The sequence below is a fragment of the Hesperophylax consimilis genome, chromosome 2 (genome assembly GCF_061612785.1).
Source record: "Hesperophylax consimilis isolate HC1 chromosome 2, BYU_Hcon_1.0, whole genome shotgun sequence".
Classification (NCBI taxonomy): Eukaryota; Metazoa; Arthropoda; class Insecta; order Trichoptera; family Limnephilidae; genus Hesperophylax; species Hesperophylax consimilis.
Window position 1 is genome coordinate 25,868,722 of NC_142837.1, and position 576,716 is coordinate 26,445,437.

At 33.2% G+C, this 576,716-nt stretch overlaps 3 protein-coding genes and 3 long non-coding RNA genes across 8 annotated transcripts; 4 read left to right on the forward strand and 2 right to left on the reverse strand.

Annotated features, from left to right (window-relative positions):
• Positions 1-4,276: 4,276 nt before the first annotated feature.
• RpS17 (ribosomal protein S17) lies at positions 4,277-8,008 on the reverse strand. Its single transcript, XM_089641941.1, has 3 exons — positions 7,907-8,008; positions 7,565-7,716; positions 4,277-4,567 (listed from the first exon to the last, which is right to left on the reverse strand). The coding sequence occupies exons 1-3, from the start codon at positions 7,907-7,909 to the stop codon at positions 4,327-4,329; spliced, it is 396 nt and encodes a 131-aa protein (XP_089498067.1). The 5' UTR covers positions 7,910-8,008; the 3' UTR covers positions 4,277-4,326.
• Positions 8,009-11,358: 3,350 nt separating this feature from the next.
• Positions 11,359-434,874, forward strand: LOC149425845 (uncharacterized). 3 transcript variants are annotated; one of them, XR_016304251.1, is made up of 3 exons: positions 11,399-11,806; positions 273,719-274,524; positions 434,739-434,874. It is a non-coding gene; the product is annotated as an uncharacterized LOC149425845 (long non-coding RNA). The 3 variants fall into 3 exon arrangements; XR_016304257.1 differs by lacking the exons at positions 273,719-274,524; positions 434,739-434,874 and adding an exon at positions 137,561-137,689 and having other exon boundaries at positions 11,359-11,806; XR_016304255.1 differs by lacking the exons at positions 273,719-274,524; positions 434,739-434,874 and adding an exon at positions 131,328-131,403 and having other exon boundaries at positions 11,359-11,806.
• On the reverse strand, positions 110,539-111,605 carry LOC149425846 (uncharacterized). Its single transcript, XM_089643713.1, has 2 exons — positions 111,369-111,605; positions 110,539-111,221 (listed from the first exon to the last, which is right to left on the reverse strand). The coding sequence occupies exons 1-2, from the start codon at positions 111,541-111,543 to the stop codon at positions 110,539-110,541; spliced, it is 858 nt and encodes a 285-aa protein (XP_089499839.1). The 5' UTR covers positions 111,544-111,605.
• LOC149425847 (uncharacterized) lies at positions 194,824-204,915 on the forward strand. Its single transcript, XM_089643722.1, has 2 exons — positions 194,824-195,853; positions 204,722-204,915. Exons 1-2 carry the CDS (start codon positions 194,824-194,826, stop codon positions 204,913-204,915), a joined length of 1,224 nt encoding a protein of 407 aa, XP_089499848.1.
• LOC149425848 (uncharacterized) lies at positions 207,582-209,013 on the forward strand. The gene is made up of 3 exons (XR_016304244.1): positions 207,582-207,765; positions 208,554-208,694; positions 208,939-209,013. It is a non-coding gene; the product is annotated as an uncharacterized LOC149425848 (long non-coding RNA).
• Positions 352,720-354,976, forward strand: LOC149425849 (uncharacterized). The gene is made up of 4 exons (XR_016304248.1): positions 352,720-353,343; positions 354,136-354,262; positions 354,508-354,654; positions 354,839-354,976. It is a non-coding gene; the product is annotated as an uncharacterized LOC149425849 (long non-coding RNA).
• Positions 434,875-576,716: the final 141,842 nt, after the last annotated feature.

Here is a 576,716-nt window from a genome sequence, read left to right on the forward strand (position 1 = left end):
TTGTGTTTTGTTTCTAATCATGATAGCCTCTGTAGTAATTTTATGTTTTTTATGGTTGAAAAATAAAGCATTGATGTTGTTGAAGCCGGAAACAATTATACAATTTTAATTAATTTTACCTATGAAATTTACATTACGTGTACAATACTAGGGAAAAAATCTTTATTAAATTTGAATCCAACTCAAGTTTTTTGGTCCAGTCCTTTCAAAACTTGGAGAGTTTCACTGTATATACCTCCTATTAAAAATACTAATCTGGTTTGCTTTCCAATGTTTGGTCTTCACAATTCTTGTCACAAAATTAAACTTATGAAACTCGAGGATTTAAAATAATACGTACTGATTGATTCGTTGTTCAGAGAACCTTTTAACAAAATAAAACTAAGGCCCCGTATATCAGTCCAGACCCTCTCCTCGCTATGAGAGATATTTGTTTATGTCAAGTTGCTTCCTGGTAGGGGCCCTGGCAAGTGATACTATTACATAAAATACTGATGTACGGGGCCTTAGTTTTATGGTAAGGTGGAACAAGTCGTTATTCACAAATCGAACCGAACCCAATGTGTCAAAAAGTATGTCTTTAGAAGTAATGTGCAAAATACATAAAATTCTGTACAGTAACTGCAATGAGGAACGATGACAAATAAACTTACTTAAGAGGAACGGCTGCGGTGCCTGTTTCATACAAAATTTTAATTTGGATTTACGGCTAAAATACTAGAGTAAACTGTTTTTTTTTTTTTTTAGTTAAAAGACATGGTAAATATAAAGTACGCATATGGATCAGATTTTCGATTTTTGCCTTACATTATAGAATATAGGCCCCAGAAGATGACGATTTTACATGATTTTACGAGGCATCTTTGGCAATTTTTTGTGACCAAATGGAAGATATTTTTTGAAAAAATCTCACATATCCCGTCTCAGGCATATAATGAACTATACAATAAAATTTGAATCTTCACTGAAAAAAGTTTTATTTGCTTCAAAAGCCGAATTTGGTGGCCACAAATTCAACGTATATTTAACTAGCTTTTTTGTTATTGTCTCATTCGCACTTTCTTGAGTCGGGCTGGCTAGAGTAGGTGAAGCACGGGCCGGGGGGCAGGGGCTCCGGAGAGATCGCCTGCTTAACAAATACATGCATACATACCTACGTCAATCGTCCTTCATTTTTTATTATTATTGCTAGTGTATGTACCTATATGTGACATTCGCAGTCAGCCCGCGCGGACATATAATTGACGAATTTGTTACTTTGTTTACGAATAATATTATTTTTAAACTCCACAGTTTTTAACCGAAGCATCCCCAAATAATTTATTTCATTCAACATGGGTAAGTAATCATTATTTGAGCATTTTTAACAATGATAATTAGGTTATGAATTAGGGTACTTACATTATTGATTTTTATAAAATGTTATTTGTGTTTTAGGTCGAAAGTGGATACGTGGTAAGCCACCCAGTATGCACCGGAAAAAGAGGAAGTGCAATGTCAAAAAGACAGAAAGAACTCGGAACAGGTGAAAATTAAATGCAATATTTATTATAAGTATTTATTTTTTACGGTAAAAATGTAATGTTTTTTTGTTGTTTTCAGTTCCGTAAATGATGTTAAAGATTGTCAGGCTAAATTTGCCAACAAGGATTTTTTCGATGCTAACATCGATGTGAATTGTGGGATTTTGAGCAAACGGTAAGCAAATAATTTTATTTTCACAAGAACAAACTCTCGAGAATGTACACAATAACATCAAGATACCATCTTTTGGTTAGTAGTGAGAGTTTCATTTTATTGCCGTTCAGCTTTTAGTTTTGATGACAGTGTTTTTACACATTGGTACAATTCAATATTACACCGACGATCTTTAATTAAAAGTGATTAAATTTAAGAATAAAAACCGTCCTCCATTTTTGCCTATAATTGCTTGTACTATTTTGTCGAATTTGTAAGTATAATCACTACACATATTGATCATACCTTGACAGTATAATATGCGGTCTTTTGTTTTCACGGTTTGATGCCTGATTTTTTTTCTTTTAGTACCGATGTGATTGAACCCGAAATATCGTCGCAGAAAATGTCAGACGTATCACCCGACATTATATAACATATAAGTAATGCCTTTAGTTAGAAAATTGAAATTGGAAAATTTTGTGGTTGACTGACAAATTTTATGAAATTAAATTTTTAATTAAATTTTATTTATGTAATTATTTATTTGCTTATTTATATTGGAGTCTGTTCTTACTATACAACTACTACCTGTCCGACTTTTTTTTATTTTTCACCTTGTGCACATGTATTGTGTAGATTATAAAATAGGATTTTTTTCAGTATAAAAAATCTGGGACTAACTACCATAAATGTATTCCTCACTGCCTAGAATGGACGGAAATAATTATACCGATTCATTGAACATTTTTTAATAAAATATGCTTGTTGCTATTATTCTTGCTGTTATTGTGCTGCTATTTTTATTTATAGTTGTATTACTTAATTTTGTTGTTCACATAATATTCTTCTTACACAACACTTAAAAATAATCTCGACCAAAATCCCAGTGATAAAGTCAGTGCGTGTTCGGAATTATATACACAGCGACACGACTTTATAACTTTCTTCCAGATAAAATAAAAAAAAATGTGATTCACAAAAATTTCAAAGGTAATGTAAAAATTAAAAGATTATGTCAAAGGTAAGGCCTTTACCGGTGCACTTACACAAATTTTAAGTAAGTGTATATTTCTATTCTCTACAATTATATTACTTAATGTTCATATATTATTTACTGCTGTTAATTCTATGTACTTATCTAATTTATAAACTTATACACCTATTATTACTATTATTATAATTTCGTCTGTGGCCACATGTACGATGCACGTGTACAATTTCCGTATCTCCTACAATAATACACGTATCTGCTAATTTAAATGAACTAAACAAAAGGGTGATTCCCCGTTTAGATGCAAATATATTCACGCACAAAAGAAAAAAAGCATTTCTCTTTTACTGGCCTTTTATGCGTGATATTGTCAGTGCCTAACGTGTACATGCGCATATACCAATACTATTAAAGAATAGGTCGGAAGCCCTTGTATGTCTGTGCTGCTAATGGAATGAACTAAACGAAAGGGAGATTTCACCGACTTCGTGCAAATATTCAAGCATTGAACTTAATTTCTTTTTTATTTAATCTCATATTATCTAACTTTTTTTGATCGCTTGCAACGTCAGCCGTACTAAAAGCCAGGTACTCCCTCTCCGTTCCCCGCTGCACGCCCCGTTAGAGAGGGACACAGGACAATAATTATTTTTGCGGGAGTCGAAATTTCGTCCGCGAAAACAACGCTCTTAAGGCGATGCACTACGTCGTGTAATATTTTGAATCGAGCCGCCATCAATAACACTCCTTACGTAGATGGCGATAAGGCTTAAATTCCCACTTAACACCATCCAGCTGTTTTGATTTAGGCAAGAAAAAAACATGGCCAAAAAGTGCCTTTTATTTTATTTTGTGGATGTTCAGGCATAAATATTTAAATGTTTTCCGATCATTTTATAAATAACTTAATTTGCCACATTATAAAATAAGACCATAACCGAAAATGGGTTCGTAAGTAGGAAATTTTGAACTTTAAAGCGGTTTTCATAGGCCTTATAAATCATTTTTTTCTGGGCTTATAAAAAGACTTATGTAAAAAATACTTGACTATTTTAAAGGCCAAGATGTATTATACTCGCGGTATTTATTTAAAGCATCTGAAACATTTCAAAGCGACCCAATTGTCAAACCAAAAACCCATGATTTTGCATTACTACGTAGTGCATCGCCTTAAGTGACCACTGATGAGTAATCACTAATCACATTTAAGATACAGAACTCTAGAATGTGGGTATTAATAACTCCATAGGAAAAGATTTATTCTATACTGACAAACTAGAATTGCAATTACAGAACAGATAATCTAAGTGAGTGTGATTTATACATATTTGAAAGAGAGCTTAGGTCACCCACTAATAAACTGCATAAAAATCTTTCAACCCCTCGGACCCAGATAGATCAGGGAAAAATTCAAGAATTTTGATATTTGAGAAAGGAAAAAATGTTCGCAATAGCTCAAACTTCAGACACACGTACACGCCCACAACTGTCGGTTATCTCTCAATGGTTGTGACAGATCACTACCCCTTCAATGAAACTCTGGAATAGCACTGTACGCTATATTTAACAACAGCAAATATCACTTGCACTGAATAAAACGAAAGATTGGCAGTATGAAATTTTAATTAAAACATACTGTTAAATTAAAAAATAGTTTATGTCCGCCTGTTGAAGGACTGAGTGACGGGTTGGGTCAGCTGCAGGCCGGTGATGTTATTGAAGTCAAGCATCTTCAACATCTCCTTGGTGTCAGGGTCAACCTCGATGATGTCGTGTTCCAGGGCAGACACCTCAGGAACGTAGTTGTCACGACGCTCACGCTCCTCTTCCTGGAGCTTCACAGAGATTCCTCGGACCTGAGAGTGGCGAAGACGCCTCATCAAATGGGTGACGAAGCTGGAAATAGACAATATATATATTATTATTTGTGAGTTTGTAGTTGTTTTTGGGTGGCGTAGTTGAGTTTTAACTTCAGTCTGCCAAGGTTTGTCATCATCAACTATAAGATAGTTACGAAACCATGTAAATGAGAATCATCATAAAATCAGTTTAAAAATGGTCAGAGCAATATAAGCTGTTAACTTTCTTGTAAAGAGTAACCATTGATTTTTAGAATAAATTTCTAACTCAAGTTACTTATGTAAGGTATATGCCCTACAGTAGGCAGATATAAGGAATTATTTTTTTATTGTAAATATTTACCAAACCGTCACAGGATAGGCACAGATTATGAAAAATTACAGTTAATTTCTTAATCACTACGAAAGAGAACTATTTACATCGGGAAAGAAGGTAAAAAGGTGTACTAAAATTACATTTTTATTCAATGTTCAAAATTCTTTTTATATATAACAATCCTTTTGCTGCCGTTTGGTTTTAAAATGAGAATATGGTTAGTTCCTCTACCTAAATGTCATTTATCCAGTTTCCACCTGTCCCTAACCAACACCTTGCTGGAGAAGTATTTGGAACAATGGCAAGAAAATAGTGCAAATTCAAGTTCATTTATTTTGAAAACGGAAGATTTGAAATTAAAAAATGGTGTTTGCTGTATTGGGAAGCCCAATCACTTTCCATTGTATCTCTGCGAAAGAGCACGCAACACAATCACAATATAGTGAGTTCCACCGCAATACCTCCAGGTAATTATTGCAACAACAAAACGAATGAGAACTTTACAATACTATGCACTTCCAAGATAGTCAATTTTTTACTTTTCAACAAGATTATGTACATGAAGAACACCAACAACTTGCTCCCAAGGGAATCCCAAATAATCACAGAATTTTACATACATTTCTGATCTAATTCAATAATATCCAAGGCGAGATCATAGGTTATGTGGTTAGGTTTACAGTCAACTTGGGCTAATGAATACTACAAGCAAAGCACTTTTAACATTTTTAAGCAAACAAATGGCAATAAATAATAGTACGAGCGTATTCATTATTATGATAGGGTTCAAATCAATTACTGGACACGCATGCCCATCAAGTAAAAAAAAAAATACTATGTTCATACACTTAGTAATAATACATTCAAAGGAAGCTCGGTAAAGATTCGCGAAAGGAAAATCATTGATTTAGAAAACTGTACTCTTATACATTACATGAGAAAACGTGATAAAAGGCTCTTAGGGTTCTCAAACTTCCAATGTTTATATGGCTACCTTTACACTTGTAAGTTTTTTCCTGTAAGTTGCTCACGTAAGCGACTTACGACAAATTTACCAATGTAAACGACACCATAAGTCACTTACCGTAATTTATACCAAGTTACGGAAGTTTTTTTTACGTAAGTTTTTGACAGGTCTAATCGCTCACGCGGGAATTTACGGCTCTCTCACAGCTTATCAAAACAGATTGATAAGTTGAGACGCTTACAGTAAGTTTTGACGTCACTGTCGGGATGGTAAAACAGAAATCTGCAACACTGACAGGTCTTTCTGCCGTTGCTCATCGGGACTTGTTTATTTGTCGCCATGAACAGCTTTATGAAATAATACACTGCAATAATCTATGGAGACTAACATAACATTATTTATCATTAACACAATGTCATCTTTAAAAAATGCCTGCGTAAATGTGTGATAATGATTCCAGTATTCGACTTCACGAACTGACGGATCAGCTATCAAACTTCACAACAAATTAATATCTCCAATGAATGCATACAAAAATGCAATACACGAATACATAGAAAACATTACCTGACGCCAAAAATCGAAGAGTCACCATTATTTTTTCTAACTAACTAACCATCACGCCGTTTCCCCGCAGGGGTAGGCTGAGAGGACGGACCGCCAAACAACTCGGTCTTGGCACACACTTCTTGCCTCATTCACATTCATACATCGTCTAATACATAGGTACTCTTCTATTATTCTGTCTCTTGACATGGCCCGACTCAAGTATCTGATTCACTTGGTCGTGCCATGTCTTCCTCGGGCGTCCCCGACTTCTGCTACCATTCACATTTGCATCGTATATTCTCCTTACACTCCTTTCTTTGCTCATTCGCTCTACATGCCCAAACCATCTAAGCGTCCCTTTCTTGATCTTACTCATTACGCTTACATCAGCCTTGTACTCTTTGCTGATCTCCGCATTTCTCACACGATCGTACATGGTGTTACACACATACGCCTCAGGAATCTCATTAATTTTTCAGCTGGTGAAATAGCATTCCGAAAACGAGTATCATTCTTTTTAATTAGCGGTCCAACCATTTCCAATATGTATTAGAAGTCAGTTTCTCTAATTTGGATAAAATCATAAATATACCACGATAAAATTAAAGAATTTTCGTTGTTCCTCAATTATTAATTCTGCCGAAACGAACGAAATCCCCATCAGTACTTTTTCTTTAAAGCCAACTCCTAATCCAACGCACTCTGCGGGCCCTTACGTTTTTGTTTGACAAAATTGTGCATATTATCGCAGCGGCAATCCGTTGTGTGCGGAAATCCGTTGTGTGGGGATCCATGTCCCATGATCTAACCGTACATAAACAAATTTAATCCCTTATCAAATATTACTAACTGACAGCTGTCAAAGTCGGCGGCAACGCGTTGTTGCATAGGAAGCCATCTTACGAAAAATAGAATTACTGGTGTAGCGGTCTCTGTGAGAAGTTCGTAAGTTAAACTTCCAAACAACTTCCGTGAGCATTATTTACGATAAGTTGGATGCATATGTAATCGCTCCTGTGAGTAACTTATCAAAAATTTACGAAAGTCGTAAATTTTACTTACAAGTGTAAACCCAGCCTATCAGATGGGGAGCATTGCAAGCTGTGATCCTACACTTTAAATCACGGAATATCTGTAAAGTTTACTCGCAGCGCATAAATCAAACAAAATAAATAGATAAGTAAGACAGAATTAGTACTAACCCGGCAATCTTGTTCCTCAGAGGCTTGGTGGGAATATTGGCTATTTCCTCACATATCCTTTTGTTTGTGTCGAAGTCAAGGGTCAATCGAGAGTAGTACTTCTCGATGATGATCTTGGAGTTCTTCTTGATAGTCTTCGTCCTAACACGACCCTGGAAGAAAACACAGTTTTTTGACACATGACTATAACCAACAAATTTTAAGATCACAAAATTCACAAGTCCTCCAAATAAAAATCGGAAAATACGACAATTAGATTTCTTTTTATTTAATATTGATTTAGATTCACAAATGGATTACAGCGATAATTATAGATTTAAATAGTAAATATTAGACACCAACCATCTTGGCAGATTGTTAACCGGAAAGAAAGAACATGAGTGTTGCCCGGTCGGGTAAAATATGTTTACCATACTTAAAATGTTGTGAATTAGAATAAACAGTCGACATTGTATTATACTCCGGGGTTTGTAGTGATAAAATATTTATAGAAAATATTCTTTTGTTGTTGAATACGTATCATAATAACAGATTTTTAAAATTTATTTTATAAATAAACAAAAGGCGTTCGTATGTGTTTTCCCTATAGACTCAAAAATTACTCCACCGATTTCGCTAAATACTTCAAAGTTTTGTTTTTATGTCGTGTGTATGTTCTTTGGTGTTCAGAGAGTGATTTTATCGGTATAAAAAGTCAGGGAAGCCCGAGGAACACATGGGTAATACAACAAAGAACTCCAGTCCCATTTAATTTTTTTTTTATCAGTTATGGCTATCTAACTTAATTTTTCTACTGTTGTAGTCAGTTTTAATAGTGACAATAATAATTTTCAAGTGTTGTTTTTGGGGTCTTCGGAAATTGCACCAAATCTGCGGTTGTCTGTGTGACGTCACCAGTGATTGGTTTATTTCTTGTTTATTTATTCAGGCACTATATTTTATAGGGCAGCTTTGAAAGTCGAGAGCAGACGTTTTTCATTCAAGCTTAGCCGCTTTTAATATCGAAGAACACTAGGTAAAGTGTTAGCATCTCATCACTTCTATTGTTGTATTCTATCAAAGTGCTAAAATACAAATTTATTTGTTTTCCAAAACCTGCATTACTACGACAAAATCCACTGCATGTTGTCTAAACAACATACTGGTATTTAATACACTGATCATGACGTCTGGAATAATGAATAATATTTTATTAAAATCCTTTGATGCTGGAACCAATTCGAAAATGCAATCGATATTATCGTAAAGAATATGTCAAATATGACACGATCATAACCTCAACCCGTCTGAAACTTACCGTACATTATTAAAAATGTTATATATATAACAAATTATGACTTTTAAACACAAGCAGTATGATGATGTTCTAACTTGAAAGCTATTATTCCATGAAATTCTGATCGTATGTAGTCAGTATCTGATTATCTGAATGTTCACGAATGTAACCAATTTCCACAATTTTCTGTCCGGGTTTTAATTATTGATGGCCTAAATTATATATATCAATTTAGTCAGCAATGTGAAAACACATTAATTAAATCTTTTAAGTACAAACAAAACAAAATATTGTCATTAAGTTCAATGGAAAGGTTTGTTTTTAAAAAATGCGTATTAAAAACGGTAGTTGTACGTAAAAGTTTACCAAAAAATCAATTTGTGAAAAGAATAATGCCATCATGATTGCGTCGATTTTTGGCAAATTATCGGACTGTCCTTGTGGAAAACCACTGTCCGTCATGATGGTAGGTATTTTCATATTTGCTTTGTAAAAATAAATCGGTTTAGAATGCGTAACTAAACATTTATAGCAAATCAAACCAATAACTGGAACAAAAACATCTAAAAGCAACTTGACGTGAGGACGTTGTGACGTCACAATCTCGCCAGCCAATCGTGTCTCGTTTATTGGTATTTGAATTTTTAACAAATTTTAGCATTTGAGGGCTATATATGACCGGGCGTTCATATTTTATAAAAGTATTTATTATTTTTTTCTATCATGCGAAGAAAGAGAAATAATAATGCTTTCCATTTTGCCTCAAATTTTGTTTAAATACGCTTTTGCAAGATATTGCTTTACAATATTAAGACAAATCATTTGTGTGCGCCCGTATATACGCAATATGAATATGAATCAATAGTTTTGTTCGTTTAAAGACTTAATTCTTTCGAGAAAGGCACACAAATACAATATTTTACCGATGATTCAATCCAATATTGTATTTGTATGCCTTTCTCGATAGAATTGAGTTTTTATATGGACAAAACTATTTATTCATATTCATATTGCGTATATGAGGGCGCAAAAAAATAATTTGTCTTAATACTGTAAAGCAATACCTTGCAAAAGCGTATTTAAACAAAATTAATTAATTAACGCCATCTGTGAACACGTAGAATACAACGAGCGTTGCGTTTAACCTTAATAAAATCCTAAAAATAGCCAAAATAATAATTAATATTTCGCGCCGCTATCGTAATAATTGGGTTAACTTTAAAAAATATTTCTTCTATTTTATTATACATATATACGAGATAAAAGTGAAGGTACAGTATTCTTAAAAAATCCCCAAACAAAAACGAACGTGTTTTCGAAATATCGAGTAGTCTAAATTTTTATATGATTGGAATAAAAATGTGGTTGGCGTTTTAGACAACATTTTACACGTTTGATATTAAAATTTTATTATTTAGAAATAGTAATGTTTATTTTATATGCATACACCGGAGAGATAATTCACTAAATCACTCCTTATAGTGCGTGAATGATTGTGATAATATCCTTAAAATTGGTGTCTCCTATAAATCTCCATGTAAGTATATCTAATTTCTAAAACAGTTTTTTTTCGGAAAAATAAAAAATACGATGTATAGGTATAGCGCATTTGAAATACACAGAAAACATTGCAAACTATACAAAAGCGATGAAAGTACTGAAGGGTTAAAAATGAATAAAAACACTTTTTTGGCGGTTTCAAGTATTATATTCGCTTTAAGTAAAATTAAATGCATTGAAAACAATATATTACATACACTGCATGTACGAACACTATTCATTTCCATTAAGGTTAAACGCAACGCTCGTTGTATTCTACGTGTTCACAGATGGCGTTAATTAATTAATTTTGTTTAAATACGCTTTTGCAAGGTATTGCTTTACAATATTAAGACAAATCATTTGTTTGCGCCCGTATATACGCAATATGAATATGAATCAATAGTTTTGTTCGTTTAAAGACTTAATTCTTTCGAGAAAAGCACACAAATACAATATTTTACCGATGATTCAATCCAATATTTTATTTGTATGCCTTTCTCGATAGAATTGAGTTTTTATATGGACAAAACTATTTATTCATATTCATATTGCGTATATGAGGGCGCAAACAAATAATTTGTCTTAATACTGTAAAGCAATACCTTGCAAAGGCGTATTTAAACAAAATTAATTAATTAACGCCATCTGTGAACACGTAGAATACAACGAGCGTTGCGTTTAACCTTAACAATTTCGAGCAGATAATTTTTTTGCGTTGGAAATTCGTTGGCAAATTAGTTACACTGCCGCATCATAGATGGCAGTAAGAGAAGATTACACAATACTGCCATCTAGCCACCAGTACATCACAGAATATTATTTACAGCGGTAATATGAATGGATTGCTTCGAGTTTCATTCACAATCCGCTAGATTGCAAAATGACATTTAGTTCGCGCAGACGCAATGAGCAGTAAACAAACGTCATAATCCTGTCAGAATCACGCTTGGTTTCATGGAAACGTTTGGATACGCTATTTACTTAATTATAAATAATGAGAAGAGCCACTGGGATGTTTATTGAATCTTATAAGCCTTGACGTTGATTAAATAAATCAACTATCATCACGCTGACATGGAAGTGCTACACTGGCCGCAGAGTCTGCGGGCGAAAGTGGGTTTGGTATTATTATTTGCTAGTTCGTCAGGCGATTTCGACCGTGCTGGTCGATTGTTCGCGATCCGGTTACTCGATTGTATTTAATTCGTGATACCGAGTTGTGAGTGACGTCCTCTGCCAACCTCTTCGAGTGAAAATGGTGTGCGAATTTCAGTGTCCAAAGCTAACCTGTTCCTAACATGACCGATGTAAACAGATAACGTCGGCTCAACACCAATACTAGCGATTCGAGAGAGAGGAGACAGCACCTATCTCTCCGTCTTCATACTCCGACTGACAACAACTAACAACCAACTAGGAACTAGGTTAGTTTATAGTTAGTTGTTGCATCTAGTGATACCGTGACAGCTGTTTTGTCTGCCCTGCTGCATGATTGTTTGTTTTTGTTATTATTTGCATGTCATTGTCCCACAATCATGATTAATATTAGCTCTCAATCCTACTTGGCTTATTACTTAATTAAATTATTACCTTCTGTTTTCCTGGCACCCACAAACGTATTATTTTTACTCATTTTCACGTAGATACTCGAGTAGGAAGTTGATTTGAATAAGATTAATCCCATGAGAATAAGAACCCTATCGGAACCTAGATAATATTATGATTTCGGTTGCCATTTACTTTGGGTAGAATATAGGGAGGTAAAAATAGCCTAGCCTCTGACTCTCGTTTGTCTAAAATTAGCTCTTTTACCTGTCCAATAGTACCGTAGGTAGGTAGAGATAATCTGTTTTTGTTCGAAGCCCACTTTCTCAAAATACGGACAGGGTATGGACTAATAAATTTACAACAATATGAAACAAAATTGCAATATATAGGTATGTTATTTTATATACTCCTGGCTTAGCTCTGATGCAGAAACTATGTTTGTTTGTCCTATTAAAAACTCACGTCATAATGTTAATATTTTCTGCATGTAAATTCAAAGTCAACGTAACTTTTTTCAGGTCACCGTCCATTCCATCATAAGATATGAGGTTTGTAATTACCTACTCATCTTTCTACAGTCGAATAATACTAGACGCCATACCTATCGTTGGTTTCGTATTTTTTTATTTAAAATTATTATTATTCAATAAGAAAGTGAGAAACTGCGGGATAAGTAGGGCAGTAATATACCTTTGGCTTATTCACAGTTATATTTCTTAAATACGCTGTCAGAAGGTGGGAGAATGTTTGTAAATTTCCACTTCGCAATAAAATCCAAATAATGGAATATTGCTGTAGTTATCCGAACACTTTGAAATACGTTTTCAAATTTTATTATTAGAAATAAATATTTAATTTTTGAAATATTAAAATTTTGAATGCAAACTTAAATAAGTTAAAAAGGCTCACCTTACGTTTTTTCGTCTAATCACTGAACTAAAATTACTTTAAAACCACAATTTATTATACAAATGAGCTATAAACATTAAAGTCATCTCACTTTTGTTACGTTTCATAAGGAAATAATGAATAAAAAATTCAAAGTTTCATCATTTCTTTTCAAATTGTGGTCAGAACCTTTGGTTTCATAGAGGTATAAATTTTAATTTTTCTATGGTTAACTTCTTCATTTGAATACAAAGCGTGATATTTTCTCTTCCTAAAACCTTCCTAGCCAGAGGGGTTAACCAATTGAATTTCCATTCAATAACAAAGTGGTACCTACTTTAACATTTACAAAGCGTAAATATTTTTGTTTGTAAATAAATACCATCAACGTAACGTGTAGGTTAGTTAATTTAATATTTTAAACGTGCCATCATACTTATGGGGCCAATACATCGATATAAGTATAACTGACTCACATCCTTAAAACAGTTATAACTCTTATGTTATGATGTTTTAGATATTACTTCAATTAGCTTTTAGTTTACAGTAGTGATGTGAATATTATGTTAAATTCCGCCATATCATTCAGCTTGCATAAAACCATACTTTAGTGATTGGCATAAAATAAACATTGTCATAATCGAAACATCATTATTAAAATGAAAAAAAACACGTCTCTAATTAATGCTCGGACAAAAGAAAATTATTTTGGTACTTTTGACGCATATTTTTGATTTCGAAATGATTTTTTCGAACATGGCCAACACTATTAAAAATATGTAAATTATACATTATAAGTACTTGAAATTTTTAAACGTATGCACCAACTTTATGTAAATATTATTTCTGAGCAAATTGAAAGCAAGCGCCTGCATTGAATGCTGCATTCATATCAAGGAACGAGTGCGAAAAACAAACTAATTTTGATTCCAATTCATGTGCAATGTTGTGTAATGTGTACAATGCTCCCATGACACTATGATATTCATGGCTATATATCCAATGCACATGTATGTACAATCAATATGAAAATATATCAAGGTCAGAGGGGAACATCTAGGTCAGTGAGCCAGTCTAGGGCCTCAGGTGTCGCCCTGCGGACCTCATCAATCCCGCCGGGGAATGAATGCAGCGGGCATTCTTTGACCACATGTTTGGTGGTCTGCACCGCGCCGCATTCACACATCGCCGACTGTTTAAGGCCCCATATGCGCATCATGTGGGCACAGCGTCTGTGGGAGGGTCTTATCCAAGAATCCAGGCTGTTTCTCAGTGGGGTCGTGCACGAGATGGGCATTTCTCACGTCGGTCCATTGCCACTCAAGTTTCCACCTATCTTCTGGAGTTAGAGGTAATCGGGGAAGCTTATCTCCTTTCATCCAGAAGGGTTTTCGGGACTTCAAGCGGCTTGTAGGATGTAGGGTGAGAGACGACATCATCGTGCAAAGATATTGCGCTCTTTTTCGCAGCGAGTCCCGCTGATGGTTCGCATTGTGGCAACCATGGAAGTGTGGGCGCTTCTAGTCCATATTGGAGCACAGTATTCAGCTGTTGAGAAAACCGTAGCTGATATAATGAGTTTTAATCTAATCTAAATATTGCGTTTAGCGGTCTACAACTAATAGTAATCTAAATAAACCCTGAATGACTTCGCTACAGACTTTATTTGATTGTTATAAATTTATAAATTTAATCTGGCTGGAGATGTCCTTTGTTCGAATTAAAGCTGGCTAAGGGCCCGGGATTGCCGCAGAGCACAGCAGGGAATCGATACCGTTATAGATATCGATTATCATCGCAGTTTTAGTCTAAAAGTGCGTAAAACCAGTACGACGACACAATAAAATTGAGTGTAGTTTCTTGCAAAAAGCTTTAATTTATGTAGTAATGTGTTTAAATATATGAAAAATTGCCTGTGGCATTGAGTTCTTACCGATTTCATATCTTTTTTATTTGATCTGGCCAGACTAAAATTAAGCATTGCGTTATGTGACTACGGACAACTGTTACTATTATAATTTGGGGTTAAGTTGGAATCGTTTTGTATTAGTTTAAAAATGTATCATTATGCGCAAAATTGCTCAACTTCACTACCAACGGCCATTATACCATACTTGGTGAGCTTTGCACAATCTGCCTTGCCTTAAAAAGGTATCATTACGACCATTACGTTGTCCACCTATTGTTTTGATGTCTGTAATGTTTTTCGCCTTTTCACCATTTTCTTTTATTTTTATTTGTTTAAAACAATATAAAATTTTCTTCTCTCTTGGCTATGACCGATATTTAATTTTTTCTCTAAGGCTTTGCATATGTGTTCGCAGGGATGGAAAATTCCTCCCCTACAACACATAAGCCTCCATGAAAATTGGACCCTTTTCTTTGATATCTACAGAAAGCTACTTAAAGCTCTCTTGTACTATATATCTTCATATACATATGTACTTAACTAATTAATACGTTATTTACGAACTTGAACGCAAATATTTCCGTATTTATATCGTAATTAAATTCCATCAAACGTTGTGTAATTTTTTTGATTTATGATATAGGATTTTAATTACATTCATTTTTGTGGTAACCCCCTTGGTTCTGATCGAGGTGTTGAGTTTCACAATTTAATTGGTCTTTCCATTGCAAACCTAGACTTAAATGAATTCCCTGAATGAGCTAACTTTCCTAATGTAATTATTCTGATTCCCTGCACCCTAACAAAGTCGTAGTTAAACGCTGATAAAAGATATTATACATGTTTATTTGGACAGGTAATTAAATATAACTCAAATGGTTAATTATTAGTAAATTTGATTTTGGTAAACTCTTGTGTCTGTCTGGCGCCACTCCTTTATGATTCTGCTGCTATAAGGTACATGTAAAGATTGATTTAGTAGGTTAAAGTAATTAGTTAATTGCATATTTGACGAACTCGGAATAGCCCATTTGCTGGCATAATTTGGCTCCAAATCCTCCTGCAAGTAAACGAGATGATCGTGAGTCAACAAGAAATTTGCACAATCCTTTGACACGGCTCTTTGATTGATACCTAAGTTATCGCGTCCCAAAAAGCCTTCCACGTCATCATGTACTGCATTCAAGTTTCCCCTCGAGTCTCGATACCCCCAAATTCCGACCCCTCCTTGGACTACAATTTACTTAGGGCGAACCGGTTTCGTCCTATATACAATCATATACTCACGGTTGGTGTGGACTTACGGGTCGTGAATCCTCATTCCACGTTTAAGAGAAAATGCGATAGTGGTCTATAAGACCTAAAATGCAAGCTGTATGCAGGTCCGCATTCTCCAGTAAACAGTACATACGAATAAATATATGTATACATACAGTTTGGGAAAGGTTTATAACTCGCAATACGAGGCTATCTACCTCGCATCCCGAGCTCGGATCTCGCGCCAAGAACTCTGCGAAGCTCTAGGTCTGGTAACCGAATATATACGTACTAATAAGGTGATACTAATAAATACTAGTAGAATAAGGTCATATTTGATAGTTTGTTTTGGAGAGCTATCGAACTCCAGGCTTTTGTTTGTTTGGTTTTGACGTTTTTATTTAAGAGAATCGCCATCTCTATTGGATTTGGTTAATGGTCTTGTTATAGGAGCGACCACTGCCTCCTATTGATGAACTGTATTTGTTTTAAATTTTACCTCCAGGATTCAACATTAATTTTTGTTCATCCTATCCCGTGATTTTCCAATTGTTTCAAGTGGTTGATTGCCACATTAGAGAGTACTCGACCCTCAAATATCTCAGGCAACTGATGGGGTTTTGTATGAGCACCCAATCAATAATATTCAAATGTTTCGTATAATTATTCGATATAAATCTTCCTACTAACCCGTGATTTTCCAATTGTTGATTGTGAATGATAAGTATTTGTAAGCACGCAGCTTCCAGCTGTTTCAGGTAACTAATAAAAATCTATGCGACTATCTAATCAATGGTATTCAAATGTTTCATGTAATTTTTTGATATAAATCTGGCTAACCCGTGATTTCTCAATTGTCGTTTGTGATTAATAAGTATTTGAGAACACGCATCTTCCAGCTGTTTCGGGTAATTAATAAAATCCTTTGTGACTAACTAATTATGGCCAAGGTCGTTTTCAAACTATGCGGTTGGCCCAATTCTCCAGTGATCCTTTGTTTTGTAAACAAATAATATAAACATCTCCTGACACACTAACCTAAATGTGAGATTTGTTTATTTTAAAATTCCTTAGAAGTCATTTGTGCCTCTTTACTTTTATTGTGCACTATTAATTAAAATATTTTTAAATCCTTTATTGAAGTTAAGCTATTTATTTCATTTCCCGAATTTAGTAAATTTACTAGAAGTTAGGTGAAAATAATATAAATATATATATATGTACACATATCTCGATTGTCAAAATTCGTTAAATAAGATTACATATATTAATAAATAAATATAAGGTATATGATTCTACATGGTCTTGAATATTAATAAATACATATTTTCTTTTTCAATAATATAGATATGTCCTCGGGTAGGTATTAAAAATCGCTACCATTTCGATGTTTCGATTAATAAATAAAATACATATATATAATTACATTACTCATATATATATTCTTTATATACAATATTTTATTTTATATTTATAAATATATATACAAATATACAATATACATATATTAATGTGTAATTCTTTGTTTTGTTGTTTTAATTTAATATTCAATTGATATACTTCCACTTCACAGCCCTTCTGTGTCTCCTGGGACCTGAAAATTATTTATAAAAGGAAAACTCACCCACGTCAAGGTATTTCCGGTCGGGTAGTACACAACAACCTTGATGAAGAAATCCTACCTAATTAATTGTATTTTTCAACTAATTTCAAAATAAATCTTTTCGACTATTTATTCCTATTTAATATTTTATTCTCGCTTGAATCGTATAAATTAGCTGATATTTAATTTTTCTTCCGAACGAAATCCTAATCCAGAAAACCCGTTGATTTAATAACACCTTTCTAGTTTAGGCTTTTGAATGATAGCTGTTTCAAATTCTTTTTCGAAATGATAGACTGATGATTAAAATTCCGGTTAAAACGACAAACACTTTTAACACTGTCGCTATACGCACGATGGATTTTAATTGAACAATTTATTAATTCTAAATTTCTTTTTATATAAATTGATAAGAAAATTTATTCCAAATTGGGCAAACTTTTAATTTACTCGACTATTAATAAATTAAATTTTTTCTAACTGTTAATTTTAGAACAAAGATTTAAACGTTTATTATTATCGAATCCTTTTTTTTTGTTTTTGTGTTTCTTTTAACCTAAGATGAAGTATTTATTACTATTATTATTATTTTTTAACCAAATTGACGTTAAATTATAATCTATTTTTAAATATCAATTCACGAGCACATCCACTTTAATTTAACGATAACAAACTCTTAAATTTAATTTGAATGTTTTCACTTTGAATGAAATAATTATTTTTAAATTTTAATTAAATTCTTAATTCCGTAATCACTTTCTGCACTTCACTTAACACTTTTAAGCACTGAGTTTAAATTATATTTATTTTTCACTGTTTAACCAAATTAAACTGATTTAACAAAACTTCACTGGTGGGGTTTTCAGAATTTAGAAACTGAATTTAAGACTTTTTACAAAACTTTCTAAGTCCAGGTACTTGTTCAGAATTTAACACTTAGATTATTTCACTAGAATTTTACCAATAGACGTAGTACTGCCACGTAACAACTTTTCAAATCTTCGGCGCGACTGTCTCCTGACTGATGTGTTCCATCTTTTATACCCCTCTCAGGTTCCAAAAGACGTATCTGAATTTCTCTTGATGCTTAATTCTATCTCCTATCAACTCGTAAATCCAAACACCCCTTCCATCAATATCGATTGTGCTTCCATAAGATGTTCTCCTTTCCGGCTCAAGGCGGTGTTCAGTTTCCATCTCACAATTCTAAATCGATAGGGTCCGAATCAGGTAAGTCTGCGTTAATCGCCCAAGCTCCCTTTGTCCTCTGTTCATACAAAAATGTAGTTAAAATCTCATGATTTTGCGTTCCTTTTTTTTCTCAATCCGCGATAGGTCCGTCCTCAATAACATATATACAGATCTCAATTTTATGCATCTCGTGCGAAAATTGTTTAAATCCATGTCGACATCTTTACTACGCATTTTTGAATTTCGATTTGTTTAAATTCTACTTAATTTTATTGTTACTTATATGAGCTTTTCCATTTCCACCCGTACTTTCTATCTCCCTGTCGCAGATTTGAGTTTTTCCTTTATCTTTGAATTTTATTTTTATCCGCGACGTTTTCTTGCACAATTTCTTCTTGATTCTTATGTCATTTCTCATAACTCTTATAATTACTCATTTTCCAAGTCGTATTTATTAATTTCACGGATAAATTCGAATTGTATCGCTTTTCTCCACTTGGATTATTCTTTATCTCCGTTCTTTACCCTTCCTTTTATCTTTTCTCCACTTTTCCCGATGTGTGTGGTCTCCAGGAAAATTTCATACTTCATCTATTATTAATTAATATATAGTTTTCCACACTTCTATGGGAGATATACCTAATTTGACTCTGGGATATCTGTCACTTTTATTGCCTGATCCAATCTCCGCCCCATCCTCCATCCCTCACTTACAAGATTTCACATAAATTATATGTCTGGACACCTGTTTACGTTTAAAATTTTGGTACTAGACTCGTAAATTTAATTTAATTTCAAACCTATTAATTTTAATCTCTTTTGTCTAATCTAAATACTTCCATAAGGTCCACGTTAAAGTTAATCGCTTTTCTAATCGTTTATTACCTTAACGTAAATAAAAATCATGTTCGGATTTTGATTGTTTATCCTTCAAAATATACATGAGACCGCCAACCTTTTATCTTGTTTCGATCCCTCCGTAATATTGGGTAACTCTAATATATATCTAACCTAATAATCATGAAAATGTCTACTTTTCCTGAATCTAATCTATCGATATATGTTTAGTTTTACTGTCTTCTTCTGATACTCGATTTTCACGTCCCTAGGACCTTCGTAGCAGTCCAAAATATCTGTATTAACCTTCCATTCGATCGCCGCACTTTTCTAAAATGTGTATTTTTTTTGCGAGATTTTCATTCAAGATTGATTTACCAATATGTCCGTTTCATCTTAAATTGATAACGATTAATTTCCATTGTTTCCAACACTCACTCCTCTCTTTAGTACGATTTTTATCGAACATGACACCCTCCTTCTATCATAAATAATTGCACTACAGTTGAAATTCCGCCAGTAACTTTCCTTCGCTTTTCCGTCCTTTTTTTATACTATTGCGTTTATAATTTTTTTCATTGCATTTTTGTGTGTGCGCTTTACAATTTGTATAATCTTCAAAGCACTCGATTTCAACGGTTCGATACCCCATAAATTTCTCAGTTATTGTAAACATTCCCAGGAGTTTGTCACCTTGAAAGTCGATGTTGACCCTAAAGTGCGTTCACCTCTAATTTCTGTGGGAAAGAAGAAGCCATTAATTATCTTTTTTCATTGCCCGATCCAAAGTTTATTCCTTTGTCCGTCGTAGACACACCTCCCTCCGCTCACTGATTGGTTACTCAAAATTTTATAGCTCTTTGTTCAGATCTATTGGTTGACAAAATTCAATATTTATTTATAGGCCTAGGAAAAGGGGAAGTACCAGTCGTCCTAGACGATTTTACGACCTCTCTGCTTAAGTCCCGGAACCTTGATTTAATTTCAACTATTACAGGTGTCTACTGCAAGCAAGCTGGATCAATTCTTTCTCCGCCAGATGTCGTTAGCATGTCCGTTTTCATAAATAATTTGCATATTTTTTTGCAGCTATGGTTTATCTGTTTTTTTTTCACTGTGATTTAAAGCCTTTCATCACAGTTCCCCCCTCTGAACTCAATTTGCTGTGGCTAACGTTGTATACTACTTTAGACATCGAAATTGTGTTCAAAATGTAGTCTAGCTTTTCTCCCCCCCTCGTTCTGTTATTCCTTTTCCTACATCACTTCCTGTTATTTCCTTTCTCTACCTCACTCTATCATTCCCTATCTCTCTCTCCATTCTGTTATTTCCTTTCTCCCCCCCCCTCATTCTGTTATTCCCTATCTCTCTTTCCATTCTGTTTTTTCCTTTCTCCCCCCCCCCCTCATTCTGTTATTCCCTATCTCTCTTTCCATTCTGTTATTTCCTTTCTCCCCCCCTCATTCTGTTTGGATTGTTAGCAACCTTGACTCTGAATCACATTGTATTTTCTATTTTCTTTTCGCGTAGATTTTATTTTATGGAATTTTCTCTAATTTTGATAAACTCAAAATTAATCTCTTTTTTTTCTGGAAAAAAACACGCCCCTCGACTCGCGTGTTTAGGTGGTCCTCAACCTGGTTGGACTAAGACCTCCCTTACAATGATTCAGGTAAAGATTGTTTGCAATCTCGCGGTCTATTGACCAACTGAAGGGCGGGTGGTCTCTTGGTGTGCAAATAATCGTTTGTTTTGGTTTTGTAAGTATTATATTTTTGTGAAATGTATATCTTTGCACGACCTCACCCAATCCGACAATCAGTGGTATACATGTTTCATTTAAACTTTTCCAGCATTTTGTTTTTTTTTTCTCTTATTCGCTAAAAATTTTTTTTTGTGTAATTTCTAATTGTCTTTTCATAGATCATTCAAACAAGTTGTCCTAGCCTAGGTGTTGCCCATCCTAATTTTTAAATTTCATAAATGTTCTTAACTAACCTCCAATTTTCTCATCGTTCCTGTTTCCTTTTAAATTTTTTTTTTTTTGAAAATTTAACCTAACCATATCGTAATTTCTAATGTTCCCTTTTTATCTTTACCTAATGTCTACTCTAAATCTATAGATAACCTTATTTCAAGTTTTCAAAAAAAAATTCTAACTCTATGCATTGTCAATTTAAAATTTTGTTTTATAAAACGTACCCTATCCTATTTATAATATATGTATTTTTTTTTAAGTTTCTTTTGTGGGTATATAGCTCCTATACGTTTTCCTTCTGTGTTCTTACTTTTCTAACAAAATTTTCCTACACACTAACACACAAAATTTTTTCTAAACTAGAAAATCAATATTATCGAAAAATTTTTCTCTTACTCTATTAGTAAATTAGAATATGATTGTCGCTTATTAAGAAATTTGTTCACTCAACCTTAAAGACTTAAGGACGACCCGCCCCTCGCAAACAAACTGATAGTCTAATATTTTAGTAATTTTCTTTCTCCCTCCCTCCTTAAATTATATCGTATTCTAACATATTTTTATTTGTATTTCTCAATCGTTTGTTTATTTAAAGTTTCAAATATTTGTAAATTTCGCATTTTATTCGTTGATTTCCACTATCTCTAAACTCGGTTTTTGTTCCTTATTACATGTATAATATTTCGCTAAATGAATTGCGCTATAATCTCCTTTTATTTCCCGAGTTACCGGATCAATTAGCGTATACGTGTTACTATAAACTTCTGACCCAATTACATAAGGTCCATCGTAAAGCAGATTGAATTTTTTTTATTTCTTTTTTGAGTAGGTTTGATTGTGTAAATTTTTTCAACTTGACCAGGGTCCCAATCTCATAAGTTATTAATCTTTTGTTGAGATTATAGTATTTCTGTCGATTTGCAGCGCTTTTCTCTAAATTTTTCCGTGCTGCTAATCTTATTTCATTTATTGTTTTCGTAGATTTTCCGCAGCCTTGAGTATACCTGTCTAAACTATAAGTTGGTGATTTCCCAAAAGCTATTTCATTAGGTGAGAATCCTGTTGAACAGTGTATCGAATTATTGTAGGTTTGTTCTATTTCTTTAAGGAAAGCCGCCCACTTGGTATGTTTTTCGTGACAATAAATACGGAAAATTCTACCTAATTCTTTATTCACGCGCTCTGTTATGTTCGGTCCGGGATTTCGTATTGAAGTATGTACGATTCGTATGCCCATCCTATTTAAGTTGCTTTCCCATTTCTTCGATGTAAATTGAGATCCGTTGTCAGTTAACAAAGCATCTATTTGTATTGTTTTATTAAAATCCTCTACACAATTTAACACGGTCTTAGTACTTGCTATCCTCAATTTATATAATTTTACAAATCTACTGAATGAATCTTGGATCACGAAAATGAATTTAACCCCTCCTATTCCTCTCGGTAAAGGTCCGTATAAATCTGCCATAGCTAATTGTCCTACTTCTTTGGTAATTATGGATCTACTCGGCCCTACAGTTGGTCGAATTTCGCGCTTCGCCAGCTGACATAGGTGACACCCTCTCACTATGCGTTTTATATCTCGGTGCATGCCTGGCCAATAATACCTATCTCCCAAAGCTGTCCCTGTTTTAAAAACTCCTCCGTGTCCAATTTCTAAATGTATCATTTTTATTAGTTCTTCAGTCAACTCTTGTGGTACTGCTAACACCGTTTTGTTTAGTCCTGTTGTGTAATATAAAGTCTTGCCTATTTTTTTGTAATTTTTCAAATACCTATTAACATCTTTTGTCGGCGGCCCAAATTTTCCCTTGCGCAAATATCCGGAAATTTCTCCCAAAAATGTGTCTTGTTTTTGTAGTTCAGTTATATTTTCTAAGTGTTTTCGAATCTGTTGTCTACCTTTCACTGCAAAAGCTGCTATCTCTGGGCACGTGTTTTTCTCCTCCTGTACATTTTTTGCATCACAAGAATAACGAGATAAAATATCAGGCCCTATATTTTCCTTCCCTTTGACGTACTCTACAGTGAAGTTAAATTGATTTAAATACAAAATCCACCGTGTTAGGCGGCCACTGTACATCTTCCAGCTCTTTAAAAATGTCAATGCTTGATGATCCGTTCTAATTATTAAGTGTACTCCTCTTAAATATGTCTCAAATTTATGTAAAGCATATATTATCGCCCATAACTCTTGTTCTGACGTGGTCCATTTCAACTCCGGTCCTCTTAAAGCTTTGCTAATAAATCCAATAACGTGGTGATTCCCTTCCTCATCCAACTGATATAATTCTCCTCCTATGGCGAACCCCGAACTATCTGTCTGTAAATAATAAGTACTATTTGGGTCATGATGATGTAAAATAACTGTCTCTAAAAATAATGTTTTCACCCTCTCGAATGCGCGCTGTTCTGAGTCACCCCATCGCCAGGTTCTATTTTTCTGAAGTAAATCGCACAAAACCCGTGTTGTTTCCCCATATTTATTCGCGAATCTACGGTAATAATTACAAAGTCCAAGAAAGGCTCTAACTTGTTTTATTTTCTTGGGTACCGGAAAATTTTTTATGGCGTCAATCTTTTCCGGATCCATTTGAACTCCCAAAGGCGTTATAATATGTCCTAACATACGTACTTCTGTGAATAAAAATTGACATTTTTCGAGTTTACAAGTCATGTTTGCTTCCTTTAACCTCTCAAGCACTGCGTTTACATGTTCAAAATGATCTTCTTGACTACCACACGTATATATTATTAAATCATCTAAGTAATTAGCGCAGAATTCCCTCACCCCTGGTCCTAGAATTTTGTCCATTCCTCTTGAAAAACTCCCTACTGATGTTTTTAACCCCTGCGGTAATACCTTGTATACGTAAGATTTTCCATTGTATACAAATCCAGTATACTTGCGACTTTCTGGACTGATAGGTATTTGAAAGTAAGCTGAATTTAGATCTATTGTGGTTATGAATTTTACACCATGAAAACGCTGTATAATTTCTGAAGTTAATGGTGGTTTTTCTACTTCCGCCTGCATTCTGGTGTTTAAGAATCTAGCATCTAAGAGTATCCTAACCGTCCCATCTTTTTTCAAGGTAAATGTTAGAGGACTAGAAAACTGCGTGGCCTCTCTACTGATGATTCCTAATGACTCCAATTCTCTAATTTTTTCATCAATCTTATCTCTGTAAGCAAATGGTACTGGGTAGGATCGCTTAACGAAAGGCGTCTCGTCCGTCATTCTTATTTCGTGAGTGTACAAAGTAGTTAGACCCGGTTTGTCTATAAATACATTCTTATGTTTAATTAAAATCTTTTCTAACCCTTCTTTTCCTTTTGAATCTAAATTTAACTCGGACACAAAGGTCGTTATTCTACGCTCGAGGCACGCCGTATTATTTATTTCAGGGTTTACTTCAATACTAATTATTTTTCCACTTGTGAAATTTTGATTTCTAACCTCCTGTTTAGGTTTCCTATGAATTACGGATGAATTTACTAACTCTATTTCCTTCTTCCCATTTCCTGTTTTTATTTTTAACTTTCTGTTTTCTCCACATTTAAATTCAGCTGTATATTCGTCTAACCAGTTGATACCCAATATAATTGGCCTAATTAACTTTGGTATTATTAAACACGGCGTATTTATTATAACATCTCCAAATCGCAATGGTACTAGAACCAACCTAGATATTCTCTGACTTTTGTGTCCTATCGCTACTTTAATCTGTATAGTCGTTACAGGCATAATAGGATAAATTGTTTGATCATTTAAATAATTTTCATAAAACTCTTGAGAAACGCACGTGATTTGACTTCCGGTATCTATTAAACAGTGAACTTCCGTGTTATCTATCTGTGCTTTGGCTTCCGGTAATAACGGTAAAGTGCTACCCTTTTCTACTTCCTCATAATCTCTGTCTTCGAAAATGTTGTTGAACCCACTAATTTCCCTGCTTGTTTTCTCTTCGTTCACTTTCAATTGATTCCATTCATCCGTTATTTGTTGTAAAGAATTGACACATACTTCCACATCTATTTCCGCTTCCGTTCTCGTTTCTTCCGCTCCATCCTTTCGTCTTCTCACATTCCTTTCTGCTTTTATTGGGGCAATCATACCTTGTTCATTTTTTCCCAGTCCTTTCATTGGATTCCACCCCCATTTCATCATAATCTTCAATGCAGTGTTGTGTTTTGGTGCCGGCGTCCCTCTCCCTGTGTGAGTCGTATTCATGAGGGCTAATGAATCAACCCTCGGCCGTTTCCCGAATTGTTCGCGATGACTAGCTCCGTGCCGCTCGTAGTTATTGTAGAACCTCCCTTTGAAGATGTCGTAGTTTCGGCACACTTGCTGCAGCTAGCGCCTCCTTCCACACTCTCTATTGCGTGAATTCTCTTCTTTATAGCGTGGTAACGGTCACGGTATTTGTCCTTCTTGGCGAACTCCTCCCCACTCCTTTTCTTTGTATTCCGTTCTTCCGGTGTGCAAACCATTGTATCTAGTTTTCGAAGAAACTCAGCAGCGACAATCTCATCTCCTGACTGCCCTGAAAACCATAGCGATTGAACTTCTTTAGGGTAATGTCTCATAATTTCGTCAACTACGCCTAACGGTGCTTCTGTGATTTTTAATGCTTTCGCTAAATCCCAATAATTCGCGAAATGAGTGAGCATGGATATATCTCTCTTGGCATCATATACCCCTTCTGCAAGACGACGGCGAACCTCATTCTTCTTTATGTCTCCCCAATAGGTAGCTAAAAAATCTCTTTCGAAATCCAACATTGTTTCCCATCGCTTGTTGTATAGTTTGGCCCACGTTTTTGCTTCCCCTTTCAAATTCTCCCGCACGACAATTAATGGATCTGTACGTTTCACTTTTCTAGTGTATTCTTTTATATCTTCTAAGAAACTTATGGGGTTTTGATTTCCACCGGAAAATGAAGGTCGTTCTTGCTGCGGTAGCATTTCCACTACTTGGAGAACGTTTTTCGGCGCACTATCCTCTCCTGTCACCGCCACTGTTGTTGGTCTTCCTAATTGTTTCTCAAGTTCCTGCATTTTATCAACAAGCGGTGCTAAAGCTGCTTGAATTATTGTAGTAATATCTCCGATGTTCACTGCTGACGTCCCAGCTGTAGCATTTTCCTCGATTGCCGTCACTAAAGCTTCTGTTTGCCTCCCCATTCCACGTTTTCCCACCATTTTCTTAGCTCTTCCGAGTGTTACCGGCTTATGTATCTATATTTTTTTCTTACTAAGCGACAACCTTAATATTCCTATTTTAACTTCCTTAATTATTTATATATATGTTGCCTTTCTTATTCTATTTTTTTTTTTCTCTAATTTTCTCGTTTTTCGTATTTTTTTTGTTTTTTTTGTTTTTCTAGATTTTTTTCTGTGTTTTGTCACCTGGCTGTTCCTGTAAAATTTCAAGTTCGTTTATGATTTTCACATCACTCTCTTGTATACCCTCGTCTTGTTTGATATCCGAATATGTTCTAGCCTCCCCCTCTGACTGCCTCATATTTTCAGGTGCCTTAAGATTTTCAACTTGTAACGAACTTTTTCGCGATCGTTTGAATATTTCTCTCAGTTCATCACCTAAAGGAACTGTTTCGGTGCTTACCTTCGCGTCATCGAGTTTTCTTTTCTCTGCCATATTTATTTATTGTTGAGTTCAAATCTATATTCAATTTGCAAAATTTGCAAATTCTATTATGATTTTTTTGAAATACCTAACATGATTTTTTTTCAATACCTAACATGAATTTCTTTTCAATAGGTATATATATACACATATATATATATCCCATCATAAACATTCGTCAACGACATTAAAATCTCGAGCCAACTCTGAATTGTGTTTTTTTTTTCTTTGAAATTGAAACTCGAATTCTCAACTAACACTTTGTCTTTTCAAAACAACGTTTATTTGTTTGGCCTATACTTGAATTCTTTATCGAATCCATTGACTGGGTTCTCTGTGTCTTAAAATATGTCTTAATAGTCAACAACCTGATCCGAATGTCAACAAAATTATCATGAGTAAATCTTACGTTATTTCAACTTACCCGTTTATATGGTAAATTATATTATGTAAGATTAATCTTACCTCACAAAACAAAACATCAAATGTTTCACCCTCATTAATGTCTCTGCCGATTATCGAGATTTGTGATCCTGACAACAAGTATCTACATTGGCGGCACGTAGCGCGACCATTTGAATCTAACACGTGGTCCTAATGAGTAACTATGATGTAATACAATTACACTTTTCTATTTTGATATTATTGTTATTATAGATCTATCTATCACATGATATGGGTGTAATATTTCCGCTATTTATTATGTTATAACATGATCATAATAGATTACACCCCAACATATCAAAATAATTGTTTTTCTTTTGTTTTATAATGGTATTAACGTTAATCAAAAAAACATTTTTTTTTTTTGTTAATCAATTGATATTAATCAATTTTATATTTTTCGTAATTATTATTTTTGCAAAACCAATGATATCTAGTAAGGTACATTGGATATTGCAAAACATTAATCAATTTAATTTGTCTAAACCTTTCTCATCTTCTAATAATTCTGTCGAATGTCTAGCGATGAAATAATAATATCTTTTCCTGACTTTCTGAATAATTTGTTAAGTACCACGGCCCGCCGCTGGTCTGTATTTTCGGATTTAAGATAAACAATAATTGTTTACGTCAATACTCCACGATATCCGAATGCAATGTTTATGTTATATTTGTTCCAGCTATCTCGTCTTTGTGTCATTGTTTATTTAATCTCGACGTTTGTTATTTAATTTTTTTGTTCCTCGGAGTGATACGTATTATTCAACGATGTTTCCGACTTTTAAAATCTCGATGTTTTTCTTATCAATTTTTAGATGTTCTTTGTTGTCCCAGTAAGTTCGATGTTTTTCGGGTTTGTCTGTTTATTAAACTTGCTTCATATCAACATTTCGATTCGTTCGGTGAACCCAAAACATAAACAATGTTTTTGTTTACGGAACGCATTCCTCTCGAGTGAATGACATCATTAACCTACTTCTTTCATATTGTTTATATTATCGTATGAAAGGTATTTTTATTGACTCTAAAGTTCACGGTCATTTGAATTAACACATTTTTTATTTATAAGGACACTTTTTGTATTATAAGATTTATTCGTTTACACTTTCTTTTTGGATTTATGGTTTGTTTACGTTAATCTATTATTATTTTTAAGTTTCACTGTATTTATGTAATGTCGCACTTTTCTGATGAAATTTTTTTTTTTTTTCTAATTCTTTAATTAATTTCGTCCTATTTATTATTATTATTTTCTCCGTTTTTGCAATAGGTTGACCAATAACTTTGTTTTTTTTTTTCTCTCAAAGACTTATAAAACCTGAACCTCCTGGACACGGCTATGCAGTTGTAATGTTTTTCGCCTTTTCACCATTTTCTTTTATTTTTATTTGTTTAAAACAATATAAAATTTTCTTCTCTCTTGGCTATGACCGATATTTAATTTTTTCTCTAAGGCTTTGCATATGTGTTCGCAGGGATGGAAAATTCCTCCCCTACAACACATAAGCCTCCATGAAAATTGGACCCTTTTCTTTGATATCTACAGAAAGCTACTTAAAGCTCTCTTGTACTATATATCTTCATATACATATGTACTTAACTAATTAATACGTTATTTACGAACTTGAACGCAAATATTTCCGTATTTATATCGTAATTAAATTCCATCAAACGTTGTGTAATTTTTTTGATTTATGATATAGGATTTTAATTACATTCATTTTTGTGGTAACCCCCTTGGTTCTGATCGAGGTGTTGAGTTTCACAATTTAATTGGTCTTTCCATTGCAAACCTAGACTTAAATGAATTCCCTGAATGAGCTAACTTTCCTAATGTAATTATTCTGATTCCCTGCACCCTAACAAAGTCGTAGTTAAACGCTGATAAAAGATATTATACATGTTTATTTGGACAGGTAATTAAATATAACTCAAATGGTTAATTATTAGTAAATTTGATTTTGGTAAACTCTTGTGTCTGTCTGGCGCCACTCCTTTATGATTCTGCTGCTATAAGGTACATGTAAAGATTGATTTAGTAGGTTAAAGTAATTAGTTAATTGCATATTTGACGAACTCGGAATAGCCCATTTGCTGGCATAATTTGGCTCCAAATCCTCCTGCAAGTAAACGAGATGATCGTGAGTCAACAAGAAATTTGCACAATCCTTTGACACGGCTCTTTGATTGATACCTAAGTTATCGCGTCCCAAAAAGCCTTCCACGTCATCATGTACTGCATTCAAGTTTCCCCTCGAGTCTCGATACCCCCAAATTCCGACCCCTCCTTGGACTACAATTTACTTAGGGCGAACCGGTTTCGTCCTATATACAATCATATACTCACGGTTGGTGTGGACTTACGGGTCGTGAATCCTCATTCCACGTTTAAGAGAAAATGCGATAGTGGTCTATAAGACCTAAAATGCAAGCTGTATGCAGGTCCGCATTCTCCAGTAAACAGTACATACGAATAAATATATGTATACATACAGTTTGGGAAAGGTTTATAACTCGCAATACGAGGCTATCTACCTCGCATCCCGAGCTCGGATCTCGCGCCAAGAACTCTGCGAAGCTCTAGGTCTGGTAACCGAATATATACGTACTAATAAGGTGATACTAATAAATACTAGTAGAATAAGGTCATATTTGATAGTTTGTTTTGGAGAGCTATCGAACTCCAGGCTTTTGTTTGTTTGGTTTTGACGTTTTTATTTAAGAGAATCGCCATCTCTATTGGATTTGGTTAATGGTCTTGTTATAGGAGCGACCACTGCCTCCTATTGATGAACTGTATTTGTTTTAAATTTTACCTCCAGGATTCAACATTAATTTTTGTTCATCCTATCCCGTGATTTTCCAATTGTTTCAAGTGGTTGATTGCCACATTAGAGAGTACTCGACCCTCAAATATCTCAGGCAACTGATGGGGTTTTGTATGAGCACCCAATCAATAATATTCAAATGTTTCGTATAATTATTCGATATAAATCTTCCTACTAACCCGTGATTTTCCAATTGTTGATTGTGAATGATAAGTATTTGTAAGCACGCAGCTTCCAGCTGTTTCAGGTAACTAATAAAAATCTATGCGACTATCTAATCAATGGTATTCAAATGTTTCATGTAATTTTTTGATATAAATCTGGCTAACCCGTGATTTCTCAATTGTCGTTTGTGATTAATAAGTATTTGAGAACACGCATCTTCCAGCTGTTTCGGGTAATTAATAAAATCCTTTGTGACTAACTAATTATGGCCAAGGTCGTTTTCAAACTATGCGGTTGGCCCAATTCTCCAGTGATCCTTTGTTTTGTAAACAAATAATATAAACATCTCCTGACACACTAACCTAAATGTGAGATTTGTTTATTTTAAAATTCCTTAGAAGTCATTTGTGCCTCTTTACTTTTATTGTGCACTATTAATTAAAATATTTTTAAATCCTTTATTGAAGTTAAGCTATTTATTTCATTTCCCGAATTTAGTAAATTTACTAGAAGTTAGGTGAAAATAATATAAATATATATATATGTACACATATCTCGATTGTCAAAATTCGTTAAATAAGATTACATATATTAATAAATAAATATAAGGTATATGATTCTACATGGTCTTGAATATTAATAAATACATATTTTCTTTTTCAATAATATAGATATGTCCTCGGGTAGGTATTAAAAATCGCTACCATTTCGATGTTTCGATTAATAAATAAAATACATATATATAATTACATTACTCATATATATATTCTTTATATACAATATTTTATTTTATATTTATAAATATATATACAAATATACAATATACATATATTAATGTGTAATTCTTTGTTTTGTTGTTTTAATTTAATATTCAATTGATATACTTCCACTTCACAGCCCTTCTGTGTCTCCTGGGACCTGAAAATTATTTATAAAAGGAAAACTCACCCACGTCAAGGTATTTCCGGTCGGGTAGTACACAACAACCTTGATGAAGAAATCCTACCTAATTAATTGTATTTTTCAACTAATTTCAAAATAAATCTTTTCGACTATTTATTCCTATTTAATATTTTATTCTCGCTTGAATCGTATAAATTAGCTGATATTTAATTTTTCTTCCGAACGAAATCCTAATCCAGAAAACCCGTTGATTTAATAACACCTTTCTAGTTTAGGCTTTTGAATGATAGCTGTTTCAAATTCTTTTTCGAAATGATAGACTGATGATTAAAATTCCGGTTAAAACGACAAACACTTTTAACACTGTCGCTATACGCACGATGGATTTTAATTGAACAATTTATTAATTCTAAATTTCTTTTTATATAAATTGATAAGAAAATTTATTCCAAATTGGGCAAACTTTTAATTTACTCGACTATTAATAAATTAAATTTTTTCTAACTGTTAATTTTAGAACAAAGATTTAAACGTTTATTATTATCGAATCCTTTTTTTTTGTTTTTGTGTTTCTTTTAACCTAAGATGAAGTATTTATTACTATTATTATTATTTTTTAACCAAATTGACGTTAAATTATAATCTATTTTTAAATATCAATTCACGAGCACATCCACTTTAATTTAACGATAACAAACTCTTAAATTTAATTTGAATGTTTTCACTTTGAATGAAATAATTATTTTTAAATTTTAATTAAATTCTTAATTCCGTAATCACTTTCTGCACTTCACTTAACACTTTTAAGCACTGAGTTTAAATTATATTTATTTTTCACTGTTTAACCAAATTAAACTGATTTAACAAAACTTCACTGGTGGGGTTTTCAGAATTTAGAAACTGAATTTAAGACTTTTTACAAAACTTTCTAAGTCCAGGTACTTGTTCAGAATTTAACACTTAGATTATTTCACTAGAATTTTACCAATAGACGTAGTACTGCCACGTAACAACTTTTCAAATCTTCGGCGCGACTGTCTCCTGACTGATGTGTTCCATCTTTTATACCCCTCTCAGGTTCCAAAAGACGTATCTGAATTTCTCTTGATGCTTAATTCTATCTCCTATCAACTCGTAAATCCAAACACCCCTTCCATCAATATCGATTGTGCTTCCATAAGATGTTCTCCTTTCCGGCTCAAGGCGGTGTTCAGTTTCCATCTCACAATTCTAAATCGATAGGGTCCGAATCAGGTAAGTCTGCGTTAATCGCCCAAGCTCCCTTTGTCCTCTGTTCATACAAAAATGTAGTTAAAATCTCATGATTTTGCGTTCCTTTTTTTTCTCAATCCGCGATAGGTCCGTCCTCAATAACATATATACAGATCTCAATTTTATGCATCTCGTGCGAAAATTGTTTAAATCCATGTCGAAATCTTTACTACGCATTTTTGAATTTCGATTTGTTTAAATTCTACTTAATTTTATTGTTACTTATATGAGCTTTTCCATTTCCACCCGTACTTTCTATCTCCCTGTCGCAGATTTGAGTTTTTCCTTTATCTTTGAATTTTATTTTTATCCGCGACGTTTTCTTGCACAATTTCTTCTTGATTCTTATGTCATTTCTCATAACTCTTATAATTACTCATTTTCCAAGTCGTATTTATTAATTTCACGGATAAATTCGAATTGTATCGCTTTTCTCCACTTGGATTATTCTTTATCTCCGTTCTTTACCCTTCCTTTTATCTTTTCTCCACTTTTCCCGATGTGTGTGGTCTCCAGGAAAATTTCATACTTCATCTATTATTAATTAATATATAGTTTTCCACACTTCTATGGGAGATATACCTAATTTGACTCTGGGATATCTGTCACTTTTATTGCCTGATCCAATCTCCGCCCCATCCTCCATCCCTCACTTACAAGATTTCACATAAATTATATGTCTGGACACCTGTTTACGTTTAAAATTTTGGTACTAGACTCGTAAATTTAATTTAATTTCAAACCTATTAATTTTAATCTCTTTTGTCTAATCTAAATACTTCCATAAGGTCCACGTTAAAGTTAATCGCTTTTCTAATCGTTTATTACCTTAACGTAAATAAAAATCATGTTCGGATTTTGATTGTTTATCCTTCAAAATATACATGAGACCGCCAACCTTTTATCTTGTTTCGATCCCTCCGTAATATTGGGTAACTCTAATATATATCTAACCTAATAATCATGAAAATGTCTACTTTTCCTGAATCTAATCTATCGATATATGTTTAGTTTTACTGTCTTCTTCTGATACTCGATTTTCACGTCCCTAGGACCTTCGTAGCAGTCCAAAATATCTGTATTAACCTTCCATTCGATCGCCGCACTTTTCTAAAATGTGTATTTTTTTTGCGAGATTTTCATTCAAGATTGATTTACCAATATGTCCGTTTCATCTTAAATTGATAACGATTAATTTCCATTGTTTCCAACACTCACTCCTCTCTTTAGTACGATTTTTATCGAACATGACACCCTCCTTCTATCATAAATAATTGCACTACAGTTGAAATTCCGCCAGTAACTTTCCTTCGCTTTTCCGTCCTTTTTTTATACTATCGCGTTTATAATTTTTTTCATTGCATTTTTGTGTGTGCGCTTTACAATTTGTATAATCTTCAAAGCACTCGATTTCAACGGTTCGATACCCCATAAATTTCTCAGTTATTGTAAACATTCCCAGGAGTTTGTCACCTTGAAAGTCGATGTTGACCCTAAAGTGCGTTCACCTCTAATTTCTGTGGGAAAGAAGAAGCCATTAATTATCTTTTTTCATTGCCCGATCCAAAGTTTATTCCTTTGTCCGTCGTAGACACACCTCCCTCCGCTCACTGATTGGTTACTCAAAATTTTATAGCTCTTTGTTCAGATCTATTGGTTGACAAAATTCAATATTTATTTATAGGCCTAGGAAAAGGGGAAGTACCAGTCGTCCTAGACGATTTTACGACCTCTCTGCTTAAGTCCCGGAACCTTGATTTAATTTCAACTATTACAGGTGTCTACTGCAAGCAAGCTGGATCAATTCTTTCTCCGCCAGATGTCGTTAGCATGTCCGTTTTCATAAATAATTTGCATATTTTTTTGCAGCTATGGTTTATCTGTTTTTTTTTCACTGTGATTTAAAGCCTTTCATCACATGTCTTACGAGATAAACACTCCGTTCAGCTGTAAAGCCCAGTACGAACATGCGAACTTATTCGGTTTACTTACGGTTTTACTCGATATCGAGAAAAAATCACCGCGTGAACGGCAAAACTAATGACTAGATGGCTAGTGGCTCACACCGATTTGGAACTCCTTAATTTCTTTCATGGTTACTCGCTTTGAGTCATCGAGCCGGGCTATTGAGTTCTAGAGTGTGTTTGACCTCCGTGGTCGAAGTGTTGACTAGTAAGCCGAAGGCCGCGGGTTTAAATCCCGGCGTGCGCAGGTAAATTTTTTTTGATTAATTTGTGTTATTTCACAACTTAATAATTTAAAATAATATATATATATAGTATACTTGCGGTACGTTCCAGAGTGGCAGATACTCTCAGTATCGCCCTGGTTGAAGACCACAACTCAGAAACGGCTTTAGCCATGTTTGGTGACCCGATCGGAATAGCTAGATATTTTCCCACCTTCCTCTTCCCCATCTCCGTCGTCTCCCCTGTCTCCCCTGTCTCCACTACCTTCAGCCTCACAACATACCCCAATTGGCGATGCCATAGTCTTACTGGCTCCAAACTGGGAGCAGTTGGGACTCTTGCGCGGTATTCGCATAAAAAAACGTTACGTCGAGTAAGGCCCATTGTCCACGTAACCGCACGTCATACGCACACTTTCGTCAATTGACGATTGCAAGACGAATGCTTGCATTTTGCGTAGAAACAATGAAATCTGTGTCCACGAAGCGGCAACGTCTCGTCAGCCGCTCGTCTTGCGTTCGTAATGCGGTGCGCGCGGCAACATGTCACTACTCGACCGACTCGTCAGACGGACGCTTGCAGTATTTTGTCTTTGTATCAGTGGTCCAACAGTAGAGACTAAATTTTGGTACGTATGTTTAGTCATTCGGTAAAATGATTGAAATACAGAATCATCTTCTGATAACTCTTTGGCAGCAACAAACAATCTACAATTTATATTTCTTTCGATGTATGGATGAATCCAGTACTTTCTTCGCCTGTTTCGTCGTCTTCTAATAAAATTGTATGCTATAATAACTTCATCATCATCACTTGAAATTTTCACAATAAAAGACGTGCTTTCTCGATTCTAGTTGAAAGAAAACTGAGACGTTTTGTGACGTGACTGACTATTGCATGAAGCAGCGTAGACATAAAAAATATGCAAAATACGCCTATCTTCATTTGTAGGTTACATGCATCCTACAAAAGACGACTGTGTGGACAATGGGCCTAAGTTAGCAGTGGCATAGTGCGGAGCAGGATATATAATATAATGCAGATATAAGAGCCTTCGTCCTTACTCCTCGGTTTTAGGTCCTCGATCAAGTACGAATGTGCATTCTGGGCTTTGTACAATGTCAATGTTACATATTAAAATATGCGGCCCGATTTGAATGGAAAGCAATGTTGCCACTGACTTGGTAACTTTTGGTTCCAGCCCTTTAGAACGCGCTCTGTCTTTCTTAAACTCTCCTGACATCATATATCGCTATCCCTTTTGGATCACGAAACACGCCCACATAGTATTTCTTTTTATTCTCTGAATATAGTTACATATTTGGCTCTTTTGTCTGAGGAGCTTGTTGATCTCTGAACTAACGAACAAATGAGCGATTTGTTTACAATGCGGAACTAGCGCTAGAAAAACAATAATCTCAACGCTGCTACTTTTAGATAAAGGAAAATATAATATTGTTTGCATAGTTTAATCTGAGGTTAATGATAAATTCTCCGAATAATATTTATACTTCCGGATTTCACCACACTTTTGTTCAAAATCGTAGAACTCTGGAACTAACAATAAACCGCGTCGCCTTGTCTCTAGCCCCGTAAAAAGTCATGGGACTCGTGAAACATCTAAGAAAAATATTCACGTGACTGACAATCTAACCCCGATCAACTGCTTCTGACCATTACACCACCAACTACTGTAAGAACGGTGGCATGAAATCAGTACTGACAATAATACGAATTATATATTTTTTACTTTGAACATCACATCAAAACCGAAATTTTATTGTTTTTTGATAAGAATTTATTAATGATGGTGACACTTGAAATGTCAAACATGAAATCTTTTTTCTTTCAATTTTTTTTCGTATTTCTTAGTTTAAAACAAGTTAAATTAATTGCAAGTGTTTTAGATTTTATACTTTAAGTACTGATGCTGAATAACCCCCTTACTTATAAACGCAGTGTAAGATGTAAGACATAAGATGTAAGACAACATTCAACAACAACAATCATCACAAGTCTGACGTTTGTCATTTCGCTCCCTATTAATCTTATATTTTCTTCTAAAAACATCGACCCTTATCCTAAAATTTTAATACCAGCTGATAATATTCATAGAAGTGCATTAAAATACGAAAGTGAGTGTTTGTCTGGAGTGTAAAAACTGCTAAATCTAGAGTTTTAGTTATTCTTCAAAAATCTTCAAGCTACCCACAGTATTGTAATCTATTGCAGCCGCAAGCCAAACATAAGATGGATACAACATGCAAATATTGCGTTAAGCAGCTGAAACTGGCTGAGTGTATAAAGTGTTCAACCTGCAAATGCACCATCCATTTCGAATGCGCTGATATTTCGGCAAGTGTTTTTAAACGCATGTCGCAAGGTAAAAAGGATGCGTGGAAGTGCAATAATTGTATCCAAACCCTGGACAATTTAGATACCCAATCCTGCTCCTCAGATCAAAGCAACATACTCCTAACTGTTGAGATCAGAAAAATGGCACTACAAATAGAAAAAATGAGCAGTAAAATGGCGGAATTCGAAAAAGTCATCATTTATAATAATAATGTAATGGAAGATTTTTCAAGTAATATGAAATCTATAAACGAAAAATTAGCTAAAATTGATAAGCTAGAAATGGAGGTCTCAGAATTAAAACAAACAGTTTACATGTTAGAGAGGGGAAACGACGAAAGGGACCAGGAACTTCTATCCAACAATATAGAAATACATGGAATGCCTGAGACCACCAACGAGAATCTACCTACCATGATGTCGAATATCGCGACAGTCATTGGATACCCTCTCCATCAAAGCGACATTGAATACGTTAGCAGAATCAGTAAGCGCCATCGTACACAAGCCACGACAGATGGACGTCCGGGTAACATAATCGCCAAATTCACCTCCCGCAAGAAGAAGGACGAATTTATCGCAGCCATCAAGAAAAGAAAAGGAATCACTACCAAGGCCATCGGGATGGTTGGAGCTGACCAGAGGATCTTCGTCAACGACCATCTCACGCGGAAGAATAAATCTACATTGAGGTGCGCTAAAGCCTTTAAAAACGAAAACAACTATCAGTTTTTATGGATAAGAAGTGCAAAAATCTACCTACGGAAAAACGAAACATCACCACCCATACACGTCTCATGCGAATTACAGCTAAAAAACCTTATCTAACTACCATTGCAATGTTAAACCACCTATCCTCTCGTAACTACTATTTTTTTCGTATTTTTTTTCATAATTTTTTCAACATCACCCTTTTTACATTAACCCCACATGCTAATAATTACACTAACTGCTCACTACTACATTCTATAATATACTCACTCACTTTAATTGATAATAATAGTATGTTGTGCTTTGCTAAGCCCAGTGGACTCATGACAAATAACATAACTCTAGAATATAATATTCTTAAAATATATTCTACAGAAACCGAACATAATAATGTAATTACCGAAAATTCTCAATGCATGATTCATTAATAATTTTTTATCAAAATTCAAGAGGTTTGCGCTCGAAAACACTGGAATTTCATCAAAATATACTGCTCAATAATTATGACTTGATCTTCATTACCGAAAGTTGGTTGGTTGATAGTATCCGAGATGAGGAATTATTCGATAATCGCTATTCTGTTTACAGAAATGATAGGGATATACACCGCACTAGCAAATCAACTAGCGGAGGCGTACTCATAGGAATTAAAAAAGAAATTTTTGTTACCCCTCGCTCTTGGAAATCAGACGCTGAGGATATCTGGATAACTGTCAATACATCAAAATCGAATCGTCATTGTTATAATATTCATATGTGCTGCGTGTATTTACCTAGCGTCGGTCCAAAATTAACATCATCAGAAAGATTAGCATTATTTACTAGTCATACCAATACTATTTCTGACTTAACAATCCGTTTTCCCAATGACAAGTTTTTAATCATTGGCGACTATAACATGCCCAATATCGAATGGAATAATCAACAAATGCCAAGTAATAGAGATCAATGCGCACTCGCGTTACTTAACTGCTTATCTTTTGCAAATTTAACCCAATTTAACCATTTACCTAACAAATACGGTCGAATTTTGGACCTCGTCTTCTGTAACACTTCAGTTAATGTGTCGCTTGCCGACCACCCATTAGTTAAAGAAGATGCTCATCATAAATCATTGATTGTAGAACTAGAATTTCCATCCACTATTGCAACCCTCTCAACTCCTCGAACAATAAAATTATTCCATAAAGCAGATTATGCAGAGATCAATGAGAGACTGAAAGAAACCGACTGGTCAACCGTTATAAATGCACTGGATGTAAATACAGCGTTAAATTCGTTTTATGTTATAATTGAACAGATTATCGAAGCGTTTATTCCTAAGAAAGTTGTGAAATCTGGAAAATACCCACTATGGTACACGGCAGCCTTAATAAAAATAACAAACGAAAAATTAAAATTCTTTAGAAAATGGAAGCGCCATCGGAACCCCCTTGATTATCTCTCATTTTCATTGCTTCGCAAAAGGCAAAAAACAGTCGCTTCAGCAGCTTACAAAACCTACATTTCTACAATAGAATCCGGTATACAGCACAATGTTAAAAAAATTTGGTCCTACGTCAATTCTCAAAGAAAATCTCCTGCCATCCCTGATCATATGATTTACGGTGAAAAAACTGCTAATGACAGTAGAGGAGTAGCCAACTTATTTTCTGAGTATTTTGGATCTGTATTTTCGAATGCTCAACCTGCACATACAAGCAATGCCAGTCTTTGCTCTAATTCAAATAGCATAATCAACTCAATCGAGATCAATGAAGACATCACATTCAAATACCTTAAGTCCATTGATATCAAAAAGGGACCAGGGGATGATCAACTTCCAGGGATCTTCATAAATTATTGTAGTAAACAATTGACACCCCCCATTTTTGTTATTTTCAAACTATCGCTATCCGAAGGAACATTTCCCGACAAATGGAAAACAGCCCTGATTACCCCAATATATAAAAATGGCAGTAAAAATGATGTCTCGAACTATCGACCTATATCCAAATTACCGATACTAAGTAAAGTATTGGAAAAAATTGTTTACGATCAATTATATTCTACTATCTCACCCTCACTCTTAAATAATCAACACGGCTTCATGAAAAATCGCTCAACAACTTCAAATCTTGCATTTTTTACAAATTTTCTTCATGCTCAAATGGATATGCGATGCCAGGTAGATGCCATTTATACGGATTATTCTAAAGCATTTGACCGTGTTAATCATTATATTCTTTTACAAAAGTTATTAGGTCTAGGAATTCACGGTGACCTCTATAGATGGATCGCATCATACGTCAATAATCGGCACCAAATCACGGTTGTCAATGGTTTTGCATCTTGCTTAACGGAAATCATCTCAGGTGTGCCCCAGGGATCGCATCTTGGACCACTCTTATTTAATATTTATATAAATGACATTTCCGTATGCTTTAAAAATAGTTACTTTGTTTTATACGCGGATGACATGAAAATTTATAAAGCTATACGTTGTTTATCCGATTGTATGGAATTGCAAAGCGATCTTGATAATTTGTGCGTATATTGTGAATCAAATTTATTGTCCTTAAACATATCTAAGTGTCACTCGATTACATTTACTAGAAATAAAAACAAAATCATCTATCCATACAACTTGAATAACAAACCTTTACAACCTATGTCTACGTGTAAAGATCTAGGTGTTTACTTAGATAGCAAATTAATTTTTGACAAGCACATTGAACACATTATTTCTAAATCCTACAGAATGCTAGGTTTCTTATTAAGAATATGCAAAGTTTTCAAAAGTGCTAAGACTCTGAAAATTTTGTTTTGTTCATTGGTCAGAAGTCCACTGGAGTATGCTTCCACAATATGGAATCCTCAATATAAGGTATACATAGACTTAGTAGAAAGTATACAGAATAAATTTTCGAAACATTTACTCAAGAAATACAACAATACTACAAATAATATGTTAACTTTACAAAAAAGACGCACATTGTCAGACCTGTTGTTTCTACATAATCTGCTAAATAATAAAATAGATAGTCCCGAATTACTATCCGTCATTGGTTTAAATGTTCCAACGAGGCGTACCAGGCACACTACACTATTTCATATTGAAGCCAACAATACCAATGCAGCAAACAACTCAGTAATTACTCGCGCAAGCACAACATACACCCATTACGAAAAATTACTACATTAAGACATCTTTCATGATTCCTTTCTAACATACAAAACTAACTTATTAAATTTCTTAGCATGACAAATTTCAAAAATATTTTCACATCATTTTTCAAAACTCCTATGTATTAACAGTCAATTACAATTCGTGAGCTTATTATAATTCTTATTTTCAATTCATTTATTATTATCTATCCACACACTTCCTTCCTTTTATAACAATCTCAGGCGAAATTACGTAATGACATTTTATGGACATACGTAATAGGTACTACAACTATGTAATAACTAAAAAATTTCTAACTGTATCTTATTGTACTGTGTATGTCTTAACAAATAAATAAATAAATAAAAAGACAAAAGACGGTAATTGGATTTGATATTCTGATCATATTAGGAGTAAAAAAAATCCCGTCCTATTCTTGTAGCTTAGCCTAGCTCATGAACATAATATTTGATTGAAGGCATGTAAAAAGTTTCGTAGATGGTAGTAGCAATTGTTGTCATGGCATGCGTCACATTTATTTTACCGACTATTTGAAGAAACCGTGATATTTATTCGTCTGTAAATTTGTTTGTACGTACCATTCCGTTTCAAGATAGTGGCCGTTTTAATAGTTTTGTAAAAATACTTTTTTCGAATGTGAAATCGTCTACCGTTTAAACTTGGCAACACGAGTTTTCTTCAATGAAATTCAGTAACACTGTGTACACAACACTCATTCTCTCGACACTTGATTTATATGAACACCGAACACGCTGATTTCCTTACAACACGTCCCTTCGTCGGGATAGATGTTAACCATTTTATGGATTGATGCGCGCAAGGTTAAGTATTTCATTCATTCATGCTCGGTAACAGAGTTACCAATTCCAGAATTAAAGCTTTATTACTGACCTGACCATCATTTACATTCTTATTGATCTACCTCTACGATATTAATGACAACGGTTATGCGCTATTAATTATTCTGTGAAGATCTTCTTGTTAAGGTCTTGAATTTTAATCAGAACCGACCACTTGAAATTAATGTCTTTCGTTGACGTACAGAGTGGAACTACTCTATTCAATATGGAGTCATCGATATATCGACATACCTACATAATTCTATCTTTTATCTTTATTGCTTTGGGTGAGATTGAATGATGTGCAAATGTCTTTGTTGTGTATTCAACACAATTCAAGTACATATTCCATTGTTGTTAAAGCGATACTAGCGATGTGTAAAATCGAGATAACCATTACGAAATATTTCAATTATTAAGCTACCTGTACATAATCTTCTTCTTGTCGCTGTCGTTGCCAAGGATCGTGACCCTCACTCCAATAACCGTTTAAAATTATTTATAATCAATTTGTACCGACCCACGAATGAGATACTTTAGGTACTAGAACAACTCAGTTTGGAGACAAAAAAGATTGCTCGACAAATTTCAAATCATCATTCGATCGAAACGGCTAAGTATAGGGGTTATCAAAGTTTTTCAAATAGGTCCATCGTTAATTATGACTCGACACCTTTACATCAGTTCTATTTTAATTTGATATCTACTGGAATTTCGCTATTTAGCTATTTTTTATACGGAAATTATTCAGTTTTTCATTGGTATTAAGAAATTAAAACGGTTATTATTTGATTTATACACTGTGAAATGACTCTTTTTAATTGACCAAATTGATTCTCGTTGCACGCTAATTATCACCTACTGGTCAATTTGGCTTCTCAAACGCTTACTGACGATAATTCTGATAACTGAATATTATATTTATTGAATTAGGTTTGGGTCCGTCTGTAATCCGGTGCGTGACCTCGATTTTACACTGAAGCAAAAACGAATGACCCATGCTGCTCATTGAATGCTAATCAGCACAGGCAAAAAATAATGTAACTTCTTGAACGTTGTTAACTGATAATCCTAAAATTCTGACCACCAAACTTTATATTTTGTGGGTTAGGTTTGCGTTCGTTTGCGAACCGGTGCATGACCTCGATGTTGCACAAGTTAGTTCGTAATTGACAAAATGAATTCTTATTAAATGCTAATAACAAAGACAAATCTTCTTCTTGAACGTTTGTTTTTTGAACTGTGATCGGGTGCATGCAAAGATATTAAAATGGTGCATTATACACAATAGTTACTAATTTTACACAATACTAAAATGTCCCGTACTTGAAAAAATGAATTCTCATTGAATGCTTGACCGGTCGATGTACATACAGCGTTTTCCAATAAGAGGTGTTATTTTGATATTCAACCGTAAAAGATCAATGGTTTCGTTGGTTGTGTGGCACGCAGCGCCGTCTTGTTGAAAGCAAACGTTGTCCAGATCAATACCATCCAATTCCGGTCATAAAAAAACATTAATCATCTCTTGATAGCGCAATCCATTCACCGTAACTGTTGCTCCAGCCTCATTTTCGAAAAAGTAAGGTCCAGTGACTCCGCCGGACCATAAACCGCAATAAACAGTCACACGTTGAGGATAGAGAGGCTTTTCAACAATAACTCTTGGGTTTTCCGAGCCCCAGATGCGACAATTTTGCTTGTTGACGAAGCCACCGAGGTGGAAATGGGCCTCATCACTGAAAATGATTTGCATTTGATTCATTCAAGTGAATTTTAATAATTTCAATGCGTTGTTGAAGCGTGTATCGTTCCATTTTTATGGCGTAGTTTCTACTTGTCAAATTTCAAAAAATGACAGCTTCAAAAGTAACATCTACCGAAATAGCGGGCTATTCAAAATAACACCTCTTATTGGAAAATCCTGTATATACGTAACTTCTTGATTTAAAATAAATTATCACTGAGTGCTCAAACAACAACGCTCATTCAATATTATATAGCTTATGTATTGAACGAGACTTCTTGAACGTTTGGTGACGATTTGACCACTAAACATTCAATTTAGTGGGTTAGGTTTGGATTTGTTTGCGATCCAGTGCATGACCTCAATTTTACCTCATTGAAATAAGAAATGATGGTTCCAAACGCGTTTGATGAATTCTTATTGAAAGCTAATCATCAGCAATCAATGTAATTTCTCGAACGTTTGATGAGGTTTCTGACCATTGTTTATTTCAATTTGTTGGGTGAAGTTTAGGTTTGTGTGCGATGTGCTGCATGACCCCGTTTTGCAGCATTGTTGTAGTTATTAATATATTCACTTGAGAATAGTGTTACAATTGCATTCGGTAAATATTTGCTCAATTGTACAGGTGCATTAAATAGCTTGTATTTGTCGATTAATATTACTACGTTATTAAACTCTCAATAGCATCATGCGTTGATGTGTTTATATCATTGACCACATCAATGGTTATTAACAATGTATCGGTTACCGTTTAAATATCACGTACCTCCTTAACCACTCTAGTGATTTTCGGCATATTATGCCAAGTTTTGTAAAACGTCTTAAGTGATCGCACTACAAAATATGCCATTTTCCTTTATCTTTTATAAAACATTTATATTATTTTTTTCAAACATATAACAGTTTTCATTGGTAGAAAGCTGATATAATGCTTTCCTATTTTATCAATAGATGTCTGAATTCCTCCGTTTAAAGTCTAAAGTAGACTAATGATAGATTATTAATTCTTTCTCAATTGAAGTTTGTTTCCGAAAGCCAGGCTGTCAAAATGGTGCAAACGTTTATCACGTATTTACATACCAGCGTATTCGTAATTGAATTACCCATCTATTTAACGTGTTTTTAATTCATGTGAAGTGGTTTTTATTCAATATTTTTCTAATAAAAGTGTAAATTCTCTGCCACGTGTCTTTTACACTGTCAAATGTCGTGTAAATGGCTGTCTGTATAAAACGTTTGATCGAAGTAAATAAAGCATGCATCGAGACTATTCTTACTGATAATAGTATACAGTGAATTTCCAAAGCAATACCAGTTCTTTGTGGTGAAAGTATTTAATATCCTAATTTAGTGAATTCAATTTTGACAGTTCTCGAACATTTAGAATATTATAACTTTTAGAATAGCTGTTTACGATTAAAAATGAAGTCTGGTTTTGTACTATATTTGTATCTGTGATTATTAAGTAGGCCATAAACAATACACAGAAATGGAAAATTTTCAATGTTTACCCAAACAAGTGTCAAGTACAGCAATTTCAAAAGAACTAATACTCAAAATTCACATGTTTATAAAGTTTATTTTTTATATGATCAGTATTTATTTACGTGTATATGATTTTTATAAATCCTAAAATATTAACATACTAAAAAATATATGTGAATTCATAGGCTATATAGCACTACAATCAGTTTATATGTCTTCGTATAAAAATTCAGAGATATGATTTTTTTTAATGAGGGCGGGGAGTTCTCAAAACGAATGCTTAAAAGTGCCGAGCGCTGGACACGTATTTCGGTTATTTTAGCGATCACTCCAGTGGTTAAATAAACCCCATTTATGAAAAAAGCGGCTAGCAACACTAAACTTACCATTGAAAGGTAGGTAAGTCCAATCCCAGCACCCGAGGGAATGGGAGAAAGAACCTGCAACGCGACAATCGAAAAGTCTTATCATATAAAAGTCGTCAAATCCCTAATGAGCTAGGCAACTACTCAATATGCACAGAAACTCATTGAAGGGGACAGCAGAACTTAAACAAGGTCAACAGATGTTGACCTTGAACACGATGATACTTTTACACAAAATAGTAAACAACCTGCTACCCAAATATTTTTCAAATAAAATTGTATACAACAAGGACATACACAAACATAAAACTAGGACGTGCAATTTTTTTATTGTTGATACATTTTTTTTACAATATTTCATATTTCAATTTAGTAATGTTGGCCTCTCTGGGTTGTTTACCCGTGCTGAGGCCCCCATTTTATAATTTAAGAATTTATACATTTAAAAAAAATGAAATGAAATCAGGCTACCAAAGAAGGACAAAGCGAATACCCAGAATAGTATTTTTTGAACAATTTACTACCAGTACTGGACCTACCTACTATTATTTCGTACCTAATAAGTAGTTTAATAACTATTATATTATTTAAGTTATATTTTTTATTTTTTAGTTTGTATTTAAATTTCTTATTTTCTTAATTATATAGTGTTATTTATCAAATTTATCATCTAGTTTTATAGCTATTTGTTAATTTTTAGCTACATCAACTAGTGAAATTTTACAACCTATAAACCATAATGACTCCCAACACTCCCCAACTCAAACACGAGAAATAATTTCTCAATTGAGTTGGGCAATTTTTTTTTAAAAATTTCTAATTTTTTCGCAATCAGCCTCGAAATATCTACATTTGTAAATTATTGTAATTTTTTATTTTTATTTTTTATTTATTGCACAACAGATAGATTATCCAATTACTGTACAATTCTCAATTTGACAATCTTAACACCTATGAAGATAATTATTATACAAAAAAACTTTAGGCTATTTAAAGAAGAATTATATATATCTAGTGTTTGTAATGTGTTTGTATATTCAATAAAAAAAAATAAAAAAGTATATTATATAAAGGGATGAAATACTATAACGCACTGCCGGAAAACCTTAAGTCTGCCCCAATTGAAAAGTTCAAGATGTTGCGTAGGAGCCACATCAAGCAAGAAAAAAAAAGTATATTTATATGTAACAAATTAATTAGTCATTTGTAAACTTGAATGTACAAATTACTAAAATTAAATCAATAAATAAAATAAAAAATAACTACTCGGATCACAGGACACTGTCACCTAGGGGAGACTCGCACAGTTGTTGTGAGTGGAAAGCAACAATAGAAGATACATTAATTTATCTTTAACGCCCATGTCCCGTTTTGTCGGGAAGAAGGATTGGATACCTGGTAAACCATGTTGTGGAACCAGGAAAGACAGTGGACAGTGTGGACAGTTTAGTAATGAACACCACCTCAAGGGTTCTCCTGTCAAAGGAATAAGAAAAATAATTGTATTTATATATTTCAGTTTAACCTTTTGTACTCCGTTGTCGCCGGCACAGTGACATAGAAAACATTCTAAGTACGATGGCGCCGCAGCGGCGGCATAAACAATATGTATACATTTTATTGTTTAAAAATAAAAGGGTCCTTTTACAGGTATTCACATGTTCTATTCGGTTGTATACAGTACCCAATGGCGATAGGTTGTGCTTTTTGCTCTGTTTTTCATTCATAACAATAACTACGCATTCATTTTATTCGAATAATTTTTACTGTGCAATAAATATGGAGGAGAATTTTTAATTCAGTGGTAGTGAAGACGAGTTTGTTTTCGAAGTGCAAGTTGACCTTTTTGTTGAAACTTCTATATATAGTAATTATGGATAAACCAAACGTTATAATCGATTTTACTAAACCATGGATGGGGTTAATCGTGCTGATCAGTATTTATTTATGTATTGATCACATTGCTTCTTACGAAATTCGCTGAAACGGTGGCGTAAACTCTTTTTTTAGGGGATGGAGATATGTTCCATTGACTCATAAATTTATTAAAAAAATAACAATGAAAAACCATTGAGCCATTTGAAAATTATCTAAATTTTAGTAGGTCAATTAGTGGGTGATTACAAAAAGCCTCGAAGTAGACCATCTACTTCCACTCTATCAGAGACCAGGCTCAATGGAAAACCCCATATTTTAAGAAAAGGTCCCAAGAGGGACTGTGTGGTCTGCTGGAACAGGTTAGAAAAAGGTGGCAAACGGGAAACCAATGAGTACTACGACACGTGTCCTAACAAGCCACGTATGCATTTGGGCTACTGTTTTCTAAAATACCACACGTTAAAAAATATAAAGATTAGAATATGCAAATTTTTCTTTTATTAATAATCTTAAATGATAATAAATATATATTTAATTACGTAATTGTAAAAAGCATTCACTTTGTGGCTCATCATAATTTATAATAAAAACAAATAAATTTGTTTTTGACCACGATAGTTTTATTTTCACTCTACCGGTTTCGGAAGATCCCCTCCTTCGTCAGGAGAATATTTAAAACTGATCTACTACACAAAATATTGACACATAAATACAAAAATGTTAAGTGTTTGAGGGAGATGTGGACAAAGTGGAAGGGGTAATTACGGGAATTCCAGGAAGAACAGAGCGGTTAACTGGAAATATGTCAAGAATAGGACTATACGACAGATTAATTTGGTTATTTATTATACTGGAGTTATTATTGAGGGATTTTCTGATTTCAAGTGCTTCTAAATTATCTAATTTTTTGCCTTTATTACTACGGTGAAGAATTTTAACCCCTGTATCTTTACTAAAAGTATGATCGGTGGAAATGAGATGATTGGCAAACTCCGAAAAATTATTGTTATTTAAACATCTTAAATGTTCCGTGATTCTAATATTTATATTTCTAGTTGTCTTACCTATGTAGAACGATGGACAATCATTGCAACATAGTTGGTAAATGCCTGAGTGGCTAAATTTGTGATCTTTATCTTTAGTATTTTTAAGTAATTTTCCCAAGTTGTTATCAGTATAGAACGCGGGTTTAATGTGGGTAGGCAAATTTTTTGTACTAAGTGAAGAAAAATTGGATATGTATAAGATTTTACGCCATTGAAAGGGATTTATGATTTTATTATTAGTTTCAGGTGTACCAAATAAAAATGTATTCGTCGAAATGAGTTTAAGTTTCTTATTCAGGATTTTATCAATTAAGTGTGTCGAGTAACCATTATTTAGAGCAATTTGTTTTATTTTTGACAGTTCAATTTCGAAATTATTTCCAGTATAACAACTGCGTCTTCCAACAGAACCAAGGGCTACCCATGGGAGCTCCTACTAGCCCACTGTTGGCAGATATTTTTATGAATAACTTAGAAAATAAGATTTTTAATTGTAAGTCATCACTCTTAAATAATGTTCTCACTTGGAAACAGTTAATAAAGGCAAAAAATTAGATAATTTAGAAGCACTTGAAATCAGAAAATCCCTCAATAATAACTCCAGTATAATAAATAACCAAATTAATCTGTCGTATAGTCCTATTCTTGACATATTTCCAGTTAACCGCTCTGTTCTTCCTGGAATTCCCGTAATTACCCCTTCCACTTTATCCACATCTCCCTCAAACACTTAACATTTTTGTATTTATGTGTCAATATTTTGTGTAGTAGATCAGTTTTAAATATTCTCCTGACAAAGGAAGGGATCTTCCGAAACCGGTAGAGTGAAAATAAAACTATCGTGGTCAAAAACAAATTTATGTGTTTTTATTATAAATATATTTAATTATTGAAGACAATATTAGCGATTTCTAAACGAAAATCTGAAACAGAAAAATCAGAAAAGCATACGGTCACATCAAGGACTCGAACCCAGGATCCTTGTCTTTCCAGGACACCCTCTACCACTGAGCTAATGGGACCCTATCCCCCTCGGTCACTTTTTAACTGTATCATACTTCGAATAAGAACTACCAACATTGTCTTCATTTTCGAGTCCTAGATGTGATCGTATCCTTTTCTGTTTCTGATTTTCGTTTAGAAATCGCTAATATTGTCTTCAATAATTAAATATTACAATTTGAGGTTTTACTCAATAAAGTTATTCCGAAAAATAAATATTCATTTACGAAATCCTTACGAAAAAACATATTTTATAAATTTTCTAAAAATATCGTAATTTTTCCTCATATTCAGAGTATCTGGCATACCACATAAAAAAAATTGAGTACAAAGGGTTAAAATTAGTCTTATGGTACTGTCAGACGATGTTATACGCATCAATATTTTTTTGGGCGTGGCCTATACACCATACTCACAATTCAATCCAATACATTCATGTCACACCAGAGAGATGATGACGTTTTATAAGTGTGGGCGTCGCTTAGATGATATGCCGTGATCTGCTAGCCGGGTGATATTTCAAAATGATTGTACGGCAGGAGCGGGGGTCAGTTCAATTAGGGAGCTGCCGTGATCACGCGGCTGTCAGCTGTCAAGGTCAGATCCCCTAAAAATAAATTAAATTCTATGCCCTTCCTCTCCCCCTCTAGCACATGCTAAGGGGAGGGGTGAAGAATAGATTCGTGTGACACTACAACGTATAATCTGCATAGGCCAAACCCAAAAAACGCTCGATGCTTATAGCTTCGTCTGACACGGGCTTCATGGTATGGTGTATATGGCGCTGAACGGGCTGGCATTGACACCATTCTTCCCTGATCTCTGCGTGAGGTACAATCTTGCAACTCACGCTCAGTTCAACCACGTCTGATGCGTCAAACGGACCGATTGAACCCTCGTGAAAATTCGAATTTTCGGTATGACCTTCCATTTGACGGCCTTCGTGGGCGAGGGTAAGTCTCTCGAATAGCGATCCGCGCGTCCAAACCCGGCTTGCGCAAATACATTTTATTTTTGTTTCACAATTTCAACATTTAAAATAATATAGGGTATATTTCACGCACGTTTCAAGCACGTCCCAGAGTATAAGATACTTTCAGTATCGCCCGAGTGTACTGCCACCATTCAGAATTGAAACTTTGCTTGAAATGGCTTTAGTCGTATTTGGTGACCAGATCAGAATAGCCCGGTACTTCCCCATCTTCTTCTACTCTATCTCCTTCCTCTCCCCACTAACTTAAGCCTCACATAATACCCCAATTGGGGATGCCATAGTCTCACTGGCTCCAGATGGTTGGGAGCAGTTGGAACTCTTGTGAGGTATTCACATAAAAAAATGGTTTTAGGTCGGAAAACAAGATTGAAAAAAAAACATTAGCCACAGTTTTTTAGAAAAGGCTACAAACTTAAACAAATTGTAAATTGCCCTTGGAGTGGCTTTTTCAATAAAAGGCGCTATATAAAAAGAGTTTATCATTATAATTGTATTATACATAATACTAGCTGACGTTTACATTATACATAATGATCTGAAAATCGTGTCGAGACGATTAGAAACCAGTTAGAATCTAACTCAACCATTTGGAATGCATTTTAAAATATAAGACTTTATCCTGCCACAGATCGCCTTCTGTATAGGGAAGTTAAAATTTGTGGTTGTATTTTTGGATGAGAACTCTGAAATTTTTTTTTTGATTTTTTGGGTCCATAACTTTTCTATATTTCAAGCTGGAACCAACCATATACATTCGCAACATTTAATTGTAATCGGTTGGGCGGTTTAGGAGATAAGCGTGTACGCTCACAATGACACTTGATTTTTAGATATATTGAGATTAAGATAGTGCAACAGTAATCAGGGAGTAAATTTATATATATGGCCCATTATTTTATGTTTCTTACGATAGTTTCAAACCTGTTTATATATGTGACTGATTAAACTTAATAATCAACATGACAGGTTAATAGTCGAATTTCGCTCCGGAGTCAGGCTCACATCACAAAGTATCGAAAAACTGTTGCGTGTTAAATATATTGAGTTTATTATTGAGGATGCGAGAGCCGAGATCGATGCATCGCTCTTAGAAAGTTGCTTTAACTGGATTTCAAGCTCTGCCAATGTCTCTGTAACAGCCACCAGTCTCTAGCCGCTAGCCAGTAACCACTAGCTCCGGCCAGCTGACCGGTTCGGTGGACTGTACACTCAGGCACAGCAGGTAAAACTGACTAGCTCGTTCACAAATAAAAGATAAATAGTGTTACGTTCGCATGCCGATATCTTTCTTCTGCTCTGGTTCGACGATCCTTTCTAAAAAATACAACTGGCCTCTACTACTGTTAGTTTTCATGGAACAAGCGGTGCAGAATGTTTTAACGTTACAAAATACATATTTCGATTATTAAAATAATCCATTTGAATGGTATATTTTTATTCCTTTGGCGAATACTTTTTAAAAATACTATTGGATTGTGTGTTCATTATTACCTATGGAATAAGCGGTATAGTAAACATTTAGGTAATAAATAATCGATTCAAATTCAGTCTAGAGTTGGTATATTTTTATTCCTTTCCTGAATCATTTTAAAAATGATTGTGTTTGCTATTGTTATTCGATATTTTCGGACCAATCGGTAAACAGTATTTAATGTTAAAAAAAATATTATATTATTTATTCAATTCCAGTTTTATGAATTAGGAGAATTTTTATTAATTTTCGTTCCTTGATCGTTTCGAAAGGTAGAGTTCCGAGCACAGCGACAATTCGTCATCCAGTAACGCTGCGTCAGTGTCACCGCGGCGGAGCGACAGTATTATGATATGTATATGTATACATTTGCGAACCGAGCCACGAATTACGGGAAAGGAACGAAGCAACTGCAAGCGGCGTTTCGCGCCCTTGGCGGTTGCTTTGTTCCTTTCCCATAAGTTGAGATTCAGTTCGGCAGTTCGGCTCGCATTATGCAACTGTACGGGAGCATATTCGAACACAGCTATACTGACGCAGCGTCAGCAACGCAGCGGCAGCGACAGAGCAGCGTTTGATTTGTAGTTATTATTTGTAATATATTTTTTTGAATGGAAGGTTTTCAAGTTTTTACCGAAGAAGATGATCAGCTTCTAGTAACATTTTATTTTATTTTGGTACAATGTTTTACATTTCATAGTACAATCCAGTAATGTTGGCCTCACTGGGTGGCTTACCCGTGATGAGGCCTCAATTTTATGATACAAAAAATATTCGTTATAAATTTTTATAAAATATATACAGGGTGTATCGGCACTAACCCGACAAACTTTAACCAGCTATTCCTTAGCACATTTGGAGTAAAAAATGTTATGTACACTTTGCTGTCCGGTAACATTTTTTTTCTTTTAAAAACAAAAAATAAATAAAATTTCCACACTCCGCTACTGCCCACAGTATAGGGGTAAAATAATTGGCAACGCCGCGCTACTGTCATCTCTTTCACACATATTCTGTCTCAAGTCCCGTGTGGTTCCCGCCACCCCGTCTCGTATCAGTGGTCAGTGCTGTTTTGGGAGTTCGCATGTCATCAAGTTTCTAGTTTCGTTTTTGTTTTGTTATCTAAGTTTTTACTGTTGAAATATGCCCCTCAATTATCCACCTGCCGAGCAAGCAGATATTGTTTTTGTTTATGGATTTTGCAATGGAAATTCACGAGCAGCCGTAATGGAGTATCGCATGAGGTTTCCTGGAAGACGCGTCCCACACCATGCTACCTTTGTCCAGGTTTGTACCCTATCAATTGTTTATTGAAACTATTTACATTCATTGATAATGCCAAAAAGCGCTTTTGAAATTTAAACTGGGAACATTAAAAACATAACAAGGGGCCACCAACTTTAAAAATGTAAATTGTACTTTAGGTGATTTGTGTTCAGTGGTCACTAAACGGCGTTTTAAAAAGTTAATTAATTTTAATCTCTAATAAATGCATCATTCACTGCAATTGAATTCACTCCCTTTCTCACCATGGGATTATTTAAATTACTTGAATTCAATTTCACCCCTGTGAATCCAAGATATCAACCGTACCTAGTTAAGAAAATTATAATTTAAAACACTTTGTTATACATTTTACTATAAAAAAATGAAATAAATGAAGAGAAAACGTAAGTTTTCTGATATGTGCCTAAAATAAGTGTTCTTTAAAAATAAAATGAGTGAAAAAGCCCGCGATTGTTTATTTGACATTATTACTGAGCTGAATAATAAAAGCAGTTGTTATTTGTTGTTTTGTTTCAGATGTATCAACAATTGCGTGACTGTGGCATCGGACGGATTGAAGGCGCCGGCGGAGGACACAACATCGTTCCTGTGGCAGTTGAGGAGAGAATCCAATCGAGTTGCCTCCCAGACTAAATGGACCGATGTATTTGGAGTTCTTACAAGTGCAACTGGGCGAGATTCTGGAAGATGTGAACCTCGAATTACTACGGAGAATGTGGTTCCAGCACGATGGAGCCCCACCACACTATTCGATTGCCGTGCGGAACTACTTGGATGTCGAGTTTCCTGGTCGTTGGATAGGCCGTGGAAGTCCGGCCATTGCTTGGCCACCAAGATCACCCGACCTGACCCCCCTGGATTACTACCTGTGGGGGGCTCTCAAGGAAAAAGTGTATGCTAAGCCAATAGCCTCAAGAGAGCAACTGCTCGAACGAGTGATGGAAGCCGCTGCAGAAATTAAAGCAAATCCTGCAAACTTAAATAATCAAAATATAACAAGACTACACGCTTGCATCGAAAATAATGGTAGTCACTTCGAACAAATGCTCCAATAAAAAAATTAACATAAACTACATGTCCGCATTTTCATTTATTATTTATTGGTAAAATTCTCACAATGTCATTCATTTACACATCAATATTACCTACATATCAATATTTAATAAAATCTGTAGAAGAGTATGCCCGTCGGCATTCAACAAGTTTTTCGACAAGTGTGTCGAAAAGCGTCTTCTCTCTTTCCTACACACTAAATATTAATGGTTAAAAATGAGACGACTGATGCTTGTAAGCGCGCCAATACGTAAAAACAACGAAACTCGAATAAGAATTGCCAGGTGGGTTTTTTAATCGCTTTAATCTGACTTTAAACAATAATTAAACACGTAAAAATTATTTAATATAATATTACAGTACAGTACTTTGAACCTTCGCAATAAATTTATTTGATTTTAAGTTTAGTTTGTAGAACTCCATTTCAATTTAGAGATTTTTTTTATTTTAACAGTCTTATTAAAAAATTTATAAAAACAGTGTGTTTATAAACAAGTTCTGCTAGTTGTAATTATTATTACGCGTGACAGCTGTTTCACCTTCTGACGGCATTATCAAACTTTGGTAAAGCCACTTACAGACGACGTAAGTGATAACTTTCTTTTTTTATTATTCTGGCTTTATTGATTTCCGAGTAAATTGTCGTAAATTATTATTTGCTAATCCCAATATTATTTGCTAATGCTAATAATTAAGTGAAATTTTAAACAATGCAATAATAGGATTATTGCATTGTTAATTTCACTTAATGTCGTTGGTATTTCCAACTGATGACTCAGGGGTTTATTTCCCTGAATAATTAAGTATTTTGGGGTCTAATTATTATGCATTTCATTACATCCGATAATTTAAACAATTTTTATGTTGAATTGGGGTAAGTTTTATGGCTAAGGGAAGGAGTGGAAGGTGAGGAAGTACCTGGATATTCAGATCTGGTCACCAAATACGGCTAGTCATTTCAAGCAACGTTTAAATTCTAAACCTGGATATTCAGATCTGGTCACCAAATACGGCTAGTCATTTCAAGCAACGTTTAAATTCTGAACCTGGATATTCAGATCTGGTCACCAAATACGGCTAGTCATTTCAAGTAACGTTTAAATTCTAAACCTGGATATTCAGATCTGGTCACCAAATACGGCTAGTCATTTCAAGCAACGTTTAAATTCTGAACCTGGATATTCAGATCTGGTCACCAAATACGGCTAGTCATTTCAAGCAACGTTTAAATTCTAAACCTGGATATTCAGATCTGGTCACCAAATACGGCTAGTCATTTCAAGCAACGTTTAAATTCTGAACCTGGATATTCAGATCTGGTCACCAAATACGGCTAGTCATTTCAAGCAACGTTTAAATTCTAAACCTGGATATTCAGATCTGGTCACCAAATACGGCTAGTCATTTCAAGCAACGTTTAAATTCTGAACCTGGATATTCAGATCTGGTCACCAAATACGGCTAGTCATTTCAAGCAACGTTTAAATTCTGAATTAATTAATCAATTACGAAAAAGCGTGGGGTTAAGAATATTTTTTTTAAATTATAGTTGTAATTTATTGTCGATTTTTTAAAAAAATTGCGATATTTTAAATAAAATTTAATAATTATTGTTTAAATAAATTAGCAATCTGGCAGCATTCATTTGCAGGTGGTCAATCCAATGCAGTCATGACGTTTGTGTGAGTGCTTTCCTTTGTCTCAGTGTGTTGCGCAGCAGTTTTATATGAACCGTTTTTTGATTCATCGGGATTGTTTTTAAAACTATACATTCTTTGTACCTTCAAATTAGTGGAAATAAACTTAAGTGTGTCAAGCTGCTCGTTATATTCCGGTAATTCTGGAAGGCTTTTAACATAAGCAATAATATTCATAAATCACATTCCGCGAAGTTGTAAATAACTAAATTTATTAAAAAATATACGTTGTAGGATAGCCTAGCAAGTAACATTTTGACAGAGCACTTACGGTGATTTAAAAAACAACGGCGCTGTTCAAATAATCCAATTATTATTATTGATAAGTACCTAAGTGAGGAAAATTGTTTTTAAAAGTGCTCAGAATTATTGGACTTCGATTATAAATTCAGGAAATCTACTAATTAGTTTCTTAGTTTCAAAATTAGACTATTTAATACGTGAAACGCGTAAGAGGTGAAACCAAAGCATTCCAGAGGTGAAACAATTTAGATACAAAAATAAAACTGATGTGTACAATACAAGAAGACAATCAGTGATTCGCATACGAAAAATGTGAATAATCATTATTGTTAAATAAAATATTTCTTTTCTGGTACTGGATTATGTAATACGGGCTTCGTTCGCAGCAACACGCGAGAGTTGCGATGTTGCTTTCAAATTTTGACAAAGGATAAAACAGTGGTGACATGTGGTGAAAATATGTTTAATTAATTTTTTATTAAAAAAAAACGTTACCGGACAGCAAAGTGCACATAACATTTTTTACTCCAAATGTGCTAAGGAATAGCTGGTTAAAGTTTGTCGGGTTAGTGCCGATACACCCTGTATAATGTTGGTGAAGAAAAAAGAAGATTAAGATAAATTAATAAAAAAATATCGATTTAAAAATAAAGTAAAATAAATAGAAATAAAGTTAAAATCGGTATACTTATATTATATTATGTCGTGTGTTTGTGTGTGTTTTATATTGGTTTTGTGTGTTGCGTGTAGGTTTTATTATTTTATGTTATGAAATTTTGGTAATATTGTCTTTTTTGTTCTAATCTCTCCCATTTTGTAATTTTGTGTCTAAATTTATTTTTGTTTTCCTCAATTTTATTTGAGTGTTAGAGTGTTTTAAGTGTTAGACTGTTCAAAACTTTTATGGCATGGTATTGATAATGTCTTTGTCCAAAGCTTGTATTTACTGTCGGAGTTGTTATGTTTTCTTCGTACGCTTGTCCAAATGGTCTATTAGTGATATTTTGTGTATGTTGAAATTTGTTTTTTTGGTGAAAAATGTAGTTTAGTAGTGTTTTAACGTATGATTGGCGTATATCTAGTACGTCACAACTGTTGAATATTTGGTCTGTATCAGTCAGTCTATGTTTTTTAGTATTACCTTCAAGATTTTTCTGTGCGATATCTATGTAATCGATAGCCGAGTTTGTTGCTCCTCCCCAAGCAATAATTCCATATTCTATAATTGATTTGCAAAGTGCAAAATATATTGTTTTCAATTGTTTTATTTTATATATGTTTCTCATGTTTAGGAAAAGGTGAATTGTTTTGAGGAGTTTATTTGTAAGCATTAAAATGAATCATCAACATAAAAAGGTTTTTTTTTTAACTTTGAGGATTTAAAAAAAAAATCATAAGTTGCGCCACAATGCGAAGTATGTCAAAAAAATACAAATAAATAGTAGTATATATCTGTGTGTAAGGATAGAATGGCCAACTTTATGATTCCAGAGATAGCCTCATTTTTAATGTCAGTGCCATACAAATTTTTCTTTAAAAAATGATAACTCCTTCATTTGTACACGCAATTGCTTCGTACGAAATTTTATAGCATAGTAATGATCAGCAGAACCCATTTCTAGCCAAAAAAATACCCTTGAAAATTCAAGTCTCTATGTCTATGAAAGGCGATTTTCAGCCCACTGTGTGTCGCGGCCCTCTGGTCGGTGACGCTGCGTCAGTGACGCGGCGACACTGTCGCTGAGCTTGGAATTCTACCTTAAGAGGAATATGAAAGCCAAAAGTATTTTTGTTCCTACCCCTTCCATAATAATAATCACGAAACTCAGATTGTATGTCTTTTTGAATAAATGGCATACAGAGCTCCGGGCCAAAAAGGCCCCTTTCTCTTTCAACATGAGTTAAAATTGTTTGTAGGAGTAGAAATTTTTGGTTGTTTGTGAAAAAATTTTTTGTGCTAGAATGGCTGCAGATGGGGGGGGGAGATTTGACGAAAGATTTTAGTGGTTGTTGGGGGGGGGATGAATGTTGATTGTGGAGTTTTGGGTTTGGATGGAGCTGAGGAGTGAATTGACGTGGGCGACGAGACGGCTGTTTGATTCAAGCGCTGATCTCAGTTGGGAGGCCGCGTTGGACAGGGCCAGAATGATTTGGGGGGTTAGAGTTATGAGGTGGGGTGAAGGGGGAGGGGTGGCAGTGACGTGAGAGAATAGGGGGGGGGGAGATTGTATGTCATGTCTGCGCGAGGCAAGGAATTGTTAAATAATACATTTGCCGTGCGCGGCGAACCTGCAATAGGTAGGAAGCGCCTGGAAAGATCTTGTTCCGTTGATGCTTCCGCATGCTTGCTAAAATCCTTTTCAACTGGTGGACGCATACTGCCGGAGTTTTGTTGACAACTCAACAACTTTTGTAAACAGCTAACAATTCTCCAACTTTAAAGATATAAATGTAATATGTGTAAGTCAATTTTCAGTCATTTAGTGATGTTTTATTTGTAAAAAAGGTATATTTTTTCTTAAACAAATCATTACAAAACAAATAAAAACTGCCGCATCTACGGTGCAACAAGTGGGAGGACGTCTTACCCGTACTACGGGTTTATACACAGTTTCCTTTTGATGAAATATTCTTACACACAAAAGACATGAAGTTGAAGAGTTGGTTCAAATTCATCAAATACATATTCATATAGTTGGATGTTGGAACCCTTACAAGGAGATTATTATAAAAAATAAGTTTAAATTATCGGACAGCAATGCATACCTCGCCATTCAAATAGGACCGGCGTAAGAGGTTAAACTACCCTTCCCGCCGGAAGTGTTAATTATAATACTTAAAAAAAAGACTAACATTCCCGAATTGCAAATAACCTGACAATATTTGAAAATCTTCTACTACCATCACAGTAAGCGGAAAATGTTGCTTGTGTCACGATGAAGGACTTACCCAGGTGATAAATTGAACTCACGACGCCGGGCTGGGACCCAGCCGCAATGCCAAATAAGCCATTGACCGGTCATACATATGTTAAATATATTTTACTATAACTATTATATTATATTTTTTTATAGAAAGATATGCTGCAGAAGAAGACCTTACATAATATTAGTATATAAAAATCACAAACTGTGTTCGTATACGCTAATCTCCGAAACCGCCCAACCGATTTCAATGAAAGTGTATGGTTGGTTCCAGCTTGAAATATAGAATAGGTTTAGACCCGATATGTGGCGCTGTTGTCGAGATCTAAAAATATTTTTCAACGACAATTTAATTTTTCTGATTTCTCATCCAAAAATACATACAAATCCAAAATTTAATCTGCCTCGGCCCACTAGAATCATTATAAAAACCATTTTACAAATGCAATTTAAAAAACAATTTAATCTAATAAATCTCAGTATATTAGAAATTATTGAGGAATTATAAAGCTATAAAACGAATTATTAGTCATTATAAATACAAATGGAAAGCATTTTTTCCATGAGACATAAATCATTAATTCAGGTAAATAAGGAATAAAACCATCGATTAACAAGTAGTATTTTGAGATTTAAAAAATCAAACTGTGAAAAACAAAAAAAGCTTTTTTCGCTATAATACGTCTGTTTTTTATTAATAAAAGAGTATAAAAAATAGTTTTACTGAGGATTAAACCTTCCTCCCTGGACTGGAGTCAACCACGCTAACAACTGAGCCAAATCCCAATTTGATAGAACCGACATTTATTGCGTATATTAACTGTTGTAATGTTATCCAATTTCAGATAAATACGTATATGTCCACTTATTACCAAAAGGCATTATTTTCGACAACGAGACTATCTGCCGAGTTTCAACTCGATCGGATGTCGGGTAGTGGGTTAATTTCCACTTCTAAGAATCCACTTCATTGATACATTCTTTCAAGAAAACGAAAGTGAATTTCAAAAAGATGTATTAAGACGATATAATATTTTGGTCATGAAAAATAATTATACCGGAAAAAGACAAGCTTACACGCTCACAGTTTGAGAACTAAAAATGCTGCGAGCGAAAGTTATTTAAACACGGAAAAAACCGTTAAAAAAACTGGCATAGATCTGACGTCTGTCTGTTGCCGCACTCCGCGGTCTTCTGACGAAATTCTAGAATTCAATACAATTTTTTACTCAAAAAATTATTACGTAAGCGCCAAAGTAGATTTTAATTTTTTGTGAATAATTTAATAAAAACGGAAAAAAAGTTAATCAAGTCAAGTGGTAGCAAATAAACATAGCCATATAAAGGTATTTTTTAAAAGTTGTTTCTTATACGAGTTCATAGTAAACTATTGAAAAATAAATCTATTCAGTAGTTAACGTTTTTATTTTTCATGACGTAATTAACAATTTTATTTTAATTCTGATCAAGCCAAGCGATAGAAAAAGCTTCAATGTATCCATATTATATTTTTAGTATTGATAACCTATACCTATTTGTAGTAAAGATTAATCTAAATAGTGATTTCACTTATAGCTTCACCTTAATAATTACTTCTGTTCGCTATCCTTGTTTTACGACCCACGTGGTAAACAATGTTTAACTGTTACAAAACATTTTATTAAAATTCTGTCTTATAAATAAGCACGTGTGAACATGTTGTAAGTAATATTTTGCCATTACTGGAAGGTGAGTAAAATAAAATCCGTATAAAATTCTTGTCTATCGCTAGATCTGGCGTAGAATTGTTCAACTTCTCGAACAACGGTCCTTATAAAAAAACTAGGTTAGGTTTCTGTTGGCTTAAAGGGGTATCACTGTGTTGTTACCGGTTTATTGACATTGCAACTCTGATCAACTATTATGAAGTGAACAACGTGTTAGCATTAAAGAAGGCTACTAAAATAAAATCCGTATTTACACCATGTCTGCCACTATATTCAGACTATTTGAAATTAAAAAAAAGATTACGATAGTTCCTACGCAATATGTATGTGCATAATTTATTTATGGGTATACGGTATTTTATATACAGGCTGTCCGGGGTAAGGTGCGCTTACTTCGGGAGGTGATCCAAAACGATAGTAGAAGTAAAAAAGACAAATTAATTTTTGCGAAATTCCATAGAAGAATATTTATTTTCCCTTACAAAAAATTCAACTTCTTAACCTAAAAATTGCATTGAAACCTTGAAATTCAGATTTTTTTTATTATAATGATTTATTTTTGGGGTATTATGCCGTGTTCGGATAGAATTACAGTGTCCATCATCGGGGCAGAACTGCCCTGCTGAAACGCTGAAATACCCCAAAATTAAATAATTATTGTACTTTTGGCCGGGAAAATCTCAAATCATATCAAAGTTATTTGTATTTTATACTGTACTTTTTTCATGTAGAATCACCCCCCAAGTTAGCGCTCTTTACTTGATTAAATGACTATGTATATGATATGTCCAAATATAAAAATCACACAATAAATCGCAAAAAAGTTACAAACTAAGTCCCTACAGTATTTAAAATTAGAATTAAAACTTTACAAATCACAAAAAATTAAAATTACACTTATATTTCGTTACTTTTCCACATTTTGTCTTCTGTTAATACTAATGTGGGTATTTCTTGAAAGATCTTCACAGTGATTAGACAGTGATGAGTTCTGCACTTTCACTTTTTTCAAAAGGAAAGTAGTCTGATTTTATTTTAAATTCTTATAGAGTAATATACTAATGATGTAAGTACGAGTAATAATAACACAAAATACCAAATAAAAAGAAAGTGCGTGGAGATGAAGAGAATCATTTTAAATCAACAATTACACCAAGCTCACGAATTGTAATCTGACGAAGGAAGTTAGGTTAGTTTCTAAGTGAATGGATTCGAGGAATGTATAGTACAGTGCGTTTGTGTGTAGGCTGTTTAATTGCTAATTGTTGATTGTTGTTTGTCATACGTCCAACAATAATAATTGCGACTTAACGCATGGGCGGCCATGCGGAACGCACTCACACTGTACTGTGTACTAGTAAACTACGCTAACATTGTACTATGTACTGGTGAACTCTACATACAGTACTTAGTAGTACAACCTACCGGACAATGTGTGATTTACACAGCTATTGTGGGAAGTGAACAGACTATGATATGGAATGTCAGCCGTACATTTTCCCTTATAAAATTACAATAAATCTTCTGTTGTGTTTGCATAAAATATTGCCCAAGTGCATAATCTATGTCAAGGACAGATTTGCGATTGTTAACTTTTATTTTTTATTTTTTTATTATTTTTTTTTATTGAATAAATAGTTAATACATAATATCAAAAAACAAGTCCTGCTAAGCCGATTGAATTGGCTTGTCAACAGGTGCTTAAAGTTAGTTTCAAATACATTTTTTAAAGTTATAATTTACATCTTATATCTACAGAATTAACAATTATATATAAACTATATCTCATACTAGCTTTACTACCCGAGTTCCATAATTTTTTAATCGATTTTTTCCTAATCAAGAAATATGGACAAAAAAAACAATATGGCCAGTTAAATGGATTTTTTCATAGCTCATAATGAAAATCATGTTGTCAGCTAAAAATAGTAACAATGACTTACAAATGTTGTAAATAAAAATGCCATGTAGCGCTACCTCCTTCTTTAGCCAACGTTTCGGATTGCAGTGTCCATCATCAGGGCATCAACACGGCATGATACCCCAAAAAACAATTCACTATAAGATGAAACATGTTTTTATAATGTAAAAATTCGGTAGTGGTCACGTGCTTGCTGCGCTGAGGTAGGTAAAGTTGAAAAACTGGAAGTTCATAGTTCGAATAAATGCCATTAACTGATTTTACATTAAAATTTTTGTCGTTGAATTTATCTCAAGTTTGTCCTAAACGATATAACATAACATGATATCAGAAGCTATTGGCGACCTAAGACTCTAATAACGGAGGTTTGCTCGACGCTCAAATATTCCTAGACTTAGCCAAAGCACTCGACACGGTTTCTCACCTCATTCTTCTTGAAATACTATCTTATATAGGAATCCAGGACAGAAATTTAGACTGGTATCATCATACCTAACTGGCAGATCGCAAACTATGAAAATTAAAAATAGCGATGTTAGTAACCCTCTACACTGAAAGAAATGTTTAGGTACGATTTACCAAATTTTCAGTAATTATCTACTAAACAGTTTAGTTGCTGTGGTGACTGCCGAACTTTTAGCTACTGTTTGCTAAACAGCAGTTTATTTATGACAGCTTAACGATTCAGATATTCTAGCTAAACTAATCGGTTGAGACAGCTTTCTGTGTTTAGTTGTGTTACCTAAACTGTATTTATGACAGCTTAACGATTCAGATATTCTAGCTAAACTAATCGGGTGAGACAGCTTTGTGTTTAGTTATGTTACCTAAACTGTATTTATGACAGCTTAACGATTCAGATATTCTAGCTAAACTAATCGGTTGAGACAGCTTTGTGTTTAGTTGTGTTACCTAAACTGTATTTATGAGAGCTTAACGATTCAGGTATTCTAGCTAAACTAATCGGTTGAGACAGCTTTGTGTTTAGTTGTCTTACCTAAACTAAAAATTATATACCTAAACCATTTTGTAGTGTTCGGTTAGAAAAACTTAACTGTTTAGATGTAGTAACCTTATTATTTAGTTAATATTACAAAATGGTTAGGTTGATTAACTAAACTTCGGTTGGAATAGCCCTACCGATATAGGTGTTTTAGCTCTCTACTGCTAGCTAGCTTTGGGTACTGCAGCTTAGCTTTTGGTTAGATTATCTATATTAGATAGGAAGTGCAGCTTTGCAGTTTAGCTGAAAACAATACAGGGTGTAAATGTAACCACCATCAACTCGAAGGATTATACCCATAATTCAGAATCATGGGTTAAATACTTTGAGTTGCAGGTAGTTTATTACAACCCTTTTGAGAGATGAAACCTAAATAAATAAATATTACGTTTTGTAAGACTAGAAAGTACTTATTAAAAACCTCATTCATATAAAAGTTATTTTGTTAAGAATCATCTCTCAAAATATTGTTTCCAGCTACCAGCAAAGCCTCAAAAAAGAAAACACGTTTGATCATACACACATTTATATTATCATTTTTTATTATAATTTTTTTTTTAATATAGTAAAAGATGTTTGTGTCCTGATTTGGCAAATTCTTTTCGGCGCTGCCTGTATGTGTCTAGTAATTTACCTTTAGCAGCAATTTTTTGGGTAGGCCCAAAACACACATATGGGGTGAAATATACAGCTGCGCTTTCTTTATTAAAGACTTTGGTGAATTGAAAAGCAAATTCATAAAATCTCTTGCTTGTAATGGATCTATCTGGATTACCCTGCAATTCCTTACTTATAATAGTACTGCACAGTCTGGCAGAATTGTCCAACAGACCCTTTGACTCAAACTGCATTAAAAGTGCTTGCCCTTCATTGATTGATAGGAGATGATTGCGTAAGTCCTGGAAAACAAAATTAAATTGCATATTGATTACATAACTAATAACCACTTCTATAATCATCATAATATCAGTCACAGGATGGCTATTCTACGCTGCCACTACTAAAATACATATATCGGAATGTACAAAACAATTAACCTAAGTTACTTAGGTATCTGAAACTTACTAAAATTATTTAACTTACATTCGAAATTTGCTCTTCAAAAGCTTCTTGCGTTATTCTTTGTGATTTGTTTTTATTTTCCAACAAGGAAATATCATTTACAAGGAAGTCATCGTGTTGATAATATATGGGCGTTGTTTGTTTGGAAGTTGAAGGTATATCTTCAATCTGAAACAAAAAGCGGGTATGTACACAATGGGGAAAGAAAGGGTGAAGGGGTCAAGCTTTGTTTTTATCCCTTTGGAATTGCTTGACCCCCCCGGCAGTCGATTTATTCATTAATTACAGGAATTATTATTTTAAATACTATTATTTTTGTATCAAAATCGCGTCCGGTACAACTATTTCCAAATGGTTAGCCAAAAAAGGCCTAGGTATACAATATGTCATCATTACTGCTTTTAAAAACTTACACTTCTGACAGGTTGATTAATAACATCCTTGAGCGCATTAATGTGTGCTGTAGGCAGTGCCCGGTGCCCTACAGTCGGAATCAATTCTTTAATATCATCTTGAGATATTATCAGGAGTGTTTTCGAGTCTATGGTTTGAGTCTGAAATAAAGAAAAAAAACGACGAGATAATACAAAAATTTTCAAAACAAGAAAATAAAAATTTATTTTTCAAAGGAATGAAAATTATTCATTAAAAAAAATGTATATTTATACAACAGCAGATACCGAACACCCTGTATCATGAATCATGCGGAGATACAATAGTTTTAATAATGAAATTATTTCATTTATATGAAAATTTCAAATGTAATCATTAACAATGGGTGGTCACCCTGTATTTAAAAAAACATATCCCTCCCAAAAAAAAAACAACAGAATTCAATGTTCAAAATGTTATGTCCGAATTAATAATTTGCAATACACATTTATTAAAATTAAATATAAAATGAAACAAACAAAGAAATAAAGGCGCCCTTGAGGTGATTTTGCACAAAAACGGCGCTATACAAGTGATCCAATTATTATTATTTTTTTATATACCACTCTCTGTAACTTGTGTCATGACTCCTGACACAATCTTGGTTGTAGCGTCAACACGCACTCTTCAAACTAGGTACATAATAAATACAAATCTTCTAAATCTATTGCGTAGGTACTTGAGTCATGGAATAATGAAGGTGCCAGTTTCTAAATCAAATAGAATGGATATTATCATAATATATAATATCATAGTTCCATGATCTAAATTCTAAATCAATAAAAAAATGAAAAAAGAAAACTCACCTTTAAATGTTTCTATGTAAGCCTCCAGATTCCAAGAAATTAAATAATCCTCCACGGTTTTGTCTGCCATTATCACTAGGAACTAGGAACAGCGGTTAATATAAATTCAATTCAATTCAAAAATAAATTCGCAACGCGCGCAACGAACGTCAATTCACGTATGGTGCTAACTGTGGCGATCTGAGAACTGCGTCGTAAATGAACACCTGCGTTAGACCGTTAGCGACGATAAACAGATCTACCAAAGTTCGGGAGATTTTAACTAAAGTTTTGTTGCACTTTGCCTAAGTTTGTGCAAAGCAACTAATTGTTATGTAAAAATACCAAATTTAGATATTCCAACCTCAGTTTTGCTATATGAACAAAACATTTAACCAAACTAGATGTTTAGTTAAATTTAGCTAAATACTTTGGGAAGTAACACATAAACTTAAGTTACTAAAGTGAAATAGGTTTAGTAAATTACTTTAGCTTGATTAACCAAACCGATTATTTTGTTTAGGTAAGTATGCTTTTAGTGTGCTATTATTAAAGTTTAGTTGTAATAGCTCAAGCACATTTTACTAAACAACGACGGTATCTGCACATAAAGTATTTTAGGTAAAGTAGCTGAACTTTAGGCGATGGTTACACAACTTCAATTAGCTTAACACTTTAGCTAACTCATTTTTTTCAGTGTACCAATTCAATTTGGAGTCCCATAAGGAAGTGTCCTAGGCCCTATTATGTTCCTCATATATATTAACAATCTATGTAACCTACACATAGCCGGAAAACTAATATCTTTTGCAGACGACACTGTGCTAATAGCTCGACATAAAACTTGGAAAGGAACTTTCGAGATAGCACAAAATTACATGGTCCTTGTAAAGAATTGGTTAGATGGCAATCTCCTTTCTCTCAATGCTGGAAAAACTAAATTTATAACCTTTAGTCTGTCCTCTGCTACCCAACACATTAACAATAAAAAATATATAATTCACTCCTGCCAAGACCTGATTCTTCCTGTAATGCTCAAACTTGGCACAAGTCACCAATATAAAGTATCGGGGAGTCGTGATTGATCAACATATACTTTGGGAAAAGTACATAGTCAGCCTAACTCCCCGCATTCGCAAGCTACCTTATGTGTTTCGAACTCTTAGAAATATCCTTACTCCTACAACACTTCAATCAGTATACTATGCTCTCTGCCAATCCATATTAGCATACGGTATCATCATTTGGGGTGGCTGTGCTCAAACTACTATTGATCCAAAGAAAGGCAATACGTGTTATCAATAAACGACCTACAAGATATTCCTCAATCCGAATTTTTATTGAGTATAGTGTCTTAAATATACGTCAACTCCATTTAAAATTCATGCTAACAAATTTCTTACACAAATATACTAAAAAAACACTCTTACAACATAATCACACCACCAGAAATGTAACCAAACGACACTACAATGTACCTAAACCTTAGACTACATCAGCCCAAAGACAATTCACCTACCCAGCTCCCAAAACCTTCAACCTTCTCCCTGATATCCTAAAAAAAGAAACTCCACTCCATACTTTCAAAACACAAATAACTCTATGGATCCTAACATCTGCAATACATTTCAACTACAACACCCATACATTCTACACGTTAACCCCCTAATCTTCCTCCACACATCTCCCACATTACTCATTACATTAGTTAATATAAAAAATAGCACTTGTCAATGTTTAATCAATTATTTATCACATAAAATATTAACTTAATCGGAATTGTATAATTTAAAACTATTATGCATATTATAAAATTCTTCAATGTAACTTCACCCCCCATAACACAGGGGCATCCCTAGCATGGCGGTTGAAATAACATTAAAAATGTATCACCCAATGTAAATTTCCTTTGAAATAAAGTAAATAAATACATACAAAATTATATCTGATGCACGTATTACTAAAATTACAAATATTTCTAGAGGGATCCCTACGGATGTAAGTTATTTAATTATATTTAATATTGATAAAAACATAGTTATTTTAGGGTATTGTCTCGTCTTACGTCGAATCTCTACAAACTTAACCACGACTTTTGGAGATATTTGAAAATAATGAGACTGTATTAAAATACATTGTTACCGCCGCCTCCAAATCCTTCTAATGAAATATCAAATTTCACGCGCTTATTATGTTGCAACTTATCTCGTACTCGTACATATTCCGCACGAATTAACATAGCCGCAAACTTAAAGCATTTTAAGTATACGAATTATTGCCTAACCACTTTGACATTTAGTAGACATGACTAACTAACCACCTCACCATTTCACCGCAGAAGTAAACAGATATGATGGAACGCTAGATTGTTAGATATTCTCGGTACCGCCCTGGTGAAAGATCCCTATTCAGAATGAAATCGTTGACTTAAATAGTAAACAGATTTGAATAGCTAGGTACGTACTTTCCAAAAACCCTCATTTATCCATCTACTTCCCTCAACCTGAAAACATACTCCCATTAGGAATGCCATAGTCCCACTATAGCTCCTGGCAGCTGGGACTCTTGCGTGGTTGTCTCTTGAAACAAACCCTACTTCTTTCTTCAACCATATTAAGATATTTTCTTATTCATGCTTCATATTTTGTTCTTCCGTCTCGTAACTTGACTCGAGCATTTGATACATTTGATCGTGCCACGTCTTCCTGGTAGTTATTTCATGTATCATGCACATTTTTCAATCTACTTGCGCGGCATCTACCTACATTATTATTATTAGTATTATTCTGCTAACCTCCTTGCACTCCTTTATCTGTCCATCCGTCGTATGTGTCCAAACTTCAAAATAGTTTAGCGTCTCTTTCTTAATCTTATTCACGACGCGCATGCTGACACTGTGTTCCTGTGACACAGATAGTTATTTTATTCACGACGCGTATGCTGACACTGTGTTCCTGTGACACAGATAGTTATTTTATTCACGACGCGTATGCTGACACTGTGTTCCTGTGACACAGATAGTTATTTTATTCACGACGCGTATGCTGACACTGTGTTCCTGTGACACAGATAGTTATTTTATTCACGACGCGTATGCTGACACTGTGTTCCTGTGACACAGATAGTTATTTTATTCACGACGCGTATGCTGACACTGTGTTCCTGTGACACAGATAGTTATTTTATTCACGACGCGTATGCTGACACTGTGTTCCTGTGACACAGATAGTTATTTGATTCACGACGCGCATGCTGACACTGTGTTCCTGTGACACAGATAGTTATTTTATTCACGACGCGTATGCTGACACTGTGTTCCTGTGACAAAGATAGTTATTTTATTCACGACGCGCATGCTGACACTGTGTTCCTGTGACACAGATAGTTATTTTATTCACGACGCGTATGCTGACACTGTGTTCCTGTGACACAGATAGTTATTTTTTTCACGACGCGTATGCTGACACTGTGTTCCTGTGACACAGATAGTTATTTTATTCACGACGCGTATGCTGACACTGTGTTCCTGTGACACAGATAGTTATTTTATTAAAATCGGTTTGCACAAAAAAATCTTAATTTGCAATGGATCAATATGCTTTCTTTTACCGCTCCCTTGTAAGTAATTTACCACATAGAATAGAAGAAAACTAACGCGGTCTGTCTCTCTTACAATTGCCTGAAATTGTATATCGCCATCCCATTTGAATCTCATAATCTTCGTGAAACACACTTTTCTATGGAAAAACTAACTGACCCGGCGTTGCTTGGAGTTATGAATGTCTTGGAGTAAATTCTAGTGTATCTGAAAACTGAGTGCATTTTTAAAGTTGCAATAATTGTTTCACTCGATCGTGCCATTTCTGCCTTGGATGTCCTTGACTTCTCCTACATTTCACTTACACACCATACATTCTCCTTATACCATTTTCTTTCTTCATACCTACATTTGATCATGCCTTGTCTTCCTCGGGTGTCCCCGATTTTGTCTACACCTGACTAATGTACACCACATTGTCCATAATAAAAACTACATAATATCGACTTTTATTCTACTCCGTATCTCATTCCAGTGTAGAGATAATGCGTTCAGTATTCGTCGGGCTTCTCCGGCATCTTTTACCATTCTAAACAACTAAACCATAGTAGTAACCAATCTCTAAATACTCCTGGCACTAATAAGAACAAACTTTAAAATTTTTACCGAAATCGGTCGAGTAGTTTTTAAGTCTATAGGGCACAAACAAACAATCATTAATTTATTGTATGTATACAGAGTTTTCCAATTAGAGGTGTTATTTTGAATAGCCCGCTATTTTGGTAGATGTTACTTTTGAAGCTGTCATTTTATGACATTTGACAAGTAGAAACTACGCCATTAATAAAAATGGAACGATGCACGCTGCAAGAACGCATTGAAATTATTAAAATTCACTTGAGTGAATCAAATGCAAATCATCTTGATTGATGAGGCCCATTTCCACCTCGGTGGCTTCGTCAACAAGCAAAATTGTCGCATCTGGGGCTCGGAAAACTCAAGAGTTATTGTTGAAAAGCCTCTCTATCCTCAACGTGTGACTGATGGTGCGGTTTATGGTCCGGCGGAGTCATTGGACCTTACTTTATCGAAAATGAGGCTGGAGCAACAGATAAGGTGAATGGATCGCTATCGAGAGATGATTAATGATTTTTTATGGCCGGAATTGGATGGTATTGATCTGGACAACGTTTACTTTCAACAAGGCGGCGCTACGTGCCACACAAGCAACGAAACCATTGATCTTTTACGATTGAATATCAAAATAACACCTCTTATTGGAAAACCCTGTAGATAGAGTCAAATAGGGCTTATTTTTGGATCACGAAACACGTCCATGTGGATTTATAGAATCAATAAAATATGTACTAACTAAACATGAATAATATTACAAAATTATGAGTGAGCATATAATATTAAGTGTTAAAGTGGGGGTGGAGGCGTGACTAGAGATTAGTGTAGTGAGGAGAGAAGATGTAACGGACAGTGAATGGGAACATATTATAAAGTAGTTTTCTTTTTATCTGAAGTAACAGTGTACATAAATGAATATTGCTTTTATTTTTATTGCATATTTACTCGTGGTTAGTGTTTCTTCCTCCAAAATTGTTTTATTTTATAAAGAAATGCCTATTGAAGGTTAATCGTAGTAAGAATTTTGTCGTAAGGCTCTTGATAATGTTATACAATAAATCGAAATCGGAAAAATACCATTTTTTCACATAGACCGTAACTGCTACTGCAAATTCCGAAATTCTTTATTAATGTTTTTTATGATTGATTTAAAGCTTTTTTTTTAAGCTTCACTTAATTTAAAAAAATCAACACATCACAACACCCAGACGTGATTTGAAATAAACGCCTTGATTTGACGCCTCCATCGTCGAGGGGTAAGACTCTCGACTAGCTACCCGCAGGTCGCGGGTTCACATCCCGGCGTGAGAGAATAATTTTTTTTGATAAATTTGTATTATTCACAATTTACTCATTTAAAATAATATATAGCATATTTGCGGCACGTTCTAGAGTGGAAGATTCTCTAAATATCGCCCTGGTGTAGGAGCGCCATTCAGAATTGAAACCTTGCTTGAAATGGCTTTGGCCGTGTTTGGTGACCAGATCTGAATAGCCAAGTAGTTCCCACCTTCCTCTTCTCCATCTTCTTCCCCTCCCCACTACCGTCAGCCTCACAACATACCCCGGTTGGGGATGCCATAGTCTCACTGGCTCCAGACGGTTGGGACTATTGTGCGGTTACGTGTACCTCAAAATTATAATCTTCTCCGTAATATATTGGTGCATAAACATTTTATATCGAGTATAAATAAATAAAAAATGTGGGTACTACAAAAATGGCGATGCCGAAATTATCCATAATAATATTTGAATCAGCAACTTTCTGACTCAAAGTCAGATGAACACGAACTGGAAAGAGTTACGCAGGCCATTCATGTCTTCTCTTAATATTTAAGAGAAGACATGAACGGCCTGCGTAAATCTTTCCAGTTCGTGTGCATCTGACCAAAACACAGTCGATTTGATTATATATAAATATAGTGCAACAGCAACCACGGAGTAAATTTATCCAATAGAAATATGAATTTGAATGAGAAAATTCTATGGAGGCTATCAAATTCTCTGATAGTGAGTCCTTTCTTGCATTCTTTATTAGATATCTTATTCTTATTAAAAATCTCTCACAGCATCCTCAGAATGTCGCGTGCCTCGGGGAAAATCCTGAAAGCCTTCTGTGCGGAGTGATATTATAAAAAAAAAACTACCTCTCTCCTCTCTGTCTGCCACAAAGAGAATGGAATAAATTCTCTCTGCGAAGTGTGGTAGCATGCTCTGATTACCCTTCTGCCATTTACGGTTCATCTTGGTGTGTTAGTGTTCATCTCGTATGATTTAGGACACCGTCACGCCTCAAGGAAAGTCGTATTGAAATTGTGATGACGTCTGAGCATATTTGCATATGTTGTGGTGGGTGTGTGTTGGTAATATTATGTTTTTAGTGCAATCATGCAGTTCAATAAGGTAGACACATAAAATCGGTGATTTTTTGACTGCACAAATCAGTAGTTATTCTACCCTTTTTATTTTAAAAATTTATTTATATACCCACAGATGTTGACATATTTTTTATTCTAGTTTTACTGCGGCGTTCACGTAACTATGCAACAATTAAAGAACACATTGGGTAATGGTAACATTATTTAATTTTGACTTTACGTGTAAAGTAAGTGATGGGGACGAAATATAAAGAAAGCATTCCGGAAAACCACTTAAATAATAACAGAATTTAGGAATAAAAACAGATTTACCCAAACCACGAAAAGATTCCAAAGTGGAAAACACCTACACTCAATATCGACCTGAAAATAAATACCCTTCAGATTCGAAACTATGCTTGAAATGGATTTAGCTGTGTTTACTGATCAGAAGTGAATATCAAGGTACTTCCAAACCTGCCTTCTCCCCGTCTTCTTCGTCTCATCAATTTCAGTGTCACAACATTCTCCAAGTGGAATTCTATAGTTCAACTAGCTCCGAGCAGTTGAAAATATTGTGGTTAAGTAAAATTAAATAAAAAACAATACCTTAATTTAAACAAAAATAACCACGAGTTACAATAACACAGGTTTGAAAGTGTATGTATTTCACGATTTCTTTTAGATGCCACTGCCCCTCTACCCTTAGTCAAAAGTTTTTTAACTTTGTTGGCGATACCATTATTTCACAATGTGTTCTGTCTTATGACACAAATCCGAACATTGCTCCTTCCCTTCACAGACACTTGGTTATTTCAGTTAATGATAATTTTATTTATCATTCGGGCGTAGAACTTAAGGCAACTTTTAATTCCAAAATCAAAAAGGTTGCTTCGGGATTACCAGTAATTACATAACTGCCATAGGTAACCCTTAGTGGTTTGCTACGTTTGGTGACTTAGCAGGGATGCCCGGGTCTTCTTGACGGCGGATGCGTTTGCTCACCTACCGCGTGGCGGGTCGGATTGGGAGAGACTTGTTGAGAGAGACCTCTCCAGTCTTTCCCAATCTCATCGCCTTTCACCACAGTGGGATGAATTCATACGTTTGTTTAGGTCTTGGCGGCGGATGCGTTTGCTCACCTACCGCGTGGCGGGTCGGATTGGGAGAGACTTGTTGAGAGAGACCTCTCCAGTCTTTCCCAATCTCATCGCCTTTCACCACAGTGGGATGAATTCATACGTTTGTCTAGGTCTTGGCGGCGGATGCGTTTGCTCACCTACCGCGTGGCGGGTCGGATTGGGAGAGACTTGTTGAGAGAGACCTCTCCAGTCTTTCCCAATCTCATCGCCTTTCACCACAGTGGGATGAATTCATACGTTTGTCTAGGTCTTGGCGGCGGATGCGTTTGCTCACCTACCGCGTGGCGGGTCGGATTGGGAGAGACTTGTTGAGAGAGACCTCTCCAGTCTTTCCCAATCTCATCGCCTTTCACCACAGTGGAATGAATTCATACGTTTGTCTAGGTCTTGGCGGCGGATGCGTTTGCTCACCTACCGCGTGGCGGGTCGGATTGGGAGAGACTTGTTGAGAGAGACCTCTCCAGTCTTTCCCAATCTCATCGCCTTTCACCACAGTGGGATGAATTCATACGTTTGTCTAGGTCTTGGCGGCGGATGCGTTTGCTCACCTACCGCGTGGCGGGTCGGATTGGGAGAGACTTGTTGAGAGAGACCTCTCCAGTCTTTCCCAATCTCATCGCCTTTCACCACAGTGGAATGAATTCATACGTTTGTCTAGGTCTTGGCGGCGGATGCGTTTGCTCACCTACCGCGTGGCGGGTCGGATTGGGAGAGACTTGTTGAGAGAGACCTCTCCAGTCTTTCCCAATCTCATCGCCTTTCACCACAGTGGGATGAATTCATACGTTTGTCTAGGTCTTGGCGGCGGATGCGTTTGCTCACCTACCGCGTGGCGGGTCGGATTGGGAGAGACTTGTTGAGAGAGACCTCTCCAGTCTCTCCCAATCTCATCGCCTTTCTCCACAGTGGGATGGATTCATACGTCCGTCATTCCTGGACACATTGACAACAAGAATCCTACCCACCCCTCATACATTTTTCTTTCCCAGAACTTTCTCTCCTTCCTTTTCCCTAAAAAGGTCCTCCACACAAATGACATGCTCTGAAGGATTTTTTTCTTCAGGCCCTTCTGTGTGGAGATATGTAAAAAATAAACGCACTCAACCCAGCTTTCTTTTAAATTAGGTTACTCCGAAAATTTCATGTGGTGTCGAAAATTGGTTAGTTTACTAGTTTTAATGCCACTTTTAAGAACCTTTTTTGTATGGAATAATATAAATATGTGGTTTTTGAGAGTTAAATGATATTTGAAAGCTCCCTAGCTCATGACCCGAGCTCTGACATGTTTCGAGCTAAAAATAGCTGCATTAATATAGAAATTTCAGACTAACACACTGTGCATTTTTTAAATGCCATTGCGATATTTTGGGAGTCTATGGTTATCTTTGAGTTTTGCGAGCACAAACATAAGAAATCTGATTTTTTATATATTAAGATTACATTGTGAAATGCACATACAATCCAATTAAGTAGTTATAAGCAATTATACATACTTACATAACTACCTACTACAGGGTTTTCCAAAAAGAGTTGTTATTTTGATATTTAATCGTAAAAGATCAATGGTTTCGTTGCTTGTGTGGCACGTAGCGCCGCCTTGTTGAAAGTAAACGTTGTCCAGATCAATACCATCCAATTCCGGCCATAAAAAATCATTAATCATCTCTCTATAGCGATCCATTCACCGTAACTGTTGCTCCAGCCTCATTTTAGAAAAAGTCAGGTCCAATGACTCCGCCGGACCATAAACCGCACCAAACAGTCACAAGTTGAGGATAGAGAGGCTTTTCAACAATAACTCTTGGGTTTTCCGAGCCCCAGATGCGACAATTTTGCTTGTTGACGAAGCCACCGAGGTGGAAATGGGCCTCATCACTCAAGATGATTTGCATTTGATTCACTCAAGTGAATTTTAATAATTTCAATGCATTGTTGAAGCGTGTATCGTTCCATTTTTATTAATGGCGTAGTTTCTACTTGTCAAATGTCAAAAAATGACAGCTTCAAAAGTAACATCTACCGAAATAGCGGGCTATTAAAAATAACACCTCTTATTGGAAAACCCTGTACTTTAAACCCTGTTGTACATTATCAACTAAAAACAATAGAAAAAAGAACAATAATTGGATGTTGTAAGAACAGTAAAAATATTAAAATGTGTACCTACCTACAATTTTCAGTGACCGGATAACTCGTCAAAAATGATAATTCAAAACGCCTTTGAAAAGAATTATAAAGTCATGTAAAGTGATGAAAAAAAACTAGGTTAAATAAGTTACGTACGTAAGGTTTATGTTGTTATCGTGCAATCACAATTTTCGCGTCATCTTATAAGAAATTCAATAACTTTTACTATATGTTTTCAAGGAACAGGAAAGGTTTATTAAACTTGTTACTAGTTCCTATTCACTTCAACTTCATACATTATCAAAGATAGTTCTTCTAATATCTTTGTACATTATCATTATAATCAGCCTGTAGTTGAAAATAAGCATAAATTAAGTGTGATTTTTTAATGCTCGCTTATTTTCAGTATTGTACCTAGACATTAAGTCGTGTATTAACTCCGGTGAATGCGCAACGAACGTAATATATTTTAATCAATAGGATTTGCCCCGTGCAGAACTAAATACTGATTGAAATATATTGCTCCATTGTCGACTACATGCAGTCGTATAGGCGGATATGCGTTTAAATTATCGCGTGATTACTTGCAAAAAGTGCCACAACAGACCGTTTTATAAATTTATACCTGGACATATTTTGAAATCATGGCAATACATTTATTTTTATTTTTTATTATTATTTTTTTTATTGAATAAATAGTTAATACATATCAACAAACAAGTCCTGCTAAGCCAATTGAATTGGCTTGTCAACAGGTGCTTAAATATTAGTTTCATATACATTTTATAAGTTATAATTTACATCTTAAATCTAAAGAATCAACAATTTTTTCATACAATTTTTCATACATATTTTTTTTTCCGATAGACAATTTTTCACCATATATTTAACCTTATTCATAGATTTACATTGCTTTATAGTGTCAGGTAATAAATTAAATATCTTCGGTATGTTGTATTCAAACGTTCTCTGTCCATATTTATTATTACATTTCGGAACTATTAACCCGTCATTGCGCGTGAATCTAGTACTGTATTTATGTTCTAATTTTTCTTTATGCTGCGGGGTAAATATATATTGAATTATGATTTTTTGCCATAGAATAGCCTTAACAGGTAAAATTTTGGCACTCTGAAACAGCAACGGTGTATTATGTCTCTGTTTAAAAATATTAGGGACGACTAGTAATTTTACAATTGCGTTTTGTACAACTTGGACTTGTTTCAGATTGGTTATACTAGTATTTCCCCATATGGTTAATCCATATCTTATAATAGATTCTGCCATTGACATATAAATTATTTTAAGTGTTTCAATGGATAGGAAAAAAATTAATGTTTTTTTAATATGTTTGTCCCATTTGAAAAAGCAATCTACTGTAACACCAAGATAGACATATTCTGTAACTAATTCTAAGCTTTCACATTTACAATTAGTCGGGATATTTTTATGGATGCAATTAAAATTATGAGAAATAATATTAGGATTAAATTGAAATCTGGCATTAGGTGATCTTATGTGCATAACTGATTTGACGAATAAAGATGACGGTGCTATTATAAATTATATAGTATTATTCCAAGAAGAAAACTGGACGGAAACTGTGTTCAATGGTTCCTGTGCTATGTGTCATACGAGATGTAGACTTTTCGTGGGTTAATGCTGTAAAACAAGTTTTGAACGTTTATAAAAGTTTATAATACTAGATAGAAAAATGTAATTGATAATTTTTTATAACAAAATAATATAAAAAAATGAAAAACTTAACACAAAAAAAAAAAAACAAAACATCACAATCCCCCTGACGGTGAAATCTTTGTGCCGCACGATGAAGAATGTTTGATGCCACGTGACCTCCGGAATGACGAGTGTCAGCGAGATTGCACTCCATGGATGCAATTTAAATGTTACTTTTCTTTAGTAGTTTATAGCAAAGTTTTGTAATTTTTATGTTCTTGTTCCTGCATTTCTCGAACCGTTTAATTACAGGGTTTTCCAATAAGAGGTGTTATTTTTAATAGCCCGCTATTTCGGTAGATGTTAATTTTGAAGCTGTCATTTTTTGACATTTGACAAGTAGAAACTACGCCATTAATAAAAATGGAACGATACACGCTTCAAAACGCATTGAAATTATTAAAATTCACTTGAGTGAATCAAATGCAAATCATCTTGAGTGATGAGGCCCATTTCCACCTCGGTGGCTTCGTCAACAAGCAAAATTGTCACATCTGGGGCTCGGAAAACTCAAGAGTTATTGTTGAAAAGCCTTTCTATCCTCAACGTGTGACTGTTTGGTGCGGTTTATGGTACGGCGGAGTCATTGGACCTTACTTTTTCGAAAATGAGGCTGGAGCAACAGATACGGTGAATGGATTGTGCTATCGAGAAATGATTAATGATTTTTTATGGCCATAATTAGATGGTATTGATCTGGACAACGTTTACTTTCACCAAGACGGCGCTACGTGCCACACAAGCAACGAAACCATTGATCGTTTACGATTGAATATCAAAATAACACCTCTTATTGGAAAACCTGTATAATGACATTTGTAAATCTACCAATAAAACAGATTTTCAGAAGTCGCTAGAAATACAATATTATGTTGCGCTTTCTGTAGTTTGGTTTCGCAGTTATTCTTGTTAGTTTTGCCTGATCTATATTGTACAATGGCGAAATATACAGTTGTTTACATAAAAAAATAATGCGAATTGGTGTGAAGGGGGGCTTCAAATAAAACATGAAGAAAAACATTTTATAGGTATACCAATATTATATCTTCTCCTCATATTCTGAACTCCCAGTGAAAGAAATCACGAACCCCTAAATCGGAACTACCACCGCAAACTGTATAAACGTGCCATATTTAACCCCCCTTTTAAAAGATATCAAGATACGATAAGTTTGACGAACAAAGATGACGGCGTTACTGCATTGACAGTTAATTCTTGTAAATCTGTATATATCCAAAGTATAGAAATAAAGCATGATAGGTAGATAATATGGGATTGAAGCGATGCATGAGTACCTATATTAATGTGTTATGAATATGTTTTGACCATTTGCAAGATAATTATTGTAAAACACGTACTGGAATGTAATGAATTTCTTTATTAGGAAGCGGGAATGGATGTTTTTACATATGTATACATGTTCGGAATTAAACATTGCAAATTGCAATCACACAAATACTTAGTTATTCTATGCCATGGCCATGAAAAAACGAATATGTTTCGACATAACATCGAGATTTTATTGTTTTAAAAAATATATTTGTATAAATACTGTTGTATGTAAGGAATTGTGTAATAGGCAAGAGCGGTGATGATTGTAATTAGCCAGCATGCAGCGAATGGTTGATAAGTCTGAAAACACGCGAGAAAATTCCTCGAAACATGCGGAAAAATAGAATTGTGTTATGCTGACTGTATTTCTGGTCATTGTTTGTGAAAATTTCTAAAATAATTTTGATTTGATCCTAAGGCCTTAATAAAAACAATCATACTGTATCCCATAATATCATTTGTATCTCGGAGATCTGCAGATGCAGGGTAAAACCGGTCCAGTCCTTAATTAATAAGTGGAACAATGTTATGAAGTATTAAAATCTAAAAAAAATTATAAATGTTTTTTTAAATTAATCACACCAATGTTTCCACGGTTAGCCTGTTTATGAATCAACGAGGAAAACCTGTCAAATGAGAGTGCGTAAATCTTCAGAGTTATTCGAAACGAATCAAATATCGCTGTATATAAAAAATCGCTGTTGTCTTTTTAAAGTTTCCAAAAAAGTAAATGCTTATTATATCTTCTTGTTTAACATTTAGTATCAATTTTTAAAAATTTATTTTGTAACCGAACGATTTTAGGTAAAGACTACAACGCGTTTGGTCATGCAATGCAATAAGGGCACACATTTTGGCCAAAGTTTACTTTAAACCTGAGTTGCAAAATGGAAATGGATTCGATTATCAAATGAATCAGAAGTTATTGTTGTATTCATAACTGTCAATGATATTACGCATTACAGTACAACTAGGTGCTACGTATTCTACTTGATTATAAACACTTTGCTCGTCATAAAACGATAATTTTAAAAATAGAATAAATAGTAACATACCTTCATTGGAAAAGTTTTTGTTGCTTCGACACACAGATTTCTGCAAATGCGGAATAAGATATTAAAAATCAAAAATATAGGCATTGATTTACGAACAATAAACAATGCTCTGCAATGTTTACACGTTGAATGCATTTTTTCATAAATGTCTTTCGATATTACAAATGGATTACAGAACATCCTTGATACCTACATTTTAACAAAAGGCTAAACTGGTTCAAATGTTGCCAGTGTTGACAGTGGTTTATGTTGTTTTTTCATCACAGTGTCAAATGTTGACAGTGATTCAAAAGGCAAAATAGTTTCAAGCTCCTACAACAAATTGAAACTCACCTTCAGTTAATTATCCTTACAAAAGGCTTATTGATTAACAATTAACATTTAGATTTTACCCATGACTTGTCGAAACGTGTTACGTACATATATAACTATGTAAAATGGATATTAACAAAAAATTTTTGCAAAAAAAGTATGTCTCGCATTATCGGAAACTTGACAGTAAAGATCGCCGCCGAACTCGTTAAAATATTAATGATGTTTATTTACACTAGTAAAGAATATAAATAACAGCAACATATGGAAATGAGTTGTTGTCATTGGTACAAAACGTATTTCAAGTATATTATGCAAAATAACCAGTTATATCTTTATTTCAAAAAGAAGTTTTAAACCCTCAGATTTATACTACAAACCTTTTTAATAAGCATGTGCTGAAAAGGAAGTACATAAGTCGGTTAAACGTACTGAATATCGTCCTCGAACCGACCGATTGCTAGTCAAGTGTCCTACCCATGGAGGAAAGAAGGAGAACTACTAAAGACATTCAAATTAATAGACCAGCCAATCAGCGAAAGGGGAACAAACCAAGTTATGAGGAGAGCGGGAGGCAGCATGACCGTCCCACTTTCTATAATTTGTCAACAAATTAATCTGACAGTATACAGGCAACTCGCATTGTAATATCACTATTCGGTCCTCGAAAATCAAATCTTCTTACGAATTACTAATCTTTTTTACAATGATGCGCAAATTGCTGGCTGCGTAAAAAACCTCATTGCAATCCCAAATCCCAATCCTCAGGTAAAAAAGTTCGGGATTGTTTCCAAAATGTTATATTTTGGTTAGACACTTTCACAAATGTTTTTATAACTTACCCACCTCACTCAATTTTAGCTTCGCTACGCCAGTTTAAAAACGAATATCCTTATTCTGCGCAGAAAATGTCCCATAATAGACTGCACTGCAAATCTTTGCCTTACTTCAGCGAAGTTTACTTTTCTGCGCAGGGTCTGGTTAGTTCAATGTGCGCTATTCGGTGGTCAATTTAAAACTGATTTCGTAGTTTATTCAAATAATTTTCGAACCCGGTTCCCATTGTACAAGTGGTATGTCTCCGCTCGTCGAAATGATACCAAGATTTTATGTTAGGGCAAATGTGTTAATTTGGTTGTCTATGGGTCCCAATCATCGGGCTATCGACTATCTCAAATCTCATCCACCGCTGGAGGCGAAGTCTGTGTACATGTGTACAGGCATTTATATTATAAGGTGTTGATAAAAGTTGGACAGTTTATTAAAATTAGCATAATGTGCTAGAATTACAAAAAACTTCCCGCTTTATTGAAAAAAATATGTACATTTTCAATGTTAAATATTTTCACTGTAATATTTATGTGCAATCAAGTGAATCAAGTAACATTTAACAGTCAAACTGAGTGCTGTGGAATTATTGACAGGTATGGTAGTTATACTTTGTTAAATTAACATTAAATTTGCTATTTTTTAACCGTGATAGTTATGATATATACTGGTTGACTGTGGAAATGCGTATTTTAAACTTGGAAGATTTGTAAAAAACTGATCCACTTTAAGGTGATAATACTATAAATATTTATGAAGTCATGTAATTTTGAATACTGTTATGAATTTGATAATAAATAAAAAAATTAAGTTAAAAAGTATCTGTTGATCCATCACTGCACAAGAAAATCCCCCTCCCCCTTATGCCTATAATGATGGAAGTAGGAGGAATACAAATTTTATCAGGTACCTACATAACCCGAGAAAAGAAAATTGCAGTGAAATCGATAAAATTAAAGAACAACTGCTATATTTTTTAGAATAACCGTAATTACTTTACCAATGTTCCAATTAAATTAACGTTAATTATTTTGCTAAAATATTAATGAGGCGTAAGCAAAGAAAAGTACTGTTTCCCAAATATCATTTTTAAATACATCATTCCCGAAAGTGTATACATATGTACCAGTACACACAATTCTAAGTATGTTTTGTTCGCATCAACCCTAATTGCGTGACATATAACGATGGTGAGTTCTTATTTCGCGTACGTACAAATGATTCAATGATCGGTGCACTCTTTCGCTGCAGCAGCTGGTTTAGTTTCTTCACCACCTAGGATTCTTGCTGCAGCGGTGCTGCCAAGGTCTGGTATCTATGTGAGGATATTGTGTCAGCGCTTTATTAGCAGCAGACACATACCTGCACGGATGACGAACCTCGTGCTGGCACTGTTGGTGGACGCGGTGCACTCTATCGCTGCAGTAGCTGGTCCAGTTTCTTCACCACCTAGGATTCTTGCTGCAGAGTCTCCATCTTTTGAACTACAGGTAAATCTTTTAGATTCACCCAGAATCACAGATCACTCCATAATTCAAATTATAGAGCAAAATAGAAATACGGAAAAACATTTTATAAAAACCAAAGTGTACAGGAACTATGCAAAATATGATGAAGAAGAACTTAGATTACAACTCAGAGCACAAAATTGGAATGGAATAATGGAATTAGATTTTGATATGAAGGTAGAAACACTCATAAAAAAAAAAAATATTCAATTGATAAAATTGTACCAGAAAAACAAACTAAGAACCAATCAAAAAATAAATGGTACAACAATAAACTTAGAAGCATGCAAAAAGAAAGAGACAGATAGTATAAAATATCAAAAATAACGAGGAGCTCGGACAACTGGGAAAACTTCAAAATCTATAGAAACAGGTATACCACTCAATTAAAAAGTATAAAAAATGAATACTACAGAACTAAAATAGAGGAAGAAAGGGGAGATCAGAAGAAAATGTGGAAAACAATAAAATCGTTACTGAAAAATGAAAATAACAGTATTGCATATGAAGACATAATATTCCCCCCTGGAACAGATGGGTTAAATATAGCCAATAAATTCAACAATTATTTTATAAAAAGTATTGAAAATATTAACGAGAGTATTCCGAAAATTGTTTATAATGTTCATGATGAAATTGAAGAAAGAAATATAGAATTGGAAATTAAAAAAATAACAAAGGAGGAATTAAAAGTTATTCTGAAACAAATGAAATCAAAACCCAGTCCTGATGGAATAACAATACAATTAATAATTCAATCATTACCTATCATTGAGAATTACTTACTTAATTTTATAAATGAATCTATCACCTTAGGAAAGTTCCCTCAATCATGGAAAATATCAAGAGTCATCCCAATACCGAAAATAAAAAATACAAAAAAATGTGAAGAATATAGACCAGTGAACACGCTCCCTAAGTATGAACAAATACTTGAACATATAATAAAAAAACAACTTGTTGATTTTATAGAAAAATGGAATATATCATGTGAAGAACGGTGTGGATTTAGAAATAACCAATCTTGTGAAATGGCTCTCAATCTAGTTCTGGAGGACTGGAAACAAGACTCAGATAAAAATAAATATGTAATCGCGGTTTTCCTGGACTTTCAGAGAGCTTTTGAAACGATAGATAGAGATATAATTATTAAAAAACTATCTAAAAATGGAATAAAAGGAAAGGCATTGAAATGGTTCAAGGATTATTTAAGTAATAGATATCAAACTACAAAAGTGGGTGAGATAATATCCGAACCAGTAAAGATTACATTGGGAGTACCACAGGGGTCGGTTCTCGGACCTATTCTTTTTATAATGTACATTAATGATATGGTAAAAGTATTGAAACATTGTAAAATAAGATTATTTGCAGACGACGCACTGATATATATAACAGGAGAAGATTATGAACTCATAATGAACCATCTAAATGAAAACCTACATAATATATTAATATGGCTGAAGAAAAATAAACTTAAATTGAATGTAAACAAAACAAAATTCATGAACATTGGAAAACGAGTAACGCAAACAAAAAAAAACATATTGATAGACGGTGAAGTATTGAAAGAAGTATTTGAAATGAAATATTTGGGGGTAATAATTGACTCCAAATTAACTTTTGCTCAAAATACAAAACAAATTATTAAAAAGATTGCCAAAAAAATCTCACTGTTGGGAAGAATAAGAAGATTCCTTAACACAGTTTCCAGTAAAAATGTGTACAACGCAATTATTGTACCACACATAAATTACTGTAGCAGCATTCTATTCTTATCCAACGAGGGTTTAATGAAACAAATGACAATTCTACAAAATAGAGCAATGAGAACCATATTGAAGAAAAATAGACACACAAAAATTAAGGTTGAAGGAGTTAAATATCTTGTCATTTAAACAAATTATTTACTTTAATACCATATTTTTAATCTACAAGATAATCAATGGCCATACGTCTAGTGAATTCCTAAGAAAAATTGATAAACTACAGAACAAACACACACATGAGACAAGGAAAAGAAATGAATTGAGACTCCCCTTCAGGAAAAAAACACAGAGTCAAAAGTCATTGATGTACGGAGCGTTGAAGATATTTGGAGAGCTACCAGAAGAAATAAAATCAGAAGAAAACATAAAAACATTTAAAATTAAATTAAGAAAATATGTGATTGATTCATTTTAAACGTGTTACCATAATTATATGTATATGTATATAAGGATTGTATTAGGACATAGATAACTATGTACCTACTTAAAATAACACAACAATAAACAATCTTCTATCTTCGTGTCACCTGTTCCCGTACTTCATTTTACTTAACTTAATTTCACTTTATTTTTGTAATATGTATATTTTTTGTAATACCTGCATCAACTGTAAAGCGCCCCTGAGGTGATATCTCACAAAAGCGGCGCTATAAAAATTGTCCAATAAATAAATAAAAATTCAAAATACAGCAGCGAAAATCGCCTATTTCAAAATATGTCCAAACGCCAAGCGTGGTGTGGATGCAGCCATGTTATGCGATCTTGGCATTCAACGACACTAAATAGTTTTGTATCTTCTAACCACGAAATAACCGGAAAAGCCTGTTTTAAAGTGTAATATCTTCAAATATTATGCTTTTTTTGTTATGCTAAGTAAAAAATGTAGGTAACGGTATTATGAAAAAAATATTCAAATTAAAGCACAGGACCAGTTCAATGTGATTAATCACATGCTCACGATTTTGAAAATAGAATTATGAAAAAAAAAACTAATGGGAAAAGGATATCTTTACATGAGATTATATATTTAATAACATAGACCGGTGCATTGTAATTAATGGGTATTTCATAATACCAGAGGTATTTTTTTACGTGAACCAATATCAATGAACATATAATACAAAAAATAAACATACATACTAATTTCGGTTTTCAGTGCATGAGTGCATGCGTGGTTTGAAATTTTATTCCTGCGTAATTCGTAAAATTATTTAAGTTCCATGAAATTATAATTTTCGAAAATGAGCAACCTAAAGTCTGTGTCGCCCACATTATCAAACAATGTTTTAAAACATGTAAAGTTATTGTATCTAATAAAAAATATACGTATAGATCCTCAATTAAAAAAAGAATGAAGTACATTCTTAATATGAGCCCGTTGACAAACTGCTATCTAGCAGGTTACGGGACTTATACATATTAAAAATACATATATAAAAACAACAATCGGATGTATTCACAAACTAAAGAATCCTGTTAAAATATACTAAAGATTGAAAATTATTTTTTATCATTTTAATCAAGCTTTTACAAATGTATAATTTTACTATTTTCATAAGTAATTATTATTGATTTTTAAAAAAGGATCTAAAGCCGCACATTCCTAAGTGGTTCAGACTGGCTACAACATCATTATGATATAAAAAAACGCTACTGGCTGGTAACACTGTCTGCCATCGATGTTGGCCGGCGTGACGTCGGCAACGCAATATTCACGAACAAAAACGTACATGTGGATTTGACTTCAAATCAAAAAAGGCACATTTTAAATCGTTATAGAAAATTTTTATTCGACATAAAAATAAAACAAAAAAGCTATCACTGTGGTCGTTTCTTTCGACAGTAAAATACCAACCGTTGAATTGACCAACCGTACATATACAGATATCGCATAGGAAATACTCACAAAATGTAATGGCGTATATCGGTACCGAAACAATACAATCGAAATTCTAAAAATAAGAAGGTACACATCTGGTGGTCTTTTCGATAATTTCTCTGGGGTTTAATAATAACATGATTTATCATCGATCCAATTCATGAAAGCCGTTGTTAGTTAGTCTGGTCTGGTTATTTATCGACTGTCAACTGTCACCTCCACGGTCCATAATGCCCGGCTTCTTCAAAACTGATTGACTGCAATTGAGATGACGACACGAATGGTGATGATCTTCAATGTCATTGCGGTCGATGGTGCTTGTTGGGATTGAAAAGTTGTAAAAGGGGAATTGAGGTTGGATGGGAAAGGGTAAAGGACGTTGACTTCATTCTTTTACGTGTTTTTGGTCAGAGTTATGATCCTTCGAAGTTTCGATTGAAAACGACAACTACATACTTTTTATTGTTATCAATTTTAATTTGTAGAAATCCATTTTCATTTAAAGTTTTTAATTTATATATTCAGTAATGTTATTATTCAATTCACGAAAAGCTGTTAATTTATAAGCGAGGACTGCTGTGTAATTATTATTTGCATGACAGCTGTTTCGTATTCTGAAGGCATTATGAAACTGGCAATATCAAATAATAATTACATAGCGGAACTTGTTTATAAATAAACTTTTTTTTTGTATTTTGATTAGTAATATTAATGAATATATAAAGAAATTTTTTTAATTATAGTTTTTTAAGTTGTGTCGGCATTATTTTTTAATTTTATTTTATTATAATTAACGGCTTTTCATAACATGCAAAAATAAACATATTACATAGGAAGCCAAAATTAATGGTTTACCTATAACTTTTACAAAAAAAAGATGTTTTCCTGTTGATATTTTTTTAGTTTTCGATTTGTCATTATTATATAATTATATTCGAGTTGGTATTACAAAAAAATTGGCAGTTGACCAAGCGAAAAGTACCTTATCGTAGTGAAATTGTTTATCTTGATCAAAGCTCGTCATATTACATGGAGATCTTCTGCCGATGGAATGCCGGCTGCGCGACCTTTTTCATACAATACTTAAATCAACCATAATAATAATAATATCAAGCCGAAATAATCAACCAAAATAATAATAATATCAAGCCAAAATTATCAACCAAAATAATAATAATATGAAGACAAAATAATCAACAAAAATTTTTATTTTTTTTTAGTAAAAAATTACGAATATGTGCTGTTTTTTATTATTAATTTGTGTTTTGAATTATGAAATAAAGGCCATTAAAGTACGCGATTTTTCATAATTTTACCAGACTACTTTGGTAAGTCTATTAGCTTATGATCATTATTTAAAAAAATATAATTTTGTCCTACTTGTTATGTAAGTATAATGAATAATAAAATATAAATTATTATATTAACATTTTGATGGGCTTAAATTTAAATAACAAACGAAACGACGCACAGTGGACGGAATGAAGAAAAAACACGAATTAATTGTTTGGTGGCTAAATATTAGTGCAATATTTTTTTTAATCTTATTAATGAATTATAACTATTTTTAAGTAAAAATATTAATTTATTATTATAAATGGCTTTTTCTCCATTTCGTCATTAATTGTAGTGAAAAATTCTTAATGTTTTTGTAAAATGTAGGGCTCAAAATGTTAGAACCTGCCGCTATGCGGTATTTTTGTGTTACGTAATTAATTAAAAACTATTTTAATTTCGCAGAAGTGGCATTTAATATACCCCGTTTTTTTAATGCCTCGAATAATTCTCTCCGGAGAATGCATATAGGCCTTCCTGAAAATAACAAAATTGTTCAAGGAAGGACAAAAGATGATCACAATTTATATATGACATTAAAGGTGAGACTTCAGTCTACAATACTTATATATTCATAAATGGGAACAAACGATGTTTTGTTTCTAAATGCTAATTGAAATATGCATTTTAACAGCAAAAAAATTCAAAAATAGTGTAAAATTAGATGTTAGTTCAAATCTCACACACATGATATATTGATATATAGTTTTGTAAATTAAATTAAGAATACCTTGAGGAATGTCAGCCATAAGAAACTTTTGTAAATATATCCAAAAGTCACTTATTACACAACCGTCTCTGCTCACGCGTAGGAATGAACTGAAAAACGCGATGCCGAACATTCAACTTACGACACACTTTGCAGCGTTGCCAAACTTCCATCAAGCTCTATTGACATATTTAAATTAACACATAAAATGCAGAAACTATTGTACTACACTAAAAAAAATATAAATATTAAAAAAATTAACGTATGCAAAAACCACTTAATTCGCGTTTTTTTTCCATTCCGTCCAAAGTGCGACGTTGGAACACTAATTTTTGTTAAATAAATTTAAAATTTTGACCTAATAAACGCTTTTTTGTTCTTTTATTTTATTATATTATATATTTCATTATGTTGGCTGGATAAGATTATTTTTTTATAATTACCATTAACCTTGTCGCTTCTAAAATCATGAAAAATCTAATTCTTTAGTTGCCTGTACTTCATAATTTAAAACACAGATATATTAAAATAGCACGTATCTTACACCCTTTGAATAAAAAAGCACGTATAGGTACTTATTAGATATTTGCTACACCCTGTGAATAAATAGCACGTATCCCTATTAGATATTTGCTACACCCTTTGAATAAAATAGCATGTATCTGTATTAGATATTTGCCACACCCTTTGAATAAAAATAATTATTTGGTTTGTGTTGGGTATTTTGCCTCAAATCCAAAATTATTTAATGCACTATCCTCAAATCCTTTCAATGGATATTACTATTTCGTCATCGATTAAGAATAGAAGAAGAATGAAATAATTTTGCAATAGTAAAAACAAACCTTTTACGAACGGAATGGAAGATTTTTTCGTTATCGTCCTGGTGATGAACCACCATTAAGACTTGAAATGTCTTAAGATTTGCTTGGTCACTAGATCTGAACATTCGAGAGCGTCCCAACCTTCCTTTTCCCCCCTTTTCTTTCGCTAATTTCCTTACTTCTCAAAACATTCTGTTGGTGTGAGTACCATTGTCCGTCTGTCTCTGGAATCGTGACATAAAAAGTACCGTACCAAAAAGTACCACTTTATTTGTTCTTCGAGCAGAGTCACGAGTTGAAAAATTAGATTAGGCAAAAAGTAAAAACTTAAAATTTTAGGTCACTTACTAAGGTGAGCTCCGTTAGTTCAAAGAAGACAAGACTTATTATTACTAGTTTCTGTTGGCATAGTGATAGAGTTAATGTTAATGGTTCATTAGCACGTTCCAGTCCATACGTTTTAAACGTACAAACGACATATTTTAGTCTTATAACTTTCTTCTTGATACCGCGCTTTGTTATCGGCCATTTTTACAAAGAAGAGAAACGCTTTGAAACAAATCACAAATTCTTTGCGGGTTGAGTCTACTTCACATTTTTACCGTTGCATGAGATGCTCTGCAACTCCTTGTGAAAACCTACCATTCAGAATTGAAACATTGCACGTCGCTTCAAATTGCTTCAGCAATATTTGGTGACCATATCTGAGCAGTCAGGTATATACTTTCCAGGCTTTGTCTTCCCCTTTTCCTTCATCTCTCCCACTTCCTACAACCTCACTGTATACTCTAAAATGGGCGTGCTTTTTTTCCACTACGTCCCAGCGTTTCCCCGGAATTTTATTTTTAGCACTGCCTGTATAGCAAAAAAATCTCGTATGGTGAGTTCTGGCGTCAAAGAAATGTGTATTCCCCTTTCTGTTTCGAATTTTTAGGTCAATGCATTTTTCAGCACGCAACATTGAAATATTATTACTATATTATTATTCAAATAGTACATATATTAATATATATGTACTATTTGATGATGATTTTGAATGCCGCATTTACTGACAAACAACACTGTTCTTTTCCTGATTGAATTATCGGTTCAGATTCGGTTGATCGTTTTATTCATCAGAACCATAGTCACGGATGCTTGCGATTCTACTGGACAATCCGCAACTCTGAACGCACCAAAACAATTAATTTCTCGGTCGATGGACAAATTTATTACTAACTCACTTAGTGACAGCAGTTTAATGTGGTTTTGAGTTGAGTATGGAATTAACACGTTCAACGCTGGGCGATCTAATTAACCCTTTGATTGCCCGTTAAATCCAATTAATGGCCAATGTTTATATTACACTGTCTGTTTGTGCCAGGACAGTAAATCGTTTGATTAATAATTCACAAATGTGTCCATCACAGCCGTGATCACATATGCACGTTATGTAATATGGACGAAATCGATCACATAATATATCGTCGGCTTGGCGGCAAAGTCCACTAAGTCCCGTTTTTTCATGAAATGACTTAAGTATGAGGTCTTATGTAAAAAATCGTCCTCTTTCGATTGGCATACTCCATTAAGTCGTATATTTAATCTTTTTTGATTTAAACATGTTTTTAAATTCACACTAAGTCATAAATCCGATATTATTGGCAAGCAAAACACATTAAGTCAGACATTATACTCTAGGGCTAGGCGAAGGGCTCCATCTAACAAAACTGACGACGTTAGATTTTTAAAAGTGAAGCAACATATTGAAAGCTTTCCTTCAGTAGAGAGCCACTATACATGGAAATTCACAAAAAGGCAATATTTAGATTCCAAACTAACCATTGCAAAAATGCATGCGCTGTATGAAGGGAAGTGTACAGAAGACGGTGATGACAATCCTGTTAGTCTTATAACTTACCGAAGAATATTCTGCCAGAACTATAACTTGTCCTTCTTCAAACCAAAGAAAGATCAATGCGTCACCTGTACAGTATACAACAAGGCCGGTGCCCCAGAAAAGGAAACCCTTGAAGATAACTATCAACAACACCAAAAGCGAAAATCTGCATCCATGAAAGCCAAAGACGAAGATAAGAAAAGAGCTATTGAGGATTCTACTTTCATGTCTATAACATGTGACTTGCAAAGTTTTTTGCAATTACCTTGCTCCCAAATGAGCTTACTTTATTATTTGCGGAAGTTAAATTTGTATAATTTTACAATCTATGAAGCGGCACCTCCAAATAAGGGTCTCTGTTACCTTTGGACAGAAAATAACGAGAAAAAGGGTAGTTGTGAAATTGGAACATGCATGGCCCTTTATTTAAAACAACTCTATTATATAAGTATGTATCCATATTTTCAGATGCTTGTGGTGGACAAAATAGAAATATACAAATTTCCGCGCTGTTCCTGCATTTCGTCTAAAACACTTCCATGTGTGTTATTGAACAAAAATTTCTTGAAAGCTGTCATTCATTTATGGAAGTAGACTCAATGCATAGTGCAATTAAAACAAAACAAAAATTTGGATATCTTTAGTGTGCACGAATGGATCAACGTTTTTAAAATGGCTTGATCTTACAAACCAAAAAATAAAAAGCCTCCATATGAAACTAAAGAAGTTTTATTTACAGATTTTTTAGATCTGAAAAAGTTGGTTGAAATGACAATAAAAAATAAAAAGGTTGATGAGGATTCCAACATTGTCAAATGGCTAAAAGTTAAATGCTTCCGATATCAGAAAAAAATTACCAAACATTATAGAATATCGGTATGACTAATCCAGTGACTACAAGAGGATTTCCGTTGCCTCCCTTTCACGACCAATCAGAAATAAAATAACACGTTCACAGAAAGAAGAGCAATGCAATGTTATTATACCAAAGCTTTGTACAAAGCCCATTCCAATATCAGTCGCAAAAAAGAATGACCTGTTAAAACTATGTAAGACCAATATTATTCCACCAGCCTTACATAACTGGTATGAAAATATATCATGTTTAAGTAGCATCAAAAATGTAGCTCCCGAGCCCAGCTTCATCCTGAAGATAGTAGAGTGTACCGTACCTACATGTCTACACGTATACGCATCCCTTAAAAGCCTTTTTTATTATTATAAAATATTATGAATGTGTCTTTCAGTAAACACCAATAATGATTGGTAATTATTATTATTTTTATTTGTAATAAAAAATATTAAAATTTGCATTGCATTCTTGGTTTTCATATTTATTTCTACTAAATATTACAAACATTGCTTATTTTTACCTTGATTAATGTTTTATAATCTTTTTTATTTCATCTTAACACACACATTGTGCAGCATTACAGTCAACAATTTGACAATAATCTTAACAAGCAAAGCACACTAAGTCATTATTGACCGGTAAAAACCACTAATTCCGGCTCATTTTTTTGTAAATCTTTAATTAAAGCTTGCTGTTATTGCTTTCAAGTAATATTGTGTATTGATGAGGTACTTTAGGGTTCAATCTAAATTATAAAATATTAAAAAATATATATTTTAGAGATATTCATCCACTTATAGCCTTTTCAAAATCGCTAAATATTAAAATGCGATTATCTCAGGATTGTGTTTTAGTGACTTAGTGGACTTTGCCAGTAGGCCGACGATATGACATATCGCACTCCTGTAACTGTCGTAAGACAACATTGAAGTTCTGCATCTTCCCTATGCACTATATGAATATTTAAATTTAAACTATTTGGCTTTTACGAAGATAGATAGATAGATAGAAGAAAAAAAGTTAAATATATCGACAGAGCAATTTTCATTCCCCAGATTATGCAATCTCTGAGAAAAAGAAGTGTAGGTACATAAAATTAGTGCGAGAAGCAACTACATTAAATGGAGCATGGAGTCTGGTGTTGTACTTATTTATTCAGTTCGAAATAATTAATCATACTCACCTGGTCAGGGCTATCTAAATGTCCGCTAATAATTTTAAATAATAATAAAACATCACAAATTTATCTTCACTGCGACTGGTAGTTTAACGTTATTTTGACTACTCAAACTAACTACAACAAAAAATATAAGTTTTTAGATTCTCACGGCCAAAAGCATTTTTGTTGTTTGTTTTTGGGGTGTTATGCCGTGTTGCGCTAACTCCTTCTTTAGCCGACGTTTCGGACAGCGTTGCAGTGTCCATCATCAGGGCAGATCCGGTAGATCCGAAGATGTGGATCACACATCTTCGGATCTACCCTGATGATGGACACTGCAACGCTGTCCGAAACGTCGGCTAAAGAAGGAGTTAGCGCAACACGGCATAACACCCCAAAAACAAACAACAAAAAAAACAAAAAATATGTATACAGATTGTTACAGAGGTAATCATTGATTTTTTAAAAATGGACTGCAGAAAAAATGGACTGCAAAAACGGATTAAGTAATGAGGAACTGCAGTCCATTTTTAAAAAATCAATGATTACCTCTGTAACAATCTGTATACATATTTTTTGTTGTAGTTAGTTTTAGTAATCAAAATAACGTTCAAAATTTAATTTTTTTAATTTCGGGTCTCCCGAAAACCCATCGAATCTATGGAAGTGACCTGTGAAGTGATGACCAGTCCCAAATAGCCTACATTTTTTTTCAAATCGGGCCTGAATTTTGAATGGGAGTCGAAACGTTTTTATTAATCAGATGACCCGCTTTTAATGTCGAAGAACACTAGGTAAAATGATAACATGTAGTCTCTAATGTTATCGTATTGAATCGAAGTGCAAAAATGCATGCATGACCGCACCTGATAAAAAATTTACTGATGTTTAAAAAAACATAAATAAAAACAATTTTTATCGGTTCGAATGTGATCATATTCACAGAGTTCCCAAAACTAATGTCATTTTTGGATTTTCTCTTTCATTCAGGCTTTAAAAAGAAAAGACTTCTTTGAAAACGAAAAAAAGTGCTTTCTCAAAATTATTGTAAATATTATTTTTCAATGTTGTTGGATAGTTAAGAAATGCCCAGAATCCCCGCATTTTCCTTACAAAAAGGTTATCCCCGCAAAAAACACAATTCTCTAAAAACGTTCCTTGCAATTTTAGGAATTTTCCACGAATTGGCAACCTTGATGTGGATTTTGTAGACGATAGATATAATACCAACGTAGACTAGTGGTGATCAATCAGCAGTTCAGTCGTACCAACCAAACGGTGTGTTTTAATGACATGGTCTTATTAGTTTTTAAATGGTGTTTTATAAAAATATATTTAAAATAAAACTTATAATAATATAAAATAAAACTTATACATTCAGAATCAGCGTTTGTTGATCTACATATATGAATATATATTTTTCGAGCCATAATATTTTTCACTGAAGTTCGTTATTACATTTTATCACCATAATTTATATAATCAATTGGAATATGTAATTTATAATATGTGAGCCTTAAAAACGTACGCTGTATTGTTTCAATTTTATATGGATTTTGTATAAATTAGACCAGAAAAACAATTAAATTCAAAAATGCTTCTGACTAGCGTTGAGTACCTATTGTATAATATCTTAATATATTCATATCAAGATCTTTTTGTGTATTACACTCTGAAAAGATGAATTTTAATGTTATGTAGTATTTAAAACTCTAAATAATTTCTGTTTTATGACAGATTAACAAAATGTAAATACCATTAGACCATAAAAAGTTAATTTATTGTTGTTACCACGTTAGAGTTGTTGCTGGACTTTCGAACCTAGTATTTTAATACTAATTTTTACTTATGGCAGTGTATGTGTCTTTATATGACGCAAATAACATAGACATAATATGAGGCATACCTAGTCCACGTAGATGAAATGGCTACAAAGTCACGTTGCGTGTTGTATTACCAACACGGCCTTCGTTATTCTTGTAAATATTTACTGATCTGCGAAAGTTATTCTTCATCACTGTTTTATCGCGTTATCGTTGATTGAGCGTAGCGAAGTTCTGTTTTAACTCGACTGTTTTGCATTTCGTCTGTCTGTAAATTTGTTTGTGCGTTCAGTTGCCGTTTTAGAAAATGTGCTGCATCCACTTTATTATTCAAACAAGCCTTACTTTTTTTTGTTACTTGTTTTTGGGGTGTTATGCCGTGTTGCGCTAACTCCTTCTTTAGCCAACGTTTCGGACAGCATTGCAGTGTCCATCATCAGGGCAGATAACAGGGCCCTGATGATGGACACTGCAATGCTGTCCGAAACGTTGGCTAAAGAAGGAGTTAGCGCAACACGGCATAACACCCCAAAAACAAATAGCAAAAATACTTTTGGCCGTGAAAATCTTAAGCCTTACTTTGACTAGAAGGCTATCTTTGACTAGGTGGCTAACTTTGACTATAGTTCAGTAAAGATTATTTTAAGTGTTTATTTTGACTTTCTTATTTGCATTTTTTCAATGTTATGGTACCTACCTGCCCGAAGAAAGTTTGAAAAAAGAATTGGCGTTGAGATTTTGGCGTTTCTTTTCACAAATTGTTAAATTCCTTTTTTAATATAAAATTTAAAAAGTTACATGAAATATATTATGATTTACAATTAATTACCTAGGTATTTACGTGCCTTCTTACAGATCTTATGATTTGAGAGGAAATGTTGGTTTTGATTTAATACGAAGGAGAAAGTTAGAAAATAAAAATGTATAGTTATTATTTAAAATCGTATACCTGCTTGATAGTCCTGGCGAGGTCTTAAAGGGAAGAAGAAAGTAGATATCTACGAATGTTCAGATTAAAAATGGAGTAAGGTAGTACCAGTTGTAGGACTCGATGGTTACCCAAAACGATCAATATCGTTTGACTTTGTTTATAATTCACAACGGCGTATTTACCTTCGAATGCAATCCTACAACATAGTCCATAGTCTTTATCTATATAGTAGTCCTAGAAGGAATCACGTATCATCCCGAGTTAATTCATTATTTAATGTTGTGCATCAAATTGCAAAATCGATTTAAAAATAATAACAGACAACTTTTTTCGCCAAGCGTCAAACGGCTAATCTTTGGGAATAATCTATTCCGTTTATTTCCAAATAAATTGCTTCAGTTTTATGCCCGTCGTATTTTGTTCTGAGATTGGAATTAATTTCAACGCCAACTAGGTACTAAAAAACTTGGCGTCATTATTGAAAACAAGATTGGTTCTACTAAATATATTCTTAACGAGTATTTTTTGTACTATTTTGTCATGGAACGGAAGCAATCTTCAAAGCCTTTCGTTGAAATGCTTGGTGTAACTTGGTGCTTGGAGCACGAAAACTTACTTTTTGTCCCTTTTCCTAAAAACATTATTTTATGCGATCGAAAATTTCTAAAAACCCATATATTCTTCCTAAAATTAAAAGACAAACTATAGCCATAAAGTATCCGGAATCTCATATTATATTCTCCCTAAAATTCAAAGACAAACGATAGACATGAAAGTATCCGGAATCTCATAAATATTCTCTCCATAAAATTCAAAGACAAACGATAGACATGAAAGTATCCGGAATCGCATATATTATCCCTAAAATTTAAAGACAAACGATAGAAATGAAAGTATCCGGAATCTCATATATTATCCCTAAAATTCAAAGACAAACGATAGACATATTTTTTTTATTTTTTTTTATTTTTTATTGTACGACAGACAGGTAAGTCCAATTATGGTACAATTTTATTAAAACTAACAATACATGTACATATATTTTTTAAAACATGGTATAGTGATATTAAACACATCTATATCCGCTGGTAGGGCATTTAGTAAGGTCATACCTCTTGTCATGCTATGTCGGGCAATGACATCTGTCCGACCCTGCGGTATACAGAATAGGTCGTGGCTACGATTTCGACAGTATTTATCAGGAACGAATAATCCACAGCATGACAGGAGATATGGGCAATCGATAAGGTTTTTTAGTAACTTTAATTCAAATACCATGAGTCCGGCATTACGCCTAGTCTCCAGGCTTTGGTAATTTGTCTCCTTTAGCAGTTCCACGTGATGCATGAATTTCGGATATATTCCGTATGATCGCATGTAAACATACCTTAGGAATTTTTTTTGAATTTGTTCAATCATATTTATGTATTTAAGTTGATAAGGTATCCAGACAGTACTGGCGTACTCCAGCTTGCTTCTGACCACTCCGTTGAACATGGAGGTCATTGCTTCTTTGTTATTGAATTGTTTGCAAGTTCTAATTACAAAAAAGTTCTAATTGACATGAAAGTATCCGGAATCTCATCGTAAAAGCGGGAAACGGGTGAATTTACAGTAAATACAGAATTTATAGTAAAAAAAATCTTTTTTATTCTCCGAGCATTTAGATTTAAAAAAGTTTTTTTGCTATCGTGTTAAAAGTCACTCACTATTCACGCTTTGACGCATTTTAAAAGACATTAACCGATATATAACTTTTTAAAATTTGAAAATTTTCAACTTTGACTCGATTTACTCGAAAACGAAAGTTCAAACAAAAAAAAAACTTATCCCATAAAATCGACTCTTAAATGATTCACCAGTTTCCCGCAAGTACTGTGAGTTTTCGGACCGTGTATATTATTATTTACTCTCATTGGTACCTATTATACATTAAATTTATGCATAGTATCTGAATTGCCTGTCTCCTATTTCATATTATTGAAAAGTTGAGGGTCCTTCTCCTGTATTTATTTCAATGGCAATCATAAAATTGAAATGAAAATTTGAATAAAATAATTGAAAATAGATAAATTGAATGCTCAAACAAAACATCAATTAATACCCAGTTAATCTTTGTCATTGACACAGAAGTTTTCGAATCACGGAAATGTGTTTCGTAAGTACCTACCTACACAGGTCAACTTTTAAAGCTGATAAATGGTTTTATCAAAAACACTTAAGGCGAAGCTTAGTGCCAAATCACTATTTTGATTAATCTTTATAACGAATTGGTGTACATTATGAATAACAGAAAATATGCATTAGATAAATTGAAGGTTTTCCTATCGTTTCGCTTGAGTAGAATACAAATAAAAAAATAAACTACTCAATAAAAAATATAAATGTAAACTACTATAAATTTTTTTTTAATAGAAATGTGTGAACGCGTAAAGGAAACAACTTAAAAAAACACAATATTATGGCTAAGATTTTCTGTGACAGTTTCACTTGATTAACTTTTTTGCTTTCTTATAAAATTATTTACAAAATAAATAAAATCCAGTTTGGTGCTTGAAATCGAACGTTTCTAGACTCCTTTTGCCAAACGATTTTAATGCCTATTACCTACAATATAAGGTTTACCAAGAATATACACATTTTCAGCTTGTAGCTTCCTCTTAAGCCGAAAGTGAGGCATAGAACTGGCAGAGAAATGATCAAAGTAGACTGAATGCTGTAGAAATGAGATCCCTGAGGCGTATGCGTGGTAAAACCGTGTATGATCGTGTGAGAAGTGTGGAGATCCGCAAAAAGTGCAAGGCTGATGTAAGCGTAATGAGTAAGATCGATAAAGGGACGCTTATATGGTTTGGGCATGTAGAGCAAATGAGCGAAGAAAGGAGCGTAAGGAGAGACATGGCACGACCAAGTGAATCAGGTACTTGAGTCGGGCCATATCAAGAGTCAGAATAATAGAAGAGTATGTATGAGACGATGTATGATTGTGAATGAGGCAAGTAGTGTGTGCCAAGACCGAGTTGTTTGGCGGTCCGTCCTCTCTGCCTACCCCTGCGGAGAAACGGCGTGATGGTTAGTTAGTTAGTCACTTTTATTACTCGTAGCTACAGTTACACGCTTATGTTTTTCCTAATCTGATTATCAAGCCAAGATGATCGTAATAATACCCATTTCTTTTCAAGTAACTTCGTTTAAAAATGCTTGATGAAGACCACGCTGGCTTTCTTTAATTTTCTTGCAATGGTAAATTTCTACATACAAAATGCAAGACTCTTTGCAGTCAACGCTGTACGACAGAAACATCTATAGAGCGGTGAGTCAGGCGTCACGAAATTTGCAAAGCTTTTATTTCTGATATTTCTGTTTCAACGAAAAAAAATTCAACTTGGCTCATCATAACACGATTTTTACTTTATTAAGAATCTCTTCAAGTTATTCGTAATCCGGTTAAAAACGGGTTTGCGGCGCTTAATGAATGCATTCCTCATAAACTTTTTGTAAAATACGAATGTATTTTCACGATGTCGGAACACGTGTTCATAAAAATTCTGATATTTTCGCATTTCGTCATTATTCATAATATATTTTAAAGGAAAATGACGGTGCTTGATATATTAAGATTTTACCAAAAGTTCCATTTTAAACGGATTACTAATAATTTTAAGAGATTTTTAATAAATTAGCAATACTCATTTTTCTCCGTTTACTGATAGTTTTATCTTCAGCGCGATGTGAAAGTTAATTCAAGTCATTTTTGGCTAAATTTGTCGCATTTTTTAAAATATATCTTTGTCCCCATATTCAGCATAATATTCTAAATGGCTTATTAAGTTTTCGTTTTAAAGTGTAGTGTGAATATTGCTGATGTAACAATAATTTTATCTACCTACAGACTTGACGTTTCATCCTTGCTCATACTAATTTAAAGAAATAAACGCAAATAAAGCTATATTTAAGCAGTAAAAAAGTGCAGAATACATTGATTTCACGATCGTGTGTTGTTTGTGTGTTTTCAAACTTTAAAAAAGTGAATCTGTGCTCTATTTCATTGTTTGTGAAAAAAGGACAATAAGACACAACAATTTAGTGAATTAAACAATTAACAAACAGTGAAACATAACGAAATTTAAAGTTTATCCTAAATATCTAGAACCTATTAAGGTTTTTATTAAAAAACGGTGTTTTTTTACTTTAAAACAATATGAATCCACATCAATTCATGGATTCTGCGAAGGAGGCAATTGATGATTTATTGAATTGTGTTCAAGATAAAGTGAATAAATTTAATAAAGAACAAATTAACTTAATAACAACAAAAACAAGTGCTATATTTAACTGGATGGGACATCTAACTCTTCAGTTATCTGAAGCAAAGGGAAAAATAGTCGAACCAACATTTGGATACGGCAAAGTAGCTGAAAACCAAAATAAAACATTGGAAAGTGATTACAAATTAATAGTTTCATCGAACAATGCTGACGAATCTTCAGAAAATATACAAAATAAAATCAGGAAGAAAATTAACTTAAGTAAGATTGGTGCAAAAGTGATTGGTGTTAATGCGATATCTAAAAATAGAATACTTATAAAATGTTCGACAAAGTACGATGCGGAAAAAATGAGTAAAGCTATTGGAGACGAGTTCAAAGACATCAGCGCTACAGAAATTAAAAAGAAAAGACCAACTATAATACTTAAGGGCATTGCTAATGACTATAATAAGGATGATATTATACAAGATATAATCGAACAGAATGAAGATATCAAGGATGTGATGATAGATAAACCAGAAATTGAGATGACGTTAAAAAAGATCTTGAAAAACAAATATAATAACACATCTAATTACATAATAGAAGTTAGTACTGAAATAAAAAGAAGGCTAGTATATACCGGTAAAATCTATGTGGGATACCAGAGAATACAAGTAGAGGATGCCCATCCTCTAGTGCAATGCTATCACTGCCTGGGCTTTGGACATACTTCTGTCAGGTGTCTTCATAAAGAAAAGGACAAACCATTGTGTACACACTGTGCTGGTGATCATTCCTACAAAGATTGTGCTAACAAAGATAAAGAACCTAAATGTAAAAATTGTGATAAAAAAAATAAAAAAATGAACTGGAATATTGACATCAGGCATTCTGCAAACGATAAAACGAAATGTATTGTGTATAAAAAAATGAGCTTTTTAGCAAAAGAAAAAATAGAATATTGACTAGAAATAAGATTAAACCTGTCTCAAAATAGATTTAGTGTTATTACATTTTATTACATAAATATCGTTATAAAAATTATAAAAAATCACAAATTAACTAACAAAAATAACATTATTATATTACATTATTTTTTTAATAGTAATATCATAACGTCACATTCAAAAACATTTTTTTGTTTACTTAAACATGCATTTTTTCACTGTGTACTATATTTCACATTCATAATTATAAAAACAGCTTTTAAATTTTTTTTTAAATATGAAAAATATTCTGAAATAACACTAGATGTGAACATACAGTTTATTTTATATTTATTAAGCCTTTATCAAAAATTACTTGTACCAATTAGCTTCAAATACAATCACTTTTATTTTGTTAAATATTTAACATTAAATTCTTCAATTTATACTCAAATTATGTCTGTTAAACAAAACAAGAAAACAATTAATTACCATCACGAATTAAATGGCGCAGAATAATTTTTCTTATATAGATAATGATAATGAAATAGAAAGTAGTACAGTAAATAATTTAGAAGATTGGATAAAAAAACAAAACATAAATTCGTCTGATAATCTTGTTTGTATTCAATTAAATATTAGATCTATACAAAAATATTGGGATAAATTGCATATATATTTAATTAATTGTTTGAAGCATATTGACATTCTGATGCTATGTGAAACATCTGTACAAAATGAAAGTATGTGTATTTACAATATTCCTGGATATAATGCATATAACTACTGCAGGACTGATAAGTCAGGAGGAGGAATTATATTGTATATAAGAAACAAATTTGAATTTAGACTAAAAACATTAAAATCAATACATTTTGAAAATATATCAGGAAAGCTCATACTCCAGGACAAAACTAAAGTCAATATAATAGCTATCTATAGACCTCCTAATTTCAGTAAATCTTTATTTCTGACGGAATTATCATCATATCTTGAGACAATTAATAGTAAGGAAAATATTATCTTACTTGGAGATATAAATCTTAATTTGCTTGATGAACAAGATAATATTGTAACTTCGTATGAAAACTTACTTACTAACCATTATTTAACTAAATGCATCAATGTAGTAACCAGAGAAGCTGTATCAAATGGACAAATTACTCGCACGTGTATTGACCATATATTTGTCAAATTTAGAGGCAAGAAAATAACAGCTTGCGTCTGTGAAAATAATATTGCCGATCATTTTATCACTGCTATTAATATAAAATGTCATAAACGTCAGGTAGACTTTGCAAATAAGTATATTCAAATCATCTCACAAAAGGATATTGATAGACATATCAGAGATTATAACTGGAGTAAACTTATAGAGGATAAGGATTGTATTTCATTATATGAAAAAATAAAATCTTTATTTAATAAATTTTACAAGAGTAGTTCTAAAACGATAGTGCAAAACCCGAAAACACGACCTTATGCAATAAATGAATGGGTAAGCAGTGAATTATTATGTCAAATAAATAAAAGGGATAAACAATATAAAAAATGGAAAAGTACACCAACAAACAAAACATATGAAACAGAATACAAAAAATCACGAAACCTTGTCAATAAAATTATAAATAAAGATAAAACTAACTACTATAATAATAAATTTAAAAACTGTTTTAATGATACAAAAAAAACCTGGGATGTGATAAATAATATTTTAGGACGTAAACCCAAAAACGATTGTGATGAAACAATAACACGATATATGTTAAAAGATAGAACTGAGGATTCTGTGTCAAATGATTTTGTGAATTACTTCTCGGATAGCATCAGCAACATGTTACATAAATGCAATCACAAAGCTACTAATATTGTACTAGAAGAACTGCCTCACAGTTTATTTATACCAAGAGCTACTATAACTGATATTGAAAACATTGTTAAAAAAATGAAGAACTCTAAAAGCACAGGTATTGACAATATAAGAATGTTTGATTTAAAAAGAAATATAAAAACTCTTGGGCCAATAATTACTCATTTAATCAATACGATAATAAAGCAAGCAAAAATTCCACAAGAATTTAAATGTAGCATTACTAGACCAATATTCAAAGGTGGAAAACACATTGAACTGGGAAATTATAGGCCTATTAGTATACTACCTGCGTTAGAAAAAATTCTCGAAATTTTTTTATCAAATAAATTAAATAATTACATTGAAAAATTCGCTATCATAGATCCCAATCAATATGGCTTTCAAAGAAAAAAAAATACTGAAAAATTACTGCAAGATTTTTCCAATTACATAAATAATCAATTAAATAATAAATTACATGTTATTGTGTTATTTATCGATAACTCTAAAGCTTTTGACACAATTAACTCTAAAAAACTGCTAGAAACCTTAGAAAAAATTGGAATAAGAGGAAATGTGTTAAATTTATTTAAAGATTATCTTAGAAATAGAAAAATATGTACCAAAATAAATAATACTTTTAGTAAAACAAAGAATGTATCTGCAGGAGTTCCACAAGGTTCCATATTGGGACCTACACTATATATAATTTATGTAACTATAATGAAAAAACTTTTCTCTTTTGTTAAACATTTTGTATTTGCAGATGATACGGCATTGGTCATATCACATAAAGATCTAAAAATTGCAATTGAACTCATGCAAATTGACTTTAATCAACTTTGTAAATGGTCACATGATGCAGGACTATTAATAAATGCTAAAAAAACCAAAGTTATGCATATAAGATCACCTAATGCCAGATTTCAATTCAATCCTAATATTATTTCTCATAGTTTTAATTGCATCCATAAAAATATCCCGACTAATTGTAAATGTGAAAGCTTAGAATTAGTTACAGAATATGTCTATCTTGGTGTTACAGTAGATTGCTTTTTCAAATGGGACAAACATATTAAAAAAACCTGTAAAAGACTCAGATCAATTGCTGGCAGAATGTACACATTAAATTTTTTCCTATCAATTGAAACACTTAAAATAATTTATATGTCAATGGCAGAATCTATTATAAGATATGGATTAACCATATGGGGAAATACTAGTACAACCAATCTGAAACAAGTCCAAGTTGTACAAAACGCAATTGTAAAATTACTAGTCGTCCCTAATATTTTTAAACAGAGACATAATACACCGTTGCTGTTTCAGAGTGCCAAAATTTTACCTGTTAAGGCTATACTATGGCAAAAAATCATAATTCAGTATATATTTACCCCGCAGCATAAAGAAAAATTAGAACATAAATACAGTACTAGATTCACGCGCAATGACGGGTTAATAGTTCCGAAATTTAATAATAAATACGGACAGAGAACGTTTGAATACAACATACCGAAGATATTTAATTTATTACCTGACACTATAAAGCAATGTAAATCTATGAATAAGGTTAAATATATGGTGAAAAATTGGCTATCGGAAAAAAAATATTTATTTTAATATGTATGAAATATTGTATGAAAAAATTGTTAATTCTGTAGATATAAGATGTAAATTATAACTTTAAAAATGTATTTGAAACTAACTTTAAGCACCTGTTGACAAGCCAATTCAATCGGCTTAGCAGGACTTGTTTTTTGATATTATGTATTAACTATTTATTCAATAAAAAAAAAAAAAAATAAAAAAATAATGTCTCTTAAACGAATGATAAAGTTACTGTCGGTTGACTATTATAATGTTGTAATCTCCCTTATATATATATATATATATATATATATATATATATATTTTTTTTTATTTTTTTTTTAATAATAAGTAATAGTGTAAAACATATGTTGTTGAAATTCTACTCCAATGAAGAGTGCTAGCTCTTGAGCTTGGAGTAGGAGTTATTTGACAATTATTTCATGTTTATATCAGTAATTAACATTATTACAGTACAATAAATATAAACTTAAAAGAGGATTGTGACGTTAATTTTGGTTGTAACATGAATTGAAGTTATAACATTAGATAGGTGATATTAATTTTTTTTAAAGATAAATTTGACCTTCTTTTTGAATAAAATAAAATCTGGTATTTTTTTCACTTCTTCGGGAAGACTATTAAAATATCTTATGCCTTTGTAAATGTAGTTATTGTGCATTTGTTGTGTTGAAAATAGAGGAATTTGGATGTTAAAATTATGCCTTAAGGATGAGTTAAATTTAAGTTTTTTTACTACAGTTTCTTTATATATTTGTAATATTGCATCTTTTTTATAGAGGTCTTCAATTTTTGGTACTTCGAAAATTTTGAACAATGATGCTGAAGAGAAAGTTAGTTTTTTTTTCAAAATTACTTTGATAATTAGTTTTTGTACCACTTTAACAGAGCTTAAAAATTTTTCATATGCACATTCATATTATTGTTTGTCCGACCATATATGGTAAAATACTTTGCTTTGATTCATAGGTATATCGCTTACGACCCCGCCCCGTAAAATGTTTACCACTCTTTTTATCTATGTATATACTGTTTGTTTTTTGAATAATATAAATAAATGGCAATCTGTGTATCGTCTATATATACAGGGTTTTCCAATAAGAGGTGTCATTTTGATATTCAATCGTGAAAGATCAATGGTTTCGTTGCTTGTGTGACACCTAGCACCGTCTTGTTGAAAGTAAACGTTGTCCAGATCAATACCATCCAATTCCGGCCATAAAAAATCATTAATCATCTCTCGATAGCGCAATCCATTCACCGTAACTCCGATGAAAATGACTCCGCCAGACCATAAACCGCATCAAACAGTCACACGTTGAGGATAGAGAGGCTTTTCAACAATAACTCTTGGGTTTTCCGAGCCCCAGATGCGACAATTTTAATTGTTGACGAAGCCACCGAGGTGGAAATGGGCCTCATCACTCAAGATGATTTGCATTTGATTCACTCAAGTGAATTTTAATAATTTCAATGCGTTGTTGAAGCGTGTATCGTTCCATTTTTATTTATTTATTTATTGATACATTACTCTACAGTACTTTACATTTCAATTCAGCAACGTTGGCCTCACTGGGTTGTTCACCCGTGCTGAGGCCCCCATTTTAAAATATACGAGTTTATACATTTAAACAAAAAACAACATTAAAATAAAGATAAATTTACATCAAAAATAAAGATTAGAAATCAAAATCCAATTCTCACACCAAAATAAAAACATTAGAAGAGAATGGAAATCGGCATTTACAATGATCTATGTGCTTGTGCGTGCCGCTTGCCTTATACATTTTTTGTGTTGCGTGTATATGTTTTATTCTCTTATGTTATAGAATTTTGGAAATATTGTCTTTTTTGTTCTTTAATCCATTTTTTTATTTTGTGTTTGAATTTATTTTTTATTTTCCTCAATTTTTGTTTCAAGTGGAAGACTGTTGAATGCTTTGATTGCGTGGTATTTATGGTATCTTTGTCCAAAGGTAGTGTTTACCGTCGGAGTTTTTATGTTTTTTTTATACGCTTTTCTGACCGGTCTATTAGTGATATTTTGTGTTTGTTGGGGATTGTTTTTTTGGTCGAAAATGTAGTTTAGTAGAGTTTTAACATATAATTGGCGTATATCAAGTATGTCACAGCTTTTAAATATTTGGTCTGTGTCGGTTAGTTTATGTTTTTTGAGTATTACCTTTAATATCGTTTTCTGTGCGATTTCTATTTGAGCGATAGCTGCGTTTGTTGCTCCTCCCCAAGCAATGGGGTGGAGTTTAATGGCGTAGTTTCTACCTGTCAAATCTCAAAAAAGACAGCTTCCAAAGAAACATCTACCGAAATAGCGGGCTATTAAAAATAACACCTCTTATTGTAAAACCCGTATTTTTTTTAAATTTTTAATAGTGAATACCTCACAAGAGTTCCAACTGCTCCCGTCTGGAGCCAGTGAGACCATGGCACCCCCAATTGGGGGATGTTGTGAGGCTGAAGGTAAGTGGGGAAGGGAAAGAGGAAGGTGGGGAAGTACCTGGCTATTCAGATCTAGTCACTAAACACGGCTAAAGCCATTTGGAGCAACGTTTCAATTCTGAATGGTGGTCTTACACCAGGGCGATACTGGTAGTATCTTCCACTCTGGAACGTGCCGCAAATATACTATATATTATTTTAATTAATTAATTGTGAAATAACACAAATTAATCAAATAAAATTTATTTGCGCACGCCGGGTTCGAACCCGCGACCTTCGGAATGGCAGTCCAATGCGTTACCACTTTATATCTATACGTTGTATGTCTTTTCGTCCATAATGTTGAAACAGGGACACATAGAGCCAGCGAAAGGAAGCGAATGGGCGCCCTTGAATTGTAGTGCTGAAGAAAAGTGCTTAAATCCATTTAGGAAGAGCTATGCATCCACAATAGGCTTTCAACTGTCTGCGTATAACGTATTCTAAGATACTATGAACACGTTACTTTGCCAAACTGAGAACTGAAACATGAAGAAAATAATGGTCACCGCAAAGTGGAAGACGAGAGAAGAAGAGGAGGATCACTAATGTAATGGAGTGACCAAGAATCAGGCGTCCGTAACGTCGGTGTCCGTGGCTCTCCACGCAGAACCGCGAGGTGTGGAAGAGCCTTCGCCACCACGGAAACTGGAGTAAAGGTCGCGTTCCTCAGCAATAAGAAAACGAATCAATAATATTTATCGTCTGTATTCGTTGCTTTGCCTAAGATTCAGTATATAGAAGTAATCCGTTGTAATGAGTGCGCCCTATTGATGTATTTGGTAGCCATCTCTAGTCTGGAGACAATACTTTTTATACCTATACAATTCTGTAAACAGTCATGTACTCAATAAACTCATCTTTAAACTTACCTACATGAAGAAAACAAAAGACTCCATGCTTCATTTCATGTAGTTGCTTGGCGCACTATTTTTATGTACAATAATTCTTGTTCAGAGAGATTGCATCGTGTGGGGAATGAAACTTTCTCTATTCGATGTTCAGGCATAAATATTTTTTTTTTCGATCTTTTTATAAATAACTTAATTTGCCACATTATACAATAAAATAATAACCGAAAATGGGTTCGTAAGTAGGAGATTTTGAACTTTAGAGCAGTTTTCATAGGCCTTCACATAATTTTTTTCTGGGCTTATAAAAAGACTTAATAAGTCTAACAACAATATAACAACGTCATATATCAAAAAACGTGATTTTTCAGGAGACCGTTTTTAAAGTTTAAAAATAGAATAAAATATATTAAAAATAAATATCAAGCCACCTATTGTACTTTTTATTATGCAACATATCTTCTTGGATAAAACCTGAAGTTTTTTCTCTGTTTGAATAATATTAAGTATATTTTTTTAAATTTTAAAACAATACCTTTTGATTTATGACGTTCTTGTTCAAAATTCCATTGATGGTGCCTGGAGTACGTCAAAATATGTGGTTATTTTCACTAAAACAAATAGAATTCGGAAGTCTGTAATTGGAGTATCTTAAGGTAATTTTTTTCCAAGCAGGATTTTATACCTAATTTAGATTATTACTTTACATCTTTCAGTTTGAATAAAAAAAAATGGGTGTGGAAAAGGCACAGGAATTTAGTTGGTGGGATAAAGCACAGATAGAGGAAATATAATTTTATATTCTCAGAAAAATTCAGAAAAGTAGTTGGGAACAATTACAATGCTCGTACATGTATAATACATACAAATCATAATAATATAAAAGTAAAAAAAATAAACCACTGAATAATACTGTTTTTTGATAACACTAAAGGGACCGTTGCTGTTTTAATTTAAAGATTTTCATAGAAAGTTTTGTAAACTTTTGGTATTAAATTCTTTTCAATAAGTCGCATTAGGTCATTCTTTTTGGCGTCAGAAATTTTAGGTTTTTGGACGAAGGCAGGTTTTAATGGGATATTATTACTTGACTTGGGTTTCCTTATAATTATGGCCTCCATAAAGTCTGATTCTCCATAAGAAAGTTTATAAAAAAACGAACTTGGGGAATCTCTTTGAACTCGCATCACTTTAATCTCTTTAAATTTAACAGGTTGGTTTAGCTTATTTTTTAGGATACGCAGAGGACCAATATCAGAGGCCAAAAGTTTTAAATCAAAGAAGTCTTCATAGGAAAGTTCATTTACAGAAAATGGTTGACCCGTTCTTTTTGCTGTTCTGATCAATGAAATGAGACCTTCTGGCGTATAAATTGGCCCACTTTTGAGTGCTTGTTTCATTTTCCGTTCAATCAATGAGTGAACGGAATCTCCTTCATTTTGTGTATGGCCTTTGATTAAAAACTTGTGTATGATGGAATCAAGGTTGTATTTTTGGAGAGCAAAGATGTATGCAGCTAACATAAATTGGTTTTTTTGCTGTCCACTGCAATTATCGGAGTAGAAAATAACATCTTTAGATGTTCCAATGTTTTTCTCTATGTAATTTAAGACACACGAACCAAGTTCATTTACTCCACGGTGGCCGTTCGATTCATCCCAAACATAACAATCAGTGCTTTTTTTAATAAGATCTGTTATTGTAAAGTTTAAGACGTTTAGTTTTGAAGAATAGTAGAAAGCCGAGCAGTCACCTTTTGGTAAAGGCATGACAGCTTGCAAATCGTAAACCGCTAATATGGCTTTACCCGCTAGTGACTCTTTATCATTCTGTTTTTCTTTTCTTGACATTTCTTTTTCAATCAAATGCTGATCATAACTTGCCTTCAAGTTTACTTTATCTATCTCTGATGCATTCTCAAAAGCAACACATGTTTCGCACTGATCTTTTTTAGGCTGGAAAAAACTTAAATTATAGTCATTAGTGAAAACATTATAGAAGTAATTGAAGTTACAGAAGGTAACTTTATCACGTTTGCAGTCATTCACATAATCGTTGTAAATGTCAGTTTTAGTTCTGCCCCCTTCAATGTAGTGTTTCGTGGTGTTTTTGCGTGAATAATGACTCTCAATTTTAGGAATTCTGTTGATATGGTTTGTAGCTCTATTCATAACAGTTTCATCCATCTTGGGATGATTACCGTGCTTTCCTCTTTTATCTTCGGCCATCACGGCGCCTGCCAGTTTATCTTTCTTTTCAAAGACGGTGCGAATAGGGCGGTCATTAATATCTAGAGTATTTTTGAAAAACAACTTACAAATACGAATGCGTCTGTCACCAAGATTAAAAAAGAATGCAGTATTATAATTCCTTCGTGGTCTTTGTCCACCTTCGCGCACGTAACGATACTGAGGTTTAATTTCAGTAGTGCAGTTATGAATAAACTCTCTCTGTTTGGCCATGTCTCCCAAGTTCCAATACGCATCGAAAATGCTCTTCCTTTCATCTTCAGCAAATTTTTCAGAGCACTTCAATCGGCATGCATCTTTACAAGGAGGTTTCATTTTTCTTGCTTCTTTCACTGCTTTTTCAGGTTTTTTTTAATGACTCTCGTACGCTTTTCCACTATTTCTAGCTGCTTTCAATATGTTTCTCTTCCAGTTGGATTCATTTCTCTTTCGTTTACCTTTTTTAACAGGACTCAGAATATCAACGGTAGTAGAAAAGGAGGTATCGGCATTGCTGGTTGAAGCAATGGTACTAGGAACAGGTTGTAGATCAGGAGTATTTGAACCAGGATTGCTGTTTGAGGCAGAGGTACTAGTAACAGGTAGGTTAGGAGTTTGGCTGACAGTGCTGATTGATGACGTTGAATGCATGAAATCTGAAGTGCTGACAGTTTCAGTAACCTTACTAAATTTACGAACATTACTGCTTGAAAGTGTTTGGGTCATGATGATAACACGGTCAATATCTTTCTGAAATGCATTGCAAATGTTTTTGTCAGGTGAAGGGTTCCAGTCTTTGTCTGCATCCGAATCATCAAAAGGTTCAGATTCGCTTCCATCACTTAAATTGCTTGAATTTGATGAACAAGAGGATGAGCTTGACTCATCAGACCTGGATTTAGAAGGAGAATCTCCAGGTGTTTTTCCATCAGCCACTTGGTTCTTCGTATTAGTTTTATCCATGGCACAGACATCCGATTGGTTGGCGTTTTGCTCAGTAATTAAGCTTGCATCAATGTTCTTGCTAATTTTGTTCGGGTTTTCTTCAGATGAATCTGCAATCAAGGAAAATAAAATAATAGGTACACAAGTAGAATCACAACACTCCTTTTTTGGTTATCAAAATCTAATCATGTTTCTCCTTTTTAGTTCAGTAACATATAGATAAGATAATTTAAAGTTTTTTCAATAAACGAACGTACCAGCTTTTGAAGATTCAGTAACATTATTTTTGTCATTAATCGCCTCGAAAAATGTTTCCCTTTGATCAGTTTTCTGCTTAGTTGCTGCTGGCTGAAGAATATCATAATTAACATCATTGAAATTGAGTTTCCTTTTTACTTGGTAACCAGGTATTCCTGAAACAAGTACAAACATATAATATTTTTATAATTCCATTTACTGCACATTTAGTGCATGTATCTACAGTAAAATTTTCATACCTTCACTGTCCAATGAATTTCTAGATAAACATAAGTTTATCAACTTTTTCCCTCGAGAAGTCATGATCAATCTGGAAAGATAATCGTAAATTACAAATAAATAGAAGAAGTATTTGTGACAAAAGAACGCATGCTGGAATATGTGACAACTTACAAACAGTAGATTGTTTTAATGACAATAATGACAGATTCCTAAATGAAACTGCACATTTTCGTAATAACGGCCAAATTTTCTTTGGAAGAATGTCATAAAACAAATTGATTCAAATCCGCATTGTCTGGGGAAGAAAGTTTTATTGACAATAGTGTCATAAGTTAAAATATTACAATCGATGCCACGCTCTTACAGTGCAAGAACGTCAAAAATCAACATAAACCATGACAGGACGCTATTTATTTTCCTTACAATACTGACATTAAACAAAATACTGCATTCTTGATAAAAAACTAAGAATAAAAAATGCTCTTACCTTGTAGCAATACTGTTTTCTGACGAAATAATACACTATTTCACTAAGCGACACGGACCTTCCTGCTCAACAGGTCAACGACAACTAACTTGTGACAGGCTTGAAAAGAACAATCTAGAATTTCTTCAAAATGCGAAAACAACACTTTCTGCCCTCTAGCGGCTAAATATTAAGTTAAAAATACGCCACTTTTGCAGGGATATAGTACTTTTTATGGGCATTCCGAAAATATGCATAACTCAAAATTGACGATTTTTGATATATGACGTTGTTGAAAGGAGTGAGCGTTATGTAAAAAATACTCGATTATTTCAAAGGCCAAGATGTATTCTAATCGCAGTATTTAATTAAAGCAACTGAAACATTTCTAGGCGACCAAATTTTCAAACCAAAAACACATAATTTTGCATAAAAATTATTATGTACTAACGTTCTTCAGAATTTTATTTTATATTATCTATGAAGTAAAGGCCCAATTGGCATCTAAATGAATAATATTTGATTTTATCACACATTCTTTACTCAATTTCCACTTATATTTTTATAAGATCGTTTGGGTCATCTGCGATATACCCATATGTTCATTAACATAATATGCACCTCTAAACCTGCGCTTTGTTGGTACAGTGTAATAGTAGATATGTACCTACTAGAACATACATGTGGATTAGTTGCTTGTGTAATCGGCCATATGCGATGAGCGTTTAAACGTTCTTATTTAACCCGTTTTGCGGTCTAAGTCTAAGATAATTAAGCGATATGTGATGTTTCCAGCTTGGCCATGCTCTATTAATATAATTATTATATTTTTATAAGATCGTTTGAGTCATCTGCGATATACCCATATGTTCATTAACATAATATGCACCTCAGAAACCTGCGCTTTGTTGGTACAGTGTAATTTTAGATGTGTAGGTACCTACATACATCGTGGTTTTGTTGCTTGTGTAATCGGCCATATGCGATGAGCGTTTAAACGTTCTTATTTAACCCGTTTTGCGGTCAAGTCTAAGATAATTAAGCGATGTGTGATGTTTCCAGCTTACCCATGCTCTATTAATAATATATAATTATTAGATTCTCATGAGTTTGCGAAATGTCTTTGTACGCATTTCAAAGACGTTTAACCTTATAAAACTTACTGCAGATTAACTGTGTTAGTTTCGAAATCTGACATTTCTTATTATAAACAATTATATTAATTAATATATATATATATATATATATATATATATATATATATGTTGATTAACAATATCGGTATTACAATGGAAGATGCTCTGAGGAACTAGCGTCAATGATCCCTTTGGCACCGGTGCGTAGTCGGGATTCGGGATACACGCCAAACGCGCGCCCAACATTTGTACACGGTTGACATTTGTCACATGAGAACGGGTCGTTTCTACGATTCGTTCTTAATTTCAACAGCTCGGCTGTGGAACGAGCTGCCGGCCTCTGTGTTTCCTCCCTCCTACAACATGGGACTCTTCAAGACCCATGTTCACTCCTTCCTCTCCACAAAAAGACCCTCCACACAGCATCACCAAAGATGACATAGGCCCTGAGGGAAATTATTTTCTTCAGGGCCTCCTGTGTGGAGTTAATATTAAAAAAAAACTCAATAAACGAACGCAACAATTTTAACTACCCTTCCACATTCAAACCGAATATGTAAGTTGATATAGCATATTTCTCTAAACGGAGTGCATATACAAGTTTTCCAATAAGAGGCGTTATTTTGAATAGCCCGCTATTTCGGTAGATGTTACTTTTGAAGCATTTTTTAACATTTGACAAGTAGAAACTACGCCATTAATAAAAAAGGAACGATACACGTTTCAACAACGCATTGAAATTATTAAAATTAACTTGAGTGAATCAAATGCAAATCATCTTGAGTGATGAGGCCCATTTCCACCTCGGTGGCTTCGTCAACAAGCGAAATTGTCGCGTCTGGGGCTCGGAAAACCCAAAAGTTATTGTTGAAAAGCCTCTCTATCCTCAACGTGTGACTGTTTGATGCGGTTTACGGTCCGGCGGAGTCATTGAACCTTAATTTTTCGAAAATGAGGCTGGAGCAACAGTTACGGTGAATGGATTGCGCTATCGAGAGATAATTAATGGTTTTTTATAGCCGGAATTAGATGGTATTGATCTGGACAACGTTTACTTTCAACAAGACGGCGCTACGTTCCACACAAGCAACGAAACCATTGATCTTTTACGGGAAAAATATCAAAATAATACCTCTTATTGGAAAACCCTGTATAAGAATGTCTTATTTTGTTATTCGGCCGTATATACTCACTACGCAGGGGAGACCGTGGCTGGTAGGTGAACTTTTTGTGTTTACATGTATAAAAGCTGAACGAAATAATCAAAACTCAATCTTTGGTAACAGTCAGAAAGACCGTTTATTTAAGAGTTTTGATATCAATTAAAGTCAAAGCTCTTCTTGTTTATTTCTAGAATATTTTTTGGAAAGCATTTAGCATCTGCCTATTTACCCCTTGCCCGGGATTGGTTGGCGAAGATCATGGGGCAAGTTGGCTGATGCTCTTATTGTTACTGAAATAACCATAAATTATTTAAAATATGTATTATGTTTTATTTAAGAAATAATATATTACAAAATAATATTAAAATAATATTATTCCCAATGAATTTATTAAAACTTATATCAGGTATATTTCATATACCTGAAAGGAAATTATTTTTTGAGTAGAGTTCAATGAAGAGTGTACATAGATTTGAAAACAGACTAGACAGACTGAAAACAGTTAATTAAATAATATTAAAATTAGAAATAACACACTTAAACGTCAATTTACATGCCGTCAGAGCAGGTAGGTGAATTCCGTTCGGGGCGGGTTGGGAATTCGCCCCATTATTTGCCCCATTCCTAATTTTTAAAAATTTTTTTTGCTCTCCGACCAACCATCATCATTAAATAGTAAAACAATCTTTATCCGTATTGTAGTCAACATCACGCTTATTCTTATTACCACAAATATGAGACAAACTTGGGACAAAGACACTATAAACACCATGCTATAAAAGCTTTCAACAGCCTAGCACTTATTTCAGTTAAATTTTATTTTACATTAATTTTAAATCTATATTTTTAGTTAAATTTATCTTATTTTTATTTTCTTTTTCTTCAACATTTTATATATTTTCGTTAAATGTATTATGAATATTTTTCGTATTTTAAAATGGAGGCCTCAGCACGGGTAAGCCACCCAGTGACGCCAACATTACTAAATTGTACTTAGTAATGTAAGATATTGTACCAAAAAAAAGAGGAACGATCTGTCGGCCAGTAAGGAAACTACTTCAGCGGCCGGTAAAGGAGGGATTGACATTTTCAAGAAACCTCAGAATGCGTGATTCTTGAAAAACGTAAAATATTTAACACGTAATTGTGGACAATTTTTATTGCAATGTAATTAATCCGATGGATTATTAAAATATTAAAACATTTTTTCTTCGAAATTATCCAAAAAATATATGTGCAGAAACGATGTTTTTGAAGAAATCTCGTATTACATGAGGCGATCCTATTTCAATATGAAATCGGGTCTTAATTTTCAAGTCTTATTTTTTTGGGCCCGGTCGCCAGAAAACCGAAATGAACCTTACGGTCGGTAATAAGTGAGGGGCAGAGTCTTCGTTTTTTGCCTGCACACCCCCGATTTATTTTTTATGCGCGAAGGCTATGCGGAATTTACCCGAAACATACGATTTGAAATCGACCAATCAGAGGGCCGAAACCGTCCAGATAATAGCATAATAATACTATCAGATATACAATAAATGATAAAAATACTTAGATTCGTAAAAAATCGGTTCGTCTACCTACCTCTTCGACAACGCGCCCCAGTCTCCCCTACTTCTTCAGAGACACGGTAATACTATTTGTATAAATATTTGGATGGTGGATTACCATTCAAGGCGCCTGCAGATATAAGTATATCGACTTTTATTATACCTACGACAATATATCCTCTCTGCATACCCCTTTGGGGACACTTAGTTATAATATCCTCTCTGCATACCCCTTTGGGGACACATAGTTATAATATCCTCTCTGCATACTTACTTTAATGTAGTGAGTGAATACATACTAAAGAAATAATCCTTTAGGAAAACAACTGGCAAAGGGGTCGATTGTCCGGGGGATCAATTGTCCGGGGAATCAATTGTCCGGGGGATCAATTTTCCGGGGGATCAACTGTCCGGGGATCAACTGCCCGGGGGATCAACTGTCCGGGGGATCAACTGTCCGGGGGATCAATTGTCCGGGGGATCAATTGTCCGGGGGATCAATTGTCCGGGGGATCAATTGTCCGGGGATCAATTGTCCGGGGGATCAACTGTCCGGAGATTAACTCTCGGTGGGCTAACTGCCGGGGGCTTACTGTCGGGGGATAAACTGTCGGTTCAGCATCATATTCGAATGAATTAAAATCCGAGCCGTAGCGTTTAGATCTAATAATTAAGCTATTCAATAATACTTACACGTAGCTATTCAGAATCAACGTTTGTGCTAGATATTATTATTTGAAAATCACGATTATATCTTTCATTGGAGCTTAGTGCTATCAGAGTTGATATAATTTGGACAACGTACATACATAATATTTGTTTAATTGATTAATAAGTGTTGATGTGATTATTCCGTGCCGTCAAATAACACAATTTCTTGATAAAGCCAACTCAACCGCAAAACGAACACTCCGTGAGCCAGGATTAACCCAGATATATTTTTAGTTTTACTAATGCTGCTTTCCTGCTTCCTGATAGTGATGGTCATACCTAATTGATATGTCCGTTTTGAAATGACCGATTATTTGAATAAGTTATTGAAATATTTCAGAAGGTAAACTGGTTGATTATTGATTTATTTAGATTTTGCGGAATATCGCACGTTTCGAAATATTTCGATTATAAACAAAAATACGTATTCTGTCATGAAGGAAGGTAAGTACTTTAAAATAATTAGTTGGACCGTAAAACAGACAAAAAATCATTGGAATAAATTAGAATAGAATTCAAAACAATTTTTTGGCAAGTGCGCAGTTTATTATAGGGAGCAAATTGTTTCCGAACGATAATTTGGAAAAATCATTCGATTAAGCATAAAAAATGTTACTGAATCTTGTAGGTAAATTGATTATGCACATCACTACTTAGTAATGATAATCAATATTTCACATATAATTTAATAGATTATTTCGTGACCTTGATCGCTTTACTGCTTTTTCCGTAGTTCCGCCGTTGATATAAATACAAATGTTGGTTGGTTGGTTGGTTGATATACAAACCTCGTTGGTGGGTTTACCACGATAGATAGCGCCGACCATTCGCGGCGATTTTATTCTCGCTGGTGTATAATATTGTATACAATATCTGGTTCTCCTTTCATCCGCTCCCGCGTCAGACGTAATGCTACTATGACCTCGCTTTTTAACAATCTGTAAGTAAACCAATTGAAACGATGCGGACTCGAGATAATAAACAGAACGAAGCCAGGGACAAGCGCAAGCGCTGTGCCGGGCTCGGTGACAGCAATTTGCGCGGGAATCGCGGCCATCATGCGGAAAATGCATTTTCTTTTGTTCGGGTTTCGAGGCGGGAGAGTGCAAACGAAATCTGTACGAACCATTCAAAGCAATAAAAACTCTCCAGTCTCAATTTGTGTACCGCATTGATTGCTATTTGAAATGGAAATATAAAATGAAATTAAAAAACTCTTTATTGTTCAAAATCCTTTGTCATGACACTGTAGGTTAGGTACATTGTACAATCGCAGGCGTCACTTTCGCTATCACCCGGTTTAAAAGTTAATTCGAACGGCTCTTGTGCGCTATTCACATAAAATACAGTATAGAATTATGTGTATTGCGGCATAATGCATATGTATTCACTAGCTACAGTGATGTCCTTGCCAAACGTCACTGAGAAACGGCATTTTGGCTTGATTACGTCTGCATATTTTATTTTATTTGTAAACCAACAGTTTGCTAAGTTTTATAATATATGGTCAAATATGCATAATAATAATAATATTTACCAATAATTGAACCCATAATATGTTGATACTGATGTTTCTTAGTTATTTAAGTATCACCAACACAATTAAAAGTAAAAAAATTAAGTTTTTTTTATTTTATGGAAATCAACATACACGAAGATGAGGAAAACATGATGTGACCCATACAACAAACATAGTTATTAATAAAAATATTTACATAATAAGTGATCATTAAATAATAAAAAAAACGATACAATAGCGCACAGGGATGGGATGTCTATCTAGTCTGTGTTGAGCATAGAATAAAGAAGAAAACTAGAAGTGCTTTCCATACAAATTTGAATGAAAACAAATGTTACGTTTAGCACAATAGCCCAGCGTTCTATCTCTAGAAATATAAGCCTCGATCAGACAAATATTTGGATTACGAAACGCAACACGTGTTTCTCTTTATTCCATGGTGTAGATTTGTAGAGTAATATGTATTGTATGCATGTTATTTATTGCTTTTAGCGAATAAAAGACAAGTGCATGTTTTTACGTCGTTCGAATTTAATTATTTTAAAAGTTTTTATTTCCTTCAAAGTTTTTACAGTTACTAGAAAAGTTCTACGTTGTGTTCTCTTTATTATATTAAAAATGTTACAATTTCAGTGGAATATCTTTTCTGAAGTTGAATAAAAAGTTTGTAACATGCATCTTGTTTGAGTATTGTGTTAGTGTCAACTCTGGATAGATACGTATGTATATATATTGGTATTTTTCATTTTACGTCAAATAAAACGAGATCGAAAGCGGCTTCCACGTTTCAATTTACGGAATTATGTGTGGTGCATTTTACCAAGCAAGATATGGAGATGTTGACAGCGCATTCGTGTTTTTTTACAATCAAACAAGTGTTTGTAATATAATTATCATCTTTTCTACATATTACAACACTTGTATCCATAAAACAGTTTATCAGGTACGAGTTTTGAATACTAATTTTAATATTTTGCTTGGTTTTACAATAAATTAATAATCCTGCGAAGCAGACGAAACTATTTTTAACAGAACATAAAAGATCTTCACAAATATTCTTCTTAAATAATTAAGCGTTTGCATTTGTGTCAAGAATCTATCTATATAATAAAAATGTTTGTTTGTTCAAAATCCTAAATCTCCGAAAGTTCACCGATTGCTTTGAAATTTTGACACAAAGTTGCATTAAAATATGTACATAAATATATTTAAAACTGTTGTTAATATGGTGTTTGTTTTATGCTGGGTGTGAGGTAGGTTTGAGTAGGTGACACTGTGGTGGATAATGTTAAATGTTTCGTGAACACCTCACTGGGAGAACCTGTGCTGAGATGTTTACGTGGTTATGATTAGTGGTACAAGTATTTATGGGTATTGGTTTAATTTTCTTATATAAATGTAAGTAGGGATTTTATTATTATTTTTTTTTATTACTCAGGTTTCCTGATTTTCTGAAAGGGTTTCTGTTACCCCTTGCGATATTTGGCTCTGCAAAACCACACACGGGAGTAAACAGGAACTCCAGAATATTTTTTATAACAGCCATGACTTTGTCACTCCTAATAATTGCGACTTTTTAGTACCAACCATTGGCTAGATACACTTTTTTTTCTTCTAAATGTGACTTGAAAACTCTGTATTGATTCCAACACATTGTGCACCGTTCTCAGTCAAGAGCAAACGCTCAACATTCATATTTTCTCGGGCTTATCATTGTTACTTTTCAAATTCAAAACTAGCAACCCTTTGTTGTACAAAAAAAAACATGGTGTATATATATATATATATAGCTCTGCCACGAATATTTATTTATTCTTACACGTGTCAGATGATGCACCTTCCGAATGCATTATCAACATGTAATAACTGCATTATTACATCAAATTTATAGACCCAAGGAGTGGAAATACGATACAAATTAGGAAACACTAGATTAAATGGTCTTGAATGTCGGCATCTGGCATTTAATCAACGTAATATCCGGTATTCGCGCCCGTATTATCTTATTCGTCCTTCAATGTGGAGCCGTAAAAAGCAACAGACCTTTCCAGTTTACAGGCATGTTGACTTTATTTCAACACTTGATCAGCGGTTTTATTTCCATATCCGTGGTTTGTAATCAATATTGCGGAAGTAATTTAACTATTGTTATACCGCGACTTGATACGTTTACGAGTGCAAAAAATTATCACAAAGATCGAAAATTTAATAGGAGTAACCACCTCACCGCTTTGAAGGCATTGGACACTAAAACTAAGCCTTATAGTTTATTGAAAGTGTTTGATCATTACTTTAATTCACGGTGGTATTGTATTTTAATCCAACTTTTAAAAAATACCTTTATAACTTTCTTCAACTTTTTACATCATTTAAAATTTTTTTTATGTAAAATCTTTTTTCTTAAAAAAGTGGAAGAAAGTAATAAAGATATTTTCTTCAATTTTTATATAATTTCTTAGTGCGCAATAGAAGTAATATAACATATAAGAGTTAGCAAAATAAAGGTAACATAAAATATAGGTAAGTGATATAAAATTAAATAATCTGTCGATATCCTCATCCTCCAAATCAACGATAATTTTAATAAAATTGTTGTTAACAATATATTATACTAGGTATAAATAGTTCGAGCATACGGCGCGGCGTTTGAAGTTTTCCAAATTCAATTTTTTTCAACTACATCCATATATTTAAATAGTTGTTACCAATACTATGTTAACGTTGTATTGGGGAATGAAAACTATATATATACATGTACATCCAATTCCAACTAAAATTGTAACGTTTGTCTAGTTGTTCGTATAGGTAAATGTAGATTTATTAAATGCAGGAAGAGTTCACTAAAATTTTATGTTTGTCTAGTTGTAGGAATGAGTTCACTAAAATTCCGCATAAATGGATTTGACCGTGTACAATCCATACCCAACTGGATCCATCTCCTTGCATCGCAGTGGGTGGGATGGATTCATACGTCCTGCATTCCTGGAAAAACTGACCCCAGATTCCTACCCACCCCTTTCCTCAGGACCTCCTGTGCGGAGAAAAAAAATGGGGATGACTACTTGACACATTGACCCCAGATTCCTACCCACCCCTCATACCTTTATCCTTCCCCGAACTTCCTTTACTTTCTTTCCCTTAAAATACCCCCCCAATACGAAAAATCACGTTTTGTTGACCGGAAGTTTTAGAAATGAACAAAGTTAAAAATGCAATGAGGTATTTTTCTTTAAGTGCGTTTTCAAATGTGATACAGTAGATTTAGTGCCGGTCCTGTGCGGGTGCAATTGGAACAGTATACTCCGTGCGCTAACCTCCAAGCCAAGGAGCCAAGGCGCTGATAATATTTAACACGTAATAAACACGCGCCCTTAACCCTTTCACACCCGCATTATCGTTTCCACACATATAAAATATGTAATGCTTGATAATACCTCAGAAAATTATTTGAAAATTTTTGGCATTTAATTTTTTTTTTTTTTTTTAGAAATTTTTCTATGTTAATTTGGATTAACATTGGGCGTCAGAGGGTATTTTTTAAATAGTAACGTAAAATAAACATAACACAAAAGTAATGTAAATAACTGTTTCATGTCAAAAATGCACATTGACAATAACATTGTTATTGGGTTTATAAAAATAGTTTATTTTTAAACAAGTTCTGCTGTGTAGTTATTATTACACGTGACAGCTGTTTCGCCCTCTGAAGGCATTATCAAACTATCTATTAAACTATTTGCCTTCAGAGGGCGAAACAGCTGTCACGCGTAATAATAATTACACAGCAGAACTTGTTTAAAAATAAACTGTTTTTATAAACCCAATAACAATATTATTGAATATATAAAAAATAAAAATTGAAATGTAGTTCTACAAATTAAACTTAATAACAATAAATAGATATTATTACGCTTGCAGTAAAAATGTATTTCGTTCGTCCCTAAATAAAACTCTACGCAGATCATCAGTCGATTTAGATGATATTTTACAATATTGAATGAACCAGATAAAAAACAAAGAGGAGTAAAAATTACTTTAATCAATATTATTTCAACTCACTTCTGTGTTTAGATTAGGTAATCAATAAATGTGAATGAATGTGAATACTGAAAATAATAATTATTTCCATATTTTAAATATCCTTACGAGGGTGATACATGTAAAATCCTGGTTGTAGGAAAAGTCGGTGTTGCTAGATTCGATAGAATAGTTAGAATAAATCGATTTAGTGGTAAACATCTGAAGAACTGAAAAAAACAACAGTAAAAATTCTTATAAAATTCTTATTACAACTCGACCCCCTTGAAAATTAAGGTAAGATGTATCACCCAAACTTAAAAAAGTTGGGAACCCTTCTATTGAAATATATTTCTTAAATTTATCGGTTAACCGTTGCGGCGAAAGCGTTAATATCAAAGCGTTTGATGAGAAGGCCTTTACACAAGCGTTTCTTTGCATCGAACGACAAAGCGTTTAATAAATAAGCCTTTATTTGCGTCGGTTTACGTGCGGTCAATCGCGGGGGAGGGGGTGGAAGCGTTTCTTTGAATGGTTTACGGGTGGCCAATAGAGGACGGACGGATAACCGTTTAGTGAGAAAGCGTGTAATGATAAAGTGTTTCTTTGCATTGGTTTACGGGAAGAGTATTACGTACGGGCGAATAAGCGTTTGATGTGAAAGCGTTTGACGAGTAAGCGTTTCTTTGCAATCCTATTGTGGTCTATTGGAATCATTTCGCGCGTAGTTACACGTTTTTTTAAACGGTTATCCCAAAATCCACAAAACTGTTGCAACCATTTTTGAACATAATTGCTTACGAAAAAACTATTTCACGTTATTATACTCACCTCCAATAGGTAAATATAGATTTATTAAATGCAGGATTGAGATCGCTAAAATGTTATTGTGAGTCGAGTTGTTCGTATAGGTACATGTAGATTTATTAAATGCTGGAAGGAGTTCACTAAACCAAATTTAAAAGTTAGGTCTTTTATTCTTCGTCTATTCTCTAAAGTTGAAAAATTTAAAATATTTATTAACGAAATGTAATTTATGTGCTCTAAAGTGATGTTCAGTTTAAAATTTACGAACCGTAGAAAATTTCTTGAATTTCGTTCAACATTATGAATATGCATTTTGTAAAAAGACGAGAAAATTATGGATTCATGTTCTATAAGTCTTCTAACTAGGGAGATGTACAATAAATATAGTTGGGACCATTAATTTATGTTTTAAATTTAAACTTCCTTTTTTCTATAAACTCAAATTCAAAGAAATTTTTTATCTCTAGTAATACCTATGAAGATTTCGGTATCAAAATTCATTTTCAACACAATTTTTCTGTGCACTGTCCAATTTTTTTGGACGTTAGAAAGGCAGGGTTAAATCATGTTAAATTAAGTTAAGATTGCTTTATTTATACTAATTTTCGTTACTTAAAACTTGTTGTTACTTAAGTTAGTATAGAATAGGTTAAGTTTGGCCTGATCAGACTTAACCCGAGCTATTTATTCTTTTGTATCCCAATTTTAGACCCAACCTAAGCAAACCTATTCTAATTCAACATAAGACATAACCTAGCCCAAGCCAATCAATTCTAACAATGTAGGTAAAACCTTGTGTGCAATAATATAACTTCTGTTTTGCTTTTTTTCCTTTTCAGCTTAACTGCTCATTAAGTTCACTTCATGTATATTTCTTACTTTTATTTACATTATTCATATATAATATTTTGAAGTTTAAATCATGTTTTACATTTGTACAATGTATCTGTACTCTTGTCCTACAGTGTGTTTACAGAACATTTTGATAAGTAACTTACCTCAAATTGCTACATTGTGTCTATATAATATTAGGATGTTTAAATCATGTTCTACATTCGTACAATGTATCTGTACTCTTGTAGTACAGTGTGTCTACAGAACATTTTGATAAGGAACTTACCTCAAATTACTAAATTGTGTCTATATACCTAATATTATGAAGTTTAAATCATGTTATACATTTGTACAATGTATCTGTACTCTTGTAGTACAGTGTGTCTACAGAACATTTTGATACGTAACTTACCTCAAATTACTACATTGTGTCTATATAATGTTATGAAGTTAAAATCATGTTCTACATTTGTACAATGTATCTGTACTCTTGTACTACATTGTGTCTACATAATATTTTGATACGTAATTTACCTCAAATTATTACATTGTGTCTATATAATATTATGATGAACATGTCAACACAGTTTCTAACTTCTAACCTAATAATGTAAAATACTGCCACCATGGGTGGAACTACGGTGGAGACTCCCAAGGAGGATATTGTGTTTCCACCTATGACGGCAGAATAACGCCCATGCGAACACCTCGGCACAGGTTCTCTTAGTGAGGTGTTCACAGAACATTACTACCTAAGCTTCAATCATGTATATACAGTTGCATATCACATTTCGTTCTACTACCATGTTTTATATATGGAACATCTATCTGTATAACTTGCACCCAATGTCAATATGTATACCTATAAACTGTATGTATAAGTAAACTGTATGTATAAATGTGTAAATGTGTAAATAAACTGTATGTATAAATAGATAAATAAAAAAATAAAATAATTTACTAATCAAGACATTTGATGTATCTTACTGGATGCATTATACCCAATAATTATTGCATAAAAATTCCTTTCAACACGAATAAAAATGTGTATTGCTAATTTATTAAGAATATAATTTAAACACCGCATTGCATGAATTACCAATGAAATAACAGGTTTGCTGATAAACTTTTAGTAAAATCGAATATATTGTCACGATATCGGAACATGTGGTCATGAAAATCGGATAAATAAAGAAATAATATATCACTATGAAATACAAAAATAATCCGATTTTCGTGAACACATGTTCTGACATCATGATAATTTATTCGTAATTTGTTAAAAGTTTTCAGAAAACCTATCTGTTAGCTCGTAAGGCCTGCAATACCAATAATTATAAGTTATTCTTAAAAAAATATTAATAGTCATTTTGATAATTTGTAGACCGTGTACCTAGCCAAACATTACTTATACTAAACCAAACAACTGTAATATAAACTAACTTACTAAGAAATACAAAAGATTCTAGCACACATTCTAACTAGTGAAATATATTTCATTAGATTATGTTATAATTAAAAGTTAATAAAAAAAATAACAAACGGAAAATGTAAAATGACTCCCGATGCACGGGAAATCCCAGTAGGGAAAACGTTATGAAGTACCTACAATTATTAAAAAAAAAGTTCTTATTTCTTATTAACCTGGGTTAGGATAAATAATATCCTATTCTCTTTGAAGTATTGATTCACAAATACCTATATGACTGATTCCTTTTTTAACTCAACCGTTTGGCATTTCATTGTCTGTAAAATTGTTAAGATAGTCACCTTTCTTTGGACAAATTATACAATTACTGATTTGAAATTAAAACAAAAGTTAGTAACATATCTTATGATTTTAGAGTAAATTTGGTTTAATTTATTAAAATAAGAGAAAATTAGAAACATTCTTTTTTTTAATCTACTGTTCACAGAACTACTAGTAATTAAGGAATAATCTACTACACTTTCATCAGTGGTATCAGATATATTAATCCAATCAAGTACAGACAAACAGCCTCAAAGGGTCAACATCACATCGTCGTGGATACGAACCAAGTGTTAACAATATTCCCGCAGAGACACGTTGCTCTAGATTACAGATACAGAAGTCTCTTAGTGTTACAGTTTCGACTGTGTTTGCTAATTGATTGGAAAACAGAGCATTGTTAGTAGTAGCAAGCAACTAGCTACTAGCCGGTATTCCGTTTCCTTCACTTACTACCATCCAAACGCCCTTGTTCGTAATATAAAGCCTGGTCCAGACGCGTGCAATGCACAATAAAAAAGAATCGTTGTAAGGTTACATTATAAAGTTAATTTTAAAAAAGTTTTTAGCTAACATTGGAAAATATCGATATCTCTTAGAGTATTATAATGCAGATGCATCCGAGTAATGAGTTTTGGGCGTATTTTGATTAGAAATGTTATATCTAAAATAAGGTATTCGATCTGGTATTGCGTTCAGAGCAACGAAATGCAATATTGTCTAAAAGAGCTGGTGAGTCAAAAAGGCATTTCACGACCTTATACAAAAACAGTACAGTATCTTACTATGCCGTATATAGTAGTTCAAGTGTAAAAGGTTTATTAAAATATCAAATAATTATAAGCAATAATTAGTCGCCTGAAATATAAATACAAATTTAAAATATATCCAGTAAAAATAAATGCCACCAGTTCAAACAGTTATAAGATTGCATGTTCATATTGCCATCCAAACGACGAATTCGCGTTGAATTGCATGATGCTTTGCATGTTGCATTGCACCCTTCTGGGCTCGGTATTATTTTGTACCTTTTATAGAAAATTGTCATTGGCAATTGTCAATCCGTGAGACATAGTTAGGATGAAGTCGAATTCTCAAGTTGTTTTTCTATAAAATTATCTTTTAATTACTGTCTGCATTGGTGTTTTCTCATTAAATAAAAAAAATAAAAAAAATTACAGTACGGGTTACATTAAAAATCATTAAAAATAATATAAGTTATATTATTTCTGGCACGTTCCAGAGTAGAAGATACGTTCAGTATCGCCCTGGTGTAAGACTACCATTCAGAATTGAAAAGTTGCTTGATATGGCTTTAGCCGTGTTTGGTGACCTAATATGAATAGCCAGGTACTCTCTCATTCACTTTCCACATTTCTTTCCCCTCCCAACTAACTTAAAGCATCACGAAATACCCTAATTTGCGATGCCATATTCTCACTGGATCCAAACGGTTGGGAGCTGGTGGGACTCCTTTGCGGTATTCACATTAAAAAAATTAAATCACTTTAAAATCAAAGAATGATCTTGCAATTATCAAAATATGATTATTACGGACTTATAGGAAGAATAATAACAAAGGATTATTTAAAAATAGTAATACAAATATAATTCTAATAGGCGTCTAAAAAAATAAATAAAAAATATATTGAAAACAAAAAGATTCATTAGGTAGGTTCTAGGTAGATTAATCTCTTTTCAATATGGGTGGCAGGTTTGGGTGCCGCTGCCCCGGGAACCATTTATTGGTTAACGAACACCTTTGCCATAGGTCACCCCAAGTGGTTCGTTACGTTTGGTAATTTAGCAGGGGTGTTTAGTAGGGAAACCCTTTTACCTCTCCAGCTGGTCTCTTTTGACACACTGACTTGCGCCGCAGCGGGAGGAATCGATCATTCGTCCGCCACTTCTAGACACACTAATCTCTAGATTCCTACCCACCCCTATATCTTTTTAAGTCCCAGAATTTTCGCATCCCCAAAGATGAAATAGGCCGTGATGAAAATTATTTTCCTCAGAACCTCCCGTGGGGGGTTAATGTAAAAAAAAATCTCACAAAAATGAAAAAAAAAATGATTAAGTTAAGGTACTATTTTTCTGGTAGGTTCTTCGAATGCATAAAAATACAAATAGATTCGTAAACTGTGGGCGAAATTTCGTTTAAAAGTTGCGTTCATACTCGTAAATCCCGGAAACTCAAAAATCCAATATTCTGTAAATCGACTTCGTTTGAGGTGAAGTGGATTTATTTAAAATACTAAAGGAACTGATTTTGTTTCGAGTAGGTGGTATTTGAACTTGGTTTGTTTATCCAATATTTAACCTTATGAATACTTTACATTGCGTATTAACTGCCAATCGGCTTCTCGATATCGTGATCTAAATGAGGAAATATTGCCTAAATTAATGTACATATTATCTATATAAACTTATAATCCTTCGAACATAATTTGTTGTCCAAAATAGTTTATTTTCAACGACCACGGGATCATAAAACAATTAATAATTAGTTTTTCCACATATGGCATTGATATACAATAAAGGTATGAGTTTAACCACGCTGCTACTTCTATGATTTGGAATTTGGAATCTAATAATGTGACATTTGTATTCCATTTATGCTAAAAGTCACCGAGGTCTCAGTATTTTCTATAAATCTTTTTCGTGTTGAATAATTGATATGACTTGGCGTCTTGTCTTTTATTATTATTTTACAGTTGGATCTTTAATAGCGTCATACACGATGATAATGATCAACATTGCCGACTTAACATTACATACAGTAAAAGCTGATGTCGGAGCTCACTGCTTTGTGCTGCTGAAGCACATATATTCTGCGTGTGCGTTTCACACGGAGAAATATGAGTATTGCTAATTTATTAAATACAGTAAAAGCTGATGCCGGAGCTCACTGTTTTGTGCTGCTGAAGCACATATATTCAGTGTGTGCGTTTCTCATGGAGAAATATGAGTATTTCTAATTTATTAAAAATCTCTTCAAACTTTTGGTAAACCTGTTGACAACGGGATCGCAGGACTGAATTAACACGTTCCCTGATAAACTTTTGGTAAGTTACGAATATATTATCACGATGTGAATGTTTCATTAACACGTGTTAATGAAAATCCGAGCGCTTAGAATTTGAAGCAATGTAAATACAATACATCTCATGTTTACAAAATGACGTCGAAATAAAACGAAATATTTTTATATTTGCAGAATACTTTTGCCGAAATATTGTTGTGAGAAATAACACTCTATTTTCAACGAAAAAATAACCGAATGCTCTGGTTTCGTTTGCACTCAATTGTCATGCACTGTGGCTAAAATTAGTCTCGATTCACTCTTAATTATCCGACGACGTAATGAAGGTGGAATTACAGGATGTGCAGTCGTGTGTGCAAATTTACTCCATTGTTGTGTGCATTACATACGTAATTTTTTTCACAGCGGTCACTCTACTGATATATTTATCTATTTCTACAAATGTACATTTTGTTTAGAGAAGATTACAGTGTTTGAGCTGCGTGGGTACAGAAATGTTAGAATTTCCAAATATTTAAATAGCGAACCTTATCAATAATTACTTCTCTTTAAAAAAATATTTCTATATTGTATGTAAATAGACACGCCACCTGTTTATTTACTATGTCATTTTATATCTCAACATCCATGACTCGCCCATTGACTTTAAATTTCTTAATCGTGTCATCATTCCTTTCTAACGTCTTAATTACTACTAGTATTCGAGTTCAAATAAATCTCTCTTCTGGTATTGTTTATTTACAAAATAAGATTCCTATGTCCCGGGTAAAAAGGACAACACACACCGGTAGATTGGCACCTCAAACCGTTCGATCTCAAATCGTTGTTGTGAGATGTCATTTCAACACACAAACCTAGATACACATATTATATATTCGCCATTCTAAATGTATTATTATGTAACTAAATAATATAGTTGTCATGCTGACTTTAAATATACCTTTATGTGCTGACACACTTTTCCATTCCAACGAATCACACCAGAGAAATCCAACAATGGGCATTAGCCTCACTATCTTTGCGAATACTGATTATCACTTTCACTAAGCAAGGAACGGAACACAATATTGTCTATCTATATAAGTGCAACACTGCGGAAGAGCAACAAGCTTCAGATTACGTTTTTTGCTTTTTTGTCTTCTTTGTTTCTACGATACTGGTCGTTTAAATCACTGTATTCAAATTCACTGATAGTATAGTATATATTTACTTTTCTAATGTTTGTGAATGTAAATACATAATCTTTATCCCAATTTAAATAATATACTACACGTAAAAGGATACATAAGCTATCATTTGATAATTAAATTGTTTGAACTTCAAATTGAGAGTTTGCTCTTTGAAACAATTATCGTTAGAATATATTATTTGTGTGTATATTAAAATCACTTTGGCCCTGCCGAAAAGAACTTTGAAGCCCTTATAGTTTGCTGGTTCGTATTACTTGCCCTTGCCACTTGTATATTAAATACCAAAATTGTGCCCGATAAAGGGTTAAGTGTACCTTGTAACGATTTGTTAGTAACTTAAACAAACCTAAAGCAATGTAAGTTAATCCCACCACGAGTATAAATTATGAAAATTATATATTTGTAGTGAGTTATAATTAGAAAGGGATTTACCACCGGCGCGTGATAAAATAACACACGAATAAAATCCTCCCTGGCAAGATTATGTGAAAACGAATATATCTCCCTTTTCTAGGTACAATTTATTAAAAAATATAAAGTCTTGACGTGTACGATGAAGTAAGTAAAAAATCGGTTTTATTATTCCGTCGTTGGGAAAGTGGTAGAGCCCCTCCAATGTTCCAGATATTGCTTTTCGTATTCATCAAGAACGCAAAATTAATTACATTTAAAAAAATAATAACTAACTTTATTGATGATTTAAAATTTTATTTTGTTCTCCAAATTATTTTGCATCTACATTGCACTAACATAGACGATATTGTTCGTATTTCGTTGCGTGATGCTTTAAACTAATTACTCTAAAAACACAACTTGGCCATATAATTTGTGCGCAGGCCTTTAATTTTAAACTCATGAACACACCTTGTTAAAAGAAACGCGACGAGCTTGTTTATTGTTTTGTGTAATAATGTCAAGAAAGTGATCAAGTGGGAATTAGGATTAAAAATCTTTCAGACCGGTATTGTGAAAAACCTTAATTCGTGTTTGGTTTATTGATTACTTTCAGAATCCACAGTCACTGAGGGAAAAAAATACATTAAAACATAGTTATATAACTTATTCCAGAGCGGTTGTGTGCAATACTCACACGATCGGCCATATTGAAAGAGGTTGAACAGTAAGAACAGAATTCTGTTTGAATATGTGAAATATAAATAAACCAAACCATCGACCAAGCTATTATTCATATCGATGAATCAAACGCATACAAGTTTAAAAAATGAAGTAGGTACCTAGCGTTAATGTTTCAGACAAGCAAACTTATTTTATTGATTGAGATTATTTATTTGTTATGTGTCTATTAGCATCTCCTTAATTCATTTTCTACCTATTTTTATACAGATACATGTTTTACGGCTGTCATTTAACAAAGTGTAATCTTGTTATTTAAATACACAACTCTTTTTTAATGTAATTGAATAAATTTTCAATGCAAACGTATAATTGAATGGGTATGAATAATATCTTCCTAAATAAATATCAATATAATACTGAGCTAATTACTTTAGCTCTAGTTTTATAAAAATGTGTATATATATTTGCAGACGACGCACTGATATGCCTTCATGTGTAAAAGGAGAAGATGATGAACCCACATGGAAAGAATTATATAAAATAGCCAAATAACATATCCATATGTTTGAATAAAGATAAACCAAATAAATGATCATTGGAAATAGAATACTTAAATACCAATAAAAATCGCAATATTGATAGTGTGTGGGGTTTTGTTTTATTTAAGGATTTGTTTGAAATGGAATAATGTAATTTAAGGCAGCAATAATGAACTACAAACTTACTTTTTCTTTGTTGCAGCATTTTACTATAAAATAGAGCTATGAGAATTATACTGGAGAAAAATAGATAAAACGATATCGAAATGTTGAAAGAGTAATATCTTGTAATAAAAACAAATTATTTACACTATTTAAAAATAAATTATGGCAATACATCACCTGAATTTCTAAGAAAAAATGAAACTACATCACAAGGTATATACTTAAAATATCCATAGCTTAAGGAAAATTCGTAGCAGTCTGAATATGCCCGTGATAGGCTGTAACCGGTAACGGTCAGAAATAAATAAGTTTTAAATTGTTCCAGTATAAATTAATCGAATTAAATTTCCATTTAAAAAAAAAGTCGTTTATGTACGGTGCGATCGGGATCATTCAAGAATAATAAGTATAAAAAAAAATCTTACGAAAAGTTGTAACCAATTTAAGTGGGCTGACGAACTAGCAAGGAAAGGGGCGAAAGCACCACTTGTAGGATCCGAGCCGGCCGTAGGAGTAGCAGCTTGCCACACAAAATTACATATTGATACGTGGGTCAAATCCCAGCACTGCAAAGAATGGGAGAGGGCACCTGGAATGAGACAATCCAAAGGACCCATAAAAGGACCAGACCCTAGACGAACAGAAAACTCACTGAGGGAACTGGTAGGACTACTAACAGGACACTGTCATCTCAGGAGACACATGCAGATATTGGGAGTGGAAAACACCAATAGATGCAGGAAATGTGAAGAGGATGAAGAGGCTCCAATTCACCTATGGTGCCAATATCCTGCCCTGTTGGGAACTAGGCTCAGAGACCAGGGGAGACATACAGTAGAACCAGAAGCCATAGCCACATACCCAATAACAACCCTGATGAACTTTATTAAAGGGACTGGGTTGTTGTTAAAGGATTGAGGTAAAATGGGAGAGAGCACAATGGACCTATGGCTTAAGTGCTCACGGGAACTACGTGTAAACCGTCCAAAAAAACTCTAAAAATATAAATGACAACATACAGGATTTCCAATAAGAGGTGTTATTTTGAATAGCCCGCTATTTCGGTAGATGTTACTTTTGAAGTTGTCATTTTTTGACATTTGACATGTAGAAACTACGCCATTAATAAAAATGGAACGATGCACGCTTCAACAACGCATTGAAATTATTAAAATTCACTTGACTGAATCAAATGCAAATCATCTTGAGTGATGAGGCCCATTTCCACCTCGGTGGCTGGTCAAAAAGCAAAATTGTCGCATCTGGGGCTCGGAAAACCCAAGAGTTATTGTTGAAAAATCTCTCTATCCTCAACGTGTGACTGTTTGGTGCGGTTTATGGTCCGGCGGAGTCATTTGACCTTACTTTTTTGAAAATGAGGCTGGAGCAACAGTTACGGTGAAAGGATTGCGCTATCGAGAGATGATTAATGATTTTTTGTGGCCGGAATTAGATGGTATTCATCTGGACAACGTTTACTTTCAACAAGACGGCGCTACGTGCCACACAAGCAACGAAACCATTGATCTTTTACAATTGAATATCAAAATAACACCTCTTATTGGAAAACCCTGTATTATAAATGTAATTAAGGATTGCATTAGAGCATAGGTAAGTATTGATAGACTATTTTAAACTATTAATAAGTTTCTTCTCAAAATCGTCTATTAACTTTAATATTACATTATAATATTCTGATTGACATCAAGCCAGTTAAATTAAGTTAACCTACTAAAATGTTTCTATAACCTCGAAAAATAAAATCTGTCCTTTTTTTAACATTTATGATACTCGTCAACTAACTGGGACACACTGAAATATTCAATTATTTTTTTGTGCCATTTACATTCATGATAGTTATTTACTGTCATGGTACAATATAGAAAGTAATAAGAAAAAACTATAAGATTGTATAAGTAAAAAGACAAACGAAAGAATAATATACATTACCACATAAGTTAATGAAAGAAATGAACAGAAGAAGGAACAAAATTCAAAAACCTGTTGACCTCGTTAATATATAAACCATAGTATATTTCTCATAATAATACACAGTAGAGAACCTTCATCTAATGGTAAGAACATGAAAGTGAATCAACATTAAAATATCAAGGTTCATGACAGTTGGTTTTAAAAATAATTCTTTAAAAGTGGACAGCCTGGTATTTACGATTCCAATTCTTCAATTTTTTTTTTATTAAGATGATGTTTTTACGGCCTGTAAAACATCTAAAATGCACCGTTTGCACGCGCGTGCATGCTATCTGAGCATTGAGCCAAGTTTTAAAACAAACTTGCGAAATCTTTCACCCGAAGCAATCGCAATAATCAGATTTGGAGTGAAAGTTGGTTTTTTACGCAAAGTAATTCTCTTTATTCGACACTCATACAATCATATGAAATAACACTTCAGAAATACAAAATAAGCTTATATGGAGGAGAAGAAAACAACGGAGGATGTGTTAAATATCTTATAGCAAACTTACGAGTATTTATCGAACCTTTGTTTTTGGGATGACTGCGATTTATGTAATTGATCAAAAATGTTGTGAAAATCCAGCGTGAATTTGATATGTATAGTTAGTTTATATACGTGAAACCGCATAAGAGTACTCCCAACCGTCTGGAGCCAGTGAGACATATGACATTCCCAATTGGGATATGTTATGAAGCTGAAGTTAGTGGGGGGGAGATGGGGAAGAGGAAGGTGGGGAAGTACATAGCTATTCAGATCTGGTCGCCAAATACGGCTAAAGCCATTTCAGACAACTTTTCATTTCTGAATGGTGGTCTTACACCAGGTCGATATTGAGAGTATCTTCCACTCTGTTAGATATTTATCAACGTATGTAAAATTATTTTTTATCTCGAACTCTTCAAGTTTTAACTATCGGCAAATAGTTTTTAGCTACCCAATTTTAATTCCATTGAAACTACTTATAACTTTTGAAATATATATAAAACATGTTTTTATACTTACGCAGGCGCCCTTTGCTTTCTTTGAGATATGTGCGCTACAAAGCTAGAAAAAAACTTAAAATTATAGTTTAATTACATTAAGAAACATCTAGCCGTGCTCTTTTTTACATTAAATCTACACAAGAGGCCCTAAGGAAAATAAATTCCCTCATGGCCTGTTATCTTTTAGGATGCTGTATGGAGGGTCTTTTTGAAGGTAAGGGAGGAGATGAAGTTCTGTTGGAGAAGTGAAAGGGTCTCCCCGAACCAGCCTCTCCCGATCTGGCACATCACGCAGCTGGTGGAATACACCTCACCCGATGATCCCGGGCTCCCTGCTAAGTCACCAAACGTAGCAAACCACTTGGAGTTACCTATGACAGAGGTGTTGGTTATACAATAAATGGTTTCCCGATGGCGGCACTCAAACCCGCCACCTAAATCACATACACCACAGGATAAAGAAAGACACAGGAAGGTCAATGTGGGCGTGTTTCGTGATACATAAGTCTGACCATTCTTTGCTTTTATTCAGAAATTCTGTCACTCGGTACAAATTCAAATGGAATGGCGAATACAATGAAAAGCAGTGAAAGAGAGACAGAGTATGCAATGTAGATTGGCTGTCTCGATGTATTAGTCAAATGGTACTAAAGGTGACATTGGATTCCACTCAAATTTAGATGAAATCAATTTCTATTTGTGGCTGCTACATTAACGTGGTTTACACAAACAAATACTGATATTTATGTACGTATGTGGTTCAGATATAGATAACATAGTAAGCCATAGAAAAACCATTATTTGTATAGTGATTGATATAAAGCAAAGTATCTAGGTATTATATAATATGAGAGAGTTTCAGTATAACGGGTTAGACCTGAAATAATTATTTCATTATTATTACATTTAGTAGATATGATTTTACTGATCATGTAAGTTTTCTTAGTTTTGCTCTGATACAAACAAGGATTATGATTTTTGCATGGGGTAGAATTTATAAGACCATCTTTTTGAAAAAATATGCTATCCTAAAACTTTTAGGATAGCATATTTTTTCAATAAGTTTTACAATAAAAAATACATATTTTTTACATGTATGTACCTAAATGTAACCCGACAGTTGGACAGTGCACAAAAATATTACGAATACCTAGATACAAAGTTATTCAAAATTAAAAAGAGCTAAATTTTCATTTTTTTTCGAAAACCAACAGACTGATTGATATTTTACCGATGATTCTCAGATAGGTATATTCTTTTGCTATTCTTCTGCTATTTTCTGTATATTTTCACTGATTGTCCAGTATTTATAATACAGGGTTTTCCAATAAGAGGTGTTATTTTGAATAACCCGCTATTTCGGTAGATGTTTTTGAAGCTGTCTTTTTTTGACATTTGACAAGTAGAAACTACGCCATTAATAAAAAAGGAACGATACACGCTTCAACAACGCGTTGAAATGATTAAAATTCACTTGAGTGAATCAAATGCAAAGCATCTTAAGTGATGATGCCCATTTCCACCTCGGTGGCTTCGTCAACAAGCAAAATTGTCGCATCTGGGGCTCGGAAAACCCAAGAGTTATTGTTGAAAAGGCTCTATCCTCAACGTGTGACTGTTTGGTACGGTTTATGGTCCGGCGGAGTCATTGGACCTTACTTTTTAGAAAATGAGGCTGGAGCAACAGTTACGGTGAATGGATTGCGCTATCGAGAGATGATTAATGATTTTTTATGGCCGGAATTGGATGGTATTGATCTGGACAACGTTTACTTTCAACAAGACGGCGCTGCGTGCCACACAAGCAACGAAACCATTGATCTTTTACGATTGAATATCAAAATAACACCTCTTATTGGAAAACCTCGTATTTTACATAATAACTGGAATTTTTTGTAACTGATATACCTACTATATTCAAGCAATTGTATTGCACAAGTAAATAGTATTTAATTATTTATACATTGTATAAGAAATAGAATAGTTACCCAGTTAGACCTGAGAATATTTTTCTACTATCTGGGTAATTTAATCAGTGAATTAATAATATTATGTAACATATCATCAATTTGCATTTCTTCATAATTTCAAAAAGGTTTAATTTATTTTAAATATTAATGTTTTGATGGATCCTTCACACATCGGTAGTATTTTTGAAAATAATATTAACAATATTGATATTTTTAGTAATTTCAACATAATATGTCGGCATCGGTTTTGCTTCTAATGAAAATATGATTGCGTAACATCGTCACCTGGATACGAGGATTTTAAAAGGCACGCGTTAGTACGTGAGTCGATTTCGAATTCACCGCAGACCGCAAATCTATCTACTTACTAATTAGATGCGTCAACATAATTAAGTACTCCGCATATTTAAGAATATTATGTTGTGCTTGCTAATATTACATTAATATACATATAAATAATATTGTTAAAAAAGCGATGTTCACTGACATCTAGCGTCAAGATAATTGGAGTTGGTAAAACAGAGTCTATGTTCAAATGTAATTAGTACTGTTTTGACAGTTTTTGTTAGTGGTGTTAAGTTTTTACTATAAAAAGCAAAACACTAGTCATTACCTTCCTCCTTTTTCAAAAACATTAAAGCAGCTCTTTGTAACTGAGTTTGCAAAGTGCCGGGCCGGGAAAAAATATATTTATAATGTAATTTCATTAGTGCAATAAAAGTTCCGTTATTCTGAAGATAAATGCGTTTATTTAAACTGAAGATCCCAGGAAACATTACAATATTTAACAAATATATATCTTTTTAAAAATCTCGATTTTCATAATTACGTTTCTTTTGATAATTCTATGACGATGGTTGCGAAATATTTTTTTAAAAAGATTTATTCGACTTATCGTTCTAAATAAAAACAAAGAACTGAGAAAACAGGCAGATTCTATAGAAAAAACATCCGATTCCATGAAGATACATAATATTTTCTCTTTAACGATAAATTAACAACTAGTAGTAATAGTAATGTAATTCCTAAAGTGTATGTGTGGTAAAACCATGTTATAATGTGTTACAGATGTGGAAATCCATAAAGAATTCAAGGCCGATGGTGATATAAGTGCAAAGATTAAGATACAGAAAGAGACACATCTGAGAAGGTTTGGATATCGGGTTCGGACATGTAGGGAGATGAACGGAAGAAGGAATATCATGAAGTGATTTAAATAAGAAATTGGATTTTCCCTAGAAATTATGGGACGATTGAGTGAACCAACTACCTACTTCAACAGGTCACTTCAAGAGTTAAAATTACGTCATAAGAGTATGTGTGCGACGATGTATAAATGTGAATTCATCAATAGTTTAGGCATGCCAAGAGAAGAGGTGTAGAGCATTTTATCCTGTTTTCTTTGCATTTTTAGCCAGTTACGCGGTCATTATCGAACCCGCAACATATACAGACTCAACTTTAAATACATAAAGAGGCCGATATATCTATGTATATTAAAATAAGGTATGTGGCTGGAAGATCATAAATGCAAGGAAAACAGGATAAAGCGCCATGTAGGTGTACCTCTTCTCTCGGCCTCGAAAGAGAAATATTAAAAAAGGTTTATTCGAGTTGACTTTTAAAAACTTTCACATGCATATTTGTTTAGATTTTTCGCAATACGGACTCTGGCGCGCCGTATATAAAAGAGAACCTTCCAGAACTTTCTAAAGCATTCTGGGACCTTCTCTAAATCTCCTGGAACCTTCTAGACTCACCGATAAACTCCGCCACTCAGTTTGGAACCTTATAAAACTTTCTGGAAGCTTCTGGAACTTTCACCTTCCAGAATTTTCAAGAGCATTCTCGAACTTTCTGGAACCTTTTAGACTCACCTACACACTCCGCCACTCAGTTTCGAACCTTCTTGAATTTTCTCCTTCCAGAACCTTCTAGAGCATTCGCGAACCAGACTCATCAACACAGTCGGCGGGCCCGTTCTGAAATAATCTGAAGCATTGGCGGCATTCCCATAACAAAAAACATTTTCTTCACCCATTCTCGCCTACGCTCAGCCACCCCTACCAAACTCTCTTACTTTCGATATGACACCAAGGGCTATCTACCACCATAACCACCGATGGGTGGCAGTGGCTGGTTACGAAGAAAATTAGGCGGGTAGGGAAACCCTGGTTTCTTTTTATAACATATATATATATTAGCTAAGATCAATATATATTAGCCGAATCAAATACGCACATAAATGTAACTGTTCAATTATTGACAAATGATTATTTCCACCTTGAAACTTAACCCAGTTTACTTAAATTCACAACCCTAAAACTTTACTCCAAATCATTAATAAGAACGAGCAACACCGGGTTCACTTCAGTTATTTATATAAAGAAGATTGCCTTTGGCGGCCGGCGTTTGTTTGATTTTTATAAAATCTCTAGTTTTATTCCGAGATTGATGAAATTTTGCACATTCCACAAACCTTGAAGACAGGAGGAACGCCACTGTCTGATTTTTAAAAACTCTGTAAAGACCGAACAAATAATTAGCTAGTTGACTTAATTAACTAGTAATTAATAATTTGATTTACTAGAAAAAAGTCAGATATAATCCGCCTATTTGCCAGCATAATCAATTCGAATATTTCATCAGAAGGATATAGTTAACGTTTTGAATTGGAATATTCAGCTTAAATGTAACAAATCTAAAAAATGTGTGCTGTACCATTTCTGTATTTTAGAAATGTATTTTATATAATGGAGACCGAATAGGCGAATTATAAACTACCTGACTTCTTACTAAAGAAGTGTTCAATGTTTTCAAGCATTCTAGGTAGTTTAGAATAGATTGTTACGAACCATGTATTAGTTATTATGTTATTAAAAATTGTGAAGTACTTTTTAAAAAGTTATTCAGGTGTTTCTTTTTTATGTGAATACCTCACAAGAAATCTAAATGTTGATGGCCTATGGGAATATGGTATAACCAAATGTAGCACGTTGTGAGGCTGAAGGTAATGGGGAAGGGGACGGGTAATAGAGTGGTTGGGAAGTACCCGACCATTGCGTACCTCGATTAGTAATTCAATAATCTCACTGACTATTAGACGCTCCAGGCGGCACTCTCAAAAAAGTCAGATCTGGTCATCAAACCACGCCAAATCCATTTCAAGCAAAATTTCGATTCGGAATGTTGATCTTCCACCAGGACGATAGGTACTGAGAGAATGTTCCATTTTCGGGTATATAATTATTGTGTTCTTATTTAGTATAATTTTTTTCTACTGCACGCTAGCCACCAGCTTGGTTATATGGGTAATGCCTTCGAACAAGGAAACGGCTTTTTACTGTAAATTTTCTTATCCTAAATAATTTAATTAATGAATATTCATTCCCCTTTCTCGCTGGCAAGACTACATCTGCCGGAAAAAAAACATAAAATAATTAATTTATCGATGATTCATCAATAATAATCATTAGCGATAATTGTAAATTATGCAGCATAATCGATTCGACATTTTCATTTATTATTAAAGCACCTATTTAAACATGAGCTCAATACTGGTTGGTTTTAATAAAAATAGTGCTTTCTCTTCATTTTCGCAAATGCGTCCTATCACTTTTATATTAATATATGGTGCCTTTGCAACATTAAGGTAGGCGACATCACGCCATACGCAGCATGGCTTGGTCTATTCCAGCATATCGCTCGCCATACACAACCAATCGAAATTTATAGCGAGCGATATGCTGAAATAGGCCATGTCACGAAAATATAGCGTGCTCAAAGCGTGGTTTGTCACGAGGTTAATATGAACGCGGTCTAGTTCATTCCCGCATTCCGAATTTCTATCGGCATGTAAGTCCTTTGTTTTAAGTTCTTAAAAACTATAGTAATATTATTTTGAAGATAATCTCCTTTCGTTAGTAATTATATGAAAATCTCTCTGTAGAAAAAGTCACAATCTAAACTCTGAAAATTATTAAAAAACATACCTGGTCCAATGGTATGTTTAGATTTGCGAACCGAAACGTGAGCCGAGCCACACACGTCGGGAAAGGAACGAAACGACTGCAAGTGTCATGGCGTGTCGCTCAATTTGCGGTTATTTTAATCTTTCCCATAAGTTGAGGTTGTCGAGCTGAGCCACGACTTAGGGGAAGGGAACGAAGCAGCCGCAAAAGGCGCTATTCGATTGGCGCAAATTGTCGTATTTAACTAAAATGTCAAGAGATTTTACATTTATTTTAATAACCAAGTAACGGCGTTTACATGTACATTTACATAGTTTACATAATATATTCATAAACAGTGCAATAGATATAATACATTATTGTACAAGAAAAATTAAAAATTGCGACATTGAAGACGATGTGTTATAATAATATTAATGTGAATGAAGCAAGGAGTGTTTGCCGTGTTATTTAGTTAGTTTTATTCCATTAGTTAGCCTAAAAATAAACTGATGTATTTTCTTCTATCCGCGGGGCTCCTTCTGATTGATAGCCTAAATCTGTCTAGCACAAACTAACGACGTTACAATTAGAGGTGGGTCCTATGAGTACTTTTTGTTACTGGGTACAATGAGTACAGGTACAGAGAAATACCTGGTAAAAATACCGGTGACAAAATACTCATAAAATATTTATATCTTGATTCCTCCATTTATTATTCCAAATCCATGGGGAGGAGGGGTTGTTAGAGAATTTCTGTAAAACATAATTTCCCACAAAAAATTCCGTATCGATAAATTCCCCACAATTTTCCGGTCGCAAAATATCACCATAACAATTAGCCGTCAAAAATACCATTCGAAAATACCTATATCAAAAATACCCACTAAATACTCACATTTTGTCACAAATCATCATAAAAAGTACCCGTCAAAAATACCTACTAAAAATACCCATTAAAAATACCCATCATAAATACCAATCAAAAATACCTACTAAAAATACCTATCAAAAATACCTATTAAAAATACCTGTCAAAAATACCTGGTAAAAGTACCTATTAAAAATACGTAGTCCCGGTATAAAATATTTATGAGTATTTTGGAACCAGGTATTTTGGAGATCTGTCACAAGTACAAAGTATCGCATGGAAATACCCGGTACTTTTACTGGGTACGATAAATACGTCTCACAAATTTAAGAAAAATGTGGCAAGTAAGAAACACTCGTTTAAAATAAATTCTTAATTCATAGTTGTTCAAATTATAAATGGCTTTCGTATTTAAAAGTTGCGTCAAATACCAACTACCCAGAGAAAATGCAATGCCGACTAAAGTATAGGCTTGGGAGCCTGACGGATTTTGAGGTGTAGTCGGTGCCTTGCCATGACAGCGACGGCAGTTTGCGAATGGCCGTAATTGTTGTTGATAATCGTTATTACTGCTGATTTGTGTGTTGTTTTACCGCAAGAATATAAATAAACAGTGTGATTAGACTATTAGCTTACTTGGCGATATCAGTTTCTTTATAATTTGGCAGTTGCGCCCTCAGACCTGTACTCTAGTCGGCCTTGCATTTTCTCAAACGACGTGACGCCTGAAATGTTCGGGCGGGAAACATTTATAATAATCGGTAACAATAATTAATTTGCTTGTATTTACAAATGAAATGGCATTCTTTGGCTTTTACTAGTGTTTGCCGAGTAATTAATATACTTTCTCATTGCACACATTGACTAAAATTGATGTAATTTTTTTCTTTCCACTTTGAAATTTTTATATATTGCGTCTATATGTATAACGTCATTGGTATAAACCAAATAAATAAACCAATATTTTAACACGAAATAAACATTGAAGATTTTGAACAGTTTCCTATGTCTTTTCTATCGTCGCGTCATCTTTAAAGGCTAATAATTGCACATCCGTGATGTTAATAAAAACCTCTTATACTAAGTAGTACCTACTCGTGATGCCAAATATCAGTAATTGCATTTTGAGAGAACGTTACACACTCACGTCTGTAACGTTCTCTTGAAAGATTTTGTTTTTGCGCTGTCTTTTTTTTTTACTGATTTCTAATTCAGTTCTTTCCAACGTCTAAACCAGTGATTTCCAAAGTGGGACACATCGCCATCTGGGGACGCTGGAGAGGGTAGTTTTGGTGGACTTAGGGCAACAGGGAGGGGGGTGGACGGTGAGCGCAATAGAAGGCGACCTTTAAAATGTTCAAAATAATGATCAGCATTTATTTTCCGCATAAATGTCATTTGTTTCTTCATTCTTTATTCGGTGACACGGTTATTAGAATTATTAGGTATGCTTAGACCACCAAGCTAGGCATATGCCCGTGTTAAATGTTTGTTTCACCATGCTTTTTTACAAAGTATTTTTCAAAATAGGTAGATACGTATTACAACCGACCGATTGATATCTCTAGTTTGCTTCTAAAAGGGCCAATGTCAGTTTTTCGTTGTATATATTTTTGCGATTACGGTTCAAAATAGGGTTAACTTCGATTAATATTTTTAAGATTTTTCGGTTCTAGAGAGGCCAATCAATCATACACTAGAAAATTACTTTTATTTAAATGTCAACATGATAATATTAAGTTAATTTTAATGAATAGCTTTGATCACTTAGTTATTTAGGTAACATTGATATTTTTTATTTGATTTGGTACCTACCACAATAGTCACAAATGATAGAATTAGGGAAGGTTTCAGGCTGAGGGAAGTTGGGAGGAGAAGGATATGGAAAAAATAAAAGTACCTGACTACTCAGACCTAGCCACTTAACAAATATAAAACCAATTAATTCAATATTTCGGCAATGAAAAGTATCAGCAAAAAAAAATTGTGGGTGTGGCAATGAAGCAATATTATTTTAAAAGGGGGTGCCGAGTCCAATACGTTTAAGAAACACTGTTGTAAACCACAAAGCTCACCAACTAAGGAACTAAGCATGATGCAAAAACAACACCTGACAAGAAATATGATAGTCTGCATCAAAAGTTCATAGTCGTAAAAATGCACGTGCCGCGCGCCCCGCGCAACTCATCACAACCTAACACGACATAAAGCAACCTACAACCCAAGTGTGTTTGTCCTTCTAATCCTAACCTCCTAACAAGGTAAAATGCACTCGCGCAATGTATGCACAACAGTTGCAGTACGCCAATGTCTTTAGAACAGGGGTGCATTCCCTACAATAACATCGATGTCAGAAATGTCTCGAAATGTCTCGGCGATCTCTGCTCTGATTTGCTCTTTTTAGAATTTATGTCAATGCAAATATTTCTATATCGCTACGTCATTTCCATCAGGAGTCATAAAAATTTGAAAAAAATCAAATTAATTTGCGTTACGCCATATTCTTTGTTCCATATAATATATGTAATTGTTCATAGGAGACAAGCTTTACTCAAATAGCGAAGTATTCTGGTTAAACCGTGTAGTAACTAAAAACTAGTAAATTTTAAAATTGCTTTATGTCTATGATATCATAAAAACCTAAATTATTAAGCTACATAGTTTTTTAACCGTAAAAGGCACAAAAACAGATATTTTAATATGATGTGTCCCTCATTCCTCCACCAATGGCTGCACGATACATAATTAATTTTTAAGTACCTAACTGTAAATGTATTACAAATTTTCTTTTTGAATTCCAAATTTTTAAAAAAAAATCATAGATGTCCAAAAATATCGCACTCGCCTGAATTATAATATATTTATTTGTTTATTTAGACATACCCAGTACGTTATGATAGAAGTGATAAGGTATATTAAACTATACTTGGTTCAAGTACCTATAACGTATGCTTTAGGTACTTTATTATATGTATTCATAAAATATCTTAATAATTTCGGCTGATATGAGAACAGTTCATATGCATACATTATATGAGTAATAATAATAAAAAGGAAGAAAGTGTGTGGAGAGATAAAGAGATTTTTTATAATGAAGAATTATATGCTCACGAGTTGTAATCGACTGATAAAGTTTAACGAAAAATAAAGTGGACGTACCTAGTTCTAAAATATGAATTAGTTTTGTATGTTAGCAAAGAATCATGCCTAAGTGTGGTAATTTTTCGTAGTGGTTGTATGTTGTGATTGATGGGTTATTTGCTGCATTTGTGATGTTGGTTTCTATATGAAGTAGCGTAATGAGCCTGGTACGCCTAGATGGAACATTTGAACCAATGACGGATTATGTATAAATTCTTTGATTTCTTATTTGGTACCTACTCGATGTTTTTTTCCATCCCTACCTGCAGTGACGTTGCAGTTCCAACACCCCGGGGAAATGACACGACCAAACCTGTCTCTCTCTTTCCCCGCAACACCCGATTGTCTGCATACCCCTCCTGCCGGGGAAGATAAACGTATCATGATGATGAGACACTCGCAAGAAGGGGCATCTCGCCAAATAAATTGGATTCTTCGGAACACAGAAGTAGCGAGCACCTCCTACACTACTTTTATCATGTGCTGGAACGTACAGTGTACTTTATTTGATGTTTTTAGTTTTGTTTTACCTGCAGTTTTATTTTAAATTTTGTAATTTAAGAGAACTATAATAGAGTACCTATGTGTCAGATTTGTTTAGATATTCTAAGAGTAAAAATGGCTAGGACGCGGGTTATGTTGTAATATAATGTTCGCATTATATTTGATTCCAGATAAATTCGCTGTTTTTGAACGTACTTCATCATAAAATACTACTCTGATTTTAATTTGGTTTTAGTACTACAAATCAACATGTGTGCAATTAAAAATATTAAATATTTTAACGCAACTATAGTTTTTTATCGTGTCAACTGTAATTACTTCTTTACACGAAAATTTGCAAACCTCCACAAATATTTTTCAAAAGCTAAATGTTTGTTCATCGAAGTATTTCAAAATTTTAGGGAGCGTTTATGGTAATTTTTTAAATGCCAACTGAAAGCGAGATACTCTATCTTTCTAACACTGTTTATATCGTATTTCTCACCGCAATAATAATAATATTTTCTAATGCCAACTGAAAGCAAGATATTCTCTCTTTCTAACACTGTAATAATAATAATATTTTCTAATGCCAATTAAATTGAAAGCGAGATATTCTCTCTTTCTTACACTGTAATAATAATAATATTTTCTAATGCCAACTAGAAGCGAGATATTCTCTCTTTCTAACACTGTAATAATAATAATATTTTCTAATGCCAATTAAATTGAAAGCGAGATATTCTCTCTTTCTTACACTGTAATAATAATAATATTTTCTAATGCCAACTAGAAGCGAGATATTCTCTCTTTCTAACACTGTAATAATAATAATATTTTCTAATGCCAATTAAATTGAAAGCGAGATATTCTCTCTTTCTTACACTGTAATAATAATAATATTTTCTAATGCCAACTAGAAGCGAGATATTCTCTCTTTCTAACACTGTAATAATAATAATATTTTCTAATGCCAATTAAATTGAAAGCGAGATATTCTCTCTTTCTTACACTGTAATAATAATAATATTTTCTAATGCCAATTAAATTGAAAGCGAGATATTCTCTCTTTCTAACACTGTAATAATAATAATATTTTCTAATGCCAACTAGAAGCGAGATATTCTCTCTTTCTAACACTGTAATAATAATAATATTTTCTAATGCCAATTAAATTGAAAGCGAGATATTCTCTCTTTCTTACACTGTAATAATAATAATATTTTCTCACCGCAATAATAATAACAATTTCAAATGCCAACTGAAAGCGAGATATGTATTTACTCTTTCTAACACTGTTATGTTATATTTCTAACCGCAATAATAATAATATTTTCTAATGCCAACTGAAAGCGAGAGTTTTTCTTTTTCTAACACTGTTTGTGTCATATTTCTCATCGTAATAAAAATATTTGGCTTATTTGTATACAGCCCTTTACGTGGATAATCACCTCAGGGGCGCTAAGGGTACATTATCAGATATCATTATTTATGTAATTGCATACCTAATTTATTTATTTATTTATTATTGGATAATTTGTATAGCGCCGCTTTTGTGAGATATCACCTCAGGGGCGCTTTATATATCTACATATCTACAGCGTTGCAAATGCAACATTATTTTTCTGCTTAGTAAGGCAATTAATCTGACAGTTATTATAAAAACTTTTCGCATCTAAAAATAAACCCGTTTTTCTTACAGATAATTTGACAGCATTTGACAGTTCGACAGCCTTGCGGTTAAGCAAAAGTCTGTTGAGAAGTTGACATGTTTGACAGTATTTTTGGGAGATCTTACATCGCGTTATTTCTTACATAAATTTAAGATGAATGCTGATTTTAACTATTCATTTAATAATTTTATTTACTCGTTTTTCTAATATTTTTTATTCATTTCTAAAGATGCCAGATTCCATAAATGATATTCAACATAATAATTAATTCGATTGAAAAGAATACGACCAAGATATCTATAAGAAGAATCATCTCAAATACATAAATAATTAATTAACTGAATAGTTTTACAGAAAATGTGCATATGATTACTTACATAGCTAAATCTCACGATATTTTTCCGTTGCCGTAAGTAGGGAGGATGGAACAATACACAACTTTATCGTAGCACACACTATGTACTTTTATTTTACAAGCAATAATTATTCGCCTGAAACACTCATCCACATTGAAAAATCTCCTGATAAAAGATACATGACGCCAACGGGACGCGAACCCGTGTCCCTTCGATTTCCGGTCGACAGCTCTGACCACTGAGCTATGGCGGCTTATCTGCATTAAAAATCTTGTCTTAAACATTAGTTTACCAAAAAAAAAAAAATTAATAATTGACAAGTTCTAGAATTTCACCTAAAAATGTAGACAATTTGTCTCGACGCCATCTAGTGAGAGAGTTAGCACTTACAATGCCTTTCTCATATAAAATAAAGTTGGTTGTTTTCAGGTGAAAAAATGTAACAAGCAGTTATTGTTGAATGAAACACTAGTATATATTGAATTATTTCGCGGATAAGAGATAAGCCGCCATAGCTCAGTGGTCAGAGCTGTCGACCGGAAATCGAAGGGACACGGGTTCGTGTCCCGTTGGCGTCATGTATCTTTTATCAGGAGATTTTTCAATGTGGATGAGTGTTTCAGGCGAATAATTATTGCTTGTATAATAATTGTTACCCTTTGTGCTATGCATAAAAAAAGTTGTCTTAAACATTAGTTTAGAAAAAAAAAAAATAATTACTACGTACTTTCTTCACTTTCATGCATGCTCTTCTGCTTTTTGGCTGCAGATAAAATCCGACTCAAATAATAAGTACTTTTTGTTCATTGTTTATTAAAAACTAAATACTAAATTAAAAAAAATAAACTCTCTTTAATTAATTTTGACACTGATACTCACGTTCATAATAAATGATATATTTTTAGTTTGTTTGTTATTTTGAGATCTCAGTGATTCCATGATTCTGTTGTGTTAATTTATAAAAGTTTTTTATGTGAACATCTCTATATCTAAGTCCGTTTGTGCGCTTAGTTCTTCTAAACAACGCAACAGATATTGATAAGGTTTTCACTATCATTTAGAGAATTTCTTCCGGAAGGTTTGTATATATGCATGCTAAATTTCACAGAGATATGAATATTAATAGACGAGAAGTTAAGGACGAGGGGTTAAAACAAGAGTTGCGGGACGCAGAGAGGAAAGCTGACTGTGATTCGTCAATAAATCAATCGGACAGTAAATAGGCATCTCGCATTATAATATCACCATTTAGTTTTTAAGAGTAAAATCTGCTTTTGAATGAATACATAATGACATTTTTACATGGGAGCGCAAATTACTCGCCACGTTATGAACAAATTTGCGAAGTCCAAATTCGGCAAAATAAATTTCTTCTATTTTCAGAGTCGAATATTTCGTTTATGTATTTAGTTAAGACACTTTTATAAATGTTCATAATTTACTTTCCAGCAACCAACCAGCTTTGTGTTTCGCGTCCAGACGTATCTCGATGTGATAGTATATGTTTCTACAACTGATCCATATTATACGATGTGAATATGCTTAAAATAAAGTAAAATAATGCTTATATATGGAATGTAATACGACAATTGGGTTTATTCTCTTTTTCACATCTATTTTTAGAAGTTTTCATAGCACAAGTCACCATTTTGCCGTGTTATTTCGTAAAATTAACCGATGATGCCTCGACCATAGTTCGCACAAGAATAATGACGTCACGTTTTCTAAATTCACTTGAGGCCATACGCGAGCCCAGCCGGCTCCAATGGAACCGGTATGGGGAGTGGGGAATAATACGCTTTTAATCACTTAGGGCAGGTCTACTAATATTCATATGTCTATGCTAAATTTATAGAAAGTGTTTTGTAATCAAGTCGTAAAAATAATATCTTCGGGCGCTTACATTGCAAATGCTGGCTAAACCTTATACGATACATCAAAATAATTTACTGCAGAATTGTATATCTTAAAAAAGCCTCACAACCTCAAAACTTTTATAATTCCCCAAGCAACGCCGGGTACACCTCAGCTAGTTAATGCAATAATTATATTTTGTCTCTTACTTCTTACAATGTTACTCTCTTTTGTTCAGAGATGACATTGACTTGGGTAGAGGTTATATAAAACATATTAATATACAAAAATAATTCAATTATAATAGTTATTAAAACATTTTCGTCTTAAAAAAACATATATACTCGTATCTTGAAGATAATGAAAATACCGGGAATGTCTTATTATTTCTCTCGTTTGTTTTTAGACAAAATAACTTAAATAAAAATAAAGTCTGCATCTTAACGAAATAATTTGAAGAAGGCGTGTACAAAAATATTCAACGCGCGGACCGGCGTATTGGATGGACGGACGGTCGAATTTGCTCTAGCAGGCCTAGAAAATGGCTTTCCGCAAGCTTTATTTGATTTACTTCTAATAAACTTTTCAATTAAATCTCTGATGTTTCCTACTGAACCCTTTGAATAGTTTTCAATTCATTTAGAGAAATAAAATTTGGTGCTTAACGCTCATTTTATTGTTGAAAAATGTTTTTTAAAATTACCAAACCGTTATAAATAAAATATTTTACTAGAAATGCACTGTTTTTATTAATCTTAAATATAACTATTAAATTATATACCGCGGGCATCCGTAAAAAAAATGTATGATTTGTAAGAATTCGTCGGATTTAATAAAAATTTGAGCCTCTAGCAAATACAGATAAGTTTTGATTTTTTTATGTGAAACCGCACAAGAGTCCTAACTGCTCCTAACCGTCTGGAGCCAGTGAGACTATGGCATCCCCAATTGAGGTATGTCGTCAGGCTGCGGGTATCGGGGAGGAAAAGGAAATGGGATAGAGGAAAGTGGGAAGTATCTCGCTATTCAGATCTGGTCACCAAACACGGCCAATGATATTTCCAGCAACGTTTCAATTATAAATGGTTCATTTTCAATTATAAATGACTATTTTACGCCAGGGCGATATTAAGAATATCGTACACTCTGGAACATGCCATAAATATATAAAATAATATATCTTATTTGTGAAATAACATAAATTAATTCTTTAAAATTTACTTGCGTATGCCGAATTTGAACCCGCGACTTCCAGCTTGCTAGTTCAGAGCCTTCCCCCTCGACAAAGGAGGTCGTTGCTTTGCTGGTTTGATGATTTTATTTTAATTTAAAAAAAAGACAGTTATTCTAGAATAACCTGAAAATATTTGAAAATATCCTAGTACCATCACAGTGCGCGAAAATATTGCTTGTGTCGTGATGGAGCATCATAGTGCCAGCCGAGGAATTGAAATTACGCGCGCGTCGCTTGCCAACTCAGCCACTGACCGGTCAAGATTACCTATCTAACTTACGATAAGACTCTACTGAATTTAGAGTTAAACTGGAAATTGATCTCTTCAAAAAGTCAAATCATTCTTAAGGCGAGACAATACCCTAAAATAAAGCCATAATCTTAACGACGTAAGTGAAGCAGTCGTGCATAAAAATATACGACGCTGCGGCCTGCTGAATTGGACAGACCTGCAGTTGAATTTGCCCTATTCAATCTCTAAAATACAGCGGGAATCTTAACTACACAAGTGATGAAGTCGAGTAAAAATAATATTCGGAGCGCGGCCCGGCGTAATGGACGGACCTACGGTCGACTTTGCCCTAGCAGGCTTAGAAAATCGATCTTTCCATGGGGTTTATTTTAATGATTTCTGTGAATGTATTACTAAAATTTCAAATGTTTCTAGAGGGATCCAGCGAGAGGTAACTAATTCATCTTTTAGAAAAATAAAATCTGGTGCTTACCGTTAATTTTATAGTTTACAGTGTAACTTTTTATAATGTTTTCAAACCGTTTTACCAAAAACATTGTAAAAGTAAGGTCCTGTTTTTATTAATCTTAAATATAAATATCTTACATCCCTAGCGATCCTTCTAGAAACATTTGACATTTTAGTCTTACGTTCATCACAAATAATTAAAATGTGAATTTGCCTCAGGCAAACCCCCGTTATTAGAGTAGCCTTAATTACAAAATTACTCCTTATCTCTACACATGCTTTCTTCCTTTTTAATTATTATTACTCATATCTTCATTAGTTAAAATTAAGAACCGTATATAAGATATTGTACGTACATGATAGGTACTTTAATCACGTATAATTTAATATGCCTTATCACTTATATCATAATGGGCTGTGTATGTTTAAATAAATAAACATCCACAAATAAAGTATAGAAAATTTTATAACCTAATATGATTTCTAGTTTTCTTCCAGGCAAGTCAAGTTAAATCCTGTTATTTTTGAAGAGTTGTAATTCTTGTAATATAGGGTTTTCCAATAAGAGGTATTCAAAGAAAAATGCCATTTTTTAAATATACATGATCGAATGTTTATTTCATTATAAAGAGGAAGGTATGCTGTTAATAGTGAAAAATAACATCAATCAAATGACCACCACGACCACGCCTACAGGACCATATCATGAAATTTTCCATAAACAAATCGCCAAGTGGCTGCTTTATGTCCTCGATAGCCTCACGAATTCCATCTTTGAGGTCTTGAATCGACGCTGGGCTGTTGGCGTAGACTTTTTCTTTCACGTGGGCCCAAAGGAAGAAGTCGCAAGGTGTTAAATCACAAGATCTCGGTGGCCAATTGTGATCACCTCTTCGAGGGATAACACTGTCCGGAAACTTTTCCCGTAAAAGTTCAATGGTTTCGTTGCTTGTGTGCGTCGTCTTGTTGAAAGTAAACGTTGTCCAGATCAGTACCATCCGATTCCGGTCATAGAAAATCATTTTATGGCCGGAATTAAATACACATACCACCTCTTATTAGAAAACCCTACATTATTATGCATTAAGCTTTACGGGATGTGTGGGATCGCACAAACCTCCCCACATTCCGGAATAATTTGAATGTGAATTTCTTTTCAATTATTTTTAAATGAAATGATAAATGTGAGGTGACAAAATTATTCATCATACATGTCTAATAAAATACATATTCTTTTTTCGTTATCAGCATTTTGGTTCAGGGTTTAGACGAACACAAGTAAGATTCCTACCCACACCTTTTTCCTTCACGTAACTTCCTTCCTCTCCCTAAAAATACTCTCCACACAGCATCCCCAAAGATGATATATAAAGATTTTTCTTCCACAGGGCCTCCTATGTGTAGTTAATGTAAAGAAAAAAATGGCGTTATATAGATTAATATCTAGATGTTAATTACAGAAGAATTTGTATGTGCACCTTTATGAAATTAAAGGTTCCGACACAAATTTAAAAAAAATGAAACCTCGTGAATGTTTTATTAATTATTTTTATGTGAAACGACAAAAAAGTGAAATGAAGTTAACATTTGTCGAATAAAATGCGTTTATTTTTTTTCAATATATTTTTCCTCATCATTTTAGTTTCATAAAACGTTATTAATTTAATTTTAATATTTAAAAAATTATATAGTTATTTTTAATAATACAATTTGAAAACGTATTTCATCATCTTTCTAAATCAGTTTTTAGTTTTTTAATATCTTCAGAAATATTCAATTTATATCGATTTTATTGCAAATCGGAATACTCCGATCTTCTTTCAGAATATGCTAGATGCCTGAAGGGTTAAGTTCATACTTACAATTTTTTTTATTTCTAAGGATAATTTTGTTTTGATTTGAAAAATCAGAGAAAATTAGAAACATATTTTTTTGAACGAGAGGTTTACCGTTCACAAGTACGAATTACAAGTTATAAAAATATACGGTTTATTAATAAATATACAACAGCTACATGGAAAACTGATTAAACCATTACCTAAATGTAGTATATACCACCGCAGAATAGCGACCACTGTTTTAGTTGCAAATTCATTTGCATTGAGTTAATCAGAAGTACAGGTTTCGATTTGTAATAAAGCTGTCTAATTGGACGGGATATCATAGGGCCAAATTGGTTGACCGACCACTTATGTTTCTGGTGGATTTAATGTCAATTACGCTGTCAAATGTTGACTGCCCTATTCGAAATTGTTGTTAATATTTGCTGCGTTTGGAAACAAATACCATTTATGACAGGCTCATCAATTTAAAATTTTGCCGTGTTCATATTTTGTTCACCTCTTATTTATTAAAGGTATCCGTAGAGTTAGTAGTTGTTTGTGATTGAATTCGACTAGATTTACCTATATCCGTTGGTTTGATTTGATTGGTAATTCAGTAATATTATAATTGTAGGATTTGTGAAGCTCATCTCCGATCTGTCCCACCCCTGCAGAGAACCGGCATGATGGTTACTTACTTAGGTAATGAAAAAAAGTTTATAAATTATCGAAGAAAGAAACGAACACTTTGTGGCTTGACTTTATATAAATGTTTTTTTACTTCGTTTTAAACCACTTCATTGAGTTATATAGGTCGACCAGTCTCGGTGACACTCAACTTCTTCTGGACATTGGATATATAAACCGGTTGACCTATATAACTCAATAAAGTGGCTTAAAATAAAGTTAAAAAAAATCATTTATAAAATATATATATATATGCATTTTTACTTTCTTTATATATTTGCCTGAGGAACTTTTAAAAATAAATATTTTTAATTTTTTAGACGGCCGGAAATTTACCTTTCGAAAGAATACCGTTAGTAAGTTAGTAGTTGAAAGATTACGATATCTGTCAAAAATTTAAGCGAAGAATTTTAAATTTCAAATACAGAATTATTAATGAATTTATTTCTCCTAACACAGCAAACTTATTTTGTGGCACCATTTTAATTGAAATTAATAAAATACTGTTTTTACCACTTTTATTGTTTATAAATACCAAAATGTTTCATGAGCAACGCTCACTTCTACAGGGTTTTAATAATACTAATTATAAATAATAGACAAAGACATAACATAATAACAGACAAAAAAATGTCTGCTTTCCATTCTATGATTCAAAGATTAGTTAATGTACCCCTATCTCTTAATAATTTTTCAAGGGAACTCAATTTCACTAAACAAATTGTAACCAATAATGGATATAACACCAATTTAATTGAAAACATTCTTAATAAAAAATATAAGAATAAATTCCTTAAATCATACATCTATCCTGTACGAAAGGATGAGAAAAAGAAAAAATGGAGGTAAATTATGTATTTTAATAATAAAATTTCTAATTCCTTAACAAAAAATGTACCTAATGAAATTCTTCCTGTATTTTATGCAAATAACAAACTTAAAAATTACATATTAAATAATAAAGATAGAGATTCAAAAATGAAAAAATTTGGAATATATAAATTGAAGTGTAATGATTGTGGTTTCTTTTATATAGGTAAAACTTCGAGAAACTTTGAAATAAGGATTAAAGAACATATGAAATTTTTAAACAATAACAGTTTCTCGGTGTTTGCCAACCATTTGTTGGAAACTAGTCATACCTTTAACTTCAATAGTGGAATAGAATTAATACATCGTAATGTCAATGGCATTCAGTTGGATAAACTAGAAATTTTAGAGATTAGAAAGAGTGTGAATGCAAAATTGAGTATTATTAACAATCAAAAATTATTTTTAAATGACCCAATATTAAACCTATTCCCTTTGTAAATTGTTCCATATTGCCTCTCTTTCCCCTATCCATTCTCATCTTTTCATTGTTGCCATTGTATATGTCTATTATTTTTTAATGACACCATTGTCTATGTCTATTATTTATAATTAGTATTATTAAAACCCTGAAGAAGTCAGCGTTGCTCATGAAACATGTTGGTATTTATAAACAATAACATTGGTAAAAACTAAGTATTTTATTAATTTCAATTAATTTATTGAAAATAAATTATACTTACTTTAAGGTTTGTCTGAATTGTTCCCACAATCAGTTTTAAGTTCCAAGCAAATCCAAGTTCTAGAGTTCATTCAACTGGAGGTACAGACACAACCTGATAATTGTTTTTAATTTTATTGTTTTGAATATCTGATGTCACGCTCCTTCCATTCGTTTTAAACACACGAACCACTCACAAAAAATAGTTAATAAGCGGACTCTTCGCCAAACGGACGTGTTGTCATTTTTGTACTCATCGAGACTAGAGACGCTGTCGACGGCCTGCTTGTCGCTGATTCGGCACACTCCACGCACCAATAATATGTTATAAAAATATTATGTAGGTAAATCGTGCACGTACGTATGTCTGCTTCCCCTAAAGGAGGTAAAGCTTTTATTTTAAACTTTTAATTCGTGGCGGAAATCCATTGCATTATATCTATGTTGAATTGAACTCTACCTCGAACGTACTATAAAATAATAGCGATTATGATACGATTGTTATATCGAGACTAGCCCCATCCCGAAAATGACATTAATTTGTCAAAATGGCTGTATTTCCGCCCATTATTCATCACAAAACGCTACGGCAAACACAAATAATTACCGCTCAACGTCCAATAATAATTAACTCGTTGGCTGTGATGAATTGATGGACCCGTTACCTACTCCATTATTATTATTGTAAACCTCAAAAATTTAGGGAATTATTTTCACCCGTGACGTACAGATATGGTTTTCTAAAATTATTTCACATTTTATTATCTTTTCGTTGTTTCACTAGTAGTAACCACCCTTCAGAGCCTTCGAGGTAGAATACAAACTATATGGCGTCTTATCTCATTTGGACTGACTTTTTTCAAAGGTCCATTGATCGCGATTATAATGACTTTGCAAGCTGAAAATAGTTGTAGAAAGTAGTAAAGTAGAAATTTCATACAGATAAACATATGCAATTTTATTCACGCGAGAGCTCACCATTCTAGAGTTTTAGAATAAAATATTTTTATTTTACTTTGTTTAACCTTCCGAAGGTACGAAGTTATGCATACGATAACAGCGCTGGGGCAAATTAATTTGTTTTATATTGCCTACTTAGCCTTCCGGCATGATTTCCTGATTTCTTTCTTGATTTGTAGTTATATTTTGAATTAAAATGGTATAAGTGTTCGCTGGTTGATTTTATTTATTCTTTTCGCTACGGTGTTGTCTCATTTAAAATCCTCTAACTTTCCAAATCCACAAGTCCTCATCCTTTGTTTTATGTATTTCCGATACGAACATATGGAAGAGTTACGGAATTATTTAACCGCGGGTACTGAAATCCTGATTCAACCGTAAGAATACTTGTGGCCGATAAATTTATGAAAAGATTAGAAAGGTTTGCCTGGGAAGGGGGTCTAAGGAGAGTATCAAAAGCTGGACGGAGTAGATCTTTGGCCATAAACTGGAACTTTCTGATTTAAGTTAATTGTTTAATATAAAATATAAACACATGCATTTGTTTTAAGCCACATTTTTAAAATCTGTTTATACTGTAATTATGGCAAGTCATAAATTAAATGATTTTTTTCGAATACGCGAATAAAATTTTAATATTTATATATGATTTAAAAAAAAGCTTATATTTTTTTCAATAAATCTTTATTACAATTTGAGTTTTAACTCATTTAAATTTATAAAATTTATTATTATCATTTTAACCCCTACAGCATTTAAGGGTCATATATGACCGGGCTTCCATATTTTATAAAAGTATTTTTATCTTTTTTTCTATCTGGCGAAAATACATAATTTTTTGACGTTAGAATGAAATATAATAATTCTTTCCAGTTTGCAACAAATATTTATACAAGCATTAATAAAATTCTAAAAATAGCCAAAATGAATAATTAATATTTTGCGACGCTATCGTAACAGTCGTTTTAACTTTAAGATTTATTTCTTATTATTTATTTTATGAACGAGATAAAAGTGGAGTTACAGTTTTCGAAATATCGAGTTCTCTCAATTTTTTCTATGACTGGAATAAAAAATTAATTAAACATGTGGTTAGCGTTTTTGACAACATTTTTCACGTTTGATATTAAAATTTTATTATTTAGAAATAGTCATGATTGTTTTAAATGCATATACCGAAAAGATAATTTTATCTAGTTTCTACAAAAGTATTTGTTTTTACTGAAAATTAAAAAAAATAAGATGTATATAGCGCATTAGGAATACACAGAAAACATTGCGAACTGAACGAATGCGATGAACGTACTGAAGGGTTAAAAATTTTGATAATCAAACATCAACCAACTTTATGTTTTAATCTATTTGAATTTTTTTCATTCTTTCTCTCCTTTTATTTTGTTTCCATCATTTGTTTTCAGTTGTAAAAATATGCATATCAATTTATTTAAAATTTGTCCTAAAACTCCCGGAATTCCTCCTAGTTGGACGGACAAATAATTTTTCTAATGTTTTTAATAACCTGTGGTAAATAATAAAAAAAATAAATATTATTTTTTCGTAGTTCCAAAGTGGAAGATACTGGTATCGCCTTGGCGAGATCGTCATTCAGAATCAAATCGCTGCGTTTATTGAAATTTGTCGTTGGCCATGTTCACAGATTCAGTGAGCTAGGTTTTTCTAACCTTCCCCACTTTTTCCTTTTTTAAATTTGCGTGTTTTTACGCTGGCTTCCCTGCCTCCCGCCCAATAGTCCCGATGCAAGCGCTTTATTAAGTCTCTGCCATCATCACTGGCTGACAGACGCATGCGGTGACGCAATTAATTATTAGTTCGTCGATTCACAAACCCGCGCTCCCAACCGGGGCCGGCACAACTTGTATTTTATCACGTGTTAGGCGCTCTAGTGGCGCGACGACAGTGCGATATTATTAGTTCAAGTTGGAAAATCCAAGGTAGAATATTGTAATGTTTCATATAAAATTCATAATTCATATTATATTACTATATTTTTATTACCCTGTTTCGTCAGTTGTGCAAATTTCTTGGCGACAGATTTCACCCTTTGATAGTTTTTTTTGCTTCACCACACAGTCGGTTAAGCATAAGCATGCATTAGATTTACCACCCAATTTGGCCTGATATTTATTTTGAAAAATGTGTGATTCTGTTCAATTTCTGGCCAGATACAATTATATTTAAAATCTTCACCACTCATTATAGAAATGAAATTTTGAGCAAAAAGCAGTAATAATTGCTCTGGCCAAGAAATTCCAGTCAGATACCTAATGCTGCTCAATGTTTACGACGCCCGACATTACAGTTCGATAGTTTTCAGCGGGACAAACTAACTGATAAATAAACTATTACCATTTATGTACTGTTTATGTTAGACCCTCTGTATCTTTATGTTTGTTTACACTCATTTTCTGTATTTGTCAATAAAAGTTTGTCTATTCCATGTAATTGCCGCAAAGAAAACAAAATTTTACTAAAAAAATTGTACTTATAAATAGCGGAGAACGCCAGCCATTAATTTTACACAGGTTCCTATTTTTATGTACAATCTACAATTTTGTTATTACTATCACCAGATCTGTTCTGTCAGTGTGTTTATCTACTCTATTTACTGTCTTTTTTATAAAGGAGCTGTTTCTTCGACGTAGTTTAAAATAATGTTACTAAATTTAAGAAAAAAAATCGGAACTTTTATATGGCCAAGATCACCAAATTTATAACCGAAAGAATTGCAGTCAAGGGACGCCTGGCAGATGTCATTTTTTTTATTAGAGGATTTTTTTATATTTTTGATAATAAAACAATTCTATTAACGCATTAGCGTCGTCCCGTTTTCGCGCAAGAGCGTCTTCCCGTCTTGCCAAGCTTGCTACGCAAAAGTCCGTTTTAGTTCAGTTCCTAGGCGCGCCAAAAGATGTTAAACATGAAGAAAACAAATATTCTACTTAGCATGACTCAAGACATGCTTGGAGCCAATGGGACTATTGCATCTCTAATATTTGGATAATGATGTTAAGCGAAATTAGGTGAGGTAGGGGAAAGAGTGAAGAACGTTTTGGACGCAAAAACATCTCAGCATATCTTCTGAGGACCTCTTTTATTTAAAGTGTAGAAAAGTTGTATGAACTTCCATAAATTTTTTCCACGTTATCCTCAAACAACGCACAAAAATAATATTACTACAAAACGTAAATCACTTTAATGAAATAACAGCAGAGTGTGTATGAGTGTGGATATAGCGAGATATGTGTCCAATACTTATTCTGTAATATACCGTTTTACTGTCTTTATACTCTTATTATGTAATGTACTGTCATACTATACTCCTTTGTACAACTTACCAAGATTATGTAATAACTATATATAAAAGCCTTCAAGGCGTAAATTTAACATTACATCGGTTGTTGGTTTCTTGCGCAAGTAATGTAAAATATTCCTGCGTAAAGTTATTTAAGTTCAATGAAGTTTTATTATTTAAAATTGGAGCTACTTAAAATATATCAGACAAGTGATAAAGTAGGTAAAAAAATATTAACTACAATTATTTTATCAGTTATTCCTTGTTCGGATTTTTTTTTTTTTTGAGAATAACGAACACTCCCGGGTTACGAATGACCTTGAGTATTTAAAAAATTTCCTACTACCATCAAAGTGAACGGAAAATTTTTCTTGTGACGTGATGGAGGACTAAGCCAGCCGAACGTATTTTATATTTGTTATTATTATTTTATACTTCAATTTTTTCCGTATTTATTTTGTTCAAATGTTTGACAGTGCTTAAATGAATGAATAGAATTAAGATACATTACTGAGACTGCCCGTTCATATGAAAATATTCTTTTAATGGCTATCCTCAATAAAAGGTACTTCGTTTTTGGTACGATTAGTAGTTATGAATATAACGTGTCTTGAATTTTTATAATATCATTGGAGTGATGTCTTCATTTTTCAAGTTTAGGCAAATATTTTTTTATAAATACTTTCAGCTTCACAAAGTCAACAATTATAAAATCCCGTAATTTTTCACGGGTAAATAAATAAAAATGGGTTAAAAGAGGCTGAATTTTGTCGTGGGCGCGGTATTCCGCAATATGAACAAATTTTTGAAGGTCAAAAAATGATTATGACTCGCGGTTGTTAATTTCTCCATCACTGTCGCTGTTTTTATCCGAATAAGTCACGTGGGCGTATATATTAATAATAAGGATTGTAGGTGTGTTTGTTTAAAATTGATGCGTAGGAACACTCATGCAATCTTTATTTGTTTGCCCAGTAAAGCCAGGAATCCGTAATGAAATATTTTCGACAAAAAAAAAAATTTGATTGATAAAGGGTTTTCCAATTAGATGTGTTATTTTGAATAGCCCGCTATTTCGGTAGATGTTACCGTCCGCTATTTTGAAGCTGTCATTTTTTGACATTTGGTAAGTAGAAACTACGCCATTAATAAAAATGGAACGATACACGCTTCAACAACGCATTGAAATTATTAAAATTCACTTGAGTGAATCAAATGCAAATCATCTTGAGTGATGAGCTCCATTTCCACCTCGGTGGCTTCGTCAACAAGCAAAATTGTCGCATCTGGGGCTCGGAAAACCCAAGAGTTATTGTTGAAAATCCTCTCTATCCTCAACGTGTGAGTGTTTAGTGCGGTTTATGGTTCGGCGGAGTCATTGGACCTTACTTTTTTGAAAATGAGGCTGGAGCAACAGTTACGGTGAATGGATTGCGCTATCGAGAGATGATTAATGATTTTTTATGGCCGGAATTGGATGGTATTGATCTGGACAACGTTTACTTTCAACAAGACGGTGCTACGTGCCACACAAGCAACGAAACCATTGATCTTTTACGGGAAAAATATAAAAATAACACCTCTTATTGGAAAACCCTGTATATGGCCAGTTGCAATCCACTCAATTAATAAGTATTTGATTTTCCTTACTTAAGGATTTTCTTTCGCAGTAAGCATTTATTCACCCATGGTCGGATTTCACGCGAAATTGAACAATCTGATAAGAAAAATTGCATGATTGATTTTGATCAGAAATCTCTTTTATATTTCGTCGTCCATCTACCCTTCTGTAGTACTTCAAATAGTCGTCCTGAAGCCTTACTACAGAGAAGATGGAATTTTTTCCTGTCGGAGCCGTATTCCTTCCTTGCATTATGTGATGCCCAGCCAAAATATCCCAGTTTTATAAACTTGTTATTGATTTGAACTCTGATATGTTAAACGTCATAAGGTTACTTAGTTCAGGTAATAATCTTTCTAAAGTATTTATTTTATCTTTTTTCCGCTTTATTAACTTATTTCTGCAGATTAAGCTCGATCTTAATGATTACTATGTGGGAGTATAAACCCTAGATTCTTTCCTAAAATGATATCCCATTGAAGTAAAAGTTCTATTTTGTTATAATCGTAACTGAAATATTATCTTCCTTTTTTATTTTGTTTCATATCGAATTTATATTTTAATTGTTTTTAAATAGAATGAAAGTTTTGACTATTCCAATTAAACCTTAAAATGATTGGGATGTATATAACCCGCTTCCGATGTATTATTTTCACAGTCGTAAAATTTTAGATTTGATTTCCACGAAGTCATAGAATCCATTTCTGAAAACTAATTAATAAATATTAAAAAAAAACTTTATTATTAAGCCAGGAAGATTCTAACGAGGACGATAATTTGTAGTTGTAATCTGATTTAATGTAAATCGTTATAAGAATTAAAAATAATTTTACCAATTTAAATATACAATATCTGATAACGAATTTAAAATGCATGATTGCTTATAAATTTTACTCCAGTTTGCTAATATCTTTATCATGCTGTGGAAAAATCATAATTAATAACAAGTATTTCACTTTCTGACAACATAAATAGAAGCTATATAATAATTAACACACAATATAACAAAGAGTGCATAACATAACATCTCATCTTAACAATCACTCTAATTTACTTAATCGATACTCGTTAGCTTTGTTGTTTGTTATATCGATACTATTTAATACAAATCTTTTGCATTTTGACTTGAAATATCTTTTGACGCACCTACGGGGCGAAAACCGACTCTTGCGTAGCAAGCGTGCCAAGACGAACGACGCTCTTGCACGTAACGAAGCTTCATTCGACCAGGCTCGTGACTCGTCGGCTCTTTCCCCCTGGCCGCCTAAACTCTGTGCGGTATGTTTGCTTCTATTCTTACCAAAATTGGCGATGGTTCTATTAAAAGACAAATTAAAAATTCATCATCATTTAGAAATTATTCCTTTTGTGTATTGTTTTAAATAATAATAAGGAAAGCATTTTAGTTTTATTATCAAATATATAAATACTTGTTTACTTTAATTTTCACTTTCTTCAATAAATAATAAATTTCGATTGTTCACATCTGTCAGGCGTCCCGCGACGGCTATTTTTTTATAAGCAGCAACTTCAAATTACGTTTCTAAACCAGTTACGTGAGAATCGTAAATCATTTACTATTGCACTTCTTTGTGATCAATATCCCGATGAACATAAAAGTCAGACCAATTCGCGTTTTATAAATCCGTGCACCTTTACCACCTCAGTGCAATTCGCTTTGCTTCATATTTTCTAGATTGATTTTCGCCAATAGCTCTGTGGATTGCGATTCTCCTCTATGACCCGAAAAGAACCTCGGCGTTCTCTCGCAAGAGTCCCATGAGAAAACCGCCTTTCTTATTAGACTCCATCTTGCTCTTCTCAGAAATTCGGTTCCAGACTAACAAGAGGTACCACGGTTCAACTTAGGCCACAGTAGCGAATCACTGGGACCACTGTTTTCATATCTTTGCTACGGGAAAATTTTCAATAACCCGGAAAGTCATAATTTTAATCGATTTTACTTGAAGCTATACTCAAAGGAATTTTAATGATTACTATTTATTTAAAAAAAAAATGACATCAACTATGTTTACATCTATTTTTGTACTGACCGAGCAATAAGTAGGTATATAAAAATAAATGTGGTGTAAACAAAGTTAACCGGTCAGCAACGTAAGCAGATATACACGATAAAATAACGATAGCAGTCAAGTACAATAAGCGTGTTTACACGTCAACGCGTGTCTCTCCATAGAAATCGTTCTTACTCCGTTATTATTTTAGTTACATCCCTCAAACAAAAACTAAAAGGTCGATTATAGATCAAGCTACACATCACTACCAAGTTGTCTATGGAAATACAAAACAGGAATCTGCTGACAGTCGCATAATTGACACAACATTTTTACCCGCGCAAAATGTCTGCCGGTAGCGCCGCGCGCTTCACATATTAAATTTTTATAAAATATTTTTATATGAAATGATAAAAAAATGAGGTGATAAAAGTGTTTATTACACATATATACAATAGAATAAATATTTTTGTTTACATAATCTGTGATTTTAGTACCATTTTCACCTAAAAACATGACGTGAGTCATTTTTAACCTATTTTTAATGTTTGCGTTCTAAATTTTAATATTTAAAAATGCTAATATTTATTTGTAATATAATAATTTGAAAGCTTATTTTGTAACTTTTCTAAAACAGTTTTTACTATTCGGCTACGTTCAGAAATGTTTCATTTATAGAGCTTTAATTGTGAAGCGGTAATAACAAAAAGTTTTCGTAAAATGTCATTTCGTTAAAGACAGTTAAAGTGCTTACATGGCGATTTTCGGAGGGGTTAAATTGTTTTACTTTAAATTATTTTGTCACATCACAAAGAGTCCGCTTAGTATGAAAATATGTGTGTACTGTTTATTTTATATTCTTCCATTACTGGTTTTGTCTTGAATTATTGTTCTTTAACGTGTGTAATATATTTCAAAGTATGTAAGTATTTGTTCAGTATAAAACACACCACATACCCAGTACCCACCCATCCAAACAACACTTCCTTCAAAAGAAATGTTGTTCCTGTTTACTTTCCTTTGTTGAAATGACACCACATTTAAAAAGAGCTTTTCTTCTCCATTATTTGACTTCAACGCTATGGAAAGTAGAAAAATCGTGTTTAACTGAAATTTTTTTCAAACTAAGGTTACTATTTTATTTATTATTTTTTTTCAGGTATGTTCGGGTCACCAGTTCCATTTGTTCATCTAGTAGAAGGTTTGAATTTTCTTTTGTTAATATTCCTGTTCATATTATTTATGTTTGAAGCTTGACATGACATTGAAGTGTATAATATGATACGATATACACACATTTGGTAAATATCTTAAATATATTTGAAGGTCTTAATTTTAATAAAAACGGTCCGAAGCTATGTGTTATATGCTATAGGTTGCTTACCACAAAGCTTTATTATCTTTTATATATCTATAATACTTGTTAGGAACGTGTGTTCCTAACAAGTTGAAGAAATGACAATATTTCACTGCCATAATAAGTCACGAACGGAATTACATTTGGAGATAATTGCACCTTATGAATTACACTCTCAACGTACATTGGAGCCCATTGGAACCAAACACATTTGTTAACTCATCCAATAAACGGTCTTTAAAAATGAACTTTGAAGTGCAGAACTTCTTCATGCCATATTGGTTTTCCATTGACGTTTTCAACTTCTGAAACAAAATGTAAATATGAATGCCTCGTTTACTTAATGTTAACAATAGTAGGGGGAATATGAACCATTAAAGTGCTAGTTAACCATCGTTCATTTTATTTGAAAACTGAAGATAGGTGAATTAAGTTCGGCATCATCCTTAGAACCTTTTCTTTGCTTATTGTGTAACGTTCTGACAATTGCAAGTTGAACTCTTGAATGAATATTTCATAGCACTATAGCTCTGGAAATGATGTTGCGTGCTACAGTTTTCTAAAGCAAATTTTATGATACCAGCTCCTCGTCCGATAGGTTTTCCTTCCTGATTTTCTGGTTTAGGAGTTAAAATGTTCGTTTCTTCAATTTTTAAATGGAAATTATAAAGAAAGGGTACAAATTATTAATCATATGTTACATAAGTACTCTTTGTACTGAGAATGAATGACATCAAACATGTCATCAGTCATTCTGATTTTATTCTTTATGCTGACGATATGATAATAAACAAATTCATATGCTCAGTAGATGACTGTACAAAATTATAAGACGATATTAATATAATTAATGAATATCGTATAGAAAATAAATTATTTCTAAACCTAAATAAATGTAATATGATAAAACTTTCACCTAAAAATCATCCATACTTACCACCAACCATATCCTAATTCAACGAGTTGAAAAAGCCAGAGACCTTCAAATATTACTTGACTCTAAATTGCTATTTAAAGACGTTGAGCACGTCTAAGAAAAAAGCCAAAATGGCTTCATTCTACGCATCATAAAACCATTCAATAAACTTTTTACACTTGAACTACTATATATGGCAAATACGTAAAATCTCATCTCTAATTTGCATCTATTATCTGGAATCCCCAATACCAAACTTATATTCACCGAATTGAAATTATTATTATTATTTATTTTTATTTTTTTTATAGTGAATGCCTCACAAGAGTCCCAACTGCTCCCGTCTGGAGCCAGTGAGACTATGGCATCCCCAATTGGGGGATGTTGTGAGGCTGAAGGTAAGTGGGGAAGGGAAAGAGGAAGGTGGGGAAGTACCTGGCTATTCAGATCTAGTCACTAAACACGGCTAAAGCCATTTGGAGCAACGTTTCAATTCTGAATGGTGGTCTTACACCAGGGCGATACTGGTAGTATCTTCCACTCTGGAACGTGCCGCAAATATACTATATATTATTTTAATTAATTTTAATTAATTAATTGTGAAATAACACAAATTAATCAAATAAAATTTATTTGCGCACGCCGGGTTCGAACCCAGATATATCATTTTTTTTATTTTTTAAATAAAAAAATGATATATCTGTCGCATGGCTTTGAAAATCATCATTGATTTATTCAAGTAATCTAAAAAATTTTTGACGTACTGTTTTGTATAAATTCCATTAGACAATATTGCATTTCGTTGCTCTGAACGCAATACCAGATCGAATACCTTATTTTACATACAACCATAATACGGGCATGTGCCTAGTATGGTGGCTGTAGAAAACAAAAAACTGTAATCATTTAAATTTTTATGAATAAAGAAACACCAAAAAAAACTTTTAAAATCAAAATAGCCCGAAACTATTTACTCGGACGTATCTGCAAAACTGACAATACCCTACGAGCTATTGATATTTTCAACAGTACCCTAAAAACTTTTAAAAACAAACTAACCTTAAAATGTACCTTTATCAAAACGATTTTTTTTTGTTCGTCAATTATTTTCATTCAATTTTTACCAATAACTTTAAATATCCTGTCACCATGTAAAAGATTGTAAATAGAACTTAACTGGTATATTTTAAATTGAAATTAAATGTAAAATTAATTCAAATGTATAGCTGTATGTTTCCTAAATAAACTCAAATAAAATAACATTCATTATTTACTAGTTTAATTACCCAGTTAGTACAGAAATATTCTCGGGTCTAACTAGGGAGCTAGTCTATTTACTTACTTATAAATAATAAAATTGTACGTGCGAAATATTAGGTATATCTAGTTACAAAAATATTCCAGTAATTAAGTATTGTCTAAAATATTACAAAGCACCCTTGAGTTCATTTTTCACGAAAACGGCGCTATATAAATAAGCCAAATATTAAATATTCGACAGTAAAAGAATGATTAATAATAGCCATTATTTTAAATATTGGCTAATCAGTGAACATACATAGAATATAGCGATAGGACAGTAAATGAATACATGTGAAAAATCAGGTTTTGGATAAAATGTACCATTAGTTTGTTTTTAAGTTTGGAATAGCTCTTCTCACTTTGCATCCCGTAAATGGAGTAAATCGTCAAATCGCTTTGGGCCTAGGTCTTCGTAGTGGTGTTGAGCAACTGTCGTGTTACATCTGGGTTCATACACAATGTTTTACTTTGAACTTACGAATTTGCATGGAAAATATTGAAATGCGTTTAAAATTTATGAAACCTCTCTCTATACACTACACATTGCACCTGAAGATAGTAAAAATTTCACTGTACTGCTATTGTAGTTGGTCGTGTCCTAAGGGTTAAAGGAAGATTATTAAAATAAGTGATTCCTATATATATATGATATGTGCTTGGTTTTCGGGGATTTCTTCGTTATTCTGATTTATTAAATTGTAAGTTATCGATTAACACTCGATTATATTATATACCTTCAAAAATAATCGTATGAATTTATTAAGTGTGTGCCGTTTTGTTCCGAATACAACATGAATATTCGCGTTTAACACATGTCACATAGATCCCAACAAAAATCTGAGTTTCTCCTCTGCAGAGAGAAAATATTCTATGCTCGCTCTTTCGTCACGTAGTAAATTTAAAAAAAATCATTGCCCGCCCGTGTAACACTTTAATGAAGTTATCATGCTTAAAAATTCATCCACACGTCTCTCTGAATTCTCAGAAAATATAATATTTTATGTCTGGAAAAGTTTCACCTTTTAAATGAACATAAAGATTTTCTTGATCTTTTGAATTCTACAAATGTTCATTTAAATATTTACTGTATTATTCCGTACGCACAATTTTTCTATTGTACTTTACACAAATACACAATAACATGAACGTTTATTTAAGTTTTCGTTTTTAGGTCGTGTTGTATAAAAATACATATTTTAATTTTAATATTGTCCACCCTAAGGTCCTCGAGTGTCTAATTTTCATAATAAAATCATGTTTTTGAAAGCTCCGATGTAAGCTGGGTGTAACAGTACTTCCTGAACGTCTTTTTTCATGAAAAGGTAAATATCAAACAGAAAATGTTCCTTAGAACTTTTACCAAAATACATCAAGGGTTCATATAAAACCGCAGGATAATAAAAAGAAATCATGTATTATATTGTTAATTTATATATTTTTTATTATACTAATCTCTCTTCGAATTTTTTTATTTTTTTATAAATTTTAATAATAATACTTCCTGAACGTCTTATTTCATGAAAAGGAAAATATAAAACAGATTTTTTTAAAGAATTGTAGAAAAATTGTGTTCTTAAATAATCATACTGCCCAACCGTCTTTTTATATTAATAACAAATTAAATATCAAATAACAAGGATAAGGATGATATTTTATCCAAATCAGGGTTGTATAAATTTAATTATTTTTCTTTCTTTCTAGAGCAATCTCAATGAGTTTTGTAAGACGAGACGAGAGGAACTTACAATACATAGATGAGACTTAATAGGTACAATTTTACATTGGTATTATGATAACAAAATTATAAGTTTCACATACAAAACAGTACACAAATAGAAAAAGGGAGATTAAGTAAAACAAACAAGAAGAAACAAAAAAAGGAAACAGACAGGTATATACACATAAGTACAGAGCAAAGGTAGGAATTTAGAAGAAGGTACTTACCGATTAATTAGACTAATACAATGGTAAAAATAGATTATGCTTTATTACAAATACGAGGGATAGAAAAGTAGAGAGAAAGAAACAAAACAATGTACAAAACGACATGAATAACGTATTTTCGTTTTTATGTTTAAAAAATATTCTTTTAAAGCCTTAATCTGAATTTTTGAATTATGCTGGCTGTTTTTATACATAACACAAATAAGAAAATATAAAAACAATAATACAATGTTGTACATATATAGTAATACAAATGGTAATACAAAAACAAAAATAATAAATATATATTCGTTAATAGGGATAAAGTCGGAATGATTTCACTTAAGGTGTGACAGTCAGACAATAATTTCATCCAGGAAGCTTTCCAATTTTTTTCTGCCACTTTCTATCAGCCATACGGTAATTTGCTTTTGAAGAGGGTCTGTTTTAACCTTACTGCATTGCTACTTGAATCCATTATACACCGTAGGAGCCAGGAATACTTGGAAACGTTGTACAAACGATGTGTTTATTTTTGGTAATATCATCCTTTATTCTGATTTTAGTCTTGTTGTGTAACTGTGATAGACTATGAAGCTTGGGATTGTTCGTATGAGTGCATGTATAAACATCTGTCTCACGTTTAATAATTTTGTTTCCTTAAATAAGGGTGTCGATGGATACATATAAGTATTTTTATCATTTTTTTATTTATTTATTTATAAGTACATGTTACATGATTAATACATTTATTTAGAGAAAATACATTAGAGCACCATACTAGGCAGCTGCCTGTTTCATGGTGCCCAGTGGAGGAATGGTTAGTTTGAATTTAAGTCTAGTGTAAACATATTATGTAGTGTACTTTGTAGATTGTCCGCATAATCAATTTTTGAGCTTTAATTAATGTATCTAATATAGTTTTAGAGCATCCTCCCCAGACTACTATACCGTAAGATATAATTGATTGACATAGGGAAAAGTATACCGTCTTTAGTGTCTTTTTATTTAGAATATTTCGTAATGATCTGAAGTTATACGCCAATTTCCGTATACGGTTTGTAACATTGATTACGTGATCTTCCCACCGGAGTTTATTGTCAATTATTACACACAAATATTTGATGGAATCTACTCGTTTCAGTGGGTTGCATTGACAACTAGAGACAACTACAAGAGTGTATTTTTAGAATATGATTGGTTGAAGGTTGCCCTTGAATGTTAAGATTGTAGGTTAGATATTTCGTTTTGGTTTTAAGATTGTATGTTAGATGTTTAATGTTAGTAGATTATTATCCAACCATTGTTTATAATTTGCAATGTTAGATCGGCTATATGAAATGTTTCTTCCCATGTTTTACTTTTTATTACTAGTTCCGTATCATCGGCGAAAGTGATTATGTTACCATCATTAATATAAATGCTTTTTGGCTGCACCGCTCACCCATCACTCTTATTACAGCTTTTTGTGCCTTGGCTAACGGATCGAGTATATAATTTTGGCTGCACCGCCCCAGATTAGTATGCCATACCTGATAATTGAATGGCACAAAGAAACAATTTTAATGGTTTTCATATTTTTTTGCTTATATTTTTCAAGAAAAAAACTAGTCTGTGTGTTCGTTTGGCCGTATTTTCAATGAATGAGTTGTAATTCTTGAAGCCTGTACAGAACAACAGTTATCGGGGTAATTTTCTCCGATTTTTAATATGAGCGTTAAAGAGCAACTAAAAGGTGTTAATAAAAAAATAAACATTATTCCTAATTTGCCAACTTTGAAGAAAATTATTCGTTTGTTATTAGTAAAGCATTTGAAGTGAAATGACACTAAACTGCGCTATATAAATGTGATGTTATTATTATTATTGTTATAAAGGGTTAATTTTTTTATGTACTAACTACAACGAGTTTACAACTTTGATATAAGAAAAAGTAATGACAGTCAATTAAATATCATGAAATATTAGTGTCATTCTAATTAAGTATAAAAAGGCCATCTCCTTATTTTCACATCAATACCTTTATTAATATTAAATTATTTGTTTTTGTTATTTCGACACCTTAGTACATCTTACATACTTGATTAGATTGTGTTTATTTATGAAAGTTCTATGTTATATAAATTTAATAATTACCCGTTTTAAAATAATTTTATTTATGTTTTACAATCATTTTGTAATAGAAATTACTTCATCAATCACCGTTCATTTTATTTTTTGTCTGTAGGCACTTATTTGTCTCCATTTATCCCGACGAAGAACTGTTTGTTTCGAAACCGTCAATTATTTTGACTAAATAATGGTATATGTCTATTTTTTTGTTTGTTTGAATAATAAAAAAAATCTGTTGAGTATTATCACTTGTGTATTATGTATTCGCACTCTCTATGGTATGTGTGGGATTACACTAACCTCCCCACATTCCCGAATAATTAAATAATAATAATGATTATATCACGTGGTAGTAGAATTAGGCAGTGTTGCCGTAGAGGTGTGTTGTGGGCGTATCCGTGTGCCCGAATTAAGTTCAATTTTTCCTTACTTCTGGCGAATTTTTAACATTTTCTAATATCTAAATTATTTCTTAAAACCAATACCCATTACATTGCCTCGTTTCAGGCGAGTGGAAAGGTCTTTTGTATATTGGCTAAAACCGTTTTCTTTCAGCTCGGTGTAGATCATCATCGTAGATTTCGCTTTATCTGTTCAATGACTTACGTTTTTTTCTCTTTAAAAAAATTTGGAAAGCATCACAATGTCCATCATCAGGAAAGATGTGTGATTGACACTTTACAGCTATAATTCCAAACTAGCAAATAAACAATTAAGCTGTCAAAAGGGTTTAATAAAGTTTTTGAAATATTGAAATTTTATTATAAAAATAATATGTTTGGGCCTTTCTATCAATGTTGAAACATTTCTCAATACGACAGTATTCTGAAATGAGGGCAGAATCTTAACGACGTCAGTGAAGAAGGCGGGTATGAAAAATTCGACCAGCGGTTCTGTACTGGACGGACCTACGGTCAAATTAGCCCTAGCAGGCCTGGAAAATAAATCTTTCCGCGGGGTAAATTTTAACTTATTCTGACAAACGTATTACTAAAATTGATGGCGTGGAACCGCGATTCCCCTGTATTAGTTGGTGTTAGAAGGTGTTGCCGGAATAAGCCCTATGTAACACACCTGAAGGACTAGTCCCAAAACTATGTTTATTGCAATTGTGTTATTTGGGACAATCTATTTTATGCATCCGCTTAACTTGATGGACAGTATTCCTCAATGGAGTATATGAAAAAAAGGAATTCACCCGTCGCAGTTGGGGCCACAAAGTCTGCCAGATTCTGAAATATAATTCACTTTATTTTGTTACATTGTACATCAATCCTTCCCTGTTTCAGGTATTATTTTTCATTGATCCCTGCAGAGTTCCAATGAGTATATTATCACTTTCATTGACATCTTGCAACAATTATACCGGTCATGGTTTGCAAAATTTGAGGATGGGTACATTGGGCATGTAGAACAATTTTAGGATTTGATATTGAGTTTTCCTATCCACCAAGTCTTTGCGAAAGCGTATCTACCAATCCCATACTATTGTGTGAAATCTCAAATGTTTCTGACTGAATCCTCCGGGAAGTTACTAATTCATCGTCTGGAAAAATAAAAACTCATGCTTACCTCAATTTTTTTAGTTGAAATACGTTTACTAAATTTTAAACCGTTTTGCGTAAAATATGTTAATATTTTATTCTTAAATATATGACTTACATCCCTTGGGTATCCATCTGAAAAAAAAGATATTTTAATTAGGAATTCGTCGGAATTAATTAAAATGTGAGCCTCGAGAAACCCCCCGTGATTAGTATGATTTTGTGGAGTTTTAATTTACTTAGGTACTTGTTGAAAACGACTCTTGCTCTAACGTCGCGATGTCTGGACAAAGCTCGCAACGCGGCTGATTTCAATCAATTCGGCTGAAGCCAACTACGAGTATAAGCCACGAGTCAAACCTACCGTATTGTTTACTTGCTCTTTGTTGCATTACTGTCTGTAAATCTGATTTATTCGTACATCCGGACTTATCGTCAGTATCCCACCCACTCTAAGGGTGGCTGCAGACTTTCTCAAACTTATACTTCTTGTCAGCTTAATACTTGAAACTTTTACAAGTTGATAGTTTGGTGTTGACGCGACTCCTGCTAACTCCCCCGTCCCCCGCGGGGACTTGCCTTAGAAGAGTAGCACTAATGCATGTCAACATGTACCGTGATAAAGTTGTGACAGTTTTTGGCTCCGGTTATTAAAGAGCGCAAAAATGTCGCCTGCGTTTTTGTGCGCTGAACTAAAATGGGCACGAACTAAGTGACAGCACACACCTACGTGTCGCAAATCCTGGTCATCCTCGCATATGCCGTGAACTAGTGTCTAGAGAACGTTGACCTTATTCTAGAATGATACATTACTTCTGTGCATTAATAAATCCATTAATAATATGTTCGTTGGTGACCAGATAACGTAAAACTTATTCCATAATAACACATTATTACGGGTAAGCAACAAAAAACTTTTTCGAAAATGAACGTACAATCCGACAATTTTTAAAATTTATTTTGAAAATAGACTACTTCAAAAATATTGTGTTTAAATTTCATAGAGATCAAAGCGTACAAAGTTTTATTTTTCGGGTTTATTTTAGGGCGCTCTCCAGCATGCGTTTACTTTAGCCTGGCTGCTCTGCCCCTACTTATACTCGGCTTTATATACCCAAACAGCCAGAACGAGTCAAATAGATGCCAGACATAAAGAACATGAAATGTTGGAACCAGCGGAAGCCATCCTGTATGGTGCTGGCATCGCTGATTAGCTGACAGATTTTTCAGTAAACGCTTTTTTGTCGAAACTACTATTTTTCTTGCTTCGTTGGTGTTTTGTCCTGAACTACTGAACCGATCATTATGAAATTCTAACTACAAATTCGCCACACGTATGGCAACTGCTGAAAGTATTTGAAAATTTTGATTTTATGGTACTTTTTAAAATCAAAATATCACTCAAAATAGGCCTATTTTTGCAGATTTTTTCTTCAACAGACGCCATTTTGTTATTTTTACATAAAAAGCATAATTCTAGTTCGAACAGTAGTCACAATCATACTGAACTCAAATCGTTTTGGTTTTTAGTTTTGGTTTTTAGTTTTTTTTTTATTTTTATTTTTATTTTTATTTTTTTTTATTTCTACTCAGAAATAACATCAACGAAGCTGAACTATCTCTTTTTGCTTAGGGATAAATAAATTATGTAAAATTAAAAAAAAATAAAATTTTCATGCCTTTCAAGAGATGTATATATATATAAGCCCAAAAAGATTTCCATGTATATCTTTTATAGGAACCATACAAAAAAATTTCACATAAATACACAGTTTTTAAGCCATCTGAAGTGGGATGAACACTTAAGTACAGTTTTCGAGAAAAATGTTAGATCGTTTTGTAGTAATTTCTCAAACTCAAACCTATGGACCCATGCATTTTTTTTTATTTTTTATAGTGAATACCTCACAAGAGTCCCAACTGCTCCCGTCTGGAGCCAGTGAGACTATGGCATCCCCAATTGGGGGATGTTGTGAGGCTGAAGGTAAGTGGGGAAGGGAAAGAGGAAGGTGGGGAAGTACCTGGCTATTCAGATCTAGTCACTAAACACGGCTAAAGCCATTTGGAGCAACGTTTCAATTCTGAATGGTGGTCTTACACCAGGGCGATACTGGTAGTATCTTCCACTCTGGAACGTGCCGTGCATAAAGGAGATGGCCAAATGTATTCCTGCGGCTATATTGTTTATACGAAAGTAAATAATAAATTCAAAAATTTAATACTCACGAACTCGCAGAAGGTACCTGCCTTACCGACCCAAATTCAATTATATGACACTCATGTTTCACGGCGGCGTTGTAAAAGTTTATTTCGTATCGTAAAACCGAGATTGCTAAAATTAATAATCCAAAAATTGTACAAAATATGGAACGTTTTGTTCGTGTACCTCCCACGCTACACCGGGCGAACTGTAAACAGAAAGTCTAAGTACCTACTCCTGTTTATTATTTATTACTTTTGCGTGAAATGTTTTATGATAGACCTGGCAATAATTAGCAGCAGAAGGCTTTCTGTAGTTCAAGCCTTTTTCGCTCGGAGTTGAGAGAACTCTGGAATTAGCAAATTGAGAACAGGACGATGAAATCCTGCGGAAAAAGAGGATTTCGTTTTCAGTGGAATTTGATTATGAAAAAAATTTTAACACATTTTTTCATTACAATCATATTACATTGAGAGGGTTTCACTCCTTAAAGTAATTAGATATGTAAGAGCTACTCTTCAGTAAATGGCCAACAAATAAAGAAATCTTCCAAAATAAAGAAATATGATCATTTAAGTTCTCTTATTTATTCATTTTCCAATCAAAGATTCCCAACACACTTGGTTTTACGGGATTTTGAAATAAACGTAAACATTTAACGACAATTTCTCTTTATTGATCACGTAACATTATCTAATATGACCGAAACCTCATCAAATAGCTCTCAAATATGTGATTATCACCGCATTATACGACAAACCTGTTATGTTGGCTCCATTTTATCGAATCCTATTCCTGGCACATAATTTTTTTTTTTTAAATATTTGTATCATTTTTTTGGTATAATATTACATTATTTGATGTTAAGGCGATGCCATACGTAGTGATGAAAAATCATGTGTTTTTGATTTGAAAATTTGCTCGCCTAGAGATGTTTCAGATGCTTTAATTAAATACTGCGAGTAGAATACATCATGAACTTTGAAATAATCAAGTATTTTTTATATTATAAGTCTTTTTATAATCCCAGAAAAACATAATATATAGGACTATGAAAACTGCTTTAAAGTTAAAAATCTGGCAAATTAAGTTATTTAAATATTTATGCCTGAACATCCACAAAATAAAATAAAAGGCACTTTTTGGCCATGTTTTTTTCTTGCATAAATCAAAACAGGCGAATGGTGTTAAGCGGGAATTTAAACCTTATCGCCATCTACGTGAGGGTTGTTATTGATAGCGGCTCAATTTAAAATATTACACGACGTAGTGCATCGCCTTAATTGTTTTAAAAATTGGAACTGATTCTTCTCTTAAACAGAGATTATTAATCACTTTTTACTAGAACCAATTCCTATCCAAACAAGCCATGAAGTACCTACATACAAAAGGTTTTACAAGACAATTATTTTTATTCCATATTTTTTAAATGTGTATTCTTTTGATTCTGTAGAAATACATTTTTTTAGTTTTCATCTTGGCAAGTCAAGTTACATCATACAAGTAACAAATGATTTTTCAGCAGAGCTAGTATATTATATTTTTTCGACTTTCTCAAGTTTGAAAACTCTTTTTTATTTGTTAGTGAATATTTCATCTTCCATACAGAACTCATGATGGTAGCGATTAGGCAAAGTGAAAAAAAGTTGTCCTAGAAATAATGGTAGACAAACAGTGCAAATTTTATATCTTCAGTGCTCAGTCATCGAGAGTTTTTGCTGTTTCATACAACCGGATGTTTTAAAGCTTTTAACTATCTCTACTGGGCCATACGGCAAAATACCCTTTTATCTAATGTATGAATATTATTTAGTAATATCACATAATTCGATGATTATTACTTTCATTGTGTTTGTACAATTTTGCAGTTATACCATTTAAATATCTTTATTATTATTCTGGTGCCTAATGTGAACTGAAAAGCAAAGCTGTCCTTCAAAAATAAATTTAACGTTTAAAATATCATAATGTCTACTACCCTTAAGTGATTAAGTGCTTTGGGGAGGAGAACCTTAATTCTAATTCGCCCCTTATTATAACTCCTATTTTACATATACATATCTATAAATCTTCTTAATGTGACATTTTAAATTCTTTTGTGCCTTTTGCCGACCTCCACAATTAGAGGTAGACATCTGAAGTTTATAATCTGATTAAGTCATAACTCAACTTAATGAGAGGCGTTTTAATTGCGAATAATTCATATTTTCGCTTCGTTTACGTGATTAATGATCAAAATAATAAGGCTTCATTTCAAACACACGAGTCCGTGTATACAGACGCCGTAGGAGATTTTTCTCAATCGATCAACACTCAACTAAATAATCAAATGATTTTATTATTATATAATGAAAGTTTTCTGTATCTGTACTATTAATATAATTGAAATTAATAAAATACTTAGTTTTTATCACTTTTATTGTTTATAAATACCAACATGTTTCATGAGCAACGCTCACTTCAGGGTTTTAATAATACTAATTATAAATATTAGACATAGACAATGGTATCAATAGAGAAATAATAGACATAGAAAATGGCAACAATGAAAAGATGAGAATGGATAGGGGAAAGAAAGGCAATATGGAACAATTTACAAAGGGAATAGGTTTAATATTGGGTCATTTAAAAATAATTTTTGATTGTTAATAATATTCAATTTTGCATTCACACTCTTTCTAATCTCTAAAATTTCTAGTTTATCCAACTGAATGCCATTGACATTACAATGTATTGATTCTAATCCACTATTCAATTAAAATGGTGCCACAAAATAAGTTTGCTGTGTTAAAAGAATTAATATAATTTTTGAACGTACCTTTTTCTTGGACTTCACATCTGTGAGACACGCCAAACGCGTACCCAGCATTTGGAGGCAGTTGAGATTTTTGGTTGAAGTTTTTATGACTCGTTTTTGTATAGCTCACTTGGCGCGATGGATTCACTGAACGGCGCTGTATAAAATTGACCTTTATTTTCAACACCTCGACTGAAATAATTTTGAGAAATTTGTACAAAATAATAGTAATATTTCTATAATTAATGTGAGCATATTACGAGTATAATAAATATATCAGAAATTCAACAATTCGTTAAAGTTCTGTTATTATTCCGTTACGGGTCATTTGTTTCACAGAACTGGAATAATAACAGAACTTGAATGTAACATTCCAGAACTTGCACTGTTCATGTTCTGTGAACCATTTTTCATCCCGATGCCTGAGTACGGCTTTTTTTACTAAGCCAGCGCCCTTGAGGTGATTTGTCACGGAAAGGGCGCTATACAGGGTGTCCGGAAACTCGTAGTACAAGCGGGAAACTGGTGAATCTACATCACATTTGGAGTCGATTTTGTAGTATATTTTTTTTTTATTTGAGCTTTCGTTATCGAGTAAATCGAGTTTGAAGTTGATTTTTTTTTTTTTTAATCAAATTCTTATAAATTATTACTGAAGATCAAAGTACCCAACTAATTAAAACTATTTGAAAGTAAAACAAATGAAGAAACTCGGATTTGAAGCATTATTTTGAAATCACCCTTCATTTAACCCGGTGTAATCATAAAATATTTCTGCTCTGCAGGGTTAAAACATCTGTTATTCAACCCTAAACACCAGAAAAAACTTTAACCCTAAATTAGCCGAAAAATATTTTTTTTTGGTTTTTTTTTTTTTTTGAAAATGCTCAAATCAAAAAACTTTATGTTTTTTTGGGTTCCCCATGTGGTGTAGATTCTCCAGTTTCCCGCTTGTACTACGAGTTTCCGGACACCGTGTATAAATTAGCCAAATATTACTGTTAAAAATGTGATTGTATGACCGTTTCCCAATAATATATAAGTAATTCAGAATATATCCGAACACGTGTTTACGCAGGTGCTCTTTTCCGAATAAATATAATGGACGAGATCCGAAACTATTATTTCTTTGAAGAACACGTATTCCGACTTCCTCACACTTATTCGTGCTTTATTGATAGTTTGTTATGGAAGTAGTTAAATTATTCGTTATCGGCCTCCAGTCCCATTTTTATCAGGAAAAAGAATAATTAATTTGACCAGATTTTTAATTATATTAACCCTATTTCATATCAGTAAGTTTTTTCCGTGCACCACATAAAGATTTTGACCCAGAGATAATAAATAATGATTGAATTTTGTATGTTTTCTGACTTGTACTCTTCGTACCTACGTCAACATTAATAGAATTGGAAAATAATTGTTTCACTACCAACACATCTTCTTTGACAATCATTGTTATTACCCAAATAAAAAAAATAGCTATTTGAACCGATACTCGTTAATCTTCATGATTGATTTGTGGACCAAACCAAAAGGACGTATCGTTAAGGGAGAGATCGGGGGGGGTGCTAGGTAAGGGTAGATGAATCAATATTTTATGAACACGTGTAAAAATATGAAATATAGGTTTTGTTTCACTTTATAACATTGAAATTTATCCAGGCTGAAGAGTATTATATCATTGAAGAAGAAGATAATAAAAATAATTCTAAACGAAACAGAAACAAAAAGAACAGTCACAACTAGGAATTGAACCCAGGATCTCTTGTCTTACCGGGCCAGGTGTCTTAAACCACCCGACCATTGGGACCTATTTATTAAAGGTCATATTTGATATATTACATTGATGGGTATTTTTTTAATTTTATTACAAGATAATACATTACAAAATGATAACAAAGTAATAATGTATTATTCCCAATGAGTTTATAAAACTCATTTCGGGAAAGACAACATTAGAAAGGACAAGGCAAATAAATAAATTACATTAAAATAAATACATTAAAATAAATAAACGCAGATGTTATTATGGAGTACCAGAGAAAGATTGTGTTAGTCATTAATGAAACTGCTAAGGAAATATCTTTTAAGAGCTTTTGTCAATGTTTTTTTGTTAGTTGCCGGAAGTTTTAAATTACTAGGTAATGCGTTATATTGTTTATGTGCAATGTATTGTAAGGAGTTAATTCCAAATTTGGTCGTGTAAGTAGATGACGATAAATGTATTTGATTTTGTGATCGTGTTTTGTGCTGGTATATGTCAGAATTAAAGACTGGTTTAGTGTTGGTGTGTGAGGAGTGTTATTGTAATTGTAGAATGTGAATTATTTGTAGAATGGCAGTTGTGATGCTATACTTTGGCAGGACTGTAAAAGGAAGTATTTGTGTCTGTGAGTATATATCTTTGACATGTGTATCCCATGGCAGATTATATATATTACGTACGGCTCTATTTTGAATTACTTGTATTTCGGAACTTTTTTTTTTGGTAATGGTTCCCCAGATACTAACTAGATAACTCAGGTGGGAGTGGATCATAGCATAATATGTTGCACGCAGTAAAGATGTGGGGAGCACGCCTTGGAGTCTATAAAGTACACCGGTTATCGGGGAAATTTTGGATTTTACATTCTCAACATGGGAGTTCCACGAGAGGTTAGAGTCTATGAGTAACCCCAAATATTTCGTTACTTGAACATGTTGTAGCTTTTCATTTCCAAGAATGATATTCATTCCCATGTTATCTTTTTTTCCGAAAGTAAGGTAATGGGTTTTTTTAACATTGAGGCTTAATTTGTTTAATCGAAGCCATTTAGCCAGCTTTGCGAGATCTTTATTCATTAAAGCGTCAAGTTCCTTCAGATTTTTACAATGGTAGTAAATCACAGTATCATCAGCGTAAAGTTGAAGTTTTCCCGAGATGCCACATTTAGTTATATCATTGATGTATAGTAAGAAAAGTAGAGGTCCAAGAATCGAGCCCTGTGGCACTCCACATGTGATTTTTCCAACATCGCTTAGGTTCTCTCCGTTATCGACAATGCAAAATCTATCAGCTAGGTAACTTCGGAGCAAATTTAAAGATTTCCCGACTATTCCCAAATGTTCCATTTTTTGTAGAAGTATTTCATGATCTACCGTATCAAAGGCTTTTTTCAGATCTATAAATATAGCTGCCACATATTCGCCCAGGTCTATGTACTGCTGAATGTTAGAAATGAAATCAAAGGTGGCACATTGAGTATTGGAGTTTTTCCGAAAGCCATATTGCTGTGGTGTTAGGATATCGTTGCTAGAGATGTATTTTATCAGTCTATCTTTGATAATTGACTCGAACTCCTTTGAAAATACCGATAAAATCGATATTGGACGATAGTTAGAAATACACTTCTTGCAGTCTTCTTTAAAAATTGGAATAATTTTTGCTAGCTTTAATTGGTTTGGAAATATTCCCGAGCCTATGGAGCCTATGTATAATTTTCAAAATAAGTTAAAAAATAAAGCTATCCCTGAAGAGTATTAAATTATTATCCTTAATATGTCAACATGGAAACTCAACGTGAGTTTCACAAGCCCTATAAACACAATGCTGTACCTTAAAGCAGTGGTCTCCAACCTTTTTGTCGCCGCGAACCGGTCAACGTCTGAAAATTTTATCGCAGCCCACTGAGGGTGGTTAAATTAAATGTTAATATTCTAGAACGTCACGTGCCAGCACTGGTCGTGCGGAGTTGTTTACTTCAACGGTCTTGTATCGGCGGTTACTTAGCGTAAAGATGTTTTCAACTGAATAAATTTTATTTTCGCGGCCCAGTACCATTTGCTCCACGGACCGGTACCGGTCCGCGGACCGGGGGTTGGGGACCCCTGCCTTAAAGGATAAATCACGGAAGTCCATTTTTTTGTGCTTTTGGGTTGAATTCGCTGATTTTTTTCTGTATATTCTACTTTATTATTAGCATTTATTTAAGCATTGAAGTGCATAAAAATAAATGGTTTCATGCTAACTCAACACAGTGACTATTCAACACATATTTAAAAAGTGATATAAAGTCATTAAAAACGATGAAATTTGTTTTTAACCTAACCTATTTAACCCAGTTAATAAAGTTTTTTTTTTCATCACTTTCCATGACTTTATATAACTTTTGAAAGATGTGATGAATTATCATTTTGATGATTTATCCGGTCACCAAATAAATTATTAGTTAAAAAACTACTGAATTTCAATTTACTTTTATGCATAAAATACGAATGTCCCTTTTACAGGGTTTATGCTCTAAGAAAATTCAAATTAGTATATATGGAGTACAATATTCGTTGCTTATGCTCTAACAAATTTGCTGTAATACAAGTAGTAATTGGATGCTAATACGTCAAATACTTTAAGTGAAATTCTTCTTAAATACTTTAGGAATAAAAAAATCTTTTTATTAATGTGAAACCGCACAAGAGTCTCAACTGCTCCCAGCTGTCTGGAGTCAGTGAGACTATGGCATCCCCAGTTGGGGTACGTTGTTGGCTGAAGGTAGTGGGGGAAGGAGATTGAGAAGAAGAAGGTGGGAAAGTACCTGGATATTCAGATCACCAAACACGGCCAAAGCCATTTCACGCAATTATTCATTACTTTTATTTTTTATTTTCTTTATTCATAAAAATATATTTGTATACAGGTTTTTTACATGCTTTTCGACTACCACACTAGACACATGTCCGTATTATGGTAGTCGAAATTTGTGTATAATTATATTTTATTTTATTTGGGAAACAAACAGTTATACAAATATATTTTAATACAAATCATTTTTACCAAGTTGCATAAACCAGTAAAGTTCCCACAGAAGATTCATTTTATATATAGGTAGAAAAACATATGAATATAAATAATACAATACAATATAAATACTAACTAGTAGAAAAGGAAAATCTCCAAAAAAATAAAAATAAAAAACTACAGATTCAACCCATACAAAAACAATATACACACTAACACTACTAAGTTTCCCGCAACGATCGAACGCTACTCTCTTAGGAATGCTATGAATCCTGCGAGGCTCGTATTGAACACATCGATATTTGTGCATAATCTATTATAAATGTAATACATGATTCATTCAGTTGTAAAATAGGTATTGGTTAAAAAGGTTTAACTGAAAATAAGAAAGAGATGAAAATAAAGATAAATTAATTAATTATTTTAAAAAGAAATTTTAAACAGAATTGAAATGAAAAAAATAATAATAAAGCAAATGAACTTAATTTAATGATGTCAGATATTCTTTAAAATAGTTCTTTCCCTTCATAAATAACCAATTCTGAATATGTAATATTATGTACATGATCACATACAGGAAATGAATTGGAGTAGGTGAATCTTGTAAACATAAAGATAAAAATAAAAATAAGGTACGATACAAATAAAAATAATAGATAATGCTAGGGATAATAGAAATAAAAATAAGAATAATCGCATCAGCGTGATATAACGTTTATGTTGAGAGTTAATTTAGAGATAAAATTTTTACTCGAAAAATAAGAACAGTATTAAGTTGTAAGGAATTCATTATAATATTTCCTTCCCTGAGCAAATAACCAGTTCTGTACACTAATGGCATAAAGATCATCAGTTTTCGATGTCTTAATATCAATACTCAGTAAGTTGAACATTTTAGGCGCTATATACTGAATTGTAGTTTTGCACAAGGGCTATACTGACAGTATCTTCCACTCTATATATATTTTTAAAATGAGTAATTTCAGAAATACCACAAATTAATCCAATGAAATTTACTTGCACACGTCGGGATTTGAATTCGATACCTCCGGCTTGCTAATCGAGAGACTTTCCCCTCGACCACGGAGGCCGTCTTGGTCGATATAGCGTTAAAAAAGAAAGTGTTGCTTATGATAAACAAAATAAACGAAGATACATTGAAAGCTATTCGAGATCACGTACTTAAATTTACAATTGTTTTTTTAAGTAGAAATCTTTTAGTGTTGTTTAAAACGGAAACTTTTGAATTATATCAGCTGAACGGCTAGTAGCCGAAGGGACAAATGCGTTGACTTCCTACCCAGGCGTCATGAGTTCAATCCAATGCTAGGGAAGTCCTCCATCATTGCACAACCAACATTTTCCACCCAATTAAAAATTGTAATATTTATTTTCGCTTCCGTGCCTTCACTGTGTATCATTTTGGCACCTAGCCGGGGCCCCCTCCGAAGTTGATGCCCTATGAATAGATACTACGTAAACATAAAGTACAGTTGTGCATGACAACAATACAATAAAAAAACACGGGAGTTCATTTATATCTTAAGTATTCATCAAGTGACATTTCTGTATTAACTGTGGTCAAAAATTTATTAAATTATGAAATTCACTGTTCACAGATCTTAATTGTTGCAGTAAGTAAAAGAGTTATAAAATTACAAACATCCAGTTAACACAAACATTACTTTCCTGAACAAAAGTAAGTCGATTTCCGTGATTTATCCTTTGAGGTACAGAATGAAAATATAGTAAAGTGTGGAAACTGGGTTCTGTGGTCTGAGTTTTCTTATAATTTCTCATAATGTGGCTGAGAAATGTAGTTCTTCTGTTCTCGATTCTGAGAAGAAACGCTAGATCTAGATGATCCGTGTACAAAAGAATTCGCGGCTTTGAAACCCAAACTGTCCAATTTGGTCGGTCTTGAAACCAGATCCTCTTCCTTATTAAACCGTTGAAGATTTAAGGGGTCCAGTTTCCTGAAGATAATCTTTCTCGAAGATGATCTCTAATGGCAGTCTGCCTATCAAGTCGGAAACATCGGAGGCTACTCGAGTCACTCCCATCACACACAGTATAAACATGTTCAATTAAATGATTGTTGTGATTGTTTAGTAAGCTGTTGGTTGGTTTTTAAGCCCCTGGAATTTGGCGCACTTCTTTTCGTTTTTGGAATATATGATGTTGTCTTCTTCTTCTTCTTTCGCATGGGGGGAAGGGGGTCAGAGGGGGACATCTAGGTCTGCGAGCCATTCTAGGGCCTCAGGCGTCGCCATGTGAACCTCATCAATCCCGCCGGGGAATGAATGGAGCGGGCATTCGTTGACCACATGTTATGTTGTTGTGATGAAGATCTTATGAATCGACCCGAGTTTTGTTTTGTTGTGTTTGTTTGTTTATTACATACAATAACTTTACATGTTTAAATAATAATTTGGTGATGTGAGCCTCACTGGGTGGCTTTACCCATGCTGAGGCCACTATTTTACAATTTAATAATATTCGTTAAAAATATAATATAACAAATTGAAATAAAACTAAGGCGGTGATGAAAAAATAAAATAAAAAATTCAAATATTATTTGTGTTTTGTATTAGTATTGTATATTTCTTATATTTGTTTTATTGTTTTACGTTATAATTTTTTTAATAATATTGCCCTTTTTGTTCTTTAATCCATTTTTTAATTTTGTATCTGATATCTTTTTTTCCCTGACTTTATGTATAGAGTGATAGAAAGACTGTTGAATGCTTTTATTGCGTGGTATTTGTGTTGTCTTTGTTCAAAGCATGTGTTAACCATCGTTTTTTTATGTTTTTTTGTACGCTTGTCTAACTGGTCTGGTATTAACGATGGTTTTTGTTTGTCTTAATTTTTTATAGACAATCTTATCGATGCCTACCTACTCAATATATGGAGTTGCGTTTTGGCTCGCTACTCGCCCTCAGTTCAAATCAATCTTTGGTTCAAATGGTTCATATCCAGCAGAGCAACAAGAAGGATCTTACGGACACGGAGCGACCCACTGCCGGATCATGGTGATGCAACGAATTTCGACACGTAAATAAATAATCACATTATTTAGTTTTTCTCTTGATACGTTTTGGTTTATCACATAGCTCAATTAAATGACAACTTGTTTAAACAAACTGGTTTGCCCTATAAATTCATTAACTATTCTACTAAACTTAAATATAATATTTTTGTGACATTTTTGTAAATTACCTATCCGGAATCATCTTTGAGGTCCTGGCAAGACTTGAGATATAAATTAAATAAAATGCTAATAGAGTCCTTATAAATTCACGCATAAAATAAATTATATTTGTTTTTACTAGAATCTGGTGTTTCATTTAATTTTGGATATAACTATTATTGATCTATAATATCATTGCTAAATTTGCCGATCAACGGGTTTTTATTATAATCCATACATTAATAATTTGTATTTATTTATTTTTTAGGAACATTTACAGACTATTAACATGAAAAATCATTAGATAAGCGCTGCAACAGTCCACTTAAAAATCATTAGATAAGCGCTGCAACAGTCCACTTAAAAATCATTAGATAAGCGCTGCAACAGTCCACTTAAAAATCATTAGATAAGCGCTGCAACAGTCCACTTTAAAATCATTAGATAAGCGCTGCAACAGTCCACTTAAAAATCATTAGATAAGCGCTGCAACAGTCCACTTAAAAATCATTAGATAAGCGCTGCAACAGTCCACTTAAAAATCATTAGATAAGCGCTGCAACAGTCCACTTTAAAATGTTCACATCATGCACAGTTTAAGTATCATTATACACTATAAAAAATACAGAACAATATATGATCCAAAAAACAAAAGCAAAAAAAAATGAAAACAAATAGAGTAAATAAAAAAATGTAGTTACATTCAATAGAATTGTACAGACGACACATTCGAGACGATGCCGCGATGGATTGAAGTATGCAATATTGTTCTTAAATAATTCTAGATGGAATATACTCTGACTCCTTAGATTACGTCTATTAGGATTTTTAATAAGAATATTGCTCAGGCAATGAGTTTTTTCAAGCTTATCATGAATAATTTTATATAGACAGCAAAATGGTCTTCTTTTATCTAGGGTCGTAAAGTTAAAGTATTGGATTCCTTCATCGTAAGACTGAAGTACGGCATTTAGTCCAAGTTTAAATGATAACAATCTTAGAAATTTTTTTTGTACAGATTCAATAGTTTTTCAATATTTCAAGTAGTGTGGGTTCCAGATACCATATTCGAATTTGCTTCTGAACAATGAGTGGTACAAGGTTATAATGGATTGGGAAATTTTTGAATGGTTTCGATATTCTATGTATAAATCCCATCATTTTCAAGGATTAACTCGTGATATCACTGACATGTACATAATAATAATAAAATAATAATAAATTCATTTTACATAAAAATCATACAATAAAACATGCGGAAACTTTGACTAGCCAACTAGGAATGGATCCTGTTTTAGGCCAGTCAAATTGACAAGTTTAGTTCATATTATAATTTAGTAAATATAAATTTTGAATCAAGAGTGATTCCTAGATCTCTAATAGTGGTGACTGCATTTAATTGAACATTATTAATGAAATATGCACGATCCTTTCGTCTTCTGTTACGAGTAAAGGTTAGTTACATTGGCGTCCAACGTGCCATGTTCATAGTATTATTTTTAGTTGTTACATTTGGCGGCCCAACGTGGTTTTTACTATGCCATTCTATTAATTGTTACAGTCAATTTGTTTCATGTACGACGAAATTTCGTCATTCGAAGACATGTATTACTAAACAAACGAATAAAAAATATGAAAATATTATTAAAGTAATCTCAGTACTAAAACTAATTAGTTATCGAAACGGTTCGCAACGTGTTCTAATAAAAATATACTGTTTTGAAAATACATAAATTAAAGGCAGATTTCTTCTAATGTTTTTTTTTAATGTTTTACGTATTAAGTAATCAAAAATGAATTCAATGTTTATAGTGAAAAAAGTGTTTTATAAATCTCCAGTAAATTAAAATACAAAAATGTTCAAATCTGGGGTCATGTGAGTTTATTTTACTCATTCAAAAACCACGAAAAAACGGATTTGATATCCAAAAAAACGTTTCTTAATAAAATTTCAGAACGTATAATAAGTTGAACATATTATGAAAAAAATTGTGTTTTATAATTACATAAATAATTTAAAAACGAAGTCTTAATATAAATATTTATTATGTTATTTAAATTATCATTTATTTTATGGCGTTTTTGTATATACATAATTGGGGTACACGTCCAACATGTTGAATATTTGGTCTGTGTCAGTCATTCTATGTTTTTTTGAATTTTACCTTTAATATGGCTTTCTGTGCGACTTCCTCAGGACTGATAACTGAGTTTGTTGCTCCTCGTCAAACAATGATTTTATATTCTGTTATGGCTTGACAAAGTGCAAGATATATAGTTTTCATTTGTTTTAGTTTATATATGTTTCTTATATTTAGGAAAATGTGTAAAGTTTTGAGGACTCTGAGGATTTGTAATTTGTTTGATATGATGTGTCCATCTGAGGTTATGGTCAATTTTGATTCCTAGATATTTTATGTGGTCTATTTTTTTCTAGAGTAGGGGAATCGCAGATGTTGGATGTTGTCTATACATTCGTGTGTTTTTATGGGATTGATATTGTTTTTTTGGCTGTCCCTTGCTATTTGTACCTTACGTGGTGAATTTTGTTTTCGATGTGTTTAGTGTAAGTTATGTTTCAATTGCGTGATTCCTAATTTCCCTATATTGTAAACATTATTCCAGTCTTTAGATATAAATAGTAACACTGTGACGTTCGCAAAACCAACTATTTCTCCGTCTATTTCCCTATTGCAGAGTTCATTTCTGTAAATAGTGAATAGAACGGGCCCTAGTATCCTTCCTTGTGGAACTCCATCTATAATCGGTAGTAGCTTGCTAGTATGGTGATTAATTTTGTATTGTTATGTTACTCATATAACTTTTCATTAGTTGAAGTAGAAAGTAGTTGATACCAATATATTATATTTTTTAAGGGGGTTTTGTACGTGCAAAGTTATCCTAGTTTATTTTGCGTCCCTTTACTTTAAATTAGTAATGGTTAGCAATATTATTTATGCAACATGCGTTCAGTACCTAAGTCGATATAAACTTTTTTTCAACAAACCAACTTAACCCTTTCAAAATACATAGATTTAAGATTTTTTCCACGCTATCCAGAGCGAATTAAAATTGATAGTTTTCATTTTCTAATTGCTGCTATTACTGTCTTTACGCGCCATGTACAAAAAATGTATTTTAGCTTCTAGTTCAGGCACTAGCCTTTTTTATTTTGAAAGGTGATTTTTATGTGTTTCCTCAACATTTTTTTTCTCCAGATTATTTGTGAAGTAAGGTTTGATGGTACTTTTTCAATGTTTAATTTTAATTTGATAAAATAAATTTTTTTGTGATACAGTATACAATTTTTTTTTATTTTATGTGAAACATTCCTTCGGAGACTTCAAATGAAAGTAGCATAATAACTTCTAAACTATTAAAAAAAACTACAATAATTTTCAAATACATATATCTGTAAGTTATTATCAAGCTTCAAATATGTTCCACCACTTCCAGTTTTAATTCAGGTCTGAAAGGTTTAAGACCAATCAATGAACAAAGCATCATTGTGCAACAATCAGACAAAGGGTTTATTTTGAAGCGACGCTATTTGAAATTTCATACTTCTCAGATTCGCGAGCTTCCCAGACAACAATATATACTGCAAGTCAAATTGTTTTCAAATGGCAACAATACTCAAATGAAAAGTGCATAAACACTTCGGGGAAGTTCTCCCTTTCTTCGTTTCGTATAACATTCGATACACGCTCAAAATACGAAGTGACATGTTGCGCTTCAACTGTACATTCTATCAGTAAGTTTACTATATATACTTTTGTAATAGCTGCTAAGTGGTTCAGAGCCCTAGTTCTCGAGTAAACATCATCAGCACTGTATGCTATACATATTATAATATGTTTTGTGCTGCGGGAATTGAAATGGTACTTCTCCTAACTAAACTAAATCTGCAATACTAACCTTATTTTTGATGTTCTAGATGTTATTTTATTTATTTATTATTATTATTATTTATCTATGTCCTAATACTATCCTTATACACATGTATTACAAAACATAGAATATATTTTCGTAATTTAGGTTAATTTTTTTTTCTTCTAATTTTATTTCTTCTGGTATTTGCCAAATATCTTCACTGCTCCGTACATCAACGACTTTTGACTTTGGTTTTTTTCTTTAGTATAATTCTCAAAACTCTATTTTGTAGTATTGTAATTTTTTTCATTAATACATCGTTGGCTAAGAATAGAATGCTGCCACAGTAATTAACGTCTGGTACACTGATTGTGTTGTATATATTTTTACTGGAAACTAAATTGTGTGACAATCTAAACGATATTTGCCAAGAGCAAATTATGGTTTTAAACTACTTTCGTATCATACAGTGTGCAGGGTTCGTGCTTGAAGACTGTAATTATTGCCCAAAAATTCACTCTCAAAGTTATGTTCAAGAAAAAATTTTGATATGCCACACAGTTACTTTACAAGGTCCGGTCAGTGGTTGAGTGGGCATAGCGCTTGGGTCTCACCCGAGCGTCGCGTGTTCGATTCCTCGGCTGGCTAAGTCCTCCATCACAACACAAGCAACATTTTCGGCTTTCTGTGGTGGTAGTAGGAGATTTTCAAACATTGTTGGGTTATTCGTAACCCGGGAATGTTTGTCTTTCTTTTTTAAAAAAAAAAAAAAAGGAATTTTTGGGGATCTGGTGAGGAGGCACGGAATGAAAGACGTGTCGTGAAGGTCAGAGTGTTTTATTTGATGAGTCAGGTAGCCGTGATGAGATGACGTAGGACAGATGTAGTATTCTCCGGATGCAGGCGGTGATGGTAGGTAGATCCGAAGATACACATCTTCGGATCTACTGGATCTGCCCTGATGATGGACACTGCAACGCTGTCCGAAACGTCGGCTAAAGAAGCAGTTAGCGCAACACGGCATAACACCCCAAAATCAAACAACAAAAATAAATTTTTTCTCTTTATTTCTTCTCTCCTTTTTAAAGTAATAGTTTATTATATTTTTTCTTGCAATTAAATATCACTGTATATCATGGTCACCCTACAGTTTACTACATTATACTGTAATGAGTTGGCTTGAATTAGAATTAGATTAATAGGTATTATGTAGGTACCCTATTCGTAGAAACGTTAATGTAACAATATTGTTCTCTTAATATATATAATATTTGTGATAATTTTTATTTTTATTATTTTGTAAAATTATTAACCTCAATAGAGGCTTGTCCTAGTGAGGTTAAAAATTCTAACGTATAAAAAGATACAATGTAAAGAAACAATAAATAAATAAACCCAGTGCAATTCCATGATGTGTATTCACCTTGTGCATCTATTTATTTATTTATTTATTCACGCCCTTTTTCGAGGCTTTTACATGTGAATATTAAGAAATATACATTATTTATTGTACATAACTGAATTGCTTCATTAACAGCATTTTAGATTTGTTTAAAGATAAATTGAAGATGTCCACTGACTTGGTATAATTGTTTCCCACCATAAGTATTCTGGGCAAAGAGGAATACATATGGTAGTTAGTCCCAAAATTTCTACACTAAAATAAATCCTGACTTCTAGTATTACGTTGTGGAATCCGGAAGCTTATCAATTCTAGCAATACCGGACTATCAACTAAATCATTTAAAATTTTATATAGAAATACGAGTACCAATTCAGTGAAAATTCTTCTGTCTGGCAATTTAAGCATATTCATATAATTTAACAGAGTGTTGTAGTTCAACATAATTGCTGGAATACCCATTTTAAAATTTATAAACCGTAATTTGTTTTATATTCTTTCAACAGCTTGTACATGTATATTATAATGTGGGTTCCAGACTGGAGAATTGTACTCAAGTTGGCTTCTTGCATAGGCAAAATATAACAATTTAATACACTTTATATTGTTAAAGTTTCTGGTTAGCCTAAATATAAATCCCAACATTTTTAAGCCCTTATTAGAGATTTCTGTTATGTGGTTAACAAATGAAAGATTTGATTGAAAAGTGATGTCTAAGTCTTTGATTTGTGTTAATGTCTCAAGAGCATAGTTATCAATGTTGTAATCAAAAATCATATTGCAAAATGTAATGCATATAATTATATTTTAATCTTTCAATTGGAATTCATATGTTACGGATAATAGACGCCACGAAGATCATTTCAAATTATTTTTAAAAATCTTTTCGTGTATACGTTCTAGATTTGACTAACTAACATTGTGTTATAATCTTGTCTTGGATATACTTTTTAATCACAGATATAAAATTAACTTTTTTAACTCGTTTCGATTTTGTAGATATTTTTTTCTTATTCTTGTTACGAGTATTATTATTTTTAGACTGGTTTTGTGGAGCTCATGTTAACATTTTAGCAGTGAGAACATAAGCGTGCATTTTGATAAATTATTTGGTCCCCAATGAGTTCACCATTTAACGCCAAAGGTCAATTCTACTTTTTATTCTGAGTTAAGATGGAATGGGAGGCTAACAAATCACCTGATTTTTTATCGAGGTAAGGTGCTTAGTAATGTGCCTTTTTGTTCCTTCCTTCAAATCTTTTGCACAATTTTGTTTACTTATTTAGTGGCTTTTTTAAGTGATGTACTAAGCTATTCGATATATTAATCAATTCATATTTATTTTTATTTATTGCATCTCACTATACATAAAACACTTTTTTTCACCTCAAAATCAACCTCACTAGGACTAAGCCTGTATCGAGGTTAACAATTTACATTTGAGTGAAGCAGACGTAAGATTAATCACAAAAATTTTCATACAAAAACAAAATATTTCAAAATTAAAGAAAAAATAAGTATTAAATGTGTTACCAAATGGGTAATTTGACAGTATATTGTAACAATATTTGAACCATAACTAATCATTAATCATTATTCAAAAGAAGAAGCAAAGTAGATAATAAAGACAGATAGGGTGACATTCAGTAGTTGTAGGTAACTACGCTACCAAATTATAAAAATACTCAATTAACTTTGACAGCATGGATTACTTCTGAAAACAAATGTAATGTTATTGATTTATAAACTAATTTTATAAACTTTTCCTTTTTGCTCTGCTGTTTTCATCGTTTCAATATTGATTCTGATAACCTCCTCACTTTGGTTGGTTGCAGGATAAGCCAAAAGTTTAGAATTTGTAAGGAAGAGTCACGTTTTGACATGTTGTTTGTTCGGCTTCCTCGGAGACTCGAAAATTTCACGCCACGTTTCCACAGCTCTTATCGATTGTCTTGGCAGGTAAAAGGCTACCTAGAAAAAGGGGCCTTGTGAAAAGAACAAATCGGTAAAAGCATTCATTTTATTTGTTCCCACATGTATAAGCTTGTTAAATAATACGATTGCATATACCTGACGTTTTCCCTTCATATTAATAATTTTAAATAAACATTAGAAACAATACACATTAATAATTAAAATAAATTTGATACAAACAATAGTGGGTACATTAAAAGTTGTAAAAAATGACGAAATAAATATGAAATTAGTTCCCTCTTGTTCCGTTTTCTTTACCCCATTTCAAACTTATGTTTTTATTTATTTATTTATCGTTTCTTTACATTGTATCTTTTTTTAAGTTATAATTTTTAACCTCACTAGGACAAGCCTGTGTTGAGGTTAATAATTTTACAAAATATTAAAAAAAAATAGTACAAAGATTATAAGAGATTTAAAATAATACAAATATTAAAAAAAATAATTCAAATATTAAGATAACAATATTGTTACATTGACGTTTCTGCGAATTGGATACCTACATGGTACCTATCAGCCTATTCATTACAATATAATGCTGTAAACATGTAGGGTGACCATGATATTTAATTGCAATAAAAATGTAACAAACTATTATTATTTATTTTTTAAAACAGAGAGAAAGAAAGAGAGAAAAAATTGAATTTACATTAAAAAAGAAAAGGATGAAAAATGTGAATCTCCATTTTTTTCTCTCATCTATTTGTTCCGATTGACTGCAGCACAAGTTAAAATAATAATGATTAACTTAATATATTTAATGTCCAACCACCGAGTGATGCCTTTAAAAATATTAGGTATTTCAATAATAATATTGGTTGGACCTGTCAGTGGTTGAGTTGGCATCGCGTCTTGGTCCCACTCAAGCATATTAGTCCTCCATCACGACACAAGCAATATTTTCCGCTTCCTGTTGTGACAATAAGAGATTTTCAAATAGTGTCAGGTTATTTGGAATCCGGGAATGTTTGTGAATGAAAAAAAGAAAATAATAATTATTATTCGGTTATTTATAAAGCGCCGTTTTCGTGGAAACATCATCTCCAAGGGAAAAATTTATTATTTAAAGGTGTTCCATTGTTCGTGATATTTGTTATGAGGAATATAATTTAATGTATATACACATAGACGCTTCCAAGCAAAAATATGCCTTAACAAAAGAAGTCCCGGTGAAAAATTGCCCTCTGGTATGTATGTGTCGGCGATATTTTATCAGATTATTTTTGCATATCCAAAATAAAATTCTCTCCGGATTTTCTTTCGGATAAAGATTTGTGTCACTCCATTGTGAAAATTACAAACAGTTTTTTGGCCACTAACGTTTTAAGAATATTGTTTTTTCTGGTTCGCAAAGTGATTTTCATGTTTTCTCAGAGAAGAATCATACATAAAATAAATAAATTGATTAATAATATTCTCGGGATGAAAACGGTGTATTTTTTCTTACAAGTTCAGTTTAACATAATAGAAACAGCATTTGAGAAGTAAAATAAATAGCATTTGAGAAATGCCAGTTTCACCGATTTTTTTTAAGGATGGTAGAAAGTTGAAGTATTAGTCTCTGCCCGAGTAAATACAAGGTTTTTAAACGGAAGGCATAACATATTTTGTATTATTGTCTTTTCCAGAAATAAAAATAAAACATTATTTAATTACTCTTTAAATAACATCAACATTGCAACAGTCTCAAATATTCGTGATCTTGGAATAACTCTTGATAATAAACTTCAATATAACCTTCATATACAACAAATCACAAATAAGGCTGCTAAAATGTTAGGTTTCATCATTAGAAACACAAAATTTTTTAATAACATCAATATCATTAAGCAACTCTACTTTGCCTACGTACGAAGTCATCTGGAGTTTGCATCAATTGTTTGGTCTCCATTCTATAAAATCTACATAAACAAAATCGAAGCAATTCAAAACAAATTCCTAAAATATCTCTGTTACAGGTCATTTGTAAGATTTAAAAATTATGCAGAGGCAGCTTCGTACTTTAAAATTGATTCATTAAGTGTACGAAGGCATCATGCAGATGCTCTATTCCTATATAAATTAATTAATAATAATATTCAATGCCCAGAGTTGCTAAATAATATTAAATTTAATGTGCCTGCACGTTTAACACGGTCTTCTATCCTGTTTAAAATCGATCAAAGCAAAACGAACTGTAGACAAAATTCTTGCCTGAACAGAATATGTAATAATTACAATAACATATTATTCAATATCGACATCTTCAATTGCGAATTTACTAAATATAAAATGACCTTAAAAGAGTATTTCACTGATGTTTCTTGAATTGATGTTTCTGATGTTTATGTTTCTAGTATTTATATATTTATAATCCTGTTATGGTATGATTTATATGCACAACATTGTCTTCTTATGGTTATGGTTATGATATGATTTATATGCACAATATTGTTTGTATTCTTATGGTTACCAATGTATCGATAATCTTTTATTTTATATAAATTTTAGTTTTTTTTTTCCCCTTTATTTTTGTTGTATTATTTTGTTCTATTATTTTATACAATTCTTTTATTTTATATAACTATAACTTCACATTTCTCATAAATTTAATTATTGCGTGGCCTTCATAGTGGAACGGAAAATGGGAAAATGCATATTAGACTTTAAACCCATTAATGAAAGAATGTGCAGCTTACGCATAAAAACGAAATTTTTCAATGTAACATTGATCAACGTACATGCTGAAACGGAAGATAAAGAGGACATAATGAAAGATACATACTATCAGAAACTCGAACAGGTCTACGACACATTACCATCGAACGACATTAAGATGGTAATTGGGGACTTTAACGCCAAGATAGGACAGGATCCTCTGCTCCAACACATTACAGGAATGAACAGTCTACACAAGCACGCTAATAATAACGGAACCCGAGTGATTGATTTCGCAAAATCAAGAAACCTAATAGTGGCCTCGACTCAATTCCCAAGAAAAGACATACACAAACGGACCTGGACGTCGCCAGATGGTAGACACCATAACCAAATTGATCATGTCCTGATAGAAAGAAGGGGGGCAACGAGCATCACAAACGTAAGGACGTATAGGGGTGCCAACTGTGATTCAGACCACTACATGGTGGTGGCCACCTATAGGAGCCGAATTGCAAACAACAGGACACGAAAATCACCAACTTTTCCAAAAATCAATACGGAAGCTCTAAAAACACCAGAAGGCAAAGAGCAGTATCACAACGCCCTTGTAAATAGCCTACCAGATCAGATCACTGAGCAGAACTCCCAAGAATCACTCGAAAAAGATTGGAATGATATAAAAGAAGCAATTGTAAGAGCAGTGGAATCAAGTGTCGGAAACATGCCCAGACAGCCCAGGAACCCGTGGTTTGATGAAGAGTGTGAAAGAAAGATAGCTGAAAAGAATATACTCAGAAAGAAGTACTTGGAAACGTCAACAAGAAACAAAAGACAGGCGTACGAACAAGCGAGAAAAGAAACGAATAAGCTGATACGGGGAAAGAAAAGAAAATTCTTGAATGATATACTGCTAAAAATGGAACAGGACTTTGTCAATAATAATCCTAGAGAAGCATATAGGGGAGTAAACTTCTTCAAGAAGGGTTTCAAACCGAATACAACACTATGCAAAGACGCTGATGGATCAATTATATCAGATAAGGAACGAATAAAAACAGTGTGGAAAAACTACTTCTATAAACTTCTCAACCCTAATAGCGACCTGAGAAGTCACCCTATCAACATCCCCACTGAATCATGTAATGAAGAATCAGCGAATCCACCAACAATGCAAGAAATAAATGCTGCACTAAAGAAACTTAAAAACAACAAATCGCCTGGGAAAGACAACCTCCCGGCAGAGTTGTTCAAATATGGAAATGAGCATCTGAGAAATCTGCTACTCAATTTAATAACTAAAATATGGACACTGGAAAAAATCCCAGAGGAATGGCAAATAAGCATAATATGCCCAATTCACAAGAAAGGTGACAAATTAAAATGCGAAAATCATAGAGGAATATCACTTCTATGCACAGCATATAAAATCTACACCATGATACTGAAACAAAGAATTGATAAATATGCAGAAAACCTACTGGGAGAGTATCAGGCAGGCTTCCGCACCGGTAGATCCACAACAGACCAACTGTTCACCGTCAGACAGATCTTGGCAAAGTGCTGGGAATTTGACATAGACATACACCAACTATTCATTGATTTCAAGCAAGCATATGATAGCATAGATCGGGAGTGTCTATATGACATACTACTACAATTCCAGATTCCACCTAAATTGGTTAGGCTCATAAAAGCCACAATGTCAGACTCAAGATGTCAGGTCAAAATAGACGGAGAATTGTCGGAAGAATTTACAGTATCACAGGGACTTAAACAGGGGGACAGTCTGGCTCCCACTCTCTTCAACATTGTGCTCGAACATGTAATACGAAAAACACTAATAGACACTGGCTCCAATATTTGTTTCAAGAGCAGTCAAGTTGTCGGATATGCGGATGACATCAACATTGTCGGAAGATCAATTTCAGCCATTAAGGAGGTCTTCGACCCTTTAGAAACAGCGGCGCGGGAAGTAGGACTGCGAGTTAATGGTGACAAAACAAAAATGATGGTACAGAGCAGGAACCCCTCACACAGAAGAAGAAGTAGTGCACTATTTAAAGACAACTACTCATATGAAGTGGTCGATCAATTCACCTACCTGGGCTCCAGCCTGACAGAGAACAATGAGGATCCAGCAGAAATCAGAAGGAGAATCACAGCAGCCAACAAAACATACTTCTCTTTGCTGCCAGTGTTTAAGTCACGTAGTGTCCACAGAAAAACCAAAATAACCATATATAAGACCATTGTAAGAACTGTATTGGCATATGGATGTGAGGCGCTGACACTGACGGTAAAGATGGCTGAAATGCTGGATACTTTTGAAAGAAAGGTGCTGAGAAGAATATGTGGACCCGTGAAAGAGGGCGAACAGTGGCGTATCCGGCACAATATAGAATTGTACGATATATATAAGGCCCCTAGCATCTCTGCACACATGAGACTCCTCAGGCTGAGATGGGCCGGGCATGTACAGAGAATGCCGGATACACGCGTCCCAAAAAGAATTCTGACTGGTCACCCAGGTGGAAAGAGAAAAGTGGGAAGACCCAGACTGAGGTGGGAAGATGAGGTAAGAGGGGATGCAGCACAGTTTCTCCAGGTGACAAACTGGAAGTCAGCCGCTGAGGACAGGAGGAGTTGGAGGCGACTGTTGCAGGAGGCCAAAGCTCGATATGGGCTGTAGCGCCATCGAAGAAGAAGATTGTTTGTATTCTTATGGTTACCAATGTATCGATAATCTTTTATTTTATATAAATTTTAGTTTTTTTTTTCCCCTTTATTTTTGTTGTATTATTTTGTTCTATTATTTTATACAATTCTTTTATTTTATATAACTATAACTTCACATTTCTCATAAATTTAATTATTTCTTCTAATGCTGTCTTACGTAAAGTCACAAGGAGGAAATCCGTAATTGGTTTTATTTTGGCTATTTTACTTATGTACAATCTGTAAAAATGTAAACTGTTGATTTCCAAAAAATGAATAAATAAATAAATAAATATGTATAATTAGACCTAATGATGAATTCCTTAAAATTTTATGTAACACGTCCACAAATAAACCAAAACTTTTTTTATATAAAAGATGGCAATGAGGAACCTTTGCCATAAAATACATTCAAATATTGCTATACAAATATAATTTATATATCCTTAAGCCCTCGCATTCCTGATTTCTACCGATTTGTAACATATTTCTCTTGAACACTTTAAGTTTCTAAAAAGGATATGCTGTTTTTGAAGATAATATCTGTAGATAATATTTGTAGAGCCGAAACGTTAATCATATTAAATTGCCTAAAAAAAAATTTATTTCCAAAAATTTAAAAAACAAATTTTGTCTTGTTATATTCATATATGTTAGAAGTATGAAAAAATCACAGTATGTCTTTAAATGCAACTTTGGTATGTTTCGAGAAATTTTTGCTCTATTTTAAACGACTCGTGTTTTATAAAATATTTTCACAATTTTCGCTTGATTAATTCCGTTTTTTTTATATTAGCGCGCTAGCTCTAACATTCGAATTTACATATTTACCTTTCACACCACCTTCTTGTACTTTTTGAACGCTTACTACCGGAGTCTTAGCGCAAAGCACAACTTACGTAATGCACGTGAAACTCACCTTTTGTTCTTGTCGTATTTTTCATATTAGCGCGCTCCCTCTAACATTCGAATTTACATATTTACCTTTCACACCACCTTCTTGTACTTTTTGAACGCTTACTACCGGAGCCTTAGCGCAAAGCACAACTTACATAATGCACGTGAAACTCACCTTTTGTTCTTGTCGTATTTTTCAGAAAGTTAATCTTATTATTTTATGTCCTTTGTTTCATTAAAAATTCTTTGTATTTATATTTTAAGAGTCCAAACCGCTTTGTTTGAAGCCAGTGGGACTATGGCATCCTCAATTGGGGATGCCATAGTCCCCAGGTATGTTGAAAAGCTGAAATAGGATAGAAGGACATGGGGAAGAGAAGGCGAAGAAGTACCTGGCTCTGGCCGTTTTTGGAGACCAGATTTAAATAACCCGGTACTTCCCCTCTTGCCTCTTTCCACTACCTTCAGCCTAACAACATACCCCTATTGAGGATTCCATAGTTTCACTGACTCCAGACGATTGCGAGCAGTTTGTACTTTTTTTGCGGTTTTACATAGTGTAGTAGGATTCAACAAAGTGCTGGTATAGATTACGTTTAATTATATTAATGGTGGCAGTAAATATATCAATAGTAACCCCAAACTTGTTGTCTAGATCAAGGCTGCCCAACCTTTTTAACAGTTGGGCCAAATTGACGATTTTAAATCACTGGCGGGCCACTGAATACCTGACGGTTCCTGTTTCCATGGGGGGGGGGGTTGTTAGAGAATTTCTATAAAACATAATTCCCCACAAAAAAAATTCAAAATGAGTGCTCCCCACAAAATATTTGAAATCCATGGAGGGGGGGTTGTTACGGAACTTCGCTGAGGAAAAGTTCCGCGCACCCAAAAACATCATATGTGATTCCCCACAACAATTTTTCGAATTCCATGGGGGGGGGGGGGTGGCTACAAGATTCCATTTCGGACGCATAAAATATTATATCAAAAACCGGTGTATTTTTGTTTAAAAAGTAAGTTCAACAGGCTAGATTTTTTCGTCGCTGATTCTCGTTCTGAGTAGCCTAAATAGCGATAAATCGCCTTCGTTGGCAACACTGGTGACCGCGCGCAAACTGCATTGTTTGTTTTACCGCGGGCCCGCGACACTTTTTCAAATTGGCGGATTGGCGGGTTTTTTTGAAAATGGTTCACGCGGGCCACTTATAATTCGTTCGCGGGCCACATTGTGGCCCGCGGGCCTGGGGTTGGGCAGCCTTGGTCTAGACTCTAGATCATGGATCCTGTTGGTTTGTGATTGTGTCTCATAGTTGGTTGTTTATCTGTTGCAGAAGAATGTTACATTTTGTCTTTGTTCCTAGTCGGTACATTGTATTTAATAGTGGTGACGAAGGCAGGGCTGTTAATTAAGTTGTTAATAACTCTGTAATACGACCAGTTCTGAGATAACTCTCCTGTCCTGTCCGTAGGTACCTAAATTTGGGTTGAACTCGTTCAATATTATTAGAGTAAAGTTTATACAAAGGGACTAAATAAGTTAACTATATTTCACTTCTTCTAATTAAATATAAAGCGTTTTCATACAATCTAAACAATTAAAGTTCTGCAAAGGAAGCCAAGCCATCTTTAACGTGTGTAATAAATGTCAAATTTCATTAACAACAATTTGAACTATCTAGTGGCGCCAGTTAACTACCTATTTAAATTTTGTCACACGTCAGAAAAGTATTATGTGTAGTTCATATTTCGTCACCGCCCAGGACACAAGTTCATTACAAACCGCACCTCACTGTTTTACTATCGCTTATGAAACCGCTAAAATATCGCTACCTACGCGCGAATCTTGATAGTTTCGCGCGTCCGCTCGTTCAATTCGCGATTATCGCATTATCTCAAAAAACAGAGCTAAATTTTACCTCATTCACTCTTTCTTTATCGATCACATCCTATCCTATACTAAAAATTCTCATCCTGTGGTACGTAAACTGTAACGTGGAGAGAGAAAAATGGTGAGTCATTGATTCCATTCCTATATTGAAGTCCATCAAAATACTTTGCAATTATATTATTGAAAATTATCGCACCGGCGCGACCCACACTATCACAGAGATCCTGCTATGTTTTTTGTTGTGTAGGATCTGAAAACATTTAAATGATATATGCTTTTTCGCTCAACCTCAGATGAACATTCAACGCTGAAGCATCTTGAATAATATTTATATAGATTCGACAATAGCCGCACAAGTATAAGCTCATCATTCAAACATTTTGTTTTTATCGCAAGATAATGCGACAATGTATTACAACTTCAACACCAACTGAGATAATATAATTCAATATTATGTTTAAAACGATTGTTCCATTGTGCCTTCAACATAATGGACTACAACAAAGACATATTTGTGACTGTAATAACATTTTATAATTAAATCATGCATTATACGTCAAATATAATAATATAAAATCTACTCCATATTGTATTTAATGTTTAATAAGATACGAGTCACTACCCTCCACAACCTTCTTATCGTTGTGGTCTATGCATTTTGTTTTTGAATATAATGGATTCGAATCCAGTGTTGCCAGGTACATGTGTTTACAATAGTGCTGGGTGATGTCAAATCAATTTGTTTGACGGACCTTTCATAAATAGTTTTATAATGTTTTTAACCTTTCTTTTTTATCGAATTTTAGGGCCCTAAATGATAATGTTTTAAATGAAGATACAGTTTTCAGACGAAAACATTCTTAATATTTAGAAATATATTCAAACCCCACTATTAAAGATTCATTTGCAGCACATTAAAAAAATGTATCGTCCACATCCTTCCATTGTTACAGATTTATTGGGTTGTCAACTGTCAAACATCTTAACTAGAAATTATTTTCTTGAAAAATAATTTGGTCCACTTTGTAAATATTCGTTAAATCTTTTTAGCACGATGTCTTTTACGTTCGGGATAATTCTGTGGAATACTCCTTCGTATTAGTTTTCGGTCAGAACGCAAGGGAATTTCCAGTTTTCTAGCTATGTTAATAGATTCAGCAACACATTCAGTGCATACAATGCAGAATATTCGGAATTTACCCAGTTTGCCTCAGGGCCAGGCTCTAGGTACTCGGTTACAGTGATTTACAAAAATGACAAATAATCGGACATGTGTCTAGTGTGGTAGTCGAAAAGCATGTAAAAAACTGTTTACAAATATATTTTAGGAATAAAGGAAAGAAAAAAACAATTGAACCAAACTACATGTATTTAATTATATCATAGCGTGTTATTATTGACACTTTCGCCAAAACACACCTTCAAGGTCTTATGTGCATCCATGCTAATAGTTGGTACGACTGTGGTCACAAGTGCCAAATTCGATCCCGATCTCGTCATTTGCCTTCTGGCTATTGCAATGTAAACATGCCTGCTCCGCTAGAAAATTGAACTAAGAAGGATAACGAACAGTATTTTTTTGCAAAAGAATCTTTGAGTCAGGTAATTTCAAAAGTCAGAACAAATGAAGAGTAAGTATGAATGTGAATGAAGGAGTGTGTGCCAAGAGTTGTGTAGCAGTTCATTATCTTTGCTTACCACTTATGTGATACGTCGGAATGGTTAGTTAGTCTATTTACGATTACTGTGAAGCAATTTTAATAATTCCACTCACTAATATAATATACACACTACGCTATGCTCTCAACGCGTTATTTGAGCATGGCCTATATTACCATATCGCTCGCATACAGACAAGTCAAAGGAGACAAATAATAGTGTGGGCGTGGCCTAGATGATATGCCGGTATATGCGAGGGGGTGGGAAGATTATAGTTTTCGTTTGACACGCTTTTGAGGTGATTTTTCATAAAACTTGCTAATTGCTATCCAATATTTCTACTTCCGATTTTATGTCCGGGTTAAATCTTCCCCATAGGAAAAACTAAACCCTTCTACTCACTTTCCCACAAATGATCAGCTAGTCAATCAAAACTATGCAAGTGCATTATATAAGCAAAATAAATACAAAACAATACAAGAACAACACGTCAACTAACCAGAGATCAAATGGGAAAATAATTCACCGACTCCAGATATTTTCTTATCAGAGGGTTCGGCTCGGTAGAACTAACAGGGCCTATAAATCCTACTGATCCCTCAATAATAATAATAATAACATGGAATTTATATAGCGCAGTTTAGTGTCATTTCACTTCAAGTGCGCTTAACTACTCGTATAACAAACTTTAAAAAAATGGTAATTCAGTCTTAATGGTTCTTAAAATTATTCCTACAGTGTGCCTTACCCAATACAGATCTAATATTATAACACTAAATACACTGTTTATACAACATAAATATTTAAAAAATCTTTCGTTATCCTACATGCATTCAAAATGACCGACTTTTGCATATTTATATATAATTTTTTTAATGAGAGAGCTAGGTATAATGCCAGTAGCCGAAATAACGAATGGTAATATTTTTATAGTCTGAGAATGCCAAATTATTTTTATTTCATTTCCTAAATCTGTGTATTTTCTTATTTTTTCACTAACAGATTTTCACTATAATAAAACTATGCTCAAAAAATGCTCTAATCAAATTTACAGAAAAATATGAGTACCCTGCTGACCAACACAACTATATTACAAGGAAGAAATCCTCAAAACTATTGAACATCCCAAAATTAAATACGTCTTTTGGCCAGAAAAATCATAATTTCCATGCTACAAAACTATATAATGCCCTGCCAATTGAACTCAAAAACACAACGGAGACACAAAAATTTAAAAACAACATCAAATTATGGCTAAGTAAACATGAAGATGAGGAAATCAATAAAATTATGAACTGAACAAATGTGAAGACAATTTTTTAAATTTTTTTTGTAGAAATTAACAAGGAAATCACGATCTACACCTATACAAAAATCTACAGTCCGCCTCGGAACAGGAATACCTAGTGAGGAGGACTGCGAATAATATACTTAACTTTGTAATTATAATTGTCGTTAATAAAAAAATAAATAAAAATGTTTGTAATAAAAAGCATTGAGAGTACAGCGTCGTGTGACCCGGGCAGTACTCTTCTACGATTTCTCCCAAATATATTCTTTACTATAATATGTTTAATCTTTACTATAATATGTAACTTATAATAATATTATAAGTAACTAACTACCCACAATATATCGTGTCATCAGTAGAAAAAAAACTTCGACCATAAGTAGGTACCGACCCCGTTACTTGTATATATTTTATAACAAGCGAATTCGTTCGAATATTTTAAAATTGACATTTTATCGATCCATTTAATGTTTGGATTTTTATTTTGAGACGTTTTTTAAGTAAATGTATATTTTTTGATATGTGCTTATTTTATGATGTTTTTTTACAAATTCCAACTATTGTTAAGTGGGTAGATTCTTAATTAGTGTCTGTGTTGTGTCGAATGTTTGTTTTGTTCAAGCAATCAACCTCGTTATATTTAAGTGTCACGTGTATTTAATAGCAGGTATCATCATAAAATGTAATTGAATTGCTGTTCATTAGATAATGTGTATTTTATTTAGTCATTGAATTATGTTCATAATAAAAATGGTAAACTTTGAATTACCCTGCATTCAAAGGGTGCTTAAAAAACACACTTGATTTCAATTTAAATATCTAATAGATACAAATATATAAGTAAACATGCATAACATAACTTTTTAGGGTGTTAGCTTGGGTTATTTTAATAATTTATGCATATTGCCTAAACTTCAAACATACCTTTGATTGAGAAAAAATGGAACTTTAATGCACCTTTTACCATCTCCCACGACATAAATCGTTATTACTTGGGTGATTAAGTTGAAACTAAGTGCCATTGATATTTTTTTTCGTATTAAGTGCGCAGCTGAATTCGACAAGTTTATATTTTTGGCTAGTTAACCATATCGTTTGTCGCTTGTATATCCAGAACTCGTGGTAGTTAATTTATTAAATGTGATTATATCTAGTTCTACGATGCGTCATTTTAAAATCTGAATGGCAAATCCCACTTGCCGGTCCAATGTTTATTAATAAAACTTTACGTTGGACAACGTAATCCGTAATCATAAAATTAAGCAACGTTGATGGCAAAATACACATAAAAAATCCACGATTCAATAAAATATCTAAGCTATAAAACATAGAGGGTGGTCTGAAAAGTTTCCGACCTCAACGCAAAGATGGCGGTACTCGTCAATAAAAGCTAGTGGATATAGATGTGCATCTTTTGACAGTTACTCACCAAAGTTTTGGCCATTTTGGACACGAAGTTTTTAGTTGACAGTCGTTTGAGTGAGTTGATGTGTGTTTTTGTGAAAATTGAAAAAATTGAGTATCGAGCTGTTATAAAATTTTTGTTTTTGAAAGACAATACGCCTACGCAAATCAAAGATGAGTTGGACTCTGTGTATGGAGACTCTGCACCATCATTTACCACAGTGAAATTTTGGGCAGCTGGATTTAAACGTGGCCGTAAGAGTTTGGGAGACGATGAACGTTCGGGACGTCCAAAAACTGCAACTATTGACGATAACATTGCTAAACTTCACCAATATTGTTAGACGACCGCCGAATTAAAGTGAGAGAGATAGCCGAGTTTATGAAAATGTCCAAAAAACGTGTCTGTCACATATTAAATCAAGATTTACACATGAGAAAACTGTCCGCGCGTTGGGTGCCGGGTTTGCTCACGGTAGACCAAAAACATCTTCGAATGAACATTTCCAACGCTCTGTTGGCACATTTTAGGCGCAATAAATCAGAGTTTTGGTGCCGATTAATTACTGTAAATGAAACTTGGATACACCATTATACGCCCGAAACAAAAATACAGTCAAAACAGTGGACTGCAAAGGGGGATCCGGCTCCAAAAAAGGAAAAACTGTTTTCTCGGCTGGGAAAGTGATGGCGACTGTTTTTTGGGATAGTCATGGAGTTATCCTAATTGACAATCTTCAAAAAGGAAAAACTTTTACAGGAGCATACTACGCATCATTACTTGACAAGCTGAAGGCAGAAATTGCGGAAAAACGCCACATTTGCAGAAAATGAAAATCCTGTTTCACTAAAACAACGCGCCGTCTCACACCTCAGCGGTTGCCATGGCAAAAATCCACGAATTATGGTTTGAACTGCTAGACCATCCACCTTACTCACCAGATCTAGCCCCAAGCGATTTATATTTGTTCCCTAATCTAAAAACTGCGGTCGGAGGACAGAGATTTTCGTCAAATAAAGAGGCAATCACCTTTGTGAACAATTATTTTGCAGAGAAAAACGCCGGGTACTATTTGGACGGGTTAGAGAGATAGGAGCATCGCTGGGAGAAGTGTGTAGAGTTACAAGGAGACTATGTAGAAAAATAAATAAAAAACCCTTGTTTCATTATTAAGTCGGAAATTTTTGAGACCACCCTGTATATATGTATAGAATGTGCAGATGTCCTAGATTCTTCAGATACAAAAAGTGTCAAAATTATTAGTTAGCCATGTTAAAATTAGATTCATATCAATTTGATCCTAGCGTAACTCCTTCGTACATTTTCTCTTGTTTTCCAGGCAAATATTCCAATATTTTCGACCTTCGCTGTCCTAACTAGCGTAGCTCCTTCGTACATTTTTTCTTGTTTTTCAGGCAAATTTTCCGATATTTTCGTTCATTTCGAGCGCAGTGAATCGCCTTCCTCCTTATTTTCTGGCTTCTGACTTAATTTAGGTATTTTTCTAACAAATTTATTAAAAAAATAGCATTAAAAGTGGTTAATTCTTAAATAATGAGAAACAACTTAAGTATAACTAATAATTTGGACACAAAATGTAACTAAATTTTGCTATTGATCTTCGTGATTATATTTCGTTAAATTCGATAGATATCTTATAATGAGATGTGCATAACGAAATGAATTAGGTAAATATTAAAAATTTAATTACTTTATCTCTTTATTTAGTGAACATATATTTGATATTGTATACATCATAAACTTATTAACCTAACAAAAAAAACTTTTTTACCGATTTTCGTTAAATAAATATATAAATTATTTACTACATATTCAAATTAAAATATCTGAAATTTTGGTAAAGTTGTCGAATTCCGCTTCATGCGAACCTTAATTAAGAATAAATGGGAATTTAATGCAATTTTTACCATCTCCCCCGAAAATTTGTATTTCAAATAGTACGAAAGAACCTTCAATTTGTAGGGTAAATTTAAACCATGTCTATTACCATTACATAAACCACATATTATGACGTAAGAATAATGAATTTAGTAACACGTCAAATTCCTTAATATCATCCATACCAAGGAATTCAAATTAATACCAACATTCATAATAACGGTTTAGTATAATGTAACTAACTAACTAGCAACTATGCAGTGGTTCTAAAACAGTTGCTTCTGGGTTTCATATAATGCCATATTGTACGAAATATTATGCGATATGCAAATTTGCTTTCGAAATGTGATGATGAAAAAACATATTAAATATATAAAAACGATGACCTCCGTCGTAGAACGGCAGGACTGCTCAACTCCGGACAAAAAGGTTGCAGGTTTGAAATTATGTTCTGTTTGAAATTTAAGTGAATTTATTTTAATTATTTCACACGAAACAAAACAATAAATATTGTTATTGTGGAATAATTTAATGAGTAAAAGACAGAAAAAGGTTAAATCACATCTAGGAATTGAACCCAGAACCTCTTCCTTTTATTCATTTGGACATTGACAGTAATTTTTTCTACAAGTTATACGCTACTACACTGAAAAAAATGAGTTAGCTAAAGTGTTAAGCTAATTGAAGTTGTGTAACCATCGCCTAAAGTTCAGCTACTTTACCTAAAATACTTTATGTGCAGATACCGTCGTTGTTTAGTAAAATGTGCTTGAGCTATTACAACTAAACTTTAATAATAGCACACTAAAAGCATACTTACCTAAACAAAATAATCGGTTTGGTTAATCAAGCTAAAGTAATTTACTAAACCTATTTCACTTTAGTAACTTAAGTTTATGTGTTACTTCCCAAAGTATTTAGCTAAATTTAACTAAACATCTAGTTTGGTTAAATGTTTTGTTCATATAGCAAATATCTAAATTTGGTATTTTTACATAACAATTAGTTGCTTTGCACAAACTTAGGCAAAGTGCAACAAAACTTTAGTTAAAATCTCCCGAACTTTGGTAGATCTGTTTATCGCGCAGGTGTTCATTTACGACGCAGTTATCAGATCGCCACAGTTCGCACCATACGTGAATTGACGTTCGTTGCGCGCGTTGCGAATTTATTTTTGAATTGAATTGAATTTATGTTAACCGCTGTTCCTAGTTCCTAGTGATAATGGCAGACAAAACCGTGGAGGATTATTTAATTTCTTGGAATCTGGAGGCTTACATAGAAACATTTAAAGGTGAGTTTTCTTTTTTCATTTTTTTATTGATTTAGAATTTAGATCATGGAACTATGATATTATATATTATGATAATATCCATTCTATTTGATTTAGAAACTGGCACCTTCATTATTCCATGACTCAAGTACCTACGCAATAGATTTAGAAGATTTGTATTTATTATGTACCTAGTTTGAAGAGTGCGTGTTGACGCTACAACCAAGATTGTGTCAGGAGTCATGACACAAGTTACAGAGAGTGATATATAAAAAAAATAATAATTGGATCACTTGTATAGCGCCGTTTTTGTGCAAAATCACCTCAAGGGCGCCTTTATTTCTTTGTTTGTTTCCGCCAGTATTATTTTGTATTGAACGAATGTTGTTTGAAACTGTAGTATTTTCTAAGTTACAATTTTACCCTAGCCAGAAACTAGAACCAACCAAACTAGCTTTGAAATCGTATATATTATATTTTAATAAATGTGTATTGCAAATTATTAATTCGGACATAACATTTTGAACATTGAATTCTGTTGTTTTTTTTTTGGGAGGGATATTTTTTTTTAAATACAGGGTGACCACCCATTGTTAATGTTTACATTTGAAATTTTCATATAAATGAAATAATTTCATTATTAAAACTATTTTATCTCCGCTTGATTCATGATACAGGGTGTTCGGTATCTGCTGTTGAATAAATATACATTTTTTAATGAATAATTTTCATTCCTTTGAAAAATAAATTTTTATTTTCTTGTTTTGAAATTTTTTGTATTATCTCGTCGTTTTTTTTCTTTATTTCAGACTCAAGCCATAGACTCGAAAACACTCCTGATAATATCTCAAGATGATATTAAAGAATTGATTCCGACTGTAGGGCACCGGGCACTGCCTACAGCACACATTAATGCGCTCAAGGATGTTATTAATCCACCTGTCATAAGTGTAAGTTTTTAAAAGCAGTAATGATGACATATTGTTTACCTAGGCCTTTTTTGGCTAACCATTTGGAAATAGTTGTACCGGACGCGATTTTGATACAAAAATAATAGTATTTAAAATAATAATTCCTGTAATTAATGAATAAATCGACTGCCGGGGGGTCAAGCAATTCCAAAGGGATAAAAACAAAGCTTGACCCCTTCACCCTTTCTTTCCCCTTTGTGTACATACCCGCTTTTTGTTTCAGATTGAAGATATACCTTCAACTTCCAAACAAACAACGCCCATATATTATCAACACGATGACTTCCTTGTAAATGACATTTCCTTGTTGGAAAATAAAAACAAATTACAAAGAATAACGCAAGAAGCTTTTGAAGAGCAAATTTCGAATGTAAGTTAAATAATTTTAGTAAGTTTCAGATACCTAAGTAACTTAGGTTAATTGTTTTATACATTCCGATATATGTATTTTAGTAGTGGCAGCGTAGAATAGCCATCCTGTGACTGATATTATGATGATTATAGAAGTGGTTATTAGTTTTGTAATCAATATCCAATTTAATTTTGTTTTCCAGGACTTACGCAATCATCTCCTATCAATCAATGAACGGCAAGCACTTTTAATGCAGTTTGAGTCAAAGGGTCTGTTGGACAATTCTGCCAGACTGTGCAGTACTATTATAAGTAAGGAATTGCAGGGTAATCCAGATAGATCCATTACAAGCAAGAGATTTTATGAATTTGCTTTTCAAATCACCAAAGTCTTTAATAAAGAAAGCGCAGCTGGATATTTCACCCCGTATGTGTGTTTTGGGCCTACCCAAAAAATTGCTGCTAAAGGTAAATTACTAGACACATACAGGCAGCGCCGAAAAGAATTTGCCAAATCAGGACACAAACATCTTTTACTATATTTAAAAAAAAATTATAATAAAAAATGATAATATAAATGTGTGTATGATCAAACGTGTTTTCTTTTTTGAGGCTTTGCTGGTTGCTGGAAACAATATTTTGAGAGACGATTCTTAACAAAATAACTTTTATATGAATGAGGTTTTTAATAAGTACTTTCTAGTCTTACAAAACATAATATTTATTTATTTAGGTTTCATCTCTCAAAAGGGTTGTAATAAACTACCTGCAACTCAAAGTATTTAACCCATGATTCTGAATTATGGATATAATCCTTCGAGTTGATTGATGGTGGTTACATTTACACCCTGTATTGTTTTCAGCTAAACTGCAAAGCTGCACTTCCCATTTAATTTAGATAATCTAACCAAAAAGCTTAGCTACAGTACCTAAAGCTAGCTAGCAGTAGAGAGCTAAAACACCTATATCGGTAGGGCTATTCCAACCGAAGTTTAGTTAATCAACCTAACCATTTTGTAATATTAACTAAATAATAAGGTTACTACATCTAAACAGTTCAGTTTTTCTAACCGAACACTACAAAATGGTTTAGGTATATAATTTTTAGTTTAGGTAACACAACTAAACACAAAGCTGTCTCAGCCGATTAGTTTAGCTAGAATACCTGAATCGTTAAGCTGTCATAAATACAGTTTAGGTAACACAACTAAACACAAAGCTGTCTCAGCCGATTAGTTTAGCTAGAATACCTGAATCGTTAAGCTGTCATAAATACAGTTTAGGTAACACAACTAAACACAAAGCTGTCTCAACCGATTAGTTTAGCTAGAATATCTGAATCGTTAAGCTGTCATAAATACAGTTTAGGTAACACAACTAAACACAAAGCTGTCTCAACCGATTAGTTTAGCTAGAATATCTTAATCGTTAAGCTGTCATAAATACAGTTTAGGTAACACAACTAAACACAGAAAGCTGTCTCAACCGATTAGTTTAGCTAGAATATCTGAATCGTTAAGCTGTCATAAATAAACTGCTGTTTAGCAAACAGTAGCTAAAAGTTCGGCAGTCACCACAGCAACTAAACTGTTTAGTAGATAATTACTGAAAATTTGGTAAATCGTACCTAAACATTTCTTTCAGTGTAAGTATTAAATTATACAAAATTAATATACCTATTATGCATGCCCTAAAAATGTCTTGGTATTTTCGTCGGGGTCGAAAATTATAGTTCTTAATCTTCTCTAATGACATCACTATCCATCTCCATCTCATTTAGTATTTTTTGTTATTATTACTCATACCTATATAGGTATGAGTATTTAGTATTTTTGTTGATATTAATCATACCTACAGCGCCCTTGAGGTGATTTTTCACAAAAACGGCGCTATACAAATTATCCAATTATTATTATTATTATTATTATAGTTACGCGTAATAATGACACAAAATACTAAATTGTAAGAAAGTGTGTGGAGAGATGAAAAAAAAATTATAACCGGCAAGAATTGTATGGAGAGATTATGAGACAATTTTTAAAAATCAATAAGTGCAAGAAGCTCACGATTTGAAATATACTATAATAAATGTTTAATGAAAAATTAAGTTAAAATAATTTTTGAATGATCTATCACGTAATTTTTTAAAATAAATTAGTTTTATGTGTAAGCAAAGAATCTTGAGAAATGTCCAAGTGGAGTAATTTTTCGTAGTGGCTATAAGTTCCTTGCCGGGGAAGTGCTCTGACCACTGAGCTAATACGAACATATCAAATTTATAACTGCATCATACTTCGACTGCTACCAACATTATCTTCATTTTCTTAACGCATGTTTTTTGTCTGCTATCCTTAGGTACGAGTATGATGGCAAGATTCTAAATCGATGTAAGTTGATATGGTTGAATAAGCTCAGTGGTCAGAGCACTTCCCGGCAAAGAAGAGGTCCTGTGTTCAATTTATAGATGCGACATAATCTTTTTCTATCTTTCCCGTTTCACATTTTTAGTTTGAGAATCGTTAATGTTGTCATCAACGATTAAATATGTTCTCGTATTATGTGTTTGCACTTCGTTCCAGAGTGGTAGAGACTCTTCGTGTCGTACAAAGTGAAATACCACAAGTTTTGTGAAATGGTTTTTAGCAATATTTATTGATCAGATCCGAATAGCTCAATACTTTAAAAACTTCCTTTACATACCCTCTTCGTTTTTTCCAGCTTCATAACATACCCCAACTTTGGGTATGTCATAGTCCCACTTGCTTCGGGAAGTTGTGACTTGTGCGGCGGTAATCGCAAAAACAATGCAACCTTGTTTTCTGACGTCGGTTTTAAAGTGAAAAGTGTCACCCAAGTAAAAAATAAATAAAAGTATTACTAGTCGGCTTGAGTTCAACGACTGTAAAATATGGACGAACAATATGGCTTATATTTTGACAGCGGAATCAATGTTGTCAATTCCAATTCGAAAATATTGCGGAAATTTAACATAGTAAGAGATCACTGTTCCTAAATTTTTAGCCAGATACAAACAGATTTTCTGTTCAACGGTTAAATTTGCCTGGCCTTAAGAACTTCAAACACCTACCCAATTTAGAATGTCATTTTAATGCACCGTTTAAATGAGATTATCATTTCCCTAAAACAGATTTCACTTTCAAACTTTAAACAGTTTTTGTTACAAGAAAGTTTGAATTTGAAAAAAAAATCACTGTAACAATGCCAACTTTTTGCTCTTGAAAATGGTAAAATCAGAAAAAAGTAACGACACTACTTGTATGCCGGTAGATGTTATTTTGTAGTGTTTTACCCAATACTATTTGATAGTTTTTTGTGAAGTAACAGTGGCCTTTTTGGCAGCTTCGTGTTTCGTGTGGGTATTTTTCTGTACATTGTTTTGCCGACGCATATAAGTTTTCTACGATTTAAGCCTGTGACAAACCACGCTATAATCACACTGTATTCTCGTTTTACACAGTATTTTTTCAGCATATCGCTAGATATATATTTCCATTGGTAGTGTATGGCGAGCGATATGCTGAAATAGGCTAAGCCATGATGCGTTCAGCGTAATGTGTCTCCACCCTTACTATGCAGCTCTTTTTTCGTGAGATATAACGCTATTAGTTTCATAAGAAATATTTTAATTAAAATGAAAGATACACCTCTGACATGACGACTTGCAAGGACTTAATCGTATATGAAGTTCATTTCTCGTTTTACATTTCATGGTCATATTGAGATGACGTGTAAATTAGCCACAAAGTTGTTGGGTTTTGTCATACACAATTCTGTAACCTTGCAATTATAAGGCTGCTTTACTTTAGCTTAGTGCGTAGCATTCTCGAGAGTGGATCTCAGGTATGGACGCCAGAGGACACCGTCAAATGGTCGAAAAAATACAAAATAAATTTTTTCGATAACTCTCATGAGAGAGTTCAATTTTTTTCTCATAGCTCTTTCCAACAACATTTATCTTGGAAATGCTGGTTACCTGCAGTCTTAGTTCCAGCAGGGATGTCGCATTACTGCTGATGGCTTATAAGCTTCTGAACAGTTTGTTTTCAATACCAGACATTCTGACTAAAATAGGATTCTATGTCTTGGATAATTTCATGCGAGGCCTTCAACACAGGCTTCCGATTCTTCCCAGGTGCAAAACTAACTTACCAATGCTGATGCTTCTGGAAAGACTTACTTGGTTAATTAACTGCCTCAGAGGAAAAACGGATGTTTTCACATGTCTCCCAACGAATTTAAGCACGAAGTTTTATTTAACCTTTAAGAATGCGTTTCTACATGGAAACTTTTTTGTCCTACATGTAAACCTTTTATATTTATTATGCCAATATTTTTTTTGTAATTTTCTTTAATCTTTTGCAATGTATTGGTTTTTATACTGTATTTGCAAAATAAATAAATAAGTTATTTACGAACGCCATAATGTATCACGGTGAGTTAATACAATCAAGAAGCTAACGTTTGGACGGGCGCCAAGTCATTTTGTCGTGCTGACAGAAAGTTGTTATTGAATGAGAAGGTCACCAAACTAAAACTTTTTTTGAAATAAAACAATATTTTTTTGTTTAAAACCACGAATTTTTATTAATTTTAAGACCGACTGGTTTCGCTTCACATCGTCAGGGTACAAAATTAAACTGGAGTTTAGTACCGTTTAGTACAGAAACCGGTCGGTCTTAAAATCAATAAAAATTCGTGGTTTTGAACAAAAAAATATTGTTTTATTTCATTAAAATGTTAAACCACAAAGTGATTGCTTTCTACGAAAAAAAAAAAATAAAAGAAAATAAAAAAATAAAAAAAAATAAAAAAATAAAAAATAAAGCTTTTTTTCTTGCAGAATAAATCTAACATAGTCTTGCATATAAAATACCTAACATTTATAGTAGTTATATTATTTTATGCATTTAAATTCCGGTAATATTGTTTCGAAATAGGTTAAGAATAGCGGAGTGGTAGATATTCTCAGCATCGCAATATCGTGAAAGATTACCACGCAGAATCTAAACTTTGTTTAAAACGGTTTTATCCGTATTCGGTGATCATGTATGAATAACCAAGAACACCCAACCCTCCTCTCTCCCATCTTATTACCTTATAATTCTTAAAGCCTCACTACTTACCTCAATGGGGATACCATAGTCCCGAATATCTACCAGTTCGGACTCTTGTGCGATATACGCATAAGTATAATACAATATAGAAATATTGTTTGTAGTTTTAGTTAGAGTTTTAATACTGTTTCATGGTTCAGTAAAATAGCTCATATGCTATGAATATAATGTATCTATATGTCTACGTGAGTAGGTTAATTTTTTTATCAATTTTGGCTATTTTAAAAATATATTTGCATTACTTGCAACGCTGACCATTGTTGACTCTAGCTCATTTTTTTAGTCATGGCTTTGTCCACTATTGTTCGGTCGCGGGCGATACTTTCGCCTTAGTAAACTTAAAAATCTAAGTAGGTACGACAGAAAACAACTGCACTCGGTGATCAATTTGAACATTGTCAATAGTTGCCTCCAGACGGCCCGCACAACGCACGTGAGCCGCTCTCAACTGGCGAGTACATTAATAAATACTTGAACATTGATGAGAAGGACCGATCACATTGTTATGGAACGGATCACGTGCGTTGTGCGGCCCGTCTGGTGGCAACTATTGAATACAAATTTGCTTTTTTACTTCATGCGGTCATAAAACTCTTTCTCGTATAGAGGAGGCTTTCACGCATACACTAACATACATCTTAAGTATCGGTACAAAATAACATTCATCACGTTCCAAGACTAAAACACCCTGTATAAATGAAGTACGAATTTTCAGTTGTCCTTTTCGTCTTTAACAATGCTGATGTCGATTGCTTGATGACTCATCCTCCAATACTATGATCCTGATTTTCGAACACTTTTCCAAGAGCTTCCGTTCCCCTATTTAAACAAAGATAAACTTAAAATTGAAGGATGTCATAATATCAACTGTTCTCAAACGGAAAAGCAAAATCTGTTTATTCGGAAATATACGAGAATCAGGGTGGGTGAGAACTGTTTAAAAAAGTTCTCTTAGTAGTTTCTAAATTTACCAAGAATTGTAAAAAAAACTTATTTCGATTTAGGAACGTACGTATCGAGCAGATAAGTCACAAGTCACCTACAAGCTAGTAATTCGAAACAAACAGTATTATCACATTACTCGATGTTTTCGCGAATTGTCCCATTTCTCCCCGGTATCCCCTCCCTTTGCAAACAGCGCTAAAAGCTAAAGAGATCTCGCCAGCGATAAGAACATTTCCACGGAAAATGCGATCGTATCTCCTTTGCGGGGAGACGGGGGTCAGACGAGCCAATTGCAAACAAACATCGCAACGTGATTGCACTTTAATTTGTATCAATAAATGCACGTGCACGTGTGCAAGGTGCAGTAAAATGTGAAATAGCAAATGTATCTGAATTAGAAAGGAGAGAAAAGTTAACTCGTTAACTGTGGGCTCTGGCGTGAAGAAATTTTGGCATAGCTTTTTCTGTCTGGAAGCAATGCAACTATTTGCAAGTTGCATTTTCCACGACGAGTTAGCTATGCTGTATTGTAATTTTCATTTAACTGTAAAAAAATCAAACCATAATATGCAATGTTTTTTTTACTATATCGCATATATTTTAAAACATAAAAAAATGATTTGACAAAGAATTGAACCATTTTACCCAGGAACTGGATCGACAACTTTATAAATTTCGTCAAATGCCGATCGGGTCGGACTGACATTTATATTGTATAATAACTGCTGTAATGTCATCCGATTTCAGAGAAATGCGTATATGTCCGCGTGTATGTACGTGATTGCCATGTATATATAATAATAATGTTTATTTCAGCTGGACAGAGCGGTGTGTGCAATGCTCTGACTGCCATAAAAGTTTACATTTCAGTTAATACATAAAAAAAAAATGATGAACACATTAGGACTTTATGGCTTGAGTGAAATTCTCCATCTCTGGTGTAAAGGCGCTCCCTGCCACTGGGCAACGTCCTGGACAAGAGTGTTGTCCGATCTCTGGTAGTGCTGACTCGTCCCAGCTATTCTGTGGCGCATCTAAGCAGCGAACCCATGCACCCTTCCTTCGGTGAACATCTGTGAGGCGCTGCATCGCCAGGGGAGGCCAGATAGGGCTCTGTATGCGTGGTTGTACTGTACTCGGAGTGTGTTCATGACGCCTTGTGTGTATGTCGTCCATAGCTCGCTAGTGTAGAAATTCATTCAGTATGTTTGGAAAAGTTGCTTCTTCACCGGGAGGACTGCACTTGTTGAATCTTCTGGCAAGTATGTTAGCTCGCACACTCAGTACTCTTCTTTCTCCTTCTATGTCATTTTTATCATTTAGGTCATCGGTGATGACATGCCCCAAATATTTGATTTCGCTGCAGATTTTCAGGTTGGCCCCGATGAGACGTATGGGTGGAATGACATTGGGACCAGTATTTGCTTTAAATATCAGCAGGGATGACTTTTTAGCATTTTACATCAGCCCGTGACTATCAACGTAAGCTTCGCATATTGCCAGAAGTTTTCTCATCGCTCTTACCGACGGAGCTAGTATGACCATGTCGTCTGCATAGCTAATATTGTTCATACATACCCTGGCAATATGGTATCCGATTCTTGTTGTATTTAGTGTTTTACTAAGTTCATCCATATACACGTTGAAAAGCACTGGGGACATTGAGCCTCCTTGTCTAACGCCGCACTTTAATTTGGCTGCTTCTGATAGGCTATCATTCCATCTGACAAAGTTTTCCTGTTGGTTGTACCATGTTCTCAATATATTAACAATTTGTGGTGGAACTTATCGTTCGGTCAGTTTTTTTCCACAACGCATTATGACAGACCCTGTCAAAGGCTTTGCTTAAGTCTAGGAAGCATGCGTACACCGTTGTTTTTCTGGCTTTATAGTATTCGATTGTTTGTTTCATGCTATAAATGGCCGTATTAGTAGAGCATCTAGTTTTGAAGCCCATTTGAGAGTCCTCTGTATTGAGCTTGTCTTCCGTTAAATTAAAGATGACCTTTTCGAAGATTCTTGCAATTATTATGGCAAGAGATATGGGTCTGTAATTAACAGATGATGTCAGGTTCAACTGGCGGCTTTTTGGGATCGGAATTATAAGTGTTTTGCACAGCTCTTTCGGAATGTGTCCGAGGCCGATCATGGCAGTGAAGAGAGAGGCAAGCAGTATTGGTAAGTACTAACCCACATGCTTTACATGTTCTACGAACAGTCCATCGTGACCTGCAGATTTACCTCCTGCCTTGTTGCGTATTGCTCGCTGGATTATCTTAGGTAATATGATGATGGACGGCTGTTGTTCTTGTTGATGCGTTGTTATTTCAATCTCTTTAACCATTATTTGCGGTTGAACTGGTGCGGAGCAAAATGTATTTCTGAAAACTTTAGCAATAGCTTTATTTACAGATTTTCCATCAATCTGGCTCGGTGCGGTGTATTTCGCTTTCAATACAGCATTGGTTTTATTCCAGAAAGATGAAAAGTTCTTGCATTCAAAGCTGTTCGCTATTTTGTCCATTTTGTTCTGCTCGAAGTTTCTTTGACAATTCTTATATCCTTTCTTAAAAAGCGATCTGGTATATTTTCTAGCTTCCATTATGGGACCTTCAGTAGATCATCTATTCTGCAGCCAATTTATATGTGTATTTCTAGATGTTTCATAATATAAGGCAACCTGCTCGTTCCAACCAGCTGTAGCCTTCCATTTTCGCCCATTTTTTGTCCTTCTCCCTATGTTAAACGCAGATATTGCTAAGTTACTTAATGCTTGTGCAATGTTTTTGTATAGGACATCGATTTGGGCTACATTCTTAGTGGTGCTGTCATCAGTTGCTGTGTTGGTTTCATATATTATTTGAAGTTGACCTATTGCAAATTCGGCATACCTGGAGTAGAACTGCACTTTTACATGACTTTTGGGCCGCCATCGACACGGATCCTCTACTTTTGTGTAACTTGCGGTATATGTGGGTAACCCGTTAGTTCTTAGAGTGGTGTGAATTGAACTATGATCAGACCAGTCGGACTTGTAGTCAATACACATATTTTCTATTGTATTGAGTACTGCCTAAGTCACTAGACAGTGGTCGAGCCACTTCGTGGTATTATGTGCATCGCTTACGTATGTGTAGGATTCGAGCGGGAGTATGTCAACATCCGCAATTTGTAGGTTATATTCGGAGCAGAATGATTTAAGCTCTCGCCCAAATGGCAAATTCATGTCGGCATTAAAGTCTCCCAGAATAATACAATAAGTGTTGTCTCTTTCCTCAATTATCGTGTGCATTTTTGATAGACAGGATATATTCAGGTAAATTTTCAGTGTTGCCCACTGGCATGTATACACTCATGACAAATAATGTTCCAGTGTCGAGTGTGATATCAATCGCTATTATCCTGGGAGTTTCATAGTCGATTGTCACTGCCTTGAATGATTTCCTTCATAGTGGGCCATTAGAGACCTCTACCGCTGAGGTACCATAGCTCATGAATTCAGGGTGAATTTTGCTGAGAAAATCTAAATCAGTTGCTATAAGCCATGTCTCTTGTAATATAATGGTATCGTTTGTAAAACACAGATCAGAAATAAATTTTTCTACTATTTTTTACAGATCGGGAATTGATCGAAGTGATGTTTAACTTATTCATTTTCTTTTGTTCCTTTCGTGGTTCGCTCGATAGCTTCTCTGTATCTTCTGAATACGATGCCTTGGGGCCAGAAATCGTGATTCATCACAGTTTTAATGTCGCTTTGCTGGATCATGCTTTTAAATGTCCTAAATGGAGTGTCTTTGAAAGGTTTTAGGATTTCAACATTAATTACTTTTTAACCTTTATTTTCGAAAAATAATTTTACATCTTCTGTGTTTGTTTCAAGTGCGAAACGATATACATATAGCCCTATTGAAAGGTTTGCTATTTTTAAATTTCCTTCATCACTTCCTGTTCCAAGATTATTTAAGAATCGCTTCTTATGTTATCGATATGGCTTACGGTTTCTTTGATTTGACTGAGCTCCTGCTTCAAAGCATTGATATCTAATATTGTTGCGTTTTGCGGCAATTTCGGTTTTCAGTAATATTAAATCTTTAAGTCTTGTAACGTCGATGTGGTCAAAAGTAACTGGTGGTAACTTGTTGAGATCACGGGCGACAAACGTAGGAAGTTGGTCTGGATCGGTTTCCTTCATGATCTTTATGATATCTTGCAATGTTTTCGTTATTTTGCCATCGCTTTTTCTCGCGATACGACGGCCAGGGACGAATTCTAACAAGAGGCATTTAGTACTTTCAATTTCTTCCTCTTGGAGGCTTGTGGAACATATTTGTACAATGCTTACTTCATCAAGAACATCTACTTTATTTTGTACGAATGTTAATAATTCTTTAATAATAACTCGATAAGCGCGTTTCGTTGACATTTTAATTGAGCGGTCATAAACCCGACTTAAGGCTATTCAAAACCATAGACAAATATATATATATTTGCTTTTGCGTGTCTGTTCGTATCTTGACTATACTTGTATCTAGACTTCTGGACCGGCTTTCGCGTGTCTGTTCGGTTCAGTTCAGTTTGAGACAAAATTCAGGACATCAGGTCTCTGAAAATGAACAGTGAGATCTGTCCAAAACGTCAGGAATTAAAAAGTCCTTTTAAGGACTACGTTACGCGGGTAAACCGAGAACATTATTCTACATCTTATACCCGTGAAAACCTTAACCATAACATATATATTTATATAATGCATTCTCATCGACAACGCGTCTTAACTGCCGAGTTTCAGCTCGATCGGATGTTGGGAAGTGGTCAATTTCCGTTTCCAAGATTTGCATTCAATTACCGGAAACAAAAGCGAAATTCAATTAAATGTTTTGGTAAAAAGCAGTCACTTTGTTGTTTGACATATTAATGAAAATAAAACAATTACTTTGTTCCTCAAAAAATCTTCGTTTTTAGCGTGGCCAGCTGTTCTAAAAGATTACTTGCATATTTTATTGGAATCCCTGATACATCCTAAAAATGAATTGTTAACTTAAGACCGTTCCCTGACGCGTCAGTGGTTATTAAAAACATAACCAAAAACCCGTAATTTTATTGCTTATTTAAGTACCAGCCCAATACCAGTCTTATATCTACGCCAGTCGATTTCGTAAATGCAAAATTCACTGAAATAAAATCTCCCTACACTAATTTAAAGATGTTTTTTATTGAGTGCCCCCAAATCTTCGTTCAGAATGTTCGCCCAGATTTGCATAGTTGATATATTTTTTTTACCTAGTTACTCGTAGTTAAGAAGTTTTCAATGTTGCTATTAAACGTATTTAAAAAAAAGTAAAAAGTAATAAAGAGTCGTATACGTAATAGATTCCTCAAACTTCGAAATAGCTGTGACGCGCAGAGATAAAAATATTAAAAAAACAGCCTCTAAAAATCTTTTAGGCCTATACATAATACCTACACACAAAAAAAATCAAACAAAAAGTATATATATGAATAAAAAATAAAAATAAATGAATAAAAGTAAAAATAGAAATAGAACCATCTTCCCAGCTGAAATAAAGTAAAATTATATCTCTGTAAATGACGTGCTTAAATTAGATTTATCAACAATTAATTATTTTCCTCTAGTCTCACATAAAACAGATTTTTCCTTACTTTCAGTTTATTTATATTCAAATAAAATAAATTTAAATAAATTTTTGGTTTGTTTTTTATCTGGGTTCAATCAGATTCGTTGGTTTAGTTAGGAAAAAAATCTAAGTATACAATGAAATATTCATGACATTTCAACCCTTCTGACTGCACTCTGTTCTGACTTGCGTTCAGATAAAGCCTTTTTACATTTAAAACAAAGCGTTACGAGCAATCGAATCAGTACGGCTCGTTCGGAATGTGACGGCTGGCGTTTTGGCGGGAAACGATTGGTTTCCGCGGCGGCCGCTAGGTGACAGGCGTTCTCTGGCTGCTATTGGTCGTCTAGATCGGGCGTTCCCACTGGTCTGTAGGAAACTTTTCGATTTATTTGGCCCGAAACAATCCGATTGCGGGCTGTCAGTGAGGCGTGGATACAACGTTTTAATGTCAGCGGGCTCTAACTAGAAGCTTAAATTGAATTGGAAGGAATTTCGGACGACATTTTGGTATTTTTAAAATGCTTTACCTTTCACTGATCAGACGTGACAATAAAACACGGATGGGATGATTTCGATTGAGTATTTTTTTATCGCAATACCCTCCCTTGATACGAATAAGCTTGTTTTAGTGGAAGAAAAACGTTATATTTTGTTCTGCTAATCTTCCATCTGCTTGAACGTGTCATAAATACATTTGTCTTCCGTCCCACGACTACGCCCGAATGATGTGAACATTGTGTTTATCAACATTTTGTGGTATAAACCAGATGTTTACATAACCCGACCTTTTTAACGTGACGTGAAACTTGTGTGGAAGAAAATGAGATTTGTGAAAACAGAAAAATGATCCAATATTGTGATTATCTTTTTCGCATACTTTCGCATGCGACACATTATTTGTTTATTGTTTGACATCTTCAATAAGAACACCTCGACGATATTTGTTGCCTGGTCATGAGGTTTCTTTGACTGAATGAATCTGGATCTGATGGAGGCTGCGGGATCGATTCTCTTCGAAAATTTTTTGACCCCTCATCCTAATTTATTTGGTTTTGCGAACAGCTATTACTTGTAGAGTCTATTTGTTCGCTTTATGGAACAGTTCGTATGGTCTCATAGAATTCGTTGTACCTCCCTTACTGTCATGGTGAGAAATGTGAACTAAACGGTGTTAGAAAGAGAAAAAACTATTCTTCATATTCAATTCCACATGTTAACCACATAAGAATTAAAATTATATCTAGGAGATATAATTGGTCCGACAGCAATTTGAGAAAAATATATGAAGTTTTGTGAATTTTTCAGTTTATTATTTTCATATGAAACGACAGAAAGTGGGGTAACATTAATATTTATAATACATTTGTTTAGTAAAATTGGTGTTTTATTCGTTATCGGTCATTATAGTTCGGTGTATAAACGAAAAAACTAAAGGTGAGATTTTAAAATGTTAATATTTAAAAAAAAAAAATTCTTTCTTCATATGAAGCGGTTACTTTGTGATGTGAAATTATAATTTAAAATTAAACACCAACTTTGTAAACATCAAAATATCAAAATACCATACGTTTGACAAAAATACTGGCGTCAGTCTATTTCATAAAAACGGAATAGGTCTTAGTTTGGATAACTTAGAGGCGTTAGAGTTAAGGAAAGCCAAAAGTCAATAGCAAAGTCATCAACAACCAAATAAACCTAAATAAAAGTCCTATACTCAGATTGTTCCCTATTGACAAAGAGCACTCGCCTCTCAATCTCCCACCTATCCCTACTTCTTCCACTGTAGCTCAGACTGTCCACTCACCGTGATATCAACACATGTTAATTTAGATTTTAGATGTTTAGTATTATACTGCCCTGATGAAGTTACGGTTGTAGCGAAACCCGGTCGGCATTAAGTATTTACCTATAAGTGACGTTTACAAAGTTATTGTTTAATTTAAAAAATATATATTTCTAATAATAAAATTTGAAAGCGTATTTCGTCACCTTTTTAGTTTTCGGATGTGTTCAGAAATATTCCATTCATTTGGGTTTTATTGCGAAGCGGAAATACACACGAAATAGTTTTCGAGTTTTTGACAGCATCTTTAAGAAATATAATGGCCAATATGCTGTAGGCCAGAGGGGTTAAATAAAATTATTATATATCAAAGTTAATACGGATTTCAATGATGTATCCCGTGTTAGAAAGCAATTTTGTTAGTTTTTTGGTATCAATAAGCAAGAGGCCTTAATGATACCTTATTATTACTTTCCATTTTCCTAACATAATAATTATCAACTTCACGAACTAAATTCTCTAAATTCTGCCAAATTACCAGACCAAAATCACTAGTAGGCGGGAAGCTGATTAGACCTCACTCATTTTCTAACACACTGTATATTATTGTAATACTAATTTTCTGTTTATGTTGATAAGGTATTCGGTACTCATCATGGGAATACGGTTCTCGGTTCATGCGACTACTAGTCGATTGTACGTGGTGGGTTTGATTTTGTAAGGTATTCCTGTTTATAAACAAGTGCAAATATTATCATAACAAACCGAGGTAAGCATGATTCGACATTTAATTTATTGCCAAAGCCGTTTCTTTTAATTTTCACATAAACAATTGTTTCAAATTTTGTGTTAATATTTTAGATATCATAATGTGGTATTTTCACAACTAGGAATACCGTTAAAATGCATAGAAGATTTTTTTGTTTTTAAATATATATTTTTAATATACAGGGTGTACGGGGGTAAAGTGCGCTAACTTAGGGTGGGGGAAGGGTAATTCGGAGGATGAAATAAAGCAGATTTTAAATAAATAAACGTATCAACAAACTGTGAAGCATTTCGAAATATTAATTAATTTATTTAGGATTGATTCCAGCAGGACTGGGTGTTGTATATAATGACCGTCGCTTAGATCATTTCATCAATCATTTTAAAGGTGAGGTATTTTAGTCCTAGTTTTGAATATAAAAAGTGCCACCCTTGGAAAAATGGGTTTTTTCAAATAATTTCTAATGTAGTGTAAATATATTTTGCGAAAATCATTTCGTAATGATGCTAATTATTCCGACCTTTCCAAGAGGAAGAATATTTGATATTCCATAAAGTCTTTTTAACTCTTTTTTTTAAGTTCAAATTCCTTATTTACTGAAAAAATACCCTGCAAATAATTGGTCGTTATCAATTTAAGTATCGTGATAGATTTTGAGTAAAGGGTCCGCCCTAATTATCTACGTCTTTCGCAGATCTAAGGGGCACCCTAATTATAATACAAAGTAAATTAGGCCGAATCTAATTAGTGAGATAAAAATGTAGGGAGATTATCCGGTTTCAGGATTCTGAATTCATCTCGAAAAAGAACAAAATATTGAAGCATCGATTTATATTTTTACTGGCTTATGAACTTGTCGTGTTCTATTACGAGTTATCGTATACTTCAACACTGGATCATGTATGATTTGTTTTGTTGAATTCTTCTCACATAGCAGCAAAAGTTGTTTTGGATGCTCTACTCGTGACATTGTGACATCAAATATAACAAAAGAGCATACATTTTTTCATACCTTCCTTTGATTTGTTCGATTGCAAATTTAGTATTTTTCTTTATCTTTAAAGATGATCCGCTTTTTCACACGTTATTATAAACACCTAATTTACGAGGCAATAACGATCTAGGATTTCAGAGTTTACTTAAATAGTGCCTCAGAGTCTTAGAAATACGGTTCAATAAGTGTTGCAAGGGGGGAAACATTTTAAGTGCTTATTACGAGGTTACAATATCTGCGTGGAAGCTTGTGAGCGCTGCATCCTGCTTTAGAACCCATCCATGACTGCCATCCCGGCGCGCGCAAGTAAAATTATTTGAAAAATTTGTGTTATTTCACTATTTAATCATTTGAAATAATATTTCGTTCCAGAGTGGAAGATATTATCAATATTGCTGTGGGTAAGGCCACCATCCAGAAAAGAAATGATGCTTGAAATGGCTTCAGCCGTGTTTGGTGACCAGCTATGAATTGCCAGGTAGGTACTTCCCTGCCTTACTTTTCCTTATCTCCTTCCCCTCCCCCCTAGCCTTCAGCCTCTCAACATACCCCAGATGGAGATGCCATAGTCTCACTGTCTCCAGACGGAGACAGTTGGGAGCAGTTACAGTATTCACATAAAAAAATTAAATAAGTGTGTCTGCAAAAGAGGGAAAGATGTCCTTAAAATCAGCCAGAATGTCAGAAGAGGACGAAAACGTCAATTTAGAAGGCAATTTATTTTACGGTGCAGCTATTGAAGACTAGAGGTAAATAATTTTACTATGTGGTTCAGGTACTGAAGACTAGAAGTAAATAATTTTATTATCCGGTGCAGGCACTGAAGACTTGAGGTGAATCCATTTTATTATGTGGTACAGGTATTGGAGACTATAGATAAATAAATTTTATTGTGTGGTGCAGGTATTGGAGACTAGAGATAAATACATTTTATTGTGCGGTGCAGGTATTGGAGACTAGAGATAAATACATTTTATTGTGTGGTGCAGGTATTGGAGACTAGAGATAAATACATTTTATTGTGTGGTGCAGGTATTGGAGACTACAGATAAATAAATTTTATTGTATGGTGCAGGTATTGGAGACTAGAGATAAATAAATTTTATTGTGTGGTGCAGGTATTGGAGACTATAGATAAATACATTTTATTGTTTGGTGCAGGTATTGGAGACTAGAGATAAATACATTTTATTGTGTGGTGCAGGTATTGGAGACTAGAGATAAATACATTTTATTGTGTGGTGCAGGTATTGGAGACTAGAGATAAATACATTTTATTATGTGGTGCAGGTCTTGGAGACTATAGATAAATACATTTTATTGTATGGTGCAGGTATTGGAGAGTAGAGATAAATACATTTTATTGTGTGGTGCAGGTATTGGAGACTAGAGATAAATACATTTTATTGTGTGGTGCAGGTATTGGAGACTAGACATAAATACATTTTATTATGTGGTGCAGGTCTTGGAGACTATAGATAAATACATTTTATTGTATGGTGCAGGTATTGGAGAGTAGAGATAAATACATTTTATTGTATGGTGCGGGCATTGGAGACTAAAAGTAATTACATTTTATTATGACTTCATTGGAGTAGAAATTCAACAACATATGTTTTACACTATTACTTATTATTACCTAATTTTATGTACAATGTAACAATGTTATAAGTTAAACAATAAAAAAAATAAAAAATAAAAAAAATTATATTGTGCAGGCTTTGAAGACTTGAGGTGAATCCATTTTATTGTGTGGTGCAGGTATTGGAGACTAGAGATAAATACATTTGATTGCATGTTGCGAGCATTGTAGACTAAAAGTAATTACATTTTATTATGTTGTGCAGGCTTTGAAGACTAGAGATAAATACATTTCTATCGAACAATTCCAGGTATCTCAAACTGGCCGGAAGCATAACTTGTAAATCAATTCAAATAATTTTAAATGTAGCTTTAAAAATAAATTCCGGTAATTACGGCCAGATTTTACGCTTCGTTGTAATCTTATTATATTTATACGTAAGTATCTACCTACTTTCATAAAGATAAGTTCTCCATTTTAAAACTTATTAATTACCTATAAAGTAACTAAATAAAAAAAAGTTTTAATATTTATTTGTAGGCATATTTAAAATATATATTTTGGTAAAGATGAATGTCCGTTATCCGACGATTTAATAATCAAGAGTATTTTTACTGTTTTTTTATTCTCAAAAAAATAACGGTAATAAAGGTATTTTTAAATGACGAATAAATTTTCTGTAACAATTTAAAAGGTGCCATTTTCAATTTACCTCAAAAACTACATTTTCGTTTTTAGTCGTGAATTGACGTCATGTCGGGCGACGCACGACGGCGGTAACAGCCGTATTACTAGACATTGGCATTTTGTATCATAATAACGTTGTAGCCAGTTAGAACCGTTTTGGAATGTGCGGTTTTAGATTGTTTTGAGGTCAATAATTATTAATGAAAATATTAAACTTACAATTTTTTTGTACGATAATAATGGAAAAATAAACTTTAAATCTTCCACATATTTTTAACGGTATTCAAAGTATTCGGTATTGTGAAAATATCCCATTTCGCACTGTTACAATCTTAACAGGGTAAAGTTGTTGATAATTATAATATAATCGCTATAAATTGCGAAATGGTGCAGCTATATACGCATTCTTGCTAGAATATTAAGGATATGTTGTTTCGCAGAATTTGAACAATTCATCAAATTTCAAAGTTAATTTTCGGGATCTGCGAAAGTCCTATTCAATTTATGTTATTATACGATGATAGGCTAATTGCTTGACAGAACCGAAATTATAACAGAACTTGAAAAACTCTTTCACTATACTTGAAAATTAACTTTGAAATTTGATTAATTGTTAAAATTCTCCGAAACAACCCGTCTTAAATATTTGCGAATTTTTAATGAACTGCTTGATCAATAATAATAAATTCTCTTTTACGTACGTTTTTTTTTCTCTTGGGCCCCAGATAGACCAATACAATTGAATAATGTTTGATCGATATCTGCAGAAGTATGGTTTGAAACAAAGATACATTCTGAGATACGGGCACGCCCACATCACATTTCTATCGGTTTACCTCTTGAGAGGAAGAAGCTACAAGCCAAAAATGTGTATATTCTTGGTATACCTTATATAGTAGGTAATAGGCATTAAAATCGCTTGTCGGAGTCTAGAAACGCTCGGTTTCATGCAAAAAAACTGGTTTTTATTTATTTTGTAAATAATTTTATAAGAAAGCAAAAAGTTAATCAAGTGAAACTGTCACAGATAATCTCAGCTATACTGTGTTTTTTTTTTAAATTTGTTTCCTTTATGCGTTCACACACTTCTATTGATAAACTATTTTTTTTAGTAGTTTGCATTTATATTTTATATTGAGTAATTTTTTTTTTATTTGTATTCTACTCCAACGAAGCGATAGAAAAACCTTCAATTTATCTAAAGCATATTTTTAGTATTCATAATGTACACCAATTCGTTATAAAGATTAATCAAAATAGTGATTTTGCATTAAGCTTCGCCTTAAGTGTTATGAATATCAATTTCACAGCCAGCTTTATTAAATTAAAAATAAAAACATTGATAAATATTTGTAAAGGAGCATTTTTCAAAATTTTTAAATTCATGCCTTGACTGTTGCGAACTTATAAGTCTGGTCAATTTAAGAGTACCCACTCGACACACTAGGCATTAGTATCGATTTCAACAATTCACAAACGAATTATGTAGCAAACTCGCCAATTTCTCGCCTACATAGTTTAGCAAACATATCGACATTTTTAATAGTAATAAGTTCAATGCTTAAAACGTACTTCAAACATTTTTTTTAGAATAACTTAATGCGTAAAACCTAAAATTGTAATATTTAATTATTGAAGACAATATTATTGATTCTTAAACGGCAAGGCGATTTTCTGGGTTCAAGTCCAAGATGCGACCAGATCTTTTTCTGATTTTCTGTTTCAATTCAATTTTTGTAGGCTCGCTAATATTATATTCAGTACTTACATTTTTTATGTCGAGATATTATATTTCAGTTTATAATTGTTATTTTTATTTTATTTTATCCAATTGTAAACCGCCGTAATGTAAGAAATTATCTGTCGCAACCATTGTTTACTAGCAGTTAAAAACCTTGGGACTTGGTTGGGCTTTGCCCTGTTTAAGTGATCCTAACAATAGTTACATTTAATAGGTAGATATTAGGTCATTTACGGAGAGAGGGTGAGCATATATTGTTTAAACACGGAAGAGGAAGGAGTTAATGGATAATAAAATGCTCAATTTAAGCACAATGAGAATGACAGTTGTTTGAATAAATGCAATTTACGTATTTGTGATGGATTATTTCAAATGAAACACTATTATTCACTACATGTCTACAACTGATATTAACTGTTGCCGTATCTGATATAATTTGCTCATAGGAGACTTGCAGTGCTTAAATATGTGTTACAACTGTCAATGTCTATAAGGTAAATCAATATCGTATAGTTTGTCACAACAATAAAATAATAGATTATTACATATTGATTAATTGTACCCGTGTTTATGAATAAAAGGAGCGTAATTGTGCGTTGGGAATAGCAATCGGTTAATTTAAAATGTGTTAATTTTACTCCAACTGGTGCTAATTCTTTACCTACAACTGTTACTGTATCTAATAAAGTTTAAAGTTATAAAAAAGAAGAGTGAAAAAATAGATTATTAAAAAATAATGTTTAAATTTTATTGCGTAGATGAGCATTGATATACAACGGAAATAGACAAAATAATGTAATCTTATTAAACTTTATTTCATTAAAACACAAATAACTTTGTTAATATCACTTTATTATATACAACCACTAGATGTTTAATGAACGAAGTTCATCTCAGCAGGAGTAAGTATAGATTACAATTGGAAAGAAGAAGTGGAAGGAAGGGGGAGGGGTAAGAGTGGGCTGGGTTTATAAGAATTACGAATTACAATATCGTTAGACGGGAAAGACCAGTAAAGTGGGAAAATATTTAAAAGAGAGTTTATTCAAAAAAATCTTGTCAATTGCATCTGCTTTTATATTAACATATTTTCTAATTTCTAAAAATATAAATTATTTATATGCAATGCTTTATATCCTGTGTGAAATATTTTATGACTTGAAAAAACAAATAACGGTTATTCTAATAAATTGATAGTTGAAATACTAAATAAAAAATTAAACATAATCTCTACAAATGGTATATTTACCCTATTTCTAAAGATAGAAATAAACAGTGGAGTAGAATTCTATTTGTGGAAAACGATACTTTCAAAATTATAAATAAAAACATTCCTGGTAGGTACTATTCAACCTGCGTTTTACACTAATAACGAAATGAAGAAATATATTCTTAATAATAAAGATAGCGATAATTAAACAAAAAAATCGGGAGTTCATAAACTCAATTGTGATGATTGTAATTTCTTTTACAAAGGTAGAACCAATAGAAACTTTGAAGTCAGAACTAAAGAACATCACGGAGCTCTAAATTGAAGTATTGAATCTGAGTTTGATCATATTTTTAATAATGATCACACTTTTGATAAAAAATCAGGTCTTAAAACACTTCACACAGGATATAAGGCACCGCAAATAAATAATTTTGAAATTTAAGAAATAAGAAAACATGTCAATATAAAATAAGATATAATTAATAAGCAAAAAATAATTATTAACCCTCTTTTAAATATTTTCCCACTCAACTGGTCTTTACCGTAATTCTCATTGTAATTCCTAATTCTGATAAACTCCCCCTCCTTCCACTACTTCTTTCCAATTGTAATCTATATTTAATTTTTGACTTCAATGTATGCTTACTCCTGATGAGGTGAACTGATGTAATTAAGTGATGTAAACAAAGTTATTTATGTTTAAATAAAATAAATAATGCCATCACATAATGATAAGCTTCCAGAAGAAATCTTCTTATTAAACGCTTGTTAATGGTCAAGTAATTTTGCGAAACTAAGCGTATTGTTAGGTGCATATTTAAATATTCGCGCAAGTCATTTGGTTCGTTCTTATACCGCCAGAGGGGCATAGTGGTCGAATTTTGCCTGCAGATCCCCTATTCGGGATTTGCCCGAAACATACGATTTGAATTCGACCAATCAGAGGGCCTAAATCGTCCAGACGCTAGCGTAATAATACTATCAGATAACTTTTATATATAAAATTGTAAACATTGCAATGTACCCAATGTAAAAGCCCATGGACGTATAAAAAGAATAAATAAATAAAAATTATTAATAATACGGGATCAAATGGAATACGTTTTTATTTTTCGTTATCAAGATACTACGAGCTTTGCAAAGCTAAGATCCCGACCTTTGAAAGTAAAGGTCTGGTGTCAATCTTATTATTTTAATCTCCCTTCCTTTGTCGTAAGGTGACCTATTTTATAGAGGACATTTCCTATCTCACTTGATTTATCGTCGACTGTTCGAATAAATGTTAAATGATGCCTGCTTCGAAAACTTCCAATGTAATCGATTTTATTTAAATAATGTATTTATTTTTTATATTAACAGTACTTTTTTGTTTTAGGTAAGGAGCAGTAGCAGAATAAGTAGAAAATGTGTAGGAGCGAATTATTTTTGGAATATGTGAGTCAATTATTTTTATTTAACTGTGTTGCTACCCTGTCAATATATTTAAGGAGAGATGTGTATCGTGTTTTATGACGTTGTGATTCTTGAACGGAGAGTTCCGACGTTCTAAAATTCACAATGTCTCATTATTTTATACTAGAGAAGTTTATTTTCTGTGTGAGCGATGGAACTTTTAAATATTCTTTTAATTATATTGAAACTAATTTAATACTTTTTTTATTTTTTGACCGTGACCGGTTTCAGCTTATTGTAGCAATCTTCAGACTGGTATAATTATTCCTTGAATTATGGTTTATGTACTTAACATTTGGGGGAAGTTCTTAAATTGAAAAACAAAAAGATTGACACCATGTCGTGTGCTTCATATTTTTCAAGAAAAAATATTTATGAAGTAAATTAGTGACTAGACAAATGGTGTAAATATTTCTTCTCTTACTTGTTTTTCGAAAACGAGAAAAATGTAAAAATCCAAATAGATTAAACATTTCACACGTTACTTACGATTTTTGTGTTTTAAATAGTAATGATCATCATATTAGTTAACAAGAAATCGCAATTTTAATATAAACATTATATAATATCGTTATTATTTGTTAGTTACGTGAACTGATGTGCGTGTTGTTTAGTTCGTCTTATCTTATACGGATTAAAATATAAAACAAGCAAAGTTCGCCTCGGCGGGATTTACCTACAGAGTAGAAATGATGTTTTGTTTTTCAGCCGCGTGATTCTTAACCGAATTACCCAAAGGATTGAAAATATGATAGGCGTGAAACCCATTTTTTAGGCACTCCATTTTCTTTATGTTTTCTTGCGCGCCCAAACTGGTCGTGATTGCTAAGCCGGAGATGTTTTCCTTGTACGGAACACAAAGTACAAGCAAAAGAGAGAGGCACTATCTTATGGGACATGTGAGTATACTACTCGTGTTTTCTGGGTGACATGATCCGAACGACTCCAGCAACATTCCATCATGAACGTCACCTCGGATCATACGCGCTACCATCCCCAAATCACAGTGGGTAACTTTACAAATTTCCACGTCGACAACACTTGATAATATATTTTTTTTATTTTTTGCCACGCATCGCGCGCGCGTGTCTACGTTTTTTTCCTTGTCATTTCTTTACTACGTAGTGGGGGTGTTAGGTTGTTTCCTACAAGCGAGGTGGCCTTTAGGTGCCCTAGGGGCGGGGGCGGAGGGGCAGATAGGCGATAGGTCGCGCGCAGGCGCCTTTTATTCTCCGGCTCCCTTGCGCGGCTACTAGCGCCACGGCGACGCTTCCGCGAAGTAAACATTTTCATTTCGCTCCGTAATCAGTTGTTCGCCGATCGAGTTGGCGGGCGCGCGTGTGCTCACCTACAGTCGCGGCTCTCTCGATATTACGTCATTGATACGCGATCTCTTTGCCGTACTACGAGCTCTGATGCGGCGACCGTTCCGTGCGCGATTTTCATATTTTCCCGCGTGATTAATATCTCGCTAAACGGTCTCGTCTCACTACATTAAGCTTCGATTAAATTAATTATCATTGTTTAAGCCGTGTAATTTGTAGTTGTGTGGATGAACATATGTTTATTATAATATTTGTTTGTGTTTGAAACTGAACCATGGAAACTTGACAGAAGTATTCCTGATTGGTGTGGGAAAATCACTCTGCGATGAATGATGTTGCCGTAATAAAAGTGAGTGGCGATTATCATTGACATACTATTCTCGATTTTATTATAGTAAATACTCGCACTAACATACAACTCTATCTATAAACATAACCTTTTAGTTCATTTGTAAAGTAAATACTCACTTTTATTATTTATTTGAGTTACTTAAAGAATTCGCATTCCGAGTAATAAATCTTGCACGCTCAAATATCTTATTTACTCGTTTATTTCCGTAGTGGTTTTTTCTTCCGTTCTAGTTTAGAAAATTATTTGCTAGTTTTAGATCTCTCATGCGTTTTATAAAATACATCACGCGACTTAAGTGTATTTTTAAAACGGATATTTATATTATTCACGATGCAACGTTTTGGCCATCGGAAAAGAAACAGATTGCTTTGAGGTGAAACTCTTTTATTAAAAACACGGCCACTATTCGCGAAGCCAAAATTGAATTCGAAGTAAATTGACTAAACATATTCATATTTTCTCGGAAGGCGTAAAAGAGCGATGTGAAAATAAAACGTACTCTTTTATGGATATTATGTATGTGGAGCATTTCATAAATATTAAAAAGGCCACTCACTTTTTACGTCGGAAGTTTTCATGTAAAGTGGCCATATATATTTTTAAAATAATAAAAAAGGCTGAAATCGTGATATTGATTCTGATAAATGAATTGAATGCCGCAATATTAAATGCGAACCCATTTTTAGTGTTGATTTATACGAAAAATTAAAAAATGAATACTGATAAATTATCGATGATAGGAAAAATGAATACATTTTTCAGCCGAATGATTTCTTTATGTATTTCGTTAGAAATTGCAAATAAAATTTGTTTTGAAATAATTTTTGTTTTATTGTATTAAATAATCTCAAAAATTCAGTTTCGCCTGTTTAATACACAGACACGGTTTTAAAATGCCACCTTAAAGCATTTTTTTTTGTTTGTAACATTTTTTAATAAATTTATAATACGTAACTTTTGTTTGTTTTGTGAACGATATAAAAATAAAGCAACTTTCTCCTCAAGAATATTAACCACGGTTTAATATCAACAAACTACTTTAAAGTTGTGATGGATAAAGGTTTCACGAAATATTAATTTGTTTCAGGATTACTAAGAATTTAGAAAGTGGTAAAGTTTTACACAAATCTAAATAAATTCATTTTATGATTAACATGTTGAAAATGGAACCAAAATAAAACATATTATCACAGATGTTTAAACATCTTTTGCAACTACATAGCTCTTAAATGATAATTTAAAAAAAAATGTATTTAAAAATAATATTTTCAATATGGCCACATACCATTAACTTGTATTGTAGTAACAGATTAACGAATATATTACCTATTAGTTAAACACGCATTTAAATTTCTAATGTTTTACAAATTCAGTTTGGCAGTTTCTTGCGAAAAGAACACTAATTAAAAAATGTATATGTATATATTTTTTGGTTGTTTTGATTTTGCTTCCGGTTTCCTTGTAAACTTACAAAAATATAATTTCCGAAAAATTATGCTCATTAGTCAATAGTTCCGTATGAATTGTATGAAAACCAGGATTATCCATCTGAAGACAACTGGATTTCTTGAAATTTCGATAAAGTTGTAATTTTTAAATATCAAATCAACGAAGATTCCACAGGTTTTTGAGGGCGTTTTTTTCCAAATTTTATTTGGTAATGTATTGAGTTGTTACCTACCCATACTGTATAATATACAGAACCTACCCAGTTTAATTATATTAGTAAATTGTAGTAACGCTGAAATTTATTATTTTTAGTTCTTATAGATTTTTTTTCCAATAAAGCTAATCAATGTTTACATACAAAATAAATTACAGTAGACTTACAAAAGTTTGATACTCTAAAATGCATCAATATAAATCAAGGAAATATTGGAGGGGTTTAATATATGTTGTCATTTAAACACATGACTTATTTCAATACTTGATTTTTAATTATAATTTTTTTTGAATAAATAAATAAACAAAATAATTATTTGCCATACATCAATTGAATTTCTAAGAATAAATGAAAATCTGCAGCATAGACGCACACGTGAGACGAGGAAAAGAAATGAAATAAGCCTCCCCCTTAGAAAAAAAGACAATCAACAGTCGTTGCGGTACGCAGCAATTAAGGTATTTGGTGAATTGCCATAATAAATAAAATTAGAAAGAAAAAATAAAATAAAATTACGAAAATGTGTGATTGATTTATTCTGAAAAATGTTTTAAAAATTCAAATATGCCATAAGGATTGTATTAGGACATACATAACTATGTACGTGTTTAAAATACCACAAAATAAATAAATGCATTTAATTCTAGTTGACAATTTTTTAATCAAAATTGTCCCAAAAAAACAAATTACTTTAGAATTTCAATTCAGTTATAATATTTATAAAAATCATTTAGAATTGGGAAATGTTTTTAAACAACTTTCAGTGAATTTTTTCGTTCGTCTAACGTCTAACTAATTCGATGTTTGTAGTAGGAACATTAACATTATATTCTCCTCTTCGCCAATTTCAAATGCAAATTTGGCAACATTTAAGGTTAAACGCAACGCTCGTTGTATTCTACGTGTTCACAGATGGCGTTAATTAATTAATTTTGTTTAAATACGTTTTTGCAAGGTATTGCTTTACAATATTAAGACAAATCATTTGTTTGCGCCCGTATATACGCAATATATATTTTTTTTTTTAAAGAAAGACAAACATTCCCAGGTTACGAATAACCCAACAATGTTTGAAAATTTCCTACTACCAAATATGAATATGAATCAATAGTTTTGTTCGTTTAAAGACTTAATTCTTTCGAGAAAGGCATACAAATACAATATTGGATTGAATCATCGGTACAATATTGTATTTGTATGCCTTTCTCGAAAGAATTAAGTCTTTAAACGAACAAAACTATTGATTCATATTCATATTGCGTATATACGGGCGCAAACAAATGATTTGTCTTAATATTGTAAAGCAATACCTTGCAAAAGCGTATTTAAACAAAATTAATTAATTAACGCCATCTGTGAACACGTAGAATACAACGAGCGTTACAAATATTCTTGCCGTAAAATATAAGTATTTACGCCTGTCACACAGGAAATATTGGCTTCACTGGTGTAGCGTGACAGGTATAGTTGTAAAAAATACATTCTAGATAAATAAATTAATCGATGAAATTTTGCACACTTTTCTTTTCTGTCTACATCTTATGTCAAATAGTTATGTGTACAACCCTCCCAACGCCGGGGATTTCAGCTAGATATAATATAATGACAAGACAGTACATCGATTTATGTATAAACTTTTATGACGATTATTTTTGACCACAAACACTAAAAAAGTGAACTCAGAAGTAGAATATTCGAAATGAAATGTAAATAATATGACGTTCTTGTATTCCTATTTTTATTATTCATATACACACTTCCAGATACGATATTATGTACATTATATATAAACCTCTACCCACGAGTGCGGCCTCAGTATGGGGTTCCATTCAATTTCGCTTTATTTATTGCCATTTCTACCACCGCCTTCTTTATTGGTTCGAGTCATCTCCTCGATTCCTACCCCTTTCCTCTGCCCCTTCTCCCTGCTCTGACTATTCTTCTACTCCCATCTTCACCGATATAGGTCCGTTTATCATTTATACGGTTTCGTTTACAATTTTTCCGCACACTTGTGCGTGTTCACGTTTATGTGTTTCGTTCCGGTGGCCGTTACGTGCTCCAAATGTATTCCACCCGGAACTTGGGATTTAAGAACCATTTTATTCACTGGATTTTGTCACGTAGAATGAAGATGATGGATGCGGTGTAAATTTAGCTTTTCTGACCATTAAATGTTTTTGATTGCCCGTACATGTATTTAAAGCCAACCCAATCCGTTATCAACTTTGGGGTAACGCTATTGTCGTTTACGTTACGTTAGAACAGTGTATCTCAATCTGTGAAACAGATTTTACCTAACAGTTTTTTATCACACCCCCACGTTTGGGCTTTTATGCAACAGTTATAATAAATACAACAAACTTCGGAAACGGCAACACGACGCAGCAACTCCGGACTAGATACGAAAGGTAAAAACTTCATCTAGGCACTCTTCAACCTTACTGAAAGGGACGATACATCTCGCTATCAGTGTCAGGTTTCAGCCTAGGATGTCCTCGCTAGAAGGGACGAAACATCTCGCTACTATAAATAAAATCTTGTGCCTACAACTGGCTCGGGATCTCTGCTCGTTCAAGGCCCTTATTCCGCTTATATAGGCCGTTCGTGGCATATCATTTGGTAGGTAGCGGGAACCCTGCGGAAAAAGCTGCTTAATTATTGACGGAACCTTAGTTCCATCCCAAACAATCCTTTCATTTCGCAGATTTGTTGTGCATCTATCCCTTTTACGCTATACTTCATTTCCCCTAGGTCGGCGGATCTATGACATCATCCTCAAATGAGGTATGCCTTTGGGCTGAATAAATTGGCACTTAAATTATTATAATATTCACATAAACAAGGAAAAAAGCTCTGCAAGCTTGGTTCTACGTGAATTTGGAATGTAAGGATATATTGTGTTAGTATTTTTTTAAAAATAATGGATACCTTAAAAATATGTCCAACGCAGATAGTAACTAAATGTGCCACAGCGAAAATCTTTCTACATTTGAAAAAAAACTGCAATTTTTTGACAAAAAACCAAGAAAATATTAATAGCTAGCTAATAGGGTTGCTGTGGCTGAGTCTGTGTGTGTAGATAAAGAAAAAAGAGAGCGTTTTACATTTACGTCCAACAGATGACACAGTTTTTTTTTAAAAGCATGTTTTTTCCTGTCACAGGTGAAATCTACATATCATAGGTATATAAAAACCCAGGCGTTTTCTGATGCAACGTTGCGTCAAAATTCCAAAAAATCGGCGAATAACTTTCGGAGATTTTGAACAAACGAACATTCAAATTATTATTTTTTTATAGTTTAAAAGGTGAAAACTATTAAATGATATTAACCTTAATGGGACAGAGGTTGCGGATTTAAAACACGGTGAGCGCAAAATCACAAAATAATTGTAGTTCTAAAATTATACACTTTCAGCATGTCCCGAAGGAAAAATTAACAAAATTTATAATTAAGTTGTTTGAAAAAAAATCTCGATCTATGTTTAATTTATCAGCTCTGAGTAACTAGTTACTTGTCATTCTTTCTACTCCCTTTCTCCCCACCGTCAACAATTTCCATTTCCCGCACTACATTTTCCGTTCGTTTTTCTACCTGCCTAGCATCGAATTAAAGGTGTGGGTGAAGGGGATAGGAAAGAGAAAGGGTGGGGTATCTGGCTGTTCAGATCTGGTCACCAATTGGAATGGTGGTCTTACAACGGGCGATATTGACATATGGACATTGAACATACACTTGGAACGTGCCGCTAGTATACTATACAGCACTTTATTCCCGGACACCCTGTAAATGAATAAATGGTAAAATAATACAAATTCATCAAATAAAATTAGCTTGCGCTCGCCGGGATTTGAACCCGTGACCTTCGGATTGCTAGTCGGAGTGCCTTACCCCTCGATCGGATGCCGTCAAATAGATGTATTTAAAAAGATATTTCGTTGTTTTGCTTAGCTTAAAATAAAATGGACTTTATTTTGATTTGCTCCACTGTGTAATCAATTCAAGGAAGTGTGCAATTGTGCAATGAACGATTATTATAATCTTTCATTGTTATAATAGTGTTTCATTCTTGTTTTTTTAGTTCACGCCAATTAATTTTGCCAATTTACTGATTACAGAAAAAATAACACAAGCTCGTTATTACTGCACGAGCAAAGTAAAGTAATTTAATGAATTTCTTCGAAAATAGTTGGTTACGTTCTACCAGGAAATTAATTTCCTCAAAGTATTTTAATTACCAAATTTATATCTTTGAGCTGTGAAATGAATTTCAACATTTTGTAAAAAATAATTAATATCGAATAATAAAAATAATTGGTTCTAACACTTAAGTTGAGATAGTTAAATAATTTGATACGGTTTATTAATCACTGTGAATTTTTTTACGATTTAAACGAACGTCAATTATACAATTCCTTTTTATGTGTAATATGAGTAATGCTGATAAGATTAAAAACGGAACTGTACGCCGCTTCCTAATAAAGTGTTGGTAAATTCGTAATAATATCGGAACACGTGTTCATCCACCTACGTTATAAGTATATCATGACGTAATGCAAATTGTTAGGACTTGTATGAACACGTGTTTGGACATCATGACAAAACATTGGTATTTTACTTACAGTTTTCTATGATGCCTATCAATTCATTCGTTAATGGCCTACAATGACGTTTTAACAGGAATACGAATTATTTTAATAGATTTTATATAAATAATAAATATTTTTTATTACATACATATATAAGTTTTTCGTGTATGTAGTATATTATACCGAAGTAGTGCTTTGCAAACATTCGTTCTAAATCCTTTTAACGCAACGCGAAATAATTGTGACTCTCAGCGATTGATAAAATCACTAGATATGTCAGGCTATAAAATATTATCTACACTTCTTCCTACACAATGTAAAACACGAGCACTTATTTAATCAATTTGACATTATAAAATACATCCATGGCTAAATTTGCGAGGCACAAAGTAGGGTTAATATACAAAAAATAGAGTTACGGTTAGTACGCACTTTTCATTTAGAAAAATGCATTTCCGTAAATGGTTGAAAACATGAATAAGCTTAGATAATCGCTTTAAAGAAGGTTGAAGTGGTCGTTGCATTTAATTTGGTTGTCGATTATCATACAAAGATAGATGTTTCACTTCTGATTATGTTTAAATTTGCCGACTCAGAACGAGTTGTTTTTTTTATGAAAGATTTTGTGCTCAACAGCTCGGTTGCGGAATGTGTTTCCAACATTCGACATTATTTCCTCACGCCCGCCCCCCCTAAACTTCCCGATTAATGCTTTCCTCTCCAAAAGATGACAAAGGTCTGGGAAAAAAATCATTGTCTGTTGCGTGGAATTAATATTTTTTTTTAACAAAGATTTAATAAATTTTAAATACTAAACCTCAATATATTGTTATTTTAGTTAAAACACAATAACGTTTAACCCCTATTTTGAACCCATTACTTCATCATAACATTCGTATTATTTTACTCCTAGTATAGGCGGTAGACAAGTTCGGAAACCAACAACACCAATAAATACAACAATACAGAAAGAGCAATAAAAATTGTTTCCTTGCGCAAACTTCCCGAATCTTTTCCATAACAAAGATCATTAATTTGGTCCGATACGATCGGCACACACGATAATGAATTATATATATAAATATATTGTTATCTCAGGAAAGTGCTGCTCCTTTAAGACCCGGTCGCACGGGGCGATTTTGTTGATGCTACGTTACCGCGATGAATGATCACCGCTAGTAGACAGTCACACAGAGCTATGTAGTGTATGTAAGTATAAGCAAGTGATGTGTCCTACATGTCGAAAAATACGTGAAATAAACTAAAAACATCCAACTAGATTTGAGATGTCAGATGATACGACATTAGCGAAAATGTTATGTGACGTGCAACTAAGTTACGTGATCGCCGAATTCCCATGTTTCTGGCCACTAGAACATCTACGTTTAGTAACTACTAGTTGAGTCACTCACAGCGACTACCCTGTCACCCGAAGCTACTTTGTCGTTACTATTCAAGTAGCAGCTACAAAACCGCTCCGTGTAACACAGGCTTTACTGCTGCCTTTCTTCCCGGGTAGGGAATGTAGGACATGGTACCTTCGTTTCTACGCGACGTTTTAATCTGAACATTTATTTTTCCACCTAAAAGAGTATATCCAAATGACCTGATTTGTGATTAATGCATATCGGGAAATTCATTTCGGATTTCTAAGTTTTCATTTTATACTCATATAATAAAAGCGCCCTTGAACGTGACTTATGAAATATTAGAGTTTTTTTTTAATTTCTGAATAATTGTGTTCTGTCATATTTTACGAAAGTTGAATATGTTTTCACAAGATCCGTAACTCATTATAGATATGAGGTTGTGAACTAATAATAGTTGCGTTGGTGATCTAAAAATTTCAAACTAACTAAGCTGTGCAATTTGCATGACACTAGAGCTCTCTGTTCCTGATATTTGAATACTTCTGAATATAGACTTTTTGTAAGATATTAGCTCTTTCTTAGTGAAATTCTTTTAATAGCTGAATGTCTGTCTGTGTGATTACAATAATATAATCATGTTTTATCTGACCTACCCCAATTTTGAATAGTTTTAACTAAGATTTAAAATCCTGTGCATCATTCTACTTGAGAAAATTATGTTTTATTTTTCATTATTTTAGGTGTGATTACTTTATTTTTTAATTATATCGTTGAATTTGATTGAATACCAAAAAAACTAGATCGGTTATTTTTTTTAAATTTTTTTTTATGTGACACCTCACAAGAGTGTCCCTGCCTGTGCAGTGTACACACAGGGGAACTATGTCACCACCCGGTTGGGCGGCGTTGTGAGGCGGAATAAGGTAGGGGCTGTAGGAAGGGATTTGTTAATGCGGGCCTTGAAGAGGCTCGGATTATAGGAGGGAGGAAAAACAGATGCCGGTAGCTCGTTCCACATACGAGCCAACTTACACAAAAACGAGTCGTAAAAACGGCCCGTTCTCATGAAGCCAACGTCAACCGTAAATCTTTAAACAATTTTTTTACGAATAACTTAACAACGATAAAATTCGGCTTTACATACACTTTTCTATGACGTAAACCATTTCTATAGCTGAAACAATTCATAAAATTGAACAAAAAATCTGCAGAACCTACGTTGAAATATTTTGACTTCATAACTTTCTTTCGCAGTTTGATTTTGAAGTAAGCCTAGTCCCATTTCTAGAGCTTTTAGCCTTTTTGTGAGACTTCATTTACTGTGCAAAATTTTGAAGCAGTTTTAATAAAATAGTATTTCTTATAAGCACCTGTTCAGAAAGCTTTACAAAGAAATCCGAAACATGGAGTAAAATAAACTACGTAAGTGAAGGCCATTACCGTTCCATAGAATATATTGTAACATTCAGTAATTGGCTTACATAAAATTCCTTTGTTGCATTGTTGAAGCATTATGAATACACACTCGGTGCCTTTTACGACTTTTTATTTTCAAGGTTCGAAAATTATAATTTTGTGAGGAAAGTCCCTATGAAAGTGTGCTCGGTCGTCTTCTCCAACCCGCAAGCTTTTCTGTTTGAACGGGAATTATTTCATCTAGTCTTGTAAAATAGTTTTATTATAGTTCCAACAAATTAAAGTATTATGAGCGTGTGTGATAATCTGCGTTACTTGAATTATACATTAAGAATTTCCTCTTCCCCACCTAAAGTGACGATTCTTAGATTAAATATTTATTTAGATTCTTAGTTATTTTCATATTATTGACTTCATCACATTTTCATATTAATTTATTTTAATTTTTGTATCGCTGGTTTTCGCAAATGAAATGTGCGTCTGCCCTTTATTGTCAACTTTACACTTCACAGTCCACAATGGAGTGCTGGTACCTACCCTGATGTATGGAAGTGAGGCATGGAACTGGCAAAGAAAGGATGAAAGTAGGTTGAATGCTGTTGAAATGAGATCCCTGAGGCGTATGTGTGGTAAAACCATGTATGATCGTGTGAGGAATGTGGATATCCGCAAAGAGTGCAAGGCTGATGTAAGCGTAATGAGTAAGATCAAGAAAGGGACGCTTAGATGGTTTGGGCATGTAGAGCGAATGAGCGAAGAAAGGAGTGTAAGGAGAATATACGATGCAAATGTGAATGGTAGCAGAAGTAGGGGACGCCCGAGGAAGACATGGCACGACCAAGTGAATCAGATACTTGAGTCGGGCCATGTCAAGAGTCAGAACAATAGAAGAGTATGTATGAGACGATGTATGAATGTGAATGAGGCAAGGAGTGTGTGCCAAGACCGAGTTGTTTGGCGGTCCGTCCTCTCTGCCTACCCCTGCGGGGAAACGGCGTGATGGTTAGTTAGTTAGTTAGTTAGTTACACTTCAAATTTCACTCTATTGGATGATTGAGATTGATTTATTGATTTATTCCATATTACATTGTTAATGATTATGGGACATTATTTATATATAATTTGGATATGTTACCGCACGCCACCGATACTGTAAATAAAAGTTATATATATAATTCGCATTTGTTACTGCACGTCACCGATACTGTAAATAAAAGTTATCAATTTTTTATATAATTTGAATATATTACCGCACGTCACTGATACTGTAAATAAAATTTATCTATTTGTATATATTTTGCAAATGTTCTCGCACGCCACCAATACTGTGAATATAAATTAAATTTATATATGACATATATTTTATTCTATCCACGCAAATTAATAATCGTACAAATTGTTTTATATAATTCTTCTCTATTTTCCCGGCTTCTTTTCTTATATTTTCTCCCCTCTTTATTTTGTTTTCGCATATCTGAACAATGTATGTATGTACCTATTTAATAGCACAATAAATCTTTAGCCCGGATTATTAGGAAGAATGCGATATAAAACAAACCAAAATATCATCTTACGCCATAAATTATGAAGAGTATAATATAATACATTTACCGATATAAACATTACAGTGAAGTAGAGGTGATTGTAAATATTACTATTAACCATCATTTTAACAAAGAACCTAAGGTTTTTTCATCAGTTTCTTGTAAGTAAATTATTTTCTTATGGTATAGACAGCTTTAAAGTTTCAGATTTTTGATTTTGAAATATTGAAAACAGATTGAAAAAAAAATTTGAAGCAAAACCTCGGTTGCTTAAAAATGTCATTGGATTTATCTAAAAATTATATTGGAACATACGTATTCATCAAATGAAACGATAATTGTCTTAATCTAACAAAGCAACAAGAGTCCAAGAATACAACAAGAAGATATAATAAATTGTAACAATGGACAAATGATCCAGAATTCAATAACAATCATTGTATCCAAAAGCAATTATGAATGAGGCACTCAGCATTCTTGGGAATTGTATTATTGTTTAGTTCGTAGTACCTATAACAACAGTACAGCATACAGCCGAGATTCTGCAATAAATTCTCTAAATTACTTTGCCGAATTATTTCTTCGACCCAACATCATTATCAAAGTTAACGTTTGTGGTGGTTTTCGAGATGTAATTTGGAATTAAGTGAAATGTATCTAATCCAGTTTCGGCCCTGGTTTTAAATTGTTTTTGTTTTCAAAGAAACGATGGGAAAGTGAGTAAATGAGTTATCGAATCTCAGTCAAAAATATTCGCCATTTGTTGGATGGAGTATCCGGGACCTCGCGCTCGCTGGGAGAAGACATTATTCAGGAATGCTCTTAAGTGGGTAACGAAGTCGGAAAATTATATTGAATTCTAGAATACAAATGCTTTTTTTGTCGCCAATTCAATAAAAAAATAAGAAAAATTGATGGTCAAGGGAAATTATCCTGTTGTTGATGATTTAAATTTGATTTACTACCTACTTATCTGAACAAATGTAGAAACGTTTCCTTAGATGTTTTAGATAGGTACATCTCAATATGCAAAACTCAATAAATGTATAGTCACGTTCAAATGGAAGGCAGGAAAAGCAAATGGAGAACACAGTTGCGCTGGTTTGTTCAAATCTCACAAGCTTTTGGATTATAAAGCTTTCCATTTAGCGTAGGAATGTATAGAGAGAAGAAGCCTTGTTTATCAAAGGTATTGGCGGAGAGTTGCGATTCTCACCACGAAGAATTGCTCAACAAAGAGAAAAAGTAATTCAATTATTAATTTTTTATATGAATTTCTAACAAACCGACGTTACCTACATAATGGTATTATAAAATGATGTATATATTGCTTACCTAATCAGCAGGAATCAATGCTTTCTTAGAATCGATGGAATGGTAGAACTTGTTATTGTTTCCCACCAACTATTCTGCTTTGTATCTACCCACATGGGATTTTGTAGCCACTTACACTTGTAATGAACTTGATCAGAAATAGACCCACAGGGGCGGATTTTGACATTATCAAGTAAAAACATTTTTTAAAAAAATCGAAATTGTTTATAAATCATGTATGAATGCATTGTAATGGTGTCTCAAAAAATAAAATGACGTAATCTTTTTTGATGCCACATAAATATAGTTAATACTTTTTTTATGTAAAAAAACGTTCAGATTAACGACACCCGAGCAACTAATTAAAATTCGTTTTTGACGAAAAAAAAGGTTTTTGGTTGATTATGCTTATCACTACACTCACAGATTTTAAGTATTTTTTGCAACGCCTTTGCGGCAGAGGTCGGGATGATCACATTAGAGGGCCAAAGATTAACCAATTTCCCGGTCAGAACTATGGTTTATACTTTATTTTTAATTTTTTATTATTTAATAAATATTTACATGATGATGCAGTACATTTTCTTTTGACTATCATACTAAGCTAATAATGCCCGTGTTGTGGTAGTCATACATAAAATACTTCATTAATAAAATATAATAACAAACAGATAAAAAGTAATAATATGAAAATAAGAAAATCTAAGATAAAAACATAAAATAACAAATAAAACTAAATGCAAATATAGAAATTAAAAGTATAAAGAAAAATAATATTTTGATAAAACTGAAAGAAAATCTAAGATAAAAACATAAAATAACAAATAAAACTAAATGCAAATATAGAAATTAAAAGTATAAAGAAAAATAATATTTTGATAAAACTGAAAGCTAAAAATTGTAGGTATTCTACTATTTAAAATTCGTGCCATTTAAGAAATTGGAAAGGGGGTGTGATAGAGTAAGTAATTTTTTTAATATTTATATATTTTTTAAAAATAGTTTTACGAGTTTAAGGAGTCTTTGTAGAAAGCTCGTCCCCTTTCAAATAACCAATGTTTTACTCGGGCAGTAAAAATGGAGTTGGAATTATACGACTTTATGTCGGTACTCAATGCATTATACATATATTTTCGGAGCGATGAACCAGAATTGGCGTTGAGCGAATTAGGTATTTGTTTTAGGAACCAAGCAACCCAGGTTTGATGAAAAGCGGGTGTGTACTGTATGTTATATACTGCCTGGAGTATCTTGTTTATAATACACAGAATTTTCAGGCCTCAAGAGAGAAGATAATAGCTATACTGAATTAATAACGTAGACATTGATGAGTACGCGTACTTAATTATGTACCCACGCAATGTCGAATTAATGACACGTGCTGTTATCTGTTATTGATTCAACAATAATATTATTGTTAAGTGTTCGTAATTATTGATAAAATAATTATATTAACTGTCGATCATCCTTGATTTATTGTTTCACATCAGTCTAATATTAAACAGTGTATTTTATAGAAACCGTTATAAAACTTTGTCAAAATAATAACAAACGAAACATAATGGCCTGTTATAATGAATTCGAAATTATATTATAATATTATTGTTTTTGAATGAATCACGATACGTCGCCATGTCAGAATATTAATAATTTAATTATCTATCTAATTGATTTATATTTTATTCAAATTCACCTTTTCACCATTCTAAACCAAATGATCGCTTAGTTTTTGTGCTACTTTACTCTGAGCAAGAAAAGGCTTAATTTAATTCATTTTAAGATGGAGGAAAGAATAACCGTAGGAATGTTCGTTTTTCGAAGTAAAAAAAGTCGAAATAATTGGTGCGGAAATATGGCTAGAATGTCATTTGCTTTTACTAATTTTTGTTTTTACAGTGCATGTTTTACATTTAGCTATGTATTTTTTAAATTTATTTTGAAACATTAAAACATATTTTACTATCTTTGTAAAATAGAAAGCACTAAAAATACAAAAAATATACATATGGTTTACTTTTTACACAGATTATATTACATATGAATCACGGATTCGGGTTATATTCTGAAACTGCGAAAAATTCTTATTAGGGAAATGGAGGTATTGGCACTAGTCTTGAGGAGAAATTTGTTATGTGAGAACAATACAAAAGCTGCACCACCCACGCGATGGTAGACCGAGAATCTACCGGAGTCATTACGTAAAATAATAATTTATAATAGTTGTGTAATTTGTGTTGTGTACAGCCTGCTAAAAAAAATTCTCAAGTTTCCACTGAAATAATAAAATAACTGGTACACTTTATATATTTTGAATTATTAGAGAGAAGTTGTACAGTGCCCATTAAAACGTGAACTTATTTTAGCCTATAATATCCGATCATGCACCGATAAGTTTGTGCCAGACTATTTTGTATTCATAAAGCCCAAGTGCCCGGTCCCTGGTCCTTATGGAAGATGCTCGCTATTCGTTTTCGGTTTGTAAATATTTTGACGTTCCGTGTTTTTTAGAGCGAAAATCTTGGATGGATCGTTGCTTAAATAAAATTCCTTTCTCTCGGAAAATTATCTGTCATTGTCAACGACATCGCTTTCAGAATTCTTCGGGATATTTCGACTATTTGTATACGTTCATAGATGTCGTGCCTTGTATTGAATTTATTGTTGGGGTCTTTAATTACTCGGGCCATTTCTCTTGCCTTCTTGTTTGGGAACATTTTAAGCTTTGGAGTTCTTTAGGGATCCTGTTTTGTCAGCTATTGTTTAGTAAATGACTCGATCAGATATTGTAAGTTCTTCCATTCAACTTGATTGTTTAATTCCGTGATGTTAATGACGCCTTTGAAATTTTTTGTCACTAACAAATATGAAATTATCTTCTACGATCTTTTATTGTGCCATCGTTTACTCGTTTAAAGCTTTGTTATTTACAATTCGGTTTATTTTGGAATATTCCAGAGTGGAAGATACTCTCAGAATAACCCTGGTGTAAGACCACCATTCAAAATTGAAACGTTGCTTGAAATAGCCTTGGCCGTGTTTGGTGACCAGATCTGAATAGCCAGGTACTTTTTCATCTTCCTCTTCTATATATATACTCCCCTTCCCCACTACCTTCAACGTCTCAATGGCTCTAGACAGTAGGGAACAGTTGCGACTCTTGTGCAGTATTCACACATAAAAAATAATTATTATTCGTCAAAGATGTGTTATCGTGCATGCATTCCTAGAAGAGCGATTATATTTTCTTACGCAATATTAACGTTCTATGGAAGTAGTAATAGTTGATGCTAAGAATTTTTAAATAACAAGCATTTAACTTGCTTTTTTTGGCTAATCTTAGATCTCCTATTTAGATTGATTAAAATGATGTTTTTATACCGCCTCTATAATATCTACCTTAGAGTAAACAGATCATAGAGGTATTCATCCCAGCAAGCTGAAATTTCAGGTTTCATAAATCAGCGAATTATACATTTATATCAAAATACACTATTTCTACAAGAAGAATGTAGAAAGCTTGGAAATATAAAGTTTATTTCGCCAAGTAAACAGTTCATTCGAACTATGCATACACCCACTCAAGGAATTGTGATAGATAGCGTCGCACGAGGAAAATCTACGTATCTTTAATATAATATTTTGAATGCTTGCGTCTGTGTTTCGGCTTTTGAGTGGTCGTTACGGCAATGTTTTTAACGATTACATCACAGAACGAAGTATTCACATTTTTTCATAAGTTTGAATGGTTTGTTATTCATGGATCTTAAAACCAGGTTTATGATTCTTAGAAGTAATATGTCATTCAATGGAGATCTGTGTGTATTCAGTAAATGATATAAGCAAATCTCTTCGAGGAATATCCGTCTTGCAGCAGTAGGTAGTTTACCAGTACCTACGGTTTGCGACTTGGATTTAATTAAGGTTTCACATTGGATCACGTTGATGTAATTAGATTTGTGAATCGTGAATGAAGCCTTTGAAGTGTTTAAATGACTGAGTAAGCACACATTTCAAAGTGATATTGGCATGTAAATAGACCGGGAATAGTTTGACTGAACCGGCGTCACCGATACGTTTCTGCGTTTCTAAGCATTTGCCAGGCATTTTCGCTAGGCTCGCTCACGTTGTGTGTATGCTGTATCAACAGGCTTCTTTGATAAGAATCACAGAAGTTACACTGTGCTCGTGAAAACAAATTTAAAATAGAAACATTACAGTTGCAAGCATAACTAGTTCTTACTGCATTTAACAAAAGATTTTAAAGAAAGAAGTGTTCCTAAGTTACGAATAACCTGTCAATATTTGATTTGCTGCTGCTACCATCATTAAATTCGCTACTCCTAGATGGGAACCCGACGCTTAAGACCACTCAGCCACTAGCCGTTCAAGTAATGTTCTCTTTATGTTAAAGATGAATTGAAATTTTCACTGCCAAAAGTACTATTGTTATAATTTTTTTTGGTTATTATACCGTGTTGCGCTTCTTCCTTCTTTAGCCAACGTTTTGGACAGCATAACAATGTTTGTCATCAGGGCAGAAATCCTAATGCAGATCCACATTTGGCCTGTTGATGGACACTGTAACGTTGTCCAAAATATTGTAAAAAGAAAGAGGAAGCGAGACACGACATAATATCCCAAAAATTGATCACCATAATTCTCTTTCTTATTCTAATCAAACGGTCCAAAGATGTATCGTATATACTCGTACATAGGGATGTTTCAGCATGTGTCCAAAAGATTTTAACCAGCGATTCTTGAGCGTATTTGAAGTAAAAATGTCCATGTTGTTTTGCTGTCTGATGATATGTTTTACAATAAAAACAAAATGATAATTCCGTCATTCGTAACCACTGCCACACGGATGCAATGGATCAAATGATATCACCCTATCTGCATAGTGCTGCTGGAGCAAGACGGATTGCATATCACGTGATGTGTTGCGTTGTACCCAGGTTAATAATTTACTGCGGTTTTTTGTTGAAACTTCAATATGTATAATATAATACGGCCATAAAAGTTTTTTCTTTCATGTGTAACAATAATAATAATTTTACCGTTTATTTTCCACACCATTGAAAAGTTAGGCCCGTAAAAAAATATTTTTTATCGCTTTCATCTTATAGCTCTAAGAATATAAAACTACATTAAAAAATAACACGTGAACGGATAATAATAATAATAAAAAACCGCTACGCCCTTAGACATCCAAATTAATAGACTTGCGCTCACGTGAAATCTGGGAATCATTTCGACGAGATTTGGAGGGGACCCCACCACTCTCCTAATGCAATTATAAGGTAACTTATGGTTGTCTACTTCACCTTCCACGTCAATACTTTATTTTTTTAAATTTTATTTAACGAAGCTTCATTTATTGTGAACAACTCCAGACCCTCCAAAGTCCGTGCATTGTTTACAAATCCGTGTAAACAGAGTAAAGAAAAGTTACAATAGCATCCCATTGAAGAATTCACCGAAATAGATAACATGAGAATACAAAAATAAGTGTCCATTGTTATAATTCTTATTCTCGAAAATTGTGTACATTGAATAATGTTTGTAGTTAATTTGAATAGCGAATTATGTTCATTTATTTTTATGTTGAATTACGTTTTGTAGTTATTTAATAAGATTTGAAGATTGTTTACACATTTTTTTAAGCATTATTTTCTTCATCTATATACTAACTCCTCCCATAAACACGAGCTCCTGGAGCTCACCTTAAGGAGAAGTAGAATAGTAAGAAATAAACGTAAAATAAAAGCTGCAACCCTTCTAAAGTCATTACAATGTATTTACAATGATAACAGTAGAAAATAAAATGTATTCAAGAAAACAGGTTCTTTAATTTGGTGAGTATCATCGGCCACCACGCACGATCGAAGGCACCAGTAATGTCTAAAAAGAGTTCTATGTCATACCTATTTGTGCAGACCCTCACCCATTCAAGCGCATACTTGATGGCGTGCTCCGTGAACACACCGGGGACGAAGCCAAATTTTCAGTCACAGAACGGCGATAGAGTTTGATGAGTCCATTTCTGACTCTCCAATATTTAGCAAAGCACTCAGAGAAAGGTGACGTGCCCCTTAAGCCTTAATGTCTGTCCTGGGTTTGTCGTTCCGCTTTGGTATTATTCGGAGCACGCCTTTCTTCCAATCCAATTCTCAGACACGTATCCATGACCTGAAAGAGCTCTTCCATGGCATAGATCCACACCTACTTCGTTATTACTCCGTTCAATCTGTCAAAGCCTGGTGCCTTCTTGGGACCCAAGCCCCTAATAATAAGTTCAATCTATGCCCTACTTACATGTAACATCCTATTCTACTTGGCGAGGTTTCTTGGTGGGAGCCGTGACAGATTTCTAATCTGTTGGTGGTAGTCGCTATCCCCAATTACTGAATCTTGACGAGCTGGAAGCAGACCACATGACCATATTTTTGCCACTAGAAGGGTTCTAGGAAAGTTTGCTAAAATATGGCAAAGGTTTCCTGCGCTGTCCATTGTGGGAATCTATTGCGTAAGATCTGATTGTTCGTTATTAAACGAACCGCCTGGCTTAGAGACGCAGAAAATGAGTGAGGTGGGTTAATTATAACACATTTGTAGAAGTGAATAACTAAATACTGTAACAAAATATTAAATATTAAAAACAAGCCCGAACTTTTGTTTACCCGATTTGGTATTTGTTGTTGCGCAGTCAGCAACTTGCGCACCTGTAAAAAAGACTATATTTGTAAGCAGATTTTATTTTCGAGGACTGTGTAGGCATATTACAATGCGAGTTGTCTGTACACTGTCAGATTCATTTACTGATAAACCACCGAAAGTAACATATATTTTATCTTACTGGATGGGTAGACAGAAAGGTTGTAATGAGGCATAATTACGTCGTAGCACTCAATCATTGCTGCATTTACAAATATATTCGTACACGGTCCCATACATCCTATTTTGCTATTCTGACTCTGAAAATTACCTGACTTGGCAAAGCTTAGCATAAGCTTCACTTGATTGTGCAATGTCTTCTTCTTCTTCAATTCACTTGCGAGTTTCATTTTCTCATAACACTCCTACAATCCACTGTATATTGCCAAACCGTACAATCGTCCCTTTATTAATCTTGTGCATTACGGTTACCTTACATACTTACGTCACGGAGATATTTTTTCAACTGCATTCTGACCACATTATTGTCATTCCTTTGCACATTCTACGCCTTGCTTATTTACTTCAGAACTAGCACTAAAACTCCTCTGTGAACTGCTTGCCACACTTTCTTTGGCAACCTTTCAACTTTGCAACTTATCCCCAGTTACTAGCATTTCTTCAATTCACTTTAGCAACTAGCAACTAAAAGTGATGCTTTTTTCTCGTACATTTCAATTGTTAATATCGTTAAAAACAGAATACATTATAATTAATTATAATAATAGATTAATAAAATAATATGAAAATATAAAATTTATTCAATTCATTATAATTATTTAATAGACCTCATAAAATTGGTACATAATTGAAGAGTTGTTTTCATTGTTTCAAATTGAATCTTTTTATAGAGTTATGTTTGGCAATATCCCGATTAATGAAAAACAAACAGTTTACGACACTAACTAAAATAGAATTGTTTGCAGTTATTAGTTAATTATGTACTGAATTGACGTTTTTATATATTTTTAAAAATTTATTGAAATAAGTCGCCTTAAAATAATTAAAATCTCGTTATTGCAAGAGAGAAAAATTGAATTAGAAAAAAAATAGAAATGATTAGTTCGGTTTTCCCAAAATTGGCATTTCTCAAAATTACATAATATTTTTCAATATTTTTATACAATGAATCTAGTCCAGAAGAAGTATATTATGAGAAAACATTTTTATAATTTTAATTTATTTTTCTTAGTTTGGTTGGGGGTTTATTATTTGTTTATTATATTGAATTTTTATTACACCCTAATTTTATTGAATTTTTATTACACCCTATTAGTCGACAATGCGCCACCAGGCATCTGAAACTTGCCATCCCTCGTGGCTTTGATTCATTACAGACGTAGTCAAGCTTTTATATACGTACACTATTATTAATATATTATAATACAAGCTACAAGCGCCTTTTAGAACGTTTCGAAAGAAATTATAGAATTGCCCGTAGAGAATAGTACCTTTTGGTTATAGTCCATAAAAGACCACCAATTTGACCACTTGTCATTTTTATTTAATTTTTTTTTTCGAAGAAAAACAAAAAATATTACCGTGTTACAAATAACCTGAAAACATTTGAAAATCTCCTACTATCATCAGACTAAGCAGAAAATGTTGCTTGATGGAGGACTTGGATAACCAAGGAATTGAACACACGCCGCCTGGTGGGACCCAGGCACGATGTCTACTCTGTCACATTATATTTCATACTACTTGATCGGCAGACACCATAAGCTCAAATAGCGAAACAAACATTGATGCCACAGCTTTTTTGCAGTCAACGTTTATTTCTTAATAAAAACTGATAATTTCTTCTCTCATATTCTGCAGTATCCGTCCAGACCAAAGATATTAGAAGAACGAGATGTGCTATGCGCAGTTCGTACTGAGTGGAATTGTTTTGCCGAGTGTCGCCGGTTTTGTTCACCAATACTACTGCACACCTTCGCTTGCGCTAAGGTATCCGCACTAATACATAGAACAGATTTCTGTGCGTACACGTCCCGACAGTATTCAAAGTACCCTAATTAGGTAGTACTCCGGCTACGGTCCGGCGGCCAACATAGCATATCTCGTTCTTCTAATATCTTTGGTCCAGACCGTCACCCGGTTTATTACTTATTCTTATTAGATGTGAGTCAGAACACATCCAGATCTGAACATAATAAAATAGTGGGACGCTCATAATACAAGACTAACTTCAAACGATGGACTTGTTATTCCCAGATATCTAAATAAAAACGGTCAAAGAACCGTACAGTAAATACAATGTCCATAAAATTAAAAACATGTTACCAAACTCAATAAAGAATTATTTTCAGAAAGAGATGCATGCTAAAAAAATATTATGTGAAAAAGTCTTTTTCTACTGATCTATTCTTCTATCGGGTGTCTTTATACTTTTTCTACTGATCTATTCTTCTATCGGGTGTCTTTATACTTTTTCTACTGATCTATTCTTCTATCGGGTGTCTTTATACTTTTTCTACTGATTACGTGTTTGGTGACCAAATCCGTATAGCCAGGTACTCCCCCATCTTCCTCTTCCCCATCTCATTCCCCTCCCCACTACCTTCAAGCTTACAACATATCCCAATTGGGGATGCCATGGTCTTACTGTCTCCAGACAGTTGGGAGCAGTTAGGACTCTTGTGCGGTATTGCATAAAAAAATACTAACATTATTGCAAGTTCGCCTACAACTTACACATGCATACAAAGAACGATTTGTTATTGGATTTATTGAGCTTGCTTTTAACACTGATTCGTATTATTTTGTAAAACAGTAATGATTTGATTGTTTCGAAGTAAAAGTGATCACAATGATCACGTTTTATTTACTCGTTGACCGAGTTTCATACAAAAGTAATAACCATAAAATAATTCTCACGCAACGGAACTTTGATGGCGGCTTCAAAGTAGGGCTGTTCAAAACTATAATCCATTTCATTATAAACAAATGACGTAGTATAACGTTACTTTGAGTGGGATTAAAAATAACATCACGGTTATTCATTAGTACTTTCGCCGCTGAGCCGACGTTAAATCATTTACAATCTCGGCATAGGGGTCAGAGAAATGATGATTTATTATGCATTAAAATTACTTAAACTTTTATTATCCATTCACACAAACAACAGAAATAAATCTATAGTGAATCAAAAAAAATTATCTCATATTATAAACTCGTTCAAGAAGCAGCGGAATGGATTAATTTATTGTCTCTTTCAAATTAAATGTGTGGGACCAAAAATCTAATATATATTATAAAAAGAAACCCGTGTTTCTCTACCCGCCTAATTGTCTTCATTACCAGCCACTGCCACTGCCAACCAACCAGCCAGCCAACCCACTGGTGGTTATGAAAGTAGATAGTCCTTGGTGTCACATCGAAAGTAAGAGAGTTTAGTGCGGGTGGTAGAGCGTGGGTGGGAGCTGTTGACGAAAATGTGCTTTGTTATGGGAAGGCCGCGAATGCTTCAGATTATTCTAGAATAGGCTCGCCGTCTGTGTCGGTGAGTTTAGAAGGTTCCAGAAATTTCACGAAGGTTCTCGAATGCTCTAGAAAGTTCTGGAAGGAGACAGTTCAAAAAGGTTCTACAAGGTCTCAAAGGCGGAGTGTGTCGGTGAGTCTAGAAGGTTCCAGAAAGTTCGAGAATGCTCTTGAAAGTTCTGGAACTAGCCACAGAAACGCGTGGCGGGGCACAGCTAGTTTTATATAAAATCATCTTTGTCAAATTTAAAACGTGCTGATCATCATCCTTCTACATCAGAGCAACCGATTATACCAAGTCAGTGAACATCTTAAATTTATCTCTTAACAAATACAATAGATTGTTACCGAGGCAGTTTGTGCACTGTAAAAAAAATCCCTATTTCTAGTAACCTGATTTGGTGGTAACTTTACAATCATAAATTATACATTGAAGTAACGAAATGAAAAGCATAAAACATGTGCAAACTTTGGCGATAATGCCCATTTACAATTGAACTTTTCGAACCTATTCTGTATAAATTTCATTGATATCGAACGGACAAATTTTAGAAGATAAACTAACAAGTATAATGCTTTTACTGGTAATTGGATGTCTATTTAATGCTATTAAATTTCGTTCATTGTTTTAGTACCTACAATTTAACGACCCTACTATTCACTTCGTAGTGCGATGTTTCCCACTTAACTAGCTGAAACTGGGATAGATATACATTGATTAATTTCGTACGGACAACTTTTAGTAGATAAACTAACGTGTAAAATGCTTTTACTAGTAATTGGATGTCGATTAAATGCCATTAAGTCGCCATCGTAGTATAATTTAACGATCCTACTGCACATGTCATAATACGATGTTTCCCATTTAAGTAGCTGAAACTATGATATTCATTGAACTATGTATTCGACGAAGACGCTTAAAAATTCCACGAAAACATGGATTTTAGAAGCTCATTTTATCATCATATCATGCTTGATTGCATCATTATCACAGACATAGGAATTAATAGACGAGAAGATAATGGCGAGGGGTAAAATCAACTGTTGAAGAACGAATGGCGTAAGGCTGACTGTGATTCGTCAATAAATCAATCTGACAGTAAATAGGCATCTCGCATTATAATATCACCATTTACTTCTTAAAAGTAAAATCTGCTTTTGAATGAATAGACATTTTTACATGGAAGCGCAAATTACTCGCCACGTTATGAACTAATTTGCGAAGTCCAAATTCGGCAAAAAAATTCGGATCTATTTTCAGAGTCGAATATTTCGTTTAAGTATTTAGTTAAGACACTTTTATAAATGTTCATAATTTACTTCCCAGCAACCAACCAGCTTTGTGTTTTGCGTCCAGACGTTTCTCGATGTGATAGTATATGTTTCTAAAACTGATCTTTATTATACGATGTGAATATGCTTAAAATAAAGTAAAATAATGCTTATATATGGAATGTAATACGACAATTGGGTTTATTCTCTTTTTCACATCTATTTTTACAAGTTTTCATAGTACAAGTCAACATTTTGCCGTGTTATTTCGTAAAATGAACCGATGATGCCTCGACCATAGTTCGCACAAGAATGATGACGTCACGTTTTCAAATTTCACTTGAGGCCATACGCGAGCCCAGCCGGCTCCAATGGAACCGGTATGGGGAGTGGGGATAATACGCTTTTAATCACTTAGGGCAGGTCTACTAATATTCATATGTCTATGATCATTATACATTTTTTTGCTAACCAACTATATTTATTTTATACGTATCTAACTTTCTCTTATTTAAAAGATCAAAACCAACATTTCTACTTAAAGTATGTTTTATGATTAATACATGGTTTATAATTTATATGCAGTTTGCGGATCAAAAAAAATAAAATTATAAAGGGTTTTCCAATAAGAGGTGTTATTTTGAATAGCCAGCTATTTCGGTAGATGTTACTTTTGAAGCTGTCCTTTTTGGACATTTGACAAGCAAAATTGTCGCATCTGGGGCTCGGAAAACCCAAGAGTTCTTGTTGAAAAGTCTCTTTATCCTCAACATGTGACTGTTTGGTGCGGTTTATGGTCCGGCGCAGTCAATAGACCTTACCTTTTCGAAAATGAGGCTAGAGCAACAGATACGGTGAATGGATTGCGCCTTCGAGAGATGATTAATGATTTTTTATGGCCGAAATTGGATGGTATTGATCTGGACAACGTTTACTTTCAACAAGACGGCGCTACGTGCCACACAAGCAACGAAAACATTGATCTTTTACGATTTAATATCAAAATAACACCTCTTATTGGAAAACCCTGTATATATTTTCCAAATTAACGTCTCTATCTCAATGACAATTCTTTTTTCATTCTTTCTTCCAGGCAGGTAGGGACCATAATATTGAAAAAAAAATGCGAATGTGGGGGTCCAAATAAACAAGTCAATTTCAGATAAAAAAAATAAAAATCTTTATTGAACCATTATCTACGGCCATTATTTTGGAACAGTAACGGAACGCATAAACAAATTTACAGAGATACCATTCGAAAATCTTTCTTCTATATTCATTATATACACGAACTAAATTGACAGAATGAATCTATATGAAATATTATAATAATATTAAAACAATCGTACATGTTAAAGATATTATAATTTGTAAAATAGTAACTTTCCGCCGTGGAACAAAGTAACAACTCCTTTATTCTTTCATCACACCTTTACCTCGCATTTTTTATTATTTAGACATTTTAATTCGATGTTCCTTTTATTACATTTAACCCCGTGGTCGCGCGTGGCCCGCCTTGACCGATGCGTGTTCGGAAACGTGTCCCGGCCTTTTTATTGTCACCCATTAACGGGGCGATTTGTGTCACTGGTGTTCCATTATCGGGGGACATCTATGAACACGGCCTGTTAACTGACCACTCAGTGCACGGCACATTGTAAAAATGTGGTGCTTTTTTTCAGTAGGCCCTGAGGAAAATAATTTCCTTCTGGACCTGTGTCATCTTTGGGGATGCTGTGTAGTGGGTCATTTTTGGGGAAGGAAGAAGAGGAAGTTCTGAGAAGGAAAATGTAATAAGGGTCAATGTGTCCAGGAGTGCCTGACGTATGAATAAATTCCTCGCATTGCAGTGCAAGATGGGTCGAGATTGTCCGGCTGCAATGGTCAAAAGGCCTCCCTCAACCATTCTCGCCCGATCCGACCCGCCACGCAGCAGCAGGGCAAACGCATCTATCACCAAGACCTAGAAAAACCTCACCCCATGAACTGCTAAGGCTCACACCCTGCTAAGTCACCAAATGTAGCGAATTACTAAGGTGACCAATGGCAGTGTTGTTTGTTATCTAAAAAATGGTTCCTGGACAACCACAGAACATCACCACAAATTTAATTTTAAACTGCTGTGGCAGTTTTTATTTACAATATTTAAATATGCAATACAACCACTTCTCTTGTTTTGAATGGGCATTGTCTCTGTCCTTTAAAATTGTTATTTTGGCAAAATTTCCTGTAATCACTGTGTTGCCGTTTCTCTGTCAGCGCCGGGGAGAATTAGGAAGGAGAGAAGAGTAAAGAGAAGAGAAATGCAGATCTGTATTGGTTATCTAACCCATTACCTTTCTCAATATTCTAAATCTATTTACTATATTGTACGGTAATACAGCCGGCTGCAGACATACCGTAACGCTAAAAAAAATTGAATTCATGAGAATATTTTTCGATTCTATCGACAATAATTTGTTGAAAAGTGAAGCTGAGATTCTGTGTCCTCCTTTCTGCAAAATAGGTTCTTCGAGACTCAGCTTCACTATTTTTCTTTCAAAAGATCCTCCACATATCATCTCCCAAGATGACATTTCTGTGGGATGTATTTCTATTTTTCTTTAATCAGTCGTTAAATTTTTGATAAAAAAAACCATAATACATCTCTTTTTTTGGTTTTGCGAAGGATTGCACCTTCCTTCCTAGGGACCGAAGTTAACCGCGCTACCAACCTTGCCAAATGCCGATCTTGTAGGACCAATATTTATTTCGTATATTAACTGCTTTAATGTCATCCGATTTTTGAGCAATGAGTATAATGTCGGTTTGAGTACACGCGATTGTCACCAAAATTCGATAAAATGCATTGTCATAGATAGCGTGTCTATGTGCAGAGTTTCAGCTCGATCGGATGACAGGAATTAGGTTAATTTCCATTTCCAAGGTTTGCATTCATTAATTACCGAAATAAAGTTTCTATTTAAAAATAAATTAAAATAATTAAAAAGAGTTGTATTTAAAAATAGAGCCGATGTTATTCGAGCCATAGACGGAAAGTAATTCCCGCTTTGTAAAATGAATCGCCGCGCTATTGCAAACTTTTGTTTCGGAACACAACAGAGAATCACCGCTTATACAGTTCTGAAGAAGAATGTACTATTATTAATAACGGCTTTATTGATTGTAACAGATATCCATTAATTCCCGGTATGCTCGGTACAGGCAACAGCCAACACGGCAGAGCCGATAAGCTTCAGTAAATGTTTACAATATTTATTGAACTACAGATAAACGTTTCCCTGCCTGTGCATATATTAAAGGCGGAGCGGTTTCGCGAATACTCATCATTTAACAAGTTAATGTTGCTTTGACGTGCGTTTAGTTATGAATATTACTGTTTGTTTTTGTTATTTGTTTTTGGGGTGTTATGCCGTGTTTCGCTAACTCCTTCTTTAGCCTGGCTGAAGAAGGAGTTAGCGAAACACGGCATAACACCTTAAAAACAAATAACAAAAATACTTTTGGCCGTGAAAATCTTAAATCATATATTACTGTTTGGTTTTTTTTTGGTGTTTCTTGGGATGCGTATAGCAAGCATTAATTGAATTAATTCATTATCAATATTAGTTATTTTTAGGGTAAATTTAGGGCAATATTGCCTCCTTGGAATCGTGCATTATTTCATGATCAAAAATAATTAAGTTTTCTTGTAATTGTTCAGTAATATTATCATCTACACCAGTGCTCCGCAACCTTTTCTCACCTACGACACACCAAATTTCTTCCTAGAATTACGCGGCACACCAAAAGCTAAAATATATACATATAAAATTGATACACAAATTTTACAATAATTTTTTTTTTATATTTGAAAACTATACATAGATACATATAACTATAACATATTTATTTTTACGCAATCTTAATAATTATTATAAAATAATAATAAATTAATGAGCGATTAATTGTTAAATTAACCTGCGCTTGTTTCAATGAACACAAAAGTTTTATATTCGGCTCGATTTTTGACAGCGCAACCCGAAATTCTTGGTCAAGACCTTTTAAGCATGACCGCTTATCATTTTTAATTAATACAAGCGTTGAAAAACTTTGCTCACATAAATATGTCGTTGAAAATGGAAGTAGTGTTAAGAATGCTTTGATGGAAATGTGAGGATATTCTTTTTTAACGTAAATCCGGAAAACATCTAATTGATCTTCGGAGAAGTGAAGTTTTAATGTCATGTCATTATTTAAATCTGTAAATTCCACTCGAATTTGCAGAAGCATTGCTTCCGTAGAATTTATTGCATTGGTTGCAAAAGGATTTCGAATCCAATCGTATTGTTCCGTATTAATGGAATAAAAATATCGACCAAATTTCTGCTGAAGCATACTTAAATGTTGTTGAGCCAGATCCACAGTTAATTGTTTGTTTTTAATTGTACTATGGTTGATCCTTTGGTACATTTCCAAACATCTTTTTTGCAACACTTTCTGCCGAAGTTCGTTATTAAGTTTATTCAAATGCTCGAATATATCAGCCATGTATGCAAGTTTGGCTATCCAGTAATTATCATCGAGGTACTGATATAGTTTGGGCATATTTTGATTTAATCGAAACTCACACACCTCATAACGAAGCTCATCGTGTTCAAAAGTTCCTCAGGTAAATTTTTGACCATCAATACTTCTCGATGTATGCAGCAGTGTGTAAATTGTAACGCTGGATTTTTTGTTTTACATAAAAGACAAAACCCTTTTTACTACCCGTCATTGCCCCAGCGCCATCCGTGCAAACGGCAATGGAATTGCTCCATTTCATATTATATATTTTGAAGAAATCATCGGTTACTTGAAAAAATTCTTCACCGGCAGTTCGCTCTGGAACCTCCTTACAAAATAAATAATGTTCTTTAATAAAGTCCTCGTCAACGAAAAGTACAATAGCTATCAACTGTGCTTTATTTTTAATATCGGTTGTTTCGTTGATCTGAAGCGCAAATTTTTCAGCCAATAGCAGTTTTCTAATCAGTGTTTCTAATATATTGTGAATACGTCTTTTAACAGTATCTGCAGACAATGAAAAATAGACAATATTATGAAAAATATTTTGTCATTGTGTATTAAATACATAATGAAATATTGTAAAATGTCTAATACATTGAATTTGACCGCGGCACACCTGTGACCGGCTCACGGCACACCAGTGTGCCACGGCACACCGGTTGCGGAGCACTGATCTACACTATAGTAGACTTGGACAGGCTGCGTAGAAAGATCGTAATTTGCCGGAGTAGAAAGTTTTTTTTCGTAAAAGATTTTTTTTCGTAATACGACATTAAACAAAAAAAGTTGTAGAATTATATTTTCCGCGAAATAGTAAGCTTCAAGAAAAAAACTATCTCTATGCTGAAAGTTGGATCATGAAAAATATATACCTAATACTTAAGTATAAAAAAGTAACAGAATTTCAGTTATGTTTTTGACAAATTTTTCTTCTTCTGGTACGCTTTCCTATCGAAAGTTGGTCATTTGATCATGGCTCATCAGTGCGTTTTTCACATAGAAATAACAAATTAGCTCTCGACTGAATTGCACTCGGTTGAATTGCACTCGGTTGAATTGTACTCGATTGAATTGCGTTCAATTTTTTTAAATTTTTTATTCTTAAATATATTTGTATTACAAAGGTATAGTATATTGTCCTCCACACTAGGAGTTCACCTGTGTTGAATTGTGTATTGAATTGAATTGTATTATATTGAATTGCATTCGTTTGATTTGTATTCGATTTGGTTGAAGTACATTCGGTTGAATAGAATTCGATTGAATTGTATTCAATTTGATTTTATTTGGTTGAAGTACGTTCGGTTGAATAGAATTCAATTGCATCGTAGTCGAATAATATTTTCCACTGAATTGCTCCGGAGGGCACTTTGATAATAGATGGATTTTCTTAATTTTATTTTTATACTAACGAGATTAATTAGCAAATTACACAGATTAGATAGTAGACAGTCACAGGGGATAAACTAAGGTTATCAAAGTGACCAATTAGCGCTTCCGCTCATTTTCCGCTAGCGATGCAGACTCTTCTAAACTTCTATCAGTGAAATGTTTTGTTTCTGCCATTAATTGGCATTATGACAAAAAAAAGTTCTTGTTTCTTTAACTTAAAATTAATTACGACCATTTGCGCTCTGTCTTATTTTCCTTAACTCGTCTGTAAGCATAAAAATATATATTTCATTTTTATTAATATTATAATCTATGAGGCCCAGTTGTTTCGCAGAAATTCAAATGTAACATTGTTATCAAGTGGTTCAGCGTCATTTCGATATTTTGGCAGTTGAAAGGTCTTTTTCAGCTTTTAAACAAATTATGAACAGCAGAAGATGACAACTATTATTTTGTTAAGCTTTGTTACTGGAGGATTAGGTGGCAACAATTAATAAAATTGATTTATAAAATACAAACTAATGTTTTATAATCTGTTTGAATTCCAAAAGCTAATATTTTTGTCAGTTCTAGAATGACTTTATCAATTTTGTCTCCAGGACAAAAGCCCATGAAAGTGTAAGATCGGAAGATGCTTTTCAATTACTCATCGTCAGCCAAAACGGCGCCTACTGCTCTGGTCTGTTTAACAAGGAATGGTTTCCTGCTCCAATTGAATCACAGGTTTGGCAACCGCGACGTGTAAGCGGATAATATTGCTTGTGTTGTGATGGAGGACTTAGCCTGCTGAGGAATTGAACACACTACGCCTGGGTGGGACCCAAACGCGATGCCAACTCAGCCACTGACCGGTTGACGGAGACCTTGCAAATGTCAAAAAAATGGCGCCAAATGGTAATTTGATGTTAATGTTACATTTGAATTTCGAAATTTGATTTTTTGCGAAACAACTGGGCCCAAGTGTTTCAATTTCGCCTATCAGGGTCTTTACGAACGATGAAAAGTTATTCGTTATGCGCCATATACGAACGAAAAATTACCAGTCGTGTCGACAAACTTTGCCGAATGTTCATTTAAACGTATTCCTGAAAGTCGAGAGGTTGAAGAGATGATTACATTGGCAGTCCTGTGAATATTGTCTATGTTTATGATGTTTTTGACGTTTCTATGGTAATAATTTGAAATGTCAAAACAAAATGCCACAAAAGGAAAAAAAAGAGTAATATAAATATCTAATGGAAATAATTTAGAATGAACCTGTTTGAACAGCTCTAAATCTGGGTTGATTTTGTTAACAGCCCCAAGCCCACACTCAGCAGCCATTCCACCAGCAATTAGTCCTAAATCTAGATTATTATCAATCAGTTATTCTGGAAGATCAAATTAATCATATTGTGAACTATTATGCAAGCATTGATAATTGTGGCGCCTCCTCGGGAGTATAATGAGGAACTCTGTGTTTACAAAGGCACCGGAATCTCATTTTTAAAACAGTGACTACAAGCCGACGTACTTAAACTTTGATAAGCCTAAAATTCCTGACGAAGTCTTCGTCTGTCAAATTAGCGAGAGAATCAACCCTGTGGTGAAACGTTCTTGTTGGTCTCAAAGCAGCTGCTTCAGCTCGCTCTAAATTGTATTGTTTACTGGTTCGACCTACTCGTTTTTTGAGTGGATGAATTTTGACGTTTGGCGTCTAAATACGTATCTTCGGCGAGATTCAGGAATACGAAAGTCGACCAATGTACGTACTTTCGACGGCGATTGCGAGCGGCACGGATTGGAGAATCGCTACCCCGCTGAGTAAAAGTCTCGATACATATGATCTCTTTAAAGAAATCTTAGTTCTTACCTTTAAAACCCCCCTTTCCATCACATATCTGATCTTCAACTCAATCTGATTCGGTCAACTAGGATATTTAAGTGACTTTTTCTAGTTCAGCTGTTTTTTCCGCTGTTTGCTGTCGTTTTTGCTGTTGCTGTTGCTGTCGTCTCTCTAGGTTTTTAACACAGGCCATTAACCCTTTATCTAACTGCGGACAGTGTTCAGATGGATCATTTTACTGTTACTATGCAAATATCAAATAATCAGAAGACACTTTATTAAACGATTAAATTTTGAGTTGAGAATATATTTTATGTTCTACTTTTATTTTATTATCTTTTTTTTAACATCGTTTAATCAATCAAATGGAAGAACATTATTATATTCGTGTGAATTCAATATTATTTTCAAACACATCGATTTAAATTTCACTTTTGTTTTTGTGAATGAATGAAAGCATAATGCAAATTTGGAAGCGGAAATTAACCCACTCTCCGACATTCGATCGAGCTGAAACACGGCAGAAAGACTCGTTGTCGATGTGTTCTTTCAATGCATACTTGATGGCAATTACTTACACACACGTCGATATATACGCATTTCTTTGAAATCGGAAGACCTTACAGGAGTTAATATTTGAAATAAATATCGGTCCTACCCCATCGGCATTTGTCTAGGTTTATAGAGTTGTCAACTCCAGTTATTGGGCACCAACGTTCAATCCTTAAGGCGATGCCATACGTAGTAATGCAAAATCATGTGTTTTTGGTTTGAAAATATGGTCGCCTAGAAATGTTTCAGATGCTTTAATTAAATCAAAATTTCCTACTTACGAACCCATTTTCGGTTATGATTTTATTTTATAATGTAGCAAATTATGTGATTTATAAAATGATCGAAAAAAAATCAAATATTTATGCCTGAACATCCACAGAATAAAATAAAAGGAACTTTTTGGCCATGTTTTTTTCTTGCATAAATCAAAACAGGCGGATGGTGTTAAGCGGGAATTTAAACCTTATCGCCATCTACGTAAGGGTTGTTATTGATAGCGGCTCAATTTAAAATATTACATGACGTAGTGAATTGCCTTAATCAATCGTAATATATATTTTTTTCGGGTGATTTTTTAATCTTTTTTTTTCAAATATCCTAGAAAGTGTTATTGACTCTTAATTTTTTTGTAGTTTTAATATACTTGCCTAAACTTGAGATTATTTTTTATATCATTATTTACAAAAAATATTTTCTCCAAAAGTTGATTTTATTTTTGTACAAATAAAATGGTACTCTTGTCAAATACATAAGTATTTTTGATACAAAATAATTTTTTAAAAAAACCAGTCAAAAATATATTAAACTTATAGAAAACTGGAAAGTTATAGAGATGTCACCGCATGGCCCCGGTGGTTCAAAAATTGGTTGTTAATTTTCTAACTAACTATTAATATTGTGGCATTAAAATTTTTTGCAAGTGAAATTGTTATTTACCTTATTTTGACATTCCCCGGGGTTTAAGTGAAAAGATTCACGAAAATAAAAATTCAAATTTGCAGAAAATCCTTGAAGTAATAATATATCATGTAGAAAATATATATTTTCATGTCGCATAAGTATTACAAAAATACAATTTATAAACAGTCCCGGTTGTCAACTTTGTAAAACTTTATCAAACATACGAATTTTTTACGTATTTTTCGAACCGAACTTTGGGTAAAATAACTTATTTCCCGGTACTCGCCAAATTGTTTCTTTGTGCAAATGTAATTTTAAAATACGTACGTTTTTTTCCAAAATTTGTCGTCTGCGTGTTGAATATCAATATTTCAATCAGAGGCGGTAGAGAAAGTCTTCACGTTTTTGGTTCTTTTTTGGCAAACGATTTGTGTAGTTCTCTACAATTTTCTGAAATTACTTTGGCAACATTACAATATTTTCAATATTATATATCGTAAAATCTTCATTTTTCTATTTCAGGATAATTTTTGACTTAACGCCAGTAAAAATTACTTGCTGGTTGCCTCATGTACAGCAACATATTTGGGGTAGATATCTTTACATGGTCATCCTTTATCGTTCTTTTCCTGGCTTTTCAGTTCTAGTCACCCCTAAAGAAATAGGTTGAGTGTGAATAGTGGGGTCTCACCTGGAAGATAATGATATATATCACTCAGATTTATCTACCTACAATTTAATTTTACGTTGCAGGTATCCAACGTGTAAAAAAATAAACATTTTAAAATAAATAAAGAGTTTGTTTGCTCAACGTCCGGTTTAAAACCCTGAACTTTTTGGCTACGGATTTCACCAGATTGCCGCTATCGATGTGTTTATTTTAACTTTTAATTTAATTCTAATTATTTTTTTTTGTTTTATGTCTTTAATAATGTTGGTATGATGTTCATCGCTTTAACTTATTGTAATTTTCGACATTGACATCAGATTTCAATTTATGCTACAATTCAGCTATGACGAAAATGACTTTGGTTTTCAATATATGTTCAAACTATTGATAAACTTATCAAAAACTTTTGATAAGTTTTGACGACGTCGCGACAAGCTCTTATGAAATTCCGCTGCGCATTATTTGCTAGTAAGATAATATAAATTCTCGTTAAATCTCGATGACAAAGAAAGACACAGGCCGCAGGAAAATGTAGCCTTATTTAGCCTTTAATAATGTTAAGTAAAATGTATTATAACTTACACGAACATAATTCTGAGTGGTAAGAAGAATGTCGTTTGATTTTGGGGGTTCGACGGGTTCGGCTTTAATTCATGTATGAAGAAAAATAGAGTAAGGCTGTTGGTTTCGACAATATTGCTGTTGAGTACTTTAAAGAAGATAAGTCACACATGGTTGCGGAAACTCTTTAACTAATGTTTTAAAAAGGGTTACACGCCATTAGATTGGAGAAGGCCTGTGATCGTGCCGTTTTACAAATGTAAATGGTCACGTAGGGAATGTGGGAATCATAGGGTTAGCCTGCTAAGTTCAGTTTTTTGATAGAATTTTGATTGAAAAGGTAAGAATGGAAACAAAGGATAAAATATGGATGTGCAAGTTGCATTTATGAGTGAAAGGGGGTTAATGGACCAGATTTACTCGTTGCTCACCGCGAATTTGTAATCTCTGAGTATGTGCCTGTTGTATGCTGATGATGTAGTGCTGATTGCTAACAGTATGAAAGATCTACAGTCTCTCGTGTCTAGAATGAACGAAGTATATATGAATAATGAGTTAATGATGAATGTAAGTAAGTCTACAGTCATGGTGTTTGAAAGAGAGAGGACGAAAACAATGTGCAATATAGTTGTGAATTATGAATGCTTGGAGCAAGTGAATAAGTTTGTTAATTTGGGAAGTATGCTTACGAGACGTGGGAAGGTTGACATAGATATTGAAAAAAGGGTAAATGCAGGTAACCCCATTAATGGAGGACTGAACGGGGTTGGCGCTAACAAAAAAACTGTCCAAAGAAACGAAGCTAGCAGTCCACAATGGAATGCTGGTACCTACCCCAATATATGGCAGTGAGACGTGGAACTTGTAGAGGAAGGATGAAAGTAGACCGAATGCTGTGTAAATGAGATCCCTGAGGCGCATGAGTGGTAAAACCACGTATGGTCGCGTGAGCAATGTGAAGATCAGCAAAAAATGCAAGGCTGGTGTAAGCGTAATGAGTAAGATTAAAAAAGGGTCGCTTATATGGTTTGGACGTGTAAAGCGAATGAACGAAGAAATGAGTTTTTGTGTATGTCGCAAATGTGAATGTTAGACGAAGTCAGGGACGCTCGAGGAAAACATGGCACGATCGACTGAATCAAATACTTCAAGAGTCAGAATAATAGAAGAGTATGTATGATACGATGTATGAATGTGAGTGAGGCAAGGAGTGTTTGACCGAGTTGTTTAGCGGCCCGTTCTCTCTGCCTACCCCCGCGAGGAAACGGCGTGATGGTTAGTTAGTTAGTTAGTTAGTCAGTTAGACGGGTTCGGCTTGATTTTTTTTTCCGAAACGCTTTTATCCAAATTCAATAATGTACCCGGTGCCAACGTTTCAGCGTGCCTGTTAGTATTGACTTTTATACCGGAACCGATCACAGTAACACCCACGATAAACTAAGCCTCGTTATAATAATGTTTAAAACATTTTTTTAAAATGATTGTCAATAAACGTACACTTAAATTTATAACTTATTAACTTACACTTATAAACTTTCCCAAAAATACATGGTTTCGACGCGCCAATAAATGCCGACTAGAATATTTTGTGTGCGGTGAAATTGCAATGTAAAAAATTACATTCAATATAAAATTAAATAGTATTTTAACAGAAATGAAAAAAAGCCTCTTTCGAAGAAAATTGGCATAGATGTTTTTTTTTTTTTTTTAAAGAAAGACAAACATTCATAGGTTACGAATTACCTGAAAATATTTTAAAATCTCCTTCTGCTACCACAGTTAGCTGAAAATGTTGCTTTTGTTGTGACTTAGCCAGCCGAGGAATTGAACACACTACGCCTGGGTGGGACCCAAACGCGATGTCAACTCGGCCACCGACCTGTCAATGTTGGATCGATAAAAAACGCTATCGGCTTCGCCTGAGATTGCAGTTTCTTTTTTCACAATTATTTTACCCAACGAACACTTCAAAATATGGAATAGCCAAAACGGACTCCGGGTTCCTATTTTTTAAATGTTTAATGGATATTGACCATTCATATTGAAAATGGTTTCGTGGGCCTAGAAATTGTAGGTAAATTTCTTGTGCTTAATCAAGCAGTTTTAGATTTTATGCTCTATATTTAAGATTTCGACAAATTTCGTCATGTTTTCATTTACCTTTAACCGGTAATATGGGTAAATCAAAAACAACGAACAAACTTTTATTATGTAGGAAAAATATGTCAATACTTAAATTCTACATACTTTCACCGTAAAAAGCTGACATTGTTGCTTGTACAATAATTGTCATAATAGGTTTCAGCGTGCGGAGGATTGAACCCGTGACGCGTGCTTGCGTACCCGACTACAAACCGGCCTTATATTATCACCGGTTTAGTGGGGCGTTTCAACTGGTAAATCGAGGTAGTAGTGTAAAACAGTGCCAACCTAACCTAACCTTACCTAGGCCTGGTAATGGACATGGGCCCGTGGCTTGACGGATGGTTGCGGACTTCCTGTTTTACGCTTCTGGTTTGAATCGTGGATCGTTTCCTCTTTGTTTCGAATGTTTCGAATTGAAAGATTTCGCGATATGTAATGCACACGGCTGTCATGCCACGTAAATTTTCAAAAAGCTTTATATTTTTATTTGTTTCGCATTAATTCATGCGTTTCAATTTATAATTAAATTTTTTTTTCAGAGTTAAAAAAATCGTGTAAAATGTGCTTGCATTTTATTTGACGTCTTCTGTTCCAAAAAATAAAACCCATTCAAAATTCCTGTAATTTTTGGTTAATCTAAATCTCCTTTCATCTATAATAAATCATAAACAAAACAATTAACTAACTTTAACAAAAGTTATAAAATTATAAAACATAATAATGTTAATTTAAGTCTTTTCGGACACTTATCTATACTATAATCCGGATTTAACTGTATTACAGTTTATCTTTAAGTATCTCTACTTTTTTTTCCAAACCAATATATACTTTGTAACTTTCAATATTTATCATAATCATTTTTTTTAAATATGTGAATTTAAACTGCCTTAGCTCGAAAAGAATTCAAGTTTCGAAATAACCGTGATTATCTTTCACTCCGAATTTGTGCATTTAACGAGGTAAGCAGTCATATCCGTTGATTTATTACATTTTCCTAACATAAAAAACATTATATGAAATAAAACAATCAATTTTTGAACCGGGGAAGAGCAACAAACTAGGCTAAACATAGAAATCGCACAGAAAACGATCTCAAGGCGATGCACTACGTCGTGGAATATTTTGAATCGAGCCGCTATCAATAACACACCTTACGTAGATGGCGATAAGGCTTAAATTCCCGCTAAACACTATCCATCTGTTTTGATTTATGCAAGAAAAAAATATGGTCAAAAAGTTCCTTTTATTTAATTTTGTGGATGTTCAGGCACAAATATTTAAATGTTTTTCGATCATTTTATATATAACTTAATTCGCCACATTATACGATTAAACCATAACCGAAAATGGGTTTGTAAGAAGAGATTTTAAGCTTTAAAGGAGTTTTTATAGTCCTTATACATTATTTTTTTCAGGGGTTATAAAAAGACTTATCTAAAAAATTCTCGATTATTTTAAAGGCTAGGATGTATTCTACTCGCAGTATTTAATTAAATCATCTTAAACATTTCTAGGCGACCAAATTTTCAAACTAAAAACACATGATTTTGCATTACTACGTAGTATTGCATCGCCTTAAAGGTAATACTAAAAAAACATGGACTGACTGATACAGACCAAATATTCAACAGCTGTGACGTACTAGATATACGCCAATTATACGTTAAAACACTACTAAACTACATTTTCGACCAAAAAAATAAATTTCAACATACACATGATATCACTAAAAGACCAGTTAGACAAGCGTACAAAGAAAAACATAAAAACTCTGACGAAAAATACAAGCTTTGTACAAAGACACTATTACTACCATGCTATCAACAGTCTAACACTTGAAAATAAAATTGAGGAAATCAAAAATAAGTTCTGTCATAAAATTACAAAATGGATTAAAGAACATAAAGACAATATTACCAAAATAATAAAAACCTATACGTAACACACAAAACCAATATAAAACACACATCACTCACGAACACACATATGTATAAACATATAATATACATACCGAATTAAACTTTATTTCTTTTTCTTTTATTTTAATTTACTTTGATTTTAAATCTATATTTTTAGTTTAATTTTATCTCAATCTAATGTGAAATGTAAAATATTGTATCAAAATAAATAAATAAATTAATAGGACGGATTATGCCCGACTTAATCTGAAATACGTCACTAAGATACGAGTACATTAAGCGGGACCCCGTGCCCTCTACCCAAACAAAACTTTACTTGAATAGTAGCTAAGTTGTACTTAATAATTGTCGCGAATGTCGCTAAGTTGTACTTAATACTTTTACGTTAAGTACGCCGGATTCGTGTTATACCTAAACCTACGTACAAATATAGCTGTACGTTTAACGCCCTCTTATTGATAGTGCTTTAATGTGTTTAGAATTATAAAATGTGCTTAGATGAGACAAAATTTTCATACTGGAATAATGATTGTGTTTCTCTTTGTTGCTATGAAGTAATTTGTAACTATTTTGTATGGGTTTTGTGAATACACTGAATGAAGGAGTTTGTTAATTGGATTCACGTGGTTACATTATTTAACGTAGATAAACACTCTAAACATTAATCGATAGAGGTACTAATTCAATACACGAGTGACAAAACCTAAAAGAAAATAAGAAAGATACAATAATTATTACTTGCAACCATTAGTAGATAAATAGTATGCGTGCATAATCTCTAAATAGTATAAAATAAAGTCGCTATCCGCGTCTGTCTGTGCGCTTAGTTCTTCTAATCTACGCAACGGATTTTGATAGGGTTTTCACCAGTGGCGGCTCTTGTAAAATGTCAATTGGACAATGACCCCCAAATATGCTGCAATAGCTAAAAATTGGATTTAACAAACTACCCAATTATTAATGAAGTTTGAATATTCGCGGCGATTCGTAATCCGTCATCGTAGAGGGTCCAGTACCATCTAGCGCCCAAATGAGAAGCTCCTGTGTGTACCTAGCATGGGTTACTTTAAACTTTGACCGAAAAAGATATTCTTTCTTTCTCTTTGCCTTAAAGACAAAGGAGGTGACACTATCGTGTCTGACGCGCGCTTAGTATCATACAAAATATATTTTGAATAGCTTTTTGGACGTGACCAAAACATTTTTGGAAATAAAGTTAAATAAAACAATATTGTGCTGCCGGCTTCAGAATAGGTAAGGACCGGCAAATTAATAACATATTGGCGTTTTTATCATATTCCCCTCGGATTACTAATATTACCCCTTATTTGGTGTTTTTCGATTGACTTCCCACTTCCGGAACTGCAGAGCCGCCTCTGGGTTTTTTCGATTGACCTTCCACTTTCGGAACTCCAGAGCAGCCTCTCGTTTTTTTCGATTGACCTTCCACTTCCGGAACTCCAGAGCCGCCTCTGTTTTTTTTCGATTGACCTCCCACTTTCGAAACTCCAGAGCAGCCTTTCGTTTTTTTCGATTGACCTTCCACTTCCGGAACTCTAGAGCCGCCTCTGTTTTTTTTCGATTGACCTTCCACTTTCGGAACTCCAGAGCAGCCTCTCGTTTTTTTCGATTGACCTTCCACTTCCGGAACTCCAGAGCCGCCTCTGGTTTTCACCATAATTAAGAAATTTTCTTCCGAAAGGTTTATGTCTAGAATGAATGCATATTGTATTTGTAGAAAGTAGAAAAGTCAATGTTTTGTAATCAAGTCGTAAAATATATTTTTTTTCGGGCGCTTACGTTGCTAACGCTGGCTAAACCTTATGAGATACATCAAAACAATGTACTACGGAATTACTAACTCCTAAGGTTTAACCCCCAGCAACGCCAAGTACACGTCAGCTAGTCTGTAAATAGTAAGAAATAAAGTCACTACCCGCGATTGTCTGTTTGTGTGCTTGGTTCTTCTAAACTACCGAACGGATTTTGATAGAGTTTTCACTATCATTTACAGAATTAAAGAGAATTATATATATATTAATATTGGCATATTTTATTTCCAGCAAGTAGAGAAAAGTCGACGTTTATCCAAGAATTCACAAAAACAAAACTTTACTGCAAATCATTCACAACTCCGAGCAACATTATTTATGTATTTAACAGCTAGTTATTTATAAAATGAAATTTTATTTTAAAACCTACCTTTAAGAATGAGGATTATAATATTGCAATACGTTTTTTTATCACAAATTAAATTTAAACATAACTTTGAGGTAATGATTACAAAATTTATACTAATGAGTCGAATTTACGACTGTAAGTGGCCGATTCATTGTTTAATATAAACTAAAAATCAAAAGTGATTCCTCACATCCATATGTAGGTACTTTATCGGTCCGATGTGCGGTTTTTTTTTATAAATCGAGGGGCCCAGAAGTTTGCACTAGAATATCTTAATGGGGTAGTTTACTAAGAAAAATAGACTTTTATCAGTATAGATATCACTCTCAAGAGTTAGCAGTGATCTCTCTCCCGATATCGGAAAATATCTCGTGTTTGCGCAGTTGTTGAAAAACGCAACTTTTACATTCCGATAATTATTTTATTATATTTATTGGATAAAACACAATACTATACTGTCAGCACTATTTTATATATTTTGCAATATTGATGATATTGTCATGGGAATTATTTAGTAACCCAAATATATCTTTTGCTTTGATATCATTTTATATTGGTTTAATGATTGTGTGCCGGATTGAATCATCGACCTTTGTGTCTATAGAAAGTTATCTCTAGACGCTATACTATCAATCACGAGTCATGACTTTCATAATCCGTTATTGTTTGCTTTTTTCCCAATTCGCAAATAATCGACCACTGCTATATAATAAAGGACTTCTAGTTTTCTTCAGTATTCTTTGACCACTACTATGTAGCTATCCGCCGAAAAATCATCAAAACCTACAGCAAATATCCGGTTTTACCAACTGCCAAAGTGCTGTATAATTTAAAGTTCGTTTTATAAATACAACAGTACGTCAGGTGTTGTCTGTTGTATTAAATAGCGTGGTCTGGTCAAATCACCACCCTTTTTTATTACATTTTATGACCTTCAGATAGTTATAAGGCGTGTTTTTTCTGTTACAGGTCTAAGTTCCGCTCCACAGCTGCTCTCCTACGTGTTCGTCTCGTCTGGCTACTTCTCGACACCTCCTCTCCGTAACTTCTAACTGTCTTCACACCTGTAACCCTGACTCACTCTCGACTCAATTCTTCATCTCTCCACCGCGGTTGAAGATTCTGAAGAAATCAAGTGTGCGACCTTGATTTGCAATAGTGAAATCAGATTTATTAATCTTTTCATCATCTCGTTACAACGAATAAAGTCTCCAACCGCGACAGATCAGGAAAGAGATTGCCGCAGTGTGACGTGGCGCTACGTCACAAATTGAATCACATAATAATGTTGCTGTGATGAGCCTCGCCTGAAAACTACACCGTTTTGTATAACATGTTTGAGTTTCGGTATTTTTATTTGATTTAATGCAATTGATTTGAAATGAGTCTATTCGATTTGAATAAATTCCACGTCAAACAAACTGTGAACGGTAATAATAATTGAATTAAAGACTACTAATATAAAGTGCTTTTTAGTGTTTTCTGGTGCCAAGAGTGTCACTGATTGAACTTGTCTTTTGTTCGTTCAGGTTGAATTTTGTTCTGATTTATTTTGTGTGTGTTTATTTGGTGTTATGATGCATTCGAGATGTGGGCTAGTGTTACGAGTTACTCTCGGGGTGTTGTGCGGGCTGCTGGTGAGCGGGTGGCTGCCCGGTGCACGCGCGGTCAGGAAGGCGATGGTGTTCAACAATGAGTTTGCCGTCCACGTCCCGGCGGGGAAGGAAGCCGCCGATGCGATAGCTTCCAAACACGGATTCGAAAATATTGGCCAGGTGAGTTTCTTACTGATACATTTATTAGGAGTATGCTATTGTTGTATGGACTCCGCTCCATATATGCTGGAACAAATCCAGAAAATCAGGTATAAGCTATATATCTATTTGCGACCGCATGGAACTTATCCAAGGTTCATGCACCATATGGACTTGCTTGAGGCAACGAATAAAATTTGCCTCGTTGCTTCGTTTAAATACAGTGCATTAATCTGTTGATAGTCCACTTCTCTTGGAATGCTATGCTTATAAGTGCCTGAATACTTCACCCGTATTTCATGACTTGTTCAAGATACCACACTGCAGAACAGATGTTCTAGTACATCATAGCATGACAAGAGGAAAGGTTTTATTGAATGAAATTTCTAATACCGTAGATATGTTTAATTACTCTTTAAATACCCACCTTACTTTTTGATTGCCCATCTTAATTATTAAAATTAAGAAATCTAACTGTATATGGTTGATGAATACGTTGTACAATAATAATAATTTTAATAATAAAAAAATATTTACCTATATATTTCAACATCTACAAATCAAATGCAAGACGCGATTTTTCAGCAAGGGCACTCGGTTTGATCAAATTTGTCATGAAATGTGAAAAATATTAAGTAATCGAGACAACACTTTCATGGCAAACAAATTGCGTGATTTTTACAACTAAATAACTGCTATTTGTCGTCTGCTGACACTACTTGACAAATTTCCAAATCGAGAATATCGCTGATTACGCAGACTACCACGTGTCAAATGAGCTAACAATTTAGAATATTATTTTTAAATTATTTTCAAGTTTAAAGTACCCAAAACGACGATTTGTACTTATCTTTATTCTATTCCAAATTACCATCTCTATAAACGTCGCTCACAAAACATGTTTCAGACATAATAGGGATGTTTCATTGTTTTTAAAAGAATAACCAACATTTCGGCGGAGAATTGATATTTGATTGCCGTTTCGAGACGAACAAAAAAGTGAACGCTTTCAGGAAACATGTTTCCGAAGGTTGAATAAATAAATCCACCTTGTTCCAATTTTAGAATATGCGGGAGGTCATTTTTAAATGTCTCAAGAAACGACACTCTGGTGTTTTTTTTAACCTATTTTTTTTTCTATGGAAAGGATAACGGCATCTACCGATGAAAAAAAAAATCAGGGAAAAAGCTAACGTTGAAATATATTATGTGAATATCGCACATCAGTCCCAACTGTCCAGATCCAGTAGGATCATGGCACACCATTTGTGTTACGCTGCGATGCTGAAGGGAGTGGGGAAGGGAAGGAGATGGGGGAAAACACGGATTCATTTCAAGTAACGAGTAATAAGCAAATTTATGAAAACATTTCTTTCAATTTTCGATTGGTCAATTTCAACCTTATCATCATTACGATATATTTCATTAGATACATTACGTAGGTATTTCTATTTCCGAATGCCATTATTTCGAGTAGAATACTTTTGCCGAATAATCTACGTCCTTCGCGTAATTTATTGCCTTTCAAATTTTTCTACAGAATACTTCAGGCGATGCATTGCGAAGTAATGCAATATCGCATAGAAATATTGTAGATGCTTCAATTAAATACTGCGGGTAGAACACAACTTGGCCTTATAGATAATCGAGACTTTGTACAGATTGGCGTCGTTGGCAAATAATTCATTTGATAATATATTTTTTCTTACCTGTTGTACTTGTTTTTTATAATTTATTCTTAACACTTAACTAAACTTTATATTTAACCTTTACACTTAATACCTTTCTTAATCTTTTTGCCGTATACTTTAAACTTTTACGTTATAATTTTTAACTTTATATTTATGTTAATGGCACATGTTGTGCAGTCTGTATTTAAATAAATAAGCTCAGAAAAAAAAGTATCAGGCCTAAAAAAATACTTTATTTTGCAAAGATTAAACTTATGAACGCCTCTTTGAATACATTTTTATTTTATAATGTGGCAAATAATAAATAAAATAAAACCTGCAATTTCGCGTTTTTTTATATGAAATAAAATGGGTTGCATTCAAAGACTTTGGAATTGCGAATTGAACCTTATGGCATCTGCATTACGATTAAGTGCAGTTTATATCAGCGAACGGACGTCTCGTGACTCTGCGACGCGTGGTTCCGGGAAACTTGTCGTTGCGTGCGTTTATTTTTGGATTTCCGATTATATGCCATTATAATTATACAGGATTACTTAATTAATATTAGATCAAATCACCATAGAAGAACAATGTTAAACAATAATATTATAATATTTGTAGGTCTCAGAACAGGTATAATAACTTGTGAGGATGTATGACAAAAATAATAACTGTTTTTTTAAATAAAATAGTTGATTCATGTAATAATATTACACATATATGAAAAACAAGTTTAAAGCCGTGTTCTTGCCATTTTTTTTATTAAAGCAATTGAACAAAACATCGTTACCTTTAATTTGACGACGCGACGAGTCTGAAACCAATTTCAAAATCTCGCGCGCTTTTGCATACACAATTTGGTCAAATTTTAATTATTTAATAATTATTAATTCATTTAATTTTCCGTATAAATTAAATGAAAACGACTTTCACTTTTTGAAGAACTCCATATACGTTTGTAATTGTGAATATTATTATCATACTCAAAACAATGCGATTTTAAAATTCCGCTGTTAGATTGATGCAATATTTTTTACGTTGACACTGGCAGAGAACATACATATATCAAATCTCTATAAAGAGATAAGTTTTAAAATAACTTTTATTGTCAACTTCCAACCGAGGAAAACATTATCAAACATAAATTCTTATTAAATCCAAAACTACAGCCTAAAGTCTGCACATAAATTGCGATGTTTGCATGTGTCGTCCCGAAAATTTTAAACAATCAGTTTAAATGTAATTGAGTGCATAGGAAATAATATCTTTTCAGTAGACTTTTGTAGAAACGTGAAATGTGTGCAAAACGTGCGTGGAAAAGTAATATATGTAAGTAACGGTGACAGGATAAATCATAAAAATGATGATTCATCACATTTTTAAAAAGTTATATAAAGTCATAGAAAGTGATGAAACAAAAACTTTATTAACTAAGTTAAATAGGTTAGGTTAGGTTTAATTTTTTTAAATTGTTTTTAATGACTTTATATTACTTTTTAAATGTGTGTTGAATAGTCACTGTTTTGAGTTATCATGGAACCGTAAGTAACTATGTAATGTAAAACCCAATTTGTATTTTGGTACCTACCTAAAAGTTACTTAATAAAAATTCAAATTTTTGCATACTTTTACTAAACAATCTGTACAAATCTCAAGTCCGTCCAACAGTTGGATTTGTGAGCCACTTCTGGGCGGAGCCCCTAAATGAGTCTGTTTTACAGGTATTTCAATGCAGCCTGTTTTAAGGAACTAGCACCATTGATTCCCTGTGCACTGGTGAACCTATGCGAAACTCGACGTATGCGAGCGGAATACCCTTGGATCACGAGAAAGGTTATTTTTTTTACTTGTTTTCATTCGAGTCAGCTCGTGTGTGAAACGAGCTACCGGAAACTGTTATACCTCCTTCATATGTTTAGGACCTCTTGAAAAGCCGCATTAATAAATCCCTTTCTTAACCCGTCCCACAACGCTGCCCGACCGGTGGCGATACAGCTCCCCCGTCTTTACACTGTATAGACAGAGGCACTTGTGAGGTGTCATATATGTATATTTTAAATTACCTGTTACCATTTTAAAAATTCATAATAGTTTAAAAAAATCATTTTTTTGTGCTTACTGTAAAATTTGTTAAATGAAAGTAACGCATTCTACGAGCTTAACCGTTGATGTATGAGTTTTACAGTTTATTATGTAAATCCTTAATAATTATTTAATTTAAATTTTTTTGTGTTTAAGACAAATTTTACCAGTGTGCGGTTATGGGCGTTACTGGGTGTTAACAGGTTTTACGGGGCTTGCTTTTTATTGGTTGTTATGTCTCGTCAAGTATTTTATAACCCCCACAAAAAGCCGGGTTCCTTCCGATTATGAAATAATTTTTGACTAGTGTATCGCCTTAACAAGCTGTATTGATAAATTGACAAGTAGTGCTTTGCCAAATTTCAAATGTTCACGTAGCTTGACAAATGTCACCTTGATTGAAACGCCGAAATGAGTTTGTCCAATGCTAAATGGATTCCGACGAATGAGTTTGCATTTCTAAACTTCTTCCGACTTCAATCTGATCCAGCTTCAATATTAACAATTGAAGTTCGATGCTTCTTGCATTCATTAGGGGAATAAATCCCACTGGATAGTTGACGGGTAAAAGTGCATTTTAAGGTATGCAAGGTGGAAGAGAGATCTCAGGTTTTGATTTTATTATAATAATTCGCATATGATATGTTTTCCCGATTCAACTTTACGTTATATATAGCACAACATAAACTTTATATAAATATAACAGTATGAAGAATATAAACGATTCACAATTATTGGTCTAACTAACTGAAGTGCGGTTTCTTTGGCTAGTTTTTTTTCCGGCAAGTTTTTTCAGTCATCGGTTTTCTATAAAACCTTCTACATCCATTTTCAGAAAAGAATTCATTAAATTCATTCTGTAATATAATTTTTTCCTCGTAATTTAATTAAAATTTTATTTCGACCTCCGATTTATAATTAACTTTTAAAGATATAGTTTTTTACTTCCAAGAATATGACAAAAACGAATACATAAGAAGTTATTTGGTTTTCACTGGAGAGCAATGCAATCATTTGTTAAAATGAAATGCTTTGCGAGGAACTGTAAAACGGTCAACAGTATTTTTAAAAACTTTTTTTACCTATCACACTTTTTCCCGTGAAACCCCGAATTTTTCTTGGTAAATTAATTAATAACAATTAGTTTGTCTACAATGAGGCTGTCTAAGCCCGTCTTCCCACGGGTAGGTAAGCAATCGTCAAAAAACCGAAATGCTGCAAGACCCTGCTCACTAAAGTTCCACATTGAACAGTGCTACAGACTGTTACCTTCCTTTAGCGATTTTAATTTTTTGCGTAGGGCTTGCAGCATTCCATATATGTCCGCTGCTATCCGAGCCTTGGGACGGCGGGCTAAGACTAAATGAAATCATTCTTTACAGTTAAATGCAATAAAAAAATCTATCAATAAGTTGAAATCCGCTTTGCGAAGGAAGTACCATTTAATTAACCTACCTACAAAATATAACAAGTGGAGCACCATCGTTATTTATAAACAGAATGCTCGTGGTGAAACATGAAAGATTTACAAAGCACTTAAAAATCGATTACTTACACCAAAAAATGATTAAAACGCGACCACTGTTTCTTACATAAAAAACTGCATCTACACAAGTGTATTTCACCATTCACGTTACTCGGATCTTTCAAGGCGAAGCTTAATGCCAAATCACTATTTTGATTAATCTTTATAACGAATTGGTGTACATTATGAATACCAAAAAATATGCTTTAGATAAATTAAAGTTTTTCCTATCGCTTCGCTTGAGTAGAATACAAATAAAAATATATTTTACTCAATAAAAAAATTATAAAAGTAAACTACTAAAAAATAATTTTTTTCAATATAAATGTATGAAAGCATAAAGGAAACAACTTAAAAAAAATACAATATTATAGCCAAGATTATCTGTGACAGTTTCACTTGATTAACCTTTTTGCTTTCTTATAAAATTATTTAGAAAATAAATAAAAAACAGTTTTGTGCTTGAAATCAAACGTTTCTAGACTCCGTTTGTCCAGCGATTTTAATGCATATTGCTTACAATATAAGGTATACCAAGAAAACACACATTTTTGGCTTGTATCTTCCTCTTAACTCTTAGTTGAAGCTCAAGGATCATTATAGACTTGTGCAGATTATTAGACTCAAACACAAATTCACATGACTTTCATCTTAGGAGGTAATTTTTACAGCTGTTTTGTAATTTATTAATCTAAATTCAGTTTAAATAATTGGTTAGATTTAGGAAAGCATGCTTTCCTAATTCGAAAGCACTCATTCAGACAATATTTTAAAAAAAATTGACAGTAGTCCTTTTTTATAGTGTAATACAGAAAAAAATCATCTGTTAAGTTGCTAGATCTTGTTGGCAAACGCACAGAGAAAAAAATATTTAACAGATTACAATTAAAGTCGGTTCAGTCAATAAGGCGAAAATAACTGGAAGCTATTTCATATCACTCCAAAAATAACTGCACCTATGAAAAACTCTTTAAAACAACAATTTCATCATACGCAACCAAAAGCCCTACTTTTTTATTCGTGTATTTACTCTATATTTACCAAAGTGCCCCTGCCAGGATAAATCAAGTTGCAAGAAGTAGGTATTCAGCTGACTTCTGTTCAGTCAGATCATATCTCCCATCTCTTGGTCTGGATTTGCAGAGAGACTCGAGTGTAGTGATGCCGTGGCACTAACCTGATAATGCCAGACGGTAAGAACTTCAAAACTAAATGAGCTCTGTGCAACTTTCCCCGCACAAGGCACTCTGATTCGCCTTTTTACCTGTGAAAGCTTTACCGTTTCCCTGGCGATTTTCATCAGTAGCGCTGGAAAAACTCTAAACTAAGGGAAAAACACGAAATTCACGGAAAATGCATCTGTGGCCTCTGGATCCTGAATAAAGATGCTTGTTTAAAAAAGGTTTTTCATTTGGTTAACTCCTTGATAAAATCTTGGCGAGATGATCGTAATATTTCATATTCACTAGTTTCAATTGAACTTCGCTGGTGATGTTGACTTTGCATTTATTAATTATGTCCCGTTTGGGTAATTTCAAATAGAGTTGAAGGGGTGGATTAAGTGCAAGAAGTTGGATTTATATTTCCCCTCCCATAAGTCTTTTAAAACTTTATAAGCAGAAAAAGGGGAGAGTTTAATACTAAACCAATTTTAAAATAACACGATCTTACGAAGTTGTAATGCAGCAATAATTTAGATATGCAAGAAGCCAACGCTATTAATTTTCAAGTACAAAAAATAAAATAGTTCATATCAAACTTGATATACTTGTCGTATAGATAGTTACATACGTGTGCTGATAAGTAGACTGAAAATATTTTTTGTTTTGTTTTTAAAACTTAAATGACATATACATTACTTCGATTACGCCAATGGCTTATATCTAGTATTTGATGAACATTCCTTTGTTCTCAAGAAGAAATTTAATCCTATACGACAATGCTGTGCACCAAGTTATTGCAGATTTTTAAAAATCTTTTTGTTCGATGCCATACTTGAACGAGTTCCTCGATGAGTGGGTTACCTTTTTTTCTTCATTTTTTTCTTTACAACCGACCATACATTTTCGATTGGGTTCATATCGGGGATATTTCCAGGGGAAGTGGGAGCGTTGAAATTTGCATATCTTAAAGATATTTGTGGATAACTTTGGCATTGTGGAGGGAGCATCGTCGCGCGTGAATATTTCATCACAATTTGGAAATTATGGTTACCATATTAAAAAAAACAAAGACAAAACATTGTTTTAATTAATCAAAAATAATTAGATTAATCAATTACAAAACAGCTGTAAAAATTACCCCCTAAGATGAAAGTCATGTGAATTTGTGTTTGAGTCTAATAATCTGCACACGACTATAATGATCCTTGAGCTTCAACTAAGAGTTAAGAGGAAGCTACAAGCCAAAAATGTGTATATTCTTGGTGTACCTTATATTGTAGGCAATAGGCATTAAAATTGTTTGACAAACGGAGTCTAGAAACGTTCGATTTCAAGCACAAAACTGGTTTTTATTTATTTTGTAAATAATTATATAATAAGGCAAAAAAGTTAATCAATTGAAACTGTCACAGAAAATCTTAGCTATAATACTGTATTTTTTAAAGTTGTTTTCTTTACGCGTTCATATATTTTTATTGAAAAAAAATTTTTTTTAGTAGTTTACAATTATATTTTTTACTGAGTAATTTATTTTTTTATTTGTATTCTCCTCATCAAAACGATAGGAAAACCTTCAATTTATCTAAAGCATATTTTTTGGTATTTATAATGTACACCAATACGTCATAAAGATTAATCAAAATAGTGATTTAGCATTAAATTCGCCTTAATATAATTGTTGTACAGCGTTCCTGCTTCTTTTAAAGCCCAGATTTAATTTACAAATTGTTAAATGGTTTTAAATAAATTTATTCACGTAAAAATAATATCAAGGTTTGTGCGAAATGTTTTGAAGAGTGATAAAGTTATTTTATTGTTTATTGTTTAAATGTAAAATCTCTCTGGTTGTCGCAAATAAAGAAGGAATAAGGCAGAAACAGTTGCTCCAAAAATATGTTCTTATAAAAAAAATCAACAAATTAAATAAAACCAGGTGCAAGAAGTGTTCATGTTTTTATTTGAATATATTTACTTCCCACGAGCATCTTGTTTTTTCCACAAGCATCAAAGTATAAATAAGGTATTACCACTTTCTATGGAAACTGTATTCAAAAGCCCCTCTTATCCTTGTTTATCTTTCAGCGAGATCATTCTGAAGACTTGTCTCATTTCTACTCGTTAATTTCACATCCTCTCAGAAACTCCGAGGACACCATGCGAAGTAAGAAGCGAAGTAACAGAAGTAACAGAGCGCACTTGAATATTTGAATTATTCATTATTTTCATATCTAAAATTCGAGCCAAGGTTGGAGTCGGGATCTGGGAAAACGAACACCCACATCCACACAGTAGATTTTTCCTTTGTTCTCCGACTCTATTGGAATCTGTTGGAATGCGTGTTAACGCTGTAATCACGTTGTTTTGCTCACAACTTGCGTTTTTCATGTGTTTTTAAATAGCTATAGTCTTATCAATACTAGCGTGTAATTATCATGGTTACTTCATTCAATCATTTCAACAAACATAATGCACATTATATCATGTCTTATATGTTTTATGTAAAATGCTAATTACCATGCAGCTTTTTCCCATACATAAGACAAGACGCAGTGACATGCTTCGATCTTGGTACACATATTATTTATATTATAAATTGATGTATTTTAAGATATACCCACATTTCAAAAATTATTTAAGGACACATTTCAAACGTTTATTAAATCAAGATTTTCTGGGCTTTTATTTTTTAATGTGAAAGTCTCAACCGTCTGGCCGTCTGGTAGTGAGATTATAGCATCGCTAATTGTGGTGTGTTGTGGAACTAAAGGTCGTGGGGAGGGCAAGGAGATGGAGAGGAGGAAGGTGTGGAAATACCTGGTTATTCAGACATGGTCAACAAAAACGGCTAAAGCCATTTCAAGCAATGTCTAATTCTCAATGGTGGTCTTACACCAGGGCGATACTGAGAGTACTTTCCACATTGAAACGCGGCGCAAATATACTTTATATTATATTTAATGACTTAATCGTGAAACAACACTTATTAATCAAATAAAATTTTCCTATGCACGCCGGAATTTGAACCCGCGACCTCCGGATTGCCGGTCGAGAGCCTTATCCCTAGATCACGGAGGCCAAAGTAATTAGAACATCGGCTTATCTGTAACTAGATCATATTATTCTTTTATTGTTGATTTATTAACATCTTGTTTATGTTTTATTTTTAAATGTTATGCATTACTCAATGTCTCAAGATAAAAGAAGTGGCATATAATTTAAAGTGTGTTTTTTCTGTCTTCATTTATTGGGCGAAGTGACAGAGAAGCATTACAAGCCCAATATAAAAAATACTCTCGGGAGCTCGTTGGGTGAAAATTATTTAATAATTTTTGTTTTCAAATATTTGTTTGTTAAAGATTAACTCTGCCCAAAATGTGCCCTCGTATTATGAAGTCTTTGAAAGTAATTAATGACTACGTCCCGTACTGAGTGCGGGATATGGTCAAAGAAATTTAATTGTTCTATAAATTGACCAACAGACGTTGAACAATAACTTATCGAGCAATTAACTTTGAATGATCATGCTAATCGCCCTATATACGAGTACTAGTAGATATCTCAATGTTATCCGCATTTGAAGGTTGTGTTTGTCGTGAAAGAATGCTGCGTTCACTCGCTCGGTCGGACTGTTCGCTGAATACCTCGCTGTTTTTTAACGGTTACAATTCCAATCCACCCTTGTTTAAGTTGCGTGAAATGGTACAAAGGACGCGGGCACCACAAACATACCGCCTCGGCTACCCTTTGTACTAATGACCCGTATCTTGTTCCGCCATCCCCTTGCGCCCAATCAGCGTTGGTGGGGCTGGATTTTGCATTGAGTGGTCCATTTTTTTTCTCAACCCTTATATTTTTTCTGTTCTTCGTACTTACCTGTATTTACATTACATTAGCGTCATTCTTTCTTCGCCCAAGCTACGTGATTGTAATACTCGAATGCTGAGCTTTTTCAGTGAGTCTTTCTCCATTTCAAGCCGAGTGTTTCATTTTGATTGCTCCAAAGTTCTTTGGGGATTAAGTATTAGCTTCGGTCTGCTTATGAAGCCGGTTGTAATTTCAAAGTCCTTTTTTGATCCTGCGCGTTCCAGAGAGCCGTTTCATTTGGGCTCTAATTAACGGGGTCGGCTTAATGGTTGGGTTAGTGGTCCCACTAAGTGAGAAATAATATTACTTATTTTTATTACTGCACAAAATCAATATTAAAAACAGCAAAAAAACAAATTATATTGTTAGAAATGTTTTTCGGGAAAGGTACTGGATTTCATGCATTTGGAACATTTTTAAATGTTACTCGTATTAGGTTTTTAATTTTTTTTGTTGAATTGAGTGCTTTCATAAAAACGTTTTAAATTATGTACCTACGTCTCAACTTAAACGTTTTTTATTAAAATTGAAAAGAGTCCTTGGTTTCTTTATTCAAATTTGATTTTTCATGTTATTAAAAAAAAGGTAACATTGAATCTTGACATAATTAAACTAAATGAGCGCTTTGTTTTAAATCACAATCTTATCTGTCATTCCACCTATACGTCTCGGCGGGACCAACCTGAAAATCTGCAGTGAAATCAAATATTTGGGGCATGTCATCACCGATGACCTAAATGATAAAAAAGACATAGAACGTCAAAGAAGAGTACTGAGTGTGCGAGCTAACATGCTTGCCAGAAGATTCAGCAAATGCAGTCCTCCGGTGAAGAAGCAACTTTTCCAAACATATTGCACGAGCTTCTACACTAGCGACCTATGGACGACATAGACACAAGGCGTCATGAACACACTCCGAGTACAGTACAACCACGCATACAGAGCCCTATTTGGCCTCCCCTGGCGATGCAGCGCCTCACAGATGTTCACCGAAGAAAGGGTGCATGGGTTCGCAGCTTTGATGCGCTACAGAATAGCCGGGACGAGTCAGCGCTACCAGAGATTCTTGTCCAGGCTGTTGCACAGTGGCAGGGAGCACCTTTACACCAGAGATGGAGAATTTCACTCAAGCCACCATAAATTCCTAATGTGCTCATCAATGTATTCATTTTTTATTTATTTTTATTTATTTCTTTATTGATTTTCTTTTTATGTATTAACTTAAATGTAAACTTTTATGGCAGGCAGAGCATTGCACACACCGCTCTGTCCAGCTGAAATAAATATTATTATTACTATTATTATTCTTTATTCACTGTGGACCGGTTCTGGATTAACCATTAACCGTTTCATTGTCAGTAAAGTATACAAGTTATTTCGTTAAGATTTAGTGAGAAGTAGCACGAGGGGATATGATATATGTTAGGACATTGATTTAAAATAGAGTATTTTTGTCTAATAATTTAGTTCGCTGGATAATGTCGTTATGAATATTTATAACATTGTATTATTGTAGTAATAAAATAGATATGCCTCCAAGATTGAAAAACCACTATGTGCGGTAAAAGTTTTTGGTAGCGTAGGTTCTTCAATCAGTTATAAGTTATGACGTGTCCCCTGTCAGTAGGGTTGTCCCTTGTCAAGCCTTAACTTTTCAAATAATGTGCATCGCCCAAAAGAGCACGTTTATCACGTGGAACCTTTCCGTGTATAAGTTTATTATTTTCTCTCCGTGTTTTCCATGTATGGATTTAATAAAACTTCGTGGCCTCCTTTCTTCCGTGTAAAATTGTAGAAACGCAGCTCCCATAATTTCATAACTAGAGCGGTAAGCTCCCCGAATCTGGTCTTGAAGGTTTTTTGTTTTAAATCCGTATAATTTATTTTTTATTTGTACCTCGTTTCAGGGTGGAACATATTTACTGTGTCGAGAGACTGCAATTCAGGATCGAAAATTTTCTTGAAATTGCTTTAGTTGCGTTAAGCGTCAAACATCTAACATCTAACTAGTCAGATACTTTTAAACCTTCCTATTCACCTTCACCTTCCCTTTCCCCACTTCCTGGATCCTCTGAACCACTGATGAAATAAAACGATACAAGTGGCGTGTCTGTTATTCCCGAACTTTTTTAATACATCATTTTTGTAACAGATATTTGAATTCATTGACTTCTCTCTGCCCTATTTTTTTTTTGAATCTTTATTTAGATGTACGCAAATTTTTTCATACATCTAGTAGGAAAATATAAAAAATACAAAAAATAACAATTACATTTTAAGAGAAAAAGATAAATACACAAAATTATATTATATAAGATATCTAGGTGACTAAAATAATATTCGTGAGTATGTTCAACAATCAAAAATTATTTTTTACATATAAAGCACATATCCTACGAAAAAACTATGAGTCGAAAGGTCATATGTTAATTGGTGTCTTCGAATTTCTTTTAAACGAATTCTTTCAATTTTCTCCAACAATGTATGCAATAGTTCAAAGCAGTGTTTCATTTGCGTTATAAAAAAACTGAAAAAAAAATTATAAAATATGTGTAAACAAGAAAACTATTTTTCGCTTCTTTAAAATTCGTTCAGCTTCTTTGTGTACACTGTAAAATTCATAACTATTTCAAGGCGTGCCCAACTTAGTCACAGATAATCAAGGCCTCTTAAGAAAATTGTGATAAATGATCGAGTCATTTGACGCCTAATGCGTTTGCCACGTTCTAGTGTCTTTGCGGCCGCGGCCTACCAATTTAGCTTCTAGTGGAACGCTCGTGCAGCATCTATGCCCGTGCAGCCTCACGGGAATTGCTTAAAAATAGGCTATAATTTAAAATATTACCGTTTCAAGCTGGTTGGATTTTGGTACGCGGTTCTTGTCACGAAATTATAGAGCAACAAATCTTCGGTTGAAGTTGATTCACGAGACTTTTTCATTGGGGCGAAATACGAATGTATCTGTTACCGGTGTTGAAAGTAGATAATAAAATACCCTGAAAACATTAATTATTATTGAATACTCTTGTCAGTCACATGAAATACGTCTTATAAAAGCTATTAACTCTCAACGACAAACGAGCATTGTTTTAAAAGCTTGCACGTAATAGGTTCTAATTTTTATTTTTATTTTTAGTTATTGTACAATTCTGTTGATATAGTCTATCCCACAAGTTCAGGTCTTTTCACTGCGTGTTGCATCTGAAAATATCAATTTTATTATTTTTTGTTATTGTGCAGTTGTGTTGATAGTCTATCCCACAAGTTCGTGTCTTTTCCTGCCTGCCGCATCTGAAAATACCAATTTTTGTTTGATTCGTAAATACTCGTTAAATCTAAGAAGTGTTTGTGGTAATTTAACTGTATCTTTCAGTTGTTTTCAAACGTTGTAAAGCTCTATTTAACGCTTATCAAACTATGGGCTTCTGGGAGCATTTAATTCTATTATATTATCATGTAAAATTATACCACTTATATCTATTTAAAATTAATTAATAAAAATAAAAATACACATACATACAAACATCATAATAAATTTTTCACATTATTCCGTCAATATTTCAAAAATTGCATTTAGTTGCGTCTTAAAATTGACACCGATCTTCACTATTTCAAAATTGTTTTTAGAATTTTCCACAGACATAGGAATTAATAGACGAGAAGATAAAGGCGAGGGGTAAAATCAACTGTTGAAGAACGAAGGGAGTGAAGATGACTGTGATTCGTCAGTAAATCAATCTGACAGTAAATAGGCATCTCGCATTATAATATCACCATTTACTTCTTAAAAGTAAAATCTGCTTTGAATGAATAGACATTTTTACATGGGAGCGCAAATTACTCGCCACGTTATGAACAAATTTGCGAAGTCCAAATTCGGCAAAGTAAATTTCTTCTGTTTGCAGAGTCGTAGTTAGTTTCAGAGTATTTAGTTAAGACCCTTTTACGAATGTTCATAATTTACTTACCCCAGTAAACAGCGACAAGCACACTTGACAACGGCTATATTATTACTCTAAGCAACGGCCACATTCGAACAATGATCTAGGGTTGTCACAACCGCTTTTTTTCCTATTAATAATAAAATAATGTAATTATCACTTTTAATTAAAATTAATTTACGCGAATTATTTCAAACATTATTTCATCACAATAATACGTAGCATTTACATTATTATTTGCTCCTTGTTTTTGTAGATACTCTCAGTATCGCCCCAACTACTTGAAATGGCTTTAGGCGTGTTCAGTGACCAGATTTACATAGCTAGGTACTTCTCACCACCACATAGCCAGGTGTGGGGTATTATTTGGGAGTATTTTGTCGATGAAGGTGCTTTTTATTTATTTTTTGGGTATAATATTTGCATAAACATTTTTTTAGGTACATTTAAGCATCATAATATGTCTGCAAGAAATTAGTAAAACAGTATTATATACACCGACATAATAACAGTATTCTAAGACTATGCATAATATTATTAAAAAATATACGAGTTATACATATAAATTATGTATATATAAATATATACGGACAATGGAAGAAATCAAAAGAAAAAGACAAAAGGGTTAATAATTAAAGTATATTTGTGAGAACAGCATCCAATAAACAACTTACAGGGGTTTAAATAATGTACAAAAATAAAAGCACAGTTTAAGAGAAAACAACATGTACAATAGTTATATTATCGATGCTAGATAAATAATAACAGCTGAATAAAAATATATTTTAAAGATGAACCAACATAGAAAGAAGGTATTAATCTGTTGACTGTGATGACGCCCGTGTCCGTGAGAAAAATTACAAATCATAGATATGAAGGTCTCCGTAGTCGAGGGGTAACGCTCTCAACTAGCAAGCGGGAAGTTTCGGGTTCGAAACCCAGCGTGCAAATAAAATTTTTATTTGATTAATTTGAATTATTTCACGATTTACTAATTTAAAATAATTTAAAGGATGTTTGCGGCACGTTCTAAAGTGGAAGATAATATATTCCAACGCCGTCAAAGAAGCTGCGTTTATCAAATAAAAAATATTTCCTAAAGAAATATTTAGCGCAAGCGATTCTGGCCGTATTATTCATACAGTTCCTTTGTAAACACTTCAATTAAAAACAAAAAACATGTTTTTCTATCACACATCGCCACTCGGTATAACCTAGCGCATTACGTGATATGCACTCCTTCTCGTTCCAGCAGTACCGTACATACGAAACAACGCGCGTACCTAACACGTGGTCCGTTGCGACGTGTGATAGTATGATCCAAAGATAATATATGATCGGTGGCGACGTACGATAGAAAAATATAATATTTTTAATTTTAATAGATAAAAATATCATCGGCAAGCAAAATGACACATACATTTTTCATTCCAAACATGCTCACTGTATCTACATTTTACTTCCAAACATACCAATTTTTCAAAATTGATAACCAATCATTTTATCCTATATTAAGTGTTGTTTATGAATTGTGTAAAATTATTATTATTAATAACTATTAGTAATAACGCCATTAAAGTGGAATAAATTTAAAAATGATTGGTTTATTATCCTTTATTAATACGACGGAGTTCCAACAAGAAATAACACATGAAAAAATAGACGTTCCAAATGATACTATTATACAGGGTGTATCGGCAAGTACCCGACAAACTTTAACCAGCTATTTATTGCTCAGCACATTTGGAGTAAAAAATATTATGGGCGCTTTGCTGTCCGGTAACATTTTTTTTCCATTAAAAACAAAAAATAAATAAAAAATCCACACTCCGTCACTGTCATTTGCCTTGTTTCTCGCGTTCAACAGCTGTTATTAGCAAGTGCGTCAAAAAGTGTCCTCGCTCTTTCGTACACACTAAATAATAAAAGTTAAAAATGAGACGAATGGTGCTGTGCCATTTCGTTGTGATTGTAAAAGCGCGCCAACGTAGGTACATAGTACATTATTCAACGAAACTCGAACAAAATATTGCCAGACGGGTTTTCAAACTTAGACAAAGGATAAAACATTGGTGACATGTGGTGAAAATATGAATAGTAAATTTTTTATTAAAAAAAAAATGTTACCGGACAGCAAAGTGCCCATAACATTTTTTACTCCTTATGTGCTAAGGAATAGCTGGTTAAAGTTTGTCGGGTACGTGCCGATACAACCTGTATATATTTATATATATCTACTATACTATTATATATTTTATATTATTTAAAATATATAGTTAGCAACTGCTTGTATCAACCAAGAAAACTTTTCAAATTATTTATAAAGAGCAATAATTAAGTAAAAGTCAATACACTAGACAAAACAAGAATCGCATTTAATAAATCTGCCTATTTCTGACTGTCCTAAAACAGGTTTATCTCCTAGTTGGACAGCCAAAGATCACTGTAATATGTAATGTTTTTTTTTTAAATTAATAAAAAAAAAAATATATATATATATATACATATTTTATCAAAGCGCAAAAGGCGAAGGCACATCCCTGATTCTTGTGGACACGGCTTTGTTGTTCGCGTCCATCGCGTGATAGTATATGTTTCTAAAACTGATCTATATTATACGATGTGATAAGCTTAAAACAAATTAAAATAATGCTTACCTATGGAATGTAATACGACAATTGGGTTTATTCTCTTTTTCACTTCTATTTTTACAAGTTTTCATAGCGCAACCGACCATTTTGCCGCGTTATTTCGTAAAACGAACTCGACCGTAGCTCGACGCTAGTTCGAACAAGAATGATGACGTCACATTCTTTTGATTCATGGGAAGCCATACGCGAGCCCAGCCGGCTCAATGGAACCGGTATGGGGAGTGGGGATAATACGCTTTTAATCACTTAGGGCAGGTCTACTAATATTCATATGTCTATGGAATTTTCCCTTCTTTTTTGACGAAGAAAAAAATTGACTCACGTTAAATAAATTGGTCTAGTGCATAGACTAAATTAGACTAGACACGGCATATTCATTTAAAATTAACCCCAACACAATTTTGGTTTGGTTCATATGCACATTTATGAAAAGGACCACGCATTTTGTCGCAATGCGAAATGGGCACTGTGCATTGCGTTTTACCTTTTGTTGGTCTATTTTGCTTCTCAGCTATGCTGGGCAAGTTCGTTTTTTCAATCACAAAAATAACCGAGTTCCAAATATTTAAATTTGAATTATGTCCATATTACAACACCTCTGACAACAAATTCTCCGTGGTTTCGCTTACGAGTTTGAACGCTTGTACAAGGAGTTTAAACAGAGTTGGGTTGTTAAGTTCATCTCCATATTTGTGACGTACGCTAGGTGGCGTTATTTTTTAAATGAATTTAACTAGACAGGGCTAATCTAGTATAATACATCAATGGTCTAGTGTCTTTCTTGCGCGATAAAACACAGCTAAAGAAATTACAAATAATTCAAAATAGAGGCAGGCGTGCAGTATTGAATTGTAGTAGGTATTCTAAAATAAATAATATGCAAAAAAAAGTATGTTAAGTGTGAGACAGCGTATAATTTACGATTCCTTATTATTTATATTTAAGCTCAAAAATAAGATGCTCCAAAAATACATGTGTAAGAATATAAATATTAATTTCTAAATACATGGCTTCCCCACGAGAAACTGTGGAGATTTTAGAATTCAGAAAAGAAATTTGTCGGGAACCCAAAATAATCTCTATTTTAAAGTATTTAAGATTTTCAATGAACTACTGACAAATGTTAAAGAAGCTAAAAGTCTTGCTGCTTTTCGTGAGTTAAGCCTAAATGCTATAAGTTTTACATTTAGTGTAAAGTGTGCCTAAACGTCATACAAATGAGTCGTTAGTAGTGAGGTTTATTCTAGATATAAAGATGTAAATTTTTATAATTAAATAAAAACATACAAACAAGTTATTTTTTGTACCTGTGCATCAAAATGAGTAAACGAGACTCAATCTTTATGTGAGTCTTCACAGACTCACATAAAAATTACTATCAAATATAATTGAAACCAGCAGGTGATTGTAGACGATATATAAAAAAATTAGACATCAAATTTATGATTCCACAATTCAATTATTTCAATGGATCTGTCTGTTATCCTTCACATAACCTTTTATAACGTGTCTCAAAAGTCTTCAACTTCAATATAATTTTTCGATCAATATTTTTTAAATTATTTTTATTTCAAACATCTATATAATTTTTTTTAAAGGATCTATTTGTCATATTTTACAGACCCTTTCAAACCTCGCCTCAAAAGCCTTCAACTCGAATAACATAATTTCTCACCCACCCAAAAAAAAATTGTTTTCTTCAATAATTTCCAGCGCGAATCGAACGAGATCGCAGAAATGGTGATGGAAATTACTGAACAATGGTCTCAGAAAAGGCTACATTTGAATATTCAACAAAGCAGCGGCGAACCGGCTCGAAAGTAATTCTGTTTGTTGTCTGTATTTGACATAGATTGTTCTCAGAAATATTTCCCGAGAGAAAAAAAATAACTTTTCCCGCCGCGCCAATTAAATTAAATACATACATAGGCAACGAATATCTATTTATCTTGAGTTTTCTTGCTACGGAGTGCTTAAAAAACTAAATTTTATTTCTATGGAAATGTGTAAAACTTAAATTTTGTATTATTTATAACTTTTTCATTGATGTGATTGGGGGATGTTGTGAGTCTGAAGGTGGTGGTACCTTCCACTCTGGTAAGTGTCGCAAATCTAATGCATATTAATTTATATTTGATAAAATGGGAAATAACAGAAATTAGTCAATTAAAATTTACATGCCCACGCTGGGATTTGAACCCGCGACTTTCGGATTGTTAGTCGAAAGCCTTACCCCTCGACCACGCAGATTTAATCTACCATTTAGCCTTCTCGGATTGAACCGTCTGTTTGGTGTGAACCACCGAAATATTTAATAAGAAACTATATTACCACTACATTTTGTAAACTTTTGTAACATTTTCTAAGTTTGTGTTGTGAAAATTATCAAGTAATGAAAATAATCTTTTCAAATCTAGCCAATCGATAAAGTATACCTGTAATATATTTTATGAAAAGATTATTTTTATTCTGTATTTAAAATGTGTAATATATTTTGGTTCAACAAAAACTAGTGTGATTTTATTAAAACCTGAATATTGTGTAAATGGCGTGAACGGATTCAAATTGTTCGACGTCGGTTAGGACTTTAGTTATTTAGTGATTTAAAACTGTTGTAAAGCGTAAAAAAGATTTTATTTATTTGTTGACGTTGGCGATAACGAGATGATGATAAGAGTTGTGTAAGAAAATATTAAATTTTTTATTGAAGGGGAGAAAAATAATGATAAATCTAAACGAAACATGAAACAGCACGAGATACAGAAAAATAAAAGGTTTTTTTATCAGAAAACGGTTTGCAATCCCGTTTTTAACCGGATAATGAATAATTTCCCGTCGGGAAAGAAATGACCTCATTTGGTTCTTCAAAATTATAAATGGTATTATCTATTCACCTACTCTACTGCAACTCATTCCCTTCAATATCCCCTTGCAAAAACTCTGAAATAATGAACTGCTCTTCCTCAACCATCATTCGACAAATTATGGATATTATTCACCATTGTCCAGAATGTGTAGACTGGTCAACTCAAGTCAAAACCTTAACTTTTGGGATAAGTCTAAATGATTTTTGCCAGTCGCTAAACAAGTGACGGAATATTATAAGTGTCCTGTGGTCCTGACCCACGGCGTAGTCTTGACTTGATTCGACTTGTCACTTTATTTTCTTATATTATATCTGCCTTATGTCTTTGCTTTCATGTACCTTTGTCTACTCCTGTATTTTTCATTTTACTGTATTCGTGTTATTATTTTGTAATTTGGACGATGTCCGTTAATAAATAAATAAATTTGAAGAGGTTCTTAATAAATTAGCAATACACATTTTTCTCAGTGTGCATTGAAAAGTTCAAGCGTTTACTTTTTCAAAAAAAAAATGTTGTGTGATTCGTTTGGCTCAGGTTTAATTTTGCTTTCAACACAAAATGACGTGACTGCTACATAACCGAATCGACATTATTGACATATACCGACGGCGAAAGAAAAGTGCTTTGGAATTCGAACTGATTGTTATTTTAATTTTATTATCGTTTGTAATAATAATGTTATCGAGGTTGAAATGAGCTATTTTTCTATTATAATGTAGAACAAATTTTAGCTTAATCTTAACTACAGGGTTCTAAAGGACGTATTTGACATACTTTAACCAGTGATTCCTGTTATTTGGACTAAAAGATGGAAATAAAATTTTGGTCTTCGAAGTCCCCTAACAACCTGTATAAAGCAGAAAATAAATTGCGACAGAAATTTGGCACACATTTTTCTGTCTACATTTTCATAGGTTCCATACAATTTTCCTTTTTTTTCAATTGTTCAATAAGCATACAAATAACTGTACCCATTACCTTCAGGGCGAAGCCGGGTACATCATTTGTAAAAAGGTTGGGTATCGCAGCCAGAGTTGACACGTGCACAATACTCACACAGCTGCACTGCTCTCATACAGCATGTTTTTCGAATGCAAATTTGAACTTCCTAAGCTTGTTGTCCCCTTTCGCTATAAATAAAATGCAGGCGCAAGTTAAACAAAATGTTTTTTCTCAGTAACGTTTCGCAAAGTCAACTGTCGAAGTGTACACATGTGCACCAATTTACAGTCTACTATTAACTTATGGTTGTTTGGGTCAACTTTAATTGTGCGACTTATAATCTCAAACTGTACCTTCACATGTATAATGTACGTAGGTACCTATAGAGCAGAGGTTCCCAAACTTTTTTGTGCCGTAGACCCCTTATTTATTTATTTATTTATTTATTATTGGATAATTTGTATGGCGCCGCTTTTGTGAGATATCACCTCAGGGGCGCTTTACAGTTGATGCAGGTATTACAGAAAATATAAATATTACAAAAATAGAGTGAAGTTAAGTTAATTAAAATGAAGTAAAGGAACAGGTGACACGAAGATAGAAGATGGAGACTCTGCAGCAAGAATCCCAGGTGGTGAAAAAACTGGTCCAGCTGCTGCAGCGAAAGAGTCCACCGCGTCCACCAACAGTGCCAGCACGAGGTTCGTCATCCGTCCAGGTATGTGTCTGCTGCTAATAAAGCGCTGACACACTATCCTCTCACAGATACCAGACCTTGGCAGCACCGCTGTGACGTTCTACGAAGATAGAAGATGGAGACTCTGCAGCAATAATCCTAAGTGGTGAAGGAACTGGACCAGCTGCTGCAGTAAGAGAGTCCACCGCGTCCAACAACAGCGTCCAGGTATGTATCTGCCGCTAATAAAGCGCTGACACCTCACATAGATAAGAGACCCTGGTAGCACCGCTGTGACGTTTGGCAAGTCCATCATTTATCTCCATGTAATCCTGTTCCTGGTAATTGTTGAAGTGGTGCATTCTGTCCGCAATAAAAAGCGACGGTTGGGTAATAACTTACCCTGGGCTTAGTAAAAAACTTGCCAGTGTCCAAGCTTGCCCAGTTTCCGAGAATTTTGTTGAAAACATCTGGAGTGCATTTACCGGTCGCCGTTTGTTTCGAAAGTCCAATATTTTTGAGCAAATTTCAGAATATTCACTTTAAAACACTGCACTCAAATCACATATTATAAAATTCTAATAATTATTAAGTTTATTTTTATTTAAGTTCAAATGTTGATGGATTGATTTAAAAAATAATTTCAAAGGGATGTTGCCTCATTTCCCTTGAAAATACTAAAAAAACACCCCCTACTTACCTGATATTGATGTTCAGTTTTATACATTTATTAATTGAATTTAAATTTAAACTACTCAAAATAAAATTTTGTATCTGTTATATATAATAAACGTAACATAAAATAAACTAAGTAATAAGTAAATGTTTTTAGTGGGAAGGATGAACCTGGTGCTTTAATAATAAATTATCAACATTTGGGGTCAATTTTGTAAGGTTTAATCTTGAGTCTCCTCGGCTAATGATGTCCAGTCTGTTTCTTTTTTTCGTTAGGAGATTGGTAACAGCGCTGAACCCCCTTTCCACTAGGTATGACGATGGAAAGGAAATTAAATATTTCCTCGCTATATTCCATAATACGGGATAAGTAACCTGTATGTTTTTTTGCAGCCAGAAGTGCTGATATCCGTGCTTAAACTGAACCTTAAGTTCTTCGTTTGTACTTATTTCAGTCAGTTCCTCTTGTTTTATGACATTCGTTTCTTCTATGTCGCCATATGGGTTAATTATCCACGGTGGTATTACCATAGTCAAAACATCCTCAAACCTAGTTTCAAAATCTGAATAGAGGGCATTTAAATGTTGAACGTAGGTTGAAACGTCGTCTTCCTGGCAGTTTGTCTGTGAAAAATTGGGGAACTGGGAAAATTCGCCTTGTCCAATATGTTGCTTCATTAGTTTAACTCTGGCAAGAAACGCTGATAAGATGGACTTTGTTTTAATCAAATTTAGACTGTGGCCTTGTAACTGCAAATTAACCATATTAAATTTTGTAAACAAATCTGTTAAATAGGCGATGTCTATTTTCCACTTCATTAAATTGTCTTTTAAAATTTTATCTTTAGTATCCAGAAATTCTAAAATAGTCTCAAAAAGTGCAAAAAATCTAGTCAAACATAAGCCTTTCGACAGCCAGCGTACTTCAGTGTGAAGAAGTAATTGATGAAAGTGTTCGTCATTTTCTTCACACAACTGCGCAAATAACCGCGTATTCAACGCGTTGCTTCGGATTCGGTTTACTGCATCAATGACTAATTGAAGAGATTCATGTAATCGTAACACTCAAATTTTTAGCAACTAAATGTTGTCGATGGATGACACAATGTATTGCTAACACCCCTGGCACATTTTGTTTTAAATATCTTATAAATCCACGATAACGTCCAACCATGGCAGGTGCTCCATCTGTAGCTACTGACATTATATTTGATAAAGGGATTGCTTTTTCAATGAAGTAATCCTTCAAAACATGAAATATTGATTCACCTTTAGTGTCGGTTAAGTGTAAGTAAATATGTACTATCAGTGTATGTTGAGATCCACTATCGTGGACCCCCATTTTCATTTCATGGACCCCCAATTATTTTTTTCGCTGACGTAGACCCCTTGCAGGTTGTCATAGACCCCTGGGGGTCGATATAGACCACTTTGGGAATCACTGCTATAGAGGATGAAAAACTTACCCGATGTACTTACTTACCAGTGATTCCTGAACTTATTTGGAGTCAAAAATTAGTTAGCATATCGGTCTAAATCAAAGATATTAGAAGAACGAGATATGCTATGTTGGCCACCGGACCGTAGGCGGAGTACTACCTAATTAGGGTACTTTGAATACTATCGGGACGTGTACGCACAGAAATCTGTTCTATGTGCTAGTGCGGATACCTTAGCGTAAGCGAAGGTGTGCAGTAGTATTGGTGAACAAAACCGGCGACACTGGGCAAAACAATTCCACACAGTATGAACTGCTCATAGCACATCTCGTTCTTCTAATATCTTTGGTATAAAGTGATTTTGTTTTGTTTTTTTAATAAACTTAGCTGTTTTTGTTGCACATCAACGATCTCGGTGAATGTGCACCAATTCACTGCTACGCTGATGACAGCACCGTTCACGAGGGTTATCTTTTTGACAGGCCCCCTTCCACCTATGATGTCCGAACGCTCGGGAAGTTTTGAAGCAAAAAAATGACCACCACCTCGAGATGGTTCGTGCCTGGGGTAAGGCCAACTTGGTCAGTTTCAACGTCTCAAAAACCCAAGCGTGTCTGATTTCGGCAAAGAGGGAGATCAATGACTGTCTGGTGCAATTTGATGGGAGCACTCTCCCCAATAAAGACTCCATTGAAATGCTTGGAGTTACTATATCAGACCAGCTCAAGTATCGGGGATCCATAGAAGCCCGAGTAAATCAGGCCTCCAAAAAGTTGGGCGTTTTGTACAGGGCTAGGAGATTCTTCAGCAGTGACCAGCTGCTGACCCTGTACAAGTCTCAAGTCCGCCCAACTATTGAATTTGGGAGCCACCTTTGGGCTGGTGCCCCAAAATACTTGATAAACCTGCTTGAGTCTGTGCAAAGGAGAGCGATCCGTCTGATTGACAATCCGTTGTTAACAGACCGATTGCCTTCTCTGATGCATAGACGCAATGTAGGCATGCTGTGTCTGTTCTACAGGTATTTCAATGGAGCCTGCTCCAAAGAGCTAGCAGCATTGATTCCTGATGCACCGGTGCACGTGCGCGAAACTCGACGGACACGAACTGAACACCCGTTCACGGTTGACGTTGGCTTCATGAGAACGGGCCGTTTTTACGACTCGTTTTTGTGTAAGTCGGCTCGTATGTAGAACGAGCTACCTTGTTTTTCCTCCCTCCTATAATCCGAGCCTCTTCAAGGCCCGCATTAACAAATCCCTTCCTACAGCCCCTACCTTATTCCGCCTCACAACGCCGCCCAACCGGGTGGTGACATAGTTCCCCTGTCTGTACACTGCACAGGCAGGGACACTCTTGTGAGGTGTCACATAAAAAAAAAAAAAAAAAAAAAAAAAAAAAAAAATAAAAAAAAAAAACCAGAAATCACTGGTTAAAATTTGTCAGTTACATCCTGATACATCCTGTACATGTTATGTATAATGGAACTTCAATAATTTATTCTATGAAATCAGCAATATGAGTATTTTCGTCACAATTACTCTGTATTTTTGTTTAGTATTCAATGATATGCATGTTCCATGCATTATTCAACTGCACATTAAAAAGAAAAAAAAAACAGAATTTTTATTTGTTATACTTTTAATATCGGCTGCATAAATCGCTGACATCGTAATCATATACAGCAAAAAGTGTGCGTGTGCATTATTAGATGTGAAATAAATGATTTTTATTCGCTCTGTCAGCAACTGATATTTTCTATGATGTATATATTGCGATGATGAATAAACGAAACTGGAGTAGTAATGCATTGCCATGACATGAATTATTCAATAATCCCACGTTTAGTAATAAACTGGCTACCTAATAGCATTATTTATATTATATGTAATCCTCTTTAATATTATTAACTCGCTCAAATGTTTTCTCCCTTTGACGTTAAATGTTTATTAAAGATGATTACACATAATATTAAAGAGAATTAGACATCATATAAATAATGCTATTAAATAGTCAGTTTATTACTAAACGTGCGGGTTCAAATCCCGGCGTGCGCAAGAAAATTTTATTTGACTGATTTGTGTTATTTCACAATTTATTCATTTATAATTATATATTTTATTCTCGAGGGCAAGTTCCAGAGTGAAAGATACTATCAGTATCGCCCTGGTGTAAGATCACCATTCATTATTAAAAATTTGCTTGATATGGCTTAAGCCATGTTTGGTGATCAGATTTAATAGCCAGGTACTCCCCATCTTCCTCTTACCCATCTCCTTCCCCTCCCCTTGGGGATGTCATAGTCTCACTGGCTCCAGACGGTTGGGAGCAGTTGGGACTCTTGTGCGGTATTCACATAAAAATGATTTTAGTTTGAAAACATATGAATAAGATGCACAGTGTAATATTAAATATACTAATTTCGATTGTTGGTGGACGGGAAAGTAAGTAATGCGTGAGATTATTCAAGTTCAATACTTTTTATTTTTAAAAATGGAACTACTTATCAAATCAGACAAGCTATGATGTGGGTACATTAAGGGCTATTTTATGAGAAGAATTAATACTAAATGATGATTTGTTTTGTTCAAATGCTTGACAGATGCCTAAATTAATTAATACAGTAGAAGTACTAGCGGAACGTTCATATATATATATATATTATTAATTTTTATTTATTTTTTTTCAGTGGCAATACTTTTATAAGCGGTGCTACATTTTTTGTTAGATAAGTATGAATATTTTTAATTTTTTAATGTATTGTACAACAGAACATTCATTCCAGTTACAGTACAATTTTACATCATATCAGCTTTTAGCCAAGTGACTCTTCAATAATTTTTTTAGGCCATTTAGAGAACAGTCACTTACATCCAAATTCTTTGCTAGTTCGTTCAACAGCACCACTCCCCTCGTCATGCTATGCTTTGCCAGGACGTCGGTTTTGCCTTTTGGTACCCTGAATATTTCATGGTATCGACTTCGGTTGTAGTGGTCTGGTACATATAAATCATAGCATCCCAAGAGGAATGGGCTATCGATAAAATTATTCCAAATTTTGAAAGACATAATAGCTAGACTTGCTATCATGTCTTTTATTTTAATTATGTCATGTTTGGATAGAAGACTACGTCAGAATTACAAATAACTTCTTGGTTCTGAAATTATGGATCTAATTATATAAATTACATTCTTGTATCCAAAAAATGCATGCATTGATTGTGAACTAATATTCGCATATTTAAAAAAATATTTTGTCTGCAAATAATGTAGCGCGTATACACTATTTAAGACTACGATGCCATACGAAGTAATGCAAAATCATGTGTTTTTGGTTTGAAAATATGGTCGCCTAGAAATGTTTCAGATGCTTTAATTAAATACTGCGAGTAGAATACATCTTGGCCTTTGAAATAATCAAGTATTTTTTAGATAAGTCTTTTTATAAGCCCAGAAAAAACTAATGTAAAGGCCTATGAAAACTGCTTTAAAGTTCAAAATCTCCTACTTAGGAACCTATTTTCGGTTATGATTTTATTGCATAATGTGGCAAATTAAGTTATTTATAAAATGATCGAAAAAAAAAATTATGCTCGAACATCCACAAAATAAAATAAATGGCACTTTTTGGCCATGTTTTTTTCATGCATAAATCAAAACAGGCGGATGGTGTTAAGCGGGAATTTAAACCTTATCGCCATCTGCGTAAGGGTTGTTATTGATAGCGGCTCAATTTAAAATATTACAGGACGTAGTGCATCGCCTTAATGTCTTAAATACCATTAAATATTATAAGTTATCTCTAATAAATGAACTACGACAAGTTAAGTCATTAATTTTCCGCTTCAAATAATATTTTTCATTTTATTCAACACGTATAGTTGCTTTTCAAAACACGTGTTTCGAGTCAGGTGGTAATAACAATGAGAAATAAATTGATGAATTATCGTGCGGCTCGGGTTTCTAGTACATACGTGAATGATTAATTATTTATAGCTTTAACCTTCATATAAGTACCTCCATAGCCAAGGGCGTGCATTCCTAAAAGGCAGATAAGCACTGCCTACCCTACCTTACTTACTTTTAAAAAATACGCTCTAAGTACATATGTTAAGAATCGCACATGGAGAAAAATGAGTACGGCTTCGTTGTATGACAATTTCCTAGTAAAATATATATAATACGTGATCATGCAGATGACCTTGTCCGAATAAATATAATGGACGAGATGCGAAAATATTATTTGTAAGAACAACTGTTCCGACTTCCTCATAACATATTCGTGCTTTACTGATAGATTGTGATGAAATTTGTCAAATCATTCGTTATCAGTCCCGGTTTTAACAGGAAAACGAATAATTTTACCACATTTTTAATAAATTAACAATATTTCATATCAGTACGTTTTCTTCGTGCAGCTTCGCGCACCTCATCGACCGCCATAAGGTAGCAAAGGCAGGAAATAAATATTCAAATAACCTTTCCGTCATATTCAAAGAACATTGTCATCATTTGAAATAAAAATGTATACATTTGTTTGCGATGCTCGTTCAAGTAGCGACTCGTTTGTTTGAGTGTAGAAAAAGGCCGTGCCTTTGGTATGAATCAAAAATGTAGCAATCACTTTCATCTGTTTGTTCTTCGATTAATTAGTATTACTTGACCAACCAAATATATATATATTTTTTTTTTTTTTTAAAGAAAGACAAACGTTCCCGGGTTACGAATAACCTGACAATATTTTAAAATCTCCTACTACCACCACAGTAAGCTGAAAATGTTGCTTGTGTTGTGATAGAGGACTTAGCCAACCGAGGAATTGAACACACTACGCCCGAGTGGGATCCAAGCGCGATGTCAACTCGGCTACCGACCGGTCAAATTATCATATTATGTTGGTTTTCTTTCGCGTGATTGTGCGGTCGCAAAAAATTAAGATTATTTGACCCAGTAATTGGTTTGTAATACGCATAAATGAAGTGGTAATTTGGCTTAGGTAATCACAACCAACATGGGCCAAAGCCAGCAACTTAGCCTTTCATGGCGAATACTTACTACATCAATTGTAATTTTTTTTTAATATTAATTAATTTGTAATATTACTATTTTTCCACTGACTCCCTCGATTACAAACTCTGTGTACTCCACTGTCTGTAGCGTAGTGAGGTTGCGGATTCGATTCCTGCAGACCGCAACATGATGTTTATGCATGCAGTAAAACGTTTTTTTTCATTTAAGTAGTCTTAGTCATGCCGTTTCTTTGCAAGGGTAAGCAGAGATAATAGGCATGGGAAGAAGATGCAAAAAGAGTCAAGGAGAACCACGAAGAGCCAAAAAGAGCCAAAAGAAGGGCCGAAAACATGTTCTAAATTCCCTTATTAGGTTGCCATGTATACCAGTCGATTGAATTCCAACATCCTTTCTATCCTCCGAGCACCTGTTCTAAGTCCTGACAAATCAGTGCTCCCTGGTGTACCGGTCACACTAGGACAGGAGTGCTCCTGGCTGGGGTGGTGAATTCGTATCGTATGATACAAACGACACTACCAATGAAATAAATAAACAAACTAAAAAAACATTCAAACCTTGGCGACTCTTTGTTGAAACTCTTTTCATAATTAAATTTTATCCGTGACGATAATAGAATCAACTCTAAATTTGTCTTTTGGCATGTAATAATTTCACAGTGAGCAATACGTGATTCCTGGAAGGTTTGAACTTTTGATACAAATATTTTTTGTCATTAAGTGTCTAGGCTTCCTGTGACCGACTATTCCTGTCACAGAACTTGAAAATCAACATTGAAATTTGAAGAATTGTTCAAATTCTCCGAAACAACCCGTCCTTTGTATTTGTATTTACATATCTTCCATCCTTGTATTTTGGTCCTCAACAATAAAAAGATTTTTTTTCCACGTATTTTGTTTGTTAAAAATAGAACTTATTCAATGGTTGTTCAAACTAATACATCTATAAGACTAACTGATATTCCTCTAAAATACTTCATTCTTTGTTACGCTCATGTAACGTACATAAGCATAAAATACCCACGTAAATGTAATGTCATTCAAATATTGTAGGCGGGCGTAATACCGTGTGACAATGTTGTTACAATGGTAAACTTGTATACCTATTACCGTGTCCCATTACAACTTTTCAGACGTTTCCAGAGAATTGTTTTTCAGCTATTTTCCTCCTTTATCGATCGGCTGCTCCAAATTCCAGTTTAAAATTTGTTACTCGAATACAAATAATGGCTTCTTTTATTGGAAAAATCATACTATTGAGATTTGCTTCAGAAAGACAATTTCATTTTTTGATACTTGACTTCTAATTTGTTTCGAATTTTTGACGATATGAACAACTTTGTCAAATTTCTGCTTTCGGCAAGGTTGTCCGGAAAGTATAAAACCAACAAATAACAATAAAAATCTGTAATAAATTGAACTTTCATTATGTACTTTATTGAAATTATCAATACTACCTGTACGAAAACAACAATATAAAGTGCTTTATTTTTCATCAATCAATACAAAAAAAACGCTTTTGTTTTTTATTTATTTATTTTCATTTTTTATTCTAGATAAAAGAAAACTACATTTTTCACTTATTTAACTAGAAATAACATATATATTACACATAAATATATTACACACTGATATTATTCACTTTCATTGTTTTGTTGATTGAGCATAAAACTGAACAATTTTTTTTTAAATGTACCTATACTTATTTGTTGAAGTATTCTTAACCGGCAAAGCAGAAAATCTATATAAATACTCTCGAACTGTGAGCTTTTGCATCACGAAACTTGAACAGCCTTCACTATGTGAAATGTATAATAATATGTCAACGCTACTTCATTGGTTATCTCCTAACATTAATTTTTTCTATCGCGAGCTATAATCGAGCTTTGCAAAATACTTTTAACTTTCAACAATATAATAAATTACCGTACTGTTTACCAGGCAGATCAATTACTTATAGAACAAATAGTTAATTTATAGAATAATACACGGTACAAATGAATGGTTCTCATTGGTGTTTATACCATGATGTATACGGTGATTCCTAGAATTTAATAAAGATTAGTTATATTCACTTTACATTTACACAAACGTTAGATTGTAACGCTTATTTAGCTGTCCACAGTTGAACTAGAAATGACATAATGGCCTGTCGTGTTTTCCGTACCTGTTGCCTCACCGGGTAAGTACTTAAGCCGTTGCAAATAATATATTGTGTAGACCGACTCTAACCAGTCGGCAGTCGGCACGTCAGGTCTGCACTTAAACATTTTGTAAATAGAACCTGACTACGAATGTCTCATGTTTTACAGCATTTTGTTCGATTTAAAATTTAAATCATTACCAACAGTTTTAGTGATGAAATAACAGTGTCGATTATTTTTCTGTGAAAGAAAACTCGTTTTTTCTTCTTTTGTTGGCTTTACAATAAAGGTTGCATATTACAAAAAATGTGTGTTACTTAATACAGATTAATTTAGACTTTGATACTTACGAAAATATTAATAGTCAAACAATTGAAACGATTTGTGAAACGGAAATGAAAATTTTAACGTATATCATTTCGCTTTGGAAAGGTACTTCATCTTCCAAACCCACTATTCTAAGGTTAAACAAAGAAGAATTACCTCTAAACCCTAAGATATAGAATAGCCATCACTGGACCCCGTCCGACCGACTATTAGCAAAACCTCCTAGATCACAAGGCCGGGACACTGAATCAAATCGGCCTCCTAACTCGTATAAGAAATCCCTTTATTTTTTTTAAATGAACTTAATCATTTTAATATATTTTAATAAATAAGAACACATTTAAAAATAAATTCAAACCAAAATTTTTGTAAAAACTCTTACGAGTTGGCGATCAACTTTGAGGCCTTTTTTCAATTCTCAGTCCATCTCGTTTGTGAGCGATTTGTGTCTTTTTCCCAATCGAGGGAGATCATTTAATGGTATTTCAATTCAGAGGGACTTCTGTCAGTCGAGCCACGTACCCAGCATGTTTTAATTTATGTGTAGAAATATCGATTGGCTGTATCTTTTAAAACACTGTAAATATGCTATAAAACGGTTTATAGTCAAGTTTACAGTTAAGTCAAGGCGATGGATCAAGACAGTCAACCGGTCTTTCCCGATATGACCAGGTGGTGTTGCCGGGGCGGCGGTACCTACACCCTCCTCCAAAATTGATTGGTTTCACTTGCGTCATCCTGAAATCCCACTCTTTAACAAAGTGTCGATTACTCGCAATTCGTAGTAAAACGCTGCACAACCCTATGCCGGTATTGAATCGGGGGTAGGTACCGTAAATGGATTTGTTGCACGGACTCCATTATCCTATAAAGAGATGTTGTCGCTAATGCAGATGTGGATCGATCGACAGGCCAACTAATTAACATTTAAACTTGAGAATGAAACAGATTTTTACGATGTAAATGATTAATTAAGTACCTTCGGGTTTCCATCGATAAAATTCGATCAATCAAACTTTCACATTCGTAAACTTTGTGAAATAAATTTTTCATCGAATTGAGTAAGGAAGTTTATGAAGTTACACTAAATGCCTTCATTTCATTATGTCTAGGGATTGCGATTAACGAGTTCTTATGGCACTTTCAGTTGCCAATTATTGTTGGGGAGTGTTTTTACGTGAATGGTATTGATTGGGTGAAGGTGGGGAGTACCTGTATATTCTGATCCAGTTACTAAGCAAATCGTAAGCCATTTCAATCTCCTTTTCGATTCTTAATTGTTTCTGGTATCAGAAGAATTCTGAGAATACCTTAAACTTTCGATCGAGGAGAAATATGAAAGATTATATGTTTTTATTTATTTGACCTTTGCGTGTTTTTGAATCTGCGACACCTTAACTTAGAGTCAAATAGTTTCCGCTTTGCCACGGAGGTCGTTGACATGGTGAATTATTGATGTCTTCTTCGTTGACACAATTCCTTGAAGACTAAATAAACCCACGCCCAGGAATGTTCTACGTGCCTGCTTGCAAAATAGGACGCGCATTCAATCGACACATTGACGCTATAAAAATCATGTCACTTCTTTCTACAGAGCATCGAGAAATTCAAAATACTTCCACAAAACTGAAAATAGGTAATTTCGTAACCGCGTGTAAAAATAAGAACCGTTGTGAATTTGTGTCACAGTTCCGACAGTGATATTGTATTTCCTGTCACGTTGTGGACCGAGACAACAGTCAGTGACTTTTACTTGTGTTGACCTTGATAGCCCGATGTACCTCAGATTTTAGCAGTTGTTTTCTAACGATTCATGTGTAGTTTATGTAAATAAGCCGGTCCTATTTTTGAAAGTAGTCTATTTTTTTTACGAATTTGTTTTAAATAATACAAAAGTAAATTTCGATCAATAAATTAAATTGAAATATTGTCAAAATATTCATTCAGATAACATTGAAAAGATTCAACGGAAGTTTCTAAGGTTTACAAATTATAAATTGCATATTCCTATACAAAAAATAAATTACAATTACCTCTTGGATAAAATGTCTCTATTGAAACTTTCAGAAAGAAGAATAAGCACAGATTTAATACTGTTACAAAGAATACTACATTTTAAAATTGACTCTCCCGAATTACTTCAATGTATCAATATCCATGTCCCAAAAAATCATGCCGACATTTCTTACCTTTTTACTTCAATAACACCAGGACACTAGCTTACCAAAATTCTCCGATTCCGAGACTTCACAATCTCGGAAACAAATATTCTGATCTGGGTGATTATATTAAATTTGAAAACTAATCAGTATAAATGTTGTATATTCTATCACTTTTATTCTTCTAGACACAAATACACCTATGTACCCATATAACTTCTCCGCTTCTACTATTTTGTTTTGTTGAATCTTTTAAATACAATTATATGCGTGACAATTCATTTTTGCCATTATGTTTACATTCTTCTTTATTGTATTAATTTTTAAGTGTTTACTCTGATACAAAATGCTCGTATTTTTTTAAAGAAAAGCCTACTAGGGCGCATAATAAATAAATAAAATTGTGACAAGACTGTGACAACACCGTGATAACACTGAGACATCCATAGCTTCAACTATTCATATAACGATCGCGATTTCACCTTACTGCCAGGAAAATCGACAGTTTATATTTTATCGGTTTACACATGTATAGTATAATCTAAATAAAAACAATTATGAACTTCCTCCTAGTAACTGTATCTCTAATGAGACAACATAATAAAAAACAACATAAATTTTCAGATACTAAGTTCGGTGAGCGTGCTTTTGCCGTGTCAGGACCTAAAGCCTGGAATGGACTGCCACATGATTTGAGAATGATCGCAGACTCGACAGAATTTACGTCTAAACTTAAAACGCACCTTTTCAGACAGTCGTATCCATAATTTCAGAAACCTCCACTTTCACAGTTGACGGCAATTTAAATTTAAATTAACAAAATGTAAAAAATACTAAAAATAAAATAAAATAAATAAAAATAATAATTAAAAATAAATAAATAAAAATGATAACAACTAACAATTTGTAGGCTTTTAAGACAGTTAAAATACATTTAAATTAAAATAAAAACTATAGCAGACTTAAGATCATGCGACGACCAGTGTTTTTTGATATAGTGTCCTCTGCGTGCAGTTCTATCTTTTATAAGCATAAACTTTTTAATATAAGTGTGTTTGTTGGAAGTGACTTGCCAGGTAAGTATGTTTTGGTATCTTTTCTAAATAACAAATGTAGATCCTAGGAAATAAATTGTACAGCGCCCTTGAGGTGATTTTTCACAAAAACGGCGCTCTACAAATTATCCAATTATTATTATTATTATTATTATTAATAAGAATAAAAAAATGACAATACCTTTCCTTGTGGCACTAGCGTATGACGAATGTTAGCGGGCACCGAGTACACTCTGTGGCACTATCGCGACGCGACGGTCCGGTTCGAGGTCCAGCCATATGACTCAGTTTGTACTTGGAAACATATTCATTACGTCATCAGCTTCAGAAATTCCGGACAGTGCCTTCTCCAGAAAGTTCACATCCGATAGCTCACGGGGCACGTTACATTAGGAGCATTTAAAGCCTCTTTTGTTCCTGGCTGCTGGCAGTGTGGATAGTAACTCCCTTCTTTTTTAAATATTTTTCTCGCCTGTTATTCTCATAAGTATGACGGCTTCAACATGTCCCTTATAATCTTTTTAGTGCCATCACCGTCATCGATCCCCGGTATCTTGGGGAAAATCATACGGATGGTCTTGGCTTTTCTACGTATCACTGAACCCAGATCTGACTCTAGCTGCTGGATTTTGTCCAACAGCTGCTTTGCGTAATGTTCAGCCATAGTCTTCTCGGGATGCAAGACTTTGATGTCAGCAAGGGCCGAGCTTAAATTATTTTTGAGTTCTTCTTTCTCAAACAAAAGTAGGGAAACGGAACTGAGAACACTCGTCACATTCTTAGACTCTTTGAGCTACTGCTCTTTGGACACTGTTGATGGCTTTTCGGCCAATGCTGCAGGGCTTACAAGGCAATAGTGTCCCGGGGAGAATCTTGTGTCCTGATGATTAGGTAGGTACTAGTTTTTTTTTCATTTTCTAGATTTCTTATTTTCCATGAAGTGGTGAATCATTTAAATTTACTGAATTTAAAGTTAATGTTCTTCACACAAAAAGAAAGGCGTATTGGACATCACATTTTTAACCTCATATGGGTGTTTAAAGAGTTACCTGGCTAATATAGCATTAGAGGCCTTGTTTTTTCTCAGGTGGGAAAAATTTGTTACCTAAAAACCCTAGGATAGATTATTAGGGTCGGGGTCGATTTTAGCCTCAATCTCCTCGGCTTCGGAATCCGATTCATTAGATTGGGAGGTATGAGGGGAAGCATTATTAGGGCTTTTTTGACAGTTTTATTTTGCCCATAATTATATTTAATAATTTATCACGATAATGAGTAAATATCGTTTCTTTAAATAAAACTGTTTAGATTTGTAAACACGGGATTTGACAAATTCACAATACAAGTGCAACCAATGGAAGCCTTGAAAAGTGAGCTCATAATCAAAGCGGCCAATGAACGATGAAACGAATAATTAAAAAACAATGCTAAAATGCTAAAAAAACACCGGAGAATACTGCCACAGGTATTTATTATTCTTATCTTTTTACGACGAATACGTTTATTCTTTCTGCGGAATTAAAATGTAGTTTTGTTACTATAAGCGACAGCTTGCGCGACAAGTAATGATAAACTACTACAAGGAATGTATATTATGTGTATTTAGCTGAGACACGAAGCAAAACATTGGTTTCACTTTTTACCTCCAATAGTCCAATTTGACCTCCATAGCTCCCAACGCTCTAACGCCGCACGACCGGAAACTACCGGATACAGATCCCGCGCACTGCTACTACTTATACGTTAAATAAACTAAATAAATAAACATTTGATGGACTATTTGTTTATGGAAATCAATCTTAATTTAATTAATTATATATATTTATAATTTAATATATAATGTGGATAATCTCTTTCATTCAGTTACTTCGAATTCTTTCTAGACGATTCATTTAATATTAGGTACCTGCCTACATAAAGGTAATACACTAAATTAGATTAGAACAAATGGGGAAAAATAAAAACAGTCACTGAGGTAGTGAAAATCAATTTTAAGTAAGCAACCTATGAAGAAGAATATCTGTTTGTTTCTTCAAGGTGTTAACTCTGGTGTAAGATATTGACTGCTTCGTGCTTCGGTCTAGAATTTCAAGATGAACGCGTTTTAAAGAACGCAGTCAAATTTTTGTGTTCGCAAACTTCACTTCCATTATGGGGCTGTCAGATTACGTTATACGTATCATAGCTTGGCCTACTTCAGCATATCGCTCGCCATATAATCCCAGTATGCTGAAATACGCCAAGCCACGAGAGTATAGATGGCTTCTATGGTGGTCTGTCACAGACTTTATGATATTATAAATACGTAACTTTTAAATTTTACTTTTCAATGTAATACAAAACGTCATATTACTTTTTACATTATTTAATTGTAAAGTAAAAAAATGAACATAGTGCTTTAAAACTTAGGCAAAGCCTGTTCACAGTCAAAAATAATAAAATACGTTGAATCTAATGTATTTCTTTCAAGCCAACTGCTAATCTTGTGTTGACAAAATGCTCGCCACTCAGAACTACAAGTCGACAATATTACGTAATAATTTATTTTTAATACAAAACGTGTTTTTAATCCATCGACCTTGTGTTACTAAGCGACAGACGATTATTCAAAGCCTTTTGGTACTAAAAATACAATTACACAGCTTTTTAAAGCTATTTTTTTTGTTTTCCTAAAGCTTTTATGAGGCGGGTACGTTGAACCCAATATGACAATAATTCATATATTTTGTACCTTACACGTTTTATAAAAAATAATTTCGAGACGAAAATACGTAGATTCCTGTTACGAATGGCTCAGATCATTGAACTTTAAAAAGAGAAGGAATGTTCAAAACAACACGTAAAATTTGTTAATCTTGCGTTTATATAATTATGTGAATTGAATAAATTGCAGAAAATGAACATTAGAAAATTCTATGTGTAGCATTATTTTATTTATTTTACAACTTTTTTTAACATTTCTTATAACACTGCTTGCGCAATCGGACCTTATTATCCTTCATGTTATTATTTGGACTTGAGCTCATTTATATTAATAAAGTTCACCAGGGTTCGACGGTAGACGTTTTAAGTCTCCTGGTTCCATCTGAGCCTTCTTCCCAAAAATATGTGATTCTTATATTGGATGATTAAGTAACAACCAATAGTAATAATAATTGGATAACTTGTATAGCGCCGTTATTGAAAAAAAAATGTTTGAAGGGTGCTGAATGTTTTTAGTTGAAATATATTTTAGTGATTTTAGGTTTTATGTTGCTACCACGTAAAGATATTGTCCCGGAGATTGAAAACATGAAAGAATCTTTTTTTTTACTCTTTATAACTAGCATAATATAATAATAATAATTATTATAATTATTGTAAAAATAACATCAAATGAAAATGTTTTACGAGTAGATTTCTCTTGGCTTTTATTTCTCTTTATTATTTTACCCATTTTCCTATTTTTATTTAGTGTATTACCTAAATGTAGGCAGGTACCTACTATTAAATGAATCGTCTAGAAAGAATTCGAAGTAACTGAATGAAAGAGATTATCCACATTATATATTAAATTATAAATATATATAATTTATTAAATTAAGATTGCTTTCCATAAACAAATAGTCCATCAAATATTTATTTATTTAAATATGATTTAAGATTTTCACGGCCAAAAGTATTTTTGTTATTTGTTTTTGGGGTGTTATGCCGTGTTGCGCTAACTCCTTCTTTAGCCAACGTTTCGGACAGCATTGCAGTATCCATCATCAGGGCAGATGTGTTTTTTTTTTGAAAAACACATCTGCCCTGATGATGGACACTGCAATGCTGTCCGAAACGTTGGCTAAAGAAGGAGTTAGCGCAACACGGCATAACACCCCAAAAACAAATAACAAAAATTTATTTATTTATTTAAAAACGCCCTACTGGGCGTTTACATAAAGATCACAATATAAATTTAAAACAACAGTATAACACAAATAATAAAGCATAAATACAGTAAAATTTAATTAAGTTATTATCACAATTAACTTTAAAAGAAACTCTTTAAATTAATATACCTACGTGTAACACAAAATAAAAATAAATTATAAAAGATATTATGTATATTTGATGAAGCATATTATGGTTAAATTATGATTTCCTACTTGTTATTTACATGATCTGAAAATTGAACTGATTTGGATTTGTACGGGTCTAGAATAAGAACAAAAATATCAGCGACATCCATAAACTCATTGCCCAGCCTATGTTGTCTATGTACCCTCTCGATAACTGAATTGAATACAAAGTTATTAAAATAGAAAATAAAACATTTTTTAACATTGAATACAAAGTTATTGTTGTGAAATAAAATATTCCATCTAGTATGTTTGGGAGGTTCATTTAGTGACAGCAAACTTATAATGTCGGGTTGTCAAATATAGAATGAATAATTTTTCACAATAAAAGAAGATCAAATATTTTTCGCCTTTCTGATAATTTAGATAAATTTAGTTAACTTCTTAAGTTTACATAATTGATTTTTTAAATTTATATTACACGCCCATAGTGGCTTTTACAAACATGTGATATAATTATGATAATTTAGCCCTAATATGAGGTATGTTATTATAGCCTTCTTTTAACTACATTCCGTGCAGTTGAACACATAACACAACTACTTCTGAGAAAACATTGCCAACTGCATGCAATCTAGGTACAAGCGAGTATCTAAATGACTCAGTCCTGATAATTTTGTTTCAATTGAAAAGAATTTTAGATCGACTAGTTCTTGTAGGTATATGAAAGGTAATTAGACTTAATAAATCAGGGCTGTCTATAATACCATTCACAATTTTATTAAATAAAAATCAAGTCGGAAACAAGTCTTCTATCTGAGAGTTTTAATAAGTTTAGTTCTTTATCAAGTGATTGTAGTTTAATGTTTCAATTGGTAGACCGAGTTTATAGTTAAGGTGACACTATACCCTGATAACGGGGATTTGCCCCGACGCTCACATTTTAATTATTTCTGATGAGCTTATTACTAAAATCTTAAATTTTTCTAGAGGGATTCGAAGGGATGCAATGTTATTTATATTTAAGATTAATAAAAACAGGATCTTACCATTAAATATATTATGTAAAACGATAAGTACATTTTATTAAATGTAAAATGTTGTAAGATAAGCGGCAAGTACCAGATTTTATTTTTCTAGACGATGAATTAGTAACTTCCCGACGAATCCCTCAAAAAGATTACAGATTTTATTAATATATTCATAAGAATTAATTAAAATATAACACTCGCAAAAATTCAATTTCTGGCCAGATAAACCAAAGTCGACCGCCAGTTACTTCAAAACTCTGGATTGTGCGTTGTATATTTGTGTGCACGTCGGCAAGGAGTTACTCCGTATTGCTTCAGACGCCGCCAAAGTTCCGGCCTATAAGGTTGTTTGTCACCCGGCCCGTCGCTCCGGTTATTTCTTTTACGTATTTTTTTATTTAATCAAACGATTACTTTGAAATCTATTAGTGAAATTTTCTATTTTTTATAATTTAACTTCTTCCTCAAGTGAGTAAAGATTTTTTGTATGTTTCACCAATTGAAAAAAAAGAATACATTATTTTTTTTCAATTGTTTATTCTTAAAATGTGTACAGTGGTCATGTTTCAGATAAATTTGGACATTGTTAAAAACATATGAAAACAGTTTATTTAGTAGAAGTTTTTTGAATTCTTAAGTTTCTTTATTTTAATAGTTAAATATTACCTTAAATATTTTTTTCAATAAAAAGTTCCGCTGTTATGTGCGATTTTTATTTGTAACTGTCACGCCTAAAAATGATTATCAAGTAAAACTTATTTCATATAAAAAGTATTTCAAATATAATAATTATAAACAATGTAGTTTCTTTTTACATATAAATTATATTATTTGGCTTTCGGTCACACCAATTTTTGGGCACGGAAAAAATGGAACTGATTGTGAAGAACTCAGACATTCTATAAATACCTAATATAATATTTTAACAAAAAATTAAATGCGTAAATGTGTAGGCACTTGAGAAAAAAGATGACACTAAAGTATTGTCGTTATGTTATTATGTATCATTTCTAGCCCAAGTAGACTTTTATACTATTAATCCCTTTTTTCGCCACACTTGGCCAGCCGGCTGACAACCAGCGGCACAGAATGTTATAGGCCCCTTCACTAGAATCGTTTTCCTAGTTTTATTTATTTACGCCCTACTGGGCTTTTACATAAATTTCTAACTATACAGTCATGTTAGTTGTAACAATGGTATATCTAATAAATTATGGTAAAATAAAAGGAGTTTTTTACTAAGGAGTGGTATTCTCTTAAATTTCAATAAAGTGTTTGTGAAGAGTTCGTTTCATTACTAATACTCCAGGGCAATTAGCGATTCGCGATCGTAATTATTCCGGCAGTCCCAATTTTTTTATATGTTTTATAAAATGGTCCCCTGATGTAAAATCTGAGTTTCCGACCTTGGCACACCTGTGCTCGCGCCGCCATTTTGAAAAAAACCGGCCGAAATCGCGCCAAAATCTAGTTTTTCCAAAATATCTCATTCCCAATGCAAATTTCGGTTAAATTAGCTGAACTATTAAAGTAGAACATAAAATTGCTTACAACTTTTGTAAAAACAATTTTCTTCAATCTCTAATAGGTACCGAGCTAGAAAGTCGTAAAGGTGCGTAATTTTTTGAAAAAAACAAGTTTTTTGCGCGACTAGGTTTGGTTTTTTGTAAATATATCGTTTCCAGTACAATTTTGTGAAAAAATTATTGATACTAATTTTGTAGAAAATAAATTTTCATAAAATAAATAGGTATATAATTTATGTGTTTTAACTCTAATACGTATCCAAGCTCTAATCCACCAAAACCAGGCCAAAAATTGAAACAGAGGTAAAGTGTTTTAAATTTCATTCCTTAATTTTATTTTATTCAACAAATATTGTTGTGAGAATGCCTGTGTCAAACCTAGCTATAAATATAGTAGATGGCCCATTTCAGTATATCGGTCGCCATACATTCCCAATGGGAAGACCACTAAAATATGCCAAGCCACTACATTTATGCTGAATTTTTTCAGTGGAGTCAGAGTGGATTTTGAACAGAGTGGATTTTCAACAATAATAACCTTAACCACCAATGACCGAGGATTTTATATATTGTAATGTTTTCCCGTCTCCCCTTATTCTCGTTAACGAATTAACATTTCGTTAGGTTTGCTTTTGCAACTTCTCGCGGTTTATCAACCCTTCAATCTTAACGAATTAATATGTCACGTTGTGTCAATTTTTTGTTTCGACAGGGATTAATTCATTGAAGGATCCTTTTAATTGGTTGTGGTAACTTTGGTTCTTTTTAGATGAGGCGTGTTACATTCTGTATGGTTTGAAAATAAGACAATGACCGACTACCCTGATTTTAACTACCTTTTCCTACCTTGTTTGCTCGCCCAAACGTTTCCGGTTGCTGCAGTTGATAATGTGCTAATATAATGAGACAATTAATTACAAATTAAGTACATGAAATTCACTATAGACAATTCAATTCAAGATGCACAAGATTCTAAGTTAATGATTTGACTATGGATTGTTAGTTTTGTGGGTTATTTCTATGAGTAGGTATTTTCGGGAATAGCTAGAGACAAAACATGTGTTGCTTTCGATTGGTCTCCGTCCAAATCCCATCCATCAACGTGACCAGCTCGAGAGCAGCCAAGTTGATGGTCCAATCCCAACACCTCCAGAAATGAATTGAATATCGCTCAGCGACAGATGAGATAATGACATGTTTTGCCTCCTGCCGGAGGGTGATGAAGGTGGAATGTGGGTCCTTGGTGGTAGTTGTTGATGTTGATGTTGATGATGAATGATGAAGATTCATCTTATACCGTTAGGTACAAGGGGCTGCTCCGGTCCGGTGGCATGATTGCCTGGTGTCAGGAACCATTTGGGTCACGTGGGTAGCGCGAGGTTTAGGTCGCGTCAACCTCCCCCAAATCGATGATGAGTTGAGCTTCGCCAGCATGCCGAAAATTAGGAGTCCACTCTACTAACCTCAAACATAAACATATACTGAAGTGGTTTGCATCAGCAACGTCAGGAGTTCGGGAGTCCCGTGAACACCCCTCTGGTTTACGCTCGTAAAAATAATGATGAATTCAGCTTCAGTTTGTTCGACTTCGCCTCTGCAGTCACGCTACTCCAAATAGCTCCTGGCTCCAGTCTATACAGCTTCTCGTTCCAGTAGAGGTAATGACACATATTTATCATATGTACAATACAAAACATACTTCAAGTCTTTCGTCCACACTCAAAATAGTCATGTCAATATTTAATTTGGATGAGGGCGTCCATCCGACATAACGAATGTTTCCTAGACGGGAGATTTTACCCCACTTCAAAGTCATGGTCATTCACTCTATCGTTTGTTACCCTCCGTTCGCTTCAAATATCAAAGAATGGTAGAAATTGATATCCTCGACTTCCGGCGCTAAGGATCAGGGATACTGGAATCATCAGGTCGTGAATCTGAAATCATCCGATCTCCGTCAGCTCAAACGGTTTCAGTCGGAGTCAATTTCCAACCTAATTCTGGATGACTTCTCCTCCTATAGTGGGGTAAGTACTTATTGAATTTGACAGGAAGGACGTCAGAAAGCGCCGAAACAACTTCATATTCGTCACGATCCCTTCGTTCTGTCAGCGAGAAAATCCTCCTCACACGCCAGCCAAGAATAGCATAGCCCTTATCCGCTTTGTTCCTTCGTCTACCAGCTAACTCAAGTAGGAAAGCCCATTAGCAATTTTCGTTCCCTTCGATCTGAACTCAGTGAAAGCGTCCTCTCACCAGCTGAAAATACTCGAAACAGGGGTCTATTCCGGGTGACTATCTAAGGCTGGTCCGCCAACACCTTCGACAGAAACCGGTGCTTTTACGGGAATAACTCAACCACACCAATAGCAGGGGAAAAAGCCGGCGCTGCTATACTAAAATAGACGTTATCTCGGTATCCAGGGTTATCGACTTTGCTAACACAAAAGTCCCTATTAGGCAAGCCAAATTACAAATTTCGTTCCCTTCGCTTTTGTCGCTTTGGTAAGATAGGACAGCCTACGGAAAATTCGTATACTTCGTCCCCGTCAAACCTATGAAAAATTAAAATCTCGCTTGATAGAATAGGAATGCCAGACAGATGCATTCTCTCGGCGACTAGCCTCGATCCGCTGCGTTATTCCGATTCAAAAATGAATTAAAAGAGTGATGTTTGAATAAATTATATTTAATTAAATATATTTTATAAATTCCGTATAACCTAATCGTTAAATATTATTACTGGAGAATTTTTTAAATCATTTTAAATTGCAGAAAAAAAATTGTCTAACTCATAAACAATGTCTATTGTCGAATGATCTAAAGCGGTTTCAGGGTAACCGTTCTTCGTCCTTTTTTTAATGGCCAGGTCTCGTAATTTATGGCCTCCTTCGCTAACGGGTACCTATAGTGCTCAAGTTAAATACCCTTACTTCAAAATACAATTGGATTATTTGGTTTACATTAAGGAAATAAGTGTTAATAATTAGATTATAATAGACTTACCGATACATCTTAGTGTCAACAATCCAAATAATTATTAAAAAAAGTGGGTGTGTCAAGCCTACGCAAGACAGAAGTGAAACTTCTAGTATTCCTCTCTCTCTATTTTCATTTCATCATCTCTATTTTCTCTCTTAGGTTAGTTTGAAAATTAGAGGTTAAATAATTCAACGACGAAGCATGGATTTGCTTTTTCTAATATTTTCTTATAGATGAATGACGTTCGATTAATGTATAGTTCCAAAAATTTTCAATTTATTCACAAGTATACAATATTACATAAATAACAATATTACAATTAAAAATTACAAAGAAATTACAATGACAATTTACCAATCATGTGCCATTTTCATTGTCAATTTCATGAATATCATTTCCTAATGTCGTGATAATTGGGTTATGGTAACTAAAGTGCGAGATATATACATGAGCACTTAAATCCTTAATGAATCGTGCAAAAACTGCATCGATTGTTGTCCCGTGTCGGGAGAGAACGTTCGTGAGCGGCTCCCCCACCTCAACAAGCGCATATGGTGAGAGAGGGACAGTGAACGGTGAGCGGTGGTGGGGGTACCCGCATTTTCGTGTCGATCCTGACTCGGTTTTACTCCGTCCCCGAAAATTCATTACGCGCCTAAAGAAGTTTCACTTCAAAAACAAACACAGTCACATGCAGAAAAACTCATGCTGTTAGAAAACCGCACCTTCTACACTAAATGATTTTAGCCGTGTTCGCGTCCCGACGATTAATTCTTGTTGACGCGCTTCCTAGTTTTTACTAACTCGACTATCTTAAAACGCTGACCGATCCTGATTATTCCTGACCGTCTCCCAGACCTTGAAACTCTGACCCCCTTGACTTTATTTCCCGCCTCCCAACGTTTTCAAAACCTGACTCTCTTGAACCGCTTTTTTCACCCTCGACTATCGACTTTCTTCTTCCTTTCTTCAACGCTAACTGTCTTGAACCGCTTTTTCTAACCACGACTATCGACTTCCTCCTTCCGATCTTCAACGCTAACTGCCTATCCGCCCGGGCTCATTAACCACGACTATCGACTTCCTCCTTCCGATCTTCAACGCTGACTGTCTCGACCGTCTCCCCGCACTTTCAAATCCAGACTCCCAAAAACTGACTACCCGCCCGCGCTCCTTAACCACGACTATCGACTTGCTTCTTCCGACCTTCAACGCTGACTGTCTTGAACCGCTTTTTCTAACCACGACTATCGACTTCCTCCTTCCGATCTTCAACGCTAACTGTCCCGACCGTCTCCCCGCGCTTTCAAATCCAGACTCCCCCTTCTCAAACCAACCCCCCCAAATCACCATATGCGATTTCTAATTTATGTTCTTTTGAATTCTGAATGCTTTTGTTTTCAAAAGACAGAAATGCACTAAAGGAACACATCAATTATGGCCCTAGAACCTGTCACATTAATTTTAAATCGTTTCAAAACCAATAAATTGTTACTTCTCCAGTAAAATGTCTAGTTCTTTGTTCAAAGGATGAAACTTGACTACCCCCAGTCCAGTGGCGTGTTGGCCCACCAGCATTTTAGCTCGGCTTACTATTATCAACCACCATCACGGAGGTCTCTGCCGATACAGTGCATGTTCCTATTTTTTTTTTCTCTACCCTAATAAATCTAAACACTTGTTTTAAAATCAGTTGTCCAACATCTGGTAATCTCCTATGTCGTGAGACCAACTGAAAATTTCTTTCCCACCATAATAAATCAACAATAAAAAAAATTTATCCCAGGGCGAGTCCATCGCAATATTAATAACCTTTTCTCTTCATGTACAGTTGAATTCGCATCAGAAATTAAACCAGCCTTTTACACCAATAACAAGTTAGGAAAAAAATTAATAAACGCTAAAGACAAAGAGGATATTTTAAGTCACTCGGGCATTAATAAAATTAGTTGTAGTGATTGTCCTGTCTTCTATATTGGACAAACATCACGTAATGGAGAAACTAGAACAAAAGAACACTTAAGATGTTTAAATAGTTCAGGTTTTTAGAGTTCGCGGAACATTTAATTAATATAGACCAGAGGTTCCCAAAGTGGTCTATATGGACCCCCAGGGGTCGATATCGGCTTGCTGGGGGTCTATGTCAGAGAGAAAAAAATTTGGGGGTCCACGAGATGCAAATAGGGGTACATACGAGCGGACCCCATTTACCTCAAGTCAACATTTAGGAGTTCCTTAAATGACACAATAGACCTAACACAAATATAATAGACTGAGAAATTACTTATTTGATATTTGTATTTTTATATTTCGTAAAGTTGTTTATTGAGGTATATAAATAGAGTCTACGTTCCTTTTCTCGTCAGAATTAATATATTCAAGCAAAACATTGCACATTGGAAGCCGCGAATTTTTCTAGTTCCCCAACTTGTTTTTGAAAAACGTCCAGGGTAATAATGACGTTCAACATTTAAATGCTCTTCACACTGATTTCAAAGAAGGGAATATTTTTACTAAAAAAATAAATGATTATCACATGGGACGTTAAAAGTTTTAGGAAAATTCAATATTCGGCAGGCAGGGGGTCTACGGAAAAAAAATAATTTGACAAGTGGTCTACGGGGCAAAAAAGTTTGGGAACCTCTGATATAGACCATACTTTTAACCGTGATACAGGAATTAAAGTCCTGCATAAAAATGGAATAGGTTTAAGAGTAAACTATTTAGAAGCTTTGGAAATTAAAAAAATCGGTGAATTCAAGGGTTGAAATCATTAATAACCAATTAAATTTAACTCCCTATTCTTAGTATGTTCCCCATTGCTTCACTTATCCCAAGTTCCCCTCCCCCACCTCTCTCCCAAAACTGTCGCTCTGTCCACTGTTTCTTTCTTTTTTGATAATACGTGTACCTTTGTATTTAATAGCATACTTTTTATAGCTGTCCTGATGATGGTACGGAGGTACCGAAACCGGTAGACAATAAAATTTATCAATAAAGTTACAAAAGCAAGTATTTTAATTTCATATTATTATTTATTTAATACTTGGTTCTTTTCACAACTTCCTCTTCGAATGGGTGTGACCTACTCCGTGCTCACTGCTCAATGTCTTTCATTAACTTTTGTTAGTTCGTCAACTTGTTCCGCATTTAATCATGGTCCGTACTAATTCCCCGGAGGTTTCTTAATTTTATTTTTCTTTTCCCAAACGTAATTCAATTGGGGATTAAATTAAAGGGTAGTAACCAAACTCCTTTTAATTTTACTGAAGTTACTTAAAGATATTGTTTCTTATTATTATAGAGTTTTTTCATATTTTACGCTGTCGTTCAAAATTTACAAAAAGTTTAAATCAATATTGTGACTAGATACTGTCATTATTTCTGATTTTTTTCTAATGAATTATAATTATAATGATGAAATATGTATATTTGAACATAGTTGAAAACACTCAGTATTGGTGCTAAGCAAGAAAGTCTTTATTCTATTTGCTGAAATGGTTTTATTGGCATTTTAACTAGATCTATTATTTGTAACTATTTCTCATTCTTTTAAAACTTTCTAAAACTGTTTGCCTACCATCACATTGCCCATTGCCTTAGTCTTCCGTAATAATAACATATTTATATTCTATTCAAATACAATCGTTGCCCAACTTCGATATTATATTATATTTACCACGCCATTGGTGATACTTTTTATACGCTGTCAGGCTTAATTAAACTTTGCATAATTAAACGTTTTTCTCTTATTAAATTTCTGAATTTATTATGTACATATATTTGTTCGACACTCAAACAATTCCCTCCTCGTAAACTACGCCAATTGAACTCTGTATCATGAGAATCGTGTTCAATAATGCTAATAGTTTTGTATTACTTTGCGTCTATAAAAATTAAACTAGTAATATACACTATAATAGTTGCAACTAGAGCAGATATTGCAACAATAACATTTGGCTGTCATCAGTTGTTTTGTTTTGCTCTATCTAAAATTAATTTTTTACCATTCTTTTTTGTTTTCTGGCAAAAAAAAAGTGTAGTGTGTTGTGCCTTGAGGTTTCTTCTCCCTCCTGATCTTCCAGGAGTCACTTTTCGCTGCTGATTTCCAGATATTTATAACCTTTTTTTACTTCTGTCATTTTCCATACTATTATTGTAGTTGTTTACTGTTGTGAATAATGGAGGAAGATTTCCCTCCTGGACCCCCTACAAAGCCCCCAGATCCCTCTCCAGACCCCCCAGACGGGGAAAATGGAGAAATTTCTGACAGTGATTCTGTCATTTTGACTTCTACCAAAAAAAGGAAATTTACTCCTTCTTCCCCAATAAAACTTGACTCTCCTTCGACTTCACAATCCCCACCAGCACTTTCTCAACTTCCTCCAACAAACTTTTATTCTCCTCATTCCCGTGGCCCATTCATAGTATACGCCCAAAAAACTGAGCAAGGAAAAACCATCCACCCTCTTGAATTTGGCAAATTCCTATCAAATAGCAAGAACCTTTCAATCAAGCCTGGAGGTGTAAAAGCCGAGGGTCGCTTCCGAATCTCCGTCGAATTCCTCTCAGGGTCAGCTGCCAACAGTTTCATCAAAAATATCTTCATTTCATCTAATTCAAAGTTCAAGGCATATATCCCTACTTTCAATGTCACTCGCATGGGCCTGGTCAGAGGTATCTCGACCGATCTGTCCATCGAAGAAATTCTGTCTTCACTTTCAACCCCCCAACACATTGGCAATCCCATAAAAGCCAGGAGGCTAAATTACAAGGACTCCTCTGAGGGTATAATTTCCTGGAAGCCCTCCCAATCTGTAGTTATCACCTTTGAAGGTCAATCTCTTCCCTCCCATATATATTTATTCTTCAACTCATTACCAGTTGAAATGTATACTTATCCCACCACTCAATGTTTCAATTGCTGCCGTTTTGGTCATACCAAAGCTGCATGCAGATCTCAACCCAGATGTTTTAAATGTGGAGAAAACCACGCAGCTGACCAATGTCCTTCTTCCTCCTCACCCAAATGTTTTAACTGCTCAGGCTCACATACAGCTATCAACACTTCTTGCCCAGAACAATCTCGCCAAAAAAATATAAAAATTTCTATGGCCTCCCAGAACTTGTCTTTTCTGCAGGCTTCTAAACTATTCCCGCCTGTCAAAAAATCATTTGCTGAGGCTTTATCCAGCAACTCTTCATCCAACCCTCTTCCCTCTTCTACAACAACTTCTTCTCGTTCAACTAAATTCACATACAAAAACGATATCTCTAAACCGGCTCCTGGATACGATCAGCAACAACACAACTCACTGCTCTTAAATCCCAATGGTTCACCTCTTTCAAATGCCACAAATGGGTGTGCAAATAATTATAATCCGTCCTCAATGAACTCTCTAAAACTTTCTGAAAAACTCTCCCAAGACAATTCTTCATTTATCCAAACTCTCATTATTCTTCTAATTGACCTTATTTCTTCTCAAACTAATCTACCGTCCAACGCTGCTACTATTATTTCCACATTAAAATCATTTATTCAAAATGACTCTTCAAGATTTCAAAATACTTCAGTGGAATAGCCGAAGTGCTATTTCTAACAAATCTGATCTCCTTAACCTATTAAATTCCAACTTTATTTCTTTGGCTGCTATCTCGGAGACTTGGTTTACTCCATCCACCCACTTTAATGTGGGAGGGTATTCCTGTCTCCGCGACGACCGCCCGGAAGGTTCGGGCGGCGGTGCTGCCCTTTTTATTAAGAAATCCATATCATTTTCCCCAATAAATAATATCAAACCCCCCAATGCTGACTTCCAAATGGTTGCAGCTAAAATAAAGGACACATCCTTTATTTCAGTCTATCTTCCCCCAACAGCCCACTTCAATAAACAAATTTGGTTGCAAATTGTAAGTCAACTAAGCCCTCCTTTCTTTATATTAGGCGATTTTAATGCCCATTCCCCCGTCTGGGGTTCTGCTTTCTCCGACCGAGATGGTCAAAGTGTGATGGATTTCCTAGATCAATCCAACCTTTTCCTTTTGAATGACGGATCTCCTACTAGGATCTCTCGCCCCAGCACAAACCCCAGTGCAGTGGATCTCTCGATATGTTCTACTAGTCTGGGTTCTCTCTCCTCTTGGGTGGTGTCCCCCGACCCTTGCTCCAGTGATCATTTCCCGATCACCATTACTTATCAAACTTCTTTCCAATCGGACAAATCTCATATTTCGACAAAGATTAAAACGAAACACACCAAATGGGATGAATTTAACTCTCATATGGACAAGTTCCTACTAAATTTACCCGACACCAATATATTTTCCGTCAAAGATGACTATAATAACTTCAAATCAATGCTCATAACTGCAATAAATAAATCAAATCCTCCCCCTAAAACTAAATCTCTTTTAAAAAAACTCCCTCCAACTCCCTGGTGGGATGAGGAATGTTCCAAAGTAGTAAGAATTCGGAAAGCTAAATCTCTTTCCTATCGTTACAATATGACTATGGAGAACTATCTTATATACAAAAACGCTGAATCCAATGCCAAAAGGGTATTGAGGTCAAAAAAAAGATCTGGGTGGTACAACTTCTGCAGTTCAGTATCTCCGAACACTCCAATTTCGGAAGTTTGGTCTATGATCCGAAGATTTCGATCCTCCTTCAGTTCACCATCTCCTCGAGCGTCTCATTCTAAATGGATAGATGAATTCTTGGACAAAATTGCCCCCCCTTCTGTACCTAACTTAGATGAAATAACGCCTATCTATAATACTCCTATGTCTAATCATTGGCTAGACTCTCCATTCACCTTAATTGAGCTAAAAAATTGTTTATCAATAGTCAAGGACTCATCTCCAGGCAGAGATGGTATACCTTACAGCATAATCAAAAATAGTAATGATAATGTTCTAAACCACTTCTTAAGCATCTTAAACAAAATCTTCCAGACTGGTATAATGCCTGATGACTGGAGTTGTCAAATAATCATCCCTATTTTAAAAACAAACAAATCACCAAATTCTGGATCCAGCTACAGGCCGATCGCTCTTTCATTCACCCTCAGTAAACTTTATGAAAAATTAATTAAAAACCGATTAGAATTTTTTGTCGAGAGTAAACAGCTTCTCTCTCCATCTCAATTTGGATTTAGGAAAAAAAAATCCACTCAAGATAACCTTGCCATCATCAGCACTGATATTAATTTATCAATTTCTAAACAGGAAGTTTGTCTTGCCGTCTTTATAGATATAGAAGGCGCCTTTGACAATGTTTCCATCCCAATCCTGAAAAAAAAACTTCTAGGCCTTGGCCTTCCCCCCATGTTTGTCCAATCTATTATTAATCTATTTCTAGATAGAAAAATTTTCATTGAACTTCCAGATATTTCTCCTCAAAGTAGGTCTGTTTGGAAGGGTTTACCACAAGGCGATGTATTGTCCCCCTTACTGTATAATATATACACATATGATATGCATGTCACTATTCCCCCACAAGTAAAAGTTATTGAGTTCGCAGATGACATAGCTTTCTTCTTATCATCCAAAATCATCCCTCTCGCCGTCAAATATCTTAACGAAGCCATGAATGCCCTTTGCACATGGCTCACCTTAAATGGTTTTGAACTTTCAATCCAAAAGACTCAGTGTGTCACCTTCTCAAACCGCCATAAAAATCCCCCCGTTCAAATTTTATTTAAAAATTCTCCAATCCCCAACGCTTCTGAAGTAAAATTTTTGGGAGTAACATTTGATAGGAAACTTAAATGGTCTTCCCATATTAATAATTTAGTTACTAAATGCGAAAAAAATTTAAATATCATCAGATCCTTATCTGGCGTTTGGTGGGGAGCTCACCCTACTTGCATTAAGTTGCTTTACAACGCACTTATTCGAAGCCATCTCGATTATGCCTGCCCACTTTTTAGTACTGCCTCAAAAAATGTACTTGATAAATTAGACAAAATTCAATCTAAATCTTTGCGAATTATAACTGGAGCGATGCAATCGTCACCCATCAATTCCCTTCAAGTAGAATGTTCTGATCCTCCTCTTTATTTAAGGCGTCAACTATTTGCTGACAAATTTGTTCTTAAATGTTTAAATTCTAAATGTCATCAGGTTATCCCCAGCGTCTCGTTGTTCATTGACTCAACCCATTCATCTACAATCAGAGCTTCAACTAAACCTCTTCCTGACATCTGTAAAAATTTTAAGTCTCTCTCAGAGCTTCACATCATCCAAAATGATCTACTTCCCTTATACAAATTAAAATATAGTCACGTCACCCTATCCCCAACAATATTTGAAGGGATCGGAATCCTTAAAAGTCATTCCAATCTCCCGGCCCGAACTGTCAATAATATTTTCAATGACATTATTTCATCTAAATGGCCCAACTTTTCTCTTTTATTTACTGATGGATCCAAATCTCCCGACTCTCCTAACTGTGGTATAGGTATTAACGTTTACCACAATAATTCTAATGACAGAATATTTCATTCAATTTCAAATCAATTTTCAATATTTTCAGCCGAGTGCATTGCAATAATAGAATCTCTCAAATATATAATCAAAAATAATTTCGAACATTCCCTCGTTCTCTCTGACTCTCTCAGTTCCCTCCAAAAACTTAAATCCAGTCCTCTTCTTCATCCTGATGATCACTTTGTATGCCTTATTCGAGAGATGATAGCCTCCATTCAAAGCTCTGGTAAAACTGTAACTCTGATTTGGATTCCTGGACATGTTGGTATCATGGGTAATGATATTGCGGATGCCTTGGCAAAACAAGGAGCGTCCAACCCTGTTGTTACCCTCGTAAACCACATTCCCCTATCTGACATTTTTTCCATCATCAAAGATAGATTCCGCAATGTTTGGGCAGAGTATTGGCACATTGCTAGTCAATCCAAGGGAGCCTGCTATGCCTCAATACAAAGAACTATTCCATCAAAACCGTGGTTTCAGCAATTCCCTCATTTTTCAAAAAAAGAAATTTCTTCACTCATTCGAATGAGGATCGGACATTGTTCCGTTCCTTCCCATCTTTTTAAAATTCACGTTGTTGACTCCCCAGATTGTACATTCTGTGGTCTAGAAGTGGGAACTTTAGATCACATATTTTTTGGTTGTCCCTCTCTAAACAAATATCCTCTCTTCTATCAAGCCTTATCTAAAATTGCCTCCCCTCCATTCAACATCTCATCTCTTCTAAGTCTGAACTCGACTCCAATTTTCATTATAATTTTGAAATTTGCCCATTTAAATAAAATTAATATTTAAATTCACCTTTCATTTCTCAATAATTTTAAATGATGGCCAAGAACACCCTTGAAGGGTGAAAGCCAGAAATAATGTTAAAAAAAAAAAAAAAAAACTAGAGCAGATGCTTATGTGAACTAATTCGACTCTTCAACTCTTCTTCTCTTCTTCAACTCTTGGAAAGTCTCGACTGCATCTAAAAATGTCCTCATCTCCATCTGGTCTCCTGATATTTCTCTCAAAGTTCTTTTACCTATGGAGTGTTTGCACTAACAGTTAATAGGAACGGCTGAACTTTACCAAACTTGATAATATTTTTTTTAATCAAAAGGTAGCCAATATCTCGTACGGATATGTGCTACTTTATTTATTTGTGTGTTTAAAAAAAAATAAGCCATTAAATATGAAAAACGCTTTTAAATTCGATTAAATAATATACGCTTAGTTACGCACGTAACACAATAAAGCGTTTCTCTTTGTACTACCAGGAGCAAAAATTCTTGGTAACTGTCGTGTAGTGGTGTTATTTAATTTAATTAGGCCACAAAACATAGGGGGGGGGGGGTAATTAAGGTATCTACATTAAAAAAAACACATTTAACTAATCAATACAAATGGGGTTAGTAAAATTGACGGATATAAAAAAGTCACATGAATGTAGGACAAATAATCCGACCAACTGTAAATAAATATACATTTTTTTTAATTTGTCCATTTTATTTTTTATATTATCGCACCCGATAGAAAAATGCAGACATTTTTTTTTCATAGCGCCTTCACACAAACGATGTGTTGAATTCCGTGTTATTACAAAGCTTCTTCGATTCAACAATGCGCCTGCTTGAAAACGCTGTTAATCTGATCCATTAACCTATGCACAAAAAGGGCATAAATAGTAGCACTAGATGCCTAATGAGATTACCTTTAAAATATTTTAAAAAAATCTATCAATTAATTAAACAAAAACAACACATCACCAATTATATCTCGGCGTAGTCGATTTGACTGAGGTTTTTAATCTAAGGTTAAATTAGGATTAGGACGATACTTCCGAGTATGCCGAAATATGTAGCATTCTTTTAACGATGTTTGTTAAGGGATTTGAAGGGTAATTAAGAGAGTTTATGCCAGTTACCGTTTGCTAATGATATTCGGGAGCCATTCTGTCTTTATTATCACGGCGCACAGTGAGAATTGCGGAAAAACGGCCTGCTTAATCTATGCACATGTAAATGGCGTTAAGCTTGTTCGGTACTAAAATAATTTATATAAACACATATTTTATATTTAAATATAATAATGCTTAATTATTTGAGGTTATTGTGATGCTGCATTTTTGGTAAACTTTAATTTTTGTTGTTATTTTGGAAAAAGTAGATCAAAGAGTTCTAATTACCCATAGTCTATGAAACTCTGCTCGTATCTCCATTTGGGGAATGTTGTAATGTGTGCGGGAGAAAAGGGAAATATGATTGGAAAGTATTTGTCTATTCACAACTGGTCACTAAACATATCTTATGCCATTTGAACTCAGAATGTTGGTAAAATGGCAATTATATATATATGTATTTATATACTACTTATAAACGTTTAAATAATAAATAATTTTTCACTTGGCCCCGCCGGGTGTTGAACCGTTACCCCTGAATTATAAAGCACGGAGCGCCATTGATCGACACATCACCAGATATAGCTGTAAAGCACCGCTAAAATAAACTAGGTTATACCTACGTCATTAAAATACTGAAACACGGTTACCTAATATTTTAAGAGCGGCATATTTGCGAGATATTCCGGAATTGAATTAGCTCGTAGAACTTACGTACCGAGAAGACAAGGCCAAAGCGACGCTTAGAGCAGTAAAAACCGATGGATTAGTCCCATGTTCTTTGGCAGTTAAGCTAATGGTCTGCGCCGTTTTTCATCGTGGCCTTGTTGGGAATATTTCCCTTTGTGCCTCGTACAGTTAGCCGTGTCGATTCTTCCGAGAAAGGAAACGACTTTGTACTTTCGGTCGGTGTTCGTTTGCGCCATTTTGGAAAGTGATTTTAGAACAGAAACTTTGTAGACTGTGGACGCAATTAGGATTGTAAAAATACGGTGGAGACAAGTGCAGAATTTCAGAAGGAAATAGTCTTTAATACGGTCGTTTTTATTATTATATTATAATTAGGTATTTTGTTGTTAGCTATTCTCGATCTATTCATCCAATTATATATGCAGAGATTAAAAACCCAATCTAATTGAAAGTGGACTGCGGCAAAGAAAATACCCTGTCATAATAGTTTATTTTCGTTTGATAAAAAACTGTTGAAAACACTACGTATAAAATATTGACGTCGTTTTGGGGTTATATGTAAGTGAATTAATTAAGTACTGCATTGCCACGTGCTGTGAACGATGAACATATTTCAAACTCGTCAGCGCCACGTCGCGTCGTCGGTCGATGGTACGCGTGGCACTATTAACAGCCTTAATGTATTTTTTCAACCGTGTGTATTTTTTGTTTGTTTTGTATTTAGCAATTATTTCTCTTCATTCGTTTTTTTCTTTAATCATTTTTATTTCACCTTAAAATCTGAGCTATTTTTTAATATTCGCTCTTTTAATTGTGGCTTTTGATTCCATAAATTACACAAATAACTTAATGTTGATAGTTATTTTTGTACATATTTGCAAACACCATATTTAATTTAATTTTGTTTTATTTTTCCAATATTACAGATACATTAATCCTATTTCAATAAGCAGTATTATGTAACAATTTAGGTAAATTAATAATAAATTAAATACCAATTGATTTTACAGTTCGTACCTAATTTAACTCTTAAAACCTTCAAAGCCAATGTTAAAAATGTCAAGAGACCTAAATCTAAAGTTTGAAAAAATAAAATTTTATAATTTAAATCGAACATTTTGACAATGCTGTTGGAAAGCAAAACGGCTGTCATGCGTGAATAGTTCACCTCTGATAATAATTTCCTGATTTACCTTTAAAAATTATATTTGATTTAATTATTAATTATGTTTTATTTATGAAAACACTGTATTTGATTATAATACTGTTCCAACCTCAAACAATGTAATGGACAATGTTTAAAAAAATTATATCATTAAAAATACGTTAGGTGATGTAAAAAACTTTTTTCCTTTTATAAAGCTAACATGGTAAGCCTTGGCAAACACCGGACTGGAGATTTCGTACCGTACCGTTATATTCGTGAAGTCGTGAATTTATTGACCTATTTCTGTAACCTTTCAAACCATACGAACACTTAAAAGTTTTTACTAAACAGCAGATGCTTTTTGCGCCTCCGATAAACCTGCTTGTATGTTAGTACTTCTTGACTGAAAGCACTCAATATACTTGATAAGTGCATTCCTTCTTATGGATATAAATATGTAATGAACCACGTCTGATGGTGATTCATCTACCACTAACAGATCGAGCATCCTGAAGTGATCTTCGAATATTAAATATTATGGTTTCGTCATCTCGATGTAAATATTGAATAAGTCCGATTTATTTATGTTTGCAAGTTTGACGTCGATTTTATACCACCCAAGTAGTATCCTACTTCAAAGAGAAAAAAAAACTGAGTAATTATCACGCCGTTTCTCCGCACGACTTGGCAGAGATGATAGACCACCGCGCAACTCTTTCTCGCACACAACTTCCTAGCTTCATTCACATTTATACAGCGTCCTTTCTTATTTTGGTCCGTTACGTGGATTTTACGACGCTCCATAGCTCACGATGGAAATGATACCAGAGCTCACCGTTCCGGAGTTTCACAGTTTCAGATAACCGTGAACTGATTTTTTGGTTTATCTTATTGTTTTGATATTATTTCTTTGCATAATATATTACGATCTAACATATATGTATTATTATTATATATATTTAAATGGAACACTTTCTTTGCAGCACTTTTTACTAATAATAATCTACGTGATTCAAATCCAATGGCTTTTTCGTAAGCATAATTCAAATTAACGACTTTAAACATAGATAGACAGTAAGTATAGACAAATAAGTACAAACATATTATGATGAAAGGTGATTAATTAGTTTTTATTCCAAAAAAAAAAAAAAAATATTATTATAAAATAGTTAATTATTCCATTTAAAAATAAAAATTTTAATCTTTTACATAAAATAACACATTTATGTAAAAATCAAAATTTTTATAATTAAACATAAAAGAATCAAGGTGTAACTAAAATGTATAAAAAAAAATATATGTCAATATAAGTATCAATGCAAAAATCAATTTAAGAGATGGCAATTAATTATTTTTTTTGGTTATTAACTATAGTTAATTTACGATTACCAACATTTATATGATAATAATAAACTTCCGATTACCTAATTGAAATAACTCATCACGGATTTAATAAACATCATAACCGTGAACATTTTCCATTAATGAATCATTGAGATCGAGTTATACATCCGATTTTTATCTACGTAATCCTATTTATAAGGACTAATGCTTTTTAGGAATCACGAAGAAAAATAGCAATAACCTTAATAAGTAATTTATTTGTATTCTGTATTTTCGTGCAATAATTATATTTTTTTAATTTGAATTTGAATTAGTTTTGTGTGAAATACCCGTTCTCTATAGATAAGTTTGTAAGGTGAAAACGAGTTGTTTGTCTGACTCATTCTGTTAGAAAATGGTTAAAATGTTATAAAACGAGCTATAAGTATTATCTTTCTTCAATACCCGCAAAATTTCTCAATAAATCCCTTCCTCAACCCATCTCGGCTGATCAAATAGTATTTAAAAAAAATCATTTTCATTTATGTTTTTGTATATAAGTTTTGAAATGATTTTTGACGACCAGACTAGGCACGTAGTTGAAAGTCTATGTATATTATGCTCTATACATTAATGGAGGTACGTATATGTATGCGGTGGTAAAAATACGATAATCAGCCATCGCAAAAACGACGAGAGCACAAAACAACCATCACCGAAAAATTCTCACCAGCCGAAAGGACGACTCCTCCAGCGCAGAGCTTGGCATACTGACTGGGAAAAGGTAGTTGTAGACGGTTCTGTCGGCAGAACCCGGTACTACAAAAACTAAGCCCCACACAACGTTAGCTCGGTTTATTTTGGGTACCCCTTCGTATATATCTCGGAACTACAATCATATCAATAGAGCGTTTAATATATATATATATATATATATATATATATACAGGGTGTATCGGCACTAACCCGACAAACTTTAACCAGCTATTCCTTAGCACATTTGGAGTAAAAAATGTTATGTACACTTTGCTGTCCGGTAACATTTTTTTTCTTTTAAAAACAAAAAATAAATAAAATTTCCACACTCCGCTACTGCCCACAGTATAGGGGTAAAATAATTGGCAACGCCGCGCTACTGTCATCTCTTTCACACATATTCTGTCTCAAGTCCCGTGTGGTTCCCGCCACCCCGTCTCGTATCAGTGGTCAGTGCTGTTTTGGGAGTTCGCATGTCATCAAGTTTCTAGTTTCGTTTTTGTTTTGTTATCTAAGTTTTTACTGTTGAAATATGCCCCTCAATTATCCACCTGCCGAGCAAGCAGATATTGTTTTTGTTTATGGATTTTGCAATGGAAATTCACGAGCAGCCGTAAGGGAGTATCGCATGAGGTTTCCTGGAAGACGCGTCCCACACCATGCTACCTTTGTCCAGGTTTGTACCCTATCAATTGTTTATTGAAACTATTTACATTCATTGATAATGCCAAAAAGCGCTTTTGAAATTTAAACTGGGAACATTAAAAACATAACAAGGGGCCACCAACTTTAAAAATGTAAATTGTACTTTAGGTGATTTGTGTTCAGTGGTCACTAAACGGCGTTTTAAAAAGTTAATTAATTTTAATCTCTAATAAATGCATCATTCACTGCAATTGAATTCACTCCCTTTCTCACCATGGGATTATTTAAATTACTTGAATTCAATTTCACCTGTGAATCCAAGATATCAACCGTACCTAGTTAAGAAAATTATAATTTAAAACACTTTGTTATACATTTTACTATAAAAAAATGAAATAAATGAAGAGAAAACGTAAGTTTTCTGATATGTGCCTAAAATAAGTGTTCTTTAAAAATAAAATGAGTGAAAAAGCCCGCGATTGTTTATTTGACATTATTACTGAGCTGAATAATAAAAGCAGTTGTTATTTGTTGTTTTGTTTCAGATGTATCAACAATTGCGTGACTGTGGCATCGGACGGATTGAAGGCGCCGGCGGAGGACACAACATCGTTCCTGTGGCAGTTGAGGAGAGAATCCTGAACTTAATTACCGAAGACCCCACGCTGTCCGTGCGTCGGGTCGCTCTGATGATAGGACACAGGGAACACATGGCGGTATGGAGAGTTCTGAAGAAGCACGGGCTCAAACCTTTTCACTATAGGCGCTGCCAAGGCCTCATGGAGAATGACCACTTTTCCAGAGTCGTGTACTGCAGAAGAATGCTGCATAATGTCATAAGAGATGCAGACTTCATGAAAAACATATTGTTTACCGACGAAGCACAGTTCACTAAAACAGGAGTGCTAAATGTGCACAACTTGCACCATTGGGCTGAACAAAACCCCAAGCTTGTTCGGGAGTCGTCGAGCCAGGACAGATTTTCCATCAACATGTGGGCAGGAATCCTGGGAAATCAAATACTCGGTCCAATCGAGTTGCCTCCCAGACTAAATGGACCGATGTATTTGGAGTTCTTACAAGTGCAACTGGGCGAGATTCTGGAAGATGTGAACCTCGAATTACTACGGAGAATGTGGTTCCAGCACGATGGAGCCCCACCACACTATTCGATTGCCGTGCGGAACTACTTGGATGTCGAGTTTCCTGGTCGTTGGATAGGCCGTGGAAGTCCGGCCATTGCTTGGCCACCAAGATCACCCGACCTGACCCCCCTGGATTACTACCTGTGGGGGGCTCTCAAGGAAAAAGTGTATGCTAAGCCAATAGCCTCAAGAGAGCAACTGCTCGAACGAGTGATGGAAGCCGCTGCAGAAATTAAAGCAAATCCTGCAAACTTAAATAATCAAAATATAACAAGACTACACGCTTGCATCGAAAATAATGGTAGTCACTTCGAACAAATGCTCCAATAAAAAAATTAACATAAACTACATGTCCGCATTTTCATTTATTATTTATTGGTAAAATTCTCACAATGTCATTCATTTACACATCAATATTACCTACATATCAATATTTAATAAAATCTGTAGAAGAGTATGCCCGTCGGCATTCAACAAGTTTTTCGACAAGTGTGTCGAAAAGCGTCTTCTCTCTTTCCTACACACTAAATATTAATGGTTAAAAATGAGACGACTGATGCTTGTAAGCGCGCCAATACGTAAAAACAACGAAACTCGAATAAGAATTGCCAGGTGGGTTTTTTAATCGCTTTAATCTGACTTTAAACAATAATTAAACACGTAAAAATTATTTAATATAATATTACAGTACAGTACTTTGAACCTTCGCAATAAATTTATTTGATTTTAAGTTTAGTTTGTAGAACTCCATTTCAATTTAGAGATTTTTTTTATTTTAACAGTCTTATTAAAAAATTTATAAAAACAGTGTGTTTATAAACAAGTTCTGCTAGTTGTAATTATTATTACGCGTGACAGCTGTTTCACCTTCTGACGGCATTATCAAACTTTGGTAAAGCCACTTACAGACGACGTAAGTGATAACTTTCTTTTTTTATTATTCTGGCTTTATTGATTTCCGAGTAAATTGTCGTAAATTATTATTTGCTAATCCCAATATTATTTGCTAATGCTAATAATTAAGTGAAATTTTAAACAATGCAATAATAGGATTATTGCATTGTTAATTTCACTTAATGTCGTTGGTATTTCCAACTGATGACTCAGGGGTTTATTTCCCTGAATAATTAAGTATTTTGGGGTCTAATTATTATGCATTTCATTACATCCGATAATTTAAACAATTTTTATGTTGAATTGGGGTAAGTTTTATGGCTAAGGGAAGGAGTGGAAGGTGAGGAAGTACCTGGATATTCAGATCTGGTCACCAAATACGGCTAGTCATTTCAAGCAACGTTTAAATTCTAAACCTGGATATTCAGATCTGGTCACCAAATACGGCTAGTCATTTCAAGCAACGTTTAAATTCTGAACCTGGATATTCAGATCTGGTCACCAAATACGGCTAGTCATTTCAAGTAACGTTTAAATTCTAAACCTGGATATTCAGATCTGGTCACCAAATACGGCTAGTCATTTCAAGCAACGTTTAAATTCTGAACCTGGATATTCAGATCTGGTCACCAAATACGGCTAGTCATTTCAAGCAACGTTTAAATTCTAAACCTGGATATTCAGATCTGGTCACCAAATACGGCTAGTCATTTCAAGCAACGTTTAAATTCTGAACCTGGATATTCAGATCTGGTCACCAAATACGGCTAGTCATTTCAAGCAACGTTTAAATTCTAAACCTGGATATTCAGATCTGGTCACCAAATACGGCTAGTCATTTCAAGCAACGTTTAAATTCTGAACCTGGATATTCAGATCTGGTCACCAAATACGGCTAGTCATTTCAAGCAACGTTTAAATTCTGAATTAATTAATCAATTACGAAAAAGCGTGGGGTTAAGAATATTTTTTTTAAATTATAGTTGTAATTTATTGTCGATTTTTTAAAAAAATTGCGATATTTTAAATAAAATTTAATAATTATTGTTTAAATAAATTAGCAATCTGGCAGCATTCATTTGCAGGTGGTCAATCCAATGCAGTCATGACGTTTGTGTGAGTGCTTTCCTTTGTCTCAGTGTGTTGCGCAGCAGTTTTATATGAACCGTTTTTTGATTCATCGGGATTGTTTTTAAAACTATACATTCTTTGTACCTTCAAATTAGTGGAAATAAACTTAAGTGTGTCAAGCTGCTCGTTATATTCCGGTAATTCTGGAAGGCTTTTAACATAAGCAATAATATTCATAAATCACATTCCGCGAAGTTGTAAATAACTAAATTTATTAAAAAATATACGTTGTAGGATAGCCTAGCAAGTAACATTTTGACAGAGCACTTACGGTGATTTAAAAAACAACGGCGCTGTTCAAATAATCCAATTATTATTATTGATAAGTACCTAAGTGAGGAAAATTGTTTTTAAAAGTGCTCAGAATTATTGGACTTCGATTATAAATTCAGGAAATCTACTAATTAGTTTCTTAGTTTCAAAATTAGACTATTTAATACGTGAAACGCGTAAGAGGTGAAACCAAAGCATTCCAGAGGTGAAACAATTTAGATACAAAAATAAAACTGATGTGTACAATACAAGAAGACAATCAGTGATTCGCATACGAAAAATGTGAATAATCATTATTGTTAAATAAAATATTTCTTTTCTGGTACTGGATTATGTAATACGGGCTTCGTTCGCAGCAACACGCGAGAGTTGCGATGTTGCTTTCAAATTTTGACAAAGGATAAAACAGTGGTGACATGTGGTGAAAATATGTTTAATTAATTTTTTATTTAAAAAAAACGTTACCGGACAGCAAAGTGCACATAACATTTTTTACTCCAAATGTGCTAAGGAATAGCTGGTTAAAGTTTGTCGGGTTAGTGCCGATACACCCTGTATATATATATATATATATATATATATATATATATATATATATATATATATATATATATATATATATATATATATATATATATATATATATATATATATATATATATATATATATATATATTTTAAACTTCCGATTTAGTTGTCCGGGTTAAATCTTCCCCAAAGGAAAAACTTAACCCTTCCACTCACTTTTCCACAAATGATCATCTAGTCAATCAACATTATGTAAGTGCATTATACAAGCAAAATAAATACAAAACAATACAAGAACAATACGTCAACTCACCAGAGATCAAATGGGAAAATAATTCACCGACTCCAGATATTTTCATATCAGAGGGTTCGGCTCGGTAGAACTTCTAACAGGGCCTATAAATCCTACTGATCCCTCAACATAAATATTTAAAAAATCTTTTGTTATCCTACATGTATTCAAAATGACCGACTTTTGCATCTTTATATATAATTTTTTTGATAGATCTAATACGCCTAAATTTTTAATTAGAGAGCTAGGTATAATGCCAGTAGCCGTAATAACGAATGGTAATATTTTTATAGTCTGAGAATGCCAAATTCTTTTTATTTCATTTCCTAAATCTGTGTATTTTCTTATTTTTTCACTAACAGATTTTTGAATATATTATTATTATTTTATTATTTTTTATTTTTTTTTACTAACAAAATTTTTCACAACTATCACAATTCAGATACATACATATTTTTTAATTTTTTTATTTTTATTTTTTATTATTTATACCCGCTAAACTGCTCAAGCAGTTTGTCAGCAGGTCAGTTTAACATAATATATTATCAAAGCATACAAAAAGGAGAAATCACAATATTTAAAAGTATTATAGTGTAAGGATAAAACAGTGGTGTTTAAAATATATATTTTTTAAACTGGTAAAAAGTATCTGTAGAGATCAATGTGATTGGTTTTTTTTACAGAAGTTTTTTTTTTTTAAATTTACAAATATACACACACACACACACCCTCACACACCCTCACACACACACACACACACACACACACACCCATACAGACACACACACACACACACACACACACACACACACCCACACACACACATAAAACATAGATGCATGTATATTTCTTTGATTTACAGAAATTAGTCTTTAATTTACAGAAAGACACGTGGTATTTTAGTTATTTAGAAACAGATAGCTTAAATTATAGAAAAAATTAACTCGCTTCGAAATTATTTCTTATCCAACTTTTAACATTTTTCTTATATAAGTTCAGGTTTTGACACATGTTGATGGAATTGGGTAAAGAATTGAAAAATTTTGGGGCAATATAGTTGATGTGCCTTTGGCCCAGCCTAGTTTTGCAGTGAGGGACTGTGAACACGCATGTGGTATGTCTCTGGCTCGAGCGATTTGTGTTTTTGGTGAAATTGATAGGACGTGTAAATATAAATTTGAGACATTGAATACATTTGAATGAATAAGTTTCATTCATTGAAACATTTCCAGTATCGTTTTATTCACAGAAGTGTATCACTTTACACTTTTCTTTTTTGTTGGCGTGGACTGCGGATCCATTCCTTTCTCTCCGAACCTATTATATTTGAGTTCCAGTAACGCCTTGAAGGAATCGACATACTCTAAATATTAAGTAATTTTTCTTTCATTATGTCCTGGATGTAAAGTAATGATAACTAACTAACTAACCATCACGCCGTTTCCCCGCAGGGGTAGGCAGAGAGGACGGACCGCCAAACAACTCGGTCTTGGCACACACTCTTTGCCTCATTCACATTCATACATCGTCTCATACATACTCTTCTATTGTTCTGACTCTTGACATGGCCCGACTCAAGTATCTGATTCACTTGGTCGTGCCATGTCTTCCTCGGGCGTCCCCGACTTCTGCTACCATTCACATTTGCATCGTATATTCTCCTTACACTCCTTTCTTCGCTCATTCGCTCTACATGCCCAAACCATCTAAGCGTCCCTTTCTTGATCTTACTCATTACGCTTACATCAGCCTTGCACTCTTTGCGGATATCCACATTCCTCACACGATCATACATGGTTTTACCACACATAATAATAATGATGATAATCATCATAATGATAATGATCATGATAGTAATGATAAATAATGGTAAATCCTAAACCTCTTTGAAAACGGTCCACCCAGTAACAAGCGATAACCCCATTGAATACAATTATGATACAGATATTGATAAAAACTATATCTAAATAAAATACGTCGTATTATAGATGTTTCTTCATTTCTTCTTTTCAAAACGTCAAATGTGGAAGACGTGAAGGAAAGACTTACATTTATATTATTATGAGCTTTAAGGAGTAAAGCACATGGTGTCGCGAAGCTGCGACTCCACTATGTATTTTTAGAGGTGGTGCAGAGCAAAGCCCTATGCCACACGCCCAAAGGACCAGTCCCAAACTACTCCGAATGATAGGTTATGGGACGATTTATGCATCCGACAAACCCGATGGACAGTGCAATAGTCAAAAGGTATAAATCTGGGCTTCTGGAGCACAAGATAAGCCCAGATTGGAATGCAGGAAAGATGGACTCACCCGTTGATGATTATCACACGTCTCCAGGAGTTGGTTGATTTCACTTCATAATATATGTATAATCGCCCTGTCTGATATTAGTTATCACTATGAATTCTGATTAACAACTGACACCACTTGTCCGATTTTACATGTGTCGCAACAATAATTTTATTATGGAGATATTTTGGGATGGGTAAAAGGGTAGGTAGGACATTTGCAGGATTTTGTATTGACATTACACTTGTCCATTAAGCCTGTGGATGCATACCTCTCAACAATCCCCTCTATATTGCGCGAACAGCACATAACACCCCCCCCCCATAACGAATAAAAACATGTTAAATATAATTATTCTTACAGCGAGAAGTGAGTTTGATTAATTTCAACCTTTTAATGGAGCGGCAGACACTCTCATTATTACCATTCGCAATCGAAACGTTGCTCGAAATTATGTTAGCTGTGTTTGGTGATCAGTTTTGAATTACCAAGTTCGTTACCTTTCTCTTTCTTGACTACTTACTTTCCCCACTCCTTTCAGTCCCACAACGTTGGGGATACCTTAATCCCATTGGCTCCAGCCAGTTGTGACTCTTGAGCAGTATTCAAATAAAAAAAAATCATGAATATTGCTAATAATTTCAAATAAATTTTGATTGAAAAACGGAATATTCGAATCTCGAATATTGCCGAAGGTATTAATCGAATACCATCAACAACATCTCAAACTTATATATCATTCTATGGTCGAATCAATACTTAGATATGAAATTCGAACTTTGGGACACTCGAGTAATATTAATATTAAATACATTCAAAATTTACAAACTGCTATAATTACAAAAATTGTTAAACCTAGTGTACGGGACCAAGTTAGTGAAGCCCGCACAAATACTGCAAATTCTATAGGGCACCGGCACACATTGACACCTTGATCTGAGAGTTTTTGCAGGGGCAGTAGGAAAACATTAAATTAAACAAGTATTACTTTCCCGAGTATTCTCGCATGAGAAGTGACTGTTTGTACCAGTTACTTCTCTATTTATTGGACAAAATTATACATTAACTTTCACACATGTTCAATGAGAGTAATTAGCGATCACCCTTATCTCTTCACTGTGTTGAACAAAACAAAAACATTAGTTTTTAAATGTATGGTGGCGCCGAAAATCCATTAATATTAACTATAGCAGTCTCACATTAAGGATGTGGGATAATATTATAGTATCATATTTATTTTGACGCCGATATCTAAATGGTTTTATCAAAAATATTAAGGACATCGTAAAAACTTGAGATCTTGTTATCTCATAATGACTTTGGCTCTGCACGTCCGATATACCTAGCATTTATAAACAAAGAAACAACTTAAAATTACTGTATGGCTCTGAGGGCCTACTTCCAATCAAAGGGCTTCTCTGGTTTATTATAATTATGGATAATGCGGGAGAAAATGCGTGCAAAAAGTCATTGGTGCATAGTCACAAAACAAGATTTACTGAAAAAAAAGGTCTAAAAATTCCACTAATATCAAATAAGCATGGTAGCAGAACACTTGACTATTTGAAAGCTGTGATTTATAACAAATTTAACGAAAACTATAACTTAAAAAATAATGAGGAACCCTGCCCTAAACTGACAAAAAAGTGGTTAATAAATGAACAAAACGTTTATCTATCCTAAACATTATATTTGGTATTAATATTTAAACTTAAGCTAATGTGTATTATGTTATAACATTAAATGGTAGAACCTACGGACAAGCTGATTGTCACAGCTTTGTGGGACTACCCATATCTTATATTGCATTAAATGTAATTATATTCAATTTAATAAATAAAAAAATTATTATATCTTAATTTTTATTGTCTGTGCTATGCGTTTTTTAGTCTAAGTTTTAGATAAATTAAAAAAATAACAATCATTATCTACTATCCCGTGATCTTTCGCGGGTCTGCGCTAGTTCAAAATAATACTTAAACAATATATTATTTTATTTTACCAAATATAAACAAGATGCCTATTTCATTGAAGCAGGTACGTAAACATAACATTATTATTTATTTATTTATTAACGGACTAATTACATTACCTTTTTAGCAGAACGAGAAGGTGGAATTTGACTTGGAGTCGGGTTTTATCGGTAACGCTTGTTTTATTGTTATTATATCAGTCGTCCAGGTAAACAGTTGGTTTTACAACTTTACGAATTTAATAATACTCTCTTGAAATAAATTATTTCAGCCCTCGGAAGATTTGACGGTTTCGAAAAGGTGGTTCATTGTATCTGTTTTTATTTCAAATTTATTTATGTTTTATTTACTTTTGCTCTTATTTAAGTCCTTTTAAATTTTCTAAAGTAGGTGGGTTTTATTCATTATAATTACTTGGTAACTTTTATTTGCCAATTAGTTTAAAATTTAAATGTTTTTGACGGGAACCTCTTCGAACATAACATGTTTCCTCGTATCAGGTAGGCACCGATTATTTAAAGCAGTTGTTTTTCAGAAATTTAGCGACAATAAATTAGCGCACAACTCTTGTTCAAGCATTCAAGCATTGATTTGAATAGTAGTATATTCGTTAATAACAAAAAACAAAAAATAAAACGCCTGCACTTACAAAAACTTGTGTTTATCTAAAGCAAAATATTTGACTCAGATACTAAAGATGGGTTGTTTAAATTTTTTTTTGAAAATTTATCAAATTTCAATATGGATTTTAAAGTTCTGTTAAGGTTCTATTCAAGTTCTGTTATTATATCATTACTGACCAGTTGTTTCACAAAACTGAAATAATAAAAGAACTTGAATATAACCTTCGCTAAACTTGAAAATCAACTCTGAAATTTCTGTGAAACATCCCGTCCTAATTTTGTATCATTTTAAGGCTCTTTACATCATGTTTGCCATAATTAAAACTATTAAGAAAATAAATCTCCTCGGCACATTCCAGCTACACTTTAGTGTTTAAACCGCATTCGTCTACATGCATTAGTAATGATGTTGTTTTAAAACGAATACGAGTACTGGAATATTGGAAATGGATTCAAATCGTGGTCGTTATGCAACTTTTTTAATGTGTATATAATTTTTAAATAAATATTTAACGTTAATATTATTATTTATGTTAAATCTCCAGCAGAAGAAACGCGCCATCTATGAACTAACATGGTTTACTGTGTAGATACATACAAATGGGGGACTGGGGGCAGTAGCGATACAGTAAGCCCTATATTTGCATAATAAAACTAGACTTCACTTAGTTTGGATTAAATTTGTGTGAAGTTTCCCTGCAGCTTCCTTGAGTCCACACTTAAGTAACGGCAAACTGACTCCGGCCCTCGTAATTAGCGACTTTTTGAACAATCACTGCTACCGAAGACCTTACTTATTTTCAAATTATTAAACATGTTTTAGAATATTGCTGGTTCTGTTAGGGCATATCTAGTTGAAAAGCATTTCTCAGTGCTTATATAGTTTTGATGTTTTTGTTTTGGAAGCCGTATTAAAAATAAAAAACATTTTTTGAGAGCCGTTTTTATCGAGTTGTGGGGATACTTGCACCATGGTCCAAAAGTTCTACAAGGCTTCATCGTGCTGTTTTTTTTATAAGCGGATAATATAAGCTCCAATTCACAGGAAAACCGTATTCAAAACGAAAGCTCGAATTGTCTGCACGTTGGCTACACCTATGCAGAATCCGCAAATGAGGATAAAAATCGTCCTGCTATTTTCAGCATTCCCAAAAGTCTATTTCATAAGCACGAGGGGAGGAACGCTAGTCTGCTATACATGTCGTTTTTTCGGACATCGGCTGGCTGTCACAGCTACCACTGTGTGTCTATCTTCCGTGTTTTAATATACTACTCTTCTTTTGTCTTTCAACAGGTAATTTAACTCATTCAATGAATCGACGGACATTCTTAAATACTACCAGGATAGGTACTCTCTTATTTTTTGTTAAGTATTTTGAAATATTTTATCCTTGAATCCAGATATGTAGAGTGGGTGTACCCAGTGCTTACGATTATATTTTTACATTTACGGTGATAGCTGAACCTCTGAAAGTGTGCCACGTTTTTATTCATCATCATCTAGAAAAAACAGTATTGTGTAGCCCAAGCCTTTTTGTTTGTAAAAAAATAATAAATTTAAATTTGGAACAGATGAACATGGTTGAATTTTAAATTAAATATATCACTTTTTAAAATAAAAATTCTCTTCCGATTTTTAGTGGAAAAAAAATCTAGTAAAAATTAGGAAAACAAATATATTCAATTTTCTGCCCACTAATTTATACAGGGAAGGTGATTCTACATGATAGTAAAAGTAAAAATGATAATTATCCTATTCTAAATTCTATTATTTTATTCCCATGCAAAAATATTTTTCCATTCATAAATTCAACTTTTTTTAACTTAAAAACTATCTTGCGTTGGAATTTCGGAATTACACTTTACCCCCGGATACCTTGTATGGGTCAAGAGATTTCTGTGAACGTTTGTAGAAACTATAAAAGCTTAGATCTTTTTTCCCTTTATACTGACGCGAAAATGAAAAAGGGTAGTGTCTAGTCTACGTATTTCCTTTAAAATTTGAATTTATCTTTTAAAATAATGTAATGTATCCTTTTAATTTTTACGACGACCTTTGGCGGCCTATCTTTTAATCATTTTTACAAAGAAATGTTGCATTTTAATTAATTAATTAATTAAAATCAAACTATTATAAGAACTGCTTTATATTTTGATGTGTTTTTTTACATATAAATGTATTTTTATACTATTGATGTTCTATAATTTAACTTTTTATAGATTTACGTAAGAACAGTGTCTATACTATCATTATTCTCGTATGAATAGACGTAGAATATTCCAGGCTTTTCCCCATTACCAAATTAACCCAGAGAATCTTTCCACTCCTCTTTTCTCCATCAAAAGTTTTTCTTCCCAGAACGATTTTGAATTCGCACCGAGGTGTTATCGTTGTCATTACTTATAAGGTTTATTCCTCCCGGAATGGCTCAATAACCGTATTGAGCACGGGAAACTACCCATATATGAATATTAAAAGAATAAACATTACATTCCGTTGGTCGTTAGTCGTTAGGTGGTTATGGCCAACGAATAAATTCATACCATTATTATATATTTACCATGGTGCAATAAAACCTAGGTTTGAACTGTATTATGTATTTAAGTATTCGAAGTGAGGTTGTGGGAATTTTTTTATTTATTTGTTTTTTCCCAATAATTTTACAGTAAACATTTTTTGGAAAATAAAAGTACGTATAAAATATAAAACAAAGGTAAGTAAGGGTAACCCATTAAGGCACTGCCTGTGTGTGGGTAATATAGAAAACAATACTGATAATATAAGAAATAATCTTTTTAAATAAAATAAATTAAAACATAACTAACTAATTAACTAAAAATCACGCCGTTTCCCCGAAGGAGTAGGCAGACAGGACGGACCGCTAAACAACTCGGTCTTGGCACACACTTCTTGCCTCATTCACATTCATACAACGTTCTGTATCTATTATTCTGAATCTTGACATGGCCCGACTCAAGTATCTGATACGCTTGATTGTGCCATGTCTTCCTCGGGCGTTCCCATCAAGCTAGTTATTATGTTAGCTTTGTTAACTATGAAAAACACTACTCGAGTAAATATTATGCAATTTCTTCCAGCGTGGCTAGGTGGAGTATGCAATACATAACCCGCTGTATCCAAATTATATATACAATAAAATGAACTACTTATGAAATAATATTAAATAATGTGGCATTGAATATTTATTATATTACTAGCTGTACCCCGCCACACGCTGCTGTTGCTCAGTCTGTCCGTGCAGATAGAGAAACAATAGCGCTCTTTTCTTTTGCGTCCAACAGTTGGGGGTATTTTTTTGTCTGTCACAGGTGACATCTATTTAATGTAGGTTAATATATACGTTTTTATTTATATAGATAGATAAATAAATGTCAATTGCCAGATAATTAAAAAAAAAACAAAATAATCGCTCTTAAAAAATAGGTAATAAATTACATCCAACAGCAGGTCTGTGGTAAGTTATTACCATTAAAAAATAGTTAACTCTGAACTTAAATAGTGGGCACATAAATCGGAACCTTTTAATTTGTTTTTTTTTTTAAATATTTTTTTTGTTATTGTGAATATGTGAAATGTGAATAAAATATTTTAAATCTTCGTTAACCTTGTACAAATTACTCTATGTCATAAAAAAACCGTTATATTATGATGTTATATGGAGTGGGTATCGCACGCTGTTTTCCGGTAGAATATTACTTCTGTCAGTCCAAAAAGAAGTATGAACGAGATGTATATCAGCTTTAAGCAGGTCAATGCGTGACAGTGCGCAAACACGCATATCTGTCTTAACTTGTTAACTTACTAACTACGTGCACATTAACTTAAAAATTCAACATGTCTCCATTCGTGTATTATAATTCTCATTCAGACTTATACGAATAATATACGAATTATAATTGACTCGCACGTGCAAGCGGTATTGAAGATGGTCGGGGTCTTCGGGACATTCTCTTCTTTGCAGTCAGTTGTGTAGGTGTCATTTTCATTATAGTCGGTTGAGTAGGTGTCATTTTCATTATAGTCGGTTGAGTAGGTGTCATTTTCATTATAGTCGGTTGAGTAGGTGTCATTTTCATTGCAGTCAGTTGCGTAGGTGTCATTTTCTTTGCAGTCGGTTAAGTAGGTCTCATTTTATCTGCAGTCGGTTGAGTAGGTCTCATTTTCTTTGCAGTCAGCTGTGTAGTAATGAGTAGGTCTCATTTTGGGGTTCATGGTCATTCGAAGAAATGCTGTATCCTTCAAATAACAAAAATAACAAATCGACCCACTTTAGAGCCGGTTTTGTGAAAAATCACATGGAATTTTTATAATATCACAACTTTTAGCTTATCCGTTATGCTTTGTAGACGGAAGGAGTTCACGAAAATGACTTATAGAAAATAAATATTCCTTAATCGCCTAATAATTATAATTATGTTCAAACTTCATATCGGTGTTTTGTCAAAATTTTGCGAAATTATTATTTACGTAAATAATATTAAATATCAATATTTTTTTAAATCGTAAATGCAAATAGTTGTTGTTTATTGTCATTAAGTTGAATCAAATATTTGTTTTTTTGTAAATTCGTATTAAAACGGTAGTTTGGTAGTTTAAATAGATGAAATTGTACTTATTTGTTATGGATTATTTCAAATGAAACACTATAATTCGCTATTATGCCGCCAGAGGTGCGCTCTGTCGGAAATTACCCGAAAGATAAGATGTGATTCGACCAATCAGAGGGCCGAAACCGTCCAGACGCTAGCGTAATAATACAGACGCTAGCGTAATAATCAGATTGTCTCGGACAGTTGGAGCCCGCACAATTACTGTAAATTTAACTGGACACCGGCACACACGTAGACTCTGATCCCAGAAGTTGTTCAGGTAAAGTCCAGCTTGTAAATGCGGTGTGAGCTTTGTAGGAGCACTAGGAAGATGGCAATAAAACAACGTATTACTTTTCCCGAGTACTGTCGGATGATTGCCTGCTTGTACAGGTAGCTTCTCTCTTTATTGGGCCAAATCGTACATTTCTTACATGTATTTAATAGGGGTGATCATCCTTTGACCCTCAGCAAAATGGATGAGAGAGCAGAATTTAACATACGATATTCTTTAAAAAAATCCCGATAAGGCCGAAATTTCAATAAAATTAATTGCTTGAGTTCCACGCTTATTTAGTGATATGAATTTTATCAAAACTGTGTCATCTTGGGAATATGAGAAGTAATTATTATTTAAAAAAATAATTACAAATATGATCGTTAGTTGTCGATATTTAGGTGTTTATGGAAAATTAATACACATAATATATGTCGGTCACGTCTGATATAATAATATTATCATTAACATATTTACTGAAATGACACTTTTCAATGAACGTGTTATATTAAAATTGCAACCTTTTCTTACACGAATATAATATCATTACGCTATATAATTAAGAATTGAATACATTTAATTTGTTTAGTAACTAATCAAACGTTCAAACCTATCGACCAAAAATAAATATTTATGCAATATTCCAACTATATTTTATGCAATGTGAAAATACTCATTATAGTTTGAGTATACCCATTTAATAAGTAATTTTGTAACACGAAAATGCTGTTCAGTTATTGAGATTTTAGGAAGAAAGTTACTCTCAATACCGGTGTGAAGAGACCAACTTTCAGAGAGTAAACGTTAGAAAGGCATTAGCTATACTTGGCAAGTTACTTATTGTTCTTTCTCTTTCTTTATTTTGTAAATCTTATCATTTCGTTATCATTTTACATATGTAGTTTATTTTCATGTTTACCTCTCGAATCAACTCCAGACAATTCTCCAAATGGAGATGCCATGGTTACGCCGTCTTCGGGCAATCAGAACATAAAAACACCGTAACAAACTTATCTTACCTTTATTCGTGCATTCGTTTCATTGACCGACATAAACCCACCCCAAAAATAACCTAAAAAACCAAGACTGAAAATTTCAGAGTGTCAGAATCACCCCTAGTTATCGCATCGCTGAAGAGATATCATTTCTCCAGAAAGCGGCTAAGAGCGTATCGCCAATACAGAAATACGAATGGTCCGTTACGTATAAGGTATAATTTAGTGGTGTATATTTCTGGTTATGCGATATTATAATGCGGGATAGGGAAGGCCATCAATCGGGCACAATCGCGTGGAAATGTCCGGTACACATTTTATTGAACGAGAAAGGCGGCCGTCCGAACTTTTATATATTTTCAACCCTGGTGTTTTGCTCTGAAAGGGGATTTGTTGGCCTCCCCCGAATGCAGACCGGTCGAATTAAATACCCGCCACGAATAATTATGTTTGGCCGCAGTGGAATATGAAATGGCAGAAGTTTTGGAGTTCTGATTCAAAGGTCACCGGATTAAGCATAAATTTGGTTTTAAATCGTTTGCAGTTTTGGTTTCGGGAAAGTCTTTTATGTATGTTCTGGTGGTATCATGATGAAATGGCTCACCTTTTATCTAATGGTTTGTGGGCAAGAGATGTGTGTTTGTTTAGTTTTTCTGTTGATTACGCGGAAACGACTGTCTGTGAGTTAATCAACGGGGTATTTGATCCACGATTTTGCCTTGACAAGCTAAAGTTATAACGTTATACATAATAAGCAGAAAAACAATGCTCGAACGGTCAGCAAAGAAAAGCGTCACGATATTTGCACGGAGTTTTCTAAGCCAACGCAACTCTTTTCATCTCATCATGTCAATTCTTTAATGATCCTACGGAGCTTTTAAAAAGTCAGTCTGTTGTTAAAAATTAAGAAAATGCCACATTTTAAACTACATTATTAACGAAAAAATTCTCAAAAATGCTGCCGGATCATTATTTTATATCATTTTTGGTAAATTTTTCCTATATGGTGAAACCCAATATTGATATTTGCACTGTAACATTTTAATTCATCAAAGTCATTCGATCCGAATCGAAAAGCAAAAGGTTTCAAGCAAAAAATCATATGTTCACGATTCTTCCTGGAATGACCCCTACACCAGAACGTGTTGGAGAATTTCGGCACTGGACAAATTAAGTTTCCTAAACCCTTATAGTGACTTTAAATCGAGTTTTCTACTAATCCGAATTTTAATAAAACTGTATAGCCACCGAAATATCACTTGATTTAATGCCGTGCATGAAACTGGAGATAATCGCTATATTATGCCTCTGAAAAAAAAAAAAACAAAAAAGTTTCCGAAGATGAATAAAATTTTATCGAATTCCATTTTGTTTTATTTCCAAAGTTGTTTTATGAATGTCGGGAAGAACAATCTTGTTTTGGATGCCAGTTTTGACGCTTTTCTTATTTCAGATGATATTGTTAGCTTATCCTTCAGACTCCTGCCAATTTTCTATGGAATTCAATACCAGTTTTCATTGTCCATTTATATATTTAATCTGTTAAAGTTTCAGCTTACTAAACAAGTTACATAAATAAATTTTTACGTAAGAAAATTATCGTTCTAAAAAACGATGAGATATAAAATATGAAATCTTTATTATTAGTATTATTTTATCTGTCGAAAAAACAACCCAATTTTGTGTTTTAATTTTAATTACGTTTTGGAAATAACAAAGTGTTCTATGGCCGCATATGGGATGATTAAAATGACAACGCTAATTAAAACGATGGAAATTTAAATTAAGTTCTCTCATTTATTTGAGACAAATGCTAAAGAAAACAACTTACTTTACATGATGACAGGAATATTTCGGGATACAATAGCGGATACTTGAGCTGAAAAACGGAGAGATAGTATAAAGTGTAGAATTAATAAGGTAGGGGAATAATCCACCCATATCGCTGCAAAAGATGCGAGAAAAATGCCATTTTCAGAAGCGGTGTTCACCATGTTCACACGTTCGCCGAATAACTTCTTCTTAATCTCGGATTTTATTTCTTATTAATTTTTTTTTATAATTGGTTGTTAATGATTATAGTGTACATAAGTGATAACATAAATTTAAAAATCGACAGAATTAATTTATTGGTTTGACCACGTGCAATATGGGTGTAAAAAGTTAGTACTAAAGGAAGTAAGTTTTGATATGTATTATTTAATAGCAATCCTTTAATATAACGTTTTCCGTTTTATTTTACAAAGTATTCTGTCTGTCTTCAATGTTTTGAATCAGTCGCTGAAAATTACTATAATTTTTTCATGTTCCATAAAATTTCAGAGTGATAAGAATTGACAGCATTTTTTAGTATGACAAAATACAAAAATATAATACAACCCGGAAAAAAACTAAAAGATACATCTATTTTAAAATGTCAAAATAAAGTTTTTTTGATTTGTCTGAACCTTCGTACCCAGGAACTGGTGTCAACAACTCCAACATCGCCAAAATGCGTGCGCGTGTGTGTACGTGATTGCCACCATTTCATATGCAAGAATGGATTGTAATTGACAACGAGTCAATTTGCCGAGCTTCATCTCTACCGGATGTTGGAAGTTGATTTCCGCTTCCAAGATTTGCGTTCATTCATTCATTCAAATATATGTTAAAAAAAAACTACAGGCCGCCTCAGAACTGGAAACCCCAATGAGGAGGGCTGTGAAAACTGTTGCATTATTCTTATAATATTTGCCTTATATTTACATTACTTACATCATGTAAAAACTTTGCGTAAGAAACTAATTTAAAAAAATGCGTAATGCTTCTATGTATTAAGGTATTTTAAATACAAACGTATTCTATTCAAAGTACTCTAGTCGTTGAAGAATCCTCGACGTTATATTTCCAGTAGGTCACGTGAGCACAGGTCTTTACGCAATTTATATTCGCATTTGCCACTGTAATCTTTTGACTTCACGGAAAATTTTAGAATTCCAATGTTTACTGGTTCCCGTTTGGGATGGCATCTTGCGTTGGAAGTGTATCGCACTTTTGGGTCATCTTCGGTGACTTTTCACCGGATGCGACCTGAATAATAGGGCGGAAAATTCGCACCGCTGAGATACCATCACAACGAAATGGAAATGAATTCCGCATTTCTGGTTCAATGAATTATTTTGCGGCATTGTTAAACCTCGAATTTTAACATAATATTTTTGAAAAATCCTGACAACAAACTTATTTTTTTTGAAGTTAAAAATTGAAGTGTGACAAAATTTCATCAATCTCGGAATAGAACTGTAGATTTGTATACACAAACAAAGGCCGCCCGTCCGTCAACCACAGATCTTCTTCTTTATATATATATATATATATATGTGCCCACACCTAGGTGTACATACTAAAACCTCATCCGCCTTTCGTGTCGTATTAATCGAATCGTTATTAGCATTTAATAAAGTTGTGTATATATAAGCAGCTGACGAACTAAAACTTTGCAGAATTTCAAGCAATCTCAATAAAAATACTATTTCCAGGAAATGCTTCATGAAATAAAATTGCTAGAATGCTGACCAAAATTTCTTAGCCAGGTATTTTCTGACTTTCCTCTTCTCTCCACATTTTTCACTGACAATACTGGCAGCTATTCTATTGACGATGAAAGACTGATCATTTCTTGACATCACACGGAGAAAAATGAGTAATGCTGATTTATTAAAAAATCTCTTGAATTTATTGGTAATCCTGTTGAAAACGGGAATTGCACTCCGCTTCCTGATGAAGTGTTAGTAAATTCAAAATAATCTCGGAAAACACGTTAATCCATCTACTTTTATCTTATGTATTTTACTTAAAGTTCTTCGGGATACGTATCAATGCATTCGTTAACGGCCTACTAAAATCCATAACAATTTATAACATAGCGAATCTAGGAATCACGCAAGTGAAAAATGGTTGGACTCAAATACACTCACACTAAACATATCGAAAACAAAATTCACAACGTACAGCGTAACCAACACAGGACAGCCAAAAAACAATACAAACACCATAAAAATACACGAATGCATAAACACCAACATCTGCGATTGCCCCCCTCTAGAAAAAACAGAACAAATAAAGTATCTAGGAATCGTAATTGACCATAATCTTTGATGGACACATCACATCAAACAAATCACAAATAGACTCCTCAGAATAATACACATTTTCCTAAATATAAGAAACATATATAAAATAAAACAATTGAAAACAATATATTATGCACTATGCCAATCAATAATAGAATATGGAATAATTGCTTGGGGAGGAGCAACAAACGCAGCTACCGCTCAAATAGAAATCGCACAGAAAACGATATTAAAGGTAATACTCAAAAAACATAAACTAACCGACACAGACCAAATATTTAAAAGCTGTGACATACTTGATATACACTGAAAAAAATGAGTTAGCTAAAGTGTTAAGCTAATTGAAGTTGTGTAACCATCGCCTAAAGTTCAGCTACTTTACCTAAAATACTTTATGTGCAGATACCGTCGTTGTTTAGTAAAATGTGCTTGAGCTAATACAACTAAACTTTAATAATAGCACACTAAAAGCATACTTACCTAAACAAAATAATCGGTTTGGTTAATCAAGCTAAAGTAATTTACTAAACCTATTTCACTTTAGTAACTTAAGTTTATGTGTTACTTCCCAAAGTATTTAGCTAAATTTAACTAAACATCTAGTTTGGTTAAATGTTTTGTTCATATAGCAAAACTGAGGTTGGAATATCTAAATTTGGTATTTTTACATAACAATTAGTTGCTTTGCACAAACTTAGGCAAAGTGCAACAAAACTTTAGTTAAAATCTCCCGAACTTTGGTAGATCTGTTTATCGCGCAGGTGTTCATTTACGACGCAGTTATCAGATCGCCACAGTTCGCACCATACGTGAATTGACGTTCGTTGCGCGCGTTGCGAATTTATTTTTGAATTGAATTGAATTTATGTTAACCGCTGTTCCTAGTTCCTAGTGATAATGGCAGACAAAACCGTGGAGGATTATTTAATTTCTTGGAATCTGGAGGCTTACATAGAAACATTTAAAGGTGAGTTTTCTTTTTTCATTTTTTTATTGATTTGGAATTTAGATCATGGAACTATGATATTATATATTATGATAATATCCATTCTATTTGATTTAGAAACTGGCACCTTCATTATTCCATGACTCAAGTACCTACGCAATAGATTTAGAAGATTTGTATTTATTATGTACCTAGTTTGAAGAGTGCGTGTTGACGCTACAACCAAGATTGTGTCAGGAGTCATGACACAAGTTACAGAGAGTGGTATATAAAAAAAAAATAATAATTGGATCACTTGTATAGCGCCGTTTTTGTGCAAAATCAACTCAAGGGCGCCTTTATTTCTTTGTTTGTTTCCGCCAGTATTATTTTGTATTGAACGAATGTTGTTTGAAACTGTAGTATTTTCTAAGTTACAATTTTACCCTAGCCAGAAACTAGAACCAACCAAACTAGCTTTGAAATCGTATATATTATATTTTAATAAATGTGTATTGCAAATTATTAATTCGGACATAACATTTTGAACATTGAATTCTGTTGTTTTTTTTTTGGGAGGGATATTTTTTTTTAAATACTGGGCTTACCACCCATTGTTAATGTTTACATTTGAAATTTTCATATAAATGAAATAATTTCATTATTAAAACTATTTTATCTCCGCTTGATTCATGATACAGGGTGTTCGGTATCTGCTGTTGTATAAATATACATTTTTTTAATGAATAATTTTCATTCCTTTGAAAAATAAATTTTTATTTTCTTGTTTTGAAATTTTTTGTATTATCTCGTCGTTTTTTTTCTTTATTTCAGACTCAAGCCACTCCTGATAATATCTCAAGATGATATTAAAGAATTGATTCCGACTGTAGGGCACCGGGCACTGCCTACAGCACACATTAATGCGCTCAAGGATGTTATTAATCCACCTGTCATAAGTGTAAGTTTTTAAAAGCAGTAATGATGACATATTGTTTACCTAGGCCTTTTTTGGCTAACCATTTGGAAATAGTTGTACCGGACGCGATTTTGATACAAAAATAATAGTATTTAAAATAATAATTCCTGTAATTAATGAATAAATCGACTGCCGGGGGGGTCAAGCAATTCCAAAGGGATAAAAACAAAGCTTGACCTCTTCACCCTTTCTTTCCTCTTTGTGTACATACCCGCTTTTTGTTTCAGATTGAAGATATACCTTCAACTTCCAAACAAACAACGCCCATATATTATCAACACGATGACTTCCTTGTAAATGACATTTCCTTGTTGGAAAATAAAAACAAATCACAAAGAATAACGCAAGAAGCTTTTGAAGAGCAAATTTCGAATGTAAGTTAAATAATTTTAGTAAGTTTCAGATACCTAAGTAACTTAGGTTAATTGTTTTATACATTCCGATATATGTATTTTAGTAGTGGCAGCGTAGAAAAGCCATCCTGTGACTGATATTATGATGATTATAGAAGTGGTTATTAGTTATGTAATCAATATGCAATTTAATTTTGTTTTCCAGGACTTACGCAATCATCTCCTATCAATCAATGAACGGCAAGCACTTTTAATGCAGTTTGAGTCAAAGGGTCTGTTGGACAATTCTGCCAGACTGTGCAGTACTATTATAAGTAAGGAATTGCAGGGTAATCCAGATAGATCCCTTACAAGCAAGAGATTTTATGAATTTGCTTTTCAAATCACCAAAGTCTTTAATAAAGAAAGCGCAGCTGTATATTTCACCCCATATGTGTGTTTTGGGCCTACCCAAAAAATTGCTGCTAAAGGTAAATTACTAGACACATACAGGCAGCGCCTAAAAGAATTTGCCAAATCAGGACACAAACATCTTTTACTATATTTAAAAAAAAATTATAATAAAAAATGATAATATAAATGTGTGTATGATCAAACGTGTTTTCTTTTTTGAGGCTTTGCTGGTAGCTGGAAACAATATTTTGAGAGACGATTCTTAACAAAATAACTTTTATATGAATGAGGTTTTTAATAAGTACTTTCTAGTCTTACAAAACATAATATTTATTTATTTAGGTTTCATCTCTCAAAAGGGTTGTAATAAACTACCTGCAACTCAAAGTATTTAACCCATGATTCTGAATTATGGGTATAATCCTTCGAGTTGATGGTGGTAACATTTACACCCTGTATTGTTTTCAGCTAAACTGCAAAGCTGCACTTCCTATTTAATTTAGATAATCTAACCAAAAAGCTAAGCTACAGTACCTAAAGCTAGCTAGCAGTAGAGAGCTAAAACACCTATATCGGTAGGGCTATTCCAACCGAAGTTTAGTTAATCAACCTAACCATTTTGTAATATTAACTAAATAATAAGGTTACTACATCTAAACAGTTCAGTTTTTCTAACCGAACACTACAAAATGGTTTAGGTATATAATTTTTAGTTTAGGTAACACAACTAAACACAAAGCTGTCTCAGCCGATTAGTTTAGCTAGAATACCTGAATCGTTAAGCTGTCATAAATACAGTTTAGGTAACACAACTAAACACAAAGCTGTCTCAACCGATTAGTTTAGCTAGAATATCTGAATTGTTAAGCTGTCATAAATACAGTTTAGGTAACACAACTAAACACAAAGCTGTCTCAACCGATTAGTTTAGCTAGAATATCTTAATCGTTAAGCTGTCATAAATACAGTTTAGGTAACACAACTAAACACAGAAAGCTGTCTCAACCGATTAGTTTAGCTAGAATATCTGAATCGTTAAGCTGTCATAAATAAACTGCTGTTTAGCAAACAGTAGCTAAAAGTTCGGCAGTCACCACAGCAACTAAACTGTTTAGTAGATAATTACTGAAAATTTGGTAAATCGTACCTAAACATTTCTTTCAGTGTACGCCAATTATATGTTAAAACTCTACTAAACTACATTTTCGACCAAAAAAACAATCCCCAACAAACACAAAATATCACTAATAGACCGGTCAGAAAAGCGTATAAAAAAAACATAAAAACTCCGACGGTAAACACTACCTTTGGACAAAGACACCATAAATACCACACAATCAAAGCATTCAACAGTCTTCCACTTGAAACAAAAATTGAGGAATATAAAAATAAATTCAAACACAAAATAAAAAAAATGAATTAAAGAACAAAAAAGACAATATTTCCAAAATTCTATAACATAACAGAATAAAACATATACACGCAACACAAAAAATGTATAAGGCAAGCGGCACGCACAAGCACATTGTAAATGCCGATTTCCATTCTCTTCTAATGTTTTTATTTTGGTGTGAGAATTGGATTTTGATTTCTAATCTTTATTTTTGATGTAAATTTATCTTTATTTTAATGTTGTTTTTTGTTTAAATGTATAAACTCGTATATTTTAAAATGGGGGCCTCAGCACGGGTGAACAACCCAGTGAGGCCAACGTTGCTGAATTGAAATGTAAAGTACTGTAGAGTAATGTATCAATAAATAAATAAATAAATAAATGTGCTCACTGTACACTCACGGAGAGCAAACATTTTCTGCTTTGTAGTCAAGATTACTTACTCACTTCGATGTTCAGGGTCTCTTATAAAATCGTGAGATCCGGCGCGCAATTTTTTAATAACATTTATTTACAATCTGCAATAAATAGTTAAACAAGCTTTCCGTGCATTAGCAGTTTAAATGCCCCCCCTCCCCTTCTGTCCACACTGTATGATCCTGCCGATATTATTTTTGTCACCATACATTTTTGATACTTACACAAACCTAAGCTCGCTAAATTTGTAAAATTCCGCAGTAAGATTTGTGGAGATGGTTCTGGATTCAGCTTTCTGCTCACACGCTAAATAAGATACACTATTTACTAGGCATAATTATTGTATCATCATGGCATAAGGGCGGCCCATAATATGTAGGTAGGGATACCCATGTGTTTGAATTTGACCGCACTACAAAGGTAGGTTCGCTGAGTTTGCTCTTACTGCGTGTTGTGGTTCTTAAGACTCCCCGACGTCACTAGCACGGAGACCCCGGTTTGTCAACACGGCAATATTCCGGCTAACTTCTGCCCCTAACTCATTTACAAACCGCCCAACTTAAAGCCGCCAGCGTCAACTTTTCATTCAATTAACCTGACGTGATATAAAAAAGGGCACATTCAGCGCTTGCGGAATTCAATAAAAATACTAACTCGAATATCTTTCTATGAGTTGATTTAATTTGGAAAACAGAATGACGCGCTTGCTTTGTTCTTTTTGCGTAGCTACTATATTCCTGTGGAAAGCCGAAACCTAGAATGACCAACTTCCTGAAGATTATGTTTATGTTCCTGAAAGCTGATATCAAAGATGACCTTCTTCATGAAAGTACTTCTCCATGTTCCCAAAAGCTGATATCTCCAATTTTATTTATAATAATAACAGTTAAAAACCCCTTTGCCAACTAACTTGATTAAGAAGACCGCAAAATTAATTTTAGCTGTATTCAAACATTTAAATTAGTTTTTGAGGCTCTGTAGTAAGCGTTCAAAACGAAGAAGATGATTTCAAAGGGAGATACGTAAATGTAAATATTAGAGGGAACCCGCTAATATTAAAAGAAGCACGATAATGATTAAGCGAAAATTGTGAGAATATTTAAATAAATATTCGTTTAAAATGGAGCAAAAATCTATCGACGAAATTTGTCATTTAGGAATTTAATGTCAAACTTGACACTGCAATTTTTTTCATACCTTAAATGTGTTTTAAATATCTTTCGGACGATACTTTGTGAATTATTTGTTTCTTTAATTTTGGATTTGTATATAATACGTTTTCGGTAATAAATCGGTAGACATTCGGAATACGGGAAAATTTAGATGAATGTCTCTGCCCAATTTAAGAAAAATTGCATAGTTATTCATAAGAAAAGCTTCACGTTATTGGGGTGTTCAATTACATAAGGGCGCAATGCAACAACAATTGTATTCTTGGATTTTAGGTATTTGTTCTAGATTTATCTTTCAAATAATAAAATAAAGTTACAAATTGTTATAAATCTTAACAACTTTTTTTAGCTAAGTCATTCATTAATCTTTACTAATTAGTGACTGCTGTTGTGAATAGTATTTAATTATTAGAAAACCATCCCACCTGTTTTGTTCCGTTAGAATAATTGTATATCTGTAAAGATTCTGTGTGGCGTTACATTATTTACTCATCAAAGTGAGTTCTTATTCAAATTATTCTTAATTTATTTGCGCCTTTTAATTAAAAAGAGGGTGTGAAAAGCCAAGTCATAAATGTAATAAACCCGGTCAGTAAGTAAATATAAACGTAAATAAACAAATATTTACGTAACCAATTTGCCTTTTGTTCGCACATTTCCATATTAATTTCACCCTTCACCGAGCGCGGGGAATGCGAGGTGCTTATGCGTGGCACGTGGTGCGTGCCGCTGAGGTGTTATTTTTAGTAATATGACTTACACACACCATTTTTTTAAAAGCCGTCCATTGGGCGTTGGACCTTGTGCACCAAACGAGCTTTTGAAAAAAGCTCCCCCACGAAGCACACTTTTTATTGGTATTACCTTCGATGGCACTTTGAGTTCTTTGTAAATTTAAAACCGTTTTTCCTTGTTATTATTTTTCAAATTTGTGAACCAATTTAATTTTTTTCACACAAAGCCTGAAAGCTTCCATAGATGAAGACTTGCCTTTGAATCGTAGACTGAAATTCACTATCAAATACTTGAGTGGGGTCACGTCGAGAATCAGAATAACAGAAGAGTATGTGTGAAATGATGTGTGAATGTGAATAAAGCAAGCAGTTTGTGCCAAGTCTGAGTTATGTTGCGGTTCATTCTCTTCTTACGGGTAAACAATTATTATGCTTCAATTAACACATTTTAATATTTATACACGGTGTCCGGAAACTCGTAGTACAAGCGGGAAACTGGAGAATCTACACCACATGGGGAACCCGAAAAAACATAAAGTTTTTTGATTTGAGCATTTTCAAAAAAAAAAAAAAAAAAACAAAAAAAAAAATTTTTCGGCTATTTTAGGGTTAAAGTTTTTTCTGGTGTTTAGGGTTGAATAACAGATGTTTTAACCCTGCAGAGCAGAAATATTTTATGATTACACAGGGTTAAATGAAAGGTGATTTCAAAATAATGCTTCAAATCCGAGTTTCTTCATTTGTTTTACTTTCAAATAGTTTTAATTAGTTGGGTACTTTGATCTTCAGTAATAATTTATAAGAATTTGATTAAAAAAAAAAAAAAAAAAAAATCAACTTCAAACTCGATTTACTCGATAACGAAAGCTCAAATAAAAAAAAAATATACTACAAAATCGACTCCAAATGTGATGTAGATTCACCAGTTTCCCGCTTGTACTACGAGTTTCCGGACACCCTGTATATAGGTACAAAACGCTAATTTGTGTATGTATATAAATACTAAAATAACCATTACTATTTGTGGAGTAAAACATGTTTGGTTGTTTAAACTCAGTAAACAGCACATTAGGAGTGATGTTTGGTTGCTTAAACTCTGTAAACAGCATAGTTGGATTGATGGTAAGTAAATAATATGTTTGGTTGCTTAAACTCTGTAAGCAGCAAAGTGGGAGTGATGTTTGGTTGATTAAACTCTGTTAACAGCATACATAAGTAAAAAGCATACACCTTGAATTAAGAATCAAAGCCCAGTCAACACGAACGGAATTATGTTTAATCAATGAAACATTTTAATGTTTAAAAAAAAATATTATTGTAGGATTTTTTGAGGTAAATAAACACTAGTTCGTTAGTTTTGTCGGCACGCTGTAATCGATGTATAAAACGCCCAGGTTTTTTTTCTATAATTGAAGAGCCATGACCTTCTTGAAAAAAACTAATGCTGATTATATAACATATTATAATCTATGTTGTTTTGAGAATTTAATAACACATAATTATAACCTAATTATGTCGTCTGTCTCCAGGATGTCTCTATTTACCTTGTTTGCATAAAGACATAATAAGGCAAGAAATATACCAATTCCGATAGTCACGTTGCAACCTGTAGAGAGGAGCTTCGGAAATCGGTTGCACCAGTGCAAAGAGAATGGTGATATATCATCTTGTTATTAACGCTTTAAAAACGGCGTAAATCCCTAAATTTCTTAAAACTAATTTGATGCGGAAAATAAACTACCAAGAAACTGTCATGGTATCAAGTTCGAGTTATTTTAATCATACTAATTATTATTCTCTAGGTGTTCAACTACTGTTCTACATTATTTCATACGCGTATGGCTCAATCGCTAGTATTCCATCAAAGTGACGTATTTAACAGGAATATAATTATCATCACGCAGCGACACGCCATCTAGGAATTAGGTAGGAAAGTTCTGTTCCGTGTATAACTGAAGGTATGTAACACGTTAATCAACTGTAGTTGATTGTGGTTGTCCATCTGTAGCGTTATTTAAATTAAATGACTTGATACCACGTTACGTGGTATACGAGTTTTCCACTGAAATCATCGTTTGGATGTTTTAAGGATGGATATCAGTATGGTTTGGGTACTATGTCGATTTTCGTAGCGTAATGTTATATATACTTTAAGTATTTGAGTTTGTACCAGAAGGTTACGGGTTTGAATGTGGTTTGATTCACATTCAAACCCGTTAACCTTTTGTTAATTGCGTGATCATTTTAACAACGGTTTTTTCCGACAAGACTCGTTCAATTAAGAATTATGCGATGGCCATTAATAGGAAAGACTCGTTCAATTAGGAATTATGTGATGGGTATTAATTGATAAGACTCGTTCAATTAGGAATTCTGTTATGGGCATTTATTGATAATACTCGTTCAATTAGGAATTCTGTGATGGACATTAATTGACAAGATTCGTTCAATTAGGAATTATTGATGGGTATTAATTGATAAGACTCATTAAATTAGGAATTCTGTTATGGGCATTAATTGACAATACTCGTTCAATTAGGAATTCTGTGATGGACATTAATTGACAAGACTCGTTCAATTAGGAATTATGTGATGGGTATTAATTGATAAGACTCGTTCAATTAGGAATTCTGTTATGGGCATTTATTGATAATACTCGTTCAATTAGGAATTCTGTGATGGACATTAATTGACAAGATTCGTTCAATTAGGAATTATTGATGGGTATTAATTGATAAGACTCATTAAATTAGGAATTCTGTTATGGGCATTAATTGACAATACTCGTTCAATTAGGAATTCTGTTATGGACATTAATTGACAATACTCGTTTAACTAGGAATTCTGTGATGGGCATTAATTGACAATACTCGTTCAATTAGGAATTCTTTGATGGGCATTAATTGAAAACCAATGATTTGATCGGATTACAAATTATTGAAGTTTTTTTTACTTCAAACTGTAGTGGTTAAACTTAAAGTGAGTTATTTAAAATCTTCTTTTTTACGGTCAGCTTATAAGGTGTTGCCTCTAGCTGACAGGATTTTATAACACTGTAATCCGTTTTTATGTCTATAAGCGATGCTACTGTAGGAATGTTCGAAACATAAAATATATGTTATGTTTAATAATACTCTAAATAAGAACTGAAACAACTTCACAACAGTTAAGATTGGAAATCAATGGTCACACTAGTTAGGGTTAGGATAGTTTAGTTTAGACAACAATAAATAATTCTTATGTCTACATTCGTAGAATCCACCATTGTTAATATCGGGATACCTCGAATTCAGCAAAACTATCAAAACATATTTGAATCAATTAAATGTACATTTACCACAGTTAAATAATTATGGCGAAAGTATACAATATTGCGTGCAAAATCATTTCCGTACAATTTATAATGTTTCATCGTTCATTCGTGATGTTTGGTAAACGTAAAGTTTGAATGAACTGTTTAAATAATTAATTTAATTCTAACCCTGTTGTGTATAGTGTAAACGTATTGAGATAATAAAGCTTTATGGTATGAAAAATAATATGATCCAACTTTAAAACTTTTTTACGAATTATAATTACATTTTTTGCGCACGACTGTAACCTGAATGCTGCCCTTTATTTGAAAATGGAATTATATTATGTTATTTGGTACAAGCCACGTACGGAATGAATGTATTTTTAAAAATTAACTTGTTAAAAATACATTCATTCCGTACGTGGCTTGTATCAAATAACATAATATAATTCCATTTTCAAGTAAAGGGCAGCATTCGGGTTACAGTGGTGCGCAAAAAATAATATAATCCAACTTTAAAACTTTTTAACGAATTATAATAACATTTTTTGCGCACCACTGTGACCCGAATGCTGCTCTTTATTTGAGAATGGAATTATATTATGTTATTTGGTACAAGCCACGTACGGAATGAATGTATTTTTAACAAGTCAATTTTTTTGCTCAAATCAAAAACGATTTGTCATCCTGCGTAAAGCATGATTGGTAGAACTATAAATGTCGTTATGTCGGTAACTCATTCTTGAACTACTTTTGATAATAATCGTTTGTGTTTTAAAATTATTATGTTATCTAGGTAAGATGTTTGTTATTTTACAAATGATTAAACGAGTGTTTGGTTGCATAGAATCTCAAATTCTTTTTACAAAGGAGTCACGTAATTCAATAAATTTTAAAATAACTTAGAATTATAAATAATTTTAAGAAGCGACAAAAGCTACTTAGCATTTGTGTTGATTGTCAGTTCTGAATATTATGTTCTGTGAACAATGATATTGCGAGCTGTCCTCAATTCCGCATTCCTTTAGTTTTTTGGAAACCTAAAATAATGTCTTTGTTTTCACACTGTATATTTATTGTGCCAAATGTCTTTCGTGGAAATATGAAGTATTAACTTATATTTATTTTGTTTTAGGTAAATGAGAGTCGATTCACTACAGAGAGATTCAACTGATGTCTCCAATTACCATTGGGTAAGTGAGTGCTCGCTTTACCTATTTATACTACTTTAGAGAAGATAACCCCAAATGAAAAGGAAGAAATGGATTGCATTTTGAATATTTTAAATATTTTTACTATTACAATTATTAATTTTTTAATAAAATAAACATTCCGTTAGATAGATACCTTAAAATAATACATAAAATAAAACGAAATATTTTTGATCAATTGATTGCCCCATCACTGTTGGGTGTGACTAGAAATTGTTGTTATGCAAATAATTTTATTTGTGATTTTAAGACATACATTTTTTTATAAAAATCTGTATTCTGTATAAATAAAAATGTAAATGTTCGTTTGTTTAAAATCTTAAATCTCTCAAAGTTCTTCACTGAGTATATATTTATTTACTCCATTTAATTTTTTTATAAATTTAATTTAGATTAAATTTGATAATATTATTATTAAGTTCTGTAAGTGTTTTAGTTTTTTATTATTATGACAGCTGTTTCGGCTTACAAGGCCATTTTCAAACTGTGGTTAGTCCACATTGAGTCCGTCGTCTCATTGAATACGTCGTCTCAATGTGGACTAACCACAGTTTGAAAATGGCCTTGTAAGCCGAAACAGCTGTCACAATAATAAAAAACTAAAACACTTGCAGAACTTAATAATAATATTATCAAATTTAATCTAAATTAAATTTATAAAAAAATTCTTCACTGAGTGCTTTGAAATGTTGACACAATTTTACATTCAAATACGTTTGTGTTCTTATTTACCAATATTATATTGATGTCACCTGTGATAGGTAAAAAATGTTTTTTTTAAGTTAACGCCGTCTTTTGAACCTAAAATCAAAACGCGCCATTGTTTCTCTATCTACACAGAGATATTCAGCCACAGCAAGACGTGACAGGGTACAGCTTGTCACAAATAATATCTTTGTATAAAATGATACAAAATACCAGATAGACTTTAGTCGTGGATTTCCTTATTTAAATAAATACAGTTTTGGATTTTGTCTTGACTCCGATGATTCTCGTACATTTACTGGATATTCAGGACTTTTAAATCACTGAACATACTTGGACTCCGATGAGCTCGTACATTTACTGGATATTCAGGACTTTTAAATCACTGAACATACTTGGACTCCGATGAGCTCGTACATTTACTGGATATTCAGGACTTTTAAATCACTGAACATACTTGGACTCCGATGAGCTCGTACATTTACTGGATATTCAGGACTTTTAAATCACTGAACATACTTGGACTCCGATGAGCTCTTACATTTACTGGATATTCAGGACTTTTAAATCACTGAACATACTTGGACTCCGATGAGCTCGTACATTTACTGGATATTCAGGACTTTTAAATCACTGAACATTCTTGGACTCCGATGGGCTCGTACATTTGCTGGATATTCAAGACTTTTAAATCACTGAACATTCTTGGACTCCGATGGGCTCGTACATTTGCTGGATATTCAGGACTTTTAAATCACTGAACTTACTTGGAATCCGATGAGCTCGTACATTTACTGTATATTCAGGACTTTTAAATCACTGAACATATTTAGACTCCGATGAAGCTCGTACATTAACTGGACATTCAGGACTTTTAATCCACTGAGCAAACTTGGACCCCGATGAAGTTGACGATTTTTAAACATTCGCTTTGCGAGTATTTATTTAAAAACACGACAGGATATTACAAAATAACACACATTTCTTTCGGATTATTCGTATTTGAGTAAAAAACATGGTGAGAATAATGAAATTGGCTTTGTATTTTTTTTTATTGGATTTTTTTTTCCATTTGCAATTTGAAATGGCTTTAATCGTATTTGGTTACCTTATCTGAGTGACACAAGTACTTCCCAACCTTCATCTCCTGTCATTCCCTACTCCCTTCAACCTCACAATATTCCCCAATTTAGGTGCTGCCATTGTTCCACTGGCACCAAACAGTCGGAAGCAGTTGGGACTAGGAAAAAAATCGTGCGGTATTCACATACAAAAAGTTTTTACAACTTTTTGGAATACGTGTACCTATCTTTATTTTTCCATTTTTTACAATTTAAAATCTTATCTGAATAATAATTTTGTTTTAGAAGCGTTTTATTTTCTGGGCAGAGCCGCGAAAAATCACTGGGTATAAAATTTAAAAATAGTCAATTTAAAAAAAAAAATAAAAGTATAAATAAAAAAAAAGAATTTCACCGCTGAGAATCAAACCACTATCAACTGTTTGGAAAGCAATTATAGCCATTACAACATCAACTATTTTAAAAACGGCGACATGAATTCATTATGTGTACTGAAAATAACAAGAATATTACTTACATCGTAGGCGAAATAAAATAACTTTTACTATCGCAGACCCATGAATAGTCACGAATATTATAATTATAGGTTTTGTGAAGCTGGAAGTATTAATAAAATATTAGATCGCGGAGGGACGATCAGAAATTTACCCATTAGTAAAATTGAAAAATCATGAGATTTGCATAAAAATTGTACAAAAAAATGCACATTTCCAATTTAGAATTATTAATAATTTAATGAAAATGAAATATTTTACTGATTATAGTAAGTTATATACTTCATTTGAAAAATCACAATAAAAAAAAACATGTAACTTATTTTTAAATGTTTTTCCTAAAAAAGGAACGTTTCAAATTGAAAATGATAGTTTGTCGTTGTTTCTAAAATGATTAGTTTTAAAGAAATCCGTTAGAAGAATGTATAATGTTGAATCGTTTATAAGGCAGGTAGGTAACCTACTTCTCCATCCTTCGATGGAATCGTAGCGTGTTTCCTCCTATTGTCTACGATATCCATTGTCTGCTTTTCTTGATTTCTTTGACAGTAAAAGACAATAAATGTTTTAAAATCTTAATGCCATCTACAGTCGTACTAGGACAACCATAAGTATTTATTATTTGTTGAAACCAAAGTTAATGTACGTACGTAAATTCCATTTTAAAGTTTAACCTTCCTTCAACATTGTCTATTTCAAAAAATTGCAATCATTCGTAATGATTGTTGGTTTTTTTGTTGAATTGACTGTGACTAAATAATTTTATTCTAATTGGTTTAATACTGTTGCAGTAAATATTTAAATTTTGTTTTAACCGATCATTGCAATGAAATTATAAATGTCTATTGTAAGCGCACGAGCGTCAGTAAAATAATTATGTTGTTTTTCCAATAATTCTTTAATCAATTTGAGAGGTGGGTATGGGTATCACCGTCCCGGGACCCTTCATTGTACCAACACCACTGCCATGAGTCCCTCAAGTGGTTCGCTCCGTTTGGTGGCTTAGCAAGTGTGTTCGGGTTCACGGAGGGGGTAGGGTTTCTCCTTTTTTGTATGTTTTTATTTAGTTATAAAAAATAACATTTGTAATTCTAGTATAAAACCTTTTAACAACTTATTTCTATGTCATTAAGGACACTTCACAAAACATCTAAAACTATGATGACTTGATTTGTTGACTGTTTTCACTATTTTCTAAACTATTATTTTCTGAACTATCTATTTTGGTATTGAAAAATCGTTAGTTATGGTAGAAATCATAACCTTTTAAAAATCGTTATTCCTATCAACCTCTTTTACGAAAACGTATAGTCATCATCGACCAACTAATATATCGATGATCGTAATGATTAATGAGACAAACAAAGTTCAGCACGGGCTATAAATATTGTAATTTATCACTCGGGCTTTCCTTACAATCAGGTTTCTGCCCTGCTTATTAGTATTTACACGCATGATGAAATTCAAGATTTAAGAGGTTCCATAAAATTAAATTAGGCTGTTATACGGGCTTCGGAAGCAACTTAGCCTATGGGGCTCACTGGCACTTTGTATAGAAATATTTTCCTTTCGCCTAATATAATAATAATATAACTTCGGTGTCTTCCGGCCGTTTTTTTCTCTGCATCGATGGCACGCGCGGCGGCTAAAGCCTCGTTTATTTGCCGTGAAATCCAAAGCAAATAACGCGAATTGCGGAATCCACCGCGGATCCATATGCTAAAGAGGCATTTGACATGGAACGGAAAATTCCTAAAAATAAACTAGTTTAAGAAAACATTCTGTTGCAAAAAACACAATGGCTCTGTCCCGAATTTGGGTCGGAGAGAGCTTTGATGAAGCGCTGATAATCTGTATTTAGTTCTTTTTCTTTCATTTTTTACACGTCGCATCGGTAGATACCTTCTAATTCAATAATCTTTTTTTATTATTTTTTTAATTCTTACATGTATATTTTTAAGCTCCATAGCTCCTGATGTAAAAAGATGTGGATATTTCACGACGTCGCGCGCCGCATCAGAACGTTTTTGCTTCTTCGACTGCTTTCTGCTGATTAAAATGAACACAGTGATGCCTAATGTATATATTTATATTTGTGTGCCAATATCAATATAAGCCTTAATTTGAAAATGGATTTTCCAAGTCTTTGAATTCGCAACGTCGTATATTGTCTACAATATTAAAAAAAACTGATACCAAAACATACCAAATTATGTTGGATTTCGAAAAAGTTTTTGAATTTTTAGAAGGTTTCTTAAACGTTATTTATCTTTGAACTTTCATGAAGGCTTTTAAAGTTAATATGTCGGTACTATTATAGCAATAAGTTATTTATGCGCCGTTGAACACAATTTTACAGGATAACAAAATAAAGTTTAGAATTGGCTACATTTATTAATAATTGTGATACCAAATATTCCCAATCCCGATAAGTCACCATTGCTCGTGTTGTGCTTGTAAAATGTTTTAGTCCAGTTTCTTTAAACCTTTTTCATTGTTACATATGTATTAATATTATATAACGAAATTTAAAATTCTATACATAAATTTAAAAAAAGAATTTTACTTGTATTTTTAAATACTGGTAATTAGCATTTGAATTAACTGTTTATAAATAAACATACACGAATGTTCGCTACGTTTCGTCTTGTAACCGCTTTTGTATGTGTCATGAAATAAGAGCCTTTCCTTAATATGTTAATTTCCTTTATGTGTATTCAAATTTACTCCACAAGCACACATCGAATACTACAAATATTCGTACGCGCGCAATAACTCCCGTATAATCGCATTCATCGCCTTAGTTGATCATGTCTGCTCTGTGTCCTGGTACAGAAAGTAAAAACGTCTGCTATGCATGGATCCACGCAACACTGGCGGAACTCACATACATTATTCCACTTGGTGTGAAGCTATTTGAAAGATTACCCCATATACATAGACGTTACCCACACCACACGTTAGGCCTCCCTAACACACGGAACACACTCACCCTTTCTTCGGCGACCTCCGAAAGATTCACTTGACATGTTTAGCAGGTTGGTGTAAGATTCCTTATGACGATTTATTTGATAGAGACAATTGTTTCGTTATTTACCAAAGCATTTTAGAATTTATCTAAAATGTTAAATATTCTTTTAAGATGACGTGAAATAAGGGAGAATATAAAACGTACACAAGCTTTTTCTTTCCTGACGCTGTTATTATCTTCATATATAGCTTTTTCTGTGCATCATTTATTTCTCCTGAAAACACGTTGGATATTCTTTAAACAGACCTCATATATCTAATTTAATTTTTCTTATATAATCAGAATATTTGTATCTAAATCGAAGACTTCTTTTTGACCTAGGCTTCTCTTCCATGGAGGAACGATATTTGTTGTCGCTTTTGTCTTTTAACCTAACCTCGAGGCCACTTTTAACATAATCAGAATATTCATATCACTATCGAAGACTTTTTTTTGACCTAGACTTCTATTCTACGGGGGAACGATATTTTTTTTTCGCTTTCGTCTTTTCACCTAACCCAAGGACACTTTTAACTTTCTTAAAGTAAAATTCAAATTGTAAAGGACAAAAAGCTTCGAGTCGTTTTAACGGAAGCTTTTATTATTCACGGCAATGATTAATTTTACTCCAAAGTCGTGCTTAATTCAACGTGTTGTCGTATGACCAGGCTTAAAAAACTACTTTACGATAAACTAATTTATATTTGTCGACAATTTTTATACGACGATATTTCTGTTTTATCTCCTTTGCCTATGAAAACTTTTTTAGTTTTTTCCAGTATGCTACTTAGCTTTAATTTTAATATTTTGAAGATCTTTATCAGGAAATAATCAGTATTTTGTTCCCATATGAGAAAAATTCTCTTCCTTCCGGTCCCAGTCGCTGAAGTGCACACGGTTCTAATTGTTGCTCCCGCGTGCGGCAAGATATCTAAGGTTAAAAGTCAGTACACGAAGAATTGCACGCACTGCTTCAGGAGCTGTGTAAAATTGTCGATGTTTTCTTATTCGATGCCAACAAAAGAAATGAAATCTGTACTCGAGAAGCATACGCATGTAACTTGAATATACAAAACCTAGGAGTTTTAAGCAAATCCCTCGTTATCTCCACAAATATTTTGTTTTAAGCAAATCTCTCGTTATATTTACAAATATTTTGTGTTAAACAAAAAACTCTCGTAAAATCCACAAATATTTTGTTTTAAGCAAATATTTCGTTATATCCACAAATATTTTGTTTAAGCAAATCTCTCGTTCTATCCACAAATATTTTGTTTTAAACAAATCTCTCGTTATATCCACAAGTGTTTTGTTTTAAGCAAATCTTTCGTTATTTCCACAAATATTTTGTTCTAAGAAAATCTCTCGTTATATCCAAAAATATTTTGTCTAAGCAAATCTCTCGTTATATCCACAAATATTTTGATTGATAATTGAAAAATACATATTTCTTTCAATTAAAATGTTTGTACATGAAAATATTTGCAGAAACAACTAGAGATTTGCTTAAAACACATGAGTTTTCGGCTTTCCTGAACATTTCGTGTTTTGGAGTAGCATTCGTAAACTTCTCAGGTACACAAATATTTTACCACGGTATCAACCTAACTTGATTACGGTTTAATTATACACTCGAAATTTGTTGTTTTTTTACCTTCGTGTTTCTATCATTTACCAGAGGATGATGTTAGCTCAGCGTATGACGAAGTTTACAAGATCGTTATCACGTTTCTTATCCCAACTGTGTAATCATGGAACCAATAACTTAAGATAGTCATCTCTTATATCAGCAACGTCAGAAGCTATAATAAAGTTGAAGGAAAGCAAATGCATTCAAGATACTACAAAAGTTCGGATATTGCGCTTTTGGGGTATTAGGATCTAAAACTTGTAAAAAGTTCATACATGAACTAAGACTAATAAAAATGGCAACAGAATTAAAGAAAAACTAAAACTAACAACTTCAGAAAATATAATAAATATTTATGTAGAAACCCTATTGTAGAGCTAGCTCAATTCTAATATAAAATACATGTTTGTTTTTAATCTTGTTGATTTGGAGATTTTGTATTTTTGCGTCCCACTAATGTGAATCCTTTGATATCCCACGATATAATAATAATATTTAAATAGTACTACATACACGGTTTTCAGACATTTTGTGGCTTTATGGTGATATATTATTAAAAGTTGCTCTATAATAATAAGCCAGGTATTATCGACGACCTCAACAATGTTATTATAAACACATCTCACATAATGTAGGTGTATAGGAACGTTTTTGCGTAGACACGTCTGTTATGCAAAGTAAGTAGCTCGCTGTAAATTCTTTATATCTCCGAGTTCTCGGAAACTTCGAGGCTTTATAATTAAAACGACCCTTTAACGATATATATTATACAACGACCCACCCTGTGTGTGTCGTGACGCACGTTTTCTTGGGTTATCGCCCCTTGGATTATTGTAAAGATACAAGTGGAGGGAGGTGATCAACCCTGAGGTGACCGTAGAACCTGTAAATGTAATCCGGGGTGCAGAAGATAATGTTTGCTCATCCCACGGGCGGACCTTCACCTGTATGGCACGGTATGGTACTGTATGGTACTGTATGGTACCTGTATGGCACAGTTGGAATCCCGAACAAAGGTATTTACAATTTATATATACATTTGGAATTATGTGACTTAAGTAAAGTCAGTGGTTTTCTTCTTCCAACGTCCTCTTTTGAAAATTTCTGGATAGCTAGGTAGGTTTCGATACCGCTTATTGTGCCATCGATCTCTACCAATATTCCATAAATCTTTGCCTGACTTCTCAATTAGGTAGTCTTGTTTGTGTATAATATATTGTGTGAAGGCCTGAAAATACCTTATGACAGCAGTCCCTAACGTTTGATAATTTTACTGCGGCCCGCAGGGGCGGGTGGGAGACAAGTTGATTGTTTTGATTTAATAATTTTAATTGAGACGTGCTTAACATGCCTTCAAAATAAAATACTTTTACACCAAAAAATTAATATACAGAGATTTAACATTTTAACTCTTATCAGAACGCTAAATCAATGAGAACCCTGAGCTTGTTTCTTTGCAATGAGATGGTTCCATCTGGGGGTAATGGGATATAATGACACCCGAAGTGTATTGATTATGTTCAGTTTATTCCGTTGTTTTATTTTGGTTGTTGTCACTGCATAAAAGCCCGCTTCACACAGATAGGATGTCGGAAATGGAAATAGGGATTTAAGTGCTGTGGTGGCAGTCTCAGGGTATTTCGCCATGACTTAAATCCAGAACACCGGCAGAGTTGTTGTCTCGAACGTAGTTTTAAGGCTGCCGTCATTTGCAATCTTCAGCATTTGATATTCTTCTTTCGCAGGGATGCTACATTGACCTGTTTTGTTGATAAATGGGTTGTGGATCCATTCCTTACCAGTTGGTGTGTCTTTTGTGTTTGGGAAGTAGCGCTCGAACATTTTTAAAAGTAAAGACAGGTGGTCGTGCGCCAACTGGGAGAATGAATGTGTCAAGAAGCGAACAATTTGACAAAGAAAATTTAATTTTGATTTTTCTGCAGTCTCTTGCGCCGCGGTATTTACCATTAATTTTTTTTCTCTTTATTTCGTGTTTTTTTTGCTATTACAATTATTGGGTATGTTAAGACCACCAAGCTATTTTTCATATCATATAGATTTCCCGAGCACGGTTGCGCTGTTTGATAACCAGAGCGATATTGAAAATGCTATACATATATGCTGGAAACACTAACGCATCTGTATATTTATTGACTTTCCTAAACGTCAGACGTCTGCGTACAAGTTAAAAAAAATAATTACTTGACAATTGAAATAATAACTTTAAACATTGGCAGTCCGAATGTATTTTTTGACACTAATCATTAAAAAAAAGTGTTTCTCCAAGAACGGAATCAATTGATCGCGTCTTGCATGAATTAATTAAGTCTATGGATCGTTTATACGATTTCTTTTATTTCTAAGAGCTTAGTTAGTTCACCTTCATTGATTAATAATGCAGTTATTTTGCTTAACGAACGACATTTTCCAAAAAGTGGTGCGTGTTATTTCACACTGGGAAGCCGCGCCGCGGTTTTTGTCTACCGTCTGTAGGAATCATACGCCGATCGGTTTCGGAACAACCGTTCCTTCCTCAGGGCAAAATATACTAAATTGACATTACAAAACAATGGGTGAACTTAATATATTACAAAGTGTTGGAGTGGGGGTGTGGGCGTGACTCGGGATTAGGAGAGAAGATAGAACGAAAGTTGAAAAATAACATGTCTAAGATGGGACTGAAAGATAATATTTTTGTTGATAATGGACTCATTATTATCAAGGGGTTTCTTTATTTCTAAGGCTTAATCGTTTTCCTTATTATTAAAATGTAAGATTATTTATCCCTACATTTTTAGCGAAATCGGAAAATAATATATTTTAACTAACACACCTTAAATATTCAAATTTAAAATGTATTACTTTTATCAAAAAAGTTAAGTGTCGTAAATTTCTGTTAAAATTTATAATGTTTATCTAAAAATAAAAATCACGTTAAAAATTAAAAATCATTTAATAATAAAAAATTATTTGTTCTGATAAATCTTCCCTGTCATTTTATTTTACTGTGGTGAAAAACGTTATATAATAGGTATATTACGTAGAAATATCTCAGAAATGCAAAAATGTGTCACGGTCTCCTTGTATATGTTCACATTTAAAGTTTTCTCTCTCATGTCAACGTTTTATACAATTCACCGTTCTTTTGTCAAGGTAGGTATTATAACTCTCTTTTGGTAGGTATTATAACTTTTTAGAAGTGGCTTTTGTCCCTTTCCACCACTCGCCATAAAATATATCTTTATTTATTTTAAAATTGCGTGAAGGGTTTTTCCGGGGTTGATTAAAATAACAGATAGGCTGCGCTGGTATTTAAATGAAAGATGCTGCTAATTTGTAAACTTTATTTGCACAAGTGGCAAGAACACCCGGGTTCGGTTATGACAAAGCCGACCGCATTGTTTGCAGGGCGGAGTGACAATGAAACAGTGACAGTTCCAGTGAGACAGCCTACAAACCTGTTCACGGCCGTGTGTAGAAACTTTACAACTTTGTCACAAAAGCCGAGGGGCTGCTTCCATTATCATGAGATCAACATATTATGTTATTAAACTGACTAACAGATGTTTTGCGTGAGTTTAGATAAGTTTTAACGTATTTCGGTTTGCTTCGCTAACTTATTCACCAAAAAGCAATGTGCTTCCGCCAATTAATAATGTCATTATTTCAAATTAGTTATAATCAGTGCCGGTGTTATTTTGTACTAAATTGCACTATTTCTCATCCTTCTTATTCTGGTGCCCTCTCTTACTTGAGATGGAATTCTATCAGTCAAGTTTTTGAACTCTAGTGTGCCAAGAAATCAACCGTGGATTTGCTAGTTGCTCACCGCACTGGCCACGATTTTATGGTATTTCGCAACATAAAATGCTCCTAGCGTTCTGAATTATTTTTTATTCGCTTGGCAAAGAGATAATGTATTTTCGTATTATCCTAGCTTGTCGTTTCGTTAATTAGTCACTTAGTCATTATATGTCAAAAATATAATAATTTGGATTTAAAAAGGTCTTAAAAAATTCATTTACAGGAAAGCCAGAAAATATAGTAAAACTGAATAAAATTTTGAGAATTTAGGAACTGGGGCTCGGAAAAACCCAAGAGTTATTGTCGTAAAGCTTCTCTATCCTCAACGTGTGACTGTTTGGTGCGGTTTATGGTCCGGCGGAGTCATTGGACCTTACTTTTTCGAAAATGAGGCTGGAGCAACAGTTACGGTGAATGGATTGCGCTATCGAGAGATGATTAATTATTTTTTATAGCCGGAATTGGATGGTATTGATCTGAACAACGTTTAATTTCAACAAGACGGCGCTACGTTCCACACAAGCAACGAAACCATTGATATTTTACGATTGGATATCGAAATGACACCTCTTGTTGTAAAACCCGTGTATTTGATGTACCCCATAAATAAGCAGGGCTTGTGTTTATGGGGGGTGTTATTATATTGGTTTAAATTTGATATGATTCAGTTCAAGTGTTCAGAATACTTTTTAAGGTGGCTTTTAAATTCTTTTATATTTGTTTTAATGTTTATATTTTCTCTGGTAACGAGTTAAAAAAGAGTAATATGTTGAGGATGCGTTTATACTATTCGTATTTGAAAGCCTTCTACATAGGTCTAGGGTCCAGGTTTCCATACCAAACAAAAAAGTAAGGGAACTATAAAGAAAAATTATTACGTTTTTAGTAATATTTTTTATGAAAATTTTATACTTGGTATAAATAATTTCAATGCTTCTGATCTTTATATCAATATTTTTTGACCTTACTAATATTTTTACTTTATATGTATCGGAACCATATTAATCAGATTCGATGATCGTATAGGTATAGTTGTTTTTTCCCGGTGATGTTTTGGAAGCACGTCACTGCCTGAAGTGTGTTGACATACACATATGTATGTAACACTGTACAGTTTATTTTATGTGGCTTAATTCTACATCTACATCTATTTCAATGAATAAAAAATGTGGTGAAATGTGAATTGAACAAATTTATTGCTCGTAACTCAGTACGCTTACCAAGAACGCACAAAAATAGTCAAATATGTACAATAAATTCAGCTTTCAAACGTAAACTATTCTAAAAGCTACCTTCTGCAAAATGTATGAAAGTGGACAAAACCTGCTTAGCGCGTATTATCCTCGCTGTGAATGATTAATATCGTTCTGGCTGTCAAGTTCTAGTTTGTTTTGTTACGAATCCAGCTCGCAAATATTTTAGCCAACATTATTTATAAACACCGATGTTACAGCACTGAAGTACAAAAGCTTTGTTCCAACGCCCTGAAAACATCCCAACAAGAAGTCCTTTAGTTACTACTGTTAAGGTTAAGTGAGAGCTAGTTGTTTCTGGAAGAATTATTGTTAAATATTATAACTCCTCTAATAACACAGACTCTCTCGCAAACCCATTAAATTTACCGTCATAATTTTCACTCTTAACTTCGCATTCTTGGTTTTCTGCTTCTACTCTTTTACTTGTTGGACTCTTTTATTGATTTTTTAGGAAATACAGTACAGATTCTCTCCAAAAGTTTGTTTTAATATCGTATTATTTTTATTAGTTAAGAATTATATTATTTTTTGTCATGAATGTATATTATCATAAAATCACAGTAGAAACAAATTTTTAATGAATATAAATTCTGAAACCATAGAAATTATTTAAAATAGGTGAATAATGTTCATGGAAAAGTCTAAATACTGGAATATTATATTTTCGTATTACCACGAATTGAAAATATATTGGTAGTCAGTAATTATGCCGTTTTCCGATCTAATTTTAAATTTATAAGTATACTTATAAATTTCCATTAATTTTGACGAAGTTTCGAGATGTTACGTCACAGCTAGGTAATTTGGAAGGCGGGAATGAGAACCGCCGCCCTGGGAATCCTTCATTGGATAACCAGCACCTCCACCAAAGTTCAAGCCCAAGTGGTTCACTACGTTTGGTGAGTTAGCAGGGGTTCTCGGGCTCAGTGGAGAGAGGATTGTCTAGATCTTAGCGGAAGATGCGTCTGCTCATCTGAAGGCCCTGATTTGGAGAGAATGGTTGACGGACATCTTTTTACCTCTCCAGCACGGCTTTCTCGACCCATCGCACGCACCGCAGTGGGAGAGATGAATTCAAACGTCCGTCACTCCTGGACACACTGACCCCATATCCCTACCCACCCCTTATACCCTTTTCTTTCTCATCCTTCCTTTCCTTAAAAAACCCTCCACATAGCATCGTCGTCTCCTGTGTGGAGCTAATGAAAAAAAACAATAATAACATGGGAATCGACAGATCTCACCAGTGGCGGCTCATCTACGAAGGTCTTTTGGTTAAAGATCTCCCAAAATATGCTGCTATAGTACGAGTATTAATATAAAAAAGGATTTACCAAACTACTCGATTATTAATTTACTTTTTAATATTCGTGCATATTCGTACGGTAATGGCGAGTTCCAGTGCGTCTAGCGTCCAAATGAGAAGCTACTGTAGGTACTAACCTATCGTGGGTCACTTCAAGTTTTATCCCAAAGCTATGTCCTTTCCTTTCTCTTTGCTATACAGACAAAGGAGGTAAACACTATCATGTCTGACGTATGCTTAGTATAATAAAAAAAATTATTTTCAAGGGATTTTCGGAAATGACCGCGGTGAGATATCTACGACTTAAGATTATTAAGGTATTAGAGGGAGATGTGCAAAATGTTAGTCGTAAGTTTTTTGTGTTATAAATGATAGCCATCTTGAACTTGAAATTATGTTTATCCATTGCTGACCTAATTTGCATGGAATAATTTAAAATGTCAAATTATGTGGATATCATATCGAAATAAATCGCAAACAATGCATTGAATCATGACAAACGTATTCAAATAAAGTGAAAATTATTTTATGTCACAAGAGAGAAAAATAAAGAGGTTAAAAGCAAAAGTTACAATTTTTATCAGTGCATTTGCGGGTGCAATAAAATGTATGTTTAGGTACTTTTGCTTTCATTGTTTACTTTTTAAGTCTACAGATAAACAATTGACTGAGTTTGGAGTAAGTACAAATTAAAATTAAAAATTTTAATAGGAGAAGATCTTTTAAAGAAAAAAAAAACATTCATTAGTTATACATGTAAATAAATAATCTTAAATTAAACAATATTGTAATACCGGCTTCGCAATAGGTGGTTACCGGAAAATTAATTACATTCATTTTCATTTTATAATATTAATTACGCATTAGCAATATGTATTAACATTTCATATAACTTTTTTTTCGATTGACTTTCCACTTCTGGGCCTAAAAACCCCCAAAAAATTACTATAAAAACATACAGGGTGTCACCATTCGGTTAAAATGCTATATTTTTGTTTTCTTATAATCATTTGATGTTATCAAATCATCTTTGGGCCATAACTAAATAGTGTCTTGGATAAATACATCCTATTTTTATTTTAATATGCGACCTTTATTGACTTTTCTGCGAGTCTAGAATGAATATTTATTTTTTGGAATAACTTGTTGAGTAAAACCTAAAATTGTAATATTCAATTATTGAAGACAATATAAGCGATTTTAAAGTGAAAATATTGTATTGACCAAGAATTGCTATGAAGAAACAAATCGAAGGATCGGAAAGCGAGCCCCACCCTGTTTGAAGAATGTTAAAAAATGGAAAAGAATATCAGGAGGAATAGAGCATTGTTTGATTTTCCAATAGATCTATCAAAATGGACAATGCTGTCTTCAAACCATCATCAATTACTCGGAGAGAACCTAATAACAGGAAGAAAGAAGGACAACACAATAAGAAATAATATTACACCCGTATCCCGAAAATTAATTCCTGAAGCGCTGCTGAGTATTTAGCGAGACTTGTAGATTGTAACAAACTATGGAGACGAGATATAATATTATTATTATTATGAAAGTGTATGCTCACCGCACGCCTGGTCTAATATCATCCGCCCGAAACGCCGTTATTAATGGCCTGTCATTTGCTAAACTTTCACATACTTATTATTAAATATTATATTCCAAGATGTACAGACGCCGGATTACGGGATTCACTAGAATGCTAATTCGACGCATGAACATATAATTTGTGTTTTTTGGCTTCGGGACATTAGTTTTCGCACATCTTACAATATTAACATTAACCCTTCAGTACTTTCAACACATTTGTTAAGTTTACAGTGTTTTCTGTGTATTTCAAATGCGCTATATACAATTATTTTTTAATTTTCCGTAAAAACTACATCTTTCCGATGTATTCATTTAAAATAAACATTACCGTTTTTAAATAATAAAATTTTAGTATCAAACGTGTAAAAAAATGAAGTAACACATGTTTACTTAATTTTTTACTCCAATCGTAAAAAAATTGAGATAACTCGATATTTCGAAAACACATTCGTTTTGTTTGGGGAATTCGTAAGAAAACTCTAACGTCACTTTTATTCATATAATAAAAAAATAAGAAATATTTGTGACGATCCCGGCGCGAAATATGAATTATTCATTTTTAAAATTTTTAGGATTTTATTAATAAAATCCATTATAAATATTTCACGCAAACTGTAAAAAAATATTATTTCTCTTTCTAACGTAAAAAAATTACGTATTTCCGCAAGATGGAAAAAAAAACTTTTATAAAATTTGGACGCCCGGTCAAATATGACCGTGAAATGCTGGAGGGGTTAAAAGCAATAATACTTATTCCTTTATTTGTAATTCTACTCTATTCGTGTTGGTGTGTTATCACTAAAATGAACACAAACGTATTCTGTGTCTTTTTTTCTGTCGCTTGAGAGCGGTTAAGCATACGGCTAATTTTGTGTGGGTACTATAATTTGATAATTTAGGGTACCGCTGATAGGAAGGACCTTTGTAACTTCTGCATATTTCTAGTGAATGTAGATCGTAACAGAACTAAAATTTAAAACAGAGTTTTTCGGTAGACCTATTTCGGTTGTTTTTAAAAACCAGCATTTCATTGTTATGAGTCATAAGCTTATCTCTTTAGTGGCGTTTGCAGTCATGTTTCAGAATCTAGTATAATATAAAATTATTGTAATATATATTAAAATTATATATAAGGCCTCAGCACGGGTAAGCCACCCAGTGAGGTCAACATTATCGAATAACTATGAAATGTAAAAAATATTTTACCAAAAAAAAAAAAAAAAATTATTCCTTATTTAATATCTTTTCCATCTTGCATTTTCAAATATTTCGTTTCAATGTTGTTGTGCACATTTGGACCTCCTTTGTATTTGAAATAAATAAAAATGTAAAAACCCAGCTGGGCGTAATAAAATCGATTTAGTTATTTCTCAAAAAAACATTTATCTAAACCATTTTTTAACATGTTCTTCTTCCGCGTGTTTCTGGGTTGTCTGTCAGTCTCAGGAACACGGTAATTAAAATTAACTTTCAAAGTTAAACAATAGCTAGCAAACAAAATCATCCTTTCTGTGGCCAAGAGATTTGCCAAATTTCGTCCCCCTGGATCGTGCTTTTTTCCGCAATACAAAAACACATGACATTACAAAATATTAAAATAATTACATACCGGTAAAAATCCGGTAGCTTTCTATTGAGTATTGAATTTTAGACACCATATTATCTACTTTTTGCACTGCTTACACTCGCCACGTATGACAAAACCCCAAAGATTTACTGAAATATTTATCGATATAAATTAATTATTTATTTAGAAAAAGTTCCCGTGGACGGCGTGGACAGTAATTACTAAATTTTATATCTTGTATAAAATATTTGATATTTTCTCAACTTTTTATTAGAAGCTCAATGACTGTTTTTCTTTGTACGAGGCTCAATAAGTTGTGCTTGAAAATTAAAAAAAAAATCTTTCTTCCTAAACAAATATCTTCTTCGCAAACATTTAACGAGTTCGTATCCATCCCGTTTTTATTTTCCGCGAACATTTATTTATTGTCTCTTAAAAGTTATCGAGAAGCGATACCCATTCTCAACGACTGGAGATGTAAAATCACTCGGCGTTATGGAAAAGCACGCGTTATTATCTTCTTGACACTGAATGAATTTCCGACAGCCATCTGTTAATGACAAGGATGTCTCTTTCTGTGTTTGGAGGACCTGTCAAATTCACGTATATGGTGACAGCTATGTCAAACGCAATGCTGAACACGGTTTCGATTCAAACAGCTGTCAAGTATTGGGAGATAGTGTATGAACTCATAAAAGCTTATTAGAGTATCTACTATTATTTATTTATTGCCAATGACTACCAAACCTTACATGTATTACTGTGGAATATTTCAAATATATTAAAGAATTTTTAAAGACTTGTCTAATTTTTAATGGGTTTATAGCACAGACATAGGAATTAATAGACGAGAAGATAATGGCGAGGGGTAAAATCAACTGTTGAAGAACGAAGGGGGTTAAGCTGACTGTGATTCGTCAATAAATCAATCTGACAGTAAATAGGCATCTCGCATTATAATATCACCATTTAGTTCTTAAAAGTAAAATCTGCTTTTGAATGAATAGACATTTTTACATGGGAGCGCAAATTACTCGCCACGTTATGAACTAATTTGCGAAGTCCAAATTCAGCAAAGTAAATTTCTTCTGTTTGCAGAGTCGTAGTTAGTTTCAGAGTATTTAGTTAAGACACTTTTACAAATGTTTCATAATTTACTTACCCCAGTAAACAACGATGAGCACACTTGAGAATCGCTACATTGTGATGTGATAGTATATGTTTCTAAAACTGATCCATATAATACGGTGTGAATAAGCTTAAAATAAAGTAAAATAATCCTTACTTATGGAATGTAATACGACAATTGGGTTTATTCTCTTTTTCACATCTATTTTTACAAGTTTTCATATCACAAGTCAACATTTTGCCGTGTTATTTCGTAAAATGAACCGATGATGCCTCGACCATAGTTCGCACAAGAATGATGACGTCACGTTTTCAAATTTCACTTGAGGCCATACGCGAGCCCAGCCGGCTCCAATGGAACCGGTATGGGGAGTGGGGATAATACGCTTTTAATCACTTAGGGCAGGTCTACTAATATTCATATGTCTATGGTTTATAGCTAACTAGCTGACCTGTATCCGGCGTTGTTCGGAGGTTTTTCTCTAAATATAAAATTCTGTAAATATATTATGCTTGTGAAGAAATTCTCTAAATGATAGTGAATAATAAATAAGAATAATATTTGGATGATTTGTATAGCGCCGTTTTTGTGCAAAATTACCTCAAGGGCGCTGTACAAATATATAATACATTTCTACAATGGTCTATGTTATTACTAACTATATATGGTGATGTTGACATATTCAATACCAACTTGGCAAGTTTTGTGGATCATTTAAAACATTTATTTCAACAATACTCCTAAACACATCATGTAAACCTACAAATTGCTGTAATTTTCTGTTTTTGTTTCTTGTGTTTGTATGACTTGTTGCATAGCTTTTATCAAATGTAATTTTATTATTATTTTTATGTTTCAAAGTATCTGTCAAATTAAAATTATACTACCAACCATGTTAAAGCCCTCTGGGCGTTAAATAAATAAATAAAAAAAAATAAAAAAAATAAAAATATGGAGATAATATACAGTACCTACAATACTTACCTGGTAGGTCACTTGAGATGAACACTTAATTAACAATATTAACTAATTGTTTATTAGCTTTTTTTTTTATAGTGAATACCTCACAAAAGTCCCAACTGCTCCCGTCTGGAGCCAGTGAGACTATGGCATCCCCAATTGGGGGATGTTGTGAGGCAGAAGGTAAGTGGGGAAGGGAAAGAGGAAGGTTTTTTTTTTTTTTTTTTTTATATTTACTCCACACAGGAGGCCCTGAAGAAAATAATTTCCCTCAGGGCCTATGTCATCTTTGGGGATGCTCTGTGGAGGGTCTTTTTGTGGAGAGGAAGGAGTGAACATGGGTCTTGAAGAGTCCCATGTTGTAGGAGGGAGGAAACACAGAGGCCGGCAGTTCGTTCCACAGCCGAGCTGTTGAACTTAAGAACGAATCGTAGAAGCGACCCGTTCTCATGGTGGGGAAGTACCTGGCTATTCAGATCTAGTCACTAAACACGGCTAAAGTCATTTGGAGCAACGTTTCAATTCTGAATGGTGGTCTTACACCAGGGCGATACTGGTAGTATCTTCCACTCTGGAACGTGCCGCAAATATACTATATATTATTTCAATTAATTAATTGTGAAATATCACAAATTAATCAAATAAAATTTATTTGCGCACGCCGGGTTCGAACCCGTGACCTTCGGAATGGCAGTCCAATGCGTTACCACTGGACTATGCCGGCCGTCTAAATTTAGATACAGGATTTAGGACGTAATTGAAAAATTCGATATACCTGGACTTTCTCTCAGGAATGGTATATTTAATTTAAGGGTATAACAGCTTAAAAAGGGAAGTTTTTAGTTTAGACCTGAATTCTGTTGGACTTGTAATGGATCTTAGTTCCGGAGGGAGTTTATTCCAAGCCTTACGCCCAGATACTCCCAAAGCGCGATCACTAAATTTTGTATTTGGCTTGCGCTTAGGTTCCATCAGTCTGCCTACAGCTGCTGATGTTGCTGATCTAAGAGTTAAAGACTTAACTATTAACCGTTGCGTAGTTTATAAGGACTAAGCACACAAACAGACAGATGTGGATAGCGATATTTTCTTCTATTTAGAGATGTGCCATAGCTAACTAACTAACTAAACAACACCCCGTTTCCCCGCTGGGATAGTCAGAGAGGACAGACCGCTAAACAAATCGATCTCGGCACACACTCCTTGCCCCATTCACATTCATACATCATCTCTTAGATACTATTCTACTGTTTGACTCTTGAACTGGCCCGAATCAAGTATCTGATTTCACATTTGCGTCATATATTCTCCTTACACTCCTATCTTCGTTTATTCGCCCTACATACCCAAGCCATCTAAGCATCCCTTTCTTAATCTTACTCATTACGCTTACATCAGCCTCGCATTCTTTGCGGATCTTACATTTCTCCACTTTCTCAATCTTGTACTCTTTCATATTTAATTTAGATTTATTTACCACTATTATCTTTTTCTTCAATGATACATTAATTATTTATTTATTTTTCACTGTCTTCATAAAACAGTTGAAAGAACACATGTTACAGAGTTTACAATGTAGAACACATAAAGGTACAGTGTAAAATAATTGGCAAAAAATACATTAACAAGTAGTAGTAATAATAAATAGTAGAAGTATTAAAAAACATTGTATATTGATGGTTTAAAACAATACCAACCCAATAATATTATATAAACATGCGAGAGGTGAATTTATTCTGTTTACTTTAAATTGGTTCTACTAGAAAAGGTTTGTAGGAAAAAAAGCAAAGTATAAGAATGTCTTGGAAGTTTTACTATTTTGTTACATATGTCAAAAGATAGTTGCAAATTGACGTTGAAAATGTCAATGGTCAATACAGCATTGTTCAACGGTTACGTCGGTCTGTCAATTGACGCGTTCTGATAGTCAGAAGTTCTCGCTTTCGAACCATAGAAAAATATTTAAAAAGTTGAAACGCTCGCCGTATCTAGACTGTTCGCTTTGAAGTAGTGACTTCCCGTCGGATACAGAATGTAACAATGAAACAAATGCTCGTCATACTTCTTTTTCCGCCTTCTTAAAAGGTCTGCATGAAAAGTAGGAAAATACCTAACGTCAGCTTACCTCATATATGTGCCTTCTGTCTGTAGAAGCTAGACTGGCTACTAGTATATTGTGATAAAGTGAGCTTTTTGTGATGACTGCTATTACATAACTTTACACCACAACGTTACACCAGTACTCAAAACATATTATGTTTTGAGTACTGGTGTAACTATACTGTTAATACCATTGATGCCGGCATACACAAGGCACATTTTCTCATATAAATCGTTAAATGGTCAAAAATGCAGTTATACTGTTATGTCCGCCCATCAAAGATAATATGTTATGATTCCAAATGAATTCGTAGTTGTCTGATTAGCCAAACCTTAACTATTAACGACAACTAATAACATAAACTGAGAATGTTATTATTCACATTTGTGTTATATTTATAAACTTTCATAATGTACCCTTTCCATGACACACGCCTCAATACTTCAATGTAATGTTTTGTTTAGCCTTAGCGTGGGGCAGTTACTCGACTACAATGTTCTGGGAATAATTTTGTATTGAATCTGTGTGTTGGGAAAAGAAAAAGCCTAAGTAAGACACTTGTAAATTGAGTGCATTCAACCATTTTTTCAAATACTGATTGCTATCACACATTGTGTTCTTTTCTTTTGTAAATTTACGCAAAATTTCTCACAGGAGAAAGTAGGAGTGTTTTGAGGGATTTGTAAAAACGGGGTAACTTTACGTACTTTTACACAATTTTTAATCCTTTACACACAAAAATAATTTAAAGATTTTTTAAAATATTGTTCTGAGTATTGCTACTTCAGTCAAACATATTATTTGCTCCTTCGTAGTTGTTGTTACTAAAGTATATTTCGAATAAATAAAGCTCAACAATTTTTTTTTTTTTTATCGAAGGAAGCAAACACTTTGTGATGTGACATTATATATTAAATGAAAAAATACACGTTGTAAAACACCACTTCTTTTATTTTGAATTAATATTAACAGCCAACCAGGTTTCGCTTAGCTCAAGCTTCATCAGGGCTTATTATACATGGCCCCGATGAAGCTTGAGCTAAGCGAAACCAGGTTGACTGTTAATATTAATTCAAAATAAAAGAAGTAGTGTTTTACAAAGTGTATTTTTTCATTAATTTTTTTTTATGATCTTAATTTCAGATTAACACAAATGTTCCGGAACTTTGTAACTGACCAAAGTATGAATCAAAATGATTGTTTTCCACTGTTGCTTGTCAAGCCAACATGAATTGAATATTAATGTATAATTATTAGTAAGCGATGAAGCATCGCTTACTTCGACAAATGTCACAGATATGTAGGTTCCTACACAATATTCAAATACATGTGGTGTTCAAATAATAATACAAATAAAGTACAGCATTCAAATGGTCATAATTACATAATATTATATCATGTCTACGAACAATTTTGTATTATTGCCGGGTTGATGTATGGAATACGGATCGTTGTATGTTACGAGAGGCCACACCTACATACATAATATTATAATTAACAAAGAATGTGCATGTGTCCGTATGTAGAGAACGCCGATCTCTCTTTTCTCTTTCGTTATTACATAGAAAAAGTCTGTCACGCACATTGTCGTATTTCAACTGGAATTAATTTGTATATTTGTAAGTCGTTTTGTCGGAAACTCCAGTGCTTATAGTCGAACAAGGTTATCTACCAAAAAATACAAATGACGTTGTTTCACTTTAAGCCCTTGAACTATTGGTATGTTTCTGTAGATAATGTTGTTTGTATTTAAGGCATAGAATGAAGTTTTTTTTAAACATTTGTTTGAATTTCAAATTTGTTTTGATTAATTTCACTTCCAATCGAGCTAAAACTCGGGAGATAGACTCGTTGTCGATGCCAATGTTTTTGTTCAACTTTGGTGTCAATCTCGTACGCACACGCGGTAATATACGTGTTTCAAGTCGGACGACATTACAGCAGTTAATATACGAAATATATGTCGGTCTTACCCGATCGGCATCTGGCAATGTTGGTAGTGCGGTTGACTCAGGTCCCCGGGGAGAGAGGTACGACCCCCAATCAAAGCCAAAAAAAGTTAATTATAAGATTTAAAATAGATTTCAAAATATATGTATTGTAGTAAAAAAACTTCGCCCTTCCAACAAAATATTTCCAATACGGAATTAGTAATTTGGAGACTTTTTATATTTTTAGGCTTCAAAGGCAATGGTTGAACTGTCTTTGCAAGGTTAAGATGGTGACCGGATAAATCATCAAAATGATAATTCATCACATTTTTAACAAGTTATATAAAGTCATGGAAAGTGATGAAACAAAAACTTTATTAACTGGGTTAAGTAGGTTAGGTTAGGTTAGGTTTAATTTTTTTTACATCGTTTCTAATGACTTTAAATCACTTTTTAAAGGTGTGTTGAATTGTCACTGTGTTGAGTTATCATGGAACCGCTTATGATAGTTACGTTGACCTAGAAACTCCAGACAATTATTAAAGTTAGTGATCATTTATTATTTCAAATAACGGTTGTTTTGTTGTATAATTGAGTTGATATTTTATTGATCAATAGTATGTTAGTCTGTCCTTCACCGTTGACTGTACAGATATATTAAACACTACTTTATTGATTAATAGTATGTTAGTATGTCCTTCAACGTTGACTGTACCGAAACATTAAACACTAGTTTAATCATCTCCGCTATATGTTTTGTTTTATTATGAGTTTTCTTAAGAATTCTGTCAGTGAATAAAACTTTATTTTATCTTGGTTTTCTCGGAAAGATTTTAATTAAAATTATTCATTCATAAAGTTCAGAGCCAAATAAATGTCTATAATATGATGTAATGTTTAAGATAACATTTCAGAGTAAATTGATACTTTACTTTAGTGCATCAGTTTACTATTTCAGTATAAAATTTCCTTTGTTTGAAATGCGAAGTTCCACTTTTAAAGTTGGCTTTCACCTTACATTTATCCAATGGACAGACATTTCCTATAAACATAATCTTCTGACAAAAATTTTCTTTTGTTTTTTTAAAATTTATTTTTTAGAATTAATTAACTTCAATTTTGATTAAATTTTAATTATTCGTTTATAATAAATGTTAAATGATATATTGATTTATTTTTAAATAACGATTTATTTTTTAATATTCTTCAAATTTTGTTTTTATTTTATTGATTCATTAGTAGTTTTAAAAAACGTTGTTTGGTAATGTGAGCCTCACTGGGTGCTTACCCGTGCTGAGGCCCCCATTTATAATTATCTAATATACAAAATATGTATGTTAATAAAATTGATTGTATCAAAATTCAATAAAATTAAATTATCTTAAAATAAATAAAATAATAATAAGAAAGGAATACCAATAAAATAATTAATTTGTGCACTATGTACCCATATGTTTTATTCTTTTAAGATATTTTTTAGTAACATCGATTTTTTTGTTCTTTAATCCATATCATAATTTTTTTGTTTTTTGTTTCTCACTTTTTTTGTATCTACTAAGATATTGTTGAAAACTTTTGTAGCCTGGTATTTTTTGTGTCTTTATATTGAAGTAATTAATGTATTTTAGTAATCAGTCAAAATTATATAATAAATATTTATTTAAGTGTGCAAATAAGTTTTTTCCCAACCAAAATTTGAACATGGGATTTTCAGATAATCCGGTGGCAGCTCTTAATCAGCTGTTTTCTACAAACAAATCGGTATATTGTGCATTATATAGTTTATCTAATGGTTTAGTTAGGTTATGTGTTCATGAGATTTCCGTCTTTATTTTACTGACCTGCTTGTTTTTTTGTTCCCTTTTATGACTGTCTTCATTCACAATTACATTTTCGTTACAACAAACCATTCGTTATCTACATGTAAATAGTACAAAACTGTATCAAATTTATTCGCGTTATTTGATACATTTCACATAGAGTTCAAATTGGATAAATGCTTGTCCTTCCATAGTGGAAAATAAATCTATTCTGAATAAAGAAATGCTTCGTTTGTTTTTAGCTACGTTAAGTTACGAGATGTCAGTAACTAGGGATTTTCCAACTTGCATATTGATATTCTTTTAAACTTTTTTCCGTTTCAGCCTTTAATGGCCATTTTCATACTGGTACAATTATTATTATTAAGTAAACTATGGCTTGTGATATTCGCAACATTTGGGGGAGGTGGTTTAAAGATTTTATATAGATTTTTTCATCTTCGTGGCTTGTCGGGTATCACAGCTGAATTTCACATTATTCGGTTATTAATATTATTATTATTATTTATTGGTGGTGAAATACAGGAACAGGTGATACGAAGATGGAAGATGGAGACTTTGCAGCAAGAATTCTAGGTGGTGAGGAAACTGGACCAGCTGCGGCAGCGAAAGAGTGCACCACAGTGTCCTCAGAAAGATAACAGACCTTGACAGTACCGCTGTGACGTTCGGCAATTCCATCATTCATCTCCATGTAATATTGTTCCTGGTGATTGTGTTAGTGGTGCATTATGCCCGCAATAAAAGGCGACGGTCGGGATAATAAGGTCTTTCAGTTTCAGTTTCCAAGAATTCCATTGAAAACACCTGGCGTACCTACAGTTACCGATCCTCGTCGCAGGTTCAACTTCATCGAATTTTGAACATATATATATACAATACGTTATTATTATCTAATAGCAGGCATTGTTTCGTAGATTCATTTACTATTTATTTAGGGAATACATTAATTGAATTGTTTTCACCCATTTACAGTTGTCAAGTAGGTGACCATTACGTAACATGGGAATTAATTGATAAAATATTAATTGATTTAATTGATATTTGGATTATGTTAGACTTTAAAAGGGTAGATAATTTTACATTGGAGTAAGAAATAATATTGAAGTAAATTGAAGTTAAATTTAGAAAATACATATTTTTACTTTAGAACATGTGATAATATTATAACGGATATAGGAGGAACGAAGCTATATTTTACTATTATTTTTCCCGTTTCCATTTCCTTCAGCCTTGCAATCATTCCTAACATTGGGATGCCTTAGTTTAAGTGTCTACTGACAGTTGGAATACTTGTGCGGTATCCAACAAATGATTTATTCATTCTGTGACATCGAGCGTACAGTAAGTAAGCACATGGTAAGGATAGGGGCACATTAATATGCGTTTTACATAAATCCACCCTCCCAGGCCAAGGGGTGGTTATTGCTTGTCGCGAGCATTCTGCAGAGATTTGTTGCATTTTAAAGTTATCACCCTCGAATTGCAGCGAGGCTTTTATGCTTCGAAATTATGGCCGAGTTAAATTTGGAAAAGCTCGGGACGGCTGGGCTAAAACGCTTTACCCGCACAGTATTGTAAATTACCTTCGAATAAAGTTTTGCATTCTCCCTTGGTTCAACAGGTGTGTCGGGAGAATACTGGGCTTGCGGCTTTTTCGTGCCGTTATGCGGTGAACTATGACTGTTTGATTTTTTAACGGCTCTTCGGGGCTCGATAATAATGAATAATCCACATTTTCAAGAGTCACTTAATGTTCAATTAAAATACAACTTTCAACATTTTCTTCGTCGGCCGTCGATATTTTATGATTTGTGGTACTTTGGTTTTAAGATCGCTCCAGCTTAATATTTCAGTTTTATTATGTGATTTTGATCACACACAGCGCCCTTTTGGTAGTAGCGGTTACGATTTAGTAAAATATAGCTATTTTTGTGGCTAATTTTTGCTTCGTTTATCAAAGACTTTTTGAAATCTATTACGGTGTTTTAATTACTTAAAAATCTTCGTATGTGTATGGAGAATTTACTATACTAAAATACAATCATGTATTTGAAAAGTTTTTGAAATTTCGCTAAAACCAATAATTTTGTCCCCGCTTGCAAAACTTTTCCAAAATTTATTTAATCTACTAATCGTCGCCTCGTTCCCGGATCGAAAAGAATGTGATTAAAGGATTTTCCGGGGTATTAAAAGGCGATACGAAATTTAAATATTACAGCAAACAAAAATCCCCCGAATACGTAAATGAGAATTGATGGTCGGCGGCAGCGTTGCCGATTTTAAAAGTATCGAATAACACATTGCCGGCGGAGATGTGACAAAATGACAACGTCGGACTTGAAAAATCTCATTATGCATATTGCTACGTACACTCGTACAACCAGCAAAGTTAGTTCAGTTTGTAGTCGATTTTTCCGCCGATATTTCCCCTAATTTATCCCATATTCATGCGGCAGGGCGCGTCGATAAATCACAACTCAGACTCAATAGGCCGAATCAGCCCGAACTTATAATATTCCATTTTTCACGATATATCTGTTACGATCTTCTTGGTGTTTGAGGCTTTACTTATTAAACAAAAAAATATATGAAGATTTGGATGCGTTTATTTTCTTGATAAGTATTATTAATTTATCACGAGGAATAAATCATTCTGAACATTAGAACATTTTCACCCATCTTTTTTATTAGTCTTTTTCGGTTATGCGTTGGACATAGACCTAGCTGAAAGTTCTTCAATTTTTTTTGATTACATTACAAATTATATGAAATTGTTAATTACGAACCCTCTACCATATGTGTTAGATATTTAAGTAATTTCCTCATTACATTAAAAATTAAATTAAATTGTTAACTACGAACCCTCTACCATATGTGTAAAATCTTTAAGTTATTTCCTCATACATTACAAATTAGATGAAATTGTTAATTACAAACCCTCTTCCATATGTGTAAGATTTTTAAGTTATCTCCTCATTACATTTGGTTGCTTTCTTTATATTGTTTAACTTTAAATTTATTATATGTATCATTTTTATAAAGGTATTTAGTTTAATTTTAGATTATTCATTTTATATATTTTTAATATCCTTTTAAGATTTTCTTTTTCTATTAACTCCATTTTATATGTTTCTTTAATTATTTAAATAAAATGTGTAACTCTTTATTTCCCTAATAAAACTAAACTAAAAAATTTGTTTCTCCTTATTTTATAATGTACACTTTTTACTTAATTTTTTTATAATTCGCCTTCGGTGTCGACATGTACGTTGTCAGCGTCATTAAATAGCGTTTTAAAACTATGATATTGCGTTTAACTCGTAAACACCATTAACTTTATTTTTATATCTTAATTAAATCATATTATTTTTAAGTTTTTTTGTATTATTTTTTTCTTGCAGAGCAATCTCAAAGAGTTATAAAACTCATAGTAGTAAAGTTCTGCAAGTACTTTACTTTTTATTATTGTGATAGCTGTTTCAGCTTTGGGGTACTACCACATTGAGACCACTTATTTTTATAATTTTATTTACCCCTCCCGTATTCTTATTTTTATGTTTGATAAATAATTACCAAACTATAATACACGTATGTTTTTATATACCTATATAAAACACAGGTGACAGGTAAAACATGGTAAGTTTTTAGATTCTCACGGCCAAAAGCATTTTTGTTGTTTGTTTTTGGGGTGTTATGCCGTGTTGCGCTAACTCCTTCTTTAGCCGACGTTTCGGACAGCGTTGCAGTGTCCATCATCAGGGCAGATCCGGTAGATCCGAAGATGTGTCGGATCTACCGGATCTGCCCTGATGATGGACACTGCAACGCTGTCCGAAACGTCGGCTAAAGAAGGAGTTAGCGCAACACGGCATAACACCCCAAAAACAAACAACAAAAAAGGTAAAACATGCTTTTAAAAAAAAATAGCGCCATATGTTGGACGTAAAAGCAACATGCGCTATCGTTCTCTATCTGCTCAAACTGGGCCACAGCAACGTGTGGCGGGGTACAGCTACACATAAACAAACAAAAAAACAGTGTCTTAGGGCAAGAAATTTACCGATATATTATTTTTATTTTGCATAAACTCGTATAAATTTAAATGGATTCATTAAATTATGGTAAATTTAAACATCTATAATGCAAAATTACCAATTTGCACACCGTTGGTTCTGTCGATTTGAGTGATGGAGCCACGAGAGACTTGCTCGAGTTTTAACAATGTTCGAGGTGCGATAAAGAAAAATGTCCCCACGAAGGTCGAATTCTTGATTGATTAGTTCTGAGTGTGAGTTCGGAATATTTGGGAATCTTATTAAGCTGATAACTGTTAAAGTTTTATTCCGTTTTCATATCCGTTGCTTAGATACGGCGTACCAGCTTGTTGGCGAAAATAAGATAATTCATGGCAGTTCCTGGGAATGAAGAATGTTTTGTTATTTTCCAGGCAGCGAAAATTGAGGAGTGTGATTTTGAACTGATTTGTTTTTAATGTAGTTCCAATTGACTCATTTTCATTTTCATGTGTTTTTAATATTATTTTGCTGCATGAAATGGTGACCGGTTTGAATAGACATATATTTCCCAACCTTCCTTTCCCCAGTCATCTTCTCTTCTTAACTCGCTTCAGCGTTAAAACATACACCAATTAAAATACATTAGTTCGACTGGTTCTAGGCATTCGGGACTCTCGTGCGGTATTCACATAAAATCAAAAACAAGGAAACAAAGTAACACAAAAATAACATAAAATAAAAACTCAAAGAAAAACATAAAAGATGCAAGTCGACGTTTAGGTAGGTACTACCACTTCTGCTAACATGTAAATGAGTATTTTTGTATCATAACGAAAAAAAGCTGTGTGTTTATTACAAATAAATGAAAAAGAGCGCTGTTAATGGAATAAACTTTCAAATAAAACGTTGGTAAATCTTTCGGAAACTCGTCAAAATTGTAATATTGTGTGTATTAATGTGTGCTCATATCTGACTGATAATGTGTGCTTAAATCTGACTATGATATTGTGTGTATTAATGTGTGCTCATATCTGACTGATAATGTGTGCTTAAATCTGACTATGATATTGTGTGTATTAATGTGTGCTCATACCTGACTGATAATGTGTGCTTAAATCTGTCTATGATATTGTGTATTTTAATGTTTGCTTAGACCTGATTATGTCTATGTTCATTCACTCATGTATCTAAAAGGTACCGATACCAAATTTCTACCTCTCTTTAGATTAAAGTGGGATATACAAATAAACAAAGTTTGTGCACGACTAAGATCAATTGTAAGCAGATTGTATAAACTAAAAAAAATTGTTCCAATCTGCACACTTCGAATAATTTATTTAATTCTAGCTGAATCTGTTATAAGGTATGGAATAAAAGCTTGGGGATTTTCCTGTAAAACTAATATCGACCTTGTACCAATCCGTGCAAAATTCATTGGTTAAATTATTAGCTGAAAAAAATGTATTCAAAGAAAGGCATAATATTTCATACTAATTCCATACATATTATCAGATTTTCAAAATCCTTTCAGTGAAAGCATTTCTGTGGTACAAAATTATATTTCAGCACATAAATAACCCCTTATATATAAAAAGGCTAGAACACAATCATAATATTCGTTTTAACTTTGATGAAGGACTTATTGTACCTGAACATACAAATAAATATGGACAAAGAACGTTAAACTATATGATTCCCAGTTGTTTTAATATGTTACCTGCTGAAATTAAAAAATGTGCCCAAAACAAACAATTGGTGAACTTACTGAAGACTTGGCTTACTGAAAGAATTAATTTGTATTAGCTTACAATGATGTATCATTCTAAAGACTTTTAAAATTGTTATGTATGTTTTTCATAATTTTTTTTTGCTATATTTCTGTAAAATTTTTAATTTTTGGTCTTATACACATAATTGTAAAAATTTAACTGTAAACTCACTAAAGTAAGATATATACTGTAAAGAACCCGTTAGACAAACTGCTAAAAAGCAGTTTATCGGGACTTTTTTGCCTTATATTTTTAAAGTGTGTAATAAAAAAATAAAAAAGAATATATATATTGAATTGCCTGCATCCCATCCCCTACTAAAAATGTTAACACTATGATCTGTACCATGAGCAGCATGAAGATTTTTATAGAAACGATCCTGAGGAGTACATGCATTGCTTCAACCGATATCGTCTACACAGCGTTATATCACGTTGTATGAGCGAGTGGAGCGGTGTTTCATATTTGTTGCATTGCCTTTCCCTATATCCCATAAAATAAAACACACCACTTATCTCAAGCCACGTTTGAATATTGCGCTTCCGCGACCTGTAAACGACTTGAAACGTTCGCGAAACACATAAAACATACCACCTTAGTAAAATAAACTTTCCCCAGAACTACCGTGTGGTTGTTCGTCGTTCGGCTAAAGAATTTGTTTTACGACCGCGCGGGTCTTTTTTATACTTGCAGGATCCGTTTTATATGGTGATCCCTTGATCTTTCAAAGGACAAGGTAGGTGCAACAAGTCCGAACCTCGTACAAGAATAGGCACGTAAGGTTATGAGGTGTGGGGGTCATAAGAGTTTAAAAATACGATGGGATTTTTTCAATATGCCATGTAGCGCGTGTAATGCTTGATTTCTTTCTTTAGGTCAATTCGAAAGTCTATGGAATCTAGAATTTTTTCGATGGAACGTTTTTTTAATTTAAATTTGATTCATTTCTAATTGAGATATTAAGGAATTGTTTTAAAAAAATCACTACTTTAATCGGGAATATTGTTTGTCTCAACAGATTATCTACTGATTTTATAAAAAAACAAATTAAAAAAAAATGTTTTTGGTTCCCTTTTTCAGACATATCTCTATTTAGTTCCTTGCATAATTGGGGTAAACACAATGATATTGGTCAAACTTGAAAGATTTTTGAATACCAAAAACTTTGCATGTGAAGAGATTAAAATTCTATGCCTTTTTTCCAAAACACCTCTGTATTTTCCATTAATTTCTCTGTTGTTTCTTCTCTATCTTTTGAAACTGGTTTAGTTATGATTATACTCACATTTCGTAATAAAGTATTTTTTCTTCTCCGAATTTTTTTTTTTGTATAGGTTTAGAATGTAAAATTTCATAATTTTTAGGTGACAAAAAAATGTAACAAAAAAATCCCACAAAGGCGCCTGAGCGTGGGTATTATAGTGTAAGGATAAAATAGTGGTGTTTAAAATATATATTTTTTTAAATTGTAAAAAGTATCTATAGAGATCAATGTGATTGGTTTTTTTTACAGAAGTTTCTATTTTATTATTTTTTTTTAAATTTACAAATATACACACACACACACACACACACACCCTCACACACCTACACACACACCCTCCCACACACCCACACACACACACACACACACACACACACATAAAACATAGATGCATTTATATTTCTTTGATTTACAGAAATTAATCTTTAATTTACAGAAAGACATGTGGTATTTTAGTTATTTAGAAACAGATAGCTTAAATTATAGAAAAAAGTTACCCGCTTCGAAATTATTTCTTATCCAACTTTTAACATTTTTCTTATATAAGTTCAGGTTTTGACACATGTTGATGGAATTGGGTAAAGAATTGAACAATTTTGGGGCAATATAGTTGATGTGCCTTTGGCCCAGCCTAGTTTTGCAGAGGGGGACTGTGAACACGCATGTGGCATGTCTCTGGCTCGAGCGATTTGTGTTTTTGGTGAAATTGATAGGACGTGTAAATATAAATTTGAGACATTGAATACAATAGATCCGTCTTAGTTCCATAATTTCAGTTTCTTGAAATAACTAGTTGGTGGGATATGTCTTGGTCCTTTGGTACATTATTTTAATGATGGATTTCTGAGCGATTTCTAAGGGTTTTACGTGGTTATTGTAAGTTCCTCCCCAGGCAATTATTCCATAGGAAATAGATGAAAGCACTAACGCGTCATAAAAAAGTTTCATGGTTCTTATATTGATAATGTTGCTCATTCGTTTGAATATGTAACTTAGGTATCTCAGTTTATTGACCGTCTTTTCTATATGGTAAGTCCATTTGAGTTGGCAGTGTATAGTTATACCTAAATACTTGATATATTGTCCGAATTTCACGTCTTCGCAATTTGAGCATGTCGCAAAGTTACAATTAGGGTTGTGGAACTTCAGATTAAGATTATTTTTAGGGGATGACTTTTGGGAATTATAAAAGGAAATAAAGATAGTTTTATCATAATTTAGACTGAGGAGATTCCTATCAAGCCAATCTTTGACTGTTGCAATGCATTTGTTGGCTTTACTGGTTGTTTCTTCCCACGTTTTACCTTGTACTGTTATTGCAGTATCATCGCCAAAAGAGAGAATTTTACCTGGTATTGCAATATTGCATAGGTCATTGATGTAGATTAGAAATAGTAGTGGCCCTAAGACAGTTCCTTGAGGAATACCATGTTTTGTCAAGTCATATGTGCTTAAGCTTGTTCCCATTTTTTTTGCGTTGTTGGCGATTCAATATATAGCTTTTTAATAACATGAAACTTTTGTTTTTAATACCGACTTTAGAGATTTTTTAAAATAAAATTCTGTGCTTGACTGTGTCAAACGCTTTCTTTAAATCCAAGAAAATGGTTAGCGTTTTAGTGTTAGAGTCAAGGTTAGAGTATATGTTTTTGGTTAAGCTAAAGATAGCGTCATCGGTGCACAGTTTGGTTCTAAAGCCGTATTGATTAGCTGAGAGGATTACATTAGATTCTAGAAAGTTCATAATTTGTCGTTTTAAACACTTTTCGAAGATTTTGGATAATTGAGAAGTTAAAGTTATTGGTCTGTAGTTGTCTGTTTTGAATTGAGATCCGGATTTATGTATTGGAATGATGTGAGAGAGTTTTTCAATCATTGGGGTAAATGCTATGTCTGATGCAGTTGTTGAAAAAATGATGTATTGGAATGATTATATGCTTTTTAATTGATTTAATTGTGGTATTGCTAATGTTATCTGGGCCATTTGCAGACTTCTCTTTAAGGTTGTCAATTTGTTTTGAGATTTAAAGTTCTGTTATTTCTTTGAATGTAGAAAGTTCATATGTAGTGACATTAGAATCTGAAAGGCCGGGAGGAATTTGATTCGAGTGAATGCTAAGACTGGGATTATCATCTATGAGGGTTGAGGCGATGTTTGTAAAGAAGTGATTGAAATTGTTTGCAATGCTCTCAGCGTCTTCTTCAAATGTAAGATATAATGAGCGCCTTATTCTATAACATATCTGTGTTTTAACCTTATTGTTTTCGACTTGGAAACATATCCTATTCCTCAATTATTAATGTTTGCCCTGATTTTCAAAGGGATCAGACGACCACATATTCCAGATTTAGTTGGCGGCATCCGCAAGCATACACCACGTTATAATAATTAACAAATTCACTTCCATAAATTTGATGAAACCCAGTGACCCACAAACTGTTAAAAATCTCCCAAGTAAACGTAACCAAATCGCCTTGCTTCATCGCTTCTAAGGGTTGGTCCGCAAAAGCCTTTTCCCTATATTAGACATACAATCTCCACTTTGTGCTTTTATCTATTCCTGGAGGATTTTAGGGATAATAAGACTGAAACTAACGAAAGGAACGCGTGCGAATTTTGTAAGTTTTGTCGTTACGAAATAATTGAATTTGTATCTGAATCAATGATTTCGCTATTATTTCGAACTTATTATGAACTTATTATAAGGACATTAACACTCGCTTTGGAACTTTTCGCTTTCTATGAAGCTTACAACGGATCGTTGACTACATTAGAAAATTAGTTCATTGGATTTCATACACGAATTTAACAAGTATTATTAGAGATTTTACCGCTTGAAAGTGTCAACTAACTTCGCAATTGATAATATTTATATTATCAAACATTTGTGTTGGATATTATAACGGATTTATCTCTCCGCATGCCTGGTGAAATTATATAACTAGTTATGCATGGCAGAGTCGATACTTAACCGATTTATTTATATTTGTGTACATTAATGTCTTTTTTCTTTCTTTTATTTTTCGTTTTTATATTTTTTTCTAATGAATAAATACAAAACGTTTCAGAAATTATAACTCCCTTATTAACCATGACCATAAACCACCTTATTAATCAAAAACAAACCTTCTATTTTTTATCTACCAAAAATTTCACGCTTTTTTTGCAAATGCGTAAAACTTGTAATATAGTATAATATAGGACCTTTACATAAAGCAGCTCGTTAAAACATAAAAAGTAATAATAAAAATAATCCTGAAAGTACCCATAAGGACTCCATCAAAAGAAATTTTTAAAAAAATTACGTGTTCAGCATTATAAAACTGTACTCAAAAAATGCACTACTCAATTTTAAAGAAAAATTTTGAACAACACACCTACACTACAAGGACGAAATCCTTAAATCTACTAAACATTCCAAAATTAAATACATCTTTCGGCCAGAAAAACCACTATTTCTATGCTATAAGATTATATAATGCCCCTCCTATTGAAATTAAAAACACCATGGATATAAAAAGTTTAAAAAAGACGTCAAATTATGGCTAACTAAACATGAAGATGAGGAAATCATTAAATTTATGAAGTAACCCCAACGCAACCTACAGACAACAAACATAAATACTCTTTGCTTAATTTATTTTATATTTTGTAGGAACCAACAAATTAGAAGATGAGGAAATCATGATCAACACAAATACAACAAACTACAGTCCGCCTCGGAACAGGAAATACCTAGTGAGGAGGACTGAGAACAAACTACATCACTTTATATCTTTATTTTATTTAATATTGTATCTTTTTATCTTTTAAAAAAAAAAGTAAAATGACGTATTATGTGTTGTAAAAGGACCTTTTTTCAAGTTTTTAAACTTTAATTAGTGGTACTTGTATGATTATTAACTGGGTAATTATTGTCAATCTTAACTGACTCGTTGTTTTAAGTAACTTGTAATTCGTATCTTGCGAACATGTACGTCATCTTACTTACTTGTACATACGCCTACTTATAATCAACTTTCTATCTAATTTAAATACTGAAGACAATATTAGTGATTTTCAAACGAAAATCTGAAACAGAAAAATCAGAAAAGGAAACGGTCACATCTGGGACTCGAACCCAGGACCCTTGTCTTTCCGGGACAATGCTCTACCAACTGCGCTAATTGGACCCTATCCTATTCGGTCACTTTTAACTGTATCATACTTCGAATAAGAACTACCAACGTTGTCTTCATTTTTTCACCGCACATTTTTATTGGCAACTATCTTTATGTATGATCGCAAGATTCAACCCGAACTAAATGCAATCCTAGACAGCGTCTTATAGATAAACCTATCTTATTGTTTTTATTTTTAATGTGCGACATCTATTGACTTCAAGACAAGGGTCCTGGGTTCGAGTCCCAGATGTGACCGTTTCCTTTTCTGATTTTTCTGTTTCAGATTTTCGTTTGAAAATCACTTATATTGTCTTCAGTATTTAAATATTATAATTTGAGGTTTTACTCAATAAGTTATTCCGAAAAATAATAATTCTATCTAATTCTTTCATTGTGTGTGCGGCCCATCTACTTATCTGTACAAGACATTAAAGGAAGTAATGAGGTAGTACCTACGCAAATCAAGTCCGTCCTGGACACACTGACACCCAGATTCTTACTAGCCCCTCTTATTTTTTTTCCTTCTCATATCTACCACTACTTCCTTTCCTTAAAAAAATCCTTCACCCAGCATATTCAAAGATGACATAGGCCCTGAGGGAAATTACTTTCATTTAGGCCTCCTGAGAAGAGCTAATTAATGTAAAAAATCGATGCGTCAATTAAATCAAATAATCTAGTTTTTATACCATGAAATAATTAATTATGTTTTAAATTTAATTGAAAAAAAAACGATTTTATTACCCAATAATGTTCATTCGTGTTGGGAGTCCAGTATGTTAATATTTGTGAAACTACAAAAAATGATATGTAATTAATTTATTACGGCTTATGTTGATTCCGTACCGGCCCATTAGGGAGCGGGTTAATTATGTATCGCCTCGGAAGGATAATATATATTATGCATTATTTCTATGATACGAAACAATGAAATAGTCGCGGTAAAAATATATAGCACCTCTATTTATACTTATCCTCTAAAAGCAAAAGAAAACACAAATAAAATAAAAGGAAGACCTTCAAAAAAGGGATAATTCGTATTAAGTGTGTGTTCAAAATACTGAACAAATTGTGCGAACCCTGAGAACGTATCATAAAATAATATGGTTTATTTTGGTGAATACTTGCGCAAAATAAGAAATCTGGTGACACGTTCTTTGAGATGTATGCGGAAGATGAACAAGACAATTTTAAAAGATGTGCGGCCGTACACCTGCTCACCTTAGAGGGGACATTGCTTATAATACCAGCTACGACTATGATAAGAGGAAGGTACGATACAACATAAATATATATTTGTCTAATTTGTAGGTGGCGCTTCTTCACAATACTGCTAATGAAGTCTGTTTTAGCACAGAAATAGAACGAATGGATGAGAATTCAATCTCCGATAGTTTCACAAAGTTTTTCTCTCACAACTAACCCAAAAAAACATTATTATTTTTAGAAATTATAAAATATGTTTTTAAAGCCTTTTCCGAGGAAAGACTAACTAGATTGAGTTTCAGCCTGAAATAAGAAGTTTTATTACATCTGGGCATGCCATAGTTTTTCGTTTTAAAAACTTTTTTTCCTTTTTCCAAATCACTTTGGTTCATTATTTTTATGGCTTTCATTATCGAGGCTATAATGTATTTTTAGAAATTTTCTACTTTGGCGCATGCCCTTAATAATAAGCTCGATGTTCTTGTTATTTAATAGAACTTTTATTTTTACATGATATTGTTTGGAATAGATTTCTTCGTCGTTATTATCGTGTTTTTCCACTTTACAAGCATAAAACATGCTTCGGAGTAATATTATCAATATTTGTCACCGATATAATAATACGATCCTCTATAACCTGGTTTCATTTACGTAAGGTTCACCTTTAACTATAACATTTTCTATATCTTACGTTAATATTTGTCATGATTATTTACAACAAAAGCGAGGCAAAACTTTTAAAAACTTCTTATATTATTAGATCAGGTTTAAAAATATTTTATTTGAGTTATACTTATTGGAACAACGGAAGTGCTTCAAGTATTTTATTGAAAGAATTGAATTAATGAAAATGTTCATTATAATAATACTCTCGATGTTGAAGTTTTCTAGTTTGTTTAAATTCCTGAACATCCAAATTGTGTAATACGAATACAAATCTTTTATTCTTCCACCCTTCCCGGGCAAATATTTAAATTGTTTTACACAAAGGGCGTAGCACGGAAAAAGTTCAATATTGCAATCAGATCCCGTCACTTAGAGAAGAGAACTTATATATTATTATCTTTGTGAGAGCTTCGCTTGCGATATGGTTCTCTTATTAAACTTACTGGAATTGAGTTTCCAAAGAGAAGAATAAAAATTAGGAGTGTTTTTCTCATTTCTTTTACAGAGTAGTTAGGTACTGAAATGGCAGATATTCCAACTTTTATTCGATGTTTTGGTTCAAAAGAAATTTATTTATTAAATTGCTGTCGCTTTTTCCGTGACACGTGTACTTATATTCATACCCATCTCAAATATTATTTATATCCTCGCATACTAGTATGTAGTTTCTTGCGAATTTGCTCCAGTTTGTTTTATCTTTTAAAGCTGATTAAGTACGTATTTCACAGCTTCCTAGCTCGGGATTCCACAAATAAAAGTTGTGAAAGTTTCATAAAGCAAGAGCTAGCCGTTTGTGAGTAAATTAGTTTTTTGGATTTAGATTTATTGGGTTTCTCGCTTTTTAATTTTGATATCCATATTGAGAAAATAGCCTTTTCTGATTTTTAAATCTCTGTACAAATTATTTAAATCCAGGTTCAGATAATGTTTTCATCACAAACTCAGTGACCAGTGACTTGTAGTGACCAGTGACTAGTGACCAGTGATCAGTGACCAGTAACCAGTGTGTGGGTCAACTATAATTGTGCGACCTATACCGACTTCACCATCGAGTGAATAATTAAAATTTCTTTTTAACATCGTAGATATATAATGCTTTTTAAGTATTGTATTGGAACCAGGCGCGGCTCATCGTATTTCTTCATACTGTTCTAAACTATGAAATTGCGCACAATCTTAAAAAAAAGAATTACCTGTTTAAGTATACGAATTTGGTAGAGAATAATAATAATTGCGGCTACAAGCCTTACTTGCCGCCAGTTATACCGGCTAGGAACCTAGGAACCGAGGTACATACCATTCCGGGCGTCAGAACTAAGAGCCCCGTTTAGTTATTGTCATTTAGTATGAAGCCCATAGCAAACACCTTCAAACCGTGAAAACTCATAAAATGTACCGAAAAAAATGCCTGGAGCCGTGCGGCGAATACGAAAAAGATCGGTAATATTCGAAGAATTCCGAAAAAAGGCCCCAGAAAAATAATTATTCTCATGTAGGGTTTGAACAAGATTAGTAATTCTCTTATAAAATGCAACTTCGAGTTAAGGCGAAGCTTTATGCTAAATCACTATTTTGATTAATCTTTATAACGAATTAATGTACATTATGAATACCAAAAAATATTCTTTATATAAATTAAAGGTTTTCATATTGCTTCGCTTGAGTAGAATACAAATAAAAAAATAAAAATTACTCAGTAAAAAATATAAATGTAAACTACTAAAAAAAATATTTTTTCAATAAAAATGTATGAAAGCATAAAGGAAACAACTTTAAAAAATACAGTATTATAGCTAAGATTATCTGTGACAGTTTCACTTGATTAACTTTGTTGCTTTCTTATAAAATTATTTACAAAATAAGTAAAATCAGTTTTGTGCTTGAAATCGAACGTTTCTAGACTCCGTTTGTAAAGCGATTTTAATGCCTATTACCTACAATATAAGGTATAAAAAGAATAAACACATTTTTGGCTTGTAGCTTCCTCTTAAGGGGTCAGCTATGCGTCTTGTGCCATATTTTCTTGTTACAGAGCGTTTGGGGAAGGGAACGTATTTGACATAACATTATTAGCTTTTTTGTTTTACAGTTAAAAAGTAACTTCTTATTGTGTGCGTTTTTGTCCTTTATTTCAAACTTCACGTTTCATTAGCTCAGTAAAGTAAACACCCGCGCCACAAAGTGAAACGTATTCCGTGTGTTCATTACTGTGATATTATTTAGATATCGCTAATTGTAGATATAATTGAATACCCCCGCCCTTTTTAAAATTAGTGATGTAATAATAAATCTGGACTATATTAAAAAGAAAACTATGAACGAAGAATTGCTCATCTTTATAAATAGGTAATAAATTCATACTTAAATAATTTATGCAAATATTACGTTTACTATGAATTGCTCGGTGAATGAACAAATATTTAAGTTACCGGCCAGGCCTGGTTAGGACATAGATAACTATGAATCTATTTAAAATATCACAAATAAATATTGCTCACAAAAAACAGGAATTAAAAAAAAAACTAACTTCAGTTAGGAACACATCGCACCAACAAATAAAACCAAATTAACACGCTCTATCTAATTTTTTTAAAGCTTAAGTGACAAATGGTTTTATCCAAGTTACCGTTGGTTGGCATAGTACAAGAAAGTAAAAATCACCACTTTGCGTGACGGTTTCTTTGTTACAAAACCTTACTGCACTCCATTATGTTATGATTATTCTTTTGTAATAAAGCCATTGGGTTCGTGTTATAACGTGGGACAAACTATACCGGTGCATAATGCAAATTGCAAATGTGCTTTATTTTTTCTGTCGTTGGAATTTTACAGCTTTTTTAAAAATGCTGTTGCCTTAGAGCAGAATGCCGAAATTCCATTTTTTCCCAGTTCTTACACATTTTCTCGTTATCCAGGTTTTTACTGGTGATTGATTGCTTGTTGCCGCATTTTTGCAGCTTTGTGTAAATGAAACTGTTGGTAAATTTATGTAAATTGGATACCTATGTAATAATACTATAACCTAGAAGCCTTAGAAAAAAAGCAATCCCTTTATAATAATGAGTCCATTATCGATAAACAAAAAAAATTATCTAATAGTCCCATTTTAGACATGTTCCCTTTCAACGTACGTTCCACCCTCTCCCCTTCCCCCACTCTTCACTAATTACTAGTCACGCCCACAACCCCACTTCAAGTTATATATTCTGTTCACCCATTGATTTTGCCCCGAGTAAGGAACTGTTGTTCCGAAACCGGTAGGCGTTTATTAAAAAAATAAATATATAGTGGTTCAACAAAAGTAAATTGTTTCATTTATTTATAATGGATAACCACAAAGTTATAGCTTCTTTCTAAGGTATAATCATATTATATTGATACTCATGTGTACTAGTGTCAAATGACATGAATACATTTTGTCCTTGTTAACCTTTTTATTGTTGGATTGATCTAAAATGCGACCATTTTAAAAAACATTTTTTTGGTAAAAATAAACCATTCTGATTTGCCTGTAAAGTTTCCCGAAATGCAAAAGTAATAGTCTTTTAATTATAAAATATATTTCGTAACTTGATTAAAGAAATAAAAACTCGTTATATTTTCGGGCTTTGACGTATTAAAACATCGTTACTAAAATGATTGTAATTATAATCAAGAAAGAAGGTAAATATTCAGTTTTCAGCCCCACATTAAATCGACAATTTACGTCGGAACCCACATTTTTAGAAATCCCCTTATAATAATGGCTTACTTTATTTTTGGGTCGGTTTCTAATTCCTATTTAAGACTCATTTAAAACTTAATAAAAACGAATGCGAGTAAAAGTAATTCTGCACTCCTCCATTAATAGCATAACAAAGGGGCAAAGTGGTTTTAGCACTGAAAGAGTCCGGCAATCTTCGGTAGAACACATAGATTGTAATAAAATTCATTGAAAAAGCACGTCCTTAATGAGGGTACAAATGCAAAAATGGTAAACGTTAAAAAATACAATACAAATATAATTGTATTGTATTTTTAAATGGTGTGGAAATCATAAAAAACGATGTTTTAAGATAATAGGGAAAACTATTATTTCTTGTTATTTTTTTAACTTAAAATCAGTGGGTGAAATAAATGATTGTCCGAAAAGAATATAATAATTATAATAAAATGGTTCCATTATAACTTAACGCAGTGATAATTCAACACACTTTTAAAAAGTGATATAAAGTCAATAGAAACGATGAAAAAATATTTTTTAACCTAACGTAACCTAACCTACATAACCCAGTTAATAAAGTTTTTGTTTCATCACTTTCCATGACTTTGAATAATTTTTTTAAAGATGTGGTGAATTATCACTGTGATGATTTATCCGGTCACCAATAAAACGGTTCGAATACTATTTATTTTGTTATATTTATACAGTGAAAACGGTTTTTACATAAAAATCTCAACATGTCAAGTAGTCCTCTCGAATAAAAAATCCAGTGATCTTTAAGTACACAGTTGATAACAATGCCCTTGAGACATTCAGACAAATTAAAGATTTACGCATCACTTTTCCAACATATCTTTAATTTATTAACCAAATGTTGAGAATTAGAGCTATGTCAACTAGAAATTACAACAATATTAAGTGTATTAAACTGTTACTTTGAGTAGAATTCTCCCTTCTAGAACCCACATTACAATAATTTTGCAAAAGCTATTGAAAGAATACAACATAAATTCTTAAGTTTTAAAATGTGTACTCCAGCAATTTTATTGAACTTTTAAATGTTCTTAATATGCTTAAACTAGTTTACGTGTACCCGGCGTTACTCGACTGTTCTGTACTTTTTAAAAATATAATATGCATATATTATATGGATAAACCTTTCGGAAAAAAATCTCTAAATGCTAGTGAAAAGCCTATCAAAATCCGTTGCGTAGTTTAGAAGAACTAAGCGCACAAACAGATGGAATCGGATAGCGATTTTATTTTATACTATTTAGAGATTGTCAGACAGAACTGACTTAGGTCGGGTTGTTTCACAGAATTTGAATAATTTATCACATTTCAAAGGTCATTTTCAAGTTTTGTGAAAGTTCTATTTAAGTTCTGTTCATATTTCAGTTTTGTGAAGCAACTGGCTAGTAATGATATAATAACAGAACCTTAATAGAACCTTCACAGAACTTGTTCTAATTTTGTGAAACAACCCGTTCTTAATATTTGTATATAAAATTCTAAATAATAATTTTTACAGTTCAGAATTACTTCCATTGATAAGCTTTTAGATTCCACTACGTATTATTACTAAGGACGGGTTGTTTCGGAGAATTTGAACAATTCATCATATTTCAACGTTCATTTTTGGGTTCTGTGAAAGTCCTATTCAAGTTCTGTTATTATATCATTGTAGGCTAGTTGCTTGACAAAACTGAAATAAAAACAAAACTTGAAAAAATCTTTCACAGAACTTGAAAATGAACGTTGAAATTTGATGAATTGTTCAAATTCTCCGAAACAACCCGTCCTAAAAGTCAGTACAGAGGATGGAGGGAAATAATTATAAGTTAGTGAACATCTTTCGTATGGTTATGTGTAGTAAATAATTATATAGGGTGTTAATCACTAAAAATACATCAATGGCGTTAATAAGTAAATTATATTCGCGCCTGAGCGCCGCGATGCGCCGCACAGATTAATTTTGAAATATTATGATAAATAAAATTAGCATTTCCGTACCGTAGATAAACCGATGGATTTGTTTTGTGGGTGTGTCTATGTGCTTTAAGTATGATCGAACATTTTGAAAAATCGAAGTTCTTATAAAGAAGAAAATTAAAAGTGACTTCCATGCAAATTTGATTAGAAACGAATAGTCTCACTTACACTCGCCTGACACGTAGATATTCATCCTATTTGAAATTCGTAAACTTATTGGAATTTATACCACGATTAGACAAACATTTGGATAAGGAAACGATTCTGTTATTCTTTATTCTCTTCGGCCTACTACAATTATACAAAAATTCTTTCAATATGATCAATAAATTATACATTTTGTCGACAACAGCTTTTTCAGAAGAATTATTGATTTCATTTTAAGTTAATTATTTATTTTGTCGTGACTTTTTCATTCATTTAAAAATCGCAAATAAAGTTTATTTAAATTCAAATTTTAACTGCACTTTAAGCTGCACCATTTTCAAATCTTATATTTGTAAAATTTGTAAGATTTGAATTGAAAGTTGAGGGAATTCTAAAACTGCGGCTTCGCGATCGTTGTTTCTAAAACTGATCTCGTCGTTTGAGGAAAATTTGAGGTTTGAGGAAGTATAATTACATAAAGCACCCGGTGTTGCTCGGGCCTTATTAAACTTTAAGGAGTCGGAAAATGGGATGGGTGGTTTTCCGAAATCTTATGTAAACACTCATCTTCCTCTTGTTTTTTTAAATGTAAATTTTATTTCCCACAAAATGTTTATATTTTGCAATCTCTCAATTCCACGCTCGGGTCATGCCCATATCTAGTTTATAGTTTTATATGTCAGATATGCAAAATTTCATAAATCTCTGAATAAAACTGTAGATTTAAAAAAAAATCAAATCCCGCCCACCAGAGACACTCTTCTTTATACGCATTTATAGATTTCTCCCCTTCTTTACATTTATTGATTTCTCTTCTTCTTTACATTTATAGATTTTTCCCCTTCTTTACATTTATAAATTTCTCTTCTTCTTTACATTTATAGATTTCTCCCCTTCTTTACATTTGTAGATTTCTCTTCTTCTTTACATTTATAGATTTCTCCCCTTCTTTACATTTGTAGATTTCTCTTCTTCTTTACATTTATAGATTTTTCCCCTTCTTTACATTTATAGATTGTTTCTTACTAATAAGTCTTATTACCCACCTACTTACTCACCTCTGTAATTTATCTTAGTCATGCGAATTTTTCATTGCCACTGAGAATACTAATTATCATCCACATTTTTGAAAATTGCTTTCTGATGGGTGCTTTTCTTACATGCAATGATGAGTTATTGAAAAAAACATGTGAATAGCTCACAAAACTCCAAAAAGCTCTCCGTTTCTTCCACCCCCAATCCCAAAATGAATAAAATTGTTTTAATTGAAACACTCTCACTCCTCTTCATCGGATGACCTACCTTCTAATCTTAGCTATCAACATATTAGTGTATTATATGGGTTATTTTATGATGGACCCAATTTCTCTAAATATTTCAAACCGAAAACTAGCCACAAATATAAAGAGGATTACATTTTATAAAACTAACAGTAACGTTAACAAATACAATTGTTAAATGTTAGTTGCACTCGTTATACACCCGACTTGTCTTGTGATACCGAGTTCACCACATCTGTGATACGGTTTCACAGGTCGCTCGACCAGAGTTGTTACTCGACGAGAGGTGGTACACAAATAGCTTATTTTACGAATTCCAACACGAAAAAAAATAAGGCAAAGACCAGGAGGCAGGGCAGGACTGAAGAGCAAGGTCTTCAGTTCCAATGCAACCTCTCCATCGCTGAGGTAGACATTCTTTCAGACAACCTTTAACATCCCGGGTCCAATAAGGTGGAGCTCTGTCCTGTTGAAGGGAATGTCCTGGCTCTTCAGTTCTGGCGCTCGAGCTTTTTCTTGCAGGGGTTCGTAAAATAAGCACTTTATGTACCACCTCTACTAACAACTCTAGTCACGCGATCTGAGGAATCGTATCACAGCTGCGGTGAAATCTGTAAGGATTAGATGTTTGCCGTGCATCTAACGTGGGTCATATTGAACATTTGTCAACCTCATTGTTAGCATTATCAAATGTAATTTAATTTGTATTTGTCACTGGTTCGCACTTTTAAATCTTCAGTTACGAAGATGAGTCAATCCTGTTTTGTATTACTTAATAGTTTTTCTTATTTACCTGCTTTTACTTAGCTAGAATTTGAACCCCTAATATATATTAGAATTACCCATTTAATACAAAAGTTAATAACTGAGACTGAGAATATAGGTGATTGAATACATATGTTCGCGTTTGTGATTTAAATTCATGAGGAAGGATTTCCTCAGCAACAAGCGGAGCGTCCTGTCTTGCAGTCACTATCTGGGTTGCTCTTATATTGTCTTGACAATTCCTGTCACAATAATTCTAGACGCAAGCCTTCCTTTTGTACCGTTGTATTGTTTCAGCGATTTATTTTGTTCATTTTCATACAAAGTGGTTGGAGCGTAACATGTTGATAGTTCTTTTCTTAAGCCCGGTTATTCCAAGTTTCCAAATAAGCAAAAATAACATTTGTATGATAAGTGATGGTTTAATTTTCATAAACTACATTATTTATTTCAATTAACGATTTTTGTTTTAAAACTTTTTTTCTTCTACCTATTTAGACAATTAATTTAGCCTTGTAATTTATCTACCATCGTTCCTTCACTGTGTTTTTGTCGTTCTTCTCACCACGTTCAGCTGGACCACTTTTTTTTCATTTTGATTTCTCTCCTTATAAAAGGTTGTCTATCACCAGGAAATCATTTTTTATCACGTCTCTTTAAAAAAATTAGTTTATCTTATATTTATCGCTCCTCGTGATGTGATCAAGACATCAAATCTATTTCTTAACAATTTTTAACCATTTGGTGAAAACATTTTGAATAAGTTAGTCTATCTGTGAAAGGTATTATAAGGATGCGCCTTGTGAGTAAAATATTCCTATGTGATGAAAGCAATAAGTTCACAAGTCTCTTACAAAGGAATTAGGTTAATGGTACGTTCATTCACTTATAAAACAATGGAAATTTTCATTCTAAGAATTCACACTTCAGCTTACGGGAGAAGCTTTAAGCCCGAAGTTTTCCCGCGACCCCCAAAGTGTTTTCGTTGCATGAGCTGAGTTTCCCAAGTAGTAAGCCCGATACGCTCGCTGTTTTAGTATTACCTACACTACTTCCTACCGAGTGCCGATCTACCAACATTGCACTGTAACGGTGCTGCATCGACGGAATTACTTTAAATCTTGGAACTTGATCACTAACGACTTGGCTTCATTTATTTAAGGACCAATGGATTAGCAAACAGAGGAGTCCAAAATGCTTAGTTGATAGTAACTCTTATTGTTTGGACTAGTTTTTGTGGTTAAATTCAATAAACATTAAAATTTTCACTACTGTCCCTCCACTACGAAGCAAAATTTACATCAGGGGTTTAAATCGCAGGGTGCGCAACAATTTAAACAAATTAATAATTTAACTAAATAATATATAGCATATTTGCGACATGTTCAGAGTGCCCCTTACTAAAAATGTCGCCCTGGTGAAAGACAACCAATCAGATTTGAACGTTGCTTGAAATGGCTTTTGTCATGTTTGGTGACCAGATCTAAATTTGCCAGATTCTTCACCTTCTTCCTTTTTCTCATATTCTTCCCCTTCCCACTACTTTCAGCCTCACAACATACATAATTATTTGGGGATACCATAGTCTACCTGACTATTTTTGGGAGTAGTTGGAACTCTTGTGCAGTATTCATATAAAAAATGTAGGAAGTTACAAAATGAGCTAATATTTCATTAAATTGTCAAATTAGCAATGGCGACGTCAACTTGTATTTTGTATTAAAAAAAATGGCAAGATTTTTACACTTAATGCGTGTCTATTGACTGTTTTAGATTTTAATCGCGTATTTAGATCGTTTGAAATTCAAACTGAATATTTTACAATAAATTTTACCATTGTACGTAGATGCAGATAATATGAGTGTAGAATCGTTAATTAATTACAAAACATGCGCTATTTCTGTTTGGAATAAGCATTAAGTCACATTATCCGCTTCCATTGAGTAATTTTGTTATTTTATTGGCCCATCTGCGCCAAACTGCGGCAGCAGTGAAAGAAACAACGACGATGTGTTGCCTAGGTCACTTAGGAATCTAATTGGTTGGTTATTTTGAGAACATTTTTGTTTATTACTTTGAAAACAGATCATTTGGTCAGATTGTATGAGTATACTGTTTTGCTGACTAGTAGAAAAACCAGTTTTGTACACTGTTATGTTTGTCGAAAAGAAAAATGTTTCGTTTCTCACAAGGCGAACAATTTTTTTGTCTGCTATCTGAATTTAATCGTTTTATTAAAAATTATTTATACTGGAAGAACGTAAATCAATTACAATATCAGCTAAATATTTAAAGGGGTGAAAAAGAGCTTCCGCCAAAGGGTCCCGCAAATAAGGGGGAGCCACTGAAAGATATAAAAAAATATATTTAACACTTTCGTCAATGAAATGGTGTTTTGGCTGATGACATCGTGATCACCAACATTCTTAAATATAGGGCATTCCAGCGACAAATAAAAAACATATTTTTTTCAATTATCTTGAATATTTTATTCAGCATAAAAGCCTGCTCTGTAAAATTTTGATGTTTTAGACCAAGCTGTTGAACTCAAGAACGAGTGGTAGATACAACCCGTTTTCATGTGATTTTGGTCCATGTTTAGGCGCGCGTTTGGCATGTTTCCCCATCACGCTCCCGTGCCTAAAGGATCAATGACGCTAGTTCCTCGGAGCATCTTCCATTGAATTCCTGGTCGAACAAGAACCGCATTCAATGTCTAGCAGCAATATCATAAAATGCTGTCATCCTATTACCATGATTTCACGGTTCTATAGTCTCGATGCACAGATTTTAAAGTATTTATTTAACGACACACTTACCGGAGTATTGAGTGCATTTTTGCTTTACCGGCGCGCAGGTGCACTCTGTGCGCGCAAACATTTGGATGCGAGAATTTCCCGGCAAATTGAAGCGAGTGGCTTGTTTCGGTCCGTTGTTAAAAATTTAACGACAATGCTAATGGCTCTTTAGTGATTTCATTTCGTTAGAAGACATTTAATGTAACACGGCTTTGTTTGTATCTTCCTGCCATTTAATTTTTGCAATATTAAATCAGTTTAAAGTACTGCCATTTTTAATGCTTGTCCAGCAGTTCAAATGCAATAATTTGCAAGTATATTATTTTAAAATTGTCAGTTACATTAAATTGGAAGAAAAAAGCGGCAGTTAGGTGCACTCTCCATTTTTGAAATCACAAAAATATATAAATCAGAGATTTTTATGTAAAATTCTTAAAAGGTCCTAACTTTAAAAAAAAATCCGGAAAAAATTCGGTTTATGGGCGAAATTCCTAAAAAATAAAACTAGTTATTTTTATACTAACTTTGGGCCGGGGAATCCGAATCTGGAAGAATTAGGTTGCGGCAAGCAATATTAACTGAATTACACGACTTTAAAATTTCGACGCACAAACAATTTAACTGGCCATTTTGAACGCTTTATTATTCTACAACGTTTTTTAAATTTCCTGTCATGTACGTCATTCTTACTTAATGGCCGTTTGACGTTGCATTTTGACGTGCTGCGTGACCGAAGAATGAGAAGAGTGACTTTCCTTCGAAATCATAATACTTGTTGGTTTAATATTAAATTAGAATTTTACAGTAGTTCAGGCACGAAACACGTCGGTTTCGTATGAATACAATGCCAAGATGGTAGGGTACCCGCAGGGCCAGACCGGCCCGCTGCGGTTAGCAACATCGCATAGTGAGCCTTTTAACCGTCCCGTTATTTTCAATCCAACCGCTAATAACCTGCTTAAGTTTAGGAGTTTAGCCGTTAGCCGCAGATAGCGTCGCTTCGGCGCTACAACTTTTATATTCAACCTTCTCCCCGAGCGGGTGAGCTGTTAATGAGGAGACACGATGCATAAATTAATGAAACGCCTCTCCGAATCCACCAGTAATAATTTCCAATAATGCCCGGAGGTCGGAACGACCAGAAAATAAGACCAAATTACCATTGTATATTTTTTGCGTTTTTCTCCAATACTTGAGTGTTTTATAAAGAGGTATTTTTCGCATGACCTTTGTTTGTCACGGGAATAAATGGCGTACCACTTGTTCGTGTTTCCTGTGTATGTGTTTTGTATCACGACCCGACTGCGAGCTTTTACAGTTCGCGCTAAAGGGTAATTTTATTTATGGCTTGGAGTGGACTAATTTTGTGCAATTTAAGTTGTAACTTTTTCTAGTAAAACTGTTCTCTTGTATTAAATTTTACGTTGCGTAAGTTATTGTTATTTTTCAATAATAAGGGATTTCTGAATTAAATATTACGTGCTGAGAGTAAGAGAATTTGAATTATTGGCGTAAGTGAGAAAATTTTGATTCGAGATACGAAATAAGTCTGTAACGTATGGTTTTAAGAGCTTTTACGATTTATATGTCATCTCCAGACACAATGGAAACATCATGTTCTAGGTCATGTGATAATGCTGTGTTTAGAATATTACGGACAGGAAAACCTCATGACATAAGAGGGAGGAAACATAATGGCCGGTTAGTCATTCTACAGTTTGCCGAGTTTTTAGCACAGGCAGGTCGTGAAAACGTCTCGTGTGGCAAATGCCAAACGTTTACAAATATTTGTCATTGGTTTGATTTTTCTTCAGGTTGCGCTATGGCCGGAGAAATCAATGACCTTTGTTCTTCAGAGCACCTTTAAAATATATTCAGAACAAATGTAGCATTCCAACCTGTCTAAAGTCTAAAGTCTTAAGAAAGCAGTCAGTTCGGAAAGATATGTTAAATTTTCAGATGGATTGCCATTCGGTTTTTCTAATCCCGTAAGTCAATATACTTGTACCCGGTCTTAGTCACCGCATTTCTAGCAGTGGCGGCTCGTGACTTTTTGGTGTACTAGAGTGCTAATATTACAAAAAATGGGATTATTGATGTTCTGAAAACTAGCTAAAAACTATTTTTATATTTTTTCGAAAATGCGATTTTTCGTATGAAGATTTTCGGAAAATTTACGTTTGCCCGTGCACCGTACGAATTTCCTGAAAATTAAAAAAAAAAAAATCGTTTTTAGCTACAACACTGTAACTTTTTTGTAATATTAGCACTCCAGTACAACCATAAAGCACGAGCCACCTCTGATTTCTAGACACCAATAAGTGAAACTAGACAGGTGCTTAAAAATATTTTACATGACACACTAAAACGTCATAAAACCTAAGGTTAAAATACTTCACCTAAAAAATGTCAAACGACGTTCAAATTATTATAAATATTGACATTAAATTTGTGTGCATGGTTTATATGGTCAAAAAACTGAACAAATGCATTAATTATATCATGAAAGTCTTTTAACTCGAGGATTATCTCCAAATTTTGTATTTTTTTTAAGCGTGTTGATCTTCACAGTTTTCATAAATTTATACCGGAAGGTTAAATATTTTAGCATATATTCATAAGTTTCCGAAGTGTTTTGCTTTTGAGAACTTCTAAATTGGTTACAAGTTACATTATCAATACTCAAATATCAAAAGAAAATCATTTTCCTCCATTTGTTTCATCTTAGAACAACGATCATCAATAGGAGTTATAAGTTAAACAACTAAGTGAGTAAACTAAATCAATACTCGAATCAAAGGGAATTATTATCACAAGTGATGAAAATCAAATCGTTATGGCGCAAACTGTTTGAATTTGTAATTTTATTACGGAAAATTTGAATTTCTGATTGTTTTCGCGGCGGGAAATTATTATTATTATTATTTTATCGGGGAAGAGGGAGACTGTACTACGGGGAAAGCGCCAATTAAATCAAATCTCATTAGAGGCTTCTCCGCTCGGTAGGTAGGTAATTAGCCCTTCCTATTGGTCATACTGGTAAACAAAATTAATTATTTGGTAACCTACTTCTTAAACATCTTAAGGGAACTTTTATTGCTTTGTTATTGTTATTTTTCGCGGTCGAGTTGACCGTAGACCCAGAGGTTAATTGAATAACTCGACCGCCCTGTTGTATTTTTGTAAAATAATAAACTTTATGAAAGGGTTGTTTTCTCAATACAGTCTCAATTTCTTATTTTTTCTGTTCCTTGCATAAGATATTAGAATTTTTTGATACTACCCGGCTTCTTTTGAGTTTTTCTTCTTAAATAATTGAAAAACGTTGATAAAAACAAAAACAAACAAACTGCAAAACTAGGCTAGCCCAAAGACACACTAACCATATTGGCCCAAAATTGTTCAATTCTTTGCCGAGTTCCATCAAGATGTGCCAAAACCTTAACTTGTATAAAATAAATGTTAAAAGCTGGGTAAGAAAAAATCTGGAAATGAGAGAATTTTTTCTAAAATTTGTAATGCCTAAAATATGCCATTACATTTAAAAAAAATTAACTTCAACCTTAATTTTTTTATTAAATACGCTAAAACTCCAGTAAAATCATATTAATCTCTCTATAGGTACTTTATTTTTTTTCTTTATTTAACCACCAATGTTTTGAATACATAACTTATAATGCCCGCACACAGACTTCGCCTTTGTGGGATTTTTTTTGTTACTGTCTTGTGTTTTGTATAGTAATTTATGTTTTTGTTATTTGTTTTTGGGGTGTTATGCCGTGTTGCTCCTTCTCCCCCTTCTTTAGCCAACGTTTCGTACAGCATTTCAGTGTTAGCGCAACACGGCATAACACCCCAAAAACAAATAACACAAATACATTTGGCCGTGAAAATTTTAAATCAATTATATATGTACCTGTATGTAACAAAAAATTTTGCCAATAAAAAAAAAAACAATATGACGACTTTTTAAAAGCTCAAATTTCATGACTCTACGACATGAAAATAGTTACGTTGGGTTAGTTACATACACAAAAGCAGTGCAAATTTCATAAAGCCAGAGTTCACTTTTTTGCAGTTTTAACTGCTTTATAAAATTAGTTTTGTGCTTTATTGTTTAAATAAAAGATACCTTCCATTCATAATACAAACATGGCTTTAGGTTATCTCTCTTTGCTTGCATAGAATATTTTGTGCTCTGCAGAAATAAGTGAGTCAACAAATAAAACAAATAGCACTTTAGCACAGATTTTAAAATAAGCTTATTATTGCTAACATTTTTCATTTAGGGATTAATATATTATTATCTTTTTTATTAGTCTTGGATTCCTTCATTTCGCAGAGTGGCTTTACTTCATATATTTGAATAGTAAACAAATAAAATGATTCCGTGTCTGTATCTAAAATTAAAATATAAAAAAATTACAAAATATAAATAATACGTGTTATAGTATAATTATTTGTATTTTATTAAATTTTGTTTATTTTTATATATGTATGTCAATAAAATTACTACACTTAGCTCTTTTTCTTCTTTCATAGTACCTTAATTACTTATTTTGTAGTTCTGTTATTATATAAAATAATTGAGCTCTTTGTATAACAGAACTCTCTATGATATCTTGTATTGTACCTGCTTATATCGTTCATACTCACGAACAACTTACACGTAACAATGTAAAAGCCTTCAAGGCGTGAATAAATGAATAAATAAATAATAACAAATTAGCACAAACCCTTAACTATCACTGGATATTATGTTAGTAAATAACGCGTTCTTGAAAATGGGAAAGCGCAGACATTTAAAAATCACGAAATCTGACTTACTTATCTGAGATTAACTCAAAGAAATTTTAACAAAAGAGATACACATTCAAATATAAATCATAGTATAGGTAGGCATTTTATCGCTTATCTAAATTCTTGAAACATCAGTTCCAGTTTTGAAAATGACAATATTTTTTTTTTAATAATATCTTACAGGTTGTTGCTTATCCGATTTCTTGATACATGAATTATAATTTTCAAAATGACACATTATTTAACCAGAATTACAACCATTCCCAGCAGACCCACAACCGAAATTAGAATTTTTTGATCATTTAAATATAATATTAACATTCTGCGAAAACCTGTCCTAACACTAGCAATTTTCATTTAAACTAATTTCTGTTAAACAACAATAAAAATAAATTATCAGTACTTATCTATATCGAATACAATATTCGAAACACAATAAAACTTTAGCCGAAATGGAATGCAGGATGTTGATGGATTTACATTTAATAATTATTTGAGCGTGTTATTATTCCAAGTGGTTGAAGGGGTCGCAAAAGGCGTCTCGGAAAATAATTACGTCGATAAAATAATGTATTAAAGCCTTTTAATTAATAAACTTGGAATAACTTATTCAGCATCGTCTGTATCGAAAATTTAGGATAATTATTACTGGGCCCGGGTTAACTTCTGGATTGGCCCCCAAAGTCTGTATCGGCCCTCAACGGGGCGCGACGCCACTCGGGCTTTGATCATTCCCGACCGAATAACTTCTTTAAAGGTTTAGGAAGGTTTTGGTTGACAGTGGCGTAGCAAGACATTACCTTGCTCCGAGCTTAGTGAGCGGGTTACTTTTTTCGCATTGTGTAAACATTTTTTACTTTTTCTTATGGTTATAGAATTGGTAACTGATATGGATATACTGATAAATTTAAATTGTTAAATTTCTTCTCTTGAAAGGCGATGATCAACTTCACAAATTCTACAATTATAATATGTCGTGATTTTTCACAGGTCTCCGCTAGTATATTATAAGGAAGAGAGCCCCTTAATAATGCCCTTTGATAACCGTTTTACATCTAAAAGTTTCAGCTGCCGTCAATGTTTTTTGCTTTATTTGATTTTCTACCAAATTTATGTAAACGATTTAGCCGTGTTTCTAGTAACTATTTTTGAGGAACTTTCGTTTTGTTAAGATCGCCGATATCGAATGATTTATTTTCTTAAATCAGTAGCCATCTAATTTGTAAAACGATAACACTTGTAACATATTCCGTCAAAAAATTTTGTTTTTTGACATTTGAAAGATCCCCGTTAAAATCCGATTTTAGTTGCGTTTTAGCTTTCTTTAAAATTGACATAAGCTCACAAGCTTAACAATACGATAGTCTTTCTCTTCTGCTGATCACAATTTGTTCAAATGCTGAAACGGGCTTAAAAATGGCATTTAACGGGCACCTTTCAACTATAAATAAAATCGAAATGAGAAAGCGCTGAATGGTAGATAACAGTGTTACCATTTGAATTTCTGTTATACAATACGGCCTTATTCTTAAATTAAATTAAAATTATTGCGAGGTAAATGATTTGACCTCGCAATAATTTTTTTTAATGCTTTAGAAAAATAACTAGTTACTTAGCTGCTTATAAAATACGTTACCAATTCTCTTGCAATATATTTTTATGCTTTCGATTTTAAATAATTAATATTAACAATAAAATCTTTAAGCCTCGTTTCAAGCTCAGTACAAAAATAGATGAAGGTTAAGTAGACTGTAGGCTTAGAACAGGTTCTTTGCTGGAGGAAAGAAAATTATGGTACTGATGAAAAAATCTCGGTTGCCATAGGAACTAATATGGCGGCGGTGTCGACCGCTATTGCGGGCTTCGCTTTTGGAGTATCATAAATCGATATGGAAAGTTAACTACTATAAAGTTATTGATACATGCAAAATATTACGAACGTTGCCCCTAAAATGCCCTTCCGATGTTATGGCACTGAAGAAAAATCTCGGTTGCCATAGGAGCTAAAGCGGCGGCGGTGTCGACCGCTATTGCGGGCTTCGCTTTTGGAGTATCATAAATCGATATGGATAGTTAACTACAGGGTTTTCCAATAAGAGGTGTTATTTTGAATAGCCCGCTATTTCGGTAGATGTTACTTATGAAGCTGTAATTTTTCGACATTGAACGATACACGCTTCAACAACGCATTGAAATTAATAAAATTCACTTGAGTGAATCAAATGTAAATCATCTTGAGTGATGAGGCACATTTCCACCTCAGTGGCTTCGTCAACAAGCAAAATTGTTGCATCTGGGGCTTGGAAAACCCAAGAGTTATTGTTGAAAAGCCTCTCTATCCTCAACGTGTGACTGTTTGGTGAGGTTTATGGTCCGGCGGAGTCATTGGGAGTCTTACTTTTTCAAAAATGAGGCTGGAGCAACAGTTACGGTGAATAGATTGCGCTATCGAGAGATGATTAATGATTTTTTATGGCCGGAATTGGATGGTATTGATCTGGACAACGTTTACTTTCAACAAGACGGCGCTACGTGCCACACAAGCAACGAAACAATTGATCTTTTACGATTGAATATCAAAATAACACCTCTTATTGGAAAACCCTGTATTATAAAATTATTGATACATGCACAATATTAAGGAAATCTTACTTTAAAACATTAAATACTAATAGACTTTTGTATAGTGGAAATTTTGAAGGGTTTCACCCATTTCTCCCTTAAAATAAAAATAATTGTCTAAAACTTTTTCTTTTTCATTTACTGGCAGACCCGTAAAAATCACGGGACATTAAAATTATTGTAGGATTTGTGATATTGAAAGTATTTATAAAATATTTACTTCAGGATCTACCTACGCCTTTCAAAAACAAATCAATTTTCTTTACAATGTACCAACATAATTATATTTTTTTATAGAGAGACAATCAGAAATTTACTTTTCGAGTGAACACTTTTAGTTAATCTATTTAGTTATCTAGTAAAACACGCTTTTTTGAATATGAGAAATGCGCAGACCTGAAAAATCACGAAATATGGCTTTTATTGTCAAGAAATTGAACACAAAAAATACAGACGTCAAATTTAGAATTGAAAATTAAAATAATTTTCTTGTAAAAAATACTACATTTTAGATAGTTAGGTTAAGTACTTTTTTGAACTCTTCACACAATCAGTTCTGTTTCCGAAAACGCAATATTTGGGTTCATTGTACTTAATTTCACGCAGAACTTACGCACATTACAGACAACCGAAATTTTGTTTTGAAAGGATTTTTTTTGCGATATATTTAAATTCAGTCCATCCAACACGGATGTCCTTGTGAAGTAACTATGCTACAGTGTGTCGTTTAAAGCTGTATCATATAACGTTCATCCTCTGTTTCCAACACTTAATAATGTTCATAATGACAACTAAAAACCTTCAATACTAGTTTAAAGGGTTTTAAATAAATAACCAACTCAAGGGACACAGTTTCAAGGACAGCCTGAAAGAAGCAGAAGTAATTAGAGTATTTTATCCTGGATATTACTTCAACATTCATACCTTTTGACAGCATTTTATATGTAGACTTCCAAAGATTTACAATCGTAAAGTGAACAATTCTGTATGAATACTTTTGTGTGGACTTTTGGAGGACAAATAAAAGCTATGTAGAACCTGATGCTTATTTTAAGTTTTCATGTGAAAGTACAAAGGAATGCTTAATATTTAAAGTTCCTTTTATTTCCTAAACCACCTTTCATTCTTCTGACGTAATTTATATCCGAAGCCATTGTAATATCTCATAGCTTTTCTTTTGATGATATTTAATATGTCATTTTAAAAGTTTCACTAACGATGTGGAATGAGCGGTATGCTATGATCATTTACTTAGGTACTTCAAATTTCCTTTAAAGCTAACACTTTTGTCATCGTTTGAAGCATTCTTTAAATCATTTGAAGATGTTTATTGCATTTATTTTTCAGTTAGTTTTCCTAATTTAATTTTGAAACTAGATAAATTTACTAATTGTTCCTGTAATTAATTATTAGTATTACATTAAACTCCTTTTTTACACGGTGGAAAAGTTCCACGTGTAAAAAAGGATACTAAAATAAATAAAATTATGGTGGGTAGGTTTTCTTGTTTAAAAATAAATTCAGGATATCAAAAATCAGTTGTACCTTTCTTTCGTGTACCTCTCTGCGCATAATATATACTGAGTAGTAAGAACATTTTTTTAAATTTTTTTTTATTATTTTAATATAGATCATATGGGTTACATTAATACATACATATTTTGCAAAATATAATATTTAGGTTCATAATTGGTCATGTATACCTTATCAGAAAATAGGAGCTCTTGTGCCTGATAAGGGAGCCACGATTCTTACTTAGATTCTATGTTATAATATTATGTTATGTGTAAACTATATATAATAATATATATATTTTTTTACTATAAGTTTTTTTGGAAAAAAAGTTTGTTTTTATTTATTTGTTCTTGTTGGTTCGTAATACAGCGCAATTCGGAAGGGAGATTATTGTATTTTTTTTATGGCTTGGTAAATATAATGATTTTGCATTTGATTTGTTTTAAAGATTGGCGTAATAAATTGATTTCCATTTCTCAGTTCAGTTTCTATCAGTTTGTAAAATTCTTGATATTCTGTGTTAATTTTTTTTACACATTTTTATAATGCAAGTTTGCTTAAATATATCATCAATATTTGGTACTGGAAACAATTTGAAAAGCAATTTTGTTGGGAAAGTAGAGTTTTTTTAAAGTATTACCTTTATAATGATTTTTTGCGAGACTTTTACTGAGTTTAGGTTGTTTTTATAAGATCCTCCCCAACCTATGATTCCGTAGATAAGCAGCGAGTGGACAAGAGCATAATACATGTAAGGAATGTACGAATAGCGCCACGTTATTTCGAAACCATGTACAATACTAGACAAAATAGTATGTAGTTAAACATTTATTTGAGGTGTTGATATGCCATCAGTTTATTGTGATGTTACGATTTGTTTGGAATACCGAGACACTTTTTCTTTAATATGTTAATGTATTTTATAATCATTTTTGTTTAATTGTACAGATTAGCTCCTTATAAAAATACGCCTCATAATATATATGGAAGGTTTATTGGAGGTAAATACATTTTTATTTATTTTATTTTAAGCCCACAGGGCTTTTACATATAAACATAACGGCAGTACAACTAAATATGAGAAAGAAATATACATACATACATGAATTAAAAATGAAAGCAACAAAATTATAAAGTACAGTGAAAAATAATAACAATAAAGTTATGATCAAAAAAAAATACATACAAGGTATAAAATTACAGCAACAATAATTTAAAGTACCGTGATCAGAGAATTACAACATTATTGTTACGGTATTGGTTCGGTGTTGGTTTCGCATAGTACGAAACAGCTGTATCGGGGAATTAGCTAGTTGCAGGAGTTCGGAACTGTCCGATTTGGATTTTAATATTTTATATAAGTTAATTTGTTTTAGAACTAAATAATACTACAGATTATGATGGTTTATAATACTTCTATGAATCATGCATTTAATTACCAATATAAAGTTAGATATATGTTTAGTAAATTTGCCGACAAAGTTTGATAAATTTAACAAAGAACTTCTTTAGTGAGTACTTGTATTATTGATAAATGATTTGATTATTTCATGTTTATATTGTACCAGTGACATATTCATGTGCTGAACATGCTCATATTGATGTCTGAGTGATTTTTGCTACTTGGTCCTTGTTAAATTTATTACTAGGGTCAAGAAGTACCTTGTTTATAGCGTTTAATGCGTTGGAAATAAATGATTGTACATCCATTGTAACAGTAAAAATGTGTTTTTCAGTTTTTATAAATTTTTTGTTAATAAATATTTAAAATTTATTTTTAAGCCACTGGTTGAGTTTCACTGTCACAAATTTCAGATAGGTAGTTTGTATAGGTACTGTACTTATCAAGAAATGTATTTAATGTTTATGTTTTTGCTTTATTGGTAAAAGGACACTAAAAACGAAAGTTTTAACACTTTTAAATGCTTATTTTATGTTGGGTAAGGTGGAACACGGAGAAAATTTACTGATTTAAAATACTGTCCATTTATTAAAAATCTGGTCAAATTGTTAGTTATTGTTAAAAATGGGACTGCGGGCTTTTAGCGAACGAATTGAAAGAGTTCCTAATCAGTTAAAATCGAGTGTTTTATGAGAGAGGCGGAACACGTGTTCATACAAATACTGATATTTATATTGACATACTGATATTGTCGCATTCCGTCATGATATTTATTCGGAAAAGAATACGTGTTTTAGATATATTATTAATGACTAATATTTCAAATTGTCTTTTTTTCACTTTTTTCACAAGTTAATTTTTCTTTGTGTATGAACGATCTGAGTAGCCGAGGGTGCGGTATGAAAATAAGTACGTGAAATTAGTCACGTTTCATTTGAAGTAATCAAGTCAGTCTAGCGAGAGTTGCGAGCGTGTGGGGTGGGTAATCAGCAGGCTAAATTCCCGCGGATCGAACTACCTACTCAGCTACCAATAGTGCATCTAATGATCCGTGATCCCTGCTAAGGGATGATCGCTTAATGAATTCGATCATCCCCTGTCCCACGTTATGCTGTATATCCTGCATAATATGTATTTAGGTAAAGCTGGCTCGGAATCTAAGCGACGAAAATTTGGGTGATTTTTAAAGTCGAATTTCAAAAGAAGGGTGAAAAAAATGGTTCTCAACCTTTTCATGGAATACTTTGGAATAAAAGCTAGATTTTTGGAAACCGATAAACACTGGCCATCCCATTCGTGTATCTGGGAATTAAACTATTATTATTTTATTTTTTAATGTAAATTTTAATTCACTTATGTTATTATGACTTGTTTTCTGTAAATGCCGTAAGGGCGTCAATAAAAAAAGATTAATATCGGTACTCACAAACGTAGGTTTCTACCTCTAATTAAATTAATGAAAGAGTCCAGCTGGAGAGTTCATAAGGTTTTCCCTCAATCAGTCTCTCCTGATCCGACCCGCCACGCAGTAGGTGGACAAACGCATCCGTCGCCAAGACCTAGAAAAACCTCCTCCAGAAACCCGGGCACCCCTACTAAGTTACCAAACGTAGCGATCTTCTTGGGATGACCTATGGCAATGGTGTTGGTTATCCAATTAAAAGTTCCCGGGGCGGCGGTACCCCGATTAAAAAAATTGAACCACAACTATAAAAATGTTTTATGCTGATGATAAGATATTACAATATATTTTACTTGAATATCTTAAAAATTAAAGTAAGTTTTATTTCACTTTACTGCAACTTTTTAATCTTAAAGTTTCTTTCATGTCGGGAGGTATTAATTTTTTTTAATGACAGAGGAAGATTTTTTGCAGTGAAAATGACCAGGCTTATAGTGGTCCAATTTTCAACCCTTTCAATGTTATTTCATATCATAAAAAAATTTCACAAAAATATTGCATAATGTGTACACGAGATAAGTCCTTCTTATTTCTTCGTCTATTTTTTATAAATTAAAAGTATAAATGTTTTTAAATTTTTTGGTAGGTATATTGATTTGATGCGAAACATTCGCAACAAATTCGGGAAACACTAGGGTTTCGAGGTTACACTATTTGAGAACCACTGGCGTATATAAAAACAACAATAAATAAGAATGTAATTTTAAGGTGTTTAACCTAGAATATGCAGATTATTGTACATTACATGCACTAATACAAATAATGTTTGGCATGACACGGCACAGAAGATATGAAACGTGAAATAAAAGTGATTCGGTCAATTCTCAAATAGGTTACCTATTGCGAAGAACATAGCTAATACCCAAGAGGAGCACACAAGTGTTATTGTCATAGTTTCTTTATAAAGAAATGTTTCTGCACATGTTAATTACAAGTAGATCCGGGTAAAAATACGACGCTTAATAATTAAACATTCCGAGTGCGATGCGTGATATAGAGAAAAGGATGTGGGTACTTTGATATTACTGAACACTATTATTAATAAACATACCGATTGCGATGCATGATATAGGGAAAAGGATGTGGGTACTTTGATATTACGCAACACTATTATTAATAAACATACCGATTGCGATGCATGATATAGGGAAAAGGATGTGGGTACTTTGATATTACGGAACACTATTATTAATAAACATACCGATTGCGATGCATGATATAGGGAAAAGGATGTGGGTACTTTGATATTACGGAACACTATTATTAACAAACATACCGATTGCGATGCATGATATAGGGAAAAGGATGTGGGTACTCTGATATTACGGAACACTATTATTAATAAACATACCGATTGCGATGCATGATATAGGGAAAAGGATGTGGGTACTTTAATATTACGGAACACTATTATTAATAAACATACCGATTGCGATGCATGATATAGGGAAAAGGATGTTAGTACTTTGATATTACGGAACACTATTATTAATAAACATACCGATTGCGATGCATGATATAGGGAAAAGGATGTGGGTACTTTGATATTACGGAACACTATTATTAATAAACATACCGATTGCGATGCATGATATAGGGAAAAGGATGTTAGTACTTTGATATTACGGAACACTATTATTAATAAACATACCGATTGCGATGCATGATATAGGGAAAAGGATGTGGGTACTTTGATATTACGGAACACTATTATTAATAAACATACCGATTGCGATGCATGATATAGGGAAAAGGATGTGGGTACTTTGATATTACGGAACACTATTATTAATATTTAACATTTTTTTCTCGAGATGTTTTTAAAACTGTTTTACAATTTATTTAGTTTAAGAAAAATCCGAAATTCCAGAATACCAGCTAGCGACAATTTAGAGATGATGGTGAATAACATAATCGGAAAGTATCTGAACAATGTCGCTAATAATAATAAAATATACCCCATCATATTACAGCAGGTGTGAAGGTTGCTGTAATAGTTCAGTGGTCAGAGTAAACAGTAACACCAAAATACTTGATAAACATACTCGACTCTATGCAAAGGAGGGCGACGCGTCTGTTTGTTAACAGACTGATTACCATCTCTAATGCACAGACGCAATGTAGGCATGCTGAGTCTATTCTACAGGTATTTAAACGGAGCATGCTCAAATGAGTTAGCAGAATTGAACCCTCGTGTATAGTGCACGTATGTAAAGCTTGACGCACAACAGCGGAATACCCTTTCACAAATGATATTCGTTTCATGAGAACGGGTCGTTTCTTCTACTCGTTTTTGAGCATGTTTTTTCGTGAAGTCGGTTAGCAAGTGGAACGAGCTACCGGCATCTGTTTACCTCCTTCAAAATAAATCCCTTACTACAGCCCCTAACATAACCCGCCTTACAACGCTGCCTAATCGGTTAGCGTTTTAATTCCTGTGTCTTTACACTGTACTGTGCTGTTGGGCGCTCATGTGAGGTAAAACATTTAAAAATGTAAATAAATAAATTCTCTAATCATTTCGGCAATGCTATTAATTTTAGTCTTTTAGGTTTTTATCTGATATAATATAATCTGACATTTAAAGGGTCCTTATAGTAACTTCTCTTTTTGTTACATGCGTATTTCATTAAAAATAATAAGGTGGTTTATTTTGGTAAAAAGTGTTATTTTTCTCATTCATTATTTAGTATTCTTAGATTCTCGTGGTCATCCTTCTCAAGCAATGACTTTGTAGATGTCAGTTCGTGCCCTTCGCAATACAAACTTTTCTCCCGATCAATCGAAAACTTCCGACCCTTAGGAAGTTTGTCTCTTATCTTTTCTTAGCTCCGGCTCCGGCTTCGACTCCAGCTAGAACGCCCATCCATCTCCCCCGACTCGAAGAAGGCGTTTGCCCTGCCCCTTCTTGACTGCCGAACTTTTCCTAATTTTCCCAATTTGGCTGGGATTCCAGCAGAGGAGGTAAAAGCGGGGATATTCCATTAATAGACAATGGGCTTGGTGACAGTTCATATCAAAGGCGACTAGAAGATGCGTTGAACCCTGTGAAAATATATTTTTTTTTGAAAATGAAATTAAATCGAATAAAAATTGTTTTAAAAGTACTTTCTTTGATAGTAGGTACCCACCACATCAGGAATATTATTCTCGTGAATAAAATTCAATCCAATAAAAAATATGTTTTAAGGTACTCTCTTTGATGGAAAATATATAGCGATAATTTATTATTTAGATTTTTTAATATTTTTATATTTTATTGAACACTGTACAACAATAATAATTGGTTTCCATATTAAGTGGTTTGTATTTCAAAGTATTCAGCAATCAATCAATATATTTCTTCACACGGTGATTGCGAATGTTGAAGTCAAAATACAAGTAAATGATTTTATGAAAGCCCTTTGTCGGCATAGTATATTGTTCCAAAGTGCTTTCACACAAAGGAAGTTGAATTCCGTAAGTCTAAACATAAACTTTAGGGAGCACAGTTTACAAGCAAACTGGTTCCCTATATCACCATACCAAATTCAAATAGAAAAAATGTTTTTTACATATCATAAGATAATTAAGTCAGTCCAATCTAAATTTGAGAAGCGGATATGGGTACCGCCGCCCTGGGTATCATTTATTGGATAATAAATACCGCCCACAAAAGCCGCCCAAAGTGGTTTGCTACATTTGGTGACTTAGCAGTAGTGCCGGGGTACATGGGGTGAGGTTTGTCTAGGTCTTGATGGTGGATGCGTTTGACCTTGCGCTACAACGGATGTGATGGATTCATATGTGGTCCTTCCTGGACACATTGACCTCCACATCTCATACCTTTTTCCTTCCCAAAATTTCCTCTTCTTCCTCCACATAGCTCCTCAAAGATGACGTAGGCCCTGAGGGTTTTTTCCCCTCTGGACTTCCTGTGTCGAGCTAATGTAAAAAAATAAGTTATTGTACTTTTCCTATTCCCACCAATATTTCGACAACTCTTTGTTCCGCATGATGGATGGAAATAATTAGCCATCATTTTCGCGTCTTTCTTACCCTATTCAGAACAAACGCTTTTGGTCTCTGTTCGTCGTGAAAAAGTAATTAAATCAAACTCATAAAATTTTCAAAACGAACCGACAAAATGTGATGTGCGTATACTATGTTTTCCTTTAATTTGTCTAGTACTATACAGTAATTGGCGCATAAAATAGGTGCACATTGACCATTGTACTGTTGGCAGTATTTTTAATTCGAGTTTTATAGCATACTTATTTTAGGCGGTCAGCGCATCCCAACCGCAACCCACAAAAAAATCTAAAACTAACAACCGGAACGGGCTTTAAACGATATGTTTCATCGGTTCCATGATAACTCAACACAGTGACAATTCAACACACTTTTAAAAAGTGATATAAAGTCATTAAAAACGTAGATTTTTTTTAACCTAACCTAACCTAACCTACTTAACCAAGTTAATAAAGTTTTTGTTTCATAATTTTCCATGACTTTATGCAACTTTTTAAAAATGCGATGAATTATCATTGTGATGATTTATCCGGTCTCCGTTTCATCAGATAGAAGTGGCTAGATCAACCAAACTAACAACTGGACCGGCTTTAAACGATATGTTTCATCAGACAGAAGTGGCTGGATCAACCAAACTAACAACTGGAACGGGCTTTAAACGATATGTTTCATCAGATAGAAGTGGCTAGATCCACCAAAAATATATTTCACTGTGAATTTCACCATTTTTAAAAATAATTTTTGTTGAACCACCCATTTTAAAACTTTAAACGCAATTATCTCAGCTCGAAATTTTTATGTAATGCCACTACTGCGCTGACCGCCTGATTTAAACTTTTTTTAAATGCAGCAATGTAGTGTATCCCCTTTAACATTGCAAAGCACTTTGAGTCTAATTTATTTTTATTTTCTAAAATGATTTTTTTCTGTGGTCAGGGCTGTAAATGGAAGAATACAAACAAAATACAAAATACATAACACCATCACAAATAAAACAGGAAAATAAATCAAGATTTTTCCCTTTCGTTGCATACACAAAATACGTTGACTTCGAAAAAAACACATTCCGAACAAATTGATATCCGATTCGCGCTGCTTTGTAATAAAAATCTCGTTTTAGTACAACATTCTGGTTTATTGATGTAGGCCGTATTATTTTGGTTTGGGCTTTCTTTTTTCCCTTCATAGCGGGGAAAATAATAAATCCACCATTAATGGGGGGACATCGGGAAAACAAAGGGTGCCGTTTTATTGATTGACGCGGTGGATTTTAATCAATATTGATCTTAATTCATCCTGAGCGGTGAACAAAAATACCCTCACTAGGGTTGACCAAAACACTTGCTTATTAAAAAATAGAAGGAGACTTTAAAATTCTGCTATAAATAGGGAATCAGGTCCATTTTTTAATTTTTTTATCAATAATGACCTTCTTACTCAAAAATCACTATTTTCTTTTATTGGTATAGTTAGTTTTAATAGTTAAAATAAATTTCAAAGTTTTAATTTTTCGGGTCTCCCAATCTATGGACGTGACCAGTCACCAGTCTCAAAAAACCTGCGTTTGAGAATCGAGACGATTTTTATTCTTAAGATCACCCGTTTTTAACATTGAAGAACACTTAAATGTTAGCATCTCATAATTAATGCTTTTAGCCAAAATACATCTAAGACCTCATCTGATCATCTGAAATTTTTAATAAAACAAATCTTTTTTACATAAAAAGTTATGATTTACAAAATATAAAGATACAATTTAATACGAATGAATAAAATAAAATAAATTAAATAAAATCTTCGAAATTTCTGTTTTAAATTTTGGTATTGAGTAAATGAAAGTATAAACGGAACTGAATTTGTTTCCAAGCATGTGTGACATTTGGGTTGGGGAATTAATAAAATAGTTGGTTATCAAGGTTATTAATGTTAATACTGTAAAATCTTTAAGAAAAGCAAACACAATACGACAATTTGCGTGATATTTGGGACACTGCTGTGGATTCGATTTTATACTGATTTCATCGGTCACGATGTTAATAACGTAATAAATCAGAATTCAATATACAATGGCAACCCTGGCTCATCTCTCAATGAATTCACATTCCTAGGGACGGCTACGTATAATTAAAAAAAAATACTAATAAATCGACAATATCGAATTGAAATATTAACTTTCACATACATTGGCATTACACGTGCACTTTTTTAGCACTTTAAAGATAGTTAATTACTTAAATAGTTCCATACATTGGGATTCTTATGTGATGCGAAGAAATCAGCGTGTTTTTCTGAAGCAGTAAATACTCTCGAACGGTTAACACTTGTCTTAAAATTAGCACAGTTTTTATGTCTGAATTTTTTAGGTTAATGTAACTATTTTCAACTTGAAACAACAATCATCAGCTATAGGGCTTTGAAATATCACATATGAAGTCAAATAAAAATACAAGACGTCATGTTATAATATGTTAGTTGTTATTGCATTGTTTTATTGTACATTAGGATGACATGTTTTTAAAAAATCGCATAAAAATACATTTAAAAATAACAATGTGCCTTTTTAATATGCTTTTTTCAGCCCTGTCCACAATGATGTGTTTCGCCCCATGCTTTCACAGCTCTTTTCTCAGCAGTTCTGCGAATGTGAGTTTTCTTGTGATTAGCCAGCTATTGGTTCAGAAAATGGCAAAACTTGCTTTATTTATTCTAGGACCACGAAAGGGCTCAACAGTGTCAAGAGGGATGCGGGGAACGTAGAAGGAAAACACGTGTTTTGGTCACGATAATGGACTATTAAGCAGACCCTTATTATCGGACAGATAACAAGGAGTTATAATGAGACTGGGAAGGAGGTGCAGTCAAATCGAAATATAACTGATTGACAGATATGGTATTACATTGGAAGTGTTTTTGTTGACATTCGTGTTAAATAATACATTTAATAATTGTAAGGAACTCTCGTACCTTTTATAACGCCAACCTTCGTGATATCGCTGTAGACACCTTGATTCCGGACCGAGATGCTCGCGATTGATAAGAATAACAAATAATTATTTATCATTTGTATATACTTTAAAGATAAAGAAACATTTCCAGGTTACGAATAACCTGAAAATATTGGAAAAAACTCCTAATATCATCATTATAAGCAGAAATTGTCGCTTTTACAATAATGGAAAACTTAGCTGGCAGAAGAATTGATTCCGCGACGCCCAGGTAGAAGCTAGGCGCATTTATGCGCTCAGCTACTAAGTCGCACAATTTGGGAGGTGGTTTTTGTGTACCGCCGCCCCGGAAACCATTTATTGGATAATCTACATCTCTGCCATAGGTCACCCCAAGTGGTCCGCTACGTTCGATGATTGAGCAGGGTTGTTCGGGTTCTTCGGGTGAGGTGTGTTGAGGATGCGCCTACCCACCAGCTGCGTGGTGTGCCAGTTCGGAAGATTCTGGTTTGGGAAGACCCTTTCACCTCTCCAACCAATCAATGACCTATCGCCTTGCGCCTTAGTGTTTATTTGTCCGTCACTCTTGGATTCAATGATGCCTAGATTCCTACCCAACCCTCATACCCTTTACCCTCCCAGAACTTCCTCTACTTCCTTTCCTTAAAAAAGATCCCGAAAATATGACATAGGCCCTGGAGAATATTATTATCCTCTTGGACTTCTGTGCGGGGTTAGTGTAAAAAAAATAACGCCCAGTGTACAAACTCCTACGAAACAATTTATTTTTTAGAATAACTCCTCATCTACCAAAATTCGCTAGAATATGGAAACTCATTTTTTTTTATTATTTGTTCACATTCAAACTTAAATACAAGTATTTTTTTAGAGTTCGTTTTCATAGTCAAATTAATTCTCCAAGTTAAAATTTTTTATAACCCGCCAAAACGACCGGAATCCGAGCGGTAACAGGCGGGGGTGTACGTTACGTCATCGGTTCATAGCATTTTGTATGTGTTTTTTATTCTTCAATAAGGAATTTCAGAACATTTTTTTACCAATGTTAACCTTCTAACTAAATCAAGGGTATTTAAAAAAAAACAACGTCAAGACTTGATAGTAAAATTAATTTTTGATGTTAGATTTCGGTTTGTCTCGACAAATCCGAGGTATACACCGTACTGCTTCCTTTTGGTCCTTGCCGATCTAGCCGACAGCTATTCAACTGTAGTCGTTAGACGGCTCGCTGTCAGTTGCGTGTTATCTTGTTTTCTGCAAAACCTTCAAAAATGCCTGGATATAATAAGCACTATTATTGCATCGTGCAGATGTGTAAGAATACAGGCATTACTGCATCCGATAAGCAATTTATCGCAGTTCCCAGAAATGCTGTTCTTCGTAAAAATGATGTACCGCAATGAAGAGATATGATAAGAAAAAAAAAATCGGTTCTGTCTTGTAATTCCGCAAGATATTGCTGCGAAGATCACTTTGATATAAGTACGACAATTAAATTTAAGTTATCTGTTAAATATTTGCTGGAAATATTGTATAATGTAAAAATATAATTGTATTATACTGTTGTGTTATTTTTAAAATATAATATCAACATGTCAGAATCAACGATTGGTAGGTTATCGATTACGGAATTCTATGTTATTTTTTTAAAATAGATTTTGTATATTACGAACACGAATTATACATTCACCTAATTTGAGTTAAAACTTTAAAATTTCCGTTTAAACTAAAAATACGTAAACAGACAGCAAGCAAAACAACACAACACTGTTCGGGCTATAGAACCTCTCCTTAGCAAAGTATGCATGTAACAGAAAGAGATGCACTATAAACAAAGAGTTCCGGTATTACGTCGCACCAACCGACATACCGGCGTACAGTTGACGTCAGAGTTCTTTCGACCAATCATGAAGCGTTATTATACTATGGCCTTTGAACCATTTTTAAGAACGATTAATTAATTTCAAGAATAAAAATATAGAAATATATATATTCAGAATCAGTACTTGTTGATCTAAATGACCATATTTTTTTTAAGTCAAAATATTTTTCACTCAACCTCCCCGTGAGTTCACTTAATATTGCACGACTTTTTATTTATTTTTTTATTAATACATGATTTGGAGGGTACATGTGGGTTTTGTGATATTTCACCCTCCACGCTAGGAATGATCCTGTGAAAAAAATTAAATTCATTTAACCTTGTATGTTGTATATATATATATCCATTGTTTAGTGGCGATTTAAAATTGATTTAAACGTTTTTTTTTTTATTTATCTTGTTTCGTCGATTAGGTTATAGTGTAATTTAGGCACTAAAATGAAAAAAATACAATTATTTAAATACGTACTTAATAACTCTGCCTACCATGTACAAATAGATTTAATTAATTTTCGTAATAAGAACCTTAAAAATTGTGTAACATAGACTTACATATAAACGTGAAAAAATATTTTATTTCATATAACTTGCTGTACCCCGCCACACGTTGTTGTGGATCAGTCTGTCTGTGCAGATAGAAAAACAATAGCGCGTATTGCTTTTACGTCCAACAGATGGCGCTGCTTTGTTTTTATTTTTTTTAAACATGTTTTTTCCTATCACGTGTTTTTACGCACATCTATGTAATATATGTACGTAAAAACACAGGCGTATTCGAATGAAATTATTTGTTAATATTTCAAAGACTTTGGGAGATTTAAGATTTTGAACAAACGAACATTAACATTTTCATTTATGTAGAAGATAAAAAAAGATGTTTTGTTTTGATTAATATAAAACATAACTTTTGTGCAGCTAAAATATTTACATTCACCTAAGAAGAAAGTCAAATTACAAGATTTTGCCCGTTTTTCACGTAAAATTTTCATTCATCGTTTGCCGGAAATTAAATTTAGCAATAAAAACATTCATTCAACCGACATAAAAACAGATTTATTATGATTGTTTTCAATGGAATAATTTTACTGCTTTTTTTCGATCCTACACACATTAGCTAACGGGCCAACATTAAATTAATTGACGCTTATATTTCGCACATTTTCATCAAACGCTCTGAGTAAAAATTCTTTCTAAAAATATTGTTAATTAATTTATTATTTTTCATATTCATACTCCACTAGAGATAATTAGATCCTTAATTGGGGTATGTTGTTTTGCTCTAGGTACAAGAAGGGGGGAATGACGATGTGTTATGTTAAGAAATACCTGGCTAATCAGATCTGGTCACTAATCACTGTTATTGCTATTTCAACCAACTTTTCATTGCTGAAAGATGTTTTTTCGCCATGGTGATACTTAAAATATCTATCGCTCGTAATTTACTCGCTCCGGACTAAGCCCATTTTTTTTCCTCGATAACCTTTACAACTTTCTGGCGCTTATTTATTTTAAAATATTCGGATCCCAGCGCGTGGCTAGAAACGCCCGGGTATATTTGAGAGTCAACAGCCCGCCATTAACTCCGCTGGCTAATTTGTAAATTACAGACCTGGCGGGCACCTAGCCGCTCTCTTATTTCATGACGTATGGGTGACGTTTTGAGGAACATCAAATACATTTTTGCCGAAGCTCCCGGCCAACCAATGGCGCCAAAGCGGACGGAAAATATACCTAATTAAAGGGGAGTACACCCACTCCCGACAGGGGGAGGGGGTAGCGAACTGACAGATTAATTTCTTGCTTGATGAGGACAGGAGTGAGAGATTTACGTCAAATGACAATCATTATACGTTGCGTTATGATATGAGTAATATTCATATAAATTTCTCGTGACAGATTCTAAACCCACAAAATTTTGTTTTATTATTTTTTGTTGTTATATTTTACAAGTGTTTTAATTGCACAGTGAAGATTTGGAAAACCTAATCGTTTTGGGAATGTTTTGAGAATGACGCAGTTATAGTTGTTTAAGGCGATGTCATACGTAGTAATGCAAAATCATGTGTTTTTGGTTTGAAAATTTGGTCGCCTAGAAATGTTTCAGATGTTTTAATTAAATACTGCAAGTAGAATACATCTTGGCCTTTGAAAAAATCGAGTATTTTTTAGATGAGTCTTTTTATAAGCCCAGAAAAAAATAATGTATAAGGCCTATGAAAACTGCTTTAAAGTTCAAAATCTCCTACTTACGAACCCATTTTCGGTTATAATTTTATTGTATAATGTGGAAAATTAAGTTATCTATAAAATGATCAAAAAAAAAAAATATTTATGCCTACATCCACAAAATAAAATAAAAGGCACTTTTTGGCCATGTTTTTTTCTTGCAAAAATCAAAACAGGCGGATGGTGTTAATCGGGAATTACTTAAGGGTTGTTATTGATAGCGGCTCAATTTAAAATATTACACGACGTAGTGCATCGCCTTAGGGGTCGGCCAGAACCTACTCGGATTTGGTAGCTACATAGCTCTATTTAATATATTTTAAGCACTGTTTATATTTTATTACTTTATTTATTCCAATGTTCCATGCTTCAATTGGGCTTCTGTCAGAAGATCCGTTTCCTTATTTATTTGTATAGATAACTAATTTCATTTATTTCCTTTGTTACAGGTATGTTTACCCACTCATATTGACTGCGAACACTGGCGGTATGTAATCAGCACGTATCTATAGGTAAGATAAGATCCTGCAAATAAGAAAGAGGAGTAATGTTTCTCTTTGAACATTTTCCTCATATGGTTTTACCCTCCTAAAAAACAACACGAAGCCCCAAAAATCACAACAGTAGTAAGTAGTTTGAGCATATTTATATGAGAAACGATATGTCTTTCGTGTGATAACAATTCCCGGCGCCTAGCGCCCAACGCTTCCTGAATACAAAGCCTCTCTCCACCCTTTCTGTTACATGAGCTTCTGGTAGATGAATGTATTAAAATTATTTATTTTACCCGCGGCAAACCGGAATATATTATACTCGTATGTTAAATTCAGGTTTCCTTGTTGGCGCAATATATTACAGAAGGTCTAGTGATCTCTGACTGGAAGGATTATTATTATTTTGGGGTCCTTTGACGTCAAAACCGAGGGCATGTCTTATATTACCGGAGTTTGTTTCCAATTAGTGGAACATTGGAAAATATTATTTCTTGTACTTTTGGGTCCATTACGTTTAAAAACAGAACTTCGGGTACACTGCTTATCGTGGAGCGTATGAAATGAATTCACTTGGAATCATTAATTTAAGAAAAGTATTATTCGGAACCGATAGTATTCGTTTGCTTTGTCATTTAAATATTATTGCGATACACTGAGATAATCGAGGTGAAAAAAATACCGGAAGGCTTCGAAAATGAAGATCAAAGAGTAGTCGTAGAAGTGGTGAAACTTGTAATAAAGTAATAAAATGCACAGTAAATAAATGTGGAATAGTCTATGTAGTATGTTTCTAGGATGACGATTAAACCACTGTTTTCGAAATAGGGCCAGTGGTGATTTATGACCAAATTTGTAGTGCAAGAGTAGCCAACCCGGGATGGAAATGTAAAATAAATCATTTTAAGCCTTCGTCAAACCATCTGAAGGTTTGGATAATTAATGTACCTGAAACTAAACGTTTCACTATCTACTTCCACTCATAACTCTTGTTTATTGAGCCAGATTTAGATGGCTGAAGTTTATTTTGAAAATCACACGAAAAGAGCACGAAAATTCCTAAAAAAGTTGAGTAATTTAGTACTGATGGAAATAAGTAGGCGTTATCGCTTTTTTCCACCATCTCGGATGCTGTCGAATTGAATGATGTGCTTAGAGCCTGTAACGATAGGCGTATATTCTCTCTTTGTTTATGATTAATACCTTTATGTTTTACCATTTAGTAAAATAATATGGAGTTTGTTTTCTTATTTGTTCTTCTACTTATTTTAGTTGACAGCTGTTTCACCGTCAGAATTTATTGAACGTTAGCTTTACCATATGCGAAATAATAAATAATAATGGAGTAACTACATTGATAAAACGAAGTTACCTATCATAAATATTCGATTTGGGAGAGGGTTAAGGGTACCGCCGCCCCGGGAAACATTTATTGGATAACCGACACTTCTGCCAAAAGTCACCCCGAGTGATTAACGGGGGTGCCCGTGTTCATGGGCAGAGGTTTGTCCGGGTCTTGGCGGAGGATGCATCTGCTCGCCAACTGGCCGAGGGAGATCTTTTGACCTCTCTAACAGGCCTTTCTCAGTACAACGTCTTGAACCGCAGTGAGAGTGATGGATTCACACATCTGGCACTCCTGGACATACTGACGTCCATATTCCTACCCACCCCTCATAACTCTTTCCTTTCCAGAACTTCCTCTACTTCATTTCCTAAAAAAGACCCTGGACACAACGTCCCCCAAGATGACATGGGCCCCGAGGAGAATTATTTTATTCAGGTCCTCCTTTGTGGAGCTAATATAAATACAAAACATTATTTTCGAAGTGTTCTGCAATATCTATATTTTTGATGTCAGTACGACCAGTTCAATATTGAAAGTACAGAAAACCATAATTTGTTAATGCTTATTGCTTACATGATTTGTTATTAATTAAAACTGATCTCACTAATAAATAAGAGGTATCTTCTAACTGCACGAGGAGCTTGAGATAAAACCTTAAGAGTCAAAGAAACAAAGAAAAGTTGAGTAATCTCTTTAGCGGTTTAAATTTTAAATGCATTTTGTGGTCCAGTTGATAGCTTAGTCGAATGTTATTCTAGTGGTTCCTAAATATATAATATTTCGACTACAAAAAATATTTTTTTAATAATAGGTATAATCTAATACGTAGGTTTACAAATAATTGTTATTCATATTTTAGTAGATTCATGTTAGCATAGTAAAATGAAAATAAGAAATTTGTGTTTTTTTTATATATTCAATAGTATTATTATTAAATTTCAAAAAAATAAGTTTATCCATAAATAAGTTCTCCTGTGTAATCAATATTATATGACAATATCAAAATGTCATTTTGGTCAATTTACTTTTACAGGTAATTTCAATTTGTGCAGAAAAATTAATTTTTTCGATATTCATTTTATTTTTATATTATAAAGAAGAAGTTATTCCTTCATTTTTGATTCTAGCAATTTCGGGTTTTTAATTTTATTATGATATCTTGTAATGCATTGTAAAAGTTGTTCTTATTAGTTATTAGTTAGTATCAAGTTGTTCTTATTAGTTATAAGTTTTTTTATGGTGCTACGTGTATGTAAGAACCTCATCTATTCAAAATAAAATAGGACAAAATAGTAAGTAGTTAACGTAAGCTAAAATAGTTAAATTTTTTAAACTAATCAGAGGAGTACAAGCACGGAATTCAGCCTAAATTATCACAGAGGTATAAGCACGGAATTCAGCCTAAATTATCAGAGAAGTTCTAGCACGGAATTCAGCCTAAATTAAAAAGCAGCAAAATAAACATATAGTTTCTATGTTTTTAATGTAGAAAGTTTGAGCATCACTGAGCCCGCTAAATGTTTTCAAGTCGTTGTCTATTTTTGATGAAGTGCAGCGTATAACCCGGTTACTCGGCATAATGGTATTAAAGCAGACATTGTGCAATTTTAATGGTCGCCTCTCCGCGATAAATCTTTTAAGTTTGCGATTTGGGAGACTTAAGCGCAGGAAATGACACTTCGCCTCTTGCTGGTTTTGTTGCGACTCTATTTAAAATTTTGTGCAGCTTCATTCAATATAACTACTTACCTAATTGATTAGATAGTGAGAAAAGCCTTTTAATAAAATTACATAGATACGATTCACATCAGTAAACATAAATTCAAATAATGGAGAAGAAGTTCTGGGAAGGAAACAGGTATGAAGAGTGGTTAGGAATGTGCAGGTCAGTGTGTCCAGGAGTGACGGACGTATGAATCCATTTCTTCCCACTGCGATGGGTCAATAGAGTTCTGTTGGAGAGGTCAAAGGGTTTGCCTCAACCATTGTCTTCTGATTCGGCCTGCCACGCAGTAGGTGGGCAGACGCATCCGCCGCCAAGACCTAGATAAACCTCACCCCGTGAACTTGGGCACTCCCGCTATGTCACCAAACGTAGCGAACCTCTTAGGTTGACATATGGCAGAGGTGTTGGTTATCCAATAAATAGTTCTAAAGGCGGTGGTATCCATACCTACCTCCCAAATTCAGCAGCTAGAACGTTTAGAGGGGATAAATGTAAAATATTTTTCCGAACCTTAGAATAAAGAAGAACATTAGAAATGCTATTTTGGCTCGTTTTGTGATACAAATGTCTTCAGTTTTGTCATCGCTATGACATTTTTATTCATTTCGATCAAATAAGTGTGTAAGAAAGACGAGGACGCGCTAATTAGTTTAAAATCAACGGCCAATTTTACATGGAAATCATTTCTAGTGTGTATTATTTATTCAGTGTACCATATCTTTTTTAATATCATCGCTGGAAATCTGATTTTGCCCTCAATTTCATGTTTTTATTCGAAACAAGCATCAGTAGCATAATAATTTCGAATGAAATCCCAATATTTTTTGTTGGACGTTTATCTATTTATTTTATTAAAATGTTTATTTGTGTTATTTTCAAAAGGTTTATAGTAATCTATGGAAAATATCCTTATATAAACATATATTATTTTTAAATAATCTAATAAATCTATCACATATTTTCGTTTAAAATTTTAATTTGTTTTATGTTTACTTCTAATTTTATTTCTTCTAGTTATTCGCCAAATTTCTTCATTGCTCTTTTTTTTAGTCTTTTTTCATTTCGTCCTACGTTTTCCTCGTCTCATGTGTTTGCATTTGTGCTGCAGGTTTTCAATATCTGATGCGACAGTGATTTGAATTGTTCGTGGGAATATTATGTATTTAAAACAAACCAAGAGATTAATGACATGATCTGCAAGTGTTTTTACTGTAAAGTTGAAAAGTATATATCACTAGTCACATAAGTTTTCATTTTTTCCTAGATTTCTTCAATCAAAGTACAATTTACAACTTAAAACGAAAAACTACAGTAATTATTGGAAAGTTAAAATTGGGATGAGTGATTGATCGGTTACTAGGCTGAGTGACTAGTGACAACACGGGGAGGAATTATTTTTGCATGATTTGAAAAAAAAAGTCACCGGATTCCAAAATATAATTAACATTTTTTACTCCAAATAAAGTCAGGAATCACGTATAAGTCAGGGACATACCTTACCAACCTGTATAAGCGGAACAATACGTTAAATAAGAGGCGTGAAAATCTGCACATACCATTGATGTATTATACTTTAGTCCATAGCACATACTCATATTATATTATATCGCCTGCCGCTTTTAAAATTTAATATTGAATTTTTTTAATTTTATTTAAGATGCTACTTACTCCACTCACTGAGTGAGATTCGGTAATAGGTGTGTTTTTTGATGCATCACTCTTGAACCTGCTTAAATAGTTATAAATATATTGTGTTTATTTTGTTGAACTAAACTTAGTTTTAAGCCTGTGACTGTAAATGTTTTTATTTCAATATTTATTTATGTGTCAACTTTAGGATAACCTACATTTTATCAATAAAATAAAATTATTTTTATTTTTAAGTTTTTAATAATTTTTAGAACAGACCAGTTTCGCTTTACTCAAGCATCTTCAGGGTACAAATTATTACTAAACAAGAAGTACAAAGTGTGAGCTTATATTTAAATAAATTTTTGAGGGAGACAACATGATATAAATATAACAAACACAGATAAAGCATACAATACATTTACACAAATACAAAAGACATGGGAAAAACCGAAAGATAATTATGCAGAATAATGGATAATAATAATATATCTGGAGAAACAAAGCATCAACTGACATGGTGATAAGGAGAACTTGGACATTTTTTAAGGGTTTATTGGAAACAAACCTAATATTGGACTACTTGATATGTCTGATTGATTATTGAGAATAGGACTTTTGGTTTTTACAGCTTTTTTAAATTTCCAGTGTTTCTAGATTATTGAGTCTGTTACCATGCCCGATTGTATGTAAAATAATAGCGCCGGTGCTATGACAGGAAGTGATAATATTATGATCTACAGATCATAATATTAGGTTTGTTTCCAATAAACCCTTAAAGATGTCCAAGTTCTCCTTATCACCATGTCAGTTGATGCTTTGCTGTGATACAGCTGGTCCAATTTCCTCACCACCTAGGATTCTTGCTGCAGAGTCTCCATCTTCTATCTTCGTATCACCTGTCCCTGTACTTCATCACCTGTTCATGTACTTCATTTTATTTAACTAAATTTCACTTATTTATTTAATATTTATATTTTTGTAACACCTGCATCAACTGTAAAGCGCCCCTGAGTTGATATCTCACAAAAGCGGCGCTATACAAATTGTCCAATAAATAAATATGTAAACTGGTGTTTCGACATCGTGATAATATATTCGCAGTTTAATAAAATTTTATCAGGAAATCTATTAATACACGCGTTAAAAGGCCTGCGATCCCGATTTTATCCGAATTACTAATAATTTGAAGAGATTCTTAATAAATTAGCAATACTAATATCCCTATTTTGGGTAAAATTATGAGGCAGAATGAAGTTTGAAAACAAGAAGAGAAGAAAAGGTTTGGGTAGTGATTTTATTTTATTTTAAGCGAAGCCCCCAACACAGGCTTCGGATACTTTCCAGGTCCAGAACTAACTTACAATGCCGATGCCCCTGGGAAGACTTTCTGGGTTTTCCTAGGATATGTGGATATTTTTCACGTGTCCTTCAACAACTTTAAGCACAAAATATACTTATTTGTGACCCCTTTTCCCTACATTATATATGCTGTACTATGTTTTGTACGGTTTTCCCCAAATAAACAAATAAAGAGCCCCAACCGATTGGAGCCAGAAAAACTATATTATGTTGTAAGTCTGAAGGAAGTGGGTAAGATAAAGGAGATGGATAAGATGAATGTTTGGCAGTACCTGGATATTCAAATCTACTTAGTCACTAAACACTTCAAAACCAGGATAAATAAGTTTTTATTATCCAAGGTTATTCTAATAGTTTATCCACCGCTTTGTATTTTAAGTTTTTATTTTCCAAGTAATAGTTTATCCACCGCTTTGTATTTTAAGTTTTTATTATCCAAGGCAATACTAATAGTTTATCTACCGCTTTGCATTTTAAGTGGTGGATTTCCGATCAAAAATAAATAATATTTTTCAATTTATATTATTGTATTAATAAGTTTTTAGTACGCTCTTCAATTGTCGTGGCTCCTTTCCGACTTGGATATCATTTGTATAAAAATAGTATTCGTGTTTCTGTGACATTTCTGGATTAAATTAAACCATCCGAAATGTTTTATTGAAGTCGTGAAAGAATTCGTGCATAATGCATCGCGTCGCATGAAAAAAATACTTGTGATATTATTATCATTTCGCCTTCCCGAAATCATGGGAATATAATAATAACTCTTATTCAGTTGTTGATGCAAAAGTTTTCAATTGAAATTTTAAAATCATTTCGTATGAATTCAAATGTAAAGTTAGTTAAAAGGAGATCACCGTCAGGTGTTTAAAAACGGAAATCGTAATTTTATCCTTAATAACTTCTTCATGGCTCGCGTACACTCACAGGCAATGCTTTTACTTTTATAATGTATCTAAGTTATGTAGATTTATTTAGGGTTTTAAAAAATCGTTCTACTCCATTCCTAGAAACAAATGCTCTGAAAGTTAAAATAAAGTAAAAAATAAAAACATTGAGTTGATTAATAAAGATTAAAGATATTTTCTAAAAAGTTTGAATCTATTTTTCATCGGATCTATAAGAAACGGTCTTCAAAAGAGGACCTTTAAAATACTCGGAATCCGATCATTCATCCTCATATTTATTCTTCATCAACCCTTTTGCGCGTTGGCTAATCCATTACGGTACTCATTATTAATATTAAAAAAATTCCGCTGCAGAAGGCTTCGCGACTTCGCGATGACATTTTAATCAATCGTTTAAAATAAAAACAAAATTGTACGGTCTTTTCGGTCTTAATTAACTGTGTACCTATTTTTTGTCTCAACTTATTCCGTTCATTTATTTTCCTGAACGATATTCCAGTCAGCGACCGTCTCCGTCCGTAAATAGTTGTAAAGTAATTAAACCTCCCATTTTACTCCGCCGGTTCCCCTGCCCCTCTTTTCCTGTACTTTTCTCCCGGCTGCGGTTGTCCGGGTGAACATTCTTGTCACCAGACTCAGGACACGACCGACACGAGGGAGGAAAGCGTTCTTATATTGGACGCGTCTCACGAAGGAGAGGAAAGAAAATCCCGGCGTAGCACAAGAAAATGGAGAAAAACCCGCGGGGCTGCGGAAAGAATATTCCACCACTGTGCAATCGGATAATCCCTGCTTCGTTTCTTAAGTCAACGTCTCCACCGCCGCCAGCATTGCTCAACTTCCATCGACTAAAATACGGCACCACGTAAAAAAGCGTAGCTAAAATGCTGAAGCCAATCGAATTTTGTGTACTCAGTCTCTCAGAGCCTTTTTGTGCGGTGGTGGGAAAGGTAGTTTTTTTTCGTTGGTCAGGGACCGCGTACAAAGACAATGGGGGCAAAAGTCCCCTTTTAGACGACGAAGAAAACTTCTTCACCAGTAATTAACTGGAAAGATTCCGATCTGATTTTTTTTCTCTGAAAATCTTCTTGGCTGTCACACGAATTAAGAATTCCGAATGTACAGTCGATGGGGGATTACTGCGTACATCCACGTAGTTCTCTAACTGTGACTATGGCTATCTAAACCATAAATTCGTTTCCACGAAGCTTAAATGACTTACAAATACTGTGTTAGTGCCCTCCCTGGGGGCACTGGGCAAAGGGTCCCAAAAATAAAGGTATCTTTGATTATTCACTTGAAGTCACCATCTTTATTTATGTTACGACGTTTTCGTATTGTTTACCTATTCGCTAAATATGCCTTTAATAATTTGAGGCTTGAAGTTTTTGCATAATGTGTTGCACATTCTTGGTGTGTGATCTTTTTATGTAGCTAGGAGTCAATCCAGGATAGAATCTATTTTTTGATCAAAAGTATAAAAGTTACGTTGTATAAAAAATAGGGTTATCGGGAAATCAAGCTAAATTAACAATTTTACCTGAAACTAAACGATTATCGCAGTGACGTTTGCTGTGCTAAGTAACCAGTTACTGATTATTTTACTCTTTACTACCTACCATGTTTCATTATTGCATTGGTATACATGTATATAAGCAACCAATAATTGGTTTTCATTTTTCACTGATGTGTCTTAATTAAAAAATACTTGCATTTATTATGTTTTGTGAACCTGAAACTGTAAGTTAAAGTATACCAATAAATACATCTAAGCATTCAAGACTGTATAGCCAGCCACGGGTAAATCATTTTAAAGAGCGCAAATTTAAATGTATTTCGTGCACACTAATTGATTCGAAATAATTTTGAACACCAGCTCGTAGTCCCATTTTACCCCACATTAGTCCTATGATACAGTACATCACTACACAAGCATGAATATCTTTAAAATGATTCTACTGTTTTACCTATATTTCCGTTCCTCACATCCTTCACCATCACAATATTCTACCATGCCTTAGTTTCACTGGCCCCGGGCAGATTTGAAACATTATCACCAAAAATGTATACATATCGATTATATCAATATCTTGATATTTATCGCCCACAGGATACATCGACATCCTACAACAAAGGGACCATCCCTAGCAGGAGCGCGGCACGTCGTGGGATAATCCGTAATCTTTTTTGGAGCACAACAGAGATCTCTACTGTATTAATGTGTGATTTGTAGCGAATCTCTTCCCTGTGTGGCTGATCCTCCCCCCCACCCCCGCTGGGGCACACGCAACTCATCTAACTTTATTTAATGAGGGATATACTTTACTTCTGTAGTGGGCCCGCGTCCCCTGCGGGCACCACGCGCCGCGTGTGTGATATCTTTAGCCTTGGGAGTTTTGTATGGAGATTATGTCGCTAGATAGAATTTATCTCATAAAGCATATTATACTCCCACCGGTGCCTTGCGCCTACCCTTGAAACTAAAAATAAATTAGTGCTGTCCCTTCACCCCCTGCACATACAAAGAGAATACATAAAATTGTTATGACATGAAATTTCATAATTTTTAATATGCTAAAATTGCTAAGTGGTCGGATCCACTCAATTCTCGTGCCGAGCGATGAGGCTTAAGTCCTTTTCAAACCATGTCCAGATTTAAGATAGGAGGTTTTTGCAGCTAAATATCTACTCGGAATAATGGACATTACTTTCCTACCAATTTATTTTGGATTCATGAATTTAAATAAAATTCTACTCTGCGAATATATTTTCTAACGCTTCATCGAAAATTTGTATACAACAAGTCGATAAAAAAAGACTTTCAAATCGTTGTGGGGAACGCATACCACATTCAATCTTGAAGATTTCAAGATTTCGTGTACGGTCAAGATTTAATACGTCATTTTTAATTTTTCTCGGGAATATTTGTTGAATCTTCGGATGTACGAGTGGATACTAGGATCCAATCCATTTTAAAAGTATATAACAATGAAATGTACACTGAAATTTTATTGGCATTATCTTCAAAACCCAATGAGGGCTATAAATGCGACAAAAATTATAACTATTTTAGCAAATATTGATAAAATAGTTAACCATGCTGAAAAAATGCCTTGAAAAGAATTCAATGTTGAACTGCTCTCTGCATTATGATATTTTCACAGCACGTTCTGTGAACAATTTCTAGCAATGTAATTTTCATTAAGAGCTACGGAGGTGAGGAATTTATATTTAACTGTGAATAAAAATCCAATTTTTCTTCTTCTGGTGGACATTCCTATCAGAACGTGGACAATCGGGACAATCTTCAGTTTGCTGCCCGAAACATTTCTGCGTAACTGCACCCGTATCTAGTAGTTACGTAGATAGCAAAGCAATGAATCGCGGAGTGACTAACCCCTTTTTTAATATTTTGAAACTCGTGCGGTCAGGTAGTTACTTAAATATATAACAAAATTCAGATTCCTAACCTCCGTTGCTTAAATTGCACCGGTCTATCCTCCATTATTCCGGCCGTATTCTCGTTTGCATAACGTTAAGAGGAAACCGGGTGGTGTTTTTTCCATACAAAGGTATTCCTCATTTCCCTCTCTGGATTTTGACACTAGAGAAAATATTTTTTTTACATAATATGAATATTGACCGCAAGCGTGTCGGTACGTTTTGATTTTTTTTATAAGTTACTTTTTATAGGAGTTATAACCCTTCAAAAATTGTTAAAATTGCCTTTTTTTAACGCCATCAACAAACGTTCAGTATACAAATAAGACGATGTATTTTTAAAAAAAGCAAAACGTACAGACATAGAATGTTTTCTTCCAATACATTTGGTAAAAAAAATCTTGGAAATCGGTTCAGTTTTGGAGTAGAAAAATGAGGACTACAAAACCTCGATTTTGACAATTTTATTTAGGTATTATCAGGCTGGGGTGCATGTGTCCCTTTCTCTCAGTATTCGGGGGTGAGGGGGGGCGGAGAGGGTTTTGTTGAATACGTATACAGTCAACGAAGTGATGTGACATTCTCAATAATTATATCGATACACTAGTCCACTAGTGTTGTCATGTCCCGAGTTATCGATGTTTTTTTTAAATTATTTTTCTGTTTGGTGACTTATCTTGAGTGTGCCAATACTTACCGAGCTTATTTACTAAAGTTATTGTGACAAATTTAATTTGTTTACGTCAAATAAATTAATGGAAAAAAAAATTAAAAAAAAACACCTGTTACAGACAGACCCCGAGATGATTCCGTTCCGTATTGCCGAGTTGGATATGGAACACAAAAATTAATTAAAATATTTTTTGATAACTTTTGAAGGTTGTACTCAACATAATATTATCCCTTTATAGGACACTTTTTTTAAGATACAACTACTGAACCAAAAAAAAACTTTTATATTTGACTAAATATATTGTTCTAGATTTTTTTTTTTTAAATTATATTTTACAAGAAAATGTGTGATGGTAAGTACATACACCACTGATCGTTTGATGGAATGCTGGTACAGCGTATGTTCAGTGGTACATGCATCTACCACATGTTGTTGAATCGATTATGTTATTATAATAACATATTACACAAATGAATATTGAAATCTATGTATAAGAGGCACCATATTGTTTATTGTGCTACATATTAGGTACATACACATAACTAGTTTAGTTTTTATTTAACTTTTTTAATACGTTATATTATTACAGAAAAATGCACTTTTGGGAATACCTCCTACATCACTTGACATTTTCAATCTTCTTCAATGATCTAATATTTTTTGTTTTTAAACGCTTTATTGTAAAAAAAAATACTGTTTAACATCTACACAATGAAATTAAAATAATTTATGGTCCAGACCTTTCCCTCGCCGGTAAATTTCTTGGTATGCGACCGTCAATTATTTCTGGTAAAAGGCATTGGTGGTAGAAATTTTCTAACAGTGGAACGATTTTTTGCCAGATTTCATCGTCCCTCTCAATTTTTTCATACAGCAAACCTTTTGGACTCCACACAACAAAATAACAATAATTACGACGAGTAATATGTAACTGGCCTTGTACTTGGTAGAAGTAATTATGATTCCGTTTTAATGTCAAAGAATGGTCTTCCAATTTACAGTAATCAATTATCTTTTGTGCAATTCCCTCTTCTGGTGACATATTTGCCATACTATAAGGGCATTTAATTTCAATTAGGTATAGAATCCTCACCGATAAGGCCATCCGGACTTGCCGCTAAAAAGTTTTTGGTTTTATCGATAAATAGCCCACAAGCGGATACCTGCAAACTTGTTTTTTTTTTTTAAATTGCTCTATAACATAATTTGTGGCCATAGTTCCTTTGAATTGTGAGTACAGTAAAGAGTTTAATACTCCCGTAACTGAAGTTTTTTGCCGAAGCTTATATATTTTTCCAAAGTTAGACGCCGTTATCCGCTTACGTCTTTCAATTGCCCACAGATTGTTATTGCTTTGGCCTACCGTATTCCGTTCGAGCTCTTCCTTATTCGTTGAAGATAATTCTTTGAGAAATTCCTCTTTTTTCGTTTCAAATATTTCAGGTGGCATATCTGGTTCTAATTCCAATTGACCATATCTTTCATCGGGCCCTGTAACTTTTTTTCCTTTTTCCGTCGTATTTTCATTATACTTTAGTTTTTTTTTTCGACACATTTGTGTATTCTCCTTCGAACGTCGTTTTCTCTCTATAAAGTGCTTCGTGTATTTGCTGGGACTGTGGCCTTGGATTTTCTTTTGTATTCTTGAATGGGTTGCCAATTCACTATTCCACGAAGCTACTGCTCCAAAACATCTTGCTTGGTAAGATCCTCTTGTAGTAAAATTTACCCTTTTTCCACCTATAAATTTGGCGATAACGTTGTTGAATTGCTTCACAGTGTTATTTGTCACGTCAATAATAAGACTTTCTGCATTTGCTATTAGAGACAATAAGAATTGTTGGATATCAGTCCATATTCCACAATCTCGATGATCGCTTACTAAATTTGGATCATCAGTATACTTCTCCGGCTTGCAATAGTACGATGCACAATTTTTATGATCACCAAACACATGATTTGCGGTATTTTTTATGTCCATTTTCAATTTTTATTTTATTTTATCACTTTGTAGTGTGTTTTCTTGCTCTTTCCTGTAATTTACTGCTCCAACTACAGCTCTTCTCATGCGTTAAACGTTTGCTTCAACCTTTTTCCTTATATTAACTGGTACAAAGCCTTTAGCGTTGTTGGTTTTTTTCCAAGTGCTTTCATTTTGTTGCAAAAATTGCGGAGTAAGTGATTTTTGCACTCTATTTTTTGTACTATAAGGTTAGGACCATATGGCATTTGTTGCATTATTTTTTTCATGATGCTGGAGTTGCCATCACCAACTAGTTTGTTAAATTTTAATCCATGCATTTCCATGCTTCTCGAGAACCCTTCTGCTATAATGTGGGCTTCCATGGCATTAGCACTGTCACGCCAGTTTATGAAGCACCTGTGCTCAGAAGCAACTATGTGTAGTTTAGTAGCTCTAGCACATATGCAGCAGTATGAGTTTCGCACTCCCAGAAATAAAACCTTTTTAGTTCGTAGTCCAACTATGCACCCTGCGCCAGATGAGGAGCTAAATCCACTTTTGTACGACCTCTTTGCCCAGGAGCCATCTGCAACCACCGTTACCAAAGGATAGCCACCCTCGTCTACGTCACCGTTTAAAATGGCTAGCCTTTTTTCTTCTTCACCAGCTGCGATCATTTCTTCTAAGGCACATTCTTCAATTGTTGGCGCTAAACATTGTTCTATGTTCGTGTAAGTCTTACAATCCATATTTGGCATATTTAAAACCCCACAAATTTCATTCCGTTGTTAATACCCATTTCCTGTACACATCACTCCTTCGACGACAGCAGTATTTATAGACATTCTCCGTTTCGGGTCTTCGGAGTGTACGTATTCTATTTTATTGCACATTTTGCACTCGAAAACATACTGGCTTAGAAGACCATTTCGTCGTTCCTTCACAAATTTTAAATCGGAAAATGTGCAGTTGGTGTGTTCGTGCTTTATATTTGATATCTCCTTTTTTATGTGTGCAGCAACCTGTATACACGCACCCACAAGTCTCATTTACTTGTGCGTGTGCAGAAGATGAGCTCGGAGCAGGCAGTCACATGTATATATAACTACGCACAAGTCGCGATGTGACTGAGGTGATGAGCGAACAGCAGGCGCTCTAGTTGCGAGTTTCGACGTGAATTTTTATGTGAATACCGCACAAGAGTCCGAACTGCTCCCGTCTGGAGCCAGTGAGACTGTGGATTCCCCAATTGGCGACTTAATTGGACTAGTATTACAAAACCCTGTAAGCTGATAGCTGATTTGGCCGTAACTAAGTCGCCGCGTGTATCATTATTTCTCCAGACAATTATTTTATATTATATTTAATTAATATTCTTTTTAATGAATATTATTTTTAATATTGTGAAACAACATAAATTAATAAAAATCAATTTAATTGCGCACGCCGTGATTTGAATCCGAGACCTCCGGACTCGAAGTCGAGAGCCTTACCCCTCAACCACGGAGGCAAAATAAATGTATCTACGTACATATTTGTAGTAAGTAATAATAATTATAAAGTTAAGTACAATACAATATTAAATAATGTAGACCTCGCTATTTTATTACGAATATGTACCTAGGCACCTACTTAATTTTTGGAATAAATGAATAACAGTAAATGAAATAATAAGAACTGATCGCGATAATATGACGCGAAGTCGCTATAGGGCGCGGCGCGACGATTCGTGCTTGCACCTGCAGCCACGCACACACACGCATTGGGGTTCACCAATACACCGATATCGCTTTTGCTGTCCCCGCTGAGATGAACGAAATAGAAATAATTTTTACAAATACCTATCGTTAAAATTTCTCGGCGCTCCTGCGCACCCTTAAGTTTTCTTTCGTTCGCCATAAGAATGAGTGGTCCCGTGCGCCTGAAAACTGCGCGCATACTAAGCGCACAGCACCATCGCCGAGAGTATTGCCGTATCTCTCCCATCGCAGGCACCCGGGCCTGTAATGTAACGTAAGTACCATAATTTTACCTATATATATTAGGCCGCTCGCGTATGACCGATATACATAAACGTGCTTATCTATCGTTGAAAAATACCGTGGAGTAGTAAGGGGACTCTCAAGATGCATTTGGTGAAAAAATAATATTTTTAAGGCTCCGTAGTAAGCGTTCAAAATGAAGAATAACATGGTTTGAAAATGAGATATGTAAGTACAAACGTTAGAGGGATCGCGCTAACATTAAACAACGATTACATTTAATATGCAGAAGCGAAAATATTTAACAAAACATGACTTATTTCAAAAGTAGCGAAAATCTCTCGACATATGTGTAAAGTAGCATTTAAAGATGTTTTGTGTTCTGCTTCAAACCCATGACCGGTAAATAAACAGAACAAGATGTGTTTTAATCATTTTCAAGGCATACCTTGCGATTTTTTTCTATCGAGGTAATTATACACAACTTTACATTATTAATACACAACATTTGGTCAAAGAAATTTCAAATACATGGCGTCTAAAATATACAATAACCTACCTGAAAAAACAAGACAATCGAATAATATTAACAAATACAAAATCTTGATAAAAAAATCGATCATCCAAAAAGGTCGTGCAATAATTAGTCACCTCACCCAAATATAATCCTCTATCTCATTATTGTTACCACTACCTACCAACCTAAAAAATTTTGTCAAATATATTTGCTTTATTGAAAAATGTACTTTATTTTAATATTATAGAATATCTGTAAACTAGTAAAAAGAACATAATTTTTTTAATAGCATAAAAATGTATTTGGGTATGCTGTATGGAGGGTCTAATTAAGAAGAGGAAGGAGTGAATATGGGCCTTGAAGAGACGAAATAGAAGAAGGAGGAAATACAGAAGCCGGAAAATCGTTCCACAGCCGAACTGCTGATATCAATATCGAGTCGTAGAAACGCCCTTTCTCATATGGAAAATGGTAACCGTGTACAAGTGTTAGGCGCGCATTTGGCGTGCATCTCGACTATGCACCGGTGCTACGCCCCTGCCACAGAAAGGTCTTAATTTTTGCAACCGACGTGAGGCGTCGTTTTTAATGCAGGTTCAACTTAGTTTGCACGTTTATTTATTGCATTTCTATAAAAAAATAGAGATAGAAACAGACTGACAATATTTTTGTACACTAACCATCGCGTCAATTCTCTGTAAGGTGTAGGCTCAGTTGATGAAATGCATATAGTCCTTCCTTCAACCCCGTATTCGCATGTTATTCTGGCACTTGAGATCTAGACAATAGTATGTATTGATTCCCTTGATGAAGCTATCTCTTCTTGGGGCGTTTCGGACTTATCCTTCCACCCACTTAGATAAAGTTGTTACAGTAAAACTAACGCGCCCAACCAGTCACCACACAATTCATTAAAATCAGTTTAATTATTAGCAGAAAAAGCAATGCATAAAACTTTTTCGATATCTAACTTTTTGTTAGCGTTTTGTTAACATAGCCTTGAAGTCATGTTTTAAGTCGACCGTTTTGCATTTCGCCTAACTGTAAATTTGTTTGTACGTTCCATTTCCGTTTTAGTTCAGTACAGATTATCTTTTCAAATGTGAAATTGTCGTGTTTATTTGGACTTACTTATTCGAATTTTTGTATATATTGGTTTCTACCTGCCTGAAGAAAGTTTTAATAAAGAATCGTCATTATGATAGTGACGTTTTATTTAAAAAAATTATAATTCCTTAATTGAAATTTAAAAAAAAAATGCGTTAAATTTATGGTTTATAATTAGTATTTAGGTACTAACTTCCAAATATTAAGATCGCAGAGGAAATTTTGGTTTTGATTTATTAGATTAGAGAAAATTAATTATAAACATAACTTTTTTAGACGCGAGATCTAATGTTCACAGAACTAACAGTGTTATGGTGTACTCGAGAACGCTTGCTTCTTTTCCAGTAAATTTATAAAATATCTTGGACCTTGGTATTAATTTGGATTATTTATAGACGTTTCTCTTCGTACTGCATTCTTTATGGAAACGGCAATGAATGTTTTATTATATGAACACAAATCCCACTCGCGACAAAGATTTGTGGACGATAGCGGAAAGTAATTTTGTTACAGCAAATAATTGTTCTCTCAAGAATTGTTGAATTGAATTATTCATGATGTTACTACACAGGTAGATAAAAAATATACTGAAGCTTTTTGAATAATTTGATCTTCTCTGTATTATGTTATCTATTAAGTTGAATTAATATTTCCACAAAGTTTGCGTAGGTATCTAGAATAAGGTGTAGTTTCTTGAACACGTATAGATTTAAATATTCGTACCATTTTATCTTGAAATTGACAATAGTGTTTTGAAGACTTGGCTTGCTTATTTATATGAAGCGATTTTCAAAATTTGTAAATAAAATATTGTTCGGAGACGGCACTCTGACGGCACGCTTATTTGGGTATGTGAAGTTATTTTGAAAATTTAAGTTCGTTAATTAAGTTTTTTTCATTCTTTTGTAAATATATTTCTTACCATGTAATTTCTTGCATGAAAAGTAATACGATTGAGATATTGAATTCAAATATTTATGTCAATTGCGTAATTGAATTAAAATTTAGATTAAAATCACATTGGGTTGTTATGCCATTCCTAACCGAAAACCAAAAAAAAAAAAACTTTTAATTGTTTTTGTTACTTTGGCGTTGTACCTTGCACATAGCCAACGGGTTTTATCCCGAACATGTCCGATCATAAACAAGTACAACTCGTTTCCTACACTGAGTGTGTATAATTATTGTAAAAAAAATATTAAACAAAACCTGTGAATTTAATAATCTTTTTTTTGAATAAGCATATCTAAATGACCCATTACTACATGTTTTAAAATGATGTCTAAGGTATAGCCCTCCTATGTTTGCGGAACAATACACCTGCAGTTCCTTGGACCCAAGTTCTCCATTTAAGCTAAAAGTCGCTTAAAATAATGCTTATCGCCGACTATTCTGCCTACCGAGACACTGCAGCGCCACAAAAATGTTACTGGAAGGACGAGTACACTCTTTCAGAACGCTTCTCCGCCATCACATGGGAAGCTTATGGCACAGACTACGCCAATCAAGTAACAAAATCATCACTGCCATGGTTGCCTGGATGGAGTCCCCTCTGACAGCCCTTTGGAGATGGGAGATGTGGAAATATCCTCCATAGACGGCTGTTTACACTCATTTTTGTGTTTATATTTTATCTTTTTTCACTTAAATTCCGCTTTTTTGTGCCTATCGAAATCACCTATGTATTATTATTATTTTTATAACTCTATGTATATTATTTCAAATATGGAATGTATTGCATTGCACTACCCCTGCATACATTCTGGAATAAATTCTTGTGATTATTATTTTGGATGTCTAAAGTTACCATAACTATCATGATATTTAATTCCAAAAATGAATCAAAACGTGTTCAAAAGATGCTAAAATCAAACGAACAAAAGTTGTCGATTTTGCCCATAACCAGTAACTTATGAAAAATCAAATTCTGAAAATAAGCCCGAGGTATAACAGCTTCCCTTACTTACATAATTTACTATTTTAATTAGATAATAATTTATTTATTACATTACTTAGTCAGCTATATTGAAAATATCAATATTGATACCAATTCCGTGCAAATTTGTTGTTGAAATCTCTTTTAGGTACAGTAATTAAGTACACTCCTCTTCCACCCACAAGCAAATGCTTCAAATTGGGGAATATTATAAATCTTAAGATATTAAACAAGTATTCAATTTTATCGGAACATTTTTTTAATAAACTTTTGAAGGTTATATCCATCAATGTAAGAACAAGATAATACTAATAAATCTAGACGAAACATGAAACTAAAAAAGACAGAGAAAATATAAACATATAAAAGATAAATAAGCCAATATCTCGTTCAGATTTATTACCATTATCTTCTTCTTCAATGATTAATATTACATTAATGGGTATCACCTTGCATTGAAAAAATACGCTGTATTTAAAAACAAAGAGAATATAAATATATAAAAGATAAATAAACCAACATTTCCTTCAGTTTTATTACCATTATCTTTTTCTTCAATGATTAATATTACATTAATGGGTATCACCTTGCATTGAAAAAATACGCTGTATTTAAAGACAAAGAAAATATACATATATAAAAGATAAATAAACCAATATTTCCTTCAGATTTATTACCATTATCTTTTTCTTCAATGATTAATATTACATTAATGGGTATCACCTTGCATTGAAAAAATACGCTGTATTTAATGCATAATTTAATGCAATATGACGAAACAAGTAGATGTCTGAACAAATCTGAATAGATAATTATTTCCCAACCTCCCTTTCCCCACTTTCTTCAGCCTCCAACGTACCCCAGCCTTAACTTACCCCAAAACATATTATACTGTAGTTGCCATAGTCATTTTGGTTCCGCATGGTTAGGAGTAATTTTCAGTATTCAAATAAAAAAGGTAAATAATTTGTTTATTAGGTTCTTTTGCTCCATGAGCCGAATTCATCTTTTTAATGATAAGTCACAGCTCATGAAAAGGAACAAAAATGCTCTGCCTATGCCTAAAACATGTATTAATAATAATTTAAGGGATGTCACTTACCACTTACCATTGACGATTTTAAAGCTGTCTTAGTATTTTATTATTAAAAAGTTGAATCCCCTTCCTTCCTGGAACAAGGGAACAAATATGCATTGAAGAGGTATCCTCGAATAAAAACGAAAAAAAATTTCCTTTATTATCTACCGACTATTGTAAGTTGTCCTTCAATGCTTTGTGTACACTTTCCTGGATTTTATTAATATTGATGCTCTGCTGTTTTCTTAGCTCTTCATTTGTCCATACTATTTTTTTTTTCCGACTTTTTCTCCGGGTTAAATTTTCCCCACAGGAAAAACTAAACCCTTCCACACACTTTTCTACAAATGATCATCTATTGAATCCACATTATGCAAGTGCATTATATAAGCATAATAAATACATAAACAACACGTCAAATCATCAGTGATCAAATGGGAAAATAATTCACCGACTCCAGATATTTTCATATCAGAGGGTTCGGCTCGGACTTCTAATTGGACCTATAAATCCTACTGATCCCTCAATATAAATATTTAATTATTTTGGTGTATTCTTTCATTTTAACGACTCTCTGTAAGGCATAACATAAAAAAAACTATATTGATGTTCTTCAACATGCTGTAACACCAGTAATTTCTAACTGGTTTCACCCGAAGTTAATGGGCTTTTTATTATTTTACATTACGTAACTATGCTGAATACATGTAGGGTAGACCGAGGCTATTCGGATCATTTTTTATGTTTTCTTAAAAAAAAATAAAACTAATGCATTTTCGAAATTTTTTTTTATTTAATATTAAGCATTTGACATTTTTATATGTTTTAATTTTAAAGATCATAACATAAAGTAACTTTAAAAAAAAACATATGACTATTACTGTAGACCTCTCCACTGATCCGAATCACCACATATATATATGTGGTGATTCGGATCAGTGGTGGGGCTACTCGGATCAAACCCGAAAAAATAGTTAAGTATGAAAAAAAAACAAAAACCAAAAATAGGTTTTAGAACCCATAACTTTTATGAAAGTATCATGACACTTATTACACTCTTATTGGCTTACCCACCGCACAAATAAAAACTTTCTTGTCGTAACATTTTTCGTTGCACCATTCTTCGCAAGAAGAACATTGAATCCAATCTTCCTTTGGAGGATGTACAAAAGCTTCATTGCAATAAATGCAAAACCATTTTCTTGAAGCCCCAGCCGATGAAAAAGCTGTTACGGAAGATTTTTTAACTTTAAGTCCCGGGGTACCTTTTCCTTTGAACTGTAATTTTGGGCGGTTTTTGGCGAGAGATCTTTTGATTTCCTTTGCGTTCGAGGCTTTTATTTTTTCTTCAGTATCTTTACGCAATTTGGAAACGTTTGGAGATGTAATATGAAAAATTGGCACCTTTGCAACGCGGGAGTTCTTTTTAGTTGGTACATCCTTTTCAGGAGGATGTGCCAACTAAAATTGTCGTGTATGGGATTCCGTAGCTCACAGCAGCACTGCGTAATCCCATTTCACTGGATTTTACTTTCCTAACGGTTTCATCCATTGCAATTTTCGATCATGATTGATTAGTCGTCTTTTTCACATAGTTGCGCACCATCTGTTTCAAATAAAAATATAAAACAATTAACGCATCGAATTTTAAAAGCATTAAAATATGATCCAAATAGCCCCCCTACCGTCGCACTATGGTCCCCTTAGAGGAAACTAGCTAGACAAAAAGATTTCAACGATGTTTTTATTTATGTACAAAAATATTCTCACAACATTGAAAAATGTCCATAGTATTATGTTCACAACGATAAAAAAAATTAAAACAATACGCGCGATACGTAGCAACGTTGTAAACACGACACTTCGGATGTGCCAATCTTTCGCCCAGCGGTCAGTCGCTTTCGGGTGTGCACGCTGTTCGATCGTTAGTGTTGTTATTTGTAATCTGAGAGAAATTACACACATACGGAAATTGAAGTATATTGTATGTTCTTTTAAATTGATTTAATTATTTTATAATTTGCCGATTCAAAATTACTTTCATTATTAATTAAAAATCGTGAAAAAAGTATCAATATTTACAATTATTTACCAAAGTTTGATTAAACTTTCAAAATCGTGTACCGATTTGTACCACCAAACAAAACTAGTTTCATATAAAACCATTCTTTATGTATAATATCTTATAAAATTTGTTTGCTCAAATTTGCTCTTTTGTCTTTTACAGAGCCTCTACCTACAATCTATCGTTTGGATATTTTGGAGATTCTAGAAGTAAAGGGCACGTCAAAGTTGAATTGTGCTGCAGTACGGCAGTGTGTTTATGAACATATAAAATATTTATTGACGAAAAACAGTTTTAAAAGTCTCGAGGATAGTTTACTTAAGAAAAAATCCCTTCGTTTATTTTAATAATTTGATAATGGCTTCGGAAGTCGGAGTTGGAAGAAGTACTTTAAAATTGAAGTTTAAACACGCAAAATGGCTTAACGCAGTTTTTATTCTTCCTGTAGAGACGCGTGATGAGGGACTACGTGGTAGACTAGAAAAAGAATTTGGTTTATGCTCGTCAAAAAGCAAAAAAAGAAAAATTAAATGTTCTGAACTCTCGAAATCCACAAGAACTCTCTCGTACAACTCAAATCAGCTCGAGGTCACATGGAAAACGGGATGATGCCAAAATATCAACAACACATTGCGATGTCTTAAAATTATTATCGATTCCAGAAGTTCTAGCGAAGAAAATACAGAAGTCTGTTAACATAGCCAATGCTGGAACATTCCCATTTAATAATAGTGACGATAGCGACTCGGCCAGTAATTCATAAAAAAAAATGTCATTCGGTTTTGTTCTTATATTATGTTAAAAAAATATTTTTAACTAATAACTTAAAATAAGTACTTCGTTATGTCTTAACCGAACCATGATACTGTAGGCATTTTATTAGTAATTAAATTTGTTTTAAAAACTCTGTAACAATGGCTAAAATAAATGTATATTTTTTATTGCATTGTGACCCTTTTGCATCAAATGCGATGAAAAAATATTTTTGTCTAGCTAGATCGGGATTTGGGACCACTGTGCGTCGGTCCGTTTAACCTCACATTTATTAATTTGATATTTACTCAAAGTAAAGTACAAAAACATACAAAATGAAATTTATTGCGCTTTAATTCTGTTTACTGTACATTTGATTAATAAATATATAACATATGAACATGAATGAATAGCTTACCTTTTGAGAAAAAACAATAAGAACGCAGGGAAGAATATTACATCAGGCATTTATTTAAGACGTAACTTGTACGATCTTCACACATATCGATTTTTAGCAGTCAACCCACGCAATCTGTAATATCGGTAATTTTACTATTATGACATACGGTAGATGGGGACGCTATGTCCAAATTCTTTCATTGTCATTTGGTTACAATAACCGAGATATATTCGTATTGCTTAGCTTGATCCGAATAACTCACCCGATCCGAATAGCCTCGGTCTACCCTAACTTTATTTTTACTGTCTTATTTGCCACTAAAAAATGATATAAAGATTATTTCTGGAGAACAGTCGCGTTAACAAGGAAACTTATGCAACTTTAATTATGCCAGAGCTCACCGAGAGTTGTTTGCCGCTTGATACAGATCAATTGATCCCATATATTATACTAAGAGCCATATTTATTTGTGCTTAGTTGGTTTAATCGGTTTCTATCTCGTTGTGTTTTTCTATATTCTTTCGTCTTTTAATTTGTTTTCGTTATTCATGTCAAACCACCGCGTTTTATTTTATTCCACCCCTTGGAAATATTTCAGGGTTTTTATTGAACTCCGTCTACAGGCCATAGTTGACATTTCCTAAGCCGGCCGCAAGCTGGTCTGGGTCGCCACCTCCGGTTTATCGCTGCAATGTTTGCCCCGTGCTGCAAGGAAAAATGTTAAATCCTTAAAAGTCAGTTCGGAATGCTTTCTGCAAAGCCCATCAAGAATTTCAAAGAGTTATTGCTGGCGCTTTTTCAGATTTTTTTACTTTGGCTAACTTTGTGAAATTGATGGAGATTTTTATAAGATTAATTTAATTAGCCTATTATATAAGGATATTTGATTAAGGGGAGTTCAAAAGTTTAATTGATTTTATTGAAGATTGAGATACGAATAAATGTTGATCCCACAGGAATTCAATTTATTTCAAGTGGCGTAAGCACCGTAGAATGAACTACTGTGAAGGTCAGTATTAGTATTCACCAGTAAGATTTCTTGTTGGAAATGAGAATTGATTATTTTAGAATAATTTTAAATAAAGTAAGCATATCTGCAATTTATCGTAATTTTTTTAGTGCAAATTAAAAAAAAAAGTATTCTCGACATGCCACGAAGTGTATAAAGAAGATTGGAGGAAGGCCTTATCATTTTTTTTCTTCAGAAAAATTTGAAATGTCCTTTAATAGATACGTCCAGAGATACGATAAGAGAAATTTACCATTAGAGTTGCGATTGAAGAATATTCCGTACCTAGAAGCACAATACAAGATCGATTTTTAAATAGAAGTGTTACACAAAACCTAATTCACAAAAAGCATAGTCACAACGATCACCGAAAAATCACGATCACCTTCTTTCAATTTAGATCTTTAAAAAAAATGTTTAAAACATCTGAACCACAATTCACTTTTCTTTATTTATTTATACTGGGTTTTTACAGACGATCACTGATGATCACTAACTATTTAAGAATAATAGAAAACTAACTAACCATCATTCCGTTTCCCCGCAGGGGTAGACAGAGAGGACGGACCCCCCAAACAACTCGGTCTTGGCACACACTTCTTGCCTCATTCACATTCATACATCGTCTCATACATACTCTTCTATTATTATGACTCTCGACATGGCCCGACTCGAGTATCTGATTCACTTGATCGTGCCCTTCGTCGGGCGTCCCGACTTCTGCTACCATTCGCATTTGAATCATATATCCTCCTTACACTCCTTTCTTCGCTCATTCGCTCTACATGCCCAAACCCTCTAAGCGTCCCTTTCTTAACCTTATTCATTATGCTTGAGAATAATCCATTTATAAAAACTCAGTTAATACCAAATAGGTACAACAATTACAAATACTTTATTATTATATAGTCGACACATTTGGGTCAGTGGGCTAAAACACGCGATATTATTTTATAATGTATTCAGTGAAACATGATATGGCATCAGAAATAATGGGAATCGGGAACACTTATTTCAATATTTCTAAGACATAATTATGTATCCCCTTCTAAATATTTGTTTTAACAAATCAATTAGAAAATGAAATCGGAATACTGGTTGTCAGAAGTTATGATATCTGAAGTTTAGTGCTGTTTTCAGAGATAATTACGTATCTGTCCGGAGTCACCACAGTTGACTCGTGTTTTTAGAAAAAAGTTACTATGGTTATACATATTAATAAATATAATTCACATGCCTTATGGTTCAAATTCGTTGATAGCTCGTTTAGCAGAAACTTAAAAAAAACACGATAAAATGTCCGCAGTTTTTACAAAGCTGTTTTTAATCAATTTACATAATTAATTAAAAAAATAAAAAGTATATAACAAAAATATTGATTAATTCGCTTTCCCTTTTAAATTATTTTATAATACATTTTTTACCTCTATGGTTCATAATGTGCAGTTTTGCGAGCTGAAAGTTGCGTTAACCTTGATAACCTTGACAGAAAAAGCTGGGAAAATTTCTGACGCCAGACCTCACCGTTAGACAGATGTTTTTCTTCAAATTATAGAGTACATTTACAGTCAATAGTATACCGAGAAGAATATTAAATGCAATTTATTGTTTTCACAAATAAAACCATAATCTCATAATAATTTTTTTATTTTATTTATTGAAAATTCTTCTCACAATTTCTACTTAATATCCTCTAGATTTATCAGTATACTACCCAGCTATGTTATTGACCAAGTAAAAATGAGGCAAATCAATTTTTATGTCATTACACGAGTAAACTACCCAGCTATGTTATTGACCGAGTAGAAATGAGGCAACTCAATTATTATGTCATTACACGAGTAAACTACCCAGCTATGTTATTGACCGAGTAGAAATGAGGCAACTCAATTATTATGTCATTACACGAAAACTACCCAGCTATGTTATTGACCGAGTTGAAATGAGGCAACTCAATTATTATGTCATTACACGAGTAAACTACCCAGCTATGTTATTGACCGAGTAGAAATGAGGCAACTCAATTATTATGTCATTACACGAAAACTACCCAGCTATGTTATTGACCGAGTTGAAATGAGGCAACTCAATTATTATGTCATTACACGAGTAAACTACCCAGCTATGTTATTGACCGAGTAGAAATGAGGCAACTCAATTATTATGTCATTACACGAGTAAACTTCCCAGCTATGTTATTGACCGTGTAGAAATGAGGCAACTCAATTATTATGTCATTACACGAGTAAACTACCCAGCTATGTTATTGACCGAGTAGAAAATAATGCGTTGAGAGAATGTCCTTTTCAGTGTAAAAACAGTTTGAAAGCCAAATTTCACTTTATTATTAATACTTTTTTTCTCGCTACATGACGAAGAATTTACATACCATGCGTGGGAGTAATACAATTTTACATATTTTATAAAAAAAATTATTGACTGCACTAATTCCACACCCGCATTGTAGTACAAAAATAATGGAGTTAAATTAATTAAAGAAAACTTAAGTAGAAATAAACAAAATGACTATAAGCAACGACATACACTAATAAATATAAACACAAACTAAAAATAGAAAATTACAAAGAATCTCTATTTTTTGATAATCATAACATAGGTTAAAAAAATAATAAATTAGCCGGAATAGCAAAATAAAAGGTTGCCATATTAATAAGTAGGTAGCCGAAAAAAAAGTTAATTAAAAATACATTTACATAAGCAGTTCTATGAATTATAATTTCCAAACGACAAACGAAAATAGCAAACAGACCAGTGGAAGAAAACGTTATTACTGATAATACTAATATGAAAAAGGGATTCAGGCAAGCGATAAATTATCTAAAATATTATTTTTAGCAGGTAATTATTTATACTGTTGTAAAAGTGGAAGTATAATAAACCGTATTTTTTCTTTTTCTTCTGTTGGTCTGTGCTAGTATTATTATAAATAAGCAGACGAAATCTTTTTTAAAACAGAAATACAAAGGTTAGTGTAAATTTACAAAAGCTGTTATTTTTTAATAATTGTAATTTACGAGAACGGGATGAAAGAAAAAAAACAAGCAAAAAGAAACCAAAGAGAAATTAGTACTAGCGAGAAATCCATGGTAACAATTTACCACCTTTGATCTAAAAACTACATATCACATATCATTATTATACTAGGTTGAATAAAAATAAGGAGAAAAGAAAGAAAAAAAACAAAACAATTATTTCTAATTTCTAAACCTAAGATATAACATGAAATTATTTCATAGCCGAATGGAATATTTTCACTATATATGAATAGCTTAAAAAATGTGGGAGAGTTTAAAGTTAATTTTTATGATTATGAATATCATACCAAGAATGTGTTATTTTAATATTTTTATTCATAATTATTAAATTAAATAAATTTAAATTTAAAAAGTAAATTTATTCGTCAACATAAAAAAATACCTTCATTATCATAAATTTTGTCGATTTTTTTTGAGCATAAAAAAACAGTAAAAATATAACATATTCCAATTTAATATGAATTTATATTTATTTCAATGAAACACCTTTATAACTTACTTCTTCCTCTTCTTCTGATTAAAAAAAAAACAAATATTATAGTTTGTTCGCTGAAATATATTTTAACACCGACGGAGTAGGCTTCCGCGGAAAAAAACTTGAATATCTACAGGTGAAAGATGATCCTCCTTTATGTGGAACTTTCGGTTTAACTGAATAATTTATTGGCTCCTGTGTCGGTGTCGGATATTCGTGTCCCCATATAATATAACGGCCGCCATTAGTAACAATTTCCTAAATCGCTTTACCGTGTCACATTTTGTAGTGAATTAAATAATACAGCCATGTTTATTTTTCATAATATAAAGCAAGATCAGCCATCTTAATTGATAGTTCGGATATCTTTAAATATAATAAAACAAAGTGGCTAAGTCAGAAGTCAGAAAGTCAAGAAAGTCAGCGTCTGTCTGTTTGTGCACTTAGTTCTTCTAAACTAAGACACGGAATATGATAGTGTTTACAATATCATTTAGAGGATTTCTCCCGAAAGATATAAATATATAATACATGCAAATTATATTTATAGAAAGTAAAGAAAAGTCAAGCAACGCCGGCTATATGTCAGTTAGTATTAACATACATTAAACACGCTTCGTTAACGACGTAATTATTTTTTTTACAATTCAATAAATTACAGAAAATCTATAAACCCTCAAGTTTATAGAAAATGAAAATCTTCTTAACGTTATTCGAGTTCATAGTCTGCTCAGAAAATTCTCATTTCTGAGCATAAACTGCCTCCTGTTTTATATTATGTTTTAGTTTAAATATTCATGTTTTGTCATATCCTGCTGTTATTGTTATTCAAAGTTTTCTCATCACTTTGTATAAACAGTGTATTTAATGTTATAATATTAGATCTATATTTGGGTAAGGCACACTGTAGGAATAATTTTAAGAACCACTTATACTGAATTACCATTTTTTTAAAGTTTGTTATACGAGTAGTTAAGCGCACTTGAAGTGAAATGACACTAAACTGCGCTATAAAAATGCCATGTTGTTTTTATTATTATTATTATAAACTTTATCGGTTCAACTGCTAGTCAAGTCAATCTGGATTATCACCTCTAAAATTATTTACACAGTAAGTTTCTCATGAAATTATTTCCTGAGAAACTAAATTATTTAAGTTAAAAGCAAAATTGTACTGTGACGAAAGTTTTAGATATTAGAAAGAAGATTTTTTTCCTCAGCGTCAGGCCAGCATAATTAAGGTGTTGTTTGAGATATTTAGCGACTAGATCTGAATAGATATGTCTTCCAAACTCCAAACACAACCTACTAGTTTTCTTTTTTATGAAAACTTCAAATTTGTATAAAAGCTCTGAATGAAAAGCACCCTATGTTTTTTGTGGATATTCTAGTTCGAAGCTTTTTTTATTTAGTATTAATTGTACAAGTATTTTTATACTACACTGTATCATTTCTTTCCTTATACTGTCAAGCTCCGCTATGCACTTTATAGAGAAAATATTTAATATATTTTAAATATGTTATTTTATCTGATTTGATCATTGGGAGCGTGATGTCAAGGCTATATTAATAATATAGTTCTGTCAAAAACCTGACGCGTGAGTACAAGATTGATAATTGTATAAAATATTTAATATATTTTAAATATGTTATTTTATCTGATTTGATCATTGGTGGCGTGATGTCAAGGCTATATTAATAATATATTACTGTCAAAAACCTGACGCGTGAGTACAAGATTAATGATTGTATAAAATATTTAGTATATTTTAAATATGTTATTTTATCTGATTTGATAATTGGGGGCGTGATGTCAAGGCTATATTAATAATATATTACTGTCAAAAACCTGATGCGTGAGTACAAGATTAATGATTGTATGAAATATTTAATACATTTTATATATGTTATTTTATCTGATTTGATCATTGGGGGCGTGATGTCAAAGCTATATTAATAAGATAGTACTGCCAAAAACCTGACGCGTGAGTACAAGATTAATGATTGTATAAAAGATTTAATATATTTTAAATATGTTATTCTATCTGATTTGATCATTGAGAGCGTGATGTCAAGGCTATATTAATAATATATTACTTGTCAAAAACCTGACTCGTGAGTACAAGATTAATGATTGTATAAAATATTAAATATTAAATATTTTTTTAATATGTTATTTCATCCGATTTGATCATTGGGGGCGTGATGTCAAGGCAAAATTAATAATACGTTACTTGTCAAAAACCTGACTCGTGAGTACAAGATTAATGATTGTATAAAGTATTTAATATATTTTAAATATAATATTTTATCTGATTTGATCATTGGGGGCGTGATGTCAAGGCTATATTAATAATATAGTACTGTCAAAAACCTGACGCGTGAGTAGAAGATTAATGATTGTATAAAATATTTAATATTTTGTAAATATGATATTTCATCTGATTTGATCATTGGGGGCGTGATGTCAAGGCTATATTAATAATATATTACTGTCAAAAACCTGACGCGTGAGTACAAGATTAATGATTGTATAAAAATAGATTCGAACTTTTCCAAGGACTCGTATTCTGTTCGGTATATTGGGCACTCTGGGCAGTTCATTTTGCCTTCATCAAAGTCTGCCCGCTTATATAACGCCTTTGGAATTAGTTACTCTGTGATGGATCACTATTTGTTGAATGTATTGTCGATTCCATGGCAAAATTGTTTTTGTTAAATCTGAGATTTTTTTAAAGATATAGTGATAATTTAAAAACTTTAATTTGATAATCTTAAAGTCTACAATGTACAAAAACTTTATTAAAAAAATATTTTATTTAAAATATAACAAATCTGAATACTCCGCTGCCCAACATAAATACTGAACCAGAGCAATAAGCCAAAATATAATTGTTACTCCTAGTTTCAATACATCTTTTGGATAGAGAAATATTAAATTCTATTATATGAAATTATACAATGCTCCACCAAGTAAAATAAAAAAAAATAACAAAGTGAAATTCAATTTACAAACATTATGAAGACGATGTAAAGACAACATGAAACTAAATACAGAAGTTTAAAAACTACAGGCCTTTTCAGAACAAGAAACCCTAGTGAGGAGGACTGTGAAAAAAAAGAATTTATACTTACATTATACTTTATTCCTACATCATATACACACTTTGCAATTGAATCTAATATAACTTATTCTTTAGTTCTTAGCGTTTTCAAAACATTTAATTTATTTCACCGATTAAAGATATTCAATTTCACCGCAGACATTGAAAGTCAGTTGTAGCGAATGCGTCTACCCACTAGCTATGGCTCTCGGCTGGTTGAGAGAGACCCTTTGACCTCTCCAGCCGGACCTTCGACTCAACACCTTGCACCGCAGTGGATTCATTCGTCCGTCACTCCTGGACACACTGACCCCCAGATTTCTACCCACCCCTCATATCCTTTTCCTTCCCAGAACCTCCTCCCATTTCTTTAATTTACTCCTCAGGCTAATTTGTTAAGGTTTTAGAAACAAACAGCCATCATCCGTATAGTCATTTTTTTGCTTTTCGGAACAGTTCTTATGGTTTTATACAAATCGTTGTCTCCCTTACCGTCATAGTTAGAAATATGAACTAAACTGTGTCAAAAAACAAACACCAAGCTTTATATTTAAGTATAGAGGTTAACCACATAATAATTAAAATGTACACCTCTATGAAACCTCTTTGGTACCGACAGCAATTAGAGAAAAAATTAAGAACCGTTGTGAATTTTTTATTGATTAATTATTTTTTTTATGAAACGACAAAAATGAGGTTGCAGTAATGTTACATTACATTTGTCTAATAAAACATGTGTTATTTTTTGTTATCAGTTTTTGTTCGTTATTAGTTCACTGTTTTTACGAAAAAACGTAAAACGTCAGGTGACCTATTTTGAAAGCCTCCACACAGCAACCTCATAGATTGAATAGGCCCTCGAGGAAAATTTATTCGTCCTGTGTGGAGATAATGTAAAAAAATATATTGATCAATGTAAAAACATATTTGCAAAAAATCATTCTGTCGAGTGACAAAAGAAATATTGATAGATAGTATTGAAAAATCTAATATTATAAGCTTGCCTATTTTATGTTTCAGTTTCACAATGCCTTTATTAAATAACACGGCTTTAATTAGCTCTTAGAATTAAACGGAGGACCATGTACCAAATCAACAAAACATAAATTATGATAAAATGTGTTGAGTATCATTTCACAATAAAATAATGTATGAAAAGCCAACACAACGGTGTACAATCGTATGGAAAATGCGTTTACTATGTAACTGGCTAAATTATTCAGAGGTAAAGGCGTGTTGGGGCATGTTTTCGGGAGCCGGAAGGGGTGAATATTGCAGGGAGATTTCGGATTTTAAACAGGATATATTTTCTCGGTTTTTATGACACGAACAGAAAATACGGCCATGAATTATTACTCATTTTTGAGATCCTCGATGGTTTTCTGTATGGAAATTCAAACGTGTTTTTTTACGATCTTCTAATGGTTTGGGACTAAAAATGCATCAGTGACTTTGAATCCGAGGAATATGTGGATTTTTAAACATTAAAATTATACCAAAACAAATGATGACTTTAAACCTGAATCTGAATATTTTGAATAAATTATCTATGTTGCTTTTTCAAATCAGTCAAAGTATGGTACAGTGCTTAAAATTTTCAGAATATTCATACATAAAAGTGACCACTGGTTTGGGACCTTTCGGATGACATTATGATATTATCAATTTATCTATTAGGATGCATACATGGGCTCTGCATGAATATCGAATAAATTGAATCAAAGTTAAAACTTCGTAAAAAAGGTTGATGTTATGGGGCTAATCCTACATGTAATATAGTCGGATGACTTTAGAGGGATGATGTGCAAATCCTTATCAATGAGGAGCCGGGAATCGAAACCCTCAGCAATAATATGAACCCACGTCACTCACCATTTGGACGCTTCTTGTGGCTCCTATAATCGGACCTTCTGTCATACACTAATTTCATTATTTAATTTTCACATGTAACAATCACTTTGTGGGTATACATAATTAAAAAAAAGAGTAAGATAACTTCGTTCGAAACTTAAACAATATATAAAACAACCTGTTTCTATCTCACCTGACCTGTAAGTGGTTAAGAATGAGGTCTTAAAAGTGGGTGTAGCGGAGGGTAACATGTTTAAATTGATAAATATAAACATGTTTATTAAATTAATTTACTTTGCCATGTGTAATTCCTTATTAGATTATGCTTCCTTAGGTTGGGGAGGTTGTACTAAAACAATACTTGATCCCTTAGCAAAAGCTCAGAAATCACGTCTTAAAGTTATACTTAAAAAACCGTTCAGATACCCTAGTGATTCATTGTTTGAAGAGTTTTGTGTTCTAGATGTAAGGCAATTATACAATTATACATGCGGAAAATCATATTACATACCCAAAGAGCGCGTCACCAATACACTTCCGTACTCCATTATCACGATACTAGACATGCTAAGAGGAACCCAGTTGTTCCTCCCACCACTTCTTCATCCTTAGCTCAAAGACAATTCTCATACTTAGGCCCTAAATTGCTTAATCTTATTCCCGATGCATGGAAATTAAAAAGTGCTAACATTCTCCGAAATCTGGTTAATAATTGGCTTCTGATCTTGGGGAGAGATGAATGCGAAAATATGCTAATTAACAGTTATTAACTTGCTTTTCTTAAATGTCGTTTTTTCGAACTACCCTGTATTTTATTATATATATATATATATATATATATATATATATGTATTACAGTAAATTTATGTGTTTACCATTGTAAATTTAAAATCTGCTTATAACCTTTCTTTACATCTTTTTATTTTAATTTTCCTTTTTTTAATTTCTCAACTCTCTTTTAAATTTTAAATATTAATTTCATCTAAATAAAAAGTAAAATTTCAATTTTATAAACTCACATGTCAATAATTTTTTACTATATTGCTATTTTTGTATTATCGTATTTGAATATTCTTTTAGTCTATTCTCTACGTTTATATTATTTAAAATACAAGTTATCAACTACTTATATCAACCAAGAAAACTTTTCATATTATTTATAAAGTGCAATAACTAAGTAAAAGTCAATACACTAGACTAAACATGAATCGCTTTTAATAAATATGCCTATTTCTGATTGTCCTAAAACAGGTAATCTCCTAGTTGGACAGCCAAAGATCACTGTAGTATGTAATATGTCATGTTTTTAAAAAAAATAATAAATAAAAAATAAAAAAAATAAAAATATTATTGTCACTTAAACAGAAGTTAAATGTATTTCCCAAACTCTATTTCTTAAGCCGGGTAACTGTTTTCCTTTTTCCCTATAATTTTATGATTCAATTTATTATTTCATTTTGTATTCTTTATGTTTTTATTACTAGATGAAAAAGCTTACATCTAAATAAAGCTTCAAAAACAAAAAATTGGTTTTACTAATTACTAAGTATTTATTTATTTCAAGAGCCAACCACCGAAGTTCTATCTCCCTCTTCTACCTGTACACTTTAACTCCGTAATTAATTTAGTATTTTTTATTTCCTCTATGTGGTTCTTTGCGGATATTGGAGTAATGCGCGGCATGCGGTAATCGGTCAGCGGAGCGGTGTACGTTATTTAGCGTTTTATTTTGAACTGAGAAACTGCCCAAGGTCGCATCAATTACAACATTTTGAAAACAATATTTTCATTTTTAAAAAGGTGAAGATATTGAGATACTACTGACACCAAATAACAGGATCTTAAAATATTATTTGATTGAGTCATTTTTTAATAATAAAAAATACTGATTTCGGTTATGGCTCCCTTTGTGACTCCGGTTCAATAAACTTTTGTTTGAAATTTAGGTTAAATTTAAAAAAGAAAGGAATTTTTGTTTGGAGAATTCTAAAGTATCCGTAATATGCAATCATACTGCATAACCAACACAGGACAGCCAAAAAACAATACAAACACCATAAAAATACACGAATGCAAAAACACCAACATCTGCGATTGCCCCCCTCTAGAAAAAACAGAACAAATAAAGTATCTAGGAATCGTAATTGACCATAATCTTAGATGGACATATCACATCAAACAAATCACAAATAGACTGCTCAGAACAATACACATTTTCCTAAATATAAGAAACATATATAAAATAAAACAATTGAAAACAATATATTATGCACTATGCCAATCAATAATAGAATATGGAATAATTGCTTGGGGAGGAGCAACAAACGCAGCTATCGCTCAAATAGAAATCGCACAGAAAACGATATTAAAGGTAATACTCAAAAAACATAAACTAACCGACACAGACCAAATATTTAAAAGCTGTGACATACTTGATATACGCCAATTATATGTTAAAACTCTACTAAACTACATTTTCGACCAAAAAAACAATCCCCAACAAACACAAAATATCACTAATAGACCGGTCAGAAAAGCGTATAAAAAAAACATAAAAACTCCGACGGTAAACACTACCTTTGGACAAAGACACCATAAATACCACGCTATTAAAGCATTCAACAGTCTTCCACTTGAAACGAAAATTGAGGAAAATAAAAATAAATTCAAACACAAAATAAAAAAATGGATTAAAGAACAAAAAAGACAATATTTCAAAAATTCTATACTAAGAGAATAAAACATATACACGCAACACAAAAAAATGTATAAGGCAAGCGGCACGCACAAGCACATAGATCCATTGTAAGTGCCGATTTCCATTCCCTTCTAATGTTTTTATTTTGGTGTGAGAATTGGATTTTGATTTCTAATCTTTATTTTTGGTGTAAATTTATCTTTATTTTAATGTAGTTTTTTGTTTTTGTTTAAATGTATCAACTCGTATATTTTAAAATGGGGGCCTCAGCACGAGTGAACAACCCAGTGAGGCCAACGTTGCTGAATTGAAATGTGAAGTACTGTAAAGCAATGTATCAATAAATAAATAAATAAATAAATACATGTATGCCAACTACTCTAATGAATACACTGAGTACCTTCTGGCCGAACGGAACCGAAGCTTTCACCACCCACTCCAGAGGTTTAGTGGTTTCTTTATTCATAAAAAAATTCATGTCTACAACCACCGTACTAGGCTTATGCCCGTATTATGGTAGTCATAATGTTTTAGATTACAACGTGTTTGCTGTATCTCGCCACTGTGCAGAAAGGATTAATAATTATTTTCTTTAAAAGTAAGACAAACATTCCCGGGTTACGAATAACTTGACAATATTTGAAAATCTCTTAATACCACCACAGTAAGCGGAAAATATTGCTTGTGTATTTGATCGAGGACTTAGCCAGCCAATGAATTGAACGCAAGACGCCTGGATGATAACCAAACGCGATGCCACCTCAGCCACTGACCGTTTAAACACCATTTTTTTATTTAAAACACCTTTCATTGAAATACAGGTAGAACAGCACACTATTTCCGACTTATTTATGGTGGTATCTACATATAAACCGAATTTTTTGCACAGAGACGTGGGTGCATTTAATTTCGCAATCGGAAAAAACAGAACAGTAACAAAACACAACATGATAAAATAATAGGATAAGTTAGATTAGTTTTGTCTTGTAATGTAACCATCTTCTTTCTTCTTAACGTTAAGCCACAATTAGCGTCTAACATATGTTATTGTATTATCCGCATACCAAAGGCCGGATGTCGGAGTATCGACGCGGAAGTCCCAACATTTCCGTATTAATTAGCGGATCCATTGTGAATTAGGCCGTGCCCACGAGCAATGCATTGCCACCGATAATACTAGTACTACTAGATACTAGTACTGCTGGTGTACCAGGAACCGGGTAAATTGCTGATAGTTGCGTTCGTGGATGACAGGACACCTAAACAGTACTACTTATCTACTACTAATGTGCCATTTATAATATTATTGTCGTGGGATGACTTTAAATACAAATAATAGATAATTGTATTTCAACTTTCAGAGGATTCAAAATAAATTCCGGATCTGAATTCAAGTGTGTTGACCGTCATTCTGAGTGAAGTTATATATGAAAATAAGACTCTTCTAACGCAGATGTAATATATATAAATATATGTACCTAATGCAGAAAATAAGTATCAATTATCGTACGGTTCTGGCATAACCGGAGTATGGAATGAGAGTATGGAATGTATCGGCAGCATCTCCTATCATCTTCCTATTTTCCTCTTCCTATCCTCTTCCTATTTTCCTCTTCCTCTCCCCTTCCTTTGACACCAAATTAATTTTAAGAAACTAAAACTTGATTTCTAATGCACTGTTACATAAGAAACTTCTGTGGCTTGACTTCAATTAACTTGTATATTTATATTTATTTTTTATTTATTTTTATTTATTTTATTTATTTATTTAGTACAGGTGATGATACAATGACGCATGTAGATAAAAAATATTTTGACTGCCCAACTAGGAGGAATTCCCGTTTTAGGACAGTCAAAATTGAGTTAGTATTCATGCACGCATACATATTTTGTAAGAACAAAAACAAAAAAGGATCCGAAAAAAGGAATAAAGTAAATAAGTAAAAAAGAAAGAAGAAAAATAGGAGGAAAAAAGGATATCTATCACTGCATATTATATAAAAGCTGTTTGTTTCTTACAAAATAAATAAATAAATAAATAACGAATTTCTCTATTGCATTTTCAGCAATTAACTGCATATAATGTTGCATTTCGGTCCAGAGATATAACACGGCTCGCACCGACACTACCATCGACCTACCCCCATTAACATTGCATCTAGGGTTCAACAATTCAAGCTATTTAACAGTAAATACTGCGTATTTTATTCGACAAATGATAATGTATTGTAACGTGCCTGTCAGTGACTCTGCTGCGGAACATCTTTAATAGTGCGCTGTAAGCCATTTCAAAATCAGTAATGCGAAATGATCACTCACTTTATTTATTTCTCAATAGTTTTTATTCTGGTAAAAGTGGGTAGATAAACCATATTACAAGAGCTGCACTACGCTAAAATGTTATACTACTCACAAAATCAAGCAATTGAACGGAACATAATAATAAAACATTATAGTTGTGTTCTTGTTAATTATCATGATATCTACAAATGGAGAATTTGGAAAACGCCTTATTTTACTTTAAAACAGACGAAGTTATTGGGATAATATTTACAAATAAATATAAGGTTCTTAAAGTATTATTTAAAGAAGTCCGGTTCAATAAACTCTCAAACTTTTGCCTGTAATTTAAGTTTTATTTTCCTAATTGGACGTGTTTGTTTGTAGAATTTAATAAAGTAGCTAGCAATGATCTAATTTTGTTTACAGAAAGTATTTTAATTGCCATTTTCAGAATTGGAACTGATTATTGGGGAATTCAGATTATCACATTTAGTTGAGACAGGAAACGGAGAAATTGATTCCACTTTTTTTACCTTCAATTCATTCACGCTCTTGCGCTGAACGACCTAAACCCACCGGATCCAGTCCCCGCGTACTGATACTCGCCTAATAATTGTGGAAAACATTTTGACGAGATACTAGGCAATATCGCATTTTGAATCTAGCAACGACTCTACCCGTGCGCGCTATAAAATTATTTTATATGTATTCTTTTAATATCTTCATAAATCGTGCAGTTGTCAATAAAAAGGTCAATTTACTAGTATACTTCTATAATTCAATATATTTTTAAATTAATTATGTTATTTTTTGTCAGCTATATTCAAATAATTATACAGTAATTGCATATTGTAAAATGTACTTTCATTTAAATGTTGTAAGATATGCAAGCAATTCGTTCAAATTTTCAGTATTTGTTTTCTGAGAATTTAAAGCTTAGTAAGTTCAAGTTTTTAAAAATATTATTTTATTGTGTGAATGAGTAAAAAATAAATAATATTTTTCATCCAAATTCCTTAAATAAAAGAACTGTGTTTTTATAAATTTTGATTTCATAGAAATATTTCGACATTTTGATTAAAATTTTTGTGGTAAGCTTTTTTTATAACAAAATATTGCAATTTTTATAAGTATATTTCAAATACACTGTGGTAAGTGTTTTTACGACATTCTCAAAATGATGAAATATATTACTTACAATAATTGAGAAATTCTGTGAGATATTATTATTATTTCAAGTTTATAGAACGGACAAACAACCCTCTCTGGCTGGATAAGCAATGTATATATTTTTTCATAAACTTTTTTGTTTCAGTTTCTATTTTACGGTTCAATTAGTAAGCTTTTCACATACACGGTCGTTTATCAATTGAATAAAATTTTCACCATTTTATTAAGGCTGAAAGCTCCACCGTTTTTATTAATACAGGCCAAGCTGTAGGAAATGCACCAATAAATGCTTACACAAACTCACATATCTAATATGAACTAATAAGTGTTTAATTAAAAAAAATGTTAATTTAAAATAATTTTTTTTTTAGTACTTAGAAAAAAAGTATATAATAGCGTTGATAATAATATGTCAAATTTTATTTTTTATCTTCCAAAAGGCTATTTTATACTCAAGAGAGACAAGGATCTAAGGTCAGTTTTTATTTCAAGTTTAAAAATGTTTTTTTTTGTTCCTAATACTTGATCTTCATTGTTGTTATTATTTAAATTTAAATTTGCGAATCTTTTGCGCGATTTTATTTTGATTACTGTATAATAATGACTAGCCATTTAATAAATAAAGATTCGAAATTTGAAAATTGGAAATTCATATGTCATACGGCATATATTCTGGTCTAGTAATGTGAAGTTTCTATCACCTAAGAAATTCTAAAAATATAGTACTATAGGATTCATATGTCTTATACTGATTTATAAATGTGGAAATTCTAACTATACAATTGCAAATGTTCTCCAAAATGCTCTGGAAATAATCTCAGACTTGTGATGTCCCGAAAGAAACCATTCATCTGTTCTGAATGCAATTAATAATCAAATTGACCCTGGTAATAAATTACATCTTTGCGATTCTTTCAAGGATAAAGAAACAATTCCTGTCACTTCGAATGCAATCAACAATGTTTTCAAAATTTGTTTTGACAGTATCCCATTGTAAGAATATTGTGTACTAAATACACAATTTGACTGTCCTGAAACAATCCTTCCCAGTTGGACAGACAAAGGTTCATTTTGTTTTGTATTGTTTGTAATTTATATATATAAAAAATAAATAAAATAAAGCTTAGAATTAACCAAAGATATATTAGAATACGAGGAGATATGCTGTCAAGCATTTTTACCATGTAACCGTATGTCGCCGATTTTGTTACTCATTACTTTTGGACGCCTTCGATTTCGCTAAAGTCCGCCTTTGCACATATCCACACACATGGAACGTCTGAATTTCGTTGGCACTAATACTAGAACATATTTACGTGCCTACACGTCCCGACAGTTTGTGCCATAAGCAATACTTACACATTACAAAGGCTCGTGATTGCAAGACACAAATCGGTATAAAAATCGAACAAATCATTCAAGTTTACCACTCATTTCCTAAAAGTTATTATTCTCAGAACAGACAAAAAGGAATAAGCGTGATCTGAACTCTGGACGCGTTTAGCATAACAACACATGTCGATTGTTTCATACCTTTTTAATATCATTGTTTTCTAATATATCTTTGTAATGAACAAAACAAGATTTCTTGAATATTTCATGTGTTCTATGTCTTTTTTCATGTTCATCACAAAGTAGACATTATTACAAGATTATTTAATTTGTTTAAACAATAAATATATTTATTAAAGAACATTATTTTCATAAGTGCAGTTTCCAAAATAAAGAAAGTGAATTATATTATTATTTACTTCGTAATTCCATTAAGCCATTAAAACTTCGGAACGTACTATTCAAATGTTATGGTAACAACTTAGTAAGCACTTACTATGATCTAGATTTAACCAAATTTAGGGTTAAAAACTAAATAATTCCTTTGGAAAAGTATCAAATTGGTGACCCCTAGATAGTGCTCCTACCGAAAGTTCACCATCGGTTTAAAATAGCTTAACGTTTTCTCCATAAAACGTTTATTACCACAGACATAGGAATTAATAGACGAGAAGATAATGGCGAGGGGTAAAATCAACTGTTGAAGAACGAAGGGGGTTAAGCTGACTGTGATTCGTCAATAAATCAATCTGACAGTAAATAGGCATCTCGCATTATAATATCACCATTTAGTTCTTAAAAGTAAAATCTGCTTTTGAATGAATAGACATTTTTACATGGGAGCGCAAATTACTCGCCACGTTATGAACTAATTTGCGAAGTCCAAATTCGGCAAAGTAAATTTCTTCTGTTTGCAGAGTCGTAGTTAGTTTCAGAGTATTTAGTTAAGACACTTTTACAAATGTTTCATAATTTACTTACCCCAGTAAACAACAATGAGCACACTTGAGAATCGCTACATTGTGATGTGATAGTATATGTTTCTAAAACTGATCCATATAATACGGTGTGAATAAGCTTAAAATAAAGTAAAATAATGCTTACTAATGGAATGTAAAACGACAATTGGGTTTATTCTCTTTTTCACATCTATTTTTACAAGTTTTCATATCACAAGTCAACATTTTGCCGTGTTATTTCGTAAAATGAACCGATGATGCCTCGACCATAGTTCGCACAAGAATGATGACGTCACGTTTTCAAATTTCACTTGAGGCCATACGCGAGCCCAGCCGGCTCCAATGGAACCGGTATGGGGAGTGGGGATAATACGCTTTTAATCACTTAGGGCAGGTCTACTAATATTCATATGTCTATGTTTATTACCCTTTATGCCGCTTGATATTTCGTGTTATCTTTAAAGGACATGACTTTGCAACAAAGATGTGTGTATACATTTATGTCGGCAGAAATTATTCCAACGCTGAATTATAATCTTCAACCAAGGAGCTTCGAGTCCCCTCATTCTTTATTTAGAATTTATTCTCACGGACATTTGAAAGCAAAGTTGGAGACGATTTTGTTCATTGTCAAATGTGCTATCGTTTTTGAAATTGGGCTTGTTTTCTAAAATTCATGCAAATTATTTCATAGAAGGAAAATGGCACAGCAAAGGGATCCAAGAAAATATCATTAATTTATGAACTGCTTGAATTGAACTAGCTGTCATTTCACAGAATTCGTTGATAATTTTTTCGTATTCACTTACATTTTGTGATTGTTGAAAACGGATTCTGTGAAGTTAGAAGCCTTGATTAAAAGGGGGGTTCAATCCAAAAGAAATAAAGTGATTTAATATAACCTTCTTATTATAACAATTTGTAGGCTGAATATGTAACCTAAAAATTTTGGATTTACATTTCTTCTGTTTGATTAATTACCCTTTGACAACTTCCTTTTCAAATTTTTATTCAAGATTATTTACGCATGCTTTCAAGTTAATCATTTACTATCATGACATTTATTGAATGCGTTATATTACAATTATTATTTCACTGTAATACACAGTGTATCGTATTATTGGAAGTGAAATAAAAAAAAAATACTTTTATTTTTATTGTTATTTTATATTATTTTACTTTTAAAGTACCGAAAGCTTAAAAGTACCAAACCGGTTTGTTTTTTAATTTCCCTGACCCTGAGGTCTTCATCCATTATTAACAAAAGTTTAATCTGTTAATGTTTTTAATAAAAGTCCTACAGTAGTAATAGACAGCTCGCTTAACTAGTAGAAAAGATTATTTCCTCATTTATGCACTTCTACCCCAGTTGGCATAGGTAGAGGGAGAAATATGATAAAAGGTGTTTTACGTGTACCATTTTCAGATTTTACAAAAAAATATCTTTGTATTCTTGCATACCGCCTTACCAATAAACGTGTTTTAAATTTTACACAACTGATAAACATCCATTTACTCATTGATTGTTGTTTATCGTTGTGTAGAATTAAAAACACGTTTATTAGTAAGGCCTCTGGTATTTAACTCCTCCAGAATTTGAGGGTCATATATGACCGGGCGTCCATATTTAAAAAAAAAAATTATCTTTTTTTCTATCATACAAAATGCATCTTTTTTAAGTTAGAAAGAGAAATAATTCCATTTTGCCTCAAATATTTATAGAACGAGAGCGAGAAAAGGTACAGTTTTCATAAAAAAATCCTCAAACAAAACGAACTGTTTTCGAAATCCGTGTTCTCTCAATTTTTCTATGATTGGACTAAAAAATTAAGTAAAAATGTGGTTACTGTTTTCAACAATATTTTTCACGTTTGATATTAAAATTTTATGATTTAGCAATAGTAAGATTTATTTTAAATGCATACAACACGTTAGCTTATGAAAGCTTAGATATTTGCGCACGAAAACACTTGATTTAAAGATCCGTTATAAATAATGACTTTGTAGTATAGATTTCAGAAACTTGGCTCTTTTGTAATATTTATAATCGAGAGCTTTTCGATAACAGATACAACGTTTTTAGGCGTGACAGAAATTATAGTCTCACGGGCCAAACCTTAGGAGGCAGGGTTCTTGTATTGAATCCAAATATAACGTCGTTTACCAGGAAACTTGGTCAACTCAATAAATATTTACAATAAAAAAACACATTAATTTCTTTTTGACCACTTTAATTTTATTTAAACTCTATCGGTTTCGGAAAAACCCTTCTTTCATCAGGATAGTATTAAAAACAGTTTTAGTAAATTTACGTGTTTTACATTGTAAATTATGACGAGACACAAAGTAAATGCTTTTTACAAATACGGAATAAATATTTTTTGTTCTTACCCGATGGCACCAAACAGTCTCATGAATCATTTTGAATCCGCTAGTTTCCGACTAAATAATAGCGATGATCACTTCATAATTATAGGAGGCTACAATATCTCAAAACTTGTCTGGATTTCAAATCAAATAATTCCACAACCAGCCTCCGATGAAGCCAGCAATCACGTGGTAGAATTTTATCTCTGAATTTTTTCAATATAAAAAACATAGTTAACAAACGTGTTATTGATCTAGTAATAAGCAAATTGAGCGGTGCATTACTGCCCTGCTATACTCCCTTTCTTACTGAAGATTCACATTACGAATTTTTACATATCGTGATAATACTTCAAAGAGACCCCAGTTTAAAACATTTAGCATTTCAAGTCTTGTTATTTAACTCAGCTGACTATATTAAACTAAGACATTTCTTAAACAATTTAATTGTTCACATATTTTTAGTAAAATGTGCATGGACAAAGCTACCAATAAATTTTATGAAATTCTCTATGAAGCTATCGACCGTAACATGCCATATGGTATAGTTCTTGCTTTATAAAAATCATCAAAGAAAAACTAAAATTTCACCGTTAGCTTAAAAATTATTCACAACTTTCTGATTGTCACATATTCACGTTACTTAAAACTCGCCAAAAGAAACTCTAAAAAGAATGTTACATGCACTATATAAGTAAAGCTGAGTTAAACATAAAGAATAGTGTAAAATATTTTTGAACGAATCGAAAAGTTTTAAAATATCGACACGAAAAACAACTAAGATGTGACAAATTACATCCTTTATACTTACTTTTTATATTTTATTGTGCTGAACTACTTGTTATCCCAGTCACATTACTGTTTACGCTTTCTATGAAAGAAGGCGTATTTCCCACTATTTGGAAAAACGCTTTTATTACACATTTTTGAAGAAGTAGATAATTACGATACTGAGAATTTTTGGCCTATATCAAAACCATGCGTCCTAACCTTAGTAAAGTCACGGAAAAAAATCGTTTATGAACAACTTTTTAATATACTCGTATGTAAAAATGCAATTATCAACCCCCAATAACACGGGTTTTTCAAGGCAGATCTATTTAATCGAACTTGGAGCAGTTCACCGGTTTTGTTCTTTTCTTCTTATTCTTAGGATAAAAAGAAATAGGTTGATTCTATCTATACTGATTTTTCTAAGTCTTTCGACAGGGTGAATCATGACGTACTCTTAAATAAATTCGAAAAAATTGGTGTTAGTGAAAATCTCCTTAGATGGTCCTCATCTTTCATTAAAAATAGAAGTCAAGCTATTGCCCTAAAAGGTTACATGTCACAGGTAATAAGCATTCCCTCGAGGGTACCTAAAGGTTCACATTTAGGGCCCCTCTTCTTTACTTTGTACTTCAATGATATCAAACATGTCATCAGTCATTCTGGTTTTATTTTTTACGCGAATGATAAGAAAATATATAAATGCATAAGCTTGGTAGATGACTGTAAAAAAATACAAGAAAATTTTATAAAATTAATGAATATTGAGTAGAAAATCAATTATTTCTAAATATAAATAAATGTAATGCGATAACATTTTCAAGTGAAAATCACCCAATCATCCATACTTACCACCTGAACCACATTCCTTTTCAAATAGTTGAAAAAATCAGAGACTTGTTGCTTGACACTAAATTGTTATTTTAAAGATCATGCTGAACAACCATTTAATAAACCTTTTACACTTGAACTACTATACGAACTCTCATCGTAACTGAAAACATAGTAATCTCCAAAATTAGTAAAAATCAGTTCAGTATGGGAAGTAATTAAATATTGATTTTTTTTAATGTTTTACCATTTTTTGATTATCTCTTTTTTGTAGAAAAACAATATGATATTGCATTTGATGCTATCGCAATTTACCTCTCTTGGTAGGTAAAGATACAGTATTCCTGTTTATGTAGATAAACACACAGTTCCTACGCTAAAATTACTATGAGTATGCTTACATGTACGAACTCACTGTGTTTTTATCTACCAATTTGAAATACACACTGATGCCGCATTATCTTTTACTCTACAGCTTTAACAATTTGGGTTTTTTCGCCTTATTAATCAATTATTAAAACTGGATTTTCGATCTTAAAACCACCACAACCACCACCACAACCAAAACCACAATAACCACCACAACCACCAACAACAACCACCACAACTCCCACCACAATTCCCACCACATCCACCACCACAACCACCAAACAACTACCGCCACTACAACCACCACAACAACCACCATAAAAACTACCAAAACAACCATTACAATAACCATCTGCACAATATGCCATAGTATTACTGGCTCTGAGTAGTTACGACTCTTATGACGTATTCTCTTTATACTGTTTCTTTTTCATTTACTTATAGCCACTACTGTTGGTAAGTAAAACAGAAAATCGCATATTTTCAAGAGATTTATTATATTTTACAAACTTTTTAAAACAGATAATACAGAAACTGTGTCTACAAATGTTTTGACAACATGATCAATACATTGGACCAAGCATAAATATTCTAAAAGGTTGAGCAATAACTTTGACCACTGATTCTGGAGAATGACTCGCATGCGAATTACTGTGTATGATTTCATCTCGAATTTGCATCTGTCGTTTGAAATCCTCAATACCAAACTTATATTAACCGAATAAAAAATATTAAAAAAAAATTGGAACACCTGTCGTATAGCTTTGGAAATCATCAATCGTACTTTTTGTATATAAGTTCGTGAACTGCCTTATTAACTCACCAGATCTATTAGAAAATATTGCATTTCATTTCCCTTAACGCAATACTAGTCGAATAACTTATTTTACATACAGCAATTCAAATCAAAATACGCCCAAAAATCTTTACTCGGATGTATCCGCGAAACTTACAATTCAATTTAAGATCAAATTAACTTTACAATATACATTTTTTTTATTGTTCGTCTATCATTTTCAAATATATATTTTACTTATATGTAACCTTGAATATCTTCATTTTTCCCAACCTGTACCCGTAAAAAAAATTAAATGTATAGAAATAATCTCTTCGTTTGCATTGGATCATCTGAAATACCATCTTGCTTGTCACAGGAAGTGCCATTGCGTTTATCGCATTATCTTCAAAGCTATGTGTCTTCCTTTGTCACACTATCCCGCCCCGGTGGAGGCATATCCACATGTCTATGTGCAGATGATCTTTGACGTGCAAATTTAGGTACTTAATTATATTATATACGCGTATCACATTATAATGGAGCATTACAAAGGTAAACGCTAAAATCATGGTCGAGTAGCTGTGGAAATTATTGAATTTTAACTGATTCAATTCTTTATTATTTTTTTGGTAAACTAATGTTTAAGACAAGATTTTTTATGCATAGCACAAATGGTAACAATTATTTTTATAAGCAATAATTATTAGCTTGAAACACTCATCCACATTGAAAAATCTCCTGATAAAAGATACATGCCCAGTCCCGTTGGCGTCATGTATCTTTTATCAGGAGATTTTTCAATGTGGATGAGTGTTTCAAGCTAATAATTATTGCTTATAAAAATAATTGATTCAAATCTCTTCATTTTTTGCCTACAAATCATTTTGTTTCAGACTTAGCTTAGTGTATTGAATTGTATTAACTCGAATTTCCGAAAAAGGTTTAAAAATTTAGTCATAAAGTTACTCTATTATTATATTCTGTCAAATTAATGTTTTCTTTCTTAACCCCTCTGGCATCTGTTGTTACCCTCAGGCAACATGATGAGATTATGACTCGTCGCATATGTATGACATTAATGCGTATTGCAATAATTGAATGTCACACTATATATTCATACTTATGCACCTGTTCCATTCTATGAAATATGAATAGGTACACCGAGATAGTTTGCCTACACTACCGGATATTACATTAACATGTGTATTGCATCCTGTAGGCACCCTTTGAGGAATTATCCCGTTACTATAGTATACATTGACTGTACCAAGAAGTAATTAGATGCCTACGAGTATATTAGCCCGACTTCTGTATGAATAACCGTGGTTATTCGTGCAGGAATGTAGATCCTGACTTTTCTTTTGTGGGTTTAAATTTGATTTTAGTATTATTTAAGTTTACCTATATGTATTTTTAAATTATTTAATTGTAAAGCTGCACATCTTGACACAGGAATGACCTAGTGATATCTGCATTTTAAGTTTTTTATGTTAAAAACTATTTTTTTTAATAAAATAATAATATTTGATTTTCTAGAAGATGGTCCGTTTATTATTTTACACAACTTTCACGATGGATAATTTTGTAAAGAAGATAATTTTCAAGTTCTGTGAGAGATTTTCTCAAGTTTTGTTAGTATTTTCAATGCCAAGTTATGAGGTTCCACAAAATCAAACACCCAGTAATGTATAATTATTCATTGTGTAATGTTGACTTAATCTCTGTAATCGAAATACTTGACCTAGACATAATTTTTGATCAGAAACTCTGCTTTGTATCTCACATAATTCTATCGCTAACAGGGCCATCAAAATGTTAGGTTTTATAGTAAGAATTTCCAAGGATTTTAAAAATATCAACACATTAAAAATTCTATTCACATCTCTCGTTAGAAGTATTCTAGAATACAACTCTACAATTTGGTCACCTGTCTTTTAATCACATTAATACCATTGAAAGAGTCCAACGCAAATTTTTGAGGTGTATTAATTTTAGGCTTGGAATTCTTTTAGAAACAATAGATTATGATTTCTTATAATATTCATTGAAATTGCTTAAGTGATAAGAAAAAAAATTTTGATCTTATATTTTTATACAAAATTATAAATTATCAGTTAGATAGCCCTGACATATTAATGTTGATTCAATTGCATGGACCTACCATTAGATCAAGGTCCTCTAAAATGTATTATTGTGACAATTATACCACAGTCTCAGGATATAACTCAGTTATAAATAGATTGCACACACTTTTTTGCACGGAACTTTTATGCTACAATCGCAGATACTTTTAATATTCCTTGTAAAGTATAAAGCTGCACTAATAACACATTTTAACGCCACTTATTTTAATGAGGTCACTACATAACAGGCTATTGTTATTGCTTCTTTCTTTGCTGTTATTTTATTTGTTATGTTTTAACTAAATTTAGTTCTTTAATTTTTCTCACCAAAATTTAATACTGCACTATGTATATGTAAAAAAATAAAATAAAAACTTTGTATGTAAATGGCACTTTTGCCGTAATTTCTAAATAAATAAATTTTAGTTCTGTCAAACTACTACCCTATAATGATATAACAACAACTTGAATAGGACATTTTTTTCGATAAAATTACCCTAGTTACTCTACACTGAGATGTCTTGGGATATTGTTTCCTCTTTCCGAAATTCTACCGAAACATTCCCCTGAACACTTTTTCAAACAAGTTTTTAAGGTCTTAAAAAATAAGTTATTTAAAATTCTAATTTCTATTTACTAGCCGAGTTATAAAAGTAATTATATGAAATTCATTCGATAGAAAAAATCGCCGAAAATTACAAAAATCCGCAAATTACAAAAAACTCATTTGGTCCTGTTATTTAACATATAAGTTTGAAAAAAATCACGGTTTTTCTTTAAATGCTGCTTCAGACATTATTTTTAGAGAAATTTTTTGCTCTATTATAAATTAGTCATTCTTCATTAAATATTTTAATTATAATAGTTTTTTTTAATATTAGCGCGCTCCGTCGAACATTCGTATTTCCATATCTACTTTCCAAACCACCTTTAGTAATCTTCTTTCTGGTTTTGAAATGACAATATGCATAGTTCTTACCGGATTATCATTTATCAGTTCCCACCTATCTCCAACCATCACTTTTCTCGAAAAGGGTTTTAAATTTAGAACAATGACAAGAACACTTTGCGAAATTCGAGTGCATTTGTTTTGAAAAAAACAGAAGAAGATTTGAACTGGAAGCAAGTCGTTGATGTTTATCGTTTGTATAAAGAAAAGAAGGCATTAAACTTTATTGAAAGTGCTTATGCATTCGTTGTGTTGTGACCACAATTATTACCTTTTTGATTGAACTATATTGTGTTGTGTACTGCTTCGTGGTGAGTGATTGGTGTCCCTTTTTTTCCTTATTTCATACCTTGTTTCATCCCTACACGTATGATCACCCAAATCCAACAAACATCTTTCATTTCGTTTCGTTTCAAATTCATTTACAGTCCATTATTCATGTTCATCTGAAACTGTGATTCGGAAGCAGTTTCGGATGCAACAAATGCTTCATTAAATATTTTCGCTTATACCTATTAATTATAAAAGATTTTTTAAATACTCGAACATTCTGTTTCCATATCTTCTTTCCAAACCATCATAAGTAATCTTCTTTCTTTCGAATGCTTACAATGGAGCCTTAAGATTCTTAAGTCTACTTCATTGTGTAGTTGTTAGTTTTTTTTCGTTGATAAATTTTTAATTCAAAATCTTGTTTGTGATTTTCTTGATGTGTGAAAATAGTTGAATTGCTTTTTGGAGCAACTTCTGATATTCATATCTGTATTTATGTGCGGAAGAAATAAAAACGGTTCGATATATGGTTCTCTGGGGATTCCTGGCGGTTTATTATGAAAACGTGATGAGAATTAGTTGGCTTGAACTGCTTTCCTTGTGTTTATTATAAAGTTATTGTAAGAAGTATGTTTTTCGTTTCATTAGAAATGGTGGGAATATTTGCTGCTTTATGGGGGTAAACAAAAGGGTTTCTCATTCAATGCGAATGGTTAACTTGTGCCCTGCTAACATTTAAAATCCATTAACGTAATTTCTTAATTTTACTCCCCTCGAGTCACATCTAAGTGTGATTAAAACCGTTGAACTTTATCGTGGAATTCGGAGTAGGTACTTATTTATTTTCTTTACAAACCCATCGTGACTTGATGAAAGTGAAGAAATTCAAAATAGATTTTAGGAACAAATTTTTCAATCAATTATTTTTACTTTCACCCTCCTGACAGAAAAAAACTATAAACATTTAATTTAAAGTATTATTGGTTTTAATGTTTTTATACATATAAATACATTTATTCATACTTTATTATCAATAAAAGCATTTATTTTATTCCACTTATTAACCTGAATGGTTTCAACTCCCCACGGAAATCATTAGATTTGCCTAAAGATGTCCGCAGTGTTCCTACGCTAGAGCTGTGAAGGCATTTTGAACCGTAATGGAACAAATATAATATATGTTGGTTTGATGTGATTTAAAATTTTAACGGTCAAAAGTATTATCGTTTTAGGGTCATTATGCCGCGTTGTGGTTTCTCCATCTTTAGCTAATGTTAACAAGATAACATTTTGGTATGGTCAAGCAAGAAAAGCAGAAAAACATTTCCTCAGGAAATCATCCCACATTATCAGGCTTAAAAGCGAAGTTTTCATGGTCCTTCTTCGCGCAAACCGACAACTATATTTTAACCTCAGAAAAGACTTCAGCTAAAATTCACATTTTGAACAATCGTTATCTCCCCTTTAAAAAGTTTCTCCTTTTCACTAAATACCGTTTATCTGAAATAACTTAAAATAACAACCAAAAACTGTGGAAACAAGTTTCTCGCCAAATGGAGTCCTAATGCAAGTTTGTTTTCTTTCGCATTCGATACTTCTCCTCGGTGAAAGATGCGGTTCACTTTTGTTTTGTTTACGTGCACCTTTGTTGCACTTTTTGCCCCGCCCCACCTCCTTCCGTATTACCCCACGCTGTCTGGAGACTTCCTTCTGCATGGCGATGCAAGAGTTACCGTACAGCTTAAAAGTTGCCCCCAAGATCCAAGATTTTATCCTTTCCTGAAATTCATAGTTGAATGTCTATAGAAATGTCCAATTCGTAGTTAACCATATTTATTATCTAGTTTCCATAAAATAGTTGTAAATCAATATATGTATTAAAGATATTACAAATGTAGAACACATAAAGGAACAATAAATGAAAAATGGTAAAATATGTACAAAGAAATAGTTTAAGTAACAAATAAGTACTTACGTAACAGTGCATATTAATGATTTAAAAATATACTAAATATGGTTATCTGTATTAAACATGAAAATAACGTTATTTTGTTACGATGGAACAACGACTAGAAAAAGTTGATAAGGAAACGCAACAAATCGGGAGATAGGTGCTTTTCAGTCATGTCATGTGAACTGTCATGGGGACAGTTTTAAAACTATTTTTTGACATGTGTCAAAAAATTGTCGCTAAACTGCCTGTACAAAGTGACGTTTAAAAATATCTTTATCAAAATAATCTTGTTTTATAATTAAAAATAATCAGCATATTTTTTTAAGCGTTGGAATAGATTGGAATGAATGTCTTAAAAAATTTAAATACAAGTTTTTCTGAAAAAGAAGACACTGCTACACGAGTTGTGAACTGCCTGAAACTATAGAATTACCACTTCCGAATGTTGCGACACGGCATTGTGTGGGAGATGGGAAAGAGAAGGTAATTGCGGAGGGGGTGTTTAGTATCGCACAGCACAGCTGAAATGATTGATTATTGCTATATCTCTGCTAACTAGCAGATTTATGTGTGTTGGGAACTCTTGATAAAGTAAAAGGTTCTTTACAATAATTACTTTTATTTACGTTACAAATAATTAAGTCTGGATTTAGCTATACTATTCATTACCCGAGGGTTGGTAATTCTCTGTTTCTAGAAGCTTGAAGTCTGACAAGGATACCCCACAGGCAATTGCTACACTCTAACGACATCTGTCGGACTCTGGAGTAAGCTATCTGACTAGTGCCATCTATCGCTTGAATACCAAACTTATTACCATACATCACAATTATCTTCTTCAACTCCAGTAAAAAATAATAAATCTCATTTTTTGATGAAGAACATCAAATTTATCTATTGAAAATTTAAAATAAATACTATCAAAGTAAATAAAATATAGAATAACGTATTATGGGTGTAGTGTTGAAAAGTACTAACTTAAAGATTTAAAAAAAAATCATTTATGCTAGTTTATTTTATCGCTTTTACTGCGCTAAATAGGGACTTTTGTACGTTTAGCTGCATCCCATGTGGTTTTGCAATCAGCCCCTTAGCCCCCCTCCCCCTGGCTATCAGACCTCTTTAAGAGTTGCACCCCTTCGCTCATTTCCTGCATTCGGTCCATTGGGATAGTGACGCTGATGGAAAAGTACTTTGCACTCTTCTTGTTTGCTTTAAACACCGTGGATAACACTTTGTTGATTTAGATTCCTTATTTTCCTTCATTTTCGAAAAGTTCTATTTACCTTATATTATGTTTTCCATCTTTCTGTTGGACAATTTGAATTGAACAATGTCGTCGGGTAAAATACGCCTTTAATAAACCATACTTAATATTTTATTTTAAAATAACACAACAGCCCCCTGAAAAACACAATTTTCTTTAATTTTCCCCCTTTCTCGAGCTATTTCATTCGTGGCTGTAAATCATTTACCTATAAATCTTATTTACTGAGATTCATTGCCACCAGAGTTGACATCGTATTCTGTAATCAATGTTTAATTTTTTATTTATTTACACTAACTCTACACATAAGGCTGAACTGGGGATAATGATTTCCCTCAGGATCGTCATCTTTGAGTTTGTTGTGTAAAGATTATTTTTAAGGATATGACGTTCTAGAAAGGACAACATATGAGACGTGGGTAAAAATCCAGGGTGTTAATCCCTCCCACTACGGTATAAATCGATGGGTCGAGAGTCAGGTTGGGGAAATGTAATGGAATGTAAATGTGATGTTAGAGATCGCTACGGTAGCGTACACCTTTTCAGTAATGTGAAAAATGATTCTAAGATTTCGGTTCTCTTTATTTGATTTAATTATTTACTCACTTTACTTCACAATTACTGCTGTTGTTGCATCCGAAACTGCTTACAAATTACATCTTCAGTTAAATCTGAATTTGCGAACTGTTAATGAATTTAAAACGAATACGAAATGAATGACGTTTGTAGGAATTGGGTGATCATACGTATAGGGAAGGGGTGAAACAAGGTAAGGGAACAAGGAAAAAATGTCATAACTAATCAGTCTAATCACTTACCAAGAAGTAGCACACAACACAATATAAGTTATATGAGTTCCGCCGCTATAACTCGAGGTAATGTCTCCACAATACAACGAATGAATACTTAAACGATATTGAAGACTTTAAATACTTCCTTCTTTTCAAAGATTATGTACACGCTAACGAGCAACAACTTGCTTCCATTACTTTTTCTGTTTTTTCCAAAACAAATGCACTCGAATATCAGTGTTCTTGGCATTGTTCTAAAGTTTAAAACCTTTTCCAACAAAGTGATGATTGGAGACAAGTAGGAACTGGATAAATGAGATTCCAGTAGTAACTATGCATATTGTCATTTCAAAACCAAACACCCCTACCACTATAATATTGTACTGAACGTAGATCGGAGATTGTATAATAAACAGAAGAGTATGTCTCCGATTAAAGTATGATGCGAAAGTAGGGTATAAAAAAAAGAAATATTCGTGTTATTTCGAGACAAGCTGCTTAGTAATTGGCTCTGCGGGAAATACCAGCTGCCATTAGTTTTTATGAAGTCGACAAGTCTGGTAATGATAATGATAATAATGTATTCTGAATTGGGCGGCCATGGAACCTTCAGTGATGGATATCCGATATGTACAATTGTACACGAGCGCGCGTTAACGATGACACCGGGGGTGGAGAGACGTATTAGTAATAAATTACTCGCACGCCCGAGTGTGGTGAGATAAAATGATTATTTGCCTTGAAAAGTAATACTAATACCAAAACATTATTTTTTTGTGGCTTTCTATCGCGTATAGGAAAAAAAAGTTGTTAAAAATCCACTCTTATTTATTACACGCAACTAGATATAAAAACATAACCCTGCACAGGTTTGCCTATTTGTCATGATTGCTGTACAAACTTCTCTATTATACGCAAATAGATATAAAACATAACCCTGCACTTTATATCGTTATTTATAATTTTTGAAGGGATTGAAATTACAGTTATTGTAAAATTCATCATTCTGAGTGCATATTGAATGGGGAATTAGAATAATTATATAATTGTAATGATTCCAAGCTCTACATTAATCATCTAGATAATTGTACCTATATCAATAAGCAGAGATTGTTTTTATGTAAGATGCATACATCATAATAATCTTTACAAAACTCATTTCTGAAAAATTAAAAACGTTGTACTGGTGTGTAGTTGGATGGAAATCGCAGAATGTGAATTATAGTAAATAAGGTATCTATAATCTCATTTGCACACAAATTAAAAAAAAGCGGTCGGATATTGGAATATTTCATCACCTCAACTTTGGGGACTCTGTAATATTTTCTATCCAACTATCCCTTAACGTGTTCCGACAATCGATTTGTTAATATCGTGGACTTTTGTCAAGCTGTCTTGTTTTGCACGGCCTTCTGTGAATTTGTTTCGCGTAGTCGTCGCTTAGTTATTAAAAACTTACAGCAAACTAACCTTTAAAATATCGATAAATTTGATTAAATACTCGTACGTGCAGAGTAGAAGACATACAACACATGTAACGTTAGCAAAAACACTCAAAAGAAAATACGAGCAAAGTTGTGCATTTATTAATGCCAAATTATTTTTTGTGATCGGTGTTACGTTAAAAAAACGTGTTAATATTATGGTGGAATCAAAAGTTCGGTAGGTATTAGGTGTATCTCTCTACTTTTATTTCTTGTACCGAGGTATTTTATGAAATATGCTTTTGTGTTTATGGGACTATAAGATTTTATGTTAATTTTGTTTGACGATTATTTTGTTAGGACTTTGTGAGGAGATGATTGTATTAATATACATAATTGTAACTCAATTATGCGTTGTCAATTGTTATGAAACTTTATCTTTATCCAGTATTGAAATTTAGCTTTCTTTATGGAAATATAATTTTTCTTTTATTTTTTTCAGGTACTACTACTACTACTACTACTACTACTTAGAATTACAACCCTTTATAAAAATGTAAGTTTTAAATTTTTTTTTAATTAATTTACAATAATGCTATTGTTATTTCAAAAAACTTAACATCGTCTCAGAGTTGTACCAATTCATAACCGATAAGGCAAATTAATTTATTTTTCCTTCTTTAAATACGTGACGTTTCGATCTTAGGCGTCCTTGAACATGGAACATTATCATTGACAGAGTACGTGCTCTAAGAGATAACTGTTGTAACGTCCACTTAAAATGAGACATAACACTACACACCTTTTCAGTCGCTCTACAAACATACTTTACAGTGGACACGTCATAATCAAATCAAATGATACGTAAAAGTTAGGAGCATTTATTCCACAGTTTATTCGTCAGTGTTTCAATTAAAATGATGATCTTTGATTAATACTTGGCAGTTCCAATGTACTCGTATGTTCACGGTCAATTAACTAACGAGCAATCTAGTCCATGAATGGTATGACAACTTATCGTGGAATCATCTATACATTGTTTAAATTCTAAAGGAAAAGCAAGAGTCTTACGGTTGTTTTTAATAATTCTGATTCTAAGTGATTATACTCGCAGTTTAATCTGCAACAGTATAACCAAATTGAATTCAATGAAATCACGATGTCAAATCGTTCAATCGAAAGGGATTCGATAAATTGTATGAAATTAGTACGTTTTGTTTCGATTGATTGATGAGCGTTTCTTACTATTAATACCAAATTCATCCAGCAGTTCTCTTTCGCCACGAAAGAACTAGCAGGAAAGGGTCAGAAACAGTGGGCGGGGCTTATGACGCTATTTTTAATCTCGGTAATTGAATAAGATCGAAGATCTGAGGCAATGGAAGCTGAAGGCGGGTGGCTGGGCCGGTGAAGGAAGGAAGGAGGAGGGGATATATTAATCTTCTGGGCTGCTTGTCCGTCCTAATGTACCTCCTATGATCGTGATATTAAATTAATTTTCTAACCGATAGACGTTGAGTAAAACCAGTGGTTAATAAGGTGTACGAGTAGGTACGCCAAATGTGCTAAGAATGTTAAAGCCTTGTCCGTGCATTAAAAATAATTACACAAAATTCTCCGACAAGCAACTTCTAAAGGAGTTTATATTAAAAAAAATTAAATTCATTAATCCCTTAACTAATAAACTGATAAACAACCATTTATCATACATTACCGATTGTTTGTCAGTTGTATGATATTTTAAGCACGATTATTAGTTAGGCCTTTTTTTCTAATAATTTTTCTGGTACATACATTGGTATAGTTTTACAATAAAGGAAACACATTTTTGTTATGTAAACAGTTAAAAAGTAAAGAATAATACATTTAGCAGATTAACCAAAAAAATCCCACATAGGCATCGCCAGTTCATAGGTATACTTGTGTTTATTAACAGTTAAAATTTTACTCACATACATTCATTATTTTTGTAGAAGATTAGAAAATAAAATTGAAAAAATAAAATATCAGTGTTTACTGAATTACAATTCAAAATAAATGATTGAAAGATATAAAAAAATAAAATTACAAATGTTAAGTTACATCAGGTCAAATATACATATAAATTTATTTTTTAAATTTTAGTGTAAATCAAATTATAAACACAATGTTATTATTAAGTACTGCAAGTATTTGGTTTTTTTTATTATTTTGACAGCTGTTTCGGTGTTTAAGGCCATTTTGAAACTTAAGACAATTTCAGACAACTTTGAGATAGTTTGAAAATGGCCTTGAACGCCGAAACAGCTGTTACAATAATAATAAACTAAAATAATTGCGGAACTTAATAATAACATTTTTTAATTAGATTTACATTAAATTAAAAAAATTAAATGAATTAAATTAAAACACAAAAACAATGAATAAGGCCTTTAATATGTAAATCATATTGACACAACTCGTACTAATAACTAACTATTATTTAAGTCAACCAAAAGTCAATGAATTTTAATTTTTCTGTTAAATAGAGATTTCTGTCTCGACACATCGAATGGATGAACCTATTACTTTATTAATTTTAAAAGAATTAGATTTATTTGCTACAATTTTATATATGTTTTTAGAAAACATACATGCAAAACAATTTTCTGAAAATTGGTGTTCCGGGATATTGTAACACATTGAAAAAAATATAATCATAAAACCTTCGTTAATTCAATTTTGGAGGCGGGTATGGGTATGGATAGATATTAAATAAAAATATATATATTTAAACGCATTGTTCACGATGTTGAAAAATCAGAATATTTCATTTATATCTTTCTTTTTCAATTTGGGAGGCGGGTTTGGGTGCTGACGACCCGGGAAACATTTATTGGATAACCAACACCTCTGCCATATGTCATCCATTGTTTTGTGTTTAATTTGTAGAACACCATTTTTTTTTTAAATTTAATAATATAATTATTAAGTTCTGCAAGTATTTTTTGGTTTTTGTTATTGTTACAGCTGTTACGGCTTTTAAGGCCATTTTAAAACTGTCAGTGACAGTTTCCCTCCCAGAACCCCCTCTCCCCAAAGATGATATCGGCCATTATTTTCCTAGCTAATGCAAAAAATGTTATCCTACTTAATGACCACTTGCTTAAAATAATTATGAACTTCTTGAATATTATAATAATCCTTTTCAAAATCATAACTTTCCGAATTAACTTTAACACTTTGACAAAATATTATAATAATTCGCTTTGAAAATACAAACCATGACGATTAAACTTATTTTAAACAAGCTATAATTATCCGTTTGTATTTGCCAACTTTACAATTTTATGTAATCTACAGGGCAAATGAATTTCCCACAATTTAATTAAGCACATATTAAAAATATTTTTCGATTCTCTAAAAATATTGCAACACTTTTCATTCAATTTTTTTAACAGGTTCGATTGAAAGTGTTTACTTTGTTATTCTGAATTTAAGTAAGCGCACATGCTAAACATACTATATATGTTTTTAATTTGTTGCAAATTTGAATCCTAGTCATTCAATTATTTCAAACTAATTGAAATAAATGTGCTTACATTATTCCCAATTGCTTCTAGCGTTCCCGCTTGGAATTCTTATTTTGTTATTTTTTTAGCTACGTTGTGTGGTGCGAGTTCGGGATAAAGTTATAGTGGATGCATTCGAAGTAGGTCAATTGTACGCGGAAAACGTTGGAAAAACACAGTAGTCAAATGAATTTAGGGCCAAATAAAGTGCAAACAAAATTCTACTGCACCAAAGTTTAGGGGTGCAATATGAACCGATTGACTTTCATGGTACTTTAGGTAAATTCAAATGGGAGAATTGCGCTATTTAATTGAATATTTTTGTTTTTTAAATTATTTTAAAATAATGCAGTTTATTCGCGAATAATTTAAGTGTTATTTAATTTATCCATTAAAAGTGATTTTGCGCATCACTTTTGAATACATCGGTTTCAGATTGCGGCTGTCGGCTGCCTTTCAGTGCCGGCTACCCGGGCGTATATATCATTTTCTTTTAATTTTTATAACATAGTTTTTTTTACTATCTCACAAGACAGTCAGAAATTCAGTTCAGTTTCGTGTCGATAAATCGACGTTTATTGATGTATAATTTTTACAGTTTCATTCAAAAAAAGTGACCAAAAATGCTAGCAGTTTTCATATTTTCCGTTTATTAATTTCCATTTCCCATAATTTTCTAAAGAATTTAATTGAATGCTTTATATTACCTACCTTACTAGGTTCTTACTACCTGTTCTGAGGAAGGTGACAGTAATGTACAGTAAACAATATTTCATGGCCATGTTATTGACAGATTTTGTAAATTTTAAATTTGTATTAATGTTGATAGAGAAAACTAGTACATTAAAAAACAGTACATTATTACACATGTGGTTAGTACAACGACGATTAGGTAATATAATTAAGTTTTTTTTTTAATAACTTGGTGAGTAAAACCTAAAATTGTGATACTTAATTATTGAAGACAATATTAGCGATTCCCAAATGAAAATCTGAAAGAGAAAAATCAGAAAAAGATACGGTCACATCCCAGGACCCCTGCCTTGTCGGGGCACCGCTCTAACAACTAAACTAATGGGACCCTATATCCTTTGGTCATATTTAACTGTATCATACTTTGAATAAGAACTACCAACATTGTCTTCATTTTTCTCACCGTACTTCTAGTTCTGTAGTGGTAGTTTATTGTATGGGGAGCTGTTACATATGGTTTCATTATTATTGCTTGTCATTTTCATTACCGATTATTCGATAAGTAATCTATTAATAATAACTCAATGAATTTATTTTTTGCTAATTTTTACGTAATTGTGTATTTAGGTACTCACCATGTCCCAAAGAGAAGACACCTCCACTGCTTCATTTAAATCAGGTCTTATACGTATTAAACACCTAACTGACCTCCTATGAAGCGCCTAATTTTCCTGCTGGAAACGCAAATTATTAAGATGATGAATATAAATTAAGAATTATTGTTGTACAAATACAATCGACGGAGATATTGCATTTCGAAAAAACCGCGATTTATCAAAAATTTTAGTTTTTCTTTCCTTATTTTTTTCGTTGATGCAATATTCTACTTGTGGCTCGACGGTAGAAATGACATACGACGGCGCGCGGCGCGTCGCGACGTCTACGTGGCGTCCTGTAACCGGAATTCACCCCCGAGACTTATTCAATTAGCTGCCACTTCGTCTGTCATAACCTTTTGACGATTTGAGACGATCATGTAGTGAAAAGGCAAAAATTCAATTGCAGTATAAATAAATAAATGCCATTCTTCACATGTTTACCTTTTTTGTCGGTGAATTTTGTCATAATTATTCCGACCAAGTGTAATTGTCTCCGACCGCCCGGAGTCAATTATTGGGGATTGTTACGAGAAGGAATACGACGAAAGAGGGTTCACCAGAAAGGTTGATTCTTTATTTTCAGATCTACATGTGATACAAAAGCAGTTGTGTCACCAAAGCACAATGAAAAGAGCTGCCACGGATTGAATTTCAATTTGTTTTATTTGGCCTACACGAGAATCGAACTCTATGAACGCCGCAATAATACGGCTTTAAGCAACGATGATAAGCGTTCAACGGAAAGGAACAATTAAATGTCCCATTTATTTAATTGTTTACAAAACGAATTATCGGGACAGGTACAAACTATGTTTTCGCATATCTGTTTTTGTCGTAGTTCCGTAATAATTGGCATTTTGCAGCGAAATCTATAAAAGAGCTGTCGAATTGGACAGTAATATACATTTTTTACATTCATTATTTAATCATCCTCTGTTACATTGAACGTAATGAATCCTTTGTACTTTCGGATTTGCATTTTAAATTGAACGTTCCGTGAACACAAATTCAGTTGCCATTCGTGACTGCCGATGCCCGTGATATTATTACCTACTGATTTTCTAGTACACTCGTTTATTGGTTTGATTATGAAACATTGTTTACAGGACAAAGTGTTTTCTTTTATTTCATTTAGATTTTATATTTTTTAATGGAAACACGATAGTCGTTATTGAATAATGTTCATTGATATCAAAAATATGTATTCCAAATGACTTGCCTTATTTAATATATTACGTATTCATGGCTACTAACTTACCAACCATAATACAAATATGTATTCCAATTGTGTTTTTGACTTGCCTTATTTAATATATTACGTATTTATGGCTACTAACTTACCAACCATAATACAAATACTCCAATTGTGTCTGTTTTTGTCGTTTACAATTTATTTATAAATGGCTTGTATTTGTGGAAAATCGCTGCAAAAACATTAAATTTAGGCATACTTTTAGATATTTCTTTTAAAAAGTTTTATTTATTTGACGTATTTAGTATTTTTTGTGGATACATCGTAAGGTCACAGCTAAAGATAAAAACTGCAGACTGAAAGTTCGGAAGCTTGCAGTAAAAGTATATTTTTGGACTGATCGTTGCAAAGCACTTTTACGTCTCGGCAACTTTGCATTTTGCCTGTTTGTTAATTTGTTTATATGTTCCGTGAACGTTCACACCCGTAAAAATGGTAGCCTTGTTTGATAGTACCCTTTTATTCCACCGGAGCCCACGAGCGTTGCGGCTGTTGCGAGCTGTCAAGTAAAAGTAATTAGCATTACGCTTAGTCTATTGTTCACAGAAACACTAGTTATCGTACTCGATGATTGATCGCAGATATCCTATCATTTTTAGCATTACGAGTAGCTAACTAAAGTAGATTGGATCCAAAGTATACCATTTAAATATTGTTTATTCGAAATTGACTACAATAAAGTCCTCACCTCCGTACCTTAAGTATGTCATTTTAATTATAAAATATTAAAGCTTTTTCTTTACGCTTTGTTAACCAGAACAATTGAATTCAAGATTCAAAATACAAACATTTTAGTCTGAAAGTTCATCAAAATTTACACAACCGTCTATCTAACGATGTAATAATGACATATTAATTTTCGTCTATTTGTTCTCTTTCGAGCGTCTTCATCAGTAATCAAAATATGTATTACAGTAGACGAAATACCCAGTAAGCAATTATAATAATATATGACTTGATTAATATTAATTTGCGTTGAGTAATTTCGTCAAGTCAAGTAATGATATGTAATCATTTATATATTTCCTTGCTATGTTTGGCTTCATTTTCCTTTGAAATGGTTTGAAATATTATTAATGTTAGGTATCTTGTTTGTTTGAGGTTACAAAACTCAAATATAAATTGAATTAGTTGATTTGTTTATGGAGAAGAGAACGCTTAATTAAACATATTTCATGGTTTATTCAAGCTCTAAATAGGTATGAGAAGAAAAATGAAATATGAAAAGATTATACACATAGTTATTGTACATACATAATGATGTAAAGAAAATATAGAGTACACAAATGATAAGAAATATTTCAAGTGTGATTATTTGGCTGTCGTTCTTTTTTTAAATAATACAATTTTGAAAGCTGAAAACATTGTAATTAATAATTATAAAAACAAAACATTATAATGATGAAAACATAGTGAATAAACCCTTTTAGACTTGAATTAAAACTATGGCACTTGAGGCGATGAGCCCAAACGGCGCTGCATAAGTTATCCAATTATTATTATTATAGAATATTAAAGTGGTAGAATACGAAAATCACATTCCAAAATATGTAAATGGCTACCGCCTGAACTAGTAAACCGCCAATTTTTATTCGCTCTAGATAGTGGGTAAAATGTCTGAAATCAAATATGCATACGGAATGAAGGAATTATTGAAAATGAGATTATTATTTTAACAAGTAATGTACAACGTTTTAATTAAAATGAAATAAAAATAAAATATTTACTGAACATACCACAAAACCAAAATTATTTGCAAGCGTGTGTATTCATTCAATCTCTTAACCCTTTGAGGAGAGAGCTTCCTATATTATGTATATGTCTCTCGATTTAGATTAATGAACTCATTACAGAAATATATAATAGTTTCACAGAAAACCTTATCTTAAAGTTACCCCGTTGGAAAACTTATGGTATTTTTATTTTATCCTAGAAGCTTTATGAGTTTTTCCAAAATTGTACAGTACAATCTAGCAATTACGTTAAATTTACGTTACATCATTATTTTTAATAATAACAGCTTTTACAAAAATATTATATTTTCTATAGAACAGGCAATATGCATAGCGAGGTACTAAATGCAATAAAATAAATTGACCGGTCTGTGGCTGAATTGGAATCGCGTTTGGGTCCCACTAAGGCGTAGTGTGTTCAATTCCTCGTCTGATTAAGTCCTCCATCACAACACAACCAACATTTTCCGCTTACTTTGGTGGTAGTAGGAGATTTTCTAATTTTCAGGTTATTCGTAACTCGGGAATTTTTTTTTAAAGAAATACAAACATTACCGGATTACGAATAAACCGACAATATTTGAAAATCTCCTATCCCTAGCCGAGGAATTGCACACGGGACGCCTGGGTGGGACCCAAACGCGATTCCAACTCAGCCACTGACCGGTCAATAACAGTGTTTGACTTTCTTTAAAAAAAAAATAGAAAATATTCCTTTTGATAATCCCACAACTTCGAAAATTTATTTAAAAATATTCATGTGTAAATTAAAATATATAAATTATGATTTTACAAATAATACACAAACGTGGGTCAAAACTCAAATAAAGGTTATAATATTTTGCTGCATAGCCTACAGCGTGGTTCGTTAAATTCTAGTCGAATTTATCCCCGAATTATCCAATAACAGGAGTGCGCTATTAATCTTTCATTCGGAATTAGAATTATTATGTTTCATGAGAATTTAATTATTCAAACGAGTTAAGGTTAAGGTACTGGCTTGTTAATTCACTGTTAAATAACACTCATGTGCTCAAAATATAACTTCCTCTTCCTCACAATCAATATTGTTGCAGGATGTCGTATGATGAACAAAATATATTTTTGACGAAGGGTGAAAAATTCAAGTGCTTAAATAAGTTGCTATTTAAAAAAAGTGTTGCCGGCAGGCCCTCGAATTTATCATAAATAAAATAATCACCCAATCCCTAACTTGTCCACTACCATTTTAAAATTTTACTGCGAAAACTACTAATGACACGACATAAAGTATTTTTTTTTTATTTTTTTTTTTTTTATTTTATTTTATTTATTAAATTTAATATAATTACATTTAATACAATATAAGATATGGGTAGTCCCACAAAGCTGTGACAATCAGCTTGTCTGTAGGTTCTACCATTTAATGTTATAACATAATACACATTAGCTTAAGTTTAAATATTAATACCAAATATAATGTTTAGGATAGATAAACGTTTTGTTCATTTATTAACCACTTTTTTGTCAGTTTAGGGCAGGGTTCCTCATTATTTTTCAAGTTAAAGTTTTTGTTAAATTTGTTATAAATCACAGGTATCAAATAGTCAAGTGTTCTGCTACCATACTTATTTGATATTAGTGGAATTTTTAGGCCTTTTTTTTCAGTAAATCTTGTTTTGTGACTATGCACCAATGGCTTTTTGTACGCATTTTCTCCCGCATTATCCATAATTATAATAAACCAGAGAAGCCCTTTAATTGGGAGTAGGCCCTCAGAGCCATACAGTAATTTTAAGTTGTTTCTTTGTTTGTAAATGCTAGGTTTAACAATTTTTTTAATTATAGCAGTTTGTAGATTTTGAATGAATTTAATATTAATATTACTCGAGTGTCCCCAAGTTCGAATTCCATATCTAAGTATTGATTCGACCATAGAATGATATATAAGTTTGAGAGTACATCGAGGCAATACAAATTTTAATTTATAAAAATTACTCGCTAAACATCGGAGCTGGTTACAAATTTTGATCACACTTTTGTCCCATTTAAAGTTATTGTCTACGATTATGCCAAGGTAAGTATATTCGTTTGCAAAATCAATTTTTTCACAGCAGCAGATATTATCCATTTTTTTATGTATACAATCAAAATTATGTGCAGTTATTTTAGGTAAGTTCCACATTTTCAAGCTCGGTGATCTTATATACATGCATTTAGTTTTTTTGACATTAATAATTAATCCTACATCATGAGACCATTTAAGTAGTTCGTTAAAGTCAATTTGTAATTCTTGAATAGCTATTTCAGGGTTTTCATTAGAGACAACTAGTGCAGTATCATCAGCAAAAATAAATCTACGGGCTATTTTAAAAAGTTTAGACATAGCAATTACATATATAATGTATAATTTTGGTCCTAAAATTGACCCTTGTGGCACCCCTGATTTAATAAATCTAAAATTACTCATTACATTCAAAATCTTTACATACATTTTTCTATTTGTTAAATAGTTTTTGAAAAATGATAGGAGTTTACCACGGATTCCTATGATTTCGAGTACCTTGATTAATTGTGTATGGCTGAGTGTATCGAAAGCTTTTGAGAAATCAATAAATAATACTAGTACATGTTTTTTTGAGTTAAGCTCTGAATTTATATAATTGGAAAATTTTTCGAGCAGTTTATCACAGCTTTTTTGTTTTTGGAAGCCATACTGACATTCATCAATAATGCCCAAATTATTTAAATATTTATCCAAATTTATAGATATATATTTTTCTAATATTTTTTCTAATGCGGGTAATAAGGAAATAGGCCTATAATTATTTGTTACGGTGTGATCTCCATTTTTAAAAATGGGCCTTATGATGCTGCATTTTAGTTCAGCTGGAATGTGACTTGTGTCAATAATTCTGTTAATTAGGTGAGTAATTATAGGACTAAATAATTTAACATGTTTTTTTAGATCATACATGCGAATTAGATCCACGCCCGGTGTCTTTGAATTTTTCATTCTTCCGATAATGCATTCAGTTTGTTCTGTATTAGCTCTTGGTAGGTACATTGAATGTTGCAAATGTTCTTGCTTCAACTCAGACGCCCGAACATTGCATTCGTGCAATAACTGATTTACGCCGTCGTCAAAGAATTTTGCAAAGTTTTCTGCCACCACATCCGCAGTTTGGGAATTTAAGAAATATTTAGATATGACTTCATCACAATCTGATTTATTTTTCCTACCCAATACTTGATTTACTTCATTCCATGTTTTTTTAATGTCCTTGAAACAATGTTTAAATTTGTTATTATAGTATTTTTTTTTTGTGTTTAATATTTTTTTTATTTAGTTTATTTCTGTATTTCTTGAATTCGATTTCATATATTTTATTGTTAGGCGTGTTTTTCCATTTCCTCCATAATGTATCACGTAGTTGTATATTTTCAATGAGATTATAATTTATCCAGCCCTTTTGGTTATTACGCTGTTTATTTGTATTTGATTTTGTTTCAGTACTTTTTTCGTAAATATATTTGAATTTCGATTTAATTTCTTCATAAATTAAGTTAGGTTCCGTTATGTTTAGTATTTCATTCCAATCAGTGATTTCAATAAGTAGGTCGACTTTTTTTTCCGATATTACAGTATATTTCGTATGGTGCGATTTATTGGTGGTACCTGCCTCATAGGTAGAGAAACGCATCGTTGTTGCAATAAGGTAGTGATCCGCTATTATAGTTTCACATACACATGAGCTGATTTCATTTGTCTCTCTCTCTCTTACATAGATATGGTCTAGACATGTAGCCGTTACATAGTTAGTCAGTATGGCTTCACGGGTAACGTCATTAATACATTTTAAAAATCCAAATTTAGCCATAATGTTTTCATATTGCATTACAATTGGTTCCTGATAATTTAATAAGTTTATGTTCGTATCCCCAAGTACCATAACGGATTCTTTAATTTCAATATTTCCCAATATTACATCTAGCTCTTCGAGAAATATTTTTTTATTTGAATTAGGTGGTCTGTATATTGCCAATATATGTAGACGTTTATGTTTTTTGACAGAAATAGTTCCGTAGACACATTCAAATTTAGTTGGCATTATGTTAATTTGTTCAAACGTTAGGTAATCTTTCACATATAAAATAATCCCGCCTCCCGATTTGTTTTTTCGACAAAAGTAATGAGAAGTAAAACCCAATATTTTGTATAGATGTATGTCATTTTCATTATTCGACGTTTCACAAAGCGTGATTATATCAATATTACTTAGAGAGCTAGAGATAACGACAAGAAACGTATCCCAATATTTTGATAAGGATCGAATATTTAAGTTGATTGCAGTTAAATTATTATTTCCCGAAACATGTTTTTTGATAATCCAGTTCTCAAAACTTTGTGTGCGTTCATAAGCGATTTCAGAGGTGTCAAAATCTACGTTCAAATCACCCATATTGAATAATATTTTAATAGGCGGCAATAGTATTTAAACAAGTGTGAGGATTTATCAAGGCAAATAAATTGAATAAATATTTTTACGGAAGTAAACATTACCAATATATTCCTAGTTAGATTTTTGCTTTGTTCAGTAAGTTTTTGGTTAAATAATTGACAACAATAAATATTTTTTCTACATGTATGGGTATACCTAGGATAAACTAACATCAATATACATTTCAAAACTCCCGTGTTAACACTATAGATACCGGACAATAAATTAGAATATAATATATTCAAAGAAGAAAAAAATATCAAAGATATGAGATACTCATATTTCGGAAGTAAAAGATATACATTATTGTGCTTATCAGAAGAAGATGTTAAGTATTTAAATTTAAGTTTTGGTTAGAAGCATTGATTTTTTAGAATAATAATACATATAAACATACCTAATCATAGTTTATGCGACTTTTTTGTTTTTTAGAATTATAATACATACCTAATCATAGTCTATACGACTTTGAGCGATATGCATCATCTTTTTGTAGTAAGAACAATTAGTATTATTAGCTTTGTGATTGGTATTTAGGGTCATCTTGAATAAGGTGTTCTGATGTGCACAGTTACTACATTTTTCTTCAGTGTTTTTGTTAGGGCATTCCTTCCATTCGTGATCTTTTGCGCAATGTAAACACGTCGCACGTTTGTCCTTATTAAAACATTTTAATGCAGTGTGACCAAATTTGAGACAATGGTAGCATTGCGTCAAGGGGCTGGCATCTTCCACTCGTACTCTGCTAAAACCAATGTTAATTTTTTCCTTTTCCATGAGGTATGACCTTACTGCTCCGCTGGTTTCAAATATATAATTAGTGAGTCCATTTTGGTTTTTTGGTTTAAACATTTTTATTAGTTTAATCGTGTTTTTAGTATCGCTATTCATGATATCTTTTATTCCATCGTTTTGTGTTTTTATTGCCTCAATTATGTCCTCTTCAGTTAAATCTACTTGAAGATTTCTTATGAATATTTTTGGATTTTTCTTTCTTAATTCCTCTGCAACCATGTTTTTTTTAAGGGTTTTATTGATTTCATCTGTCAATTTCTCTGCATGTTCTTTTGAAGGACAATATATAATTAATTTATTTTGCGAGGCTTTTCGTATTCCGTTCACTGCGATACCCAAGTTTGCTATTTTAATTTTCTTTACGATTTGTTCTTTAATAGCATCCGATGTCATGTTCGAATCTTCACCTTTGATGATCAATGAGAATTTGGATTCCGGGATTACTTTGAGACAACTTGCGTATGTTTTTTTTTCAAAATTGCTCGTATTCTCGATTTTTTTTTTTCTAATTTTCAATTAGTTTTGACTGGAGACAAACAATCTCGTTTTGAAAAGATATTTTTTCCTGAGTCCATTTTTCTTCTAATAGTTTTATATTTATTTCCAGATTATTTTTAGCTTTCGAGTCCTTTACCGTAGAAATATTTGAAATTTCTAATTTTATGTTTTCTATTATCGACAGCACGTCCATAATGGGTTAAGCTTGTGACCGCCTCGCGGAACACCTCGCTCCCGGCAAAAATTAGATAAATGTGACAATTCTCTAATAATGTATTGTCTTTCTATAAACACGTCTACACACTACCACGGTAGAATGACGAATTCGAGGCGATTGTGTCGACATTCTCGATTCTTTCCCTTGAAGACGCTAGTCAAGAGTCAAGACTCGAGAATATAATTCTATAATCTGCAGAATCACGTCTGAGCTATGAGGGGGTAGCTTGCACCAGATATATTCAAGAGGATAATTTTATTTTCCACCAACATTTAATAATCTCTAAATTTGGGGGATGATAAGAACACAACGCAAGCAATTTGCCTTTGACCCACTTCCGCCGTTGTCGGTACTTAAGAGGGAGGAAATAATCGTAGAGCCGCAGTAATGAGGTTACTGTGCCACTTTTGTGAGGTTTTAGAAAATTACTCCTGTCAATGTTTTCAAGTTGTTTTAAAATTAAAACATTATATTTCATATTTCTACACAATGCGAGTACTGGACGTTGTTCTTAATTCACATAACATTAACGCAGTTTGACGATGAAGTGTTGAACTATTGAATTTACAGGATATTCTTTTTTTATTTATTTTTTATTTATTGATTTAACGCCCAGAGGGCTTTTACATGGTTGGTAGTATAATTTTAATTTGACAGATACTTTGAAACATAAAAAATAAGAATAAAATTACATTTGATAAAAGCTATGCAACAAGTCATACAATTATACAAATACAAGAAACAAAAACAGAAAATTACAGCTATTTGTAGGTTTACACGATGTGTTTAGGAGTATTGTTGAAATAAATGTTTTAAATGATCCACAAAACTTGCCAAGTTGGGATTGAATATGTCAACATCACCCAAGTAATGATTTACCATGGTGTGAAGTCGTTGTATCGGAGAGTGGGCAATGTAGTTACGCTTATGTGTGCTTCTGTAGAATATTGTATTTTGTCGTGTTGTTACTGTGGGTGTATGTATGTTTATAAGTTGCAGGAGTTCACAACAGTCGAATTTAGAGTTAATTATTTTGAATAAGAACGTTAAATCATTTATTTTACGTCTATCTTCTAATGTATGTATTTTTAGAGTATTTAATAAGAAATTGTATTTTAAGTCTTCGAAAGGGATATTTAATTTAAAATTTATAAAACGTAGAATTTTTTTTTGTATTCGCTCAATGTTGTTAATGTGAATTTCGTAAGATGGAGACCAAACTACTGAGTTATATTCAATTAGACTTCTTTCTAGAGATACGTATAATAGTTTAATGGCTTGTAAAGAATTAAAGTTTTTAGTTGTTCTTAATACGAAGCCTAGTGTTTTCATACCTTTGTTCACAATTTGATGGATATGATTGGTGAAACGATGAAAATTTAGAATGAAATAACTTATATCTTTTGAAAGTTATACCCAATGTAACATACCATTGAAAAAGAATATATTACTAATAAATCTAAACGAATCATGAAACAGAAAAATAAAAAGATAACGGTCTCAACTGGGAATCTAAACCAGGATGTCTGTCTTATCGGAACCAGGTCTTTAACCACAAAAGCATTGGGACATAATTATTATACGTCATTTACGTTAACTCAACACAGTGACTATTCAACATACGTCTCAACTGGGAATCTAAACCAGGATGTCTGTCTTATCGGAACAAGGTCTTTAACCACAAGAGCATTGGGACATAATTATTATAAGTCATTTGCGTTAACTCAACACAGTGACTATTCAACATACGTCTCAACTGGGAATCTAAACCAGGATGTCTGTCTTATCGGAACCAGGTCTTTAACCACAAAAGCATTGGGACATAATTATTATACGTCATTTACGTTAACTCAACACAGTGACTATTCAACATACGTCTCAACTGGGAATCTAAACCAGGATGTCTGTCTTATCGGAACAAGGTCTTTAACCACAAGAGCATTCGGACATAATTATTATACGTCATTTACGTTAACTCAACACAGTGACTATTCAACATACGTCTCAACTGGGAATCTAAACCAGGATGTCTGTCTTATCGGAACAAGGTCTTTAACCACAAGAGCATTCGGACATAATTATTATACGACATTTACGTTAACTCAACACAGTGACTATTCAACATACGTCTCAACTGGGAATCTAAACCAGGATGTCTGTCTTATCGGAACAAGGTCTTTAACCACAAGAGCATTCGGACATAATTATTATACGTCATTTACGTTAACTCAACACAGTGACTATTCAACATACGTCTCAACTGGGAATCTAAACCAGGATGTCTGTCTTATCGGAACAAGGTCTTTAACCACAAGAGCATTCGGACATAATTATTATACGTCATTTACGTTAACTCAACACAGTGACTATTCAACATACGTCTCAACTGGGAATCTAAACCAGGATGTCTGTCTTATCGGAACAAGGTCTTTAACCACAAGAGCATTCGGACATAATTATTATACGTCATTTACGTTAACTCAACACAGTGACTATTCAACATACGTCTCAACTGGGAATCTAAACCAGGATGTCTGTCTTATCGGAACCAGGTCTTTAACCACAAAAGCATTGGGACATAATTATTATACGTCATTTACGTTAACTCAACACAGTGACTATTCAACATACGTCTCAACTGGGAATCTAAACCAGGATGTCTGTCTTATCGGAACAAGGTCTTTAACCACAAGAGCATTGGGATATAATTATTATACGTCATTTGCGTTAACTCAACACAGTGACTATTCAACATACGTCTCAACTGGGAATCTAAACCAGGATGTCTGTCTTATCGGAACAAGGTCTTTAACCACAAGAGCATTCGGACATAATTATTATACGTCATTTACGTTAACTCAACACAGTGACTATTCAACATACGTCTCAACTGGGAATCTAAACCAGGATGTCTGTCTTATCGGAACAAGGTCTTTAACCACAAGAGCATTGGGACATAATTATTATACGTCATTTACGTTAACTCAACACAGTGACTATTCAACATACGTCTCAACTGGGAATCTAAACCAGGATGTCTGTCTTATCGGAACAAGGTCTTTAACCACAAGAGCATTGGGACATAATTATTATACGTCATTTGCGTTAACTCAACACAATGACTATTCAACATACGTCTCAACTGGGAATCTAAACCAGGATGTCTGTCTTATCGGAATAACGTCTGTAACCACAAGAGCATTGGGACATAATTATTATACGTCATTTACGTTAACTCAACACAGTGACTATTCAACATACCTTTAAAAAGTGATATAAAGTCATTAAAATGAATGAATTTCAACTTAGCCTAACCTTACCTACTTAACCCAGTTAATAAAGTTTTTGTTTCATCACTTTCCATGACTTTATATAACTTTTTAAAGATGTGATGAATTATCATTTTGATGATTTATCCGGTCACCATCCCGACTTGTAGTATAACGTAGTGAAATTCGTAGGCTTATTAATGCAAGCAATTCTGGAATTTCAATAGGAATTTCATATTATATAGCGGTTAACGCAAGCAGACGTTGATGCAGTGATTACTCGTATTTCCAACGGCTAGCTATTTTTCGTTACTCTAAGACAAGAAATGCTACCCCGCGCCTTTATTGTAAATAATTTATTTGGTAAGTTCGGCGCTGTTTCCACCTTATGTAAATTATTTAGGTATATTATTGCTGGTGTATCTCTCTGCCGAGATGATGCAGGGGAGATACGACGGAAAATGAAATTATGATGAGGTGGGAAGCTAACACGGTTATGTTGTATACAACCACAATACTGAGCAAAGACGTTTATCATAAATACGATTGTTAACCAAAATATGGTGGTTTCATTAATATTATGCTGTACGAATTATTTTATTTTAAGATATATTTCCAATTGCTAAACGCTGAACATTAAAAGCAATGGTCATTAACTTCATTGCATTCAGGTGCATGAAATTTGTCGTAGTTGATACAATCATAATGAAATAATATAGAAATGGTGTAGTTAAAGCCTCCAAATTTTCAGTTTCACTAAATTGATTTGAACCTAAGCCTTCTAGAGGTTTTGTTAGAGCACGCAAACTTAGCTTAAAAATAACAAGGTACGTCATGAAATACATATAGAGAGAGATTCATTATTGTTTAACTACATACATAAATAACGTAGACAATTGAAGTTTAAACAATTCGTTTTATTGCTTCTGCAACGCTTGCAGAGACAAGAATTCATTGAATTTTGTACATTTTGCATGCAACGCAATTTGAACGTCTCTGTTGTAGTCTATTTACTATTGTGTTTGTACTCTGAAGCCGCAGAATCTCGTAAAGTCTCGTGGTTTGGACCTTGACTCTGTGTTTCCTACTCTCTATTCTCTACTTATTCCCCCCTACACTATATCTCTAGATGTACATCCCCCATGGACACCGCTCTACATAAATGTATTACTATAGCTTGAGCCACGTTAAAGCCTAAACAGCTCGAAATAGTGAACTATTCCACGCGCGTGAATTCAAAGGATCAAAGTATTTATTCACTACCGAAGCTACAACGTACTATGAACATGCACACTTTTAACAAGTCTCTTTCATCTTAACGTAGTCTTTGGACTTGCATGTATTAAACTTTAATTCCTTACCAGAATTCAGCTTGAGAATATTCTAACAATAATTTAAACTTTACCACGGGGTAGGGAAGTCTTCTCCCCATCTACATTTCAAATGTTAGGTGTATCAACTTAAAATGCACATTTTTACTTAGGTCATGATGGCAATATAAGGGCTTTGAGTGTAGAAAAGATTACATATTGTGAATATCCAAAATATTTTTCTTGAATAATTCATCATTATTTTGTGAATATCGTTTCTTTAATCTTCTTAGTCTATGCTAGGTACAGAGTACAGTCATAGTGAACGTAAGCATTTATTGAAATGATACCCGCTACCTTAAGTTTTTATTCAGTTCAACTAGGAGATTCAGTACCATGTACGATTATGTCGAAATGGAAAACAAGATCATACAAAACTCTATTGTTAAGGTGAAAAATAAAAGAAAGGAAGAAGATACGCTTGCTTCAAAATGGATTTTAATATTATTAAATTTGGATGGATAACAGTTTGTTGTGCTTAATCTCGAATAAAGCTCAGCTTTTATACGAAGCAACTAAGGAAATTAGGAATCTACAAAGAATGTAAGTAGATTAAATTAATTATTAGAGAACGCTTCCAATTAAATTTGTGAGGGATCGGGATTCAGTTCTCAAGTAAGTACCTTATAAGTAGGTAACTTATAATGTATTAACCATACGGCGAATTAGCTGAACATACTTACTTTTAAATGCAGTGTAACTTTGAGTTTATGTAAAGTGCACAGACCACTTAAATCCTCAAATTAATATTTAGCTGACATATCCTTGTATGTAATATTCAAGTAGTGGTAGGGTCTCTTGGAGAAGTTTCAATTACAAACATAATTGCTTGGGAGTCAAGCCCGATTATTTCAGAGCGAATGGGTATTAAGTGACTTCCCAAAATAAGTAAATTCGTGTTGGCTTATATTTGTAAATTCTTTCCTCAAAGAAGTTTTACTGCGTGTTTCAATAAATAATAACCGAAATGGATTCTATATATAATTATTTTTACTCTTTCGCCGATCTAATGGTGCAATAATAACATACAAATTGTCATTTTTAATATTTATTTTTTTGATACTGACAATTCGTGGTGGAATTCCAACGGTTTCAGCTATTATATTATAGCCATTAATATAACAATAATAATATAATTTAATAAGCTGAAAAAGATAACGGTCAAAAAATAAAAGAAAGTGAAAAAAAATGTTTAAATTTAATCAATATAACATACAAATTGTGAAGTAAACTGTGCTACGTACATTATCAAACGTATAAGTATCAATACGTACGTGCTTAGCATTTCTATTTGAAAGCAAAACGTATTTTTGGGATAAAATTGGACTTATATACTTTGTGTTTTAATTTCAAATGATTTCTGGAATGTTTCAATTACGCGTTATAAAATGAAATCACGAACATCGTCGGGGGATCTGTTGAAATTTTTACTTCGTTGGAGGTTAAATTGTTTGAAGTGTGTTAAAAAAATAATGTTTTATTAAAATTGATATCCCACTTCAGTCTCAAAGCAATGTGCATTGTTTAGGTTCAAAAACTGGGGTATTTTTTCTGAAAGTAAATCATTATCGAATGTGAGCTATTCGTAAGAAATCAGTCCCACAAGTTACAACAAAATCAGACGTGTGGAAGACCATAGTAATATATTGGGTCTTACGATCTAGGTATGTTTTCAGGAATTCGCGGAAATGAGGAGAGGGTTGGATGAATAATATGGGGTTGCGACAAGGTAGATTCACCGTCCATCACGTTTAGCGGGTATTGACATATCGGATATTACATTTATGCTAAATAACGTCGAGTCAAAAATGAATCCTGATTTTTCTACAACCCTTCTGTAAACTTCAATTCCATGAACGGGCCGCTGATATTTATATTTCATTCGTGACTAATAATTACAGTTATAACAAATGTACATTAATAATCACTCTCATTATTTATAAACGATATATTGTTAATATTACTATATAACATAGTGGTAGAAAATCTTAGTATTAGAGATTATCTAGTTATGAAATATATAAAAAATAAAGTGAGCGAAACTAGACGAACACAAGCGGAACACCCTTTCATAATTGCTTATGATGGCTTAATGAGAACGGATCGTTTCTTCGACTCGTTTTTTTTAAATTTTTTTTATTTATTTTTTATTTCAGGATGTGGGGAGGTTAGTGCAATCCCACACGTCCCGTCACGGACAGCAAAGTACCCATAACATTTTTTACTCCAAATGTGCTAAAGAATAGCTGGTAAAAGTTTGTCGGGTTAGTGCCGATACATCCTGTATATATATACATATTTTTTGTACAATAGGTATGTGAAAAATTAAAAAAATATATGAAGAAGAATAAATTAACACAGAGTACAACTATGCAGGGCTATGTATTAGTCGGGTAGCATGTGGATCGAGCTATCGGCATCAATTTTTCCTTCGTAATGTAATTGGGACCATTTTTTTAAGACCCGCACGAATAAAACCATTCCTGCAGACCTGCTTAACCGGCCTCACAACACTGCACAACCGGGTGGCGATAAAGTTCTCCTGTCTTTATACTAAGTTAAATAAAAATGAAATTACTGGTAAGCGCGACAGAATTACATAATTTCATAATATGTATTTCGTTTTTTTAAGTTTGGCGACCAAGTTGAATTATTATAATCTGGACATAAATATAACTGCCTCTTAGTTATGATAATTTCCCTTTTAGGATGATCATTAATTAGCTAAACTCACATGACTAATTCGCCGGGTATTCTGCTCTTGCCCAGTGCCCATCATATGGGCCTCGCCGTAGATAGAAATGGCCTTAGGGAATAAAATGAAATTCATAAAACCGCTCTAAGGATAACTTCGGTAGGGGTAGGTACCTACAACCCCACGAGCGGAAAATATGGTAGGCTTTAGTATGCTGATGATACAGCTGTTTACAAAGAAAATTAAGATTTCCTGGAAAACTCGACATGTCTTATTCGCGACAAGCGTTTCTTCATGAGTTCAAGCAATGGATCATAGGCTTATTTAAAGATGGCTCGTAAGCTGTTGATTATGTTATACTGCAATCAATATATATTTTATACAAGTAAGTGTATAATGTGCGTTCAGCTAAACGTCAGAAAGGAGTCGCAAGTCCCTATATCACACCCATGAAGAAGATTCCCATTTTTAGGCTAGAAGTTTAGTCCACAACATTCCAGAACATCCCGGAACATTTTTGATATGTTGTGGAATGTTCGGGAATAGTCTGGAACGTTTGGGAACATCACAGATAATAATGATCTAAAAAAAGAATTACATGCCGTTTCCTGGTGAACTTTCAGTAAATTCGTAATCGTGAAAATACATTGGTATTTCTAAATATTATAAAAAAAAGTCACTATCTGCGTGTTTGTTTCTGCGCTTAATTCTTCTAAACTATACTATGAAGTTTGATAGGGTTTTCTCTATCACTTAGAAAATTTCTTCCGGAAGGTTTATATATATAATACATGGATATTATATTTATTGAAAGTCTAGAAAAGTCGAACAACGCTGGGTCCACGTCATCTATTTAATAATAAAATAATGTTTATCCCTACTATATCGCTTGTCTGATAAGATTTATACTAATCAGCTCCATTTTCGAAAATGAAAAATTAACTTGAATATTAAATAAAACCATTTCAAATCACGCACCCATGCACCGACAGCCGAAATAAGTACGTTTCATAGTGTTAGTTTTTGATGTTGCCTGTTTGTAATGTCAATATTTTTAATGAGATATTTATAGTTATATCGCAGGTACGACTAAATAGAGATATATTCGGCAAGAGGTTGATTGTCAACCTGGAGTTCAGTGTTTCCAGGAGTGAAGGACGTATGAATCAATTCATTCCACTGCGGTGCAAGGCGATGGATCAAGTTGGATTTGGATTGGACACGGTTAAACCATTTAGGCAATTTTTTGTGATATATATGTTATTTTTAAACGGTTTCAAGCAACCGTTTATTTTGGAAAAAAAACCGAAACGTTCACCTTATATCTCGTAGTTCATAGCATTATATAAATGCAATTCTGTAACATATTTGTTCGTGAAGTCAGCTTACTCTGGCTCGAGAGGTGGGGTACCGAAAACGGCGAGTATATTTACCCATCTTTATATGCGGGGACCCTTTTAATTCCTCGGGACTACCTCCCACTTTACCAGCCACCTTTCCGCTGATTTTGCGGGGAATAAAGCGATACGCACTGATCTTTTTGTCCGCTTCAGCCCTCCACTGGATAAACGAAATTTATGTGAATGACTGCAAACAGTTTTCCCGGGCATTCTTTCGGATTGGCCCTATATAATGAAATGTTGTGTTCTAAAATTGGACAAAATGGGATTCACCTTTTTTAACTCACTAGTCATTATTCAAGGTCTTATAAAAAATGGATATGATTTAACGTTTTATGGGTGCCTATTTTATTTCCAGATTTTTTTACTGTTCAACGTACCGTTTTAACGTCCAAATTTTATATATTTAATGTTTTGTTATAAATTTGATTATATATTTTTTTAACTTATGCAACATTATGTGTATTTATTTGCTTTACTTAGGCCAGACTAATTCATCTTAAAACCATGATTTAGTTAAAGTCATTTTATTTACGAACTTAGGATAGGCTGTTTCGTCCCAAAACCTTAGTTAAGTTATATTTATTTTATTTACGAACTCAGGCCAGTCTGTTTAGTAGAAAAGACTCTGGTGTATTATTTTATTTACATTGTATCATTCCTTACATTTTACAAAATAATAAAAATAACACAAATATTATATATTGAGAATACTATATTGTTAAAAAATATATATTTTTCTACATATAATGGGTACCTACAAAGCTAATTCCAGCCAATTCTTTAAAATATAATGTAGTAAAAATGTAGGGTGACCGTGTGTTGGTATTTGATTGAAAAAAAAACATAATTAACTATCGATTTCAAAGAACCAAGATGAAAACAGGATTTTTTTAATATTAAATTATGCTGTTTATTTATTTTATTTACGAACTTAGGCCAGGCTGTTTCGTCCCAAAACCTTAGTTAAGTTATATTTATTTTATTTACGAACTTAGGTCAGGCTGTTACATCCTAAATCCGTAGTTAAGTTATATTTATTTTATTTACGAATTTAGGTCCGTCTGTTATATTGTAAAACAGTAGTTGGGTTATATTTATTTTATTTACGAAATAAGGTCAAGCGGTTACATCCTAAAACTGAAGTTAAGTTAAATCTATTTTATTTATGATCTTAGGCCAGATTGTTCGGTCCTAAATACGTTGTTAAGTTACATTTATATACAGTCAAACATATATTTTTAAATTTACTTCAATTTATTCACATAATGCATCCTATGGTAAATTTGTGTAGTATAATAAGTAGGTTAGATTATAAATATTCAGATGTAAATGCTAATGCTAGTTTAAATAAATTATAGTTATTTACATTCATAAGACATTAGAAATAGTCTTACGAATTAGACTAAAATAGTGCCATCAAATGGTCTTACGAATATGACTTAAATAGTGCCACCAAATAGTCTTACAAATATGACTAAAATAGTGCCACCAAATAGTCTTACGAATATGACTAAAATAGTGCCACCAAATAGTCTTCCGAATATGACTAAAATAGTGCCACCATAGATTGATCTAAAAGTCGTAAGTCGATTTATGACGTCAGGGTTAATTTTTTTCTGATAGAAAAGACTAACGGTACTTAAGGTTTTTAAGTTAAGTCACAAAATAATTATTTAAAAATGCAAAGATTCTCTCAAGTCTATAAGTTCATCATTTGGTAAAGAATACATTTTTTTTTTTTTATTATCCTCTTGATTTATTTAAAATATCAAGCCAACTTCCTTAAAAAAAGTAGGTCACAAAACAACGAATAATAAAATATGAATATTTGAATTTAAATAATAAATTGATGAACTTTACAAAAATATATGTGAAGAAAATGTTGGTTCCTGATATTTTACGGTCATTTTACTTATTTGTTTTTGGGCCAAGCAAAACTAAATTTGGTTCTCCTGAAAAATTGACTTAAGACCTCCCCACGCTTGAAAGATATAACCTACGCTTAATTTTGAAAACTTTATTTAATTTGGAGAAAATAATAATACATATTATTTCCATTGGAATTTCATCATAACAGATTTTTAGTGTAGTTAATCACCGGTCGGTGGCCGAGTTGACATCGCGTTTGGGTCCCACCCAGGCGTAGTGTGTTCGATTCCTCGGCTGGCAACATTTTCCGCTTACTCTGGTTGTAGTAGGAGATTTTCAAATATTGTCAGGTTATGGAATGTTTTTCTTTCTTAAAAATAAAAATTAAAAATTGTATCCATTCTTACTAATTTTGCATTTTTCGTCTCATATAAATCGTGAGCACACTACGAAAAGTGGCAAAGTCAAGATCCATGTCTGTTTATAAACTGAAGTCATTCGCATAGACAAACTCACAGCTTTATAAATCAGGATATTTTTTACGTATGTGAAACAAAATATACATTAATTAAAAAACAAAATCCTTACTTAAAATTGTTAATTAATTATTATCTTTACTTACTTATTACATCCAATAAAAAAAGTCCTCAATCTCAACCTATCAACAAACAACGACTTTGGCTTTATTGGTTTTTGCTTGTATTTGTTCACGATATGTTTGTGCTTTAATCACTATTTACCCTTAAAGTTGTGAGTTGTGAACAAATTTGATTGATTTGAAAAAAAAACTCTACTGAAGATTTCATTTTCGTTTCTGAATATTAAATAACTTACTATTGCTGTACTTTAAAGGTTGGTTCCGCCTCTTTAGGGTTGGAATTACTCGCGGAGAGGAGAGAACCCTTTTTGCGGGATTTGTAATGCGTTTTCCGGCGGAAGGGCTTTATCTATGTGCGTTTAATTTTTATAATCCTACAGTTTGCCGACTGCGACGGCTTACCTTTTAAAGGCCTTCACTTCGTCCTTGAAAGACCTTTTGACCGCCTCAAATTATTAATAACGCTCTTTTGTCCAAGATCGTTTCCGTCAAGTTTTTTTGGATGCGGTTCAGGTTTACCAAGTAAATACCCTTAAATTTTGATAGTTGGTTATGCACAAAGCAATATTAACATAAATAATGGTCGCGATCAGTATTATTAGGTAATTCCAGAAGTTTAAATAAAACGTATTACATATTTTTTGCAATGTTTTATCTTTATGATAAAATTAGAAATCTCAAATTTATGCATTCAACGTTATTTTCATCGTCAATGTCGGAGCTCCATGAAGAATCCAGACCGCCTCTAGGAAACGTCTCCAATCTTGAGGGTCTCCTACTATCTTCCTCCAGTCCCTATACCCATTTATGCGATGGTGTTTTTTATTGAAGAAAACACAGATAATTTACGAGACAGCAAAATGCATTAACTGGAGAACTCGCATGCATCCTAACTATTTCTCACAGATTAAAATAGCAGCCAATAAACCGTTACAAATATTTTTAACAAATTATTATTATTAACCGTTAAAAATATTTTTACACTATCAAACTGGCAGTGCGATAATGCCTTCAGAGGGCGAAACAGCTGTCACGCGTGATTATAATTACACAACAGAACTTGTTTATAAATAAATAAAAAAATTGTAAATTGAATAATAATATTATTGAATATTTAAAAGGAATACAAATGTAAAAAGTTTTGATGCAGGACAGAAAGCTTTTGAATATTTAGAAAAAAAATTGTAAATGTATTGGCAGTTTGGTGAAATAGCGCTAGTTGTGAAGTAATAGTGAGCGAAATAAATTGTTAGTGCTATGGTGCAAGCGATGAAGCGACGCCGTTTTCTTCAATTGACATAATGTTTCTACGGGGAATGGTTCTTTAGTTGTAATAACACGACTATAACAAAAATTCTGTTTCTTCTCCAAAAGATTTTTACGCAAAAATATTACGCAATCTCAGATAATGTTGTGTCTCCCGAAGCGGTTGAGATTCCGGTGTCCGCTAGTGTACATCGTTATGAACATTTGTGTTTTGAAAGTTCCTCCTGTGAATTCGTAAAGTGTGAAAATAAACGAAAAAAGCATTGCCTCCGATAGTTTTTATTCCTTGAACTCTCCTAGTAGGATTTGTAGAGAATGCAGCCTCAAAGAATATGTGGCATAATCCTCGTATTTTTCAACCATTTTTCTTAAATTACCTTTAATGCCTGCACCTTCTCGAGACAGACTCGAAGTGTTAGAGCACCTTTAACAGTTTATTAAAAAAAAATTAGAGCAATTTAAGAGAGATCAGGGCTATTAAGGATCACCTTGCCTATCCGGGTTTTAAAGAGATCGAAGTGAATTTTGACTTGTAGCCATATGATTATGCGTCTGTTCAACACTCCATAATTGAAAAATCCTTAGCGGCGATGACGTATAAAGTTCTCAAGCACAAGGAGTAACGGCAGCAGTCTGCAGCAACTGGAGAAATAGGGTTTTGAAGCACAGGATACTGATCCCTTCCTTAAAAAAAATTAGAGTCCTGACGTGTGCGGCTAAGGAGTTTGAACAATCAGTTTCCTCACACAGCCGTCGGGAAAGGGTGGGTCCCCTCCAATGATCCCTTCCTTCCTCTCATATGTTCAATGAAGAGGTACTCTCTACCCAGTTACAAAAATTGGAGGGAGAAAAGAATTGTTATTTGATCTTTCTCACAGGCCAACACTTCAGCTGGTACACCAAAGGAGGGGCCCGGAACAAAATAGGTAGCAAAACCAGTTCAACGTTTTCCGGTCCGAGATTTCTTTCCGTCCCGAGGGGGACAGACCCCCAAATAGACCATCAGCGCTCCATCTCTGGAGTTAAACGCAAGGGAAAGGAGAATAGCAAGCGATCGGCGCGAGGGCAGACTTCTAACCAGCGTTACCACAGGGGTGTACGACTGGAGAACACAAAAATTTTGAGCGGGGTAATTACGGAGTTTAAAAAACAATCGGGCTGATCTAAATGCTCCCGAAGCTGTTCTAAAAATCATAGGGAGATATAGAATCCCCTTTTTTACAAACCCCTATGATTACTCACAACTACCCTAATGTTTAAAAAGATTTGTCACAAAAACTACCCCAGCAATGACAAAGGAAATAGTAATCCTCGAAAAACATATTGGATCCGGCAGTAGACCTATCCTCAACCTGAAAAGTCTTAATCACTAATCGATAAAATGTTTCTTCTTTAAATATCTCGTCAGAAAGTTTCAATATTTCTACAATCGCATTTTGACTGGATGGTAAAAATATACATATTTCCGCAACAGAACAGATATTTCACAAAGGCAGACCCACTATGGACATGATCGCCTCTTTGACAGCTCATATAGTGGAGCAATATGTATCCATAGACAGGAAAAACAAATCGGTGGTATTTCACAATGCTTTCAGCAGACCTATACACTTTCATCTGGTGTAGGTGTTTCCGCATCTTTATCTTATTCCCCGAGTGCTGGTTCTTTTGAATAACTCCAAAGAGATTTACCTACTAGTAACTCCCAAATGGACGAAAGTATTTGGTTACCAGACCTAAAATAGAAAGCCTTCAGCCTATCTCAGCAGATCATGTATATACCAGAGATTTGGGCTGGGATGATGCATTGCAAGGATGGTCCGATAGAAAACGAGAGATTTTGAGGACGAGCTGTCGAACTTCAACGCTAGCTTCTTATAAGGCGTGGAGTAGATGATGCAAATGGTGTTCTTCCAACCATGTTAATTATAGAGATCCAATGGAACTCAGTTGGCAATGTTCCTTGCACATAACAAAAATCGCTAAATTTAGCTCTTACTTCTATAGCTTTGCATAAATCGGCTATTTCAAATAATGAAAATAGACGTAACCATCTTGTGGTGAAGCAAATTATGAAGGGGATATAATATGGAACCTGAAACAGATATGTTTTTGGGTCCAGTCTAACAATCCGGAAACTATTACATTGTTTGAAGCATCTAGCTAGAAGGTGTGCAGTCATACTCCTGTTAGCCTCAGGGCGAAAAGCACATGATCTGACTTTTTTGAGGTTAACCTCAGAACATTGTATTGATATGAATGATCATATTATTGTATGGCTTACATTTGGTTCAAAAAGAGATTTCGCAAAATATGAACAGGATGGAAATTAAACTTCTCACTCAATTAATCCATAAATCCTGTGCTTTGGCTTGAGAAGCTGTGTCTCAGAAGACAAGAGACGAGAGGCACTCAATATTGATAGCCTATTTTATCCACATCAGGTCCAACAAAAGTAGCTTCTACATAGAACAATTATCGGTGGATGAGTCAAGACAATACTTAGGGATGCTGATATTGAGGCCGCTGCGCACTATGTCAGCAGTGGCTTCACTTCGTTGGTTTGAAAACTGTCCAATAGAGGAAATTGGCAGAGTGAAAAAACTTATATAAAAATACAGTGTGTGGCAAGCCTACGCACGACGGAAGTGAAACTTTTAGTATTCTTCTCTCTCTCTTTTCATTTCATTCTCTCTTTTTTCTGTCTGTTGACATATTTATAAGTAGCAAGTGATAAAAAAAAATTAAAAGTTATAAAAATATGGGATTCGAACCCGGGTCCTGCATAACGAGTGTCGAACGCTCTGCCTCTAGACCGCGAGGAGAGGTATCTCGCGCGACGAGAACCGCGTATACAACGTGTACTCCTCAATTGACTTGTCCCGCGCAAATTTTCATTTTTAAAAACGGCAAATGAATAATATCACGTCTCGTTAAGGCTTTATATAGGGTCGAATCCAGTGGCGGCCAGCTAATATGTGCTCCCGAGCGCCGAACAACCAACAAGATTTCCGACATGACTAATCACAATACGAAACTCGGTTCGGTTATAATATCTCATTCAAAAGGTACCTACTTATTAAGCGCGCTTAACTTGCAGACCGACTTTGACTTGTGCCTATGTTCGTAGCAGTTCGTTTTCGATTGCGATCCAAAATTTAACTGCTTTGTCGCATATTCTGTGGAACAGTCGAAAGCGTGGGTACATACCAGTTCATACTATTCTTTGCAAATAATACCATATCATGGACGGCGTTCGGGGTTTTACCACCACATCAGAAGGAACGGTTTATTCAGTAGAAAGTTAAACTAAAACGCGTATGTTTAATGTTATTGTCGATATCGTGGTTTCAATTTACCATCTGCTATTTTCAGCGAATGTTTCGCTTCTTGGATACAAGCATTTAAGATAAAATTTGTCATTAAGAGATGAGTGATGGTCAGATTACTTATTATCAGTTTAGTCAGTACTCGCCGTTGCCGGGCACGGTCTGTTGAATTAAAAAATGTTCTTACTCTGCGAAAGTTTTTAAGTTTAATTGCAGGTTATATCGATCTTGTATATCAATTATTAATAGGGTTATCAATTGCAGGTTATACTAATTTATGATTACTTTTGTGTTTGTTCAAAGTATAAATTAAGAATGAGTTTGAATGTGGAATACATTAAGAACAATAGGTCGAGTTTTGAAAACAAAGTGATAATAAAAAATGCCTGTCCACCTAAAATCTGAACTGATAATAAAACAAGAGTGAAAATCTGGATCGAAGAAGTTTACTCGATCATTTAACAAAACAATGTATAACAAAGCTTCGTAGCTCTGTGCATGTGATCAATTGAATATTTTATTTTGTTTTACGTGTTTAATTTACGATGTTGATTCAGTTTGGACAATCAGCGGTGTTACTGATGTAACTCACCTTTCTTAAAAAAATAAAAACATAATTCTTGACATTTACATTTACAAAAAGTTTTGAGCTTAAAGGTTTTAGGAAAAGTTGACATCAGAATGCAATTGGATTCTGGCTACCGTGCCTAAGTTAAACACCATAATGAGCTATTTAATAAAAATCGATACAGGTCAAATTTCCCAGAACATGATTTCAATGTTACGTTTAAAACGTATGACTTCCTAAATAAAGTTCAGTAAAAGTGAACTCTGTAGAATTTACGCCCGCGACGATTTTTCAAAAGCTAACGGCCCTTTATCAATTTTACAAATTTTTTATAGTACTTATTTATTAGAAAACTTTCCCGAGACTGTGAAATTACTAAAACTTTTGTGCACCATTCATGACCTTTGGAATGACTTCAGTTGAAAGCTAAAGATGTTTCTCAACGTTAAAAAGAATAAAATCTTTTTTAAACACGTTGATCCGGGACAGACTGAACGCACTATCAGTGTTAAGCATTGATAGAGGTCTTCGCTAAACAAAAGGAGCAGAGAATAGAACTTCTTTATAAATAGGTATGTACCTTTATTTAATTTATTTTATGACTTAATGTTGTAATCCGGTGAACCCCCATATATTTTGACCACCGGCCGCCACTGGTCGAATCGAAGATATATCGGCAGTGTGAAGTCATTTAGGACCGATACTGTTTATTTTATTTATTAATGACATTGTAGACGTTTTTTCCGATGTTGATATCCTGTTATTTTCTGATGATTTAAAATTATATAAAAAAATTAAAAATATTTCTGATTGCATAATTTTACAAAAAAATTTAAACAACTTGTTTAATTGGTGTGTGTGCAATAAACTGGCACTTAACATTAGTAAATGTCAAATAGTAAGATTTTATAAAATAAAGAAACCGACAATTTATGAATACAATCTTTCAAAATTATATTAAACTCAGTAGAAACAATACATGATCTTGGTATTATTTTTAACTCAAAACTTACATTTGTTAGCCATATAACTAATATTATTAATAGAGCAATGAAGATATTAGGATTTATTATTAGAATAACCAAACAATTTTGTAACATTTATACTATTCGCATTTTATGCATAACGCTAGTGAGAAGCATTTTGGAATATAACTCTACGATTTGGGCTCCACACTACAATATCCATATTCAAGCGATTGCAAAAGTCCAGCATAGATTCCTTAGGTATATTAATTTTAAATTAGGTATTCTAAGAGAATCCGTGGACTATAATTTGTTATTAAACTGGACTAATCCCGTAAATTTATCAGATCGCAGAAAAATCTGTGATCTATTAATATTATCTAAAATAATTCACTCGGTCCTGGATACCCCTGATTTAATAGAACTAATACGATTTCATTGCCCTGTTCGCAATAACAATAGACTGACTCTACCGTTCTACTATAATAACACACATACATTATCACATTATTGCTCACCAATCAGTCGATTACACATTTTGGGAAATGAACATGCTAACATCGGCGACATTTATTTCTTAAAATTAGCGCAATATAAACATGCACTCAAAAATTATTTTTCCATAATGTAACTTTATATACGCAATATGGACATGTTGAAATGAAATGATGATATTTCATATTGTTATTTTTTTGTTATTTTTGGTTGTGATACACAAAATAATTGTATGTTATTTTTAAGTTTAAAACTACTATTATGTAATGTTATTATTTTTCTTACTTTTGTACTCTATTATATGTTTATTTATAAAAGGCAGTTTAGCCGTTTATGTATTTGAAAAAAAAAAGAAAAAACAAAATATATCTGTCGTTTTTCAAAATATTTCCGTATATTTGTCCGTTTTGGAAAAGATATATCGTGTTTTAACAGTCTCATGGAGTCTGAATTTGAAAAAAATTTCTAAATTATGAAAAACTCACTTACGGCTGTGTTTTTTACTAAAAAAACTTGTCACGCACGTCTGCGAGGGTAATTAGTCGCGTTATCGGCCTTGATTAGTAATTTTAATGATTCAAAATAAAAATAATTAATCAAAATACCGAGCGACTCTACCGGCTCGATTTGTAAGCTATATTTCGACCAAAATATCATATAGGTACCGACCGTTACTTCTAGCCAATTACTCGAGTGAACACCTGCCGGTCTAGAGTCTCACTAAATGGATTTAGACATTTCGGGAGACTCTCGGTTAAAATTAACAAATTTATGTAATTTTTTACTACATTATTACAAATCATGTAGATATCTTCTTATATGTATGCCTGACAAAGTCGCAGCACGAGAGCATTTTATCACTTTTCCTCGTATTAAAAAAATCACAAAAAGAAAAAAAAAAATAGTTAAAGCGGGGATCGAACCTCGGTTCTTCACGACTACAGTCGGGCGCTCTGCCTCTAGACCGCGAAGCTGAATTTGGAGAGTGACCTAAACTAGGTATATAATATTAGCTAGGCTCCTATAGCGAAATGATCACGGTTTTTCGTGACGGTCATGAGTCGGTTATACTCCGGTCCTCGAAAATGCATGACGCGCGTAAAGAAGTTTCACTTAAAAAAAAAATAAGAAAGTCCAATATTCAGGAGCCGGGGACGTCATCCTTGACCAACCTGTTCAGAGCAATAATTCGCCTGAGGGGGGCATACCTTCAACGGGCCTCCATTTCTGGAATCAGAAGGACAAGCGAGGGCAATCCTCCAGCTGACGCTTATATTCAGAAGCCGGGGGATGTCATAATTGACATACCTGTTCAGATCAGTCATCCGCCCGAGGGGAGCAGGCCTGCAAAGGACCTCTATTTCTTGAATCAGAAGGAGAAGCGATCGGGGTGAGGGCAAAACTCCAGCCGACGCTTATATTCAGGGAAGTGATCCTTGACAACTTGTTCAGATCAATCATTCGCCCGAGGGTGATCACAATTGACATCAACACTGCCGCCAGACGAAAATAGAAGATTCTCATCGAGGAATATTCTGGATAAGGAATGGCACTACATAATAATGGAGTTTTACCTACCATTAAAATGCCTTTCTTATCCAGAATATTCTTTATCCCCTGTTTGGTAAAACTACAATTGAAGAAACGGGCGTCACTTAGTTAGTGGCAGTGGTTGATTTTACAGAGGGACGAATTCTGAAAATGGCGCGAAATTTGAACACAAAAAAGTTAAGAGGAGAAGAGTAGCCGGAATCGGGTAGAAACAGAGATGCCGTCTCTCACCTGGGAATATTCTGGATAAGGAAGGCAACATAATAAGAGTAAAACTCCAATATTCTGAGTAAGTGGAGTATATTTTAATATGGGCGTTTGTCCCATAATTTCTGCTTTGAAAAAAATCTAAACTTCTAGTAATCCGGTATTATTGAAAACTTATAAGTGAAACTTAAAAGTAACTGAATGAAATGCATGAAAAATGACGAAAACATTTACAAACTTACAGCGAAATTGCCCCTGGACGGCTCCAAACACGATTGGCATAATTAAATCACTTTAACGATATTTTAGTAAATGTTTTTAACAATCCATAGGCATTGAATTCAAATTAACAATTATTAAGTTTTCATGTTCAGAACAGTTAAAAATACTGATTTCAGTTGCGACTCTGTATCTCTGAATTTAAGTGTGATTTTCAAAATTGGAAGTTTTTGTTTGTAAAGCATAGAGATGTTTTTTATCTGCCATTTTAAATGGAACTGATTTGTCGAGAATTCAACCCACCAATGTTTTCACGGGTCTGCGCTATCAATTAACTAATCTTATTTATGTTTTTTGTTCGAATGCGGCAAATGGAATTTAAAAGTGGTCCGGTTGTAATCAAATCTCGGGATCAAATAAAAGTAATTTCTGAGCATACTCAAGACTTTAAGGTCATGCTGACATTTAAGCTGCCTCTGTAAACAGACGTAATATTTAACTTCCCGTGCAAATACGTCATGCCTGTATTTAACATGATTAACTTCTGCTTAAAAAGGCTAAATTAATATATTAAATATTTATGCGTTTTACATTATTATTTATTTTTAAACTTTCGTGCGCATTTGAAATGTTTTTTTAATTCAAAATCCTTAAACGATTATAATTAATTTTTACATTCGCATAATCACAACTTCTCTCACAAGGGGGAGAGAGAATAAAAGTCAAGCACAAACTTTTTACCGGCTGAGATTTTTTTTCTTTTTGTATTTCATGCTCTCCTGATCCCCAAACGTCTGAGCATAAAAATCTAAACGAAAACCTAAATGTTTTCGTTTTCTTTAAATACGTTGTGTTAAGATTACTTCGGAAAAATACCACTTTTCTGAAAAAATTCTAATTTTTTATTAAACGTTTTTGTTCTACCTTTGCTACACGAGAAGTCTTTGAACATTTATTTTTTTAATTTTTTTTATAAGCACTAATTATTAGCCTAAAACACTCATCCACATTGAAAAATATCCTGATAAAAGATACATGACGCCAACGGGACTTGAACCCATGTCCTTTCGATTTCCGGTTGACAGCTCTGACCACTGAGCTATGGCGGCTTATCTCTTAACCGCGAAATAATTCAATATATACTAGTGTTTCATTCAACAATTACTGCTTGTTACATTTTTTTCCACCTGAAACAACCAACTTTATTTTATATGAGAAAGGCATTGTACCTAAGTGCTAACTCTCTCACTAGATGGCGTCGAGACAAATTGTCTACATTTTTTGGTGAAAATACTAGAACTTGTCAAATATTTATTATTATTTTTGTCTTAAACATTAGTTTACCAAAAAAATAATAATTTATTTTTTCTGATAATGACCTTATTTGTTAGTAACTTTATGAATACCCGAATAAAAATCGTTAAGGTGGTTTAGTGAAATTTTTATTTACACTTTAGATTTGTGGAGGCGTGGATTTGATGAATTGTTCAAATTCTGTGAAACAACCCGTCCTTATACATTAGAACGTATTCCACGGCATATCTCTTGCCGTTTGACGGCATCCGTGGTCAAGGGGTAAAGCTCTAGATCACCAATCCGGAGGTCTTGGGTTCAAATCCCGGCATGCACAACTAAATTTAATTAAAATTATTTAATATATTATTCGTTAAAATTAATACTTAATATATTTGCGGCACGTTTCAGAGTGGAATATACTCTAAATATCGCCCTGATTTAAGACCACCAATCAGACTTGTTGGCTTTATTATAAATATTTGGCTATGTTTGGTGACCAAATCTGAATAACCAGGTACCTATCCACTTCTTCGTACGTTTCTCCCACCCCTCCCATCTACTACCACTAGCCTCACATCATATCCTAATTGGGGATGCATTTAGTCTCACTGGCTCCAGACGGTTGAGAACGGTTGGGACTGTTGTGCGGTATTCCCATAAATTTTGTTAATAATCTCAAATTTCAAGGTTTCGATCCATTTTTTCTACATTGAAGTTTTTTTGAAATGTGAAACAATTAATGTTTCTTATTTTTTTTTTTTTTTTATTATTTTAATATACATCATATGGGTTACATTTACATACATATTTTGCAAAATATAATATTAAGGTTCATATATGGTCATGTACCTATACCTTATCAGAAAAGAGGAGCTCTTGTGCCTGATAAGGGAGCCACGATTCTTACTTAGATTCATAATTCATAATGAGATATAATAATAATAATATAATAATATATATTATAATAATATATATATATATATATATATATATATATATATATATATATATATATATATATATATATATATATATATTTATATTTGTTTAATATAAGTTTTTTTGGAAAAAAAGTTTGATTTTATTTATTTGTTCTTGTTGGTTCGTAATACAGCGCAATTCGGAAGGGAGATTATTGAAGTTTTTTATGGCTTGGTAAATATAATGGTTTTGCATTTGAGTTGTTTTAAAGATTGGCGTAATAAATTGATTTCCATTTCTCATGAGTTTATAAAATTCTTGATATTCTGTGTTATTTTTTTCTTTACACATTTTTATAATGGAAGTTTGCTTAAATATATCATCAATATTTGGTATTGGAAACAATTTAAAAAGCAATTTTGTTGGGAAAGTAGAGTTTTTTTTAAGTATTACTTTTATAATAATTTTTTGCGAGACTTTTACTGAGTTTAGGTTGTTTTTATAAGATCCTCCCCAACCTATGATTCCGTAAATAATCAGGGAGTGGACAAGAGCATAATATACATTTTTTAGTATTTTCACATTTAAAATATTTCTTAACCTAACAAATATATATATACATTTCCTTATTCTCTTTACTAACTCCCTAATATGGCTTTTCCATTTCAGATTTTCATCGATGATCACACCAAGATATTTGATTTCAGAAGAAGAGTTGATTACAGTACACATAGGATTAAGTAGTTCACAGTTGATATTGTCACAATTTTCATCATGGATTATGATATTTACTTCTTGGGTACTTTTTCCCTCTGTGAAACCGAATTGATTTTCATTTATAATTTTGTTTTTATTTAAGAATGCAGTTAGTCTTTTTTTAGCAATTTTTTCAAAAAATTTCGATATATTAGATAAGAGTGAAATGGGTCTATAATTAGAAATGTCCTCCGGGCTACCGGACTTAAATATTGGAGAGATTATGGTTTTCTTATACGTGCTCGGAAAAACTCCTGTCTTAAAGCTATTGTTTATAATATGAGAGATTGGTGTAGAAACATAATTTTTAATGATTTTTAGTGTTTTTACGGTGAGACCGTCAAATCCCGGAGCAGAACCACCTCGCATTTTTGATATAATTTGTACAATTTCAGACGGATTGGTTGGTTCGAAGAGTTCAAGTTTAGTTTCTATATTCGGAATATTTTCAATATACATATTATTTTTTTTTTCACGGTAATTTTTTCTGCTAGACTCTTTCCTATATTTGCAAAGAAATCATTAAAAGCGTTTGCTCCTTTTTTAGGTTCTTCAATACAGTTAATTATGTTATTGTTTTGTATTACACTCTTAATAGTATTACTTTTGGTTTTTTGTTTATTTTCCATGATTTCATTGATTATATTCCAAACTTTCTTACTGTCATTTTCAGAATCATCAAGTTTGTTTTTATAATAAATTTCTTTCATGTTTTTTATGAGCGTGGTTAATTTATTTTTGTATTCTCTAAAATGACCATTTAATTTAATGTCTAGTGGTTTTTTTTTTGTTTCTTTTTAAAGCCATTCTTTGTGTCTTATGGACACAACAAGCCCATGTGTTATCCACGGTTTGATTTTACGAAATTTTGCTGTATTTCCTTTTGGAATAATTTTTTTTGAATCATTTATAAAGTTTGTTAATCTATTTTCAAATATTTTACAGCACTCGTTGACGTTTTCACTTCGGAGAGTATCTAACCATAATTCCGATGACAATTTATTTTTCAAAGATTCGATATTAACAAGAGATATTTCTTTCTTATTATTAGCGGTTTGTCCGCAATGTTGGTTTATCGCCTGAGGTATTATTGAATTGTAATGTAGCAAAGTCATGTAATGGTCGGTAATTGAGGTTTTTATAATTCCCGAGTTTAAATTATTTATATCCTTGATATTTGTGAAAATGTGATCAATGCATGATGGACGTTGCCCATTGACGTTTCTGGTGTAAGAGTTAATACACGACACATAATTCAATTCCGCCATCATATTTAAGTAATTATCTTTATCGTTCGATGTATAATCGTGCGATATATTTAAATTAATGTCACCTAAAACTATTGTATTCGCGTTTCTGTAGTTTAATAACACATGTCTTAATTCTTCTATAAACAAACCTACAGTAGACGAGTGCGTTCTGTATAGAGAGATAATATCAATTTTTTTGTTATAACACTTCATTTGTACATGTAAGCAGTTTGTTCTATTCACATTAATTTCTTCCTCGCACAATATGTCACAATTATTTTGTAGGAACATAACGATTCCACTGTTTTTGTTAATTCGGTTTGTAGTAGATACACAGGTATATCCCGGTATATAGTACGCCACTTCGCCACTTGAATGTGTTTCCGTTAACACAATGCAAGCGGGCTTCCTGAGATCATTATTTACTGTTGTCAAAAATTCATCCATGTTTCGTTCCAAACTTCTTATATTCATGTGTAGAATTAAAGGACTGAGATTGAGATCGTTTTGGTGAGTACGATATTCTTGATAGCTGCTATATGTTTTTTCGTCAATATTATTTTTTTCGTCTAGTGCGTTATATAAAAATTCTGTCATTTTTCTTCGAAGTCTATTCTGTCTCTTGCTACTTTCAGCATTTTATTTTTGTAGGGACATAAGTTACTGAAAGCTGTGTGGTCTGTTTTATTTTTCTCGCCATATTTCTTATTTTGCGATGTGCAATTTGCACAAACCGGTGTTTTTTCTCTTTCAGGGCATTTAGCAAAAGTATGATCACCCGTGCAATGCGGGCACACCGATGGATTCATTCGATTTAGGCATCTGGCGGCTGTGTGCATGAATTTTGCAGCAATGGTAGCACTGGGTTAAAGGATCACAATCCACTATGTTAACCCTTTGGTACTGGATATTTATCTTTTCTAAGGATAGCAAATTTTTTCGTGTTGTACCGCTGGTTTCCACGATATAGTTCGAGAATTTGTTTTGTTCTTCATCTTCTTGATCCCGAGTACCACGTTGGTATTTCTTAGAATGTTTGTATTTTATTTCAGTAATCAAATTTATTTTATTTTCTTCGTTTTTCGTTACAATGTCTTGAATCCCTTCGTTTTGTGTGAGTATCCCATTTACTATTTCCTCTTCCGTCAAGTTCGATTTGAGTCCTTTCAAAATTAATTTGGGTTTTTTCTTTTTTATTTCATTTATTTCTAAGTTATAATTGAGTTTTTTAATTTCCTCCGTAAGAGTGTTGGTATATTCTTTTTTTGGGCAGGATATGATTACTTGCTCTTTATTTGTTTTTCTTAATCCATTTATTCCAATTTTAAGTTGGTCTAGTTTGATGTCTTTCTGTATCTTATCACATATTTCTGCAGCTTTTGTTGTTTTTTTAGTTGATGATATTATTATAGAGAACCTCTCTTCTTTTGAAATTTCTTTTTTATTTGCTGTTAGAACTTGCGCGTAAGATGGTATTTTATTGTTTTTTTCTACGACTTTTTCAATTTTCTTCGTAAGTTCTTCGTAATTTTCGATAATTTTTTTTTGTAGTTTGATTATTTCTTTTTGGTGTTTAATTTTTTCAGTTTTCCAAAGCTCTTCTAATATATAAACATTTTGTTCTAGGTTCGTTTTTGCTTTCGAATCTTTCACTGTTGTAATTTTTTGTATTTCAGTTTTTATATTATCAATGGCCGTGTCCATAATGTGTTAAATCGCTGCGCTCGGCGCAAATCGCTCGGCGCTCGGCAGCGCTTGCAATTTTTGCGACAATACTTTACTTCACTGCGCGCGACCGTTCACGTTGATTATAGAACTAATACTGAAAATTAGTATACTAATTATAATTAATGACCCGCTCTATCTTCATCCCCACGCAATACATGACGTACCTGTTAGGTACTATTGCTAGTACCTACCTTCCGATGACCTTTTATCAGCTTTCTTTGTTATATTTGATTTCGAATCAATGAATACTTGGAATAATTACTGTCCCGTTCGGCCGTGACCCCATACGATACATTAGTCTTTATTGCCATTCCCCAGCCAGCACCAAGAGCCCCCCCGAAAACCTTCCCTTTATCCATGCACAATATACTATACACATACTATATAGCTATAGCTTTCAGCGGGTCTGTGTCTGCCTCGTCAAGGGGACCCATCAATAAAGACTTAGCCGGCGCTACCAGTACCCACACCAGCTGAGGTAATTTATCATCGTTTGGCTGCGTACACACGCCGCCGTTATGTGCTGTGTAAACTCACATCTATGGGCGGCGCCCCGTGTACGGTACAGTGATGGTATATTGAGGGAACTTTCCCCAGATCTAAAGAGAAAAAAAAATTAGAGGAAAAGGTAAATCACACCAAATCAAGAGAAATTTTCAACCCTAGCTTTGTTTTAACCAAAACATTGTTGTTTAACCAAAACATTGATTAATTTGAAAACGATTATAATCTGGTTGATAATCGTTTAACAAGTGCTTGGCAGGAAAAGGTTATCTAGTAAAGACAATCATGTAGAAGTAGACGAAGATAATATTATGGAATTATTACACTAAACTTTTTTAACGTGTGAAAATATTACAGGAATTGTTAGTAAACCTAAATAGGGATATAAAAAATAATATTTTTACTATTTTTGACACTGGCAACACAAAATTTACGATGATAATATTTAATAAAAATACTGTTTGTTTAATTCTGATGAACAGAGTGGTGAGTGCAATACTCTGTCTATCATATAAAAGCAAACACATAAACGAATTAACATTATATAAAATTAAATTCTGGTTAAATAAAATTAAATAATTAACATATTTAGCACTTGTACTTCGGTGGCTTGAGGGAAATTCTTCACGTATGGTGAAGGGGCGCTCTCTGACACTGGGCGACGGCCTGGACGAGAGTGTTGACTTGTCCCGGCTACTTTGTGGCGCATAAAATCAGCGAATAATAATTACTTATAATTTATGTATTTGGTAAAATATTATGTAGGTACATACCTACATTCAACAAATATTATTTTTACTGACAAAAGCTTTTGGTTTCCACTATGTAATACAAGAAGTCAGAAGTTCTGAGACTAACAATCATAATATGTATTTGTCATTGCCCAGAATACTAATGAAGGGAAATTATGACCCGAAAGTTTAACCCTGGACCAGCGAACAAGATCAACAAATGATATAAAAATAATTTATTCATCGGATAGTTGATCCCTCTGCCAATTGATACCTTGGACAGTTGATCCCATAAAAGATTATTTGTGCTGTAGGTACGTCCTCATCAGTAAAGTAAGAATGAGGATATGTAAATATTCTCTCTGCATACTCACTTTACCGATGTGGATGTACCTACAGAAGAAATAATCCTTTATGGGATCAACTGGAATAGGGATCAATTATTTTTATATCATTTGTTGATCTTGTTGATGAAATAAAATGATGATTATAAAACCAGCATCACAGAGTATCTGACGTCAGTGACTAGAATCGTGTTTTGTGAAAACCGAGAGTCGTAACTTTCAGGCACTGAAATTAAGTAGATGATGCGTTAGGCATTTTTTTCTTATTGAATCTAGTAGTTGAGATATTGAAGTATACAAAAATAAAGTATATTAAAATTTGACTGAGATATGAAGAGCACCAAACTATATAACAACGTTTAAAAAAATTACAAAATCTATTTCATTCAAATTAGGTTTTATTTCAACATATGCCATACTATGTGAGGTTGCCAATAACTACTATAATGTAATGAAAGTACATACCACCAGATATCGTGCCTGTATTAATTTGAATCTGATTTCTTAATAGTTTTTTTTTTACTTGGAAAATTTTGAAATTTACCGGGCTGCAAAAAATGCCAGAGTAACTTGCACGAAGCTCAAGTTCAAACTAATCTATTTCCGTCAATATCGCGTCAAAGGTAACACGCTTTTGAGGAATGATGAAAAAAATGAACTTTTAAACTAGTATACTTTTTTAATATAGCGAACATTTGATTTTCTGAATTTCTGCTAACGCGTTCAATTACGCGGCCAGGTAATAAATGCTACTGTACCTTCAATATATAATTGTATGTATATTAAAACTCTCCAATTAGTCGACGCTCACATTAATCACATCAATTAAGCACGCATTCGTCACACTGTCTGTCTAGTAATATCCCAACGTAATCGTTTGTGTGAAAGGTAAGAGTGTGTTCGGCATTGAACATAGAAATACATGGACATTTATTCCAGGGGTTGGCAGTATAGTCTATTCTTAGGAGAAGCCTTATGTCTCGGTGGGTCAATCTGTTTCATTCTTGAGGTACAATTATTATTGAGAAAATAATTTATGTTGATGATTTAAAACATATTCTCTAAGAAATGTGACAACAGTCTGCACAAAATCTCAAAGATTCAAATAACATCATTTTGGTTTATAATAATCAAGGTCAAGGAAAGCATCAAGATTCATTTGTAGAACAACGACAAAAGGAAACATAGTAGGAATGTGCTAAGCTATTGTAGGCAAACACGTGTTTTAATGTTCTTAATACCAAAAATTACTATGAAAGTATTTTCTCGGTCAAATAAAATTGAAAAAGAATAACTTCACCCATTTTTTGTAACCTTTTTCAACATATATTATATTTTTTGTACATAGTCGTTTGGAGTGTAATCTGCTATGAATTATTTTGATTATGTTACGTATGCAATAAAAAATAATAAAAAAAGTATTTAGTTATTTATGTGTAAGCGACATTACATTGCGTAATAATTTAATATAATAAATATTTATTTAGTATAACAAACAAAATCAGAGGATTTCCAATGCGTTTTCTTTTTATGACAATATTTCTGTTTTTTGTTAAAATAAACAAGTAGCAAAAGTTTTGTTGTTTTAATTTCTAGTAACTGTCAGGGGAAGAATCTAGGCTTGGTTCCTGGCAATGATCGTGTTTCACGATGTATCCGACCGTTGCATCGTCATTTCGTGTACCTAAAATCGCCCCTAAAGTGTCCCCGAGCCGTACATTTTTCCCAGTGACACACTTAACTAAGAATAAGTGAGTTTCCCCTCGCACAGCACGTACGTATCATTGCCAGTTCGCTTCCCGTTCAAACCATTAATTCTGGGGTCCCTTAAGTACGCTTTGTAATTATTTGGAATTATTTCCGGGTTATCATACCGTTACTATGGGCAATAACAGAGGTGTATAAATGTCTCCCAGGGGCAGGGCTGAGCGTTGTTGTGTTCAACCCAACCTAACCTCATTATTTTATTCTGTAGTGTCATCCTATTAACTACTATTGTTTTGTTTTTCGTGAGAGTAATTTGTTCTCATTTTAAAATTAAAAATAAACATACGCTTTATATTTTAATACACACCATTTTATTTAAATTGTCAACCGTGCTTTATTCAAAGCAGTATAAAAACTTTAAGAATTATAAGTTATGTTTTATAAATATTTTCCAAATACTAGTTTGTTTTAAAGCTTATTATTATTCTCTACTCTTATTTCAATATTTCTAACACAGCAATTAAGTATTAAAAAAATTATCATTTGGAATAGAACTAATCGGGTAGTTTTATACGTGGTGCGTAGAGAAACTGATTTGTTTGAAGAAAAACGAAGTTTATTTTATTAAAGTCTTTTTCTTTGTAAGCTATTTTTTTTCTTAGCGACGTCGAAAACAGCCTTTCTTTCCGCAACACTGTTGTAGAATTTGTGATTAGTGTTCTTTATTTTGGAGGGTCGAGACAATATTCACAAAGGTTCCCAGTCAAAATTACGGTTCCATGATAACTCAACACAGTGACAATTCAACACACTTTTAAAAAGTGATATAAAGTCATAAGAAACTATGAAAAACAATTTTTTTTTAACCTAACCAACCTAACCTAACCTACTTAACCCAGTTAATAAAGTTTTTGTTTCATAACTTTCCATGACTTTATATAAATTTTTAAATATGTGATGATTTATCCGGTCACCAAAATTACATCTTAATTCACGTCTTACACCTAAACATATTTATAGCCTTGAGACTTGATTTGCAGACTGTTAAAACTGATTTTTGAAGTAATTCCACTATTAAATTTTCCCACCCGGCGTTTGTTTACGATCGTCGCTTTTAAAACAAGACTAAAAGTGTTAGGTATATCGTACATTGTTATAGTTATTAGCTAATTGGCTTCGCAGGGACACCCCTACGCATAAAATAAGGGTTGTACATATAAAGCCGTCATGCCATCGACAGTTTACACATTCAAATTTTGACAACTTCTCAACTCTCTTAAATTCTAAGCACACATTTAAAAATGACAGGTTGTAAGCTAATTAATATTTTTGGTCTGGTAAAAAATAAAATTAACTTAAAAAAAGGTTGAAAAATATACAAATTTTAGTACTGTTTTGTAATAAAAGCATACAAAACGTTGCCCCTTTGTTTTAGTTAAAAAAAGCGCTAAATTTGATATCCAATATAAATATTGATACAACTATCACGCAAATTCTCCTCTTGAGTTTGTAGAATTTATGGAACGCCGTACAACGCTCAGCCCATACTCCTTGCTTATTCACTTTTCTCTTATTCGAACCCTTGACATGACCCTTTTCGCGAATTAAATTTGTTGTATATTACTGACGTTATGTATGAGAGGTCTTGCTTTAGCTTCTTATCTCAATTTGCCTTTTTTTGTATGAACAACCATGTTTATGTAATATTAAACTTTATTAAAAAATAACATTTCTTTTTTATTACCACGGTTTAATTAATTGTTTTACACTCCTTTACATTTTTATTTATATTCCAAACACTCCACCGCCGTCGTTATAGCGCCTAAGCAACGGGCCGTAACGCCTACAGGCCGTATAACGGCCGTAACCCGTTTGCAAATAGTAATATGACGAATCTTCAGGCAGTGAATAACGGATCCGTTATGGCGCTGTTACACGCCCGGGACCGTTTGGCCATTTGGCCATTTGGCCACGTTGTCTCACCCTGATATAACGAACTCAAATACATGGGGTTTGTAAAATAACCATGTGGGTTTTGTAAAAATGTTTCATTGATCTAAGTTATTCAGTGATTTTATACAGGTAAATTTACTAATTAAACTATACATGAACATTAAACTAAAAAAAAAAACATGTTTAAAAACCTCACAAGGCAAGAGCCGCAAGAGAAACAACGAGATATACGAATGATACATAAAATAATAAGCTCAAAAATATGTAACATATTACATTTGTTACATATTTTTGAGCAACAGCAGGACACTTTTTCTGAATCTGTATAAATTATTGACGAAAATTTCTACTTCTTCATTACTACTCTATCCCTATATACTATATTATTTATTATATTTGAGTCAGAGGGCTACAGTATCCGATATTATTTTTGGATGTATTCAAGTAAAACGTGACATGGCTTCTTAAATGATATGAATCGGGAACATTTATTTCAATATTCTATATCATAATGTTGTATGGAGAGATTGTATTTTTTTATGTTTCAATCAATTGCCGTCTAATTTTAAGTGTATTAATTAAACTTTAATTTAATTAAAATTTTATTTAACAGTATGATTTCGTTGTATTTCTACAAACAGTTCTCCAACTCGTCGTGGAAGGAGAATATAGATAAATTGTTATTTGTGATAAATCAGGGATTTATTAATACTTCGCGTATTACAATGGTGACTCAATAGTCGACCTAACTAGAAGCTGGCTAATTGAGATTTGAAACAGTAAGTTTGTCTGGAAGCATTCCCACTGGCCCTGGCGACTACTGGCCACTGGCTGCCATCTTGCGGACTTCCACGCAAGCTCTATGCACTGCCCTCTATGAGTGCATCTGTAAAGCTCTTACTTCCCAACAGAATTCAAGATGTTGAATTATCTAAGATGGTCATGTCATCCACATTTGAAAGTCTTAGCATTTTAGTAAAATATTAGTCATAAATATAAAATTATTTCAAAGATCATTTTTCATTTTCTTCCTAATTTTTCTCCATAATTGGTAAAAGACAAGGGAGTCATTACTCACGACATTGACTTTAGATACTTATATTACACTGGTTATAATGAATATCTGCCGAGTGGTTTTTGACTGCATTCTGCAGGATGGAGATAATCTCGATGAAGGTCATCATAGTATGTGCAAGAACAGCTGAAGAAAACCAAACAATTTGATTTCATTGACTCCAAAAAGAATTGTTGGATTTTATGAACATGCTGTATTTAATTTATTAAACCTTTTTAAAGTCTTGGATACTTTTAATGTTATGACTGCTATTTTTTAAACAAATACGAAGGCAAATGGAATTAAAATAATAAAATTATTTTAAAAAGTTCCCTTATGTATTCAACGTGGTAACGCACTTATTATAAGATCCCAAGTAATTAATATTTACTATACAGAAAAATACATATTTTGAGCTTCGTAAGTACTTCCAACAGTTATTCAATTTATATGAAGAATTAGAGATTATGTTACTCATTTAAAAAAAATTATTATTAAGAAAAATAGCTTAGTTTATATCACTATATTTCTTTATTATACAATCATCATGTTTCGTGAACAATGTTTACTTCTTTAGTAGTAAATGTACTCAAACGTTAAAAATGATATTTCGTGGGATTGGTGGAGGGAGGGAGAGCGGGGAGGGGGAGCGAGGAGGGGTTATAGTGAGGGAAGTTTATTATAATAGGAATTAAAATGCCGTTAGAAGGGATAGACCGATTAAATATGAAAATATTAAGAACAGAGTTTATTTTTTTTTTTTAAATTATATCTGCTTTGATATTAACATTTTTCTTACTTCCAAAATTGTTAATCTACGATACCGTATGAAGTATTTTCACCTCTATATTTACAACAAACGTAGATTATTATTCAATCTTAATCTTAATTTTAATTCATATCTCGTCGATATTTTAAATTTTTTTCCATTGTAGTTTTGAGTATGACAATAATTTTTACATTCGAGAAGTAAGAAGAATTATTTTCAGTTTCTTGATTTTAGAAAAAAGCATTAAAATTTTTAGAAGAATCGAGTCTGGTTTCTAGAAATATTTTTTTTATATTTTACAAGTAATGAAATTGAAGACAATATAATGAAACAAAATCTATGTATAAAAAATCGTACACGATTCGATTTTTTTTTCCTTCATTTGGAAATAATCTGAACTTATTCAGATTAATAATAATGTTATCCACGTTTATTAGCTATTATATTAATATTACACGAATTCATTATATATAGTTATTACATTATTAATTATATCTACTTAAACATAGATAATTAAATCTATTAACAAAGAGTATTTACTTATTAATCCGTGTTATGTAGTATATTTATTTATTTATTCAAACTCCATATAATGGCTTTTACAATACAGTGATAATCGAATTACAAGCGTACATTGGTTAATAAGATAATAATAGCAATAAATTAAAGAACAATGTGTAAACGCAAACACTATTGCAAGTGATACAGTTATTAATATAAGTGTATAACTTTCTAAATTAAAATATTCATTTCCCCGTATCTTTTGTGTGTCTCCCTTTCTTTTTATACCTCTTGTATATACTTGTATAGTATACACAAAATGCCATTTTAGAATAAGATAAAGGTTACCAATCCATTCGTTTACAAGACTCGCTTCTACTTTATTTCCAGCACGTCGGTTCCTTCTAATATAAAATAAAATATCAATTGCCCCGTCTCTAATTTCCTGCCGAGACAATAACAGACAGAGGTTCTTACTTGGAATCGTATAAATAGCAGCATCTATAAAAAAAGGACATTTTAAGCTTCAAAACCTCCGCGCGGGTTCTTGTTTTGCGAATTAAGATGATAAGAGATGGTACTCTCGAAGTTTCTCCAAAGCTTTCCAATAATAAAACTCATTTTAAGGGTGGTCATGGAAGCTTATGCAAGAACGCTGTGGAGGATTCAGCACGACGGTTCAGAAAGTATTTAGAAATCTTTGTAAATTAGAGCATTCCTTAGAATAACGTGTACATTTATTGTTTATTTTAATTATATTTAATGCTATTTTAGTAAAGATTTAAGGAAACCTGCCACTACAAGAAATTTAAAAAGAATGTCAGATGGAAGTATAAGTAACAAGGTTATGAAAAGGACACATTTAACGCCTACCTTAGCATGTGGAACGTAATTAAAACATTTGTCCGAAAGTATTAAGAAATGACTGTATGGAAAAAGAAGTCAAGGACGTCGTCCGTCAGTATAACGTTACACAAAATAACTATGTATTTATGAGAGAGGCCCAAAAACTGAGTTGTTAGACGATACATTCTCTATGCCTACATTTTGTCTTATTCCACCCATAGTTACCCCGGTGACCCTTGTAACCGATCATCTGCATTTATTCCACCTTTAAATGGAGCACTACGCGAGTAAACATTAATGTTTACGTTCGATCACCAGATATAGCAGGATATATTCGCAAACCGGCACGCAGAAAATTGAATTTGTATTCCCTACCCACCGTTATGAACATGTAAGGAGCTCCTTGCTCTCTGTTTTGATATAAAATTGCAATAACACGAACTGTGTGTATTTTGTCCGAAATGAAATCTGTATTTTAACTAGATTCACCTGATTTTTCCTTAAATAATTTCCTAATATTCTGTTTTTATATTAATCCTATTATTTTACTCTTATCTCGATTGATATGTATGTAGGCAGAATAAACTAACTTTATATCTATATCGAAGAAAGCAAACACTTTGTGGCATGACATTTTATAAATGAAAATAATTACTTTGTTTTAAACCACTTTATTTGAATTATATGTGTCGACCGGTTTCGCTTGCACTCATCCTTCTTCAGGACAATGGAAATAGTAACTTGTTTATAGTAATGTTAGTTTAAATTTCTATTGTCCCGAAGAAGGTTGAGTGCAATCGAAATCGGTCGACCTCTATGACTCAAATAAAGTGGTTTAAAACAAAGTTTAAAAAATATTATTTGAACTTTATGTCATTACGGAACTATGTTTCAGGGTGGATTTGACTTCCTGCATCAGTTCCTTTTACTCACCATTCTTCTCTCATTCCTTAGACCTTCACATATAATAATTACATTAAGAATGTGGAATTTTCGATTGGTAACAATGTAAAACATTTTTTCAACTATTTTAAAGCTCAAAATAACAACAACCTTGACATACCTGAAACTATGCACTATAAACTGAAAACTTCCTGTAAAATCAAAGATATTGTCAATTTGTTTGCAGATTTTTTTAAGGATGTATATGAAACAGATATCCCTGATGAAGACATTCCAAACTTTGAGTCCGATATAAATTTACAACTATCTCAGATACATATTGAGATTAAAGAAATTGCAGCATGTATCAAACTACTGGAACCTAAATCGTGCTCAGGGCCAGATAAAATTCCTCCCGTATTTCTAAAAAACTGTGGGAGTAGTGTCTCTTACCCTCTGTACCTACTATTTAATCAATCACTTTTAACAGGCAAGTTCCCACAAATATGGAAAAATAGCTTTCTCACTCCTATATTTAAAAGCGGAGACAAGTCTTTAGTTGAAAATTACAGACCAATATGCATACAATCGTCAATACCAAAAATTTTTGAAAAGTTAATTCTCCAAAAAATATGTTCTTGCATAAAATTTAATATCTCATCATTTCAACATGGTTTTATCTCTGGACGATCTACCTTAACTAACCTTACACTGTATGAACATTTTATCTCTGGTGCTCTTGCTAATAGAGAACAAGTTGATTCAATTTACACGGATTTTAGTAAAGCCTTTGATAAGGTTTGCATTAAAATTCTTATAAATAAATTGTCTAAATTAGGAATAAGTGGTAATTTATTATGTTGGATTAAGAATTATTTATCAAAACGTGTACTAACTGTCTGTATTAAAGAACACTTATCTTACGAATTTGAAGCCACTAGTGGTGTGCCTCAGGGTTCGCACCTTGGTCCAATATTGTTTATACTATTCATAAACGATGTCACTTCCATATTCACTGATGTTAACATATTATTATTTGCTGATGACATGAAAATATATAAAATCATAAAAAATATATACGACTGCTTGTCCCTCCAATCCAATTTTATAAAATTCGTAGAATGGTGTACCTACCATTAACAAACTTACACTTAACATAAAAAAATGTCAAATCATGAGTTTCTTTAGAATTAAAAACCCTATCAAATATAGTTACTCTTTTAACAATCACAGTTTATTGTCAGTACCTGTAATAAGGGACCTTGGAATAACCTTCGACTCTAAACTACTATTTACCAATCACATTGATATAATAACGGGTAAAGCAATGAAAATTCTGGGCTTCATTGTAAGAATTTGTAAAGATTTTAAAAATATCCAAACATTTAAAATACTATATACAACTCTGGTTAGGAGTCATTTAGAATACAATTCCCCCATATGGAACCCTTTCTCCAAAAGCCATGCAAACTCCATTGAAAGAATCCAACGCAAATTTCTCAGATCAATTAATTTCAAATTATGTATTCCCGCGGTTGACATAAACTATGAATCTTTATTACAAAAAATGAGACTCTTATCGTTAAAAGATAGAAGAATACTCAATGATCTTATTTTTTTATTTAAAATAAACAATAACTGGTTTGACTCCCCTGAATTGATCTCATTAATAAATTACCATGTACCTAGTAGACCGACTCGACTCAAAACACCTTTCCACTGTGACAATACTATGACGAACGCAGAACAAAACTCAACCATAAATCGCTTGCATATTTTAGGCAATGAATATGCTAATATTGATCACGCTGCCGGTAATCTGTCTTCATACAAAAGATGCGTTAAACTAAATTTGTTTGCTAGTACCACGTAAATACATCATGTAAACATAATATGTCTACCAGTACTTCTAAAACTATTAATGCACTTGAAATCATAAGTACTTGTAAAATTTATCATATCGGTTAACATAATCCAGGATTTATTACTTTTTATATTTAAATCATTGTCGGTACCTTGAGATAGGTATCTTATTGGTACATTTTATTGTTTTATTTCAATCTTTAAATTTTTATTTTTATTTTTACTTTTTCCTAATAAATTATGGTTTGTACTTTAATACTTTATATTTTAAACTATTCACTTTACAATTTACTTTTATACATTATAGTTTTTATACACTACTTATTACCTTACTTTTTACCTATTTTCTTAAATTTTACTAACATTTATACTGTTATTCTTCATGTTGTTGTACTATTATAAGTATGTCAATTATGTTAATGGCACGTGTTGTGCCGTATATGTGTAAATAAATAAATAAATAAATATGGTGCTACAATCTTCTAGTAAACATTTAAATCACCTCTTCCCTGGTATGACTCTAGATTGCTTCCACTGGGCCATCTACTTGGTAAATATTTTTTATGTCCTGTTATCTGGTACCCTTTCCACATAAAAGGAGTCTTTGGAACCATTTAATTCTGAATAATATCTGTAATTAGTGCTGTTTCATGCGGCTCACTCGTGTAACGTAAGCTACATTTTAACTTTTCAGATATTCGCCTTCCTTAGTTTAGGTGTATAACAATTAATTAGATTTCACACCAGTCTGTTTTGTTAGAAATATGGAAAGAGTGATACATATGTACGAACGGTTCTAAAGTCTCCTCTGCTCTCTAATGGATTTCAATTTGTTTGGCCTTTGATTTACCTTCCAAAAAAAAATAATCAATACATCCAATAAGAAATTCTCACAGAAATTAATGAATTCTGCAATCTTTGATGAAGCCAATAAGCTAAGAATATTATTTTCATTCAAACCCAAAATTGTACAACTCCGCTGTTTTTCAAAGGTTCAGGAAATAATATTCAAACGGAACAGCCGTGGAAAGAAAAATTATATTTCAGCAATGAATAATCAATTCCTTTCGCTGGACTTGATCTGCCACAAAGAAAATTGAGGTAAATTGAGAGAAATAATTTTGAGTTTTTTTTAAAGAAATTTTCATTGGAATAAAGAAAATTTTCTTCGCAACATCTGCTGCTCTCTTAATTCCGGTGGCTTCAATTGATGGTAGGTACTTCTTTTATTTCTGCAATTTTAAAAATAACTGCTTCTATTATTTCTGGGAAATTTTAAAGAGTGAAAGATTGATACTCTTTTCAGGAAGCATGAATACCTCCCAGTTTATTTGCTTTAAGCTGTGACCTACAGTTAACATTTCCCCTCGCTCAATCAATCTCATATCAATAAAATCGCGTGATAAATTTACCAAACAGCAGGAGCTTCGCTCGTCTCATAAAATTGCTTTATATTTTATTTTGAAGACTTTTTTTAACTGATTTTCTCCCAGCAAATATTTTTTAATTATAAATAAATTCATAGAAGCTTCATTTTATAAGTACTATCTTATAGGTAAAAAAAATAAGTAATTCGATGTTTGCGTAAACATAATATTTTTTCCTATTTCTACTTCGTTTTCATAACTTAATTAGACAAACTTTCTGTGAGGCATTTAATGTATTTTTCGTTAATGTATTCTTTTGGTAGCGTCTAATTTTACGGGTAATTCTGAATTGAACAGGTTAAATATCTTTTTGTTATACAGGTATTAAAGGTAATGAAGAATCTCAACCCGTGATCACCAATTGCTAAACTCTTTTCCATGAAATGAATACTGATTTTTTACGAATTTACTAAAAAGTTTTCATGACTTCTCAAAGAGCTTCCTACTGTAGTAAAAGCTTGAAGGTTTTTCCGCAACCGGGAATGAATTTATAAACAATCTTAATTGTTTTTTTAGGAAAACAGGGTTTATTCAAAACTACGACTTACAACAAGTGTAGTTGCAGTATTGCGAAATGTGAAGTAAATAACTATTTTTCTTTCTTACGATAGTTATTTATGTAATATGATAAACGCTTTAAAAACCGCAAAGGTTTTGATACCAGCATAGAATTTGCATTTAAACACAGTTATCACGTGATATTAGAGAAAACTTTGCGCCATAATAAACCATGCTTGCTTTGAAAGGGGAAAAACCACTTGCCGCCCATTTTAAAAAAACACGGACGCTGATATTTAACCGACGGGTCTTTAGCATTCCTAGCCAGTTATTTATTGGTCATTGATTCCTCTCCCTAGCGCCCTTTTCCTATTTAATCCAGTTCGCCTACCCTTACACCCTTACTTACGAGCAGGGCGCCTAGGGATGCTAAGCAGGGTTGTTACATCGACAACTTTATATTTAACGTAGTTAAAGTTAACTTTTGTCATTTAATATGATTTTTAGTTATTATTTTTATATGTGATCTCATGCATCACAACACTAATAGTTGCTACCTAGCTTCGCTCGAGTTTCAACATTCCTTGTCTTATTGAACAATTATAAAATATGAAACAAAGATTTTGGCACGGTGTCTTATTTTTTGACTTATGTATTGATTTATCTAGATGATATATCAAGCTGAAAATAGTTACATTAATCATGAATTCTATACCCAAAAAGCGGTTCTAAAATATAATGTTTTTTCAGCACATACTTTTAATGCTTTATGTTCTGATTATCACGTCGGTCGGCCGCGATGACACCAGTGTAAAAATGCTTTATGTTCTGATTATCACGTTGGTCAGCCGCGATGACACCAGTGTCAAAATGCTTTATGTTCTGATTATCACGTCGGTTGGCCGCGATGACACCAGTGTCAAAATGCTTTATGTTCTGATTATCACGTCGGTTGGCCGCGATGACACCAGTGTCAAAATGCTTTATGTTCTGATTATCACGTTGGTCGGCCGCGATGACACCAGTGTCAAAATGCTTTATGTTCTGATTATCACGTTGGTCGGCCGCGATGACACCAGTGTCAAAATTTCTAAAATGGGCGGCAAGTGGTTTTTCTCTAATATCACGCGGCCGACCGAGGTGATAATCTAAAGATCGTCCTTGGGCAGCCGTTCTTCAGCACATACTTTTAATGCTTTATCCCACCCATACACACAAGCCTTGATTATGTAATTAAAAACTTTTTTATAATGTAAAAAAAAATATATATTTATACCGTTTCCATAAAAAAAAATGTTCTGATTATCACGTCGGTCGGCCGCGATGACACCAGTGTCAAAATTTCTGTTAGGTTTGTTACTAACTAACTAACCATTACGTCGTTTCCCAGCAGGGGTAGGCAGAGAGGACGGACCGCCAAACAACTCGGTCTTGGCACACACTTTTTGCCTCATTCACATTCATACATCGTCTCATACACACTCTTCTATTATTCTGACTCTTGACATGGCCCGACTCGAGTATCTGATTCAGTTGATCGTGCCATGTCTTCCTCGGGCGTCCCCGACTTCTGCTACCATTCGCATTTGCATCATATATCCTCCTTACACTCCTATCTTCGCTCATTCGCTCTACATGCCATTTGTTACTAATAAGAAATAAACGTGTTAGTTACGCATTTAGTACAACATATATGTGGAAGAAGGGTTGCCCTAGGACGATCATTGATAAACTCCTTGGTGTATGATATCGAGTTCACTGTTTTTATCTTCTATGGTATTGTTCTCTAGTTGTCTATGCAGATTTGCATAATACTAACCAACACGCTGGTGGTCTACCTGAGTTTAAAACATTTATCTAAGAATTTAAGTGTACATATTAACTATGTTGATCGTGATTATCAATTAATACACAGCACTCTTTAGGTGATGTGTCACTGAAAATTGACATAGAAAATTAACTGAATATAATTTCTTATTATTAAATACCCCGATGTTGGTGAAAAAACTTCACCCCTGATCGGAGTATTTTCTTGCCGGGAAATTGTTTTACTCGGCAACATTGATTGAGCGGTTTGGATAGAGAGTGAGATGGGCGCCTTGCGATCGGAATTCTAATGTGGTCCACCTCCTGCCTCCTTCCCTCTGCCGCCCCCGTTCTTCTGTCCTGGCATTGACTTGTAGTGATTTTCTTCTTAATCTTTAGCGTTGTTCAACCAACTTCCAGAGGAAGATCTCCCGGCTTTGGATCGGCTGTGATTTCAATGGTTTGTAACAAGTACGAAGTAACGGTGGAAGTTGTTTTAGTGAACATTAGTATGCACTGCGAAGGTTTTACCAATTGAGTTGGGCTACTTTTTAAACGATTTTTTTATTAAATACTAAATTGGTTGATCCTATGTTAGGTAAGCCGAAGGAAATTAATTGTGAGCGTTTCCGTGAGCCCTAAGAACGATCAATTTTATTTTTGAAAGAAAGTCAAGCAATCCCAGGTTACAAATAACCTGATAATATTTGAAAATCTCCTACTACCATCATAGTAAACACAAAACGTTGCTTGTATAGTGATGGAGGGCATGTGTCATGATGAGGTTGGTTATCCAATGAATGGTTGTTGGGGCGCCGGTACCCACCACCTCCAAAATTATCAAATAGTCTAGGGTTGGGCCTAGGACTCGAAAGGTATTATTGACGATTTCATTCATCTTTCAAAGCGGTGTTCATGGAAAATATTTCGCCAATTAATTTGGGTAATTTTTTAAAGCATCTGTATACTAAATACTAACTTATGAATGTCATCATTCTTAATGTTGTAAAATCAGGTGAAATATTTGTAATTTAGCAGTACTTACCTACATTTAAATTGAATGTATACGAAATAACGTTAACCCCCATTCCAATGATCGTGTGGTTGTGTATTCAAGCCACACCGAAGCCAGTCGAAAATTCTAAAACAAATTTTACATTATATACGTGATTTTCTGAAATGTCAAATGTTATATTCTTTCCAAATTTGACGGAAAGAAATATTCTGCGTCTTGGGTTTAATGAACAGCAAGAAACGAAAGATAGACGAGAAATTTAAATACCTGCCTCTACCTGGGCAGGCTGTTATTTGTTTTATTTAAAAAATTGTCAGAAAATCCTGTATTCTTGTTCAAATTCAACCGAGGAAGTGACTTAATATTTCGTGCTTAGTCTGGTGTAGCCTTTGGAAAGACGGTCTATTTTATACTCTCCAACAAAAGATTTTTCATTCTAAATAATGTTTATACGCGCAAAATACATAATGGTAGCGATTGAAGATTGAAAAAAACTTGATTACATTTCTCTTTCAGCGAACAAGAGCACGGAGTATTTTTATTTTATTTTTTGAATTCTATTGTGTTTGATTTATTGAAAGTCGGCCCAGTTATTTCACAAAAAAATCAAATGTAACATTGTAACATTGGCCATTAAAAATTGTAACATCGTAACATTGCCAGTGTAACAATAAAACCAGTTCAGCGCCTTTTTTAAAGATTTCACAGGTAAAGTTAAACGCCTATTCAAGATGCGTTTCAGCTTTCTATCAAATTGTAATAAGGTAGTTGTCCTCTTCTGCTGGTCACTGTTTGTTCAAAAGTAAAAAAAAATCTTCAAATCGGCATTTATTCGGTCATATTAAATGGCACTGAATGACAATTTGATTTTGACTTTGTCACACGCAAATTTCTGCGAAACAACCAGGCATTAATTTCCTTTTAATTAAATTTGAATTTCTTCTTCACTAATTGCAAATTCACCTTGTTACGTTATTTAAATTAATATCAATCACTTCGTGTACACCGCTATTTAATCAAAATAAACGACATGTTTATTTAATAATTAGAAATACATAAAAATTTAGGACATTTTCATATCGTAGATATTAGAGTCTAGAAACGTTCGATTTCAAGAAGGAAACTTGTTTTTACTTATTTTGTAAATAATTTTATAAAAGAGCAAAAAATTTCATCAAGTGAAACTGTCACAGATAATCTTGGCTACAAAACTGTATTTTTTTAAAGTTGTATCCTTTATGCGTACATACATTTCTATTGAAAAAATATTTTTTGTAGTAGTTTGCATTTATATTTTTTGTTTGGTAATTTATTTTTTATTTGTATTCTACTAAAGCGAAGCGATAGGAAAACCTTTAATTTAACTAAAGCATATTTTTTGGTTTTCATAATGTACACCAATTCGATATAAAGATTAATCAAAATAGTAATTTGGCATTAAGCTTCGCCTTAATTCGTCCAAGAGTTTGGGGCTACGAACACTACGCTATTTAGATAATATTAGAGTCACGTATATTAAAGCTCGTATTTACTTATCCTAATATAAATATAATATATCTTTTGTATGGACCGAAGACTTGATAAGGCGCATCTAGGAGTCTTTTAATTTCCAATCTTTCCAAACTCTGCGTGAATATAAACTAGAGGCATGTGCGCATTAAAACCTCTTCATAAGTCAAGGGAGATTTCCGGAGATAATATCACGGCCTCTAGCTTTACAAAGCTTTGTAAATTATAAAAGGATGCGTGTACCTTATCCCTTATCTTCTTCGCGTAAATAGTTGAATCAGCATTAACAATTAGCTATCTTATTTGCATTTGCCTACTTTACTAATTCAACTGAACCTCTTCTTTGGGAGAGGAGACGCAGCGTGTTTTATGTAATGGCAAATGGCACAGTTAAATTAATCTGCAGATAAAATCTGAAACCCAGAGGCAATGAAAATTTTTTATTGTGTTTTGATCCCCAATTTGAAGGCAAACAGAACCACTATGGGTAAACTACGAAATTTGAACCTAGATCCAATTTCCCGTTTCAAATACATTTTTTTAACTACTTTATTTAGTCTGTTTGTAACTAATGGTTTGATGCATAAGCTCGTTGTGTGACTTTCTAAGAGCATGGTTTAAGGCGATGCCATACGTAGTAATGCAAAATCATGTGTTTTTGGTTTGAAAATTTGGTCGCCTAGAAATGTTTCAGATGCTTTAATTAAATACTGCGAGTAGAATACATCTTGGCCTTTGAAATAATCGAGTAATTTTTAGATAAATCTTTTTATAAGCCCAGAAAAAAATAATGTATAAGGCCTATTAAAACTGCTTTAAAGTTCAAAATCTCGTACTTAAGAACAAATTTTCGGTTATAATTTTATTGTATGGTGTGGCAAATTAAGTTATTTATAAAATGATCGAAATAAAATTAAATATTTATGCCTGAACATCCACAAAATAAAATAAAAGGCACTTTTTGGCCATGTTTTTTTCTTGCATAAATCAAAACAGGCGGATGGTGTTGAGCGGGAATTTAAACCTTATCGTCATCTACGTAAGGGTTGTTATTGATAGCGACTCAATTTAAAATGTTACACGACGTAGTGCATCGCCTTAATAGAAAGGTTTATATATTTTTTTTACGCAACGTTATTTTATTATTGAATGCAGCATATTGTAATTGTATTACTTATCAACCTAACCTTCATCTTCCCCATATCATTGTCAATCCCTCCCCTTCAAGGCATTCACCATTCCCTCAATGGATATGGCATAGTCCCACTGGTTCCGGGCAGTTTATATTCTTATGTAGTTTTTTTTAATTTTAATATATTTTTTTAATTGAATAAAACACTCCTAACAAATGTATCAACCTAATAATTGATTTATGTATGTGCTTGAAAGGTTTTCAATATAAATTATAGTTTAAGGAACGTTTGAAAATTAGGATAAAACATTATACTTAAATATTGACCGATCTCCCATATATCAAATATATACTTCTGTTTAAATAATAACCATATGTCTTTTGTTTCAGGTAATTACCCTAGGAACCAAAGTACATACGAATGTTCGTACAATATAATGGGTAAGCTTTATCATTTTACAAACAGTGTGAACGAAGTTAAACGAGCGGTATCAAAATTTAATAAATACTTTAAAGCTTTTCTCATAAAATACAGCAAGGTTAATGAAAATTAATGAATCCCGTATATTTTCGAATACAAATTTGTTACGTAGGAAAGTATTTTACTATAACTCATTAAATTATGTTCTATATTTAAAAAAAAAATCGTTTTATAAGTTTCGAAAGTAGCGCGTATTGTATTATATCTGCGAACTTAAATTTCATGAAAGTCATGCAAATTGAAAACAATTTTCCTTTTACAATACAAGTATTCCCGGAGAAGAAAGTTTGCTGTTTCGGATAAACTTGAGTTTCTTTCTTGCCGTGCTTGAGTATATTACAATAATTTAAATTACATCGCACGGCGTACTTTTCTTTTGTGTTTTTACTACATTGAATTGAGTAACTTGGAATATTCTGTACAATTCAATTATAATACACAATTCGCGTGTGCGAACTTGTCGAAATTACTTTCACACAAAATATGGCCAACAGCGAAAACGGGAATAGGCTTGATAAAAAAAATACAGCGTAACAATTTGGTGCTGGCGGCAAAGGAAATTCTCTTCATCCAATTTTTTTTTTATATTTTCTAAATCGTTGCGTGGAAATGGTAATCAACATGATTTCCCAAGATTTGTGGAAATGAATTATTATCTTTAATATCATTTACAGCCATTGTTTCCCCTTTTTGGCCAAGTTATGTAAAAGGTGACATCTAAAGTGACATCAATCTACAGCTGGCTTTACCCAACATTTTTACTCTCGAATTAACTTGTAATGGAAAAAAGCGATAAACAAATAGAACTTTGGTCATATCTTGAAATCTATTGACAGTTTGTCAAACTTATTCATTGGTTGGTTAGCCGAAGTCAATCCTTACAAATGGGTATCTTAACGTTAATGGGTAAATGGGTACCTTAACTTATATATTAGGTATGTGGACCATTGGATACAGGGATGCTCGGCATTTTGACGTAGTTTCGGTCATTTATGGATAAACGTTCGCTAGGTTTTATTGGATACAACGGCCGTAAATGTCCGAGTAAATATTGACTTTTATCTTGAATAATGTACATATGCACGTACGCAGGGTGTAAAGAGTTGTACCCGACTTACTTTAACCGGTGATTCCTGAGGGTATTTGGTGTAATGTAGATGACATTTTGGTTTCCAATGAATTTTATTTTTTTTTAAACTTAAAAATATATATTTTTTTAATAAGTTAGATAGATAGGATGGGGATGGTCAATTTGATGACTTTTCGAAGAGCGCACTAATGCTTTATCCAAATCAAAGCCACTTCTTCTGTATTATTTTAGTTTATTTAGAATACCACCGTATGGATATAAAATAAATAAAAAACTCTGACATCGTAAATTTTTACTAAGAATGTCCCAGTTCAAGTCCATATCAAATTTCCAAATAATTGCTTCATTTATGCGTATTACAAGCCTCAAACTCACTATATACATTTTCCGTATTTGTCGGCCATACAATTTTCCAGACGTTCTTCCAGTGTATAGACACTAGCAACACTGCAGATTACACACACACTTACATCTGTGTCTACGCAATTAGCTAGCAATGAAAACTTTCTTCCGAGCCAAAAAAAAATAATGGTTAATTTTGGTAATAAATTTCTCGAAGACACTCGTCTCGGCTCACCGAGGCATTTTAACATTTTACACAGAAAGGAGGTCTAACATTTCACAATAAACCGCCTGTTTTATGAGACAGGTATAGAGAGATACATTTTACATTTCGACGTACTTTGATAATAAGATAGCTGAAAATGTTAATTTATTAAATTGTTAAATTGTGAATATTTATTTATTGTTTTGGTGTCTAATTCGTAAAACTACATTTATTTTTTTAAAAATTTAATGTAAATCCAATTTAATAATATATTTTTAAGTTCTGCAAGTATTTTTTTGGATTTTGTTATTGTTACAGTAATAATAATATTATTAAATTTGATTAACATTAAATTTAAAAAATAAATAAAGTGTGGATGCTCAATTTGTTGTCATACCGATTGCTAATTCATAATTAATTAATGCTAATTCATAATAATATTCATAATGCTAATTCATAATAATAATCATAATATTCATAAACTCATAATTCAATATACCTAAAGTCATACTGAATTTATTCTCTAATTATCGGCATTTTTCTACCGTTTTAATCAATTCTCACAATAATTATGGTATTTATTTTACTATTTATTACGTTATTTTGGCTACTGGCATTATACTTAGCTCTCTCATTAAAAATTTAGGCGTATTAGATCTATCAAAAAATTTATAAATAAAGATGCAAAAGTTGTTCATTTTGAATAAATGTAGGATAACAAAAGATTTTTTAAATATTTATGTTGAGGGATCAGTAGGATTTATAGGCCCTGTTAGAAGTTCTACCGAGCCGAACCCTATGATATGAAAAAATCTGGAGTCGGTGAATTATTTTCCCATTTGATCTCTGGTGAGTTGACGTGTTGTTCTTGTATTGTTTTGTATTTATTTTGCTTATATAATGCACTTGCATAATGTTGATTGACTAGATAATCATGTGTGGAAAAGCGTGTTCAAGGGTTTAGTTTTTCCTATGGGGAAGATTTAACCCGGACAATAAAATCGGAAGTTTAAAAAATAAAAACCAAAATATGGGGACGTTAGCTCAGTAAATAAAAATAAAGAGAATCATTTATTGATCACTTGCATTATGATCGGATCCAAAATTGTAAGTTCCAATATATTTTTCCAATGAAGTCAGATCGGATTCGATGGCATTTAGAGATCTTTTACCCCATTCCTGCCACCAACTATATACTTGAATATTTTTTTATGAAATAAATTTGTGAAATTTCGTTTAAAAATTACAAAGATTAATTACACCAAGGAACTGATTTGATATCTGTATAATTTTATTCTTTATTTTTATTTTACTTCAATTTGAGAAGCGGGTATGGGTACCGCCGCACCGGGAATCATTCGTTGAATAACCAACATCTCTGTTCTAGGTCTCCCAAGTGGTTCGTTAGGTTTTGTGAATTAACAGAACTGCCCGGGTTCATTGGGTAAGCGCTGTCCAGGTCTTGGCAGCGGGTGCATCTGCCCGCCAACTGCACCCCAGTGGGAAGGATGGCTTAATACGATCCCAACCTCTTTAGATTTTCCTTTCCAGAACATCCTCTCCTTCCTTTCACTTAAAAGACCCTCCATACGGTATCCCCGAAGATGAAGGCCCTGAGGGAAATTATTTTCCCTAGGGTCTCCTGTGTGGTGTTGATAAAAAAATATTAAAAATTAAACGACTTATGCTTGTAAAATACATCTATAATTATTAATTCTATTTAAAAAATTATATATATACTTTTTACGGGATAAACTTATTTTTGTTTTATTTTTTTGACCTTTTTTACGTGTCTACGCGGAGGTATGAAACCTTAAACGTAGTTAGGTCATCTTAAAAGGTCGAATGTCTTTAGACAGAACCTTTAACATTGTAACATTAAAAAGGTCACGCTGTCAACTGGCATTGTTATTTGTCTCCTAACCTTAAAACTAAAATAATTAACTCATCTTTGGAACATTGTTATTTAAGAATAAAGTATGATGCACTTTAAATTGATGATTGTATAATTTTGAAAAAAAAAACGGTAGTTGCTTTTTATTTCTGCGGCATAATTCAATATTAAATATTGAAACAATGCGAGAACTTGTGTTAATTTACCTTTATTTTTTTAAATTTGATGGAACTATTTATTACTGTAAAATGGGTTAAGATTCTGTGGATGTATTGCTTGTCAGATTATCTTTGTACTCTTTGTTAATCTATAAACGGCTTTATATTGTTGACTACAGGTTATAAAAAGGTAGTGACTTAACAAAGTGGTAGTTGGAGATGACGTAAATTATTACACCCTCTGGAATAGCCCGGAATTTATTAACCGAGGTGAAATGTATGTTTCCCTTAGAAGCTACTAAATTCTAAGGTTTTTACATAACCACAATGGTGTGCAAGATAATCTCAAGGTGGGATTAATTCGTTGGTTTTGTACTTAAGTAACATTAAGAAGGATGCCTCTATTATGTCTGCAAGGCACACACTGGGTAATGATAGGACTATCTCCCAAAGAGGGTACAGGGTCCGACAAGTGCTAAATGATTTGCTGCTCCAAAGATAACGCTAGAAACTGTTAACCCAACAAAATAATGCTTACATTCTCTGCACATGTTGTTTTTATGTTTAATTCGTAGAACCCCAAACAATTATTTTTAATGAATATTATTAGAATCTTCAGTTTCGATGGATATTTTTATTTTTTCGTGTGACTTCGCAATGTTTTAGTTTTGTGGAACGACCGTTTTGCATTTCGGCTTCCTTCTTTAGTCCACCTTTCACCAATAAGCTTTATTTTCATTACACATCTGGTCTTTTGATTGGCATTGCATGGATATTATAAAAGTTTGCGTACAGAATAGTAGAACGTTCCATACGGTTTACACAGTTAAAATCAAAGAATATCATTGGGAGTAAGAATCTAAAATCAAATAATAATACATATTATAATTAATAACATTTTGTAAGCAATCACTTTGTGGTTTAACATCCAAACGATGATTTTGTCAGTTTTCTTCTAATGAACTCCTTTTCTACGCATGTATTGATATTTGTCTCTTGAAGCTTATAAAATGTGATCTTATTCGATTAATCTCGTTGCGGGACCCTGTATGATGTGCTTGTCTAGAATGTTATTGTAGTAAGTTAGATGTTAGGCGGTTAATGTTCGTATTTAGAAATAGAAGGTCCTACCTCCAGTATCACCGGATTTCCTTCCTTGCGAGGCTCCCATTCCTAATTCAGGTAGAGATCCGTACGAACAAAGAGGCGAAGCGTTACTTAAAGGACTCTACTATTTCATATGTATGAGCTCTGTTCAATAAATATTTACTTCACATAACTAGCCACTTCACAGGGTGGGCCTGGGAATACTTCAGATTTCGGAACATATTTACATTATTCCGGAGGTTTTTATTTTATTTTCAACCCTTCCTGGGTTTATTTACGTAACCGATATTTAACTCATCTCATTTTTTTATTGTGTTGATTTTTGAAAAAAATAGTCGCGTGTAACACTTTCATAGATTTGTTCTGAATTGCGACTGTTTATACATGGATAGATTTTTGTCAAAACTGTAAACTTAATTATGGAATAAGAAAGCGTAGATATCCAAGGCGTAGATATAGGACGAAGTATTGCAAATAAGATACTTAGATCGGGCCATGTTCAGACTAGAAGATTAATCTGATTGAAGGTTGAATAATTCCGGTATTTGGAGTGATGATTCCTATTATCACGTCGTTTCATTGTAGAGGCCGATTTAAAAATAGTACACAAGGTTACCGGCTGCTCGAAGCCAGTGGAACTATAACATCTTCAATTATTGTTTTCTTTTTAGGCTGATAGTGGGTAAGGAAAGCGGGCAATTACCTGTTTATTCTGATTTGTTTACTAACCAACGCTTTTGCCATTTTAATCTATATTTATATTTTAGATGGTGATCTTTCAGGAAGGCCGTACTTAGAGTATGGACCACTGTGATATAATTTGTAGAGATCATCGAATTATGAAATATGAATATCGTGGAATCAAGTTTAAGCTCTACTGGTTGGTATTTAAGTCACTTAACAGATTGGCTTCGGATCACTCATCGGAACTTTGTATCTCTGAAAATGCATATTCACGACAACTTTAAAACTTAGTACACACGATTGTTTATGCCCGATGGTTTTACGCTCATCGAACATATCTCAACGTGTGTGTAGGTACTTCCCGACATCCGATCGAGCTAAAACTCAGCAGATAGACTCGTTGTTGATGAATATGTATAGTATTCATCAATTTTGCTGGCAATTTCGTACACAAATACGAACATATACGCACTTCTCTGAAATCGGATGACATTACAGCAGTTAATATACGAAATACATGTCGGTCCTACCCAATCGGCATTTTGCGAGGTTGATCGATATTTCGATCCCAGCTCCTAGGTAGGAAGGTTCAATCGTCGGTCAAGTTTTAAAAGACATTAAAAACTAGGTGAATTATGGTAAAAAGACTTTATTTTTTTACGGATTGATGTTTATTATATAATAATATCGTATCTTCTCCAAGCTTATACTTTGAAAAGTGTGTGTTTTTTTACGCGACCTGCCACTTAACCCTTTCACACCCGTATTATTGTTTCCACATATATAAAATATGTAATGCTTGACAATACCTCAGAAAATTTTTTGCATTTAATTTTTTTTTTGACATTATTCTATGTTAATTTGGATTAACATTGGACGTCACAGTGTATTTTTTAAAAAGTAAGGTAAAATAAAAATAACACAAAAGTATTACAAAAAACTGTTCAAAAATGCACATTTAAAATGTTGTGATAATCTATAAGGTACAAACAAATAAAATTTTAACTAAAATTCATTCAGATATAAAGAAATAATTTAGGATAATAATTCTTTAAAAATTCGCCATACTAGTCGAAAACATGTCCGTCACTACCAGTGTTAATTTTAATGAACATTGAAATTCATTTACAATATTCTGGCAAATGACTGTAAACAGTGAATTGAACTGATGTTATTATTATAGAACACATATTAATGCGTTAAAATATTTGTAATTCGAGTAGAAAATATGTATATCTCACCTTAAATTAATAATCAATGACGGCAGAATTTTGATAAAATTCACAATTAGCATATGTCAAAAAATTTATCGTTGTTGTGGCGGGAATAAGGATTTTAACAGAGCGAAAAAATATACGCCATAGAAAAGATTACAAGCTAAAAGAAAACAAAAACATGGTTTTTATAAATCGCTACAGTTACGGTAAAAAAAAATCACAAAGTTCATGTTAATTTGAATTAACACGGTGGCTGAAAGAGTTAAGTATGTTTTCTGTATCTGTTTGTGATTAATTAGATAGAGCCGAGAAAAGTATTATTTGTATAGAGTCCTTGAAGTGATTTTTAACAAAAACGACGCTTTATTAAATTACCAATTATTCTTATTTTTTATGTCAAACGCCTTTGTCATTTATCCTTTATAGTCACACATAAATCAAGTTTTTGAACCTATGACGCATTTCTAGTTTTTCTTGAACTTGTTTTTCATGTCTGCTATTTCCTTTTTAGCAATATGTACTCCTAACTCCTTTCTTAGTTCACCCAATGTACGTGCTCTTACTATTGAAACTTACCTTAATCTTATTCATTCAGCTTATGGTAGTCTTCCATTCCTGCATCAGCATTAATTTCAGATATTCTCATTCACAATTCATTCGTATATGATTTTAACATTTTTGTTGGGATCAATTCTACTTAATTTTCCTGCTCAAAATCTCAAAGAAACCCAGAATTCTAATCAATCTATTATCCTAAAAGTTTTACATTGTATACAATTATGCAGGTTAATCTTTTCTTAATTTATGTATTTACGTTTATTTAAATATGTTTTCGGGTTGCTATCTAAAGACGATTCAAAGTTTCTGTTATTCCGGCTGGATTCTCATCGTAAATAGTTCAATTATCCACCGCATTACCCAGAGCCGAGTCGTACCTTTCCGAGAAACAACTTTTAAGTTGGGTTGAATTTAGATTCTTGAAAAAGCTGTTACTAACGCGAAAATAAAACCAAAATCTCTTACAAGGTTTCCATAAAAAATAAGCATGTTAGATTAACCTGCTTCGTCAAGGTATGTTTAGAAGTAATCTGTGTTTATTATCTTAGTTTTTTTTATTTAAATATGTAGGTTATGTAATATCATTTCTATCAATGTTATTTTGCACACAAAACAATGTGTTCAGGAGTGTAAAGAAATTTTGAGCAATATACTGACTTGAATCATTTGGGCTTTAGACGTGTTGTTGTTGGGTAACTCGACCTCGTTAAAAGTATTTTGTGTTTCTTGGAACGTTTTATTCGCAATAAATTGAAAATGAAATTTAAAAGGTGCAAAGTGTGCTTGGCAACTTTATGACAGATTGGGACGGAACAAAAAATTTCCATTTTTCACAACATACTTTTTTGTCAGCTAAAAAACAACAATCTTACATTATTATAGTAAAAAAATACTGATGATGAGAAAAATACATTTTTAGAGCCTCGTTTCAAAATACAATTGAATCAATAAGAGTATGTATTCGAAAACCTTCATAGAAACCTTATAAGGTTTTTTGCAAAATTGAAGATAAGAAGTCTAGAATAAGGATTTTTTTATTTTATTGTTTGTAGTATGTAATTTAGTTTTTTACTGTTTTCTAAAATACTCGTCAAGTGTTTAACTAGTAGTTCTGTAAACAGTTGCCTCGTGTCCAAAAGAAGTGTTTTTCTAATATTCTCATATTTGATAAAACATAATCAAAATTTCCTCTGAAATCATAAGATTTGTAAGTAGGTACTTAAATACCACCACATTCAAATAAGGAATTCTTTTTTTTTTAAGAATCTCCAGGCAGGTAGGTACCATAATAATAATAAAGTCCATATGAACACGAATATTTCAAATTTGAAAAATAATCATCAATAAAATAATACCGATTATTAATTTGCACCCTGAAACGAAACCAATCGGTCAATAGATTAATAAAAATTCGTGGTTTTAAACAAAATAATTGTTTTATTTTATTAAATATGTCAAACGTCAAATGATTGTTTTCTACAATAATATGAAAAACAATTCTTACTAAACCATTAAAACGATTACCATCTTAAAACGGAAACGTAACGTACAAAGAAATTTACAGACAAACGAAATGCAAAACGGTCAAGTTAAAGCAGGACTCTTCTAAATAAAATTATATTTCTAGGTTTCTAGAATCTTTTTCTTTTTAATATCTGGAGTATACTGGAAATAAAAGAAAAGGAATGACATGATAATTAACATCATTTAAATACAACAAAAAACTATGTTGCAATATACATCGCTTTTTTTTTGGCCACTAAAAGAATATTTTCATTGAAGTTAGAATATGATTTTGCATGGCATGATCTTATTAAATCAGAGATGTCAAGATGTTGATAATCTATATGTTTATTTTATTGTTACCGTTTGGGATGCAAACATTCCTCTATCGCGACACAAGCAACATTTTTCGCTTACTGTGGTCTTAGTAAGAGATTTTCAAGTTTTTCCTATTCTTTTAATATTTGTATTAAAAAAAATCAAATTTTTAAATATGTATTGCTTTTACGAATCATCATTCTTTATCGGTAAGATAAAATTTTCGGTAAATATTTTATTTAAATTAAAATAAAATTTAATTAAAATAATTAAAATAGCCAAGTGTAATTGTATAATTTCTTCAGAAGTTAACGAATAAATAAAAAGAAACTCATAAGTTTTATAGTTACCATAATTGCAAATTGTAGCTGGCTTGTAGGTAATCTAAAACTTAATGTAGGAATCACATAACTTTACTTAATATTTTCACTAAAATAAAGTGATATTTCTGTTTACAGAGCTATATCGTTTTTATTTGCGTATCTAAAATTTCTTTTAAACACAAGTTTCGAAATTAATAAAATTATTTTTAAAAAAGTTGACGGTCTCCGTGGTTCAGTGGTTATAGTTCTGGGAGGTCGTGAATTCAAATATTTTTTTATTTATTTGTGCTCTTTAAAATTATAGCATTTTTGCGGTACGTTCCACAGTGGTAGATACTTTTAGTATTGCTCTGGTGAAATGCCATCTTTCAGAATCGAAACGTAACTTGTTTTGTGACCAGATTTGAATTGGCAGGTACTTACCCCACCTTACCATATCCCCACCTAATGCCAATCGTTCTTAGGATACGGTGTTATCGGATGGGGTTGAGCAAATGAAAATATCCTCAAATCACTAATTTTAACCCAAAAAGGCATAATGATTTTTTTCTGAACGTCCCTGGAAGAACTAGCACTGACGAAATCTTCAACAAACCATCAAATCAATTAAACAACTGTATTCTAAAACAATACACACTTTGCATTCATAAATATATAGCTCAAGAAATAACAACTAACACGTGCATTGGAAACGGTGACCGGATTACTCTTCAAAATAGCATTTCAATAAACGTTTAAGAAGTGATGTAAAGTCATTAAAAATATTCAATAAAAGTAGGTTACTTGGGTAATTATTTAACCTAATATTTGTTTCATCACCTCTAATTTATTATTATTAATTAACGCCCTTTTTCGGGGCTTTTACATACGAATTTAAGAAATATACATTATTTATTTTACATAACTGAATTGCTCCATTAACAAAGATAAATTGAAAATGTCCACTGACTTGGTATAATTGTTTCCCTCCATTAGTATTCTGGGCAAAGAGGAATACATATGGTAGTTAGTCCCAGAATTTCTGCACTGAAATAAATTTCTGACTCCTAGTTTTACGTTGTGGAATCCGGAAGCTTATCAATTCTAGCAATACCGGACTATCAACTAAATCATTAGGAATTTTATATAGAAAAATCGTAATAAGTCAGAATTAAAATGAAAATTCTTCTGTTTGGCAATTTGAGTATATTCATATAATTTAACAAAGTATTGTAGTTCAACATAATTGCTGGAAATACATTTCAAAATTTATAAAACGTAAGAATTTGTTTTGTATTCTTCCAACAGCTTGAACATGTATATTATAATGCGGGTTCCAGAGAAGAGAATTGTACTCAAGTTGACTTCTTACAAAGGAAAAATAAAGCAATTTAATACTCTTTATATTGTTAAAATTTCTGGTTAGCCTAGTTATAAATCAACAAACATTTTAAGCCCTTATTAGAGATTTCTGTTATGTGGTTATCAAATGAAAGATTTGATTGAAAAGTGATGCCTAAGTCTTTGATTTGTGTTAATGTCTCGAGAGCATTTTTATCAATGTTGTTATCAAAAATCACTGGATTTTTTATTCGAAAAAATCTAACTATTTGACATTTTGAGATTTTGAAGTAAAGTCTAAAGTCTTTATATCATTTTTAAAGGTATTTTGAATTGTCACCTTGATGAGTTATCATTGAACCGCCATAGTCCACTGACTATGACACAGACGGTGAGGAGCAGTTGAGACTCTTGTACGATACTCATATAAAAAAGGTATATCGACGGTGAACTGGCATTATGTGGGCAATCTTACCCCCCCGCCCCCACTTTTTAACATCAATTTGAAGCAATACGTTGACCACATTGGATAGTAATTGTTTTCACTGCGTAATAAACATTTTGTATTATCGAACGAGGTCAGTTTCAAATGGTTGTTAAAGAATTTTAAAAAGTATAATAGAACATATATCCGTCGGATATTTCATAGTAAACGAGTTGAACATAATATTCAATGTGGCGTGAATTGCTAATTATCATACACATACATTTCTAGAGCATCTCTGAAATAATAAAAGTCCGCTTGTTTAATTGATTTACACTGTTTGCCGTAAGATGCCGAATTTAGAAAATGTTATTGCAAAATTAGCAATTCATTTGATACTACCTGAGTGGGAGCTTAGTTTCCCACAATTCCCTAATTGAAGTATCTTCTCCTGCTTAATCGAAATATTCCCGAGAATTGTTCGCGGAAAATTATATTCCGCCGTTATTTCTTCAAGAATAAGGTGCAGCTCTTGGTTTTCTTACTCGGAAGCAACAAATGTTCCATTAAAGAATAACACTAATGCGAATTACTGTGAGAATTTACATAAATAGTTGCTTAATATTATTAATTAATACGCTTTCACTCTCGTGTTATCAAAAGCTCTTTTTACCGAGCCCCGGGGACTTGAATTAATAATTGCTTTGCGATAATTTAACAACGGTATATCACTATAATTATTGTAAATAATAAGTTACTATAAAAAAGATCGAAGCTTAAATAATATTTTTTTGTACCAAGACGCAAATTATATGAAAATCAATGGCTGTATAAAACACCACTATTCCACAAAATATTAAATTTTAAAATAGAGATCGAGATTGAAAATATTCGCTGTAAGTCCCATATTTTTGGAGTTGTTATTTTGGCTCCATGAGGTGAACAACACGACGACGCGCTACGCGGCTATTTGTCTCCATCAAGTTTCGTTTAATTGTTTTAATTTTGCAAATGATGCTATTTAATTTGATTTTCGTGACAGTTAGGTTATTTAATATATTTGGATCAATTTGTGAAGACCGAAGTTGATGAGGGTATTATATAAAAATAATATTTGCTATTATTTCTCCATCTTTCACCTGTATTCACGGTTGGTATTATGGTAACTCTTACTCACCTAAATGCCATAAAATAACGTAATGAAGTAATGACAAATTTTTATAAATCTTTGATTTCGTAACGTCATGTATTTATCAACTTATCTATTAAAAAGTTATATCAATGTGTACATTTGTTCACTTATTATATTTATTTTTCATAGTTTTGAAAAACGGGAGATAAGTTTCACAGACAAGAGAAAGTCCAGTTATATTCAATTTTCCAATTAAGTCCTAAATGCTGTATCTAAATTTCGCTAATAAACAATTAGATAATGTTAATTAAGTGTTAATCTCAAGTGACCTACCACGTAAGTATTGTACTGAATATTATCTCCATAAATAGTTAAGTAATAACGTAGATCACTGTAGAAATGTATTATAAGTTTGTACAGCGCCCTTGAGGTGATTTTTCACAAAAACGGCGCTATACAAATCATCCAACTATTATTATTATATGTGTGGTGAGTTAATTTTTGCTGTAATGATCAAAGTGTGTACAATGCCTGTAGGCACACCAACATTAAATACATTAATCAGAATGTTTTTAATTTTGATTGGGTCAACCAACGCTTAATTTCAACAACAGTACCATAAAACGTCAAGTGTTCGTGGTATTGAGGGAATTTTGTTATTGCCAGAACTCAATTATTGTTGCTAACTGACATAAGTTCTTGTTTTGTCTGACTTTCTCAATTCGTCATGTAAAATAATTAATTCAACACGATTCTGTGATCCCATCGCTTAGTAAAAAAACATGGAAACCGTGAACAGTTATTAAATTGCTTCGTGTTCTGTCCTCTAAAAAAAGTTTTCGTATTTTCAACATTGTTTTATTTATGTTTATAGGAATCTATCGTGCTTTGCATTTATTATTTTAAAAAAATCTAAAATTAACATGTCTATATCAGCCCTAACTGCGAATACCTGTCAGTTCTAAAACTGCCACAAAAAAACTTACTAAACAGTAATAAAATTCAGGTTAAAATGATGAATACTCTATGCAACGATATATTATTACCTACTTTGTTTTTCAGTTCTTTGTATGAAATTAACTATGCAATTTTTATTTGGTTTGTGAAGAAACATTCAATCACTTCCTTATATAAAAATTAGAAATTTTCCTGTAGCAAATTAGTAATTTGCAATAAAACGGTTGCAGATAAGGATAACCTAATTAGATGCCACATCGATTTTGTAACGCAGTATTTTTTTTTACACGTCTTGTATGAAAACAAAAAAAGACAGAAGATCCCTTTTCAATTGAGTGCCTATAGGACATAAAAACACCAATATTAGCTATAGTAGGTATAAAAATTATTATTTTTTTTATTTTCTTCTAAATATATAATTTAATTGTATGCTTTAAATTAGCAACCTAACTACCTGTTGGTGTACCATATTCTGAGCTAAGCTAAACTAAAAAAGGAACAAAAAAACTTCATTGTAATTTTATTGTCAGGTTTGGAATGTTTAAATTTATATAAAAGTGTGTAAAAAAAGAAGAAAAAGAGTGCATTTTTAGCCACTTGGTTAAAAAACGACGATTAGAAAATATATAAAGAAATAACATATTTTATAAAAAGTGAAAATACAGGACAGTACCATTAGCAATGCATAAAGAATCACAAGTTCTAAAGGTCTCCAATTTCCTTGTGATCTATTCTAATAGGCATTTAGTGATGATTTGTTGAAGGAATACAGATTAGGTTTCTTTACGGTCTGCAGTGGCAGTTTGTTGTACGCGTGAAGTGTTGTTTACATGTGACATCTTTGAGCAAAAGTTGTCGTACATTTCGATACTAAAAGTATCCTTTGTGTTTTTGCTCTTGTGTCATTGCTATGGGTACCATAGAACATACAGAACGTCACTTACGACCTTTCTCTGGGACAAGTATACTTCCTTGATCATGGTTCCACTATTACTCCCCTGTTGGGTAAATTTTGTCGGTATCTCAAATACTTTCGTACATTTTTAACTGCATCGGCGAAAATATACATATCTCTACCTACTGTCCTATGTATTATAGTTATTGAATGTATTAATAAAAAAATATTAACCCTTACAACCTGTAATATATTTATTCATGAGTTCAAAATGTTTTACAAGTTTTGCATTTATTAACATTATTTCATAGGCAATTAGGGTTTCTCGGCCTTGTGATATATAGTCATGTAATGTATTTTACCTATTATATTCATACCCTTAAGCATATACACATCTTATAACTCATTTTTATACTAAGCAAGTTAAATATCATAATACATAATTATGTTTTTTTAATCATTGTATTGAGTACAGGACTCACTGTTGGTTTTTTTTTACGTTTATTATGTTCTTATTTTATATTTTGTATTAGTTGATGTTATACACGTTTATAACAGCTATATGTTATTTACACAATTCTTATTTAGAACTTTTCAACTTGAAATATACTTTATTAATTATACAGCTACCTACAAGCATTTACTGTGTGCCTTATTTTTCAAGTCAGTTACTTAAGATAGATGGGGTTACATATTTTTTTTATTTCCATTATTGTATTACGTAAAAAGAAATTTTGTTTTGTTATTTACTCATATTTCCTATACGTAAGGACGGGTTATTTCGCAGAATTTGAACAATTCATCAAATTTCAAAGTTGATTTACAAGTTCTGTGGAGGTTCTATTCACGTTCTAATATTATATCATTATTGACCAGTTGCTTCATAAAACTGAAATAATAACAGAACTTGATTAGAACCTTCACAAAACTCGAAAGTCATCTTTTAAGTTTGATGAATTCTTCAAATTTTGTGAAACAATCCGTACTGAGTTATATATGTAAAAACCGAAAGGCGTTAATTATAAAATAAACAAATAAAATTCTAAACACTTGGGTGATTCCATTTTTGAATTTTTTGAACTCCTCTGTTTATCACTTTGGTAAATTTTGTATTACACATTCAAATAAGTGATTTCATTTTAAAATCTTTATATTTTTTCACTATCGTGAATTCACTTTTGTATCACTTCTCAACTCTCTGTAGGTTGAGCTATGGTTCTCGTTTCGTTTCCTCCTGGAATTATAATGCATATTGAATATAATATATATTAATTGTAATGTATGTATTTGAAATATTATTCCTCCAAGCATTCGAATCTCGAATTCAAGAATTAGCGTATTGTCACCGAAGAAAATTAATGTTTATTTATTATATTTTTATATTCACGAATACAATTTCTATAACGTTTTAAAATGTGCCATTTCGAATGTGTCGCCAAAACGAAATGTTCTTTTTTATTCGTGATTTCGGCGGCGTTGACGTAACGCTTGTCTACGTTGGTGACTGCCGTCTTGACTTGCCGTCATTGGCGTTTTCTATGTCATAATGATATTGAAGCTAGTGGAAACCGTTTCGGAATGTGCGATTTTAGATCATTTTTGAAATCAGTACTTGAATGAAAATATTAAAAATTAGATATTTTTAGTAGAACGATAGTTATAATCAGAAAATAAACTTTTAATCTTCCACACATTTTTAACGGATTTTTTTACTTAGTGAAAATACCCCATTCAAAAATATCGTAATATAAAAATAAAATTGATTGTCCATTTATAATATTTTCCTTTAGAATATTTGAAGGTGTTCTGCATACAGAGTTACTAAACAAGATCAAACGAGCTTCTTTGGCGCATGTATTTTTTGAATTAAACCAAAGATGAGGGGAAAAACACTAACGAAACAGTGGGGGCTTGATGAAGGTATAAGATTGATTGCGGGTTGGGGGTTGAGGGTTGGCGGTAAAGCGTAGAGGTGATTGTGATTTGGAAATGATTTAAATATGTAATTCAAGGAAAATAAACACAAGACCAAAAATTTGATTTTTATCGCGTTTCCCACGAACCGCTTGCGCGAGTTGTGAGAGATTGAAAGGGGGTAATTTGTAATCACTTTAACGTATCAATTCATAGACGTTTTTGATTGTGAAAAGAAACTGAATACAAATATAAAACAAGTTTTTACTGTCCATAGCCAATGTGACTATTGCATCCCTAATTGGGGTATGTTCTGAGGCTGAAACGAGCGGAGAAGAGAATAAGTGGGAAAGAGGAAGGTTGGAAAGTACCTTAATATTCAGATCTGATCAAGAAACACGACTCTAGCCATTTCAAGCGACGATTCTGGATGGTGATCATACACCAGGGCGATACTGCGAGGTCTTCCACTTTGACGGAGGAGGTTCAAGTAAAATGTTGATTGTGATTTGTAAATATAAACGTAGGTATAATTTGAGAATATATGTATATAAATTATATTTGCGGCACGTTCCAGAATGGAAGATACTCCCAGTATAGGCCTGGTGTAAGACCACTATTCAGAATTGAAAGGTTGCTTGAAATGGCTTTGGCCGTGTTTAATGACCGTATCTGAATAGCTGGGTACTCCTCCGCACTTCTTCTTGCACATATCCTTCCCCTCCCAACTACCTTCAGCCCCACAATATATTCCGATTGGGGGATACCATAGTCCCACTGTCTCTAGATGGTTCGGGGCAGTTGGGACTCTTCGCGCGGTGCGGTATTCACATAAAAAAAGATGGAAGGTTGATTTTTTTATGGTTTTTACAAACAGTTGGTTTTAAACAGGTTAAGATTAAAATAATGAATCCTGCTAAGTGAATTGCAGTGAATTCGGTTTATCGCTATAATTCATAGAGCGTGTAATGTTCGAGAAAAATTTGCGCGTAAGTGCAAAGTTGGCACGCTCTGGGCTTCTGACACGTGTTAAGTAATAATTAGATTTGAGTAATCTTTTGATTTGGTTATATCTTGAGGATTTGTTGAACCCCTTACAAACAATTGAGTTATGATTTAATAAAACACGGACTTATTATTCAAGAACTTGGTGGAATTTAAACCATATCAAAATTTAAAACCAAAATCTTACTTGATGTGCTACCTATTTATGATTTTTGAAAGAGGAGGGTTGTAAAGTACCTAACTCTTCAGATCTGGTCACCAAACACGACTCAAGCCAATTCAAGCTAAGATTATTGATGGTGATCTAACACCAGGGCGATACTGCGAGTACCACTCTGACGGAGAAGGTTCAAGTAAAATGGTTATTGTGATTGGTATATAATTATGATATAAACTAAGGTATCATTTAAAAATAATAAATATTTTTAAGCCTCCGTGGTAGAGGGGTAAGGCTTTCGACTAGCAATCCGCAAGTAGCGAGTTTAAATCCCGGCACGCCTATGTAAATTTTATTTGACTTATTTTTGTTATTTCACGATTACATGATGGTAATGAATAACGTAAGATATGTACAATTGAATTATGTTCTAATAAAACACGGACTTATTGTTCATATTTCATAAAGAACTTGATGGAATTTAAACCATATCAAAATTTAAAACCAGAATATTTCTTGGTGCGCTCCGTATTTATGATTTTCTAAAATTAATTACGTCCAAAGATGTTAGAATATGAGATAACGTCGCAGTAGTTAAATACAAATTTTCAAATGTATTAAAACGCTTTTGTTGTAACATTTACCTTCCTTTTCTTTTACGAAGGAACTATTGGATTTAAACGCGCTACCTCTCGAATCAATACCAAATGCGTTGATCATTACACTACTAATATTAGAAGCAAGTATATAATCTAAATCTTATGTAAAATTGTAGTGAAAAAGTGAATTATGAAGTTTCACAAATATTAATAGTTTAAACATCAAAATCATTCAGCCTAAATTTAATAATTTTGCTAAAATGAGATAGTTTGTTTTGGCAGAAAATTAAATGTACGAAGACGAATAAAATTTAAAAAATTATTATTTAACGTTCATTAAATAAAACATGTTGTAAATGAGTTCATGAAAATGCGTTCGTAAAGTAATCCGAAGCCCGATAGTGTTATAAGAACTACAAGAGTAATTAATGAGGAAACGATCGTAAATGTGACGTTCGTGCCAAGAATACATTTGATGCGCGATTTTCCAACTTCCATTAGCTCAGGTAAGATGTCTGCTTATCACCATAACAACAAGAGAAAAAAAAATAAAACTCATCCACGAGTATTATTTACGTTCGCAATTTACATGATGATAAGTTCATTATCCATTATTACAAACCTGTGTTCGCATGGCGTAAATAGTTTTACCTACATATAGGCATCGCAACCAGAGATGACGCTAGCATAGTACCTACTCAAACAGATAAATTTCTCGCATGTTTGATATTGAACTTAAGAAAAAAATAGTTTTAATGGTTTTTTGTTTATATTCCGGATATTGTATCTTAACTTCTATTTTTATCATTTATCAACTAAAAGGAAACCTTAATTTTATGTTTAATTCTCGAATAATAGGCGCTTTGCTTTTGTGGGATTTCTATTACATGTTGTCAGGTATTTTATTTTATTTTTAAAACTGTTTCAATGACACATATTAAAGACTTTTAAAAGTGTCTAAAAGCAATGTTAAAAACAGTAAGCAAGACAAAATAATGTTTCTCTGTGACGCTTGACAACTGGCGGAATTTACTTGTATGAAGAAAATGTGATAATAAGCTCATGGCACTCATACGTATAACTCATATTTTATCATGGTTAGGTCCATTTTAGATTCTGATCGGATAATATTTAATTCTCTTTGCTTAATCCAATGGATAAACGATTTCATGTTAAGTGCCCGTTGTATCAATATACGTGTTCCACAGATTGAGGACTTTGGATGATTCGGCGCCGCGTGTGCTTAGTGAGAGCGCTTTTCGTGATATGAATATATTCACTTTTGCTGAATTTGGAATAATAATAGCCTAACATTAGGTTTTATGTTTAATTAATAAAAGGTATCTTAATTTTGTTAAATTTCCTAGCGCTTATCAGTGCTAAGTATTAGTATATATACATTTTATAAATTGTTATTGATTTTTACACTTCTAAAGCCATATGTGTAAGATTAACCTGTTAACCGAGGAGTTCAGTTTTGAATTACGCAGCATATAAAGGGCGCGAACTCCTTCACTAGGACGTATCAATACGTCACGCCCTGTGGACGAAATTTTTTTTTTATTTTTTTTATTTATGCATCAAAAAAAGTGAAAACATCGAATTAAAAAAATAGAATATTTACAAACAATTATGAAGATTACAAAAAAATATAAAAAAGGTTATAATTACAGAACAATAAATAAAATCACACAGATAAAAGAGAAAAGTTGAGTTTAAAAAATTAAAATATGTAAAAATTAAAAACTCAATTTCCGTGTGATATGTTCGGAAATATACGTCCCGCTCGTTCCAGGGCGCAACATATATTTCAAGAACGTATTTATACGTCCTACTCGTACCCGATACTGTTAACGTTTGACGTATTTATACGTCCCGCCCGGTTAACAGGTTAATAACAATATTATTATTTAATAATAGAAATTAATCGCATTTTGTATGGTGGTGGTACTCATTGGAACATAACATTTTTAAATGTCATGAAGAGGACCTTTACAAGCAAAATGTTAATCTTTACGAATAATTGTTGAGAAAAATAATATTTTCAAAGATCCATTTAAATCAATCAATAATCGCTGTAAAAGAAACGATGTCGGGGGCGTAGATTTTAGTAGGCACTAGTTGACCGTGCGAGCTTGGGGTGTCCTGCTTATTAAACAAATAATCTCAGAGTTCAGATATTTCCAGATGATTATCATTCAATAACGTTTGAGAAATAAAACTGTTGGGTCCAACATGTATATCCCCTCTGTTACTCCCGTCAATATTTCACATCGAGTACAACACATGTGCAACCACAACACATAGGTCTCAAATAACACATATGATTCAAATCTATGATTTAACGTTCTTATTCAAAGTACTTAACTCTAAATTCAACTGTTGTGAACTCCTGCAACTTATAAAAATACATACACCCACAGTAACAACACGACAAAATACATTATTCTACAGCAGCACACATAAGCGTAACTACATTGCCCACTCTCCGATACAACGACTTCACACCATGGGAAATCATTACTTGGGTGATGTTGACATATTCAATACCAACTTGGCAAGTTTTGTGGATCATTTAAAACATTTATTTCAACAATACTCCTAAACACATCATGTAAACCTACAAATAGCTGTAATTTTCTGTTTTTGTTTCTTGTGTTTGAATGACTTGTTGCAAAGCTTTTATCAAATGTAATTTTATTCTTATTTTTTATGTTTCAAAGTATCTGTCAAATTAAAATTATACTACCTACCATGTTAAAGCCCTCTGGGCGTTAAATAAATAAATAAATTAAATTAAATTAAATTACATTAAATCCCGGCGTGAGCAAGTAAACTTTATTTGATTAATTTGTGTTATTTCACAAAAAACTCATTTAAAATAATAAATAATATATTTGCGGTACGTTCTAGAGTAAAAGATACTCTCACCATCATCCTGGTGTAAGACCACCATTCAGAATTTAAACGTTGCTTGAAACGCTTCCTATGGAAATTAAAAACTCCATGGATATAGAAAAGTTTAAAAAAGACATCAAATTATGGCTAACTAAACATGAAGATGAGGAAATCATTAAATTTATGAAGTAACCCCAACGCGACCTACAGACAACAAACATACTTTTTGCTTAATTTATTTTATATTTTGTGGGAACCAACAAATTAGAAGATGAGTAAATCATGATTAACACAAATACAACAAACTACAGTCCGCCTCGGAACAGGAATACCTAGCGAGGAGGACTGAGAACAAACTACATCACTTTATATCATTATTTTACATAATATTTTAACTTTTTTACTTAAATTTATATTGCTGTTAAATAAAAAAAATAAAAAAACAAAAAAAACGGTTTTGGCCGTGTTTGGTTATCAGATCTGAATAGCCAGGTAATTCCCCACCTTCCTCTCCCCCATCTCCTTCCTTTCCCCACTGCCTATACTCCAATTGTGGATGCCATAGTCTCTCTGGCTCCCAACGTTTGAAAGCGGTTGGGACTCTTGTACGGTTTCACGTACAAAAAACACATGTATATTATTTGATTTTTCTGTTACAATGTTATTAAATACGAGATTTACATTCTTTTACCTTTAATCCCTCATTGTAATAAATAATTCCTATACTAGGTACCTAATTATTTATCCTTTCCCAAAAGTGTGCCTGTTCTATACAATCAAGTTTAAATTAACCGGCAATACGTAGCACCATAACCAGTTAATTATAATTAACAAATTAGTATCGAGTTTGGTGTTTGTGTTTATAACAATATATTATACCATACTCGGAATAAATTGCGAAGACGCATGCCCCGAAATTCAGTGTTAGAAAAGTTCTTGTCCATAATTTAAATTGGACATTTATGCCATAGTTTGAGTATGAAATATTAAATTCCCCCCACTGCGGGCATAACCTGATCTGGCAATGGAATATATGAAATATTGCCGAAAGATAAACTTGGAGCCTTTAGGATTATTACCGGATTACTTTGCCCTATTCAGGGGCGGTCTTGTAATCGAGGTAAAGCCGTCAAATCGATTGCAAATTAGCCTAAATTTACCCGCCAAGAAATAAATATATATGTATTATGAATGGAATTACAGTTATACTTTAAATTTTTGTACCTTTACATGCATGCAAAATAATAACCGACTTGCAACGATAATAAATGTTCCTGCCTGTGATATAAGATTCGGTTTCCGCTGAACAAAATCGCCGGTAATCCTTGAAGAGTCCTAGTGATCCCTTCAGTAGTGGCTTCTTCCACATAGTAGTTTTATGCATTGTTCAGCCACTAAAGTTAAGGTGTGGAAACACTCCTTTCTGCAGGATTATGATAAAAGTTGTGTTTGCCTATCTTCCATCCTTGCTTCATACCTAGCCTGGAGATAAATTGGTGGAAGCCTTTAACTTGTAGTAGGTATATTGTTTCCATTATCACTCCCCTGGATTATCAGTTGGGTAAATGTTGTGGGGTTCTCAAATTCTTTCGTAAATTTACTAACTACGTCGGCGAAAATATTATACATGCCTCTACCTACTGTTCTACGTATTATAGTTATTAAATTTATGATTAAAGAAAAAGTATAGACCCTTACATTCTGTTATTATAGCAATATCGTTTTGTTTTGTCTAGCGATTTGCAAATAATTAATTTTTTTTAAATTTTGATTCGACATTCCTGGTTGCCCATCCCTAGGCAAGTTGGTATTGTTGCTACTGTTCACGTAACTTTTCTTGAAATATGCTCAACAGGTTTTGCGGTTGATGTACGGTGAAAGTCTGGCCAGAATTTAGACTGTTTTAATGTTTTTTCATATGATTTACTGAAGAGAGTGTCGCAACATATTAAAATGCGGGCAGATGACAATAGTTTCCAAAAACGGAATTATTCATTATTATAAAGTTTTGTCGTTGTGTCGTGTTAGTAAAGATTGTGGCTGGCTTTAGACAAGGCCTACTAGATCACGTTCTTACCAAAAGAAAAGCCAAACAAATTTGCGTTTAAGCAATTCGGATTTTTGACGTGTAGGAAAGTTTCTATATGATTGTTTGTTTATTAATATTTTTGTAAATAACACATTTTATCGCAAAAAGCATTACTGTTTCGTTAAGTGCTTTTATGCATTTGTTTAGTTAGTATTTGTGGAGTTCCTATTTTGTTTGATGTAAAAAATAACAATAATAATAATTTTTATTCCAGGATGTTGGGAGTTTAGTGCAATCCCACACGTTCCATATTGTTATACATTTTGATTGTATGATAGTTTTGTGAATGTAATAAAATATTTTTTTATTGGAAAATGAAAAATGATAAAAATAATCCTTAATTATGCAAGGAAAACATTTTTTTGAATTGTAAGTAAATTTAAACTAAGCTATTAAGAATAATATATAATTATGTAGGGCGGTGTCCTGAGTGAGGTTGGGCCCAGTGATCACTCAGGGGTGACGCCTGGTACGATGCGGTCACCACCGTGTTGGCGGATTCCATTAGCCACATCCTGGCACCAGTGACCCGGTGTCTTATCAGGTCGACGAATCCATCTAATCCTAGTTCCGTAAATATTATCGATGCGCAGGTGTATCTTCTCTATCCAAATATATTTTTTTAATTTACAAAGTCACTTTGCTTTGAATTTATTGTAATGTTTCCACAATTAACAATGTAACTTTGCTATGATTTTATTAAAGTTTTTCTATGAATAACAATGTACGAAAAAATTGGCGGATTAAAGGCAGAAATAGTCGAACTTCCCTTAAATACATTTGATCTATTCTCAGTACTCCGACCGAAATTTAGAAATAAAATTATTTATATTAGGATTTCTTTCTGCGCCCTTGTGTAGATAATCCAATAAAAAATCCGGCTAAAGATATGCTATACATTAACGGAAATACAAGTTCATAATTCAAAATTAAACAAACCTTCATGTAGACATCAAAGGCCACGGAAAATCGGAATGTGATACGCTCCAGGATAATTCAATTTTCTTCGAAAAATCAAAAACATACACCAACATTTGAAGGTGTTTATAAAAACTTCCATTAAAACTTTGCTGAAAAATAATTACTAACATTCGTCAATTTAGGTATTAAAACAAATTTCCCGAAAAATATATATTTTATTGATGAACTCACATTTTAATTGAGCGGGGAGAAAAAAAGCCACTTTTCAAACCACAAAAATAAATTCTATAAATTAAAATATTGGCAGAGAATTATTGTACTTCAAATTAATGAAAAATTAACTGCGAGACTTCATTTCTCAAGGTATTTCTCGAAAATGTTTACACAACCATGCCTCATTAAGGGTTTTTCTTAAGGTCATGACCTAATGAGTCGTATCAAATTTTATCCCTTCGACCTATTATTATTATTCGTAAAGTTTTTTATCCACCCTCCCTTCCTCTTTTATTACATCTGCTGTGGAATATAACTGAAGGGAGTATAAATAAAGGGTTTAACCACATAAACCTGGAATTATTTTGGGAATATTCAAACGTCTTCCATATCTAATGCTGGAAACCCCACGAGAAACTTGGTGTTTGCCAGAAATTGATCTAAATACTTAATTTAGAAGTCTGTATTACTACCTGGTTTTGGAGATCGTACAAAAATATGCATAATATAATGTTACCAATTGATGGAAAACCAACAATTTAAATAATTTTCTTTTCAAATGTATGTAAATCGTCCTTGATTTTCTTTAACGGATCTCAACAAATGCAAGTTTTCTAAGGCGATGAGTTGTGGCGTCGAATCTAATATGTGTTATTCGTTATTAAACTACAAACTTTGTGTAGAAAATTGAAGATTTCAAGTCATCAAAAATCTATTAGGGTTTGATTCAGCAAAAGTTCAACCGATGAAATTGCAAATTATTACGAGCAGATATTGCGAAATGGCAAAAATATAAATGATTTATCGATTACAGAAGTTTCAATATGCACGGTTAGTGAATCTATACATTTGCGTGGTTTTCCTAACATGTACAACGATACGCCATTTATGGTAGCGATCAAGATTAACACTTTTTTCTCCAGAATAACTACCATAACGACAAGTATTTCATATAAAACGTTTGAAATTTCATACGAGCTACACGTGTTTCTTTTCAGTCTTCAATAAATATGAAACAATTTCAATCCCTCAAAGGTTACAATTATTGGTGTCGTGAAACTGCGACTCCTCTGAAGTATTTGGTGTTTGAAGGTGCTGTTGGGATAAGCTATATGACACATATTCGAAAGACCAAAACAAGGTCAACTGCTATGATTATATGGGTCAATTAAATTTTTTTGCATCCGCTAATCTTGATGCACAGTGTTTCGCAATATTTTAAATATGGGCTTATGGAACGTAAGATGAGCCTAGGATTGGAGTATATGAAACTAAGACTCCGCCGCAGTTGGGGCCACAAGTCTGCTAGATTCTGGATGCTTCACTATTATTTGTATTTTTTCCATACATCTTCCCCCTCACCCAGTGGATTCAAATTGCTCGTGAAATGCTCCGTCCAGGCCGTTTTAGGTCCATGCTCCAATGAGCCTACTGTCACTTCTAAAGTAAGGCTTTCTTTCAACAATTATACCGGTCGGTTCCATGCTAACTCAGTACAGTGACTATTCAACACACTTTTAAAAAGTGATATAAAGTCATTAAAAACGATGAAAAAAAATTATAACCTTACCTAACCTAACCTACTTAACCCAGTTAATAAAGTTTTTGTTTAATCACTTTCCATGACTTGCTATAACTTTTTAAAGATGTGATGAATTATCATGTTGATGATTTATCCGGTCACCATACCGGTCATGGTGATATTTTAGGACGGGAAAATTGGGTAGGTAGGACAATTGCAGGATTTGATTGAGGTTTCCTATCCACCAAGTCCTTACGAATACATGCCTACCGACTCCCATATATATTGAGCAGCTAATAAAACGTTACATGTATATCCTTAGTAGCTTCGTTCTCTGTAAAAAGAAAAACACAAAGCTTATACTTTTTTTTGTTTCCTATCTGTGTGCTTGTTAAAGGGTAAAAAAACACAATTCATAACTCATTTCTTTTCTTTCTTTATATTTTTTAAAGAAAGACAAATATTCTCGGGTTACGAATAACCTGACAATATTTGAAAATCTCCTACTACCACCACATAGAGCGGAAAATGTTGCTTGTGTCGCGATAGAGGACTTAGCCAGCCGAGGAATTGAACGTACAACGCCTAAGTGAGACTCAAACGCAATGTCAAATCAGTCACTGACCATTCTCATTATTTTTATAATTTGTTTTTTGGCGCTAGAAATTCCTTTAAGTTTTTGTTTTAAGCGCTGACAATGATGAAAGCTTTCTCAGCCATATGTGGTTATTTATATGATTATTTTTTCAACTAACGGCTTGTCGTCTCGTGTGTCTAGCTAAGCAAAATCAACATTCAACAGCACCTTGTAAAAAACTTGGCATTTTTTTACAATTCACAAAAGATAAGTCTTCAACCTTTTTTAAATAAGCCAAAATTTATCATATTAAACATTATTTTAACTGTTATAATTTTACAAGGGTTTTAGTCATGCTACAACGATTGGAATTAATGTGTTGATTAACTTTTGAATTTTTTTACTACGTTCTCAACCTATTTTTTCTATTTTGAAGGTTCAGAGGGAGATGTGAAAGAGAACTGCGGTCAGCTTATGGGAAGGGAAAAAATAAAGGTTTTAATGGCAATTACTTAATGGCAGCGATAATTGTGTTTATCTATGAGATAATGCTTACTTCGAATAATGGATGTGGTTTCCCTAAAACAGTATAGGAAAGGTAGCGTTTTATTAGGATAATAACGATCGTTTTATTGTGATTACGTTTTATAAAGATCGTAAAACGCAAAATTACCATACCCCCAAAATTACCATATATTAATGAAAAATGTGTGTTAAAGTTCAGCCAATGTAATGATAGAAAAACGTGTGTTATTTATTTCAATTTAGTTTTACTGTGACTAGTAATTTTATTAATGTATAATAATGCATAGTGTAAGAATTACCGGGTTATCAGTTAAGTACATTTAAATGACTGAAGTCTTTAATTATTGGTAAGCCTTCATTGAAATAATTTTACCATTTTTATGAAAGTAACCACTGTAAATTTTTAAGAATTAAGTTTGACGTTAAAGTGATAAATTTGAAACAAATCCGTTGTAATGTCGGCCTCAAAAATCTCGAATATAAAAATGTTGGTAACCCTTCTGAAATGTTCACTGATTTCAACTCTCCCGCATGAAGTGTACCGAGAATTGGTTGGTTTGTTTTCTCCTCAATGATCTTTTAGCTGGAGTAAAAGCTTAAATTGCAAGTTACGTAAGCTTTGCCCTTTTTTAAAAACGCTATATATTATCAACACAGTTGTATTCGATCTGAAACCGCATAATCAGGCCAACAACCCATATTATCGTATTTTTTAGGAAACGCCTTTTGCTTACACCTTTTTATTTTTTTTAAATATCTTTTTTTTATATCGCTTTTGACAAAGAACTTAACTTATATTACATCTAATGCGTTTTTTTTCGTTTTTAAATTTAACAAATCCTTATGAATATTGATGGGATGCATTGTAGAGAAAATTAATTTCAATAAAAGTGACTTCGTTATTCACTTGATCGGTACGACCGAAATATTCAGTTTAAGATTGCCTTCATGCCATCCTTCCGTAATAGAGAACTGGTTCGTCAAATTAGTACAGGGTAGCTTATCATATCACACCCTGACCCCCCCCCCCCCGAGTCCTGCTAGAATTCTAAGAAGTCGTATTTAAATTTTAATCATAATTGCGCTTTTCTGAAGGCGACGGAAATAACAGCAAGTAACGATAAAGAGAGAGCGTTAATATAAAATTGCTAATTGGAAAATGGAAAGGGTTCTTGATTTCCCAGCAGACTTGAGTAGCAATAATGTTCGAGTGAGGTTTGCATAACAATTTATCATGTCAGAGGTCTTGTTCATTTCTCAGGCTCGATTTTCATTTCAAGATAAGTATTATAATATTATTCATAATGGAAAACGAGCTAGAAAGTACAATCATTTAAAATATCAGATTTAAATGATTATTTTTAGTTTCCAGAAACGTTTAAGTTGTCAGATTATTAAATCGTTTTGAAAAAAGTTAACTTGTACACGTCATCATCCACCCATTTACCAATATCGTACAAGGGTAGGCAGAGAGTATAGACTGCCACGCAACTTTGTTTTTGTACACTCTCCTTGATATATCCACATGACACACAGTGCCATTATTTTCCCTTTCTGTTCCATACACTTCCTAAGCAAAATATTTTTTCCTGATTCTATTTGCTCCATTCATCTTCTCTACCTGTTCAAATCATCTCAGCGTTCCTTTTTTAATTATTAATTTTTTGGTAAACTAATGTTGAAGACTAGATTTTTTATGCATAGCACAAAGGGTAACAATTATTTTTATAAGCAATAAATGATGCTAATTATTTTTATAAGCAATAAAACACTCATCCACATTGAAAAATCTCCTGATAAAAGATACATGTTTCCTTTTTTAAACTTACTTTGTATGTTTACCTTGCATTTAATTTGCATCAATTCATTCGAACGTGGACAATAATTATGATGACTGATAAGATTAATAGACGTTGTACTTAGGTAGCCCTTAGAGGTAGCATAATCAATTTCAACCATTATTATTTTTTTCCTTGCGCGTAATTCCAACTTCAACTACGAGTTTTTATTTGAAGCTTAGCCGATGTTCAAT

Coding starts and splice junctions, on each gene's coding strand:
- LOC149425846 (XM_089643713.1), bottom strand. CDS start 111,543: ATGTTTGTACTTGTTTCAGGAATACCTGGTTACCAAGTAAAAAGGAAA. Junction 111,222..111,368: donor TACTGAATCTTCAAAAGCTG/GTACGTTCGTTT, acceptor CCTTGATTGCAG/ATTCATCTGAAGAAAACCCG.
- LOC149425847 (XM_089643722.1), top strand. CDS start 194,824: ATGAAAGATACATACTATCAGAAACTCGAACAGGTCTACGACACATTA. Junction 195,854..204,721: donor CAACATCCCCACTGAATCAT/GTAATGAAGAAT, acceptor TGTTTTTGAAAG/ACAATACGCCTACGCAAATC.
- RpS17 (XM_089641941.1), bottom strand. Junction 4,568..7,564: donor CTGAGGAACAAGATTGCCGG/GTTAGTACTAAT, acceptor GTCTATTTCCAG/CTTCGTCACCCATTTGATGA.